The sequence below is a fragment of the Pongo abelii genome, chromosome 20 (assembly GCF_028885655.2).
Source record: "Pongo abelii isolate AG06213 chromosome 20, NHGRI_mPonAbe1-v2.0_pri, whole genome shotgun sequence".
Classification (NCBI taxonomy): domain Eukaryota; kingdom Metazoa; phylum Chordata; class Mammalia; order Primates; family Hominidae; genus Pongo; species Pongo abelii.
In genome coordinates, this window is record NC_072005.2 from 54,991,303 (window position 1) to 55,523,489 (window position 532,187).

The 532,187-nt window shown below is 51.3% G+C and overlaps 29 protein-coding genes, 3 long non-coding RNA genes, 1 other non-coding gene and 4 pseudogenes across 102 annotated transcripts; 15 read left to right on the forward strand and 22 right to left on the reverse strand.

Moving 5' to 3' along the window:
* Positions 1-1,921: 1,921 nt before the first annotated feature.
* On the reverse strand, positions 1,922-2,028 carry LOC112130265 (U6 spliceosomal RNA). Its single transcript, XR_002912536.1, has one exon. It is a non-coding gene; the product is annotated as a U6 spliceosomal RNA (small nuclear RNA).
* A 1,800-nt stretch (positions 2,029-3,828) lies between these two features.
* On the reverse strand, positions 3,829-20,039 carry BCAT2 (branched chain amino acid transaminase 2). Of its 5 annotated transcripts, none has more exons than XM_063719090.1 (11): positions 19,847-19,961; positions 15,902-15,976; positions 15,422-15,622; positions 8,811-8,921; positions 8,605-8,724; positions 8,300-8,463; positions 5,854-5,996; positions 5,601-5,686; positions 5,283-5,387; positions 5,097-5,171; positions 3,829-4,229 (listed from the first exon to the last, which is right to left on the reverse strand). In XM_063719090.1, the coding sequence occupies exons 1-11, from the start codon at positions 19,868-19,870 to the stop codon at positions 4,191-4,193; spliced, it is 1,143 nt and encodes a 380-aa protein (XP_063575160.1). In that variant the 5' UTR covers positions 19,871-19,961; the 3' UTR covers positions 3,829-4,190.
* On the forward strand, positions 15,966-19,677 carry LOC129052013 (uncharacterized). Its single transcript, XR_008516666.2, has 3 exons — positions 15,966-16,302; positions 17,985-18,149; positions 19,212-19,677. It is a non-coding gene; the product is annotated as an uncharacterized LOC129052013 (long non-coding RNA).
* A 3,121-nt stretch (positions 20,040-23,160) lies between the features above and the next one.
* HSD17B14 (hydroxysteroid 17-beta dehydrogenase 14) lies at positions 23,161-40,280 on the reverse strand. 2 transcript variants are annotated; one of them, XM_002829520.5, is made up of 9 exons: positions 39,427-40,280; positions 38,908-38,946; positions 37,967-38,049; positions 36,350-36,416; positions 35,069-35,160; positions 25,146-25,250; positions 23,806-23,873; positions 23,599-23,695; positions 23,161-23,491 (listed from the first exon to the last, which is right to left on the reverse strand). In XM_002829520.5, the coding sequence occupies exons 1-9, from the start codon at positions 39,512-39,514 to the stop codon at positions 23,318-23,320; spliced, it is 813 nt and encodes a 270-aa protein (XP_002829566.1). In that variant the 5' UTR covers positions 39,515-40,280; the 3' UTR covers positions 23,161-23,317. The 2 variants fall into 2 exon arrangements, with proteins under 2 accessions (XP_002829566.1, XP_009231130.1); XM_009232855.4 differs by lacking the exons at positions 35,069-35,160; positions 36,350-36,416 and having other exon boundaries at positions 39,427-39,876.
* Positions 40,281-40,306: 26 nt separating this feature from the next.
* PLEKHA4 (pleckstrin homology domain containing A4) lies at positions 40,307-70,948 on the reverse strand. 17 transcript variants are annotated; one of them, XM_024236799.3, is made up of 20 exons: positions 69,807-70,948; positions 69,262-69,351; positions 67,227-67,334; positions 63,680-63,752; positions 63,463-63,563; positions 62,384-62,493; positions 61,504-61,719; positions 60,895-61,174; positions 59,876-59,950; positions 56,712-56,759; positions 56,502-56,582; positions 56,177-56,326; positions 54,736-54,834; positions 51,170-51,310; positions 48,784-48,883; positions 48,637-48,713; positions 44,400-44,561; positions 42,453-42,511; positions 41,269-41,381; positions 40,307-40,766 (listed from the first exon to the last, which is right to left on the reverse strand). In XM_024236799.3, exons 2-20 carry the CDS (start codon positions 69,343-69,345, stop codon positions 40,504-40,506), a joined length of 2,340 nt encoding a protein of 779 aa, XP_024092567.3. In that variant the 5' UTR covers positions 69,346-69,351; positions 69,807-70,948; the 3' UTR covers positions 40,307-40,503. The 17 variants fall into 17 exon arrangements, with proteins under 17 accessions (XP_024092567.3, XP_054396857.2, XP_063576250.1 ...); XM_054540882.2 differs by having other exon boundaries at positions 60,883-61,174; XM_063720180.1 differs by lacking the exon at positions 67,227-67,334.
* Positions 70,949-73,978: 3,030 nt separating this feature from the next.
* On the forward strand, positions 73,979-78,012 carry PPP1R15A (protein phosphatase 1 regulatory subunit 15A). The gene is made up of 3 exons (XM_009232857.4): positions 73,979-74,226; positions 74,797-76,860; positions 77,569-78,012. Exons 2-3 carry the CDS (start codon positions 74,806-74,808, stop codon positions 77,929-77,931), a joined length of 2,418 nt encoding a protein of 805 aa, XP_009231132.4. The 5' UTR covers positions 73,979-74,226; positions 74,797-74,805; the 3' UTR covers positions 77,932-78,012.
* A 141-nt stretch (positions 78,013-78,153) lies between these two features.
* TULP2 (TUB like protein 2) lies at positions 78,154-99,875 on the reverse strand. 14 transcript variants are annotated; one of them, XM_054540894.2, is made up of 14 exons: positions 99,705-99,859; positions 99,395-99,516; positions 98,938-98,970; positions 98,446-98,497; positions 97,533-97,659; positions 96,471-96,608; positions 96,106-96,207; positions 91,558-91,679; positions 89,784-90,125; positions 87,325-87,437; positions 85,825-85,939; positions 85,647-85,745; positions 83,970-84,141; positions 82,906-83,065 (listed from the first exon to the last, which is right to left on the reverse strand). In XM_054540894.2, the coding sequence occupies exons 3-14, from the start codon at positions 98,967-98,969 to the stop codon at positions 82,950-82,952; spliced, it is 1,530 nt and encodes a 509-aa protein (XP_054396869.2). In that variant the 5' UTR covers position 98,970; positions 99,395-99,516; positions 99,705-99,859; the 3' UTR covers positions 82,906-82,949. The 14 variants fall into 14 exon arrangements, with proteins under 14 accessions (XP_063576258.1, XP_063576264.1, XP_054396869.2 ...); XM_054540892.2 differs by having other exon boundaries at positions 99,395-99,522; positions 99,705-99,856; XM_063720188.1 differs by lacking the exon at positions 82,906-83,065 and adding an exon at positions 78,154-78,459 and having other exon boundaries at positions 99,395-99,861.
* Positions 99,876-99,947: 72 nt separating this feature from the next.
* NUCB1 (nucleobindin 1) lies at positions 99,948-124,295 on the forward strand. 5 transcript variants are annotated; one of them, XM_054538446.2, is made up of 15 exons: positions 99,948-100,048; positions 100,687-100,778; positions 101,241-101,489; positions 101,902-102,047; positions 105,545-105,652; positions 106,972-107,104; positions 112,197-112,300; positions 114,059-114,244; positions 114,521-114,611; positions 119,682-119,740; positions 119,987-120,079; positions 120,151-120,243; positions 122,232-122,402; positions 122,911-123,025; positions 123,345-124,295. In XM_054538446.2, the coding sequence occupies exons 4-15, from the start codon at positions 101,913-101,915 to the stop codon at positions 123,449-123,451; spliced, it is 1,395 nt and encodes a 464-aa protein (XP_054394421.2). In that variant the 5' UTR covers positions 99,948-100,048; positions 100,687-100,778; positions 101,241-101,489; positions 101,902-101,912; the 3' UTR covers positions 123,452-124,295.
* A 14,188-nt stretch (positions 124,296-138,483) lies between these two features.
* On the forward strand, positions 138,484-149,633 carry DHDH (dihydrodiol dehydrogenase; the record flags this gene model as incomplete). Its single annotated transcript, NM_001134140.1, is given in 7 exon segments — positions 138,484-138,599; positions 139,789-139,900; positions 140,832-140,995; positions 144,082-144,334; positions 147,091-147,215; positions 149,031-149,181; positions 149,496-149,633. Coding segments are annotated over 7 exon segments (1,005 nt in total). The 3' UTR covers positions 149,606-149,633.
* A 10,340-nt stretch (positions 149,634-159,973) lies between these two features.
* Positions 159,974-166,874, forward strand: BAX (BCL2 associated X, apoptosis regulator). Of its 5 annotated transcripts, none has more exons than XM_024236951.3 (6): positions 159,974-160,100; positions 160,686-160,737; positions 160,825-160,971; positions 161,335-161,470; positions 165,893-165,997; positions 166,560-166,874. In XM_024236951.3, the coding sequence occupies exons 1-6, from the start codon at positions 160,067-160,069 to the stop codon at positions 166,749-166,751; spliced, it is 666 nt and encodes a 221-aa protein (XP_024092719.1). In that variant the 5' UTR covers positions 159,974-160,066; the 3' UTR covers positions 166,752-166,874. The 5 variants fall into 5 exon arrangements, with proteins under 5 accessions (XP_024092719.1, XP_024092718.1, XP_063576266.1 ...); XM_024236950.3 differs by having other exon boundaries at positions 166,609-166,874; XM_063720196.1 differs by having other exon boundaries at positions 165,893-166,874.
* A 2,151-nt stretch (positions 166,875-169,025) lies between these two features.
* Positions 169,026-171,924, forward strand: FTL (ferritin light chain). Of its 2 annotated transcripts, XM_054538442.2 has the most exons (5): positions 169,026-169,406; positions 169,684-170,653; positions 170,815-170,961; positions 171,326-171,451; positions 171,628-171,924. In XM_054538442.2, exons 2-5 carry the CDS (start codon positions 170,552-170,554, stop codon positions 171,778-171,780), a joined length of 528 nt encoding a protein of 175 aa, XP_054394417.1. In that variant the 5' UTR covers positions 169,026-169,406; positions 169,684-170,551; the 3' UTR covers positions 171,781-171,924.
* A 2,101-nt stretch (positions 171,925-174,025) lies between these two features.
* Positions 174,026-200,267, reverse strand: GYS1 (glycogen synthase 1). Of its 3 annotated transcripts, NM_001132465.1 has the most exon segments (16): positions 174,028-175,511; positions 175,675-175,755; positions 176,444-176,607; positions 176,826-176,921; positions 180,121-180,247; positions 180,528-180,641; positions 183,825-183,903; positions 183,999-184,058; positions 188,386-188,492; positions 189,108-189,228; positions 189,572-189,689; positions 192,316-192,460; positions 192,704-192,889; positions 194,042-194,233; positions 198,117-198,298; positions 199,849-200,181. In NM_001132465.1, coding segments are annotated over 16 exon segments (2,214 nt in total). In that variant the 5' UTR covers positions 199,967-200,181; the 3' UTR covers positions 174,028-175,187.
* A 21-nt stretch (positions 200,268-200,288) lies between these two features.
* On the forward strand, positions 200,289-223,074 carry RUVBL2 (RuvB like AAA ATPase 2). Of its 2 annotated transcripts, none has more exons than XM_024237053.3 (15): positions 200,289-200,778; positions 206,152-206,206; positions 210,123-210,178; positions 211,112-211,253; positions 213,872-214,001; positions 214,156-214,222; positions 216,611-216,717; positions 216,808-216,901; positions 217,322-217,445; positions 217,830-217,924; positions 218,023-218,141; positions 221,574-221,693; positions 222,108-222,237; positions 222,661-222,775; positions 222,906-223,074. In XM_024237053.3, exons 1-15 carry the CDS (start codon positions 200,767-200,769, stop codon positions 222,929-222,931), a joined length of 1,392 nt encoding a protein of 463 aa, XP_024092821.1. In that variant the 5' UTR covers positions 200,289-200,766; the 3' UTR covers positions 222,932-223,074. The 2 variants fall into 2 exon arrangements, with proteins under 2 accessions (XP_024092821.1, XP_054396876.1); XM_054540901.2 differs by having other exon boundaries at positions 200,487-200,757.
* Positions 223,069-224,220, reverse strand: LHB (luteinizing hormone subunit beta). 2 transcript variants are annotated; one of them, XM_063720197.1, is made up of 3 exons: positions 224,149-224,220; positions 223,636-223,803; positions 223,069-223,401 (listed from the first exon to the last, which is right to left on the reverse strand). In XM_063720197.1, the coding sequence occupies exons 1-3, from the start codon at positions 224,161-224,163 to the stop codon at positions 223,159-223,161; spliced, it is 426 nt and encodes a 141-aa protein (XP_063576267.1). In that variant the 5' UTR covers positions 224,164-224,220; the 3' UTR covers positions 223,069-223,158. The 2 variants fall into 2 exon arrangements, with proteins under 2 accessions (XP_063576267.1, XP_024092822.3); XM_024237054.3 differs by lacking the exon at positions 224,149-224,220 and having other exon boundaries at positions 223,636-224,032.
* A 557-nt stretch (positions 224,221-224,777) lies between these two features.
* On the reverse strand, positions 224,778-227,645 carry LOC103888646 (stabilizer of axonemal microtubules 3). The gene is made up of 5 exons (XM_054540902.2): positions 227,434-227,645; positions 226,968-227,168; positions 226,708-226,869; positions 225,932-226,059; positions 224,778-225,397 (listed from the first exon to the last, which is right to left on the reverse strand). The coding sequence occupies exons 1-5, from the start codon at positions 227,587-227,589 to the stop codon at positions 225,049-225,051; spliced, it is 996 nt and encodes a 331-aa protein (XP_054396877.2). The 5' UTR covers positions 227,590-227,645; the 3' UTR covers positions 224,778-225,048.
* A 2,160-nt stretch (positions 227,646-229,805) lies between these two features.
* LOC100452818 (choriogonadotropin subunit beta 3) lies at positions 229,806-231,156 on the reverse strand. Of its 2 annotated transcripts, XM_009232861.4 has the most exons (3): positions 230,911-231,156; positions 230,391-230,558; positions 229,806-230,155 (listed from the first exon to the last, which is right to left on the reverse strand). In XM_009232861.4, the coding sequence occupies exons 1-3, from the start codon at positions 230,923-230,925 to the stop codon at positions 229,841-229,843; spliced, it is 498 nt and encodes a 165-aa protein (XP_009231136.1). In that variant the 5' UTR covers positions 230,926-231,156; the 3' UTR covers positions 229,806-229,840. The 2 variants fall into 2 exon arrangements, with proteins under 2 accessions (XP_009231136.1, XP_054396881.1); XM_054540906.2 differs by having other exon boundaries at positions 230,391-230,947.
* A 1,102-nt stretch (positions 231,157-232,258) lies between these two features.
* LOC103888647 (neurotrophin-4-like) lies at positions 232,259-235,792 on the reverse strand (annotated as a pseudogene).
* A 515-nt stretch (positions 235,793-236,307) lies between these two features.
* LOC112130198 (neurotrophin-4-like) lies at positions 236,308-237,106 on the forward strand (annotated as a pseudogene).
* Positions 237,107-238,208: 1,102 nt separating this feature from the next.
* LOC103888649 (choriogonadotropin subunit beta variant 2) lies at positions 238,209-239,685 on the forward strand. Of its 2 annotated transcripts, XM_063720390.1 has the most exons (3): positions 238,209-238,745; positions 238,968-239,135; positions 239,371-239,685. In XM_063720390.1, exons 1-3 carry the CDS (start codon positions 238,725-238,727, stop codon positions 239,683-239,685), a joined length of 504 nt encoding a protein of 167 aa, XP_063576460.1. In that variant the 5' UTR covers positions 238,209-238,724. The 2 variants fall into 2 exon arrangements, with proteins under 2 accessions (XP_063576460.1, XP_054396882.2); XM_054540907.2 differs by lacking the exon at positions 238,209-238,745 and having other exon boundaries at positions 238,755-239,135.
* A 2,396-nt stretch (positions 239,686-242,081) lies between these two features.
* On the reverse strand, positions 242,082-243,699 carry LOC100453544 (choriogonadotropin subunit beta variant 2). The gene is made up of 2 exons (XM_054540908.2): positions 242,649-243,699; positions 242,082-242,413 (listed from the first exon to the last, which is right to left on the reverse strand). Exons 1-2 carry the CDS (start codon positions 242,877-242,879, stop codon positions 242,099-242,101), a joined length of 546 nt encoding a protein of 181 aa, XP_054396883.2. The 5' UTR covers positions 242,880-243,699; the 3' UTR covers positions 242,082-242,098.
* A 976-nt stretch (positions 243,700-244,675) lies between these two features.
* LOC100457185 (neurotrophin-4-like) lies at positions 244,676-248,256 on the reverse strand (annotated as a pseudogene).
* Positions 248,257-248,703: 447 nt separating this feature from the next.
* LOC100453911 (choriogonadotropin subunit beta variant 2) lies at positions 248,704-249,683 on the reverse strand. Its single transcript, XM_002829533.6, has 2 exons — positions 249,285-249,683; positions 248,704-249,049 (listed from the first exon to the last, which is right to left on the reverse strand). The coding sequence occupies exons 1-2, from the start codon at positions 249,513-249,515 to the stop codon at positions 248,735-248,737; spliced, it is 546 nt and encodes a 181-aa protein (XP_002829579.4). The 5' UTR covers positions 249,516-249,683; the 3' UTR covers positions 248,704-248,734.
* A 1,462-nt stretch (positions 249,684-251,145) lies between these two features.
* On the reverse strand, positions 251,146-254,709 carry LOC100457557 (neurotrophin-4). Its single transcript, XM_063719794.1, is given in 4 exon segments — positions 251,146-251,654; positions 251,657-251,710; positions 251,713-251,760; positions 254,643-254,709. Coding segments are annotated over 4 exon segments (678 nt in total).
* A 460-nt stretch (positions 254,710-255,169) lies between these two features.
* Positions 255,170-256,351, reverse strand: LOC100452187 (choriogonadotropin subunit beta 3). 2 transcript variants are annotated; one of them, XM_063720199.1, is made up of 3 exons: positions 256,250-256,351; positions 255,737-255,904; positions 255,170-255,501 (listed from the first exon to the last, which is right to left on the reverse strand). In XM_063720199.1, exons 1-3 carry the CDS (start codon positions 256,262-256,264, stop codon positions 255,187-255,189), a joined length of 498 nt encoding a protein of 165 aa, XP_063576269.1. In that variant the 5' UTR covers positions 256,265-256,351; the 3' UTR covers positions 255,170-255,186. The 2 variants fall into 2 exon arrangements, with proteins under 2 accessions (XP_063576269.1, XP_024092824.3); XM_024237056.3 differs by lacking the exon at positions 256,250-256,351 and having other exon boundaries at positions 255,737-255,988.
* Positions 256,352-256,882: 531 nt separating this feature from the next.
* On the reverse strand, positions 256,883-260,713 carry LOC129052015 (stabilizer of axonemal microtubules 3-like). Its single transcript, XM_063720198.1, is given in 6 exon segments — positions 256,883-257,486; positions 258,013-258,140; positions 258,788-258,829; positions 258,831-258,950; positions 259,051-259,251; positions 259,517-260,713. Coding segments are annotated over 6 exon segments (1,251 nt in total). The 5' UTR covers positions 259,673-260,713.
* A 241-nt stretch (positions 260,714-260,954) lies between these two features.
* LOC103888645 (neurotrophin-4) lies at positions 260,955-265,943 on the reverse strand. 2 transcript variants are annotated; one of them, XM_009232865.4, is made up of 3 exons: positions 265,850-265,943; positions 264,640-264,763; positions 260,955-262,906 (listed from the first exon to the last, which is right to left on the reverse strand). In XM_009232865.4, the coding sequence occupies exon 3, from the start codon at positions 262,892-262,894 to the stop codon at positions 262,262-262,264; it is 633 nt and encodes a 210-aa protein (XP_009231140.3). In that variant the 5' UTR covers positions 262,895-262,906; positions 264,640-264,763; positions 265,850-265,943; the 3' UTR covers positions 260,955-262,261. The 2 variants fall into 2 exon arrangements, with proteins under 2 accessions (XP_009231140.3, XP_054396885.2); XM_054540910.2 differs by lacking the exons at positions 264,640-264,763; positions 265,850-265,943 and adding an exon at positions 263,536-263,671.
* LOC134760724 (uncharacterized) lies at positions 262,901-271,690 on the forward strand. The gene is made up of 2 exons (XR_010138639.1): positions 262,901-264,462; positions 271,600-271,690. It is a non-coding gene; the product is annotated as an uncharacterized LOC134760724 (long non-coding RNA).
* Positions 268,617-273,946, reverse strand: KCNA7 (potassium voltage-gated channel subfamily A member 7). Its single transcript, XM_003779219.4, has 2 exons — positions 273,278-273,946; positions 268,617-272,123 (listed from the first exon to the last, which is right to left on the reverse strand). The coding sequence occupies exons 1-2, from the start codon at positions 273,830-273,832 to the stop codon at positions 271,308-271,310; spliced, it is 1,371 nt and encodes a 456-aa protein (XP_003779267.2). The 5' UTR covers positions 273,833-273,946; the 3' UTR covers positions 268,617-271,307.
* Positions 273,947-286,368: 12,422 nt separating this feature from the next.
* SNRNP70 (small nuclear ribonucleoprotein U1 subunit 70) lies at positions 286,369-309,489 on the forward strand. Of its 5 annotated transcripts, none has more exons than XM_024238329.3 (10): positions 286,369-286,849; positions 287,609-287,765; positions 291,146-291,208; positions 291,321-291,375; positions 299,337-299,401; positions 299,542-299,604; positions 302,284-302,365; positions 305,528-305,629; positions 308,513-308,600; positions 308,710-309,489. In XM_024238329.3, exons 2-10 carry the CDS (start codon positions 287,619-287,621, stop codon positions 309,329-309,331), a joined length of 1,287 nt encoding a protein of 428 aa, XP_024094097.3. In that variant the 5' UTR covers positions 286,369-286,849; positions 287,609-287,618; the 3' UTR covers positions 309,332-309,489. The 5 variants fall into 5 exon arrangements, with proteins under 5 accessions (XP_024094097.3, XP_024094096.3, XP_054396888.2 ...); XM_024238328.3 differs by having other exon boundaries at positions 286,376-286,849; positions 308,683-309,489; XM_054540913.2 differs by having other exon boundaries at positions 286,629-287,058.
* Positions 304,855-307,371, reverse strand: LOC134760725 (uncharacterized). Its single transcript, XR_010138640.1, has 2 exons — positions 306,665-307,371; positions 304,855-306,193 (listed from the first exon to the last, which is right to left on the reverse strand). It is a non-coding gene; the product is annotated as an uncharacterized LOC134760725 (long non-coding RNA).
* A 7,682-nt stretch (positions 309,490-317,171) lies between the features above and the next one.
* Positions 317,172-321,302, forward strand: LIN7B (lin-7 homolog B, crumbs cell polarity complex component). 2 transcript variants are annotated; one of them, XM_002829538.4, is made up of 6 exons: positions 317,172-317,263; positions 317,667-317,785; positions 318,078-318,149; positions 319,101-319,310; positions 320,697-320,860; positions 321,194-321,302. In XM_002829538.4, exons 1-6 carry the CDS (start codon positions 317,227-317,229, stop codon positions 321,213-321,215), a joined length of 624 nt encoding a protein of 207 aa, XP_002829584.1. In that variant the 5' UTR covers positions 317,172-317,226; the 3' UTR covers positions 321,216-321,302. The 2 variants fall into 2 exon arrangements, with proteins under 2 accessions (XP_002829584.1, XP_054396890.1); XM_054540915.2 differs by lacking the exon at positions 318,078-318,149 and having other exon boundaries at positions 317,197-317,263.
* Positions 321,303-321,342: 40 nt separating this feature from the next.
* C20H19orf73 (chromosome 20 C19orf73 homolog) lies at positions 321,343-322,019 on the reverse strand. Its single transcript, XM_009232872.2, has one exon. It carries the CDS (start codon positions 321,862-321,864, stop codon positions 321,475-321,477), a length of 390 nt encoding a protein of 129 aa, XP_009231147.1. The 5' UTR covers positions 321,865-322,019; the 3' UTR covers positions 321,343-321,474.
* Positions 322,020-322,370: 351 nt separating this feature from the next.
* PPFIA3 (PTPRF interacting protein alpha 3) lies at positions 322,371-353,382 on the forward strand. 5 transcript variants are annotated; one of them, XM_054540917.2, is made up of 30 exons: positions 322,371-322,556; positions 330,982-331,236; positions 331,488-331,589; positions 331,969-332,133; positions 332,500-332,574; positions 333,111-333,185; positions 333,496-333,717; positions 336,123-336,269; positions 336,359-336,493; positions 336,921-337,004; positions 337,161-337,292; positions 337,767-337,829; positions 337,949-338,028; positions 338,867-339,011; positions 339,813-340,000; positions 341,272-341,494; positions 342,752-342,915; positions 343,045-343,172; positions 344,490-344,583; positions 345,143-345,224; positions 345,904-346,104; positions 349,042-349,104; positions 349,265-349,291; positions 350,440-350,615; positions 351,023-351,120; positions 351,349-351,524; positions 351,613-351,681; positions 351,904-352,075; positions 352,437-352,508; positions 352,593-353,382. In XM_054540917.2, the coding sequence occupies exons 2-29, from the start codon at positions 330,997-330,999 to the stop codon at positions 352,493-352,495; spliced, it is 3,585 nt and encodes a 1,194-aa protein (XP_054396892.1). In that variant the 5' UTR covers positions 322,371-322,556; positions 330,982-330,996; the 3' UTR covers positions 352,496-352,508; positions 352,593-353,382. The 5 variants fall into 5 exon arrangements, 3 of the variants coding, with proteins under 3 accessions (XP_054396892.1, XP_054396893.1, XP_054396891.1); XR_008516670.2 differs by having other exon boundaries at positions 351,904-352,508; XM_054540918.2 differs by lacking the exon at positions 349,265-349,291.
* On the reverse strand, positions 352,969-358,001 carry HRC (histidine rich calcium binding protein). Of its 4 annotated transcripts, XM_024238164.3 has the most exons (6): positions 355,780-358,000; positions 355,634-355,704; positions 354,656-354,724; positions 354,350-354,404; positions 353,865-353,901; positions 352,969-353,680 (listed from the first exon to the last, which is right to left on the reverse strand). In XM_024238164.3, the coding sequence occupies exons 1-6, from the start codon at positions 357,797-357,799 to the stop codon at positions 353,644-353,646; spliced, it is 2,289 nt and encodes a 762-aa protein (XP_024093932.3). In that variant the 5' UTR covers positions 357,800-358,000; the 3' UTR covers positions 352,969-353,643. The 4 variants fall into 4 exon arrangements, 3 of the variants coding, with proteins under 3 accessions (XP_024093932.3, XP_054396894.2, XP_054396895.2); XM_054540919.2 differs by lacking the exon at positions 354,350-354,404 and having other exon boundaries at positions 355,780-358,001; XR_010138641.1 differs by lacking the exon at positions 352,969-353,680 and having other exon boundaries at positions 353,864-353,901; positions 354,350-354,724; positions 355,780-358,001.
* Positions 358,002-360,204: 2,203 nt separating this feature from the next.
* On the forward strand, positions 360,205-416,005 carry TRPM4 (transient receptor potential cation channel subfamily M member 4). 4 transcript variants are annotated; one of them, XM_024237050.3, is made up of 25 exons: positions 360,205-360,354; positions 360,656-360,723; positions 368,503-368,677; positions 369,786-369,966; positions 370,131-370,294; positions 370,722-370,905; positions 376,243-376,304; positions 376,463-376,654; positions 376,894-376,993; positions 385,589-385,701; positions 386,745-387,089; positions 387,246-387,380; positions 392,769-392,898; positions 393,075-393,220; positions 394,341-394,453; positions 394,828-394,905; positions 400,843-401,277; positions 404,718-404,850; positions 405,049-405,223; positions 406,398-406,575; positions 414,369-414,565; positions 414,865-414,997; positions 415,172-415,244; positions 415,333-415,438; positions 415,663-416,005. In XM_024237050.3, exons 1-25 carry the CDS (start codon positions 360,331-360,333, stop codon positions 415,665-415,667), a joined length of 3,645 nt encoding a protein of 1,214 aa, XP_024092818.3. In that variant the 5' UTR covers positions 360,205-360,330; the 3' UTR covers positions 415,668-416,005. The 4 variants fall into 4 exon arrangements, with proteins under 4 accessions (XP_024092818.3, XP_054396896.2, XP_054396897.2 ...); XM_054540921.2 differs by lacking the exons at positions 360,205-360,354; positions 368,503-368,677; positions 369,786-369,966; XM_054540922.2 differs by lacking the exons at positions 360,205-360,354; positions 360,656-360,723; positions 368,503-368,677; ... (4 more) ...; positions 376,463-376,654; positions 385,589-385,701 and having other exon boundaries at positions 376,896-376,993.
* Positions 416,006-472,257: 56,252 nt separating this feature from the next.
* LOC112130199 (small ubiquitin-related modifier 1-like) lies at positions 472,258-477,815 on the forward strand (annotated as a pseudogene).
* A 9,958-nt stretch (positions 477,816-487,773) lies between these two features.
* On the reverse strand, positions 487,774-523,702 carry SLC6A16 (solute carrier family 6 member 16). 4 transcript variants are annotated; one of them, XM_009232875.4, is made up of 13 exons: positions 523,524-523,702; positions 510,962-511,058; positions 509,349-509,857; positions 508,769-508,926; positions 508,456-508,582; positions 508,067-508,242; positions 507,715-507,825; positions 507,290-507,531; positions 491,967-492,153; positions 491,425-491,626; positions 490,821-490,980; positions 488,747-488,909; positions 487,774-488,534 (listed from the first exon to the last, which is right to left on the reverse strand). In XM_009232875.4, the coding sequence occupies exons 3-13, from the start codon at positions 509,791-509,793 to the stop codon at positions 488,265-488,267; spliced, it is 2,241 nt and encodes a 746-aa protein (XP_009231150.3). In that variant the 5' UTR covers positions 509,794-509,857; positions 510,962-511,058; positions 523,524-523,702; the 3' UTR covers positions 487,774-488,264. The 4 variants fall into 4 exon arrangements, with proteins under 4 accessions (XP_009231150.3, XP_054396899.1, XP_054396900.1 ...); XM_054540924.2 differs by having other exon boundaries at positions 510,843-511,058; positions 523,524-523,698; XM_054540925.2 differs by having other exon boundaries at positions 509,349-509,874; positions 523,524-523,677.
* Between the last annotated feature and the right edge of the window lie 8,485 nt (positions 523,703-532,187).

A 532,187-nucleotide genomic window follows, 5' to 3' on the forward strand; every position in this document is an offset into this window, starting at 1 on the left:
GTAATCTCAACACTGGGAGACAAAGGTGGAAGGATCATTTGCGATCAGCCTAGTGGGACCTTGTCTCTACAAAAAATAAAAAATAATAAAATTAGGCCCGGTGCAGTGGCTCATGACGGTAATCCCAGCACTTTGGGAGGTTAAGATGGGCAGATCGCTTGAGCACAGGAGTTTGAGACCAGCCTGGGCAGTATATTGAGACCCTGTCTGTACAAAAAAAATTAAAAATTAGGCAGGTGTAGTGGCACATGCCTGTGATTCCAGCTGCTTGGGAGGCTGAGGTGAGAGAATCGTTTGAGTCTGGGAGGTCGAGGCTGCAGTACACTGATTGTGTCACTATACTCCAGCCTATAGATATACTACATGTGTATATATATATATACGTAGAGGTGGCGCTTGTGAATTCTTTTTTAATTTTATTATTTTTATTTTCTTTTTGAGACAGTCTTGCTCTGTCACACAGGCTGGAATGCAGTAGCACAATCTCAGCTCATTACAACCTCTGCCTCCCAGGTTCAAGTGATTCTCCTGCCTCAGCCTTCCAAGTAGCTGGGATTACAGGCATGCGCCATGATGCCTGGCTATTTTCTGTATTTTTATTTTATTTATGTATTTATTTAGAGACGGAGTTTTGTTCTTGTTGCCCAGGCTGGAGTGCAATGGCGTGATCTCGGCTCACTGCAACCTCCACCTCCCGGATTCAAGCAATTCTCCTGTCTCAGCCTCCCAAGTAGCTGGGATTACAGGCGCCCACCAGCACGCCCGGATAATTTTTGTATTTTTAGTAGGGATGGGGTTTCACCACGTTGGCTAGGCTGATCTGGAACTCCTGATCTCAGCTTCCCAAAGTGCTGGGATTACAGGCGTGAGCCACCTCACCCAGTCTATTTTTTGTATTTTTAGTAGAGACAGTGTTTCCCCATGTTGGCCAAGCTGGTCTGGAACTCCTGACCTCAAGTGACGAGCCTGCCCTGGCCTCCCAAAGTGCTAGGATTACAGGCGTGAGCCACCATACCCAGCCTTAGTTTTATTTTAAGTTCCGGGGCACATGTGCGGGGCATGCAGGTTTGTTGCATAGGTAAACGTGTGCCATGGTGGTTTGCTGTGCCTGTTAACCCATCACCTGGTATTAAGCCCCGCATCTGTTAGCTATTTATCCTGATGCTCTCCCTCCCCACCGCCCTGCAACACGCCCCAGTGTATGTTGTTCCCCTCCCCGTGTCCTTGTGTTCTCATTGTTCAGCTCCCACTTATAAATGAGAACATACGGTGTTTGGTTGGTTTTCTTTTCTTTTCTTTTTTTTTTTTAGACGGAGTCTCGCTCTGTCACCCAGGCTGGAGTGCAGTGGCGTGATCTCAGCTCACTGCAAGCTTCGCCTCTCAAGTTCACACCATTCTCCTGCCTCAGCCTCCCGAGTAGCTGGAACTACAGGCGCCCACCACCATGCCCAGTTAATTTTTTTGTATTTTTAGTAGAGATGGTGTTTCACTGTCTTAGCCAGGATGATCTCGATCTGACCTCGTGATCCACCTGCCTCAGCCTCCCAAAGTGCTGGGATTACAGTGAGCCACTGCACCCGGCTTCTTTATTTTTTTGAGACAGGGTCTCACTCTGTCACCTAGGCTGGAGTGTAGTGGTGTGATCTCGGCTCACTGCAACCTCCGTTTCCCAGATTCAAGCAATTCTCGTGCCTCAGCCTCCCGAGTAACTGAGCGTACAGGTGTGTGCCACCATGCCTGGCTAATTTTAGTAGTTTTAGTAGAAATGGGGTTTCACCATGTTGGCCAGGCTGGTCTGGAACTCCAGACCTCAAGTGATCTGCCCACCTCGGCCTCCCAAAGTGCTGGCATTACAGGCGTGAGCTACTGTGCTCAGCCCGGTGTTTGGTTTTCTGTTCCTGTGTTAGTTTGCTGAGGATAAAAAAATATGGAATGCTTTGCGAATTTGTGTGTCATCCTTGCACAGGGGCCATCCTATTCTTCTCTGTATCATTCCAATTTTAGTATATGTGCTGCCGAAGTGAGCACATGGATTGTTTTATCAAGGGAAGAAAGCTTCCCAGAAGCCTCCAGGCAAGCTTCCCTTAGGATCCCCTTGGCCTCTAACCTTTCCTTGAGCGATCATTGACAATGGGAAATGAGAGGATGTGGTAATGGGTCTGCTGATGCCGTAAAAGACTGGACTTTCAGTCTCAACGCCAATGGCTGCTGGATAGGCCAAAGATCACGTTTGCCAGAATAGTCCCACAGGGTGTCCCTCCAGCAAATTGGATCAAGGAGATTAAGCACCACACCCGAGGTCACATAGCCAGCCGATAACCAAGGCAGGTTGTGAATCCGAAACTGCAAGAGGATGTGTCTCATCCATCCGAATGCCCGGCTCTCTCTACACCTCCACATAGCAATTATAATATGAAAAGGTGCATGTGGACCAGGTTGGGTAGCTCATGCCTATCATCCCAGCATGTTGAGAGGCCGAGGCTGGTGGATCACCTGAGGTCAGCAGTTTGAGACCAGCCTGGCCAACATGGCAAAACTCCATCTTTACTAAAAATACAAAAATTAGCTGGGCATGGTAGTGCACACCTGTAGTCCCAGCTATTGGGGAGGCTGAGGCAGGACAATCGCTTGAACCCAGGAGGCAGAGGTTGCAGTGAGTCGAGATCATGCCACTGCACTCCAGCCTGAGCGACAGAGTGAGACTCTGTCTCAAGAAAAAAATAAAATAAAGTGTGTGTGTGTGTATGTGTGTGTGTCTGTGTGTGTGTGTGCTGGAGTGCAGTGGCGTGATCTCTGCTCACTGCAACCTCTGCCTCCTAGGTTCAAGCAATTCTCCTGCCTCAGCCTCTCAAGTAGATGGGATTACAGGCACCCTCCACCACGTCCAGCTGGTTTTTTTTGTATTTTTAGTAGAGATGGGGTTTCACCATGTTGGCCAGTCTGCTCTTGAACTCCTGACTTCAGGTGATCCGCCCACCTTGGCCTCCCAAAGTGCTGGGATTACAGGCATGAGCCACAGTGCCCGGTCTTTTTTTCAAGACAGTCTTGCTCTGTCACCCAGGCTGGAGTGTAGTGGCACAATCACAGCTCACTGCAGCCTCGACCTCCCAGGCTCAGGCGATCCTCCCACCTCAGCCTCTGGAGTAGCTGGAACTATACTCACATGCCACCTCACTTGGTTAATTTTTTTGTATTTTCTGTACAGATGGGATCTCACTGTGTTGCCCAGCCTGGCCTCAAGCAATCCTCCCGCCTCAGCCTCCCACAGTGCTGGAATTGCAGGCTGAGTCACCACACCCAGTCTAAACTCTTCCACGTTTAATCCTCCAGCAGGTGAGAGTATTGTGCCTCACTCCACACCCACTAGGGTGCCGTGACTACAGTCTTGGCTGAGGGCACTGGGCCACGTCTGGGTGTAGAAAGACCCTTTGGGTCAGGTAGCAGACTGCAGGCTGGAACAAGGGTGCCAGTAGAAGACAACAGCTGAGCTGAGGTCAGGGCCTAGGGGACAAAGAGGCGGGGGAACGGACAGCAGAGTCAGGGGGCAGGAGGAACAGGGATCGGGGCCTGGTGGGCTTTGAGAGGAAAGGATGCAGCACCTAGGGGTCCAGCCTAGTGACTGGGTGATTGTAAAGTAGTGGAGGAGCTGGTTGGTGGGGGGCAGATAGTAAGTTCAGTGTCGGAGACATGAAATGCTCCCCCAGGTTGGAGAAACCGTCAGAACACTGGGGGCTCGGATGACTGGGTCCTTCAGAATAAAATGGGCTGAGGAAGCAGGATTCCTGGGTTAAAGCCCCAGAGTCGCGTCACTGAAGAAGCCCGACAATGTGTGTTCTTTGGCATTTTATTTCAAAATTGCAGCAAAGACAGAGAAAAAAAAATCAACGGCAGCACCAGGGGTCTGGCCTGAGAACGGAGAGATCCGGAATCGGGGCCAAGGTGTATCCTTGACCTCACGACAAGGAGCAATGGGCGGACCTGAACCCGAGACGAGGGGCTGGGGGCCAAGATGCCGGGGTCGGCCCTTACGGCTTTGGGAGTGTCGCAACCACATGGGGGCGCCAGAGACCCAGACGCCGCCCGCTGGCCTTTTATTTCGTATTGCACTTCAGGTGAGTCATTGGTAGGGAGGCGAGTGCTGGCGTGACAAGATGCTACGGGTCGGTGGATCTGGAGCACAGCCTGCAGCTTCACACTGGGAACATCCACTCGTGGGCTCTGATTCCGTACTGCGGAACAACGGAGGCAGTGCCTGAGGTGGAAGCTGCACTACAACTCCCAGTAGGCCCTGGGGTGTTCCAGGCCGAGTGCCTACGGAGCTGTGCCCCAGCAGCTCACGGGAAATGTAGTCCACTTCCCAGAGGGCCCCCAACAATGATGGGAACTGGGAATCAAGGCTAAGGCGGCGCAGAGGCTTCCGGGAGATGTAGTTTTGAAGACAGGAATTATGGCCAGGCCTCTAAGGCTCTTGGAAAAAGTCACTTTCAGCTCAGAAAGCCCAGATAGTCAGAGGATGTGTAGTTCTAGGTCCTGATGCACAAAAGTTTACAGAAATGTAGCTCTAGGTCTGGGAAGGGAGCCCAGAGATTCTTGGGAAAGAGATCTTGGCCCAGAAGACGGGAATGCCCCCAGAGATTTATGGGATTAAACAGTCTGGTGCCAGAGAGGGGCCAAGGTCCAGAGGCTCATGGGAGGAAGCTTCCTTCAGCCAAAGGGATAGCCCAGGGCTCCAGGGAATCTTGGGAGGCCAACCTCTGAGATGGCCAGAGGGCTGGCTAAGGTCTCAGAGATTCATGGAAAAGGCCTTTCTCCCACCCGGGCACCCGGGGCAGCAGAGGATCACAGGGAGGGGGTTTCCAAAGCTGAAGACATATCCAGGGCTCCGGGAGCTCACAGGAAAGGGTGATTTAGCCCCAAGGGGTTTTCCAGGGCACAGAGCAGCACGGAAAGCTCACTCTCCAGGGCCTCAATAAGAAGGGCCATTATCTGTTCCTGGTACTACTGAAGGAGGCTGGCTCTTAGTCCAGGGGCTCATGGGACACCAACTTCTCCAGGGAACAAGCTCCCAGCCCATTCCCCGGCTCCCTGCAGCTCACCTGGATCTCCTTCAGCTCCTTCTGGAAGCGGAGGATCAGCTCAGGCCCATTTTCCATGGTGGGAATGTGGAGGTTCTGGGACAGAAGGTGTGGTGAGGACCGAGCCCCTCCCCTCCTTCCCTTCCACCCACAATGGCAGCCCCGCCTCACCCTGTCTTTGTACAGGATTCGGTGCACTGGGCAGACCTGGCAAGCGGTGCCCGAGCCAAAGACTTCCCGCACGCGGCCCTCCTCCAGGGCCTGCAGCAACTGCTTCATGGTGATCGTGCGCTCCACCACCCGGAACTCACCCTGCAGGGCAGTTGGCAGAGACACATGTGTCCCCAGAGGGTTGCCCTGCTGCAGACCTCCACCTTTCCCTCCCTGAGGATAGTGAGAAAGACAGAGGCCCAACGGGAGAGACAGACCCAGGAGAAGGGGCAGAGACATGCCAGTGTGCCCCAGTCCCAGCCCTCTGATGCCCTGGCCCCTGGCGCCCGTCACCAGAAGATGCCATGTCCTCACCCAGGTCTGAGCCAGGTCCAGTAGACTCTGTCTGACCACTCCAGGCAGGATGACACCATTTAGTGGGGGTGTCACCAGCTCCAGCACTAGGGCAGGTGTAAGGGGTGGAAGATGTTACCTCTCACCCCCTAGCACCCCCGTCTTAGGAGCCACCCCCTCCCCCATCCCACAATCCCTGGGGCCTGTAACCTGCCAGGAATGATGGTGCCACCCACTTCCACCAGGGTGCGGGCTGGGTCATGGGTGGGCTTACCCCCATCTTCGTGGGTCCAGTAGACAAAGATGTTCATGGTTCCCACCTCGGTGAGCTGGTGGTCGGGCCCATACAGCCAGAGGACCTGTTCACAGCCCTGCTTGAGTGCCTCCTGTTGCACTAACACGGTGGGCCCATAATTCCTGGTGGAGGGCAGCCTGGTTGGGTGGGGCAAGGGAGCCCCATTCTTCCCCAACCCAGCCCCAGAGGAGGCTCATCCTGCTCTCTCCCGTCTCCCTGCTCACAGCTGTCCCAGGGCTCCCCAGTTCCCCTGAGATGGAATCCTTGACTTTTCATTTGGCATCAGGACCCTAAGTGGTTATGTCCCCTCTCTCCTGTCTCTTCCCATTTTTCTTTCTTTTCTTTTTTTTTTTTTTTTAAGACGGAGTCTCGCTCTGTCACCCAGGCTGGAGTGCAGTGGTGCGATCTCAGCTCACTGCAACCTTCACCTCCTGGGTTCAAGAGATTCTCCTGCCTCAGCCTCTCTTGACCTGGTGATCTGCCCGCCTTGGCCTCCCAAAGTGCTGGGATTACAGGCGTGAGCCATCGCGCCCAGCCCTCACCCGTTTCATAGTGACCAAATCCTCGGCTGTCATTCAAAACCATTTCTTTTTTTTTTTTTTTTGAGACAGAGTCTTGCTCTGTCGCCCAGGCTGGGGCTAGAGTGCAGTGGTGCAATCTCAGCTCACTGCAACCTCCACCTCTTGGGTCTAAGCGATTCTCGTGCCTCAGCCTCCTGAGTAACTGGGGCATGCAGCACCATGTCCGGCTAATTTATATTTATATGCCCGCCTCAGCCTCCCAAAGTGCTGGGATTACAGGAGTGAGCCACAGCGCCCGGCCTTAATTTTTACATTTTTAATAGAGACAGGGTTTCACCATACTGGCCAGGCTGGTCTCAAAACTCCTAACCTCAAGTGATCCGCCCACCTTGGCCTCCCAAAGTGCTGGGATTACAGGCGTGAGCTACCGCGCCTGGCTCCAAAACCATTTCTGTTGTCACCTCCTCGAGAGGTGTTTCCAGACCTCCAGGCTGGGTGCTGGACATTCCCTGGACTCTCCCAGTGAATTGGGCTACCTGGATGACTTTCTGTGTCTCTCTCCCAGAGACAGCCTCTCCCCTTAGCTGCTAACAAGTCTCCCACGGCTCCCCAGTGCCCCAGGACAAGACCCCAGCCTCCATCCGGTGTTCCAGGCCTGCCTGGGTCTATGAATACTTGTTAAGCATTTTGCAAAACCCAGACTTATTTTTGTAACCTGAACATCTTCTGTGATCCTATTCCTTCTGTCCCTGTACACATGGTCCCCAGGAGTGGAAAGAGTTTGCTGACTTTTGTACCCAGGAAACCCCCTCCTCCCTCCTCATCAGACCCAGTTGAAGGGTCACCTCCTCTGTGAAACCTTTCTTTTTTTTTTTTTGAGATGGAGTTTCGCTCTGTCACCCAGGCTGGAGTGCAGTGGCGCGATCTCGGCTCACTGCAAGCTCTGTCTCCTGGGTTCTCGCCATTCTCCTGCCTCAGCCTCCTGAGTAGCTGCGACTACAGGCACCCGCCACCAAGCCCGGCTTTTTTTTTTTTTTTTTTTTGGTATTTTTAGTAGAGATGGGGTTTCACTGTGTTAATCAGGATGGTCTTGATCTCCTGACCTCATGATCCGCCCGCCTCGGCCTCCCAAAGTGCTGGGATTACAGGCATGAGCCACTGCCTCCGGCCTCTGTGAAGCCTTTCACAATGCTCTGGGTCACCTCACCAGAGAACATGCAGCTCCGAATAGTGGGGCTCCCAGCAGCCTGGGAGACCCAGGAGGGCAAGGCTCGGGGCTGACTCATCTGTGTTCCCAGCTTCTGCCAGCACAGGGCCTGGCCCTCAGGAGACCTCACAGGATGTGGCTGAAAGGACCTGAATGCACCCCCAGCTGGGGCCACATTCCTGTCCCAACACGCCAGTGCCCACCCTCTGCCTTGGTTGCCCAGGAGACCCAGCTGTCTCCTTCCTGCCCTGCTGAGCTGGGGCCACTGGGAGACAGATTTACACAGAGTCCACACGGGGATGAGGGGCTTTGGAGGCTCAAACGACTGTGGGAGCTGGGTATGGGGAGCGCAGCCCAGCCCGGGGAGATCAGGGGAGGGTTCTGGGGTGAGGGGCCAATGAGCTGAGTGTAAGCTTCATTCCTGGAGGCTTCCCAGGACCAGTCCTGGTTTCCCCACTGACCTCCACCCAATGCCTTCCCATCTGTGAGCCTTTTTGTCCATCTGGAAAATAATCCCCTCCTCCTTCCACGGTTTGTTTTCAGGGACCAGGGAGGTCACTTAGCACTGAGCCCTGCACGGTGCTGATGATGTCACCTTCATGTGACATCCAGAGGCACGGCCGAAAGCAAGCACGCTGGTCCCTGTGACTCCAACGCCCAGTGTGCCAGTCGTTCTGGGGATGGGGGTGCCACTTACCCCCCTAGTTTGTAGTTGCCGACCCCGCCCACCCAGGCCCGGATGAAGGCTGGGTCGGCCAGGAGGGAGACCGGGGTCACGGAACCTCCAGGGAAGTAGGTGCCCACTGGGCAGAGAATGACGAACAGGAGCGCGCGCGTGGGCTGGCTGACACCCAGCGAGGGCTGCGACGGGCAAAGCGGCAGCGTCAGAAGTGCAGGCCCCCAGTCCCTTCCCCTCCCCTGACCAGGCCTCCAGGACCCTACCCCTGCCCTGCAGAATCCAACCCCCGCAGCCCAGTTTCCCAGCCCTGGAGTTGGGCCCACCTCGTTCCCAATGAGCACAGGCCGCACATAGAGGCTGGTGCCGGCGCCATCGGGGACCCAGTCCTTGTCCACTTCGATGAGCCGGCGGATGCACTCCAGCAACTCCAGCTTGTCGAAACTCTGGGTGGGATTCTGAATGAGTCAAGGGGCCCTTGCTGCCCCGGCCTCAGCCCTCCTCCCCACCCCGGTGGACCGGGACCCCTCACCGGCAGGCACAGGCGCATGGCTGAGCGCAGCATCCGGTCCATGTTGAGCCAGGGGCGGAAGAGGCGCACCTGCTGGTCTTTGCCTTTGAACGCCTTCATGCCCTCAAACAGCTGCGGGGACACGCGGGGCGGGAGGCTCAGACACTTCTCCAGACAGTCATGAGAGACACCAAGACAGAGATAGATAGATACACAAAGACACAGACAACTGAAAGATGGAGGCCAAGAGAAGAGCACCAGGGAGATTTAGCAGCTGGGTCAGAGAGATGGAGAAAAAGAGAGATATAGACAGAGAGACAAACAGGTAGAGACACACGGAGACTCAAGAAAGCAAAGGACATGACCGGGCTCAGTGGCTCACGCCTGTAATCCCAGCACTTTGGGAGGCCAAGGCAGGAGGATCACTTGAGTGTAGGAGTTCATGACCAGCCCAGGCATTATAGCAAGACCCCATCTCCACCAAAAAATATGAAAATTAGCCAGACGTGGTAGCACGTGACTGGAGTCCCAGGTATTTGGAAGGTGGTGGGAGGATCACTTGAGCCTGGGAGTTTGAGACTACAGTGAGCCACGATCATGCCACTGCACTCCAGCCTGGGACCTACTTTTTTTTCTGGAGACTGTCCCTGATCACTGCCCCATGGTTCCAAGTTTGCTTGTTCAGCATCTGCTCCACTGCACAGTGGAAGAGCCTGGAAGGCAGGGATTACCCTTGACACATTTACCAGACAGCCTCTCCTGCAGTCCCGTGCCACAGGGTAGGCAGTGCTTGGCACAGAGTGGTTTTTTTTGTTTTGTTTTGTTTTGAGATAGGGTCTCACTCTGTCACCCAGGCTGGAGTGCAGTGGCATGATCTCTGCTCATTGCAACCTCCGCCTCCCAGGTCCAAGTGATTCTCGTGCCTCAGCCTCCCGGGTAGCTGGGATTACAGGTGCCCGCCACCACGCCCAGCTAATTGTTGTATTTTTAGTTGATCAACCCGCCTCAGCCTCCCAAAGTGCTAGGATTACAGGCGTGAGCCACTGCGCCCGGCCAGACTTTTTTTCTTTTTCCCATAGTGGGTTTTTGATGAATGAATAGATAAATGAATGGAAGATAAGCAAAACTAGCTACAATATTTTGGGAGGATAAAAACAACCACCACAAAAATGAGGGGCAAGAGGGGGCAGGGGTGGAGAGTAGCCATATCAGGTAGTAAAACAGATTATAAATCTACAATACTTAAAACAGAGTGACACTGCTATATGAGTAGACAGACTGAATAATGGATTAGATAACCAGATATCCATCTAGAGAAAAACTACGTTGAATCTCGATTTCACACCTCACACCAGAAAAAATTCCAGGTGCATTAAAAGTCTAAGTGAAATATATATATTACACCATAAAAGCTATAGAAGGAAACAAAAATAACTTTTATATCTTGGATTGGGAATTTTATTTTTTATTTTATTTGAGATGGAGTCTCACTCTGTTGCTCAGGCTGAAGTGCAGTGGCTCTATCTTGGCTCACTGCAACCTCTACCTCCCAGGTTCAAGCAATTCTCTTGCCTCAGCCTCCCGAGTAGCTGGGATTACAGGTGCCTACAACCACGCCCGGCTAATTTTTGTGTTTTGGTAGAGACGGGATTTTGCCATGTTGGCCAGGCTGGTCTTGAACTCCTGACCTCAGGTGATCCGCCCACCTTGGCCTCCCAAAGTGCTGGGATTACAGGCATGAGCCACCATGACTGGCCTTTTTTTTTTTTTTTTTTTTCAATTTCTTGTACAGATGGAGTCTCACTATGTTGCCCAGGCTGGTCTTGAACTCCTGAGCTCAAGCAATCCCCCTGCCTCTTCTTCCTAGCCGCAGATGAATTTTTTAAAACCTAACCTGATAGAAAAATCAGCCTAGCAAATGGACAGTTCACACAAAAGGAAATACAGGTGGCCCTTAAGCTCGTGAGAAGTCAATTTCATTAATCATTAGGGAGAAAAATGCAAATTAAAATTACTTTGAGATACCTTTAAAACCACATGGGAGATTGGAAAAGATCTAAAACTTGGACAAGGGTTGTTCAAGGTATGGAAACAGGCTCTGCTGGTGGGTGTGGAAACTGACACACCCTGTAGATGTAGATGTGGCGATACATATCAAGATTACAAGCATACATATCCTTTGACCTACAGTTCCTGAAATTGAGCCTCTAGATACATTTGCACTTAAACAAGTGACTAAAGAAGTGACGTGTGTACTGGATTCCTTTTTCTTTTTTGACATGGAGTCTCGCTCTGCCACCCAGGCTGGAGTGCAGTGGTGCAGTCTCGGCTCACTGCAACCTCCGCCTCCCGGGTTCAAGCAATTCTCCTGCCTCAGCCTCCCGAGTACCTGGGATTACAGGCACCCGCCACCACACCCAGCTAATTTTTATATATTTAGTAGAGATGGGGTTTCACCATGTTGGCAAAGCTGGTCTTGAACTCCTGACCTCAGATGACCCACCTGCCTCAGCCTGCCAAAGTGCTGGGATTACAGGTGAGCCACCACAGCCGGCCTTGTACTAGATTCTTTATTGCAACATTGTTTATAATAGACTGGAAACAACCTAAGTGTCCAACAATAGGGCCTAATGAGGTGCATTGTTAGGATGACACAGCATGAGGCTGCAAGAAAGATGGAAAAAGCTCTTTAAGCTTTAAAGTATAGAGAAGAATTTCCAGGCCCAGTATGATGGCTCATACCTGTAACCCCAGCACTGGGAGGCTAAGGTGGGAGAATTGCTTGAAGCCAGGAGTTCGAGACCAGCCTGGGCAACAAAGTGAGATCCTGTCTTTGCACAAGATTTAAAAATTAACTGGGCAAGGTGGTGTGTGCCTGTAGTCCTAGCCACTCGGGAGGCAGAGGCAGGAGGATCACTTGAGCCTAGGAGGCGGAGGTTGCAGTGAGCTGAGACCATGCCACTGCACTCCAGCCTGGGAAACAGAGCAAGACACCATCTCAAAAACAAAACAAAACAAAACCCAGGTAAATAGAGCCCGGATACACCGGATACAGTGGCTCATGCCTGCAATCCCAGGACTTTGGGAGGCTGAGGCAGGAGGATCACTTGAGCTTAGAAATCTGAGATCACCCTGGGCAACATAACAAGACCCCATCCCTCAAAAAAAAAAAAAAAAAATTAGCTGGGCATGGTGGTGCACACCTGTGGTCCCAGCTACTTGGAAGGCTGACGCAGGTGGATCGCTGGAGCCTGGGAGGTCAAGGCTACAGTGAGCCAAGATTGTGCCACTGCACTCCAGCCTGGGCTACAGAGCAAGACCCTTTCTCAAAAAAAGAGTCATAACAACAACAACAAAAATGCAGGTGGCCGGGCTTGGTGACTCAAGCCTGTAATCCCAGCACTTTGGGAGGCCGAAGCGGGTGGATCACTTGAGCTCAGGAGTTCAAGACCAGCCTGGGTAACATGGTGAAACCCCATCCCAATTACTTAAAAATAATAAACAAATACAGGTAGACAAAGACAGAAAGCAGACTAATGGTTCTCAGGGGCTGGGGTGAGGGACAATGGGTACCGATTAATAGGTATGGGGGATTAAACAAACAGTTCTGAACCTTGATGGTGGTGATGGTTGCATAACATTGCCTGCCACTGAATTATGGGCTTTAAAATGGTTGAAGGCCAGGCGCCGTGGCTCACGCCAGTAATCCCACCCCTTCAGGAGGATGAGGCAGGTGGATCATCTGAGGTTGGGAGTATGAGACCAGCCTGGCCAACATGGTGAAACCACGTCTCTACCAAATATACAAAAATTAGCCAATAGTGGTGCATGCCTATAATCCCAGCTACTCAGGAGGCTGAGGCAGGAGAATCACTTGAACAGAGGTTGCAGTGAGTTGCAGAGGTTGCAGTGAGCCGAGATTGTGCCACTGCACTCCAGCCTGGGCAACAACAGTGAAACTCTATCTCATAAATAAATAAATAAATAAATAAATAAATAAATAAATAAAATGGTTGGAATCCCACATTTGATGCTGTGTGTTATTATGTATGTGTATTAGTACCACAGTAATAAAAAATAAGGCCGGGCATGGTGGCTCATGCCTGCAATCCCAGCACTTTGGGAGGCTGAGGTGGGCGGATCACTTGAGCTCAGGAGTTCGAAACCAGTCTGGCCAACATGGTGAAACCCTGGCTTTACTAAAAATACAAAAATTAGCCAGGCGTGGTGGCAGTGCCTGTAATCCCAGGTACTGGGGAGGCTGAGGCAGGAGAATCACTTGAACCCGGGCAGCGGAGGTTGCAGTGAGCGAGATTGTATCATTGCACTCCAATCTGGGGAACAGAGTGAGACTCTGTCTCTAAATAAATAATAAGAAAAAATAAAATAAAAAATAATACACGTGGTCGGCCTGCAATCCACACATGCCCTGGAGTGAGGGTGACACAGGGACGGCATTGTCCTACTTCCTCCGCCTCCCCACTCCGCCCCCTGGACCTGCGGGATCACAGCAGTGCGTTCTGTCTGCCAGGGCCACAGGCTTCCTCTGCGCTCACTCAACTAAAGAAAAAGTACTGGGTCCCCAGCCAGAGGACAACTGCTATGCTGGGTGGAAGGGAGAAGTGTGTGGTGGTCTCCAAGTAACCAGCTTCCTGGGGGCTCAGCAGGCGGAATCCTGCCCATCACGCTTATGTCCTGGCAGGAGTGTCTGGCTGCGATTGGAGGTGTGTGTGCTCTGTACAGAATCGACTAGTGTTGCTTAGACGTCCAGAGTGGGAGGGGAGAGGGGGGAAAACAAAATCTTAAAATTCTGGACAGGAAGGAAGAAAGGAAAAAATGGAGGGAGGGAGGGAAAGGAAAGAAAGGAATGGAATAAAAGTCTTAATGCCACAGAACCGTGCCCTGGAGGACCAAAATCAGCCAACCTGCTAACCAGTTACTGGAGCTGTAAGATGCTCACTTAAATCTTGTCTCAACCAAAGTTTCCTCCTGAAGACTTTGCTTTCAGCCACAGCTCTAAGTCCTAAAACCAAATGCCTCTTGGATCTCTCTCTGAGAAACTTCACAAGTCTCTCAGGCTCACCAGGTGCCACAAAGCCACCCCTCCTCCTGGGTCCCCATGTGGGGACAGGCCCAAGGTCTACCTGGTCACCAGCCCGGCCTCCTAGCCTGCAACTCTTATCCTCCACACGGCCTGAGAGGGCTCTTACTATACCCAGACATGGCCCTGCCCCTCCCTTCCTCAGAGCCCTCAGTGGCTCCCAGCACCCTTGGACAAGGCCCCAGCCCCTCAGCTCCTCCATGGCCCTGACATTTTCAGCCTCCTCAACCATGCTGCAACACCGCAATTTCTCCCAAATGTACCAGGCTCTGCTCCCGTTTGGGGTTTGGACTGGCTGTCCCCTCTCCTGCCATCCCCCACCCCCGACTGTCCCCCTTCCCGCCATCTCCAACTGTCTCCCTTCCCGCCATCTCCCCCCAGCTGTCGCCTCTCCCGCCATCCCCCACCCCCGACTGTCCCCCTTCCCGCCATCTCCCCCCAGCTGTCGCCTCTCCCGCCATCCCCCCTGGGCTGTCCCCTCTCCTGCCATCCCTCCCCCTGGCTGTCCCCTCTCCCGCCATCCCTCCCCGGCTGTCCCCTCTCCCGCCATCCCTCCCCGGCTGTCCCCTCTCCCGCCATCCCTCCCCGGCTGTCCCCTCTCCCGCCATCCCCCTGGCTGTCCCCTCTCCCGCCATCCCCCTGGCTGTCCCCTCTCCCGCCATCCCCCTGGCTGTCCCCTCTCCCGCCATCCCCCTGGCTGTCCCTCTCCCGCCATCCCTCCCCTGGCTGTCCCCTCTCCCGCCATCCCTCCCCTGGCTGTCCCTCTCCCGCCATCCCTCCCCCTGGCTGTCCCCTCTCCCGCCATCCCTCCCCCTGGCTGTCCCCTCTCCCGCCATCCCTCCCCCTGGCTGTCCCCTCTCCCGCCATCCCTCCCCCTGGCTGTCCCCTCTCCCGCCATCCCCCTGGCTGTCCCCTCTCCCGCCATCCCTCCCCTGGCTGTCCCCTCTCCCGCCATCCCTCCCCCTGGCTGTCCCCTCTCCCGCCATCCCTCCCCCTGGCTGTCCCCTCTCCCGCCATCCCTCCCCGGCTGTCCCCTCTCCCGCCATCCCCCTGGCTGTCCCCTCTCCCGCCATCCCTCCCCGGCTGTCCCCTCTCCCGCCATCCCCCTGGCTGTCCCCTCTCCTGCCATCCCTTCCCTGGCTGTCCCCTCTCCCGCCATCCCCCTGGCTGTCCCCTCTCCCGCCATCCCCCCCTAAGCTCCCCTCTATGCCAGAAGAAGCCATGCTTTCTTTCAAGTGAGGCTGGGGGTCTCTACTGGCGTCCACGGGGCCTCCATCAGAGCACAGATCATACTGAGTTATGCCCACAGCATGGGGTTTTCCAAGTGAAGGAACAGGGTCTGCTCATCTCGGGGAACCCAGCATCACCAAGCACGAGCCTAGAGCATGGAAGGCCTCAGGAAACGAATGATGAATGCACAGAAAGGAGAAACACACAACAAACAAACCAAGAGAGGTGCACCTGACAAGAGACACAGCAAGGAGGAGGAGATGCAGACAGGGACGGGGAGAGAGGCCGGCCGCCACGCCACCTGCAGGGAGTAGTGGAGGCTGGAGGAGGCTGGGTGCAGCGTGAGGTTCTGGAAGGGCTGGATTCGGGGCTGGCCCCAGCCCTTGTCACTCCATTCCACCATCAGCATATGGTCGGTAAATGTCTTCCCAAACACCAGGGGCTCGCCGGGGCCGGGCTTCTTATGAGGCTTCTGTGTCATTTCCAGCTGCAGGTCTGCAGCCTGAGGAAAGACAGGGGTATCCTAGAATCTGGCCACAACCTCCAAGCTGAAAAACTACAACTCCCATGAAGCCCTGGGTCTCAGACCCATAGAGAAGGACCTGTCACCCTGGAGGATTCTGGGACATGCAGTTTCATCCCTTGTCTACGGCCCAATGGCAGGCTGTTAAGCTACCACCACTCACTGCCATCTCTGGGCCGTGGACCTTTTGGAGATGCCCAAAACCAGCTGCCAGCCCCCTCCTATCTCAGAGCCAAGCATCGAGTTCCCTCCTTTCACCTTGAAACTGGAGGAGGCATATCTTCTGGGACCACACAGAAGCCAAGGGACAGAGAGAAACTTTCGTGCCCAGATCTGGGTGGAGAAAGAAGTGAGAGAGGGGGTGAGTGGGGCACAGCAGGGGCCCTGGCAGCCCGCTCGCCACCTCCTGCACTTGGAGGTCCCGCTGGCCTGCCTGTTCTGTCCCAGTCTCAGTCCATTCTAGACAGGGGCAGATGGTCCTGAAGGAGGCCAAATCCCCTCCCTGCCCTGACGAGGGCTCCCTAGAAAGAGCTGAGTCAGCTCCCGCCCCCTCCTCCATGCTGGGGCAAAGTCAAACGCAAGCACCTCCCACCCCAGAGACCTTTGGTCCCAGCCTGGAGATCAGCTCAGACAAGAAGACGACCAGGGAAGGCACACAGGTAAGTGAAGGCCTCCGGGTACCCAAGTGCTGACGGGCCTTAGAAGACCAAGGGACCGACAGGTCCTGCTCCCCCAGGGCTCAGGGGTGCGCACCCCAGGCCCGCCTCCCTCAGACCTAAGTAAGAATCCAGACTCTAGCTGCCTCCTCCCTCAGACCCGAAGTCTGGGCCCCCAGCCCCTCCTCCCTCAGACCCAGGAGTCCAGGCCTCAGACCCTCCTTTACATCCAGGAGTACAGGCCCCAGCCCCTCCTCCCTCAGACCCAGGAGTCCAGGTCCCCAGCCCCTCCTCCGCCAGACCCAGGAGTACAGGTGCTTATTGTCTAAAGGTATTCGATCAACTGGACTCTGATTACCTGAAGCCCAAACCCACTTTGGCAGTGACTCCAATTCCCTTCAGCCCCTGGGGCTGAGGGGCAGCTACAGGGGCCTGGGGAGCCACTGCAGTCCTCACTGCACAAGGCTCAGGCGGGTCCTCCCAGAGGGGAGTAGGGAGAGCAGGTCTGGCTGTGTCCAGCAGGCTGGCCCCTCTCTGGTGACCTTTGACCTCACAATGCCTCTTTCCCCAGCCCTGTGGGGAGGCATTTGGGGCGTGAGGTTGAGGGAGACAGAGTGGCCTGGCCTGGCCTGCCCTGTGAGCTGGGTGAGTTGGCACTGATTCTGGAGGATGGATGTGAATGGCCGTGGTCACTTGTTTCTAGGTGAGTTGCTGGGAGATGGGCCTACAGCATGGTCTTGCTGGTGTGAGTCTCCAGGGATTCCAGGGTGATCAGAGCGTGGGTCCCCGGATGGCCTCTGGGTGGTGACTTCTAGACTGCTCAGCCTTGCAGCCATGCTTCTGCCCAGAGGGATAGGACACCCACAGTAGGAGAGAGACAAACACAGTGCGACAGCCAGCCTGTGGGCAGGAGAGCTGCCCTCAGAGCCAAGATGAAAAAAACAGTAAGAGAGGCAAGACGAAGAATGAGAAAAAGAGACACAGAAAGGGGAGCCCAAACAGAAAAAAAAAAAAAAAACAAACAACAGAAATTGACGCCAAGAGATGCCAAAATAGATCTAATCATAGAAAGAGGCCATATGCAGTGGCTCGCGCCTGTAATCCCAGCGCTGTGGGAGGCCGAGGCAGGAGGATAGCTTGAGGCCAGGTGTTCAAGACCAGCCTGGGCAACATAGGGAGACCCTGTCTCTACAGAAAATACAAGTTAGCTGGGTTGGTGGCGGGCGCCTGTAGTCCCAGTAACTTGGGAAGCTGAGCAGGAGAATTGCTTAAACCCAGGAGGCAGAGGTTGCAGTGAGCCGAGATGGTGCCACTGCACTCCAGCCTGGGTGACAGAGCAAGATTCTCTGTCTCAAAAAAAAAAAACAAAGAAAGAAAGAAAGAAAGTAGGCGGCTGGCTCAGTAGCTCATGCCTGTAATCCCAGCACTTTGGGAGACAGAGGTGGGAGGATTGCATGAGGCCAGGAGTTCAAGATCAGCCTGGGCAATAGAGCAAGACCCTGTCTCTACAAACAATTTAAAAATTAGCCAGGTATGGTGGCACACACCTGTAATTCCAGTTACTCAGGAGGCTAAGGTGGGAGGATCACTTGAGCCCAGTAGGTCAAGGCTGTGGTGAGCTATGATCACACTGCTACACTCCAACATGAGTGATAGAGTGTCTCTCTCTAAAAAAAAAAAAAAAGACCAGCATGGATCGCTTGAGCCCATCTACTCGGGAGGCTGAGGCACGACAGTCGCTTGAACCCATGAGGCGGAGGTTACAGTGAGCCGAGATCGCGCCACGGCACTCCAGCCTGAGCAACAGAGCAAGACTCGGTCAAAAAGAAAAGACGAGACAAAGAAATAAAGTAGGTTTGGGGGTTCACAGGGCAGATCTCTATAATGTGATAGAACCTCCATTATGTCCCATACAGCCCAGGAGTATCACCATCAAAGACCAGGAGTGTCCCTGTCAAAGCCCAGCAATGCCCTCCATACTCCAGGACTGTCCCCATATCACGGCCCCAGCGAGACCCCATCATACCGCAGTCTGCCCTTGTCACAGCCCACACATGACCCCATCACGTCTAGAACTGCCCCCTTTATAGCCCAGGACTCTCCCTCATCACAGACCAGGGCTGTTCTATGACAGCCCAAGATGCTCCACATCACAAGCCCAGATTGTGCCTGTAACTTATCAGAACTGGTCCCCAGCAGAGCCAAGTACTGTCCCAAACAGCTCAGGAATGTCCCCCGTCCAAAGCCCAGCACTTTTCCCCCATTATAACCAGCATTGTCTCCGCCAAATACCAGGGCTTATTTCCTATTCACCAGGTCTGAAATTTAAAAAAAAAAAAAAAAAAAAATCCCATTGTTGTCTTTTTCAATCCCCAGGACTATCCCTATGTTGCTGTCTAGGCCAGTACCTTCCAGACTGTCCCTACCATGGTCCAGCACTGTCCCCTCCACACCCCGGGACTGTCCCCATCATAGCTGAGGACTCAGCCCAACTATCTCCATTACAGGATATCTCTATCTTCATCAGAGCCTAGGAATGTCCCATCATGAGTTCAGGGCCATTCTATGACACCAGAACTGTGCCATGATGAGACGGTCCACATCAGTCCCAAGTGTACCTGTCAAAGCCCAGTACTGCCCCACCACAGTCCAGGAGTGTCACCACTAAAGCCCAGATTGCCCACATACCCCAGGTATCCCAGGACTATCCCTATCAGTCACTAAGAGCCGAAGAAAGTGAAATTCTGCCCTGACATTCATCAGCTAGGATAAGAGACTCAAATAAAGTCAGGTGTAAAGTTAACAAAGAGACAGTTCTCCCAAGGTTACACCGCAGCTGTGAAGGCTTGTAATGACCCCTTTCTTTGGCTGTTTCCTTCCTCACTGAGAAACCTTGTTCTCTGAAATCATAGACTCTGGGAAACGCTGCTGCTGTTTGACATCGCACAGTCAGAAGGGATCGTCTCAGCCAGCCTGCAGCATCTGTCACTTTGACCATGAGACGCTGCCTCGATTTCCAATCCAGGTGCAGAGCTTCAGATAGGAGTTTGGGAAGCACAACAATCCCCATCTCTATTTTTTTCAACTTTCTTTCCAAGAAAATAGGACCTTGGGTCCAATTCCCAGAGCTGAGACTTGAGGTCTAACTCTGCCCTCACCTGCACACGGCCCTGGAGGTCTGGGCCCCTTTATTCCAGCTCCCCCACAGGCTGAGGCCCCACCGCACCCCAGGACTCCGCTCCCCAAATCATAACCTCCCCACCCCCACGCCACCCTCATTACAGGGTCCCCCTCCGTGTTTCCCTTTTTTTTTTTTTACCTCCCCACCAATTACTTGCCCCACCTCATCCGCGTCTACCCGCTCCCCCTCACCCCATTGAAGCCTCGTGCTCCTTTCCAAAGGGCGCCATCCTCCCCCGCGCCCCGCAGCGGAACCCCAGGGCGGGAGGAGCGGCGCCAAGTCGGACCGGCTGCAGGCCAGTGGTCTTCCCGGAAGTGCGCCTCCCCCGGTTATTCCCCAGACCCCGGCGCGGGGCTGCGAACCCACCTGCCCCAGAGCAGCTGCGGCCATGATCCGTGCGGCGCCTAACTGTGCCCGCCCGGGGCGCGGCCCCGAAGAGAGACGTTCCGGCCACGTCCCGCTCACGCCTCCTTCTGGGGAAAGGCGGCCGACTAGCGCCCCAGGCCGTCCCAGCTCCAGGGCGCCAGCAGGGAGCCGGACCCTGCTGCGGGCGCAGGCGCTGGTGGGGGGGGGGGGGGGGCAGGACTTGAAATACGGTCCCTGCCGGGCGAAGTGGCTCAGGTCTGTAATCTTAGCACTTTGGGAGGCCGAAGCCGGCGGATTACCTGAGGTCAGGAGTTAGAGACCAGCCTGGTCCAACATGGTGAAACCCCGTCTCTACTACAAATACAAAAAATTAGCCGGGCGTGGTGGCGGGCGCCTGTAATCTCAGCTACTCGGAAAGCTGAGGCAGGAGAATTGCTTGAATCGGGGAGGCAGAGGTTGCAGTGAGCCGAGATGGTGCCACTGCACTCCAGCCTGGGCGACAGAGTGAGACTCCGTCTCAAAAAAAAAAAAAAAAAAAAAAAAGCCTGGCTTGGTGGCTCACACCTGTAATCCTAGCATTCTGGGAGGCCGAGGCGGGTGGATCACCTGAGGTCAAGAGTTCGAGACCAGCCTGACCAACATGGTGAAACCACGCCCTACTAAAAATACAAAAATTAGCTGGGAGTGGTGGTAGACGCCTGTAATCCCAGCTACTCGGGAGGCTGAGGTAGAAGAATTGCTTGAACCCGGGAGGCCGAGGTTGCGGTGAGCCGAGATGGCGCCATTGCACTCCAGCCTGGGTAACAAGAGCAAAACTCCGTCTCAAAAAAAAAAAAGAAAAGAAAAATAAATATGGTCCCCACCCAGGCTGTGTTCCAGCCACACTCAAGCCAGGTACTAACGTGCATGCAACGGTTTTCAAAAAAGCATTTCCTTGGGAGCAAAAATGCATTTTTTTGTCGCGGAGCGCTGGCAAGCATAAGCAGCACAAGGTAAAGGAAGGGAAAGGCAAGGAGCAGGACGTTCCGTGTATCACGATCCCTTTGTGAAAGGGAAAAGCACATCTTAAATATCAGCGACGCGGACACCACGTAAATGCACAGGAACAGGAATGGTGCTTTGGAGAAGGGCTTCTGAAGAGGGCCGCAGGTAGGGATAAAGGGCAGCCTCACTTTGCAGCCTGGATACTGCCCTGTTCCAATATTTTTTCCTATCAACGAAAAAGATTATGTGTAGCCCAGGCTGGAGTGCAGTGGCGCGATCTCGGCTCACTGCAACCTCCGCCTCCCGGGTTCAAGCAGTTCTCCTGCCTCAGCCTCCTGAGTAGCTGGGATTACAGGCGCCTGCCACCACGCCCGGCTAATTTTTGTATTTTTAGTAGAGACTGGGGTTTCATCATGTTGGCCATGACTGGTCTAGAACTCCTGACCTCGTGATCCCCCCGCCTCAGCCTCCCAAAGTGCTGGGATTACAGGCGTGAGCCACCACTTACAGGCGTAAGCCTGGCTTGACTCTTTACGAGGTGAAAACACACACGGTTCACCAGGGCTCCTTCCAGTCCCTTATCATCTGAGAAGCCTGAAAATTGTCAATCCTGCACTCATCGGTGAACAGTCCCCAGCGCAGGGCTTCCTGATTATCCCTCCAGGAGTGTCTCCACAGCATCAGGACCCGAGAGTTCGCCAATCACTGCCCTTCAGAATGCCTCTGACCTCTAGCAACTCAAAGCTGTGGCACTGCCCCCTAAATTGTGCTCCTCTGTCACTGTGCCCCCAAAACCTGCGGGTTACTGTGGCATTAAAATCAGGTCCCCGGCCGGGCGCGGTGGCTCACGCCTGTAATCCCAGCACTTTGGGGGCCAAGGCGGGTGGATCACGTGAGGTCAGGAGTTCAAGACCAGCCTGGCCAACATGGTGAAACCCCGTCTCTACCAAAAATACAAAAATTAAGGCCAGGCACGGTGGCTCACGCCTGTAATCCCAGCACTTTGGGAGGCCGAGGTGGGCGGATCACAAGGTCAGGCGTTCAAGACCCGCCTGACCAACATGGTGAAACCCCGTCTCTACTAAAGATACAAAAATTAGCCGGGTGTGGTGGCGTGCGCCTGTAATCCCAGCTACTGGGGAGGCTGAGGCAGGAGAATAATTTGAACCCTGGAGCGGAGGTTGCGGTGAGCCGAGATTGCGCCACTGCATTCCAGCCTGGGTGACAGGGCGAGACTCCGTCTCAAAAATAAATAAATAAATAAATAAAAATACAGAAATTAGTCGGGCGTGGTGCCGGGGGCCTGTAATCCCAGCTACTGGGGAGGCTGAGGCAGGAGAATCGCTTGAACCCGGGAGGCGGAGGTTGCAGTGAGCCGAGATCGCACCACAGCACTCCAGCCTAGGCGACAGAGTGAGACTCCGTCTCGAATTAAAAAAAAAAAAAAACAATCGGATCCCTAGGCCATTGTGTCTCGGCAGTCCTACCCTGGGACACTCTGTCTCCAAATTCTACCCCCACAATGCCCCCAAGTCCTGTCCCCGGGTCACTATCCTGCCACCCCTAACAGCCACAGGCCCAAACAGCCAAATCGCCGGACCTTTCCCCCGCAGGGCATCGCCATGTTTTTCTGCGCTCGGCCCCAGTCCTCCTGCCCCAGCCGCCAGCCCCGGGCTGTAGGGTCGGCGCCCACGGACAGCTCCCGCCCCCGCCGCGGCCAATCAGCGGTTGGTGCACACGCCCCCTCCCCCCCCCCGGCCACAGCCAATCCGCAGCAGCCCTGCAGCTCCACCCCTCACCTGGGGACGCCAGCGCGCGCGGGCCCTGCGCCCCTCCTGGGTCCAGCTGGGAAGTCTGCGTCCCCCAGTGCCCTGCGGACCAAAACCCAGGAGTTTCAGCCCCTCCTCCCTCTGATCCAGATGTCTCAACCCCCTACTTTCTCTTCCCTTTGGACTTTTCTTGCCAGCCACCTTCCCATTCCACAGGCACTGAGAGGAAAACTTTTTCCTGAGGGCCAAGAGTAAGGAGGAGGGCCTTTTGCGTCTCCCCCTCCATTACCTCCTAATTAGCGCTTAATTTACTCTCCCCTGCGAGACTTTAGTTAGCGCGCTGGTGAAGCCAAACCGCTCTACCCTTCCCAGGAGCCCCTGGCGACAGCGACAGGGCTAGCAACATCAGGCACCTGCTTGCTGCAAGGCCTGGGGTTGGGGGGCGGGGGGAGCTGCAGTCCTTCAGGGTCGAGGCAACTTGTGGGTCTGGGGTGCAAGGGCTAAGTGGGCAGAAGGACTCGTCTAAAGGATGGGAAATAAATAGTAACGATGTCCTCCTCCTTCTGGCTGCAAATCGTTTTTATGGGAACCTGCAGGGTGACCTGGCACCTTGCTAAGTGTGCTTAGAGTCTAAGGGCTTGGGGGATGCATCTGATACAGGTTGGAGTTTGGGGTGGGAGAGTCCTAGGAAAGGGGCCCCAAGTAGAAATGAGAGAAATCAGGAAGGGATATCGGGGGCGTCCACGGGGGTGCTCCGACTGGCCTTGCGCCCGTACCCCAGCTCTGCACCCCCCGTCACGAGCAGTTCAATGCCCGTGCAGAAGTTGGCTTCGGAGGCCAGGAACACTGCCGCAGCCCCAATCTCAGCGGGCTGGCCCATGCGGCCCAGTGGCTGGGGAGAAAAGAGGGGGGAAGGAGGTCAAGAGGAGCCCCACTTGATTGCCATGTCCCCCACCCCCACGCCACCTTCTACCACCTGGCTCTGAACCCCACTCCTACCTGGGCCAGCATGCCCTCTCGGATTGTGGCCCTAGGGTCTGGCGTTAAGGCTGCCAGCTCCTCCCACAGTGGGGTCCAGATGTTTCCTGGGGAGATACTAGAGGAAGGGAGAGGAAGGATCAAAGCAATCTGTCTCGAATCATTTGGCATCACTCCCAGTCACCCCAGTTCCCCCAGGAGGCTCTCCGCCTGCTCAGAGCAGCTCACCAGTTGACTCGGACACCATATGGACTTTCATCGAGGGCCAAAGCTTTGGTCATGGCCGTTACTGCCCCCTGCAGAAAACGGAGCGGGGAAGAAAGTTCAGTCCCTGGGACATGGGGTCCCTGCCATCCGTTGTCTCCTGCCAGCCAGGGGGGCATCGGAATGGGGAAGTCATGCCCTCCTTGAAGGCTGCCTTCAGAGACACCAGGCTTGGTTTCTTGGGAGAAACTTGGCATAGAAATCTGTCACGGCGGGGAGGGATAGCATTAGGAGATATACCTAATGTTAAATGACGAGTTAATGGGTGCACCACACCAACATGGCACGTGTATACATACGTAACAAACCTGCACATTGTGCACATGTACCCTAAAACTTAAAGTATAATAATAATAAAATTTAAAAAAAGAAATTACAGGACAAGAAATAAGTTCAATTAGGCAACAAAAAAATAAAATAAAATAAATATATCATTCTACCTTACAGATTAAAAAAATAACTGGCGTACAAAAAAGACAAAAAAAAAAAAGAAATCTGTCACAGGAAGGCCAGGTGTGGTGGCTCACACCTGTAATCCCAGCACTTTGGGAGGCCGGGATGGGTGGATCACTTGAGGCCAGGAGTTCGAGACCAGCCTGGCCAACATGGCAAAACCCCATCTCTGCTAAAAATACAAAAATTAACCGGACATAGTGGTGCATGCCTGTAATCCCAGCTACTGGGGAGGCTGAGGCATGAGAATCGCTTGAACCCATGAGGCAGAGGTTGCAGTGAGCTGAGATCATGCCACCGCACTACCACCTGGGTGACAGAGTGAGACCCTATCTAAAAAAAAAAAAAAAGAAAAGAAAAGAAAAAAAGAAAGTTAGCCAGGCGCAGTGGCTCACGCCTGTAATCCCAGCACTTTGGGAGGCCAAGGCGGGTGGATCACCTGAGGTTGGGAGTTCGAGACCAGCCTGACCAACATGGTGAAATCTCATCTCTACTAAAAAATATAAAAATCTAGCTGGGGGTGGTGGCAGCCACCTGTAATCTCAGCTACTCAGGAGGCTGAGTCAGGAGAATCCCTTGAACCCAGGAGGCAGAGGTTGCAGTGAGCTGAGATCGCACCACTGCACTCCAGCCTGGTGACAGAGCGAGACTCCGTCTTAAAAAAAAAAAAGAAAAAAGAAAAAACAGAAATCTGTCACAGGCAGTTATGCCTGGGTGCTGAATCTGGGAGTTAGATGTGAGACTCTCTAGGGCCAAGATCTTGCTAGGTCTGGCTCCTAAGTTGTCTGGACTCAAAGCCAAGGCCCATGGGAAGGAATAGGGAGGGAAGGAAGGGGTAGGGGCTGCCATACCTTGGTGGCCACATAGGGAACTGCCTGGGCCTGGCCGATTGCCCCCACCAGGCTGGAGATGTTGATGACATTCCCTTGACTCTTCCGCAGGTGGGGGAGGGCGAGCTACGGAGACAAGAGGCCAAGTAAGCTACACAAGCTCTGCATCTTCCCAGACCACTGAAACACAGCCACAGCCATCCTGACATCTAGGATGAAGGCCATCTCCCTGGCATGTTCCTAGCTGATCTCAGTGACTGCTAGAGATAGCATCTAACATAACACCCTCTCTGGTTTGCCCTGGGGTCGCTGGGTCTCAGCACTCAAGGAGTCTCTCCTTGGTGGGAAGGGATTTCTCTCTCTTCTCCTGGGTCTCTGACCCTCTCTCTTTGTCTCTATCTCTGTTCCCTTCTCCCTTGGTCTTTGTATGTTATGCAAATTCCGGTCCATATCAAGACAGGAAAATGGATGAGAGATCCAGAAGGCTGCATATTTTTCAAAAATGAGATGAAGTTATTTTCCGGTGAAGTCTCTGTGGCCCAGGATGGACTGCAGCGGCACAATCGTAGCTCACTGCAGCCTTGACCTCCTGGGCTCAAGCAGTCCTCCCCGCTCGGCCTCACAAAGTGTTGGGATTACAGGCGTGAGGCATCACACCCAGCCAGGAAGTTCTTTTATCCATGGAGGGGAAGATGGTTTCTATGAGGCCTTCATGAAAGGCACTCTAGACGAGGCAGAGTGTCTCACGCCTGTAATCTCAGCACTTTGGGAGGCTGAGGTGGATGGATTATCTGAGGTCAGAATTTTGAGAACAGCCTGGCCAACATGATGAGACCCCATCTCTACTAAAAATACAAAATTAGCCAGGCATGGTGGTGCATTCCTGTAATCTCAGCTACTTGGGAGGCTGAGGCAGGAGAACTGCTTGAACCCGGGAGGTGGAGGTTGCAGTGAGGCAAGATTGCGCTACTGCACTCCAGCCTGGGCAACAGAGTGAGACTCCGTCTCAAAAAAAAAAAAAAAAAAAAAATGAAATGCACTGTTTCCTGCCACCATTTCTCCTGCAATTCAACTCCCTGGCCACCTGGGAAGTCCCTAAATACTCTCTGTGTGTGTGTGTGTGCGCATGTGTGTTCGTTGACTACTCATGACCTTGGATAAAGTCAAATTCTATCTTCGATCTCGCTTGCCTTAGAAAGCTGAGCTGGCCAGGCAAGGCCTGTTCCTGCCACTTAAGACTAATTGGTACAAGGCAGCACCCCTAGCAGGCTCTCTGAGTGGGAATCTAAATGAGCTCCCTGCCCGGTTCCCCCCACCGATTCTTTCAAGCCGTTTCTGCTCCCCTCCAAAACGACCTCCACCCTTTTCTGTGCTGTATCTTCGACACGCCCTGCGTGTTCCAACCTCAGGGCCTTTGAACTTGCTGTTCCCTCTGCCTGGAGTGCCTTTTCCTAAGAGAGCCACATGACCCGCTCCTAAGGTGGCCAGCCATCCCAGTTTGCCCAGGACTGAAGGGTTTTTGGGGACATGGTATTTTCAGTCCACAGTGTCAATGCTACATGGGGACTGTCCTGGGTAAACACTCCCTCAGCTCCCTCAAACCCTGATCCGAGGTCACCTCCTCAGTGAGGCCTTCCCTGGCTATACTGTTTAAAGCTGCAAGCCAGGATCACTAGCTCACACCTGTAATCCTTGCACTTTGGGAAGCCGAGGAGGGAGGATTGCTTGAACCTAGGTGTTTGAGACCAGCCTGGGCAACTTAGCAAGACTTCTTTTCTTTCTTTTCTTTTCTTTTTTCTTTTCTTCTCTTCTCTTCTCTTTCTTTCTTTCTTTCTTTCTTTCCTTCTTTCTTTCTTTTTCTTTCTTTCTTTCTTTCTTTCTTTCTTTCTTTCTTTCTTTCTTTCTGTCTGTCTGTCTGTCTGTCTGTCTTTCTTTCTCTCTCCCTCTCTCCTTTCTTTCTTTCTTTCAGATAGGGTATCACTCTGTTGTCTAGGCTGGAATGCAGTGGTGCAATCTCAGCTCATTGCAACCTCCACGTCCCAGGTTCAAGTGATTCTCCTGCCTCGGCCTCCCGAGTAGCTGGGACTACAGGCATGTGCCCCCACACCAGGATAATTTTTTTTTTTTTTTTTTTTTTTTTTTTAGTGGAGACAGGGTTTCACTGTATTAGCCAGGCTGGTCTCGAACTCCTGATCTCACATGATCTGCCTGGCTCGGCCTCCCAAAGTGCTGGGATTCCAGGCTTGAGCCACTGTGCCTGGCCTGTCTTTATTTTTTTTAACAACAAAAAAATTTTTTTGTTTTGTTTTGTTTTTTGAGACAAGAGTCTCACTCTGTTGCCCAGGCTGGAGTGCAGTGATGTCATCTTGGCTCACTGCAACCTCCTCCTCCCAGGTTCAAGCCATTCTCCTGCCTCAGTCTCCCGAGTAGCTGGGACTACAGGCATGTGTCACCATGCCTGGCTAATTTTTGTATTTTTTAGTAGAGATGGGGTTTCACCATGTTAGCCAGGCTGGTTTTGAACTCCTGAGCTCAAGTAATCTGCCTGCTTCGGCCTCCCAAAGTGCTGGGATTACAGGCGTGAGCCACCGCGCCTGGCCCCAAAAAATAAAATAATAAAATAAAACTACAGTTCTCACACCCCTGGGTCCCCTTCCCTCTTTCAGATGTCTTTTCTCTGTGTCACACACTCCCTTCTGACAGGCCATATATATTTTATTTGTTTGTTCATGTTCTGTCTCTCCCACCAGCATGCAGAAACCTATGAGGGATGGTCAAGATTTCTTATTTTGCTTCTTCCCCAGCACTAAATGTGCCTGGCACATAGCACATGCTTCATAAATATCCTTTGAATGAATGAATGGGTGAATTAATGAATGAATGGAGGACCTGGTATGTGTCCAGCCCTGTCCTCCGCAATTTACATGGATTAGCTCATTTCATCCCTCTAACATTCTCCTGTACTTACAAGGAGGAGGTACAGCTGAAAGTCCCATTTCACAAGCGAGGAGACTGAGGAATAGGGGGATGATTGATGCCCACAGGGCATCACGTGACACCCGACAGAGCCAGCGTTTGTTGCTGTACAGGCTGAGGCCCAAACCCATAAACAAACAACAATTTCTCACAATTCTAAGTATTAAGAACTTTAGGCCAGGCACAGTGGCTCACACCTGTAATCCTAGAACTTTGGGAGGCTGAGGCGGGCAGTCGCCTGAGGTCAGGAGTTTGAGACCAGACTGGTCAACATGGCAAAACCCCATCTCTACTAAAAATACAAAAATTAGCCAGGTGTGGTGGTGCGTGCCTGTAATCCCAGCTATTCGGGAGGCTGAGGCAGGAGAATCTCTTCATCCCGGGAGGCAGAGGTTGCAGTAAGCCACAATCGCACCACTGCACTCCAGCCTGGGCAGCAGATGAAGACTGTCTCAAAAAAAAAAAAAGAAAAAACCAAAGAAAGAAAAAGAAAAAGAGAAACCATGCTCTAATATGAACATGAATGATGTGGGCATTGACCAGCCTCTGCCCTCCTCCTCAGGGAACCCCCGCCTCACCCTCGCCTCCTCTCACTCCCACCAGCCGTGACACCCTCCCTCCCTCCCAGTGCCCACCCCACCCGCCTTGCTCCATTTCTCTCTCAGTCTGTGCACCTGCCCTACCGTTTAATCTCCTCCCCCACCTGACCCTGCAAACGTGAGTCTCACCAGGGCTGAGACACGGATCTTGCCACCCTCACCCCAGCACGAGGCACACAACTGGAGCTCAGTAAATATTTGTCCCACGCTCCCTGAGTGTCCTCCTCCCCACACTCCTCAAGGTCGCTAAGCATCTGCTCTATATCAAGGACCCGCTGGGGGCCAGGTGCAGTGGCGGGTACTTGTAATGTCAGTGCTTTGGGAGACCGAGGTGGGAGGATCGCTTCAGCCCAGAAGTTCAAGGCCAGCCTGGGCAACATACTGAGACCCCAGTTCTTAAGTGCCAAGGTTCTGAGACAGGAGCAGGCCTGTTGTGTTTGGGAGCAATGAGGCCAGTGTGGCCGGAGGTGAGGTCAGAGAACAGGGCCCAGATCATGAGGCCTTGAAGGCCTCCACTTCTCCCTTAGACAAATGCAATCAACTCCTTTTTTGGTTTGTTTGTTTTAGAGATGGAGTCTCGCTCTGTCACCCAGGCTTGAGTGCAGTGGCACGATCTTGGCTCACTGCAACCTCCGCCTCCCAGGTTCAAGCAATTCTCCTGCCTCAGCCTCCCGAGTAGCTGGGATTACAGGCGCCCGCCACCATGCCCGGCTAATTTTTGTATTTTTAGTAGCAACAGGGTTTCTCCATGTTGGCCAGACTGGTCTCGAACTCCTGATCTCAGGCGACCTGCCCACCTCGGCCTCCCAAAGTGCTGGGATTACAGGCGTGAGCCACCGTGCCCGGCCCAACTTGACCAACTTTCTAAGAGAAACAAGAAATGTGGTGGTTTATGTGAAATCTGTCTTGTGAAACGTTGGCAATGAATGAAAAAACATAGGCCGGACATGGTGGCTCACGCCTGTAATCCCAGCACTTTGGGTGGCCAAGGCAGGCAGACCGCTATAGCTCAGGAGTTTGAGACCTGCCTGACCAACATAGTGAGACCCCCAAATCTAAAAAAATACAAAAATCAGCTGGGCATAGTGGTGGGCACCTGTAGTCTCAGCTCCTTGGGAGGCTGAGGCAGGAGAGTTTCTTGAGGCCAGGTGGTCAAGGTTGCGGTGAGCCGAGATCCTGCCACTGCACTCCAGGCTGGGTGATGGAGCAAGATTCTGTCTCAAAAAAAAAAAAAAAAAAAAAAAAAGTAGAAGAAAAAAAGAAAAAGAAAAGAAAAAAATATATACATATATTAACTCTTCATGGGCTGAGGTGTAGGTGTGTTTTATGTGTGGAGGTGTTGGGTTAATCCTAGAAAGTCAACACAAATTTGGAACAGGAGCCAGGGTTCACTGGTTGAGCAAGGCATTGCCCAACCTCCTGGGAACATTTCACCTAGATCTTGGATGCGACCTCAGAGTCAGCACCTGAAGCTTCCTGGACGCTGGGCCCGCCCCCAGGCCTCTCCCCTCTTTGCCTACTCTTGCTCCCCTGAGTTCCTCCAGCCTCAAACTGGTCAGCTGCAAGCTGACATCTCCAGAGCCCCACCTCCACGATCTCATGCCTGATGCCCATTCCCACCAGGACGTCCACCGGGCAGTTCACGCTCAACAGCGCCCTCCCCAGGCTTTCCTGCCACAGTGAATGGCAGCTCTGTCCGGTCAGTTGCTCAGTTGCTGGAAGTGGGGAGAACAAACAAACCTAAACCCCACTTTTCTTTTTTTTTTTTTTTGAGATGGAGTCTCGCTCTGTCGCCCAGGCTGGAGTGCAGTGGTGTGATCTCAGCTCACCTCAACCTCTGCCTCCTGGGTTCATGAGATTCTCCTGCCTCAGCCTCAGAAGAAGCTAGGATTACAGGTGCCCACCACCACGCCTGGCTAATTTTTGTATTTTTAGTAGAGACGGAGCTTCACCATGTTGGCCAGGCTGGTCTCGAACTCCTGACCTCATGATCTGCCCGCCTCAGCCTCCCAAAGTGCTGGGATTACAAAGACATGAGCCACCACGCCTGGCAAGGACAGGGATTTTCTTCTGTTGTGTGTTCATAGCTATATGCTCAGGGCTCCGCACGTTGCTGGTGCTATATAAATATTTGTTGAGTTAATTAATTAAAAAGTGCTATGCAGAGAATAAACAAGATGTTATGGAGAATGGATGTTTGTGTGCAGCTGTTGCATAAGCAAGGGTGTAGGGAAAGGTTTTGATATGTGTTCTTCTCCTTCCTTTTTTTTTTTTAGACAGAGTCTTGCTCTGTTGCCTAGGCTGAAGTGCAGTGGTGCGATCTTGGCTCACTGCAACCTCCATCTCCCAGGTTCCAGCAATTCTCCTGCCTCAGCCTCACGAGTAATTGGGATTACAGGCACTCACCACCACGGCCGGCTAATTTTTTGTGTATTTTTAGTATAGACAGGGTCTCACCATATTGGCCAGCCTGGTCTTGAACTCCTGATGAGTGATCCACCCCCCTTGGCAACCCAAAGTGCTGGGATTACAGGCATGAGCCACCGTGATCAACCCTTCTCCTTCCGTTTTTTTTCTTTTGTTTTTTTGAGACGGAGTCTCGCTCTGTTGCCCAGGCTGGAGTGCAGTGGTGCCATCTCGGCTCACTGCAACCTCTGCCTCCCGGGTTCACGCCATTCTCCTGCCTCAGCCTCCCGAGTAGCTGGGACTACAGGCGCCCGCCACTGCGCCCGGCTAATTTTTTGTATTTTTAGTAGAGATGGGGTTTCACCGTGTTACCCAAGATAGTCTCGATCTCCTGACCTCGTGATCTGCCCGCCTCGGCCTCCCAAAGTGCTGGGATTACAGGCATGAGGCGCCACGCCCGGCCAAAGGCTCAACTTTTTAAAGAAAAAAGGACAAATCAAGAGAGGCGGTGATTACAAAAGTTGTTCATCAGGAATTGTCATTGGTTTACAGACATCACATTGATTAGTGATTGGCTATACATGGTTGAACTATAGAGTGTGTGACACTTTAGATCTACTTGGTATCAGGTAGTCTAGAACCCGGAAACCAAGTGGCCTCAAAAGGTAATTATTGGACGGGTGCAGTAGCTCATGCCTGCTTGAGGCAAGGAATTCAAGACCAGCCTGAGCAGCATAGAAAGACCCTATCTCTACAAAAAAGTTAAAAATTAGTCAGTCATAGTGGTGCACCCCTGTGGTCCCAGCTGCTCAGGAGGCTGATACAAGAGGATCACTTGAGCCCAGGGGTTCGAGGCTACTGTGAGCTACGATGGTACTCCAGGCTGGGCAACAGAGTGAGTCCCTGTCTCAAAAAGTAATTAAAACACATTTTTATAAAGTCCCTCTGAGCCAGGTGCAGTGGCTCACACCTGTAATTCCAGGAGTTTGAGAGGCTGAGGCGGGAGAATCACTTGAGCCCAAGAGTTTGAGACCAGCCTGGACAACATAGTGAAACCCCACCTCTATTAAAAAATAAAAAGGCCAGGCACACTGGCTCATGCCTGTAATCAGCACTTTGGGAGGCTGAGGTGGGTGGATCGCGGGGTCAGGAGTTCAAGACCAGCCTGGCCAACATGGTGAAACCTCGTCTCTACTAAAAATACAAAAAAATTAGCCAGGCATGGTGGTGGGTGCCTATAATCCCAGCCACTGGGGAGGCTGAGGCAGAGAATCACTTAAACCTGGAGGCAGAGGTTGCAGTGAGCTGAGATTGTGCCACTGTACTCCAGCCTGGGTGACAGAGTGAGACTCTGTCTCAAAAAATAATAAATTAATTTTTTTTAAAGTTGTTAAAAAGCCCCTCTGGGCCTGATCCTGATCATCTAAAGGGGGTCTCCTTTCTCAGATAAAAAGGTTTGTTTTCTTTCTCATTCCCTCCCCAGCTTTCCCCCACTTTTTGTTTAAGACAAGGTCTCGCTCTGTTGCCCAGGCTGGAGTGCAGTGGCACGATCACGGCTCACTGCAACCTCCAGCTCCCGGGTTAAAGCGATCCTCTCACCTCAGCCTCCCGTGTAGCTGGGATTATAGGAGCACCAGCATACTCGGCTAATTTTTTTTTTTTTTTTTTTTTTCTGAGAAAGAGTTTCACTCTGTCGCCCAGGCTGGAGTGCAGAAGTGCAATCTCAGCTCCCTGCAACCTCCGCCTCCCAGGTTCAAGCAATTCTCCCACCTCAGCCTCTTGAGTAGCTGGGATTACAGGCACCTGCCACCATGCACAGCTAATTTTTGTATTTTTAGTAGAGATGGGGTTTCACCATGTTGGACAGGCTAATCTCAAACTCCTGACCTCAACTGATCTGTCCGCCTTGGCCTCCCAAAGTGCTGGGATTACAGGCATGAGCTACCAGGCCTGGCTTTTTTTTTTTTTTTTTTTTTTTTATGTGAGACGGAGTTTCCGCTCTTGTTGCCCAGGCTGGAGTGCAATGGCACAATCTCAGCTCACTGCAACCTCTGCCTCCCGGCTTCAAGTGATTCTCCTGCCTCAGCTTCCTGAGTAGCTGGGATTATAGGCATGTGCCACCGCACCCGGCTAATTTTGTATTTTTAGTAGAGACGGGATTTCTCCATGTTGGTCAGGCTGGTTTCAAACTCCCGACCTCAGGTTATCCGCCTGCCTCGGCCTCGCAAAGTGCTGGGATTACAGGCGTAAGCCACCATGCCTGGATTCCATGCTCTTTTTAAAAATTAATTAATTTTTTTTTTTTGAGACAAGGTCTCACTCTGTCACCTAGGCTGGAGTGCAGTTGCATGATCTCAGCTCACTGCAACCTTGCCTCCTGGGCTCAAGCTGTGATACCCTAACCTTGTTTTAACCTGAATTGACTCTCCCTTAGCTGAGCGAGCCAGACAGACTCCATCTTGGCTCCTTCAGTTGCAGCCCCTTACCCACCCCGCTTTCTTCAAGGACTTAACTTGTGCAAGCTGACTCCCAGCACATCAAAGAATGCAATTACTGATAAGATACTGTGGCAAGTTATAGCCGCAGTTCCCAGGAATTCGCCCGATTAACAGTACCCTAAGCCCCCACGTTTGTGTCCGGTTGATAGCGTCCAATATCCAGCGTCTATCACCTTGTGATGTATTTAAAGCCCCTGCACCTGGAACTGTCGTAACCATTTATCTTTTTAACTTTTTTTGCCTGCTTTACTTCTGTAAGATTGTTTTAAGTAGACTCCCCCCTCCCCTTTCTAAACCAAAGTATAAAAGAAAATCTAGCCCCTTCTTCGGGGCCGAGAGAATTTTGAGCGCTAGCCGTCTCTCGGTCGTCGGCTAATAAAGGACTCCTGAAATCGTCTTGGAGTGTGGCGTTTCTCTATAACTCACTTGGTTACAACAAAGCAATCCTCCCGCCTCAGCCTCCCAAGTACCTGATGCGCACCACCATGCTCAGCTAATTTCTGTATTTTTTGTAGAGACAAGGGTTTCACTATGTTGCCCAGGCTAGTCTTGAATTCCTGGGCTTAAGGGATCCTCTTGCCTTGGCCTCGCAAAGTGCTGGGATTACAGCTGTGAGCTACCGGACCTGGCCTATTTATTTATTTATTTATTTTTGAGACAGCGTCTCGCAATGTTGCCCAGGCTGTAGTGCAGTGGTGTGAACACAGCTCATGGCAGCCTTGACTTCCTGGGCTCAAACGATCCTTCCACCTCAGCCACCTGAGTAGCTGGGACTACAAGGGCACCACCACGCCTGACTAATTTTTTAAACTTTTCGTAGAGATGGGGTTTCGCTGTATTGCCCCAGCTGTCTTGAACTCCTGACCTCAAGTGAACCTCCCACAAGGACCTCCCAAAACATGGATTACAGGTGTGAGCCACTGTGTCTGGCCTCAATATGTTCTTAACATCCCCTCCCACCACCACCAGGCTGGAAGGTTCTAGAAGGTTCCTAAGACTGGGCTATGTAGCTACAAAGGTAGCTTTTGCTGGATGTAGAGATTTGCAGTCATTTATCTTCCTTTTGGAATAAGGAGATTAAACTAAAGAACAGAAAATAGATGGCCAGGCATGGACTCAAGCCTGTAATCCCAGCACTTTGGAAGGCCAGGGCAGGCAGATCACTTGCAGTCAGAAGCATAGCTACCAAAAATTACGAAATTTAGCTGGGTTTTGTGGCCCGCACCTGTAATCCCAGCTACTCAGGAGGTTGAGGCATGAGAATCGCTTGAACCCAGGAGGTGGAGGTTGCAGTGAGCCAAGATCACACCACTGTCCTCCAGCCTGGGCGAGAGAGAGAGACCCTGTCTCCAACAAACAAATAAACAAAAAGAACAGAAAACATTTTGCTCTTAGACAAAATGCATCGCACAATCCACCCATCAGGAGGCTGCTCAGGCCTGGCGGCAGGGTCGCCAGCCCTCACCTTGGTCAAGGTGTACGTCCCCAGCAAGTTCAGCTCCAGCAGCTGGCGGAATCCCTGGGCAGAGGTCTCCTCAGGCCTCTGTGGGGGTGGGTCTAAAGTGGGGGGTGAGAGAGAGAGGAAAAGTGATGGGGGCTGGACACAGTGGCTCATGCCTGTAATCCCAGCACTTAGGGAGGCCAAGGCGGGCGGATCATGAGGTCAGGAGTTCAAGACCAACCTGGCCGACAGGGCAAAACCCTGTCTCTACTAAAAATACAAAAATTAGCTGGGTGCGGTGGCGGGTGCCTATATTCCCAGCTACTCAGGAGGCTGAGGCAGGAGAATTGCTTGAACCTGGGAAATGGAGGTTGCAGTGAGCCTAGATCGAGCCACTGCACTCCAGCCTGGGTGACAGACTGAGACCCCGTCTCAGAAAAAAAAAAAAAAAAAGGCCGGGTGCAGTGGCTGACACCTGTAATCCCAGCACTTGGGGAGGCCGAGGTGGGCAGATCATCTGAGGTCAGGAGTTCAAGACCAGCCTGGCTAACATGATGAACCCTATCTCTACTAAAAATATAAAAATTAGCCTGGCGTGCTGGTGGGTGCCTGTAATCCCAGCTACTTGGGAGGCTGAGGCAGGAGAATCGCTTGAACCCAAGAGGCGGAGGTTGCAGTGAGCTGAGATCACACCACTGCACTCCAGCCTAGACAACAGAGCGTGACTATCTGAAGGAAAAGAAAAAAAAGAGAGAAGAGAAGAGAAGGCTGGGCACAGTGGCTCACGCCTGTAATCTCAGCACTTTGGGAGGCCGAGGTGGGCAGATCACAAGGTCAGGAGATTGAGATCATCCTGGCTAACATGGTGAAACCCCGTCTCTACTAAAAAATAGAAAAAATTAGCCGGGCTTGGTGGCTGGCGCCTGTAGTCCCAGCTACTCGGGAGGCTGAGACAGGAGAATAGCGTGAACCCAGGAGGCTGAGCCTGCAGTGAGCCGAGATCGCACCACTGCACTCCAGACTGGGCCACAGAGTGAGACTCTGTCTCAAAAAAAAAAAAAAAAGAAAAGAGAGATATGGCCAGGTGAGGGCACAGCCCTGGGGACACACAGAAGGGATAGAACAGGGCCACAGTTTCGGCCCAGGCCTGGGGGCTTCCATTGCTTTATTCTCCTGGCCAAGTGGCTAGAAAGAGGTATGAGGCAGGATGAGGAAATCAGGAACAGGGAGTGGGGAAACTGAGGTGCAGGAAACAGAGCTGAGGGGGCAGGAGGTGGAGAATGGCCCTAGGGTCCCACAACTCACGGTGGCCAGCGTTGTTGACAACACAATCCAGGTGGCCAAATCGGCGGATGGTCTCAGAAATCAGGGTCTGAAGAGGAAGGAAATGTCCTTTGTTTTTTTTTGTTTTGTGTGTTTTTTTTTTTTTTTGGAGACGGTGTCTCCCTCTTGTCACTCAGGCTGGAGTGCATTGGCACAATCTTGGCTCACTGCAACTTCCGCCTCCCGGGTTCAAGCAACTCTCCTACCTCAGCCTCCCAAGTAGCTGGGATTACAGGCACCTGCCACCATGCCCGGCTAATTTTTGTACTTTTTAGTAGAGACAGGGACTCACTATGTTGGCCAGGCTGGTCTCAAACTCCTGAACTTGTGATCTGCCTGCCTCGGCCTCCCAAAGTGCTGGGATTACAGGCACCATGCCCAGCCCAGGAAATGTCCTTTGAATGAGCAGTAGATGGAGTGTCCAGCCATAAAGAAGACAGGGCTCCCAAATGCAAGGCAGGAGGGGGAAGCTGAACTCCCAGGTCAGGGGACAAGAGCTAGAGGAAGAGGGGATGCCAAGATCATAGACACAGCAGGCAAGCAGCAGACAGGAAGGAGACAGGGGGCTGGTCAGAGCCACACTGCAGTCGTCACACACAGGGTCAGGGGGTGGGGCGGGGGGGTGACAAGGATTCAGAGAGAGTGTAGGGGACAGTTACCCAAGGGGGGCAGATAACAGAGAGATACTGATTAAAAGGAAGAAATAGGAACCCAGAAATAATGGAAAAAAAATCAGTTACAGGCCACGTGCAGTGGCTCACACCTGTAATCCCAACACTTTGGGAGGCTGAGGTGGGCAGATCACCTGAGGTCAGGAGTTCGAGACCAGCCTAGCCAACATGGTGAAACCCTGTCTCTACTAAAAATACAAAAATTAGCCGGGCACGGTGGCTCCTGCTTGTAATCCCAGCATTTGGGAGGCCAAGGCAGGCGGATTACCTGAGGTTGGGAGCTCGACACCACCCTGACCAACATAGAGAAACACCGTCTCTACTAAAAATAAAAAATTAGCCAGATGTGGTGGCACATGCCTGAAATCCCAGCTACTTGGGAGGCTGAGAGAGGAGAATCACTTGAAGCTGGGAGGCAAAGTTTGCGGTGAGCCGAGATCACACCATTGCACTCCAGCCTGGGCAACAAGAACGAAACTCCGTCTAAAAAAAAAAATTAGCTGGGCATGGTGGCGCACGCCTGTAACCCCAGCTACTCGGGAGGCTGAGATAGGAGAATGGCTTGAACCCGGGAGGCAGAGGTTGCAATGAGCCAAGATCACACCACTGCACTCCAGCCTCAGTGACAGTTCCAAAAAAAAGAGACAGAAAAATCAGTTACAGTTGACCCACTTTGAGGGACTTATGCATTTCCATCCACATGTTAGATGTGCTAAGAGCCTTGGAGAGGTGTGAGAGAAGGAACATGTGACCTGCTCATCAGTCACAGAAGACCTTGTGTGTGGAGTGACACTGGGTGGAAACCTTTGACGAGTCCAGTGGAGCCAGGAGAGGAAGAAGTAGAGGGAAAGGCATATGCAAATAGCTGGAGGAGAACAAAGAACTGGTCGTTAGCGGAGATGGGGGTAGGAACAGGAACTCTGCTTACCTTCACATCATCTTCCTGTGTCACATCACAGAGGATAAAGACAGCTCCAGGGAGCTCCTGCTCCAGCGCCCGACCCCCAGACTCTGCAGGGAGAGAAGAGCTGGGAGCCTGGACCCCTGGGTCTGAGGGAGGAGGGGTTGGGGACTTGGATTCCTGGGTCTGAGGGAGGAGGTGCTGGGGGCCTGGACCCCTGGGTCTGAGGGAGGAGGGCCTAGGAGCCTGGACTCCTGGGTCTGAGGGAGGAGGTGCCAGAGCCTGGACTCCTGGGTCTGAGAGAAGAGGGGCTGGGAGCCTGGACCCCCGGGTCTGAGGGAGGAGGGGTTGGGGACTTGGATTCCTGGGTCTGAGGGAGGAGGTGCCAGAGCCTGGACTCCTGGGTCTGAGGGAGGAGGGACTGGGGGCCTGGACTCCTGGGTCTGAGGGAGGAGGGGCTGGGGGCCTGGACTCCTGGGTCTGAGGGAGGAGGTGCCAGAGCCTGGACTCCTGGGTCTGAGGGAGGAGGGACTGGGGGCCTGGAATCCTGGGTCTGAGGGAGGAGGGGCTGGGGGCCTGGACTCCTGGGTCTGAGGGAGGAGGTGCTGGGGGTCTGGACTCCTGGCTCCGAGGGAGGAGGGGCTGGGGGCCTGGACTCCTGAGTCTGAGGGAGGAGGGGCTGGGAGCCTGGACCCTGGGTCTGAGGGAGGAGGGGCTGGGGGTCTGGACTCCTGGGTCTGAGGGAGGAGGGGCTGGGGGTCTGGACTCCTGGGTCTGAGGGAGGAGGGGCTGGGAGCCTGGACCCCTGGGTCTGAGGGAGGAGGGGCTGGGGGTCTGGACTCCTGGGTCTGAGGGAGGAGGGGCTGGGGGTCTGGACTCCTGAGTCTGAGGCAGGAGGGCCTGGGGGCCTGGACCCCTGGGTCTGAGGGAGGAAGGGCCAGGGTGAGGGCTGAGGGACCGTCACTCACCATCCTTGTCGCAGATAACCACTCGGGCCCCGCTGTCCACTGAGAATAGGAATGCAACAGGTTACTCTCCGAGCCTTGGTTAAAGCCTCTGCCGCCCTCTTGTGGCCACCTGGATTGGGGTCGATCTCCCTCTCCCCTCGTGACCCCAGTCTCATGATCACCCATAGGACAGAGGGCAGACGCCTTGACACTTACTCTCTTTGCCTTGTTTCTGCTGAGGCTCCTGACCCCGCGTTCGTGGGTTCCAGAGCAAACTCCACGACTGACAGAGCCATTCCCCAAACCACTGGTTTTGTAGCTACACCAATAGACCCAGAGAAACGGGCCACTGCCTTCGGAGACCCTGCCAGACTCAGCCCTCGCCTACAGCGCCACACGCTTACTTTAGCCTGCAAATTGGCTTTTATAATATCAGAATCCTGGCTGCAGTACTGGAGTCCCTATTTTCCGCCCCCATCGCCCCGCCCCCATCCTTCCTCTCTCTCACTCCACAGCTCCCAGCTGTCAGACCCGGCTCACCGAAGGCGCGCACGATCCCAGCTCCGATGCCGCGCCCGCCCCCGGTCACAACCACCACCTTCCCGGCATAGCGCGTTCCCGTAGCCATCCCGTGTACGTCGGTCTCTCTCTCTCTCTCTACTCTGGGCCTCTTTCACCTCCAAAGCCCCGTGAGGCCGTCGCATCAAATCTTCAATAGAGGCTGGATCCTGGAAGTCCGGCCTCGGGGGGCGTTGCCAGGAAGGCTAGAGACCTGGAAGTTTGTCCCCAGCCCCTCCTCCCTCAGACACTCCTCTCCTCCCACAGACCCAGGAATCCAGGAGCCCCAGTCCCTCCTCCCTCAGACCCAGGAGTCCAGGCCCCCAGCCTCTCCTCCCTCAGACTCCGGAGTCCAGATCACCAGCCCCTCCTCCCTCAGACTCGGGAGTCCAGCCTCCTAGCCCCTCCTCCCTCAGACCCAGGAGTCCAGCCTCCCAGCCCCTCCTCCCTCAGACCCAGGAGTCAGGGTCCCAGCCCCTCCTCCCTCAGACTCGGGAGTCCAGCCTCCCAGCCCCTCCTCCCTCAGACTCGGGAGTCCAGATCACCAGCCCCTCCTCCCTTAGACTCGGGAGTCCATCCTCCTAGCCCCTCCTCCCTCAGACCCAGAAGTCCAGCCTCCCAGCCCCTCCTCCCTCAGACCCAGGAGTCAGGGTCCCAGCCCCTCCTCCCTCAGACCCGGGAATCCTGGCCCAGCCCCCTCCACTCTCAGACCGAGGGATCAGGTTCTCTATCCCTTCCTCCCAGAGACCTATAAGTCCAAGTCGCCTGTCCCTTCCTCTCTCAGGACCCAGGAGTCCACGACTCCAGCTCTGCCCCTCAGAGACCCCAGTGCCACAACCCCAAACAGACAGAAACAAAGCTATTGACTAAAAGTTCAAAGTTTTAATCCAAATTTAGACAGTGTTGAGAAAACCAAATTTTGGCCATAGAAACCATTCCCCTCCCGGGCCGGCAATGGGGACCAGACCACGCCCCCTGATGCCCTGAGTGGTCCCAGATCTCCGGCGGTACCTCCAGACCCCGTCCTCGCGCTCCGATTGGTTGCCGCGTTTGGGCGGGTTAGAAGCTGGACTGTAGCAGAGTGACTCGCAGAGGCCACGCCCCCTCATCTTGTGGCAGGACCGGAGGGGCGATCCCGGCATCCCACGCGGGCCCCCAGGGGGCGGGACCTCCTCCACGCCCACTCCCTCGGCGAGAGAACCCCGTGGAACCCGAATTAGCCACCGGGGGAGATCTCGGGGGAGGGGTCTCCTGGAGCGTGGGGTCCGAAGGAGGCAGCGGCACACCCGGAAGAGAGTCTCCCTGGGAGTCCAAATTTCCACCTGGAGAGGATGAGTGGGACATGAGAATGGCAAACTTCAGCGCCAGGACTCCGGATTCCCAGCCCCTCCTCCCTCAGACCCAGGACTCCGGATTCCCAGCCCCTCCTCCCTCAGACCCAGGAGTCCAGGCCCCCAGCCCCTCCTCCCTCAGACCCAGGAGTCCAGGCCCCCAGCCCCTCCTCCCTCAGACCCAGGAGTCCAGGCCCCCAGCCCCTCCTCCCTCAGACCCAGGAGTCTGGATACCCCAGTCCAGTCCTCTTTGAGACTCAGTTGTCGGCCGTCTCCCCGCCCCCTGACCTCTTCCTCCCCTCCTCCCAAGTGTCCCGGACCCCAGTCACCTCTTGCCTGAGACCTAAAACTCCCAAACCCTGCCCAACTCTTTACTCACCAAGATAAAAAATGCCCACCGGCCCCCAGACCCCTCCTCTCCAGGACCTGGGATTCCAGGTCTCCAGCTCTCTCCTCCCTAAAACCCAGAAGTCCAACATCCCCAGCCAGTCACCTGTCATCATTCTGTGCCACTGCGACGCCTCAGTAGCCAGGGCTTGAGAGAGGCTGAGAACCCGCTCCCGGTGACCTTCGGAAGTCGGCAAGTAAGGGGTGGTGTTCCTTGGACTAGAAAAAAAAAGAAGATTGGCGGTGGGGGTGTGTACATGGGGGAGAGGTGGAGGATGGTTAATTGGTACAAAAAGAAAAGGATGAATAAGACCTACTATTAGATAGCACAACAGAATGACTATAGTCAATAATAATTTAATTGTACATTTTTAAATAAATTAAAGGGTGTAACTAGATTGTTTATACATCAAACGGTAAATCCTTGAAAGGGGATGGATACCCTATTCCCCATGATGTGCTTATTTCACATTGCCTGCCTGTATCAAAACATCTCATTTATCTCGTAAATACATGTACACCTAGTATGTACCAACAAAAATTAAAAATTAAAAAAATAAAAAAATAAAAAAACAGGCCAGGTGCGACGGCTCATCCCTGTAATCCCAGCACCTTGGGAGGCCGAGGCTGGCAGATCACTTGAGGTCAGGAGTTCGAGACCACCCTGGCCAACATGGTGAAACCCAGTCTCTACCAAAAAATACAAAAAAGTTAGCCAGGCATGGTGGTGGGTGCCTGTAATTCCAGCTACTAGGGAGGCAGAGGAAGGAGAATCATTTAAACCTAGAAGGCGGAGGTTGCAGTGAACTGAGATTGCGCCATTGCACTCCAGCCTGGGAGACAGAGCAAGACTGTCTCAAAAAAGAAAAAAAGTAAAAAAATAAAAATAAAAAATAAACAGCTGGCACAGTGGGGACCCGGGTACCGCACGGGCCTTTCTGGGAGTTGTAGTTCCTAGCACGTGTCTCTAAAAGATGTTAAACATGGCACCGCCTCATACCGCCCACATGCATTATGGGATTTGTAGTCCATTCGCGCGTCACTATCACCCAATTTCCTTGATGCGGAAGTAGGACCTGCTATTGACCAAGGGAATTTGGGGAACTAAAGTTATCACTACGGATCTAGGGCTTTCTGGTTTTGTTGCAGATGCCCCGGGAACTTAAGCATCTCAAGAAGGGTTGCGATTTGTAGTTCCATATTCAGGAGACTTTAATAATAATGCTACTCCCCTTTGCTTTTGCAAAATTTTTTTTTCCTGCTCCCTTGATACGCCCTCCAGTTCCTTACCTACTCCAGGACCCAGAGCTTCTGAGCCATTTCTGGGCTCCCGAGTGTCCTACGACAGGCTGGAAAGGAATTGGGGCATTAGAACTCCTCACCTGGAAGCCCCACGTTCTCATTTTGAGGGTGAAGTGAAGGGGGCTCCAAAAGAGAATGAAATTGCCCAAAAACACTGGCAATGTTTTGTTTTGTTTTTCCTATGCTTCTGTAGGCACTGAATTTTTAAAAATTAATTTATTTTATTTATTCATTTTTTTAGAAAGGATGGAGTACAGTGGTGTGATCATAGCTCGCTATAGTCTCAACTTCCCAGGCTTGGACTAATCCTGCTTCAGCCTCCTGAGTAAACAGAACTACAGGCTCGCACCACTATGCCTGGCTAATTATTTTTATTTTTATTTTTAGTAGAGACAAGGTCTTGCTATGTTGCCCAGGCTGGTCTCTTACTCCTGCCTCGGCCTCCCAAAGTACTGGTATTACAGGGGTGAGCCATAGCACCCAGTGACTGACAATGTTTAACTTTACCTGTGTTCCTATAAAGCAGCACATGAGTTCAGAAATCCCACCTCCACCACCACCACCTGTGACTTGTCTAAATTCTTTCTATAAAAGTCTAAGGGGCCGGGTCTGGTGGCTCACACCTGTAATCCCAGCACTTTGGGAGGCCAAGGTGAGCAGATCACTTGAGGTCAGGAGTTCAAGAACAACCTGGTCAATATGGTGTAAACTCTGTCTCTACTAAAAATACAAAAAAAAAAAAAAGAAAATTAGCAGGGTGTGGTGGCATGGGCCTGTAATCCCAGCTACTTGGGAGGCTGAGGCAGGAGGATCGTTTGAACCCGGGAGACAGGGGTTGCAGTGAGTCGAGATTCCACCACTACACTCCAGCATGGGCAACAAACGGAGACTCCGTCTCAAAAAAAGAAAAAAAAAATCTAAGAGGAGGTTAGGTGCAGTAGCTCACAACACCTGTATTCCTAGCACCTCCTTCCAAGGCAGGAGGATCACTTGAGCTCAGGAGCTCAACACCAGCCTGGCCAACGTGGTAAAAATCTGTCTCTACTAAAAATACAAAAATTGGCTGGATGTGGTGGCATATCCCTGTAGTCCTAGCTACTTGGGAGGCTGAGGCATGAGAATCACTTGAACCCAAGAGGTGGAGGTTGCAGTGAGTGGAGATCGCACCACTGCACTCCAGCCTGGGCAACAGAGCAAGACCTTGTCCCTGAAAAAAGAAAACATCTATTTTTTTTTTTTTTTTGAGACAGAGTTTCACTCTTGTTGCGCAAGCTGGAGTGCAATGGCACAATCTTAGCTCACCATAACCTCCACCTCCTGGGTTCAAGCAATTCTCCTGCCTCAGCCTCCCAAGGAGCTGGGATTACAGGCATGCACTACCATGCCCAGCTAATTTTGTATTTTTAGTAGAGACGGGGTTTCTCCATGTTGGTCAGGCTGGTCTTGAACTCCCGCCCGCCTTGGCCTCCCAAAATGCTGGGATTACAGGTGTGAGCCACCATGCCTGGCCGAAAAAGGAAAATGTCTAAGGGGAAACCATCCTGAGACATCTGAGACACTCTGATGTTCAGATCTGGGATGTTCTCCCTATTGGAAGGGCATAAATAAAATCAATCTTCTTGCTGGCTTGCATTTTCTTTTTTGCTTTCTTGCTATTGACAACACATAGCAATGGAGAAGAAAAACTAGGCTTCCAATCCAGATGTGTGACCCCCCCCCCCCACCCACTGTCCTCCCCTCACTGCCACTCCTGTCCACCCACCACTATCCAGGCGAGGAAGCTGACTTTATCACAAGTACAAACTGAGGCAAATCCGGAAATTCAGTTTGGAGGAAGGAGGTAGAGATTATCTCCATTTTACAGAAAGGAACTCAAAGTAGGTGAAGAGGACCTACCACCACCCTACCGCCCAGCCCCAGCCCTCCTCCCCTCACCCTTTGCTCCACGTCAGGCTGGCGTCTGGCTGGGGACAGTATCCTTCCCAAGGTGAGGAGCCGGGGGGAGGTCGGGCGAGGGAGGGGCCGTCCACATTCCTGGTTTCTGCGCATCCGCTCCAGCTGCTCCTGGGCACTCATCCGGGGCCGGGCTACCGGGGCCTAGGGAGGCGAGAAACGTCCCAAGACCCAACCTTTAGGCCAGGCACAGTGGCTCGTGTAATCCCAGCACTTTTGGGAGGCTGAGTAGAGAGGATCACTTGAGGTCAGGAGTTGAAGACCAGCCTGGCCAACTTGGCGAAATACCATCTCTACTAAAAATACAAAAATTAGCTGGGCGTGGTGGCAGGCACCTGTAATCCTAATTACTTAGGAGGCTGAGGCAGGAGAATTGTTTGAACCCCGGAGGTGGAGGTTGCGGTGAGCCGAGATCATGCCACTGCACTCCAGCCTGCACAACAGAGCAAGACTCTGTCTCAAAAAAAAAAAAAAAAAATATATATATATATATATATATATGTATGTATATATATATACGTTGCTTAAACAAGGAGAGAGGGAGAAGGCCGGGTGCAGTGGTAGGTGACTGTAATCCCAGAGCTTTGGGAGGCTGAGGTGGGAGGATCACTTGTGGCCAAGAGTTTGAGACCAGCCTGGGCAACATAGCAAGACCCCATCTCTACAAAAAATAAACTTGTTAGATGTGGTGGTGGATGCCTGTCAGCTACTCAAGAGGCTGAGGCAGGGGATCACTTAAGCCCAGGAGTTCAAGGCTTCAGGGAGCTATGATCGTGCCACTGCACCCCACTCTGGGTGACAGGGCAAGATCCCGTATCTAAAAGTAAAAAGTGGAGAGAGAGAGAGAGCACTCATTGCTGAAGCTTCCAGTTAAACATCCCAGTGAGATAGCATGGATCTGTGCTTATTGTAGAACCAATCCCTGCAGTTTCCTCTGCTTTGACCAATCCTGAGTCCTGTTTATATAAATGATGGCCACTGGCCACTGTATATTACCCTATGTTGTTAATTTCTTTTTTTCTTTTTTTTTTTTCAGACGGAGTCTCGCTTTGTTGCCTAGGCTGGAGTGCAGTGGCGCAATCTCTGCTCACTGCAACCTCCGCCTCCTGGGTTCAAGCAATTCTCTGCCTCAGCCTCTCAAGTAGCTGGGATTAAGTAGGTGGTGCCTGCCACCACGCCCAGCTAATTTTTGTGTGTTTTTAGTACAGACAGGGTTTCACCATCTTGGCCAGGCTGGTCTTGAACTCCTGATCTCATGATCCACCTGCCTCGGCCTCCCAAAGTGCTGGGATTACAGGTGTGAGCCACCGTGCCCAGCCAATGTTGTTAATTTCTTCACAGCAGGCCAGACCATTGGCCTAAAAGCTTGGTAGCAGCACACTCAGATTTCTACACATCCAATTGTTTTAAACACAGTCTTAATAAGCAGATATTTTTAGCCATGCAGTCTGCCTGCTTTGTATATCCTGAGACTGTGCCCAACATCTGCTACCCATAGATAAGATGAGCCCCAAGCCCCTGCTGCTCTTTGGACCTCTCTGATCCAGAGAAACCTCCACATGCTGGTGGCTGGCATCACCCAGACGTAAGCCCCTTCTCCAGTCCCTTTCTCTTGGGAGCTCCCTTGCCTTCCTCCCTTCCTGTGCAGTGGTCCTCACCCTCACACAGTAGCTTCTGGAGGGTCTCACACTGGGTGTGACTCCCCCATAGACAAATCTGTCAGTATGCACCAAATAAAGCTCCTGTGCGCTACCGCCATCTGGTGGTCATAGCTTTTTCTTTGATAAACCCTGAAATACCTGGAACTCACTAGACCACCCCTGTGCTCTGGACCTTGGCAGCCCCTGAAACCACGGGGTTGGGGTGAAGGAGGAGCATGTCCCAAGATAAGTGATGTTCCCAGGAGGCTCCAATCATCCATGCCCATGACACACCACTGAGAATCAAAAAGTGCCTCTCCTCTCTTCCTAGGAAAGGCTTGATTGCTTTTGTATCCATGATAACAAGTAAGCACAAGAAATGCCTTATTTTTTTAAAATTATTTTATTTTACTTTATTTTATTTTTGAGATGGAGTTTCACTCTTATTGCCCAGGCTGGAGTGCAATGGCACGATCTTGGCTCACTGCAACCTCTGCCTCCCAGGTTCAAGCGATTCTCCTGCCTCAGCCTCCCGAGTAGCTGGGATTACAGGCATGTGCCACCACGCCTGGCTAATTTTTTTGTATTTTTAGTAAAGACGGGGTTTCACTATGTTGGTCAGGCTGGTTTCGAACTCCTGACCTTGTGATCCACCCGCCTTGGCCTCCCAAAGTGCTGGGATTACAGGTGTTAGCCACCCCACCCGGCCTTTTCTTTTTTTTTTTTTTTTTTAAGACATGGTTTCTCTCTGTTGCCCAGGATGGAGTGCAGTGGTGCAGTCATGGCTCAGTGCAGCCTTGACCTCCTGGACTCAAGCAATCCTCACGTCTCAACCTCCCAAGTAGCTGGGACCACAGGTGGGCACCACCACGCACAGCTAACTTTTTATTTTTTATTTTTTTATTTTTTGAGATGGAGTTTCACTCTTATTGCCCAGGCTGGAGTGCAGTGGCGCAGTCTCAGCTCACTGCAACCTCAGCCACCCAGATTCAAGCGATTCTCCTGTCTCAGCCTCCTAAGTAGTTGGGATTACAGGTGCGTGCTGCTATACCCACCTAATTTTTGTATTTTTAGTAGAGATGGGGTTTTGCCATGTTGGCAAGGGTGCTCTTGAACTCCTGACCTCAGGTGATCCACCCGCCTCAGCCTCCCAAAGTGCTGGGATTACAGGCGTGAGCCACTGCACCCGGCCACAGCTAACTTTTCATTATTTTTTTGTAGAGATGGGTCTTGCTACGTTAGCCAGGCTGCTCTTGAACGCCTGGGCTCAACTGATCCACCTACCTTGGCCTCTCAAAGTGTTGGGATTACAGGCATGAGCCAACACCACTGGCCAAGAAATGCTTTATTTTATTATTATTTTTATTTTTATTTATTTATTTTTTTTTCGAGACAGAGTCTCGCTCTGTTGCCCAGGCTGGAGTGCAACGGTGCAATCTTGGGTCTCTGCCACCTCCGCCTCCTGGGTTCAAGCGATTCTCCTGCCTCAGCCTCCCGAGTAGCTGGGATTACAGGCACCCGTCATCATGCTCGGCTAATTTTTGTATTTTTGTAGAGACAGGGTTTTCACCATGTTGTTCAATCTGGTCTCAAACTCCTGACCTCAAGTGATCTGCCTGCCTCGGCCTCCCAAATGCTGGGATTACAGGTACGAGCCACGGTTCCCGGCCCCAAGTAGTGCTTTTAAATCTATTTGATTAAGTAATCCCAACAGGTACCCCAAAGACTTCTGAAAGCCAGCCAATCAGTGATGGAGCCAAGCTTCTGAAAATCAGCCAATCAGTGATGCTCACATGCTTCTGAGGGCTGCCCAATCAGTGATGGATCCGTATTTCTGAAAATCAGCCAATCATTGATAGCTCCATGCTTCTGAAAACCAGCCAATCAGCAACAGACACAGAGCACAGAGCTTCCACAGCTTAATGTCAACCAATTTCTAAACATTCCTGCTGCTAGAAGTCAACCAATTTCTGAACTCCAGGGCCACATGAGATCAGCATTCTGCTCCACTCAGGGTGTCTTTTTTTTTTTTTTTTTTTTTAAGACAGAGTTTTGCTCTTGTCGCACAAGCTGGAGTGCAATGGTGCAATCTCAGCTCACTGCAACCTCTGCCTCCCGAGTTCAAGCGATTCTCCTGCCTCAGCCTCCTGAGTGGCTGGGATTACAGGCGCCCACCACCACGCCTGGCTAATTTTTGTACTTTCAGTAGAGACGGGGTTTCACCATGTTAGCCAGGCTGGTCTGGAACTCCTGACAAAGTGCTAGGATTACAGGTGTGAGCCACCGCGCCTGGCCTCATTCATCTAGTTTTCATCTTCATGTCAGCTCTAGGTGGTAGGTTCTGCTATTAGCCCCATTTTAGAGAAGAAAAAATGGAGGCACAGAGAGGTTTAATAACTGACCCAAAGTCACACGGCTTAGAAGCGACAGAGACAAAAATCAATCTCAAGGCTCTTAACAAGAAGTGCTCTCTCTGCTCTGAGTATGGCCTTAGAACGCTCTACTCCTAGCTGTTTCCCAGAAGTGTGGGGGTCCCTGATGGTTAGATGCAAGGATTACAGGATGGACCTACAGCCTACCTTGGTTCCCAGCTGTGGGGAAGGGAGGTGGCGACCCTCAGGGCTGGAAGCCCGGGAGACCCTCGGAGACCCAAGACCTGGAAAGACAGAATGGGACTTGGTGAGGATGGGAATTTCTGTAAAGTCCCACCCAACCAGGATGCTCACCTAAGCGAGGGCTGGCGAGGTCTTTGTCGCCTCCAGGAGGCCGCCCCCAGTCAGTCTCGGGGGACCTAGGGGAGCTCAGTTCCAAGGACTCTGGCAGGCTCTGCGGGGATTAGAAAAGGGGGATAATGATGATCATTATAATTATTATTATTATTAACATGTTGCAAGCATTTAGGAATTGGAATACAGTCTGAATAGCATTAAGACTGTAAACCAGGCCGGGCGCAGTGGCTCACACCTGTAATCCCAGCACTTCGGGAGGCCAAGGCAGGCAGACCACCTGAGGAGTTCCAGACCAGCTTAGTCCAACATAGTGAAACCCTGTCTCTACTAAAAATACAAAAATTAGCCAGGCGTGGTGGCAGGTGCCTGCAATCCCAGCTACTTAGGAGGCTAAGGCAGAAGAATCACTTGAACTCGGGAGTTGGAGGTTGCAGTGAGCCGAGATCGCACCACTGCACTCTAGCCTGGGCGACAGAGCAAGACTCTGCCTCAAAAAAAAAAAAAAAAAAAAAAAGACTATAAACCAGATCTGAGCATGGAGGCTTGTGCTTGTAATCTCAGCCCTTTGAGAGGCCAAGGTAGGAGGATCACTTGAGGCCAGGAGCTAGAGACCAGCTGGGCAACATAGCAACACCCCTTCCCTACAAAAACTTTTTAAGGCTGGGCGCAGTGGCTCATGCCTGTAATCCCAGCACTTTGGGAGGCCGAGGCGGGCGGATCACAAGGTCAGGAGATCGAGACCATCCTGGCTAACACGGTGAAATCCCGTCTCTACTAAAAATACAAAAAAAAAAATTAGCCGGGCGTGGTGGCAGGCGCCTGTAGTCCCAGCTACTCGGGAGGCTGAGGCAGGAGAATGGCCTGAACCCAGGAGGTGGAGCTTGCAGTGAGCCAAGATCGAGCCACTGCACTCCAGCCTGAGCAACAGAGTGAGACTCCGTCTCAAAAAAAAAAAAAAAAAAACGTTTTAGGCTGGGCACAGTGGGTTCACGTCTGTAATCCCAGCATTTTAGGAGGCTGAGATGGGAGGATCACTTGAGACCAGGAGGTAAACACCAGCCTAGGCAACATAGGGAGACCCCCTCTCTACAAAAAAGTTAAAGAATTAGCTGGGCGTGGTGGCAGACACCTGTAGTCCTACCTACTTGGGAAGCTGAGGTGACAGAATCACTTAAGCCCCAGAGATGGAGGTTCCAGTGAGCTGTGATCGCGCCACTGCACTCCAGCCTGGGTGATAGAGCAAGACCCTGTCTCTAAAAAAACAAAAAAACTGTAAACCAGGAGCCAGATGTCCTGGCTTCAAATCCCAACTGTGCCATTTATTAGTTGTGTGACCTTTGGCAAGCTGCTTTACCTCTCTGAGCCATATTTTATTTTATTTGAGACACAGTCTCACTCTTTCAGCCAGGCTGGAGTGCAGTGGTGCAATCTTGGCTCAGCTTACTGCAACCTCTGCCTCCCTGGTTCAAGCGGTTCTCCTGCCTCAGCCTCCCAAGTAGCTGGGATTACAGGTGTACACCACTGTGCCTGGCTCATTAACATTTTACTTTTTGATATTAGGATTGAGTCCATATATATGTGGCACTTAGAACAGTGCCTGGCGTCTAAGTGCATTATATATATAATCATATTAGGGCTGGGTGCGGTGCCTCACTCCTGTAATCCTGGCATTTTGGGATACTGAGACTGGAGGATCATTTTAAGCCAGGAGTTTAAGACCAGACTCGGCAGCAAAGTGAGGTTCCATCTCCACAATAAACAAACAAAAATTAGCCAGGCACGATGGCACGAGCCTGTGGTCCCAGCTACTCAGGAAGCTGAAGCAGGAGGATTGCCTGAGCCCAAGAATTCGAGGCTGCAGTGAGCCATGATCACACCACTGCACTCCAGCCTGGGTGACAGAATGAGATCTCATCTTTAAAAAAAATCCTGGTTGGGAGAGGTGGCTCACGCCTGTAATCCCAACACTTTGGGAGGCCAAGGCAGGCGGATTACTTGAGGCCAGGAGTACATGACCAGCCTGGCCAACATGGTGAAACTCCGTTTCTACTAAAAATACAAAACTTAGCCAGGCTTGGTTGTGGGCGCCTGTAATCACAGCTACTTCGGAGGCTGAGGCAGGAGAACCACTTGAACCCAGGAGGTGGAGGTTGCAGTGAGCCAAGATTGCACCACTGGACTCCAGCCTGGGTGACAGAGTGAGACTACGTCTCAAAAAAAAAACTCCAAAAAACAAGAAAACAAAGGCTTCCAGAGGTTAGGACACTTGTGGGAGGTGGCTTAGCTGATCAAGGAAGAATTAAAGAGGTGGGTGGGGAATAGACTGAGCCAAGGACAGGTGGGACAGGAAGGTGGGGGTGGGGAGGAATTATGTGCGTCTTACCTCCCTCTCTGAGGACTCCTCGCCCTGGAGGACGGGAGATGGGGAGTCAGGCTCAGTGTGTGGGGGCGGTTTCTGGGAGCCACCCAGACCTGCCAGTGTGTCTTCCACCATCCACAGCTGCTGCTGAGCAGACACTCTGTCCTGCGGGGAGGAAAGGAATTTATTTACTTAAAGGTGGGAAAACACAGGAGGGTTTCAGCTAATAGGCCCCAGCAAAGGTCTGAGATCAGCTGGACTATATTTATGGAGTTGGGATTTATTTTTTTTCCATGTGGTTATCCAGATGAATTAAAAAAAAATTGTCTTTTGGCCAGGTGTGGTGGCTCACGCCTGTAATCCCAGCATTTTGGGAGGCCGAGGTGGGTGGATCACCTGAGGTCAGGAGTTCAAGACTAGCCTGGCCAACATGGTAAAACCCCATGTCTACTAAAAGTACAAAAAAAATTAGCCGGGGATGGTGGTGGGTGTCTGCAGTCCCAGCTACTCGGGAGGCTGAGGCAGGAGAATCGCTTGAACCCGGGAGGTGGAGGTTGCAGTGAGCTGAGATCGCACCACTGCTCTCCAGCCTGGGTGACAGAGCAAGACACTACCTCAAAAAAAAAAAAAAGAAGAAAAAAAGAAAAAGAAAAAACTGTCTTTTCTTTCTATGTTGTTTTACTGTGTTACATCTATTATAAATAGGTGACCATACGAATATATGAGAGTCTGTTCTTTTTGTTTGTTTTTGGAGACAGTCCCTCCCTCTGTCACCCAGGCTGGCATGCAATGGCTTGATCATAGCTCACTGCATCCTCGAACTCTTGGGCTCAAGTGGTCCTTCAGCCTCAGCCTCCTGAGTAACTGGGACCACAGGCATGCACCACTAGGCCCAGCTAATGTTTTCACTTTTATTTTTAGTAGACATGGAGTTTCACCATGTTGCCCAGGCTAGCCTCAAACTCCTGGGATCAGGTGATTCACCTGCCTCATCCTCCCAAAGTGCTGGGATTACAGGCGTGAGCCACTGCATCTGGCATGGGTCTGTTTTTGCCAAGTCTGGGTTTTAGATCTAGTGGGAGCAGCTCAGAGTGAGAAGATGCATTTAAAACTAGGCATCAATGGTTTTTTGTTTTTTGGGTTTGTTGTTGTTGTTTTAAGATGGAGGCTCTCCCTGTCGCCCAGGCTGGAGTGCAGTGGCGCAATCTCGGCTCACTGCAACCTCCACCTCCCAGGTTCAAGCGATTCTCCTGCCTCAGCCTCCTGAATAGCTGGGACTACAGGCGTGCACCAGCACACTCAGTAAATTTTTGTATTTTTAGTAGAGACAGGGTTTAACCATGTTCGTCAGGCTGGTCTCGAACTCCTGACCTCAAGTGATCCACCTGCCTTGGCCTCCCAAAGTGCTGAGACTACAGGCGTGAGCCAACATGCCTGGTCATGTCAATGTTTTTAAAGATACATGATTTAGAACTTGATGGGTAGATTTAGAGTGAAGAAGCAGGTCTGAGGCTAAGCAATGAGGTTTATATTTAGGAGCAGAGCTTGAACTAAGGGAATGGGTTCAGAACTGGAACTCCAGAGGATAAATTTAACAGCAAAAGTCAGGATGCAGGATGCAAGAGATGAACTTGCAAGATGGAAAAAAGGCTGAGGGTTGGAGTTTTGCTAGTGAGAGCACGGCTTCAACAAGAGGAGAGATTTAGAACCAGGGGAGAGAGCAGCTCTGGATCTGAAAGCAGGTATTAAAACAAAAGGCATTGGCCAGGCGCAGTAGCTCATGCCTATAATCCCAGCACTTTGGGAGGCCGAGGCAGGCGGATCAGAAGGTCAGGAGTTCAAGACCAGCCTAACCAACATGGTGAAACTCCGTCTCTACTAAAAATACAAAAATTAGCCAGGCGTGGTGGCACACGCCTGTAGTCCCAGCTAGAGGCTGAGGCAGGAGAACCCGGGAGGCAGATGTTGCAGTGAGCCGAGATTGTACCACTGCACTCCAGCCTGGGCAACAGAGCGAGACTCCATCTCATAAATAAATAAATAAGAGGGCGGCCAGGCACCGTGACTCACGCCTGTAATCCCAGCACTTTGGGAGGCCGAGGCGGGCGGATCATGAGGTCAAGAGATCTAGACCATCCTGGCCAACATGGTGAAACCCCGTCTCTACTAAAAATACAAAAATTAGCTGGGCATGGTGGCACACACATGTAGTCTCAGCTACTGGGGAAGCTGAGGCAGGAGAATTGCTTGAGCCTGGGAGGCGGAGGTTGCAGTGAGTCGAGATCGTGCCACTGCACTCCAGCCTGGCGACAGAGCAAGACTCCCTCTCACACACAAAAAAAATAAAATAAAATAAAATAAAAAATAGAAGGGCTGGGTGCAGTGGCTCACGCCTGTAATCTCAGCACTTTGGGAGGCCGAGGCGGGTGGATCACCTGAGGTTGGGAGTTCAAGACCAGCCGGACCAACATGGAGAAACCCCGTCTCTCCTAAAACTACAAAATTAGCCAGGCATGGTGGCGCATGCCTGTAATCCCAGCTACTCGGTAGGCTGAGGCAGGAGAATTGCTTGAACATGGGAGGCAGATGTTGCGGTGAGCCGAGATTGCACCATCGCACTCCGGTCTGGGCAACAGAACGAGACTCCATCTCAAAAAATATAATAAAATAAATAAAATAAAAATAAAAGAGTAGGCCGGGCACAGTGGCTCACGCCGGTAATCCCAAAACTTTGGGAGGCAGAGGAGGGCGGATCACCTGAGGTCGGGAGTTCGAGACCAGCCTGACCAACATAGAGAAATGCCATCTCTACCAAAAATACAAAATTAGCCGGGCGTGGTGGTGGACACCTGTAATCCCAGTTAATTGGGAGGCTGAGGTGGATGAATCGCTTGAGCCCGGGAGGCAGAGGTTGTGGTGAGCTGAGATAGTGCCATTGCACTCCAGCCCGGACAACGAGAGTTAAACTCTGTCCCCCCTCCAAAAAAAAAAGAATGTTGTAAAATTATAGCCAACTTTAAAGCAGAAATTAGGCCTGGCGCAGTGGCTCATGCTTGTAATCCCAGCACTTTGGGAGGCCGTGGCAGGCAGATCACTTGAGGTCAGGAGTTCAAGACCAGCCTGACCAACATGTCTCTACTAAAAATATAAAAAGTAGCCGGGTGTGGTGGCATGTGCCTGAAATCCTAGCTACTCGGGAGGCTGAGGTGGGAGAATCACTTGAACCTGGGAGGCAGAGGTTGCAGTACGCCAAGATTGCGCTACTGCACTCCAGCCTGGGCGACAGAGTGAGACTGTCTCAAAAACAAACAAACAAACAAATAAACAACTTTACAGCAGAAATTAGATAACAGCTCGAGAAAACGGCATTCAAAATTGAAGATTAATTAAAATTTTAATGAGAGAATTAAAAAAAAACCCTAAAGGGCATGGTCTTAACTAAAATAAGGGGCTTAGATTGAAAGGACAGAAAGGCTAAGGGTCAACTGGGCGGGGTCTCAATTCTGTGGACGGAGATTAAATGCTGAAAGGATTTCCAGGCAGAACTTGGAGTTGGGGGTGGGTCTTGGGGTCTCCAAGCAGCTATTTACCTGGGGAGAACCGAGGTGTAGCAGGTACTCCAGCGTCTCTCTTAAGGTGCCCAGCTCCTGCTCCAGGCCACTGTATGTGTCCCAAACCCTCTCTCGCTCCTCAGGTTGCATAAAGGGGGAGACATAGGTTAGGTCCCTCTCCCACCAGATCCTTCTCCACCCTGTCATTTGTCAGCTAAGGAGGAGGTAAGGGAGCTTGGTCCCTGGAGCCCTGCAGGCATATGGACTACAATTCCCATGGGCCTCTTTGCTTGGACTACTGGGAACCCCAAAGTCTGTATGGAACCTGCAATTCCAGTGCACTGCTAGTGTAGACAAATAACAGCATTCCCTGAATCCCCAGGATTACTTCTGCTCTCTCCTAGGTAGCAGAGTCTACAGATCTAATGAATTCATTAGACAGTTAAAAGACCACAGCACCCAGCCAGGCACGGTGGCTCAGGCCTTTAGTCCCAGCACTTTGGGAGGCCAAGGCGGGCGGATCACTTGAGGTCAGGAACTTGAGACCAGCCTGGCCAACATGGTGAAACCCTGTCCCTACTAAAAATACAAAAATTAGCCAGGAATGGTGGCGAGGGCCTGTAATCCCAGGTACTCGGGAGCTGAGGCAGGAGAATCACTTGAACCCGGGAGACAGAAGTTGCAGTGAGCCTGGATCCAGGCGCTGCACTCCAGCCTGAGCAACAGAGCAAGAATCCGTCTCAAAAAAAATAACCACAGCACCCACTCACCCTGGGGCAGCAGAAACTTCCTCGCCAATACCAACAATAACAATGATAATATCAGCTAACACTTATTGGGCACTGACCGTGTGCTAGGCACTGTTCTCAGCTCTCATTTAATTCCTATGAGGTAGTTATTATTATTGTCTCCATTTTACAGATAATTATAACTGACACTTAAGTATTGCTTTACCAAGTACCAAGTACCTTAAGTGTTATTCATTCATTCATTCATTCACTCATTTACACATATCACATATAATAATTCTCAGAATTACTTAAGGCCAGGCACAGTGGCTCATGCCTGTAATCCCAGCACTTTGGAAGGCTGAGGCAGGCTGATCACCTGAGGTTAGGAGTTCGAGAGCAGCCTGGCCAACATGGCAAAACCCCATCTCTACTAAAAATACAAAAATTAGCCAGGTGTGGTGGCACATGCCTGTAATCCCAGTTACTCAGGAGGCTGAGGTTGCAGTGAGCTGAGATGGCACCACTGTACTCCAGCCTGGGTGACAGAGCAAGACTCTGTCCCCCGAAAAAAAAAAAATTAGAGTGGTTACAAGACAACGAGGAGAGAGAAACAAATAATAAAATAAAATTTGGAGTGTAGACTTCTGAAGAACGATCTTCCTATGAGCCCTCTGGGGCAAGTCCCCTTCGTAACAACTTGCATAGTCCTGGGGCCTCCTAGGAGGGCAGGCCCCTTCCCAGGTGCTCACCTGAGTCAAGTGACAGAGGGTGGCCCTCACACTGACCAGCCGGTCCTGCAGGAGGCGCTGGCGACCCCAGGCCCTCCCAGGAGCCCCAGCCTCCCTGGTGGCTTGGCCCAGCTGCTGCCGGGTCAACTCCAGAGCTGCTTCTAGTTGCTCCTGCACCAAGAGAGAAGGTGGTTAGACTTCAGAAGCCATGCCTAGCCCCAAGAAGAACGAAAAGATGTCCTTTCACATCCTGGACGTCCAGTCAGCATCCTGACTTCCACAGTCAGGAAGGACTCAGGGCAGGCAAAGAGGCCAGGCTCCCTGTCCTCGGTCCAGGGCCCCGCACCTTCTCCTCCTGCCTCTGGTCTATCTCCTCCTGCAGCCTCCGCAGAAGCCGGTCCTGCCCGCACAACTTGGTCAGCAGCGTCTGGAGAAAGGAGAGCGGGAGCTACCGGTGGTCCAGATCTGGCTCTTCCCCTGCCACTCCTCCCATCATCTAGAACATTCTCTCCCCAATTCTGGGAACTCAGCAAGGATTAGATCAGTGAGAACTTACATCTGTCTCCAAGCTTTGGTGGAAAGTTGACTCCAAGGGAGGACCGGGCTGAAGAGAGGGAGAAAAGTCAGGGGTCAAAGGGGACAGGCTGGCCATTATTGTAACTCAGTGCTGAGCCACGCCCTGTTTCTACTGATAGGTACTGCACTATTTATTTATTTAGAGATAGGGTCTCGCTCTGTCACCCAGGCTGGAGTGTAGTCATGCGATCACAGTTTGCTGCAGCCTCAACCTCCTGGGCTCAAGCAATCCTCCCACTTCAGCCTCCTGAGTAACTGGGACCACAGGCGCACACATCATGCCCGGCTAATTTTTGTAGTTTTAAAATTTTTGTTGTTGTTGTTTTTGGTAGTGATGGGGTTTTGCCATGTCGCCCAGGCTGATCTCAAACTTCTGGGCTCAAGCAGTCCTCCTGCCTCGGCCTCCCAAAGTGCTGGGATTATAGGCATGCACCATCAGGCCTGGCCTTTTTTTTTTTGAGTCAAGGTCTGTCACCCAGGCTGGGGTGCAGTGGCATGATCATGGCTCACTGCAGCCTTGAACTCTTAGGCTCAAAGGATCTTCCCACCTCAGCCTCCCAAGTAGGTGGGACAATAGGTGCCAGCCACCAGTGCCAGCTAAGGTTTTTTGTTTGTTTGTTTGTTTTTAGGGCTGGGGTCTCACTATGTCACCCAGAGCAGTCTTGAACTCCTGATCTCAAACAATCCTCCTGCCTTGGCCTCCTGAAGTCCTGGGATTACAGGCATGAGCCACCAAGCCTAGCAACCCCTCTCCTTATCAGCTTCCTTCTAAGCATTAGCAAATTTCAGTAGCCCAACTTCCAGATTCTTGGCTTCAGAAAGATCAATAATGGGATCTTGATCAAATAGCCATGGCAAATATTATAATTAATGGAGAAATTTAGACATTTTATTTATGACTAAGAATAAAACAAAGTGCAGGGCACAGTGACTCACTCCTGTAATACCAAAGCTTTGGGAGGACAAAGAGGGAAGATCACTTGAGCCCAGGAGTTCAAGACCAGTCTGAGCAACATAGGGAGACCTTGTGTCTGCAAAAAAAATAAAAATAAAAAAATAGGGCCAGGTGCGGTGGCTCATGCCTGTAATCCCAACACTTTGGGGCCGAGGCAGGTAGATCACCTGAGGTCAGGAGTTCGAGACCAGCCTGACTAACATGGTGAAACCCTGTCTCTACTAAAAATAAAAAAATTAGCCAAGTGTAGTGATGGGCGCCTGTAATCCCAGCTACTTGGGAGGCTGAGGAAGGAGAATCACTTGAACCCGGGAGGCAGAGGTTGCAGCAAGCCGAGATGGTGCCATTGCACTCCAGCCCGGGTGACAGACTGAGATTTCGTCTCAAATAAATAAATAAAATAAGCTGAGCATGTTGGTACACGCCTGTAGTCTCAGCTACTGGGGAGGCTGAGGTGGGAGTATCACTTGGGCCCAGGAGGCTGAGGCTGCAGTGAGCCATGATTGCACCACTGCACTCCAGCCTGGGTGACAGAGCGAGACTCTGTCTCAAGAAAATAAATAATTTTTTTTAATTAAAAAAAAAAAAAAAAAACAGCCTGGGTAACATGGCAAAACCGTCTCTACAAAAAGTAGAAAAAGTTAGCTAGGCAGCCAGGCGCAGCGGCTCATGCCTGTAATCCCAGCATTTTGGGAGGCCGAGGCAGGCAGACCACCTGAGGTCGAGAGTTCGAGACCAGCCTGACCAACACGGAGAAACCCTGTCTCTACTAAAAATACAAAATTAGCAGGGCATGGTGGTGGGCGCCTGTAATCCCAGCTACTCGGGCGGCTGAGGCAGGAGAATCGCTTGAACCCAGGAAGCGGAGGTTGCGGTGAGCTGAGATCATGCCATTGTACTCCAGCCTGGGCAACAAGAGTGAAACTCCTTCTCAAAAAAAAAAAAAAGAAAGAAAGAAAAAAGAAGGAAAGAAGGAAAGAAAGAAAGAGAGAGACAAAGGAAAGGAAAGGAAAGAAAGGGGAGGGGAAGGGGAAGGGGAAAGGGAAGCGGAAAGGGAAGACGAATAGGGAAAGAAAAAAAGGAAGGCAGGCCAGGCACAGTGGCTCATGCCTGTAATCCCAGCACTTTGGGAGGCCGAGGCGGGCAGATCACGAGGTCAGGAGATCGAGACCATCCTGGCTAACACAGTGAAACCCCAGCTCTACTAAAAGTACAAAAAAATTGGGCCGGGCACAGTGGCTCATGCCTGTAATCCCAGCACTTTGGGAGGCCAAGGCGGGAGGATCACGAGGTTAGGAGTTCAAGACCAGCCTGACCAACATGGTGAAACCCCGTCTCTACTAAAAATACAAAAATTATCCAGGCATGGTGGCACGTGCCTGTAATCCCAGCTATTCAGGAGGTTGAAGCAGGAGAATTGCTTGAACCAGGGAGGCGAAGGTTGCAGTGAGCCAAGATCGTGCCACTGCACTCCAGCCTGGGCGACAGAGCGAGACTCCATCTCAAGAAAAAAAAAAAGAAAAAAAATACAAAAAAATTAGCCAGGCGTGGTGGCGGGCGCCTGTAGTCCCAGCTACTCGGGAGGCTGAGGCAGGAGAATGGCATGAACCTGGGAGGCGGAGCTTGCAGTGAGTTGAGATCGCAGCACTGCACTCCAGCCTGGGCGACAGAGGGAGACCCCGTCTCAAAAAAAAAAAAAAAAAAAGAAAGAAAGAAAAGAAAAAGAAAGAGAAAGAAATGGGTTTTTGTGGATTTAAGTTACGACGATGTCATAGGGGTGTCCTAATAGGAGGAGATGGACAGCAACAAAAACACAAAGGAAGATCATCATGGGATGATGGAGGCAAAGATGTAGCCGTAAAAAAAGCCACAGAACCTCAGGAATTGCTGGCAATCACCAGAAGCTAAGAGAGAGTCAATAAAAGCTCCTCCTTAGAGCCTTCAGTGGGAGTATAGCCCTGCCAGTCCCTTGACTCCAGGCCTCTGGCCTCCAGAACCGCAAGATAATCCATTTCTGTTGTTTTCGGCCATGCACTTTGTTACAGCAACCACAAGAATCTAATACCTACCCAGGGGCTTTGAAATATCTACGGTTCTCTAGGCACCCTAGGCCAGGAGATGACATTCCTCATAGAGAAGAAAGGAAGGGAGGGGGCTCCAGTAGATTTGGGGTACTCCAGGATACCTACCAATAAAACCATGGAGGCCCGGGTCCCAGGGGGCCGCGGGGGCAGCTGGAGATAAGTGGAGGAGCCAGAGGGTGCCTGGGAGGAACGTTGAAATGGAGATGTTTAGAAACTGGCATGACTTAGTGACAAACAGCAGAGTGGGCGTGTCCATAATTGAAGTGCTTTAGGAGATATTTTGAGGTTCAGAACTGGGCCCTCTCAACTTCCTCAACTACCTGCTCTCCAGCCGTGTGCCACTGTGGGGACACAGAGGGTGATAATAAATGCACCAGCCTGGCAAAACAGCCCCACGAGATGATGGAATTTGCTACTCTCATTCTCAGATTTGCAGTCAGCTGTGGATATTCTGAGCTACAGTCCCATGATGCTCAGACAAAACAGCAGGCAACCAACTTGCAAGGTGAACTGGGGACACAAGGGAGATGCAAACGTCTCACCGCACTGTCTTGGCACAGAGTATTCAGGACTACAAACCCCATGATGCTTAAAGAGCAATGGCCGGGCCAGGCGCGGTGGCTCACGTCTGTAATCCCAGTACCTTGGGAGGCTGAGATAGGCGGATCACCTGTCAGCTGATCAGGAGTTCGAGACCAGCTTGGTCAACATAGTGAAACCTCATCTCTACCAAAAATATAAAAATCAGCCGGACGTGGTGGCAGTTGCCTGTAATCCCAGCTACTCGGGAGGCTGAGGCAGGAGAATCGCTTGAACCCAGGAGACAGAGGTTGTAGTGAGCCGAGATCATGCCACTGCCCTCTAACCTTGGCGACAGAGAAAGACTCCGTCTCAAAAAAAAAAAAAAAAAAAAAAAAAAAAGCAATGGCCGGAGACCAGCCTAGGAAGACAGCCCAGACGCCTGATAGGAGATACGGTTCAAGCTCTCTCTCACCTAAGCCCAGCTGAGATAATTACGGACTACAATACCCATGACACCCAGGGAGCAATGGCCTTGAGAATACGGAGACAGCCCTGAGGCCTGATGGGAGACGTAGTCCCCTCCTTCTCACCTCTCTGCTCACCTGTGTTCTGGGCTCCTGACTCCAGTGCTGGGGACTCCTGGGGGGCTTTCCTCCCCCAGCCTCATTGGGAGGTCCTCGGCGGGGAGTGGGGGGTCGGGAGAGGGTCTGGCGTTGGGGGCCCCAATCCAGAGGAGGTCGGACATCAATGCGACTCAGCGGGGTGTGAGGTCGGGCGGGGGGTGCTGTGTCTCCTGAGGGGGCAGGGGGTCGCCGCGCAGGGGCAGAACGGGGACGGGGGAGGCTCAGAGGCGAGGGAGGGCGAGAGAGGGGGGTGAACAGGCTGTGGGAAGGAGAGAATCGGGGAACTGAGTCAACTAGAGCCCTCTCCATCCACCTCCTTACCCATCAAGTCAGCCTCAAGGACATGTCTCACTTCACTGTGTCTTACTGTCCCTCTGGGTTAGAATCCTCCTCTACTGTCCAAATCCTCAGTAATGTCCGCTTTGTGGCATCTTCCCCTCCAGTCTTCTCCCCGACAGGCTGTGACCCCCACGGGAGCCCCAGCAAGTCACACACACTCAAGCAGAAAGCGCTAAGGCCCGCCCCCAACCAGTTTCCGGCCCCGCCCTTCTCTTAGGCCACGCCCCCAACCATGTCCTCCCTACTCACTCGGGGCTCCTCGCCCTCCGGATCTGGAGTCCAGAGTGGAGGTCGGTTGTGGGGCTGGGAGTGAGCAGCCTGGGTCTACCACGACCTCTGGAGAGTCGAGCCACTTCCGGTGATTCTGAGATGCGGCCCTCTTCCCCTCTGCTCACCTCCGGGGGACCACCGGGGCCGCCAGGGCCCTCCCCGGGCTGGGGTCGTGCGGGTGACCTGGGTTGCCCACTAGCGAGTGGACACAGATAAGATATCACTCCTTCGAACTTCATAACAGCCCTATTCTCTTGTCACAGGTGAGAACACAAGGATGCACCCAAAAAAGGAAAGTTGTGCACTATAAATCACCGTCCCCCTTCTTCAGATGGAGAAACTGAGGCCTCCAATGTGAAACTGACCTGCGCGCCAGGCCACAACGTCTATCCAGGTTGCTGGACCCAATGCCCCGGAATATGGGATAGACTCAGCCAGGTAGTCCAGTTTCCAGCCTGATAATTGGCGCAGGCCATGTCAGAGCCTAAGAGATAGTCTGACATTTTTTAAAAATCTGACACTATCTTTTACCTGGCATTGTTTAGGTGGCAGCTCAGGGGACTTCAGAAGGAGCCAATCAGAGAGTGTGGAATATTGATCATTCCTGGAGCAGAGGTGAGTGCGTGACTGAAGGGTCAGCTTGGGGGCGGGGACGTACAAGGTGGTGGGCGGAACTTAGGGGAGAAAGACTTTTGCTGATTGGAAAAGTTCCCTGGAGGTGGGGCCTAGAAGACGATGCGCCTTAGCTAGAAGACTGGTGATTGGACACTCAAGGGGCAGGGCCCCAAAGGGGAGGAGTTGGGGTGATCAAACTGACTCAGGGTGGAGGGTCAGGAGCGTGGCTTGGACCTCTACTCACTAGTCGTCCCCCTCCGCACGGGAGGCCCGGCCCAGCGCCCGTAGCCAGCCCCGCAGGTCTTCTAAGGTGTCAGCGGCCAAAACGTAGGTCCTCATGCCCGGGTGCTCTGCCTGCGGGAAGAGAAGGCTTGGAATCCGGACTCCCGGGCCTTGTAAAAAGGAGTACAGGCCGGGCCGGTGACTCACTCCCGTAAACCCAGTGCTTTGGGAGGCCGATGCGGGCGGATGGCTTGAGATCAGCCTAGGCAACATAATGAGACCACCCCCCCCCACCTCCTTCTGCCCCCGTCTCTACAAAAAAATCAAAAAATTAGACGGACGTGGTGGAGCGCACCTGTAGTCCCAGCTACCGGGGAGACTGAGGCGGGAAGACTGCACTTTGTGTGGCAAGACCGTCAAGAAAGAAAGGAAAGAGGGAAAGAGGGAAGGGAAGGGAGAGAAATAAAGAGAGAAAGAAAAAGAGAGAGAGAAAGAAAAAGAAAGAGAGAGAGAAAGAAAAAAAGGAAAGGAAAGGAAAGGAAAATGGAAAGGAAAGGAAAATGGAAAGGAAAGGAAAATGGAAAGGAAAGGAAAAAGGAAAGGAAAGGAAAAAGGAAAGGAAAGGAAAGGACAGGACTGGCCAGACACGGTGGCTCATGCCTGTAATCCCAGCACTTTGGGAGGCTGAGGTAGGCAGATCACCTGAGACCAGGAGTTTGAGACCAGCCTGGCCAACATAGCGAAACCCCACCTCTACTAAAAATACAAAAAATTAGCCGGGTGTGGTGGTGTGCGCCTGTAATCCCAGCTACTCCAGAGGCTGAGGCAGGAGAATCCGTTGAACCCAGGAGGCGGAGGTTGCAGTGAGCCGAGATCTTGCCATTGCACTCCAGCCTGGGTGACAGAGTGAGACTCTGTCTCAAAAAACAACAAAACAAAACAAAAAAACAACAAAACAAAACAAAAGGAGGATGCAATTGACGCTTGTCAAGACCTTTTATCTCCAGTAATGGATACTCCAGTGCTTGTTGGGACAGATATCTACCCGCCCTCATCTCCAGTTCCCATCGCCTGGTGCACAACACAAATGGATGGACTCACGGTGAAGGTGAAGCGCCGCCCTCGGGGGGCTCCCGGCCCATCTGGCCTAATATTGTAGCTGGGGAGCAGGACACTGCCCAGGACACTCTCCTCGCGGCTGTCTGCAAAGAGGGGCTGGGGTCAAGGATCACACAGGGATCAGGAGGCCAACACACTAGAGAGAAGGGCAGATGTGGGGGGGGTCCTCCCACCCCAAGCCAGCCAGCCAGCCACTGACCCTTGTAATAAAAGAGGCAATGGCCGGAGAGGACGAACCAGCGGCGTTTCCAGAGACGGAGCCCTGAGCTGTCCTGGGGAGAGAGATGGGAGGAAGGGCCTGAGTAAAGGGAAACAGAAAAAGGAGATGAAGGCAGTGACAATGGGGACAGAGAGCCAGAGAGAGAAAGAAACTTGGAGAGAGGAGAACAGAGACATAAAATAGGGATCAAGGGAGTGGGGTGAGGCCGAGCACAATGGCTCACGCCTGTAATCCTGGCACTTAGAGAGGCCAAGGCAGGTGGATCACTCGATTCCAGGAGTTTGAGACCAGCTTGGGTAACATGGCGAAACCCCATCTCTACTAAAAGAACAAAAATTTTCTGGGTGTGGTGGTGCATGCCTGTAGTCCCAGCTACTCGGGAGGCTGAGGAGGGAGGATCACTTGAGCCTGGGAGTGGGGTGGAGGCACAGGAGGAAGACTCAGAGAGACAGAAGAGACAGAGACACATGTTTGAGGCAATGGAGTGGACAAAAAGGAGAGCTGGAAGCCCTCTGAACATAATAGAATAGAATAGAAGCCCTACTTCTTTTCTTTTCTCTCTCTTTTTTTTTTTTTTTTTTTTTTTTGACAGTCTTGCTCTGTAGCTCAAGCTGGAGTACAGTGGCATGATCTCGGCTCACGGCAACCTCTGCCTCCCAGGTTCAAATGATTCTCCCGCCTCAGCCTCCCGAGTAGCTGGGATTACAGGCACGCACCACCACACCCAGCTAATTTTTGTATTTTTAGTAGAGACAGGGTTTCACTATGTTGGCCAGGCTGGTCTTGAACTCCTGACCTCAAATGATCTACCCACCTCGGCCTCCCAAAGTGCTGGGATTACAGTGTGCCCAGCCCCCACTTTCAAACTATGCTCTGGAACAAGTCATTTCCCCCTAGAATCCACCCTTATGTTTTCTCGTCTATCCGTTGGAGACTGAGAAGTTTTAGGGAGGTTTGGATGAGACATGGACCACATATGGGCAGACTTTAGCTACAGAGACTTAGTCCAATTATTCTGGAGCCTGAGACACAGAGAGGCCAGGAAGGTGGCAATGAGCCATGACCCAAATGCAGTGTCTCCACATCGTCTCTGCCTGAACTACTCCACTATCTCCAACCTCGTGTGCCTCTTCTCCTCAACCCATTCCCGTAGAAGCCCGCGTGATCTTTTAAAATTATATGTCAGATCACGTGAGTCTCCTTTTCAAAACAGAGAATTAAGAACACTTAAAATTCAGTCTCAAATTCCTTACCATCACTTACGGTTTTTTGTTTGTTTGTTTTGTTTTGTTTTGAGATGGAGTCTCGCTCTGTCACCCAGGCTGGAGTGCAGTGGCACAATCTCAGCTGACTGCAATCTCTGCCTCCCGGGTTCAAGCGATTCTCCTGGCTCAGCCTCCTGAGTAGCTGGGACCACAGATGCCTGCCACCATGCCAGCTAATTTAGGTTTTTTTTTTTTTTTTTGAGATGGAGTCTTCGCTCTGTCGCCCGGGCTGGAGTGCAGTGGCACGATCTCGGTTCGCTGCAAGCTCCACCTCCCAGGTTCACGCCATTCTCCTGCCTCAGCCTCCCAAGTAGCTGGGACTCCAGGCGACCACCACCACGCCTGGCTAATTTTTTTTTTTTTTTGTATTTTTTAGTAGAGACGGGGTTTCACCGTGTTAGCCAGGATGGTCTCGATCTCCTGACCTCGTGATCTGCCCACCTCAGCCTCCCAAAGTGCTGAGATTACAGGCGCGAGCCACCACACCCGGCCTAATTTTTGTATTTTTAGTAGAGACGGGGTTTCACCATATTGGCCAGGCTTGTCTCGAACTCTTGACCTTGTGATCCACCTGCCTTGACCTCCTGAAGTGCTGGGATTACAGGCGTCAGCCATGCGCCCAGCCCATGTACTGCTTCGCAGGGAGTTTTGTGTTTGAAGGTGCATAAGAATCACCAGGAAGGTGTGTTAAAACACAGATTCTGGGCCCCATCCCTAGAGTTCCCGATTTGGCAAATCTATGATGGGACCTCATCATTTGCATTTCTAGCAAGTCCCCAGATGACACTGATGCTGCTGGTCTGGGACCACACTTTGAGAACCACTGCTCTGCTGCTCCTCCTGGCTTTTTCCCCTGGCCTCACTAGACACCAAGGTTTTGCCTGCTGCAGGCCTTTTCCTTTTGGATGCGATCTGCCTCCAGATCTTTTTTTTTTTTTTTTTTTTTTGACATGGAGTCTCACTCTATCATCCAGGCTGGAGTGCAATGGCACAACCTCGGCTCACTGCAACCTTCACCTCCCAGATTCAAATTTTCCTTGTCTCAGCCTCCCAAGTAGTTGGGATTACAAGCACCCCCAACCACGCTTGGCTAATTTTTGTATTTTTTAGTAGAGTCATGGTTTCGCCATGTTGACCAGGCTGGTCTTGAACTCCTGACCTCAGGTGATGCGCCCGCCTCAGCCTCCCAAAGTGTTTGAATTACCGGCATGACCCACCATGCCCGGCCAGCTCAAATGTCACCTCAGAGATAATTTTCCCTGACCAAATGTCAAATTGAAGCTCTCCTCTCTCAGCCACGTTCAAGCACATCATATTCCGTTTTTTTGTTTGCTTTTTTGTTTTTGTTTTTGAGACAGGGTCTCACTCTGTCACCCAGGCTGGCGTGCAGTGACATGAACACAGTTCACTGCAGCCTCAGCCTCCTGGGCTTCAGCAATCCTCCTGCCTTAGCCTCCCGAGTAGCTGGGACTATAGGCGCACACCACCACGTTCAGCTAGGTTTGTGTGTGTGTGTATTTGTTGTAGAGATGAGGTTTCTTCATGTTGCCCAGGCTGGTCTAGAATTCCTAAGCTCAAGCGATCTTCTTGTCTTGGCCTCTCAAAATGCTGGGGTTATGCCACTGAACCTGGCCCCTATGTTACTTGTTCGTAGCCCATCCTGCGATCTGAAATGACCAAGTCCATTTATTTATTTACTAATTTATTATCCACCCATGCTCCACCTAATCTGGAATGTAATATAAATACTTGTTTGTGTTATTTGCACGGTGTGTGCCCTGGGATTGGGAACACTGTAAGTGTTCAAGAAGTAGTCAAGAAAGAATGAATGAATGGGCCAGGCACGGTGGAATCCCAGCATTTTAGGGAGCCGAGGCGGGTGGATCACTTGAGTTCGGGAGTTTGAGACCACCCTGGCCAACATGGTAAAACCCCATCTCTACTAAAAATACAAATATTAGCTAGGCATGATGGCGCATGCCTGTAAGCCCAGTTACTCGGGAGGCTGAGGCACGAGAATCGCTTGAACTGGAGGCCAGAGGTTGCATTGAGCCGAGATCATACCACTGCCCTCCAGCCTGGGCGACAGAAAGAGACTCTGTCTTATAAATAAACAAACAAACAAACAAACAATGACAGAATAAGGGGAGGGGCAGTGATAGCAAGAAAAAGAAAGCCTATTTGGGGACTTGCAAGGAGAGAGACAGAGGACAGCCAGGGCACAGACTTCAGTGTCCTTTTCCTTCTCCTACTGACCCCACCTGCTTATGAAGCCAGCCTCGGATGTGCACGGGAAGGTTGGGATCCCTCCTGAGTGCATTGCCTCTCTTCCCAAAGGCGTGGACCTTGTTTACTGCCCGGGTGGGCTTCTGAGGAGAGAAGGGGACAGAAGTGAACAGGGAGAGCCTAGGATGGTCCTGGGAGGGGGTGAGGGTGGACACAGGCAACCGTAGGCTGTCACTTGGCTGCCCTGAGAAATGGGTCAAGGACCAGCCGGGCGCGGTGGCTCATGCCTGTAATCCCAGCACTTTCGGAGGCTGAGACGGGCAGATCACAAGGTCAGGAGATCGAGACCATCCTGGCTAACACGGTGAAACCCCGTCTCTACTAAAAATACAAAAAATTAGCCGGGCGTGGTGGCGGGCGCCTGTAGTCCCAGCTACTCGGGAGGCTGAGGCAGGAGAATGGCGTGAACCCGGGAGGCAGAGCTTGCAGTGAGCCAAGATTGCGCCACTGCACTCCAGCCCAGGAGACAGAGCGAGACTCCGTCTCAAAAAAAAAAAGAAAGAAAGAAAAGGGTCAAGGTGGGGGCTGAGGTTGGAGATCAGAATCGGGAGGTGTTCTTATTGCAGAGTTAAGAGACTCTTTTTTTTTTTTTTTTTTTTGACAGGCTCTTTGGAGTGCAGTGGCCTAAACACTGCAGCCTTTACCTCCTGGACTCAGGTGATCCTCCAGCCTCAGCCTCCCATGTAGCTGGGACCACAGGCACGTCCCACCATGCCCAGCTAATTTTTTGAATTTTTGTAGGGGGGGGGGTCTCACTTTGTTGCCCAGGCTAGGAGAGACTCTTTTCTTTTTTTTTTTGAGACAGAGTCTTGCTCTGTCCCCCAGGCTGGAGTGCAGTGGCGCCATCTTGGCTCACTGCAACCTCCGCCTCTCGGGTTCAAAGGATTCTCCTGCCTCAGCCTCCCAAGTAGCTGAGATTGCAGGCACGTGCCACCACACCTGGCTAATTTTTGTATTTTTAGCAGAGACAGGGTTTCGCCATGTCAGTCAGGCTGGTCTGGAACTCCTGACCTCAGGTGATCCACCCACCTCAGCCTCTTAAAGTGCTGGGATTACAGGCGTGAGCCACTGCGCCGGGCCGAGACTCTTTTTTTGATGGGCGGAGGGAGGTGTTCAGAGGCAAGGAAGAGGCTGTAGGGAAGCAATTTGGGGATCAAGGGTCCACTGCCAAGAAGCAGATGCCCTTGGCCACCAGAGCCAGAGCTGTAGTAGGTCCTTTGGGATCTGAACTGGGACTATGGGCTGGGAGGTCCCCATAATCAGGGGGAACTCTCACGCTGAGTCTCCGGTGAATCAAAGGATGCCCTGGTGCCCTGCGGTCACACCCCTTAGCAACCAAGTCCAAGGAAAGGAAGCCTCAAATCCCTCCATCCTGCCCGAATGGAGCCTCATCTCCCGATGCCCACAGATATCTCAGGCATCCTTAGCCAGGTCCCGACAATATGCCCTTCCTTGGAAGCGGTGCTACTGACCAAGGCTGAGATCAGATCTCTGGGCTCTGAACTTGAGAAACAGTATGTGTGGAATGGCAGGAGGAAAAAGAAATGAGTGTCTCCCTAAGCTTTTGGCTGGGATGCCGATTTGGGATGCAAGTATCTGGAGGCCCCTTGGGTCTTATTGTCAGAGAAGGGTCTCTCCTTATAGGATTTCATTAGTGGGTAGATTGGATGGTGAGAGATAGGACAGCAAGTTCTGGCACTAATCAAGAGCAGCCACTACTTCTCAGAACTCGAGGGGCCTCATGGCTGGGGAGCGGCTTTATCTTAGCAACCAGGATCAAAGGAGGTTGTTACTCTGGTTTAGAATTAGGAAAATACAAAGGGTGGGGACAGAGCTGGGAGTGCCTCTGAATTCCTAGCTGCGGCTGGCAGGCAATTTGGGATCTTACTATGTCTGGCAGACCCCGTTGCTAAGGATCTTTGTCCTTAACAACCAGAGTCCTTGGGGAAACAGAGGGATGGGCGGCCCAGAGCCCCACCTTCCTCCCCATCCCCGCCAGGAAGCTCAAACCTTGGGGCTCAGGCTGCTGAGTGAGGAGATGGTGGAGGCGCTGCTGGCCAGGCTCAGGCTGCTGCGAGGTCGGCTCCCCTCCATCAAGGGCTGGGGGAGAGAAAGAAAGGGGCTGTGTCTCTGCAGTGACGGGTGCGAGACAGAGATGGGGTCAGGGGCTTGGAGGTCGGAGGAGGCTGCAGAGAAAGAGCCTGTTGTTTCAGAACTGGGGGGCTGGGGGAGGCCATGGCCCGTGACCACATACCAAGAGTGGTGCCAAGAGAGGTAGGCGGCCCTGGCAGCTGCGGGAGGGGGCAGCTGTCTGCAGCCCGGGCCAGAGAATAGGGGCTCCTTTATTCCTGCCCTCTGCACTCAGGCCAGGAATTTGACCCTCTCTGTGCTTAGGGACCCCCCATTCCCTGCCTCCTTCCGGCTGCCCCAGGCCACCTGTCTCCTGCCCTCCCACACGCACCCCCAAACCACCCCTGCCAACTCCCCAAGCCAAGCCCTGCGGCACCAGGAATGTGAACCCAGAGAGCCCCTCCCAGCCCAGCCAGGGAACTTACCCAGCTCTGGGGTCCCAATGACAGGGGGCAAGAGGACGGTGTGGGTGCTGCGGCACCCAGGCAGTCTCCCGCCTCCTTTGTCTCTTAGCTGCTGTCTCTCATAGTTCTCAATCTCTCTCCTCACCTGCTCACTCACACTTTTTGTCTCTTTGTCTCCCGTCTCTTACGGTCTCTCTCTCTCTCTCTCTCTCTTCCTTTTACACTATCTCTCTCCCCAGTCTCACTTTCTGTGTCTCTCTCTGATCTCTTTCTCTTCCAGTCTCTCTCTCACTCATTTTCTCCCTCTCTCTCTCTCCAATCTTTCTGTTTCTGTCCAAATCTTTTATTGTCAGACTCACAGCGTCCCTTCCTTAAGTCTCTATCTCATTCTCTCTCTCTCTCTGTCTGTCAGTCATCCCCTGTGTCCTTTCTCCTTCACACTCAGTCTCTTCCTCTTTCTCTCTCTGGCTCTCCACGTCTGCCGTTTCCTCCCTTTTCTCTTTCCGATTTCCCTTCTCACTTTCTCCCTTCCTCCCTCTCCCAGTTTCTCTTTCCTCTCTGCTGGTCTTTCCCTGCCTCTGCCAGCCGCCCACGCTGCTGTTCTCCCCTCCCAATCCCGGCTATCCCCGCCCCTTCTGTCCTCCCCACTACAGCCTGACCCCTGGCTCAGCTGCCCCCACAGCTGAGGGGAGGGGCTTGGGCCCCCCAATTCCCGGGTCCCCTAAGGACCAAGGTTGGGACTTCTCAGTGTTTGGAGAGTTGGACTTGAGGCCTGCACTCCAGGGCCGCCGTGGGTTTGCTGCTGTGGTTGGGGGCCTGGGCCACTGGTGTCCTAAACGGAGGAGGCTTGTGTCTTGCAAGGGGTGTGGACTCAGACTTCCAAAGCCCTGGAGGGAATGGGTTAGGGATCCAGATTCCTGGGTGCCCGAGAAGGTCTGAGCTAGGAGTCAGGACTTCTGAGTCATGAATGAGCTGGAGGTCTGGAAACATGGCTGTGCTTGGAAGGGGCCAGGGATGGTTTGTCCAGGTCCCCCAAGGAGAAAAAGGGGATGGTCCCAGTAGGGCCGGGTGAAATGGAGAGTTCCAAACCTCCACCTCAGATCCAGGTGAGAATTCTCTTCTAGACTGAGGACAACTCCCTCAGGAGAGAGACATGATTCCTTGGTATATTTTGAGGAACAAGATTATGCATCCGTAGGTGGGGAGGAGAGCTGGGGGCTGGAACTGTCACCCAGGGCCTGGAACTTGTAGCAGAAGCGCCCCCACTCGCACGAAGAGTGCCACCCAGGCAGAATTGCGGTTTGTGGAGGCAGAGCTATTGCCTAAGTCTGAAGCAGATGAAACCCAGGAGTGGAGCCTTGTGCCTGTAACCGGGAAGGAATCTGAACTTTTGGTTTAACTGCCATTCACCATGCATCTGTTGAGCACCTACTGTGTGCAGGCACTGTCTGTTGCAGCCACTGAGAAGAAAGCAGTGAGCCCTGGCTGGGTGCAATGGCTCACGCCTGTAATCCCAGCACTTTGGGAGGCCAAGGCAGGAGGATCGCTTGAGACCAGGAGTTCAAGACCAGCCTGGGCATCATAGCGAGACCCTGTCTTTATTTTAAAAATGAATTTTTTTTTGTTTTGACACGGAGTTTCGCTCTGTCGCCAAGCTGGAGTGCAGTGGCGTGATCTTGGCTCACTGCAACCTCCGCCTCCCGGGTTCAAGCGATTCTCCTGACTCAGCCTCCTGAGTAGCTGGAACTACAGGTGCATGCCACTGCACCCGGCCTAAATTAATTAATTTTTTTTTTTGAGACAGAGTCTCGCTCTGTCGCCCAGGCTGGAGTACAGTGGCACGATCTCAGCTCACTGCAAGCTCTGCCTCCCAGGTTCATACCATTCTCCTGCCTCAGCCTCCCGAGTAGCTGGGACTACAGGCGCCTGCCACCACACCCAGCTAATTTATTTTGCATTTTTAGTAGAGACGGGGTTTCACCGTGTTAGCCAGGATGGTCTTGATCTCCTGACCTCGTGATCCACCTGCCTCGGCCTCCCAAAGTGCTGGGATTACAGGTGTGAGCCACCGCGCTCAGCCTAATTACTTTTTTTTTAAAAGCATTGAGCCCAGCAAAGTGCCTGATCTCATAGCGCTTACATCCTCATTCTCATTTGCAAGGAATCTGGACCCTGCTGTGACTATCCTGGTCAAGTGGCTTCATTTCCAACCCTGTTTCCCCATCTATGAAATGGGAACAATGACACCCTCGCACTCGGGGAGGAAACCAACCACATGTGAAAATAGGAGACTCTAGCTGGGTGTGGTGGTGAGCTCCTGTAGTCCCAACTACTCAGGAGGCTGAGGCAGGAGAATTGCTTGAACCCGGGAGGCGGAGGTTGCAGTGAGCCAAGATCGCGCCATTGCACTCCAGCCTGGGTGACAGAGTGAGACACCGTCTCAAAAAAAAAAAAGAAAAAGAAAAAAGAAAGAAAAGAAAAAAAAAAAAGAAAATGGGAGACTGTAGGCTGGGGCCTGTGGGCTAAATTGGGATAAGAGGCCAGGCACGGTGGATCACACCTGTAATTCCAGCACTTTGGGAAGCCAAGGCCGGCAGATCACCTGAGGTCAGGAGTTCAAGACCAGCCTGGTCGGCCGGGCGCGGTGGCTCATGCCTGTAATCCCAGCACTTTGGGAGGCCGAGGCGGGCAGATCACGAGGTCAGGAGATCGAGACCATCCTGGCTAACACGGTGAAACCCCGTCTCTACTAAAAATACAAAAAAATTAGCCAGGCGTGGTGGCGGGCGCCTGTAGTCCCAGCTACTCGGGAGGCTGAGGCAGGAGAGGCAGGAGAATGGCGAGAACCAGGAGGAGGAGCTTGCAGTGAGCCGAGATCGTGCCACTGCACTCCAGCCTGGGCGACAGAGCGAGACTCCGTCTCAAAAAAAAAAAAAAACAGACCTGCCTGGTCAACATGGCGAAACACTGTCTCTACTAAAAATACAAAAATTACCCAGGCATTGTGGCGCATGCCTGTAATCACAGCTACTCCAGAGGCTCAGGCGGGAGAATTGCTGGAACCCAGGAGGTGGAGGTTGCAGTGAGCCGAGATGGCGCCACTGAACTCCAGCCTGGGCGACAGAGTTAGACGCCGTCTCAAAAAATAAATAGGCTGGGTGCAGTGGCTCACGCCTATAATCCTAACACTTTGGGAAACCGAGGCAGGCAGATTGCCTGAGCTCAGGAGTTCAAGACCAGCCTGGGCAACATGGCGAAACCCTGTCTCTACTAAAAATACAAAAAATTAGCTGAGTGTGGTAGTGCGTGCCTGTAATCCCAGCTACTTGGAGGCTGAGGAGGGAGAATCGCTTGAACCCGGAAGATGGAGGTTGCAGTGAACCGAGATCGCGCCATTGCACTCCAGCCTCGGTGACAGAGCGAGACTCCGTCTCAAAAAAAAATAAAATAATAAAAAATAATAACAACAAATAAATAAATAGACCTGGAGTGGTGGCTCACGCCTGTAATCCCAGCACTTTGGGAGGCCAAGGCAGGCAGAACATCTGAGGTCAGGAGTTCGAGACCAGCCTAGCAAACATGGTGAAATCCCGTCTCAGAAAAATAAATAATAAATAAATAAATAGGCCGGGCGCGGTGACTTACGCCTGTAATCCCAGCACTTTGGGAGGCCAAGGCGGGCGGATCCTCTGACGTCGGGAGTTCCAGACCAGCCTGACCAACATGGAGAAACTACGTCTCTACTAAAAAAATACAAAATTAGCCGGGCGTGGTGGCACATGCCTGTAATCCCAGATACTCGGGATGCTGAGGCAGGAGAATCGCTTGAACCCCGGAGGCGGAGGTTGCGGTGAGCCGAGATTGCCCCTTTGCATTCCAGCCTGAGCAACAAGAGCAAAACTCCGCCTCAAAATAACTAACTAAATAAATAAATAAATTGGGGTGGGAAGGCATGGGCCCTGAGCTAAGAGAGACCTGGCTCGCTGCTGAAGCAGGGCGACGCGTTTGATTGACAGTTCGCTTGTTGGCGGGGCGTGGTCACGCTCGGAAACTCCGCCGTGACGTTGCAAAGGCTGGAATCTCCGCGAGAAGTCCTGTCTTACTTCCACTTCCCACCCTTCGGGTTGAGGTCTCGAAACCCCGCCTCTTTCGTGACGTCAGCACGCCGGGCGCAGTAGGCTATAAAAGCCTAGTGGCCATTGTGTGCGCTGCTCTTATCGGTTCCCATCCCAGTTGTTGATCCTATGCAAGACGCCGCACGACCCCGCGCCCGCTTGTCGCCACTGCACTTGAGGCAGCCGGAGATACTCTGAGTTACCCGGAGCCTGACGCCCGAGGGTGAGATGAACGCGCTTGCCTCCCTAACCGTCCGGATCTGTGATCGCTTCTGGCAGACCGAGCCGGTGCTCCTGCCCCCGGGGTGACGCGCAGCCCCCCGCCGGTGAGTAAGGGGTCGGAACGCCTGGGTCCCCACGGGGCTGGGGGCCCGGATTTAGAAAGGAGAAGGGGTTGGGAGCCTGGAGTCCTGAGCCTGAGGGAGGAGGGATCTGGAAGCCAGATTCTTGGGTCCCCCGTGAAGGAATCATCTGCCAAGTGGGGGGTCGGGTCAGAATGTTTCAGTCTGCCAGGGAGGAGGGTGTGAGGGTTTGATTTGTCAATCTTCAGCAGAATGAGAGAGCTAGGGACTATGACTTTGTCCCCAAGGGAAGCAAGTAAAAGGATTTTATTCTTGGTTCTTGGGACTGGGACTTCTGCGTCTGAAGAAAGAGAGGGCTGGGGGCTTGGACCCTTGGATCTAAGGCAGAACTAGGGGCTCAGACTTCTGGCTATTGAGAGATAAGAACAGAGCCAAGGGACAGAGGTGGGCGTGGCTGAGATCAGAAAGGAATTTGGGACTCTCGCGTTGCTATTTACAATAGTTGTGTTACTATTTCCGTTGCTATGACTCATAGTCATGCCCGGATGCCATCCTCTAAATGGCCCCTAAACTTTTTTTCTCCCCCTTTTCCAGCCCAGACACATGGCCCCAGGCCAAGCACCCCATCAGGCTACCCCATGGAGGGATGCCCACCCTTTCTTCCTCTTGTCCCCAGTGATGGGCCTCCTCAGCCGGGCCTGGAGCCGCCTGAGGGGCCTGGGACCTCCAGAGCCCTGGCTGGTGGAAGCAGTAAAAGGAGCAGCTCTGGTAGAAGCTGGCCTGGAGGGAGAAGCTAGGACTCCTCTGGCAATCCCCCATACCCCTTGGGGCAGACGCCCTGAAGAGGAAGCTGAAGACAGTGGAGGCCCTGGAGAGGACAGAGAAACACTGGGGCTGAAAACCAGCAGTTCCCTTCCTGAAGCCTGGGGACTTTTGGATGATGATGATGACATGTATAGTGAGCGAGAAACAACCAGTGTCCCTAGAGGGCAGGGAAGTCAATTTGCAGATGGCCAGCGTGCTCCCCTGTCTCCCAGCCTTCTGATAAGGAGACTGCAAGGTTCTGATAAGAACCCAGGGGAGGAGAAAGCCGAGGAAGAGGGAGTTGCTGAAGAGGAGGGAGTTAACAAGTTCTCTTATCCACCATCACACCGGGAGTGTTGTCCAGCAGTGGAGGAGGAGGACGATGAAGAAGCTGTAAAGAAAGAAGCTCGCAGAGCCTCTCCTTCTGCCTTGTCTCCAGGATCCAAGCCCAGCGCTTGGGCGTCTTGCCCAGGGGAGGAAGAGAATCAAGCCACGGAGGACAAAAGAAGAACAGAAAGAAGTAAAGGAGCCAGGAAGACCTCCGTGTCCCCCCCATCTTCAGGCTCCAACCCCAAGGCCTGGGAGTATCGTTCAGGAGAGGCGTCCGAGGAGAAGGAGGAAAAGGCACACGAAGAAGCTGGGAAAGGAGAAGCTGCCCCAGGGCCGCACTCCTCAGCCCCAGCCCAGAGGCCCCAGCTCAAGTCCTGGTGGTGCCAACCCAGTGATGAAGAGGAGGGTGAGGTCAAGGCTTTGGGGGCAGCTGAGAAGGAGGGAGAAGCTGAGTATCCTCCCTGCATCCCCCCGCCAAGTGCCTTCCTGAAGGCCTGGGTGTATTGGCCAGGAGAGGACACGGAGGAAGAGGAAGATGAGGAAGAAGATAAGGACAGTGACTCTGGGTCAGATGAGGAAGAGGGAGAAGCTGAGGCTTCCTCTTCCACTCCTGCTACAGGTGTCTTCTGGAAGTCCTGGGTGTATCGACCAGGAGAGGACACGGAGGAGGAGGAAGCTGAGGAAGATGATACAGGATCAGCTGAGGATGAAAGAGAAGCTGAGATTTCCACTTCCACACCCCCTGCAAGTGCTTTCTTGAAGGCCTGGGTCTATCAGCCAGGAGAGGACACAGAGGAGGAGGAAGATGAGGACAGTGATACAGGATCAGCTGAGGATGAAAGAGAAGCTGAGACTTCTGCTTCCACACCCCCTGCAAGTGCTTTCTTGAAGGCCTGGGTCTATCAGCCAGGAGAGGACACGGAGGAGGAGGAAGCTGAGGAAGGTGATACAGGATCAGCTGAGGATGAAAGAGAAGCTGAGATTTCCACTTCCACACCCCCTGCAAGTGCTTTCTTGAAGGCCTGGGTCTATCAGCCAGGAGAGGACACAGAGGAGGAGGAAGATGAGGACAGTGATACAGGATCAGCTGAGGATGAAAGAGAAGCTGAGACTTCTGCTTCCACACCCCCTGCAAGTGCTTTCTTGAAGGCCTGGGTATATTGGCCAGGAGAGGACACGGAGGAGGAGGAAGATGAGGATGCGGATAGTGAGGATAAGGAAGATGATTCAGAAGCAGCCGTGGAAGAAGCTGAGTCAGACCCACGTCCCTCCCACCTGGACCAGAGTGCCCACTTCAGGGGCTGGGTATATCGACCTGGAAAGGAGACAGAGGAAGAGGAAGCTGCTGAGGACTGGGGAGAAGCTGAGCCCTGCCCCTTCCGAGTGGCCATCTATGTACCTGGAGAGAAGCCACCGCCTCCCTGGGCTCCTCCTAGGCTGCCCCTCCGACTGCAAAGGCGGCTCAGGCACCCAGAAACCCCTGCTCATGATCCGGACCCTGAGACTCCCCTAAAGGCCAGAAAGGTAGGTGCTGAGAGCCCAGATTCTATTTTTTTTTATTAATTGAGTCGGAGTCTTGCGCTGTCACCCAGGCTGGAGTGCAGCGGCGCGATCTTGGCTCTCTGCCAACCTCTGCCGCCGAGTTCAGGCGATTCTCGTGCCTCAGCCTCTGGAGTATCTGGGATTACAGGCGCATGACACCACGCCCCCCTAATTTTTTTTTTGTATTTTTAGTAGAGATGGGGGTTTCGCCATGTTGGCCAGGCTGGTCTCGAACTCCTGACATCACGTGATCCACCCATCTCAGCCTCCCAAAGTGCTGGGATTACAGGCGTGAGCTACCACGTCTGGCCAAGAGCCCAGATTCTTGAGTCTTAGAGAGGAAGGGGGCTGGAGGCCGAGAATCCTGGGTTCCTGTGTGTTGCAGAGGGTTGCATGTCATCTCCATGGAGAAGGCTGTGTATGCTGTCACGCAATCCCTTGTAAGAGGCCAGGCCCCTGGGGGAGGAGGGAGCAACTGTGGCTCACAGCAGCCCCAGGAAACCACCTCTGCCTTCAGTGAGTCAGATGGAGAATACCATGACAGTGACAGGCAAGTGACTAGCCAGATAGAAAGCATTTTTGTGTAATAACTAATTTTTGTTTGCTTCTCTCTCTCTCTTCCCCGCCCTCCCCATCCGGATTCCCATGGCTGTGTGCATCTCCTGCCTGTGTCCCCATGTCTGCCCACAGGTGCACTTCTCCGAGAAGGTCACTGTCCATTTCCTGGCTGTCTGGGCAGGGCCGGCCCAGGCCGCCCGCCAGGGCCCCTGGGAGCAGCTTGCTCGGGATCGCAGCCGCTTCGCACGCCGCATCGCCCGGGCCCAGGAGGAGCTGAGCCCCTGCCTCACCCCTGCTGCCCGGGCCAGAGCCTGGGCACGCCTCAGGAACCCACCTTTAGCCCCCATCCCTGCCCTCACCCAGCCCTTGCCTTCCTCCTCTGTCCCTTGGTCCCCAGTCCAGACCACGCCCTTGAGCCAAGCTGTGGCCACACCCTCCCGTTCCTCTCCTGGTGCTGCAGCTGCTCCCCTGGACCTCAGTGGGAGGCGTGGCTAAGACCAACTGGTTTGCCTATAATTAACTATTTATTTTCTCTAAGTGTGGGTTTATATAAGGAATAAAGCCTTTTGATTTGTAGCGAGCAGCGTCTGTATGTGTGTCAGAAACTGACAGCATTCTATTTACAGGTCCCTGAGGTAGCTGGGAAGAGAATAGCATAAAACAAAGCACTTCAATGGCGGATAAACTGCTTTTCCTCAAATTTGCTACCACTCATCCTGACGCTTCTTTTGAACCTAACAGTGCAGGGACCAGCCCCACAGGGTCGGTGGGCTTCTCCCTGTGTGCGGCGATGAGAGAGTGTAGAAATAAAGACACAAGACAAAGAGATCAAAGAAAAGACAGCTGGGCCCGGGGGACCACTACCACCAATGCGCGGAGACCGGTAGTGGCCCCAAATGTCTGGCTGCGCTGTTATTTATTGGATACAAAGCAAAAGGGGCAGGGTAAGGAGTGTGAGTCATCTCCAATGATAGGTAAGGTCACGTGGGTCACGTGTCCACTGGACAGGAGGCCCTTCCATGCCTGGCAGCCCAGGCAGAGAGAGAGAGGAGACAAAGAGAAAGACAGCTTACGCCATTATTTCTGCATATCAGAGACTTTTAGTACTTTCACTAATTTTGCCACTCCTATCTAGAAGGCAGAGCCGAGTGTACAGGATGGAACATGAAGGCGGACTAGGAGCGTGACCACTGAAGCACAGCATCACAGGGAGACGGTTAGGCCTCCGGATAACTGCGGGCAAACCTGACTAATGTCAGGCCCTCCACAAGAGGTGGAGGAGTAGAGTCTTCTCTAAACTCCCCCGGGGAAAGGGAGACTCCCTTTCCCGGTCTGCTAAGTAGCAGGTGTTCTTCCCTGACACTGAGGCTACCGCTAGACCACCGTCCGCTTGGCAACGGGCGTCTTCCCAGATGCTGGCGTTACCTCTAGACCAAGGAGCCCTTCTGGTGGCCCTGTCTGGGCATAACAGAAGGCTCGCACTCTTGTCTTCTGGTCACACCTCACTATGTCCCCTCAGCTCCTATCTCTGTATGGCCTGGTTTTTCCTAGGTTATGATTGTAGAGCGAGGATTATTATAATATTGGAATAAAGAGTAATTGCTACAAACTAATGATTAATGATATTCATATATAATCATCTCTAAGATCTATATCTGGTATAACTATTCTTGTTTTATATTTTATTATACTGGAACAGCTCGTGTCCTCGGTCTCTTGCCTCGGTGCCTGGGTGGCTTGCTGCCCACATAACAGCTGGTGGATTTTATAGTTTTGTTTTTTGTTTTTTTTTTTGAGACTGAGTCTCGCTCTGTTGCCCAGGCTGAAATGCAGTGGTGCGATCTCAGCTCACCACAACCTCTGCCTCCCGGGTTCAAGCGATTCTCCTGCCTCAGCCTCCCGAGTAGCTGGGACTAGAGGTGTGTGCCACCACGCCTGGCTAATTTTTGTATTTTTAGTAGAGACAGGGTTTCACTATGTTGGCCAGGCTGGTCTCGAACTCCTGACCTTGTGATCCACCTGCCTTGGCCTCCCAAAACGCTGAGATCACAGGCATGAGCCACCGCACCCGGCCTATATATTTTTGTTTGTTTGTTTGAGATGGAGTCTCGCTCTGTCACCCAGGCTGGAGTGCAGTGGCACGATCTCCACTCACTGCAACCTCCGCCTCCTGGGTTCAAGTGATTCTCCTGCCTTAGTCTCCTGAGTAGCTGGGATTACAGGCACGTGCCACCATGCCTGGCTAATTTTTGTATTTTTAGTAGAGACGGGATTTCATTATGTTGGCCAGGCTGGTCTCGAACTCCTGACCTCATGATCCACCCGCCTCGGCCTCCCAAAGTGCTGGGATTACAGGCGTGAGCCACCGCACCCAGCCCCGGCCTGTAGTTTTTCTTTGACATCTGCCTAAACTGTATTAAACTTGGGACAATTATCACCACCCCCAAGGGAGCTGGAGACTTGAGTCACAGATCCCTAAAAGGAGGCAGAATTGTCTGTGCCTTGCTTGACCATTAAGGCTCAATCTCTACAGGCCTTTACATTCTCCTCCATTGCTTTGATACCAGTAGGTGTCGAGGTCCCCAAACGTGGGTGGGGCCTCCCCCTCAGCCAGTGTCCAGGCTGTTGACACTGTCATGACAATGAATTCAAGGACGAGTTGGAAAAGAGTGAAAATACAGGATTTATTGCAAAGGGGAAAGTCCACATTCAAGAAAGGGGACTCGAGAGAATCACGTTCAAGGGGGGTTGAGGCTGCTACCGTTATGGGTTTTTTGTTTGTTTGTTTGTTTTTTAAAGATAGAGTCTTGTTCTGTCACCCAGCCCAGGCTGGAGTGTAGTGACACCATCTCAGCTCACTGCAACCTCCGCCTCCTGGGTTCAAACAATTCTCCTACCTTAGCTTCCCAAGCAACTGGGACTGCAGGCACCACCACGCCTGGCTAATTTTTTGTATTTTTAGTAGAGACAGGGTTTCTCCATGTTGGCCAGGCTGGTCTCAAACTCGGCCTCCCAAAGTGCTGGGATTACAGACGCGAGCCACCACGCCGGCCCTTTTTGGGTTTTTTTTAACCAAGGGGTAAAATACTCATGAGCATTCCTGGAAAAAGATGGAGATTTCTCAGAACTGTGGTGCCACCCATCTTTACACCAAATATGGGTGTTCATGGGACTGTCATGATGCTGGTGGGTGTGTGACTGTGTTAATGAACATATAACGAGGTCCTACGTGAAACCGAGGTCAGACCCAGTGCCATATTGGGTCTAGTCGGACTTAGCCTACTTGGCCCACGCCCTGGTTTTTCAGGATCTTATCAGCCCATAGCTTCTGTAGCTATTTCAAGTTTCCTGTTGCTGGCCTGGTCTTGTGAAACTGCTGCCTGGAATTTTCTAATCTCTTGCAACCACCCTGTATGATTGCTGTCGCAGCCTGATTTTACATTTATAAGCCCTGTGTCCATAGGCCTAGTTTCCTTATCTGTAACTGTGACTAACAATTGTACATATCTTATGGGATTTAATTCCCAAAGGAATTAAAACAATGCTCATGAAATAAATGCTATAATAGGGTAATTATTCTACATACTGTTATTATTATTATGTTTTTTTTCTGATACAGAGTCTCACTCTGTTGCCCAGGCTGGGGTGCAGGGGTGGGCTCTCGGCTCACTGCAACCTCCACCTCCCAGGTTAAAACAATTCTCCTGGCTCAGCCTCCCAAGAAGCTGGGACTACAGGTGTGTGCCACCACTTCCAGCTATTTTTTTTTTTCGATGGAGTTTCACTCTTGTTACCCAGGCTGGAGTGCAATGGCACAATCTCAGCATACCAGCAACCTCCGCCTCCTGGGTTCAAGCGATTCTCCTGCCTCAACCGCCTGAGCAGTTGGGATTACAGGCGTGAGCCATCACGCCCAGCTAATTTTTGTATTTTTAGTAGAGAAGGAGTTTCACCACGTTGGTGGTCAGGAGTTTGAGACTCCTGACCTCGTGATCCGCCCGCCTCGGTCTCCCAAAATGCTGGGATTATGGGCATGAGCCACTATGCCCACCTCTACCTCTAATTTTTAATTTTTTTTTTTTTTTTTTTTTTGAGACCGAGTCTCGCTGTGTCACCCAGGCTGGAGTGCAATGGCGTGCTCTCGGCTCACTGCAACCCCCTGGGTTCAAGCAATTCTTCTGCCTCAGCCTCCCTAGTACCTGGGATTACAGGCGTGTGCTACCACACAGGGCTAATTTTTGTATTAATCTACCTCTAGACCTTCACAGAATGCAGGCTCCTCTCATCCTCCTAAACTAATGGCCTTTCATTAGCTTTACAAAAGCAGCTTAGTTAAACTAGAAATCCTAGCACTTTGGGTGGCCGAGGTAGACGGATCACTTGAGGTCAGGGTTTTTTTTGTTTGTTTGTTTGTTTTGTTTGTTTGTTTTGAGCCAGAGTCTTGCTCTGTCACCCAGGCTGGAGTGCAATGGCAGGATCTCGGCTCACCGCAACCTCCGCCTCCCGAGTTCAAGTGATTCTCCTGCCTCAGTCTCCTGAATAGTTGGGATTATAGGGGCCCACCACCACACACGGCTAATTTTTGTATCTTTAGTAGAGACGGGGTTTCACCATGTTGGTCAGGCTGATCTCTAACTACTCGAGGTCAGGAGTTTGAGACCCCCACTCCTGCCATATAATCCTTTCATTTCCCCAAGGCAACCAAGCCTAATTCCACCTAATTTAAAACCTTTGTATGAGTGCTACCTGCTGCCTGAGGATCCCAACCCTGAGGCCTCTTGCTCAACTAGTTCCTCCTGATTCTTCAGATGTAGTGTGAAATTTTTTTTTTTTTAGGGGGGATAGAGTCGCATTCTGTTGCCCAGGCTGGAGTGCAGTGGCACGACCAGCTCACTGCAACCTCTGCTTCCCAGGTTCAAGCAATTCTCGTGCCTCGGCCACCGGAGTAGCTGGGATTACAGGCATGCGCCATCATGCCCAGCTAATTTTTGTATTTTTAGTAGAGACGAGTTTTGCTATATTGGCGAGGCTGGTCTCGAACTCCTGACCTCAAGTGATCCTTCCGCCTCGACCTCCTAAAGTGTTGGGATTCCAGGTGTGAGCCACCGCGCCTGGCATTTTTTTTTTTTTGAGACACAGTCTGGCTGGAGTGAAGTGGAGCTATCTCAGCTCACTGCAGCCTCCACCTCCCAGATTCAAGTGTTTCTCCTGCCTCAGTCTCCTGAATAGCTGGGATTACAGGTGCCTGCCACCACGCCCAGCTAATTTTTGCACTTTTAGTAATGACGGGGTTTCACATGTTGGCCAGGCTGATCTCGAACTCCTGACTTCAGGTGATGCACCGGCTTCAGCCTGCCAACATGTTGGGATTACAGGCATGAGCCACCTTGCCCGGTCAGTGTTGGTTATTAAGGTGGTGCAAAAGAAGTCATGTTGGGGCCCTTCCTCCAAATGAGGAGGCACAGAAGCTGGCAAGGGTATGGTATTTTATTGAGTTATTCAACAGCCAGCTTCTAATTGAAACGGGACAAGCAGACGCTGAAGGCCTGGAGCGGGCTAAATGGAAAGCAGAAGTCCATGGTGAATGTGTCTGGGCCCACTCGGCCGAACTGGAGCACCAGATGTTCTTCTGAGAAGTGAATCAGGAACAAAGCCTTAGCCTGACTCTCTCATCTCCCAGCTTCGAGAACTGAGACTATTTTTTTTTTTTTTTTTTTTTTTGAGACAGAGTCTTGCTCTGTCGCCCAGGCTGGAGTGCAGTGGCCTGATCTTGGCTCACTGCAACCTCTGCCTCCCAGGTTCAAGCAGTTCTTCTGCCTCAGCCTCCCAAGTAGCTGGGATTACAGGCATGTGCCAACTCGTCCGGCTAATTTTTTTTTTTTTTTTTTTTTTTTTTTTTTTGATATGGAGTCTCGCTCTGTTGCCCAGGCTGGAGTGCAGTGGCACGATCTCGGCTCACTGCAAGCTCCGCCTCCCGGGTTCACACCATTCTCCTGCCTCAGCCTCCTGATTAGCTGGGACTACAGGTGACCACCACTACGCCCGGCTAATTTTTTTTGTATTTTTAGTAGAGACGGGGTTTCACTGTGTTAGTCAGGATGGTCTCAATCTCCTGACCTCGTATCCGCCCGCCTCAGCCTTCCAAAGTGCTGGGATTACAGGTGTGAGCCACAGTGCCCGGCCTAATTTTTGTATTTTTAGTAGAGACAGGGTTTCACCATGTTGGCCAGGGTATTCTTGAACTCCTGACCTCAGATGATCCACCCGCCTCGGTCTCCCAAAGTGCTAGGATTACAGGCGTGAGCTACCGCACCAGGCCGAGAATGGAGACTTTTAAGAGGCTGAGCGGTGCCCTTACTAAGCCAGAAACCCTGAGGGTGTGTAAACTACAATTCCCAATAGGCTTTGCAATAGGGTGGCGTCTGCCCTGCCTAGAAAAACGCTCAAGTGATGATGGCAGATGTAGTTCCCTTCCGTTCACACTGTAACCCCCACCCCACCTGGCCCGGCTAAACTGGTTTCCAGGAGCTCACCGTTTTTGGGATCCACGATTTGGAAGTTCTTCACCGAAGCCCGAGTGACTCGACCATGGAAATTGAGCGTGTAGACACCGTTCTCCTTGTCCCACGACGGGGTTTTGTTGTGCAACAAAAGCAACCCTTGTTTGTCCCCACGTTGGTAACGACTCAGTAGCGACTCCTGTTCCTAGAAGGTAAAGAAGGGGCTGTAGTTTTCTCAGAGGCTTTCGAAACTCCATCCTGAACAGGGGCGACTCCATCTTGAACAGGGGCTGGGTAAAACGAGGATGAGAACTGCTGGGCTGCATTCCCAGGAGGTTAGGCACTCTTAGTCACAGGATGAGACAGGAGTTTGACAGGACTGGTATCACAATATTAGAAATGCTTGTTCCCCAGTGCCATAAAGAAATAGCACTTGAACATAAATTTAATTTCCTCAGCAAGGCCATTTTTTTACTTTCTGCAGAAAGGGTACACTCACCAGGAGTTTTGCCATGAGAGTACACCGAACAAAGGAGACAGGGTCATTTATAACCTGACGCATCCACCCTACTGCTGTGTCGGTTTCCATTGGCCGGAACGGGACCTCACATTCTGTATTTGTCCCAATTGGCTAGCAACTTAGAACTTTTTAAAAGAGGAAAAAGCAGAGTAATACAAAGTAAGGAGGAAGTAACTTGTGGAATGCTGAGAAAGGTAAAAACACCTTCAAATAAGGAAGAGGAACAGGCAATGACCTAATGCTTGCCAGGGCAAATGTTTAGGGTAAATTGTGGGAGCTAAAAACATAAAGTACACTGATTTCTTTATTACGGCTAGCAGATATTTAAGAATGTTAGCACAGGTCTTTGAATAAATTTTTCTTGTAAGAGAACTTACTGCCGAGCACGGTGGTTCACGCCTGTAATCCCAGCACTTTGGGAGGCCGAGGCGGGTGAATCACGAGGTCAGGAGATCGAGACCATCCTGACTAACACAATGAAACCCCGTCTCTACTAAAAATATAAAAAATTAGATGGGCATGGTAGCGGGCGCCTGTAGTCCCAGCTACTCAGGAGACTGAGGCAGGAGAATGGCGTGAACCGGGGAGGCCAAGCTTGCAGTGAGCCGAGATCGCACCACTGCACTCCAGCCTGGGCAACGGAGCGAGACTCCATCTCAAAAAAAAAAAAGAAAGAAACAGAGAGTCTAAGAGAGGCAGGAACCCTCAGTTCCAAGAATTGCCCACTCCTTTCCCGGAAAATTCATGAATAATCTACCTCGTTTAGCATATAATCAAGAAATAACCATAAAAATAGCCAACCAGCTGGCCTCAAGGCTGCTTTGCCTATGGAGTAGCCATTCTTTTATTTCTTCTCTAATAAACTTGCTTTCACTTGACTCTACAGATTGGCCCCAAATTCTTTCTTGCCTAAGATCCAAGAACCCTCTCTTGGAGTCTGGATCAGACCCCTTTTTGGTAAGTTTGTTAACCTACCACCAACCCTTTTTTCTCCGGATGCAAATGTTTTGAGTCTCTAGTCTTTTACTCCCTGAGACATGGAAGTCTAACAAAGTCCTTCAAGCTTCATGTGACACCTGCAACCCACTGGCCTCCTCTTCCTCCTCTTCTTCTTCCTCCTCTGGGATCTAGGAGGACCGGCCCCAGCCCCTTCTCCATTGACCCAGAGATTCCTGACGTCAGAGACTCACATTTAGTGGCTGGACATTGATTCTCTGGTTCTGGCTGTTGGTTCCTGGGAGAATCACCGTCATTTTCCGAGGCCCCAGGTATCCTAAGACGTTGGGTTCCTGGGAGTATTATATTCCAGTTGGCCTGGTTCCTTCTTCCGACCATCCTACCCCATTCTCTCATTCCCAGGACACTCACATAACACACAGCCCCCAGCTCCCGTCTGATCCGGGCAGTATTCCTGATTAAATGCTCCCGGTCAGGATTCACCCCATTGTCAAAGATGGTGAACTTGGTGCTGAAGACATTGGATCTGCTCCAGGAAGGGAATGGATAGAATAAAAATACTAAGTGTTATTCTTTGAGTAAGTGTCACTCATCGCATTGACTCTTCCCATCAATCCCCTATGTCTAAGACTATGTCCGAATGTCTAAGAATCACGTTCCTGGCTGGGCACAAGGGCTCACACCTGTAATCCCAGCACTCCAGGAGGCAGAGGCAGGAGGACAGCTCGAGCCTGGGCAAAATGGCAAAACTCCTTCTCTACAAAAAATAGAAAAATTAGTCGAGCGTGGCAGTTTGTGTCTGTGGTCCCAGCTCTCAAGAGGCTGAGGTGGGAGGATCACCTGAGCCGCAGAGGTCAAGGCTGCAATGAGCTGTGATCTTGCCACTGCACTCCAGCCTGGGTGACAGAATGAAACCCTGTCTCTAAATAAATACATAAATAAATAAAAATAAATAATTAAATAAATGAGGCCGGGTACGGTGGCTCACATCTGTAATCCCAGCACTTTGGGTGGATCATCTGTGGTTGGGAGTTCAAGGCCAGCCTGACAGACATGGAGAAACCCTGTCTCTACTAAAAATACAAAATTAGCCAGGCATGGTGGTGGGCGCCTGTAATCCCAGCTACTCAGGAGGCTGAGGCAGGAGAATTGCTTGAACCCGGGAGGCGGAAATTGTAGTGAGCCGAGATTACGCCATCGCACTCCAGCCTGGGCAACAAAAGTGAAACTCTGTCTCAATAATAATAATAATAATTAAATAAACGAAACAACCATGTTTCCAGCATCCATGGTCCCAGGCCCCCTCATTTCTTGGGTGAGCCATGTACTTTATGCAGCCTCCCTATTTTATTTAAAGGGCCCTTTAGGAACCCTGTTTTTTGTTTTTTGTTTTTTGTTTTCTGTTGCCCAAGCTGGAGTGCAGTGGCTCAATCTCAGCTTACCAAAACCTCTGCCTCCTGGGTTCAAGTGATTCTCCTGCATCAGCCTCCCAAGTAGCTGGGATTACAGGTGCACGCCACTATGCCTGGCTAATTTTTGTATTTTTGGTAGAGACGGGGTTTCACCATGTTGGCCAGGCTGGTCTCAAGCTCCTGACCACAAGTGATCCTCCCGCCTCTGCCTCCCAAAGTGCTGGGATTATAGGCATGAGCCACCGCGCCACTCCCTCTTCCTTTTTGGATGCAATAATTCACACATTCCAGGCCTCTTTTCTCACAGAAAGTTAGGAGTCCCAGTCCCTTGCCTCTCAAGGAGTCAAATGCCTTAAATGCCAGCCTATGTTCCAAACCCTTCAGTTCTTCTGGTCCCTGAGCAGGTGGAAGGTGCTCTGTGGCCTGCTGGGAAATGGAATCCCCTGGTCCCCAAGCTCCCTGCTACCTGCTCCTCACCACATGTCAGAGCTCTGCCCACCTGACTTTGCCCACGAAATTGTCCCCATCCCGAGATAGGTGTGAAGGATCCAGGGAGATGAGGTAATTAGAAGTTTTGCTCCTTCTTCTCTTTCGCCCAGCCAGGAGGAAGTGCTATGGATGAGAGGAACAGTCCATTAGAATGGACTTCTAGATGCTGGGTGTGGTGGCTCATGCCTGTAATCCCTGCACTTTGGGAGGCTGAGGCAGGCAGATCACTTGAGGTCAGGAGTTCGAGACCAGCCTGGCCAACATGGTGAAACACTGTCTCTACTAAAAATAAAAAAAGTTAGCCAGGCGTGGTAGTGCGTGCCTGTAATCCCAGCTAGTAGGGAGGCTAAGGCAGGAGAATTGCTTGAACCCAGGGGGCAGAGGTTGCAGTGAGCTGAGATCGCACCACTGCACTCCAGCCTGGGCAATGGAGCGAGACTCCATCTCAAAACAAAAATAAATAAAAAAAAAAAAAAAAAAAAAGAATGGACTTCTGGTAGCTGGTTAGAGCCAGGGGTCTAAAGACAAGGAAACGTCATGTCCCATGATAGAGGAGCCAGTCATGGCACAACAAGCTTCTCAAGACTTACTGGGAGGCCAGGCGCGGTGGCTCACGCCTGTAATCCCAGCACTTTGGGAGGCCAAGGCGGGTGGATCACGAGGTCAGGAGATCAAGACCATCCTGGCTAACATGGTGAAACCCCATCTCTACTAAAAATACAAAAAATTAGCCAGGCGTGGTGGTGGGCGCCTATAGTCCCAGCTACTCAGAAGGCTGAGGCAGGAGAATAGCGTGAACCCGGGAGGTGGAGCTTGCAGTGAGCCAAGATCGTGCCACTGCACTGGGCGACAGAGCAAGACTCCGTCTCAAAAAAAAAAAAAAAAAAAAAGACTTACTGGGAAATGGGGTTCTCACTGAGGGAAGCCATCAGCTGGGTCCTGAATGGAATCTTCCTGTCTTAATATCTCCTCCTTATTCCTTCTGCCTATGGGTCCAGAGTTGAAGCTTAGCCCAGAAAGGGTCTGGCTTTGGAGAATGGGAAGCACCCTCGCTTGCAATATTGCAGCAGGACTTTGGTAGGCGTTTCACCGAGAAAAATGGGTTTGGCTCTGAGTAGGGCAAAAAACCTCTTTCTAGGGGGAGAGAGGATACCCTGAGGAGAGGAGACCATACTTGCAGGATAAAGGCCAGAAAGACTAGATTGAGAGAAGTGGGGCTTGGATCTGGAAAGACAAATTTGTGAGGGGAGGGTCCTGGTTGCTGGGGGCAGGATTTATCTCAGGATTGGGTGTGGCCTGATAGCTTATAGCAAGGAAGGCTCAGTGAGGGAGGGTCCAGACTTTTTTTTTTTTTTTTTTGACACGAGATCTCCACCTCCTGGACTCAAGCCATTTCCTGCCTCAGCCTCCCAAGTAGCTGAGACTACAGGTGGGCACCACCAGGCCTGCCTAATTTTTTTTTTTCTTGTAGAAACAGGGTTCTACCATGCTGCCCAAGCTGATCTGGAGCTTGTCAGCTCAAACGATCCACCTGCCTTGGCCTCCAAAATGCTGAGATCACAAGCATGAACCACCGTGCCTGGCCTTTTTTTTTTTTTTTTGAGATGGAGTTTCGCTCTTTCGCCCAGGCTGGATTGCAGTGGTGTGAGATCTCAGCTCATTGCAACCTCTGCCTTCAAGTTTCAAGCGTTCTCCTGCCTCAGCCTCCTGAGTAGCTGGGATTACAGGCGCCCACCACCACGCCTGGCTAATTTTTGTATTTTTTAGTAAAGACGAGGTTTCGCCTTGTTGGCCAGGCTGGCATCGAACTCCTGACCTTGTGATCTGCGTGCCTCGGCCTCCCAAAGTGCTAGGATTACAAGTGTGAGCCACCGCGCCCAGCCCTTTTTTTTTTTTCGCAGAGTCTAACTCTGTCGCCCAGGCTGGAGTGCAGTAGCATGATCACGTCTCACTGCAGCCTTGAACTCCCAGGCTCAAGCAATCCTCTCACCTCAGCCTCCCGAGTAGCTTGGACTACAGGCACATACCACCACACCCGACCAATTTTGTATTTTTTGTAGAGACGGGGTTTTGCCATGTTGTCCAGGCTGGTCTTTTTTGTGTTTGTTGGTTGGTTTTGCTTTTTGAAATGGAGTCTTGCTCTGTCGCCTAGGCTGGAGTGCAGTGATGTGATCTCGGCTCACTGCAACCTCCACCTCCCAGGTTCAAGCGATTCTCCTGTTTCAGCCTCCTGAGTAGCTGGGACTACAGGCGCCCGCCACCACGCCCGGCTAATTTTTGTATTTTTAGTGGAGACGGGGTTTCACCATATTGGTCAGGCTGGTCTTGAACTCCGGACTTCAGGTGATCCACCTGCTTCAGCCTCCCAAAGTGCTGGGATTACAGGCGTGAGCCACTGCGCCCAGCCGCAGGCTGGTCTTGACCTAGCTCAGAAAAGAGTGGGATTTTGCCTGGGAGGTGGGGGCTTACTCTCAAGGCTGTTGGGCCGGCTGACTGCACCTTCAGGCTGTCAGAGGTCTCCAGGTAGAGGTAGTAGAGGGGAAACAAGCCCTTGTCCACGCCGCGCTTGTCACGGGTGAGGTAGCACTGCATCATGGTGCCCGGGAGCACTGGCCGCAGCACGTAGGCTTCCATGTCCTCCTCCAGCCCAGGGCAGGGGGAGCGGATTGCCAAGGAGGCTTCGTGCCTCATATGGTCGCTGTCCGTGCCACCCTCGCCTTTCAGGGCCTTGGACAACTCTTCGTTGGTTGCTGCTGAGGAGTTCGTCCCTGTAGACTCCGAGGCCTCTCTCTTCTTTTCCAAGTCTTCTTCCTAGCCCAGGCACCACATTTAAAGTCGAGGGACAACCGCCCCCCGCCCCCCAGCCTTGCTCACTACTGATTGGCCATCCCAGCCCCAGGGTCCCGCCCTTGCCCATCCACATTTTCTGCTTATTGGTCAAAAATCTCATCCAGTCCACCCAGTCACGCCCTCCTCTGTTGACTGGCCAGTCTATTCGCTTTCCTCGGCAGCCACACGCATTCCACCTGCTGATTGGAAAATTCCTTTTTGAAAGCAAGGCCCATTCCGTTAAAATGGCTGTTAGTTTGATCTAGATAACATAATACAGCCCAGATCTACCCTCAAGAGAAATCATCTACTGCGCTTTCACCAACACCAAAGTGAGTGCCAATTGGCCCTTTTCTTTTATTTTTTGAGACGGAGTTTCGCTCTGTCGCCCAGGCTGGAGTGCAGTGGCTCGATCTCGGTTCACTGCAACCTCCGCCTCCCAGGTTCAAGCAATTCTCCTGCCTCAGCCTCCCAAGTAGCTAGGATTACAGGCTTGCGCCACCATGCCCGGCTAATTTTTGTACTTTTAGTAGAGACGGGGCTTCACCAAGTTGGCCAAGCTGGTCTGGAACTCCTGACCTCAGGTGATCTGCCTGCCTCGGCCTTCCAAAGTGCTGGGATTACAGGCGTGAGTCACCGTTCCTGGCCTGCAATTGGCCCTTTTCGATCACTGTTCTGCCGTTTCTGAAGCTCGCTGTCTTTCCATGGCTGCACCTTTTTTTTTTTTTTCTGGACAGTCTCACTCTGTCTCCCGGGCTGGAGTGCAATCTCAGCTCACTGCACCCTCCGCCTCCCAGGTTCAAGTGATTCTCCTGCCTCAGCCTCCTGAGTAGTTGGGATTACTGGCGTGTGCCACCACACCTGGCTAATTTTTGTATTTTACCAGAGACAGAGTTTCACCACGTTGGCCAGGCTGGTCCCGAACTCCTGACCTCAAGTGATCTGCCCACCTCAGCCTCCCAAAGCGCTGGGATTACAGGCGTGAGCCACCGCGCCATAAGCTGTATTTTAATGGCCATGTCCATGTCAAGTCAAATCCTCTGATTTGATGAATGGTACACACACACACACACACACACGCACACGCGCGCACACACACGAGTCTCTGCTAGCTTAATCACCACCAGGAAAAAGAGCTTCTGATTGGGCGGCAGAATTTTAGCCCCACTCTCACCAGAGGTCCGAGGCTAGCCCTCTTCTTCCAATATCCTGAGTGATTGTGCATTTTCCTACCTTTTTTTTTTTTTTTAATTATTATTATGCTTTAAGTTTTAGGGTACATGTGCACAATGTGCAGGTTAGTTACATATGTATACATGTGCCATGCTGGTGTGCTACACCCATTAACTCGTCATTTAGCATTAGGTATATCTCTTAATGCTATCCCTCCCCCCTCCCCCCAGCATTTTCCTACCTTTTGGAAGGCCAAGTTCTCATATACCCAGTCACCATCCATTCCAGGGTTTGGTCCCATATTGGGTGACTTGTGTGCATCTCCGACATCCTGGGAGTCACTCTCACCCTCTGCATGGGTCCCTAAAGAATGAAAGAAGCCTGGACTAAGCTCAGGACAGCTGGATCCCAGGAGTGTGGGACACCATTATCAGTGCTAGCCAGAGAAGGCCAGAACTCCTGGGTTCTCAGTCCCTACTCATTACTCAGCGCCCTCACTTGCAACATCCTCCTCCTCCTCCAGGTGCACGGAAGTCTACAAGGGCCAGAGTTTCTGATTACCCTGGATCTAAGGACAGGGAGGGGTTAGGGTCTTTCCTTTTCCTTATCTCAGACAAAGCATCACAGAGACTGAAGATGGGGGGATGGAGTTTGGGGTGATAATAATTCTGTCATTGAAATCATTGGCCATCTCATGAAAATAAAAGGAAATGTCACCACAATGGAATATTATAAGGGAATAAAAAGGAATGAAGTACTGATAATACTACCACACGGATAAACCTTAAAATTTTATGGCCGGGCGCGGTGGCTCACGCCTGTAATCCCAGCAATTTGGGCGGCCGAGGTGGGCAGATCACGAGGTCAGGAGATCGAGACCATCCTGGCAAACACGGTGAAACCCCGTCTCTACTAAAAATACAAAAAAAAAAAAAAAAAATTAACCGGGCGTGGTGGCGGGCGCCTGTAGTCCCAGCTACCTGGGAGGCTGAGGCAGGAGATGGTGTGAACCCGGGAGGCGGAGCTTGCAGTGAGCCGAGATCGCGCCACTGCACTCCAGCCTGGGCAACAGGGCGAGACTCTGTCTCAAACAAACAAACAAACAAAAATTTGTTAGGTGGGCCAGGGGCGGTGGCTCATGCCTGTAATCCCAGCACTTTGGGAGGCGGAGGTGGGCGGATCACAAGGTCAGTAGTTCAAAATCAGCCTGGCCAACATAGTGAAACCGGTCTCTACTAAAAATACAAAATTAGCAGGGCATGGCAGCGCGCACCTGCAGTTCCAGCTACTCGGGAGGCTGAGGCAGGAGAATCGCTTAAACCCAGCAGGCAGAGGTTGCAGTGAGCCGAGATCGTGCCACTGCACTCCAGCCTGAAGGGGGCCTGCCCCTTCACACCCGTGGGTATTTCTCGCAAGGTGGAGACGAGGGGCTGAGAGAAGAAAGAAGACACAGAGACAAAGTATAGAGGAAGAAAAGTGGGCCCAGGGGACCGGTGCTCAGCAAGGTGCACCAGCGCTGGTCTCTGAGTTCCCTCAGTATTTATTGATCACTATCTTTACTATCTGGGTGAGGGGAATGCGGTGTGACTATAGGGTGATGGTGGGGAGGGGGTCAGCAGGAAAACATCTGAACAAAAACTCTGTGTCATAAATAAGTTTAAGGAAAGGTGCTGTGCCTGGATGTGCATATAGGCTGGATTTATGTTTAACTTTACATAAACATCCCAGTGCAGTAAAGAGCAGTATTGCCGCCATGATGTCTTGCCTCCAGCCATAAGGTGGTTTTCTCCTATCTCAGAATAGAATGTATGGTCGGTTTTACACTGAGTCATTCCATTTCCAGAGATGTGCAGGAGACAGATGCCTCCTTATCTTAACCGCATAGAGGCCTTTCTCTTTCACTAATCCTCCTCAGCACAGACCCTTTACGGGTGTCGGGCTGGGGGACGGTCAGGTCTTTCCCTTCCCACGAGGCCATATCTCAGGCTCAGTGGAGGGAATCCTGGACAATACCCAGGCTTTCTTGCGCAGGGGTCCCTGCAGCCTTCCACAGTGTATTATGTCTCTGGTTAACAGAGAATGGAGAATGGCAATGACCTTCCACAAAGCATACTGCCTGCAAAACCATTTTTACCAAAGCACATCCCACACAGCCCTAAATCCCTTAAACCTTGAGTCAATACAACACATGTTTCTGTGAGCACAGGGTTGGGACAAGAGTTACAGATTAACAGCATCTCAAAGCAGAACAGTTTTTCCTTTTTTCTTTTTTTTGGGGGGGACGGAGTCTTGCTCTGTCGCCCAGGCTGGAGTGCAGTGGCGCGATCTCAGCTCACTGCAAGCTCCGCCTCCCGGGTTCACGCCGTTTTCCTGCCTCAGCCTCCCGAATAGCTGGGACTACAGGCGCCCACCACCGTGACCGGCTAATTTTTTGTATTTTCAGTAGAGACGGGGTTTCACTGTGGTCTCGATCTCCTGACCTCGTGATCCGCCCGCCTCAGCCTACCAAAGTGCTGGGATTACAGGTGTGAGCCACCGTGCCCGGCCAGCAGAACAGTTTTTCTTAGTACAGATCAAAATGGAGTTTCTTATGTCTTCCTCTTTCTACATAGACAAAGTAACGATCTGATCTCTCTTTCTTTTCCCCACACAGCCTAGGTGACAGAGTGAGACTCCGTCTCAAAAAAAAAAAAAAATTGTTAGGTGAATGAGGTGAATGAAGACACATGGTGGCTTGCACCCGTAATCCCAGCACTTTGGGAAGCCAAGGTGAGAGGATCACTTGAGCCCAGGAGTTCAAGACCAGCCTAGGCAACATAGTGACACACCATCTCAAAGAAAAAGAGGCCAGGTGCAGTAGTTCACGCCTGTAATCCCAGCATTTTGGGAGGCTGAGGCAGGCAGATCACAAGTTCAGGAATTTGAGACCAGCTGTGCCAACATGGTGAAACCCCGTCTCTACTAAAAAACACAAAAAATTAGCCGGGCGTGGTGGCACGTGCCTGTAACCCCAGCTACTCGGGAGGCTGAGGCAGGAGAATCGCTTGAACCCAGGAGGCAGAGGTTGCAGCGAGCCGAGATCGCACCATTGCATTCCAGCCTGGGAGACAGAGCAAAACTCTGTCTCAAGAAAAAAAAAAAAGGAATTGAAGAAAGAAGCCACATACAAAAGACCACATAAGTATATGATTCCATTTGTGTGAAATGTACAGAATAGCCAAATCTAAGAAGACAATGGAGATTGGTGGTTGCCAAGGGCTGGGGTAAATGGAAAAGAGGTGACTGCTAATTGATGCACTATTTCTTTCTTTCTTTCTTTCTTTTTTTTCTTGAGACAAAGTCTCGCTCTTTCACCCTGGCTTGAATGCAGTGGCCTGATCTCAGTTTACTGCAACCTCTGTCTCCTGGGTTCAAGCAATTCTTCCACATCAGCCTCCCCAGCAGCTAGGATTACAGGTGCCTGCCACCACGCCCAGCTAATTTTTGTATTTTTAGTAGAGACTGTCTTTCACCATGTTGACCAGACTGGTCTTGAACTCCTGACCTCAGGTGATCCACCCACCTTGGCCTCCCAAAGTGCTGGGATTACAGGCGTGAGCCACTGCGCCCAGCCATGATGCAGGATCTCTATCTGGGGTGATACAATGTTCTAAAATTGAGTGTGGTGACAGTTGCAGAATTATGTAAATATAGTTAGCTTCCCATATCCTACAGGCTCCCGTATCCCACATTCCCCACTGCTGACCCAAAATATTCAGGAAAAAAACTGAAAAACAACAAGACGACAATAAATAACAGAACCAATTTTTTTTCTTTGAGACAGAGTATTGCTCTGTCACCCAGGCTGGAGTACAGTGGCATGATCTCAGCTCAGTGCAACCTTGGCCTCCTGGGTTCAAGCGACTCTCTTGCCTTGGCCTCCAGAGTATCTGGGATTACAAGCCTGCACCCCCTTGCCTGGCTAATTTTTGTATTTTTAGTACAGACATGGTTTCGTCATGTTGGCCAGGCTGGTCTCAAATTCCTGGACTCAAGTGACCAACCAGCCTCAGCCTCCCAAAGTGCTGGAATTACAGGCACTTTATTTTTAAAATTTTAAAAATTTATTTTAAAAAATTTTTAAAAATAAAGTATAACAGCTATTTACGGGCCAGGCGTGATGGTTTATGCCTGTATTCCCAGCACTTTGGGAGGCTGAGGTGGGTGGATCACGAGGTCAGGAGTTTAAGACCAGTCCGGCCAGCATGGTGAAACCCCGTCTTTACTAAAAATACAAAAATTAGCTGGACGTGGTGGTGTGCACCTGTAGTCCCAGCTACTTGGGAGGCTGAGGCAGGAGAATAGCTTGAACCTGGGAGGCAGAGGTTGCAGTGAGCCAAGATCAGGCCACTGCACTCCAGCCTAGGCGACAGAGTGAGACTCCCTCCCAACAACAACAGCAACAAATATTTACATTGCATTTATACTGTATTAGGTATTATAAGTTATCTAGAGATGACTTACAGTATATGGGGGGATGTTCATAGTTTATATGCAAATTTTACACCATTTTATATAAGGGACTTTGGCATCTGCGGATCTTGGTATCTGTGGGGTTCCTGGGACACGTCACCTGCAGATACCGAGGGGCGACCGTGTTCGTACTGGAAACCACGGAACTGTAAACTTTAAATGGGTGACTTGTATGGTATGTGAATTATACTTCAGTGAAGCTGCTACGTAAGAAAGGGGAAGATTTGCTGCGTGAACCAGGAGATCCCAGGTTTCACCCCAATGTCCCCTAAATTACCAGGTCGTTGGCAGGCTTGCCAACCCTTGCGTCGGATTCTCGGAGACTGTTTAAAAGGTGGGGGAGAGACGGAACCATTCTCCACGGAGACTTCCTTCAATTCTGCATCGGAATTGTCTGGGAGTCAGGTTAAGAAAGGGGACCGGAGACGGAGATTCCTGAACACTGAGTGAGGAAGGAGGGGAGAGTTGGATTTCTGGATGCTGCAGGAGGAGGCGGCTCAGGGCCTGAACTCCTTGGTGTGAGGAAGGAGTGGGTGTCCTGAGCTCCTGAGTATTTTGGACAGATGGATTGAGGCCCCAGACTCCTGGGTTTTAATGGGGACGGAGTTCTGGGGTCTAGGAGGTCGAAGGACTCGCAAATACCTGCTTCTGTCCGCGGTGTCGGGAGGCCGTGCTCGCCCCTGCTGTCTCCACCACTGCTCACGGTGCCCAGGGCACTGTGGATACCAGAGGGCAGATGTGCCTCTGACACTTTCTTCCGGAGGAAAGGGTTCCCAAGGCCTGGGAGAAGGTGCAGCGAGCCCATGAAAAAGATCTACAAATTCCGGTCCTCAATCAAAATCCACCCTGTCACTGGGCTTCCAGATATCACTCCCGCCGGGCGCCGTGGCTCACGCCTGTAATCCCAGCACTTTGGGAGGCCGAGGCAGGCGGATCACCTGAGGTCGGGAGTTCGAGACCAGCCTGACCAACATGGAGAAACACCGTCTCTACTAAAAACACAAAATTAGCGGGGCATGGTGGCGCATGCCTGTAATCCCAGCTACTCGGGAGGCTGAGGCAGGAGAATCGCTTGAACCCGGGAGACGGAGGTTGCGGTGAGCCGAGATCCCGCCATTGTACTCCAGCTTTGGCAACAAGAGCTAAACTCCGTCTCAAAAAAGAAAAAAAACATCACCCGTTTCGCGGACCACCCAAACCTTGAGACCCAGGTCTCAAACTGCATCCTAAGGCTCAGACAAGCACAGCCCTGCCGCTGGATTGTTGCGGGCTCCGCAAGTAAACAATCTAGCGCCAGGCTCTCGTAACGAGACCACGTCCCCCCCCGGACCCCTAGACCCCGTTTCCGCAATCCTGGGGTTGGGGTGGGGGTCCCGGCTTTCCCAGGCCCCACCACCGAGCTCTGCCAAGCCCAATCATCACATTCTCTTGCCCGTTTCCCCTGCTAGTTGTACCATCCCCGCCCCTGCGCTCTGTAGCCCCGCCCCGAACCCCTCCCTCACAGGTCCTGCCGCGGGGGCCCCCACAAGCCTCTCCCCTGGGCGCCCACAGGCCCAGTTCTAAAGCTCTCCTGGGCCAAGGCCCGCCCCCATCCACTACCAAGTCCCCACCCTAAGGCTCCACCCCTTCATCCACTAGGCCCCGCCCACAGACTCCCACAGGCCCCTCCCCTCCAGGCGAACGCCCCCAGGGGCCTTTGGTCACCTCTGTCACCTAAAAGACGCTCCTCCCGCAGACAAGAGCGCCAAAGCCACAGGGAAGCGTCGGGATTGGCCTGAACCATGAGGAGCTCCTGGCGCTTCTGTCGCTGCTTCTTTTCAAACAGCCGCCGCTGGGGAAATGGGAGAGGTGGGTGTCGGGGCAGGAACCAGATGGGAAGACAGAAGTGAGATGGGGCCTGGGGCAAGGGCTCGCATCGGCGCGAGAGTTCGTGAATCCCTTCCTCCACTGGGGCCCAGATGTCCAGGCCCTCAGTTCTTCAGTTGCTCTTCCCTCATTCCACCCTTGGACTCAGATCCAAGAGTCCTGACACCCTGTCCTCTCATCCCCCAGGACCCAGGAGTCCTGCCTTCTAGAAGCCTTGTTCCTTAGAAATTCATCACAAGGGTTTGTTTGCTTCTTTAGGACCCCCAATTCCTGTTTTCTTTTCTTTTTCCTTTCTTTTTTTTTTTTTCTTTTTGAGACAGAGTCTGGCTCTATCGCCCAGGCTGGAGTGCAGTACCACGATCTGCACTCACTGCAGCCTCTGCCTCCCGGATTCAAACGATTCTCCTGCCTCAGCCTCCCGAGTAGCTGGGATTACAGGCACCTGCCACCACACCCGGCTAATTTTTTTGTGTATTAGTAGAGACGGGGTTTCGCCATGTTGGCCAGGCTTGTCTTGAACTCCTGACCTCAAGTGATCTGCCCACCTTAGCATCCCAAAGTGCTGTGATTACAGCCGTGAGCTGCCCTGCCCGGCCCCAAATTCCTATTTTCTCATTTCTCAGTGGGAAAACTCAAGGATGAGAGACAGCCAACACGGGCCAGGAGTCCTAGAGCAAGACCTGTTGGAGAGGCCCCTGGGGAGGCACAGAAGGTGGAAGAGTTGGAGTGGTGAGATTCCTGGGCACAATACCTGCTGTTCCAGCTTCTGCAGCCTCATAGCAGCGAGCTCATGCGCCAGGATGCTGAGAAAGACGCAGGCCCATGGTGACAGTGCACAGGGAACCTCGGTTGCCCAAGAGAGCCCCTCCCTCCCCCATCCTGCCCTTATCTCAGCTTGGGTTCTGGGCACCTGTGAGGTCACAGAAGGTGCAGAACCTGAGCCTGCTCCACCAGTTATAGGGCCCTTTCTTCTGGCACTGGCCCGCAGAAGCCGGGACCCAGAGATCCCAGGTCCCTCCTGTCTCAGGATTCAGGAGTCTGGGGCCCCCAACCCGTTCTCTTTCAGACCCAGAAGTCTGCACCCTAGACCCGTCCCTTTAGGACACAGGAGTCCAGGTCCCCAGCCCCTTCCTGCAAGGCCGATGGTGCTGAACTTGCAAACATGGTTATGAGGCCAGAGCTGAGTGCACGGGGTCCCCAGCCCTTTCCACCTCCACCCCTACTCATCTGTTTCCCTACTCACTCTCTCATCAATGTGTCATTATCCCGAGACATTCTGCAGAAGCAAGAATGAGGAGTCAGGATCAGAACCAACATCCCAATGGATCCTGCCCACCAGCACCTAATCCTTTATTTATTGCTTTATTGCTTTATTTATTTATTTATTTATTTATTTATTTATGTATTTAGAGACAGCCTAGCCTCGCTCTGTTGCCCAGGCTGCAGTGCAGTGGCACCATCTCGGCCACTGCAACCTCCACCTCCTGGGTTCAAGCGATTCTCCTGCCTCAGCCTCCCGAGTAGCTGGGACTATAGGTGTCCGCTATTATGCCTAATTTTTTTGTATTTTAGTAGATACCGGTTTTCACTATGTTGGCCAGGCTGGTGTCCGACTCCTGACCTCAGGTGATCCGCCCGCCTTGGCCTTCTAAAGTGCTAGGATTACAGGCATGAGCCACAGTGCGCAGCCTGATCCTTACCTTTAAATTTGCTCCCGGGCCCAGGCAGCCCGAATCCCAGCACCCACTCCTGTCGGGATCCAGTAGCCTGTTTCCAGCTTCCCACGCGGGTCGGCAAGTCCGCTTCTCTCTCCCCCAAATATCTAATTCTCCAGCACCCAGGCATCAGAACTCAGGACTGTGTACTTCAAACACCCAGCCCCCAGCGGCCTAGAACTCCACCGCCCACCTGCCTGGGATCGGGAGACCTGTTCTCCTCACCAGGTGCCTGGAGAGGCTGCTCACATTGATGCCTCGGTACCTTGCCTCTCTGGCCAATCTCTAAACATACCTGATCCTCTCTTTGGAAGCTGGGGACCTAATTTCGGGATATCTGCGAAATAGGGAGGAGAAGAAAGAGGGCTCAGAGGGAGGGAGGATTCCCCCTGGGATCTGACCCAGTCCACTCCCTTCTGACCCTCCACTCTCCACTTCCAACAAAGTAACGAGCTCGGTCACTGATGCAGCCAAGCAACCCTGCTCCGGGGGTTCTGAACACGAATGACGTGTGGATGTTCCTTAAAGAGACCAGAGACCGGCCGGGTGCGGTGGCTCACGCCTGTAATCCCAGCACTTTAGGAGGCCGAGGCGGGCGGATCACGCGGTCAGGAGATCTAGACCATCCCTGCTAACGTGGTGAAACCCCGTCTCTACTAAAAAAAACAAAAAAAACAAAAAAAACAAAAAAATTAGCCGGGCGTGGTGGCGGGCGGGCGCCTGTAGTCCCAGCTACTCGGGAGGCTGAGGCAGAAGAATGGCGTGAACCTGGGAGGCGGAGCTTTCAGCGAGCTAAGATCGCGCCACTGCACTCCAGCGTGGGTGACAGAGCGAAACTCCGTCTCAAAAAAAAAAAAAAAAAAAAAGAGACAGAGAGAGACCAGAGACCTCGCGGCCTCACTGTACACATCTCGCTTACAAGAAACTTAAAAGAGGCGGGGCGCAGTGGCTCACGCCTGTAATCCCAGCACTTTGGGAGGCGGAGATGGGGAGGGAAGATTGCTTGAGTCCAGGAGATCCAGATCCAGACCAGCAAGACAGAGACCTTTTTTTTTTTTTTTGAGACGGAGTCTCACTCTGTCGCCCAGGTTGGAATGCAGTGGCGCGATCTTGGCTCATTGCAACCTCCGCCTCCCGGGTTCAAGAGATTGCCCTGCCTCAGCCTACTGAGTAGCTGGGATTACAGGCATGCGCAACTACGCCTGGCTAATTTGTATTTTTAGTGGAGACGAGGTTTCTTCATGTTGGCCAGGCTGGTCTCAAACCCTTGACCTCAGGTGATCTGCCCGCCTCAGCCTCCCAAAGTGCTGGGATTACAGGAGTGAACCCCCAAGCCCGGCTTGACTTCCGTCTCTTTAAACAACAAAATGTGAGAAGTGTGAAAGACAGAATGTTAAAAAAAAAAAAAAAAAAAGGCTAAAAAAAATTAAAGATTTAAATATTTTTATTAAAAATTAAAAAAATATATATTAGCCAGGCATGGTAGTGTGGCCTGTGGTCTCATCTACTTGGGAGGCTGACGCGGGAGGATTGCTTGGGCCTGGGAGGTAGAGGCTGCAGTGAGAAGTGATTGCGCCACTGCACTCCAGCCTGGGTGACAGAGCAAACCCTGTCTCAAATAATAATAATAATAAGAAGAAAGAAACTCATAAGGAAGGCTATGCAATTGCTACCGCGCTGTAACTTCCAGGCACTTCGTGGCGCGAAAATAAATGGGAAAACTACAGCTCCCATGAGGCGAAGGGGCCACGATGTCCGCGGAAGTTATTTTCCCCCCGGCCGGCAGGGAGTTGTAGTTATCTTTGAAAGGCTTCTCTCTCTTTTGGCATAGGCGGGAAATGTGGCGTCAAGAGGCTGGGATTCCGAGAAAGAAGCGAGGCTTTCACGAAAATGCGAGCGACTTCGGCAAGGGGCGGGGCCGCTAGACGTGGATGAAAGGTACAGAGCCAGCGTGGACCAATCAGGCCTCTTTGGGGCGGGGCCTCGGTGGATAAGTGGGCGTGGTCTAGGGGGGAAATCACCAAGATCGCACCGGAGGTCCTTGCCCGCCCTGGAAAACGCCCTCTGCGGTGAAGGAGAGGTGAGAGGCCAGGGTTCCATACTCTTGGGTCCTAGGGAGGATGGGGGCCAGAGGGCTGGAAAACTGGGTCCCGGAGGAGGATGCACTGGGTGCCAGTACTTTAGGTCCTGGGAAAACAGGAGGCTGGGACCGTGGACTCTTGTGTCTCGGGGAGGCGGCGGCCGAGATCCCGGATTCCTGAGTGTGAGAGAGGAGCGTGTTGGGAGCCAGGACTCCTGGGTCTGAGGGCCCAGACTCCTGTGTCGGAGGAAGGGAAGGCTGGAGGCCTGGAATCCTGGGGCCTGGGTAACAAAATGCTTGTGTCTTGATTCTTGGAAGTGGGGGCGGCGCTGGGGGCCCGAACTCCTGGTTCCAGGGGAGGAAGAGGCTTGGGACAGACATTATGCATTATCCAGCCCTCCATCCCCCACAGACCACACCGCCATGCCTCCCTCTGGGCCCCAAGGAACCCTCCTTCTGTTGCCGCTGCTGCTGCTGCTCCTGCTTCGCGCTGTGCTGGCTGTCCCCCTGGAGCGAGGGGCGCCCAACAAGGAAGAGACCCCTGCGACTGAGAGTCCCGTGAGTGGCCCTGCCCTGCTGTCCAGCCAGGTGTTTGCAGTGGTACTACAGCTCCTGCAGACCCCCGTGCCCGTAGGGTGGATGCTCCAGTGACTTCCTGGCCCTACAGTTGTAGCTTGTTTTTTGCCCGCCATTCCTCCCAGCAGCAGGGGTTTGACTTGGTGAAAAACTGGAGGTCCCTGACTCTGAGGTGTGGAAAATCTGCGTCACGTCCCAATTAAACCTCTGTTTTTTAAAGATTCTCTCCACCCAAGAAGTAATTTGAAAACAAACAAACAAAACTACATTTCCCAGTAGCACCATGTTGCTAGTTCCCAGTAGAGTTGCTGTTGGCCAGCTGGGGTATTCTGACTTCATGGTGCTCTTGGGAGTTGTAGTTTAAATTACAAAAGGGCGGGTGAACTGCTTGTTTATTAATTCCAACATGTGTTTATCAAACCCAATAAAAGCTTTGGTCTTAAGGGATTTGGAACTTCGGAGATCCTGAAGGCCAGTGCGTGTCTTGTGGTCCGAATCTTCCTATAGCTCCCCATAAGGATAGGCTGGTCGGGCCGGGCGCAGTGGCTCATGCCTGTAATCCTAGCACTTTGGGAGGCTGAGGCAGGCGGATCACTTGAGGTCAGGAGTTCAAGACCAGCCTGGCCAACATGGCAAAACCCGATCTCTACCAAAAATACAGAAATTAGCTGGGCGTGGTGGCGCACACCTATAATCCCAGCTACTCTGGGAGGCTGAGGCACGAATTCTCGTGCTGGAACCAAGAGAGGTGGAGGTTGCTGTGAGCCAAGGTCACGCCATTGCACTCCAGCCTGGGCGACAGAGCTGAGACTCTGTTTTCTGAGACTGTCTCAAAAAACAAAAGAATGGGCTAGTCATTACCCCCTGGAACGGATCATTGCATGTTCCTGGTCCCCACGCTGCAAGTTAGGCCTCTATTCTGTGCAATCCTTGCAGACCCAGGAAGGCTTCGTTGAGTCCCATTTCTTTTCTTCCATTCCACATGTTTCCTGAGCACCTTCTATGAGCCAGGCACAGTGGTAGTTGTTAGGGCCCAGCCACGTGCATGCCCCATGTCCATGGACTATCCCTGCTCACTGGGAGATAGAAGACGAAGGGCAGGGCTCTATGAGAGTGAACACCAGGGGTGACAGGCAGGGAGGAAGGGAGGCGTGAGTTGAGTTCTTTCTTTCTTTCTCGCTCTGTCGCCAGGCTGGAGTGCAGTGGCGCAATCTTGGCTCACTGCAACCTCTGCCTCCCAGGTTCAAGTGATTCTCCTGCCTCAGCCTCCCGAGTAGCTGGGACTCAGGCGCACACCACCACGCCCAGCTAATTTTTGTATTTTTAGTAGAGACGGGGTTTCACCATGTTGGCCAGGATGGTCTTGATCTCTTGACCTCTTGATCTGCCTGCCTCAGCCTCCCAAAGTGCTGGGATTACAGGCATGAGCCACCTCATTTTCTCTTTTTCTTTTTTTTTTTGAGATAGATTTTTGCTGTGTCACCCAAGCTGGAGTGTAGTGGTGCAATCACTGCAATCTTCATCTCCCAGGCTCAAGCGATCCTCCTGCCTCAGCCTCTGGAGTAGCTGGGACTGCAGGCATGTGCCACCATGCCTAGCTAATTTTTTTTGTATTTTTGATAGAGACAGGGTGTTATTATACTCCCCAGGCTAGTCTCGAACTCCTGAGCTCAAGTGATTTGCCCGCCTTGGCCTCCCAAAGTGCTGGGATTATAGGTGTGAGCCACTGAGTTCTGAACTGGAGAGATATGTTAAGTCAAGAGCAAGGAAGAGAGGAAGTGAGGGGAAGAGCATTCCAGGCAGAGGGAACAGCATGAGCAAAGGCCACTTGGTAGGAGAAAGCAGAGCAAGTTGAGGACGTCAAGGAGGCTGCTGTGGCTGGAGCAGGGAGAGTGAGGGGGAGGGGAGAGGCGGATTATGTGGATCATGTGGGATCTTGTGAGACTTGGTAAAGAGGTAAAGAATATATATATATATATATATATATATATATATATATATATATATATATTTAATAGACAGGGTCTTGTGCTGGTGCCCAGGCTGGAGCGCAGTGGCAGGATCATACCTCACTGCAGCCTTGAACTCCTGGGCTCAAGTGATCCTCCTGCCTCAGCCTCCCAAAGCACTGAGATTACAGGCATGAGCTACCATGCTTGGCCTTCTCTCTTTTGTAATTTTATTTATTTATTTTTTCCAACTTATCTTATTTGCTTTTCACCACAACTCTGGGAGGCAGAGGATTTATTGCCTATTTTATAAATAGGAAGAGCATAGAAGGCTCAGGGAGAGTAAAGTGCCACCCAGCTATGCATGACAGGGGTGGGACTAGGAGGCCTGGGACTTTTGTCTGTGTTGTTCACAGTGCCTGGCATATGATAGGGGCCTGGTGAATGTTCTTTGAATGAGTGAATGCATGCATAGGTGGGTGGGTAGATGGATGGGCACGTGGACGGATGGGCGGGTGGATGAGTGGATGAATGGATGGGTGGGTGGATGGATGGATGAGTGGATGGATGGGTGGTTGGATGGATGGGTGGGTGGATGGATGGATGAGTGGATGGATGGGTGGGTGGATGGATGGGTGGGTGGATGGATGGGTGGGTGGATGAGTGGATGAATGGATGGGTGGGTGGATGGATGGATGAGTGGATGGATGGGTGGTTGGATGGATGGGTGGGTGGATGGATGGATGAGTGGATGGATGGGCGGGTGGATGGATGGGTGGGTGGATGAGTGGATGGATGGATGGATAGATGGATGGATGGATGGATGGGTGGGTGGATGGATGGGCAGGTGGATGAGTGGATGGATGGATGGATGGATGGATGGATGGATGGATGGATGGATGGATGGATGAATGGGTGGGTGGATGGGTGGGTGGGTGAATGGATGGATGGATGGGTGGATGGATGGATGGGTGGATGGATGGATGGGTGGATGGATGGGTGGATGGATGGGTGGATGGATGGATGGATGATGGGTGGATAGATGGGTGGGTGGGATGTATGGATGGATGGGTGGGATGTATGTATGGATGGGTGGGTGGGATGTATGGATGGGTGGGTGGGATGTATGGATGGATGGGTGGGTGGGATGTATGGATGGGTGGGTGGGATGTATGGATGGATGGGTGGGTGGGATGTATGGATGGATGGGTGGGTGGGATGTATGGATAGGTGGGTGGATGTATGGATGGGTGGGTGGATGCATGGATGGATGGATGGTTGGATGGATGGATAAAGGTATGATTCATGGCTTCCCAACAAGTCATGTCCACTCTGAGCACCCACTCTGGGCAGTATTGGGCTGGGTGTTCACTGACGTGATTTTCATTTCATCTTTGCTGCATACATGGGAAAAGGTAAAAACTGAGTCCCTTGTCAGCTGCCCCAGAGAGCGGGCTATAGCAGTAACAGGAGTGAGGGTGGGGATGGCGGTGGGAGCAGGGGCTGCTATGTCTGTCCTTGTTGCCTCAGGACACAGGCCTGTACTACCACCGGTACCTCCAGGAGGTCATCGATGTGCTGGAGACGGATGGGCATTTCCGAGAGAAGCTGCAGGCTGCCAATGCGGAGGACATCAAGGTGTGGCTGGGGGAGTGGGGGCTGTGGGAGGGGTACGTGCTGGAAGGGCAGAGTTCAGGAGAGGACTGGTTTCTTTTCTTTTTTTTTTTTTTTTGAGACAGAGTCTTGCTCTGTCACCCAGGCTGGAGTGCAATGGTGCGATCTCAGCTCACTGCACCTCCACCCCGCAGGTTCAAGCGATTCTCCTGCCTCAACTTCCCAAGTAGCTGGGATTACAGGCGCACACCACCATGCCTGACTAATTTTTGTATTTTTAGTAGAGACGGGGTTTCAACATGTTGGCCAGGCTGGTCTCAACTCCTGACCTCGTGATCCGCCCATCTCGGCTTCCCAAAGTGTTGGGATTACAGGCATGAGCCACCACGCCCAGCTGTACTAGTTTCTTCAAAGGGGCCACATGGCTCCAGCTCTGCCTGTATTTGAAATCACCAAAGTGAGGCTCAGGGAGAAGTTGCTTCTTGGGGTCACAAGCTGGGAAGAGCTTTGGGGAACACAGAATACGTGGTTAGTGCAGAGTCCCGCAGGCAGGCTTTCAGTCGCAGCTCCACCACTTACCAGCTATGGGGCCTCCCTTCACCGCGCCTCAGTTTCCCCATCTGTAAAATGGGAGTCATCATAGAACCTGTCGCGCATGGTTCAGGTTTGGATTTTCCAAGGGAAGGATTTTGGGGTTTGGATTTTCCAAAGGAAGATGTGTAAAGGGTTTGGAAGAGCATGGTGACACTCCTTAGCAAGTGTTCTGGGAGGGTTGCGTTAACAGAATGCTCCTATGGTGCCTTCTACAGAGGAAGAATTCAAAATAAGGGAGGTGCTGGTGTCCCTTACATCGCCATGAACTCCCATGTCAGGCCTCTAGGAGCACCATCATTGTCCCCATTTCACTGAGTAGGACACTGAACCCTCGTATCAGGATCTGTCCTTCTCGTGGGCCTGGGTCTCACCACCATGCACGGCTAATTTTGTATTGTTTCTAGAGACAGGGACTTGCCATGTTGCCCAGGCTGATCTTGAACTCCTGGGCTCATGTGATCCTCCCACCTCAGCCTCCCAAAATGCTGGGATTACAGGCGTGACCCACCGCACTTGGCCCTAAACATGTGGCTTGATGAATGACGGGAGATGGGGCAGCAGAAGTGGGCAGGGCCTTGAATGCCAGGCTGACGGGCTGGGAGCTGTCCTTCCTGGAGACTCTGAGGATCTGGGGGACTATAAGCAGGGAAGGGGCGGTATAAGACTGGGGCATGAGAAAGCTTATAAGAAGCTTCCAGAGAAGACAGAGAGCAGGCACCCAGGCTGACCAGGGTCTCCTCTCCCGTCAGAGCGGGAAGCTGAGCCGAGAGCTGGACTTTGTCAGCCACCACGTCCGCACCAAGCTGGATGAGCTCAAGCGACAGGAGGTGTCACGGCTGCGGATGCTGCTCAAGGCCAAGATGGATGCCGAGCAGGATCCCAGTGAGCAGGGGCAGGGCAGGAGGGACAGGCAGGGAGGGGTGGGGAAGGGTGGCCTCGCTCCCGGCCTCCAGGTGGTTGTGTGCTAGGCAGGTGAGGCCTCCCTCCCCGCTGTGAAATGTACTGAAATGTGCATAGGAGATTGCCCCAGTGTTCCTCCTAGCATGATTTAATATTAATATTACAATGTTGTTTGTTTATATTCTGTTTCCATTTGTTGTTTTTAAAAATCTTTATCATGGGTTGGGCACAGTGGCCCACGCCTGTAATCCCAGTACTTTGGGAGGCTGAGGCAAGCAGATCACCTGAGGTCAGGAATTTGAGACTACCCTGGCCAACATGGTGAAACCCCATATCTGCTAAAAATACTAAATTAGCTGGGCATGGTGGTGCATGCCTGTAATCCTAGCTGCTCAGGAGGCTGAGGCAGGAGAATCGGTTGAACCCGGGAGGCGGAAGTTGTAGTGAGCCGAGATTGCGCCATTGCACTCCAGCCTGGGCAACAGAGTGAAACTCTGACTCAAAAAAAAAAAAAAAAAAATCATTGTCATTTAAAATTCTGGTAGAGGCCGGGTGCAGTGGCTCACGCCTGCAATTCCAACACTTTTGAGGCAGGAGAATCACTCGAGCCCAGAAGTTCAAAACCAGCCTGGGCAACATAGCAAGACCCCTGTCTCTATAAAAAATATTTAAAAATGAGCTGGGCATGGTAATGCATGCCTGTGGTCCCACCTCCTTAGGAAGCTGAGGTGGGAGGATCGTTGAGCCTGGGATGTCAAGGCTACAGTGAGCCATGACTGCGCCACTGTACTCCAGCCTGGGCGACAGAACGAGATCCCATCTCAAAAAAAAAAAAAAAAGTTGAAAGAACTTCAAACTTTTAGAAAAGTTGTAAGAGTAGTACAGAAAACTCCCGAACACCCCTGACCCAGCTTCTCTAGTTAACATTTGCTCCATTTGCTTTGTCATTCACGTTTGGGACTTCACCACAGTCACCATCTCGTCACCCTTACACATTTCAGTGTGATACTCTTGCATGAGTGCAGCGATAAAATCGGGAAGTTTATCAGGTCACACTGTTTTTCCTTGCTTAGCTAATATCTTTCTTTTTTTTTTTTGGAGACAAGAGTCTCGCTCTGTCGCCCAGGCTGGAGTGCAGTGGCGCAATCTCGGCTCACCGCAAGCTCCACCTCCCAGGTTCACGCCATTCTCCTGCCTCAGCCTCAGGCGCCCGCCACCACGCCCGGCTAATTTTTTGTATTTTTAGTAGAGACGGGATTTCATTGTATTAGCCAGGATGGTCTTGATCTCCTGACCTCGTGATCCGCCCGCCTTGGTCTCCCAAAGTGCTGGGATTACAGGCGTGAGCCACCGCGCCTGGCCTTTTTTTTTTTTTTTTTTTTTTTTTTTTCCGGTGAGACAGAATCTCGCTCTGTCTCCCAGGCTGCACTACAGTGGCGCGATCTCGGCTCACTGCAACCTCTGCCTCCTGGGTTCAAGCAATTCTCCTGCCTCAGCCTCCCAAGTAGCTGGGATTACAGGTGTGTGCCACCACGCCCGGCTAATTTTGTATTTTTAGTAGAGACTGGATTTTGCCATGTTGGCCAGGCTGGTCTTGAACTCCTGACTTCAAGTGATCCTCCCATCTCGGCCTTCCAAAGTGCTGGGATTACAGGCCTGAGCCACCGGCTCTGGCCCCCATCTCAAGGTCTTTAATGTAATCCCATCCTCCAGGACCCCTTAGCCCTGAAAGGTCACGCATTCACAGGTTCCAGGAATCAGGATGTGGATATCTTTTAGGGCACCAGTATCCAGCTGCCACAACACCCAGGCTCGTCCCGTCCCTCCTCTGCCCAGAGCCTGCCCCCAGCACCCCAGTGCCCTCAGGCCCGCGTTCACGTTCCTCTTGGCTGCTGGGAGCCTGGGTGGACCTTGGCCACACCCGCCCGACCCTGCCCTTCCCCTATGCACCCTGACCTTCTTGTGTCAGCATTTTAAGAAATTGCTGGCGTGCAGCCTCGGGACCTTTGTCCATTCGCCCCGCTCTCTCGTGACATTCTTTCTCAGGGCTCTTTGCCTGGTCCATGGACCTTCTGTCTCCCCTGGAATGTCACCTCCTCAGGGTGTCACCGCCCCGGCCGTCCTGTGTAAAGGAGCCTCTGTTTTATTTGTGTGCTTGGTATTCCTTTGTTCATCCCTTGGTCGCCTGTTCTCTGTCTCTCTAGACTGGGTGCTCCAAGAGGCAGACCTCTTTTTGTTGTTGTTATTGTTTTTGAGACAGAGTCTCACTCTGTCGCCCAGGCTGGAGTGCAATGGCACAATCTTGGCTCAGTGCAAACTCTGCCTCCCAGGTTCAAGCGATTCTCCTGCCTCAGCCTCTTGAGTATCTGGGATTACAGGTACCTGCCACCATACCCAGCTAATTTTGTATTTTTAGTAGAGACAGGGTTTCACCATGTTGGCCAGGCTGGTCTCGAACTCCTGACCTCAGGTGATCCACCCACCTCAGCCTCCCAAAGTGCTGAGATTACAGGCATGAGCCACCCCACCTGGCCTCCAAGAGTCAGCATTCTGTCATCATTTGATTCCTGCCGTGTCCACAGCGGCCGGTGCTGGGTCAGCCTGGAATAGTGGCTCAACACACGTCCCTGGCACAAATAATGAATTTGAGATTCAGTTTGTACCTGTGTCCTGCACACCTGTCACTCCTCTGGGCTCAGCCAGGGCCGGAGCTGCCTCCACTGCAGCCTGGGTCTCCCAAATTCTAGGTGTGTGTGTGTGTGTGTGTGTGTCTGCTGCCTCCACTGCAGCGTGTGTGTGTGTGTGTGTGTGCGTGTGCGTGTGTGTGTGTGTGTGTGTGTGTGTGTGTCTGCTGCCTCCACTGCAGCCTGGGTCTCCCAACCCACCTGACCAAGGGCTGGCTGCTAGAGGGCAGGGCTAGGCTGATGTGTGTGGGTCTGTGCGTGTGTGTGTCTGTGTGTCTTTCTCCCCACCTACCCAAGGGCCACTGGAGGCCAGGGCCAGGCTGATTCATTTCGGGTCCAGCATTGCACAGCTTAGGCCTGGGCCCCTAGAGGCCTCGGGAGACGTGCGTGCGGTAAGTGTGTGTTGGCAGCGTGTGCGCTGTCCCTTCCTGCCTGGAAACCCTACCCCATCCTGACCACTTGGAAACTCCCATACGAGGGAGGCTGCACTTGTTTGCTGAGGCTGCTGTAACCAAGTACCACTGACCAGGTGCTTCAGCAACAGAACTTGACTGTCTCATGGCCTGCAGTCAGAGTCCAAAGTGAAAGTATTGGCAGGGCTGGTTCTTTCTGGGGCTGTGAGGGAGGATCTGTACCAGGCCCCTCTCCTTGGCTTGCAGACGGCCGTCTTCTCACTGCATCTTCACGCCATCTTTCCTGTCTGTGTGCCTGGCCCAAATTTCTCCTTTCATTATTATTTTTTATTAATTATCATTATTATTAATTTTTTTTTTTCCTCGAGACAGAGTTTTGCTCTCGTTGCCCAGGCTGGAGTGCGGTGTCGCGATCTCGGCTCACTGCAACCTCTGCCTCCCGGGTTCAAGCGGTTCTCCTGCCTCAGACTCCCAAGTAGCTGGGACTACAAGCACGTGCCACTACGCCTGGATAATTTTGTATTTTTAGTACAGATGGAGTTTCCCCATGTTGGGCAGGCTGGTCTCGAATTCCTGACCTCAGGTGATCCACCCGCCTTGGCCTCCCAAAGTGCTGGCATTACAGGCATGAGCCACTGTGCCCAGTCATAAATTTCTGCCTTTTATAAGGTCACCAATCATGTTGGATTAGGGCCCACAGTAATGACCTCATCTTAACCTGATTCCCTCTGTAAAGACCTAGTCTCCAAATCAGGTCACGTTCTGCGGTACTGGGGCTTAGGATTTCAACATAGAAACTTAGGAGCACGCAATTTAACCCCTAAGATTGGTTGATGCTTTATCAAAAATTTTGATGTTTTTCTTTTGTTTGTATGTATGTATTTATTTATTTATTTATTTTTCAGATGGAGTCTCACTCTGTCACCAGGCTGGTGCAGTGGTGTGATCTCGGCTCACTGCAACCTCCACCTCCCGGGTTCCAGTGATTCCCCTGCCTCAGCCTCCCAAGTAGCTGGGGCTACAGGTGCGCACCACCATGCCCAGCTAATTTTTTGTGTTTTTAGTAGAGATGGGGTTTCACCATGTTGGCCAGGATGGTCTCAATCTTTTGACCTTGTGATCTGCCCGCCTTGGCCGCCTAAAGTGCTGGGATTACAGGCGTGAGCCACCGCACCCAGCCTTGTTTGTTTTTTTAAAGAGTGGTTGAGGCTGGGCGCGGTGGCTCACACCTGTAATCACAACACTTTGGGAGGCTGAGGTGGGTGGATCACCTGAGGTCAGGAGTTCAAGACCAGCCTGGCCAACATGGTGAAACCCTGTTTCTGTTTCTACTAAAAATACAAAAATCAGCCGGGTGTGGTGGCACACACCTGTGTCCCAGTTACTCGGGACTGAGGCAGGAGGATTGCTTGAGCTTGGGAGGCAGAGGTTGCAGTGAGCCGAGATCCTGCCACTGCAGAGTGAAACCCTGTCTCTAAAAAAAAAAAAAAAAAAAAAAAACAAAAAAAAAAAAAAAAGAAGGAAAAGAAAAAAAGAAATGGTTGAGTGTCATGGTTTTGGATGTCCAATGGCTGGTTCCCATCCTTGCTCTGCCACTTCCTAGCTGCTACCCTAGACCAGTCACAACCCCTCAAGGGGTCTCAGTTTTCACATTCATAAAGTGGGGATAATCATAGAACCCATGTTGTCAGGATTTTGTGGAAAGTAAATGAATTAATACAGTTAAAGTGCTTAGGGCATGTCCTGGCATCTAGTAAGTGGGCAGTACATGTTAGTTTTTATTATGGTTATTATTGTAAGCATCAGACTCAGTCGTGGGATCACCTCCTCCAGGAAGCCCTCCCTGATTGCCCCAGGCTCAAGCTGTCTTCTAGGCTTCCCTAGTGCTGTCCGTGACTTCTTTAGAGCATGTCTGGCCCAAGATAGGGGTTCTGAAAGAACATGCCCTGAGGTGTTGGACTCTTCCCTCTCTTCCAGATGTACAGGTGGATCATCTGAATCTCCTGAAACAGTTTGAACACCTGGACCCTCAGAACCAGCATACATTCGAGGCCCGTGACCTGGAGCTGCTGATCCAGACGGTAATGGGAGTGGGTCTGGAGGCAGAGGATTGAGGGTAGCTTTGCGGAAGGGGAGAAGGGGACAGAGTCCCTGACGTGAGCCAGCTCACCATTCCTGCTGGTGTTCTCTGAGGCTGGAGGCTGGTAGAGGGCTGAGTGGTTTCTTTTCATTTTTTTTTTTTTTTTGAGACGAAGTGTCACTATTTTCCCTCAGGCTGGAGTGCAATGGTGCAATCTCGGCTCACTGCAACCTCTGCCTCCCGGGTTCAAGCGATTCTCCTGCCTCAGCCTCCCGAGTAGCTAGGATTACAGGTGCCTGCCGTCACGCCCGGAAAATTTTTGTATTTTTAGTAGAGACAGGGTTTCACCATGTTGGCCAGGCTGGTCTCGAACTCCTGACCTCAGGTGATCCACCCGCCTCAGCCTCCCAAAGTGCTGGGATTACAAGCGTGAGCCACCGCACCCAGCTCTTCTTATAGTGATATCCACCGTAATCCAGCAGGCCATCATCTTAACTAATTACATCTGCAAACACTCTATTTCCAAATAAGATCACATTCTGAGATTCCAGGTGGACATGAATTTGGGAGTGTGTGGGGGGGGTATACTATTCAACCTGGTATTGTTAACTCCATTTTACAGAGGTGGAAACTGAGGCACAAAGAGGCTGAGTAACTTGCCCAATGTCACAGAGCTTATGAGATTTGGTCACAAAGCACAGCCTAGATTTGAACGCTGGGCAAAATAGTTAGAAACCTCTTGTTCTTTTTTTGGTTTCTTTTTACTTTTTTTTTTTTCCCTGAGACAGCGTCTTGCTCTGATGCCCAGGCTGGAGTGCAGTGGCATGATCACAGCTCACTGCAGCCTCGACCTCCTGGGCTCAAGCAATCCTCACACCTGACCCTCCTGAGTAGCTGGGACCAGAGGTGCAAGCCACCGCACCAGGCTAATTTTAAAACTTTTTAGTAGACACAAGGTCTCGCTATGTTACATGAGTTCATCTTGAACTCCCAGGCTCAAGTGATCCTCCCACCCCAGCCTCCCAAAGCGCTAGGATTCCAGGCGTGACCCACCTCTCCTAGCCTAACCTCACGTTCTTGGCTGCCTAGCTGTACCTGAAATACATAAATATTAAGTTCATCACGTATGTTGCTCCTATTTACTTATTCCTCCAAGATCTGGAGATCATGGAGGACTTGAAAGAGGTGGGTTGAAGTTGCTATTGTATAACCATCCCAATCTGTTTTGAATAAAGAGAAGAAAGTGTGTTATGGGGCAGGAGCAGTCATGGAAACCAAAAAGGGTGACATCAGGCTGTGCGCGATGGCTCACGCCTATAATCCCAGCACTTTGGGAGGCTGAGGTGGGCGGATCACCTGAGGTCAGGAGTTTGAGACCAGCCTGGCCAACATGGTGAAACCTCATTTCTACTAAAAATACAAAAATCAGCTGGGCCTGGTGACACATGCCTATAATGCCAGCTACTCGAAAGGCCGAGGCTGGAGAGTCACTTGAACCCAGGAGGCAGAGGTTCAAGTGAGGCAGTGAGCCGAGATTGTGCCACCGCACTCCAGCCTGGGCAACAGAACAAGGCTCCCTCTCAAAAAAAAAAAAAAAAAAAAAAAAAAAAATGGGGGGACATTAGGACACGAGATGTAAGACAGGTAGAGGCTGGGGCTGCCCTCAGCCAGGTTCAGGGCCAAGGGCCTGCCATTTACAGGCTGGAATTGGGGGCAGGGCAAAGGGGGCAGTGGGAAATGACCCCATGCCTTTCCCCAGGCCACCCGGGACCTTGCCCAGTATGACGCAGCCCATCACGAAGAGTTCAAGCGCTATGAGATGCTTAAGGAACATGAAAGACGGCGTTATCTGGAGTCACTGGGAGAGGAGCAGAGAAAGGAGGCAGAGAGGAAGCTGGAAGAGCAACAGCGCCGGCACCGCGAGCACCCTAAAGTCAACGTGCCTGTGAGGACCCCATTTGTGCCCATCCATTCCCTACCACATCCAGTTCAAATGCAAGAAAAGAAAGCAGTTAAAGAACTACAATTCCCAGGGGCCCTTGAGGCAAAAAATTTCCTGTTACTGTAACTGGCTGCCCCAGGGGCTGCTGGGAGTTGTAGTTTTCTTAGTTTTCTTGCTTGAGGGAGATGATGTTTGTTGGATGAGGGTAAAGGGATATTTGGTTTTATCTCATGGCATCCAGACTTCTTGCTCATGAGCTCCCGGCTCTCCCCTCCACAGGGCAGCCAAGCCCAGTTGAAGGAGGTGTGGGAGGAGCTGGATGGACTGGACCCCAACAGGTTTAACCCCAAGACCTTCTTCATACTGCATGGTAAGGTGGGGAGGGAGTTCCAGAGCCACGATGAACCCTAGATTCTGACCCTTCTAGGACCTGAATGCTAAGAGGGGTGTGTCTGTCCCAGGAGGGCCTAGTCCGGCCCAAGAGCCGAGCCTATGTCCCCTGGTTGACCAGACAGCCCTGCCTCTCCCGACTATAAGGCTAGGATCTGCATGGAAGGGTTGGGCCTCTTTTCTAGCAAACACCAGGCCTTGGGGTTCTAAGGACAGCTGGTGTCCACTGTAAGCAAACCAGGCTTGGCTAGGCCTGTGCTCTCTGCCCACAGCAGCCCAGGAGAAGCCCTGGTCCACTCTGGGAGCCCTGTCGCTAGGAGTGCGTTGTTCCCTAAGAACCAGGCCTCCAGAAGCCTGGAAAGCCCTTTCTCTTTTTCTTTTTCCTTTTTTTTTTTGAGACGGAGTCTTGCTCTATTGCCCAGGCTGGAGTGCAGTGGCGTGATCTTGGCTCACTGCAACCCCCTGCCCTCCGCCTCCCAGGTTCAAGTGATTCTCCTGCCTCAGCCTCCCGAGTAGCTGGGATTACAGGCATGCACCACCATGCCTGGCTAACTTTTGTATTTTTAGTAGAGATGGGGTTTCACCATGTTGGCCAGGCTGGTCTCGAACTCCCAACCTCGTGTGATCTGCCCCCCTCAGCCTCCCAAAGCGCTAGGATTACAGGTGTGAGTCACTGCGCCCAGCCTCGAAAGCCCTTTCTCTATGGTGGATCAAAGGCACACTCCCCTCAGTCTGTCTCTTCCTGTCTGGAAATGTGGCCTGGGGTTGCCAAGCCCCCTCAGATATGCCCAGCACCCTGTCCCAGAATCTGCAGCCGGTCAGAAGAGCTTAGCAAGGCCTGACTCATTCATTCAGCAAACCTTTCCTAAGTTCCCTCTAAGGACCAAGCTTTGTCAATACCCCATGGATACAACTGTAAACAAAACAAAGTACCTCCCCCTCAGAGTCAGTGATCAGGCATACAGATCATACCATACTTTAGGAACTCCAAGAGACTGTACAGTATGAGAGGTGCTAGCATTTTACGTAAGCTGCCAATTAAATTAACGTACCATTGAAAACAAGATGCGTCCTGGGCTGGGTGCAGTGGCTCAGGTCTGTAATCCCAGCACTTTGGTAGGCCAAGGTGGAAGATGGCTTGAGCCCAGGAATTCAAGACCAGCCTGAACAACAAAGTGAGACCCTGTCTCTATTTAAAAAAAAAAAAAATAGACCAGGCGTGGTGGCGCACGCCTATAATCCCAGCATTTTGGGAGGTTGAGGTGGGAGGATCACCTGAGGTCAGGAGTTCAAGACCAGCCTGGCCAACATGGTGAAACCCCATCTCCACAAAAATACCAAAATTAGCCAGGCATGATCGTGGGTGCCTGTAATCCCAGCTACTCAGGAGGCTGAGGTGGGAGAATCACTTGAACCCGGGAGGCGGAGGTTGCAATGAGCCAAGATCGTGCAATTGCACTGCAGCCTGGGTGACAGAGCAAGACTCCATCTCAAAAAAACAAAGAAAAAAATAAAAATTAAAAATTAAATAAATAAAGATGCATCCCTATTTCAGGGGTGATAAAATAGAAGAACACAAAAGTGCATCTCAGAATCAACAAAGGTTCTAGGCTGGGTGTGGTGGCTCACGCCTGTAATCCCAACACTTTGGGAGGCCGAGGCGGGTGGGTCCCTTGAGGCCAGGAGTTGGAGACCAGCCTGGCCAACATGGCAAAACTCAGTCTCTACTAAAAATACAAAAATTAAAAAAAAAAAAATACAAAAATTAGCCAGGCATGGTAGTGCTCACCTATAGTCCCAGCTACTCAGGAGGCTGAGGCAGAAGAATTGCTTGAACCCGGGAGGTGGAAGGTGGGGGTTGCAATGAGCTGAGATCATACCACTGCACTCCAGCCTGGGCAACAGAGTGAGACTCTGTCTCAAAAAACAATAAAAAGTAAAAAAGAATCAAAGAAGATTCTGTAATGTGGTCTCAGGTAGTGACATGTACTACCTCGCAGCCTCGACCACCCAGGTTCAAGTGATCCTCCCCCTCAGCCTCCCAAGTATCTGGGACCACAGGCACACACCACTATGCCTGGCTAATTTTTTTAATTTTTAGTAAAGGCAAGGTTTTACCATGTTGCCCAGGCTGGTCTCAAACTCCTATGCTCAAGCGATCCACCTATCTTGGCCTCCCAAAGTGCTGGGGTTACAAGCATGAGCCATCCCACCAGGCACCACCCCTCGCGTTTTTTTTTTTTTTTTTTTTTGAGACAGGATCTTGCTATGTTGCCCAGGCTGGACTCAAACTCCATGCCTCAAACAATCCTCCTGCCTCAATCGCCTGAGTAGCTGAGACTGCAGGCGTGTGCCACTGTGCCCAGCTTTAAACGTTTAATTGTACAGTTCAATAGTATTAAGTATATTGACACTGTCATGCAACCACTTCTGAGAGCTCTGCATCTCGCACAACCGAAACTGTATCCCTTAAACCACTCGCCCTCCCCTTCTTCCCCCGCTCTCTAGCAACCACCATTCTATTTTCTGTCTCTATGATTTTGACTATTTTAGGTACTTCATGCGAGTAGAATCTTTTAGTATTTGTCTTGTGTGTGTGTGTGTGTGTGTGTGTGTGTGTGTGTGTGTTTGGCTTATTTCACTTAGCATAATGGTGAGGAACTGAAGTTTTCATTCTACTGGATATTAATTTCTATTTCAATTGCCCCATGCGGCTAGTGGCTGCTGTACTGGAGTCCCAGCACAGCTCTAGAGAGGACATTTGGGCTGGATGCGGTGGCTCACGCCTGTAATCCCAGCACTTTGGGAGGCCGAGGTGGGTGGATCCCTTGAGTCCAGGAGTTCAAGGCCAGCCTGGGCAACATGGCACAAACCCATCTCTACAAATAAAATACAAAAATTAGCTGGGTGTGGTGGCGTGCATCTGTAGTCCCAGCTCCTTGGGAGGCAGAGGTGGGAGGATCACTTGAGCCCAGGAATTCAAGGCTGCAGTGAGCTATGATCATACCAGTGCCCTCCAGCCTGGGCAACAGAGTGAGACCCTGTCTCAAAAAAATAAAAAATAGGCTAGGCTCAGTGGCTCACACCTGTAATCCCAGCACTTTTGGAGGCCAAGGCGGGCAGATCAGGAGCTCAAGAGATCGAGACCATCCTGGCCAACAGAGCGAAACCCCGTCTCTACTAAAAATACAAAAATTATCTGGGTGTGGTGGCGTGCACCTGTAGTCCCAGCTACTCAGGAGGCTGAGGCAGGAGAATCACTTAAACCCTGGAGGTGGAGGTTGCAGTGAGCTGAGATCACGTCACTACACTCCAGCCTGGCAACAGAGCGAGACTCTGTCTCAAAAGTAAATAAATAAATAAATAAATAGGCCGGGTGCAGTGGCTCACCCCTATAATCCCAGCACTTTGGGAAGCCGAGGCGGGTGGATCCCTTGAGCCCAGGAGTTCAAGACCAGCCTGGGCAACATGGCAAAACCCCATCTCTACGAAAACAAATATAAAAATTAGCTGGGTGTGGTGGTGTGCATCTGTAGTCCCAGCCACTTGGGAGGCTGAGGTGGGAGGATCACTTGAGCCGAGGAGTTCAAGGCTTCAGTGAGCTATGATCATACCATTGCACTCCAGCCTGGGTGACAGAGTGAGACCTTGTCTCTAAAAAATTAAAAAAAAAACAACCTTATTTAATCTTTTTAATCAGGCAGTCCCTACAGACCAGAATAGGTTCAGAGCAACTCCCTATACCTTTTTTTTATTTTTCATTTTTTTTTATTTTTAGTGATGGTGCTTCCCTTTGTCACCCAGGCTGGAGTGCAGTGGCGTGATCATGGCTCACTGCAGCCCAGACCTCCCGGGCTCAAGTGATTCTCCCACCTCAACCTCTAGAGTAGCTGGGATCATAGGTGCACACCACCATGCCCAGCCAATTTTTAAATTTTTTTTTTTTTTTTTTTTTTTTTTTGAGGCAGAGTCTCGCTCTCTTGCCCAGGCTGGAGTGCAATGGCGTGATCTTGGCACACTGCAACCCCCGCCTCCCGGGTTCAAGCTATTCTCCTGCCTCAGCCTCCTGAGTAGTGGGGATTAAAGGCGTGAGCCACAGCGCCCCGCCCAATTTTTAACTTTTTTTTTTTTTTTTTTTTGGTAGAGACGGGGTCTAGCCATCTTTTCTAAGCTGGTCTCGAACTTAATGTGCTCAAGTGATCTTCTTGCCTTAGCCTTCCAAAGTACTGGGATTACAGGCATGAGCCCCTAAGTTCGGCCCCTACATTTTCTTTAATCTTAATCAATTTAAATTTAAACAGCCCATGTGGCTAGCGGCTACTGTATTGGACAGCGCAGATCCAGAGTTTAGGCAAAGAAGAGACCCCCAGGCCTGAGCCCTGGGCCGCACTAGCATGTGGAGGTCAGGAAGAGGATGGAGCCGTCAAAGGAGATAGAGGGGCAAGCCAGAGAGGACAGAGTCATGTTCTGGAAGCCGAGGGCAGAAAGTCAAGTCAGATGCAGGCGGAAATTAACCACTGGATTTGCAAGATGAGGGTTCCCGGCCTCCTCCGCAGGAGCAAGGTTGTGCTTGTCTGAGGGAGCCGAGGAAGGAGGAGGGCGGGTGGTGAGGACAGGAAGTGTGGCTGACCGAGCCTGAAGCCCTGCAGCTGTGGGGTCTGCGTTAGTAGGAGAGGCTCCCCTCACAACTGGAGTCGGCACTGGCCTGGTTCTCTGGGAGGCAGAGGTCCCTGATAACCCTGGAGCTGACTCTGTGTCCAGAGCACTGAATGCCAGGGCCAGAGAATCCTGCATGACAGTGACCCAAGCATGTTTCCTCGAACCCTCCCTTTCATCTATTCCATTCTCAACCCCCTGGTCGCTAGGCAGTGGCCCTAGCAACGGGCCTAGTGGAGTGCTAAAGCCTGGGGGCCACCGTTCCACCGCGGGAGACCTGTAGTTACCTGTCCTCTGATAACAGACCCCACATCAGCCCAAAATTTCTTCACCAGGGACCTTACGCACCCTGACCTCGGTCCCCTGAGATACCTTGCTATCCCCTTCCCTTCAGATATCAACAGTGATGGTGTCCTGGATGAGCAGGAGCTGGAGGCCCTCTTCACCAAGGAGGTGAGCATCTTGGAAGCCTCGGGCACCTGGAGGGACGCCCAAATCAGCCACTTGTTTCCTCCTGGCAGTTCCCTTAAATCCCCCTGGATGGGAGCTCAGTGAAAACTACAACTCCCATCAGTCCCTGGGGCAAAAACGGCTCCCAGGAGTGGTGGCGTGCCCAAAGGACTGCTGGGAGTTGAAGTTGTCGGGAATGAGCTCGCTGGGGACCTCTCAATGCTGTCTGCCTCTCGCTTGCTCCTGCAGCTGGAGAAAGTGTACGACCCAAAGAATGAGGAGGACGACATGCGGGAGATGGAGGAGGAGCGACTGCGCATGCGGGAGCATGTGATGAAGAATGTGAGGTGGGGGCCAGGCGGGGGAGAGGACGGGGCCCCAGCTCTGTCACTCACCCTTATCTGGCTCCCCAGGTGGACACCAACCAGGACCGCCTCGTGACCCTGGAGGAGTTCCTCGCATCCACTCAGAGGAAGGAGTTTGGGGACACCGGGGAGGGCTGGGAGGTGAGAACATGGGGGGATACTCGGAGTCCTGAACCTCTCTCTCTTCCAGCCATGACCTTTCTTTCAGAATCTCAGGCCCCTTCTCTTTCTCTCTGGGTCTCCATCCATTCTCCTGGGTCACTGCATCCCTATCTCTGGGTCTCTGTTCTCCCCTGTCTCTAGGACTCTTTTATTTATTTATTTATTTATTTATTTTGAGACGGAGTTTCACTCCGTCGCCGAGGCTGCAGTGCAGTGGCACGATCTCGGCTCACTGCAGCCTTCACCTCCCAGGTTCAAGCAATTCTCCCGGCTCATCCTCTTGAGTAGCTGAGATTACAGGTGCGCGCCACCACACCCAGCTGATTTTTGTATTTTTAGTAGAGGTGGGATTTCACCATGTTGGCCAGGCTGGCCTCAAACTCCTGACCTCAGGTTATCCACCTACCTTGGCCTCCCAAAGTGCTGGGATTAGAAGTGTGATTTTTTTTTTTTTTTTTTGAAACAGGGTCTTGCTCTGTCGCGTAGGCTGGAGCCCAGTGGTGCGATCTCGGCTCACTGCAACCTCCGCCTCTTGGATTCAAGCGATCCTCCCATCTCAGCCTCATGAGTAGCTGGGATTACAGGCGTGAGCCACCACGCGTGGCTAATTTTTGTATTTTTTATAGAGATGGGGTTTTGCCATATTGGCCAGGCTGCTCTAGAACTGCTGGACTCAAGCGATCCACCTGACCTGGACTCCCTAAGTGCTGGGATTACAGGCATGCGCCACCGCACCACACCTGGCTAATTTTTGTATTTTTTGGTAGAGATGGGGTTTTGCCATGTTGGCCAGGCTGCTCTGAAACTCCTGGACTCAAGCTATCCACCCTCCTCAGCCTCCCAAAGTGCTGGGATTACCCAGGCTGGAGTGCAGGGGTGTTATCATGGCCCACTGCAGCCTCAAACTCCTGTCCTCAAGTGATCCTCCTGCCTGAGCCTCCCTATTAGCTGGGACTACAGGCGCATGCCAGCATGCCTAGCTAATCTAGCTTATTCTTTTATTTATTTATATTTTTTGAGACAGGGTCTCCTGTCACCTAGGCTGGAGTGCAGTGGCATAATCATAGTTCACTGCAGCCTCGAATTCCTGGGCTCAGGTGATCCTCCTTCCTTAGCCTCCTGAGTAACTGGGACTACAGGCACATACCACCATGCCCAGCTAATCTAGGTCTCTGTTTTATTTTTTTATTTATTTGTTTGTTTATTTTTCAATACAGAGTTTTGCTCTTGTTGCCCAGGCTGGAGTGTAATGGTGCAGTCTCAGCTCACTGCAACCTCTACCTCCCAGGTTCAAGCAATTCTGCCTCAGCCTCCTGAGTAGCTGGGATTATATGCATGTACCACCATGCCCAGCTAATTTTGTATTTTTAGTAGAGACGGGGTTTCTCCATGTTGGTCAGGCTCATCTCAAACTACTGACCTCAGATATGCCACCCACCTCGGCCTCCGAAAGTGCTGGGATTACAGGTGTGAGCCACTGTGCCTGGCCCATTTCTATATATTTTTCAAGATGCCCGGCCAATTTTCTGTAGAGACAGGGTCTCGCTCTGTTGCCCAGGCTGACCTTGAACTCCTGGCGTCAAGTGATCCTTCCCACCTTGGCCTCCCAAAATCCTGGGATTCCAGGCGTGAGCCATGGTGCCCGGCCTTGTCTCTCCGTCTTTATCCCACTCCCACCTCCCACTTGGGCTTCTTTGCCCACCCACATGGCCCTGGCCCCCCGCCTCCTCTACACCTCCCGCATTGGCACAACCCTCTCCAGTGTGGGTGGGCCGAGGTTGGACCCTGGCCCCCCAGCCTCCTCTACACCTCCCGCATTGGCACAACCCTCTCCAGTGTGGGTGGGCCGAGGTTGGACCCTGGCCCCCCAGCCTCCTCTACACCTCCCGCATTGGCACAAACCTCTCCAGTGTGGGTGGGCCGAGGTTGGACCTGTGCCCCTGATGGCCCCTGTGCCCGCTCTGCAGACAGTGGAGATGCACCCTGCCTACACCGAGGAAGAGCTGAGGCGCTTTGAAGAGGAGCTGGCTGCCCGGGAGGCAGAGCTGAATGCCAAGGCCCAGCGCCTCAGCCAGGAGACAGAGGCTCTAGGGCGGTCCCAGGGCCGCCTGGAGGCCCAGAAGAGAGAGCTGCAGCAGGTGACAGCGGGGGAAGCCGCTTCCATCCACTGAATCTCTGGCTGCCCGTGTCCGTGTCCCCATGGGTGTCCAGAAGCTGGGAAGGCCCGTGGCCACCATGTTAATCACTGGGGGAGCCGCAAGTATTCACCGCCATCTTGAGTAAGGGCAGACGTTTTCCCATCTCTGACGGCTCTGTGGCTGCCATGTTAGATAAGGGCAGTAAGGCGGTAAGTGAGGAGGGAAAGGCCCAGGAGGGGGAGAAAGGCAGACTCAGCCAGGGATGGGTGAGGGTTTCCCTGTCCCAAAGCAGGACCCAAGCCGTGACTGGAGGGAGAACTGGATCCTTGACTATTATTAAGCCCAATTGTCAATGAAAGAGAAAAACTGAGGCCCATGGAGAAGGGATTGGCCCGTGACCACTTAGCAGGTTGCTGTGAAGTCTCAGTTTGGGGACTGAGGCCTGAGCACTTGCAATGCCAGCGTCACACCCTCTTGTCTGTGTGACCCCCCCACCAACCTCCCACAGGCCGTGCTGCACATGGAGCAGCGGAAGCAGCAGCAGCAGCAGCAGCAGCAGCAGCAGGGCCACAAGGCCCCGGCTGCCCACCCTGAGGGGCAGCTCAAGTTCCACCCAGACACAGGTGCTGGCCCTAGTCCAGGGAGGAGGGGCTGCAGGGCTGGACCCCTGGGTCTGAGGTTGGAGGGGCTGGGGCCTGGACTCCCAGATCTGAGGGAAGAGGGACTGGGGGCCCAGACTCCCAGATCTGAGGGAAGAGGGACTGGGGATCTGGACTCCTGGGTCTGAGGGAGGAGGGGCTGGGCCTGGACTCCTGAGTGTGAGGGAGGAGGGGCTGGGGGCTGGGACCCCTGGGTGTGAGGGAGGAGGGGCTGGGCCTCTGGGGGCCTGGGGGAGGAGGGGTTGGGATGTCCTGTGCCACCATTCCCTCCCTCCATTTCCAGACGATGTACCTGTCCCAGCTCCAGCCGGTGACCAGAAGGAGGTGGACACTTCAGAAAAGAAACTTCTCGAGCGGCTCCCTGAGGTTGAGGTGCCCCAGCATCTGTGATCCTCCGGGACCCCGGCCCTCAGGATTCCTGATGCTCCAAGGTGACCGATGGGCGCTGGATGAAGTGGCACAGTCAGCTTCCCTGGGGGCCGGTGTCATGTTGGGCTCCTGGGGCGGGGGCACGGGCTGGCATTTCACGCATTGCTGCCACCCCAGGTCCACCTGTCTTCACTTTCACAGCCTCCAAGTCTGTGGCTCTTCCCTTCTGTCTTCCGAGGGGCTTGCCTTCTCTCGTGTCCAGTGAGGCGCTCAGTGATCGGCTTAACTTAGGGAAGCCCCCTCCCCTTCTCCGTCTGTCCCAAGAGGGTCTGCTCTGAGCCTGCGTTCATAGGTGGCTCGGCCTCAGCTGCCTGGGTTGTGGCCGCCCGAGCATCCTGTATGCCCACAGCTACTGGAATCCCTGCTGCTACTCCGGGCCAAGCTTCTGGTTGATTAATGAGGGCATGGGGTGGTCCCTCAAGACCTTCCCCTACCTTTTGCGGAACCAGTGATGCCTCAAAGACAGTGTCCCCTCCACAGCTGGGTGCCAGGGGCAGGGGATCCTCAATATAGCCGGTGAACCCTGATACCAGGAGCCCGGGCCTCCCTGAACCCCTGGCTTCCAGCCATTTCATCGCCAGCCTCCTCCTGGACTTCTTGGCCCCCAGCCCCTTCCCCACACAGCCCCAGAAGGGTCCCAGAGCTGACCCCACTCCAGGACCTGGGCCCAGCCCCTTAGCCTCATCTGGAGCCCCTGAAGACCAGTCCCACCCACCTTTCTGGCCTCATCTGACACTGCTCTGCATCCTGCTGTGTGTCCTGTTCCTGTGTTCCGGTTCCATCCAAATATACTTTCTGGAACAAATGCATGGCTCCGTGCCTGTGTATCTGTACTGGTCCCTCCAAAACGCTATTGCCGCGTCACCTGCTGGAGTCCTCATCTTTGAAGACTGGATTCAAGCATCACTTCTGAGAGGCTCAATCCTGGTTTCTTTCCGTCTGCCCCGATGAGTCTGCAGCCTTCACTCAGGGTCCCTTCAGCCACAAGGACAGAAAACCCAAACCTGGGATTAAGCAATTTTTTTTTTTTTTTTTTTTTGAAATGGAGTCTTACTCTGTCACCCAGGCTGGAGTGCAGTGGTGTAATCTCAGCTCACTGCAACCTCCGCCTTTTGGGATCAAGCGATTCTCCTGCCTCAGCCTCCCGTGTAGCTGGGTTTACAGCTGCCTGCCACCACACCCGGCCTTCTAATTTTTGCATTGTTTTAGTAGTGATGGGGGTTTCACCATATTGGCCAGGCTGGTCTCGAACTCCTGACATCATGATCCGGCCACCTCGGCCTCCCAAAGTGCTGGGATTACAGGCTTGAGCCACTGCGCCTGGCCAGGATTAAGCAACTTTTAAAAGATGAATTTGGCCGGGTGCTGTGGCTCACGCCTGTAATTGCAACACTTCGAAAGGCCAAGATGAGGGGATCACTTGAGGCCAGGAGTTCAAGACCAGCCTGGTCAACATGGCAAAACCCCATCTCTACTAAAAATACAAAGATAAGCCGGGTGTGGTGGTGGGCACTTGTAATCCCAGCTACTTGGGAGGCTGAGGCAGGAGAATCGCTTGAGCCTGGGCGGCAGAGGTTGCAGCAAGCCAAGATTGCGCCACTGCACTCCAGCCGGGGTGACAGCAAGATTCCATCTCAAAAAAAAAAAAAAGAATTTGCCAGGTATGGTGGCTCCACCTGTAGTCCCAGCACTTTAGAAGGCAGAGGCGGATGGATCACGAGGTCAGGAGATGGAGACCATCCTGGCTAACACGGTGAGACCCTTTCTCTACTAAAAATACTCAAAAAAATTAGGTGGGCATGGTGGCGCATGCCTGTAGTCCCAGCTACTCAGGAGGCTGAGGCAGGAGAATTGCTTGAACCCAGAAGGCAGAGGTTGCAGTGAGCCGAGATCGTGCCACTGCACTCCAGCGTGGGTGACAGAGCGAGACACTGTCTGAAAAAAAGAAGGCAGAGGCAAGAGGATCACTTGAGCTTAGGAGTTTGAGACCAGCCTGGGCAACATAGCGAGACCCCCTCTCTCAGGAAAAGAAAAAAAATTAGCTGAGCATGGTAGTGTGTGCCTGTAGTCTCAGCTGCTTAGGAGGCTGGTGTGGGAGGATCCCTTGAGCCCTGGAGTTTGAGGCTGCAATGAGCCATGATTGATCACTCCACTGCACTCCAGGCTGGCTGACAGAGTGAGGCCCTGTCTCTAATAGAAAAAAAGAATAAATAAAAATGAATTATGACAAAAACCAAGATGTCCCAAGGCAGGATGACTTCAGGGAACCAGGTTCTCGCATCCCTAGCTGTGCCAAGGATAGGTTTGGGGGCTGGACTCCCCTTCATGGTCCCAAGGTAGCTGCAGCTGCTCCAGATGTCACCAACAGCCAGTGAAGGAAGAGGCCGCATTCTGTTCTGTGCATTGTTAAGCGGGAGAAAATCTGTCCCCAGAGTTCCCTCTCCTTTCAGCCCTCTCCTCATGTTCCCTTATATCCCACTGGCTGTGAGGCACAGGTCAGTGACAGCTGCAGACAGATCCACCAAGGTGGCATCCACCAGTGGTGATTCATCCTCACCTGGGATGGGGATGCTTTCCTTGGACCAAGTTGGGGTCTGGTAAAAAGCATGCAGGGAATATTTGGTTTTTTTTTGTTTTGTTTTTTGAGACAGGGTCTTGCTCTGTCTCCCAGGCTGGAGTACAATGACACGATCTCGGTTTACTGCAACCTCTGCCTCCCGGGTTCAAGCAATTCTCCTGCCTCAGTCTCCTGAGTAGCTGGGATTACAGGTGCCCAGCACACACCCGGCTAATTTTTCTGTATTTTTAGTAGAGATGGGCTTTCACTATGTTGGCTAGCCTGGTCTTGAGAACTCCTGACCTCAGGTGATCCCCCCGCCTCGGCCTCCCACAGTGTTGGGATTACAGGCCTGAGCCACCGTGCCCAGCCAGGAGTATTTGTTTAAATGAAATTCTGGCCAGGCACAGTGGTTCATGCCTATAAGCCCAGCACTTTAGAGGCCGGTGATGGGTGGGGTGGGGGGTTTCGGGAGAGGATGATGGGAGATGACTCAAGCTCAGAGCTCAAGACCAGCCTGAACAACATAGCAAGACCTCGTCTCTACAAAAAAAAAAAAAAAATTAGCCGGGTGTTGTGGTATGCACCTGTGGTCCCAGCTACTCAGGAGGCTTAAAGACAGAAGAATCGCTTGGGCACAGAAGGTTAAGGCTACAGGGAGCCATGACCACGCCACTGCACTCCAGCCTGGGACACAGGGCAAGACCCTTTCTCAAGAAAAATAAATAGGCTGGGCGCAGTGGCTGATGCCTGTAATCCCAATGCTTCAGGAGGCCAAGGGGGAAGGATCCTTTGAGCCCAGGAGTTTGAGGCCAACCCGGGCAATATAGGGAGACCCCATCTTTATGTAAAAAAATAAATAAATAAATAAATAGGGCCAGGCGCAGTCACTCACAACTATAATCCCAGCTCTTTGGGAGGCCCATGTGGGCGGATCACTTGAGGGCAGGAGTTCAAGCCCAGCCTGGGCAACGTGGTGAAACCGCGTCTCTACAAAAAAATACCAAAATTAGCCGGGCATGGTGGTATACACCTGTAATCCCAGCTACTCAGGGAGGCTGAGGCACAAGAATCACTTGAACCTGGGAGGCAGAGGTTGCAGTAAGCTGAGATCATGCTACTGTACTCCAGCCTGGGTGACAGAGCAAGACTCCACCTCAAAAAAAAAAAAAAAATTAGCTGGATGTGGTGGCACATGCCTGTAGTCCCAGCTACTTGGGAGGCTGAGGTGAAAGGATCTCTTGGGCCTGGGAAGCCGTGATTGCAACACTGCACATCAGCCTGGGTGACCAAGCAGGACTCTGTCTCAGAACAAAACAAAACAAAAATGCATATTCCCAGACCCTGGAATGTCCTGGGAAGCTATATGTGTGTCATGCCCTCCCAGCTGCACCTGAACAATGAGCATAGCAAACATCAGCTGCAGCCTCTCTGCTTCTCTCAGAAAATGAAGGGAGTTGAGCCTCAGTGACCCAATCTGGAAAATGGGCCTAAATGGTGTTCTGTGAAAGGTTCATATATGCAAAGCGGTCCCCAAATGCCGAAGGAGCCAAGAAACCAAAGAATGAGGCCGACCCATCTAGTTTGTCAATACAGGGTGGTTTATTAGGGGGAAACTTAGAGTGTGGTCTTCGCCAGGCATGGTGGCTCACGCCTGGAATCCCAGCACTTTGGAAGGCCGAGGCAGGTGGCTCACTTGGGGTCAGGAGTTCGAGACCAGCCTGACTGACATGGTGAAACTCTTGTCTCTACTAAAAATACAAAAATTAGCCGGGTGTGGTGGTGGGTGCCTGTAACCCCAGCTACTGGAGAGGCTGAGGCAGGAGAATCACTTGAACCCAGGAGGTGGAGACTGCAGTGAGCCGAGATCACACCACTGTACCCCAGCCTGGGCTACAAAGCAAGACTCTGTCTGGAAAAAAAAAAAAAGAAGTGTGGTCTTGGGCAGCAGCAAGACAGGTAGATCACGCCCTGCAACCCCCAGACACAGGGCTTCTATCTCGAGGAAAGCATATCTGTGCTCTGGAAGGAACGCGTAGGTGGCTACGGGCGATACATCTTGTGATGGATGTGACAACATCAAGGCTTGTTCTGGAGGAAAGGCTGGTAAACACGTGTTTCTACATAAAGAGTAACACATCCGCTAGACATGTTGGAGGCATTCCCAGTTTCGGGTTAGTCAGAAGTCACACGGCAGGCTGGGTGCAGTGGCTGATGCCTGTAATGCCAGCATTTTGGGAGGCTGAGGCAGGAAGACCGTTTGAGCCCAAGAGTTTGAAACCAGCCTGAGCAACATAGTGAAACCCCATCTCTTTTTTTTTTTTTTTTTGAGACACAGTCTCATTCTTGTCGCCAGTGGCTCGATCTTGGCTCACTGCAACCTCCGCCTCCCGAGTTCAAGTGATTCTCCTGCCTCAGCCTTCTGAGTAACTGGGATTACAGGCGCCCACCAAGCCCGGCTAATTTTTGTATTTTTAGTAGAGACAGGGTTTCTCCATGTTGGCCAGGCCGGTCTCAAACTCCTGTCCTCAGGTGATCTGCCCTCCTCGGCCTCCCAAAGTGCTGGGATTACAGGCATGAGCCACCGTGCCTGGCCAACCCTGTCTCTCTCTCTCTCTCTTTTTTTTTTTTTTTTTTTTTTTTTTTGATATGGAGTCTCGCTCTGTCCCCCAGGCTGGAGTGCAATGGCATGGTCTCGGCTCACTGCAACCTCCGCCTCCCGGGTTCAAGCAGTTCTCCTGCCTCAGCCTCCCAAGTAGCTGAGATTACAAACCCCGTCTCTTAAAAAAAGAAAAAAGTCACATGGCAGAGTAGCATTTTAAAATAAAGTCACGAGGCTGGGTGTGGTGGCTCACGCCTGTAATCTCAGCACTTTGGGATGCTGAGGCAGGCGAATCACCCGAGGTCAGGAGTTTGAGACCAGCCTGACCAACATTGAGAAACCCCGTCTCTACTGAAAATACAAAATTACCTGGGCCTGGTGGCGCATGCCTGTAATCCCAGCTGCTCAGGAGACTGAGGCAGGAGAATTGCTTGAACCCAGGAGGTGGAGGTTGCGGTGAGCCGAGATCCCGCCATTGCACTCCAGCCTGGACAACAAAAGCAAAACTCCGTCTTAAAAATTAAATAAATAAATAACATTAAACTAAGTCACTCAGCCTGAGAAGAATGGCTCACGCTTATAACCCAGCAATTTGGGAGGCCGCAGCAGGTGGATCACTTGAGGTCAGGAGTTCGAGACCAGCCCGGCCAACATGGTAAAACCCCATTTCTACTAAAAATACAAAATTAGCTGGGCATGGTGATGGGCGCCCGTAATCCCAGCTACTCCTAAGGCAGGAGAATTGCTTGAACCCAGGAGGCAGAAATTGCAGTGAGCTGAATTTGTGTTAGTGCACCCCAGCCTGGGTGACAGAGCAAGACTCCGTCTCAAAAAAAAAGGGACCATGTTCTAGTGTAGGGGTAAGTGGATTGTGTTGGCCCCAACCCCAAGAGGATCATGGGAGACCACTGCAGCTGCCCGAGAAATTCTTGCCCTCTGACAAGAAACACCCTATCCAGTCTGGGGAAGTTGCCAGTCCAACCCCTCCCCTTGGCTCAAGATTCTGGGAAATCCTAAATAGTGTTTACCATTGGCCTTTTATCAGCTCTAGTAGAAATGCGTCTGGCCAGACTTGCTTTACAACTATACATAATGGATAGTTGGGCCAGGCTTGGTGGCTCATGCCTAGTGCTTTGGGAGGCCGAGGTGGGAGGATCACTTCAGCCCAAGAGTTGGAGGCCAGCCTAGGCAACATGGTGAGACACCATCTCTACAAAAAAAAATTTTTCTTTTTTTTTTTTTTTTTTTTGAGACGGAGTGTAGCTCCGTCACCAGCTGTCTGGAGCAACAGAGCCAGACTTTGTCTCAAATAAATAAATAAATAAAACCTGCAAAAAAAATTTTTTAAATGCCATTTTTCTTTCTTTCTTTCTTTCTTTTTTTTTTTTGAGACAGAGTCTTGCTCTGTCGCCCAGGCTGGAGTGCAGTGGCGCGATCTCGGCTCACTGCAAGCTCTGCCTCCCAGGCTCACGCCATTCTCCTGCCTCAGCCTTCAGACTACAGGCGCCTGCCACCATGCCCGACTAATTTTTTGTATTTTTAGTAGAGATGGGGTTTCACTGTGTTAGCCAGGATGGTCTCGATCTCCTGACCTCGTGATCCAACCGCCTTGGCCTCCCAAAGTGCTGGGATTACAGGCGTGAGCCACTGCGCCCGGCTGCCATTTTTCTTTTTAATCAATCCTGCCACTTGAAGATTATATGGTAAGTGAAATCTGCAGTCTATACATGATACTGAGTTGCTCCAAGCCCTTGAGGATTGTGAGGGACCCAGTGTTCTAATTCTTGCTAGAGTGTCTACCTCCATGTTACCAGAGGCGAGTCTGACCAGGTACTGACATGTGATATACCATTAAGTGTGCAGTGGGTTCTTTTAGCCTTTCCCAAATGTCTTTCCACATGGCAGCGCCCCACAGCATTTTCTTTTTCTTCTTTTTTCTTTTTCGTTTTTTTTTTTTTCTTTTTTTTCTGAGACGGAGTCTCGCTCTGTTGCCCAGGCTAGAGTACAATGGCACAATCTCAGCTCACTGCAAGCTCTGCCTCCTGGGTTCAAGCAATTCTAGTGCCTCAGCCTCCCAAGTAGCTGGGACTACAGGTGCACACTACCACGCCCAGCTAATTTTTGTATTTTTAGTAGAGATGGGGTTTCACCATGTTGGCCAGGCTGGTCTCAAACTCTTGACCTCAGGTGATCCGCCCACCTCGGCCTCCCAATGTGCTGGGATTACAGGCATGAGCCACTACGCCCGCCCTCTTTTTTCTTTTTTGAGACAGTCTCACTCTGTTGCCCAGGCTGAAGTGCAGAGGTGCCATCATAGCTTACTGCAGCCTCAACCTTCCCAGCTCAAGCCATCCTCCTGCTTCAGCCTTCCTAGTAGCTGAGAATACAGATGCACACCACCACACCTGGCTAATTTTTTGCAAGTTGGTCTCGAACTGTTGGGCCCAAGAGATCTGCTCACCACAGTCTCCCAAAGTGCTGGGATTACAGGCATGTGCCACTGTGCCCGGCACATTTTCTTTTCAGTGTTTACCTTTTTGCCTCCTCTGAGGTGCTGGAGTGCAGCAATAAGAAAGTAATAATTTTAGGCCGGACGCAGTGGCTCATGCCTGTAATCCCAGCACTTTGGGAGGCCAAGGTGGGTGTATCACGAGGTCAGGAGATCGAGACCATCCTGGTTAACACAGTGAAACCCTGTCTCTACTAAAAATACAAAAAATTAGCCGGGCGTGGTGGTGGGCGCCTGTAGTCCCAGCTACTTGGGAGGCTGAGGCAAGAGAATGGCGTGAACCCGGGAGGCGGAGCTTGCAGTGAGCCGAGATCGCACCACTGCACTCCAACCTGGGAGACAGAGAGAGACTCCATCTCAAAAAAAAAAAAGAGTAAGTTTTATATATATATACATATATATATATTTTTGTTGTTGTTGTTGTTGTTTTTTGTTTTGAGACCGGGTCTTCCTCTGTTGCCCAGGCTGGGGTGCAGTGGTGTGATCTTGGCTCACTGTAACCTCAGCCTCCCAGATTCGAGCAATTCTCATTCCTCAGCCTCCCAGGTAGCTGGGACAACAGGTGTTTGTCACCACACCCAGCTAATTTTTGTATTTTTTGTAGAGACGGGGTTTCACTATGTTGGCCAGGCTGGCCTCAAACTCCTGGCCTCAAGTGATCCACCCGCCTTGGCCTCCCAAAGTGCAGGGATTATGGGTGTGAGCCACCGCATCCGGCCCAGAATTCTTATACTATTACCATTACTACTATTATTATGGATGATAGGTATTTGTTTCAGCAGCAAACAGGAACCTAATAAAAGCTAATACATATTAGCAAGCACTTCTACAGCACTTAGTATGTGGCAGGCCCCATCACAAGCACGTGATCTGCTATAAATAACAATTCATTCCATCATCACAACAACCTGCAAGGACGTTACCTTCATCACCCTCATTTTGCAGATGAGGCAAATAGGGGAGGCTGAGGTACTTGATCAAGGTCCCACAGCTAGTAAAAGGCAGAACTAGGATTTGAACCCAGGCAGGCTGGATCCAAAGTCCTGGCTCCTAGCTGGCACATGATGTTCTTTTTTGGCACTGAATTTACACTCGGTAAACTCCAGTGAACACATGAGTTAATAAATAAATGTTATGCTCCCTTCTTGGCATGGGGTCTGCCTACTGCACACTTGGTTGACACTTTCTGTGTGATCTTTAATTTTGCAAGGTTTTGTTTGTTTTGTTTTGTTTTTTGATACACAGTCTCATTCTGTTGCCCAGGTTGGAGTGCAATGGCACGATCTCAGCTCACTGCAACCTGTGCCTCCCGAGTTCAAGCAATTCTCCAATCTCTCCCAAGTAGCTGGGATTATAGGCACCCACCACCATGCCTGGCTAATTTTTGGATTTTTAGTAGAGATGGAGTTTCACCATATTGGCCAGGCTAGTCTCAAACTCTTGACCTCAGGTTATGTGCCCGCCTCGGCCTCCCAAAGTGCTGGGATTACAGGCGTGAGCCACTGCACCTGGCCTCTTTTTCTTTTTTGAGACAGAGTCTCACTCTGTTGCCCAGGCTGGAGTGCAGAGGTGCCATCATAGCTTACTGCAGCCTCAACCTTCCCAGCTCAAGCGATCCTCTCGCTTTAGCCTCCCTAGTAGCTGGGAATACAGATGCACACCACCACACCTGGCTAATTTTTTGCAGGTTGGTCTCGAACTCTTGGGCTCAAGTGATCTGTCCACCACGGTCTCCCAAAGTGCTGAGATTACAGGCATGTGCCACCGTGCCCAGCATATTTTCTTTTCAGTGTTTAATTTTTTGCCTTCTGTGAGGTGCTGGAGTGCAGCAATAAGAAAATAAAAATAATTATTATTTTTGTTGAGACAGAGTCTCACTCTGTCGCCAGGCTGGAGTGCAGTGGTGTGATCTCGGCTCACTGCAACCTCTGCCTCCTGGGTTCAAGCGATTCTCCTGCCTCAGCCTCCTGAGTAGCTGGGATTACAGGCACCTGCCACCATGCCGGGCTAATTTTTGTATTTTTAGTAGAGACAGGGTTTCACCATGTTGGCCAGGCTGGTCTCGACCTCCTGACCTCAGGTGATCCTCCCGCCTCCGCCTCCCAAAGTGCTGGGATTACAGGCGTGAGCCACCGCGCCCGGCCTTGCAGGTGTTTTTCTAACAATTGAAGATGACCCCACCCTGGCTTACTCCTCCATGCCCCAGCGCCTTCTCCATGCCCCACTACCTGCAGGGTGAATGCCTTGGCCCTTCACAAATGGCCGAGTTGACCTCTCCGCCTTTACCTCTCACGTATCCCGCTCTCTCCCTGGCTGCAGCGTCTTACTCCTCTTCTAAATGCATCCAGCTTTGTCCTGTATAGATGTTTGCCACTGTTTGGAAGGCCATCTCTCCTTCTATGCCCAAAAAACCTCCATCAAAATCTTTCTTTCTCTTTTTTTTTGAAACAGTGTTTCACTCTGTTTGCCCAGGCTGGAGTGCAGTGGCACGGTCTCGCCTCACTGCAACATCCACCTCCCAGGTTCAAGCAATTCTCCTGCCTCAGCCTCCGGAGTAGCTGGGATTACAGGCGCCCGCCACCATGTGCGGCTAATTTTTGTATTTTTCGTAGAGACGGGGTTTCACCATGTTGGCCAGGCTGTTGAACTCCTGACCTCAAGTGATTCACCCGCCTTGGCCTCCCAAAGTGCTGGGATTACAGGCGTGAGCCACTGAGCTCAGCCATATCAAAATCTTTCAAGATGCAGAGCAGGTTGTTGGTAGCAAGCCCTAACCCATCATAAACAGGCCTTAAAGAAACTGGCCATAAACAGGATTTCTGCAGCAGTGTGACATGCCCTTGATGGTTGTCACGCACACTGCTAAAAGCTGTTGGTTTACTGGAGCAGGGCAAGGAACACCTGGCCCGGCCCGGAGCGGAAAACTGCTCAAACCACAAACGATAGCAGGAGTGTCCTGTGCCTTAACAACATGCTTTTGCTGTGGATAATCAGCCAGGGCTTGTTTCTCTCCTCCTTGCTAAGAATGCTTTGTTTCCCATAAGGAATGCTGTTAGCTACTCTATAATCTATAGAAGCAATGCTTATCACTGGCTTTCTGTCAATAAATGTATGGGTCAGACTCTGTTCGTGGCTCTCAGCTCTGAAGGTTGTCAGCCCCCGATTCCCACTTTATACTCTATATTCCTGTGTCTTTGTCTTAATTCCTCTAGCGCAGCTGGGTTGGGGTCTCCACGACAAAGCTGGTTTCGGCACCAGGTACGGTGGCTCACGCCTGTAATCCCAGCACTTTCGGAGGCCAAAGCAGACAGATCACTTAAGCCCAGGAGTTCAAGACCATATGGGTTCATATGCACTTTTGCAAATTTTAGGTGTCTACTTCTGTGAATTTTATCAAATGTGAAGATTCGAGTATTAATCACCACCCTCAGGAAACAGAACTGTCCCATCTCCACAGAGAAACTCCCTTGGGGTACCCCTTACTAATTAAATCCTCCTGGCCAGGAGTGGTGGCCCACAGCTGTAATCCCAGCACTTTGGAAGGCCGAGGCGGGTGGATCATCTGAGGTCAGGAGTTCAAGACCAGCCTGGGCAACATGGTGAACCCTTATCGCTACTAAAAATATAAAATTTAGCTGGGTGTGGTGGTGGCCTTAGTTATCCCAGCTACTGTTATCCCAGCTACTCAGGAGTCCGAGGGAGAATTGCTTAAACCTGGAAGGCAGAGGTTGCAGTTAGCCAAGATTGCGCCACTGCCCTCCGGGGTGGGTTACAGAGCAAGACTCCATATCAAAACAATAATAACAATAAAATCCTCCCTTAAACTCTAATCACCTGTGTTCACAGCTGGTCTGTTTTCTATTACTATATATAATTTTGTCACTTTGAGAATGTTATATGAATGGAATCATTCAGTATGTAACCCCCTCCTTTCTTTTTTTTTGGTGACGGAGTCCTGCTCTGTCACTGCTCACTGCAGCCTCCACTGCCTGGGCTCAAGCGATCCTCCCATCTCAGCCTCCTGAGTAGCTGAGCCCAGAGGCATGTGCCACCACACCTGGCTAATGTTTTTTTTTTCTACTCAGCCCAATGCTCTGGATAGAGCCACCCAAGTTCTTATTTGTATCAATAGTTCATTTCTTTCTATTGCTGAGTAGTTTTTTTTTTTTGAGACAGAGTCTTGCTCTGTCGCCCAGGCTGGAGTCCAGTGGTGCAATCTTGGCTCACTGCAAACTCTGCCTCCCAGGTTCACACCATTCTCCTGCCTCAGCCTCCCGAGTAGCTGGGACTACAGGCGCCCGCCACCCTGCCTGGCTAATTTTTTGTATTTTTAGTAGAGACGGGGTTTCACCGTGTTAGCCAGGATGGTCTCAATCTCCTGACCTCGTGATCCACCCGTCTCGGCCTCCCAAAGTGCTGGGATTCCAGGCGTGAGCCACCGCGCCCGGCCGCTGAGTAATATTTTGTTGAATCCACTGGCAGCTTAAAGGACATTTGGGCTTGAGCTATGTACAGCTGCTATGAACAACTGTGTACTGGTTTGTGTGCAAACATGTTATTTTTTCTCTCTAGGACAAATACCTGGGAGTATCAAAATTATTTTTTGATATTTATTACTAAATGATTTTTTTCTTTTTCTTCATAGTAATGATATTGTGCCCTATGTGGATTTCCCTCCCCCTAAACTTTTTTTTTTTTTTTTTTGAGACAGAGTCTCTCTCTGTCACCCAGGCTGGAGTGCAGTGGTGCGATCTTGGCTCACTGCAACCTTCTCCTCCCAGGTTCAAGCAATTCACCTGCCTCAGTCTCCCAAGAAGCTGGGACTGCAGGCGCCCGCCACCATGCTCGGCTAATTATTTTGTATTTTTATTAGAGATGGGGGTTTCACCATGTTTGCCAGGCTGGTTTCGAACTCCTGACCTTAAGTGATCTGCCCACCATGGCCTCCCAAAGTGCTAGGATTACAGGCATGAGCCACTGTGCCCTACCCCCTCCCCCCCCCTTTTTTTGGTAGAGATGGGGTCTTGCTTTGTTGCCTAGGCTGGTCTCCAAGTCCTGGCTTCAAGCATTCCTCCCATTTGGGCCTCCCACAGTATTGGGATTATAGGCGTGAACCACCGTGCCTGGTCCCATTTGTGTTTCTATTCAGCAGTTTGTGTAAACTTGAAGTCTGTGAATCCGTGTGTGACACTCAGGTCTTAATTATTGTCTACCAAGTAAGAGAAACTGACTAATATCCTGCCCTGTGTGAAACTGACCAGCCAGTTAGGAACAATCATGTCCCAACCAGCCTGGGAAACTTGGCAAGACCCTGCCTTGATAAAAAGTTTAAAAATCGACCGGACACAGTGTCTCATACCTGTAATCCCAGCACTTTGGGAGGCTGAGGCAGGAGGATTGCTTGAGCCCAGGAATTGGAGATCAGCCTGGACAACAAAGTGAGACCTTTTCTGTACAAAAAATTGCTGGGCATGGTGGCTCACGCATGTAATCTCAGCACTTTGGGAGGCCGAGGCAGGTGGATCACCTGAGGTCAGGAGTTCGAGACCAGCCTGGCAAACACAGTGAAACCCCATCTCTAGTAAAAATACAAAAATTAGTTGGGTGTGGTAGTGGGCGCCTGTCATCCCAGCTACTTGGGAGGCTGAGGTAGGAGAATCGCTTGAAACCAGGAGGTGGAGGTTGCAGTGAGCCAAGATTATGCCACTGCATGATCACCTCAGCCTGGATGACAGAGCGAGACTCCGTCTCAAAAAAAAAAAAAAAAAATTAGCAGGCTGGGCACAGTGGCTCATGCTTGTAATCCCAGCACTTTGGGAGGCCAAGGCAGGCAAATCACAAGGTCAGGAGATCGAGACCATCCTGGCCAACATGGTGAAACCCTGTCTCCACTAAAAATAAAAAAAATTAGCTGAGCGTGGTGGAGGGCACCTGTGGTCCTAGCTACTCAGAAGGCTGAGGCAGGAGAATCACTGGAACCAGGGAGGTGGAGGTTGCAGTGAGCTGAGATCACACCACTGCACTCCAGCCTGGGGACAGAGTGAGACTCTGTCTCAAACAAACAAACAAAAAACAAACAAACAAACAAAAAAATAGCAGTAAGTGAGGCACATGCCTATAATCCCAACTACTCAGGAGGCTGAGGCGGGAGGATAGCTTGAGCCCAGGAGTTCAAGGCTGCTGTGAGCTATTATCACGCCACTGCAGTCCAGCTAGGTAACAGAGTGAGACCCTATCTCTAAAATAATTAATAAATAAAACAAAATAATTAGCCAGGTGTAGTAGCCAGTAGCTACTTGGGTCCCAGCTACTGTAGTCCCAGGTACTAGGGTGGCTAAGGCAGGAGCTAATTTCTTGAGCTAAGGAATTTGAGGCTGCAGTGAGCTATGATTGTGCCACTGCACTCCTTCCTGGGCGACAGAGCGAGACCCTATATCAATAATAATTATAATAATACAGTATCTTTTACATAATAGACCATAGAGCTCAATGAATCCTCCTCACAACCCTATGTAGGTAGACGTTATCATGATTTCTGCTTTCCAGAATAGAAAAGTGAGGACCAGAGAGGGCGACCTCTTGTCCAAAAGCAATACAGCCAAGAAGGGGCAAGGAGGGTTTTGAAACCAGTCGGCCAGGCTCCGGGGCTCTTAACAAGCAAAGCAGCCTGGTTTCTAAAACTATAGCTTCTGGAAACAGCCAATTCACAGGTCTTTACCTCCTGACTGTGAGACCTCCAAAAAATGACCCGGGATCTTGGAGTCTGTTTCCCCCTTTGTGAACTGGGGACAATAGAACCTACTTCCCAGGTCTGCAGGGAGAAATTAGGAACGAGGAAGGTAAAGCGCAAGAGCTGAGGAGCTGGTCTACAGGTGCTCTATACATATTAGTAATAATTATTAAGTTTGCTGTTACAATCCTCTCTCTCCCTCTGAACAACCCCTAATGATGCGTGGCTTTGAGAGCAAAAAAGTCAGGGCAAAGTTTTGCCACAAAGTCCAGAGGGCAAGACATTAAATCTAACTCTCAAGGATTGGTGTTGGCAAGAAAGCAAACCTCTCCTCCCCAGGCTGTCCTTACCCCACGTATCCGACAAGCCTAAAGTCATAGGTTAGAGATCTGCAGAAGCGACGCCTAGGTGTGGTTCCCTCTGTAAGGCGGAGCTAAACGGTGCATTCGCCCAATGGGGAAGCTAGAACTAAATGACCGCTCTGTCGACTGGAGCCAACGAGAAGCCGCGTAGGCGCAATACGGGCGGCGGATGGGGACCCGCCCCCGGGGTGGGCGGGGCAACAGGTACTTAATTCGCGTCTGGAGGGACCGAAGGTGCTGAGGGCTCCGCATCGCAACCATGGCGTTGCGCTGGGGCATCGTATCTGTCGGCCTCATCTCCAGCGACTTCACGGCCGTGCTGCAGACGCTGCCTCGCTCTGAGCACCAGGTCTGCCCGCCCTCCGGATTCTGGGGAAGAGGAGGCGGGGGGCGGGACTCCAGAGTCTAAAGGAGGAGGGAGTTTAGGGTTCAGGACTAGTGAGTGGGTCGTCACTGCAGTGAAACGTCTGTTTCCTTGCTACCTCCTTCTCCATCTCTGTTCTGCAAACCTGTGGGGAAAAGAAAGATCAGATTGTTACTGTGTCCATGTAGAAAATGAAGACATAAGAAATTCCATTTTGATCTGTACTAAGAAAAATTGTTTCTGCTTTGAGATGCTGTTAACCTGTAACTTTAGCCCCAACCCTGTGCTCACAGAAACATGTTCTGTATTGAATCAAAGTTTAATGGATTTAGGGCTGTGCAGGATGTGCCTTGTTAACAATATGGTTGCAGGCAGTATGCTTCGTAAAAGTCATCGCCATTCTCCATTCTCTATTAACCAGGGGCACACTGCACTGCGGAAAGCCACAGGGACCTCTGCCCAAGAAAGCCCTGGGTATTGTCCAAGGTTTCCCCTCACTGAGAAAGCCTGAGATATGGTCTCGTGGGAAAGAAAGACCTTACATCCCCTAGCCCGACACCAGTAAAGGGTCTGTGCTGAGGAGGAGTAGTGAAAGAGGGAGGCCTCTTTGCAGTTGAGATAAGAGGAAGGCTTCTGTCTCCTGCTCTCCCTGGGAACGGAATGGCTCGGTGTAAAGCGGACCATTCCCATTCCTTCTGTTCTGAGATAGGAGAAAACCTACCTGTGACTGGAGGCGAGATATGCTGGCAGCAATACTGCTCTGTTACTCTTTGCTACACTGAGATGTTTGTGTAAAGTGAAACATAAATCTAGCCTACGTGCACATCCGGACACAGCACCTTTCCTTGAACTTATTCATGATACAGATTCCTTTTCTACATAGACACAGTAACAATCTGATCTCTCTTTCTTTTCCCCATACAAACCTGAGTGTCTTGAGGTTTGGAAAGGCTTTGATGTAAGCTACTATGAAGATAATTTCAATATTGGGGGATTTAATAACAGCTTTCCCCCAGATCTCTCTTTTCCAGGGCCCAAATGTCCAGCCCCCGTCATCTCTTCCCCCAGGACCACGTATCCCCTTCCCCTGGCCAGAGCCTCCTCCTTCGCCTCCCTTCCACCCAATTTCCACGCCTGCCTCAGCCCCTCAAATCCGATTCTGGTGCCCCTCCAGGTGGTGGCGGTGGCGGCCCGCGACCTGAGCCGTGCGAAGGAGTTTGCAGAGAAACACGATATCCCCAAGGCATACGGCTCCTATGAGGAGCTGGCCAAGGACCCGAACGTGGGTGAGTGGCGAGGGCGATGGGGGTGCTGGCTGCCGCCCCTGGAGGGCTGCTCCCCGGCTGCCCCGTGGGAGATGCAAGGCTCCTCAGGATGTGCCAATCCCTTTGGGTTCCATAAAGACCTTTGGCTGGGAGGAGAACTATAAAATGGGCTTGGTCTGGGACTGGCTGTCTAGTAGGTGTTAAACTACACTTAGCGTTCGAGACCAGCCTCAGCAACATAGCAAGACCCAATCTCTACAAAAAAATAACAATAAAAATAAATTAGCCAGGTATGGTGGCACGCACCTGTAATCCCAGCTACTGGGGAGGCTGAGGCAGGAGAATCACTTGAACCCGGGAAGCAGAGGTTGAAGTGAGCCAAGATCGCACCACTGCACTCCAGCCTGGGTGACAGAGTGAGACTTGGTCTTAGAAATAAATAAATAGGCCGGGCGCGGTGGCTGACGCCTGTAATCCTAGCACTTTGGGAGGCCGAGGTGGGCAGATCATGAGATCAGGAGATCGAGACCATCCTGGCTAATATGGTGAAACCCCGTCTCCACTAAAAATACAAAAAATTAGCCGGGCGTGGTGGCGGGCGCCTGTAGTCCCAGCTACTCGGGAGGCTGAGGCAGGAGAATGGCGTGAACCCGGCAGGTGGAGCTTGCAGTGAGCCAAGATCGCGCCACTGCACTCCAGACTGGGCCTTAAGAGTGAGACTCCGTCTCAAAAAAAAAAAAAAAAAAAATTAATTAATTAATTAATTAAAATTTTTAAAAAAGAGAGAATGGCGAGAGGTAACAGCTCCTTCCTAAGGACAGCTCCCTAAGGGAGACGGGGGTGTGACCGACCACCTGGTCACTGGTGCTAGGGCGGGGCCTCGAAGTTGTGGGCGGAGCTCGGCGGTCTGGGTGGGCGGGGCTGCTGACCTCTTGACCTCCTCCCACCCTAGAGGTGGCCTACATTGGCACCCAGCACCCCCAGCACAAGGCGGCGGTGATGCTGTGCTTGGCGGCGGGCAAGGCCGTTCTGTGCGAGAAGCCCATGGGCGTGAACGTGGCGGAAGTTCGCGAGATGGTCGCGGAGGCCCGATCCCGAGGCCTCTTCCTTATGGAGGTGAGGGCAGAGGAGCCCTTCCAACATCCAGCATAGCAGTGCTTGCCATTAAATATGGTTGCCAGTGCGCGGGCGGGGTCAGTGCATTTGCCAGGATGTATCTGAATCTCCTTGGCAGCATCTATTACCGTGAGAGCCATTGCTTTTGGCCCTTAACAAACACGGCAAGGCTTACTGAAATTGCTTGGATCTTTTGTCAGTCAGTCTTTAAGAAAAAGATGCCGGCCGGGCGCGGTGGCTCACGCCTGTAATCCCAGCACTTTGGGAGGCCGAGGCGGGCGGAGCACGGGGTCAGGAGATCGAGACCGTCCTGGCTAACATGGTGAAACCCCATCTAAAAATACTAAAAATACAAAAAATTAGCCGGGCGTGGTGGCGGGCGTCTGTATTCCCAGCTACTCGGGAGGCTGAGGCAGGAGAATGGCGTGAACCCGGGAGGCGGAGCTTGCAGTGAGCCGAGATTGCGGCACTGCACTGCAGCCTGGGCGACAGAGCGAGACTCCGTCTCAAAAAAAAAAAAAGAAAAAGAAAAAGATGCCAAGAGTGAAAGTGGCATAGAACGGCAATAGGCTTAGTTTGGGTGGGGTTCCAGGTAGAGGCTGGAAGGTCCAAGGAACCCCCTACAAACCTGCAGTGCTGTGCAGTGGCGCGATCTTGGCTCACTGCAACCTCTGCTTCCCAGGTTCAAGCGATTCTCCTGCCTCAGCCTCCCGAGTACCTGGGATTACAGAGCCCACTACCATGCCTGGCTAATTTTTGTATTTTTAGTAGAGACGGGGTCTCACCATGTTGGTCAGGCTGGTCTCGAACTCCTGACTGCAAGTGATCTGCCTTGGCCTCCCAAAGTGCTGGGATTACAGGCGTGAGCCACCACGCCCGGCCCCCACCTCGAGGTCTTTAATGTAATCCCATCCGCCAGGACCCTTTAGCCTTGTAAATTCACACATTCACAGACTCCGGAGATAATGACATGGATATCTTTGGGGGCACCAGTAGCCTACTGCCACAACACCCAGGCTCAGAGCCTGCGCAGAGCCTGCCCCCGGCTCCCCGGTGCCCTCATGCCTGTGTTCACGCTCCTCTCGACTGCTGGAAGCCTGGGTGGACCTCGGCCACATCCGTCCAGCCCCGCCCTTCCCCTGTGAGCCCTGACAGCATTTTTAGAAATTGCTGGAGTGGGCCGGGCGTGGTGGCTCATGCCTGTAATCCCAGCACTTTGGGAGGCCGAGGCGGGTGGATCACCTGAGGTCGGGATTTCAAGACCAGCCTGGCCAACATGGCAAAACCTGTCTCTACTAAAAAAGTACAAAAATTAGCCGGATATGGTGGCGCATGCCTGCAATCCCAGCTACTAAGAAGGCTGAGGCAGGAGAATCGCTTGAACCCGAGAGGCGGAGGTTGCAGTGAGCTAAGATCCCGACACTGCAGTCCAGCCTGGACAACAAGAGCGAGACTCTGTCTTAAAAAAAAAAAGAAAAAGAAAAGAAAAAAGAAATTGCTGGAGTGCAGCCTTGGGACCTTTGCCCATTCTCCCGGCTCTGCCTATGACATTCTTTCTCAGGGCTCTTTGCCTAGTCCACGGAGCTTCCGTCTCCCCTGGAATGTCACCTCTTCAGGGTGTCACTGTCCCGGCCGTCCTGCGTGAAGGACCCTCTGTTTTATTTGTGTCCTTGGTATTCCTTTGTTCATCCCTTGGTTGCCTGTTCTCTGTCTCTCTAGACTGGGTGCTCCAAGAGGCAGAACTCTGGTTTTTGTTGTCATTGTTGTTGTTTTTGAGACAGAATCTTGCTCTGTCACCAGGCTGGAGTGCAGTGGCGTGATCTCGGCTCACTGCAACCTCCGCTGCCCGGCTTTAAGTGATTCTCCTGCCTCAACCTCCCGAGTAGCTGAGATTACAGGCATGTACCACCACGCCTGGCTAATTTTTGTAATTTTAGTAGAGACAGGGTTTTGCCATGTTGTCCAGGCTGGTCTGGAACTTCTGACCTCAGATGATCCGCCTGCCTTGGCCTCCCAAAGCGCTGGGGTTACAGGCATGAGCCACCGTGCCCGGCCCCCAGTTCCAAGAGTTTTTTGTTGTTGTTGTTTTGCATTTTTCTACATAGATCGTGTCATCTATGAACAAAGAGTTTTATTTCTACCTTCTGTATCTATATGCCTCCTTTAAGGAGTTTCACTAGGAAATGCACACGTAACTCTTAAACCCACTGGCCTACATGCTCTATACCTGCATCTAATCTCTTCTTACAAGGACACCAGTCGTACTGTCATATTGGATAAGGGCCCACCCTAATAACCTCATTTTTTTTTTTTTTTTGAGTTGGAGTCTCGCTCTGTGGCCCAGGCTGGAGTGCAATGGCGCGATCTTCAGCTCACTGCAACCTCCGCCTCCTGGGTTCAAGCAATTCTCCTGCCTCAGCTTCCCGAGTAACTGGGACTACAGGCGTGTGCCATCACGCCCGGCTAAATTTTTTTGTATTTTTAGTAGAGACGGGGTTTTACCATGTTGGCCAGGCTGGTCTCGAACTCCTGACCTCGTGATCTGCCCACTGTGGCCTCGCAAAGTGCTGGGACTACAGGCGTGAGCCACCGCACCCAGCCTTGACCTTATTTTAACATAATTATCTCTCCGAAAACCCTGTGGTCACAACAGTTGCTTTCAGAGGTACTAGGGAGTTAAGGCTTCAACACATGAATTGTGTTTAGAAGGGCAGAAGCGGGAGGGAGAGAGACACAATTCAGCCCATAACATGGGGAGACTGGGGCAATGGTCCAGATGAAAAAGAACAAAAGTCAATAGGGCACGGTGGCTCATGCCTGTAATCTCAGCACTTTGGGAGGCTGAGGTGGGAGGACTGCCTGAGCCCAGGAGTTCGAGACCAGCCTGGACAACACAGTGAGACCCTATCTCTATTCAAAAAAGAAGGAAAAAGAAGAGAAGTCAAGAGGGTCAGGAGCAAGAGGGATACATCCTGGGGACTGATGTGCTGTGTTTGGAGACTGGGTTGCAGTGGGTATCCCCCTATGATTAGGACCCCAGAAGGGATTAGAACTGGTTGGTTAACTCCTTTCCTTGTGGTCTGCAGGCCATCTGGACCCGCTTCTTTCCTGCCTCCGAGGCTCTGAGGTCTGTTTTGGCCCAGGGAACTCTAGGAGACCTCCGGGTGGCTCGGGCAGAATTTGGGAAGAATCTCACCCATATTCCCCGGGCCATAGACTGGGCCCAGGCCGGGGGTGCCCTGCTGGATATTGGCATCTACTGTGTCCAATTCATCTCCATGGTCTTTGGAGGGCAGAAGCCAGAGAAGATTTCTGTCGTGGGAAGGCGTCATGAAACAGGTACCACCTATCCTGGAATATTTCATGGTGATGGGAATGATTCTGTCTCTCTGGGAGCACTGAGCTGAGGACAAGTCTCCAAGTCAATGAGAATTAGATCAGACACCTAGAGGAACAGCTTTCCATGAAGCCAGAGAGGATCAGAGTCAAGACTGCAGGTGGGCACTCTCCTGGGACTTTGCTATGTGATCTTAGCCAGCAGACTTAACATCTCTGAATCTTAATTACTTTACTGGTAAAGTGTCACTAATAGGGTTGTCATGGGAGTTAATGAAGTAACTGCTGAGGCAAATGGCAGTTAATAAATATACAATTATTATTTTTTGAAGTTGTCTCAGTGATCCTTTGCTACATAAAAGACTACCCCACTTGGCCAGGCGCGGTGGCTCACGCCTGTAATCCCAGCACTTTGGGAGGCCAAGGCGACCGGATCACCTGAGGTCTGGAGTTGGAGACCACCCTGGCCAATACGATGAAACCCCATCTCTACTAAAAATACAACAATTAGCTAGGCATTGCGGCAGGCACCTGTAATCCCAGCTATTTGGGAGGCTAAGGCAGGAGAATCACTTGAACCCAGGAGGCGGAGGTTGCAGTGAGCCGAGATGGTGCCACTGTACTCCAGCCTGGGCGACAGAGTGAGACTCCATCTCAAATTAAAAAAAAAAAAAAAAAAAAAAAAAAAGCTGCCCCACTTTGCAGAAGAAGCCCTTGCCTTAGCTTCCACTCAGCTGGAAAGCATCCAAGAGTGCATGAGCCACCCAGATGTGATGCCCTTCATCTTTGACCTTTAACCCCAAGGAGCAAGAGGCAGTTCATGCTTTATTAAAGTTACATTCAGCCGCAAAAAAAAAAAAACATAACACTACCCCAAAACTTAGTGACTTCAGCCTGGGCACGGTGGCTCACGCCTGTAATCCCAGCACTTTGGGAGGCTGAGGTGGGCGGATCACTTGAGGCCAGGAGTTTAAGATCACCCTGGCCAACATGGTAAAACCCTGTCTTTACGAAAAGTGCAAAAAAAATTAGTTGGGTGTGGTGGCGTGCACCTATAGTCCGGCTACTCTGGAAGGTGAGGTGGGAGAATCAATTGAGCCTGGGTGGCAGAGGTGGCAGTGAGCTAAGATGGTGCCACTGCATTCCAGCCTGGGGAACAGAGCCAGACCCTGTCTCCTTTTTGTGGAGAACAGGTTCTCGCTATATTGTCCAAGCAGGTCTCGAACTCCTGGGCTCAAGCTATCCTCCCGCCTCTGCCTCCCTGAGAGCTGGGATTACAGGTGTGAGCCACCGCCCCCGGCGAGCCAGACCTTGTCTCAAAAAAAAAAAAAAACTTAGTGACTTCAAATAGCAATCATTTATTAGCTTGTGATTCTGTGCATTGGCAAATTGGGGCTGGGCTCTGCTTGATGGTTCTTCTGCTGGTCTTACTCCTGCAGCTGCAGTCAGTTGGCTGTTCAGCTGGGACTGGACAGTCTGGTAGGCTTCATTTATGTCTTACAGGTGGCAGGCGACTGTCTGGGAAGCCTTGATTCTCCTCCACCCGGCCTCTCCAGCTGGCTAGATACCATTCATATTGTGGTGTGAGAATTCCTGATGTGCAAGCATCTTTCAGGCCTCTAATTACACCATATTTGCTCTTGGCCCATTGGCCAAAGCAAGTTACATGGCCAGCTCAGTTTTCAGAGATGGGCAAATAGACTGTAATTTTTTTTTTTTTTTTTTAGATAGTATCTCACTTTGCCACCCAGGGTAGAATGTAGTGGTGTGATCTTGGCACACTGCAGTGTCAACCTCCTAAATTCAAGCGATTCTCCTCCATAAGACCCCCAAGTAGCTGGGCATACAGATGCGGGCCACCACGCCTGGCTATGTTTGTTTGTTTTTTGTAGAGATGGAGTTTCCCCATGTTGCCCAGGCTGGTCTCGACCTCCTGGGCTCAAGCAATACACACATTTTGGCCTCCCAAAGTGCTGGGGATTACAGGCATGAACCACCGGCTTTTTTTTTTTTTTTGAGACAGGGTCTCACTCTGTCACTCAAGCTGACTGCAGTGGCACAATCATTGCTCACTGCAACCTTGACCCCTCAGGCTCCAGGGATCCTCCACCTCAGCCTCCTGAGTAGCTAGAATCACAGGCACAAGCCACCACACCCAGCTAAATTTTTTGTTTTTTGTAGAGACGGGGTCTCGCTATGTTGCCCAGGCTGGTCTTGAACTCCTGGACTCAAGGGATCCTCCTGCCCCCACCTCCCAAAGTGCTGAGATTATAAGTGTGAGTCACTGTGCACAGCCAAGACTGTACTTATTTTCTGTGTGTGTGTGTGTGTGTGTGTGTGTGTGATGGAGTCTCGCTCTGTCGCCCAGGCTGGAGTGCAGTGGTGTGATCTCAGCTTACTGCAAGCTCTGCCTCCCGGGTTCACGCCATTCTCCTGCCTCAGCCTCCTGAGTAGCTGGGACTACAGGCGTGTGCCACCACGCCTGGCTAATTTTTTCTATCTTTAGTAGAGACAGGGTTTCACCATGTTAGCTAGGATGGTCTTGATCTCCTGACCCCATGATCTGCCCACCTCAGCCTCCCAAAGTGCTGGGATTACAGGCGTGAGCCACCGCGACCAGCCAGCACTTCATTCTTTTGCCTTGCCATGCAAGAAGTGAAGTCTCTCACCCAAGGTTCCACAGGCAGGATTTGAGGCCTGTGCAGTCTCAGAGACTCTGCCCTGAGAGGACCCTGCCCTGACCCAGAACTTCCCTCCAGGTGTGGATGACACTGTCACGGTGCTCCTGCAGTACCCAGGAGAGGTCCATGGCAGCTTCACCTGCAGCATCACCGCGCAGCTCTCCAACACGGCCTCCGTGAGCGGCACCAAGGGCATGGCACAGGTGAGGTGTGGTGGGCCAAAGCGCTGGGGATCGTGCCCCTATAATAGGAGGGGGACAAATGGCCTCTGGAGCTAGATGAGAGCTCAACCAGCCAATTTCACATCATTGCTAAAGAGTTCCTCCTTAATCAAGCCAAGAGGTGGGTTCTGGGCCTCTAGGCTCTCCTTACTTAGGATGAACCTATTGCTCTGTCAAACATCCTTGGGCCTGGCTGGCACAGTGGCTCACGTCTGTAATCCCAGCACTTTGGGAGGCTAAGGCAGGCAGATCACCTGAGGTCAGGAGTTCGAGACCAGCCTGGACAACATGGTGAAACTCCATCTCTAATAAAAATACAAAAATTAGCTGGGTGTGGTGGCAAGAGCCTGTAATCCCAGCTACTAGGGAGGCTGAGGCAGGAGAATCGCTTGAATCCAGAAGATGGAGATTGCAGTGAGTTGAGATTACACCATTACACTCCAGCCTGGGTGATAAGAGCAAAACTCCATCTCAAAAAATAATATATATATATATATATATATATATATATATATATATATATATCCTTGGGCCTGGCCAGCACGGTGGTCACACCTATAATCCCAGCACTTTGGGAGGCTGAAGCTGGTGGATCACTTGAGCCCTGGAGGTCGAGGCTGCAGTGAGCTGTGATTGTGCCACTGCACTCCAGCCTGGGTGACAGAGTGAGATCCTGTCTCAAATATCTATCTTTAGTCCTGAGGAGAAGCCAGTTATTATCAACCATGCTTAGTGGGCAGTTGTGAACTTCGGAAGTGCATCCGGGGGAGGATCTGGGTGTTACCAAAGGTCAGCTTAACTGGTCTTCCTGGGGCCCTGTTGCTAGAAAAAAAAACCCTATTTTATAGCCAGGCATGGTGACTTACACCTGTAATCCCAGCGTGATTGGGAGGCCAAGGCAGGCAGATCACTTGAGCTCAGGAATTCAAGACCGGCCTGGCCAACATGGTGAAACCCCATCTCTACTAAAAAAAAAAATACAGGCTGGGCGTGGTGGCTCACACCTGTAATCCCAGCACTTTGGCAGCTCAGAGCAGGTGGATCACCTGAAGTCAGGTATTTGTGACCAGCCTGACCAACATGATGAAACCCTGTCTCTACTAAAAATGCAAAAATTAGCCGAGTGTGGTGGTGCATGCCTGTAATTCCAGCTACTCAGGAGGCTGAGGCAGGAGAATTGCCTGAACCCGAGAGGCGAAGGTTGCAGTGACCTGAGATCACGCCATTGCACTCCAGGCTGGGCAACAAGAGTGAAACTCCGTCTTGCAAAAAAAAAAAAAAAAAATTAGCCAGGCATGGTGGTGGGCACCTGTAATCCCAGCTACTCGGGAGGCTGAGGCAGAAGAATCACTTGAACCCGGGAGTTGGAGGTTGCAGTGAACCGAGATTGATCCTCTGCACTCCAGCCTGGGCGACAGAGCGAGACTCCATCTCAAAAAAAAAAAAAAAGAAAAAAAAGAAAGAAAATAAATAAGAAGAAAACATGGTTTACAGACACACGAAGATAAGCCCTCCTCTCTAGACCTTAAGAACACCTTGTTTCTAACCTCCTAAGGTTAGGGAGAGGTCTCCTGCGGAGACAGACAGGATTTTTGTGTGACAGCAGCGTTGCTAAGGAACAAACTTCTAGCAACTAGAAATGAGGGAGGGTCCAAAGCTCCCCAGGGATGGACAGGGCAAGCTCTTAGTCCCCAGGTTCAAGAGGGAGGCCCCTGTGCACCACCTGGCATGTTCCTGGAGGCAGCCTCAGCAGCACCATTGGTGAAGGCAGCAGTGCCACTTCTTCTCTCCCTCCAGCTCCTCAACCCCTGCTGGTGCCCAACCGAGCTGGTGGTGAAGGGGGAGCATAAGGAGTTCCCACTGCCCCCAGTCCCAAAGGACTGCAACTTTGACAACGGGGCAGGCATGAGTTATGAGGCCAAGCACGTCCGGGAGTGCCTACGCAAGGGTAAGGATATGGATGCGGGGCAGGCGCCAGGCCTGGTAGGGGGATGTTGGGCCCCTCCCCACCTGCTCTGTCACCCTGCTATTTAGAACTACATCTCCCAGGAGGTTGCAGTGAGCCAAGATCACACCACTGCACTCCAGCCTGGGGAACAGAGCAAGACTCTCACTCCAAAAAACACTACATCTCTCAGGAACCCCTGCAGCATCCATCTGCCTGAACCATGTATATTGTGCCACATGGAATTCTGGGAATTGTAGTTCTTTGGGTCTCAGGTGCGTGGGTAGGAGGGGTCCCTAACTACGCTCTCCCCACAGGTATGAAGGAAAGTCCTGTGATTCCCCTGTCGGAAAGTGAGCTCCTGGCTGACATCCTTGAAGAGGTGAGGAAGGCCATTGGAGTCACCTTCCCCCAAGACAAACGCTGATGTATCCCCGAATAAATAAAGACATCTTACATCTTCGTGGTAGCGGTTTGGCAGAAGCTGGAGAACCCAGTACCAAAGGATCACTAGAAAAGAATTTGGGCAGGGCCGGGCGTGGCAGCTCATGCCTGTAATCCCAGCACTTTGGGAGGCCAAGGAGGGTGGATCACCTGAGGTCGGGAGTTTGAGACCAGCCTGACCAACATGGTGAAACCCCCGTCCCTACTAAAAATACAAAATTAGCTGGGCGTAGTGATGCATGCCTGTAATCCCAGCTACTCGGGAGGCTGAGGCAGGAGAATCGCTTGAATCTGGGAGGCGGAGGTTGCAGTGAGCCGAGATCGTGCCATTGCACTCCAGTCTGGGCAACAAGAGTGAAACTCTATCTCAAAAAAAAAAAAAAGAAATAAAAATAAAGAAAAAGAAAATAATTCGAGCAGAGTGATGTGGGAAGGCCGGGCATGGTGGCTCACGCCTGTAATCTCAGCACTTTGAGAGGCCAAGGTGGGAGACTTGCTTGAGGCCAGGATTTCTAGACCAGCCTGGGTAACATGGCAAGACATTGTCTCTACAAAAAATAAAAATATTATCCAGGCATGGTGACCCGTACCTGTAGTCCCAGCTACTTGGGAGGCTGAAGTGGGAGGACTGCTTGAGTCCAGGAGGTTGAAACTGCAGTGAGTCATGATTGCACCATTGCACTTCAGCCTGGGTGACAGAGACAGACCCAGTCTCAAAAAAAAAGAATGATTTTGGAGAGGGAGGAATGTGCAGGGTCAGGACCACATTCCCACAAGCTCCTGGCACAGACACCTACGGGCCGATCCACCATTTGCCTGTCATGGCCTCTCTGGGATTTGAACCTCATTGCTTTGGAGTGACTTTTGCAAAACAACTTGATTTCTCACCTCAAAAATCAGTCTCTTTCTGGACTCCTGAAAGCCACCCAGCTTTTGTTCTTGTTGCTCTTCCTGCCTGTAATTGCCTCTCCTTGAATTCAATATAGTAGTCAGGCTGTTCCTTTGGAAAGTGTCAGAAACACAACTCAGAATGTCTCCACAAGGCCAGGCATGGGGGCTCACGCCTGTAATCACAGCACTTTGGGAGGCTGAGACAGGAGGACCACTTGAGGCCAAGAGTTTGAGACTAGACTGGGCAACATAGTGAGACCCCATCTCTAAAAAAAAAAAAAAAAAGCCTGCGCAGGAATGGAATGCTTGGTAATGAATTAAAGCCTTCAGGGCGGGGCAGGCATCAGCCCAGGACTCTGTTTTTCTCTATCTCTTTGACTTTCCTTGGCATGGGTTTTAATGGCAGCAGTGGGCCATCTGGTACAACTGCTGCCATCACTCTGGCTGCTGCCGGGAGGGCACAGAAAAGAGATGGACAGCCCCTCACCCCTGCAGTCTGCTGCCCTGGGGGCTGCCCCCACAGGGCTGGGCCGGGTTTTGTGCCAGGTGAGGGGGAGCTCCAGGCCATCTCTGAGTGCCAGGGTCACAGGAGGATCTCACAGCCATGTTGCCTCTGCCCCCAATGCCAGCCCAGTCCTAGTGAGGACCCAGAGCCCCCACCCCAGGCTGCACAGGGGTACAGTCAGGTGCCATGCTTCATGGAGCTGGCAGGAGCTGGGGACACACGGGAGCCCTGCCCCTTCCAAGATCGGGAGGGTGAGAGCTCCCCAGGAACAACTGCAGCTGCCCAGGCCATGGCTGCAACCCAGACACCCCTGTGCTATTGGGAGCTGGGAGTAGACAGGAGCCCCACTCAGTTATGTCTGTGGATGTGGATGTGGGCCTTCTGCTCCACAGAGCAGGCAGGAGCCCCGCCCCCCAGGGCACAGCTGCAGCCCCCAACACCGGGGCTGTAGACCCAGGCATCCCTGCACTCCTGAGAGGCCTGGAAAGGCCTCCCTTGTCCTTGTAGGCTCAGAGGTGCCTGCTACCACTGTCTGGCCTCTCGCCACTCCCTCTCCTGCTCTGATCTCAGAGTGGGGTTGGAGCTGAGCCTAGGTGCTGACATTGTCCACCAGGTGTGCACATGCTCAGGGTAGTGCTAACATGCCAGCACCCTGCCACCTTGGCCTCCTCCAGACATTGGGTGCTGAGGAGCACAAGAGGGGAACCTGAGGGGGTGCTAAGGGTGGCTGGGTGCTGGCCTGAAGGTGCCCCTTGGTGCCAGCAGCCTGGGCACCATGGATGGCCATGGGAGGCAGACAGGCTCCTGGGCAGAAGGGGGCATGTCCCCAGTGAAGCCCCACCTTCAGGCCAGGGCAGGTCTGAAGCCTGCGGGCCAGGGTGCCAGTCCTGTGGACTGAAGGGGGAACTCATGGTGCTTTTTCCTGGGCCCACCCATGGCTGCCATGGACCAATAAGCAAGCACTTCCCCTCTCTGAGGACCATAAAAGCCCCAGGCTCAGCCAGAGCAGGCAGAGGACAGAGAGACAACAGGATGACCAGTTACAGAGTGGAGCTACCCTCTCCAGGGCTCCTCTCTACTGAGAGCTGAGCACTTGATGGGACAACCTGCCTACAGAGAAGAACTACCCACTGCAGGTCTCCTCTGAGCTGTTGTAATACTCAACAAAGCTCCTGTTTGTCTTGTTCACCCTTCCCTTGTCTGCGTACCTCATTCTTCCTGGACACAGGACAAGAACTAGGGCAAAGGCACCACCAGCCACAGAGGTTTCTGGACAGAAAAGCGACACCCCGAAGATCCTGTAACAGTTTCACCAGTTAAGTGTAGGGTTGGGCACTGGAGCCAGATGGTGCCTGTGACCTCAGGAAACTAATAGTGTGTGGGTAGGAAGTGTCCCTAAATACACTCTCCCCCAGCCTCTCTTTGTCTCTTCATCAGTAAAGGGGTACTACTAACTTTCCTCTGCTGAGGAATAAATGAGACGGTGACTGATGGGGCTGGCCACAGTGGCTCATGCCTGTAATCCCAGGACTTTGGGAGGCCGAGGCAGGCAGATCATGAGGTCAGGAGATTGAGACCATCCTGGCTAACATGGTGAAACCCCGTCTCTACTAAAAATACAAAAAAATTAGCCGGGCTTGGTGGCGGGCACCTGTAGTCCCAGCTACTCTGGAGGCTGAGGCAGGAAAATGGCGTGAACCTGGGAGTTGGAGTTTGCAGTGAGCCGAGATCGCACCACTGCACTCCAGCCTGGGCAACACAGCGAGACTCCGTCTCAAAAAAAAAAAAAAAATGAGATGGTGACTGATATGTAGTTTGGATCTGAGTCCCTGCCCAAATCTCATCTTGAAATTTAATTTCCAGTTTTGGAGGCAGGGCCTGGTGCAAGGTGATTGGCTCATCGGGGCAGCTTTCTCATGAATGGTTTAGCACCATCACCTTGGTACCGCCTTCACGATAGTGAGTTCTCTCGAGATCTGGTCATTTAGTGTGTAGTGTTGGGAATAGGCCCCCAAAATCTGGCCATAAACTGGCCCCAAAACTGGCCATAAACAAAATCTCTGCAGCACTGTGACATGTTTCTGATGGCCGTGACGCCCACGCTGGAAGGTTGTGGGTTTACTGGAAAAAGGGCAAGGAACACCTGGCCGACTCAGAGTGGAAAACCGCTTCAAGCCGTTCTTAAACCACAAAAAATAGCATGAGCAATCTGTGCCTTAAGGACATGTTCCTGCTGCAGACAACTAGCCAGACCCATCCCTTTATTTCGGCCCATCCCTTTGTTTCCCGTAAGGAATACTTTTAGTTAATCTATAATCTATAGAAACAATGCTTACCACTGGCTTTCTGTCCAAAAATCTCTGTTCGAGGCTCTCAGCTCTGAAGGCTGTGAGACCCCTGATTTCCCACTCCACACCTCTATATTTCTGTGTGTGTGTCTTTAATTCCTCTAGCGCCACTGGGTTAGGGTCTCCCTGACCGAGCTGGTCTTGGCAGTGTAGCACCTTCCCCACTCCCTCCTGCTCCTTCTCCCGCCTTGTGAGATGCTTGTTCCCCCTTCACCTTCTGCCATGAGTGGAAGCTTCCTGAGGCCTCCCCAGAAGCAGATGCCTGTGTTACACTTCCTGTACACAGTCTGCAGAACCATGAGCCAATTAAACCTCGTTTTTTTTGTTGTTGTTGTTGTTTTTGAGATGAAGTCTCACTCTGTTGCCCAGGCTGGAGTGCAGTGGCACAATCTCACCTCACCGCAACCTCTGCTTCCCAGGTTCAAGTGATTCTCTTGCCTCAGCCTCCCAAGTAGCTAGGATTACAGGTGTGCACCACTGCACCCGGCGAATTTTTTTTTGTCTTGAACTCCTGACGTTAGGTAACTTGCCTGCCTTGGCCTCCCAAAGTACTAGGATTACAGGCGTGAGCGACCGCGCCTGGCAAACCTCTTTTGTTTATAAATTACCTAGCCTCTGTCAGGTGCAGTGGCTCATGCCTGTAATTTGAGCATTTTGGGAGGCTGAGGTGGGCAGATCACTTGAGGTCAAGAGTTCAAGACCAACCTGGCCAACATGGTGAAATCCCATCTCTACTAAAAATACAAAAATTAGGCCAGGCACAGTGGCTCACGTCTGTAATCCCAGCACTTTGGGAGGCCAAGGTGGGCGGATCACCTGAGATCAGGAGTTCTAGCCAGCCTGGCCAACATGGGGAAACCCCATCTCTACTAAAAATACAAAAATCACCTGGGCATGGTGGTGCATGCCTGTAATGCCAGCTACTCGGGAGGCTGAGACAGCAGAGATCTCTTGAACCCGGGAGGCGGAGGTTGCAGTGAGCCAAGATCGCACTACTCCACTCCAGCCTGGGTGAAAGAAAAAAAGAAATTAATGGGTGGCTTAGCTGAGTGGTTCCAGCTCAGGGTCTCCCTGAAAATTGCAGTCATGATATCAGTTAGGGCTATCTTCACCTGAAAGCTTGACTGGGGCTGAAGAATCCCTTTCCAAAGTGATTAACTCACCTGGCCAGAGGACTTGGTTTCCTGCCACCCATGTTTCGCTAGAGTATGACTGCTTGAGTGTCCTCACTGTCACGCATGTCTGTGCAAAGAGACCACCAAAAAGACTTTGTGTGAGCAACAAGGCTGTTTATTTCACCTGGGTGCAGGTGGGCTGAGTCCGAAAAGGGAGTCAGCAAAGGGTGGTGGGATTATCATTAGTTCTTATAGGTTTGGGATAGGCATACAAATTACGTTCTCAAGGGCAGGGAGAATATTACAAAGTACCTTCTTTTTTTTTTTTTTTTTTTTTTTTTGAGATGGAGTCTCGCTCTGTCGCCTAGGCTGGAGTGCAGTGGTGCGATCTCGGCTCACTGCAAGCTCCACCTCCCAGGTTCACGCCATTCTCCTGCCTCAGCCTCCCGAGTAGCTGGGACTACAGGCGCCCGCCACCACGCCCGGCTTTTTTGTATTTTTTTAGTAGAGAAAGGGTTTCACCGTGTTAGCCAGGATGGTCTCGATCTCCTGACCTCGTGATCCGCCTGCCTCGGCCTCCCAAAGTGCTGGGATTACAGGCATGAGCCACCGCGCCCGGCCTACAAAGTACCTTCTTAAGGGCGGGGCCGGTGGGGGGAGAATATATCGTATCAGTTAGAGTGGGACAGGAACAAATCACCATGGTGGAATGTCATCAGTTAAGGCTATTTTCACGTCTTTTGTGGCTCTTCAGTTGCTTCCGGCCATCTGGATGTATACATGCCGGTCATGGGGATATGATGGCTTAGCTTGGGCTCAGAGGCCTGACACTCACCACCTGGCAGCTGGCTTTCCTTAAAGGAAGTGATGTGAAAGGGAACAAGGTGGAAGCTGTAGTGGCTTTTCTGACCTATCCTGTGAAATCACACTCTGTCATTTCCACAATATCCTCTTGGTCACACTGTTTAGCCCTACTGAGTGTGGGCAGAGACCACACAGCAGCATGAATACCTGGAGGTGTGACTCCTCAGGTGCCATCTTGGATGTGGGCTTAATAGTTTTGATACAGCATCTTTATTATTATAAAGAGTTTGGCCAGGCGCGGTGGCTCACGCCTGTAGTCCCAGCACTTGGGAGGCCAAGGCGGGCGGATCATGAGGGCAAGAGATCGAGACCATCCTGGCCAACATGGCAAAAGCCCATCTCTAACAAAAATACCAAAATTAGCGGGGCGTTATCGCCCGCCTATAGTCCCAGCTATTCAGGAGGCTGAGGCAGGAGAATCACTTGAACCCGGAGGCAGAGGTTGCAGTGAGCCGAGGTCACACCACTGCACTCCAGCCTGGCGACAGAGCAAGACTCCGTCTCAAAAAACGAAACAAAGCAAAACAAAACAAAACAAAACACACAAAAAAGAGTTTTAGTCAGGCACAATGACGCATGCCTGTAGTCCCAGCACTGTGGGAAGCTGAGGCCGGTGCATCACTTGAGCCCAGGGGTTTGAGACCAGCCTGGGCAACATGGCAAAACCCTCTCTCTCCAAAAAATACAAAATTAGCAGTGCATGTTGGCGCACACGTGTAGTCCCAGCTACTCCAGAAGCTGAGGTGGGAGGATCCCTTAAGCCCAGGAAGTCGAGGCAGCAGTGAGTCACAATTGTGTCATTGCACTCCAGCCTGGATGACAGAGGGAGACCCTGTCTCAAAATAAATAAATAAAAATAAAAATAAACAGTTTTGACTTCACAACTAGCTAAAAAGCGTATTCCCTCACTCAGTGACTGTACTGTTCACAGGTGTGTAGCTCCATTAAAAGCCCTTTCTTTCCTTCTCTGTAACTGGGGTAGGGGAGGGCTATCTCATTGGACTGGAGTAACACACACAGATAAAGCCAGCCGCAAAGTTAACAGGAAACACTATTTCTCTCAAGGATACGCTTTGTTTTTGTTTTTTTTTTTTGAGATGAAGTCTCGCTCTGTCACCCGAGGTGGAGTGCAATGGCACGATCTCTGCCTCCTGGGTTCAAGTGATTCTCTTGCCTCAGCCTCCCAAGTAGCTGGGATTACAGGAGCGCACCACTACGCCCGGCTAATTTTTGTATTTTTAGTAGAGACAGGGTTTCACCATGTTGGCCAGGCTGGTCTCGAACTCCTGACCTCAGGTGATCTGCCTGTCTTGGCCTCCCAAAGTGCTGGGATTACAGGAGCGCACCACTACGCCCGGCTAATTTTTGTATTTTTAGTAGAGACAGGGTTTCACCATGTTGGCCAGGCTGGTCTCGAACTCGTGACCTCAGGTGATCTGCCTGTCTAGGCCTCCCAAAGTGCTGGGATTTCAGGTATGAGCCACCACGCTGGCCAAGGACATGGTTTCTTACTCACAGAGACTTTGTTCTCTAAATTCATAAATTGTTGGGAATTCTATCAGTAAAAATGAAACATCTGAGTCTTGCTGGGAGGATCTAATCCACTTGATACAGAGTAGCAGCCTTGATTTCCAAAGCAGGTGCACAGCTTCAGATAAAGGGTTTCTGGATGCAACATTTCACATGTACCTTGTTGTTTCCAGTGATTCAGGACACTGGTTTCACTTCACAGTCCTGACCCAAAGTTGACCTTGCTTTGCTCTAAGCTATCATTTGTCACCTAAGCTCTACCCTCCCCCTTTATCTTGGCTTTTTCTTTTCTTTTTTCTTTTTGAGACAGGCTCTTCCTCTGTCACCCAGTCTGATTGCAGTGGTGCAACTGATCACAGCTCACCGCAGCTGGGACCTCCCAAGCTCAAACAATCTTCCCACCTCAGCCTCCCAAGTAGCTGGGACTACAGGCGTGCACCACCACATCCAGCTAATTTTCTTTTTCTTCTGCTTCCTTTTTTTTTTTTTTTTTTTTAGATAGAGGCTCACTCTGTTGCCCAGGCTGGGGTGCAGTGGCACGATCTTGGCTCACTGCAACCTCTGCCTCTTGGGTTCAAGCGATTCTCCTGCCTCAGCCTCCCAAGCAGCTGGGACTACAGGCACGCGTCACCACTCCCAGCTAATTTTTTTGTATTTTTAGTGGAGATGGGGTTTCGCCATGTTGGCCAGGCTGGTCACAAACTCCTGACCTCAGATGATACATGCACTTCAGCCTCCCAAACAGCTGGGATTACAGGTATGAGCTACCATGCCCGGCCCCCCCTCCTTTCTTTTGTTTTTTAGTTGACACAGGGTCTCACCATGGTACAGCCCAGGCTGGTCCTGAACTCCTGGCTTCAAGTGATCCTCCTGCCTTGGCTTCCCAAAGTGCTGGGACATAGGAATGAGCCATCACACCTGGACCCTTTCTTCAGTTTTCAAATCAAACTGATCCTTCAAGGTCAAGGGGAAATACCTCCTCTGAGAAGTCTTCTCTGAATGTCAGAGGCAGATAATGTCTGATTTCTGCATGCTCCCCAACATTCAATCATACAGTTATTGAATAACACATTTTGAGAGATAACTATGAATCAAGTAACATGCTGGTTTCTGGGAGAATTGAGGACAAATTAACCTTGTGGAAATTTTGGGTGGATGAAAAAAGCCAACATTAAATTAAAACACTGCACACATTTATAGCTGTGAGAAGCGTTACAAATCCTGGGTGCTATGTGAGCTTTTTTTTTTTTTTTTTTGAGTTGGAGTTTCCCTCTTGTTACTGAGGCTGGAGTGCAAGGTCATGATCTCGGCTCACTGAAACCTCTGCCTCCAGATTCAAATGATTCCCCTGCCTCAGCTCCCGAGTAGCTGGGACTACAGGTGCCTGCCACCACACCTGGCTAATTTTGAATTTTTAGTAGGGATAGGGTTTCACCGTGTTGGCCAGGCTGGTCTCAAACTCCTAACCTCAGGTGATCTACCCATCTCGGCCTCCCAAAGTGCTGGGATTACAGAAGTGAGCCACTGTGCCCAACCAGGAGCTCTTTCAAGAAAGAAGGAAGTCCAAGAGATCTTCCCGACACCCTAGTCTGACTCTGCGCTTTGCCTGCTCAGAATTTTCCCATGGTTCCCAGCTGCCCTCTGGACATAGATTAAGTCCATTCTCTGACAGGCCCAAACCCTTTATCATCTGATCCTAGCTCATTTTTCTGAGTTTTCCTTAGTTGCTATTATTTTCTTTCTAAAGTGACATGTCATAATATTCATAAAGCACACAAGTCTTATGCGTACAGCTCAATGAATTGTAAATATGTGTATACCCTGCCGGGCACAGCGGCTCACGCCTGTAATCCCAGCACTTTGGGAGGCTGAGGTGGGTGGATCACTTGAGGTCAGGAGCTTGAGACCAGCCTGACCAACATGGTGAAACCCCATCTTTACTAAAAATACAAAATTAGCTGGGTGTGGTGGCGCATGCCTGCAATCCCAGCTACTTTGGAGGCTGAGGCAGGAGAATCGCTTGAACCCCCGAGGCAAAGGTTGCAGTGAGCCGAGATCGTGCCATTGCACTCCATCCTGGGCAACAAGAGCAAAACTCCATCTCAAAATAATAATAACAATAATAATAATAATATGTGTATACCCATGCAAACACCAGATAAAAATATGGCATACTTGGGGCACCCGGGGAGTCTCTCTTGTGGCCCCTCCCCTCCATACCCTGCTGATCTATCAGCACAGATTAGTTTCTGCCACTTTTTGAACTTCTTATTCCTTTTCTTTTTATACAAACACAAACATTCGAGTCATGACTGGGTGGGGTGGCTCAAGCCTGTAACCTCAGCACTTTGGAAGGCCAAGGTGCGAGGATCGCTTGAGTCTGGGAGTTCAGAGACCAGTCTGAGCAACATAGAGAGACCTCATCTCCACAAAAAAAGTTTTAAAAATTAACCAGGGGCGGTGTAGTCCCAGCTACTCAGGAGGCTGAAGTGGGAGGCTTGAGCCCGGGAATTCCAGGCTGCAGTGAGCCATGATTGGGCCACTGCACTCCAGCCTGGGCAACACAGCGAGACCCCTGTCTCAAAAAAAACAAAAACAAAAACAAAAAACAGGAAAAAAAAAAAACCCGGAAAAGCAGGCCTGGCGCGGTAGCTCATGCCTGTAATCCCAACGCTTTGGAAGGCTGAGACGGGGGTATCTCTTGGGCTCACGAGTTAGAGACAAGCCTGGGCGTGGGCTATATAGCGAGATCCAGGTCTCTGCAAAAAACAAAACCACTCAGTTTTTAGTCATCTACAAAGTCCTGCCTGGAAGCACGCTATTTTGGGCCTCTGAGCCTTTGCACTTGCTATTCCTTCTGCGCTGGGGAGAGCTCAAACCCTGCCCGAAACTTCTAAAAATGGTGCCTGGATAAATGAAGGCATTAGAGCTGCGATTGGACCGGCGGCTGTAGGATGGCGCCACGGCTGGCACTTATCTGGAGATGCTCATTGGACAGTCACGTGACGGGACCAAGCCTCCCGAGGGAGCGAGGCAGGTGCGGTCACGTGACCCAGCGGCGCTGCGGGGCAGCGGCCATTTTGCGGGGCGGCCACGTGAGGGACGCACGTTCAGCGGGGCTCTCACGTGACCCGGGCGCGCTGCGGCCGCCCGCGCGGACCCGGCGAGAGGCGGCGGCGGGAGCGGCGGTGATGGACGGGTCCGGGGAGCAGCCCAGAGGCGGGGGTGAGGCGGGAGGCAGACGGGCGGGAGGAGGGCGAGCCCCCTCGCCGGCCCGTCCCAGGATCCTTCCTACCGGCCTGGGGCTGTGCGATCTCCAAGCACTGAGGGGCAGAAACTCCCGGATCGGGCGCTGCCAGCCTCCAGCCCCCTCCGTCCTCGGAGGTTCCTGGCTTTCTGATCCCCGTGCCCCGATCCCTGACTCTCTGGCGCTCTCGGACCCCCGAGAATCAGGGGATCTTGGAAGCCAAGCCCCCGGGCAGGCCCGGGCTTGTCGCCCGCACCACTTCCTGCCTCTGGCACTGGTGGGAGGGGCGGGTCTCGCCTCTGCCCCCTCAGGCCAGGGGTCTGGATGCATTTAGCGTTCCCCTAGCCTCTTTCCCCGGGGAGAATGTAGGATACAGGCGCAGCCTCCTGGCCTTTCTCCATCAGGGACTCAGTTGTCTGGGCACCCCGTCACTTTATCTGCTAGGGTCCCAGAAGTCCAGGGTCCCCAGCTCTGTCTTCCCTCAGGGGCCGTGAGCCTCCACAGTCTCCTGATCCCCTAGAACCCAAGAGTCCAGGCACCTCTTCCCTTCCTTTCTCCTCTAGGGCCCACCAGCTCTGAGCAGATCATGAAGACAGGGGCCCTTTTGCTTCAGGGGTGAGTTTGAGGTCTGATTATTGTGGCACAGATTTGAGGAGTGACACCCCGTTCTGATTCTGCACCCTCACTCCATCCCCACTCTAGTTTCATCCAGGATCGAGCAGGGCGAATGGGGGGGGAGGCACCCGAGCTGGCCCTGGACCCGGTGCCTCAGGATGCGTCCACCAAGAAGCTGAGCGAGTGTCTCAAGCGCATCGGGGACGAACTGGACAGTAACATGGAGCTGCAGAGGTGTGGGCCCCTGGGGACCCAGAAGTCCAGCCACTGGGCTCCTTCAGGACACAGGACTCTCAGCCCCGCATTCTCCTCCTCCCCTAAGAACTAGGAGTCTGGGCCCCACAACTCAGCGCAAGCATTCCGGACTCCCAGCCCTCCTCTCTGCCAGGATCTTAAAACCCTCCTTCAGGGAGTCATTTTTCCCACCTTCCTAAATGTCTGTCTTGTCCCCTTCCCTTGCCCCCCGTTGGCCTGTTGCTTTTCATTTCAGCCTGGCTTGGGGCTCAGTCTCCTTATCTTTAGTGTGCGGTGGATGCGGGAATTTCCACCATCAGCCTGATGCCCGCTCCCCGGCACTGGTTCTCCTCTCTCCTGCAGGATGATTGCCGCCGTGGACACAGACTCCCCCCGAGAGGTCTTTTTCCGAGTGGCAGCTGACATGTTTTCTGACGGCAACTTCAACTGGGGCCGGGTTGTCGCCCTTTTCTACTTTGCCAGCAAACTGGTGCTCAAGGTGGGCAGCTGCAGGGCAGTGAGCCCAGGGATGCTCCCCCTCAGACCTGTGAGGACCTGGGGATCGTGGTATCAACCCCCTGCAGTGGCCCAGTGACCACAGAGGGCATGGAGAGAGATGGCTGTGCACTGGGTGTCCGCTCCTTCTTTTATTCATTCAACAAGCATTTACTGGACCTGCTATGTGCCAGGCCTGTACCTGGCACCTGGGACACAGCACCGTACAAAGCAGGCTACATCCCTGCTCTCAGGGAGTTCATATGCAGGGGCGAAGTAAAGTGGACAGTGTGATTTAGCAGAGTGGTCAGGAAAGACTTCTTTTTTTTTTTTTTTTTTTTGAGATGGAGTTTTGCTCTTGTTGCCCAGGCTAGAGTGCAATGGCACGATCTTGGTCCACTGCAACCTCTGCCTCCCAGGTTCAAGCGATTCTCCTGCCTCAGCTTCGTGAGTAGCTGGGATTACGGGTGTGCACCATTATCCCTGGCTTTTTTTTTTTTTTTTTTTTTGTATTTTTAGTAGAGATGGGGTTTCACCATGTTGGTCAGGCTGGTCTTGAACTCCTGACCTCAAGTGATCCACCCGCCTTGGCCTCCCAAAGTGCTGGGATTACAGGCATGAGCCACCGCAACCAGCCAGGAGAGACTTCTAAGAGCAGGTGACATCTAAGAGCAGGTGACATTAAAGCCAAAGGTGGAATGATAAGAAGGATGCAGTGATCTATAGTGATCAGGGGGAAGAGGCATCTGGTAGAGGGAACAGCAAGTGCAAAGGCCCTGAGGTAGGACCAAGCCTCATCTTTTGACGGTAGGGAGGAGGCCAGTGCTGTTGGAACAGAGTGAGCTGGGGAGAGGGTGGGAAAGAAGGGCACAGTCGGGCAGAGGCAGATTGTATGGAGTCTTTCAGGCTGCTGGAAAGACTTTTTTTTTTTTTTTTTTGAGACAGAGTCTCACTTTGTTGCCCAGGCTGGAGTGCAATGGCGCCATCTCGGCTCACTGCAACCTCTGCCTCCCAGGTTCAAGTGAGCTAAAGCACTCCCAAGTAGCTAGAATTACAGGCAGGCACCACCACGCCTGGCTAGTTTTTGTATTTTTAGTAGAGACGGGGTTTCGCCATGTTGGCCAGGCTGGTCTCAAACTCCTGGCCTTGAGTGATCCGCCCACCTTGGCCTCCGAAAGTGCTGGGATTACAGGTGTGAACCACTGTACCCAGCCTGGAAAGACTTTAACTTTACTCTGAGTGTGATGGGAGTGATTGGCTGGTTTTAAATACGGAAGTGACGGGACCTGATTTATAAATTTAAGAGATTATTCTAGCAAGTATAGATGCCCCTTGACTTGCAGTGGTGTTACATCCTAGTAATTCCATGATAAATTGAAAATAACATAAGTTGAAAATGCATTCAATGCCCTGATAAACCCATAGTAAGGTCAAAATTGTAAGTCGAACCATCATAAGTTGGGGACTGTCTGTATAGCAAAATGTTAATTGTAGAATCTAATTGTAGGTGGCGGCTATATGGCTTTTAACTGTGAAATTCTTTTAACTTTTCTTTATGAAGATTCTCATAAGAAAATATGGTGGGGGTGGTGGTGAAATGCTCCTGGCTGTTCTTGGTCAAAAGAGTTCATGGGTCACAAGGGCAGAAGCAAGGAGCCTGGAGAGGTGGCACCTGTCATAGTCTTACTGAAAGATGACAAGCCCTGGTGGTAGCAGCAGAGGTGGGGGGGGGGGGGGGGTTTAAAGAGGTGGGGTCTTGCTCTGTTGGCCAGGCTGGAGTGCAGTAGTGATCATAGCTCACTGCAGCCTCAAACTGCTGGGCCCAAGCAGTTCTCTCACCTCAGTCTCCAGAGTAGCTGGGACTACAGGAGCATGCCACCACGTCCCACTAACTGTTGCATTAGCCTTTTTCTATAGAGATGGGGTCTCGCTATGTTGTCCAGGCTGGTCTCCAACAGGGAGGGATATTTCTTTTTGGAAGTTTTTTTTTGTTTTTTTTTTTTTTGAGACAGGGTCTTGCTCTGTTACCAAGGCTGGAGTGCAGTGGCATGACCTTGGCTCACTGCAGTCTCCACCTCCTAGGTTCAAGCAATTCTACCTCAGCCTCCTGAGAAGCTGGGGTTACAGGTGCTCCCCACCACACCAGCTAATGGGAGGGATATTTCTTTCTTTTTTTTTTTTTCTGAGATGGAGTCTCTCTTGGTGGCACCCAGGCTGGAGTGCAGTGGCACAATCTCAGCTCACTGCAACCTCCACCTCCTGGGTTTAAGCGATTCTCCTGCCTCAGTCTCCCGAGTAGCTTAGGATTACAGGCATCTGCCACCACACCCGGCTAATTTTTGCATTTTTAGTAGAGATGGGGTTTCACCATGTTGGCCAGGCTGGTCTCGAACTCCTGACCTCAGGTGATCTGCCTGCCTCGGCCTCCCAAAGTGCTGGGATTACAGGCGTGAGCCACCGTGCTCAGCCAAGAGGGATATTTCTTGATGTGTTTTCAAGATTGAGCTGATGGGGCTTGAACATCGGAGGTGAGAGGAATAGCAGTGCAGGTGATGGTGGGACCACCTACAGAGTGGGGATGACAGAATAGAAGTGGCCAGATAAAGGCTGCAGGAGAAGTCTTGGGAGTTGGGAGAGCAGGTCGGGGTCCATGGTCAGGGGTTGATCTTCTCTGGTCCAGAAAAGTCCTCTCTGGCTGGGCGTGGTGGCTCACGCCTGTAATCCCAGCACTTTGGGAGGCCGAGGCGGGCGGATCACGAGGTCAGGAGATCGAGACCATTCTGGCTAACATGGTGAAACCCCGTCTCCACTAAAAATACAAAAAATTAGCCAGGCGTGGTGGTGGGCGCCTGTAGTCCCAGTTACTCGGGAGGCTGAGGCAGAAGAATGGCGTGAACTGGGAGGCGGAGTTTGCAGTGAGCCGAGATTGCACCACTGCACTCCAGCCTGGAGCGACAGAGCGAGACTCCATCTCAAAAAAAAAAAAAAAAAGAAAAGTCCTCTCTGGGGAAGTGACATTTGCCCTGAGAACTGAAGGGTAAGAATTTGCTTGGCCGGTTTAGGCGGAAACAGGAGTACATGAAGTCCTGAGGCAGGAAGAATTTGATGGGAATTTAAAAAATTAAAAAAAAAAAAAAAATGGGGCCGGGCATGGTGGCTCACACCTGTAATTCTGGCACTTTGGGAGGCTGAGGCATGCGGATCACCTAAGGCCAGGAGTTTGAGACCAGCCTGACCAACATGGTGAAATCTTGTCTGTACTAAAAATACAAAAAAAAATAGCCCGGTGTGATGGCGGGTACCTGTAATACCAGCTGCGTGGGAGGCTCAGGTAGGAGAATCACTTAAATCCGGGAGGTGAAGGTTGCAATGAGCCGAGATTGCGCTATTGTACTCCAGCTGGGCAACAAGATCAAAACTCTGTCTCAAAAAAAAAAAATTAGCCAGGCATGTTGGCAGGCACCTGTAATCCCAGCCCTTTGGGAGGCTGAGGCAGGAGAATTGCTTGAACCCGGAAGGCAGAGCTTTCAGTGAGCCGAGATTGCGCCACTGCACTCCATCCTGGGTGTCAGAGCAAGACTCCATCTTAAAAAAAAAAAAAAAAAATGGAAGCAGCTTAGCGAGGCACAAAACAGGAAGTGGAAAGGTGGAGTGAGGTCAGGCCAGAGCCTGCACACAGGCCTTGTGGGCTGCGCTGTGCCTTCGGGTCTTCATCCTGAGGGTACTGGGGAGCCACAGAAGGCTCAGGGGTGGGGCAGTTGAGAGTAACATTATCTTGTTTACAATTTTATTTATTTATTTATTTATTTATTTATTTATTTATTTTTTGAGACGGATTCTTGCTCTATTGTCCAGGCTGGAGTGAAATGGCGTGATCTGGGCTCACTGCAACCTCTGCCTCCTGGGTTCAAGTGATTCACCTGCCTCAGCATCCCAAGGAGCTGGGATTACAGGTGCCTGCCACCACACCCAGCTAATTTTTGTATTTATTTATTTTGAGATGGAGTTTTGCTCTTGTTGCCCAGGCAGGAGTGAAATGGCGCAACCTCAGCTCACTGCAACCTCCGCCTCCCGGGTTCAAGCAATTCTCCTGCCTCAGACTCCCAAGTAGCTGGAATTACAGGCTTGCGCCACCACACCCGTCTAATTTTGTATTTTTAGTAGAGATGGCGTTACTCCGTGTTGGTCAGGCTGGTCTTGAACTCCCGACCTCAAGTGATCTGCCTGCCTTGGCCTCCCAAAGTGCTGGGATTACAGGCATGAGCCGCCGCACCTGGCCATGTTTACAATTTTTGAAGCTGACTTCAATTGTGGGTGGCAGAAATCTTTGAGGGGAGGCAAAGAATTGAGAAAGGAGGCTTGGGGCCACTATCTCCAGGCAGTGGGGACAAGGTTCAGTCCCTAACGCCCACTCCACTCCCCACAGGCCCTGTGCACCAAGGTGCCCGAACTGATCAGAACCATCATGGGCTGGACATTGGACTTCCTCCGGGAGCGGCTGTTGGGCTGGATCCAAGACCAGGGTGGTTGGGTGAGACTCCTCAAGCCTCCTCACCCCCACCACCACGCCCTCACCACCACCCCTGCCCCACCGTCCCTGCCCCCTGCCACTCCTCTGGGACCCGGGGCCTTCTGGAGCAGGTCACAGTGGTGCCCTCTCCCCATCTTCAGATCATCAGATGTGGTCTATAATGCGTTTCCTTACGTGTCTGATCAATCCCTGATTCATCTACCCTGCTGACCTCCCAGTGACCCCGACCTCACTGTGACCTTGACTTGATTAGTGCCTTCTGCCCTCCCTGGAGCCTCCACTGCCTCTGGAATTGCTCAAGTTCATTGATGACCCTCTGACCCCAACTCTTTCCTTTTTTTTTTTTCACCGAGAAGGGGTCTCGCTATGTTGCCCAGGTTGGTCTCGAACTCCTGGCCTCAAGCGATCCTCCCGATTCAGCCTCTCAAAGTGCTGGGATTACAGGTGTGAGCCACCATGCCTGGCCTGCGTCCAGCTCTTTAATGCCCATTCATCTTAGTCCCCTGCCCACAATCCTGCCTTCTGGCCTCCTCCATCCCTGATCCCGCCTCTGCCTGCCCAGGGGCTGCCCCTGGCCGAGTCGCTGAAGCGACTGATGTCCCTGTCCCCAGGACGGCCTCCTCTCCTACTTTGGGACGCCCACGTGGCAGACCGTGACCATCTTCGTGGCTGGAGTACTCACCGCCTCACTCACCATCTGGAAGAAGATGGGCTGAGGCCCCCAGCTGCTTTGGACTGTGTTTTTCCTCCATAAATTATGGCATTTTTCTGGGAGGGGTGGGGATTGGGGGACATGGGCATTTTTCTTACTTTTGTAATTATTGGGGGGGTGGGGAAGAGTGGTCTTGAGGGGGTAATAAACCTCCTTCGGGACACACTTCGGCATCTGAGTCACTGGGTCTCTGCCCCGCTCCCCGGCACATCAGGAGAGCAGGCCCTGCCTGCCGCCCCACGCCAGGCCTAGAGATACCTGCTTGGGCCACTCAGGGACGTGGGGCTCTCTGCAGTCACTTGACATCATTTCTGGGGTGCCCTGTGGGGTCTGTGGGTTAGGGATTAGTTGGTCCCGGGCCTGACCTGCAGGAGCTCACGGGAAAGGAGGGTGATTGGTGGCACATCTGTTGCAGCCCAGGATGATCTGTGCAGGACAGAGGCAGCGGTCTGTGAGGCCTGAGCAGGCGTGTGGGTAGGGGAAGAACAGCGCAGCCGGCTGCAGAGCAAGCCTCTGGGGCCCGGGGACCAGAGCCTGGAGTGTCACACATGGGACCTCAGGAGGCCATACCTTTACTGAGCTGGAGAATGGGAGTGGGGGGAGGAGGGATGGGAGGACTAAGGGAGCAGGAAGGGCTCTGGAGCCTGGTGGTGATGTCGCTGGAGGGTGGCAGGCTGAGGACACCAGGGCGAGGGCCCACGGGAGAGGCCTCCTGAGCTGGGCTGAGGACAGAGAGGACTGAGAGTCCCCTGGCTGGGGACTGAGAGGCTGGAGGGCAGGGCAGAGGAGGAGGAACCTGGTCTGGCCCCACAGCTGGGTGGGGCCCCCCTGGAGAGGAACTGCCGGAAGAAGGTGCTGAGCTCAGAGGCCCAGTGACCTTAGACACAGGCGGAGCGAAGACAAGGGGGCTAGAGGATGTGGGTTCTCAGTCACAGGGTCTCTGGCGCCCCCCTCTGGGTCTTTACCCCCTCCCATCTCTGGGTTTCTGTTCCCACTTCTTTCTCCGAGTCTGTTCCCACCCCACCTTTGGTCCTCTTTCTCTGGGCCTCTTTCCACCCCCGGCACCCAGACCTCTGGCCCCCTCTCTCTGGGTCTCTGTCCCCCCCTCTGGATCTCTGGCCCCCCATCTCTCTCTGAGTCTGTCCCCCCACCCTGAGTTTCTGTCCCCCTCTCTCTCTGGGTCTCTGTCCTCTCTCTGGCTGTCACCCTCTCCTGGGTCTCTGTACCTCCTGTCTCTCTGGGTCTCTTTCCCTCTCCCCAGTGTCTGTCCTCCGCCCCCGGGTCCCTGTCCCCCCCCGCCGGGTCTCTGTCCCCTTCTCTCTGAGTTCCTGACCCCCCTCTCTCTGGGTCTCTGTCACCCTCTCTCTGGGTCTCTGTCCCCCCTTCTCTGGATCTCTGTCCCCACCTCTCTCTGGATCTCTGTCCCCTACTCTGGATTTCTATCCGCCCCCCGCCGGGTCCCTCTGGGTCTCAATCCCCCCCATCCCCGGGTCTCTGTACCTCCCTACCTCTGTCCCCCCCACCTCTGTCCCCCTCTCCCTCTGGGTCTCTGTCCCCCTCTCTAGATCTGTCCCCCTCTCTAGATCTGTCCCCCTCTCTCTCAGGGTCTCTGTACCCCTCTCTCGGGATCTCTGTACCCCTCTGTCTCTGGGTCTCTTTTCCCCTCTCTCTGGGTCTCTGTCCCCCCGCCCAGGTCTCTGTCCCCCTCTCTCTCAGGGTCTCTGTCTGAGTCTCTTTTTCTCTGGGCCTCTGTCTCCCCACCCCACATTCTCTATGGTCTTCAGATCCTGGCTGTCTCAGCCCCTCCTCTCCCTCCACCTATGGGCCCCAAGGCCCCTCTCGGCCGACTAAAGGTCTCTGGGCTGAGGTATGACATTTGGTAAATGAGTAACTCGGGCCCCACAGTCAACGGAGTGCTTTGGGCGGCTGCCCCTCCTCCATGGACTCTTCCCAGAGACCCCAAGTCAGGAGAGAGAGAGGAGCAGAGGATCAATGAGTGTACACTGAGCCACCACCCAGAGTGAGGGGACAATATGGCCACAGGCAGGATCTCAGAAAAAAAAAAATTATGGGAACCAAAAAGACACGGAGACAAAGCACACAGCCGGCTTCCAACAAGGGGGGACCTTGGGGAAGGGGGCCCGATTTGGGTCTGAGCCAGGTCTAGTTCTGAGGGTCCCACCAAAAAAGTCGGGGAGTGCCAAGGGGATGAGGTCAGCGAGTGGCCCCACCCCCATCCGTCCCCGCGGGGGGCCCCTTCCCGCGCTGAGCTCAGCATGACTCAGCAGTCGCTGCCTGCAACAAGGACCCCAGATACCTGCCTGGCGGGGCATCTGCAGATCCCCTCGGTCAGGGGCTGCCCCACCTGGGCTGTTCGGAGCAGCTCCTCTGTAGGGCAGGGCCTGACCTCACCCGACACCCCAGTGGCTTCAGCTCCCTGCCCAGCGCACGGGCTGCCTCCATCAGGGCACTTAAGTAGGGTCAAGGTTTGCGCCGACTCCGTCTCCCAGAAATCAACATGGACCAGGCCCACTTAAAAAATATGCATTAGTCGAAGACAGACGTCTCGTCCATAGGTCCCAGACTCTGTCCACAACGCAGGGCTTCTCTTTGTGGGCCTGAAAGAGCACACGTCAGGCAAGACACGAGGGCAACTTCAGAGACACTGCTCAGGGCCACGGAGAATTCTCGAAGTCTGTGAGTTGCCTCCAAAACAGCCTCCAGGAAATGCAATCCCAGAGACACCGCAAAGCTCGAAACAGACTTTTCATTCCTCCCCGTTTCCACTCCCAGAAAAAGCCTGGGCCCCTGAAAGAGCTCCAAGGTATCCCCAAAGTCCCAGCCCATCTTTGGAGGGTTCCAGAGGGCTGTCCAGGGTTCCAGAAGTCACCCTACCTCATACAATGCTCCTCCTGGGCTTCCCGCACTGGGTGAAAACCACGGCTCCAGAATAACTGCCCTTTCCAACTTGCAGAGCACCTCAAGAACCTAAAGATCTCCCCGGGGAGGGCTCCAAAATAGAGAGAGTTTGCATCGTGAACCCCCACCTCTGTAAATCCCAGGACTCCAGTCCCGGCACCACTCCATCTTCCAGAGATCTCCAGGGGTCCAGAAATAACACCTCACAGCCTTCCAAGCTTCCCAAGGATCTGGAGACTCCTTATCTCGCAGCGCAAACCTCAGGCAACTACAGGTCTTCCCTGCACCTCTGAGGTGCCCCTCCCCCCACTCAAGGTTCCAGAAAAAATCCATGCCCTCGGAAACCCCAGAATCTTACTTTCCCGAGGCACCCCCAGGACCCCAGGGTCATCAGTTCACAGGGCTGTTAGTGCTCCCATAAAACTCTAGCCTCCCAGAGGGACCCCAGCCCCCACCCTCCCGCCCACGAAACCCTACATTTCCAGAATCAGCCCCAGGGCCCCAACCCCCCCAAGCCCCCATTTCACAACACGCTGGCGCTACAGGCGCGTGACTTCCCCTTGCTTTGGGGCGGGGGGCTGAGACTCCTATGTGCTCCAGATTGGTCAGGCACGGCCTTCGGCCCCGCCTCCTGCCACCGCAGATTGGCCGATAGCCCGCCCCGAGCGCCCCGCCTCTGAGGGCCAGCGCACTATAAAAGAAGCCGCCCTCGCCACGTCCCCTCGCAGTTCGGCGGTCCCGCGGGTCTGTCTCTTGCTTCAACAGTGTTTGGACGGAACAGATCCGGGGACTCTCTTCCAGCCTCCGACCGCCCTCCGATTTCCTCTCCACTTGCAACCTCCGGGACCATCTTTTCGGCCATCTCCTGCTTCTGGGACCTGCCAGCACCGTTTTTGTGGTTAGCTCCTTCTTGCCGACCAACCATGAGCTCCCAGATTCGTCAGAATTATTCCACCGACGTGGAGGCAGCCGTCAACAGCCTGGTCAATATGTACCTGCAGGCCTCCTACACCTACCTCTCTCTGGTGAGTCCCCAGGACGCCCCTGGCCCTAATTTCTTCCAGCTGCGCACCTCCGGCCCTCACTGCACGCGCCGGCCTTCTTTGTGCGGTCGGGTAAACAGAGGGCGGAGTCCCCCTTGGCCTCGCCTCCCCCTAACCATTGTTGCCTTCATCTCTTCCCGTAGGGCTTCTATTTCGACCGCGATGATGTGGCTCTGGAAGGCGTGAGCCACTTCTTCCGCGAATTGGCCGAGGAGAAGCGCGAGGGCTACGAGCGTCTCCTGAAGATGCAAAACCAGCGTGGCGGCCGCGCTCTCTTCCAGGACATCAAGGTAACTAGTGTGTGGGTAATGGACTACATCTCCCAGCAGGCCGTGCGCGCGAGGAGCCTTGATTTGAGGGCTTAGGTGTTGCGTGGGCTTCTGGGAGATTGAGTTCGGTCTTGTGAACCCTCTTAACGGCTGGAAATAGAGGCACACCTCGTGCAGTGCCCCCAAGACGCGGCAGTCCACACCGCTGCATGGTCTTAGGGACGTGTAGCTGTAAGAGCTAGGACAGGGTGCGGAGAGTGATAAATACAAGCTGTTACATGTCTTTGTGGCCTGGGCCTCTGACCCCCAACGACTCTTGGGAAATGTAGGTTTAGTTCTATGTGCCGAGTGTGTGTATTCTGAGCCATTTCTCCCTTCCGTATAGAAGCCAGCTGAAGATGAGTGGGGTAAAACCCCAGACGCCATGAAAGCCGCCATGGCCCTGGAGAAAAAGCTGAACCAGGCCCTTTTGGATCTTCATGCCCTGGGTTCTGCCCACACGGACCCCCATGTACGTACCCCCTGCATCCATGGCTACCCAACTATACCCCTCAAGCCTCTGCTCCCTTTGGGCAAATTTCCTTCAGAGCCTCATTTCACACCTGTCACATTTTAATCTGCAACTGGCTGCTCTCTCTCCCTCTTTTCCAGGGATTGGGTTTCTAATTTCTCCCTCTTCTCTCTCAGCTCTGTGACTTCCTGGAGACTCACTTCCTAGATGAGGAAGTGAAGCTCATCAAGAAGATGGGTGACCACCTGACCAACCTCCACAGGCTGGGAGGCCCGGAGGCTGGGCTGGGCGAGTATCTCTTCGAAAGGCTCACTCTCAAGCACGACTAAGAGCCTTCTGAGCCCAGCGACTTCTGAAGGGCCCCTTGCAAAGTAATAGGGCTTCTGCCCAAGCCTCTCCCTCCAGCCAATAGGCAGCTTTCTTAACTATCCTAACAAGCCTTGGACCAAATGGAAATAAAGCTTTTTGATGCAGCTGGTGGTTTTGTGTGTGGTGTGGAAGATGAGGTGGGATCTGTTCTCATAAAGCTTCTGGCTGGGTTGGGATGCCAGTGAAAGAGGAGGTGGCCCCATCTCCCATTTTCTTACCTGTCCTAAGACAAGAAGCTATCTGGGTAGTGTTGAACCTGAGGGTTCTCTGCTTGCCTGGCTGTTAACTGTCCCTCCCAGATGGTAGAGATAGACTCCAGGGAGTTGAATTAAGACCTAGGTTGGTATCTAGAAACAGATCTGTCAGGTCTCAGCCAGAAACAGCCCTATTTAATGAGTGATTATGGGGCCGGGTGGGTTGATCACCTGATGTCAGGAGTTCAAGACCAGCCTGACCAACATGATGAAACCCCATCTCTACTAAAATACAAAATTAGCCGGGTGTGGTGGCTCATACCTGTAATCCCAGCTAGTCAGGAGGTTGAGGTAGGAGAATCGCTTGAACCTGGGAGGTGGAGGTTGCAGTGAGCTGAGATCGCGTCATTGCACTGCAGCCTGGGCAAAAAGAGCGGAACTCCCATCTCAAACAAAAAACATGTCTGCCTCACGGAGGTTGCGGTGAGCTGAGATCACGCCACTGTGCTCCAGCCTGGGCAACAGAGTAAGATTCTGTCTCAAAAGCCTCAATTCTGGGAGGCAGTTGGAATTATTAGGCCCTTTATATGGGCACATTGACGCTATTGCTATGCAACTTGCATGGCAACCAGGAGGCTCACTAAGGTCTTTGCTCCAGAGTTTAGAGATTACAGCCCAAGCTTCAGTAATCCCAATGTGAGGCGCACACTGAGAGGAACTGGCAAGTGGAGCTGAGCAGCCAGGAACACGTGAGGCCCAAGCAATGCTGGACAAGGGGTTTAGGGTTCATCATAGAAATGGGATGTGAAACTTTGGGCCGGATTCTCCAAATGGGAACTGAAGAAGCTTAAAAGGCACTTGCTGGGTCCAAGCTGCAAAACTGCTGTGTCAGCTCTGACTCCTCCCCCTTCTTCCCCTGGGGCTGGGGCAGGGTGGTTCAAGCCTGTAATCACAGCACTTTGGGAGGCCAAGGCAGGAGGATCACTTGAGCCCAGGAGTTTGAGACCAGCCTAGGCAACATAGGGAGACCCCCATTCTCTAAAAGAAAAAAATAAATTTAACCAGGTGTGGTAGCAAGTACCTACAGTCCCTGTTACTTGTGAGGCTAAGGCGAGAAGATCACTGGAGCCTGGGAGGTTGAGGCTGCAGTGAGCCATGATTGCTCCACTGCACTCCAGTCTGGGATTCAGAGGCAGACCCTGTATCAAAAAAAGAAGTGGCTGGGCACGGTGGGTCACACCTGTAATCCCAGCACTTTGGGAGGCCAAGGCGGGCAGATCACCTGAGTTTAAGAGTGGAAACCAGCCTGGCCAACAACGTGAAACCCCGCCTCTACTAAAAATACAAAAATTAGCCTGATGTAGTGGTGTGCTCCTGTAGTCCCAGCTACTCAGGGGGCTAAGGCAGGAGAATTGCTTAAACCCAGGAGGCGGAGGTTACAGTGAGCCGAGACAAGATTGCTCTCCACAGCACTCCAGCCTGGAAGCAAGGCGAGACTCTTGTCTAAAAAAAAAAAAAAAAAAAAAAAAAAAACCATCCTGGCCAACATGGTGAAACCCCATCTCTACTCAAAATACAAAAATTAGCTGGGCGTGGTGGTGGGCAACTGTAATCCCAGCTACTCTGGAGGCTGAGGCAGTAGATTCACTTGAACCCGGGCATGAGCCGAGATCATGCCACTGCACTGCAGCCTGGTGACAGAGTGAGACTCTGTCTCAAAAAAAAAAAAAAAAAAAAAAGCTACACGAGGTTCACAGCTGTCCTATAGATCTTCCTCCCAGTCACATAGCCCCTTTATGCCAAAGATGTCTTAAGCCAAATTTTTGCCACTTGCAAATCAAGTCCCAAGTAAGCAATCAGAGATATCTTCCATGAATGACACTGGAATTTTAGAGCAGCGAAATCCAAGTCTCTCTAGAATAGAAGGATGAGCTCAGACCAGGGAAGGGGTGGCATTGGGGGGATGTCAGAGCCAGGCCCACCAAGTGTTCGTGTCTGACCACACCTGGGATTCTTAAATATAGATGTATTTTTTTTATGTCATCTCCGGACACACTCCAATCACACCCCTCCTGCCCTCCCCTCTCAACTGCAAACCAAGCGGTGCAGACACAGCACAGCACACATGAGGCGCCCTCCCTTTCACCAAAGCTGAAGGCAGGGCACAGTTTGGGGATGGAAGAGCCTCGAGGTAAATGTCGGGGTTCTAGAACCCAGTGACCTCAGTTCTGGATCATGGGAAAGGGATCAGTATGCAGTAACGTGGTAAGGTTCCAGATCTAGAAGCCAGGACCTAGAACCTAGTGGTTTCACAGTGGGCAGAGTGGTTGGGAATAAGCCAGGTTAGGGGTGGGGTAGACAGCCAGCTCTGTCCTCTGCAGGCGGATTCCCTGGAGGGAGATCTCAGATTTAGAAAGGAGGAGTTGGATCTGGTCCAGAAAGGGCCAGAAAGACAGGAAGGCATCTGGACCGAGACTGTGTGTCCTCCAGAAGGAATGAGCAGCCAAGTGGTTCTACCACCTCTTGCTTGGCCAAAGTGTAGGGGATGACAGGAGCCGGATGGAGGGATCCTCCAGGCAGAGCCTGGCTCTGACATGCCAGGGAGGGCTGGAACATGAGCCCCTCCCAGAGCCCCACTTCTGGAGTTGAAATGGAGGACCATCTGCTCTCAGTTACCTTCAAACTCTGAAAGTGCCCCGGCTCTGGACTTGATTGCCCCATTCGCAGCGACACCACGTGGTTTCCAGCACTTGGTGGCCCGCACGCCGGGCCTGAGCGTGGCCTGGTCTGTATGCTGTAGAATTTGTAAGCCACATGGGGGGCTCTAGGAGCCCCAGACCAGAAAGCACCATGCCAGGTTTCCTAAAACCTCTGGCACCACTGCAGAGTAATGGCAGATTCCTGGCCTCTGGGAAGCGGTCCAGGCCCAGGGGACTCCAGGGCGCTGATTATGCATATTCTGGAGCCAGAGAAAGGCACGGCTTTGTGGATTCTGGAGTGCAGGACACTTGGAAAGTGGAGCTGGAGGGGCTGGAGTGTTTGGCGGACTGGGTGGGGGCACTGCGGGGCCACACCCAGTGCGGATCTGGAGCGGGGGTTTAGGAGCAGCATCCCTCTGCATCCTCTCTCTGGAGCAGGGAGGCAGGACAGGCGGGGAGTGTGGTGGGGCGGACTTAGTTACGCTCCTCGCCCAGGGAGCTGGTGGGGCTGAGGGGCTCGCTCGGGGTGCTGAGTGAGCTGGAGGTGGCCGTGTCCACAGAGTTGCGCTTGCTCCCGCTGGTGGAGGAGGTGCAGGATGCTCGGCGCGGCCACTCTGGTGCACGGATGTTGCGCCGGTCCTTGGCGGCCTCCTCGTCCTCATCGTAGCGCTCGCCGTCTTCCTCCAGCGGCCCGTTCCGGGGATCCTCCTCGTCCTCACTCTGGTGCGGGCTGGAGTGTCGTGACAGCGAGGGCGACGGTGGCACCGAGGCTGGCCGTGGGTAGCGGTAACCCTGGGCCTGCATACGGGGATGTGGGTGCAAACCAGGGTGAGCTGAGGACCTCACAGTCCCACCCAGGCATCCAGCCACCTCTAGGCCTTCCCACTCCAGGAGGGACCCCCACCCCACCGAAGCCCAGCCCTTTAGCTCCTGGCTAAGCAGAAATCCAGGGTCCACTCACCGCATCCGCCTCGTTGGGCTCGTAGGTGAAGTGCTCTGGAAAGGCCTTGGACAGCGCCATGTGGCGCGCAGACATATAGTACTAGGGGAAAGGAGGAGAGGGAGCAGAGGATGTGAGAGCCAGGCCCCACCCCCAGGCAGATGATGGGGTCCTGGCCACACCCTTTATGCAGATGAGCACACTGCTGCACCCCATGCAAATAATCCATCTACCTGACTCCACCCCTTATGTAGATAAGCAGACCTGTGAATGGACAGTTTCTGAGCCACACCCCTCAAACAGGGGCCGAATTCTCAAGTCAGTCACCTCTTTGGCCACACCCTTATGCAAATGAGAACGCCTGATCAATGTTCTTTTTTTCTTTTTAAACACGGTCTTCCTCTGTTACTCTAGAATGGACTGCAGTGGGTTTGATCAAGGCTCACTACAGCCTCAACCTCCGGAGCTCAAGCGACCCTACCACCTCAGCCTCCCCAGTAGCTGGGACTACAGGCACGCACCACCACGCTCGGCTGATTTTTTTTATTTTTAGTAGAAATAAAATGTTGCCCAGGTTGGTCTCTTAACTCCTGAGCTCATGCGATCCTCCCTGTTAGGCCTCCCAAAGTGCTGGGATTACAAGCATGAGCTACCATCGCGATCGGCCTGGTTCATTGCTTAAAGGGACAGCAACTGTTACAAGTAGGATGAGACCCTTCGCCCTGCACCTAAGACCCCTAGCCAGGAGCGGCTGATTTGCCAGGAGAGGATAGGAAAGTGGGGGTCCTACCCGGCCTAGGTATTTCCAGTCCAGAAGGTCGGAGAGGCGCTCCGTGCGGTTCCGCTGGATGATACGCTGCCGCCGGCTCTGCTGACAGAAGCTGTAGAGGAAGGAGGTGAGCTGCGAGCAAGAATCATCCAGGCTGCGGAACCGCCGGTCGAGAATGTAGATACCTGTGGAGGCCAGGACCCAGGTTCAGAAAACATCCTGGGGAGATCTTCATGGTCTCCAGGACTCTGTGGCACCAGGACCCCTCCTCTCCCAGCGGCCCGAGAGCCCCCCCATTTCCTGGTGCCCCTGGTCTCTAAGGGTGCAAGCTCCTCCTTCCCAGGATCCAGGAGTCACTGTTCTCAAGCCCCCTTCTAGAATCCTCAGGGGCCTGGGCGCTGACCGTAAGCTGAGGGGTCTGCGATGTGTTCCTCCATGAAGCAGCCGAAGCCGGAGAGATTGGTGGAGATACTGGGGATTCCCATAACCGTGCACTCAGCTGCGGGAAGGCAGGAGAGAGACCCACTTAGCTTCCCTCATCTCCTACCGTCTTAATCGCAATAGACGCCTCAACACCGCCCTCTACTGGCGCCTGTACCAAGTGCCAGGCGCTGTGCGGAGCTTCGTTGAGCCCCCACAACGAGGCTGTGCATTTTCCTATTTCTCAGAGGGGACGCTAAGAGGCTCAGAAAAGAGAACTACTTGCTCTTGCTCCAAGATGCGGGAAAGTCTATAGTTGGGAGATAAGGATGCTAATTTATTGAGCATCCCAATGTCCATTTGACTTAACTCTCACAACCTGTAGGATCAGGCCAAGGTCCATCATTCTACTTAATTGTCACAACCTGTAAGATCCTTTCTTGTGCCAGTATCTTGTACAGACTTAGTCTATTTTAACGGGGGGGTAAGATAAGGTCTCTTATTATTAGTATCCCTGTGTACAGAGCATCTAGTACGTCTTGTTTAATACCTTTAACAACCTTTAGAAATAGTTCAAGAAATGTATTATAATTTTTTGATGGATTTTTATGCTTTTTTTTTTTCTTTTGAGACAGGTTCTCACTCTGTCACCCAAGCTGTAGTGCAGTGGCACAGTCTCGGCTCACTGCAACCTTCACCTCCCGGGTTCAAGCGATTTTCGTGCCTTAGCCACCCGAGTAGCTGGGACTGCAGGCACACACCACCATGCCCAGTTAATTATTGTATTTTTTAGTAGAGACAGGGTTTCACCATGTTGGCCAGGCAGGTCTCGAACTTCTGTCCTCAGGTGATCCATCCGTCTTGGCTTCCCAAAGTGGTGAAATTATAGGCGTGAGCCACCACGCCTGGCCCAATGCTTTTTTTTTTTTCTGGAGACAAGGTCTCACTTTATCACCCAACCTGGAGGACAGTGGCTTGATCATAGCTCACTGCAGCCTTGACCTCCTAGGCTCAAGCAATCCTCCCATCTCAGCCACCCAAGTGGCTGGGACTACAAGCACTACAAGCACACAACACTACGCCTGGCTAATTAAAAAAAAGGCCGGGCACGGTGGCTCAGGCCTGTAATCCCAGCACTTTGGGAGGCCAAGGTGGGTGGATCACGAGGTCAAGAAGAGAAAAAAAAAAAAAAATCCTGGCCAACATGGTGAAACCCTGTGTCTACTAAAAATACAAAAATTATCTGGGTGTGGTGGCGGGCGCCTGTAGTCCCAGCTACTCTGGAGGCTGAGGCAGGAGAATCACTTGAACCCGGGAGGCGGTTGCAGTGAGCCAAGATTGTGCCACTGCACTCCAGCCTGGCGATAGAGCAAGACTCTGTCTCAAAAAAAAAAGAAAAAAAAAATCTTTTATAGAGACAGGGTCTCACCATGTTGTCCAGGCTGGTCTTGAACTCCTGGGCTCAAGCTATCCTCCCACCTCAGCCTTCCAAGATGCTAGGATTATAGGTGTGAGCCATTGCCCCTGACCTATAATTATTATTATTATTATTTTAGACAGGATCTGACTCTGTCGCCCAGGCTGGAGTGCAGTGGCGCGATCTCGGCTCACTGCAACCTCTGCCTCTGGGGTTCAAACGATTCTCTCACCTCAACTTCCCGAGGGGCTGGGATTACAGGTGCCTGCCACCACCCCCGGCTAATTTTTGTATTTTTAGTAGAGATAGGGTTTCACCATGTTGGCCAGGCTGGTCTCGAACTCCTGTCCTCAAGTGATCCTCCCACCTCGGCCTCCCAAAATGTGGGGATTATAGGCATGAGCCACCATGCCTGGCCTGATCTATAATTCTTATGTAAGTTTTCCTAAAAACCTCTGTAAACTGCAAAAATAGGCACTAAATATAATAGGTCTGTCAGGCATGGTGGGGTGCACCTATAATGACAGATACTCAAGAGGCTGAGGCAGAAGCACCTGAACCTAGGAGTTCCAGGTGAGCCTGGGCAACAGAGTAATACCCCCATCTCAAAAGAGAAACAAATAGTAAAAAGCATTAAATATATATCTATGATATAGTTTGACTCTGTGTTCCCCACAAATTTCATCTCGAAATGTAGTCCCCACGTGTCGAGGGAGGGAAATGATTGGATTACGGGGGTGGTTCCCCCGCTGCTGTTCTCACGATAGTGAGTGAATTCTCACGAGATCTCATGGTTTTATAAATGTTCGTTTTTCCTGCACCCTCACATACTTTTCTCTCCTGCTGCCATGCGAAGAAGCTTCTTTCTTCCCGTTCTGCCATGACTGAGCTTTCTGACGCCTCCCCAGACATGTGGAACTGTGAGTTAATTATACCTCTTTCCGTTATAAATTACCCAGTCTTGGATATTTTTTTTTTTATAGCAGTGTGAAAACAGACTAATACTATCTATCAATCTATCTATAAAACAAGGCCTATGGAAAAAGGGAATTGGGGCTGACCACATGACTTCTAATTATCATGAAAGCACAGTTTTCATGACTTGTTAAATTACTAATAAATTAGGAAATGGCACTTATTTAGCTTTAATTTTTTTTTTTTTTTTCGAGACGGAGTCTCGCTCTGTCACCCAGAGCACAGCACTGCTGGAGTACAGTGGCGTGATCTCAGCTCACTGCAACCTCCACCTCCCAAGTTCAAGCAATTCTCTGCCTCAGCCTCCCGAGTAGCTGGGACTACAGGTGCGTACCACCACACCTGGCTAATTTTTATATTTTTAGTAGAGACAGGGTTTCACCATATTGGCCAGGCTGGTCTCAAACTCCTGACCTCCTGATCTGCCCATCTTGGCCTCCCCAAGTGCTGGGATTACAGGCGTGAGCTACCACGCCCAGCCTTATTTAGCTTTAAAAACACTGGCTAATGTGAACCAACAAGAGGAAGGTGGAGTTGATGGGCACTGGGAATGTCTTACGAGGAGACTTGGCCATACTCGGCTGTATTTGTGAACTGTGCATTTCATTGCTGCTATTTGGGGGGCCAAATGCCCATGCACTGGGAGAAAGCAGTGTGAACTGTGACATCCATTTGACGCTAACTAGTCCTCAAAACCCAGTCTTGTAGTTTCTCAATACATGAGCTATTGTCACAAAAGCACGCGCTGTAGCAGAACAGATGATTACCATTGTTCCTGTTTTGCAAAGAAGGCAACAGGCTCAGAGAAGGCCAGTGCCTTGCCCCAAGACATGCTAGCTCTGTCTAGGATGCCACGACCACGCTGTCCTCTGCCCACTACACTCACCTGGCGTGTAGCCCCAAGGCTCATAGTAGGAGGGGAAGACTCCAAGGTGACAGCCACGGACAAACTCCTCATAGTCCACAGGGAGCAGGGGGCTTGTGGAGGAGAGGAACTCCGGGTGGAAAATCACCTAGTAGTGAAAAAGAAGGACTCAGCCCAAGTGCCTTATTTAACTAAGCCCTGAGATCCCAAGGTGTCCCAGAGAGGGTAAAAAGCTTGTCTAGCATCACACAGCATGTGTTTGGCAGGACCAATGTTCAAACCCAGGTCTGTCTGCCTCAGAAGCCAGGGTTTTTTCTAACCACAGCAATACCTTCGATAAAACTTATGGGGGAATGGACTGTGTGAGGCCCAAGACCCAACCCCTTCCCTCTGCCATGCCCAACCCAGCCCTGACCAAATGCCCTCACCTTCACCCTGTCGGCACTGCTATTGAAGAGGCCGATTCGGCGGATGGTGGTCAGGATGGGGTCTGAGGAGTCATCCAGCATATTGTGGGTGCACACAGGGGGGAAAGACTGCCGCTGCAGGACCCACAAGAAGGGTAAGGGGTCATGGAAGGGACAGAGAACTCCCTACTTCCTCATGAGCCATGCTGACCCTGGGGCACCCAAGGAGACCGCAAGTGCACCAGGCCGTGGGGCAACAAACCCAAGTGATCACCAAGAGTTGTGGATTCCCACTAGTACAACCCGTAAAGGTTTTCTTTCTTTCTTTTCTTTTAAATTATTATTATTATTATTTATTTTTGAGGCAGAGTCTCGCTCTGTCACCCAGGCTGGAATGCAGTGGCACAATCTTGGCTAACTGCAAGCTCCGCCTCCCAGGATCATGCCATTCTCCTGCCTCAGCCTCCCGAGTAGCTGGAACTACAGGCGCCTGCCGCCATGCCCGGCTAATTTTTTGTATTTTTAGTAGAGACAGGGTTTCACCGTGTTAGCCAGGATGGTCTTGATCTCCTGACCTCGTGATCCACCCGTCTCGGCCTCCCAAAGTGCTGGGATTACAGGCATGAGCCATCGCGCCCGGCCTATTATTATTATTTTTTTTAATAGAGATGGGGTTTCACTATGTTGGCCAAGTTGGTCTCGAACTCATGGGCTCAAGTGATACACCCGTTTCGGCCTCCCAAAGTGCTGGGATTACAGACGTGAGCCACCACACCTGGCCTGGAAAGGTTTTCTTTCCCTTAACCACCATGAGCTTAAAAGAACTACAATTCCCAGCTGTCTTTGAGGCAAAGCCGTGTTAGCAACTCCCTTACCTCCAAGGACTATGAGGAGTTGCAGCTACCTTGTTCTGTACTCTGGGCTCTATTATTAAAGAAACCCAAAGGAAGTATAATTATCCCCAGGCAATGGGGGTGGAGACTGTGCCAACATGGCAGCAAGCTTTGGAGACTGCTGGGAGTTGTAGTTTCCTTATGAAAAGTCACCTCCAACCGCCGGGCGCGGTGGCTCACGCCTGTAATCCCAGCACTTTGGGAGGCCGAAGCAGGAGGATGACGAGGTCAGGAGATCGAGACCATCCTGGCTAACACGGGGAAACCCCGTCTCTACTAAAAATACAAAAAATTAGCCAGGTGTGGTGGTGGGCGGCTGTAGTCCCAGCTACTCAGGAGGCTGGGGCAGGAGAACGGCATGAACCCGGGAGGTGGAGGTTGAAGTGAGCCAAGATTGCGCCACTGCACTCCAGCCTGGGCGACAGAGCGAGACTCCGTCTCAAAAAAAAAAAAAAGAAAAAAGAAAAAAAAGAAATTCACCTCCAACTGTAACAGAGGCCCAAAGAAACCACAATTTCCAAGAGTCTCTGGAGCAAGACAGAGCTAGTGTGATAGGAAGTCCTGGGGACTGCTGGGGTGTATAGTTCTTTGCAACTGTTCCATCATAGCTCATTAAAGACTTTACTTACCATCCCTCTACTGAGTCTAGGGGTCCGAGAAACTACAACTCCCAGCAGCCCCATGGCAGAAACATTCACAATGAGGTGGGCTGCTTTAGGGACTATTGGAAATTATAGGTTAGCCAAAACCAGTTCACGTTTTGTTTCTACAACTTAGCTGTCTAGGTTTCCATTCCCCAGGAAATGGCTCACCAATGTAGACCACAAGTACTGAAGTCCCTGGACCCCCAGAGAATGAAAAAACTCTAACTCCCAGAAGCCTCTGGACAAGGGAAGAGTCAATGCCCCAGAAAGCCAGCAGGGGCTGCTGGGAGTTGTAGTTTCTTGGGCACCTAGACTCAATAGAATGACCGTAAGTTTTATAAATGCCAATTCTCTCTGAAGTTAGGAATCTAAAGCAGCTACAATTCCCAGGGGTGTCTGGGGACCAACACACAGCCTCTGGAATAAGAAACCGCAGCTGCTGAGAGTTTGCAATGTTTTCTGGAGAATGCTGAGTGCTTTTGCTCACCTCCTGACTCCGTCCCTAAAGTGGCCCGATAAAACTACCACTCCCAGCAGTTTTAGGGGCAGAGGTGGAGCCGTGTGCAGCAAGGCCCAAGGAGAGCTGAGAGTTGTAATTCTTTTATGGCTGTCTCGACCTTTTCTTTTCTTTCTTCCTTCTTTCGTGTGTGTGTGTGTATATGTGTCCGTCTCGTTCTGTTGCCCAGTCTGGAGTGCAGTGGCATAATCATAGCTCACTGCAGCCTCGACTTCCTGAGCTCAAGGCATCCTCTGGCCTCAGCCTCCCAAGTAGCTGGGATAACAGGTGTACACCACCATGCCCAGCTAATTTTTGTATTTTTGGTAGAGACGGGGTTTCGCCATGTTGCCCAGGCTGGTCTCAAACTCCTGGGCTCAAGCGATCCTCCCACCTCAGCCTCCCAAAGTGCTGGGAAAACTGACAGGTGTGAGCTACCAAGCCGGGCCTTGACTTTCTTTTGGGGGTGGAGCGGGGGCGGGGGGGTAGTGTTGGATCTGGCTCTGTCCCCAGGCTGGAGTACAGTGGCACAGTCATGGCTCACTGCAGCCTCAGCCTCCTGGTCTCAAGTGATCTTCCTGCCTCAGCCTCTCAAAGCGCTGAGATTACAGGCGTGAGCCACCACTCCTGGCCCTTTATTAAATTTCTACACTTCCTTTTAAACTTCCCTTTGGGCTGGGCACAGGGACTCACGCTTGTAAACCCAGCACTTTGGGAGGCTGAGGCAGGCAGATTACTTGAGGTCAGGAGCTTGAGACTGGCCTGGCCAACATGGTGAAATCTCGTCTCTACTAAAAATACATAAATTAGCTGGGTGTGGTGGCATGTGCCTGTAACCCCAGGTACTTGGGAGGCTGAGGCAGAAGTATCGCTTGAACCCAGGAGGCAGAGGTTGCAGTGAGCTGAGATCGCGCCACTGCACTCCAGCCTGGGCGACAGAGCGAGACTCCATTTCAAAATAAATAAATAAATAAATAAATATAATAAAAATAAATAAATAAGCTTCCCTTTGCTCATTGACCCCAGAGTCCCAGAGAAACCACACCTCCCAGCAACCCTCGTGGCAGAATAAGCCACACAAAACAGCCCACCCTAAGTGCCTCTGGCAATTGAAGTTGTACGAGTCAGCACGTGCCCTTCTGTGGACCTCAGAATAGATCCCTTCATAAAGGGCTGTGGGAGAAAGCAGCACTCCCGGCAATCTCTGGGGTCTGAGCTGGCGTGGCAAGCTGCCTCTGGGGCTGCCAGGAACTGCCATCTGTCTGCACAGAGGTCCAGTCCATACCTGCGTTGCAAAGATGGCTCTCTTCATCATAGTGAAGTCTTCCTTATCCAGCATCTTGTTCATGTCGGGAAGGCTCCCACTGCAAGGCAAGCGGGGGTGTGCATGTGAGAACAGAGTGATGAGAGGGGTTAGTCAGGGCCTAGGAGGGCACAGGGCTGAGGGTGGGGCACTCACACCAGTAAGGATTCGTAAAGCTTCCTCCCGAACTTTTCCTTCACCGTGTTGGCTGTGTCCCTGGAGGAAGCAGAGCAACAGGGTCACACACACACCAGCTGTCATTTACTGTTAGGCTTCTTTAGTTAGTTAGTTAGTTTATTTTGAGACGGAGTTTGGCTCTTGTTGCCCAGGCTGGAATGCAATGGTGTGATCTCAGCTCACCGCAACCTCTGCCTCCCAGATTCAAGCGATTCTCCTGTCTCAGCCTCCCGAGTAGCTGGGATTACAGGCATGCGCCACCACGCCCGGATAATTTTGTATTTTTAGTAGAGACGGAGTTTGTCCATGTTGGTCAGGCTGGTCTTAAACTCCCGACCTCAGGTGATCTGCCCACCTCGGCCTCCCAAAGTACTGAGATTAGAGGCGTGAGCCACCACGCCCGGCAGTTTATTTATTATTTTTTTTTTTGACAGAGTTACTGTGTCGCCCAGGCTGGAGTGCAGTGGTGCGATCTTGGCTCACTGCACCCTCTGCCTCCCAGGTTCAATTAATTCTCCTGCCTCAGCCTCCTGAGTAGCTGGGATTACAGGCACCTGCCACCATGGCCGGCTACTTTTTGTATTTTTAGTAGAGACGGGGTTTCACCATGTTGGCCAGGCTGGTCTCGAACTCCTGACCTCTGGCTGGTAATTGGCCACCTTGGCCTCCCAAAGTGCTGGAATTACAGGCGTGAGCCACCGCGCCCAGCTACTCTTAGGTTTCTAGGGTAGCAAGGAAACTGAGGTGTGAGCAGGGAAGCCGTGCCCTGGGGCCTCCAGGCTAGAGGATGGGGACCCAGGGGCAGGCCCTGGAAGGCTTAGATCCCATGTGCCCGACATCAGCTGTGTGGTCAGGGACAGGTGGCCTTCCCTCTCTGACTGCAGTGACTCATTTTTCAGAGGAGGATGAAAATAGAATCAACCTCAGAGGTTTGCAATGAGGACCCAAAGATGTCATGCCAAAAAGTACACATGGCAAGCCTTCCAGAAATGTCAACTATTATTAGGACTTGTACTTGTCCTGCAGATGGCAATGCTAAGCCCCATTTTATACGAAAAGAAAGTAAGATTCTGAGAAAGGACCACTTAGGCACACAAGTAAAGCTAGCAGTGTCACACGACAGCCCCATGGTCACTCCTCTACTTAAAATCCTCCCATAGCTCTGGCCGCATTTATTTTTCTTTCTTCTTTCTTCGTCTCTTTTTCTTTTTTCTTTTCTTTTTTTTTTTTTTTTTTGAGACAGAGTCTTGCTCTGTTGCCCAGGATGGTGCAATCTCCGCCACTTTCTAGGTTCAAGAAATTCTCCTGCCTCAGCCTCCTGAGTAGCTGCAATTACAAGTGTGTGCCACCACATCTGGCTAATTTTTATATTTTTAGTACCGATGGGATTTCACCACGTTGACCAGGCTGGTCTCGAACTCCTGCCCTCGTGATCTGCCCTCCTCAGCCTCCCAAAGTGCTGGGATTACAGGTGTGAGCCACCGCACCCAGCCTCTTCAGCCTCCCAAAGTGCTGGGATTACAGGTGTGAGCCACTGCACCCAGTCTCTTTCTTTCTTTCTTTTTTTTTTTTTTTTTTTTTTTTTGAGACTGAGTCTCACTGTCACCCATGCTGGAGTGCATTGGCGCGATCTTGGCTTACTGCAATCTCTGCCTCCTGGGTTCGAGCGATTCTCCTGCTTAGCCTCTCGAGTAGCTAGGACTACAGATGTGTGTCACCACACCCAGCTAATTTTTTTTATTTTTAGTAAAGACGGGTTTCACCATGTTGGTCAAGCTGGTCTCAAACTCCTGACCTCAGGTGATCCACCCGCCTCGACCTCCCAAAGTGCTGGGATTACAGGTGTGAGCCACCACACCCGACTTCTTTTTTATTTTTTTGAGACAGAGTCTCACTCTGTTGCCTAGGCTGGAGTGCAGTGGCGCAATCATGCCTCACTACAGCCTCAACCTTCAGGGCCAAAATGATCCTTCTGCCTCAGCCTCCTGGGTAGCTGGGACTACAGGTGCCCCCCATCTTGCCTCACTTTCTTCCGCTTCTCTATGAGACATGCCGCTCCAGGCCCACGGGACTCCCCACCGTGTCTCAATCATGCCTCAGGGCCTTCGTGTTTGCTGTTCCTCAGATACCTACAGGGCTTGCTCCCTTGTCACCTTTCCTCATCTCTGCCCAACAGCACTTTCTCAGTGTGGCCTGTCCTGACAACCCCGTCTCATATTCCAGTTCTGCTTTATTTTTGCCCGAAAGTAAATTCTGTCTACAGGATTTTCTAGAATACAAGCTCCATGAGGAAAGGGATCTTTCTGGTTCACAGCTGTATTCCCAGGACCTGGAATACATGAGGAGGGCAGGTCACTTGAGGTCGGGAGTTCAAGACCAGCCTGGTCAACATGGTGAAATCCCATCGGTGCTAAAAATATAAAAATTACCCAGCACATAGTAGATGCTCAGTGACTATCTGCTGCTAATGAATGAACGGTTTTACAGATGAAGAAACTGAGCTTCACTGGGAGGCGGAGGTTGCAGTGAGCCGAGATCACGCCACTACACTCCAGCCTGGGCGATAAAGTGAGACTCTGTCTCAAAAAAAAAAAAAAAAAAAAAAAAAAAAAATCAGAGAAAAGAAAAAGAAACTAAGCTGGGCACAGTGGCTCACCCCTGTAATCCCAGCACTTTGGGATGCCAAGGTGGCTGGATCACCTGAGGTCAGGTGTTCGAGATCAGCCTGGCCAACATGGTGAAACCCCATCTCCATTAAAAATACAAAAAAAGGCTAGGCGTGGTGGCTCACGCCTGGAATCCCAGCACTTTGGGAAGCCGAGGCAGATGGAACACCTGAGGTCAGGAGTTTGAGACCAGCCTGGCCAACATAGTGAAACCCTATCTCTAATAAAAATAAAAAGTTAGCCAGGTGTGGTGGCACACCCCTGTAGTCCCAGCTACTTAAGAGGCTGAGGCAGGAAAATCGCTTGAACCCAGGAGGCGGAGGTTGCAGTGAGCCGAGATCATGCCATTGCACTCCAGCCTGGGCGACAGCAAGACTCCATCTCAAAAAAAAAAAAAAAAAAAAGAGGGCCGGGCATGGTGGCTCACGCCTGTAATCCCAGCACTTTGGGAGGCTGAGGCGGGCAGATCATGAGGTCAGGAGTTTGAGACCAGCCTGGCCAACGTGGTGAAACCCTGTCTCTACTGAAAATACAAAAATTAGCCGGGCATGGTGGTGTGCACCTGTAGTCCCAGCTACTCGAGAGGCTGAGGCAGAAGAATTGCTTGAACCCAGGAGGTGGAGGTTGCAGTGAGCTGAGATCGTGCCACTACACTCCAGCCTGGGTGACACAGTGAGACTAGTCTCAAAAAAAGAAAAGAAAGAGAAAAGAAAAATAAACTGAGGTTCAGACAGGGGCGGTGGTTTGCCTGAACAGACCAAACCAGTGAGGGTCGGTGGCATGAGTGAAACCTCCATGGTTTGATATCAGCACCCTGGTCACACTGTCACACATTTCCTGCCTGTGCCTTCTTACTGCCCCCAAGCTGGAAATGTCACAAGGAAGTGACTTCACTAGGAATCAATGGGGCAGGTTGATAATGTTACAGATGACAAAACTGAGACCCCAGGACTGGGCATGGTGGCTCACGCCTGTAACTCCAGCACTTTGGGAGGCTGACACAGGTGGATCGCTTGAGCTCAGGAGTTCGAGGCCAGCCTGGCCAACATGATGAAACCCCATCTCTACTAAAACTACAAAAAATTAGCCGGGCGTGGTGGCGGTCGCCTGTAGTCCCGGCTACTCGGGAGGCTGAGGCAGGAGAATGGCATGAACCCGGGAGGTGGAGCTTGTAGTGAGCTGAGATAGTGCCAGTGCACTCCAGCCTGGGCGACAGAACGAGATTCTGTCTCAAAAAAAAAAAAAATGAGCCAGGTGTGGTAGTGGGCGAAGGAGCAAGACTCCATCTCAAAAAAATAATAAAAAAAAAGAGGGCTGGGCACTGTGGCTCATGCCTGTAATCCCAGCACTTTGGGAGGCTGAGGCGGGCAGATCACAAGGTCAGGAGTTTGAGACCAGCCTGGCCAACATGGTGAAACCCCATCTCTACTGAAAATACAAAAATTAGCTGGGCATGGTGGTGCGCACGTGTAGTCCCAGCTACTCGAGAGGCTGAGGCAGGAGAATTGCTTGAACCCAGGAAGTAGAGGTTGCAGTGAGCCAAGATCGCGCCACTATACTCCAGCCTGGGCAACAGAGTGAGATTGTCTCAAAAAAAAAAAAAAAAAAAAAAAAAAGACTGAGACTCTAGGAGAAACACGGGACCCAAAGCATGCAGCTGGGAGTGGGCTGGGCCAGGGGCCGGAGCGAGGGCTGCTGACCAAAGCTGTTTGCGCACGGCTTGGCCTTTGAGGGTTTCCACGTTGAAATTGTTGGTCCGCGCTGGCATGATGAAGAAGGCAACCACTGTCTGCTCGCTGCCGTTCACCTGCGCAGAAAGAAAGGAGGGGGAGGCCAGGATCATGTGGGGGAAGCCTGGAACCAGCCAGCCTTTCTGCCAAGACCACTGGGATCCTGCCATACCCCTTCCTGTCAAGGAGAATTATAGGACAGTCCCCACCTGGACTCTGACCTTCTTTCTGGGTCTCTATACTCCCCTCACAGCCCCCCACCACACGCAGGGGCTTTCCTACCCCCATCTGCCTGGCTTCTTGGGTTTCTGTTCTGTTATTTTTTGTTTTGTTTTGTTTTTGAGACAGCGTCTTTTTCCGTCACCCAGGCTGGAGTGCAGTGATGTGATCTCGGCTCACTGCAACCTCCACCTCCCGGGCTCACGTGATCCTCCCCGTTCACCCTCCCGAGTAGCTGGGACTACAGGTGTGAGCCACCATGCCTGGCTAATTTAATTTTTGTATTTTTTGTAGAGATGGGGTTTCACCATGTTGCCCAGGCTGGTCTCCATCTCCTGGGCTCAAGTGATCCACCCGCCTTGGCCTCTGAAAGTGTTGGGATTACAGGCGTAAGCCACTGCACCTGGCTGTTCTCCCTAGTTATAAACTGCTTTGCTTACCCTCCCTCTGTCCCCTCATAGCCCAGGCCTCACTCTGAGCAGATAGTTGAGCCGAGCCAAGGCCTCCAGGAAGACGTCGGCACCCTTGTTGGAGAACTCATAGCGGCCGGCGATAAAGAAGTACAAGGTCTTGTCCAAGTTGAAGTCCAGATGCCTAAAGAACCCACAAGGCACGGTAAAGCCCAAAGCCCTCACCCGCTAGCCCTGGCCTCAAAACTACAAATCCCAGAAGTTACGGGTGGGGGGCAGAGGATGTCTTAGGTAATACAGAGGCATCATGGGGCCTCCTGGGAGTTGTAGTTCTTCTCTTTAGATGGATATTTCCTTTAATCCTCAGCCCATTGTTCCGGCGCTCAAGAATTAAGGAGGCCGAATACCCAGGTGCCCCCTCCCTCAGACCCAGGAGTCTGGGCCCCCAGCTGCCCCCTCCCCCAGACCTAGATGGTTAGGCTCCCAACGCCCTCCTCTCTTAAGACCTAGGTATATGCCCCACGTACCCATAAAAATGGCCCCGCACAAACTCCTGGATTCGAGCCTTGCTCTGAGCATGGAGGTTCTGGAACTCATGCATGGCAGAAAACTTCTTCACATTCAGCCCATTGGGGGTCACAATATCTGGGATTGGGGGTGAGGGTCCCATGTTTTATTTGTTCATTCAGATCAATGTTGTGGTCGAATGAATAAATGAAGAAAACACCCTTTGCCTTTTGCAATTTTTTTGTTTCAAGAGCGTTCCTATGAGGTCCCCCCTCCCGCCTTTTGTGTTTGTTTTTGGAGACAGGGTTTCTCTCTGTCGCTCAGGCTGGAGAGCAGTGGCACAATCATAGCTCATTGCATCCCTGACCTCCTGGGCTCAAGCAATCCTCCCTCCTCAGCCTCCCGAGTAGCTGGCACTACAGGCGTGCACTACCACACCCGGCTAATTTATTGATTTTACTTTTGTAGTGATGGGGTCTTGTCATGTTGCCCAGGCTGATCTCAAACTCCTGGCTTCAAGCAGTCTTCCTGCCCTGGCCTCCTAAAGTGCTGGGATTACAGGTGTGAGCCACCATGCCTGGCCAGTTCCCTTGGTGACACACATACCCTGACTCCAAGATGCCTTCTTGCCTAATATTACTTGCTTAGGTTCACAAGCACAAGTATAAGTCTCCTCAGCTACCGCAAATGGCTAACAGGGATCTGATCCACACTGGTGATTCTGGGAAAGTTGTAGTTCTTTTGTTTTCTCTTGGCCCACCCTGAGATGGAAATGATTAAACATCCCCGAAGTCCTGCTTCTCCTAGGATATATCCTCTACTTCCAAGCTTCTTACAGGGACCTAATCATTTCTTCTCCTCATAGAAATTAAAGTATATCAACGAAAAACTACAACCCCCATCAGCACCTAGGGCAAAGTTCTGGAACATATGGCGCTAACCAGTCAAAGGCTTTCTGGGAGTTGTAGTTCTCACCTTATACGCACTGAGAACGGATACTAAGGGCTGGGAAGAATGCCCAGTTCCGACCTAACCTTTCTCAAAAGCAAAGTCCACTGATCTTCCATTCCCTTTCATAAGACCAATCTACATTAGCCAATTACAGAATTTTATCATATCTGAAATTAATATGAAAGAAATTATACCTCCCATTAGCCTCCAGAGTATATAGTCAGAGAGCCTCAAATACAGGTCACCACCCCCACAGCCTTCTGGAAGCTGTAGTTCTCTATTCTTCAGGAAAAAAAATTGTAACTGATGGTCCCCAGCTTAGGACTTAGGATGGTCCAAGTTATGATTTTTCTTTTCGAGACAGAGTTTCGCTCTTGTTGTCCAGGCTGGAGTGCAATGGTGCAATCTTGGCTCACTACAACCTCTGCCTCCTGGGTTCAAGAGATTCTCCTGCCTCAGCCTCCGGAGTAGCTGGGTGGCTGGGATTACAGGCGCCTGCCACCATGCCCAGCTAATTTTTGTATTTTTGGTAGAGAGGGGGGTCTCACAATGTTGGCCAGGCTGGTCTTGAGCACATGACCTCAGGTGATCTGCCCACCTCAGCCTTCCAAAGTGCTGGGATTACAGGTGTAAGCCACTGCGCCCAGCCAAGTTATGATTTTTCAACCTTATGATGGTGTGAAAGTTACACACATCCACACGTGTCCAATTTTGGATTTTGTGAGATATTCAACACTTTTTTTTTTTTTTTTTTTTTTGAGACAGAGTCTTACTCTGTCATCCAGGCTGGAGTGCAGTGGTGCAATCTCAGCCCACTGCAACCTCTGCCTCCCGGGTTCAAGTGATTCTCCTGCCTCAGCCTCCCGAGTAGCTGGGATTACAGGCACCCACCACCACGCCTGGCTAATTTTTGTATTTTTAGTAGAGATGGAGTTTCGCCATGTTGGCCAGGCTGGTCTCGATCTCCTGACCTCGTGATCTGCCCGCCTCGGCCTCCCAAAGTGTTGGGATTACAGGTGTGAGCCACTGCACCCGGCCTATTCAACACTTTATGACAAAATAGGTTTGTATTAAAATTAGCCAGGCATGGTGGCGGGCGCCTGTAGTCCCAGCTACTTGGGAGGCTGAGGCAGGAGAATGGCGTGAACCTGTGAGGTGGAGCTTGCAGTGAGCTGAGATAGCGTCACTGCACTCCAGCCTGGGCGACAGAGCGAGACTCCATCTCAAAAATAAATAAATAAATAACAACAAAATAAAATAAAACAGATTTGCATTGGATGATTTTGCCCAGTCGTAGGCTAACATAAAGTGTTCTGGGCACATTTAAGGTATACTAGCCTAAGCTATGATGTTCAGTAGGTTAGGTGTATTAAATGCATTTTTTTATTTTTTGAGACAGGGTCTCACTGTGTCACCCAGGCTGTGACAGGGTCTTTCCAGGCCACCCAAATCATGCAATGGCACGATCACAGCTCACTGCACCGTTGACCTCTTAGGCTCGAGCAGTCCTCCCACCTCAGCCTCCTGAGTAGCTAGGGATACAGGCACACACCACAATGTCTGGTGAATTTTTTAGACAGGGATTCGCCGTGTTGCCCAGACTGGTCTCAAATTCCCGGGCTCAAGGGGTTCTCCTGCCTTGGCCTCTCAAAGTGCTGAGATTACAGGTGTGAGCCACCGTGCCCAGCCGAAATACATTTTCGGTTGATGCTATTTCAGCTTACAGTGGGCTTCTTGGGATGAGGAGCAACTGGCTTTGGCATAGACAGCTGCCTACCTCATTCACATCTGGGGACTTCAGCCCAGCCCCTACCTGGTTTCCTCTTGAGCAAGTACTGTGCCTCGATGGCGGTGATCTGGGACACAGTAGTGAAGACGTGAGCGCAGTGGGCTGCCGCCCTTTCCATGCAGTAGCGGTGATAGATCTGCCTCTCCCCTGCTTCCTTGTCCACGTTGAACTGCGTGGAGGGGACAGCAGTCTGGTTAGAAGGACTGGGGAGAAGACTCTGGAGGTCCAGACACTGGGGTCCTAAGAGAAATTGGTGCTGGGGGCTGGATTCCTGGGTCTGAGGTAGGAGGGGTCTGGGGACTTGGACTCCTGGATCCTGGGAGAAGAGGGGGCGCCATCCCCTTGGGCCCCCCAGAGCTTTGGGTTTCCCTGGCATCCTCGCGGTCCCCCATCTGCCACGGTCCCAGCTCACGTTCTCCAGGTTGTTGTAGAAGTCCACGGCACCGGCACACAGGTAGCGCCCCAGCAGCGTGGCATGGGTGGTGAAGATGGTTGCTACAGGCAGTCGCCGGGCACGACACAGGCAGAGTCCAATGCCTGCCAACCACTCATGGAAGTGAGCAACCACGTGTAGCTTCTCCTCACTCTGCGCCAGGAACTGTGGGCAACAGGGACAGGGCCGCTGTCTCCACGAGTGTTGGGAAGAGAATCGGCAATCCCCAGTAGGGACAAGGACTCGGGGAGAGGTAAATCTGTCACCACTACTGCACAGAGTGGGCAGCGGCCCACTGCAGCAATCCCAACCGGACAGGGACCTGTAAATCCCTGAGGCAGCCCAGGCTGGTCTTGAACTTCTGGGCTCAAGTGACTGCCTCCTCAGGGGTTGACAGGAACTGAGGATTTTTTGGCCAACCATCTAAGTCCTGGCAGGGTTAGATTGGACAGACTGAAGTTTTCATGTCCCCAGGTCCTGGACATAGTCTCTAAAGACCCCTTGTCTCAAGGGTACGCTGTCTGCACCCAACATTGGCAAAAGGACTACAACTCCCAGAATGCCACAGGAGCAGCCAGTTCCTGAATTATTTGTCCCAGGGCATGAGAAATTAAGCTGCTTTTTTTTTTCTTTTTTCTTTTTTTTTTTTTTTTGAGACAGTGTCTCACTCTGTGGCCAGGCTGCAGTGCCGTGATGCGATCTCAGCTCACTGCAATTCCCGCCTCCCAGGTTCAAGCAATTCTCCTGTCTCAGCCTCCCAAGTAGCTGGGATTTGGGATTACAGGTGCCCACCACCACGCCCAGCTAATTTTTTTGTATTTTTAGTAAAGACGAGGTTTGGCCATCTTGAACTCCTGGCCTCAGGTGATCTTCCCCCATCGGCCTCCCAAAGTGCTGGGATTACAGGCATGAGCCACCGTGCTCAGCCTGGAAACTAAGCTTCTTGAGCCTTTTAAAACCTAGAAGGGGGTCAAAACCAGGTCAGGCTGGGGATTCATAAGCATCCAGGGCAGCATCTGAGAGCTGAGTCCAGCGATATCACACTAGAGAACTACAACTCCCAGAATTCCTCGGGCAAGCCCGCCAGCCTCACTTTGAGCTAGAAACCCTACGCTTGGAAGACTGGAGTAAATGAAGTTGGCATCGAGAGTAGAGCCTGGGCCCCTGGATGTCCATGTCCTCAAAGGCCAGAGCTAATCCTTGGATTAAAGGACCCTATGACTCCCAAAATGCCCAGGGAGAAGCCCATCCTCTGGCTCAGGGGCTGATGGTCATTGTAGTTTCAGGTATGGGTGGAACGTGTCAGACGGGGCCTACCTCACCCAGGAACCAGGTGGTCAGAAAGCCAAAGAGGACAGCGTCGTTGGCCTCGCGGTCGTACCACGGCACCCCGATGTTGCAGGTATCCCAGAGCTCTCCCTTCCAGCGCTCCAGGGCCCAAGCTGAGGCACCCACGTCCAGGAGCACCACCAGAGGGCCTCCCTCGATCAGCCAGCGCCCGAAATACACCTGGGATGGGGTGGGGGAGGCACCATAGGGAGGTTCTGGGCTTCAACCTCATATCTGCGTGCATCTGTGGTTCTCCCATTTGCAGGCAGATGTCTAGACTTAAGCCTCAGCTCTCTTACCTTCTGGTTCCATATCTGCTACTAATTTCTCACCTGCTGCCTTAGCCTTACTTCTCTATTTGCATGATTTATTCCTGCTACACATTTTTTCCATCTCTGTTGCAATATTTTCCCTGCCCCCTGCTTACTTACTTTCTTTCTTTTTTTTGAGATGGAGTCTCGCTCTGTGGCCCAGGCTGGAGTGCAGTGGCACAATCTCAGCTCACTGCATCCTCTGCCTCCCGGGTTCAAGCAATTCTCCTGCCTCAGCCTCCCAAGTAGCTGGGATTACAGGCACCCACCCCCACACCCGGCTAATTTTTTTTTTTTTTCTTGAGATGGAGTCTGGCTCTGTTGCCCAGGCTGGAGTGCAGTGGCATGATCTCGGCTCATTGCAAGCTCCGCCTCCCGGGTTCACGCCATTCTCCTGCCTCAGCCTCTCAAGTAGCTGGGACTACAGGGGCCCGCCACCACGCCCGGCTAATTTTTTTTGTATTTTTAGTAGAGACGGGGTTTCCCCATGTTAGCCAGGATGGTCTCGATCTCCTGACCTCATGATCCGCCTGCCTGGGTGTCCCAAAGTGCTGGGATTACAGGCGTGAGCCACCACATCCAGCCTCCTGTTTAATTCCTATAACTGCTACCCTTCTCTTACTCGCTGCCTCCTTTCTCTGCTTATAACCACATATGTCACATGTCCTGTGTCTATGCCCCCACTGCCCTGTCTGGCCACTCTGCAAATCATTTCTCCTACCTGCTGCCTTGTTTCTGTACTTGCTGCCACCTTTCTCTTACCAACCATCTGCATCTCCTACTCTTTTCTTTCTGATGCTAATTCCTTCCATGGGATGCTGCTTTTTTGTTTTAAGAGAGAGTCTCGCCCTGTTGCCCAGGCTGGAGTGCAGTGGTATGAACATGGTTCACTGCAGCCTCAACCTCCCTGGCTCAGTCTATCCTCCCACCTCAATTCCTACAGGCGTGGGCCTCCATGCCAGGCTGATTTTTTAATTTTTTGTGGAGATGGGGTCTCACTATGTTGCCCAGGCTGATCGTGAACTGCGTTCAAGCAGTTTTCCTGCTTAGCCTCCCAAAGTGTTGACGTTAGAAGTGTGAGCCACCAAACCAGGCTCTTTTTTATTTTCAGAGATAGGGTCTTGCTCTGTCCTCCAGCCTGGAATGGAGTGGTGCAATTATGGTTCACTGAAGCTTCGACCTCCCAGACTCAAGCAGTCCTCCCACCGCATGCGGCTTCCCACGTAGCTGGGACCACAGGCACACGGTATCACATCCCGGCTAATTTTTAAATTTTTTGTAAGGACAAGGTTTCACCATGCTGCCTGGGCTGGTCTCAAACTCCTGGCCTCAGCCTACCAAAGTGCTGGGATTACAGGCGTGAGCTACTGCACCCAGCCTGTAATGATTCTCTTACTGTTCATGCTGCCACTTTTCTTCCCCATGATGCCTTGTTTCTGTTCCTTTCGTCACATATCTGTCACCTGCGACCTCTCTCCTCTATCCATAGGCCCATTTTGTAGTCCACAGCCTGCCTGCCTCCTTCCTTCTTTCCTTCCTTCCTTCCTTTCCTTCGTTCCTTTCCTTCCTTTCCTTCCTTCCCTCCCTCCTTCCCTCCCTCTCTCCTTTTTCTTTCTTCCTTTTTTTTTTTTTTTTGACAGGGTCTCACTCCGGTCGCCCAGGCTGGAGTGCAGTGGTGCAATTATGGCTCACTGGACCGGGCGCGGTGGCTCACGCCTGTAATCCTAGCACTTTGGGAGGCCGAGGCAGGCGGATTGCCTGAGCTCAGAAGTTTGAGACCAGCCTGGGCAACACGGTGAAACCCTGTGTCTACTAAAATACAAAAAATTAGCCGGGCGTGGCGGCATGCACCTGAGGTCCCAGCTACTTGGGAGGCTGAGGCAGGAGAACTGCTTGAACGCGGGAGGCGAAGGTTGCAGTGAGTCGAGATTGTACCACTGCACTCCAGACAGAGCGACAGAGCGAGATTCTATCTCAAAAAAAAAAAAATCGGCTCACTACAGTCTCCACATCCCATCCTCCCACCTCAGCCTCCTGAGTAACTGGGATCACAGGCACACACCATCATGCCTGGGTAATTTTTTGTATTTTTAGTAGAGACAGAGTTTCACCATGTTGCCCAGGCGGGTCAGGAACCCCTGGGCTCAAGCTATCCTCTCACCTCGGCCTCCCAAAGTGCTAGGATTCCAGGCATGAGCCACCGCCCTCGGCCACGCCACACATTTCTAACATAGCCCATCCTCTGTCCGTGCCTTGGAGCTGCATTTTTCTAGCCACTGCCGTGTTTCTAAAACTTGCTGTCTCACTTCTGCCTCTGCCACATTTCTCCAGTTGGCTGTTTTCCTCCCTGAGACCATGGCCTTGGTTCTGGGCCTGCTGCCACAGCAGCGGAGAAGCAGCCCCGCTCCTCGCCGACCTGGCTTTTTGCTGCCCGGAGCCTCGCTCTGAGGTCCCTCCCCCTCCCAGCTGTTGTCTGCCCTTTTGCTGGGGGGGGCTATTCTTAGGCCCCCAGCACGTGGGAAGCAGCTGCCCTCAGGAAGGGACTGGGCTGTTCTGGGTTCCCTCAGGGACACAGTCGGGCCTGAATGGATTCCAGACCCCACCGCAAACCAGAGGCTGTGAATGAGAGGAACCACAGTGCCTCTCCATCCCCAGCCTGGACCTGTCTGTCCCTTAGCCCTGCCGCCTGATGGCTTTCTTCTTGGACAACAGCGTGTCTCTTTCAATCTTCATCCTGGGGCCCTGGAACTCCCCCTCCTCTCTAATCCCTGATCTGCCCATCTCAGACTCTGTCCTGTGGGTCTGTCCGCTGACCTCTCCTCTCTTCCCTGATACTCCATGCTTCTCTCTCCTTCTAGGACTGACTTTCTGAAACATCTGGCGGCCTCTCTTCTGTCCCTAGTCTGTCTATTACTCTTGCCCGTGGCTCCATCCACCCTTCTCCCTTGGTCTGCCTGTCCCCCTCACTCTCCAAGCTTGGCTGTTAGTAACAATAATGACGATGATCATAATAACAATGACAATCACCGCCCACATACTGTGCTACCTTCTTGCCAAGAACTCGACTAACCACTTTATCCTTGTTAACTGTTTCCTCCTCCCAGCACCTCTAGAAGGTAGATGCTATTAGCATGTTCATTAGCCAAGGACACACAGGCAGCAAGTGGAGGGTGAACTTGAACTTCAGGCTCCAGAATCCTGCTCCTTCCCGACCCCAGGCCCACTTCTCCCCAGCTCTGCCTGGCCGGCTGGCATTCTTTTCTGAGACAGAGTCTTGCTCCGTCTCCCAGGCTGGAGTGCAGTGGCCCAATCGCAGCTCACTGCAACCTCCGCCTCCCGGGTTCAAGCGATTCTCCTGCCTCAGCCTCCCGAGTAGCTGGGATTACAGGCGCCCGCCACCACACCCAGCTAATTTTTGTATTTTTAGTAGAGACGGGGTTTTGCCATGTTGACCAGGCTGTCTTTCGATCTTGCTCTCTTTCTCTCTGGGTCTGAGGACCTTGGCCTCTTGGATCTCCATCTCAGTCTGTCACATACTTGCCATCTGTCTGTCCATTCGCCCATGTCTAGGATCCACCCACCCACTTCCAGGCCCTGCATCTGTCTGGGTGTCCTATCACGCCTCCTTCCTATGTCCAAGCCTGCCTTGCTCTCTGGCTGGGGCTGTCCACCCTGCCCGCTCTCCGTCACTGGCTCCCACACCAATGGCAGGCTGTCCACTCGCTTCTGCCCTGGACTGGGCCATGTCCCACCTTGCAGCCCTTGCTGTTCATGGAATCCAGTGTCCTCTTCAGGGCCGGGGTGGGGGCCTCCAGCAGTTCCACCTGGGTCCTCACGCCCTGCTCCGTGTACGGCCCCACCAGGAAGTAGTTGTCGCCCCATTCGTCCCCCGTCACCTTCGCCTTCGTCTGCAGCACCGTGTAGATGCCACCCACTGTGGGCCCAAGCGTGTAAGGGCAGGCCCCGGCCGAGGTCCATAGTTCTGGGACCTGGGGTGGGGTGGGCCGGGGATGTAGGGGGCACTCAGGCCCCAGACCCCTAGCTCAGGGGGAAGAGGGGACTGGGAGCCCGTAGTTTGGAGTAGGGGTTAGAGGCTTGGATGAAGGGAACGGGGGGCTGGGGGGCAGTCCTCCGGGGTCTAAGGGAGAAGGGGGCTGGGGTCAGGATCCTGAGGGAGGAGGGGGCTCAGGCTAGACTTCTGGGTCTGAGAGAGAAGGGGCTGGGTGCCGGGACCCCTTGGTCTGAAGGAATTAGGGACTGTGGCTCTAAGGATGGCAGAGCTGAGGACTACCCGGACTCAGGTTCCCGAGTTCCCAGCTCACAGGAGCTGGGTTTAAATCGCAGCCAGGCTCCAAAACCCGGTGAGGGAGACCTCCTCATGGCCAATCCAGCTTCTTACCATTGCCCAAGAGAAGCCTGCATGGTCATTCCCTGCCCCCAGGGACCTCGCTGACCTGCCTCCCAATTTCCTCTCCCTGACTAGGGACACCAGCATGCAGGGCTCTTCCTCTCCCAAGACCCCATCCCAGACCCAGGAGCCCCAGTCCCCAGCCTCCTCCCCTCCTGGAGCCCAGGCCCTGGCGATACCCGGCTGTGTGTTCACGGGCCCCCTCTCCTCTTGGAAGACACAGTCCCTTTCCCCTCCAAGACCCAGCAAAGCAACCCCCCAGACCCTGCTCTTTGAGGTGTGAGATTGGCTTGTTCCTGGGGATTTCAGCCCCAGCCTTCTCCAAGGCCAGAACCTCAGCTTTCTGAAGCCCAAGACACAGAAATGCAGGCTCCTAGCCCCTCCCATCCTAGGGCCCAGCCCCTGACTAACTTAGGACTTCCCAGCCTTCCCCTATTCCAGTACGCATGTGTCCCAGGCCAAGGGCTCCTCTACTCCTAGGAACTAATAGCTCAGGCCCTCAGCTCCTTCAAAGCCCAGGCATTCAGGCCCACAAGCCTCTCCGACCCTAGTATCTAAGGATTACAGTCTCCAGCCCGTCCCATCTTTATTCTAAAGCAGCCAGGTCCTCAGGTCCTCCCACCGCCGCTCAGGCCTCCTATCTCCCAGTCAGCTCTCTCTCAAATCTGGAGTTTTATCCCCTAGACCATGTTGTTAGGGTCATAGGTCTGAAACCCAGGCAGCTTCCCAGGTTTGCACGCAGAAATCCCATCCCCCCATCCCCTTCCCTGTTCAGGACCCAGGTATCCAGTCTCTCGGAAGCCTCCCTCCAGGACCTAGGAGTCTCATTTTAGCGCCCTCTTCCCTAGGACCCAGAACCCGGGCTTCCAGCCTCCTTTCATCTTAAGTCAAACGAACCATCCCTCTCCCACCCACCTCCGGCCTCCCAGCCCCTCCTCAAGGACACAGGAGTCACAGCCTCCTTGCCCAGGTCCCAAGGGTTCCCCTAGTAGCCCCGTCCTCCTACAACTCATAGTTCCGGGCCCCCATCCACTACTGTCCTTCTCGTCAAGGGCCCCGACGCCTGGCGTGCTCACCCTTGTTAGCCACCTCCCAGGCCACTTCGAAGAGCACTGCGTTCTCCAGGTCGAATTCATCCTCCCAGTCCTCCAGTCCTGGCAGTGAGGACATGGACAAAGTGCGGTTTAAAGGCATGGCTGGTGCAGGAAGGGGGCTCCGGGGACCTCAAGGTAGGGACCCCGGAGGTGTCCAGGGAATGCACCAGGTAGGGTGCGGGGCCGAGTAGCTGGTGCCCGACAGGAAGCTTGCAAGACGCTCAGCTTCCTACTGCAAGACCGCACCCCCGCCCCGAAGCGTTCGGACCTAAGCAGAAGGCGGCCGCAGCGTCACTGAGCCCACCGGCTCCCCTGCAGTGAAACCTCGCCGCCGCCAGGAGGCGGTGGCCGCCCCCCCAACCAGCGCCATTGGCCCACGCCCGGGGGCGGGGATTTCCGCGTGTCCTCATTGGTGGTGGAACGGGTTGGAATCTCTATGTCCTGGCCCCGCCTCGGCCGTGAGACCTCCAGGGGGCGGAGCTTGCCGCTGCGCTCTACGGAAACGATTGGTCTTCAGCTCTGTCAATCTGAAGCTGGAGGCCTCAAAGTGGGGAGGAGGAGGAGGGTGGGATAAAGAGGAAAGGAGCGTGGAGGACGTGTGGTTACTCAAAGAACAGCTAAGAATTTTGCAATCGGCCTGAGCGGGGCGGTGGTGGGGCTGAGCAAAAGGAGGAGGAGCCAGGAGGCATTGGGAATGGACCCAGGAGTTCCGGACACCCGTCTTCCAGCGCAGCCTCGGTGTGGGGGCGGGGCCTAAAGTCCCGCCACGCCCCCACAAGATTTACATATTTATGAGGAACCATTGAGATCTTTGAAGAACCAGCTAGCCTAGAGGAGCCAGAACGTCTCGCTCCTCGCGCGTTTCCGTTTCCTCTAGGACTCTGGCGGTTGGTGAGCATCATGGCAACCGTTGTAAGTGTGGGTGCATGGAGGGTGAGGAGCGAGCTAGCAGTCTCGAGTTTGAGAGAGGAGGATGCTGGAGGCCCTGACTCCTGGGTCTGAGGGAGGGGGCATCTGGGGGTTCAGACTCCTGGGTCTGAAGGAGGAGGAAGCTCGGCCTCCCAGATCTAGGGGAGAAGAGGACATGGGGGCTGGACTTCTGGATCTGAGGCGGGGAGGGGGCTGGGATCCTGGAATCTCAGGTCTGGCCCCATCGTGCTATAGGAACTCCAACTTTCAAAATCCTCTTGGCGCAACGGCCGGTTCCGCAGTCCTTGGCGCCAGTGTGTGATGAGGGGGGTTGTAGGACCTTGCGCTTCGAGCCATTTGGGAGCCTTGGATTGTTAGTGGTGCCAATGGCACTTGAGGTCCAAGCTGGAAGCACAGGCAGGTACCTGTTCTGTGTGTCTGAGAGCGCGAGGGCGCCTAGTGAGCCTTTAGTGGGAAGAAATTGTCGAGGAACAAGAGAGTCTTAGTGGAGAGGACTAAAGGATTAGGGACCCAGAAATCGGGATCTTGTCATGCTACCGTTTTGGCCATTTTCATATTTCCAATATTTCACACGGGCTGTGTCTCAGTGTAAATGCTGAATAAATTATCACTTGAATATTTGAATGAATGAATACATGTGAATGAAGGAGAGGCCAGGAAACTAGGCCTGGCACCTGCTCAATTACCTGAATAAAGAAGTGATTTTGGCTTGGCGTGGTGGCTCATGCCTGTAATCCCAGCACTTTGGGAGACCGAGGTGGGCGGATCACTTCAGGTTAGGAGTTCTTGGCCAACATGGCGAAACCCCATCTCTATTAAAAATACAAAAATTAGCCAGGTGTGGTGATGCAGGCCTTGTAATCCCAGCTAGTCAGAAGGCTGAGGCAGGAGAATCGCTTGAACCTGGGAGGCAGAAGTTGCAGTGAGCCAAGATCGCGCCACTGCATTCCAGCCTGGGCGACAAAGCGAGACTCTGTCTCCAAAAAAAAAAAAAAAAGGTGATGTGACCTGAACTTAGGGACTGGGCTGGGCTTACAGGTGCTTCAGTTTCCATGATGAGCCCAGTCAAGATGGAGGAAGGGAGGGGGAGAAAGTTGTTGGTAGCTGGGGATGAGATTTGAGTCTGTTGCTATCACCAGGGCAAGGAGGAGGAGGAGGTGGATGGGGAAGTAGAAGAGGAAGGCTATGACCAGAACTACTGTGGAGAAAGTATTGGAGTATGAGGGGATGGTGGGTGCTGAGTTTTGAAATGACCTTGGTTTTCATGGGGCCAGTGGGCAGCAAGGTTTTGGAGAGACTTATGGTGAAAGAGAAAGTCTTTGTAGGAGACAGTCCTTGGTAAGGGGCCTGTTTATGTTGAGAGAGCTAAATTTGGGATTCCTGGATTCATGTATTTTTTGTGGGGTGGGGATGCCTAGTCTTCTGCTTGTAGTCTGGGGGTAATGTTCTATGCTCCTGGGTTCCAGCTTCCTATAGGAGACAGTAGGTGGGAAGGTTCACACAGTGACAGGGAAAGCTTGTGACCATTGATGGCCAGAAAGTCTAAATGATTGGCTCCAGAGGGAGGAGGCTTCCTCTGGGCTAGATAACTGCATGTCCTCTCTGGGGGAAGAAGAGAAGAAAGACCTGTGGGCTGGGCACCGTGGCTCACGCCTGTAATCCCACACTTTGGGAGGCCGAGATAGAAGGATTGCTTGAGCCCAGGAATTTAAGACTAGCCCTGGCAACATAGCGAAACCCTGTCTTTACAAAAAAATAAGAAAATTAGGCCGGGCGCGGTGGCTCACACCTGTAATCCCAGCACTTTGGGAGGCCGAGGCGGGCAGTTCACGAGGTCAGGAGTTCGAGAGCAGCCTGGCCAATATGGTGAAACCCCGTCTCTACTAAAAATACAAAAAAAATTAGCCAGGCGTGGTGGCACATGCCTGTAACAGTCCCAGCTACTCTGGAGGCTGAGGCAAGAGAATTGCTTGAACGCGGGAGGCCAAGTTTGCAGTGAGCTGAGATCATGCCACTGCCCTCCAGCCTGGGTGACAGAGTGAGGCGCTGTCTCAAAAAAAAAGAAAAGAAAATTAGCCAAGTGTGGTGGGACACACCTGTAGTCCCAACTACTTGGGAGGCTGAGGTGGGAGGATTGCTTGAGCCTGGGAGGTGGAGGCCACAGCAGTCCAGCCTGGGTGACAAAATGAGATCTTGTCTCAAAAAAAAGAAAAAACACAAACCTGTGGGAAGGAAGGAGAGTTGGGGATGGTTGGCCTCGGTTAGCGTGCTAGCTTCTTAGGCTTCCTTTTCCTTATGAGAAATTATGAACTGTTCCGAAGTGTCAGAAAATAATGTAACAGACATGCAAAGATCTACCATCCAGGATTGTTTTTTTGTTTTTTCTTTTTTTCAAGACAGAGTCTCACTCTGTCTCCCAGGCTGGAGTGCAGTGCTGTGATCTTGGCTCCCTGCAGCCTCTGCCTCCCTCCCATGTTCAAATGATCCTCCTGCCTCAGCCTCCCGAGTAGCTGGGACTACAGGTGCACGTCACCACGCCCAGCTAATTTTTGTATCTGTGTGTGTGTGTGTGTGTTAGTGATAGAGTCTTGCTCTGTCGCCCAGGCTGGAGTGTAGTGGCGCGATCTCTGCTCGCTACAACCTCCGCCTCCTGGGTTCAAGCAATTCTCCTGCCTCAGCTTCCCAAGTACCTGGGATTACAGGCGCCTGCCACCACGCCCAGCTAATTTTTTGTATTTTTAGTGTAGACTGGGTTTCACCATGTTGGCCAGGCTGGTTTCGAACTCCTGACCTCAAGTGATCCACCTGCCTTGACCTCCCAAAGTGCTGGGATTACGGGCATGAGCCACCGTGCCTGACCTAATTTTTGTATTTTTAGTAGAGACAGGGTTTCACCATGTTGGCCAGGCTGGTCTCGAACCCCTGACCTCAAGTGATTTGCCTGCTTCAGCCTCCCTAAGTGCTAGTATTACAGGTGGGAGCCACTACGCCCAGCCTGTTTTTTTTTTTTTCTTAATAGCTTTATTGAGATAGAATTCACGTACTACGTAATTCACCCATTTAAAGTATACAGCTCAGTGTTTTCTAGTATATTCACAGAGTTGTGCAGCCGTTTCCACAGTCAATTTTAGAACATTGTCATCACCCCAAAAAGAAACCCCATGCCTCTTACCTGTCACCGCTAATCCTTCCATACCTCCTGTCTTCAGTTCTAGGCAGTCACTAATCTTTCTCTGTATATGCATTTGTCTATTGTGGCTACTTCATGTAGATGGAATCATACCATATGTGTCTTTCGTGTGTGGCTTCTTTCAGTCAGTATAATGTTTTCAAAGTTCATCCACGTTGTAGCATGTATCAGAACTCCATTCCTGGCTGGGCGCAGTGGCTCACGCCTATAACCCCAACACTTTGGGGCGCCAAGGCAGGTGGATCACCTAAGGTCAGGAGTTCAAGACCAGCCTGGCCAACATGGTGAAACCCCATCTCTACTAAAAAATACAAAAAAAAATAGCCAGGTGTGGTGGCGGGCACCTGTAATCCCAGCTACTCGGGAGGCTGAGGCAGAAGAATCACTTGAACCCAGGAAGCAGAGGTTGTAGTGAGCCAAGATTGCGCCATTGCACTCCAGCCTGGGTGACAGAGTGAGACTCTGTCTCAAAAAAAAAAAAAAAAAAGAAAAAGAAAAAAGAACTCTATTCCTTTTTATGACTGAATAATATTCCGTTGCACAAATAGACCATGTTTTATTTCGCCATTCATCAGCTGATGGACATGTGGGTTGTTTCTATCTTTTGGCTGTTGTGAATAGTGCTGCTGTGAACACTCGTGTCCATGTTTTGTGTGGACTTCCGGGGGGGTCCTGAATTGTCCCGGGTGGTGTTTACTCACCTCCCTCCCCCATGTGAGAAGGGGTGGTAGCTGGCTCCTCTCTTTGGAGAACTGTCAACATGGGAGGCCTCGGTATATTCTTGTTGAATGAGCTCAGCACTTTAGAGTATCACTTATGCTAACCACAGACATTGAGTCCCGAGGTGAACAAGAGAGGCACAGGCCGTGCCCTTCATGGGACTCATGTCCACTGGAGCTGAGAATATTGATCCATCCATCTCCCTCAGGAATGTGAGATCACACGAGGAGATCAGGCTCCCAGGGAGGCCTTTCATCTGTCTGAATGTCTAGAGGTCCTAGAACTAGCCTGGCAGGGGTGGTGGTCGGAAAAGGCCACCCCTAGGGGGCAGCACTTGATCTAATTCAGTGAGAGGGCAGGGAGAGCAGTCTGGACTCAGGGGCCAGCATGTGCAAGGCCTGGTGGTTGAGAACTGGGGCCGCCTGGTACAAGGGATGCTGGGAAATTAGCAGGGGCCAGAGCATGTCCAGCTCCATGCCTGCTCCTCATTGGTGTCTGTTCTTATGGAGCTCACAGTTATTAGAAATGGGGAGGACTTGTCTGGGCACGGTGGTTCACACCTGTAATCCCAACACTTTGGGAGGCCTTGGCGGGCAGATCACTTGAGGTCAAGAGTTCGAGACCAGCCTGGCCAACCCCAGTAGAGATGGGCGAAACCCCATCTCTACTAAAAATACAAAAAAAAATTAGCCAAGTGTGGTGGTGTGTGCCTGTAGTCCCAGCTACTCAGGAGGCTGAGGCAGGAGAATCGCTTAAACCCAGGAGGCGGAGGTTGCAATGAGCTGAGATCGGGCCACTGCACTCCAACCTGGGTGACAGAGCAGACTCCGTCTCAAAAAATAAAAAATTTAAAAAAGGAATAAGGAGGACTTGGCCGGGCACAGTGGCTCATGCCCATAATCCCAGCACTCTGGGAGGCGAAGGCTGGTGTATCACTTGAGGCCAGGAGTTTGAGACCAGCCTGGCCAACATGGCAAAACCCCATCTCTACTAAAAATACAAAAATTAGCCAGGTGTGTTGACACACGCCTGTAATCCCAGCTACTCAGGAGGCTGAGGCAGAGAATTTCTTGAACCCAGGAGGCGGAGGTTGCAGTGAGCCGAGATTGGCCACTGCACTCCAGCCTGGGTGACAGAGCGAGACTTCATCTCAAAAAAAAAAAAAAGAAACGGGGAGGATTTCATTCATTCACCAAATAACCAAATATGTGCTGGACCCTGAGGACCAAGCTGTGGATGAGACAGACAGTCCTTGTCTTCCTGGGGCTCAACCAACCAGCCATTAGGCAGTGACAGGCAAGAGGGGTGGGGGTGACTGGTGCCTGACCCATCGCCTGCCTGTGAGGGGAAGGAGTGGAAAGGACCATCTCATGGGAGGGACAGAGGAGGGTTTGGTGAAAGCTGGGACCACACTAGTCCTCTGACACATCTTCTTGCACCCCCAGACAGCCACAACCAAAGTCCCGGAGATCCGTGATGTGACAAGGATTGAGCGAATCGGTGAGTGAATTGGGTCAGGAATAGGACCTAAGCCCTGCCTGCCATGTGCCCTGACAGAGCAAACCTGTTGAGGACCCCTAAGATGGAGAGGGAGGTGGCCTGCACACCAACTGCCCCCCTACTACCATTCCCCCACTTGCACTCTCTAATGGGGGAGGAGGATCCTCAGTTCCAGAGTTGGGTCAGATGATGCACTGAGGACCAGGCTGCTATCCTGGCTATCCTGGTGGGGTTCCCGGGTATATTTACCTGGAAGTCATAGATATTTACTGGGTGCTTTACTAGGTTTGGCCTCGTATACCCAGTACACACTGTGGGGTGAGTTCCCTGAGGGCAGGGCCAGGTCTGTCTCATTCCTAGCTGTGTCCCTAGCACAGGACCTGACAGAGCAGACGATCAAGAGATAACCATTGAATGCACGAGTTTGCGTCCTGTGGAACCCTTGCAGTAGCTGCATGAGGTGCATATTGTAACTGTTAGCTGAGGGAACTGAATTTTCAGAACAGCTAAATCACTGGCCCCGGCTCACACAGAGCAGGAAGTTGAGACGCAGTGAGGCCAGCAGGGTGCGCTCTCACAAAGAGCTTTACCGGCAGGGAAGAGCCCGCATTCATTCATGCAGCAGGCTCACTGATTCAGGGCCTCCGAGAAAGGCAGTAAGGGCTCCTGGCTGTGAACATGGGTTTTAGAAGCCCAGTGCTGGATTCCTGGAGCTTAGCTCTGCCACTTTTCCACCATGTGGCCAGGGACTAACTAGTTCCTCTCTGTGCCTCAGTTTCCTTATCTGCAAGATGAAGCTATGATAGTTCACCTCATCAGTTAATGTAAGATTCAGTAAGGTAGTTCATATAAAGCATTTTGGGTCTGTGTGCCAACACTGTTTCATCTATTAAAAGTGCCAGGGGACTGGGCACAGTGGCTCATGCCTGTAATCCCAGCACTTTGGAAGGCCGAGGTGGGCGGATCACCTGAGGTCAGGAATTTGAGACCAGCCTGGCCAACATGGTGAAACTTCGTCTCTACTAAAAATACAAAAATTTGCTGGGCATGGTGGCGCGTGCCTGTAATCCCAGCTACTCGGGAGGCTGAGGCAGGAAAATCGCTTGAATGAGGAGGTGGAGGTTGCAGTGAGCCAAGATCATGCCATTGCACTCCAGCCTGGGTGACAAGAGTGAAACTCTGTCTCTAAATAAATAAATAAATAAAAGTGCTGAGACTGGGCGCTGTAGCTCACGCCTGTAATCCCAGCACTTTGGGAGGCCAAGGTGGGTGGATCACCTGAAGTCAGGAGTTTGAGACCAGCTTGGCCAACATGGTGAAACCCTGTCTCTACTAAAAATACAAAAATTAGCCAGGCATGGTGGTGCCTGCCTATAGTCCCAGCTACTAGGGAGGATGGCGTGAACCTGGGAGGCAGAGGTTGCAGTGAGCCAGTATCGTGCCACTGCACTCCAGCTTGGGTGACAAGAGTGACTCCATCTCAAAAACAAACAAAAAGTGCCAAGTATGGCCGGGCATGATGGGTCATGCCTGTAATCCTAGCACTTTGAGAGGCAGAGTCAGGAGGACTGCTTGAATCAGGAGTTCAAAACCAGCCTGAGTCACATAGTGTGATCCTGTCTCTAAAAAAAAAAAATCAAAAAATTAGCTGGCAGTGGTGGTGCGTGCCTGAGTCCCAGCTACTTGGGAGAACTGCTTGAACCAAGGAGGTTCAGGATGTGGTGAGATGTGACTGCACCACTGCACTCCAGCCTGGGCGACAGTGAGACCCTCTCTCAAAAAATAAAAATAAAAAAATTTTTTTTTTTTTTGGAGATGGAGTCTCGCTCTGTCGCCCAGGCTGGAGTGCAGTGGCGCAATCTTGGCTCACTGCAAGCTCCACCTCCCGGGTTCATGCCATTCTCCTGCCTCAGCCTCCCGAGTAGCTGGGACTACAGGCGCCCGTCACCACGCCCGGCTAATTTTTTGTGTTTTTAGTGGAGACGGGGTTTCCCCGTGTTGGCCAGGATGGTCTCGATCTCCTGACCTCGTGATCCGCCCACCTCGGCCTCCCAAAGTGCTGGGATTACAGGCGTGAGCCACCACGCCTGGCCAAAAAACAATAAAAAATTAAAAAAAAAAAAAAAGATGAAGAGCCAAGCACTGCTTGTGAGCTGAGGACCCAGTAACTAGCTGCACCCAGGAGCCTCCCTTGGGGTGCTCACAGTCCACAGTCAAGCACTTGGGTCAGCAAATCTTTCTTTTTTTTTTTTTTTTTTTTTAAGATGGAATCTCATTCTGTCCCCCAGGCTGGAGTGCAGTGCCGCAATCTCGGCTCACTGCAAGCTCCACCTCCCGGGTTCATGCCGTTCTCCTGTCTCAGCCTCCCGAGTAGCTGGGGCTACAGGCGCCCGACACCATGCCCGTCTAATTTTTTATATTTTTAGTAGAGACGTGGTTTCACCATGTTAGCCAGGATGGTCTCAATCTCCTGACCTTGTGATTCACCCGCCTCGGCCTCCCAAAGTGCTGGGATTACAGGCGTGAGCCACCACGCCTGGACCCTAGTAAATCTTTCTTAAAGGGTCAGATGGTAAATCTTTCCGCTGTTGAAACTACTCAACTCTCCTCTTGCAGTGCGAAGGTAGCCACAGACAGTATATAAATGGCAGTGTTCCAATACAAAGATTTTTTGGTTGGTTTTTTTTTTTTTTTTTTTTTGAGATGGAGTCTCGCTCGCTGTGTTGCCCAGGCTGGAGTGCAGTGGGGCGATCTCAGTTCACTGCAACCTCCACCTCCCAGGTTTAAGCGACTCTCATGCCTCATCCTCCCGAGTACCTGAGACTACAGGTGGATGCCACCACGCCAGGCTAATTTTTGTATTTTTTAGTAGAGACGGGGTTTCACCATGTTGGCCAGGCTAGTCTCGAACTCCTGACCTCAGGTGATCTGCTTGCCTCTGCCTCCCGAAGTGCTGGGATTATAAGCGTGAGCCACTGCACCCAGCTCCAATAAAATTTTATTTGCAAAAACAGGTGGCTGGCCTCCAGGCTGAGGTTTGCTCAACCTTCATCTAATGTAAAGCATGGGAATCCCATCTTCCCCTCTTGCTGGCTGTGTGGCTGGGGCATGGGACCTAACCTCTCTGAGCTCCCTCCCCATTCATATCAATAGGTTCTGGGACTGTTGCCATTTTGATACCCAGAAGTGCTTTCAGGGTGATAGCAGCCAGGGCTCTTGTTTCATTTTATTTTGTTTTATTGAGACAGGTCTTGCTCTGTCACCCAGGCTGGAATGCAGTGGCACAATCTTGGCTCACTGCAACCTCCGCCTCCGAGGTTCAAGCAATTCTCCTGCCTTAGCCTCCTGAGAAGCTGGGATTACAGTCATCTGCCACCACGCCCAGCTAATTTTTGTATTTTTAGTAGAGACAGGTTTTCACCATGTTGGCCAGGCTGGTCTCGAACTTCTGACCTCCAGTGATCCGCCTGCCTCGGCCTCCCAAAGTGCTGGGATTATAGGCAGGAGCCACTGCGCCCGGCCCCAGCCAGGGCTCTTTTTCTGCAGGGTCATATGGAATAAACTGAGAACATGTGGGTGCTGTGTAAACCATAAACACGAAGTAATTGTGATCATTAGCCCTTGTGGTTAGTTCTTGGTACAATTATGTGATTAATCAGGCCTCAGTGACTTTTGTTTAACTAGGATGCATCCTCAGAGCAGCTCCAGTTCATTGAGCATTTACCACGTTCAGCCATCTTCCTAGGGAGGTGCCAATTTGGGATATCCTTCCCACGTGCCCCTTCATTCCCCCAACCCCTGCTCCCTACTCCCACCCACCCCTTTGACAAAGAAGGAAACCAGGGCTCTGAGGGGTCAGGCCAAATGTGCAGCAAGCTGGCTAGTAACTGAGTCTTTGTTCTTTCCCTTCATATAGGTGCCCACTCCCACATCCGGGGACTGGGGCTGGACGATGCCTTGGAGCCTCGGCAGGTAGAGCAGAGGAGGCTGGGGTGTGAGGGCCTCTCCATGAAGGTCTTGGGTAGTGGGTACCCAGGGCCCTGGGGAGTGTGGGGACTATGTTACGGTCTTCTGGACCTTTGGCTACATACCCATAAACTTCAGCCACACGTGGGTTTTCTTGGTACTAAAGAATTGGTTAGGCTAGGTGTGGTGGCTCATGCCTATAATCTCAGCACTTTGGGAGGCCAAGGTGGGTGGATCACCTGAGGTCAGAGTCAAGACCAGCCTGACCAACACGGTGGAACCCCGTCTCTACTAAAAATACAAAAATTAGCCGGGCATGGTGGTGCACGCCTGTAATCCCAGCTACTCAAGAGGCTAAGGCAGGAGAATCGCTTGAACCCGGGAGGTGGAGGTTGCAATGAGCCGAGATTGTGCCACTGCCTTCCAGCCTGGGTGACATATCAAAAAAAAAATAAAAAAGAATTGGGAGTAGGTAGCAATTGCTTTGCCACCTTAAAAAAAAGTTAGACTGGGTGCAGTGGCTCACACTTGTAATCCCAACACTTTGGGAGGCTGAGGTGGGAAGATTGCTTGAGCCTAAGAGCTTGAGGCCAGCCTGGGTAACATAGTGAGACCTCATTTCTACAAAAAATTGTAAAAATTAGCTGGACATGGTGGTGCACATTGTGGTCCCAGCTACTTAAGAGGCTGAGGTGGAAGGATCTCTTGATCCCTAGAGGTCAAGGCTACAGTGAGCCATGATCATACCACTGTACTTCAGCCTGGGTGACAGCAAGCTCTTGTCTCAAAAAAAAAAAAAAAAAAAAAGGCAGAGAAAGCTTTTTTGGCTTTTCCTGGAAGTCCCAGCTAGGAATGTCTGCTTCCATCTCACTAGCCGGGATGTGGTAGAAATGCCGTGGTAGCCCCGTAGGAAATCACCTCATGTGCTGCCTCCCACAGGCTTCGCAGGGCATGGTGGGTCAGCTGGCGGCACGGCGGGCAGCCGGTGTGGTGCTGGAGATGATCCGGGAAGGGAAGATTGCCGGGCGGGCAGTCCTTATTGCTGGCCAGCCGGGCACGGGGAAGACGGCCATCGCCATGGGTAAGAAACCTCCCAGGGCAGGAACTCTCCTGTTCCCTGCTAAATAACTCCTCCTGTGTAAGTCAGGGTCAGGATGAGCCGCATTTAACAGATGACCCAAAATGGCAGTGGCTTAAACACTCAGGATTCATTCTCGCCCATGGAAGAATCTAGAGGTAGGCCATTTGGGGCTTATTAAGCAGTTCCAGGAAGTCTTCCATCTTCCTGCCTCATCATCCTCTGCACTTGGTTCCAGTGTCAAGAGGATGTCGTGTTCCAAGAGGGCTGCTGGAGCTCCAGCCTTCCCACTCATAATCCAGGCAGCAGGGAGAAAGGAGTTGCCATGAGGATGAACCCCCTTGAGTTGGCTTCCTTTAAACAGTCATCTTGGAAATCCTCCATGCTTCTGCTTATATCTCATTATCTCATTGACTAGAATTTAATCATATGATCACACTCTGCTTCAGGGGAGGCTGGCACATTAAATGTTTTTTTAAATTTCATAATTTGGACCATTTTTGCCTTAAGAAAATGAGGATTCTTCTGTTGGGCAAGAGGTTGTTGTAAAAATTAAAAATTAAAAAAAAAAAAAAACAGGAAAGAAAATGAAGGTTCTGGAACTAAGGAAGAAGGGGAAGGTGGGTATTGAGGAGTCACCCAGCAGTCTTTGTTGCAGTCCACTAGTGGTTTATGATCTTTTCACTCCCAGCTGTTCCTCTTCTTCCTTGTTGAACTCCTATCTATCCTTCAAAACCCTACTTCAGCATCTCTGCCCCATTGAAGCTTTTCCTAACCCACTGCTCTTCCCACTCACTCCCACCTCTGTGCTGAGGCTGGGGCCAGGCAGGGAGAATCCGAGTAACAGCCAGGTCTTCAGTAAAGATAAAGCAGTGCCTGTTGGGGTGCCAGGCCTGGGACTGGACACTGGGGACCCATAGACGAGTTAGACCAAGGCCTGACTTCAAATAGCTCCTGGTCTGGAGGAGGTGGTCATGGACACGATCCCTTCCAAGGCAACATGTGTTACAATGCAGGTAGCACGTGACAGAGGAGGCTCCTGACTTTGGTAGGAAAACGGGGCATGTGGTGGCATTTGTTGGTAGAGGCTTCCAGAGAAGCAGATACCTGAGCTAAGCCTAGTAGGATGGCCAGGAGGCTCCTGAGCGGACACTGGGGACAGCATGTCCAGGCCCAGAATGTGGCACACACAGTACCTTCCTTCCCTCCATCCTTTCTGCTTTCCTACTCTTCTTTTTTTTTTTTTTTTTTTTTTTTGAGACAGTTTCACTCTGTTGCTCAGGCTGGAGTGCAGTAGTGTGATCTTTGCTCACTGCAACCTCTGCCTCCTGGGTTCAAGTGATCCTCCTGCCTCAGCCTCCCAAGTAGCTGGGATTACAGCTGTGTGCCACCACACCCAACTGATTTTCGTATTTTTAGTAGAAATGGGATTTTACCATGTTGGCCAGGCTGGCCCTGAACTCCTGACCTCAGGTGATCCACCCGCCTGCCTCGGCCTCCCAAAGTGCTGGGATTACAGGCGAGAGCCTGTAGACTTTGTTTTTTAGGCATGTTGTGACCGTGCCCGGCCTCGCCTTTCCTCTTCTTGTGTCTCCCGGGCAAAGCCTCCTGCAGGCCAAACCCTGTGCTGGGCAGCACTGGGGTGAGGCCAGCCTCTCCCTGGCGGGGACGCTCCTTAGTCTAGTGAAAGAGGCAGAGAGGACCCCTGGTGTCCCCAGATGGCATGGGCCGTGCTCATCCACTCAGTCCTCAGCAGATACTTGCTGAGTTCCGTGATGAGGGCCATTGTGCATCCGCAAAGGGGACTAAGAACAGATCCCACTTGACACTGGGCAGGAGGGTGTGGCGTCAGCCTGTCTGAAAGGGCGTGCCCCACATTGGACCAAACCTTGTGGCCAGGGAGCTGGAACGAAAGGTCTGGCGCTCAGAGCCATTGCTGGAGACAGCCCTGCTTCCTGCCAGCCACCCCAGGCCACAGGCGGTAGAGCGTCCTGCCCTGTGCCAGTTTCAGGTTGTGCAACCGTGTTACTGCTGAGCACCAGTGCCTGCCTGCCTGCCTGCCCATAGTCGCTCCTAAGCAGGCTGTCATCCCATGCTGGCACCTGTTCTGTTATCATCCCCATTAGACAGAGTGGGAGACTGAGGCTCAGGGAGCAGTTGAGATCGCTCAAGATCACACGGCGCCAACTGCACTAAGTGGTGGATCTGGGATCGGAACTGAGGCAGTCTGCCTTCATCACTTATAGCTATTGTGTGGGCTCCTTGGCCTTCGTCCCTGGTCCCCTTCACCCAGCTCTGAAGCTAAACAGCTCGTAGAGGCTGGGAGACTGAGGTGTGGCGAGGTTCTAGGGTGTACCCTCTGGGCAGTGTGGGATTCTAAGCCAGGCCTGCCGGAGCAACCTGCCCTCCCTGGCTTCTCACTCACTGTCTGCCTCATGGCTGAACCCCGCTCTCCAGTTCCCCCTCCCCAGGGCTCTGCTCAGCTCGGAGCCAAGTCCTTACATGTAGGATGGCACTGAACCCTCTTTCCTGGGGTGGGAGAAGAGCTAGTTTGCCACAGAGCAGGTGTCGGGGACCTGGTGCCAGAGCGGCTTCACCTACCCAGATTGCCTCCTTCCCAGGCATGGCGCAGGCCCTGGGCCCTGACACACCATTCACAGCCATCGCCGGCAGTGAAATCTTCTCCCTGGAGATGAGCAAGACCGAGGCGCTGACGCAGGCCTTCCGGCGGTCCATTGGCGTTCGCATCAAGTAAGCGGGGGACCCAAGGTGGGTGCCAGACCCCAGAGCCTGGGAGCAACCCCGCACCCTGGGTGGCTTGTCCTTTGTCCCGGAGCTCATGGAAGGTTGTGATTCCCGAGGGCCCAGGTGTCAGGCTGTCTCCTCAGATCTGCTCTCTGGCTAGGGAGGAGACGGAGATCATCGAAGGGGAGGTGGTGGAGATCCAGATTGATCGACCGGCAACAGGGACGGTGAGTCTGTGTGGGTCTGTACCCTGCTGAGGCCACCTCCAGTGCCAGGGTTGGAGAGAGTAGATGTCAGGTCTGCACTGAGGTCAGAATCCCATGGAATGTTCTAGCTGCAGACTAGAGACATGTACATGCCTACAGTAGGAGGTCAGTTAACTTGACAATGGCTTATCCCCTTATGAGGGACATGATGGGCAATAGAAACTGAGGCGGTAAAATAATGAGAGAGATCTGTTAGTGAGTTCCCAACAGACCTCAAAACCCAACAGACTTCAAAACTCGTTCTGTGGCCGAAAGGCATGTCCTGTCCAGCTTACATGATACAGGTGATTTGCTCTCTCTTTTTTTTTTTGTTTTTGAGACAGAGTCTCCCTCTTTCCCCCAGACTGGAATGCAGTGGTGCAATCTCGGCTCACTGCAACCTCTGCCTCCCGGGTTCAAGTGATTCTCCTGCCTCAGCCTTCCGAATAGCTGAGATTACAGGTGCGTGCGTGCCACCACGCCCAGCTAATTTTTGTATTTTTAGTAGAGACGGGGTTTCACCATGTTGGCCACGCTGGTCTCAAACTCCGGACCTCGTGATCTGCCCACCTTGGCCCCCCAAAGTGCTGGGATTACAGGCGTGAGCCACCATACCTGTCCTTTTTTTTTTTTTTTTTTTTTTACAATTTCTGTTTTCTCCTTTTTGCATAGCTGTGTTTTCTGATTTTGTGATCAACAAAAACACTTTTTATTTGGGTATAAAATAGGAATGTCAAAGTGTGACCTTTGGCAATTTTGCGAGACCTCGGGCCTATGTTGTTTTTGATAGACTTTATTTTTTAGGCATGTTGTTTGTTTGCTATTTTTATTTTTTATTTTTATTTTATTTTATTATAATTTTTTTTTGAGACGGAGTCTTGCTCTGTTGCCCAGGCTAGGGTGCAGTGGCGCGATCTCGGCTCACTGCAAGCTCCGCCTCCCGGGTTCACGACATTCTCCTGCCTCAGCCTCCCGAGTAGCTGGGACTATAGGCACCCGCCACAGCGCCCGGCTAATTTTTTGTATTTTTAGTAGAGATGGGGTGTCACCATGGTCTCAATCTCCAGACCTTGTGATCTGCCCGCCTTGGCCTCCCAAAGTGCTGGGATTACAGGTGTGAGCCACCGTACCCTGCCTGTTTACTATTTTTATTAAGAGCTTGATTGAGTTTTGGCCGGGCTCAGTGGCTCACACCTGTAATCCCAGCACTTTGGGAGGCTGAGGTGGGCAATCACTTGAGGTCAGGAGTTCGAAACAAGCCTGACTAACATGGTGAAAGCCTGTCTATACTAAAAATACAAAATGGCTGGGCGCAGTGGCTCACGCCTATAATCCCAGCACTTTGGGAGGCCGAGGTGGGAGGATCACCTGAGGCCAGGAGTTCAAGACCAGGCTGACCAACATGGTGAAACCCTGTCTCTACTAAAAATACAAAAAATTAGCTGGGCGTGGTGGTGGGTGCCTGTAATCCCAGCTACTTGGGAGGCTAAGGCAGGAGAATCGCTTGAATCTGGGAGGCGGAGGTTGCAGTGAGCCGAGATCATACCATTGCACTCCAGCCTGGGCAACAAGAGCAAAACTCCATCTCAAAAAATAATAATAATAAAAATACAAAACAATTAGCTGGGCATGGTGGCACACATCTGTAATCCCAGCTACTTGGGAGGCTGAGGCAGGGGAACTACTTGAACCCGGGAAGTGGAGGTTGGAATGAGCCGAGATCGCACCACTGCACTCCAGCCTGGGCGACAGAGCAAGACTCTATCTCAAAAAAAAAAAAAAAAAAAAAAAAGAGCTTTATTCACCAGGCGCAGTAGCTCACTCCGGTAATCCCAGCACTTTGGGAGGCTGAGGCGGGCAGTTCACAAGGTCAGGAGATCGAGACCATCCTGGCTATCACGGTGAAACCCCGTCTCTACTAAAAATACAAAAATTAGCCATGCGTGGTGGCGGGCGCCTGTAGTCCCAGCTACTCGGGAGGCTGAGGCAGGAGAATGGTGTGAACCCGGGAGGCAGAGCTTGCAGTGAGCCGAGATTGCACTACTGCACTCCAGCCTGGGCGACAGAGCAAGACTCCGTCTCAAAAAAAAAAGAACTTTATTGAGTTTTAATTGACATACAGAAAGCTGTACACATTGCAAGTGTCCAGTATGGTCAGTTGGGACACACATGTTCAACTGCGGAGCTATCACCACGTCAGGCTGGTGAGCGCACCGTATCTCTTCCCCGAAGAGCTTCCTTGTGTTGTGCCCATTTTGAAGCTGCGTAAGCAGAGGCCGGAGCAGAGCCAGAAGCTTATCAACACTGGGGGCACTGGGGCAACATCAGGGCCCTCTCTGAGCCCCATCCCTGGCTCGTCCCCACTCTCAGGGCTCCAAGGTGGGCAAACTGACCCTCAAGACCACAGAGATGGAGACCATCTACGACCTGGGCACCAAGATGATTGAGTCCCTGACCAAGGACAAGGTCCAGGCCGGGTGAGCAGTCAGGGGCCATGCCAGGCAGCCAGGGGGATGGGCGAGCTTGGGCCCATTCCTTTCCTTACCCCACCCCCCATCCCCCTGTAGGGACGTGATCACCATCGACAAGGCAACGGGCAAGATCTCCAAGCTGGGCCGCTCCTTCACACGCGCCCGCGACTACGATGCTATGGGCTCCCAGGTGCGGCCGGGACTCCCGGGATCCCCTCGCCCCCAGCACTGGGGTGTTTTCATCTCCTCCATCACCCCCTTGACCCATAGGGTCTGGATCTTCCTGTCACCCTGACTGTTTGTCCTGGTACTCCTGGGTCTTCCCTGTAACCCTAGGACAGCAGGGCCCCTCAGCCTGGCACTATAGCTTCACATCGCCACATGCGGCCTGTGGCTTCTGAGGTCCTCCGGGAGCCCCCGTGACCCTCAGCGCTCTGGAATGCCCCTAGTCCTGACTACCTCCTGGGCCTGGGGTTTCCAGATGACCCCGTTTAGCCTCCCAGCTCCATTTCCTGGAGCTCCAGTCTCCCCAGACAGAGGGCTTTAGGGGCCCCCTTCATGCCCTTCCCTGTCCTGTCTCCTCCGTTCTTCCCCCACCCCCGCCCCATAGACCAAGTTCGTGCAGTGCCCAGATGGGGAGCTCCAGAAACGCAAGGAGGTGGTGCACACCGTGTCCCTGCACGAGATCGACGTCATCAACTCTCGCACCCAGGGCTTCCTGGCGCTCTTCTCAGGTGAGGCCCCTCCTGCCCTGCCCTGCCCTGCCCCAAGCCTAGCAGCCTCCCTCGGGCTCCCTCTGTTCCTGAGCTCCGAGTGTGGCCCACTTGCTCCACGCCGTTTCCTGTAACTCTGGTCCGTGGCTGCCTCTGTTCTCCACCTGCAAGTCCGCTTCGTCCCCACCCCTGCTGGTGCTGTGATGGGGGTGGGGCCCTGCCCTCTCCCCTCCTGTGTTCTCTGCCTCTGTTCCTCCTCTCTGGGGATGTTTCAGGCTCCTCGTCCCTCCTTGCTTTGCTCCCCTTCCTCCATCCCTGGCATCATCCTTCTCTGTCTTAGCCACACTCTGGCCCTGGAACCCGCCTCCTCTCTGACTTCCCTGATGCCACCTGTGCCTCCCGTAGGTGACACAGGGGAGATCAAGTCGGAAGTCCGCGAGCAGATCAATGCCAAGGTGGCCGAGTGGCGCGAGGAGGGCAAGGCGGAGATCATCCCTGGAGTGAGGACCCGTGACATGGCCGGGGCAGCTGGTGGGGCGGAGGTGGGCCGGGGAAGTGGGGGCGCAGGTGGTGACTCTCACACACACCCCAATCCCAGGTGCTGTTCATCGACGAGGTCCACATGCTGGATATCGAGAGCTTCTCCTTCCTCAACCGGGCCCTGGAGAGCGACATGGCGCCTGTCCTGATCATGGCCACCAACCGTGGCATCACGCGGTAAGCCGGCTACAGGGGCCTCTGGGGAAAACTGGATGCTCTGGGCAGTGGGTGTGGTCAGAGGGTCAACAGGAGCCTGTGTTGACACCGGGTCAGGGAGGGACGCATGACTGCAGTGTGCGCTCTTCGCTTACAAAAGGCGGGTGGGAGGCAGCTCTGCTGCCCGAGGAAGCCCAGGGACTGTGTTCTTGCTGCCTTTCTGTCTTGCTGCTCCTTTAGCCCCCAAGGCTGCAGTTTTCAAACTGCGTGCCGAGGCACCCCAGGGTGCTGCAGGAAACTCACAGGAGTGCTGTGGGATGTTTTCTAATCTTGAGGGAAGCACAGTGACATCTGTTAGACATAACATAAACTACGATTGTTCAGTCACTTCGACCCAACAACTTCGTTAACAGAACTCTTAGCATTGTGTTTGGCCTGAGGATGCCAGGGACAGATTCCTGTGACACAGAGGGTACTGTGCTCCGCTGAAGCCTGGGAGCCTCATCTCCCAGGTGTTGCCAGCACCCTGTGCACAGGGAACTCTTAGTGTTGTGTTTGGCCTGAGGATGCTGGGACAGATTCCTGTGACACAGAGGGTACTGTGCTCCGCTGAAGCCTGGGAACCTCATCTCCCAGGTGTTGCCAGCACCCTGTGCACAGGGAACTCTTAGTGCTGTGTTTGGCCTGAGGATGCCGGGACAGATTCCTGTGACACAGAGGGTACTGTGCTCCGCTGAAGCCTGGGAACCTCGTCTCCCAGGTGTTGCCAGCACCCTGTGCACAGGGAACTCTTAGTGTTGTGTTTGGCCTGAGGATGCTGGGACAGATTCCTGTGACACAGAGGGTACTGTGCTCCGCTGAAGCCTGGGAACCTCGTCTCCCAGGTGTTGCCAGCACCCTGTGTAGCTGGGATTACGGGCACCTGCCACCATGCCCGCTGGCTGTCTTCTCCACCTCGCCACATTTTGGCCCGCAGGAAGCAGGGGGATGTGGAGGGCAGGCAGCCCCCATAGGCTGTGATCCACAGGCTGCACCCCACCCTTGCACCCACATTCCATTGCCCAGCACTGCTTGGGCTCAGGGCTGTACCTGGTGGCAAAGAAGGCTGGGGACTGTCAGCTCCAGCCCTGCAGCCATGGGCCCAGTTGAAACTGGACGGTTGGGGTGGGCATCACAAAAGGGAAGAAGTGGGCATCCTACAGAGGATGGTGGGCCTCTGTGCCTGGCTCTGTGTTTGGCTCTTTTTAACTCCTTGGATCCGCAGAAGAAGCTCAGAAGGTAGATATCACCTCAGCCCCATTTTATAGGGCAGGACAGTGAGGCCCAGTGATTTGCCCAGGTCACAAGTCTAGAAGGTAGCAGGGCCGTAATTTGGTCTCTGGATGGCTGGACACTGGAAGAGACCCCCATGGCTGATGGTGTTTTCACAGAAACTGCAGGTCAGGGCCTGGGGACTGCCCAGGGGCACCTCCTGTGGGAGGCAGCAGCTACGGGCAGCCCTGATTGTTCGTAGACTCCATATCTGAGAATCTCCTCGCTTGCTAAGATTTATTTGTAATCCCCAAATAAATATCTGCCCTGCTTTCGGCAACAAATTCAAGTCACCTGACACCCACTTTCCCAGCTGAGTGTGAATGAGGCAACACTGCCTGCTCCCTTTAGCGCTCATGCTGTAAATAAGTGTCCTTGTTGTATTCTATTTAGTGCTACGTTTGTCACTTTTGTTCTTTGAGACAGGGTCTTGCTCTGTCGCCCAGGCTGGAGTGCAGAGGCACAATCATGGCGCACTGCAGCCTCAGTGCGCACCACACACACACACACACACACACCACCCCTGGGACTCAATCAATCCTCTGGCCTCAGCCTCCTCATCAGCTGGGACCACGGGCATGCACCACTATGCCTAGCTAATTTTTGTTTTTGTTTTGAGACGGAGTCTAGCTCTGTCACCAGGCTGGAGTGCAGTGGCATGATCTCGGCTCACTGCAACCTCTGCCTCCCGGGTTCAAGCAGTTTTCCTGCTTCAGCCTCCCGAGTAGCTGGGATTATGGGCACCCACCACCATGCCCAGCTAAGTTTGGTATTTTTAGTAGAGACGGGGTTTCACCATATTGGCCAGGCTGGTCTCGAACCCCTGACCTCGTGATCTGCCCACCTCAGCCTCCCAAAGTGTTGGGATTACAGGGGTGAGCCACCGTGTCCAGCCTAATTTTTTTTTTTTTTTTTTTTTTTTTTTGTATTTTTTTGTAGAGATGGGGTTTTGCCATGTTGCCCAGGCTGGTCTCAAACTCCTGGGCTCAAGCAGTCCTCCCGTCTCAGCCTCCCAAAGTGTTGTCACTTTTTTTGTGCCTTTTTTTTTTTTTTTAACTTTTTGGGGCCATTTGTTGGTGATATTGCCATTTGAAGTGTCCGCTGTGCACAGTGCTGAAGTGCTGTCTAGTATTCTAAGTGCAAGGAGGCTGTGATGCCTGACGGAGGAAATGCCGTGTTACAGACGCTTCACTGAGCCCAAGTTAGAATGCTATTGACACGAGCTCCATGTTAGAGAATAAACAGTGATGTTACATAACAAACACATGGAAATAGAAACACACATACATGAGGCCAGGTGCGGTAGCTCACACCTGTAATCCCAGTACTTTGGGAGGCTGAGGTGGGCGGATCACGAGGTCAAGAGAACGAGACCATCCCGGCCAACATGGTGAAACCCCATCTCTATTAGAAATAGAAAAAACTAGCGGGGCGTGGTGGCGTGCGCCTGTAGACCCAGCTACTTGGGAGGCTGAGGCAGGAGGATCGGTTGAACCTGGGAGGCGGAGGTTGCAGTGAGCCGAGATCGCGCCACTGCACTCCAGCCTCGCAACAGAGCAAGACTCCATCTCTAAAAACAAACCGAAAAGACCAGAAACACACAAATGAAAACACACATAGACCTAGATTATATATATATTGATTGATGAAAATACTGTAAGCAGAGGCTCAAGAGAGCCTAAACCTGTATTCCACTAGGAGCAGTGGCTCAGGATCAGCTAATTGGAGTGTTCACGATGACTTTTTAGAACCTCACTACTGTGAATAAGGGGAACTGACTGTATCCCCTGGCACCAGCCCTGGGCTGGCCCCGCTGCAGCAGGGAACAAGACAGGTGCAGTCCCCTCCTTTGTGAAGCTTCGTGTTGAGCACGGGAGTGGGACCTTGATCCAGTAATCCTGGAGGCAGAGATCTAGCTTAAAGCAGCCCAGCTCTGCAGAAAGGTGCCCTTGGGGGACTGACGCAGTTGTGGAAGGCTGCGTCATCGGGGGTGATGTCATCATGTGACAGGAGACACGAGCTAAAGGTTAAGTGGTGTTGGGCCCAGTGAGTGGGTGGTGATGGGAGGTGAGAGTGTTCCCAGCACAGGGAATGAAGAGGGAACATGCCCCTGACAGCCCCCTCTTTCTGCCTCTTCCTCAGAATCCGGGGCACCAGCTACCAGAGCCCTCACGGCATCCCCATAGACCTGCTGGACCGGCTGCTTATCGTCTCCACCACCCCCTACAGCGAGAAAGACACGAAGCAGATCCTCCGCATCCGGTGCGGGCAGGACCAGGCCATGCGCCTGAGAGGCAGGGCTGGGGTCTACCCTGTCAGACAAATGCTGACACTGAGGCCCGGCGGAGTGGCATGGTGACTGGGCCTGCAAGGGAGAGGGCTGAGCGGACACCCAGACAGTGGCCTCCGATCCGGGAGCAGGAGCCACGGTGGGAAAGGGAGGCGAGATACCCATGACTGGTGTTGGGGCCAGCGCCCTGGGGGTGGTCAGGAGGCCTAGGTTTTAGGTCCAGCCCAGCCCCTTTCTCCGTGGCTCCTCTAGCCTCAGCATTCTACGGTTCTAAGATGCAGGCGCCACATATTCCCAGTGGGGAGGGGCCAGAGGGTTGCTGTGGCCACTTCTGCAGTCAGAGGCTGGGCCCCGGCTGAGCCACCCCTGTGCCCCACTACTTGCAGGTGCGAGGAGGAAGATGTGGAGATGAGTGAGGACGCCTACACGGTGCTGACCCGCATTGGGCTGGAGACGTCACTGCGCTACGCCATCCAGCTCATCACGGCTGCCAGCCTGGTGTGCCGGAAACGCAAGGTCAGCCAGCCAAATTAGCCAGCAGGGCCAGATGGCGGCAGTGAGTGACGCAGTACTTGAGGGGCTTCCAGGGTTCCGATTTCATCCTAGAATGTACATTTTCAGAGGCAGGGAATTTTCATCCCTCAGGTTGGCTTCTGTATCACCCAGCCTGGCCTATAGTAGGTGCTCAGTAAATCTCTGTTGACTGTAAGTAGATGCTGTTAGGTCCACCTTACAGATAAAGAAACTGAGGAATGAAGAGGCTGGGCCCACAACCAGGAGATGGCCAGGCAGGATTTGAACCCAGGCAGTCTGGCCCAGAATGCCCTCCCCTCACATGCCACGCTCTGCTGCCTAGAGCATGGAGGTGGCATACACTGGGGTCTGTGTTGTGAGCCTCACGGAGAGGGGCCCAACTGAGGACTCGCCTTCCCCCTCCAGGGTACAGAAGTGCAGGTGGATGACATCAAGCGGGTCTACTCACTCTTCCTGGACGAGTCCCGCTCCACGCAGTACATGAAGGAGTACCAGGACGCCTTCCTCTTCAATGAACTCAGTAAGAATCCCCACCCCGCACCTGCACTGCCAGAGCCAACCTCAGAGGGAGGAAGAGGGAGCTCGGCCTAGAAGGCTCAGGCCCTGCCTCCTGGGTGACACTGACCATGTGGCCTTCCTTCTCCCCACAGAAGGCGAGACCATGGACACCTCCTGAGCTGGATGTCATCCCCCAACCCCACCCTGTTTTCTACCAGAGTTCTGACACTGTGACTTTGTATGAAATGGTTTGGAAGCTGGACCCACCCTGTGTGTGTGTGGTTGCCCTGAGCCCACAGAAAGACACCTCCAGAGTGCGGATTGAGAAGCTTTTATTGTGGGAGGAACGGGGTATCTGAGGGCTCCAGGAGTCGGGATGGACTTGGAAGGCTGCAGGGAGGGTCTTTAGAGGAAGAGGAGGCCTGGGAGTTGGGGGTGGTCACAGGTCAAGGGGTGGTCCTTGGGACCCCCACAGTCAGAGGTGCTGCGGCGGCAGAGTCCACAGTGACAGCTGAGAGCCACGGCGTAGGAGACCACGGGGTCCACACCACGCGGGCAGCCAGGGAGCCAGATAGACTCGAAGCGCACATCGCGGTAGTTGCACACCACCTGAGGCAGGGGCGGCAGGACCGACTGCAGCACGCGCGTCTGGAAGCCGTTTGGGTGGGGAATGAGCATGTGCCTGGGGCCAGCGCCTCAGCTGAGCTCCCCAGCTGACCCCACAGGTTCTAGACTCAGGTGTCCAGGAAGCCCTCTGTTCCTGCCCTCCCACACCCCATTCCCCAACCGCAGGCCACAGAGGCAGACCACCTTTCCTCCCCCGCTGCCTCTGTGGGTCTGGCCCTGAGGTGGCAGCACCTGCCCTGGCCCCAGGCAGCTCACCATGGTGGGGCAGTAGCCGGCACAGATGGTGGTGTTGACGGTGACGCACACGGGGCAGCCCTCCTTCTCGACAGCCAGGGTGGCATTGATGGGGCGGCACCGTGGCCGAAGCGGCTCCTTGGATGCCCATGTCCTGCCCATGCTCAGCAGCATCAACAGCAGCAGCCCCTGGGACAAGGACACTGCTTCACCCGGGTCTGAGACTGCAGCCCTGAGCCCTGGCCTTCCCATCCCCCGGGGTACACCACCCACAGACACCCAGAGACCCTTCCCGGCATCTCCTATTCAGGACCCACCACCTGGACACCTGCCTTTCAGAGCCCCCCCCACAGCCCAGAGGACCCGAGATACCCCAACATTTCAGATCCCCACCCTCAGGAACTGCCCCACCTGAAGCTTACTGGGGGTCACGCTCCTTCAGAAAGAGGCCTCCTTCCACCGCTCACACGGGTCTGCCATGCCAGTGATGGCCTGGAGGGAGGTGGAAGGTGCCCAGGGGCCCTGCAGTCTTACCTGGAGCATCTCCATCCTTGGTGTGTCCCCTGCCTCGTGTACCTGGCTTTATACCTCGGGGTTGTGGGGGCGGCAAGGCCACCAGGAGGTGATAGGATGCTGGGGTAACCTGGACACTAATCCCCCTGGGGGCGAGAGGTGCACACGGCCAGGGAGGTGCAGGAGTGGCTCAGCAGAGCGCCGCAGCCCTCTCCCCTCAGTGGTCCAGCGCCAGGGGTGAGGCAGAGGCCACGGTGAAGTGACCTCAGAGACTCAGTCGTCGAGTGCTAGGGACTAGTCGAGGCTGGAGGCACAGGGAGTAGGGTGTAGGAAGGCCTGCCTCTGCCTATGGTGGGGTCTTGGGAGCCAGGAGGAGGCCGTGACCCGAGAAAGGTGCTGGACTGAAGCCTCAACCCTCCACTTGAGTCATTCCTGCACCACAGTCCAACCTAACAGGAGGGGCGCTGCTTCGGACTTAGGTTCTGCCCAGTGAGAGAGGGTCTCCCCGTGACTGAGCTGCCAGGGAAGCCACTTGACCCAGATGCCCCCAAAGAGGGATTCAGCCTGAGCCACACCTCTCCCTTAGGGACCTCCGCCCACCCTACCCTCAAGCCAGGATGCCCGGAGCGTCCCCGGAAATGCGTGTGCTTCAGGTGATTTAACTCATTATTTAATACGCCCTCAGGGTGCGTGTCTTGCCCCTGGGGCCACAGCCACCGGGGACATTATCTGGACTTAGTCCCCTCTCCGCGACGCCGCAGCTGAGTGGGTGTCTGGGCTAGTCCCGCCCCCACGTTGCCAATAGACGTAATGAGTGCGACTCAGGCTGGGTCCGGACCCCTCCTAGTGAGCAGAGGTCCGGAGCTCCGCTCGCCCGCGCGGCCCTGGGAGCGGGTCTGGGGTGGGGCTGGCCGGGCCGGCTCACACCAGCGCCGGCTTCGAGCTGCCATAGCTGAAGTTCTCGGTACTGTAGGCTTTCGGCACGCTGTGGATGCCCCGCAGGGGCTTCCAGTGCGGGCCGCCCCAGGGCGCTTCCAGCGGGCAGAAGCGGTCGAGCCGCCGGAGCGGGTGCAGCAGGGGGATGTAAGACTCCTGAGCCAGAGACAGGGCGCCCCGGTGCGGCATGGCCGAGGTCACCGGGCTGACGCGCGGCACGCGGACCCGCGGTGGTCGGGGCGGCCTCTGCGGGCCGTGGCCCCAGACCTGGGGCGTCCCTTCGAAGCTCCAGTAGGTCAGGGAGTCCTTGCGGGGGTATCCGGACAGCTCCGTCCTGTGGCAGCAGGGCAGGATGGTGAGGATACAGCTGGATCCTTGGGGACGAGGTTCAGACCTCGGGATCTAAGGAGTCTGCACATTCAAACTCCTGCATTTCCAGGCGAGGACCCCTTAGGAAGGACGCGACCAGGCACGCGTAGCCTGCGTTCCTGGGTCCTCGAGGTACTTAACGTCCTGGAAACTGAGCTTTCGCATCCTAGGGAAGTAAAAGGGGACTTTCGCTTCCTTGGGAAGGAGTATCTGGGGGCTTAAGTACCGAAGGAGGCCCTGCCCTCAGATCCAGAATCCCCTCGAGCCGCTGTGCAGGCTTCCTGTCCCTACCGCGGTTCCTGAGAGGTGACACTAAGGACTCCTGGGTGCTTAAAAAAAAAGGGGGGAGGGGCTGGGGCCTGAACTTTGGTTCTTGCTGCTACAGGAGTCGAGGCTGAAACCACCGGGTCAGGGAATGGGAGCCAGCCCAGGGGCTCGGCGTGCACCGGCCACGGCTGGGGCTAGGCAGGAGGCGGTGCCGAGCGAGAGCCCGGCTTACTTGGGATAGAACCGAAAGTCCCGCGCCGAGGTGGTTAGATAGAGCTGGCGGCGGTCCAGGACGCCCCGGTCGGATACTGTGAAAGGCCGGCCAGACAGCGCGGGGTTCTGCGTCCAGGCGATTAGAGCCTGAGCAACATTGGGGGAGGAGGCATACCCAAGACCTAGATTTCATACCCCATCCCAAGCCCTGGGTCCCGAGTTCAGAATCCCTCTCCTTCGGCCCCGACAGCCATGACGGCCACGGCCCTCGCACCCCGCCCCAGAGTCAGAGCCCTTCCTGCCACCCACGCCAGGGAACTTCAGCTTCCTTCCTCATACCCGAACCCTTCCCAGCCTCACCTCCCTAAATCCAAGTACCTCCTGCTGGTCAAGGAACGCAAACCCAAGCCCCCAGCCACCAAAAACAACCTCCCTGGTTCCGCTCCCGGTCTTAAACCGTCTTGGTGTGGCCACTGGAGCTGAGCTGCATCTTGGGCAGCAACTCCACGTTACCTCTCCCAACTTCCACCTGACCCCGTCTCAGAATATTCTAGTCTCGTCCCCACCCACAGCCCGCCGTCGAGCTCCGCAGCAGCTTCGGAACCCTGAAAGTGAGTTTGTAGCCCCTGGTCCTTCTGGCCTGGCCTAATGCCCAGCCCCTCCCCCGGCTCCTCTAACCTCCAGATCCCGCCTCAGGCCCTTTAGCCACGCCCCAAAGACGTGATTCCTTCTGGCCCCGCCCAAAGCTCCCGGAGCTCCGCCCCATCTCGCCAGCGCCGGCTTCCACCCAGCCACCTGGGAAGGCCCCCCGCGGTGGTGGTCTGCGAGTTGTGGGGGCTGGGGGCCGAAGTATTCCGGAGCGCGCGGGTCCCCGCTGGGAGAGCCAGTGTACTGCGCCCTCGTCTCGCTGCTCTGGTACTTTGTGGTCAGTGGGAGGCACCAGCCGCGGTGTCTGAGCTGCGGAAAGGCGACGCAGAGACTCATGTGAAGGAGCAGGGGACTCAAATGCAGTCCCCCGCCCTGTCCCCTGCAGACTCCGGCACTCCCCAAACTACCTTTTCTCCTAAATCCTTGATTCCCACAGTCCGCGTGGGGTCTGCAGGCTCTGGGGCTCTGGGCTGGGCGCAGGGCCCGCCATGGGTCTTGGGCACGTAGGCCGAGCCAGAGGTTGTCTCCCATCTGCTGAGGACCTCGTCGAAAGCCCAGATGCGAGAATCCTGCTTTGCAGTCGGAGGTAGAGGGTCCGCGACCGTGGACTGGAGAGAAGGCGCCGCACATCAGCTAGAAAGACTCAGGAGTCCCTATCACCCCCCACCCCAAACTCTGACGTCTTCCAGTCGGCCCCCAGCCCTTTCCTCTGCAGTCCCTGGCATTCAGCTTCCCTGGCGCCTCCTCTCTCAGACTCAGAACTCCAGGACCCTCCTCCTTCAGAGAGGAGTCCAAGCTCCCAATCCCCTTTACTTAGCCCCCATCTTTCTGGGTCCCCAGGCCCGGCAGGGCTGCAGCCTAGGGTCTGCTCACCTGCACCGTGGGCGGGGTGAAGGGTATGGGTGGGATAATGCGGTGGGCAACGTAGCTGCTGGTGAGATGCCAGCTGGGCCTGGATCCAGGTACCTCGGTTGCAGAGATACGACAGCAAGCGGGGCCACAGCACAGAGCCAGGGTGCCACTGGCCATGGTTCCACCCCCACTCCGTAGCCAAGCAGGAGCTGGCTTGTTGTGGTTGTTGCCCCAGGTGACAGAACCCGCCCACCCAGAACCTAGTCAATCAAGAGCCTGCAGGCCCCTGGATGGATGGAGCGAGAAAGAGACCCAGAGACAGGGACCCCAAGAGGGTTACAAAGAAACACAAGGAGGGGGAATGGAGACTTAAAGAGAGGAGGGCGGAAGGGGAAGGAGAAGTTCAGAATTTCAGAGACCCAGGGGGTGGGGGAGAGAGAAACCCAAAAAGAGGGGCAGGGACCTGGAGGTGTCAGAGATCCAGACAGAGAGACAGAGACCCCTGCACTGCACCCAGCAACTCAGGACATCCATGAGAAACACCCCCCTTTCTTCCAGGGCCCAAATGCTCCCGGCTGCTTCCTCCCTCTGCCGGGCCTGCCCACCTCAGGGTAACGATTTCCAGACATCCCCAGGGCTCCCTAACCCTCCCCGCACGCACGTGCTGAAGTAATCAGCACCAGCATGGCTATCCTGCCTGCCTTTGATTTGCTTGAAAAGTTCCACCCGGGTAGGCAGGGTGTGGAAAGAGGGAGGGACCCACAGAGAAGTGCACCGGACCATAGCGAAAAAGATGGGCTTTGATGAGTGAGAAAGAAATACAAGAGAGGAGAGAGACAGGGAGGAAGACACAGACCACGTTGGAAACGGAGCTATTAGTACTCACCCAGAGGCTAGAGCCACCGGAAGTTACAGACAGAGAGGAAGGTGGCAAAAAAGAGCAAAATCAGAGATGGTAACAAGGAGATGTAGAAACGGAGGCAGCCATACCCCACCCCGCCCAGGGGCCTGGTCTGTACACATTGGTGGAGGACGTGCCTATGTCCTTTGCTCAAAGCTGGACCTGAGAGAGAGGGGGGGGGAAAGAAAGTGAGAGAGAGAGAGAGAGAGTGTGTGTGTGTGTGTCTGTGTGTGTGTCTGTGTGTTGGCAACACATGTGGGGAGATGGGTAATAGGTAAAGGGCTATTGTGAAGTCCTGTGGTCTGTCCCAGACAGAGAGAAAGAGAAAGAGTGTGTGTGTGTGTGTGTCTGTCTGTCTGTCTGTGTGTTGGCAACACGTGGGGAGATGGATAATAGGTGAAGGGCTACTGTGAACTCCTGTGGTCTGTCCCTGGCTTCCCTTGTCATTTCTTCACCATATAGAGCTTTTGGTCACCAGGCACGATGACTCACTCCTGTAATCCCAGCACTATGAGAGGCAGAGGCAGGCAGATAACTTGAGGTTAGGAGTTTGAGACCAGCCTGGCCAACATGGCAAAATCCTGTCTCTATCGAAAAATATAAAAATTAGCCGGGCATGGTGGCGCACACCTGTAATCCCAACTAAGGCAGGAGAATCACTTGAACTCAGGAGGTGAAAGTGGCAGTGAGCTGAGATCACGCCACTGCACTCCAGCCTGGGCAACAGAACAAGACTCCATCTCTAAAAAAAAAAAATTAGCCTCTGATCTAGGCCTCTGCCTCCTCAACCCTCATTATCTCATCCCACGAGCCCATTCTTCAGACAAAGAAACCTGAGGCTGCCTTCTGCAGCCAGGCCCACAATCCCACTTACCCTTCCTCCCCGAATCAGGCTTCTGGGGCCCTTCTGTTGGATTTTGCTGACCCTACTCAAGGGCTCTCAATGACCAGTAACCCCCTGATCCTAGCCAGGGGGCCGGCGAGTTAGTCAGAACCTCATGTCCCACTCAAACTGGACAATTTTTTTTTTTTTTTTGAGACTGACTTTCCCTCTTTTTGCCCAGGCTGGAGTGCAATGGCACAGTCTCCGCTCACTGCAACCTCTGCCTCCTGGATTCAAGCGATTCTCCTGCCTCACCCTCCAGAGTAGCTTGGATTACAGGCATCCGCCTCCACGCCCAGCTAATTTCTTTATGTAATTTTAGTAGAGACGGGGTTTCACAATGTTAACCAGGCTGGTCTTGAACTCCTGACCTCAGGTGATTCGCCTGTCTTGGCCTCTCAAAGTGCTGGGATTACAGGCATGAGCCATTGCACCTGGCCATCAAGCTGGAAAATTTTAAGGTCTGTTTCTTTCCCAATGTAGAGTAAAGGTGCGATGTCATCCCCCGACCCCACCCTGTTTTCTACCAGAGTTCTGATAATGTGACTCTGTATGAAATGATTTGGAAGCTGGACCCACCCTGTGTGTGTGTGGTTGCCCTGAGCCCACAGAAAGACACCTCCAGAGTGTGGATTGAGAAGCCTTTATTGTGGGAGGAACGGGGTGCCTGAGGGCTCCGGGAGTCGGGATGGACTTGGAAGGCTGGGGGGAGGGGCCTTTGAGGAAGAGGGGTCCTGGAAGCGGGGGTCATCACAGGTCAAGGGGTGGTCCTTGGGACCCCCGCAGTCAGTGGTGCTGCGGCGGCAGAGTGCACATTGACAGCTGAGAGCCACGGCGTAGGAGACCACGGGGTTCACGCCTCGCGGGCAGCCAGGGAGCCGGATGTATTCGAAGCGCACATCGCGGTAGTTGCACACCACCTGAGGCAGGGGCGGCAGGACCGACTGCAGCACGCGCGTCTGGAAGCCGTTTGAGTGGGGGAATGAGCATGTGCCTGGGGCCAGCGCTTCAGCTGAGCTCCCCAGCTGCCCCCACAGCTGTCAGACTCAGGAGTCCAGGAAGCCCTCTGTTTCTGCCCTCCCACACCCCATTTCCCAGCCCCTGACCAGAGAGGCAGACCACCCTTCCTCCCCCACTGCCTCTGTGGGTCTGGCCCTGAGGTGGCAGCACCTGCCCCGGCCCCAGGCAGCTCACCATGGTGGGACAGTAGCCGGCACAGATGGTGGTGTTGACGGTGACACACACGGGGCAGCCCTCCTTCTCGACAGCCAGGGTGGCATTGATGGGGCGGCACCGTGGCCGAAGCGGCTCCTTGGATGCCCATGTCCCGCCCATGCTCAGCAGCATCAACAGCAGCAGCCCCTGGGACAAGAACACTGCTTCACCCGGGTCTGAGACCGCAGCCCTGAGCCCTGGCCTTCCCATCCCCCGGGGTACACCACCCACAGACACCCAGAGACCCTTCCCGGCATCTCCTATTCAGGACCCACCACCCGGACACCTGACTTTCACAGCCCCCCCCACAGCCCAGAGGACCCGAGATACCCCAACATTTCAGATCCCCACCCTCAGGAACTGCCCCACCTGAAGCTTACTGGGGGTCATGCCCCTCCAGAAAGAGGCCTCCTTCCACCGCTCACACGGGTCTGCCGCTTCTCATGCCAGTGATGGCCTGGAGGGAGGTGGAAGGTGCCCAGGGGCCCTGCAGTCTTACCTGGAGCATCTCCATCCTTGGTGCGTCCCCTGCCTCGTGAACCAGGAGGTGATAGGATGCTGGGATGATCTCGACACTAACCCCTCGGGGGGCAAGAGGTAGACAAGGCCAGGGAGGTGCAGGAGTGCCTCAGCAGAGCGCCCCAGCCCTCTCCCCTCAGTGGTTCAGCGCCAAGGGTGAGACAGAGACCACGGTGAAGTGACCTCAGAGACTCACTTCTCTGAGCCTCAACGCTCCTCTACTTGAAGCTTTCCTGCGCCACAGTCCAACCTCCCAGGAGGGGCGCGGCTTCGGACTTAGCTCCTGCCCAATGAGAGAGGGTCTCCCTGTGACTGAGCTGCCAGGGAAGCCACTTGAACCAGGTGCCCCCATCGAGGGTTTCAGCCTGAGCCACACCTCTCCCTTAGGGACCTCCGCCCACCCTACCCTCAAGCCAGGATGCCTGGAGCGGTCCCCGGAAATGCGTGTGCTTCAGGTGATTTAACTGATTATTGAATAGGCCCGCAGGGGGTGTGTCCTACCCTCGGGGCCGCAGCCTCGGAGGACATTATCTGGACTTAGTCCCTTCCCCGCGATGCCATCAAGCTGGACAATTTTAAGGTCTGTTTCTTTCCCAGTGTAGGGTATAGGTTGGCACAGGGAAGAGGGCTAGAAACCTGACTTGAGCTCCCCGCCCAGGGCTGAACTCTCCAGCGGGCTGAACTCTCCAGCATCCTGATCACTTCTCATTCAACCTTGCTTGTAGTCCACCTGTGATCGGTAGCTCATTGTCTCAAAACAGAATATTCTAAGCCAACCCCTGCCCGCTCTCACCAAGTAAGATTTCTCATTTGAACCCCAGCTCCCAGATACTTAAAGGCCTTCTGTAGACCATGTTCTCAAGGTCCCCTGGCCATCTGCTTGCATGTTCCAGTTTCTCTCCTCCCCCATCCATATCATGAAATGTGCCCTCCCACTCCCCAGGATGGGCCAGGTGGTGTCCTCTGTGACTGAGCAGTCAGCAACTTAACACCAAAGGTCACCAATGATCAAATGCATGAGAGTTGATCCGAGGAGTTATGTATTAGGGCCAAGAAAGAGTAAACACTAAGTAAATAATGGCTATTATCATCATCATCATCATCGTGATTACCCTCAAGTTCCCCCGGGAGAACTCCCATTCAACCTTCAAAACCCCATGTGGTAGCACCCATCCTGCAGAGATTGAGCTCAAATTCAGAGACTTGTGATTTTGTGAAGATTTAATGAGTTCCCCAATTGGGGTCCATAGAGCAACTGGGCCAACCCTGAGGTCTCTCAACATCCAGCTCTGTTCTTTTTCTGCCTGACCAGTTCCTGGGTATAAGTCTCAGGCCCGGCCAGTCTGGCTGAGGAGTGTGCAGACACAGGCAGTGCCAATTTGAATCCATCGCCAGTTCACAGGTCCCTGGGCATCAGCGATCAATGCCCGCACATAGGACTGCTTGGCCTTGCACTCAGACACCCAGTGCCCCCGGTCCACAGCCCGGCGGCAGCCCCCTCCACCTACCCCCGGGCCACCTTCCTCAGAGTTATCGTCCTGGAAGCGGGTGACAAAGAAGTGCTGGCGGAGGGAACTGCCACCAGCTGCAGGCACCTCGCCCAACACCTCCACCTCGAGCACACCCAAGTCCACAGCAGTCCGGGGGTCTGTCACCCAGACACTGACTCCATCGCACATAGTCAGCTCACCCCGATGACTCCCTTGTGAAGTATCGCTCACCCCACGCTGGCTGCGGTTGGCTCCAACGCCTGCTGACTCCCTAAAGGCCCCAGTCTCCAGCAGGAAGACCAGAGGGGGCCCGGCAGCGGCACCCCTAGACAGGACCACTCGGGGGAAAAGAAGGTCCCACTTTGGAGTAGGAAAAGGGCACAATGTCGAGGGTGGGGTTAGGACTCCATTGACACACTGGGGAGGAAGAAAATGAGGGGGATGCAGAGGGAGCCTGTGGGAGCCGGAGCATCTCTCAGAGCACATGGAGACAGGGAAAAGGAGGCTGGGATTAGAGAAGAGGATAAACACTTCAGTGGGGACAGAAGTTTGGAACCCCAGGGGAGGCTTGCCTGCCAGGATTATGGGGAAGCCCTTGCTCTGGAAGTTTGGAGGACTCCATATATAGGACTTGCATAACGCCCAACTTGTAGATTAATAATAAATATTCAACAACTACAGGTCAGTCACTGTGGCTCACACCTGTTATCCCAGCACTTTGGGAGGCTGAGGCGGGTGGATGACTTGAGGTCAGGAGTTCGAGAGCAGCCTGGCCAACACTGTGAAACCACATCTCTACTGATAATACCAAAATTAGCCAGGCATGATGCTGCACGCCTGTGATCTCAGCTACTCGGGAGGCTGAGGCAGGAGAATCGCTTGAACCCGGGAGGCCGAGATTGCAGTGAGCCTAGATCGTGCCACTGCACTTCCAACTGGACAACACAGTGAGACTCTGTCTCACAAAAATAAAAATAAACATACGACCGGGCATGGCGGCTCACACTTGTAATCCCAGCATTGTTGGAGGCTGCAGTGGGCGGATCAGCTGAGGTGAGGAGTTCCAGACCAGCCTGACCAACATGGAGAAACCCCATCTCTACTAAAAATACAAAATATCCTCAGGTGTGGTGGTGTATGCCTATAATCCCAGCTGCTTGGGAGGCTGAGGCAGGAGAATCGCTTGATCCCAGGAGGCGGAGGTTGCAGTGAGCCAAGATCGCACCATTGCATTTCAACTTGGGCAACAAAAACAAAGCTCCGTCTTAAAAAAATAATAATAATAATCATAAAATAAAAAATGTTCGGCCAGGCGCAATGGCTCACGCCTGCAATCCCAGCACTTTGGGAGGCCGAGGTGGGTGCATCACCTGAGGTCAGGACTTCGAGACCAGCCTGGCCAACATGGTGAAAACCTGTCTCTACTAAAAAAAATACAAAAATTAGCTGGGTGTGGTGGTGCGTGCCTGTAGTCCCAGCTACTCCGGAGGCTGAGGCAGGAGAATTGCTTGAACCGGGGAAGCAGAGGTGCAGTGAGCCGAGAGTGCACCACTGCACTCCAGCCTGGGTGACAGGGCGAGACTCCGTCTCAAAAAAATAATAATAATAAATTAAAATAAAATAAAAATAAAAATAGAAAATATTCAATTACTATTACTCAATAGCAACAGATAGTAAAATACAGGCTCAGAGAAATTAATGATTTGTGCCCGGTGACACAGCCAACAAATGGCAGAGATGGGACTTCACCTCTGGGCAAGTGCACTCTGCCATCCTTCCTGTAGAACTCTGAGGAACCGAGAGTCTTGCATCCTGGAGGATGTTCCAATCAATATTTTTTTTTTGAGGCGGAGTCTCACTCTGTTGCCCAGGCTGGACTGCAGTGGCGCGATCTCGGCTCACTGCAATGTCTGCCTCCCAGGTTCACACCACTCTCCTGCTTCAGCCTCCCAAGTAGCAGGGACTACAGGCGCCCGCCACCAGGCCTGGCTAATTTGTTGTATTTTTTAGTAGAGACGGGGTTTCCCCGTGTTAGCCAGGATGGTCTTGAACTCCTGACCTTGTGATCTGCCCGCCTTGGCCTCCTAAAGTGGTGGGATTACAGACATGAGCCAATGCGCCCAGCCCAATTTTTTTTTTTTTTTTGAGACAGAGTCTTACTCTGTCTGGCCAGGCTGGAGTACAGTGGCACAATCCCGGCTCACTGTAATGCCTGTCTCCTGGGTTCAAGTGACTCTCCTGCCTCAGCCTTCTGAGTAACAGGAATTACAAGCGCCTGCCCCCGTGCCCAGCTAATTTTTGTGGTTTTAGTAGAGATGCGGTTTCACGACATTGGTCAGACTGGTCTCAAACTCCCAACCTCCAGTGATACTCCTGCCCTGGCCTCCCAGAGTGCTGGGATTATAGGCGTGAGACACCACGCCTGGCCCCAAACAAACTGTTTTAAGACGAGGTCTCCCTATGTTTCCCCACTGCACTTGAACTCCGGGGCTCAAGCAATCCTCCTGCTGTGCCTCCTGAGTAGCTGGGACTACAGACTCAAGCCACCACACCTGGCCACTTTCCACAATTTAGAGAAAGTCCACAACCTGGAATCCTAGGGAGACCCCGATTCACCTCAAAACTGCCACTAAGGAGGTAAAACCCTGCCCCTCTGAGGCAGGCTTCGGTTTCCCTGTGTGTGAAATTGACCTGGCGCTGGGAGAGGCTGCTGGAGGTGTGGATTTTGCAGTTTCCCTACAACATTCTGGAAGCCTGTGGTTCTGGGAAAGGGTGGCGTGGAGAAGACTGGGAAACAACCAGTGGTCACCAGAGCTGTAGCACCTCCTCCACCTCCGAGCTCTGGGGCTGGGAACCCCAGGCTTCGGGGGCTGCTGTGGAGGACGCAGGTGGCCCCCTCTTTCCTGACATCTCAGGACAGGGAGGGGCAACCGGCTAGGGGAAGAAAAGAACAGGAAGGTTATACAGCCAGGTGGGGAAGGGGCCAAATCCCTGAACAACCCCTTCCCAGAGTTCCTCTTCAAGTGCAGGGTACCCAAGAGTCAAGGCCCCGCCCCCTTTCCAGAGGCCCCTTTTCTAAGCAGGTGCTGGCTCCTGGCTGGGATGGGAGGCAGATGGAGGGAGGGGAGGGGGAGGAGGGGAAGGGAGACGCAGTGGATGAGGGAGAATGGAAGAGATGACATCCCCCTCGGCCCATTCATCCCATTCAGGACCCCAAGCCCCCACCTGCACTGCCAGTGCCAACCTCAGAGGGAGGAAGAGGGAGCTCGCCTTAGAAGGCTGAGGCCCTGCCCCCTGGGCCACACCGATCATGTGGCCTTCCTTCTCCGCACAGAAGGCGAGACCCCGGACACCTCCTGAGCTGGAGGTCATCCCCCATCTCCACCCTCTTTTCTTTTTCTTTCTTTCTTTCTTTTTTTTTTTTTTTTGAGATAGAGTTTTGCTCTGTCGTGCAGGCTGGAGTTCAGTGGCGCCATCTCGGCGCACTGCAAGCTCCCCCTCCCAGGTTCACTCCATTCTCCTGCCTCAGCCTCCCAAGTAGCTTGGAATACAGGCGCCTGCGACCAAGCCCAGATAAGTTTTTGTATTTTTAGTAGAGAGGGGCTTTCACCGTGTTAGCCAGGATGGCCTCCATCCCCTGACCTGACGATCCGCCCGCCTCGGCCTCCCAAAGTGGTGGGATTACAGGAGCGCAGCACCATGCCCGGCAAATTTTGGTATTATCAGTAGAGATGTGGTTTCACAATGTTGGCCAGTCTGCTCTCGAACTCCTGACCTCAAGTCATCCACCCGCCTCAGCCTCCCAAAGTGCTGGGATAACAGGTGTGAGCCACAGTGACTGACCTGTAGTTGTTGAATATTTATTATTAATCTACAAGTTGGGCATTATGCAAGTCCTATATATGGAGTCCTCCAAACTTCTAGAGCAAGGGCTTCCCCATAATCCTGGCAGGCAAGCCTCCCCTGGGATTCCAAACTTCTGTCCCCACTGAAGTGTTTATCCTCTTCTCTAATCCCAGCCTCCTTTTCCCTGTCTCCATGTGCTCTGAGAGATGCTCCCGCTCCCACAGGCTCCCTCTGCATCCCCCTCATTTTCTTCCTCCCCAGTGTGTCAATGGAGTCCTAACCCCACCCTTGACATTGTGCCCTTTTCCTACTCCAAAGTGGGACCTTCTTTTCCCCCGAGTGGTCCTGTCTAGGGGTGCCGCTGCCGGGCCCCCTCTGGTCTTCCTGCTGGAGACTGGGGCCTTTAGGGAGTCAGCAGGCGCTGGAGCCAACCGCAGCCAGCGTGGGGTGAGCGATACTTCACAAGGGAGTCATCGGGGTGAGCTGACTATGTGCGATGGAGTCAGTGTCTGGGTGACAGACCTCCGGACCGCTGTGGACTTGGGTGTGCTCGAGGTGGAGGTGTTGGGCGAGGTGCCTGCAGCTGGCGGCAGTTCCCTCCACCAGCACTTCTTTGTCACCTGCTTCCAGGCCGATAACTCTGAGGAAAGTGGCCATGGGGTAGTTGGAGGGGGCTGCCGCTGGGCTGTGGACCGGGGGCACTGGGTGTCTGAGTGCAAGGCCAAGCAGTCCTATGTGCGGGCATTGATCGCTGATGCCCAGGGCCCTGTGGACTGGCGATGGATTCAAACTGGCACTGCCTGTGTCTGCACACTCCTCAGCCGGACTGGCTGGGCCTGAGACTTATACCCAGGAACTGGTCAGGCAGAAAAAGAACAGAGCTGGATGCTGAGAGACCTCAGGGTTGGCCCAGCTGCTCTATGGATCCCAATTGGGGAACTCATCAAATCATCACAAAATCACAAGTCTCTGAATTTGAGCTCAATCTCTGCAGGATGGGTGCAACCACATGGGGTTTTGAAGGTTGAATAGGAGTTCTCCTGGGGGAACTTGAGGGTAATCATGATGATGATGATGATGATAATAGCCATTATTTACTGGGTGTTTACTCTTTCTTAGCCCTAATACATAACTCCTCGGATCAACTCTCATGCGTTTGATCATTGGTGACCTTTGGTGTTAAGTTGCTGACTGCTCAGACACAGAAGACACCACCTTGCTCATCCTGGGGAGTGGGAGGGCACATTTCATGATATGGATGGGGGAGGAGAGAAACTGGAACATGCAAGCAGATGGCCAGGGGACCTTGAGAACATGGTCTACAGAAGGCCTTTAAGTATCTGGGAGCTGGGGTTCAAATGAGAAATCTTACTTGGTGAGAGCGGGCAGGGGTTGGCTTAGAATATTCTGTTTTGAGACAATGAGCTACCGATCACAGGTGGACTACAAGCAAGGTTGAATGAGAAGTGATCAGGATGCTGGAGAGTTCAGCCCGCTGGAGAGTTCAGCCCTGGGCGGGGAGCTCAAGTCAGGTTTCTAGCCCTATTCCCTGTGCCAACCTATACCCTATATTGGGAAAGAAATAGACTTTAAAATTGTCCAGCTTGATGGCATCGCGGGGAAGGGCTAAGTCCAGATAATGTCCTCTGAGGCTGCAGCCCCGAGGGTAGGACACACCCCCTGCGGGCCTATTCAATAATCAGTTAAATCACCTGAAGCACACGCATTTCCGGGGACCACTCCGGGCATCCTGGCTTGAGGGTAGGGTGGGCGGAGGTCCCTAAGGGAGAGATGTGGCTCAGGCTGAATCCCTCGCTGGGGGGCATCTGGGTCAAGTGGCTTCCCTGGCAGCACAGTCAAGGGGAGACCCCCTCTCATTGGGCAGAAGCTAAGTCCGAAGCCGAGCCCCTTCTGGGAGGTCGGACTGTGGCGCAGGAAAGCTTCAAATGGAGGAGGGTTGAGGCTTCAGTCCAGCACCTTTCTCGGGTCACGGCCTCCCCCTGGCTCCCAAGACCCCACCATAGACAGAGCCGGGCCTTCCTACACCCTACTCCCTGTGCCTCCAGCCTCGACTACTCCCTAGCACTCGACGACTGAGTCTCTGAGGTCACTTCACCGTGGTCTCTGTCTCATCCTTGGCGCCCGACCACTGAGGGGAGAGGGCTGGGGTGCTCTGCTGAGGCACTCCTGCACCTCCCTGTCCTTGTCTACCTCTCGCCCCCCGAAGGGTTAGTGTCGAGTTCACCCCTGCATCCTATCACCTCCTGGTGGCCTTGCCGCCCCCACAACCCCGAGGTATAAAGCCAGGTACACGAGGCAGGGGATGCACCAAGGATGGAGATGCTCCAGGTAAGACTGCAGGGCCCCTGGGCACCTTCCACCTCCCTCCAGGCCATCACTGGCATGAGAAGCGGCAGACCCGTGTGAGCGGTGGAAGGAGGCCTCTTTCTGGAGGGGCATGACCCCCAGTAAGCTTCAGGTGGGGCAGTTCCTGAGGGTGGGGATCTGAAATGTTGTGGTATCTCAGGTCCTCTGGGCTGTGGGGGGGGCTCTGAAAGGCAGGTGTCCGGGTGGTGGTTCCTGAATAGGAGATGCCGGGAAGGGTCTCTGGGTGTCTGTGGGTTGTGTACCCCGGGGGATGGGAAGGCCAGGGCTCAGGGCTGCGGTCTCAGACCCGGGTGAAGCAGTGTCCTTGTCCCAGGGGCTGCTGCTGTTGATGCTGCTGAGCATGGGCGGGACATGGGCATCCAAGGAGCCGCTTCGGCCACGGTGCCGCCCCATCAATGCCACCCTGGCTGTGGAGAAGGAGGGCTGCCCCGTGTGCGTCACCGTCAACACCACCATCTGTGCCGGTTACTGCCCCACCATGGTGAGCTGCCTGGGGCCGGGGCAGGTGCTGCCACCTCAGGACCAGACCCACAGAGGCAGTGGGGGAGGAAGGGTGGTCCGCCTCTCTGGTCAGGGGCTGGGAAATGGGGTGTGGGAGGGCAGAAACAGAGGGCTTCCTGGACTCCTGAGTCTGAGAGCTGTGGGGGCAGCTGGGGAGCTCAGCTGAAGCGCTAGCCCCAGGCACATGCTCATTCCCCCACTCAAACGGCTTCCAGACGCGCGTGCTGCAGTCGGTCCTGCCGCCCCTGCCTCAGGTGGTGTGCAACTACCGCGATGTGCGCTTCGAATACATCCGGCTCCCTGGCTGCCCGCGAGGCGTGAACCCCGTGGTCTCCTACGCCGTGGCTCTCAGCTGTCAATGTGCACTCTGCCGCCGCAGCACCACTGACTGCGGGGGTCCCAAGGACCACCCCTTGACCTGTGATGACCCCCGTTTCCAGGACCCCTCTTCCTCAAAGGCCCCTCCCCCCAGCCTTCCAAGTCCATCCCGACTCCCGGAGCCCTCAGGCACCCCGTTCCTCCCACAATAAAGGCTTCTCAGTCCGCACTCTGGAGGTGTCTTTCTGTGGGCTCAGGGCAACCACACACACACAGGATGGGTCCAGCTTCCAAATCATTTCATACAGAGTCACATTATCAGAACTCTGGTAGAAAACAGGGTGGACGGCTGGGCGCGGTGGCTCACGCCTGTAATCCCACCACTTTGGGAGGCGGAGGTGGGCGGATCATGAAGTCACGAGATCGAGACCATCCTGCCTAACACGGTGAAACCCCGTCTCTACTAAAAATACAAAAACTTATCTGAGCTTGGTGGCAGGCACTTGCAGGAGAATGGAGTGAACCTGGGAGGGAGAGCTTGCAGTGAGCCCACAGCACTCCAGCCTGCACGATCGCGCCACAGCACTCCAGCCTGCACGACAGAGCAAGACTCTATCTCAAAAAAAAAAAAAAAAAAAGAAAGAAAGAAAGAAAGAAAAAGAAAAGAGGGTGGAGATGGGGGATGACCTCCAGCTCAGGAGGTGTCCGGGGTCTCGCCTTCTGTGCGGAGAAGGAAGGCCACATGATCGGTGTGGCCCAGGGGGCAGGGCCTCAGCCTTCTAAGGCGAGCTCCCTCTTCCTCCCTCTGAGGTTGGCACTGGCAGTGCAGGTGGGGGCTTGGGGTCCTGAATGGTATGAATGGGCTGAGGGGGATGTCATCTCTTCCAGCCTCCTTCATCCACTGCGTCTCCCTTCCCCTCCTCCCCCCTCCCCTCCCTCCATCTGCCTCCCATCCCAGCCAGGAGCCAGCACCTGCTTAGAAAAGGGGCCTCTGGAAAGGGGGCGGGGCCTTGACTCTTGGGTACCCTGCACTTGAAGAGGAACCCTGGGAAGGGGTTGTTCAGGGATTTGGCCCCTTCCCCACCTGGCTGTATAACCTTCCTGTTCTTTTCTTTCCCTAGCCGGTTCCCCCTCCCCCTCCTGAGATGTCAGGAAAGAGGGGGCCACCTGCGTCCTCCACAGCAGCCCCCGAAGCCTGGGGTTCCCAGCCCCAGAGCTCGGAGGTGGAGGAGGTGCTACAGGTCTGGTAACCACTGGTTGTCTCCCAGTCTTCTCCACGCCACCCTCTCACAAAACAACAAGACAAAACAAAACAAAACAAAAGAAAATTGGGCCGGTCGTGGTGGCTCATGCCTGTAATCCCAGCACTTTGGGAGGCCGCGGTGGGCAGATCACAAGGTCAGGAGATCAAGACCATCCTGGCTAACACGGGGAAACCCCGTCTCTACTAAAAAATACAAAATATTAGCCAGGCATGGTGGCCGGCTCCTGTAGTCCCAGCTACTTGGGAGGCTGAGGCAGGAGAATGGCATGAATCCGGGAGGCGGATCTTGCAGTGAGCCCAGATCGGGCCACTGCAATCCCGTCTGAGCAACAGAGCAAGAATCTGCCTCAAAAAAAACAAAAAGAAAATGATTGGAACATCCTCCAGGATGCAAGACTCTCGGTTCCTCAGAGTTCTACAGGAAGGATGGCAGAGAGCAGTTGCCCAGAGGGGAAGTCCCATCTCTGCCATTTGTTGGCTGTGTGTGTGACCCCACACAAATCATTAACTTCTCTGAGCCTGTGTTTTACCATCTGTTGCTATTGAGTAATAGTAGTTGAATATTTTCCATTTCTATTTTTATTTTATTTTATTTTTTTATTTTTTTTGAGACGGAGTCTCGCCCTGTCACCCAGGCTGGAGTGTAGTGGCGCGATCTCGCCTCACTATACCTATGCTTCCCGGGTTCAAGCGATTCTCCTGCCCCAGCCTCCCGAGAAGCTGGGACTACAGGTGCGCAGCAACACACCCAGCTAATTTTTGTATTTTTTTTAGTAGAGACAGGGTTTCACCATGTTGGCCAGGCTGGTCTCGAAGTCCTGACCTCAAGTGATGCACCCGCCTTGGCCTCCCAAAGTGCTGGGATTGCAGGCATGAGCCACTGCGCCTGGCCAAACATTTATTATTATTATCATTATTATTATTATTATTATTATTATTATTTTATTATTTGCGATGGAGCTTTGCTTTTGTTGCCCAAGCTGAAGTGCAATGGCAGGATCTTGGCTCACTGCAACCTCCGCCTCCTGGGATCAAGCGATTCTCCTGCCTCAGCCTCCCAAATACCTGGGATTATAGGCATGCACCACCAAGACCGAGGATATTTTGTATTTTTAGTAGAGATGGGGTTTCTCCATGTTGGTAAGGCTGGTCTGGAACTCTTCACCTCAGCTGATCCACCCACCCCAGCCTCCGATAATTACAAGAGTGAGCCACCGCGCCCAGCCCTCCACCCTGTTCTCTACCAGAGTTCTGATACTGTGACTCTGCATAAAATTGTTTGGAAGCTGGACCCACCCTGTGTGTGTGTGGTTGCCCTGAGCCCACAGAAAGACACCTCCAGAGTGCGGATTGAGAAGCCTTTATTGTGGGAGGAACGGGGTGTTCGAGGGCTCCGGGAGTCGGGATGGACTTGGAAGGCTGGGGGGAGGGGCCTTTGAGGAAGAGGGATCCTGGAAGCGGGGGTCATCACAGGTCAAGGGGTGGTCCTTGGGACCCCCGCAGTCAGTGGTGCTGCGGCGGCAGAGTGCACATTGACAGCTGAGAGCCACGGCGTAGGAGACCACGGGGTTCACGCCTCGCGGGCAGCCAGGGAGCCGGATGTATTCGAAGCGCACATCGCGGTAGTTGCACACCACCTGAGGCAGGGGCGGCAGGACCGACTGCAGCACGCGCGTCTGGAAGCCGTTTGAGTGGGGGAATGAGCATGTGCCTGGAGCTAGCGCCTCAGCTGAGCTCCCCAGCTGCCCCCACAGCTCTCAGACTCAGGAGTCCAGGAAGCCCTCTGTTCCTGCCCTCCCACACCCCATTTCCCAGCCCCTGACCAGAGAGGCAGACCACCCTTCCTCCCCCACTGCCTGTGTGGGTCTGGCCCTGAGGTGGCAGCACCTGCCCCAGCCCCCGGCAGCTCACCATGGTGGGACAGTAGCCGGCACAGATGGTGGTGTTGACGGTGACACACACGGGGCAGCCCTCCTTCTCGACAGCCAGGGTGGCATTGATGGGGCGGCACCGTGGCCGAAGCGGCTCCTTGGATGCCCATGTCCCGCCCATGCTCAGCAGCATCAACAGCAGCAGCCCCTGGGACAAGGACACTGCTTCACCCGGGTCTGAGACCACAGCCCTGAGCCCTGGCCTTCCCATCCCCCGGGGTACACCACCCACAGACACCCAGAGACCCTTCCCGGCATCTCCTATTCAGGAACCACCACCCGGACACCTGCCTTTCAGAGCCCCCCCCACAGCCCAGAGGACCTGAGATACCCCAACATTTCAGATCCCCACCCTCAGGAACTGCCCCACCTGAAGCTTACTGGGGGTCATGCCCCTCCAGAAAGAGGACTCCTTCCACCGCTCACACGGGTCTGCCGCTTCTCATGCCAGTGATGGCCTGGAGGGAGGTGGAAGGTGCCCAGGGGCCCTGCAGTCTTACCTGGAGCATCTCCATCCTTGGTGCATCCCCTGCCTCGTGTACCTGGTTTTATACCTCGGGGTTGTGGGGGCGGCAAGGCCACCAGGAGGTGGTCGGATGCTGGGGTGAACTCGACACTAACCCCTCGGGGGGCGAGAGGTAGACAAGGACAGGGAGGTGCAGGAGTGGCTCAGCAGAGCACCCCAGCCCTCTCCCCTCAGTGGTCCGGCGCCAAGGATGAGACAGAGACCACGGTGAAGTGACCTCAGAGACTCAGTCGTCGAGTGCTAGGGAGTAGTCGAGGCTGGAGGCACAGGGAGTAGGGTGTAGGAAGGCCTGCCTCTGCCTATGGTGGGGTCTTGGGAGCCAGGAGGAGGCCGTGACCCGAGAAAGGTGCTGGACTGAAGCCTCAACCCTCCTCTACTTGAGGCTTTCCTGCACCACAGTCCAACCTCCCAGGAGGGGCGCTGCTTCGGACTTAGGTTCTGCCCAGTGGGAGAGGGTCTCCCCGTGACTGAGCTGCCAGGGAAGCCACTTGACCCAGGTGCCCCCATCGAGGGTTTCAGCTTGAGCCACACGTCTCCCTTTAGGACCTCCGCCCACTCTACCCTCAAGCCAGGATACCCGGAGCGGTCCCCGGAAATGCGTGTGCTTCAGGTGATTTAACTGATTATTGAACAGGCCCGCAGGGGGTGTGTCTTGCCCTCGGGCCGCAGCCTCGGAGGACATTATCTGGACTTAGTCCCTTCCCCGCGATGCCATCAAGCTGGACAATTTTAAGGTCTGTTTCTTTCCCAGTGTAGGGTATAGGTTGGCACAGAGAAGAGGGCTAGAAACCTGACTTGAGCTCCCCGCCCAGGGCTGAACTCTCCAGCGGGCTGAACTCTCCAGCATCCTGATCACTTCTCATTCAACCTTGCTTGTAGTCCACCTGTGATCGGTAGCTCATTATCTCAAAACAGAATATTCTAAGCCAATCCCTGCCCGCTCTCACCAAGTAAGATTTCTCATTTGAACCCCAGCTCCCAGATACTTAAAGGCTTGCTGTAGACCATGTTCTCAAGGTCCCCTGGCCATCTGCTTGCAGGTTCCAGTTTCTCTCCTCCCCATCCACATCATGAAATGTGCCCTCCCACTCCCCAGGATGAGCAAGGTGGTGTCTTCTGTGACTGAGCAGTCAGCAACTTAACACCAAAGGTCACCAATGATCAAATGCATGTGAGTTGATCCGAGGAGTTAGGTATTAGGGCCAAGAAAGAGTAAACACTCAGTAAATAGTGGCTATTATCATCATCATCATCATCGTGATTACCCTCAAGTTCCCCCGGGAGAACTCCTATTCAATCATCAAAACCCTATGTGGTTGCACCTATCCTGCAGAGATTGAGCTCAAATTCAGAGAGTTGTGATTTTGTGATGATTTGATGAGTTCCCCAACTGGGGTCCATAGAGCAGCTGGGCCAACCCTGAGGTCTCTCAGCATCCAGCTCTGTTCTTTTTCTGCCTGACCAGTTCCTGAGTATAAGTCTCAGGCCCGGCCAGTCCGGCTGAGGAGTGTGCAGACACAGGCAGTGCCAATTTGAATCCATTGCCAGTCCACAGGGCCCTGGGCATCAGCGATCAATGCCCACACATAGGACTGCTTGGCCTTGCACTCAGACACCCAGTGCCCCCGGTCCACAACCCGGCAGCAGCCCCCTCCACCTACCCCCAGGCCACCTTCCTCAGAGTTATCGGCCTGGAAGCATTGACAAAGAAGTGCTGGCGGAGGAAACTGCCGCCAGCTGCAGGCACCTCTCCCAATACCTCCACCTGGAGCACACCCAAGTCCACAGCAGTCCGGGGGTCTGTCACTCAGCAACTGACTGCATCACACATGGCCAGCTCTCCCTGATGACTCCATCACACATGGCCAGCTCTCCCTGATGACTCCCCGGTGAAGTATCGCTTACCCCAGGTTGGCTGCGGTTGGCCGGGGCTCCTGCTGACTCCCGAAAGGCCCCAGTCTCCAGCAGGAAGGTCAGAGGGGGCTCGGCAGCCGCACCCCTAGACAAGACCACTCGGGGGAAAAGAAGGTCCCACTTTGGAGTAGGAAAAGGGCACAATGTCAAGGGTGGGGTTAGGACTCCATTGACACACTGGGGAGGAAGAAAATGAGGGGGATGCAGAGGGAGCCTGTGGGAGCGGGAGCATCTCTCAGAGCACATGGAGACAGGGAAAAGGAGGCTGGGATTAGAGAAGAGGATAAACACTTCAGTGGGGACAGAAGTTTGGAACCCCACAGAGGCTTGCCTGCCAGGATTATGGGGAAGCCCTTGCTCTAGAAGTTTGGGGGACTCCATATATAGGACTTGCATAACGCCCAACTTGTAGATTAATAATAAATATTCAACAACTACAGGTCAGGCATTGTGGCTTACACCTGTAATCCCAGCACTTTGGGAGGCTGAGGCGGGTGGATGACTTGAGGTCAGGAGTTCGAGAGCAGCCTGGCCAACACTGTGAAACCACATCTCTACTGATAATACCAAAATTAGCCAGGCGTGATGCTGCACGCCTGTGATCTCAGCTACTCGGGAGGCTGAGGCAGGAGAATCGCTTGAACCCGGGAGGCCGAGATTGCAGTGAGCCTAGATCGTGCCACTGCACTTCCAACTGGACAACACAGTGAGACTCTGTCTCACAAAAAATAAAAATAAAAATAAGGCCAGGCATGGTGGCTCACACTAGTAATCCCAGCATTGTTGGAGGCTGCGGTGGGTGGATCAGATGAGGTGAGGAGTTCCAGACCAGCCTGACCAACATGGAGAAACCCCATCTCTACTAAAAATACAAAATATCCTCAGGTGTGATGGTGCATGCCTAGAATCCCAGCTGCTTGGGAGGCTGAGGCAGGAGAATCGCTTGATCCCAGGAGCGGGAGGTTGCAGCAAGCCAAGATTGCACCATTGCACTTCAGCTTGGGCAACAAAAACAAAGCTCCATCTTAAAAAATTAATAATAATAATCATAAAATAAAGATTAAAAATGTTCAGCCGGGCGCAGTGCTCACTCCTGCAATCCCAGCACTTTGGGAGGCCGAAGTGGGTTCATCACCTGAGGTCAGGACTTCGAGACCAGCCTGGCCAACATTTTGAAACCCTGTCTCTACTAAAAAAAAAAATACAAAATTAGCTGGATGTGGTGTTGCGCGCCTGTAGTCCCAGCTACTCGGGAGGCTGAGGCAGGAGAATTGCTTGAACCCGGGAAGCAGAGGTACAGTGAGCCGAGAGTGCATCACTGCACTTGAGCCTGGGTGACAGGGTGAGACTCTGTCTCAAAAAAATAAAAATAAATAAAATAAAATAAAAATAAAAATATAAAATATTCAACTACTATTACTCAATAGCAACAGATGGTAAAATACAGGCTCAGAGAAATTAATGATTTGTGCCCGGTGACACAGCCAACAAATGGCAGAGATGGGACTTCACCTCTGGGCAACTGCTCTCTGCCATCCTTCCTGTAGAACTCTGAGGAACTGAGAGTCTTGCATCCTGGAGGATGTTCCAATCAATTTTTTTTTTTTTTTTTTTTTGAGGCGGATTCTCGCTCTGTCGCCCAGGCTGGGCTGCAGTGGTGCGATCTGGGCTCACTGCAAGGTCTGCCTCCCGGGTTCACACCACTCTCCTGCCTCAGCCTCCCAAGTAGCTGGGACTACAGGAGGCCACCACCACGCCTGGCTAGTTTTTTATATTTTTTAGTAGAGATGGGGTTTCCCCGTGTTAGCCAGGATGGTCTTGATCTCCTGACCTTGTGATCTGCTCACCTTGGCCTCCCAAACTGGTGGGATTACAGGCATGAGCCAGTGCGCCCGGCCCTATTTTTTTTTTTTTTTTTGAGACAGAGTCTCACTCTGTCTGGCCAGGCTGGAGTAGCATGGCACAATCCCGGCTCACTGTAATGCCTGCCTCCTGGGTTCAAGTGACTCTCCTGCCTCAGCCTTCTGAGTAACAGGAATTACAAGCGCCTGCCCCCGTGCCCAGCTAATTTTTGTATTTTTAGTAGAGATGCGGTTTCACGACATTGGCCAGACTGGTCTCAAACTCCCAACCTCCAGTGATACTCCTGGCCTGGCCTCCAAGAGTGCTGGGATTATAGGCGTGAGACACCACACCTGGCCCCAAACAAATTGTTTTAAGACGAGGTCTCCCTATGTTTCCCCACTGCACTTGAACTCCTGGGCTCAAGCAATCCTCCTGCTGTGCCTCCTGAGTAGCTGGGGGACTACAGACTCAAGCCACCACACCTGGCCACTTTCCACAATTTAGAGAAAGTCCACAACCTGGAATCCTAGGGAGACCCCGATTCACCTCAAAACTGCCACTAAGGAGGTAAAACCCTGCCCCTCTGAGGCAGGCTTCGGTTTCCCTGTGTGTGAAATTGACCTGGCGCTGGGAGAGGCTGCTGGAGGTGTGGATTTTGCAGTTTCCCTACAACATTCTGGAAATCTGTGGTTCTGGGAACGGGTGATGTGGAGAAGACTGGGAGACAACCAGTGGTCACCAGAGCTGTAGCACCTCCTCCACCTCCGAGCTCTGGGGCTGGGAACCCCAGGCTTCGGGGGCTGCTGTGGAGGATGCAGGTGGCCCCCTCTTTCCTGACATCTCAGGAGAGGGAGGGGCAACCGCCTAGGGAAAGAAAAGAACAGGAAGGTTATACAGCCAGGTGGGGAAGGGGCGAAATCCCTGAACAACCCCTTCCCAGAGTTCCTCTTCAAGTGCAGGGTACCCAAGAGTCAAGGCCCCGCCCCCTTTCCAGAGGCCCCTTTTCTAAGCAGGTGCTGGCTCCTGGCTGGGATGGGAGGCAGATGGAGGGAGGGGAGGGGCGAGGAGGGGAAGGGAGACGCAGTGGATGAGGGAGAATGGAAGAGATGACATCCCCCTCGGCCCATTCATCCCATTCAGGTCCCCAAGCCCCCACCTGCACTGCCAGTGCCAACCTCAGAGGGAGGAAGAGGGAGCTCGCCTTAGAAGGCTGAGGCCCTGCCCCCTGGGCCACACCGATCATGTAGGCTTCCTTCTCCGCACAGAAGGCGAGACCCCGGACACCTCCTGAGCTGGAGGTCATCCCCCATCTCCACTCTCTTTTCTTTTTCTTTCTTTCCTTTTTTTTTTTTTTTTTTTTTTTTTTGAGATGGAGTCTCGCCTGTCATGCAGGCTGGAGTTCAGTGGCGCGATCTCGGCTCACTGCAAGCTCCCCCTCCCAGGTTCACTCCATTCTCCTGCCTCAGCCTCCCAAGTAGCCTGGACTACAAGCGCCTGCCACCAAGCCAGGATAAGTTTTCGTATTTTTAGTAGAGATGAGGTTTCACCGTGTTAGCCAGAATGGTCTCGATCTCCTGACCTGATGATCCGCCCGCCTCAGCCTCCCAAAGTGGTGGGATTACAAGTGTGAGCCACCGCGCCCAGCGGTCCACCCTGTTTTCTACCAGAGTTCTGATAATGTGACTCTGTATGAAATGATTTGGAAGCTGGACCCACCCTGTGTGTGTGTGGTTGCCCTGAGCCCACAGAAAGACACCTCCAGAGTGTGGATTGAGAAGCCTTTATTGTGGGAGGAACGGGGTGTCTGAGGGCTCCGGGAGTCGGGATGGACTTGGAAGGCTGGGGGGAGGGGCCTTTGAGGAAGAGGGGTCCTGGAAGCGGGGGTCATCACAGGTCAAGGGGTGGTCCTTGGGACCCCCGCAGTCAGTGGTGCTGCGGCGGCAGAGTGCACATTGACAGCTGAGAGCCACGGCGTAGGAGACCACGGGGTTCACGCCTCGCGGGCAGCCAGGGAGCCGGATGTATTCGAAGCGCACATCGCGGTAGTTGCACACCACCTGAGGCAGGGGCGGCAGGACCGACTGCAGCACGCGCGTCTGGAAGCCGTTTGAGTGGGGGAATGAGCATGTGCCTGGGGCTAGCGCCTCAGCTGAGCTCCCCAGCTGCCCCCACAGCTCTCAGACTCAGGAGTCCAGGAAGCCCTCTGTTCCTGCCCTCCCACACCCCATTTCCCAGCCCCTGACCAGAGAGGCAGACCACCCTTCCTCCCCCACTGCCTCTGTGGGTCTGGCCCTGAGGTAGCAGCACCTGCCCCGGCCCCGGGCAGCTCACCATGGTGGGGCAGTAGCCGGCACAGATGGTGGTGTTGACGGTGACGCACACGGGGCAGCCCTCCTTCTCGACAGCCAGGGTGGCATTGATGGGGCGGCACCGTGGCCGAAGTGGCTCCTTGGATGCCCATGTCCCGCCCATGCTCAGCAGCATCAACAGCAGCAGCCCCTGGGACAAGGACACTGCTTCACCCGGGTCTGAGACCACAGCCCTGAGCCCTGGCCTTCCCATCCCCCGGGGTACACAACCCACAGACACCCAGAGACCCTTCCCGGCATCTCCTATTCAGGAACCACCACCCGGACACCTGACTTTCAGAGCCCACCCCACAGCCCAGAGGACCCGAGATACCCCAACATTTCAGATCCCCACCCTCAGGAACTGCCCCACCTGAAGCTTACTGGGGGTCATGCCCCTCCAGAAAGAGACCTCCTTCCACCGCTCACACGGGTCTGCCATGCCAGTGATAGCCTGGAGGGAGGTGGAAGGTGCCCAGGGGCCCTGCAGTCTTACCTGGAGCATCTCCATCCTTGGTGCGTCCCCTGCCTCGTGAACCAGGAGGTGATAGGATGCTGGGATGACCTCGACACTAACCCCTCGGGGGGCAAGAGGTAGACAAGGCCAGGGAGGTGCAGGAGTGCCTCAGCAGAGCGCCCCAGCCCTCTCCCCTCAGTGGTTCAGCGCCAAGGGTGAGACAGAGACCACGGTGAAGTGACCTCAGAGACTCACTTCTCTGAGCCTCAACGCTCCTCTACTTGAGGCTTTCCTGCGCCACAGTCCAACCTCCCAGGAGGGGCGCGGCTTCGGACTTAGCTCCTGCCCAATGAGAGAGGGTCTCCCTGTGACTGAGCTGCCAGGGAAGCCACTTGAACCAGGTGCCCCCAACGAGGGATTCAGCCTGAGCCACACCTCTCCCTTTGGGACCTCCGCCCACTCTACCCTCAAGCCAGGATGCCTGGAGCGGTCCCCGGAAATGCGTGTGCTTCAGGTGATTTAACTGATTATTGAATAGGCCCGCAGGGGGTGTGTCCTGCCCTCGGGTTCACAGCCTCGGAGGACATTATCTGGACTTAGTCCCTTCCCCGCGATGCCATCAAGCTGGACAATTTGAAGGTCTGTTTATTTCCCAATGTAGGGTATAGGCTGGCACAGGGAAGAGGGCTAGAAACCTGACTTGAGCTCCCCGCCCAGGGCTGAACTCTCCAGCGGGCTGAACTCTCCAGCATCCTGATCACTTCTCATTCAACCTTGCTTGTAGTCCACCTGTGATCGGTAGCTCATTATCTCAAAACAGAATATTCTAAGCCCACCCCTGCCCGCTCTCACCAAGTAAGATTTCTCATTTGAACCCCAGCTCCCAGATACTTAAAGGCTTGATGTAGACCATGTTCTCAAGGTCCCCTGGCCATCTGCTTGCATGTTCCAGTTTCTCTCCTCCCCCATCCATATCATGAAATGTGCCCTCCCACTCCCCAGGATGAGCAAGGTGGTGTCCTCTGTGACTGAGCAGTCAGCAACTTAACACCAAAGGTCACCAATGATCAAATCCATGAGAGTTGATCCAAGGAGTTATGTATTAGGGCTAAGAAAGAGTAAACACTCAGTAAATAATGGCTATTATCATCATCATCATCATCATGATTACCCTCAAGTTCCCCCGGGAGAACTCCTATTCAACCTTCTAAACCCCATGTGGTTGCACCCATCCTGCAGAGATTGAGCTCAAATTCAGAGAGTTGTGATTTTGTGATGATTTGATGAGTTCCCCAATTGGGGTCCATAGAGCAGCTGGGCCAATCCTGAGGTCTCTCAGCATGCCACTCTGTTCTTTTTCTGCCTGACCAGTTCCTGAGTATAAGTCTCAGGCCCGGCCAGTCCGGCTGAGGAGTGTGCAGACACAGGCAGTACCAATTTGAATCCATCGCCAGTCCACAGGGCCCTGGGAATCAGCGATCAATGCCCGCACATAAGACTGCTTGGCCTTGCACTCAGACACCCAGTGCCCCCGGTCCACAGCCTGGTGGCAGCCCCCTCCACCTACCCCCGGGCCACCTTCCTCAGAGTCATCGGCCTCAAAGTGGGTGACAAAGAAGTGCTGGCGGAGGGAACTGCCGCCAGCTGCAGGCACCTCTCCCAACACCTCCACCTGGAGCACACCCAAGTCCACAGCAGTCCGGGGGTCTGTCACTCAGCCACTGACTGCATCGCACATAGCCAGCTCACCCCGATGACTCCCCGGTGAAGTTTCGCTCACCCGAGGCTGGCTGCGGTTGGCCCGGGCGCCTGCTGACTCCCGAAAGGCCCCAGTCTCCAGCAGGAAGACCAGAGGGGGCCCGGCAGCAGCACCCCTAGACAGGACCACTCGGGGGAAAGAAGGTCCCACTTTGGAGTAGGAAAAGGGCACAATGTCAAGGGTGGGGTTAGGACTCCATTGACACACTGGGGAGGAAGAAAATGAGGGGGATGCAGAGGGAGCCTGGGGGAGTGGGAGCATCTCTCAGAGCACATGGAGACAGGGAAAAGGAGGCTGGGATTAGAGAAGAGGATAAACACTTCAGTGGGGACAGAAGTTTGGAACCCCAGGGGAGGCTTGCCTGCCAGGATTATGGGGAAGCCCTTGCTCTGGAAGTTTGGGGGACTCCATATATAGGACTTGCATAACGCCCAACTTGTAGATTAATAATAAATATTCAACAACTACAGGTCAGGCATTGTGGCTCACACCTGTAATCCCAGCACTTTGGGAGGCTGAGGCGGGTGGATAACTTGAGGTCAGGAGTTCGAGAGCAGCCTGGCCAAGACTGTGAAACCACATCTCTACTGATAATACCAAAATTAGCCAGGCACGATGCTGCGCGCCTGTGATCTCAGCTACTCAGGAGGCTGAGGCAGGAGAATTGCTTGAACCCGGGAGTCTGAGATTGCAGTGAGCCAAGATCGTGCCACTGCACTTCCGTCTGGACAACACAGTGAGACTCTGTCTCACAAAAAAATAAAATAAAAAATAAGGCCAGGCATGGCGGCTCAGACTTGTAATCCCAGCATTGTTGGAGGCTGCAGTGGGCGGATCAGATGAGGTGAGGAGTTCCAGACCAGCCTGACCAACATGGAGAAACCCCATCTCTACTAAAAATACAAAATATCCTCGGGCGTGGTGGTGCATGCCTAGAATCCCAAGTACTTGGGAGGCTGAGGCAGGAGAATCGCTTGATCCCAGGAGGCGGAGGTTGCCGTCAGCCAAGATCGCACCATTGCACTTCAGCTTGGGCAATAAAAACAAAGCTCCACCTCAAAAAATAATAATAATAATAATAATGATAAAATAAAAATAAAAAATGTTCAGCCAGGCGCAGTGGCTCATGCTTGCAATCCCAGCACTTTGGGAGGCCGAGGCGGGTGCATCACCTGAGGTCAGGACTTTGAGACCAGCCTGGCCAACATGGTGAAATCCTGTGTCTACTAAAAAAATTACAAAAATTAGCTGGGTGTGGTGGTGCGCGCCTGTAGTCCCAGCTACTCGGGAGGCTGAGGCAGCAGAATTGCTTGAACCCGGGAAGCATAGGTATAGTGAGGCGAGATCGCGCCACTGCACTCCAGCCTTGGTGACAGGGCGAGACTCCGTCTCAAAAAAAACCATAATAAGATGAAATAAAAATAAAAAAAGAAAATAGTCAACGACTATTACGCAGTAGCAAGAGATGGTAAAATACAGGCTCAGAGAAATTAATGATTTGTGCCCGGTCACACACACAGCCAACAAATGGCAGAGATGGGACTTCACCTCTGGGCATCTGCACTCTGCCATCCTTCCTGTAGAACTCTGAGGAACCGAAAGTCTTGCATCCTGGAGGATGTTCCAATCAATTTCTTTTTTTTTTTTTTTTTTGGAGGTGGAGTCTCTCTCTGTCGCCCAGGCTGGACTGCAGTGGCTCGTTCTCGGCTCACTGCAAGCTCTGCCTCGCAGGTTCTAGCCATTCTCCTGACTCAACCTCCCGAGTAGCTGGGACTACAAGCGCCCACCACCACGCCTGGCTAATTTGTTGTATTTTTTAGTAGAGACGGGGTTTCCCCGTGTTAGCCAGGATGGTCTTGATCTCCTGATCTCGTGATCTTCCCACCTTGGTCTCCCAAAGTGCTGGGATTCCAGGCATGAGCCACCGAGCCCGGCCCTATTTTTTTTTTTTTTTTTTTTTTGTTTCAGACAGAGTCTCACTCTGTCTGGCCAGGCTGGAGTACAGTGGCACAATCCTGGCTCACTGTAATGCCCGCCTCCTGGGTTCAGGTGACTCTCCTGCCTCAGCCTTCTGAGAAACTGGAATTACAAGCGCCTGCCCCCGTGCCCAGCTAATTTTTGTATTTTTAGTAGAGATGCGGTTTCACGACATTGGCCAGACTGGTCTCAAACTCCCAACCTCCAGTGATACTCCTGGCCTGGCCTCCAAGAGTGCTGGGATTATAGGCGTGAGACACCACACCTGGCCCCAAACAAATTGTTTTAAGACGAGGTCTCCCTATGTTTCCCCACTGCACTTGAACTCCTGGGCTCAAGCAATCCTCCTGCTGTGCCTCCTGAGTAGCTGGGACTACAGACTCAAGCCACCACACCTGGCCACTTTCCACAATTTAGAGAAAGTCCACAACCTGGAATCCTAGGGAGACCCCGATTCACCTCAAAACTGCCACTAAGGAGGTAAAACCCTGCCCCTCTGAGGCAGGCTTCGGTTTCCCTGTGTGTGAAATTGACCTGGCGCTGGGAGAGGCTGCTGGAGGTGTGGATTTTGCAGTTTCCCTACAACATTCTGGAAGCCTGTGGTTCTGGGAAAGGGTGGCGTGGAGAAGACTGGGAAACAACCAGTGGTCACCAGAGCTGTAGCACCTCCTCCACCTCCGAGCTCTGGGGCTGGGAACCCCAGGCTTCGGGGGCTGCTGTGGAGGATGCAGGTGGCCCCCTCTTTCCTGACATCTCAGGAGAGGGAGGGGCAACCGGCTAGGGGAAGAAAAGAACAGGAAGGTTATACAGCCAGGTGGGGAAGGGGCCAAATCCCTGAACAACCCCTTCCCAGAGTTCCTCTTCAAGTGCAGGGTACCCAAGAGTCAAGGCCCCGCCCCCTTTCCAGAGGCCCCTTTTCTAAGCAGGTGCTGGCTCCTAGCTGGGATGGGAGGCAGATGGAGGGAGGGGAGGGGGAGGAGGGGAAGGGAGAGGCAGTGGATGAAGGAGGCTGGAAGAGATGACATCCCCCTCGGCCCATTCATCCCATTCAGGTCCCCAAGCCCCCACCTGCACTGCCAGTGCCAACCTCAGAGGGAGGAAGAGGGAGCTCGCCTTAGAAGGCTGAGGCCCTGCCCCCTGGGCCACACCGATCATGTGGCCTTCCTTCTCCGCACAGAAGGCGAGACCCCGGACACCTCCTGAGCTGGAGGTCATCCCCCATCTCCACTCTGTTTTCTTTTTCTTTCTTTCCTTTTTTTTTTTTTTTTTTTTTTTTTGAGATGGAGTCTCGCCTGTCATGCAGGCTGGAGTTCAGTGGCGCGATCTCGGCTCACTGCAAGCTCCCCCTCCCAGGTTCACTCCATTCTCCTGCCTCAGCCTCCCAAGTAGCCTGGACTACAAGCGCCTGCCACCAAGCTGGGGTAAGTTTTCGTATTTTTAGTAGAGACGAGGTTTCACCGTGTTAGCCAGAATGGTCTCGATCTCCTGACCTGATGATCCGCCCGCCTCGGCCTCCCAAAGTGGTGGGATTACAAGTGTGAGCCACCGCGCCCAGCCGTCTACCCTGTTTTCTACCAGAGTTCTGATACCGTGACTCTGTATGAAATGATTTGGAAACTGGACCCACCCTGTGTGTGTGTGGTTGCCCTGAGCCCACAGAAAGACACCTCCAGAGTGTGGATTGAGAAGCCTTTATTGTGGGAGGAACGGGGTGTCTGAGGGCTCCGGGAGTCGGGATGGACTTGGAAGGCTGGGGGGAGGGGCCTTTGAGGAAGAGGGGTCCTGGAAGCGGGGGTCATCACAGGTCAAGGGGTGGTCCTTGGGACCCCCGCAGTCAGTGGTGCTGCGGCGGCAGAGTGCACATTGACAGCTGAGAGCCACGGCGTAGGAGACCACGGGGTTCACGCCGCGCGGGCAGCCAGGGAGCCGGATGTATTCGAAGCGCACATCGCGGTAGTTGCACACCACCTGAGGCAGGGGCGGCAGGACCGACTGCAGCACGCGCGTCTGGAAGCCGTTTGAGTGGGGGAATCAGCATGTGCCTGGGGCTAGCGCCTCAGCTGAGCTCCCCAGCTGCCCCCACAGCTCTCAGACTCAGGAGTCCAGGAAGCCCTCTGTTCCTGCCCTCCCACACCCCATTTCCCAGCCCCTGACCAGAGAGGCAGACCACCCTTCCTCCCCCACTGCCTGTGTGGGTCTGGCCCTGAGGTGGCAGCACCTGCCCCAGCCCCGGGCAGCTCACCATGGTGGGGCAGTAGCCGGCACAGATGGTGGTGTTGACGGTGACGCACACGGGGCAGCCCTCCTTCTCGACAGCCAGGGTGGCATTGATGGGGCGGCACCGTGGCCGAAGCGGCTCCTTGGATGCCCATGTCCTGCCCATGCTCAGCAGCATCAACAGCAGCAGCCCCTGGGACAAGGACACTGCTTCACCCGGGTCTGAGACCGCAGCCCTGAGCCCTGGTCTTCCCATCCCCCGGGGTACACCACCCACAGACACCCAGAGACCCTTCCCGGCATCTCCTATTTACGACCCACCACCCGGACACCTGCCTTTCAGAGCCCACCCCACAGCCCAGAGGACCCGAGATACCCCAACATTTCAGATCCCCACCCTCAGGAACTGCCCCACCTGAAGCTTACTGGGGGTCATGCCCCTCCAGAAAGAGGCCTCCTTCCACCGCTCACACGGGTCTGCCATGCCAGTGATGGCCTGGAGGGAGGTGGAAGGTGCCCAGGGGCCCTGCAGTCTTACCTGGAGCATCTCCATCCTTGGTGTGTCCCCTGCCTCGTGTACCTGGCTTTATACCTCGGGGTTGTGGGGGCGGCAAGACCACCAGGAGGTGGTCGGATGCAGGGGTGAACTCGACACTAACCCCTCGGGGGGCGAGAGGTAGACAAGGACAGGGAGGTGCAGGAGTGCCTCAGCAGAGCACCCCAGCCCTCTCCCCTCAGTGGTCGGGCGCCAAGGATGAGACAGAGACCACGGTGAAGTGACCTCAGAGACTCAGTTGTCGAGTGCTAGGGACTAGTCGAGGCTGGAGGCACAGGGAGTAGGGTGTAGGAAGGCCTGCCTCTGCCTATGGTGGGGTCTTGGGAGCCAGGAGGAGGCCGTGACCCGAGAAAGGTGCTGGACTGAAGCCTCAACCCTCCTCCACTTGAGGCTTTCCTGTGCCACAGTCCAACCTCCCAGGAGGGGCTCGGCTTCGGACTTAGGTTCTGCCCAGTGAGAGAGGGTCTCCCCGTGACTGTGCTGCCAGGGAAGCCACTTGACCCAGATGCCCCCCAACGAGGGATTCAGCCCGAGCCACACCTCTCCCTTAGGAACCTCCGCCCACCCTACCCTCAAGCCAGGATACCCGGAGCGGTCCCCGGAAATGCGTGTGCTTCAGGTGATTTGACTGATTATTGAATAGGCCCGCAGGAGGTGTGTCCTGCCCGCGGGTCCACAGCCTCCGGGGACATTATCTGGACTTAGTCCCTTCCCCGCGATCCTGCCGCAGCTGGGTGGGCGTGTCTGGGCTAGTCCTGTCCCCACACTGCGGATAGACTTAATGAGTGCGAGCCCGCCTAGGTCCGGACACTGGGTAGTGAGCGGAGGTCCAGAGCTCCGCTCCGCCCCCAGGCCAGGGAGCGTGTCTGGGGTGGGGCTGGCCGGGCAGGCTCCCACTAGCGCCGGCTTCCAGCTGCCTGAGCGGGAGTTCTCGGTGCTGTAGGCTTTCGGGAGGCTGTGGATGCCCGGCAGGGGCTTCCAGTGGGGGCCACCCCAGGTCGCCTCCAGCGGGCGGAAGCGGTCGAGCCGTCGGAGCGGGTGCAGCGAGGGGCTGTAGGATTCCTGAGCCAGAGACAGGGCCCCGCCGTGCGGCGCTGGAGGCGGCCGGGAGGAGCAGAGACAGGGCTGCCGCTGCGAGTCGTGACTCCAGAGTTGGGGCCTCTCTTCGAAACTCCAGTATGTCAGGTAGTCCTTGCGGGGGTATCCGGACAGCTCCGTCCTGTGGCAGCAGGGCAGGATGGTGAGGATACAGCTGGATCCTTGGGGACGAGGTTCAGACCTCGGGATCTAAGGAGTCTGCACATTCAAACTCCTGCATTTCCAGGAGAGGACCCCTTAGGAGGGACGCGACCGGGCACGCGTAGCCTGCGTTCCTGGGTCCTCGAAGTACTTAACGTCCTGGAAACTGAGCTTTCGCATCCTAGGGAAGTAAAAGGGGGCTTTCGCTTCCTTGGGAAGGAGTATCTGGGGTCTCCAGTACCGAAGGAGGCCCTGCCCTCAGATCCAGAATCCCCTCGAGCCGCTGTGCAGGCTTCCTGTCCCTACCGCGGTTCCTGAGAGGTGACACTAAGGACTCCTGGGTGCTAAAAGAGGGAGGGGCTGGGGCCTGAACTGTGGTTGTTGCTGCTATAGGAGTCGAGACTGAGACCACCGGTCAGGGAATGGGAGCCAGCCCAGGGGCTCGGCGTGCACCGGCCAAGGCGGGGGCTGTGCAGGAGGCGGTGCCCAGCGAGAGCCCGGCTTACTTGGGATAGAACCGAAAGTCCCGCGCCGAGGTGGTTAGATAGAGCTGGCGGCGGTCCAGGACGCCCCGGTCGGATACTGTGAAAGGCCGGCCAGACAGCGCGGGGTTCTTCGTGCAGGAGATTAGAGCCTGATCAAGATTGGGGGAGGAGGCATACCCAAGACCTAGATTTCATACCCCATCCCAAGCCCTGGGTCCCGAGTTCAGAATCCCTCTCCTTCGGCCCCGACAGCCATGACGGCCACGGCCCTCGCACCCCGCCCCAGAGTCAGAGCCCTTCCTGCCACCCACGCCAGGGAACTTCAGCTTCCTTCCTCATACGGGAACCCTTCCCAGCCTCACCTCCCTAAATCCAAGCCCTCCTGCTGGTCAAGGAACTCAAATCCAGGCCCCCAGTCACCACAAAACCCCCCCTGGTTCCGCCCGCGGTCTCAAGCCTTCTTGGTGTGGCCACTGGAGCTGAGCTGCATCTTGGGCAACAACTCCACGTTACCTCTCCTAACTCCCACCAGACCACGTCTCAGAATATTCTAGTCTCGTCCCCACCCACAGCCAGCCGTCTAGCTCCGCAGCAGCTTAGGAGCCCTGAAGGCGAGTTTCCAGCCCCTGGTTCTTCTGGCCTGGCCTGGATGCCCAGCCCCTCCCCCGGCTCCTCTAACCTCCAGATCCCTCCCCAGACCCTTTAGCCACGCCCCAAAGCTGTGATTACTTCTGGCCCCGCCCCAGGCTCCCGGAGCTCCGCCCCATCTCGCCAGCGCTGGCTTCCACCCAGCCACCTGGGAAGGCCCCCCGCGGTGGTGGTCTGAGAGTTGTGAGGGGCTGGGGCCCGATGTATTTGGGGGCGCGCGCGTCCGGGCCTGGAGAGCAAGTGTACTGCGCCCTCGGCTCGCTGCTCTGGTACTTTGTGGTCAGTGGGAGGCACCAGCCGCGGTGTCTGAGCTGCGGAAAGGCGACGCAGAGACTCATGTGAAGGAGCAGGGGACTCAAATGCAGTCCCCCGCCCTGTCCCCTGCAGACTCCGGCACTCCCCAAATCTTACCTTTTCTCCTGAATCCTTGATCCCCACAGTCCGCGTGGGGTCTGCAGGCTCTGGGGCTCTGGGCTGGGCGCAGGGCCAGCCATGGGTCTTGGGCACGTAGGCCGAGCCAGAGGTTGTCTCCCATCTGCTGAGGACCTCGTCGAAAGCCCAGATGCGAGAATCCTGCTTTGCAGTCGGAGGTAGAGGGTCCGCGACCGTGGACTGGAGAGAAGGCGCCGCACATCAGCTAGAAAGACTCAGGAGTCCCTATCACCCCCCACCCCAAACTCTGACGTCTTCCAGTCGGCCCCCAGCCCTTTCCTCTGCAGTCCCTGGCATTCAGCTTCCCTGGCCCCTCCTCTCTCAGACCCAGGACTCCAGGACCCTCCTCCTTCAGAGAGGAGTCCAAGCTCCCAATCCCCTTTTCTCAGCCCCCATCTTTCTGGGTCCCCAAGCCCGGCAGGGCTTCAGCCTAGGGTCTGCCCACCAGCACCGTGGGCGGGGTGAAGGGTACGGGTGGGATAATGCCATGGGTAACGTAGCTGCTGGTGAAATGCCAGTTGGGCCAGGATTCAGGCATCTCCGTTGCAGAGATGGAAGACCACGGGGGGCCACAGCGCAGAGCCAGGGTGCCACTGGCCATGGTTCCACCCCCTCTCTGTAGCCGAGCAGGAGCTGGTTTGTTGCTGTTGCCCCAGGTGACAGAACCCGCCTACCCCAATCCAGCCAATGAAAGGCCTGCAGGCACCTGGATGGATGGAGTGATTAAGAGACCCAGAGACAGAGGGACAGGGACTCCAAGAGGGGCACAGAGAAACACGGAGTGGGGGATGGAGAGTCAGAAAGAGGCGGGCAGAAGGGGACGGAGAAGTTCAGGATTTCAGAGACCCAGGGGGTGGGGGAGACAGAGACCCAGAAAGAAGGACAGAGACCTGGGGGTGTCAGAGATACAGACAGAGACCCCTGCACTGCACTCAGCACCTCAGGACATCCATGAGAAACACCCCCCTTTGCTCCAGAGTCCAGAACCTCCCAGTGCTTCCTCCCTCTGCCAGGCCTGCCCACCTCGGGGTAACGATTTCCAGACGTCCCTGGGGCTCCCCAACCCTTCCCGCACGTGCTGAAGGAGTCAGCGGCGGTGTCAGCTGTCCTGCCTGCCTTTGATTTGGTTGAAAACTTCCACCTGGGTATGCTGGGTGGGGAAAGAGAAAGCGATCTAGAGAGAAGTGCACAGGGACATAGCGAAAAAGATGGGCTTTGATGAGTGAGGAAGAAATACAACAAGAAAGGGGAGAGACAGGGAAGAAGAAAGAGACCACGATGGAAAGGGAGCTATTAGTACTACCCAGAGGCGAGAGACACTGGAAGTTAGAGACAGAGATGAAGGTGGCAAAAACGACCAAAATCGCAGATGGAAAACAAGAAGCCGTAGAAACTGAGGCAGCCACGCCCCACCCTGCCCAGGGGCCTGGTCTGTATAGATGGGGGGAGAAGTTGCCTATGTCCTTTGCTCAAAGCTGGACCTGAGGGAGAGAGAGAGAGAGAGAGAGTTGGCGGGGCAATGGGTAACATGTGAAGGGCTATTGTGAAGGCCTGTGGTCTGTCCCTGGCTTCCCTTGTCACTTCTTCACTATAAACAGCTTTTGATCACCGGGCGCAGTGGCTCATGCCCGTAATCCCAGCACTTTGGGAGGCCGAGACATGCGGATCACTTGAGGTCAGGAGTTTGAGACCAGCCTGGCCAACATGGCGAAACCCTGTCTCTACCAAAAAATACAAAAAGTAGCCAGGCGTGGTGGCGCACACCTGTAATCCCAACTAAGGCAGAAGAATCACTTCAACCCAGGAGGTGAAGGCTGCAGTGAGCTCAGATCGCACCACTGCACTCCAGCCTGGGTGACAGAGCAAGACTCCATCTCAAAAAAAAAAAAAAGCTTTTGGTCAAGGCCTCTGACTCCTCAACCCCCATTATCTCATCCTACCAGCCCACTCTTCAGACAAGGAAAACTGAGGCTACTTTGTGCAGCCAGGCCCAGGATCCCACTTACCCCTCCAACCCCATTCAGGCTTCTGGGGCCTTTCTGTTGGATTTTGCTGGCCCTACTCAACGGCTCTCAATGGAGAGTGACCCCCGGATCCTAGCCAGGGGGCCGGTGAGTTAGTCAGAAACTCATGCCACACTCAAGCTGGACAAATTTTTTTTTTTTTTTGAGACGGAGTTTCACTTTTTTTTGCCAAGGCTGGAGTGCAATGGCACAGTCTTGGCTCACTGCAACCTCTGCCTCCTGAGTTCAAGCAATTCTCCTACCTCACCCTTCAGAGTAGCTTGGATTACAGGCATCCGCCACCACGCCCAGCTAATTTCTTTTTATAATTTTAGTAGAGACAGGTTTCACTATGTTGGCCAGGCTGGTCTCGAACTCCTGACCTCAGGTGATTCACCCACCTCGGCCTCCCAAAGTGCTGGGATTACAGGCATGAGCCATCGCACCTGGCCATCAAGCTGGAAATTTTTAAGGTCTGTTTCTTTCCCAATGTAGAGTAAAGGTTGGGAAAGGGAAGAGGGCTAGAAATCTGACTTTAGCTCCCCGCTGAGGGCTGAACTCTCCAGCCTCCTGATCACTTCTCATTCAACCTTGCTTGTACTCCCCTGTGATCGGTAGCTCATTATCTCAAAACAGAATATTCTAAGTCAACCTTTGCCCCTTCTTACCAAGTAAGATTTCCCATTTGAACCCCAGCTCCCAGATACTTAAAGGCCTTCTGTGGGCCACGTTCTCAAGGTCCCCTGGCCATCTGCTTGCCTGTTCTAGTTTCTCTCCTCCCCCACCCACATCGTGAAATGTCCCCTCCCACTCCCCAGGATGAGCAAGGTGGTGTCCTCTGAGACTGAGTAGTCAGCAACTTAACACCAAGGGCCACCAATGATCAAATCCCTGAGAGTTGATCTGAGGAGTTATGTATTAGGGATAAGAAACAGTAAACACTCAGTAAATAGTGGCTATTATTATTATATCATCATCATTATTACCCTCAAGTTGCTGCGGGAGAACTCCTATTCAACCTCCAAAACCCCATGTGGTTTCACCCATCCTGCAGAGATTGAGCTCCAAATCAGAGAATTGTGATTTTGTGATTATTTGATGAGTTCCCAAACTGGAGTCCTTAGATCAGCTGGGCCATCCCTGAGGTCTCTCAGCATCCAGCTCTGTTATTTTCCTGGGCATGGGTCTCAGGCCCGGCCAGTCCGGCTGAGGAGTGTGCAGACGCAGGCAGTGTCAATTCGAATCCATCGCCAACCCACACGGCCCTGGGCATCAGCGGTCAATGCCCGCACATAGGACTGCTTGGCCTTGCACTCAGATAACCAGTGCCTCCTGTCCACTCCCCGGCAGCCCCCTCCACCTGCCCCTGGGCCACCTTCCTCAGTATTATCAGCCTTGCAGCGGGTTTCAAAGAAGTACTGGCGGAGGGGACTGCCGCCAGCTGCAGGCACCTCGCCCAACACCTCCACCTCGCGCCCACGCAAGTCCACAGCGGTCCGGCGGTCTGTCACCCAGCCACTGACTGCATCGCACACAGCCAGCTCACCCCGACGACTCGCTGGTGCAGTTTCGCTCACCCCACGCCGGCTGCGGTTGGCCGGGGCACCTGCTGACTCCCGAAAGGCCCCAGCCTCCAGCAGGAAGAGCAGAGGGGGCCCAGCAGGGGCACCCCTAGACAGGACTACTCGGGGGGACAGAAGGTCCCACTCAGGGGCCAGAAAAGGGGGCAATGTTGAGGGTGGGGGTTGGGACTCAATTGGCACACTGGGGAGGAGGAAAAGGAGGAGGATGGGGAGGGAGCATGAGGGGAGAGGGAGCATCTCTCGGAGCACCTGGAGACAGAGAGAGGGAGGCTGGGATTAGAGAAGGGGGTAAAAACTTCAGCGGGGACAGAAGTTGGGAACCCCAGGGGAGGCTTGCCTGCCAGGATTGTGGGGAAGCCCTTGTTCTAGAAGTTTGGGGGACCCTATATCTAGGGCTTGCATAATGCCCAACTTGTATATTAATAATAAATATTCCACTACTACAGGCCAGGCACTGTGGCTCACACCTCTAATCCCAGCACTTTGGGAGGCTGAGGCGGGTGGATGACTTGAGATCAGGAGTTCGAGACCAGCCTGGCCAACATGGTGAAACCTCATCTCTACTAAAAATACCAAAATTAGCCGGGCATGGTGCTGCACGCCTGTAATCCCAGCTACTCGGTAGGCTGAGGCAGGAGAATCACTTGAATTCGGGAGGCCGAGGTTGCAGTTAGCAGAGAGCGCACCACTGCCCTGCTGCCTGGGCAACAAGAGTGAGACTCTGTCTCAAAGGTAAAAATAAGGCCAGGCATGGTGGCTCACACCTGTAATCCCAGCACTTTGGGAGGCTGAGGTGGGCGGCTCACCTGAGGTGAGGAGTTCCAGACCAGCCTGTTCAACATGGTAAAACCCCTTCTCTACTAAAAATACAGAATTACCTGGGTGTGGTGGCACATGTCTGTAATCCCAGTTACTTGGGAGGCTGAGGCAGGAGAATCACTTGAACCCATGAGGTGGAGGTTGTGGTGAGCTGAGATTGCACCATTGCACTCCAGCCTGGGCAACAAGAGCGAAACTCCGTCTTAAAAAACAATAATAATAATAAAATAAAAATAAAAATAATTCAACTACTATTACCTAATAGTAACAGATGTTGAAATACAGGCTCAGAGAAGTTAATGATTTGTGCCCGGTCACACAGCCAGCAAATGGCAGAGATGGGACTTCACCTCTGGGCAATTGCACTCTGCCATCTTTCCTGTGCAACTCTGAGGAACCGACAGTCTTGCATCTTGGAGGATGTTCCAAACAATTTTTTTTTTTTTTTTTTTGAGACAGAATCTCACTCTGTTGGCTAGGCTGGAGTACAGTGGCAAAATCCTGGCTGACTGCAATGTCTGCCTCCTGGGTTCAAGTGATTCTCCTGCCTCAGCCTTCTGAGTAGGTGGGATTACAAGCACCTACCACTGTGCCCAGCTAATTTGTGTATTTTTATTAGAGATGGGGTTTCACCATGTTTGCCAGACTGGTCTTGAACTCCCAACCTCAAGCAATAGTCCTGTCCTGGCCTCCCAAAGTGCTGGAATGACAGGCATGAGCCACCGTGCCTGGTCCCAAACAAATTTTTTATTTTTTATTTTAGATGGAATCTCGCTCTGTCGCCCAGGCTGGAGTGCAGTGGTGCGATCTTGGCTCATTGCAAGCTCCGCCTCCCAAGTTCACGCGATTCTCCTGCCTTAGCCTCCTGAGTAGCTGGCACTACAGACTCAAACCACCACGCCTGGCCACATTCCACAATTTAGAGAAAGGTCACAACCTGGAATCCTAGGGAGACCCCAGTTCACCTCAAAACTGCCACTAAGGAGGTAAAACGCTGCCCCTCTGAGGCAGGCTTCAGTTTCCCTGTGTGTAAAATTGACCCGGCTCTGGGAGAGGCTGGTGGAGGTGTGGATTTTGCAGTTTCTCTACAACGTTCTGGAAGCCTGTGGTTCTGGGAAAGGGTGGCGTGGAGAAGACTGGGAAACAGTCAGTAGTTACCAGACCTGTCAGCACCTCCTCCACCTCGGAGCTCTGGGGCTGGGAGTCCCCAGGCTTCGGGGGGCCCCTGTGGAGGACACAGGTGGCCCCCTCCTTCCTGACATCTCAGGAGAGGGAGGGGGCAACCACCTAGGGGAAGAAAAGAATAGACAGGTTATAGACGCAGGTAGGGAAGGGGCCAAATCCCTGAACAACCCCTTCCCAGAGTTCCTCTTCAAGTGCAGGGTACCCAAGAGTCAAGGCCCCGCCCCCTTTCCAGAGGCCCCTTTTCTACGCAGGTGCTGGTTCCTGGCTGGGATGGGAGGCAGATGGAGGGAGTGGAGGGGGAGGAGGGGAAGGGAGAGGCAGTGGATGAAGGAGAATGGAAGAGATTACATCCCCCTCGGCCCATTCATCTCCCAGATGGGGCGGAACTGGCCTGGACACCCGGGTCCCTGAGGGCCCACATTCAAGAAGCCCTGGTTCCCCAAGCTGCTTCTTGGAATGTTCCCTCCTCACAGGACAGGCCAGGGCCCGCCCAAGACTTCTGCACATACCTGGAGTGGCTGTCTGCCCTGGCTCCTCGGTACAGGAAAGGGGAAGGGTGGAGAGTGAAAGAAGCCCAGGCTGACCCAACCAGGACCGCCTTCTCCCTCAGACCGAGTAGTGCAGACCCCAGGGCCTCCACCTTCAGACCCAGGAGTTCAGATCCCCAGCGCCCTCCTCCCTCAGACCCAGGAGGAGTCCAGGTCCCCAGCGCCCTCCTCTCTCAGACCCAGAAGTCCAGGCCCCCAGCACCCTTCTCCCTCAGACCCAGGAGGAGTCCAGGCCCAGGCCCCAGCACCCTTCTCCCTCAGACCCATGAGTCCAGGCCCCCAGCGCTCTCCTCCTTCAGACACAGGAGTCCTTGCCCCCAGCGCCCTTCTCCCTCAGACCCAGGAATCCAGGCCCCCAGTGCCCTCCTCTCTCAGACCCAGGAGTTCTGGAATTCAGGCTCTTCCTTCTCGGGTACTAAGAAATGCAGACTCCGGGTTCCTCATCCTCCAGATTTGGGGTGGGGGTTCCGGACTCCGAGACCCCTCAGGGGAAACCGGCTGCATATCTGGGACACTTCCCTCTTGCCTCAGTTTCCTCCGCCAAGCCCCGCCCCGGTCGGCCCCGCCCCCGTCACTCCCCACCGGAGGGCAGGGCGACCAGGACGCCGGAATCCCGAGGGAGGAGGCGTGGAGCTCTTACCTGGGGCGCCCTCTTCGGCTCCCCCGGCTGCCCTCGGCCCGGCAGCAGCTCCTCCTCCTGCTCGCTGGCTGCAGGGACGCTCGCTGGCCCGCCGGCTGCTAGCTGCTCACGCTCCGCAGGGCCCGGGTCGGGGGCGGGGGCGGGGCGGCGCCGGGCGGCAGAGGAGGGGCCGGGGGATCCTGCCTTGCACACGCGTGCCGGGACCTTGGAAGCCAGGCCTGGCTCGTTCAACCCGGCCGCCTTGGTCACGGGAGTCCCAGTTTCCAGCTGCCTCCTCCTTTAGACCTAGTAGTCCAGGCTCCCAGCCCTTTCTCCCTCAGACCCAGGAGTCCAGGCCCCCAGCCCCTCCTCCCTCAGACCCAGGAGTCCAGGCCCCCAGCTCCTCCTCCCTTAGACCCAGGAGTCCAGACCCCCAGCCCCTCCTCCCTCAGACCCAGGAGTCCAGGCCCCCAGCCCCTCCTCCCTCAGACCCAGGAGTCCAGACCCCCAGCCCCTCCTCCCTCAGACCCAGGAGTCCAGGCCCCCAGCCCCTCCTCCCTCAGACCCAGGACTTGCGACCCCAGCCACTTCTCCCCCCAGCCCCAGGCGCCTGAGTACTAAGCCCACAGTTCCCCCCACCACCTCCCAACCCCGCCCCGTCTCAGACTCAGGAGTCCAGCCCCCAGCCTCCTCCTCCATTAGCCCCAGGAGTCTGGGCCTGAGATTCCTTTGCCGTCTTTTGCCAATTGCGTGTCAATCCCGGGGCAGATTCCCACCCTCTGCTCTCCTCCCCACTTCCCAGGAGCTCCACGCCAGACATTAACCAGCTGGGCTTGGGCAGTGATAAGACTTCAGGCCCGGGGAGACAGTGGATGTGGGGGCTCCCGCATACTCCTCTCCCCTGGAATTTCCTGGCTGGAGACCGGGGAGAGGGTCTTGTCCTGAGCTCAGATAAGAGACGTGCAAGGTATCATAGGACCCAGAGATAGACAGATGCGTCTTAAGAACAATCAGCTACTTTGAGAAATGGTGCGCGGTGACAGATGAAGGCAGAGATAGGGAGAAGACATGGAAAAGTGGGGAGAGACCAAAAGAAAGAGGGGGACCGAGACTAGAGAGAGTGGGGGAGGGCAGGAGCCCAGAGAGAAGACAGAGGCCCAGAGAGAGTGAGGGCAGACCCCCCCCCCCCCGAGAAGGGGACAGAGCCCCTGAGAGACCCTGAGAAAGACAGGGATGGGACCCTAGCCGGAGTGTCTCAGGACAGTCATGAGGGCAGCGGGGCTCCTCACCCCACCACACCTCCACCCTGAGACTCCGCTCCCCCCCGCCTGCGCTATTTTCAGAAGGAAAACCGACACCTGCCTCGGGGGTCATCCCACACCCCCCAGCCTAAATATAGCATGGCAAGGTGGCAGGAGGGTGTCCCCGGTTAGGGTGTTTCCTGCTCCTCACTATCCCAGCCAAGGCAACACACAAGGCCGCTCCAGTTATTTATTGGAGGGGGGGAAGGGCCACTTCCCAGGCTTTGGGTGTGCGTTTGGGTCACCTCTCCGGCGTCTCCACACTTCCCCTGTTCCTAAACACCCAATACATCCTGCCGCATAGCAGGAAGACTCTAGCTTCTAGCTTCTAGTCCTGGAGGGGATAGTATGGATGAGGTTTCCAAACAGAGTGACTGGGAAACAGTCTCTGTACCCCTGTCTCCAGGTCTCTATCCTCTCCCTGTCTGGGTCTCTGTCCCCCTCCCTCTGGATTTCTGTCTCCCTCCAACTCTGGGTCTGTCCCTCTCTCTCTGGGTCTCTGTCCCCCTCTTTCTCTGGGTCTCTGTCCCTGTCTCTCTGGGTCTCTGTCCCCCTCTCTTTCTGGGTCTCTGTCCCCCTTTGTCTCTGGGTCTCTGTCCCTCTCTCTCTGGGTCTCTGTCCCCCTCTCTTTCTGGGTCTCTGTCCCCCTTTGTCTCTGGGTCTCTGTCCCTCTCTCTCTGGGTCTCTGTCCTTCTCTCTCTGGGTGTCTGTCCCTCTCTCTCTGGGTCTCTGTCCCCCTCTCTCTCTGGGTCTTTGTCCCCTTCTGTCTCTGGGTCTCTGTCCCCTTCGCTCTCTGGGTCTCTGTCCCTCTCTCTCTCTCTGGGTCTCTGTCCCCCCTCTCTCTGGGTCTCTGTTCTCCCCAAGATCTCTGTCCCCCCTTCTCTCTGGGTCTCTGTCCCCCTCTTTCTGGGTCCCAGTCTTCTTCTCTCTGGATATCTGTCCACCCTGTCTGGGTCACAGTCTCCTTCTCTCTGAGCCTCTTGCATCCTCTCTCTTGGGGTCACTGTCTGCTTCTCTTTCCCCTCCCCAGTCCCAGCCATCTGCCCACTTCCCCCTCGCCCTTGGATGTCTCTCTTTTGCTCTAGGCCCCTCCTCCCTCCCAGCCTCAGTTGCTGTCTGTGTCTCCTCTTTAGGTCTCTGTGCTGGAGTCCGACCTGTCTCTTGTCACTGTGAGGTCCGTCTCCATTCTGTCCCTAAATGTGGCTTTCTCTCCATTTCAGAGACAAGTGACTACCTAAAGCTTCTATTAATTTCAACCATTATCAAACTCCTCCCACCATCCGTACCTTCTCTTTAGCTGTATGAAAAGGTGCTCAGATGAAACCAGGGGTTTCCACACTGAATTCCTGAGCTGCATTTTGAGTTGCCAAGAGGAGGCGTGTTCTCCTCCAACCAGTTCCCTTCCCATGCTTCCCACTGGTGTCTCTAAGGAAGATTTATTTGACCCAAAAAAGGGGTGGGTATGGCTAAAAATAACAACAACAGTCTGTAAACCACTGGATAGGTTTTAATAAATTAATCCAAGTAAAGTACTTTGATACCAAAGGAAGCCCTATATGTGTTAGTGATTTCAGCCTTCTTCCTCTAAATGCCCTTTGAGTTCTGAAAGATTTCGGAAAATGTTCGGCCTTGTGACCTTGGGTAACACCCGCTGCTCTGAGCCTCAGTTTCCCTGTCTGTAAGAAACGAGGCTACGGGACTCAGGAGGACCCGTGTGTCCCAGCAGGCTGATGGGGACATGTGAAGCAGACAGACAGCCTGCCTGGCCCCTGGGGACAAGCTGTGAGACCTTGGGAAGCCACTCACCTGCTCTGAGACTCAGGTTTCTCCCCTGGAAAACAGAGTGAGGCCCCCAGCCTGTCTGACAGCCTTCCCGAGCTGCAGGGAGGGTAGGTGACAGGCCTGGTTCAGGATTGTTCTGTGATTCTATGGAATAGACTGTACATCACTCTTGGGTTCAGGGCACCAACTTTTTCTGGCTTTTTCTTTTTTCTTTTTTTCTTTTCTTTTTTTTTTTTTTGAGACAGAGTCTTGCTCTGCTGCCCAGGCTGGAGTACAGTGGCTCAATCTCGGCTCACTGCAAGCTCCGCCTCCCAGGTTCATGCCATTCTCCTGCCTCAGCCTCCCGAGTAGCTGGGACTACAGGCGCCCGCCACCGCACCCGGCTAATTTTTTTGTATTTTTAGTAGAGACGGGGTTTCACCGTGTTAGCCAGGGTGGTTTGGGTCTCCTGACCTCGTGATTTGCCCGCCTCGGCCTCCCAAAGTGGTGGGGTTACAGGCATGAGCCACCACGCCCGGCCTTTTCTGCCTTTTTCTATTGTAGTTCTCTTTCCCTGAGACTCTTGTTGTTCTGTCTCCAACTCTGGGTGCCTGACGCTGCCCTCTGGGTCTCTGTCCCCCAGGCTCTTTTTGTTTGTTTGTTGAGACGGGGGCTCCCTCTGTTGCCCAGGCTGGAGTGCAGTGGTGCAATCACGGCTCAATGCAGCCTCTACCTCTCAGGGTCAAGGGATCTTTCTGCCTCAGCTTCCTGAGTAGCTGGGATCACAGGCATGTGCCACCACACTCAGCTAATTTTTGTATTTTTTGTAGAGAGATGGGGTCTCACCATGTTGCCCAGGCTGGTCTTGAACTCCTGGCCTCAATCAATCCCCCTTCCTTGGCCTCCCAGAGTGCTGAGATTACAGGCATGGGCCACTTCGCCCGGCTTCTATCCCCTGCTCTTGGTCTCTGTCCCCTTCTCACTCTGGATTTCTCTTCCCCTCTTCCGTGTCTCTGCCATACCCCACCCTCCAGGTCTTTGTCTCCCTCTCCCTGAGTCTCTATTTCTCTCCCTTTGGGTCTCTGTCTCTCTGGGTTTCCATCTCTTCCTTTTTCTGGATCTCTTTCCCCATCCTTTTGGCTCTGTCCCTCTATCATGTCTGGACAGAGTACAGTTTTCTCCCCCTCTCCCGCTTCCCTTGTGGCTGTGACCTCCATGTCTGAGCACAAAACTGTAGGGGAGAATGGGAGTGAACGGCACAATGAAGTGGATGTGGGGTAAACAGAAGGAGCATCCACCTCTTCCTAGTTTACCCCAATCGCCTCTGGATGAACACCCAATCCCATGGATACAGAATTCAGTCCCGCTCCCTACAGTGAGCTGGGGAGCCAGCTCAGCACGTCTCCCAGAGCCCTCGCCACTGCATGCTCCCTGATACATGATGCTTCCCCACTGCTATTTCCTTTGGGTCCTGGTGCTACCACTAAATGCAAAACAGCCTGATGTGGCCCTATGGAACTCATTCACACAGTCCAACTCAACCCAACTTCCTGTAGGACTCACATAGTGACACAACTCAATGGAACTCAACTCAACATGGCCCTATGAGACTCAAACAGTGGCATGACCCAACTGAACTGGCCTTACAAGGCTCATATGGTTGTACAATTCAATACAACTCAACTCGCTGTGGCCATGATAAATGTCCAGCCACACGCCTCTACACAGTTCAGCCCAGTGGAACCCTACAAGATTCATTTGGTCATACATACTTAACCCAATGTGACCTAGAAAGCTCAAATTCTACCACTGGACTCTTCACATTTCTACGTGACTCACAAGTTCACAGAACCTAAAATAACATGCCCCTAGAAGAATCACAAAGCTACACAATTTCCACCATGTCTCAACGAAACTGAACACCACACACAATCAATCTCAACAATGCCATGGGGGCATCTCAACAATGCCACCTAACTTGACCCAACATGGCCCTAGGGGGCCCACCAAACCACAGAATCCTACACAATGCAGCTGGACCACACTCTCCCAGACTCACAACCCAACCAAACCCAACACTGACCTAGGAAACTCACAAAATGATACGACCAAACCTATCTCAACACTACCCCAAAAGGCTCCATGAGCTTTGCACAACTCAGAGTAATATGAACCAATTGGGTCTTCATTAACACAACACAACCTATTGCCATTTGCTGCTGCTTCAGGAGGTACCCACAGGAGCTACCAAACCACACAACCCAAGACCCAACAAGACTCAGTGTTTCCCCACTCGTTACCACTTAACCTAGCTCTTCCTAAACCCAATCCCCTCCCCCCAGCCTTGCCCTCCACCCTGCCCGCCCTCCCTCCCTCCCTCTAGGGAGGTTTGAGGTCCTGCAGACCTCAACTGTTCCTCACACTTCGGTGACCAGGTGTTTCCCTGGGGGTGCCCAGAGTGGAGGTGGTAGCTCAGGTACCTCCCTGTCCACCAGCCCCCCATTGGCCTTGCCCTCCAGTGGGCCACAAGGCTGCGTGTCCACGTGGCTGAACATCCCAGCCTCTTCGCCCTCTGTCTCCCGGTGATAAAAGTAGCTGAAATTGGAGACAATGACGGGCACTGGCAGGGAAATGGTCAGCACGCCGGCAATGGCACACAGAGAGCCCACTATCTTGCCACCTACAGTGACGGGTGCCATGTCTCCATAGCCAACTGTAGTCATGGTGACTACCGCCCACCAGAAAGACTCAGGGATGCTAGTGAAGTGGGAGTCCACCCGGTCGACTTCGGCAAAGTAGACGGCGCTGGAAAAGAGGACCACACCGATGAAGAGGAAAAAGATGAGGAGGCCCAGCTCACGCATGGAGGCCCGAAGCGTCTGGCCCAAGATTTGCAGGCCCTTTGAGTGCCGGGACAGCTTGAAGATGCGGAAGACACGCACCAATCGGATGACTCTCAGGATGGCCAGTGACATGGCCTGCTGGCCCACCCCTCGCTGCCGGGCCAGCTCGGTGCCCAGCGCCACAAAGTAGGGAAGGATAGCCACAAAATCGATGAGGTTCATCACGTTCTTGAAGAAGATCGCCTTGCTTGGACAGACCAGGAGGCGTACCAGCAGCTCAAAGGAGAACCAACAAATACACAGCGTCTCCACCACGAAGAACGGGTCATTGAAGGGCAGGCGGGGTGGATTTCCAGGCATTTGGCTGGAGCCATTCAGCCGAGCGGGGAACTGCAGGGAGGAAAGTGTTCAGGGAGGGTCAGGCTGGGGCTAGGACACGGGGACAGCCTTAATCATCATTTAAATACTCAGCTCCTCTTTACACATTGGTCAGTAGCCGCTGCGCCAAGGCCCTCGGCGACCTGGTTATCCCAGACTTCCTCCCAGGATCCCAGGGATCATCCCTGGGCCGCTGACTTTCTGGTTTCCTGACCTGGTGGGTGGCTGGAGAGGTGGTCCCTGCCCCTTCATGCGTGGGAACTCATGTTTGAGTAGGGTGCAACCTCTTCTCTCCCAAAGTTCCGCCTCCAGTATTGATTTTCTAGATGGGGAGGGTTCCCTGCCCTGGCCCCACCACTTTGTGCCTAGCTTTTCCTTGCCCTCCCCAGTCCCAGGCCAGACTATAATGCGGCCGGGCGCGGTGGCTCACGTCTGTAATCCCAGCACTTTGGGAAGCCAAGGAGGGCGGATCACGAGGTCAGGAAATAGAGACCATCCTGGCCAACATGGTGAAACCCCATCTCTACTAAAAATACAAAAATCAGCCAGGCGTGGTGGCCTGCACCTGTAATCCCAGCTACTTGGGAGGCTGAGGCAGGAGAATCGCTTGAACCCGGGAGGCGGAGCTTGCAGTGAGCCGAGATAGCGCCATTGCACTCCAGCCTGGGCGACAGAGCAAGACTCTGTCTCACAGGAAAATTAAAAAAAAAAAAGACCTTCTCTGCAAGCCGAGCCCTAGGCCCCTCCTCTGGCCCCTCAGCCTGGCTTTCTTTCCATAGATTCCTCCTACTCTCGCCCCTTGGGCTCCAGCACCCTCAGCTGGCGTTATTCAGGGCCTGGCTTCCACCACCCAGCCGCACAGACCCCGGAGTTTTCAGGCTCTCCTTGGCCCCCTCAGCTCTGATTTTTAAGGTTCCTGTCCTCCTACCCCTTGCATCAAGGGCCCTGCCCTCTGCACGCCGGGTTTCTCACTGACCTCAACCCCACCTTCTGATGGGGCAGGTCCTCCGACCCAGATCCTCAGGCCCCGCCTCCCTCCCACCCTGTCTTCGGCTGGCCCACCCCTCGTAGCCCCTGGCCCCGCCTTATGATTGGCCAGGTCCCCTCTGGACCCCGCCCATCTCCTCCCAAACCCCGCCCATCTCCACCCACGCCCCGCCTCTCACCGGGCCGGCTGCTGCTAGAGCAGCAAGCCCCGTGCCGTCGCGGTCGTCGCGGAAGTCAGGCAGCGTCTCGAGGCAGAAGACAACGATGGAGACGAGGATGACCAGCACGGAGACTACAGCGAGTACGCGCGCGGCCTGAGAGCTCTCGGGAAACTCGAAGAGCAGCCACAGCTGGCGCGCGAAGGCGCGGCGGGGCAGGGGGCGCTCGGGCGGCACCGGGCAGCCCTCGTCCTCGCGCAGGCGCGCCAGGGCCGCCGCGCCCAGCCCGTAGAAGGCCACCTCCTCCAGGAAGACGTCGAGCGGCACGTGCGCCGGCCGCCGCAGCCGCCCGCCCGACTGGTAGTAGTAGAGCACGGCGTCGAAGCTGGGCCGGTGCCGGTCGAAGAAGTACTCGCGGCGCGCGTCGTCGTAGAAGCGGCCGCGGCGCGCTGGGTCCCCGAGCAGAGTGTCCGGGAAGCGGCCCAGCGTGCGCGCCCGCGTCTCGAAGCGCAGCCCCGCCACGTTGAGCACCAGCCGCTCGCAGCAGCCGCACGGCGGCGGGCACCGCGGCTCCATGGCGCGCGCAGCCCCGGCGACCCGCGAACGGACGTGTGGCCCCGACGCCCGGCCCCGGTGCGGCCCCGCCTTGGCCTCCTCGGCCGCCGCCGCCGCCGCCCCAGCCCGGTGTCCGGTGTCCGGTGTCCGCGCGTAAAAATAGCCCGGCAGGGCGGCTAGGGCGCGGGGGAGGGGGCACTGTGACCCCGGCGGGGCGGAGGGCGACAGGGCGACCGCGCGCCCTCTGCCGGGATGCCCGCCCTGCCCCGCCGCCGCCGCCCGCGCCTGCTCTGCGCCTTTCCCGTCCCGGAATCCCGTTTCTCTCCGTCTTTCTGCTGCCGGGATCCTGTCCTGCGTCTCTCCAAGTTTCCGCGTGCGTGCGTCTCTTCAGAATCAGGCTTCGGTTGCAGTCGCCTCTTTTCTTTTTTCTTTCTTCTTCTTTCTTTTTTTTTTTTTTTTTGAGACACAGTTTCCCTCTGTCGCCCAGGCTGGAGTGCAGCGGCGCGATCTCGGCTCACTACAACAACCTCCGCCTCCCGGGCTCAAGCGATTCTCGTGCCTCAGCCTCCCTAGTAGCTGGAATTACAGGCGCCACCAAGCCCAGCTAATTTTTTTTCTTTTTTCTTTTTTCTTTTTTTTTTTTCTTTCTTTTTTTTTTTTTTTAGTTGAGAAGGGGTTTCACCATGTTGGCCAGGCAGGTCTGGTACTCCCGACCTCAAGTGATCTGCCCTCCTTGGCCTCCCGAATTGCTGGGGTTACAAGCGTGAGCCACGGCGCCCGGCCTGGAGTCGCCGTTTGCACCTCTGTCTCTCACTCTCTTGTGTGTCTGTGTCCGGCTGTCCCCTCTGGGTCTCTGTCTCTGTTGGGATGTATCTCTGAGTATCTCTATGGGTCATTTATTTCTGAGATTCGTCGTTCTGGGGGCCTCTGTATGGGTCCCTCTGCCAGCCTCCACGTCTTGGTCTCCGTCTTTATTTTGACTCTTGGTCTGTCTCCGTTTATCTCTTGTCTCTCTTGGTCTCTTTGTCTCTCCTCTCTAGGTCTCTTTTTGCTCGTTATGTCTTAGCCCTCCATGTCTCTGTCTCAAGGTTCCTCTGCCGCTCCCCTTTGGGTCTCCCCTTAGCGTCTCTAGAGGACTTAGGGTCTCCGGAGTCATATCTCTGGATCTCTCCCTGACCTGATAATCACTCCATGTGGGTCCTGCCACAGTCCCGGTGGCTGTCCCATCATCCTAGGGTCACTCTGGCAGCTGCAAACCACTGAGCATGTGCACACACGCCCCATTCTCTCCCCAGAGTTCGCTCCAGAGTCTCCACCTGGATTCTTCGCAAGACTTTCTGAGACCTAGCAGGACCTGAGCTGTGGCTATGACTCTCGCAAAAGGAGTCTGGTCTTGCCGGAATGGGCGGGGGTTGGGGGTGTGGGCTGGGGAGATGCCACAGGGTCATTTTCAGGAACTGAAGGGCGCAGAGACAAGACGGTGGCCTTCTAGCCACTGGTGTCCGGTGACACTGCATAAAAATAGCTCCATCAGATGGGCTTGGGGGAAGTGGAGGGGTTTGATCACTGAGACTCCCAGGAAAGAAGTCCTGGTCGCCCTCTGCTGGAGGTGTGGAGAGAGGTACTAAGGGTTAGAACGCCCTGCTAATCCTGGCACTCTTTCTCTTCCTGTCTTCCTTCCTTCCATTCCTCCTCTCTTCCTTCTTTTTTTTTTTTTTTTTTTTGGTGAGAGGAGTTTCGCTCTTGTTGTCCAGGCTAGAGTGCAGTGACGTGATCTCAGCTCACTGCAACCTCCGCCTGCCAGTTTCAAGCGATTCTCCTGCCTCAGCCTCCTGAGTAGCTGGGATTCCGGGCACCCGTCACCATGCCCACCTAATTTTTGTATTTTTAGTAGAGACAGGGTTTCACCATGTTGGCCAGGCTGGTCTCGAACTCCTGACCTCGTGAACCACCTGCCTTGGCCTCCCAAAGTGCTGGGATTACAGACATGAGCCACTGCACCCGGCCCTTTCTTTCTTTCTTTTTCTTTTTCTTGAGATGGAGTCTTGCAGTCGTCCAGGCTAGAGTGCAGTGTTGCGATCTTGGCTCACTGCAACCTCTGCCTCCTGAATTCAAACAATTCTCCTTCCTTAGCCTCCCGAGTAGCTGGGATTACAGGTGCCCACCCCACGCGGCTAATTGTTTGTGAGCGGCAAACCACCCAGGTGCCGAGGCAAGAGACCGAGGGCACGAGCTGTTCCAGTATAATAAAATATATACAATAATAGTTATACTAGATATAGATCATAGATATTATTATATATGAATATCAATAATCATTAGTTTGTAGCAATTACTCTTTATTCCAATATTATACTAATCCTTGCTCTACAATCATAACCTAGGAAAAACCAGGCCATACAGAGATAGGAGCTGAGGGGACATAGTGAGAAGTGACCAGAAAAGAGTGCGAGCCTTCTGTTATTCCCGGACAGGGCCACTAGAGGGCTCCTTGGTCTAGCGGTAACGCCGGAATCTGGGAAGACAAGAAAAAACACCCGCTACTTAGAAGACCTGGAAAGGGAGTCTCCTTTTCCCCGGGGGGAGTTTAGAGGAGACTCTACTCCTCCACCTCTTGTGGAGGGCCTGAGATCAGTCAGGTTCGCCCGCAGTTATCTGGAGGCCTAACCATCTCCCTGTGATGCTGTGCTTCAGTGGTCACGCTCCTAGTCCGCTTTCATGTTCCATCCTGTACACTCGGCTCTGCCTTCTAGATAGGAGTGGCAAATTAGTGAAAGTACTAAAAGTCTCTGATATGCAGAAATAATGGCGTTAGCTGTCTCTCTCTCCTCTCTCTGCCTCGGCTGCCAGGCAGGGAAGGGCCCCCTGTCCAGTGGACATGTGACCCAGGGGACCTTACCTATCATAGGAGATGTCTCACACTCCTTACCCTGCCTCTTTGTCTTGTATCCAATAAATATCAGCGCAGCCTGCATTCAGGGCCACTACTGGTCTCCGTGTCTTGGTGGTAGTGGTCCCCCGGGCCCAGCTGTCTTTTCTTTTATCTCTTTGTCTTGTGTCTTTATTTCCACAATCTCTCGTCTCTGCAACGGGGAGAAAAACCCACCAACCCTGTGGGACCCTACAATTGTATTTTTAGTAGAGACGAGGTTTTGCCATGTTGGCCAGGCTGGTCTCGAACTCCTGACCTCAGGTGATCTGCCCACCTCGGCCTCCCAAAGTGCTGGGATTACAGGCGTGAGCCACCTCGCCCCGCCCTTTTCTTTATTTTTCTTTCTTTCTTTCTTTCTTTCTTTTTTGAGACAGGGTCTCAGTCTGTCGCCCAGGCTGGAGTCTAGTGGCACAATCTTGGCTCACTGCAGCCTCGACTTTCTGGGCTCAAACGATCCTCCCACTTCTTTTTTTTTTTTTTTTTTTTTTTTGAGACGGAGTTTCGCTCTTGTCACCCAGGCTGGAGTGCAATGGTGCAATCTCGGTTTACCACAACCTCTGCCTCCCAGGTTCAAGTGACTCTCCTGCCTCAGCCTCTCAAGTAGCTGGGATTGCAGGCATGTGCCACCATGCCCAGCTAATTTTGTATTTTTAGTAGAGACAGGGTTTCTCCATGTTGATCAGTCTGGTCTCGAACTCCTGACCTCAGGTGATACTCCCACCTTGGCCTCCCAAAGTGCTGGGATTACAGGCATGAGCCACCCCACCTGGCCCCTCCCACCTCTTCTAAGTAACTGGGACTATAGGCGTGAGCCACCATGCATGGCTATTTTTTGTAATTTTTGTAGAGACGGAGTTTTGCTATGTTGCCCAGGCTGCTCTTCTACTCCTGAGCCCAAGCAATCCACTGTACTAGGCCTCTCCAAGTGCTAGGATTACAGGTGTAAGCCACTGCACCCACCCTGTCTGGGATTCTATGTCCCCTGGACTTCTGTGTCTCTCTCTCTAGGTCTCTATCTTCCCTCTGTCTGGGTCTGTGTCCATTTATTTCACGGTCTTTGGCCTTCTCTATCTCTCTCTGTCCACCATCTTTCTGGTCTCTGTCTCCTATTTTCTCCCATTCTCGTTTTTTTTTTTTTTTTTGAGTCGGAGTCTCACTCTTGTTGCCCAGGCTGGAGTGCAGCGGCATGATCTCGGCTCACTGTGCAACCTTCGCCTCCTGAGTTCAAGCGATTCTCCTGCCTCGGCCTCTTGAGTAGCTGGGATTACAGGTGTGCACCACCACACAAGCTAATTTTTTTTTTTTTTTTTGAGACAGAGTCTCGCTCTGTCACCCAGGCTGGAGTGCGGTGGCGCGATCTCAGCTCACTGCAAGCTCCGCCTCCCAGGTTCACGCCATTCTCCTGTCACAGCCTTCCGAGTAGCTGGGACTACAGGCGCCCGCCACTGCGCCCGGCTATTTTTTGTATTTTTAGTAGAGACGGGGTTTCACCGTGTTAGCCAGGATGATCTCAATCTCCTGACCTCGTGATCCGCCCACCTTGGCCTCCCAAAGTGCTGGGATTACAGGCGTGAGCCACCACGCCCAGCCTTTTTTTTTTTTTTTTTTTGAGATGGAGCCTCGCTCTGTCACCCAGGCTGGAGTGCAGTGGTGTAATCTCAGCTCACTGCAACCTCCACCTCCTTGGTTCAAGTGATTCTCCTGCCTCAGCCTCCTGAGTAGCTGGGATTACAGGTGTGTGCAACCACACCAGGCTAATTTTTGTATTTTTAGTAGAGATGGGGTTTCACCATGTTGGCCAGGCTGGTCTCGAACTCCTGACCTCATGATCCGCCCACCTTGGCCTCCCAAAGTGCTGGGATTACAAGCGTGAGCCACCACGCCCAACCTAATTTTTGTATTTTTAGTAGAGATGAGGTTTCACCATGTTGGCTAGGCTGGTCTTGAACTCCTGACCTTAAGTGGTCCACCTGACTTGGCCTCCCAAAGTGCTGAGATTATAGGCATGCACCACCGCACCCAGCCAAGGTGCCATTTTTTTGCTCAAGAAGTTAGAACAAAATTTAAAAGGTGGGTCAGGCACAGTGGCTCACTCCCATAAGCCCAGCACTTTGGGAGGCCGAGGTGGCTGGATTGCCTGAGGTCAGGAGTTCAAGACAAGCCTAGTAAACATGGTGAAACCCCATTTCTACTAAAAATACAAAAATTAGCTGGGCTGGGTGGCTCGCGCCTGTAATCCCAACTACTCTGGAGGCTGAGGTAGGAGAATCACTTGAACCTGGGAGGTGGAGGTTGCAGCGAGCTGAGATGGCACCACTGCACTCCAGCCTGGGCAACAGAGTGAGACTGTGTCTCAAAAACAAAACAAAACAAAAAGCCAGGTGTAGTCCTGCACACCAGTAATCCAGCTACTTGGGAGGCTGGGTGGAAGGATCATTTGAGCCAAGGAAGTCAAGGCTGCAGTGAGCTATGATCACACCACTGCACTCCAGCCTGGGTGACAAAGCAAGACCCTGTCTAAAAAAAATAAAAAATAAAAAATTAAGGCTGATGAGTTAGGGATATTATCTTGGATCATTCGGGTAGGCCCACTAATCATAAGGGTCTTTAAAAGAGGGACGTGGCTGGGTGCAGTGGCTCACTCCTGTAATCCCAGCACTTTGGGAGCCCGAGGCAGGTGGATCACCTGAGGCCAGGAGTTCAAGACCAGACCGGCCAACATGGCAAAACCCTATCCCTACTAAAAATAACAAAAATTAGCTGGACATGGTGGTGGGTGCCTGTAATCCCAGTGACTTGGGAAGCTGAGGCAGGAGAATCGCTTGAACCCGGAAGGTGGAGGCTGCAGTGAGCCAAGATTGAGCCACTGCACTCCAACCTGGGCAACAGAGTGAGACTCTGTCTCAAAAATAAAAAATAAAACAAAAGAGGGATGCAGGAAGGTCTGATTCATGGAAGATGTGAGGATGGACATAGAGGTCAGAGAAGAGAGGATGCCATGGTGCTGGCTTTGAAGTTTGAAGACGGAGGAACGGCCATGAGCCAAGGAATTGGGGCGGCTTCCCAAAGCTTGAAAAGGCAAGGAAACAGACTCTCCCCTAGAGCCTCCAGAAGAAACACAGCGCTGCCACCCCATTTTCGACGTCTAACCTCTAGAATTGCATTCTAATAAACTTGTGTTGTTTTAAGCCACTAAGTTCGTGGTAAGTTGTTGTAGCGGCAACAAGAAAATAACAGACTCTCCAATTCCTCAGAGTCATTCTCAGACGTTATGGTAGCTTTTATTTTATTTTATATTTTATTTTATATTTTATATTTTATTTATTTTATTTTATTTTATTTTATTTATTTTATTTTATTTTATTTTATTTATTTTTTGAGACAGAGTCTCACTCACTCTGTTGCCCAGGCTGGAGTGCAGTGGTGCGATCTCAGCTCACTGCAACCTCCGCCTCCTGGGTTCAAGCAAGTCTCCTGCCTCAGCCTCCTGAGTAGCTGAGATTACAGGTGTGCACCACCACGCCCGGCTAATTTTCTTTAAAATTTTTGGTAGAGATAAGGTCTCACTATGTTGTCCAGGCCAATCTTAAATTCCTGGGCTCAAACAATCCTCTCGCCTCAGCCTCCCAAAGTGCTAGGATTACATGTGTCAGCCACTGGACCTGCTCTGCCTTTTTTTTTTTTTTTTTTTTTTTTTTGAGATGGAGTCTCACTCTGTCACCCCAGTCTGGAGTGCGGTGGCCCAATCTTGGCTCACGGCAACCTCCACCTCCCAGGTTCAAGCGATTCTCCTGCCTCAGCCTCCCGAGTAGCTGGGACTATAGACGCGTGCCACCACGCCCGGCTAAAATTTTTTTTGTGTTTTAAGTAGTGACAGTGTTTCACTGTGTTATCCAGGCTGGTCTCAATTTCCTGACCTTGTGATCCACCTGACTTGGCCTCCCAAAGTGCTGGGATTACAGGCATGAGCCACCGTGCCCGGCCTAATTTTTGGTCTCACTATGTTGGCCAGGCTGGTCTCGAACTCCTGACCTGAGGTAATCCACCCACCTCAGCCTTCCAAAGTGCTGGGATTACAAGTGTGAGCTATTGTGTTGGGCCCGTTTTGTTTCATTTTCACTTTGAACTATTTTTAGCCTTACAGAAGAGTTGCAAAGACTGTACAGACATTTAAAAAATATCCATCACCTAGGTTCCCCAAATGTTAGAATGTTGCATTGCTTTAGCAACATTTGTTAAAGCTCAGACATTGGCCGGAGCAGTGCCTCATGCCTGTAGTCCTAGCACTTTGGGAGGCTAGGGGGGACGGATCACCTGAGGTCAGGAGTTTGAGACCAGCCTGGCCAACACGGTGAAACCCCGTCTCTACTAAAAGTACAAAAAAGCTGGGCGTGGTGGCGGGCGCCTGTAGTCCCAGCTACTCGGGAGGCTGAGGCAGGAGAATGGCTTGAACCCGGGAGGTGGAGGTTGCAGTGAGCCAAGATCGCGCCATTGCACTACAGCCTGGGTAAGAGAGCGAGACTCTGCCTCAAAAAAACAAAAAACAAAAAACAAACAAACAAAAAAAACCAAGACATTGAGGTGGCACAATACTTTTGACAAAAATGACAGAGTTCATTCAGGTTTTCCCTATTTCCACTAATATCTTTTTCCCACGCCAGGCTGCAGTCAGGGTTACTATGTTGCATTTGGTTGTCATACCTCCTTAGTCTTCTGCAATCTGTGATAGTTTGTTACTTTTTCTTTGTCTTTCCTGATCTGGAAACTAGAAGAATACTAGTCAGTTGTTTTGTAGACAGTCTCTCAATTTGTGTTCCTCTGGTCTGTTATCTTGCTTGGATTGAGGTTATACTTTTTGTGGGGTGGGGGTAGAGAGAATGCCACAGAGAGGCATTGCTCTTCTCATTATATCATACTGGGGGCGTATGATGTCCATATGCCATATCACTGGTGATGTTAACATTTTTTTCTTGAGACAAGGTCTCACTCTGTTGCCCAGGCTGGAGTGCAGTGTTGTAATCATAGTTCACTGCAGCCTTGACCTCCCAGGCTCAAACAGATCCTCCCATTTCAGCCTCCCAAGTAGCTGGGACTACAGACCTGAGCCACCACACCCGAATAATTTAAATCTATCTTTCTTTCTCTTTCTTTTCTTTCTTCCTTTTTTCTTTTTTTTTCTTTTTTTTTTTTTTTACGTAGTTTGGCTCTTGTTGCCCAGGCTGGAGTGCAATGGTGCGATCTTGGCAATTCTCCTGCCTCAGCCTCCTGAGCAGCTGGGATTACAGGTGTGTGTCACCACACCCGGCTGATTTTTGTATTTTTAATAGAGATAGGGTCTCACTGTGTTGGCCAGGCTGGTCTTGAACTCCTGATCTCAGGTGATCCACCCACCTCGGCCTTCCAAAGTGCTGGGATTACAGGCGTAAGCCACCGTGCCTGGCAAGTTTTCATTCTTAAAAAGGGATGTTCTGGATCAGGCGTGGTGGCTCACGCCTGTAATTCCAACACTTTGGGAGGCCAAGACCGGCTGATCACGAGGTCAGGAGATCGAGACCATCCTGGCTAACACAGTGAAGCCCCATCTCTACTAAAAATACAAAAAATTAGCTGAGTGTGGTGGTGGGCGCCTGTAGTCCCAGCTATCCGGGAGGCTGAGGCAGGAGAATGTCGTGAACCTGGGTGGTGGAGCTTGCAGTGAACCGAGATTGCACCACTGCACTCCAGCCTGTGAGGCAGAGCAAGACTCCGTCTTAAATAAATAAATAAATAAAGAGAGGCAGCCAGGCACTGTGGCACATGCCTGTAGTCCCAGCTACTTAGAGGCTGAGGCAGGAGGATTGTTTGAGCCCAGGAGTTCTGGGTTGTAGTGTGTTATGCTGATTAGGTGTCCATACTAAGTTTGGCTTCAATATGGTGAACTCCCAGGCGTGGGAGACTACCAGGTTGCCTAGCAGAGGGTGAACCGACCTAGGCTGGAAATGGAGCAGGTCAAAACTCCCGTGTTGATCAGGAGTGGGATCATGCCTATGAATAGCCACTGCACACGAGCCTCAGTGACACAGTGAGACCCTGTCTTTGAAAAATGAATCAATAAATAGGAAGCACAGCATAAAAGTTTAGAAAAGTCACAACCTGCCAATGTGGTAGAGAAGGGAAGAGCATTTTTTAGGAGAGAAATACAAGCAGGCTGTATTGCCTTGCTAGAGAGCTTTGCCTGACTGAAAGGAAGCCAAGTGCTAACAGCCAAGACAATGGGAAAAAGGCCTTGAAGGCATTTCAGGAGTCTTCAAAACAGCCTCCCCCCATCACAGGCTCTGAGGCATATAAGGAAAGAATGGTTTATTGGGCCAGATCCAGGGCCCTGTCTCCTGCTGAGCCTGGGGACACTGCTCCCCTGCATCCCTGCTGTTCCATCACCAGCCATGACTCACAGGGTCCCAAGTACAGCTTGCCACCACTCCAGAGGATGCAAGCCGTAAACTTTGGCAGCTTTCATGTGGGATTAAGCCTGCAGGTGCACAGAACGCAAGAGTGAAGAAAGCTTAGCAGCTCCCACTTGGATTTCAGAGGATGTGTAGGAAAGCCTGGGTGTCCAGGCAGAAGTCGGCTGCATGGTTGGAGTCCCTACAGAGAGACTCTACTAGGACAGTGCCAAGGGGAAAGGTGGGGTTGGAGGCCCAACACGGAGTCCCCACCAGGGCGCTGCCTAGTGGAGCTGTGAGAAGGGGACCCCTCCCCTCTAGACCCCAGAGTGATAGATCTGCCAGCAGATTGCACCCTGAGCCTACAACAGCTGCAGGCACTAAACTCCAACCTGTGTGAGGAGACATTGGGGCTGGACTTTGCTGCCCAAGACTTTGGGAGCCCTCTCCTTGCACCAGTGTGCCTTGGATGCAGAACATGGAATCAGGGATTATTTTGGAGCTTTAAAGTTTTTTGTTTGTTTGTTTGTTTGTTTGTTTTTTGAGACAGAGTCTTTCTCTGTTGCCCAGGCTGGAGTGCAGTGGTGCAATCTTGGCTGAGGCAACCTTCACCTCCCGAGTTCAAGCAATTCTTCTGCCTCAGCCTCCTGAGTAGCTGGGATTACAGGCACCTGCCACCACACCTGGCTAATTTTTGTATTTTTAGTAGAGACGGGGTTTCACCATCTTGGCCAGGCTGGTCTTGAACTCCTGACCTTGTGATCCACCCACCTCGGCCTCCCAAAGTGCTGAGATGACAGGTGTGAGCCACTGTGCCAGGCCAGAGCTTTAAAGTTTAATGTCTTCTCTGCTGTGTTTCAGACTTCTGTTAAGCCTATTTTCCCTTTCCTTTGCCAGATTTCTCCCTTTTATTTTATTATTATTATTACTATTATTATTATTATTTTTATTATTGTTGTTGTTTTGAGACAAAGTCTCGCTCTGTTGCCAGGCTGGAGTATAGTGGCACGATCTTGGCTCACTGCAACCTCTGCTTCCTGGGTTCAAGCGATTCTCCTGCCTCAGCCTCCCAAGTAGCTGGGACAACAGGCACATGCCACCATACCCAGCTAATTTTTGTATTTTTAGTAGAGACGGGGTTTCACCATGTTGGCCAGGATGATCTTGATCTCTTGACCTCGTGATCTGCCTGCCTCAGCCTCCCAAAGTAGCAGGATTACAGGTGTGAGCCACCGCGCCCAGCCATCATTATTTTTTGAGATAAGAGTCTTGCTTGGTCCAGGCTGGAGTGCAGTTGCACAATCTCAGCTCACTGCAACCTCCACCTCCCAGATTCAAGCAATTCTCCTGCCTTAGCCTTCGAAGTAGCTGGGATTACAGGTGTGTGCCACCATGTCCAGCTAATTTTTGTATTTTTAGTAGAGAAGGGGTTTCGCCATGTTGTCCAGGCTGGTCTTGAACTCCTGATCTCAGGGATCCTCCTACCTTGGCCTCCCAAAGTGCTGAGTTACAGGTGTGAACCACCACACCCGGCCTATTTTATTTGTTTGTTTTTTTGAGACAGATTCTCACTCTGTTGCCCAGGCTGGAGTGCAGTGGTGCAATCTCTGCCTCCCGGGTTCAAGCAATTCTCCTGCCTCAGCTTCCCGGGTAGCTGGAATTACAGGTGCGTGCCACCACTCCCAGTTAATTTTTGTATTTTTAGTAGAGATGGGATTTCACCATGTTGGCCAGGCTGGTCTCTAACTCCTGACCTCAGGTGATCTGCCCACCTCGGCCTCCCAAAGTGCTGGGATTACAGGCGTGAGCCACCACACCCAGCCCTTTTCTTTCTTTTTTTTTTTGAGACAGGGTCTCACTCTTTCGCCCAGGCTGGAGTCTATTGGCACAATCTTGACTCACTGCAGCCTCGACTTTCTGGGCTCAAACGATCCTCCCACTTCTTTTTTTTTAATTTGGGACGGAGTTTCGCTCTTGTCGCCCAGGCTGGAGTGCAATGGTGCAATCTTGGCTCACCACAACCTCTGCCTCCCAGGTTCAAGTGATTCTCCTGCCTTAGCCTCTCAAGTAGCTGGGATTATAGGCATGTGCCACCATGCCCAGCTAATTTTGTATTTTTAGTAGAGACGGGGTTTCTCCATGTTGATCAGTCTGGTCTTGAACTATTGACCTCAGGTGATCTGCCTGCCTTGGCCTCCCAAAGTGCTGGGATTACAGGCGTGAGCCACTGCACTCGGCCTTTTTCTTGAAACATAAAATTAGTCATTTTAATTTTGCAATAATTTCTGTAGTTATTAAACAGGCTATTGAATCCATCCAAAAAACTTAAGATACAATACTTAAGAACAGGGCTCTAAATAACAAGTGCCAGCTCTCTGATCTCATGGCCAACAACCTGAGATTCCTGCCATCTGGTCCCAGTTCAGGACCTTTGCACTTACTGTTAAACACCGCTCCCCGGGCCCCACCCCAGATCTCGCTTCTATCTGGCCTTTGTTCAAATGTTACCTCTTCAGAGGAGCCTTCCATTATCACCCTTTCTAAAATAGCCTCGCTCTCACTTCCCATCCCTTTATTCTGCTCCGTCGTTCTTCATTATGCTGGCCACTATCTCAAATTATCTTTTATTTTTTATTTATTTATTTATTTATTTTTGAGACGGAGTCGCTCTGTCGCCCAGGCTGGAGTGCAATGGCACGACCTCGGCTCACTGCAACCTCCGCCTCCCGAGTTCAAGCGATTCTCCCTCCTCAGCCTCCAGAGTAACAGGGCTTACAGGCGCGCACCGCCACGCCCGGCTAATTTTTGTATTTTTAGTAGAGACGGGCTTTCACCATGTTGGTCAGGTTGGTCTCACACTCCTGACCTCAGGTGATCTGCCCGCCTCAGCCTCCCAAAAGTTCTGGGATTACAGGCGTGATGCACCGCGCCTGGCCTCAAATTATCTTTATTCAGTTAAATGTTTTTATTGTCTCTCCCAGTACAATGTAAGCCCTAGCAGAAGAAGACTTTGCTTTAATCACGTGCTGTACCTCCAAAGCCCAGACAGTGCCTAGCACACACGAGATGCTCGATGAATAGTTACTGATTGAATAGATTAGACATCAACGCAATCAGGCTATTCACCTAGGGACTCTTTGCTAGGCGGCGGAGAGGTACATTACAGTTCTCTACGCAAAACGCATGCGCGAAAAATCCGGGAAGTGTGATCGGAAAGGGGCGGAGCATCAGGGAGAGTCTCGCGGACATAGGCGGTTCGGAGCGGAAAGCGGGAAGTGGAGGGGCGGCTTGGGGCAAGCGCGCGCGCGCAGTGCAGACGCCAGCTCCCCGCGGCTGAGGTACTCAAGGTGCCCGAAGGCGGGGTAGTGACCTCGCGCGTGCGCTGTGCCCGCGGCAGCGCCGGGTCCTAGTGTGTGGGTTGTTCTTGGTCTCGCGCGGCGCGTGCGCAGTGCGGACGGCGGAGGGATTTGCGGCCGGGACTCACCCCCTGCTCCAGTCGCTATCCGAGGCCGCGCGGGTGGGTGAGCAGCGGCCTGGTGCGCTCGCTTAGCGGGCGACGGAATCAGACGGACGCGGGCGCCCCCGGAGTGGAAACCGAAGCAGGAGTTGTTGTTGCTGAGGGGCCGCAGCAGCCGCCGCGAGCCTCCAGACAGACGCCAGAGCGAGGAGGGCGCTGCGCGGCGAGTGAGTGTGACTGAGTGGCCCGACGGGGTGCGGGGCCGCTACCCAGAAGCCCCAGCGGTGGGCCCGGTCCTCTTCCCCGCGGCCAGGCCCCTTTCCCGCGTCCCCGCCACAGGTCCCTTCTGCATCTCTTTCCCGGACCCCGAGATCTCTGGGCACCCACGCCCGCTTCCCACAGCGCCCTCGCGGTTCCCTACCCACAGGCACTTGCGGTGTGTGGCCTTTTTTCTTTTTCGTTTTTCTCTGTTGTCTTGGACCCTTACCCATAATTCCTTTCGCTTTTGCGGGATCCAGGTCTGTTACCCACAGGCACTTGGTTTTGGGGCTTCGCTCCTTATGTTTCTCTTTCTTTGCTTGGAAACTTCCGATCCCCAGGACCCTGCAAACTGCATCTCGTAATTTGCCCTCCACGGCACGGGACGAGCAGCCACAACTGCTCTGGGCCTGCCTCGGGTCCTTGATTCCTCCAGAAATTCCCAGGGAACCTCTCCGCCCCACAGCTCGTGTCTCAGGACTCTGAGACTTCGCTACTCAGGAACCCTTTTCCAGCCGTTGTTTTTGTTTCTTCACTGGCCTTTCACCTCCACCCCCACCAAGACGTACCCTTTCCCCCGTAACACAGGACCGTTCTCTGCCCTTACAGAGCCTGCTTTAATTCCGAGACTTTTCTCCTGTCTTTCTTATTTTGAGAGTCAAGGATTAATAGGGGCTTTCTCTGTGCAGACCCGATCTAACCTAAGGCTGTCCTGCTTCTGCTCTCAGACTTGGCAAGATGACCCAGTTCCTGCCGCCCAACCTTCTGGCCCTCTTTGCCCCCCGTGACCCTATTCCATACCTGCCACCCCTGGAGAAACTGCCACATGAAAAACACCACAATCAACCTTATTGTGGCATTGCGCCGTACATTCGAGAGTTTGAGGTGAGTTCGCTGAGCAGGCCAGGAATGATTTGGGTTCTGGGGAGCAGAGGGTTGGATTTGGGAGTCCAGTCTCTGGCCATTTTGCTAGCTGCGTGATTTAAGCGAGGGGCTTAATCTTTGTGGTCCTCAGTTTCCCTGTTTTAAATGAGGTTGGAGCCGGGTGTCGGGTGTGGTCGAGTGCGTCTGTAGTCTCAGCTACTCAGGAGGCTGAGGTGGGAGGATTGCTTGAGCCCAGGAGTCGGAGGCTGGAGTGCTTTCTGATTGTGCCACTATACTCCGGCCTGGGTGACAGAGCAGGACTTCGTCTCTCAAAAAAAAATTTTTTTTTAAAGTGGGGTTGTGGCCCAGTGCGGTAGCTCACGCCTGTAATCCCAGTACTTTGGGAGACCAAGGCAGGCGGATCAACTGAGGTGAGGAGTTCAAGACCAGTCTGGCCAACATGGTGAAACCACGTCTCTGCTAAAGATAACAAAAATTAGCCGGACATGATGATGCCTGTAATTCCAGCTACTTGGGAGGCTGAGGCACGGGAATCAACTTGAACCCAGGAGGTGGAGGTTGCAATGAGCCGAGATCGCGCCACTGCACTCCATCCTGAGCAGCAGAACAAGACTGTCTCAAAAAAAAAAGTGGGGTTGATAATCCACCTTTTGTAGAATTTTTGTGAAAATTCAGTGAGTAGTGGTTGAGGATTCATACTTAACCTGCACCATTTATCAGCTCTGACTTCGGGCAAATGTTGTATCCTCTTAATGCATTGGTTTCTTTATCTTTAGCAAGGGGATATTGGTAGCATCCTCATAATGTTGGTGGAGAATTAAATGGCAAACTGTATGTAAGAGGGCTTGGCACCAAGCAGTCAGCACGTGTCAGCGTTTGTTACTCTGTTTACTATTTTTATTGTTAATAAGATGATGTTCATAAAGGCTTAGCACCCAGTATTGAGTATTGGAGGGCTTAAAACTGCAGATGGGGATCTTAGCTCTGCACCTTCGGGGTAAATAGGAATGAATGACTTAGGCTTCTGGACCTCTGTGTTTTTATTTGTGAAATGGGATGACAGGGGTCACCTCTTAGGTGCATCAGAGCACACCTGAGAAAAGCTGGCACACAGCCGGAAGTTACAAGAAGAACGTTCTAGCATTGGGTAGGTAAGGGCAGCTGGAGGCGAGGGAGTTGCAGAGCAGAATTTCGTAGATAACAGAAAGGTGTATCTTCAGTGGGATTTGCCACCCTTGGTGAACCCGCACTTGAGAAATGTTACTGGCCAATTAACTTAATGGGCACAGGCGGGTGGTGGGTGCCCTTTGATGATGCAGGTCATGTGTCAGTTACTATTTATTTATTTATGAGACAGTTTTGTTCTGTTGCCCAGGCTGGAGTGCAGTGGCGTGATTTTAGCTAACTGCAGCCTCCGGTTCAAGCAGTTCTCCTGCCTCAGCCTCTCAAGTAGCTGGGATTACAGGCATGCGCCACCACGCCCGGCTAATTTTGTATTTTTAGTAGAGATGGGGTTTCACCATGTAGGCCAGGCTGGTTTTGAACCCCTAACCTCAGGTGATCCACCCCCCTTGGCCTCCCAGAGTGCTGGGATTACAGGTGTGAGCCACCATGCCTGGGAGCCAGGTACTTTTTTTTTTTTTGAGGTGGAGTCTAGCTCTGTCGCCCAGGCTGGAGTGCAGTGGCGTGATCTCGGCTCACTGCAAGCTCTGCCTCCCGAGTTCACGCCATTCTCCTGCCTCAGCCTCCCAAGTAGCTGGGACTACGGGTGCCCGCCACCATGCCTGGCTAATTTTTTGTATTTTTAGTAGAGATGGGGTTTCACCGTGTTAGCCAGGATGGTCTCAAACTCCTGACCTTGTGATCTGTCTGCCTTGGCCTCCCAAAGTGCTGGGATTACAGGCATGAGCCACTGCACCCTACCAGCCAGTTACTATTTAATGTGTGGTTGATGAGACCTTTAAGAGTTGCCTTGGCCCTCAGAGGGTGTGCAGTTGTGGGCTTCGGAGCCCTGTTCTGTCAGCTCATGTTGCTTCAGGCCTGGTCATCCTCACTGGCACTCATAAGCAGGGCCCTGCCATCACTCCACTCCCATCACATCCCCTGGCACTTTGTTCAATGTGAGTGATACTTGGAGCTGTGAGAAGCAATGTGTTTCCTAAATATGGAAGACAGTATGTTTCCTAAATACTATAAAGCTAGATGTCACCTGTACCAGTGCTTTTTTCAAACTGTCTTGGTGAAGGACAAATACTGCTTCCAATCTGTTTGCTTTTGATAAATATGATAGAATTACTTTTTAAAGAAAGATCTACAGTCAGGAGTTCAAGACCAGCCAGGCCAACATGGTGAAACCCTATCTCTACTAAAAATGCAAAAACTAGCCAACGTGCTGTCGTGTGCTTGTAATCCCAGGTACTCACTCAGGAGGCTTAGGCAGGAGAACCGCTTGAACAATTCTAGTCAGTTCCTGGGTTCCTTTAGAGAGACGGGGCACGGGGGGAAAGCAGGGCTTAGAATCGCTTGAACCTGGGAAGCGGAGGTTGCAGTGAGCCCAGATCGCGCCATTGCGCGCCAGCCTGGGCAGCAGACCACGACTTCATCTCAGAAAAAAAAAAGACCTGCAGAATAAAAGACCCAATTTGTATTAGAGTCAGTGGACTTCAAATTGTGAAATTGCTGTAGAAGTTCCTGAAGTACTTATCACAGTCCAGCAACAGTTTAGATAGTACTGGTCCATGGACCGTGCTTAGTTTTTGAGACACGATTTTTTTTTTTTGAGACAGAGTCTCGCCTTGTTGCACAGGCTGGAGTGCAGTGGCGCGATCTCGGCTCACTGCAACCTCCGCCTCCCGGGTTCATGCCATTCTCCTGCCTCAGCCTCTCAAGTAGCTGGGACTGCAGGCGCCTGCCACCACGCCCAGCTAATTTTGTGTATTTTTAGTAGAGGCGGGGTTTCACCAGGATGGTCTCGGATCTCCTGACCTCATGATCTGCCTGCCTTGGCCTCCCAAAGTGCTGGGATTACAGGTGTGCCCACTGCGCCCGGCCTTTACACCTGGCTAATTTTTAAGTTTTTTGTAGAGATGGTGTTTCACTGTGTTTTCCCAGGCTGGTCTGAAACCCCTAGGCTCAAGCATTCTTCCTGTGTCGTCCTCCCAAAGTGCTGCAATTACAAGTGGAAGCCACTGTGGGTGGCCGCAGACCTTGCTTTGATCTGTGCCACTCCCCTCCCTCCACTGTGACAGGAGAAGTGTGCGTGGATGTTTATTTTTGTAGGGGGTAGGGGTGGGAGGGTTAACCTGCTTATTTCCTTGGTGAGTGTCCCTTGCCATTTCCCCTAGTCCTTCCCACCCTGTCACCTCTCTTCTTGTTCCCAGGACCCTCGAGATGCCCCTCCTCCAACTCGTGCAGAAACCCGAGAGGAGCGCATGGAGAGGAAAGTATGTCATTTTTGCTTCCTGACCCCCTGTTTTACCACTGTCTCCAGATGATCCTTGACACTAGGGCACTTCTATCTGCATTCACTTCTCCACCTCCCCTTTCTCCTGACAGAGACGGGAAAAGATTGAGCGGCGACAGCAAGAAGTGGAGACAGAGCTTAAAATGTGTAAGTCTCTCATCCACCGTTTGGCTCTCTCCTCCCCCAAACCCTCCGTATTCTTCCCAGGTCGTACCCAGGACCCTGCTGTCTCCCTAAGGCCTGTGTTGTGGGGAGCAGGGTTGTTAGTTCATTTGTTTAGTCCCTGCCACTTCGCAAGCACTGTTTTTGGTTTAGGCTTTTCAGCAGCAGAACATAGGGTAAAACTTGGCAGGAAGGGAGCCCCCTGGTACCTTGGGCTCCTCCTGCACGGGAGGACAGTTAAGGGGCTCCCACAACCCAGCTGGGTGTCACAGGCTGAAGTGGTGGGTTGTGGGCTAGTGGGTCTGTCCTGGCTCTAACCTTAGGTCCCTGACCCTTGGGCTGAGGATGTTCCATCCCCTCCACATAGAGGAGGAATTGGAGTACAAGGCAGGTGTGTTGTTGCCAATAACGAAACTCATAAGAGGGTCAGATGTCAACCTCCAGTGGCTCTTTATTCTGAAAGTGAAAACTGTACAGTCACACGCAGCATAACAATGTTTCAGTCAGCAGGGGACCGTGGATGTGATGGTGATCCTATAAGGTTATACCATATTTTGCCAGGCACGGTGGCTCACACTGTAATCTCAGTACTTTGGGAGGCCGAGGCAGGCGGATCATGAGGTCAGGAGTTTGAGACCAGCCTGGCCAACGTGGTGAAATCCTGTCTCTACTAAAAGTACAAAAATTAGCTGGGTGTGGTGGCGGGTGTCTGTAATCCCAGCTACTCGGGAGACTGAGGCAGGAGAATCTCTTGAACCCAGAAGGTGGAGGTTGCAGTGAGCCGGGATCGCGTCGGCTCACTGCAACCCAGCCTGGGCAACAAGAGCAAAAATCTGTCTTAAAAAAAAAAAAAAAAAGATTATACCGTATATTTACTGTACCCTTTCTATGCTTTGATAACGTTTACATGCACAAATACTTAGTATTGTGTTAGGATTGCTGTAGTATTTGGTGTAGTAACGCGCTTGGCCTTGGAGCAGTGGGACGCACCGTCTAGCCCAGGAGTGTTAGGTATGCTGTCTAGGCTCATGGAAGTGCCGTCTCATGTTGGCATATCGACAACATCATCAAACGACGCACTTCTCAGAACATGACATGACTCTAGTGAGAAGACAGGTTTTCCTCCTATACCTGTGAACTTTGATGAATCTCTTTCCTCCAAATCCTGGAGTGCAGGATTTCCTCAGGGTGCTTACGCAGAAGCGTGACAGAGACATCTGGCGGTGCACTCTTTGGACACTGGCTGTCGGAACGCTGTCTTGATGTCCTGCCTCAGAGGCATCTCAGACTCAGTGTCCAAACCACAGGGATTTTCCCTCGCCACCAACCTGGTTTCCTTTGGGTGTTTTCTCTGGGACATAGACATTCAGCTGTGCCGATCATGACCTCATTTTTTGCCATGCAGTTTATTTCTAACACCTTTTCTAACCCTTTGCTCAGCCTCTCACCAAGACCTATTTGTGTTATTTTCTAAATGTCACAAACCTGACCCTTCTTTTCATGTCCATCATCACCACCCAGGTCACCTCTTGCCTAGACAACACAGTCACAGTCTTAACTAGTTTACGTATGTCTTTTTGTTTGTTTGTTTTTTGGAGGCAGCCTCACTCTGTCGCCAGGCTGGAGTGCAGTGGCGCAATCTTGGCTCACTGCACCCTCCGCCTCCCGAGTTCAAGTGATTCTCCTGCTTCAGCCTCCCAAGTAGCTGGGACTAGAGGCGTGCGTCACCACGCCCAGCTAATTTTTGTATTTTTAGTAGAGACGGGGTTTCAGCATGTTGGCCAGGATCATCTAGATCTCTTGACCTTGTGATCTGCCCACCTTGGCCTCCCACAGTGCTGGGATTATAGGCATGAGCCACCGTGCCTGGCCACCCGCCCCCCCCCCCCTTTTTTTTTTGAGACAGAGTCACGCTCTTACAATCAGGCTGGAGTGCAGTGGTACTATCTTGGCTCACTGCAACCTCCGCCTCCTGGGTTCAAGTGATTCTCCTGCCTCAGCCTCCTGAGCAGCTGAGACTACAGGCATGCGCCACCACGCCCAGCTAATTTTTGTAATTTTAGTAGAGATGGGGTTTCACCATATTGGCCAGGCTGGCCTCGAACTCCTGACCTCAGGTGATCCACCCGCTTCAGCCTCCCAAAGTGCTGGGATTACAGGCATGAGCCACCGCACCGGCCTAGTTTATCTATGTCTTAACCAACCAAAATCCACGTGGGTCTTCTTTTTTTTCTTTTTTAGAAAAACTTTAAAACTGAGACGGGGGTCTCACTATGTTGCCCAGGCTGGTCTTGAATTCCTGGGCTCAAGTGATCCTCTTGCCTCAGCCTACCTCAGTGCCGGATTACAGGTGTCAGCCATTGTGCTCCGCCTCTTTTTTTGTTGTTGTTGTGTTTTGTTTTGTTTTTAGGGACAGGGTCGTGCTGTGTTGCCCAGGCTTTACTACTGTGGTGCAGTCATAGCTCACTGCAACGTTGAACTCCTGGCCTCAGGTGATCTGCCTGCCTCGGCCCCCCAGAGTGTTGGGATTTCAGGTGTGAGCCACCACGCCCAGCCAAAATTGTTTTTTTTTTGTTTGTTTTTTTTTTTTAGATGGAGTTTTGCTGTTACTGCCCAGGCTGGAGTGTAATGGTACGATCTAGGGTCACTGCAACCTCTGCCTCCCCGGTTCAAGCGATTCTCCTGCCTCCTGAGTAGCTGGGATTACAACCATGTACCACCATGCCTGGCTAATTTTGTATTTTTAGTAGAGACGGGGTTTCTCCATGTTAGTCAGGCTGTTTTTGAACTCCCGACCTCAGGTGATCTGCCCGCCTCGGCCTCCCAAAGTGCTGGGATTACAGGCATGAGCCACCACACCCGGCCAGAAATGCTTTTTAAAAACGGTTCCACCCGGGTGTGATGGCTCACACCTGTAATCCTTCGAGGCAGGTGGGTCACCTGAGGTTGGGAGTTCGAGACCAGCCTGGCCAACATGGTGAAACCCTGTCTTTGCTAAGAATACAAAAATTAGCCCGGCGTGGTGGTGTGTACCTGTAATCCCAGCTACCCAGGAGGCTGAGGCAGGAGAATCATTTGAACCTGGGAGGCGGAGGTTGCAGTGAGCCGAGATCACGCCATTGCACTCCAGCCTGGGTGACAGAGCAAGACTCCATCTCAAAAAAAAAAAAAAAAAAAAAACAGTTCCAGGCCGGGCACGGAGGCTCACGCCTGTAATCCCAGCACTTTGGGAGGCCAAGGCAGGCAGATCACATGAGGTCAGGAGTTCAAGACCAGCCTGGCCAACATGGTGAAACCCCGTCTCTACTAAAAATACAAAAAAAAAAAAAAAAAAAAAACAAAACCAAAAAAAACCTAGCCAGGCATTGTAGTGGGCTCCTGTAATCCCAGCTACTCGGGAGGCTGAGGCTGGAGAATTGCTTGAACCCGGGAGGTGGAGTTTGCAGTGAGCAGAGATAGCGCCATTACACTCCAGCCTGGGCAATAAGAGCAAGACTCCATCTCACAAAACAAACAAAAAAGTTCCAATTGGGCGACAGAGTTGAGACTCCGTCTCAAAAAAAAAAAAAGCGAACAAAAAAGTTCCAATTGAGGAATTTGAACACTGGATCATAGATCAGGTTAAGGAATTAGTAAATGTTAACTCTTTAAGATGTAATAGTGGCACTGTGGTTATGATGTTTAAAAGCCTTTATTAGAGACCAAAATGGTGTGCTATCTGGAATTTCATTTAAAATAATCCAGCCAGTCGCGGTGGTTCACGCCTGTAATCCCAGCACTCTGGGAGGCTGAGGTGGGAGGATCACTTGAGTGATCCAGGTTCGAGTGGTGAATATGGTGAAACCCTGTCTCAACTGAAAATATAAAAATTATCCGGGTATGGTGGCAGGGGCCTGTAATCGCAACTACTTGGGAGGCTGAGGCAGGAGAGTCACTTGAACTCAGGAGACAGAGGTTGGGGTGAGCTGAGGTCATGCCACTGCACTCCAGCCTGGGTGACAGAGTAAGACTCCGTCTCAAAAAAAATCCAGTGGGCTGTGGGAGGATAGGGATGAAACAAGTCCGGCCGCATGTTGATAATGGAAGCGGGCTCGCGGGAGTTCATTATACTGCTTTACTTCCATTAAATGCTTGAACTTCTCCATAACAGAAAAGAAATAAAAGAATGGATCAAGTTCAGTAGGGTTTCTGTGCCCTTGAGAGCCTCCACTCATAGCTATAGAAGCTTGCTGTGCCTTGTCACAATGAACAGCTCCTGTCAAGGGGACGGTGCCTCCTTGCTGAGCACTTGTACTTCTTGTTACTGACTTTCTCACAGCTTCCAAGTGCAGCAGGGGTTGCTACTCCCATTTTTAAGATAAAGAAATGGAGGCTTGTTGAGGCAAGCACGCTTACAAAGAGTGAGAGTTCGGAGATGGGACCTCGAGTACCTCAAAGCCTAATTCCCAACTCCACGGCCCACTTCCTTTGAGTCTCTGCTCTGGGCTGCTCCTTAGATGAGCCCTTAACCAGTGGTTTCCTAAGGGAGAGCTGCCGTCAGGGCTCTGCACGCATACACTAGCTGGTGAGGCACTGCCCGGCATTGGGTCTGTGCCTTCTTTGAGCTTGTGTTCTCTATCTTCAGGACTTGGGGGTACCATTGCTTTGCTGCATTTGCTTTTTACCTTTAGTCACATTTGTGGCCCCCCCACCCTGGGTAAGCACGTGCTCCAGGGAACTCACGCAGTGTGCTGGGGTGGTTTCCCTCTGGCTGCCCTTCAGGAAGCTCAGCTGTTGTTTGGCCTTCGTCCACTCCCCAACCCTGCAGCATTCATTGGTCCCACTGTAGTGCTCCACAGTAACTGTTAGAACGCCTGCTGTCTGGCGTTGCCGGGTGTGTTTCCTTGCTGCTGTGACAGCTTTCAGCTCTTCATTAAATGTTAGCATCTTATGAGGCTTTTCCTAACCTGCCTTGTAAAGTCACCCGTTTCTATCTCTGTCGTCACCTGATGTGATCATATGATCTCCTTATTTACCTCTTTCATTAGCATATGAACCCCATGAGGGTAGATACCTTTTTTGTCTTTTTTTTTTTTTTTTTTTTTTTTTGAGACAGTCTCACTCTTGCAGAGGATGGACTGCAGTGGCAACGATCTCGGTTTACTGCAACCTTCATCGCCTCCCTGGTTCAAGCGATTCTCTTGTCTTAGCCTCCTGAGTAGCTGGACCACACCCAGCTAATTTTTTGTGTATTTTTAGTAGAGATGAGGTTTCGCTGTGTTGATCAGGCTGGTCTCGAACTCCTGGTCACAAGTGATCCACCTGCCTCGGCCTCCCAAAGTGCTGGGATTACAGCTGTGAGCCACCGTGCCCAGCACCTTTTTTTTGTCTTGTTTACTGCCAAATCCCCAACAACTATAGCAGTTCCAGGCACATAGTAGATGCTTAAGAATTACGTATTTACAAGAGCACAAACATCGGTGAAAAAAAAGAATTACCTGTTGCGTGAATGAGAGTTAGCTGGTGCAAAAAAAAAAAAGTGCAGATTGAGAGACCTGGCCATAGAAAAGTACAATGCTTAGGGATGAGGTGTGGGAAGGAACTTCTTTTTTTTTTTTTTCCCCACTTTATTGCCCAGGCTGGAGTGCAATGGTATGATCTCGGCTCACTGCAACCTCCACCTCCCAGGTTCAAGCGATTCTCCTGCATCAGCCTCCCGAGTAGCTGGGACTATAGGCGCACACCACCATGCCCTGGTAATTTTGTATTTTTAGTAGAGATGGGGTTTCGCCATGTTGGCCAGGCTGGTCTCAAACACCTGACCTCAGGTGATCCATCCACCTTAGCCTCCCAAATTGCTGGGATTACAGGTGTGAGCCACCATGCCCAGCCTGGCAAGGAACTTTGAGGAGTGGGTGGAGAGAATGCCGAGATGGAGTTGTTTTCAGACGTTTCCATTTGTCCCAGATAGCGATTCCCTTAAGTTGTGGCTCAGGCTTCTGTTTTCTAAAATATTCTTAGTCCAGGTGCGGTGGTTCACACCTGTAATGCCAGCACTTTGGGAGGCCGAGGCAGGCAGATCACCTGAGGTCAGGAGTTCGAAACCAGCCTGGCCAACATAGTGAAACCCCGTCTCTACTAAAAATACAAACGATTAGCTGGGTGTGGTGGTGTGTGTCTGTAATCCCAGCTACCTGGGAGGCTGAGGCAGGAGAATCGCTTGAACCCGGGAGGCGGAGGTTGCAGTAAGCCGAGATCTCGCCATCCGTTGCACTGAGCTTGGGCAACAAGCGTGACACTCTATCTCAAAAAAAGTACATTCCTTAAAGTCATCTTGACCTTAGTTTATACTTGTAGTTAAATTCTCTCATAAGAAACAAATCTGGCCGGACGCCGTGGTTCATGCCTGTAATCTCAGCACTTTGGGAGGCCGAGGAGGGCGGATAACCTGAGGTCAGGAGTTCGAGACCAGCCTGGCCAACATGGTGAAACCCTGTCTCTATTAAAAATACAAAAATTAGCTGGATGCGGTGGCACACGCCTGTAATCCCAGCTGCTTGAGAAGCTGAGGCAGGAGAATCGCTTGAACCTGGGAGGCAGAGGTTGCAGTGAGACGAGATTGAGCCATTGCACTTTAAGTCTGGGCAACAGAGCAAGACTGTCTCAAAAAAAAAAAAAAAAAAAAAATCTGAGACTTTATTTCTCTAGCTTCTGGCAACACCCACACTGTCTTCCTGAAAAGGTAGCATCCGAGCGTTCGGGGAAGGAGCCTGATAGTTCAAGTGCCCGGGGTGAGAGGTGAAGTCTGCCTTGGCCCTTAGCCACTTTAACACCTCCCTTTTTCTGTGTCTCGAGTTTGTTCTGTTTTGCTTCCATTTGCAAAATAGTAATAAATAAATATCAGTGTCCAGCACTGTGTCTGGGCCATAGTACGTGTTCAGTAAATTATATGCCTAATGTTCCATTATTGGAACGCTAAGCATGTGGGAGTTATTTATATCCTACTGTTCGGATCATCACCAGGGTCTGATTTTTCACGTGTCTGCAATTCAAAAAATTGCAACCTCTGGCATAAATGGGTTAATGTTAATCCTTTTCTCATGCTTTCCCAGAATGTGACAGGGCTTCCGAGGGAAACATTATACCATGGAAGAACCAGCAGAGTGTCCTTAAGGCCCTGGCAGGAGTCAGGGTCATTATGTGCTGGGGACACCATATTTGGTGAAAAGGACTTATTCCCAGGCCTGACCCAGCAGGATCACCTATGGAATTGGTTTCTTAGGAGATTCCTGGCTCTTTTCTTTGGAGATTGTTATTCCTTAGTAGCCAGGCAGAACAGTTTGCCTCACAGTAGCGAGGCTGGAGTGAGAATCTGATCTGACGCTAGTCAGTTCCTGGGTTCCTTTTAGAGACACAGGGCACAGACAGGAAAGCAGGGCTTACTTAGTGTTTGCTCTCCTGGCTCTCATTCGTAGCCTTGGGGCCGCTTGGTCTCAGGTTTTCCTGTGGGCTGTAGTTGCAGTCTGTGTCCAGTAGGTGGCAGTGTGGCCCTGCCTACAGGAGGGAGCTCAGAACCTGGGGGCATCAGCGGCATCTCCAGGGAGGCCCAGTTGGGCTATTACTGTTTGGATCACCTTGCATCTGGGAGCCATAGAGCCCTTAGGGTTTACGTAGGTCTGAAATGGCAGTTGGGCCTGCCCACATCCTGTCAGCTTGAAGTTAGCCTTACCTCCTCTCCTCAGCAGCCTGGATTATCTCTCAGCCACTCTGATAAAGCCCACTGTGCCTCAGAGAAACAGGTTCAGAGAGGGGAGTGCCTGAGGTTGCCAGGTCACCACCCATATTCCTCCAGTTAGGGGCTTCTGCCGATGCCACCGTTTTCTTCTTGGCCTCTGCCCATCATATTTGTTTTGCTACCTGAGACCATGGACACCTTCAACTTATAAAATTCCCTTCTTCCTGCACAGGGGACCCTCACAATGATCCCAATGCTCAGGGGGATGCCTTCAAGACTCTCTTCGTGGCGAGAGTGGTAAGTCCCCAGCTTCTAGCTCCTGGAACCCCACACTGCTGAGAGCCTGGGTCTGGCACAAAGGTCAAATAGGCTAGGTACAGGGGAATGTTCCAGGGGCTGTGGGACTCCCATTTAACATCATACTCATGTCCTTGTAGAACTATGACACAACAGAATCCAAGCTCCGAAGAGAGTTTGAGGTGTACGGACCTATCAAAAGAGTAAGTGGAGTGGGTCAGGGTGTTTGAATTGGGGGTGCATGGAGGAGGGGCCGTATCCTGAGAGGGAGGGAGAGAGGTCCGAGCCCTGAGCATGGCTCACACCATTTCAGGGCCTGGGTTTATGCATCCTGACTGTATCTCCATGCAGCAGACCTTGGGCAGCAGAAGTAAAATGAGAAGTAATGACTGCTGGTGGTTGGTTGAGAGCAGGGGTTGGCAAACTACAGACTTAAAGTTTTCCTGCTGCTCAGCCAGGCAGGTCTGTTTGTTTACACATTGTCTTTGGCTGCTACTGTTGTAAGGCAGGGTTGGGTTGTTGCAACAGAGTATACGGCCGTCAAAGCTGGAAATATCTACTCTCTGGGTCTTGGCAGAATACCTATGCTGAGTCTTGTTTTAGAGGAAGGCTTTGTTTTACCAATCTTCTTTTAAGTCACTTAAGTGCTCTGTGCCTGATTTCCTTTATCTAACATGGGAGACATATGCCTTCACTGGGCAGTAGTGAGGGCTTGAGGCCATCCTGCACACAAACTGATGTTAGCCATGTCTCTTCTCCTCCCTGCTCTGTTTCTGATACATCTTTTAAAAATATTTATATATGTCAGGCCGGGTGCAGTGGCTCACACCTGTAATCTCAGCTCTTAAGGAGGCAAAGGTGGGAGGATAGCTTAAACCCAGGAGTTCGAGACCTGCCTGGGCAATATAGCAAGACCCTGTTCTCCACACAAAGGAAAAAAAAAGTATTGTTGGGCCAGGCATGGTGGCTCACGCCTGTAATCCCAGCACTTTGGGAGGCCGAGGTGGGCGGATAACCTGAGGTCAGGAGTTCGAGACCAGTCTGACCAACATGGTGAAACCTGGTCTCTACTAAAAAAATTATACAAAAATTAGCTGGGCATGACAGCGGGCGCCTCTAATCCCAGCTACTCAGGAGGCTGAGGCAGGAGAATTGCTTGAACCCAGGAGGTGGAGGTTGCAGTGAGCCGAGATCACGCCACTGTACTCCAGCCTGGGCAACAGAGTGAGACTCCATCTAAAAAAAAAAAAGTATTGTAGGCCGGGCGTGGTAGCTCACGCCTGTAATCCCACATGTTGGGAGGGTGAGGCAGGCAGATCACCTGAGGTCAGGAGTCAAGACCAGCCTGGCTAACATGGCGAAACCCCGTCTCTACAAAAATACAAAAAATTAGCCGAGTTTGGTGTCTCGTGCCTCTGTGTGTGTGTGTATGTATATGTGCATACACACATACACACACACACACGTTGTTCTGCCATGCACAGCCCAGTGACAACCTTGGCCTCACCCTTGTCCCTCTGATCCATTCAAGTCAGGAATCTCAGTTGTGTTTTGGAGGCTGTGGGGTCCCAGGTTCATCCATGATACGGGTCGGTCGCTAACTGTTAGTGATGTGAATGGCGAACTAGCCATCCTTTAGGGACCAGCTCAAATGCTGTTACCTCCCAGAAATCTTCCCTGGTTCGTTCTGGCCACCTCTGTCTCAACAGCCCTGCCTTGCCCATTGTTCTCCCTGACATGGTCCCCGAGGGGTCTTTCTGACATCCAGAGCTGACCCCATCTCCTCTGCTGACAGCATCCCATGGGTCCCTAGCATGTTAGGACAGGTCCAGCTGCGACCATCTGGCCTTCCAGGGCTCTTCCCCAAGCTGTGTGGCCTCATGGACCTCCACCCCACCCCATCTCCTCCCTTCTCTTGCTGCCATCCTCGGGATGGGACGCATCCCTCAGTGTGCCACATTCTCTCAAGCCTCCATGGCTGTGCACGTGTTCTTTTTCCCTTAGAACTTCCCTGTCCCTGGCCAGGCGCAGTGGCTCACGCCCATAATCCCAGCACTTTGGGAGGCCGAGAAGGGCAGGTCATGAGGTCAGGATTTCAAGACCAGCCTGGCCAACGTGGTGAAACCCCATCTCTACTAAAGATACAAAAAATTACCCAGGTGTGGTGGCGCACGCCTGTAATCTCAGCTACTCGGGAGGCTGAGGCAGGAGAATCGCTTGAACCCGGGAGGTGCAGGTTGCAGTGAGCTGAGATCGCGCCATTGCACTCTAGCCTGGCCAGCAGAGCAAGACTGTGTCTCCAAAAAAAAAAAAAAAAAAATTCCCCTGTCCCATCGGCATTCACAACTCCCTCCTGTTTCCCCAACTCCACTTGTGTCCTCCTGACTCCACGTAGACCACCCACATTGGCCCTTACTTGCTCAACACCCTTCCGAGCTCCTCAGCGACCACACTTCTCAGCCTGGCATTGGTGCACTTGATGACCCTGGGCCTGCTCACCTTTGTGGCCTCATCTCCTGGGACTCTCTGTCATCAGTACATGAGCCAGCCCTGCCGAAGCGCATCCCCAGCCTCCTGCCCTCCTGGCCCCAGGCCCTTGGACCTCGGGAGTTACGGCTATTCCACCTGACAGGCTGACACCTCACTGTCTTCCTTCATCTCTCTTCTTTCTTTAGGTCTTAGCTTAAGTGTCATTTTCTCCAGGAAGCCGCCTCTGTGTTCTCTGCTCCTGCCATTAGAACATAAGTCACTCAGGGCTCTTGAAGGACAGAGAGGGTCTGAGGCCTCATCCGGCCCAGGGCCTGGTGCGCAGGCTGTTGTGGGGTTGGTGGGGTGGAGCCGCCCTGTGGCAGGACTCACCCCTGTCCCCATGTGCCCCACAGATACACATGGTCTACAGTAAGCGGTCAGGAAAGCCCCGTGGCTATGCCTTCATCGAGTATGAACACGAGCGAGACATGCACTGTGAGTACCTCCCGCCGAGCCCTGCCCTCTGACCCACTCTCACTTCTCTGCTGCCCAGCCCCTCCCAGTCTGTCCCCTCCCCCACCCTGCCACACCTGACATTAGCAATGTCTCTTCTCCTCCTCCCTCTGTTTCTGATGTATCTTTTTTTTTTTTATATACGTGTTTTTTAAAAAACAAAAACCAAATCCCCCACAACGTGTGTGTGTGTGTGAACCTGGGGAGGTAAGTGTCACACGTTGAACCTCAGGGGCAAAGAGGGAACTGGGTGGGGGGCTGGGGCCAGCTGGAGGTGGGGGGAGGGGTCGGATTTTGGGGGAGCCTCCCCCATTCCCCCCACTGAAGTTGGGGGTGGCCAGGTTGCAATAAGGACTGGCCTTTGAACCTGCCTTCTCTTCCCCCCGGTAGAACTGGGGCTGGGCCACCCGACCCTCCACCTCCCCAGCCCTGGCCCCCCACCCTGTTCCTCAGCGGGCAGTGGGGTGATAGGCATGTTGAGCGCCTGCCCTACAGTTCCAAAGCCCCCTTTGAGGCTGCCGCGGCGTCCACATGGGCAGGGATGGGTGGGGGAGGGTGGGCAGGGCTGCGGCGTGTCCAGGGGCCGCCGTATTAATTGACTGTTCTTATTGTCACTGCAGCCACCACGCAGCTGGCTTGCAGCTGATGCTTACGCTCCCCTTACAACACCTCAGTGTATGGTTGGTATAAGGGTTTGTATCATGGGTAAGATCACTCAGCACCGCACACCAGCCCAGCTTAGCCAGGCAGCTCAGGAGCAGCGAGGCGCCCCTCCTCCCGCCCCAGTCGCCCCCGCAGCCTCCCCGCACCCATGGCCCTTTCCTTGTTTGGGTGCCCTTTGTCCCTCCTGCCCCGATCCGTATGCTCTCCGAGAATCTTGCTGATCCCAGGAGGGGAAGGATGAACCTGGTGGGAAAGGCGGCGGCCTCTCCACTTGGGTTCCACCCAGCCTCTGATGACCCGGCTTCATGATGTCAGCGGCGAGGTGGCGGGAACACCGAGGGCAGGGCTCCAGGCCAGGGCTCCACTGGAACCCTTCAGCCTTCCCTCCCTGCCCCCGTGCTTTCTATGGGGCTGCTACTGTGCTGGCCCTGGAGAGTCTTTTTGGCTGCTAGTTTTGGGGTGCTCTGCCCCCTTCCTGTCTTCCTTACTGTGGTTGAGGCCTCCCGAGGGGGCTGGCTGTGGTGTCCAGCAGCTCTCCAGAGGTGCTCAGGAGCTCCCTAAGGTGCATGGAATTGGGGCTTGGGGTGTGGGAGGGACCAAGGGGTAGGCTGCCAGCAGCTGAAGGTGTTGTAGGTTTTTACTAAAGAACCTTCCACTGTCTAGAGACTTGAGAGAGGGAAAGAGAGAGAGAGACCTAGACGAACACAATCACATGTTTTCTTTGCTGTTCCTCCCGGGATGGGCCTCTTTTGGGGTTTGGGACTCTGAACCCGAGCGGGGTTCCTTCGCTTGACTTTGATCCTGGTCCTTAAATGCCTTTCCCCACTCCCCTCCTGTGGGTTCAGGGGCCAAGCGGCCCCTCCTCAGAGCACGGGCAGCACCGTCTCCTGGACCCCTGTGTGCCAGCCTCTGCAGACGCAGCTGGTGGGAGGGAGCATGGAGTTGGAGGTGGAGAAGTCACTCCTGGTCCTCGGAGGGGGTGGGCTGTGTGCCTAGTTCAGTGTGACTTGGGGATTGGGGAGGGCGGACAGGTTTTTGAGGCCTCCCTAGCCTTCTTTGTAAATTCACACGAGATAGTCCAGGGCTTTCCAGCGCCCAGCTTGGATGACAATCCTCGTCTCCCCCACTCTAAGGCCTCCTTCAGATTTCTTTGGGGTCCACCACGTCCTCTGCCTGTCTCCAGGTGGTACAGGAGATGTGGTTCCTCTCCCTCTACTGGCTCCCTAGAACCCCCCACTTCCCCTCCCTGTAGCTTTAGCTGACCCCATGGTGGTGGGTGTGGGGTCTGTGCGCGTGCTCAGGTAAGCTTGGGGGCTCCAGGTAAGCGGTCCCGTGTCCCCCCCCCCGGGAAGCCCGCCTCCTCGCCAGGCCCCCAGGAGTTGCCGAGCCCCCCCCATCCCGCTCGGTTTGGACACCCGCAAGGCCGGCATCGGTAAATGGCACCTTTTTCTCTTCCTCTGGTTGTTATTTGGGGGGGAGCGGGCTGGGGCGGGGCAGGGTATTACGGTTGGTTGAGGACAGCCCCCTAGGCCAGGGCTGGGTGGGGGAACGGGGACTTTTTGGCCTTCATGACAGCCCCATGTTGATCACAGGCCAGGGCCTCAGGCTTGCCTTCTGCTATGCGCTGCCCGAGAGCAGCAGTGAGCCTCTCCCCCGTCTCCCCTCTACGACTCCCCTTTCCTGGCAGGCTCAGGCCGGGGTGCGCTCCCAGCGCGTGTTGAGCCGGGGGTGTGGAGGGCGAGATGGGGCAGAGCTGGGGGGAGGCAGAGTCAGTCATCTCAGGTAAGGCAGGGATTTTCAGTAGCACCGCACGGCTCCCCATGCTTCCTCCACTGCCCCTCTCCCCTGCTGCAGGGGCCCCGCCAGGCCCCCTGGGAGTGTATAACCCGCCTCTCTGCTCCCTGCCATTTCCTGAAGATTTCTCCCACCCCCTTCTGGTTCATTTTCTGTTCTGATGTCTGTTCCCCCCACACTCACCCCCCCTCCAAAACAAAAACAAAAACAGAAAAAACCGGTGTGGTCTGGGGTGCGGAGCGTCCCAGCTGGGCCTCCTGCCCCGGCTTGGTGTCTCAGGGTGCATGCTTGGGGTTGTGGAGGAGCCCCCTCCCCCACAGCAGAGTCCAGCGTGGAGTTAACCTTCAGTTTCTTTGCAGCGATTTTGGCCGCCCTGGCAGGAGGGGGCTGTTCCATCATGTGGGAGAGGAAGGGCCGGGGAGCCCAGCGGGTGGCGGGTGAGGGTGGACATCTCCCCCGACCAGGAGTGGTTGGGGCACTGAGAGGAAGCAGACGCTGAGATGGAGCAGGCCCTTCGCCGGTTTGGGAGAGGGTTGGTCTGGCTGTCAGTTGCCTGGCTGTCTGTTGGGCGTGTGCGTGTGCGTGATGATGGGGACACGGGGTGGGGATTCTGTAGAGCTGGGCCTGTCCTGACTAGAGGACCCTCTGGGGACTCCTCTTCCCTCCCCCTCCCCACATCTGTTACAGCCGCTTACAAACACGCAGATGGCAAGAAGATTGATGGCAGGAGGGTCCTTGTGGATGTGGAGAGGGGCCGAACCGTGAAAGGCTGGAGGCCCCGGCGGCTAGGTGAGCACGTCCTGCCTTCGACGGGCTCTCGGGGGCCCTGGGCCTGGTGGCCTTGTTTTCCCTTCTCTGCTGCTTTCTGCTTCTCTGTCTCCTGCCGGCCCACCTCTCCCATCGTGTCCTCATCTCCGGCTTCTCTCTCTTGTGGCCATCACATTTCTGACAGCTGCCTGCCTCCTCGCTCTGGGTTACTGTGAGGAGCAGGGGCACCGGCCTGGAGAGGCCTGAGCCCACATGCTGGCGTCCGCCCTTGCTAGCTGGGGGTCCCCTTTTCCTGCCTCACTGTACTCCTCTTAGTGGAAATAACCCCGAGTTCACTGAGCTCAGTGTACTGGGTGCCCAGCTTGGCAGTGACGCATGCTGGGGTTGTAAATGTCACTCGCTCATCTGCTTCTGCTGCTTGCTGTTGCTCTTGTTCGCTCTTTTACTGATTCAGCAAGTACCTATTTGATCACCAGCTGTGTGCCAGGCTTCTAGTTGAGCAACACAGAGGCAGCCTCTGCCCTCTGAGCCTCCTGCATTCGGTCTCCTCATTGTCATTTGCTGTCTCAGGCAAGGTCAGTTTGGCTGCAAGTATCAGAAATAAACCTGAGCTTCCTGAAACATAAAGGGCCCCTGTTGATACAGAATCATGGGCATCCTTTGGAGTTCAGAGGTATGTGATGTCTGTGGACCTGAGAACCTGGTAGCTGAAGCTGTTAAGAGCTGGGGCAGCCAGGCCAGGCGCGGTGGCTCGCCTGTAATCCCAGCACTTTGGGAGGCCGAGGCGGGTGGATCATGAGGTCAGGAGTTCAAGACCAGCCTGGCCAAGATGTTGAAACCCCGTCTCTACTAAAAATACAAAAATTAGCTGGGCATGGTGGCGGATGCCTGTAATCCCATCTACTCGGGAGGCTGAGGCAGAGAATTGCTTAAACCTGGGAGGCAGAGGTTGCAGTGAGCCAAGATAGAGTCACTGCGTTCTATCCAGCCTGGGTGCCAGAGCAAGACTCTGTCTCAAAAAAAAAAAACAAAAAACAAAAAACTGGGGCGACCCACCTGTGATGTGTGACAGCCCACAGCTTGCTTCTGCCTCGTTTGCCTCCACGCAGCTGAGTCTGTCCCATGCTTCTTTGCACTCGCCCAGCGCAGCATGCCACAGGCCTCAGCTTTACACTCAGTCCTGGATGAGTCTCTTGTTTCAGGGTGGGCACATTTGATTGACTCAGTGTTGGGCCTGGGGTCCTGTTGCTCAGGCATGCTTATTGAGGACTGAATCCTGCAAAGCTGAGTGACAGTTGTCAGAGAAGATGACGGTCCCTGGGCAGACACCCAGGCAGTAGTAGCCACTTGGGGCTCCTGTCCTGCCTCCCAGCCCCGTGTCCTCGCTCTGGATTCGCCTCTGCTAGGGAGACCACACTCTCAGCTGCTGAGCCTCTGAGCTCACCAGGCATGTTCTTAACTTACTCTGGTCTCTCTGGGGTGGAGTGGGTTCTTATAGCTCTGCTGTTTCCTGTTGAGGTGGGAGAATTCTAGAATCTCAGTCTTTCCAGAATCTCAGAATCTTCTAGTTCAATTGCCATTCCAACTTTTTGTTGGTGTTAACCAATAACATCTTGACTCGGTGCACCTGCAGAAATACTGTAACCTAAAGTTTGAGGAAACAGTTTTTTCTATGTAGTAAGTATATAGTTGTATTCTGCTGTTTAGTTTCTTAAGATGTTGGTTGCAACCCATCAGATTGATGATGTGACTCATTTCTGGGTCATGACCTGAAAATAGGAAAGGCTAGTCTAGCTGCCCTGTGCCTGTGACATGGCAGGTGCCTGGTCCGCTGCCTGCTTCTATAAGAATGTCTCCCTGCAGCCTCTTTTCTATACAGAACTCAGCCCTGCCACACGGAAGCTTTTCTGGGCAGTGCGAGATAGAGGAGCGCTTGAGAAGGCAGGTTTTGCAGCAGACGGCAGTGACAGCCCAGTTCTGCACCTTCTTTGCTGAGTCACTGTGGGCCAGTGACTTGATCTGAGATTGTTTCCCCATCAGAACCGTGAGGTTATCATCTGTGCCTTGGGGCTGTTCATCTATCACTTGACACACACGCATCCACCTTTCTATACCAGCTGCAGCGCCACCTGCTGGTACCGTGAGCAAGAGCTGGGCATGCCCACAGTCCCGGTGCCGTGCAGTCTGGTGGGAGAGGCAGGTAGGGGTCGACTCAGGTAGCAAACCTGAAACTCCGGGGGAAGGAAGCGTTTCTGCAACTGTGAGTACCTAGGACTGTGAGGAGAGGCTTCCCGACGAAGGGATGTTCGGGCTAGCGTTAAGGGTGAGTGTGAGTTCACCAGAGAAGGAAGGGGAGACCAGTCCAGGGCAAGGAGAATGCACAGACACTGGCAGGAAGGTGAGCGCGAGGACACTGGGAAAGGCCTGGGACACGCAGCCAAGAGCCGTGGCTCAGACGCTAGCAGGGCCGGCTCTTGCCTCTACCACCAGTTGACAAGGAGTTTGGACCTTAGGCTGGGGGATGCCACCAAAGGCTTCTAAGCAGATCACATTTTTGGGTGGAAAGATCATCGGCTTCGGGTTTGTGTGAGGGCGAGGATGATTGGAAGAGAGGGTTTTGAGGAGGCTGTGAAGTGCGCTGTGGTTAAGATGATGCGCTTTGGGGTCAAACGTGGGTTCCAGTAACGGCTGTTTCCTAGCAAACGCTTTGTGTGAGTTAATTAGAGAAGACGTGGCTGTCTTGTGATGGGAGTGCCCGGGATGAACTGCACGGGGGGACCCGGCCCTGTGAACACTAAGCCAGGGTCTGCCTTCCTGCCCTTTGCTCTTGGAGTTGGCTCATTTCTGCTCCTCCGGGCCCTGCCCCTGCCCAGACTCACCCTCTGTCCGTCTGCCCTGCCCCAGGAGGAGGCCTCGGTGGTACCAGAAGAGGAGGAGCTGATGTGAACATCCGGCATTCAGGCCGCGATGACACCTCCCGCTACGATGAGAGGTAAGATTGGGCGACCGGTGTCCTAGGGTGGGGGGCGGTCACGGGGGGAGCCCAGCCACACAGGTCTGCCCACCTCATCCAGGCCCGGTCCCTCCCCGCTTCCGCACAGGGACCGGGACCGGGACCGTGAGCGGGAGCGCAGAGAGCGAAGCCGGGAGCGAGACAAGGAACGAGAACGGCGACGCTCCCGCTCTCGGGACCGGCGGAGGCGCTCACGGAGTCGCGACAAGGAGGAGCGGAGGCGCTCCAGGGAGCGGAGCAAGGACAAGGACCGGGACCGGAAGCGGCGAAGCAGCCGGAGTCGGGAGCGGGCCCGGCGGGAGCGGGAGCGCAAGGAGGAGCTGCGTGGCGGCGGTGGCGACATGGCAGAGCCCTCCGAGGCGGGTGACGCGCCCCCTGATGATGGGCCTCCAGGGGAGCTCGGGCCTGACGGCCCTGACGGTCCAGAGGAAAAGGGCCGGGATCGTGACCGGGAGCGACGGCGGAGCCACCGGAGTGAGCGCGAGCGGCGCCGGGACCGGGATCGTGACCGTGACCGTGACCGCGAGCACAAACGGGGGGAGCGGGGCAGTGAGCGGGGCAGGGATGAGGCCCGAGGTGGGGGCGGTGGCCAGGACAACGGGCTGGAGGGTCTGGGCAACGACAGCCGAGACATGTACATGGAGTCTGAGGGCGGCGACGGCTACCTGGCTCCGGAGAATGGGTATTTGATGGAGGCTGCGCCGGAGTGAAGAGGTCCTCTCCATCTGCTGTGTTTGGACACGTTCCTGCCCAGCCCCTTGCTGTCATCCCCTCCCCCAACCTTGGCCACCTGAGTTTGTCCTCCAAGGGTAGGTGTCTCATTTGTTCTGGCCCCTTGGATTTAAAAATAAAATTAATTTCCTGTTGATAGTGGGCACCTCGGTTTCTTCCTCACTGCTCTGTTCTCCGCAGAAGGTTGTTCCTGACTTGATAGTCCTGCTTGGTTTGGTTTCCAGGGCGTACTTATAACTTGAGCGTTAGGACGTGAGGCTGGCTCTGCCCAGTAGCCAGAGCTGTTGAAAGTGGGGTGAGGAGGCCTCTCGGGCTCCTTGTCTCCCTTGTGTTTTTCACCCTTTTTTCTTTTTCATCTCTGCCACACATTCCTCAGGGCTGACCCTACCCCTGTCTTGGTCAGGGGCTGGGAATTAGGAGGGGACTTGATTACTCAGGGAAGCTGCAGTTTTGCATATGCAAGGGAGGCTACCATCTGCAAGGGAGAGCGACACACAGGGTGAGGAAAGGCAGAATGGCAGAAAGGCACGGGTGAGATGGGGCAGAGCAGGAAGGGTGGACCCACATCATAGTTAGTAGTGACAGAGGAGTAACAAGCAGAAGCACAGAAGAGGTTCCACCAACAATTGAGATTTCAAGCAGATTCCTGGACAAAAGATGAAAGACATCGGTGGTGAGAACACTTCAGTCTGGTGAGTGCAGGGAAGGAAGCCCGTCAGCCTTGCAGAACCCTAGAGGGTCAAGGCTGCAGCTCCAGGAGAGCAAGGGTGGGAGGCCAGAGGGAGAGCTCGGTACAGAACAGTTGGCCTCCCTGTTGGCACTCAGGATACCTGGGAGCTGGGCTGGGGGTGCCTAGGCAAACCTGCTTGTGTTCAGACCGGCTTGTGTCTTGTAGAAGCGTCTCAGCCTGAAGGCAAACTTGGCCTGATAACTCAGAGGGTCTGTGACTGACACGCAGGATTTCAGTCTGCTTTTTAATGGCTTCAGTTTGACCAACAGAGGATACCCAGACATTTGAGGAAGAACAGACCACGAGATAAATAGAAAAACTGACCCTGGAAGAAATGACTTAGGAATAAAAGAACTTCATACCTCTAGTTAGTATATTTCATAGATATCCCAGATACTGCAACTATAAGACTTCTAGTATTGGCTACAAGAAGCCCATTTTGGACTAACATGGCACAGACTGGTTACATAAAGGCTGGATAATAGGCAAAAACTTAGGAAAGGTGCTGGAGAGCGGCCAGCTTTGATGAGGCTTGAGGGGGTGTGATCTGTTAAGAGAATACACAGGTGTGTTTCGCACTTACCCTTGCCTTTTCCTTGAGGATGTTTTGCCATTTAGCATGAGGAAGTCTGGCGGGACTGACTGCCACTGGGCCAAGTTCACAGAGGTTCAGCCAGGCAGCTGGGACTTGACAAAACAGGAGAGGAGGGCACTGAGCTCCCAAATCTACGTGCACCCTCCCTTAGAGGCATCTGCCAACTCAAGCTGCTCACCGTCTGCAAGACCCCCCAAGAAACTCATCAGAATGCAGTAACTGGGAGGCTAAGGAACTGGTGGCCTGGAGACTGCAGCAGCCGTGCTGTTCTAGGGGAGACAGGTTGGGGTTCAAGGCCCACCATGGTGGATTGGCCCTGCTTGAGATGGCCAGGGTGCCTCAGTGTCAGAGTAATGCCATAACAGAAGAAATCAGACTAAGAGGCTGGGCATGGTGGCTCATGCTTGTAATCCCAGCACTTCGGGAAGCGGAGGTGGGTGGATTACTTGAGGTCAGGAGTTCAAGACTAGCCTGGCCAACATGGCGAAACCCCATCTCTACCAAAAACACAAAAATTACCCTGAGGCCAGGTGCGGTGGCTCATGCCTGTAATCCCAGCTCTTTGGGAGGCTGAGGTGGGCAGATCACCTGAGGTCAGGAATTTGAGACCATCCTGGCCAACATAGCAAAACCCAATCTACTAAAAAATACAAAACATTAGCCAGGCATGGTAGTGAGCACCTGTAATCCCAGGTACTCGGGGAGGCTGAGGCAGGAGAATCGCTTGAACCTGGGAGGTGGAGGTTGCAGTGAGCTGAGATGGTGCCATTGCACTCCAGCCTGGGCAACAGAGTGAGACTCCATCTCAAAAAGAATAAATAAATAATCAATCAGGCTAAGAAAGCCTAAAACCAGACTTTTTCAGGATTTAGGCAGTCTGCTAGTCAGAAGAAAACTCTGGAAGAAGATAACGTTCTGAGTCTCCACATGTACTATTTTTAGTACCCATTACTCAGCATCTACTCAATAGTTACCAACCTTGCTAGAAAGGACTTAATTTGCTGAAAACCAAGAGGGAAACAAAATAGACAATAGAAAGAGACCCAGGCAGGGGTGATTCAGATGTTGGAGTTATCATAACTATGATATATTCACAAAATAAGGAAAAGATGGAGAATGTTGAGATGTCTGGAATTTAGCTATTTGAGTAGAGGCAGAGGTAGGAGGATTCTTTAAGCCAAGGAGTTTGAGATTACAGTGAGCTATGATCACACCACTGCACTCCAGCCTGGGTGACAGGAAGACCCTGCCTCAAAAAAAAAAAAAAAAAAAAATCTGGAATCTGACAAAAAGTTAAATGGCAATTCTAGAACTAGAAAACACAACTGAAATTAAGAAGTAGGTGGTGGCCAGGCTTGGTGGCTCTGTAAACTCAACACTTTGGGAGGCCAAGGTGGGAGGATCACTTGAGCCCAGGAGATGGAGACCAGCCTGGGCAACATCGCAAAAGCCTGGTCTCTACAAAAAATACAAAAATTAGCCAAACGTGGTGGCGTGCACCTATGGTCCCAGATACTCAGGAGGCTGAGGTGGAAGGATTACCTGAGCCCAGGGAGGTCAAGGCTGCGGTGAGCCATGATTGCACAACTGCTCTTCAGCCTGGGCAACAAAGTGAGACCCTGTAACAACAACAACAACAAAACACCACACACACACACACACACACACACTAAAGAATTTAGTAGACAGCCGGGCGTGGTGGCTAATGCCTGTAATCCCAGCACTTTGGGAGCCCAAGGCGGGTGGATCACCTGAGATCAGGAGTTCAAGACCAGCCTGGCCAACATGGTGAAACACTGTCTCTACTAAAAATACGAAAGTTAGCCGGGCATGGTGGCGGGCGCCTGTAGTCCCAGCTGCTCGGGAGGCTGAGGCAGGAGAATTGCTTGAATCTGGGAGGCGGAGGTTGCAAAGAGCCGAGATTGTGCCACTGCACTCCAGCCTAGGGGACAGAGCAAGACTCTGTCTCAAAAAAAAAAAAAAAAAAAAAAAAAAAATTTAGTAGTTGATGAGACACTAGATAATGTGGAGTGTTCCTTATCAATGCTAGAAATGCTAGGAAAGACTGACTTGAAAAAACTTTTTTTTTTTGAGACGAAGTTTCACTCCTGTCGCCCGGGCTGGAGTGCAATGGGCGATCTTGGCTCACGGCAACCTCCACCTCCCGGGTTCAAGTGATTCTCCTGCTTCAGCTTCCTGAGTAGCTGGGAATGTGCCACCACGCCTGGCTAATTTTTGTGTTTTTAGTAGAGATGGGGTTTCACCATGTTAGCCAGGCTGGTCTCGAGCTCCTGACTTCAGGTGATCCTCCCGCCTCAGCCTCCCAAAGTGCTGGGATTACAGGCATGAGCCACCGTGCCTGGCCTCAAACTTTCTTGAAAGAGACGTCTCACAACCTCTTTAGGAATAACTGAAGCCATACTTCACTAAAATGAAGGATTTACAAGAACAAACTGGATCTAATTCAGGAGATCAGTGGAAGGAAGTTCCAGGATGGCAGTTTCTAGAAAGCAATTTGGTTCAGAGTCGGGTAAGAGGACTGAAGTTTCCCAGAAGTTTAGGGAAAAGATGGTAAGAGCAGAAAATCAATCTGTAATCTATTACATCTAAATTGATAAATCAAGGGCCGGGTGCAGTGACTGACACCTATAATCTTAGCACTTTGGGAGGCTGAAGTGGGCAGATCACTCAGGGTCAGGAGTTCAAGACCAGCTTGGCCAACATGGAGAAACCCTGTCACTACTAAAAATATACAAATTAGCTGGGTGTGGTGGGGGGCACCTGTAATCCCAGCCACTCAGGAGACAGGGGCAGGAAAATCGCTTGAACCCGGGAGGCGGAGGTTGCAGTGAGCTGAGATCTTGCCACTGCACTCTGGCCTAGGCAACAGTCCACTTCATCTCAAAAAAATTTAAAAACAGCCGTGCGCGGTGGCTCACGCCTGTAATCCCTGCACTTTGGGAGGCCGAGGCGGGTGGATCACGAGGTCAGGAGTTCAAGACCAGCCTGGTCAATATGGTGAAACCCCATCTCTACTAAAAATACAAAAACTTAGCTGGGCATGGTGGTGCACGCCTGTAGTCCCAGCTGCTTGGGAGGCTGAGGCAGAAGAATCGCTTGAACCCGGGAGGCAGAGGTTGCAGTGAGTGGAGACTGCAGCCACTGCACTCCAGCCTGGATGACAGAGACTCCACCTCAAATAAATAGAAGAAATATATATATATATATATATATATATATATGTCATATATATATATATATATATGTCATATATATCTCATACATACACGTGTGTATATATACACACGTGTATGTACGTATATACACACGTGTATGCATGTATATACACGTGTATGTATGTATATATACACGTGTGTATGTTTATACACGTGTATGTATATACACATATGTATATGCACACGTGTATGTATGTATATACACACGTGTGTGTATGTATGTATACACGTGTGTATGTATATATAGACACGTGTGTATGTATAGACACGTGTGTATGTATACATACACGTGTGTATATGTATATATACGTGTATGTATACATGTATACACACACGTGTGTATATGTATATATACACACATTTACATATATACGTATATATATGTATGTATATATAGAGAGAGAAATAGCATGTTAGACACACAAGCAGCTCTCAGACTAAACATCTGTAAGTTCCCTCTCACAGTGAGTAGAGTAAGGAGAGGTAGAGGCTGGTGCTTTTCATTATTAGCCTGTCTGTGTTATTTGATTTTGTTTTTAATCCCATAAAGACATTACTTTTTGCTAAAGAGAGAACTACAGTGAAGGAGAGAGCCAGACAAACCTGCTCTAGTCCTCCCACTTGGAACAAGCCCTTTTCTGGACTCCATATCGCCACCCAGCAGAACCAGAAGAGCAGCCAGACTTCTCCAAAGTCTTGTCCACATCTCCTCGGCCTCTCTAGAGCTTGATACCACTGACCACTTCCTTTTTTTATTATTTATTTATTTAATTTTCCAAGACAGAGTTTCGCTCTTATTGCCCAGGATGGAGTATAATGGCACGATCTCGGCTCACTGCAACCTCCACCTCCTGGGTTCAAGCAATTCTCCTGCCTCAGCCTCCCGAATAGCTGGGATTACAGGCACCTGCCACCACGCCCAGCTAATTTTTTGTATTTTTAGTAGAGATGGGGTTTCATCAAGTTGGCCAGGCTGGTCTCAAACTCCTGATCTCAGGTGATCCACCCGCCTCAGCCTCACAAAATGCTTACAGGAGTGAGCCACCATGCCTGGCCTCACCTTTTTTTTTTTTTTTTTTTTTTTTTGAGACGGAGTTTCGTTCTTGTTGCCAAAGCTGGAATGCAATGGCGCGATCTCGGCTCACCGCAACCTCCGCCTCCTGGGTTCAAGCAGTTCTGCCTCAGCCTCCCCAGTAGTTGGGATTACAGGCATGCACCACCACGCCTGGCTAATTTTGTATTTTTAGTAAAGACGGGGTTTCTCCATGTGTTCAGGCTGGTCTCCTGACCTCAGGCGATCCACCCACCTCGGCCCCCCAAAGTGCTGCGTTTACAGGCGTAAGCCACCACGCCCAGCCACACTTCTTTTTAAAAACACTCTCAGCCAGGCACAGCAGTTCATGCGTGTAAACTCAGCACTTTGGGAGGCCGAGGCAGGGGGATTGTTTGAGCCCAGGAGTTCAAGACCAGCCTGAGCAACAAAGACCCCTCCGTCTAAAACAAACAAAAAAAAAGATAAAATTTAAAAACCTCTCTTCTCATGGTTTCTCCCACCTGGGTTTCCGCCTGCATTTCATGCCATTCTCTGCTGTCCTCCTGACTTTTAAGTGTTAGAGAGGTTTGGGGACCAGTTCTAGGCCATCTTAATATTCGCTTGCCCCTGATATTCTTATCCATGCTTGTGGTTTTATTTACCACCTATGCCCCAATATTCAAACATGCCTGCAGACCAGGTTGCTCTTTTGAGCCCTAGACCTAGATCGATAGTTTCTCCCCATGGATTCTGCATAGGCTCCTCAAATTCAAAATATCCAGTATCGGACAGGCAAAGTGGCTCACGCCTGTAATTCCAGCACTTTGGGAGGCTGAGGTAGGTGGATCACTTGAGGTCAGGAGTTCGAGACCAGCCTGGCCATCATGGTGAAACCCCATCTCTACGAAAAATACAAAAATTTGGCAGGTGCGGAGGTGCGCACCTGTACTCCCAGCTACTTGGGAGGCTGAGGCAGGAGAATTGCTTGCACCCGGGAGGCAGAGGTTGCAATGAGCCGAGATCACGCCACTGCACTCGAGACTGGGCAACAGAGGGAAGACTCTGTCTCAAAAAACAAACAAAATATCCAGTATCCCTCTTTCAGTGTAGACCATCTTAAAAATGGCACCAAAGCACCTTAATACTGTCTTCTCCTGCACCTCCCAATCCCCATATATAGCCAAGCACCAAGGCTTGTCTAGACATTTTCCACATCTGCCCACTCATCTTCTGTGCTTTGGCCCTGGTGCCAGCTGCCACCTGGATGGCTGAGGTAGCTTCCTAAGTTGCCCCGCTGCTTCTCCTCTTGTTCTTGTCCAAACCAGTCTCCACAGTGGCTACAGTGATTTTTTTGTTTCAATAGATACGAGGTCTCACTATATTGCCCATGCTGGTCTTGAACTCCTGGGCTCAAGTAGTCTTAATGCAGCCTCCCAAAGTGCTAGGATTACAGGTGTGAGCCACCGTGCCCGGCCCCAGTGATCTTAAAATACAAATTTGAGGCCCAACCTGCGCGACAGAGCGAGGCTCCGTCTCAAAAAAAAAAAAAATAATAATACAAATTTGAGTGTCATATTTTACTCTTAGCAGTTTGCATGAAGCCCCAAATCCTCAAGGCACATATGCCAACGCAGGAGCCCAGGCATAAACTATCCTGCCGACCTTTTCACCTCATCATCAACCAATCCTAACTCTGCTTCCAGCGACGTGGGCTCTTTCTGCGTGGTGGGGGTGACCCAAGCTCCACCTCTTGTTCATCTTACCTCCCAGGACTGTATGTCAATGTCTCTCCTCTAGGATTTCCTTCGTCTTCTAGATCATCACCTCCCCACTCTCAGCTCTCATCACAGCCGTGGTTGGTCGTCTACCTCCCCTATAGACTGGAAGCTTCTTTCGGGCCGTGGGCTTGGCTGCCCTGCTCACCACGGTGTCCATGCCTTGGGCTCAGATGTTTCACAAGAGTTTGTTGAATGAATGTGGGAAAAGGATGGACAGGGTATAGACAGATGTGGAGGGCAGGCAGACACGGATCCTGAAGGGGACACACAGACCGAACCTGCAGTGGGAGGGGTCGCCAACAGGACCGACTGGCCGGGGCGGAGGGCAGGGCCGCGGCTGGCGCGCGGCAGGTGGTCAGAGCAGTCCCGCGCGGGAGAGCTGGGCGCTCTCCAGGCTGCGCCTCCGCAGGGGGCGCCCGTGGCCCGGGGCGTGGCCTCGCGCAGACCCGCCCTCCTCGCCGGCGCCAGGGCAGGCGGGCGGCTGGCAGCTGTGGCGCCGACATGGCTGCGCTGGTGGAGCCGCTGGGGCTGGAGCGGGGTAAGCGCGCGCCAGGGGGCCCTGCCCACCCGGGCCGCCGCCTGCATACCCAGCCCCCGGTCCCCGCCCTTCCCGGGTCAGGCCGGTGCGGGTGGGCCAGCGGACCGCGGGTGGGCGGGGCGGGCGCCGGGGCCGGGCGGTCGCTAGGTGTGGGAGGCTCCCTGGGCGCGGGCCGGGGCGCGGGGCGCCCGCCTTACACCCCGGCCTGTGGAGGGGTCCCGGGGCCGCAGGGCCGCTGGTGGCGATCTCTTCTGCGCCACCCCGGACTCTGCGGGGTGTCCGACTAGGCTTCGGCCGTCCTCCCCGGACTGTGCGCTCGGCCTCACTCTGCCGCTCTCCTTGCTTCTCTGCGTCTCGGGGTCTCTGACACTCGGGGTTTCTGCGCCCCGCCCCCGCCCCGCAGACGTGTCCCGGGCGGTTGAGCTCCTCGAGCGGCTCCAGCGCAGCGGGGAGCTGCCGCCGCAGAAGCTGCAGGCCCTCCAGCGAGTTCTGCAGAGCCGCTTCTGCTCCGCTATCCGAGAGGTGAGGGGCGCGCGGCGCAGGGGCGCGAGCTGGTGGCCGTCGTCCTCCTCCTCCTCCTTCTGCTTGTCCCGAGCCCGGAGACTACGCCTCCCGGCAGCTCCCGAGGCGGCTCGCCTTGGGGTTCCAACGCTTCAGTTCAGGGGTTCTTCGGGAGTTGTAGTTTCCTCGGGCTTCTGTTGCGGGGGCGGGGCGGATCCTTGCGTGGTAGCGGGAGAGGGTCTAGAGGCCTGAACTCCTGCGTATAGGGCTGGAGGAGCTGGCGGCTCCCTGATGCCGCTGCCTCCTCACCCAGGTGTATGAACAGCTTTATGACACGCTGGACATCACCGGCAGCGCCGAGATCCGAGCCCATGCCACAGCCAAGGTGGGCCCCGCACCCCATTGCTCCTGGTGTCTATTTAACTGCCTAGTCGAACTCAATATCTCCTTCATGCCAGTCATTTCTGTTTCCTCCCTCATGATTTTTGCTAAATCTATGTGCCACCCTTACTATTATTAAATAATCGCACATTTTTAACTTAAATGCCATACTAAGGCGTCTTTAGCAACTGCAAATGGAAACAATATGGCATGGCTGGCTAGAAGATAACCTTCAACATCTGTACAGTGCAAACCAGGAAAGTCATGGCGCTCTGACTTCTCACTGCACAATAGTTAGATGCTGCTACCTCTTGCTGCTGTCCGGAGGCTCAGATCTCCCTCCAGGCCTGGCTTTCCTCTGTTTAAAAGTAAGATTGAGGCCAGGCACGGTGGCTCACGCCTGTAATCCCAACACTTTGGGAGGCTGAGGCAGGTGGATCAGTTGAGGTCAGGAGTTCGAGACCAGCCTGGACAACATGGTGAAACCCCGTCTCTAGAGAAATACAAAAACAAACAAACAAACAAAAAAACAAACAAAAAATTAGCCGAGCATGGTGGTGGGTGCCTGTAATCCCAGCTGGATTACAAATGAGACTGAGACAGGAGAATCGCTTGAACCCGGGAGGCCAAGGTTGCAGTGAGCCGAGATCGTGCCATTGCACTCCAGCCTGGGCGACAGAGTGAGACTTCATCTCAAAAAAAAAAAAAAAAAAAAAAAGTAAGATTGGCAAGTATGGGGTATTCAAGACACACACCAAATGGACACTTTCTCTTGCAAATGAACAGAAAGAGACGCACAGTCATTACGGGGGATCGTGCATTGTGCCATGGCAAGTGTCCCGTGCTTGGGGATAGCAACCCAGGCTAAATCGCTGTCCTCGGTCCACATCCCCCACCCCAGCCTTCATGCCCACCTGGAAGGGGCCCTCATCTTCAGTCACTTTCTCTCTCCCAGGCCACAGTGGCTGCCTTCACAGCCAGCGAGGGCCACGCACATCCCAGGGTAGTGGAGCTACCCAAGACGGATGAGGGCCTAGGCTTCAACATCATGGGTGGCAAAGAGCAAAACTCGCCCATCTACATCTCCCGGGTCATCCCAGGGGGTGTGGCTGACCGCCACGGAGGCCTCAAGCGTGGGGATCAACTGTTGTCGGTGAACGGTGTGGTGAGTGGAGGGCTGAGGCAGGACTGGGGGACACAGTCTGTCTAAGGTAGCATAGCCCCTGCTTTTGACATTCACTCAACACACACTGAGTGCTGTGTCTATGGCTAGCCCTGTGCCGGGCAATGTTACAGACCCTGAGAGATGTTGGCCTCAGCTCCCTACACTCAACCTTCCCTCTCTGGGGAGGGCAGTAGGCCCCGGCCGAAATAGTCCTAATCCAGAGACATAATAATGAGGAAGTGCAAAGTACTGTGACAGCCCAGATGTGGCACCAGGCCAGTGTAGATACAGGAAAGTTTTGCAGAGTAAGGAACATTTGGGTTGGGTGTTAAAGGATGAGTAGGAGTTCTCCAGGCAAACAAGGTACAGGGTGTTCCTGCTGAGGGTACTGTGGATAAGGATACTGACTTGGCATACCTCTGAGCTGAAAAGAAAGGGCTTAGTTCTGATGGAGGTCTGGGACATGCAGGTAATTAAAATCACTGTGGTTGGGCTGGGTGTGGTGGCTCACGCCTGTAATCCCAGCACTTTGGGAGGCTGAGGCACGTGGATCACTTGAGGTCAGGAGTTCAAGACCAGCCTGGCCAACATGGTGAAACCCCGTCTCTACTAAAAATACAAAAATTAGCCAGGTGTGGTGGCAGGCACTCGTAATCCCAGCTACTTGGGAGGCTGAGGCAGGAGAATCGCTTGAACCTGGGAGGCAGAGGTTGCAGTGAGCTGAGATAGCACCACTGCACTCCAGCGTGGGTGACAGAGTGAGACTCCCTCTCAAAAAAAAAAAAAAAAAAAAAAAAAATCACTGTGGTTAGAGTTGAGGGAAGCATAACTGGAGAGATGGCTGGGGTCAGCCATACAGGACCTGAGTGCCAGCCTGAGAAGCTGGGACTTCGTCCCATGGGTGCTGGGGAGCTATGGGAGGGGTGAGCCAGGGATAAGCTCAGCTTGCAGGTGCAGAAGGACCCCTCTGGGACTCTATGGGAGATGAACTGAGGGGAGAGACTAGAAGCCAGGCCAGGGAAGAGGCTGGGGTAAGAGTCCAGAGAAAGGAGGACAAGGCCTGAGCTGGCCCAGGGCTGTGGGGACAAAGAAGAGGGAGTCAAGGCAGGCGGGCATTAGTGGGCTGTGGGCAGGGAGGCCACAAAGATGGATCTGGACGTTTGGCCAGGGACTGAGGGAACACGGGGCTGTCCCTGACATGGGAATCCTGGGAGGTTTTGGAGGAGGACACTGAACCAGGAGTTAATGACTCTCCCACGAGGAGGACATGAGGCATTGGCATCTCAGGGCTGGCACCAGGCTCACTAGCAGTGGGTCCCATCTCCCAGTGGGGGCTGGACGAGGGCAGCGGGCCCCAGGCTCAGCTGTCTGTGTTGGGCCCTGCAGAGCGTTGAGGGTGAGCAGCATGAGAAAGCGGTGGAGCTGCTGAAGGCGGCCCAGGGCTCGGTGAAGCTGGTTGTCCGTTACACGCCGCGAGTGCTGGAGGAGATGGAGGCCCGGTTCGAGAAGATGCGCTCTGCCCGCCGGCGCCAACAGCATCAGAGCTACTCGTGAGCCCCTGGGTCACCACACCCCTGGGGCCTCCACTGGCTCCCTTTAACCCCAGGCTCCCAAACCAGGCCAATGCCTCCTGGATCTTCCAGCCCCGGCCCCTCCTCTGGGATCCTGACCCTTGACCCTTGGCCCAGGCTCTCACCCCAGGCTAGTCTGGCCAAACCCCCTGGGGAGCCCTTAGCTTCCTTCCATCCCAAGATATGGAACGTACTGTGGCTGGGATCCCTCAGCCCACTTCCGTGGGCCCTTGCCCCTGCAACCCCAGTCCTGCCTCTCTCATCTACCCGGAGCCTCCCTGATCCCGGGTCCCTTCTCCACCCCACTTGCAGGTCCTTGGAGTCTCGAGGTTGAAACCACAGATCTGGACGTTCACGTGCACTCTCTTCCTGTACAGTATTTATTGTTCCTGGCACTTTATTTAAAGATATTTGACCCTCACTGAGTGTCTGTGTGTCTGTCCTGCATCCCTGGGTTGGTGTCTGGAGATGTGGAGGGAATGCGAGGAGCTGAGGTCAGGCCAAGCCCTTGAGAAGCCTTTTCCAGAATCTGAGAACAGAGGTTAAGACCTCTCCCTAGGTCTGAAGGCGGAGACAGGCCGGCTTCCAAGAGACTAGTCCGAGGGCGGAGGGCGGAGGCCGGGACGCAGTCTGGGTCTGAGTGCTGGGGCAGAACTGAGGACAACGCCGCCTACCCTTAAGAGCGTCTGAGGGCGAAGGCCAAGTGCCTTCCTCCAGAGTCCTGAAACGCAGCTGGAGCCAGTGGGCGGCCTCTGTGTGGGCGGGGCGGAGCGAACCATTAGCCTCGTCCGCCGGGGGAACCCTGCAGGCCGCACTACTGTCTGCGTGGGAGTCGCGGGTGGGGGTGCCGCGTGCAGTTCCCGAGGCGGGCGCAGGGGTGCAGAATGAGGTGCCCTCGCCCACCGGGCGCTCACTCCACCTTCCAACCACAGCGCGTCTTTCCGGAAGCTGCCCCCGCGTTGAAATCCAACCTTTAGCCCCATCCCGCTGCCCGCCCAGCCCTCGTGTCCAGTGCGGCGCGAGGGCTAGTGCGCGCCACTGCCGGGAGCCGGGGTCGCGACTCGCGTTCCACGCCGCGCGCTACTCGCTCCAGGTGACATCATCCCCCTGCCGGGCTCCGCCTGCCGCCCCAGCCGCCTCACGCCGCGCGCCTATTGGTCGACGCGCCTTATGCCCCGCCTCTCGCTCTCCGCCCGCGCGACCCCTCCCGGCCGGTGTGGAGGCGGGGTCTAGTCGCCGGCCGGCGCCGACGCTGTTTCCCATTGGCCGCTCATCGCCGTCTGTCAGTCTCCTGTTAAAGGGGCCACGACCGCCCGGGAGCCGTGGGGGGGGAGGGGGAGGGAGGAGGAATTTTTTGGGGGGGAAGGTGGGATTTGGGGGGCGCTGGTGGGCACCCCTGGATCTGGCGGCTGCGGCCTCGCGGGGGGAGGCTGATCGGTGACAGGGGCAGGGGGCTATTTTGGGGGTAGAAGGCAGTGAGAGCGTGAGGGGGAGGGGGGTCCCCAGCGCCCAAGCCGGAGCCAGAGACGCGGAGCCCGCGCGAGCGTCGGAGACAGGGCTCCGAAGCGACAGAGCCGGGCCCCGGCCGCAGCCAGGGGCCCCGCCCGGCCCCCCCACTCCACCCCACGTCCCTCCTGCAGCCCAGCTCCGCCCGCAGCCGCCGCGGACCAGGCAGGTAAGAGCCCGGCCCGGCCCTCCTGGCAGCGCCCACCCCGGGGACCCCTTGGCGAGCCTCCCCCGCCTCCCCGAGATCCCGGATTCCCTTCCTCATCCCAGGGGACCCCCGAGCCCAGATTTCACAGCCCAACCCCGGGGACTCAGGCGTGCCCCTCCCGGCGCCCAGAGTCCCCGACCGAACCCTAGAATCCCGGGCGCACAGCCGCCTCGCGCCTTCTCCAGGGCCCAGGAGCTTGGATTTCCCGGTCCGGCCCCGGGACCCCTCTAGAGCCTAGATCCCCCTTCCTGACCCTGTTCTGGGAGCTCCAGACACCCGCCGCGGCGGTGCCAGACTCCCCAGGCGCGTCCGCATCGTCCCCGCTTCGCGCACTCCGTCTCCCGTCGCCAGCCTCGGGCTTGCACAGCCGGCCGCGTCCCACGGTCCAGGCAGGCTCGGCGGCCGCCCTGGACACAGGCCCGCTCTGGAGCTGTCCATGGTCAGCGCGCTCGTCAGCCTCGCCTCCCCCCACCTCCCGCCGCCGCCACCAGGGAGGGGGCGCAGGCGGCGCGGGGATCCCCCCCGCCGCGCCTTTGACCCGGGAATACCCGGGCCCTCCCCGACCCAGGCGCCCCAGCCTCTGGGTTCTGCCGGCCGGGCTCGTGGCCCCGTCCTCGGCACCCCAGGTTCCTGGGACTCCAGCTGCTCCCTGAGGATCCAGGGCTTCTGAATTTTCCTGTTCTGGTCGCCGTGGGGACCATGGCACCCGGGCATGCAGCTCCCACCCCGTTCGGGAAGCCTGTCCGTGTCTACACCTCTGCTGGCCGCAGGTGGTAGCCCTCACCCCGTCAGCACCTAGGGATCCTGTTCCCCAGCGTTTGCTCTGCTTAGAACCCCGTTCAACAGCCGCTGTGCCCTGCAGACACACAGACTTAGCCTCCTGGCACCCAGCATCTGCTCCCTGAGGGACTCAGGCGCCATGACTCCCTTCCTTTGGGGGACCCAGAATGTGATTTTCAATGCAGTTCTCTGACTTCTGTTCACACTCCCACTTGGGGACCTAAATGTCTTGGTCCCAGTCTTGTATCCCCTCAGGGACCCAGGAGTTCAGACCCCAGCTTCTGTACTGCCCACCAGCTTTTACCGAGGCTGTCTGCCTCAACCCTCTCTCCAAACAAGACCTCAGGCTCTCACCTTCCAATCCCCCATCATTTACCTCCACAAGGATTCAGGAGTCCAGGCTCCCAGCTCTGTCCACTGCCCTCCCCAGCAGGTATCTAGTTTCTCAGGTCTCATTTTAGGAACCAGGTCTTCACAGCCTCATCACTCTGCCCTATCAACTTCACATCTCCTGTGGCCTTAACAAACCCTTATCTCATCCTCATGTCACCCCAGGTAGTGGGCTTCAGGACTCTCTACTCTTTCCCCTAAGACGCAGCTTGTTGAGATGTTTCTAGCACTCCATTGCCCCCTGAGGCTCAGATGAGTTCCCACTCTTCAAGTACACTCTCCCAGGCCAATGAGCCGAACACAAATCACCTCCTCCAGACGTATTCTGTGGCCTGCTGCCATACAAATTTCTTTTTCTTTTTATTTATTTTTTTTGAGACAAGGTCTCTGTTGCCCAGGCTGGAGTGCAGTGGCACAATCACAGCTCACTGCAGCCTCCACCTCCTGGGCTCAGGTGAGCTTCCCACCTTAGCCTCCTGAGTAGCTGGGACCACAGGCACTCACCACCAGGCCTGGCTAATTAAAAAAATTTTTTTTTGGCCAGGCGCGGTGGTTCATGCCGGTAATCCCAGCACTTCAGGAGGCTGAAGCAGGCGGATCACCTGAGGTCAGGATTTTTAGACCAGCCTGGCCAACATGGAGAAACCCTGTCTCTACTAAAAATACAAAATTAGCCAGGCATGGTGGCACATGCCTGTAATCCCAGCTACTCAGGAGGCTGAGGCAGGAGAGTCGCTTGAACCCTGGATGTGCAGAGGTTGCATTGAGCTGAGATCATGCCACTGCACTCCAGCCTGAACAACAAGAGCGAAACTCCGTCTCAAAAAAAAAAAATTATTGTATTTATTTATTTATTTTTTTAGAGATGGGGGTTTCGCCATGTTGCTCAGACTGGTCTGAAACTCCTAGGCTCAAGCGATCCTTCTCCGTTGGCTCCCAAAAGTGCTGGGATTACAGGCATGGCCATCTTGCCTGGCCCGGCCACATTTCTTGTGGCACATGTGCTCTTGCATTGCTCCATGTTCTAGATTCCTTCTAAACACAAGAACACTCCCAGTTGATGTCTGTTCTGTGTTCCATTTTCATTCCAGGCATGGTCTGAGTTCTAGGCCAGATGCCAATTTTTTTTTTTTTTTGAGACGGAGTTTCACTCTTGTTGCCCAGGCTGGAGTGCAATGGTGCGGTCTTGGCTCACCACAACCTCTGCTTCCCGCGTTCAAGCGATTCTCCTGCCTCAGCCTCCTGAGTAGCTGGGATTACAGGCGCCTACCACCATGTCCGGCTAATTTTTTGTATTTTTAGTAGAGATGGGGGTTTCTCCATGTTGGTCAGACTAGTCTCGAGTTCCCGACCTCAGGTGATCACCCGCCTCGGCCTCCCAAAGTGCTGGGATTATAGGTGTGAGCCACTGTGCCCAGCCTTTGTTTTTTTCATATATTTAGATAAGACCCCTGAGCCAGATTCTGATCCCACCGTATCCTCAGACATGTTCCAAAGTTCTAACAACCAGTCCTTCCTTCTTTGCTAAATGTTTATTTCAAGTGTGTTCCAGGTTTCAGCCACATTGTTCTAGATTCCATTCTCTTCCCAGGAGCAATCTAACTTCTAAGATGTGTGTGTTCCAGTATGTGCTCTAGGCTTCCTAATTCGTGCCATTGATTCTAGAATGCCCTTCCCTGTTTCCCTGTTTTAGGGTCTAAGGAAGCTCTATCTAATTGCACATTCTTTTTTGTTGTTGTTGTTTAGTTGTTTTTTTGGGGGGTGGGGGAGACGGAGTCTCGCTCTGTCTCCCAGGCTGGAGTGCAGTGGCGCGATCTCGGCTCACTGCAAGCTCTACCTTCCAGGTTCACACCATTCTCCTGCCTCAGCCTCCCAAGTAGCTGGGACAACAGGCGCCCACCACCACGCCCAGCTAATTTTTTGTATTTTTAGTAGAGACAGGGTATCACCGTGTTAGCCAGGATGGTCTCTATCTGTTAACCTCGTGATCCGCCTGCCTTGGCCTCCCAAAATGTTGGGATTACAGGCAGGAGCCACCACGCCCGGCCTGTTGCTTAGTTTTTATTTTATTTTTGAGATGGAGTCTCGCTCTGTCATCCAGGCTGGAGTGCAGTGGTACGATCTCAGCTCACTGCAACCTCTGCCTCCTGGGTTCAAGCAATTCTCCTGCCTCAGCCTCCCAAATAGCTGGGACTACAGGCACATACCACCACGCCTGGCTAATTTTTTTTGTATTTTTAGTAGAGACAGGGTTTTGCCATGTTGGCCAGGCTGGTCTTGAACTCCTGACCTCAAGTAATCCCCATCCTGCCTCCTAAAGTGCTGGGATTACAGGTGTGAGCCACCGCGCCCGGCCTGTTATTGTTGTTTAGACATTGGATCTCATTATGTTACTGAGGCGATCCTCCAAAGTGCTGGAATTACAACAAGCAGGAGCCACTGTGCCTGGCCCTAATTTCACATTCTTTTTTTTTTTTTTTTTTGAGACCGAGTCTCACTCTGTCGCCCAGGCCAGAGTGCAGTGACGCAGTCCCGGCTCACTGCAACCTCTGCCTCCCGTGTTCAAGCAAATTCTCCTGCCTCAGCCCCTCGAGGAGCTGGGATTACAGGTGTGTACCACCATGCCTGGCTAATTTTTGTGTTTTTAGTAGAGACACGGTTTCACCATGTTGGCTAGGCTGGTCTCAAAATCCTGACCTCAAATGATCCACCCGGCTCAGCCTCCCAAAATGCCGGGATTACAGGCGTGAACCACCGCACCCGGCCTCATATTCTTAAATGTAAAAGATTCCCAGTGAAGTGTTCTACATAATGTTTTCCTTCCCCCGGTTCTAGGTTCTAGGCCCATTCATTTTCTGTCATTTTTTCCCCAGTGCAGCCTTAGTTTAGAACTTGTCCCCTGGTGGATCGTGGGTTTTCTCCTCCATCTGCCACTTTGGCATTGTAAGCTTGTTCTAGGCTCTCTCTTCTTCTGGAGCCTTCAGCCTAGAAATGTCCTTATTTCCAGAACAGCCCCCCTCCTTTGCCAGCTCAGTCTTTATTCCAGGAAATGCTCAATTCTCAAAATGCATCCTTTTGATCCCTCCCCCTCCCCGCCCTATAGACACTTCTAAGTTCCAAGCAAACTCTTAGACACAGGATAAAACCAAGGATGTGACTCCTGCTATATTCTTTTTTAAAAATGTAATTAAATTAAAAAGAAGTCTATTTATTCATTTATTTTGAGACCAGGTTATGAGACTGGTTAATTTTTGTATTTTTTTGTGGAGACAGGGTTTCACCGTGTTTCCCAGGCTGGTCTCAAACCCCTGGGCTCGAGTGATCCTCCCACCTTGGCCTCCCATAGTGCTGGGATTACAGGCATGAGCCACCGCGCCCGGCCCCCTGCTATATTCTGTGTTATACCTTCATCCCTAGCAGGTTCTGAGTTCTAGATTTTTTTTTTTTTTTTTTTTTTTTTTTGAGATGGAATCTCGCTCTGCTGCCCAGGCTGGAGTGCAGTGGCGTGATCTCAGCTTACTGCAAGCTCTGCCTCCTGGGTTCAGGCCATTCTCCTGCCTCAGCCTCCCCAGTAGCTGGGACTACAGGTGCCCGCCCCCGCACCCAGGTAATTTTTTGTATTTTTAGTAGAGACGGGGTTTCACCGTGACCTCGATCTCCTGACCTCGTGATCCACCCGCCTCAGCCTCCTGAAGTGCTGGGATTACAGGCATGAGCCACCGCGCCTGGCCCCCTGCTATATTCTGTGTTATACCTTCATCCCTAGCAGGCTCTGAGTTCTAGATTTTATCTGCTGACTATGTTTGTTATGTGTTGCATTAGGTATATTAATGGGTGTCACTATGTATGTGGGGTTCTGGGGTGACCTGGACACTAAGTTATTGGGTTGCTCTTGGCTGGTTCTAGATTATAGGCTTCAGAACTTAGTTCTAGATTACTCTTAGTCCTATGAGCGGTTCTTACCCCAAGCCATTGAAAGCGTGGAACCATATGTCTATCCCCCACCCTGTACTGTGTGTAGTAACCTTCTAGGTTCTATGTCCAGCCTTGCTGTGTTTTTTATTTCCTTCTCGGTGAATTTAAGGCTCTGGAACAGCCTCCCCAAAACATCTGTGTTGCATCGTCAGAGTGGGTTGCTGGTTTTAGATATCATGTTGGGGCTGGGCGCGGTGGCTCATGCCTATAATCTCAGCACTTTGGGAGGCCGAGGCGGGTGGATCACGAGGTCAGGAGATTGAGCTCATCCTGGCTAACATGGTGAAACCCGTCTCTACTAAACATACAAAAAATAATTAGCCGGGCGTGGCGGCACGAGCCTGTAGTCGCAGTTACTTGGGAAGCTGAGGCAGGAGAATCGCTTGAACCCTGGAGGCAGAGGTTGCAGTGAGCCGAGATCGCGCCAGTGCACTCCAGCCTGGGCGATAGAGTGAGATTCCGTCTCAAAAAAAAAAAAAAAAAAGATATCATGTTGGTTTTTTGCCTATGGCTGGCTTGCCCTCTTAGAATTGTTTTCCTGAATCTTTCCTCTGAGTGCTGGGATTCGCCTGCCTAGATTCTCAGATGCACCACTTCAAACACCCAAGGGGACAGGAACCCAGCTGCCTCCTCTCCCAGGGCCCACGGCCCTCAGGCCCTCCTCTCCTCACAGAAGTCCAAGGCCCCAGTCCCAGGCTTTGGACACAGTCCGCATATTGGGCGGGGCTGGGAATTATCCACGCTCAGAACCTGTTATGCGTTGCCCGCAGGGAGAGAAGGAAAAGAAGGAATTGAGTGAAAGTCCCTCCTGCTTTCGGCCGGGCCAGCTGGACCCGTCGGACCTGATGTGTGTGGAGGGAGCGGTTCAGGGGGCCTGGCTTCATCTCCGCCCTGCCCCTGGCTCCAGGGATCCAAGTCCAGCCTTCCCGCCCCAGAAACCCCGCCCCTTCCTTGTCCCCCGCCCTTGGGTACAGCCTCAAGAGGGCTGGGGCTGGGGTTGGTGGGAGCGTCCCAGAACTCCTGGGTCCTGGAGGAGGAGCCGTGCACCCAGGGACCTGGGGGAGGAGGAGCCTGAAGCCTGGGACTTCTGGGTCTAAGCGAGAAAGCTGAGAGCCCAGACTGTTGTCTCTTAGGGGAGGAGAGGGGTGCGGTCTCCGACTCCTGGGAATGGGGAGGTGGGGGCTGGAGGCGCAGGCTCCTGGGGTCTGAGGAACGAAAGGGACTGGGTCTTAGACTCTTGTGACCTGAGGGAGGCGGGAGCTAGTTCTTGGACTTCTGGGTCGTTAAGACGGTGAAGAAGTGATGAGCATGGTCCTGGCCATACTGGGTTTTGTTTTTTTTGGGGGGGGGGGGTTGAGACGGAGTCTCTCTATATCGCCAGGCTGGAGTGCAGTGGCACGATCTCGGCTCACTGCCACCTCTGCCTCCCGGGTTCAAGCGATTCTCCTGCCTCAGCCTCCCGACTAGCTGGGACTACAGGTGCGTGCCACCACGCCAAGCTAATTTTCGTATTTTTAGTAGAGATGGGGTTTCGCCATGTTGGCCAGGCTGGTCTCGATCTCTTGACCTCGTGATCCGCCGCCCTCAGCCTCCCAAAGTGCTGGGATTACAGGCGTGAGCCACCGTGCCCGGCCGTTATTGTTTTTTTTGAAATGGAGTCTCACTCTGTTGCCCAGGCTGGAGTTCAGTGGTGCTATCTCGGCTCACTCTAACCTCCACCTCCCGGGTTCAAGCGATTCTCGTGCCTCAGCCTCCCCAGTGGCTGGGACTACAGGCGCATGACACCATGCCCGGCTAATTTTTTTTGTATTTTTAGTAGAGACGGGGGTCACCATGTTGGCCAGCCTGGTCTTGAACTCCTGACCTCAAGTGATCTGCCCATCTCGGCCTCCCAAAGTGCTGGGATTACAGGCATGAGCCACTGCGCCCAGTCCTGGCCTTGCTTTTTTTTTTTCTTTTCCCAAATGAAGTGGGTCTTTAGATTCTTAGGGAGCTGGGGTCCAGATTTCTGGGAAATTGAAGGAGGGCAGGAGTTGGGCTGGCTAGTAGGTGAGACCAACCCTGTGACATTATACAGGTAACCACATCCTAGTGACCTAATCCTGGGTCCCTGGCCCTGTGGCCTTCTTAAGGCATGGTTCTGGTCTGGGCCTCAGTTTTCCTACCCATGCAATGGGTTGAGGGGGATTCTCAGTAGAGCCAGAATAGGTAGAGACTGATTTTCTCCACATTCACTCGTACAATGCCAGGGTCACCCAGCTTTGGTTCCTTTGAGTGGGCTAGGCTTAGGTTTGCTGCCAGTGTCTGTTGGAGTCTGACCTCAGTTTTCCCAAATCCTCTCACCCAGGTAGCCAGGACTGTTTTCCTAAGAGCAATGGCTCAGGAACAGTGGCATACTTTGGGATGCTGAGGCAGGAGGATCCCTTGAGCCCAGGAGTGAGACCTCGTCTCTACAAAAAAAAAAAAAAAAAAAAAAAAAGGTCAGGCGCGGTGGCTCATGCCTGTAATCCCAGCACTCTGGGAGGCCAAGGTGGGCAGATCACGAGGTCAGGAATTCAAGACCAGCCTAGCCAACATGGTGAAACCCTGTCTCTACTAAAAATACAAAAATTAGCTGGGCGTGGTGGCGGGTTCCTGTAATCCCAGCTACTCGGGAGGCTGAGGGAGGAGAATTGCTTGAACCGGGACCCGGGAGGTGGAGGCTGCAGTGAGCCGAGATCGCATCACTGCACTCCAGCCTGGGTGACAGATCACTCCAGCTAAAAAAAAAAAAAAAAAAAAAAAAAAAAAGATAAAAAGAAAGAAAGTAGGGAAAGGAAAAGAAAAGAAAAAAATTAGCCAGGTATGGTGGTGGCGTGTGCCTGTAGTCGCAGCTACTCAGGAGGCTGAGTTGGGAGGACTGCTCGAGTCTGAGTTGTTCAGGCTGCAGTGGGCCGTGATCGCGCCACTGAACTCCAGCCTGGGCGACAGAGTGAGACCCTGTTAAAAAAAAAAAAAGAATAGGCCTCAGTTTCCCCTGGCAGCACCTGGTGGCCAATCTTTGGTTTCCCTGGTGGAGTGACAGGGTGGTGGCGCCTGTTTCCCTGTGTCATGATCACAGTGCCTGGGCCTCAGTTTCTTCTGTGCAGTGTTTGGTTTGCCCCCAACTATTTCCCCTACGTGGTATCCGAGTGGCCGTGCCTCAGTTTCTCTGTTGTGCCTTGACAAGGCCGGTCTGTTCCTTGCCCTCCCCGCCCCGCAGGCCCGCACCGCCGCCATGATGTGCGAGGTGATGCCCACCATCAGCGAGGATGGCCGGCGGGGCTCGGCGCTGGGCCCGGACGAGGCGGGCGGGGAGCTGGAGCGCCTCATGGTCACGATGCTCACGGAGCGCGAGCGCCTGCTGGAGACGCTGCGCGAGGCACAGGACGGGTTGGCTACAGCGCAGCTGCGGCTGCGCGAGCTCGGCCACGAGAAGGACTCGCTGCAGCGCCAGCTCAGCATCGCGCTGCCCCAGGTCTGGGCGGGACAGGGGCGGGGCCTGAGGGGGCGGGGCCTCGGCTGAGAAGGCGGTCCGGAAGGGGCCGGGCTTGGCGCCTGGAAGGGAGGAGTCTGGGCGAGGCTTGCCGTTAATGGGCGGGGCCTGAGTGGCAAGGGACAGCGGGACTTAGCAGGGAGGGCGGGACCTTCAAACTTCCAGTCCCAGTGAATGAAGGAGACAGGGAAAGGATTGAGCTGAATGTCCCGATCCTGCCAATGTCTGGACAGGAGTTTGCAGCTCTGACGAAGGAGCTGAACTTATGTCGGGAGCAGCTGCTGGAGAGGGAGGAAGAGATTGCAGAGCTGAAGGCGGAACGGAACAACACGCGGGTGAGGGGCGTTGAGGGCGGGGCCTAAGTGGGGGCGGGGCCTCGTGGTGTTGAAGTGGGGGGCGGGGCCTCGCAGTGTTGCAGCGTGACCTATTTTTTTTCCCCATCTCGCCTTTCTGTCTTCTCCTCTTCCCTGCTCCCACTTCCTGGCTGGTCTCCCACTCTGGTCCCACTCCTTCCTCCCTGTCTCCATAACTTTTCTCTCTTCTGTACCACCGCTTCCTTGACCCCGACCTCCTCTCTTTTCCTGACCTGTCCCGGTGCTCCTTTATATGGCTCCATCTTTTCCTCCATGTGTCCGCCCTACCTGTCACCCTTTTTCTCAACTCTGCCCCTTTTCCCTTGCCTCTTTTCCTTGACCCCATGCCGTGTGCCTGTAGCTGCTCCTGGAACACCTGGAGTGCCTGGTGTCCAGGCACGAGAGGTCACTGCGCATGACCGTGGTGAAGCGCCAGGCCCAGTCCCCGGGTGGGGTCTCCTCAGAGGTAGAAGTGCTCAAGGCTCTAAAGTCTCTCTTCGAGCACCACAAGGCCCTGGATGAGAAGGTATGAGAATTGGAAGAGCACGGGTGGAGAATGGAAACCCATAGTTGACTGGGGCTGTTCTGAGTGGGAGAGAATCTGGCCGTGATTGGTTGGGGATGTTCTGAGTTGGAAGAATGTTGACTGTGATTGATTGGGACAGGATACATAGACTGGGACCTGACTGGTTGATAGCAGAAAAATAAACCAGGTGGGGGCTACCAGTGGATGGGGCAGACTGGATAGCTGGTTGCGGCTGCATACCCGTTATGGAGACAGGAGCCCCAACGCTGCCCTATCGGATCCGTCCCAGGGGTGTTCTGGACCAGGGACAACTGTCCTAAATTGGGTCTGGTCTCCAGCTGACTGTTGCCCTGCCCGGATCCCCAGGTCCGGGAGCGGCTGCGGATGGCGCTGGAGCGCGTGGCAGTGCTCGAGGAGGAGCTGGAACTGAGCAATCAGGAGGTGCGGGTGTGGCCAAGACAGGGAATTTGAATCCAAGGGGAGGGGCTAAGGGGCTGCCCATGGGGCGGAGCCGGTTGGGTGGGTTCCAGAGAGAATCTATCGGGGCAAGACTAGGGCAGACAAGCTATGGGGTTGGACTATAGAGAGAAACCAGTGGGGTTCCTAAGTGGGCACGCATTGCGCAGGGCTAAGGGGAGAATCTCCCAGTGAGAGTGAGATTAAGGGTAGAACCAGGTGCTGGGGCTCAGGCTGGGACTAAGGAGGAAGTGATTGAATGGGGAAAAGCGGGGCTAAAGCGAAATCTTTGTCCAGGAGGCTAAGGGGAAGAGTAAGGGTAGACGCCCTCCGTGGTGGCGGCTAAGGAGGGATGTAAGGAGGGAGGGGGCCTAAGGGTAAACCGTGGGGTAGGCATGGCCCCAGCACGACTGGAGGCATCTCAGATGGGGCCGCCTATCCCCTTAGAGGGCCAATGCCAGTGAGAACTAGAGCTGGGGGTTCAGGGAGCCCCTGTGCTGATTCCCCTTTCACACTTCCAGACTCTGAACCTTCGAGAACAGCTGTCTAGGCGGCGGTCAGGGCTGGAAGAGCCGGGCAAGGATGGGGATGGGCAGGTGAGACATGGAAGTCCCCTCTCCGTGAGCTCCATTCAACTCCCTGACTTTGTGATGGTGTTTGTAATGTTTGGTATAATCCTCATTGGCCCTAAGACGGCTGCACCTCTAAGACTGTCACAGAGCTTGGACCTCTGATTCAGGTCACCTAGCTAACTTCTGTGACCTCCTTCACTGACCCCCGTGGACTCTGACCAGCATGATCCTTATTGATCTTTGATCTACTTTCAGCTGATTGACTTTCTCCTTGGATTTCCTCTGTGTCTCCGGAGACACTCTGGGATCTTGTCCCTTCCTTCCCTCACTCCAGACTCTTGCCAATGGCCTGGGTCCTGGCGGGGATTCCAACCGGCGCACAGCAGAGCTGGAGGAGGCCCTGGAGCGGCAGCGCGCTGAGGTGTGCCAGCTGCGGGAGCGCCTGGCAGTGCTGTGCCGTCAGATGAGCCAGCTGGAGGAGGAGTTGGGCACCGCGCACCGTGAGCTGGGCAAGGCAGAGGAAGCCAACTCCAAGCTGCAGCGCGACCTCAAGGAGGTGAGGCCCCCAGGGAGGCGGGCTGCCCTCGGTCCCTCGCCTTTCCGTAGAGCTCTCCGTCGCGCATTGCTCATGAATGGCGGAACCTCGATTCAGTCCACAGGCTGGGTGACTCCTCCTCTTTGAGATTCAGTTTCCCCACGTGTGAAAGGAAATATATGATTCTCATCAGAGGGTGAGCCTGTGGCGCAGAGTAGGCGCTCCATAACTGCTCGTAATTACTTTGTTACCTAACTTTGGGTCCTTCTCTGGTGCCTCTAAATGGATTTTTTTTCTTTTGTGAGACAGAGTCTGGCTGTGTCGCCCAGGCTGGAGTGCAGTGGCGTGATCTTGGCTTACTGCCACCTCTGCCTCCCGGGTTCAAGCGATTCTCCTGCCTCAACCTCCCAAGTAGCTAGAACTACAGGCACCTGCCACCATGCCCAACTAATTTTTTTTTTTTTTTTTTTTTTTTGTATTTTTAGTAGAGATGGGGTTTCACTATGTTGGCCAGGCTGGTCTTGAACTCTTGATCCGCCCACCTCGGCCTCCCAAAGTATTGGGATTACAGCAGTGAGCCACCGCACCCAGCCTCTTTTTTTTTTTTTTTTTTTTTTGAGATGTAGTCTAGCTGTGTCGCCCAGGCTGGAGTGCAGTGTCGGGATCTCGGCTCACTGCAACCTCTGCCTCCCAGGTTCAAGCGATTCTCCTGCCTCAGCCTCCCGAGTAGCTGGGACTACAGGTGTGCACCACCACACCTGGCTATTTTTTTTTTTTTTTTTGATATCTTCAGTAGAAATGGGGTTTCACCATATTGGCCAGGCTGGTCTCGAACCCCTGACCTCAAGTGATCAGCTCGCCTCGGCTTCCCAAAGTGCTGGGATTACAGGTGTGAGCCACTGCGTCCAGCTTCTAAATGGAATGTTTTGTGGGTATTTCACCCCTTTCTGGCTTAGGCCGCTTTATCCTAATCCCAGTGACCCCAGGGAGCTGCTGGGAAATGCGGATCTCGATTCTTGAAGGCAGTGGATGAGAAAGAAGAGTGAGCACTAGGACTAGCCTGGGCAACATAGCGAGACCCTGTCTCTACTTAAAAAAAAAAATTAGCCGGGCGTGGTGGCGGGTGCCTTTAGTCCCAGCCACTAGAGAGGCTGACGCATGCCAGGCGCGGTGGCTCACGCCTGTAATCCCAGCACTTTGGGAGGCCGAGGCGGGCAGATCACGAGGTCAGGAGATCGAGACCATCCTGGCTAACTCGGTGAAACCCCGTCTCTACTAAAAATACAAAAAATTAGCCGGGCCTGGTGGCGGGCGTCCGTAGTCCCAGCTACTCGGGAGGCTGAGGCAGGAGAATGGCGTGAACCCGGGAGGCAGAGCTTGCAGTGAGCCGAGATAGTGCCACTGCACTCCAGCCTGGGCAACAGAGCAAGACTCCGTCTCAAAAAAAAAAAAAAAAAAAAAAAAGGTTGAGGCATAAGAATCACTTGAGCTTGGGAGGTGGAGGTTGCAGTAAGCCGAGATCAGTACCACTGCACTCCAGCCAGGGTGCTGGTTGCTCACGCCTGTAATCCCAGCACTTTGGGAGACCAAGGCAGGCAGATCACCTGAGGTCAGGAGTTCAAGACTAGCCTGGCCAACATCGTAAAACCCCCGTCTCTACTGAAAATACAAAAATTAGCCAGGCACGGTAGCGGGTGCCTGTAATCCCAGCTACTTGAGAGGCTGAGGCAGAAGAATCGTTTGAACCTAGGAGTTGGAGGTTGCAGTGAGCCGAGATTGCACCACTGCACTCTAGCCTGGGTGACAGAGCAAGACTCTCTCTCTCAAAAAAAAAAAAAAAAAAAAAAAAAAGGAAAGAGAGAGAGAGCCTTCATCTGGGATTTTAAGCCTGGATAGCCGCGGGGGCTATTGGGAAATGTAGCCCCACCACGTGGGCTACCAGATGAGGGTCCATCTCCCATGAGAACTTGAAGCACTTCTTTTGGGGTTCTAAGCCTCTGGTACCCTGGTAGCTCTTGAGAGGTGTTGCCTTCTAGGTAGAAGGGATCCCTATTTCCCATGAGACCCCAGGACACTTGCTCTTTGATTCTAAGTTTGCTCTATGCCAGAAATTAGTGAGAAATCCAAGGCCTGGGTTTTGAGGAGAGAGCTGGAGTGGAGACTTCACATCCCACGGGCCTCAGATCCTCTGCACCTGGAAGATCTGAGCCTGCAGTGTCCTAGAAGCTCATGGGAGGTGTAGCATCACCATTTTAACTCGCAGATGGCAGGGACTTAAGATGGGCTAGTCCTGGGAGCTCTTAGCGGGTGTGATACCACCATTCTGACTCCCATGTCAGGGCACTTTGTTTCCCAGGGAACAAGGGGATGCCCCGTCCTCTCCCCCAGGGGCTCGCAGTCCACGGGGCCCTTTGCCACCTCCGCAGGCGCTGGCGCAGCGGGAAGATATGGAGGAAAGGATTACGACGCTGGAGAAGCGCTACCTGAGCGCCCAGCGCGAGGCCACGTCTCTGCACGACGCCAACGACAAACTGGAGAACGAGTTAGCTAGCAAGGAGTCGCTGTATCGGCAGGTGGGGGCGCAGCCGGGAGGGGCGATGGGGGCGGTGCCGGGGCCCAAGTGACCCAGCCCATCCCCTCCCCCTGCCTCTCCCTGCCCCAGAGTGAAGAGAAGAGCCGTCAGCTGGCCGAGTGGTTGGACGACGCCAAGCAGAAGCTGCAGCAGACGCTGCAGAAAGCGGAGACCTTGCCCGAGATAGAGGCGCAGCTGGCGCAGCGCGTGGCGGCCCTCAACAAGGTGCGGGGAGAACTTGCGTGGTCGGGGCCTTGCGTGGGGAAGGGGTGGGGCCTAGAGGAGGCGGGGCCGTGAATCTGGAGGGGTAGGAGCGAGGTCAGAACCCTGGATTTGGGGGAAAGGGTGGGGCCTAGGGGCTGAGAAAGGGACAGGACTTGGAATGGGGAGGGCCTGGAGGTTTGCACGGGGGACGGATGGGAGCGGGGTTCTCTAGCCTGGACTGAAAGGACGGGTGGCCTGGAACCTGAGAGGGAAGGAACAGGTTCTAAAAAAGTGGACTAGGCGCAGGGGCGGGGCCTGACTCAAAGGTGCAAGGGAGGAGCCTGGCGCTGTGGGGGCGGGGCCTGGCGCTCAGCCTTGGAGGAGGTGGGGCTCGGAGCCTGACTGATCCTGGAAGGGTAAGTCACATGCCATGGGTTCCATCCTCTAGGCTGAGGAACGTCATGGGAATTTCGAGGAGCGGCTTCGGCAGCTGGAGGCCCAGCTGGAAGAGAAGAATCAAGAGCTGCAGCGGGTGAGGGGGCAGAAGACTGCACAGAGGGTGGGGCTTCGAGGCTGGGGCGGAGCTTAATAAGGAGGCTGGGCTGGGCCCGGGGGCAGGGCTTTGAGCAAGGGCGGTGGTCTGGGCAGGGTGGGCTTGAGCACGCCCGCTCCGCTCTGCTTTGCGCAGGCCCGGCAGCGGGAGAAGATGAACGATGACCACAATAAGCGGCTGTCCGAGACGGTGGACAAGCTGCTGAGCGAGTCCAACGAGCGCTTACAGCTTCACCTCAAGGAGCGCATGGGGGCGCTGGAGGAGAAGGTGCGCCCCCCATACAGGACTGCAAGACGCGGAATTCCGGGACTACCTCTTGCTGGAATCCTGGGGCCCCAGGCCTTTCCCTCAGATCTGTTATCGGAGGCCTCCCTAAACCCCGGCATCCTGAGTTGGGCAGCCTTCTCTGCTCTATTGTCCAGACCGCTTTTTCACCTATTCTAGACTTTCCAAGAGCCGAATTCAGGGGCACCCATGCCTCGAGTCCTCGACTTTTCCCAAAGCCTCCAACCCCACGGACCTCCAAACCCTGAACCCTCTGAGATTGCACAGGACGTCGCATCCCGGGGCTTCTCTCCCCAGAAACATCGTTGCCCCTGCTCCCCCGAAACTCACCACTTGTGTCCATCTCATTCCTCTTGGGTCCCCTCAGGCCTGTCTGTGTGCATTGGGAGCTGCCTGCAGCCCCACGGGCGTGCCCCCCTCAGGTCCCACTCCCTCACTTCACCTCTGTCTCCACAGAACTCTCTGAGCGAGGAGATAGCCAACATGAAGAAGCTTCAGGATGAGTTGCTGCTAAACAAGGTAGGGGGCCCTGAGGGGACAGGAGGAGGACGTTGGGGCAGTGGTCTGCAAGTCTGGCAGGGGCTGTTCCTCCTGGGCGGAGCAGATTCTAACCCGACACCTCCAACACCGGCCCCCAGGAGCAGCTCTTGGCGGAAATGGAGCGGATGCAGATGGAGATCGACCAGCTGCGGGGGAGGCCACCATCCTCCTACTCCAGGTGACAGCAGCCTTTCTGCCCTGCCCCCACCATGGAGCCCCGTTGGCCAAGCTCCTCCCTTCTGATCCCCACTTCCTGTCCTGAGACTTCTGACCTCTTTGGTTTTTGTTTTGTTTTTTTTTTTTGAGACAGAGTCTCACTGTCGCCTAGGCTGGAATGCAGTGGCACGATTCTGGCTCACTGCAACCTCCACCTGAGTTCAAGTGATTCTCCCTTCCTCAGCCTCCCGAGTAGCTGGGACTACAGGCGTGCACCACCACAGCCGGCTAATTTTTGTAGTTTTAGTAGACACGGGGTTTTGCCATGTTGGCCAGGCTGGTCTGGAACCCCAGGCCTCAAGTGATCTCCCCCCTCGGCCTCCCAAAGTGCTAGGATTACAGGTGTGAGCCACTGTGCTCAGCCCACTCTGGTTTTTGACCCTGACTTTATTTATTTATTTTTTCTTTCTTTTGAGACAGAGTCTCACTCTGTTGCCCGGGCTAGAGTGCAGTGGTGTGATCTCAGCTCACTGCAACCTCCACCTCCCCGGTTCAAGTGATTCTCCTGCCTCAGCCTCTAGAGTGGCAGTGATTACAGGAGCCCACCACCACGTCCGGCTAATTTTTTTATTTTTAGTAGAGACAGGGCTTCACCAGGTTGGCCTGGTCTCGAACTCCTGACCTCAAGTGATCTGCCCACCTCAGCCTCCCAAAGTGCTGGGATTACAGGCTTGAGCCACCAGGCCTGACCCCTTGACCTTGACTTCAGGACCCCTGGCCCTAGGTCTGTCTCTGTGACCCTTACCTCTGTGCCCTTTTCCTGACCCCTTGGTCCCTGACTGCTTTCCTCATGCCCACAGGTCTCTCCCTGGCAGTGCCCTGGAGCTCCGTTACTCTCAGGCACCCACATTACCTTCTGGTGCCCACCTGGATCCCTATGTGGCTGGCAGTGGTCGGGCAGGCAAGAGGGGCCGCTGGTCAGGGGTCAAGGAGGAGCCCTCCAAGGTCAGCAGCTGCCTCTGGGTCCTGGACTGAGCAGGGCTTGGGCGGGCAGCTGTAGGAAGTGGAACTAAATCCGTGGGGCTCCGGGAGGAAGCTGGGTTGAGAGGCAGGATCTCCTGGACTCACCCACTCACCCTTTCTTCTCTCCTTCCCGGCAACCCTCTTGCCTGGATGTCTCCTCCTGTGGATGTCCTGCCACCTGGTGAGAACCTGAGAGTAATGATGGGACAGGGAGGGGGGTGTAGAATCCCAGAGTAGGCGGGGTTAGGTAAGGAACAGGAGCCAACTGAGTCATGGGAATCGGGGCGGGGGTGGAGTCATGGGTGTGGGCGTGGCTTGGAGCGGGTTCGGGGAGGGATCAAGAACAGGGACCTGTCAAGAGAGGAAGTTGGAGGCCGGGCAGGGTGGCCCAGGCCTGTAATCCCAACACTTGCTGGCGCCGAGGCAGGCAGATCACTTGAGGTCAGGAGTTTGACAGCAGCCTTGCCAAAATGGCATTGCTACTAAAAATGCAAAAATTAGCCGGGCGTGGTAGCGGGCACCTGTAATCCCAGCTACTCAGGAGACTGAGGCAGAAGAATCGTTTGAATCTGGGAAGTGTAACCTGAGATAGCGCCACTGCACTCCAGCCTGGGCGACAGAGTGAGACTCTGTCTCAAGAAAAAATAAATAAAATAAAAAGAAATAAAGTTGTTCTGGGAAAAGCATCAGTGAAGTTGGGCAAGGTCAGGATCATGAGCCAAGACCCAGCGCCAACCTCGGCCCCCACCCACCTAATGTCCCTCTGTCCCCACACAGGGACAGGATTGGGAGCGGTCTGCCCCTGCAGGCTCCATACCACCCCCGTTCCCTGGGGAGCTGGACGGCTCCGATGAGGAGGAGGCAGAGGGGATGTTTGGGGCCGAGCTGCTGTCCCCCAGTGGGCAGGCCGATGTGCAGACGCTGGCTATCATGCTTCAGGAGCAACTGGAGGCCATCAACAAGGAGATCAAGTGAGCCCTGGCCCCGCCCCGGCCCGCCCTGCCCTGCCTGAGCTGACTCCACAGCCCTTCTGGCTCTGGAGGCCTGAAAGCCTGAGTCCATCTCCTCTTACACCATCCACAAGGAATTCTTCCAGCCCAACACTCGCTCCGCTGTCCAGGCATCCCCTAGGATACACTCAGAAGTCTTCTCTGTGCTACCTACACATATACCCCCCAGCCAGTACTCACCATTCCCCAACACACCAAAGCCTGCATCCCCAAATACCCCAGTTCTTCTCGATGCATCAAGAATCTTTCATTACGCCATCGATTTTGTGGTTTCACATAACCAGTGCCCAGAGTCTCCCACTACCCTAGGAATCTCAAGACAACACAAGGTTCCCAACCTCAAACACCAAGAATCTCATCCTAACACGCTAATCAAAAACTTCAACTCTGGGCCGGGCACAGTGGCTCATGCCTGTAATCCCAGCACTTTGGGAGGCTGAGGCCGGCGGATCATGAGGTCAGGAGATAGAGACCATCCTGGCTAACATGGTGAAACCCCGTCTCTACTAAAAACGCAAAAAATTAGCCAGGCATGGTGTCAGGCGCCTGTAGTCCCAGCTACTCAGGAGGCTGAGGCAGGAGAATGGTGTGAACCTGGGAGGCGGAGCTTGCAGTGAGCCAAGATAGTGCCACTGCACTCCAGCCTGGGCGACAGAGCGAGACTCCATCTCAAAAAAAAAAAAAAAGTCCGCAACTTATTAAGAAGCCCCCAGTGATGTAAAGTCTACCCTGATTCATCAGCAATGGCCATATTCAGCAATTCTCCTATAATGTACTCCCCATGAGCCTTCCGCAAATATACCGTGACCAGCACCTTCCATACCAAATGATTCCATGCCCTTCCCAGATCCTAGATTGGCCTGAGTCCCTGATCTCACACTGCTCCTATTATGACCTTGCTCTTACAGTCCACCTAGAACTTCACCTTTTGTCCATAGTAATCCCTTCGTGATTTTCCAAACCCCTTGACTATCATCAGGGCCACCCTGATACAGACCCTGATCACCTTGACAGCCCTAATCCTGCAATGACTTCCTGAGACTCTCAGGACCCCTTGACTCTCCTTGAGCCTGGAAGGCCTTCAGAAACCCACCAAAGCCCTCTGAGGTCATTGCACCGTCCCCAGAATTCCCCTTGCCCCACCAAGCCTTTCTGGCCCATTGTGCTCCCAGATTCCCTCTCCCGCTGTCTGCTGCGGCCCCTCACCCAGTTTCCCCTATTTCCCTCCTCAGGCTGATCCAAGAGGAGAAGGAGACAACAGAACAGAGGGCAGAGGAGCTGGAGAGCCGGGTGTCCAGCTCTGGCTTGGACTCGTTGGGCCGCTACCGCAGCAGCTGCTCCCTGCCCCCCTCCCTCACCACCTCTACCCTTGCCAGCCCCTCTCCTCCCAGCTCTGGCCACTCAACACCCCGCCTGGCACCCCCTAGCCCTGCCCGTGAGGGTACCGACAAGGCTGTGAGTGCTCTGAAGTCTCCCCAGCCTAGTAGGGGGATGGGGAGAGGTCAGAAGCAGGGCTCCCCAGTGTACAGCAACAATAACCCCTCACACCAGTGGTTTTCCAAAGCAACCTCAGCTTTCCCTAAAGGTTCAAACTCAAAGGGCAAAGGGGAGGCTGAGTCACTGGGATCTTGAACCCTAACCTTTCACTTTAGTCAGATCTGGTCTACTTTTATTTCTCATGCGTCAAGTTTCTGCATAGGATTTTAAAAAGTTTCTGGCTGGGTGCGGTGGCTCATGCCTGTAATCCCAGCACTTCGGGAGGCCAAGGTGGGCAGATCACTTGAGGTCAGGAGTTCGAGACCCACCTGGCCAACATGGTGAAACCCCCACCTCTACTAAAAATACAAAAATTAGCCTGGCCTGGTGGTACGTGCCTGTAATTCCAGTTACTCAGGAGGCTGATGCAGGAGAATCAATTGAACCCAAGAGGCAGAGTTTGCAGTGAGTTGAAATCGTGCCACTGCACTCCAACCTGGGAGACAGAGTGAAACTGTGTCTCAAAAAAAAAAAAAAAAAAAGTTTCTGTGACAACATGCATTGGAGAACTACGAATTAGATCCTCAGAACTGACCTTTGAGGGAGGCAAAGAGATATTGGCCCTATTTTACTCCCTTAAATTCAGCTTTCCTGCTTCCAGAACCTGTAACTCATTAGCTTTCTTTGAGGCCTGACCAACTTGGTGAAACTCCATCTGTACTAAAAATACAAAATTATCCGGGTGTGGTGGTGCGGGCCTGTAGTCCCAGCTTCTCGGGAGGCTGAGGCAAAAGAATCGCTTAAACCCGGGAGGCGGAGGTTGCAGTGAGCTTAGATCGCGCCACTGCACTCCAGCCTGGCGACAGAGCTAGACTCCATCTCAAAAAAAAAAAAAAAAAAAAAAAAAAAAAAAAAATTAGCCGGGCATGGTGGCGCATGCCTTTAATCTCAGCTACTTTGGAGGCTGAGGCAGGAGAATCTCTTGAACCTGGGAGGCAGAGGTTGCAGTGAGCCGAGATTGTGCCATTGCACTCCAGCCTGGGCCACAAGAGTGAAACTCTATCTCAAAAAAAAAAAAAAGTTTCTGCAACTCACCCTGACTTGAACTAGACTACCTTCAGATACTGTGTTCTAAACCAGGGTCACCCCACACACCCCTTAGTAGACATCTCAGTTAATAAGGAGCCCCTGACATGACTCTGAACTCAATCCAGCATCTATGCCCTCTGTCCTCAGAATCATGTCCCTAAGGAGGAAGCTGGAGCTCCACGAGGGGAGGGGCCGGCCATCCCAGGAGACACCCCACCACCCACTCCCCGCTCTGCCCGTCTTGAGAGAATGACCCAGGCCTTGGCGCTGCAGGCAGGGTCCCTGGAAGATGGGGGACCCTCACGGGGAAGGTCAGCAGGGACAAGGGATAGGGACAGGGAGAAGCTGGCTTGGGAAGATGAGAAGGGGGTGGACAAGGACTTGGGAGGAGAGGGGGCATCCCAGCAAGGATATGCTCTCATTCTCTCCTGCTTTCCCAGTGAGGGCACCCCAGATTCCCTGCACAAAGCCCCCAAGAAGAAGAGCATCAAGTCATCCATAGGCCGTCTCTTTGGCAAGAAAGAGAAGGGACGAATGGGACCCCCAGGCCGGGACAGCTCTTCTCTGGGTGAGTACCTCACTCTAACCCTTCCCTCCTTTGTTCTTTCCTCCCTTCCTCCCTCCCTTTCTTTCTTCTTTGTATGTTCATTTGACATCCATTCATGTCTTCATTCATTTGGTGATTTCTTTAGAATTTGGAAGGAACACAGCTTGCCAAGGTAGATGGGATGAGGAGGGAAAAGGAAAGGGCACTCTGGGGCCTGCTTGGGTGACTGGGTGGGTAAATGAATTTTTACCTATTTTTTTGTTGTTTTTTGGTTTTTGTTGTTGTTGTTTTGAGATGGAGTTTCACTCTGTCATCCAGGCTGGAGTGCAGTGGCACGATCTTGGCTCACTGGAACCTCCACCTCCTGGGTTCAAGCGATTCTCCTGCCTCAGCCTCTTGAGCAGCTGGGACTACAGGTGCCCGCCACCATGCCTGGCTAATTTTTAAAATATTTTTAGTAGAGATAGGGTTTCCCCATGTTGGCCAGGCTGGTCTTGAACTCCTGACCTCAGATAATCCACCCGCCTTGGCCTCCCAAAGTGCTGGAATTACAGACTCAAAAAAAATTTACCATTTTTTTTGTTTGTTTTGGAGACGGAGTCTCGCTCTGTTGCTCAAGCTGGATTGCAATTGCGCTATCTCGGCTCACTGCAAGCTCCGCCTCCCGGGTTCACGCCATTCTCCTGCCTCAGCCTCCCCAGTAGCTGGGACTACAGGCGCCCACCACCACACCCAGCCAACTTTTTGTATTTTTAGTAGAGACGGGGTTTCACCGTGTTAGCCAGGATGGTCTTGATCTCCTGACCTCGTGATCCGCCTGCCTCAGCCTCCCAAAGTGCTGGGATTACAGGTGTGAGCCACCATGCCCGGCCACCTATTTTTTAAACAGAGGAAGAGGGTGGGGCATCCTCAAGGCAGGGTACCTTCCTGTGGTGTGCTGGAGCCTGCTGGCACTGGCTCGGGAGATCCGCTATTTCAGGAATTGGCTGACACCACACTGGCAGCTTGAAATTGGCCATGCTGGGATTATTTACACCATGGAAATGGGCAAATGCTACAAATCAGGGATTCCCTTCTGCCTCCCCAAGGAGCCAGTTGTTAGGCATTTACCAGCACACCACTGCCACCTTACCAAGGCCAGCCCAGTGCATCCAGCCGTATTTTGGGGATGACTCCAATTCATGGGCACTTGTCTGGCTTTATCACTTCCTCGATGTGCCCTCATTCACTACTCCCTCAGGGCCTCTGCCTTTCCGGCATTTTCCTCATCACCTCCAGCATGAAAGATTCTGCCTCCCCCTTGAGATTTTCCAAATTTCGACCCCTCCCTGCCTCCAGCTGGAACACCTTCAGATGAGACACTGGCCACTGACCCTCTGGGGCTAGCCAAGCTGACAGGCCCAGGAGACAAGGACCGAAGGAACAAGAGGAAGTGAGTGTGTGTGTGTGTGAGTGTGTGAGGGTGTGTGTGAGAGTGCGTGTGTGTGAATGTGTGAGTGTGAGAGTATGTGAGAGTATGAGTGTGAGTGTGTGTGTGTGTGAGGGTGTGTGTGAGTGTGTGAGAGTATATGTGAGAGTGTGTGTGTGTGTGTGAGAGTGTGTGTGTGCAGCGGTGGTGGTGAACAGAAATGGGAATTCAATGCTGGGAGGGGGTGTCCGTGATCCTGAACTTGCTTGCCTGGAAACCCAGGAGCTCCTAGAGTTTTTATTTTTTCTTTCTTTTTTTTTTGAAAAAAATTTTTGTATTTTTTTCATTTATATTATATTTTTTGTTTCTTTTGTTTTTCTTATTTGTTCTCTCTTTTGATAGGGGTTGGGGGGAGAGGATTTACAGATTCACATGTATTTTTTGACCTTCCGCCGTGTTTTATACATTCATAAAAAGTGCGTGTGCGTGTGTGCATGTGTGTGTGTGTGCTGATGGGGGCCATCCACAGAGCAGGGGGTCTCCACCCCTGACAGCTTCTATCCTGGCCCCTTCACCCTTACAGGCATGAACTCCTGGAGGAGGCCTGCCGCCAGGGCCTACCTTTTGCTGCCTGGGACGGGCCCACCGTGGTGTCCTGGCTGGAGGTACTGGGACCCAGAAATGCCCTGACTGTTGGTCCCCAACCCCTCTGACAGCCCCACTGGTAGGGGCTGCCTGGTCCTCCTGGCGGCACCCTGCTTCTAGCCCAGAGGTGGAGGTGGCCATGGGCCGGGCAGGTGAGGACCCAGGAGGGCTCGGGCTTCCTGTTCATCTAAACAGCTTCTTTCTCCTTCTCCTTCTGCCCCTGCCACTCTGGCCTTGCCCACCTGGGTCTTGGTCTCCTGTCGTTCTCTCTACTCTCTCCTTCTGGATTCTCTGTCTCTATTTTTCGGCACCATTCCCATCTCTGACCACGCTTTTGTCATTCCCCATATTTCTCCTCATGTCTCCGATCGCCCTGCCGATGTCTCCCTGTCTCCCGCTTCCTGTCTCTCCCCACCCTCTATTTCTCTCTCTCTCTCTCCCTCCCTCCCCCCTTCCCTCCCTCCCTCTCCCTCTCCCCCACCGCGCCCCCCGCGTCTCTCTCTCCCTATTTGTCTCCCTCGGACTCTCCCTCATCTCGTCCGCGTCTCTTTTCCTTGTCCTGTTTCTTCTCCTTGCGAACTTTCCCACGTCTCTGTTTCGCCCCCCACCCCCCCCTTGCCTGTCCCCACCTCCCTGTTCCCCCATCTCTCCGGTTTTCTCCTCCTCTGTCCCCTCTGTCCCTCTGTCCCTCCGCTGCAGCTGTGGGTAGGCATGCCTGCCTGGTATGTGGCCGCCTGCCGGGCCAATGTCAAGAGCGGTGCCATCATGGCCAACCTGTCAGACACGGAGATCCAGCGCGAGATCGGCATCAGCAACCCGCTGCACCGACTCAAGCTACGCCTCGCCATCCAGGAGATGGTCTCGCTCACCTCGCCCTCAGCCCCCGCCTCCTCCCGCACTGTGAGTGTCCGGCGGCCAATTCCAGCCTTCGCTTCCTCAGAGCCCCGCCTCTTGCCCTCAGTCTAGCCAATCCTGGGCCTGCTGACTCCCCTGTCCCACGACCCTGCTTCTCATTGGCTCTTACCCCCCTCAGCCTCCCCTTCGCTCCTAACTTGGCCTGTGGTCCCTGTGGGACCCAGGCCACCTCCTTCCCTGACTCTCTCCCTCTCCTCGGCATTTGCTGTCCCACTCAAATGTCACCACCTCTAAGAAGCTTTCCTTAACTTGTCAGCTAAACGAGTTTCCCCATCATTCCGCCATATCAGCACCTTCTAATTTTCCCCATAGCATTTATTGCCTTCTAATTATTTTATCTTTTCATTCCATTTTTTTTTTTTTTTTTTTTGAGACAGAGTTTCGCTCTTGTTGTCCAGGCTGGAGTGCAATGGCGCGATCTCCGCTCACTGCAACCCCGCCTCCCGGGTTCAAGCCATTCTCCTGTCTCAGCCTCCTGAGTAGCTGGGATTACAGGCGCCCGCCACCACGCCCGGCTAATTTTTGTATTTTTAGTAGAGACGGGGTTTTGACATGTTGGCCAGGCTGGTTTTGAACTCCCGACCTCAGGTGATCCGCCCGCCTCGGCCTCCCAAAGTGTTGAGATTACAGGCGTGAGCCCCTACTCCTGGCCCTCGTTCCAACTTTTTATTACGAGAAATTTCAAACATACAGAAAATCATGTGTACCCAGTTCAGCGATTCTCAAACTTTTGCTGTACTTGCTCTGTTGTGTGTGTGGGGTGGGGGGGAGTGGGGAGTACAGGTTGAGTGTCCCTTACCTGAAATACGTGGGACCAGAAGTGATTAGAATTTCTGGTTTTAAAAAGTTTTTTGTGAATATTTGCATATAAATGAAATATCTTGGGGATGGGAACCAAGCCTAAACGTGAAATTCATTTATGTTTCATATGCATCTCATACACATGCCTAAAAAGAATTTTATACAATATTTTATTTTTTATTTTTATTTTATTTTAATTTTTGAGATGGAGTCTTGCTTTGTCGCCCAGGCTGGAGTGCAATGGTGTGACCTCGGCTCACTGCAACCTCTGCCTCCTGGGTTCAAGCAATTCCAATCCTCTGCCTCAACCTCCCGAGTAGCTGGGATTATAGGCGCCCACCACCATGCCCTGCTAATTTTTGTATTCTTAGTAGAGATGGGGTTTCACCACCTTGGCCATGCTGGTCTTGAACTCCTGACCTCATGATCCACCTGCCTCAGCCTCCAAAAGTGCTGGGATTACAGGCATGAGCCACTGCGCCCGGCCTACAATATTTTAAATAACTTTGTGCATGCAACAAAGTTTTGACTGCATTTTGATTGTGACCTGTCACATGAGGTCAGGTGGGGGATTTTCCTCTTGTGGCTTCGTGTCAGCACTTAAGTTTAGGGCCAAGTGCTATGGCTCACACCTGTAATTCCAGCATTTTGGGAGGCCTTGGGCGGCCGATCTCTTGAGCCCGGGAGTTCGAGACCAGCCTGGGCAACATGGCGAAACCCCGTCTCTACTAAAAATACAAAAATTAGTCGGGTGTGGTGGCGCATACCTGTAGTCCCAGCTACTCAGGAGGCTGAGGTGGGAGGATCCTTTGAGCCCAGGAGGTCGAGGCTGCAGTGAGCTGTGATTGTCCCACTGTACTGCAGCCTGGGTGACAGAGAAAGAGTGCATCCAAAAAAAAAAGCGTTTAGAATTTTGGAGATTTTGGATTTTGGATTTTCAGGTTAGGGATGCTCAGAGACCTGTACTTGAATGTAATTTGAGAACATCATAACATCTTAGCCCCCAAAATTAGTTTAGTGGGTCATTTTCTTCCTTGTAAACACCACATCCTTTATCACACCTAAGGGCATTCACATTGTTGTTAATTTCTTTTTCTTTTCTTTTCTTTTTTTTTTTTTTTTTTTTTTTTGAGACGGAGTCTCACTCTGTCGTCCAGGCTGGAGTGCAGTGGTGCGATCTTGGCTCACTGCAACCTCCGTCTCCCTGGTTCAAGTGATTCTCCTGTCTCAGCCTCCTGAGTAGCTGGGATTAAAGGCGCACAACACCATGCCCAGCTAATTTTTGTATTTTTAGTAGAGATAGGGTTTCACCAATGTTGGCCAGGCTGGTCTTGAACTCCTGACCTCAGGTGATCCACCCGCCTCTGCCTCCCAAAGTGCTAGACCACTCTCAGCCTAATTTTTGTATTTTTAGTAGAGACGGGGTTTCTCCAGGTTGGCCAGGCTAGTCTTCAAACTCCAAAAGTGATATGCCCGCCTCAGCCTCCCAAAGTGCTGGCACTACAGGTGTGAGCCACCACGCCTGGCCACAGTTGTTAATTTCATCTACTATTCACTCTGTATTCAAATTTCCCCAACATAATTAAAATATGTTCATTGTTTCTCCCCCACTAGGACGAAAAGGGTCTGTTGTGTCCCTTGCCATATCCCACACCCTATGACGGTGACTGGTGCCTGACACTCACCAGAAGTACATAAATGTTTTTATCCTTGTATGGATTCCTAACTTGTGGGGTTGTTGGGAGCAGAAGCTCAATAAATGTGAACCCCCCCATACCCCCTAAACATTTGCACCATGGCTGTGTCTGTCCCCCACTTCTGAATCCTCATTCTGTACCTCTGTGTGAGGTCAGCGAGGTGACGTCATTTACACAGGGCCACACAGCAAAATGCATGGCAGGGTCCCAATTCCAACCTGAATTTGTTCAACTCCAAAGTCACATTGCCTGGTATATGGCAGGTGCCCTATAATAGAGAATCATTCCTTTTCTCTGTTACTGCTTGTCCCAGAAAGCAGGAGGGACATAAACGTATGGCCCAGGGCCTTCAGGAGGACACCCTCCTTCCTCTCCCCCACGCGAAGCCCTTTCTCACCATCCATTAACACTCCCCGCCCCTCAGTCCACAGGAAACGTGTGGATGACACACGAGGAGATGGAGTCCCTTACGGCCACGACCAAGCCCGTGAGTGCCCCCTGCCGGCCACCTTGGGGGTGGCACTAACCTTCTTTGGGGGTGGGGGCGGGGAGCGAGTCTGTGGCCATCCCTAAGTCTGCTCCTTGCGTCCCCCTCTGCCTGCCCCTTAACTCACCCCTTCTCTCCCCTCTTCCTACTAACGGGTCAGGAGACCAAGGAGATCAGCTGGGAGCAGGTAGGGGGCGCGGGGCGGGGCGTGAGCGCATGAACAGGCTGTGCACGACGCATGGATGCCCCTCCTCCGAGCCCTGCCCCTGCCCTCACCAGAACATGCCATCATCCCCATCGGGGGGCGCTGCGCCAAGCTTGGCTCTGGACTGTTCCATTATGGCTTGGTGGTGGGGAGGGTAGAGGGGATGCGATGTGGAAGCCCAGACTGTTGCATAGTCAGCCTTATGCATGGACCATTTCATCATCGTGGGTTGTGGGGGCTCTAAGGGGCTTCAATTCTGTAGCTCAGGAGAGACTGAGCAGCCGGTGTCCCTATAGTGGAGGGGGCGGGGGCTACAGTGGACTCCTCAGTGTGCCAGGGCCAAGGAGGACACACTGGCTGTGGTGGCGGTGAGGTAGCCAGGCTGAATGAGAAGTTGGGGAGGAGGAGCTACACTTTGTTCTCAAGAAACAAGAGGCGGCCAGGCGCGGTGGCTCACGCCTGTAATCCCAGCACTTTTGGAGGCTGAGGTGGGCAGATCACCTGAGGTCAGGAGTTCGAGACCAGCCTGGCCAACATGGTGAAACGCCGTCTCTACTAAAAAATACAAAAATTAGCCGGGCGTGGTGGCGTGTACCTATAATCCCAGCTACTCGAAGGCTGAGGCAAGAGAATTGCTTGAACCTGGGACGGGGAGCTTGCAGTGAGACGAGATCGTGCCACTGCACTCCAGCCTGGGTGACATAGCAGACTCTGTCAGAAGGAGAAAGAGAAGGAGAAGGAGAAGGAGAAAGAGAAAGAAAGAGAGAAAGAAATTAAACAATAAATATAATGTATATTTCAAATCACCTGAGGGTCTTGTGAAAATGCAGATACCGACTTCAGTAGGTCTGGAATCAGGTCTGAGATTCTGCAATTCCAGCAAGTCCACAGGTGATGGTGACGCTCTAGGTCTCAGGACAACTGTTTGAGTAGCCAAGAAAGAGTATATGCTGTCATGAAGGGCTAGGAGACAACTCTGGATTGGTCCATTATCCTGAGCAGAGATTGGTCATTGTCCTACCCTGGGGTGGGAAAAAACTTTGGATTGGGAGGTTGGACTGTACCCCTCTCATGCACAGTGGGAAGGGGCCAGAGGGCCTGACTCCTCCCTCACCTGCCCATGGCCCCAGATCCTGGCATATGGCGACATGAACCACGAGTGGGTGGGGAACGACTGGCTGCCCAGCCTGGGGCTGCCCCAATACCGCAGCTACTTCATGGAGTCGCTGGTGGACGCTCGAATGTTAGATCATCTTAACAAGAAGGAGCTCCGGGGCCAACTCAAGATGGTGGACAGCTTTCACAGGTGGGGGCTGCCTGGCCAATGGGGACAGTCCAAAGGGAAGCCCCACCCCAGAGAGTCTTTGGCCAATGGGATTGGCCATGGGAGATTCCTAGGCTTATCTTGGCCCTTTTAGCCTGAGTTCTCAGGAAAGCCTGTCTCTGTGCCCCTTTCACCAATAAGATGGTCCACAGGAAAAGTTCGGATCCTGAGATGGCTTGGCTAGTTAACCCTGGACCCCTCCCAGGCTGGTCAATAGGAAGTGCCTATTGTTGAAAATGCCTCGCCTCCTGAGGTGGTCAACAGTCAGTAGAACTTATCAGCTCCCCACCCTTTCCAAGAAGAGCACAGCCAGTGGGGAGGGACCCGTAGGAGCAGCAGTCTGGGGGAATGGAAAGCTCATCCGTGACTCCACTTCCCCTGCTGCTCAGGGTGAGTCTACATTATGGGATTATGTGCCTGAAACGGCTCAACTATGACCGGAAGGACCTGGAGCGGAGGCGGGAAGAAAGTCAGACCCAGATCCGAGGTGAGTAGAGTGTAAGGGTCCCTTTGGGAGCCAGGTGGAGGGTGTGGAGCTGGATGGGGAGGAGAGGGGATGGGGGGAGGCCGGAGAAGAAGATTGGCACCATAACCGAGAGGTGGAGCCAGCGTGGGGGGCGTGGCCCGAAGAGAGGAAATGGAGGTGGAGGTATGGGCTAAACTGAACTCTCCAGGCCAAGGGAGGGGCACGGCTGAGGGTCCCTTCCGTCCCCAGACGTGATGGTGTGGTCCAATGAGCGGGTCATGGGTTGGGTGTCCGGGCTGGGCCTGAAGGAATTTGCCACGAACCTCACGGAGAGCGGGGTACACGGGGCACTGCTCGCCCTGGACGAGACCTTCGACTACTCCGACCTGGCCTTGCTCCTGCAGATCCCCACGCAGAATGCACAGGTGAGCTGCCGCTGGGCCCGGAGCATGCTGGGCGTCCCCACCTCGCAGACGGCACGCTCAAACCGCCCCCTCCACCTCCTCTTTCCAGGCCCGGCAGCTCCTGGAGAAGGAATTCAGCAACCTTATCTCCTTAGGCACAGACAGGCGGCTGGACGAGGTGGGCGCGGCAGCAGCTCAGAGGGCTCTGCTCCCGGCGGCTCCTCGAGAGGCGGAGCTGAGGGGGCGGGGCCTGACTATTAACGGATCACGGTTGGAGGCGGGGCCAGGAGAGGGGCGGGGTTAAGGGAGAGGTGCGACCCGGAGAGGGGTGGAATCAAAGGAAGGGGCGGAGTCAGACGAGGCAGGAGTCCCTCACCGGCTGCCCGGCTCCTATACCTAGGACAGCGCCAAGTCTTTCAGCCGCTCCCCATCCTGGCGGAAGATGTTCCGGGAGAAGGACCTCCGAGGCGTAACTCCCGACTCAGCTGAGATGTTGCCCCCCAACTTTCGTTCGGCTGCAGCAGGAGCCCTGGGCTCTCCGGGGCTCCCTCTCCGCAAGCTGCAGCCAGAAGGTGGGGGGCTCCCAAATGCGACAGCCCTTCCTCGCTTCCCTAGGGTGGGGCATGGACCACCTCAGTAGTCCAGGTTCTGGAATGGCCTAGTCCTTTCTCGCCCACCCCTGAGGAATGGACTGCTCCAACGTTCCGGACTCCCCCGTCAGGATGAAATGGATAAATCCCACTCCCCCTTCCCAGGGCGGGAGTGAACTCGCCCAATGCGAGTTTGAGTCCTCGGCTGCGGGGAAGGGAGGGAAACCCATGTGGAGCCCGGCGATCGCTGTGACATCGGGAAGGGAAGTCCAAAGGGAGGAATCCTGGAGAGGAACAGGGAGGAGGGTGCTCCAGGCTGAACTGCTGCTCGCTCTCCCTCCAGGCCAGACTTCTGGGAGTTCCCGGGCAGACGGCGTTTCGGTCCGGACCTATTCCTGCTAGTGCAGGCCTCCAGGTGAGGACCGTGCTGGGCGACCTTGGGGGTGCGGGGCGGCACGGTGGATCTTCACTGCTCCACGCGCTGCCCGGCGTCATGCAGGTGACCTCACTCGGACGGAAGAATCTTCCCGAGGCTGGGCTGTTCCCTCTCCTGCCCGGACTGTGGCCTCGCTGGGGAGAGCGGGCGGGGGAGCTCGCGCCGAGGACTGGACCATCTGTACAGACCAACGGGAGTGCGCGCGCCCGCCTCGCACAGGGCCGGGGCCTGGACCAAACCACATAAACTGGACTGAGAGGGGGAAGAAGCGGGCAGGAAGAAATCCCGCCCCAAACGTCCGCCTTCCTTTTCTCTACTTTGTAATTTATTGATCAGTTTCTGTTGGGAGACGGGTGTCCTTTACCCGCAGGAAGGGGGCGGGGCTTCCCTCCCGGGCCGCATGCGGGGAGAGGCTGCCCCTCCCCTTTTTCCTGCCCAGTCGCGGGGCCCAAGTCTTCCTTCTTCGTCCGAAAGGAGGGGAGGGGGGACTCGCTGCTACAAGCCTCGCCCCCTGTGCCACTCAGCTCCGCCCCGCCGCGTCCGGTCGCCGGTCCCCCGGGTCATCTGCGGGCGGGGTCCCCTCTCCCTCCCCCGTGTCTCGTGTCCCCGGGGCCTCACCGCCCCCCGTGCTGTGGCCGTGTCCGTGCCCCGGGGGTAGGGGGCGCAGAATGGCGCTCCCCCTTCTCCTCTGGCTCCGGGGTTTGCATGGGAGAATCCTCTTTCCACGATGCCGCTGGGCGACGTGGCGTGGGGGCGGGGGGGCGGTGGGGGAGCCCTCGCCCCCGACTCTCGGTCGGCCTCCCCGCCCCAGGCGTCACTCAGTGATCACGGGTAAAGAGAACTGTTTCAAAAAGCTCCCTTGTTGACTGATTTTTTTTGGGGGGGGGGGTGTTCAACCAACCACCTCGAGCCAGGAGTCCAGGCCCCTCATCCCTCAAGTCTAGGTCCAGGTTTCTAGACCCTACCCGCATTCCCTGATGCCCTGAGATTCCCAGACCCCACGTCTGACAATGAGGTTTCGGGGAGCACGTTTATTCAGAGAAATAAATATGGCTCGTGGAAAGGGGTTGGAAGGCAGGGGGAGGTACACCTGCGTCGCAGTCGAGAGGCTGGGTCAGGGTTCCGGCGTTTCCAGCATGTCCGCCAGGGCCCTGGAGAGGAGAACGCCAGAAGTTAGACAGCTGGTGTTCAAAGCTCACCCCAGGACGCTTAGAGATCATTAACCTGCCCATTTCATGGACGGGGAAATGGAGTCCCAGAGTCATCTGATAACTCATAGAGTGACCAGCACTTCTCTAAACGGGGCTTTTACACACTCCCCTTTTACACACTTACTGATAAAGGGACGAGGAGAAGTAGTCAACGTAGCTTCCTGTGGGACAGCAGAGAAAAGAGGCTTGAGGGGTACTGGACGAGCAAAATTAGGCGACCACCCAGTATAGCGTGCGAGATTAGTGCTAGCTCCACCTCCTTTTCCCTAATTCCTTCTTCAAGCTGAATCCCTTCTACCGAACCCTTTTCGTTCTGGGTGATTCCGTTCTCCAGTAGCCCCGCCCCTTCGATTCCTACTTGAGTTGGCCTCGACAATTAGGCTCTAAGCCGGCATCTCAATCCTCCACTCATTTCTGTCCCTTGGCTTCAGCAATTCCACCTGGTGTTCCTCGAGCCAGGTCCCGGCCCACGTGCTCAGAACCTTGGCCACCCCTCCCCTCTTAGCCCCGCCCCACCAGCCTTCCGGGCCAGGCTCCGCCCCCACCAGGATTCACCACGCTGGGCCTGGCACTTTCCTCAGGTTTTTCCAGGGCCCCGCCCATGCTCACCTGGAGTGCAGACCGTTTCGCAGACCAGGGGGCAGAGATAGCAGAATTGACAGTGCTGGAGGCGGGGACGGGGAGAGAGAGTGAGCGTGGGGCGTGGCCGGGGTCGGAGTTAGGATGGGGCCGGGACCAGACCCGGACCAGAGGCTAGGTCTAGGTTAAGGTTGGAGTCAGGATCGCTTGTGGAGTCAAGGTTGCATCAGGGGTAAGGGGTTGGGTCAGAGGCCAGGATTTAGGGCTGGGGTTCCTCAGAGGGTCCCGGTGCATCCTGAGGCCCAGTGGAGACTTGAGTGTGAGGTGAGGTCTCACCTGGCACTGGTCGCAGTGCTCACCCATGTTCTCCTCATCACAGTGACAGCTCTCACATTCAGTGCATCGCTGGGGACCGGGAGAGCCTGGTTAGATGGAAACTCTAACGCCACTTGGGAGATACCCGCCCCTCGTCCACCCCTGCACCCTGGACGCTTGCCCAGACTCTCTTTATCTCTAACACTGAGCTCTGTATCTGCCCCACAAACCGGCCTCTCTCCCCTCCCCTGCCCCTGGTTTCCTTCCTTCCTTCCTTCCTTTCCCTTTTTTCCTTTTTTTTTTTTCTTTTTTTTTTTTTGAGACGGAGTCTCTCTCTGTCGCCCAGGCTGGAGTGCAGTGGCTCGACCTCGGCTCACTGCAACCTCCGTCTCCCGGGTTCAAGCGATTCTCCTGCCTCGGCCTCCTGAGTAGCTGAGATTACAGGTGCGTGCCACCACGCCCGGCTAATTTTTTGTATTTTTTAGTAGAGATGGGGTTTCACCGTGTTAGCCAGGATGGTCACGATCTCCTGACCTCGTGTTCCACCCACCCTGGCCTCCTAAAGTGCTGGGATTACAGGCGTGAGCCACCACACCCAGCCCTGCCCCTGGTTTTCTATCTCAGGGCGACCCCATGTCTCCCTGTCAGGGTGGGCTCAGGTGCTCTCTCCACCCCCTCTTTCCCTATTCTCCCCCTAGCCTATCAGCCCCTGTGCCGTCCCTCCTTCCCCCGACTCTCTTTGCCACAGACCCCTGTCTCTGTCCCCACACCCCAAGATGCAGCTTGGGTCTTGTCCTCTCCTTCCTGGACCACTGCCCCAGCCTCCCAGCCTCCCAGCCTTCAGTCTGTCCTCACCTCACTTGCCTGCAGAAGGATCTCTTTTCATTCAGAACTGACCCTGGCCTGCCGTTGCTCTGAGCCCTCCCACAGCACCACCCTAGGGCCCCTGGGACAGATTCTGGGGAAACCTTGGTGGGTGGATCTGGGCTGGGGACATACATTGCAGAAGGAGCAGTAGCCACACAGGGACCCTGGCTGGTAGTTCCCATACTCCTGAGCGTCCTGTGGACCTGCGGGGACAGGAGGGCAGCAGTGACCCAGGCTGACTCGGTTCCTTCCCACCCACACCAGCCCAGGCCACTTACCTGTGTCCTCACCGCTTTCCTCCTCACTGGAGGTACCTCCAGCCTCCTCTCTCCCGTCCAGTGGGTTGGGGATGATGGTGAAGCGGGGCTCATCTTCCTCCAGCCCCTCCTCCTCGCTGTGGTCTCGGCTCAGTGGGGCCCCAGCCTCAGCCCTCTCTTCCCTCCTCTCCTCGTCTTCTTCCTCCTCCTCCTCCTTGTCTTCCTCTTCTTCCTCCTCCTGGTTCAGGCTGAGGCCATGACCTTCCTCCTCATCCTCCTCATCTTCCTGGTCCCGGCTGCCATGATGGGTGCCTTTCTCTCCCTGCTCTGAACTTTCATCATCTTCCTCATGGGAGCCAGGGTCCTCTTCCTTCTTTTCCTCCTCAGAATCATCCTTCCTCAAATGGCTTCTATCCTTGACCGCTGTGTGTCCTGGGGGGTGATGGCTCATCTCTTTGATGGACCCTCTTTGACCATGGCCAGTTTCTTCATGTTGGTGGCTTTGCCTGTGGCTGGGGGCCTGGTGGCCAAGCTCAGCAGAGACCTCCTCATCTTCCTCCCTGGGGACTCTGTGGTGGTGATGGTGAGGGACTTCTGTTTTACACTCATCTTGGAAGTCCTCTTCATCACTCTTGTGGCCTCGAGGTTGGTGGCTTGCAACATGGTGGCTGAACTGGACTGTGATCTCCTCTTCTTCCTCTTCCTCATCTACAAGGCCATGGTGGACATGTTGGAGACCCTGGTGCCAACGTTCAGTGGACACATCCTCATCTTCTTCCTCGTCTCTGTGGCCTTGGTGCCTGTGGTCAGGGACATGATGGTGGTGTTCGCCTGAGACAGCCTCATCCTCTTCCTTTCTGTGGTCTTGGTGCCTGTGGGCCTGGTGTCCATACTCAGTGGAGACATCATCATCATCATCACCATCTTCTTCTTCTTTGTGGCCCCGGTGCCTGTGGCTGGGGCTGTGATGGTGGTGTTCATCTGAGACATCCTCATCCTCTTCACTCCCGTGGCCTCCGTGCCTGTGGGCCTGGTGTCCATACTCAGTGGACACATCATCATCATCGTCATCTTCTTCATGGCTTCGGTGCCTGTGGCTGGGGTCACGATGATGGTGTCCATCTGAGACGTCTTCATCCTCTTCACTCCCATTGCCTTGGTGCCTGTGAGCCTGGTGTCTATACTCAGTGGAGACATCATCATCATCATCATCATCATCATCACCATCTTCTTCGTGGCCTTGGTGCCTGTGGCTGGGGCCATGATGGTGGTGTTCATCTGAGACATCCTCATCCTCTTCACTCCCGTGGCCTCGGTGCCTGTGGGCCTGGTGTCCATACTCAGTGGAGACATCATCATCATCATCATCATTGTCATCTTCTTCGTGGCCTCGGTGCCTGTGGGCCTGGTGTCCATACTCAGTGGAGACCTCCTCTTCCTCCTCCTCCTCCTCCTCCTCCTCTTCTCCTTCATCATCTTCCCCATCATGGCCTCGGTGTCCATGCCTGAGGATGTGATGGTGATGCTCACTGGACACAACTTCATCCTCATCCTCATCTTGATGGCTGTGGCTCCTGTGGCTGGGGAGGTGGTGCCTGTGCTCAGCTGAGTCTTCCGTGTCTTCACTCCCATGGCCTCTGTGCCCACGGGCCTGCCCACCATGCTCTGCAAAGACCTCCTCACCTGAGACATCCTCATCTCCGACTTTGTGGTCTTGGGACCTGTGGCCTGGGAGTAGGTGCCCATATTCCTTGGAGACATCTTCATCCTCCTTTTCACGGTCTGGGTGGCTCCAGAAATGATGCCCATTCTCTGTGGAAACATCCTCGTTCTCATCTGGATGGTCTCTAGGGCTGTGGAGGTGGTGGCCAAGCTCTTCTGATGCCTCCTCGGAGAGCCCGGCAACTCTGGTGTTGTTGTTCCAGCTGCTGAAGCCCAGCCCATCCCCTCTCAGCTGCTGGGTCATGGCCGGGGGGAGGAGCAGGCTGGCCACCCCAGCCCAGAGGACAGAAGTGTGCAGCCATGGCCTATGGTGGCCCATGGGGACGGACAGGCAGCACTGGCTCCAGCTGCCTCTGCGGCGACGTGGACAAATGTTGGGGTCTTTGTCCCTTTGGGGTTGGTCTCTTTTTTTCTCTGTGTCTCTCCTTTGTCCTTTCGGTCTCTGTCCACCTTCCTCTGGTCCTTGCTGCCTGGCTCTGGACACCCTTCTGAGGCTGTCTCCGGAGCCCCCTGACCCCCCTCTGGGGCCCTCCCTCCCCATTCCCCAGCCAATAGGGTCTTTCCCCTCCCCTCTCTCCAGCTAAATTTACTCTCAGCCCTGAGTTATTCTGGGTCAGTCCCTGCCTGCCTGCCTCCTGCTCCTCCTCCTCCCAGCTGGGGAGGGGACCAGTGAGGGGTCTCTCCCTGGCCAGGAGATGGGGGCCAAGGGACTTGACTTTGACCTACCAACAAGCTCATGTTTGGCAGCTGCAAAGACAAAGGCTAGACTTTTAGCAGGTTTTTGGGGGAGCCTGGGGCACCTGGGGGAGGCACAAGAGACTTATCAGAGGGGAGAGACCCCTGGGACGGAAGGACTGGAGGTTCGATTGCGGGCTGTTTCCAGCCAGAATGACACGCGTTGGTGAGAGAGTGATGTCAGTATTGAGGCCCTGGAAAGGGGGAAAGGAACATGGCCCCCAACACACGTGCCCATGACCTCCTGTCCCTGGAACTCAGATCTGGGGGCAGGGACTGGGCTAGGCCAGGGCTATAAATACAGCTGGGAGGGGTAGGGGGACTCAGGTTACGGAGGCCGCAGCTGTCCCTGTCACAGAGGGCTGGCAGGAGACAAGTGGCCTTGCCCGTCTCTGTGTGTCAGTATCTCCTACTCCTCACCCGTCATGAGTGCCCCCACTAGGGTCTCCCTTCCTGTTCACGGGTCCTCCTCTCTCCTCGATTCTGTCATCTGCTCTCTCAGGGTGCCTGTCCCTCCTCCACGGGATTGCCTCTCCCTCTCACTCTGGGCTTCTGTCTCACTCTCATCTTAGTGTCTGTCCTCCACCCAAGTCTGTGTCCCTTTCTCTCCCCTGTTCCCTCTCCCCTAAATCTCTGGCCCCTCCTTTCTGAGTTCCTGCCCTTCGCCCAGTTCTTTGGTTTTTGCATCCCCCACTGCCCTTTGCCTCAGTCAAGGTGTCTCCTTCCCATCGCTAGCATCCACCTCTCTGGGTCTCTGTCCCCACTCTGTCTCTGAGTCTCTGTCCCCCTCTCTCTCAGAGTCTCTGTCCCCCTCTATCTGGGTCTCTGTCCCCCTCTCTCTGGGTCTCTGTCCCCCTCTCTCTGGGTCTCTGTCCCTCTCTCTCTGGGTCTCTGTCCCCCTCTCTCTCTGGGTCTCTGTCCCCCTCTCTCTGGGTCTCTGTCCCCCTCTCTCTCTGGGTCTCTGTCCCCCTCTCTCTCTGGGTCTCTGTCCCCCTCTCTCTCTGGGTCTCTGTCCCCCTCTCTCTCTGGGTCTCTGTCCCCCTCTCTCTCTGGGTCTCTGTCCCCCTCTCTCTGGGTCTCTGTCCCCCTCTCTCTCTGGGTCTCTGTCCCCCTCTCTCTCTGGGTCTCTGTCCCCCTCTCTCTCTGGGTCTCTGTCCCCCTCTCTCTCTGGGTCTCTGTCCCCCTCTCTCTCTGGGTCTCTGTCCCCCTCTCTCTCTGGGTCTCTGTCCCCCTCTCTCTCTGGGTCTCTGTCCCCCTCTCTCTCTGGGTCTCTGTCCTCCTCTCTCTCTGGGTCTCTGTCCCCCTCTCTCTCTGGGTCTCTGTCCCCCTCTCCGTGGGTCTCTGTCCCCCTCTCTCTCTGGGTCTCTGTCCCCCTCTCTCTCTGGGTCTCTGTCCCTCTCTCTCTGGGTCTCTGTCCCCCTCTCTCTGTGGGTCTCTGTCCCCCTCTCTCTGGGTCTCTGTCCCTCTCTCTCTCTGGGTCTCTGTCCCTCTCTCTCTGGGTCTCTGTCCCCCTCTCTCTGTGGGTCTCTGTCCCCCTCTCTCTGGGTCTCTGTCCCTCTCTCTCTCTGGGTCTCTGTCCCTCTCTCTCTGGGTCTCTGTTCCCCTCTCTCTCTGGGTCTCTGTCCCCCTCTCTCTGTGGGTTTCTGTCCACCCCCTCCCCCCCGCCCCATCTATCCCTGGGTCCCTGCTACCCCACCTTCTGATTCTCTGTCCCCTAAGTCTTTATCTCCCCCTCTTTGGGTTAAATTGTCCCCTCCCTGTCTGGCATCCTCCTTTCTGAGTCTCTGTTCCCTCTCCGCCACTGGCCCCCAACTCCTTCTGTTCCCGTCTCGCTCTTGCCCTCGGAGTCTCCCCTATGTGTCTCTCGCCCCCCGGCCCGGGCCTCTGCACCCCCCACGTCGCTGTCCCTCTGTCCCCTTATCGAGGCCTGGGACCCGCCCTCTCCCCGCCTCCCGCTTTGGCGTCTCCAAAACTCCCCGCCCCCCAGACCTCGCCCCGCCCCAGGCTAGGCTGGAAAGTGGAGGATCCGGTTTGCTCTGGGCGGGTCTGGAAGCAGAGCCGGCGGAGGGAGCGCTGGGGCCCTGGGCTGCAAGAGGTTGCGGCGGCCGCGGCAGCATGGTGGTGCCGGAGAAGGAGCAGGTGAGCGCCGGACCCGGGTCTGCGGGAGCGCGGAGCTGGGGACCTCGCCTCCAGGCTCCCAGAGAGGAGGGCGCTGGACACCCAGATTCCTGGGTCAGACGGAGGAGGGGGATGGGAGGGTCCGGGTTCCAGGGTCCCGGGCATGGGGGTCGAGACTCCTGAGTCTGGAGCGGGAGGGGGCTGGGGGCCCGGACTGCTGTGTCCGTGGGGAGCGCACGGGGTGGGTGGCCCTGTGTCCCATGGGACAGAACTGGGTGCCCCCTCACCCCACTTCCACCCCTACACTTGTTCCTGTCCCCAGAGCTGGATCCCCAAGATATTCAAGAAGAAGACCTGCACGACGTTCATAGTTGACTCCACAGATCCGGGGTGAGGAGTTCGCCCCTGGACTGACCCCAGAGGGTCCGCAGCCCGCTGACCCCGCCCGCGGATGGCCACGCCCCAACCATGCTCCTTCCCCATTCCCGGACTCGGGGACCTTCCCAAGGGCGTTCCCTGCCGACGCTCTCCCTCTAGGAGCGTTTGGGTCTGTGTAGACACCCCTCATTCCCCATTCGCCATTCTCCCGCTCAGGGTCAGTGTAGACGCTCCAGGGCTCGGGTCTGCTTCTTTCCTCCCCTATGTCTCTTCTGTGTGCTTCTGTCTCTTCGTGTCACTTTCTGTGTCTCTGTCTTTCCCTTTTGGGTATTTCTGTTTCATTCATTAATTTATTCGTTCATTAATTCATCCATCCATGCAAGAAACCCTCACTCAGCGCTCCCAAGGTCCCTTTAGCCTAATTCAACCGCCCTGCCAGGGTTCAAATTTCCCTTGGGACACGTGCTGTGTGGCTTCGGGCAAATCATTTCACCTCTCTGGGTCCCATTTCTCATCTGGACATCAAAAGAGGCTTGATCTCCTGGGGTTATTATGAGAATTAAACAAGTTAATGCTTGTGATATTCCTGGCACAGCGCTCAGCACAGAACGCTGGGAAATATCTGCAGCTCCCACTGGGAGGTGGCAATTATTACCGCGGGCGGGCCCTGTCTTGGTGGCCGGGGACACCAATTGAACTAGATAGGGGGTGTGGGTCCGCGAGGAGCTCCCGCCCTTCAGTGATGGCCTCTCAAGGGGATCCAGGCTTTCTAGTTTTTTTTGTTTTTGTTTTTGTTTTGAGACGGTGTCTCGCTCTGTCCCCCAGGCTGGAGTGCAGTGGCGCATCTGGGCTCACAGCAAGCTCCGTCTCCCGGGTTCACGCCATTCTCCTGCCTCAGCCTCCCGAGTAGCTGGGACTACAGGCGCCCGCCACCATGCCCGGCTAATTTTTTGTATTTTAGTAGAGACGGGGTTTCACCGTGTTAGCCAGGATGATCTCGATCTCCTGACCTTGTGATCCGCCCGCCTCGGCCTCTCAAAGTGCTGGGATTACAGGCATTAGCCATCGCGCCCGGCCAATTTTTTGTGTTTTTTTTAGTAGAGACGGGGTTGCACCGTGTTAGCCAGATGGTCTCCATCTCCTGACCTTGTGATCCGCCCGCCTCAGACTCCCGAAGCGCTGGGATTACAGGTGTGAGCCACCGCACCTGGCCCAGGCTTTCTAGCTTTTTTTTTTTTTTTTTTGAGACAGAGTCTGGCTCTGTCGCCCAGGCTGGAGGGTAGTGTCGCGATCTCGGCTCACTGCGACATCCACCTCCTGGGTTCAAGCAGTTCTCATGCCTCAGCCTCCCTAGTAGCTGGGATTACAGGTGCCTACCACGACGCCCAGCTAATTTTTTGTATTTTAGTAGAGACGGGGTTTCACCCTGTTGCCCAGGTTGGTCTTGAACTCTTGACCTCAGGCAATCCACCTGCCTTGGCTTCCCAAAGTACTGGGATTACAGGTGTGAGCCACCGTGCCCAGCCCTCTAGTTGTTTTTCAAGACAGTTTTTGGGGTACGGAAAGTATCCACATTCCTGCTTCAGTGTGTATTTTGTTATGACTATATATTAGTGCAGTATGGCTTGTAAGTGATGGATAAATAAACAGATATGCACTTGTTGGATGTGAGTGCTCAAAACCTTTTTACTGATAGGTCAGCGTGGTCAAGACAATTTAGGAAACTCTGGTCTGGCCTGAGGAGGAAGAAACGCAGAGGATAATGATAGTAAGGCAAGGGGTTGCAGCTCCAAAGGACGAGCCACTGGGCTCTGTGGGAGCTGGGAGGAGGTGTCTGCTTAAGACTGGGAGGGGACACAGAGTGTCACTAATGGTTTCTGGAGGAGGAAGAGTGGCTAGTGAGGTGACATTTGAAAGTGAGCTGGAGAGAGGCCCATGGAAAGCGGTTTGGGGCCGGGCATGGTGGCTCATGCCTGTCATCCCAACAATTTGGGAGGCCGAGGTGGGTGGATCACCTAAGTCAGGAGTTCGAGACCAGCTTGGCTAACATGGTGCAACCCCGTCTCTACTAAAAATACAAAAATTAACTGGGCGTGTTGGCACATGCCCGTAATCCCAGCTACTCAGGAGGCAGGAGAATCGCTTAAACCTGAGAGACGGAGGCTACTATGAGCGGAGATCACGTCACTGCACTCCAGCCTAGGTGACAGAGCAAGACTCCATCTCAAAAAAAAAAAAAAAAGAAAGAAAGAAAGAAAGTGATTTGAACAGCATGTGCAAAGTCCTCGCTAAGGACCATGTGGTTCGGCTTGAATATGAATCAAAGTTCAGGGTGCAGGGAGCACTGTCATGAGAGAAGAGGCTGCAGAGGAGGGAAGGGCCAGAGCTTGCAGAGTGTCAGAGGCCACCCTAAGGGGCTGGGACCTTGTCCTGGGGAGCTGGGGCATCACCACAGCAGTGGGGTTGGCTCTGGGTGTGGAAAAACCTTCTGGGGCTGGGAGAGGATGAACAGGAGCTCAGGAGGAGGCTGGATAGAGTGTCTGAGCGGGAGGGGTAGTGGCCTGAGCCAGGTCAGGGTTTTTGGGACACAGAGAGGAGGGGATGGGGCAAAGACTCAGGGGGCAGGAAGGCAGAGCTTGGGGATTGATGAGGGTGATGAGGGAGAGAGGGGGTGTCGCCATCGGTGGATGGCTCCCGGACATATGGTCTGCTGACTGGGACACAGTGGGGCTGTCCCTGAGATGGAGAGCTCAGGAGGGCGAGCAGGTTTGGGAAATGTTACTGAGTGCGATGTGGGACTCTGTGCATATGAGCGGCCTAGGGGGACTGAGGGGTATGTGGGGACTGAGATTGGGAAAGGTCTGGACTGATGTCCAGGATCTGAGAGGTCCGAGTTGTAGCTGGTAATTGAAACTGGAAGTAGGTAAGACGTCACAGGGAAAACAACGTGTAAAGTCAGGGGAGTTGCAAACTGGCAATTCTATAGCCAATTGTGTGCGTGTGTGTGTGTGTGTGTATGTTTAGAAGAGCATTTAAAAATATCTGTCTTCTGTCTCTCTCTTTTTTTTTTTCTGAGACAGGGTCTTGCTCTGTTGTCCAGGCTGGAGTGGCACGATCACGGTTCAGTGCAGCCTTGACCTGTTGAGCTCAAGCGATCCTCCCACATGAGCCTCTGGAGTAGCTGGGACCACAGGCATGCACCACCATGCCTGGCTAATTTTACAATTTTTTGTAGAAACCGGGTCTCCCTTTGATACCAGACCAGGCTGGTATCCAACTCCTGGACTCAAGTGATCCTCCCACCTCACTCCGCCTGCAAAAGTGCTGGAATTACAGGCGAGAGCCACCATACCCGGCTACCTCTTTTTTTTTTTTGAGATGGAGTCTCGCTGTATCGCCCAGGCTGGAGTGCAGTGGTGCGATCTCCGCTCACTTCAACCTCTGCCTCCTGGGTTCAAGCAATTCTCCTGCCTCAGCCTCCCGAGTAGCTGGGATTACAGGCACCCACCATCACGCCTGGCTAATTTTTGTAGTTTTAGTAGAGACAAGGTTTCACCATGTTGGCCAGGCTGATCTCAAACTCCAGACCTCAAGTGGTCTGCCCACCTGGGCCTCCCAACGTGCTGGGATTACAGGCATGAGCCACCGTGCCTGGCCCTGGCTACTTCTTTCTGTTGAGTTACTTGCCTGGCCTCTGCACACACTGAGTTTGAGAATCATGTAGGGAAGGCTTGCACTGGGAACGCCTACACTCAAGGGAGGTGAAAAGCAAGAGAAAGCCACAAACAAGGCAGGCACGAAGCAGCCGGGGCGGGGAGGAAGGCCAGAGGGGCAGGCGTATCCGGCCAAGGAGAGGTTTTCCAGAATGAGAGCCTTTCAGCTGTGGCCAGGGCCACTTGTGATACAGTCAGATGAAACCTGAATAAGGGTCGTTGTATATGGAGCCAGGCAGGTAATTGATGATTTTTATCAAGAACAATTTCAGGCCAGGCGCAGAGGCTCACGGCTGTAATCCCAGCACTTTGAGAGGCCAAGGTGGGCTGATCACTCGAGGTCAGGAGTTCGAGACCAGCCTGGCCAACGTGGTAAAACCCCATCTGCACTAAAAATACAAAAACTAGCCAGGTACTGTGGCACATGCCTGTAATCCCAGCTACTCAGGAGGCTGAGGCACGAGAATCCTTTGAGCCCAGGTGGCAGAGGTTGCATTGAACCCAGATCATGCCACTGCATTCTAGCTTGGGAGATAGAGCAAGACTCCGTCTCAAAAAAAAAAAAAAAAGAACAATTCGTTTCAGTTTGTGTGGCTCCACCAAGGAAATAGGGCAGGAGGCAAGCTGTGCAGAAGGAATAGCTCCTAGCACTGAACGTCAGAATTTTCCATGATTTTGGAAACATTCTATATCCACATCCAATACAGCAGTCCTGGCCACAGGGGGCTACTGGGCACTTGGAATATGGCCATTGTACCTGAGGAACTGATTTTTTTTTTTTGACGGAGTCTCGCTCTGTCGCCCAGGCTGGAGGGCAGTGGCGCGATCTTGGCTCACTGCAACCTCTGCCTCCTGGGTTCATGCCATTCTTCTGCCTCAGCCTCCCGAGTAGCTGGGACTACAGGCACCCGCCACCACGCCGAGCTGATTTTTGTATTTTTAGTAGAAACAGGGTTTCACCATGTTGGCCAGGCTGGTCTCAAACTCCTGACCTCAGGTGATCCGCCCGCCTTGGCCTCCCAAAGTGCTGGGATTACAGGCATGAACCACTGCACCTGGCCTGAATTTTTAATTTGATTTAATTTTAACTTATTAGAACAGAAAGAGCTTCGTGGCTACAAAGAACCCCATGCAGCTATCACATTGGACAGTACAGGCTCCGGACTATTCCTTGAAGACCTTTTATTTTATTATTATTATTATTTTTTGAGGCAGAGTCTTACTCTGTTGCCCAGGCTGGAGTGCAGTGGCACAATCTCTGCTCACCACAACCTCCACCTCCCAGGTTCAAGTGATTCTCCTGCCTCAGCCTCCTGAGTAGCTGGGACTGCAGGAGCATACCACCATGCCCGGCTAATTTTTGTATTTTTAGTAGAGATGAAGTTTCACTATGTTGGCCAGGCTGGTCTCGAACTCCTGACCTCGCAATTTGCCCGCCTTGGCCTCCCAAAGTGCTGGGATTACAGGTGCGAGCCACCACGCCCGGCCTTATTTCTTATTTTCAGTGACATGATCTTGCTCTGTTGCCCAGCCTGGACTGCAGTGGTGCTCGGCCTCATTTCTTATTTTTAGTGACATGGTCTTGCTCTGTCGCCCAGCCTGGACTGCAGTGGTGTGATCATGTCTTATTACAGCCTTGAACTCCTGAGCTCAAGTGATCCTCTGCTACGGCCTCCTGAGTAGCTGGAACCACAGGTGTGCACCACCACACCTGGCTAATTTAAAAAAATGTTTTTGTAGGGATGGGGTCTCGCTCTATTGCCCAGGCTGTTCTCAAACTCCTGGGCTCAAGCAGTCCTTCTGCCTTGACCTCCCAAAGTGCTGGGATTGTGCCCAGCTGTCCTTGAAGTTTTGCTCAGAAGAGCAAACTTCCTGGGAAGTAGCTGCAGGTGTTGGAAGTAGCTGCAGGGGAACTAGGGGATTCAAGGATGGAGCTGAAATGGGTGAACGGACAAAGTCGGTAAACTGAGGCATGCCAGGGCCCTGGAGGTAGACTCAGGAAGAAAGAAGACACTTTATTGTAGTTCTCACTGTGCCAGGACCTGGCCTAAGTGTGTTTGGTTCATCCCATGTGTGGATCAGTTAGCTGTTCTTTTAGCGTCTTTACGGCTTTTGCCAAATCCTTGTAGCACCTCTGCTATCCCTTCTGTAAAATTGCTCTTAAATCTGCTCACTAGGTTTGTGTAAATACGGGTCTCCCCTGATATCTGAACTCCTGGAATCTGGAACAAAAGAATTTGGATACATTTTTCTCCTTCTTTCTTCCTTTCTATTTTCTTTTCTTTTTTTTTCTTTCTTTCTTTCTCTCTCTCTCTTTCTTTCTGTCTTTCTTTCTTTCTCTCTTTCTCTTTCTCTCTCTCTCTTTCCCTCTTTCCCTCCCTCCCTCCCTTCCTTCCTTCCTTTCCTTCCTCCGTCTCTGTCTCTCTCCCTCCCTCCCTCCTTTCTTTCCTTAGTTTTTTTTTGTTTGTTTGTTTGTTTTTGAGATGGAGTTTCGCTCTTGTCGCCCAGGCTGGAGTGCAATGGTGTGATGTCTCACTGCAACTTCCGCCTCCTGGGTTCAACCGATTCTCCTGCCTCAGCCTTCTGAGTAGCTGGGATTACAGGCACCCACCACCATGACCAGCTAATTTTTGTATTTTTTTTTAGTAGAGACAGTGTTTCACCATGTTGGCCAGTCTGGTCTCGAACTCTTGACCTCAGGTGATCCACCCGCCTCAGCCTCCCAAAGTGCTGAGATTATAGGCATGAGCCACTGTGCCCGGCCTCTTTCTTGCTTGCTTGCTTGCTTTTCTTTCCTTCTTTTCTTTTTTTTTTGAACAGGGTCTCACTCTGTTGCCCAGGTTGGAGTGCAGTGGCGTGGTCACAGCTCTCTGCATCACTGCAGCCTTGATCTCCCAGGCTGAAGTGATCCTCCTGCCTCAGCCTCCTAAGCACATGCTGTCACACCTGGCTAATTTTTTTTTTTTTTGTTAAGAGACAGGTTCTGACTATATTGCACAGCTGGTCTCGAACTCCTGGGTTCAGGTGATCCTCTGGCCCCAGCCTCCCAAAGTGCTAGGATTACAGGCATGAGCCATCGCACCCGACCCTACATTTTCAAATGAATTTCTCATTCTCCAAACCCGTTACTTACTCAGGTGCCAATCACCTTTAGATAGCAAGAGAGACTTGTGCATTTTTTTTAGGTGGGGGAAAGTTTTATATGTGGAAACTTTCCAAAGGGAAACCTGTTCCGTTTGGCACAGAGAGGAAGAAACAAGCCACACATAAGCCAAATACAATGAAAAGCAAACAAAGGTGTTTCCCTACTCGCTAAATGGCTGTTGCCAGCTCCATTTTTTGAGCCCAAGGCCTGCTTTTCTCGTTCAAAAGAGTAGCAAAGGGTTAGGCATTCAAAAATATTCTAGCACCCGGCTGAGCCTCTCTCCTTGACAGTCATCAGGAGAACTGAAAAAGGAATGACTTTCTCACTGCGTTATTCAAGGTTATTTTAAGCTCCGTGTGAAGTTCGTGTCGCGTTGCCTCTGGCTGGGACTGGTATGCGAGCCTCATTTCAGGAAACACTGCGTTCTTTCCCTGGCTCCTCATAGCTCCGTGGAGTAGGCTGCGCTATTATTGTCTTTTCATTAGAGGAGGAAATTTAGGCTCAGAGAGGTGAAGCCGCTCGCCCAAAGTCACACAGCCGCGTCAGCCCCTAGCACGCGGGCTCTCCCTGAGTTACCCTCTGGATGTTCTTTCTCGTGTTGAACATGATGTGTTTGGATGGGGGCACAGCGAGGATACCCCCAGTGGCCCTCTGCCTTTCCACTTGAGGCTCCTCAGATGACAGTGACCTGCTTCTTCCTGCTCAGGCTTTCTGGACTCACTGGCTTCCTTCCCGTGGGGAAGGGGGACTGTCCTCGGCTCCAGTCTCTCCCTGAGGTGGTCAGAGCCAGGGCCAGGGGCAACGTGGACTCTGACTGCCTCTGCGGGTGCGGACTCAGTGTCGACAGCCCCTTCTACAGGAGCATGAACACGCCGACAGGATGCTGGGGTCGGGGGGCAGCCCTGGGTTCACACTCCGCCCTCGCATCCCCAGAGGGACCTTGTGCCAGTGTGGGCGCCCCCGGACCGCCCACCCTGCAGTGGCCATGGAGGATGCCTTCGGGGCAGCCGTGGTGACCGTGTGGGACAGCGATACACACACCACGGAGAAGCCCACCGATGCCTACGGAGAGCTGGACTTCATGGGGGCCGGCCGCAAGCACAGCAATGTGAGGCAGGCCTGTGTGGGCAGGGCCCGGGCACCAGGGGGCTGCATGCTTGGGGCTCCAGAGTGGAGCCGGGACGCCCGCGCTGAACTCTGGCCCCCTCTGCCCATCCTTGTCTTGGCTCTCTGTGTCCCCTCCGCCCCACCTATCTTCTCTCTGAGGAGGTGCCGTTCTCTCTGCGTCTCTTTGTCTCTGTCTCCCTCTGTCTCCGTGTCCCTCTCTCTGGGTCTCTGTCCCCCCTCTCTCTGGGTCTCTGTCCCCGTCTCTCTGGGTCTCTGTCCCCGTCTCTCTGGGTCTCTGTCTCCCTCTCTCTCTGGGTCTCTGTCCCCGTCTCTCTGGGTCTCTGTCCCCCTCTCTCTCTGGGTCTCTGTCCCCGTCTCTCTGGGTCTCTGTCTCCCTCTCTCTCTGGGTCTCTGTCCCCGTCTCTCTGGGTCTCTGTCTCCCTCACTCTCTGGGTCTCTGTCCCCCTCTCTCTCTGGGTCTCTGTCCCCGTCTCTCTGGGTCTCTGTCCCCGTCTCTCTGGGTCTCTGTCTCCCTCTCTCTCTGGGTCTCTGTCCCCGTCTCTCTGGGTCTCTGTCTCCCTCTCTCTCTGGGTCTCTGTCTCCCTCTCTCTCTGGGTCTCTGTCTCCCTCTCTCTCTGGGTCTCTGTCTCTTTCTCTGTGTGTCTCTGTCCCCCTCTCTCTGGGTCTCTGTCTCCCTCTCCCTCTGGGTCTCTGTCTCTGTCTCTCTGGGTCTCTGTCCCTGTCTCTCTGGGTCTCTGTCCCTGTCTCTCTGGGTCTCTGTCCCCGTCTCTCCGGGTCTCTGTTTCCCCTTTTCTCTGTGTCTGTGTCCCTATCTCTCTGGGTCTCTGTCTTTCTCTCTCTGGGTCTGTTTCCCTCTCTCTCTGGGTCTCTGTCCCCCCTCTCTCTGGGTCTCTGTCCCCGTCTCTCTGGGTCTCTGTCCCATCTCTCTCTGGGTCTCTGTCCCCGTCTCTCTGGGTCTCTGTCCCCATCTCTCTCTGGGTCTCTGTCCCATCTCTCTGGGTCTCTGTCCCCGTCTCTCTGGGTCTCTGTCCCCGTCTCTCTGGGTCTCTGTCCCCCTCCCTGTGTTCCCCGCTCCCATGTGTCCACAGTTCCTCCGGCTCTCTGACCGAACGGATCCAGCTACAGTTTATAGTCTGGTCACACGCACATGGGGCTTCCGTGCCCCGAACCTGGTGGTGTCAGTGCTGGGGGGATCGGGGGGCCCCGTCCTCCAGACCTGGCTGCAGGACCTGCTGCGTCGTGGGCTGGTGCGGGCTGCCCAGAGCACAGGTGACCGAGGGTGGGTGGGGGCTGTCTCCTGGGCCTCGGCCTGCCTGCCATCTCCCCCACAACTCTGGGTGGCCTCCCCCGCCGCCCAGTCTCTGTGTGTGTGTCTCTGTCTTACTCTTGGTTTCTCTCCCTCTGATTCTGCGTGTTCCTCGGCGTCTGTGTAGGAGCCTGGATTGTCGCCGGGGGTCTGCACACGGGCATCGGCCGGCATGTTGGTGTGGCTGTGCGGGACCATCAGACGGCCAGCACTGGGGGCACCAAGGTGGTGGCCATGGGTGTGGCCCCCTGGGGTGTGGTCCGGAATAGAGACACCCTCACCAACCCCAAGGTGTGACCCAGGGACTTGGAAAAGGGGGCTGGAGGCCTGGACTCCTGGGTCTGAGGAAGGAGGGGCCGGGGGCCCGGACTCCTGGGTCTGAGGGAGGAGAGGCTGGGGTCTGGACTCCTGGGTCTGAGGGAGGAGAGGCTGGAGGCCTGGACTCCTGAAGTCTGAGGGAGGAGAGGCTGGGGTCTGGACTCCTGGGTCTGAGGGAGGAGAGGCTGGAGGCCTGGAGGACTCCTGAAGTCTGGGGGAGGAGAGGCTGGAGGCCTGGACTCCTGGGTCTGAGGGAGGAGAGGCTGTGGTCTGAAGTCCTGGGTCTGAGGGAGGTGGGGCTGGAGGCCCAGACTCCTTGGTCTGAGGGAGGAGGAGGGGCTCGTGTCTGTCCTTCTGGCCCTGATGAGGAGACGCCCTGGTCTGGCCATTTTTCCCCTAGGGCTCGTTCCCTGCGCGGTACCGGTGGCGCGGTGACCCGGAGGACGGGGTCCAGTTTCCCCTAGACTACAACTACTCGGCCTTCTTCCTGGTGGATGACGGCACGCACGGCTGCCTGGGGGGCGAGAACCGCTTTCGCTTGCGCCTGGAGTCCTACATCTCACAGCAGAAGACGGGCGTGGGAGGTGAGTGGCTTCCTGAACCCACAACCCACAACTCGCGACCCCAGCGCTCAGGATCCCAGTAGTCTGGTCTGGTCGAAATTTGGGGAATTATCTATAGTAACGTGTCTTTCCCCATCATTATTCATGTTTTTAAAAACCTCTGTCTGAGAGTGAGGTGGCTCACATCAGTAATCCCAACACTTTGGGAGGCCGAGGGGGGAGGATTGCTTGAGGCTAGGATTTCAAGACCAGCCTGGGTAACAGAGCAAGACCTCGTCTCTACCAAAAATAATAATAATATTAATAATAATAAAGAATAAAAAATAAAAAAAATTAGCCAGGTGTGGTGTCATGTGCCTGTAATCCCAGCTACTTGGGAGGCTAAGGCGAGAGAACTGCTTGAACCCAGGGGTGGAGGTTGCAGTGAGCCGAGATCAAGCCACTGCACTCCAGCCTGGGCGACAAAGCAAGACTTCATCTTAAACAAACAAACAGACTTTATTTTGAAATCTCTCATACATACAGAAAAATGCACGAAGGTGGACAGCTTGATGCATTTTTTTTTTTTTTTTTTTTTTTGAGACGGAGTCTTGCTCTGTTGCCCAGGCTGGAGTGCAGTGGCACGATCTCAGCTCACTACAGCCTCTGCCTCCCGTGTTCAAGCAATTCTCCTGCCTCAGCCTCCCAAGTAGCTGGGATTACAGATGCCCGCCACCACACCAGGCAATTTTTGTATTTTTAGTAGAGACGGGGTTTCACCATGTTGGCCAGGCTGATCTTGAACTCCTGACTTCAGGTGATCTGCCCACCTTGGCTTCCCAAAATGCTGTGATTACAGGCGTGAGCCACCGCACCCGGCCTACACATTTTCATGACCATCGTTTTAGGTTCAAACTTCTCTATCTTGCTTATTCTCCTAATTGCTGCATGATCTTCCTTAGTAAAGATGCACCCTCTGCTTTTTCTCTTTTGAGACTGGGCCTCTCTGTCACCCAGGCTGTGTGCAATGGCACAATCATGGCTCACTGCAGTCTCAACCTCCCCAGGCTCAGGTGATCCTCCCACCTCAGCCTCCCAAGTAACTGGGACAATAGGCACATGCCACCACACTGAGCTAATCTGTGTATTCTTTGTAGAGAGGAGGTCTCCCTATGTTGCCCAGGCCGGTCTTGAACTCCTAGGCTAAAGTGGTCCGTCAACCTTGGCCTCCCAAAGTACTAGGATTACAGATGTGAGCCACCATGCTTGTCCCCATCTGTTATTTAAAAATTTCCCCAATCTAAGGCCAGGTGCGGTGGCTCACGCCTGTAATCCCAGCACGTTGGGAGGCTGAGGCAGGCAGATCACCTGAGGTCAGGGGTTCCAGCCCAGCCTGGCCAACATGGTGAAACCCCATCTCTACTAAAAATACAAACAATTAGCCGGGCATGGTGCTGCCCGTCTGTTATCCCAGCTACTCGGCAGGCTGAGGCAGGAGAATCACTTGAACCTGGGAGGCGGAGGTTGCAGTGAGCCAAGATCATGCCACTGCACTCCAGCCTGGGTGACAGAGCGAGACTTCCTCTTAAAAAAAAAAAAAAAAAAAAAAAAATTCCCCAATCTAATCTTTCATGGGATTACAGTTTAAAAAATAAATAAATAAAAATTTTCCAGTCGATGGATATCTGAGGTTTACTAATGTTTGACACTACAAATGATGCTGAATGTCTTTTTTTTTTGAGATAGGTTCTCACTCTGTCACCCAGGCTGGAGTGCAATAGTGTGATCTTGGCTCACTGCAACCTCTGCCTCCTGGGCTCAAGGGATCCTTCCACCTCAGCCTCTTGAGTAGCTAGAATGACAGGTGCACATCACCACACCACGCCCAGCTAATTTTTTGTATTTTTGGTAGAAGCGGTGTTTTGCCGTGTTACCCAGGCTGGTCTTGAACTCCTGAGCTCAAGCCATCCACCTACCTTGGCCTCCCAAAGTGCTGGGATTACAGGCATAAGCCATCGCACCCAGCAACAAAATGTAAAAAGCGACTTTTATATGGTGTCTATTGCTATAAAAAGTCCTATCGTTTTTATGGGGTTGGATACAGCTTTTGTCTCTTTTATAACCCTTTGGCTGCCTGTCTTAGAAAGGCTCATCCCACTCCAAGACAAATATTCTCCTAAGTCATCTTTTAATATCTCATAGTTTTATATTTAAACCTTTAATCCATCTGGCAATGATTTTTACATATTTTGAGGTCAGGAGTCTGTATTTCTGTTCGTCCAAATGAGAAGCTATGTTTTCTTTATGACCATTTAATAAATAAACCATCCTTTCCTAGCTGAATAGAAATTCTTGGGGTTGTGTATTCAGATCCTTTATCTGTTGAAATCTGTTTTTTGTTTGTTTGTTTGTTGTTTGCATTTCTCTACTTATATATTCCTGGGGCCAAACTATGCTTTGATTACAGCAGTTTAAAGACGTTTTAAGGCCAAGTGCGGTGGCTCACGCCTGTAATCCAGCACTTTGGGAGGCCCAGGCGGGTGGATCACTTGAACTCAGGAATTCAAGACCAGCCTGGCAACATAGTGAAACCCCATCTCTACAAAAAAATTTAAAAAAAATTGCCAGGCGTGGTGGCACACGCCTGTGGTCCCAGCTATTGGGGAGGCTGAGGTGGGAGGATCACTTGAGCTCAGGAAGTTGAGGCTGCAGTGAGCCGAGATGGTATCACTGCACTCCAGTCTGGGTGACAGAGTGAGACCCTGTCTCAAACATAAAAATAAATAAGTAAATAAATAAATAAAGATGTTTTAATATATGTTAGTGAAAGCTCCTTCTCACCATCCTTTCTGAAAAATTTCTTGGCTCTTCTCTGACACTTATTTTTCCATATGAAGTTTAAAATTATTCTGTTCTATTCAAAATAGGGTAAACACCTCCAAACTTCCTCTCAACCCCCCTCTTTCTCCAGGCTGTATTGAATTTGTGTGTTAATTTGTGACAAGTTGACTTACTGTTAGTTTTTCCATTTATTAGACCGGTCCTTAAATAAGATTTGTAAGTTTCCTCATAAATATCCTATACCTTTCTGGACGAATTAATTCCCAGGTATCTCATAATTTTCTTTCTTTCTTTCTTTTTTTTGAGACAGGGTCTCTCTCTATTGCCCAAGCTGGAGTGCAGTGGTGCAATCGCAGCTCACTGCAACCTTTGCCTCCTGGGCTTAAGTGATTCTCCCGCCTCAGCCTCCTGAGTATCTGGGACCACAGGCATGTGGCACAATGCTTGGCTAATTTTTTTTTTTTTTTTTTTTTTTTTTTGAGACGGAGTCTTGCTCTGTCACCAAGGCTGGAGTGCAGTGGCGTGATCTTGGCTCACTGCAACCTCCGCCTCCCGGGTTCAAGCGATTCTCCTGCCTCAGACTCCTGAGTAGTTGAGATTACAGGCACGTGCCATCACGCCTGGCTAATTTTTGTATTTTTAGTAGACGGGGTTTCATTGTGTTAGCCAGGATGGTCTTGATCTCCTGACCTTGTGATCTGCCCGCTTCGGCCTCCCAAAGTGCTGGGATTACAGGTGTGAGCCACCGTGCCCGGCCTAGTGTTTGTATTTTTAGTAGAGATGAGGTTTCACCTTGTTGGCTAGGCTGTTTTCGAACTTCTGACCTCAAGTGATTCGCCAGCCTCAGCCTCCCAAAGTGCTAGGGTTACAGACATGAGCCACTGCACCTGGCTCCGGCTAATTTTTAAAGTTTTTCGTAGAGACAGGGTTTTGCCATGCAGCCCAGGTGGTCTCAAACTCCTGGCCTTAAGTGGTCCACCTGCCTCAGCCTCTCAAAGTGCTGGGATTACGGGCGTGAGCCACTGCGCCCAGCCAGCCAATATCTTATAATTTTATCAAAACATGAACAAGATACATTACTAGGTTTGAGAAAAGTTTTTGATTTTTGTGTATTTTTCTTGTATCAATCCTCTTACCAAATTCTCTTATTGATCTTTATTTTTATTTTTGGTGGAGTTTTCCAATTTTCTGGGAATACAAGTCATGTTTTCTTCAAATAGATACTTTTGTCCCTTCCAGCTTTACAAAAGACAAAAACCAAAAAATCAATTTTCACTTCAGTGATTTCATTTTTTTGCATTATTGAGTTAGCTCAAAACTCTAGGATGAGTACAGTGTTAGTGGTAATGTGGTCTAGTTTCTAATTTATTTATTTATTTTTTTGAGACAGAGTCCCGCTCTGTGCTCAGGCTGGAGTGCAGTGGCGTGATCTCAGCTCATTGCAACTTCTGCCTCCTAGGTTCAAGCGTTTTTCCTGCCTCAGCCTCCTGAGTAGCTGGGACTATAGGCATAAGCCACCACTCCCAGCTAATTTTTGTATTTTTGGCAGAGACGGGGTTTCACCATGTTGGCCAGGCTGGTCTTGAACTCTTGACCTCAGGTGATCCACCCGCGTCAGCCTCCCAAAGTGCTGGGATTACAGGCATGAGCCACCGCACCCGGCCTAGTTTCTAATTTTAATGGGAGTAGAGTTAATATAGTGCTATCTTTATGGTGCAATTGGATTTTGGTAAATACCTATATTGTGGTTAGATAGCCCTTTCTATTCCCATTTCCTTTACTTTCTATTTGAACTTTCACTCCCTCTGGCTCCTGGATGGTTAATCAATGACAGGATTGACTCATACAAGAAACACCTGCCACATTCAGGGACTCCGGAGTCTAGGTCCTCAACCCCCTCCTCCCTGGGGAAGTTAAGCATTACTGTCTTCAAAATCTAGCTCCCTCCTGAAGTGTTCAAAGACATGACAATTCTGGCCGGGCGCGCTGGCTCACAGCTATAATCCCAGCACTTTGGGAGGCCAAGGTGGGAGGATCCCTTGAGTCCAGGAGTTCGAGACCAGCCTGGGCAAGATGGCAAGACCCCCGTCTCTACCAAAAATTAAAAAGTTAGCTGGGCACGGTGGTGTGTGCCTGTGGTCCCAGCTACTTAGAAAGCTGAAGTAGGAGGATCAAGATTACAGTGAGGTGTGATCATGCCCCTGCACTCCAGCCTGGGCGATAGAGTGACACCCTGTTTCAAAAATTAGGCTGGTGCAGCGGCTCATGCCTGTAATCCCAGCACTTTGGGAGGCCAAGCTGGGAGGATTGCTTGAGGCCAGGAGTTCGAGACCACCCTGGCCAACATAGCAAGACCCTCATTTCTAAAATAAATACATAATTAAGTAAAAAAAGAAATGACAATTCCAATGAGCCTCTGAACAGAAGATTAGGACAAGGCTGATGTTTGCCCCAGGGACTCCTGGGAAATGCGGTTTTCTCCTATCTCCAGCAAAGGCTGATGGGAGGTAATCAAGCCCCCTTCTCTTCTTGCCTCAGGGACTGGAATTGACATCCCTGTCCTGCTCCTCCTGATTGATGGTGATGAGAAGATGTTGACGGTATAGGGCCCTGGATGCCTGGGTCTAAGGGGGAAGGAGGGTAGGGGGCCAGGACTCCTGGGTCCTGAGTCTTAGGGAGGGTCTGGGGGTCTGACTCCAGGTAGGGTGAATATCCTGCCTCTCTGACGTGACGAATAGAGAACACCTTTATCCTGTAGCGAATAGAGAATGCCACCCAGGCTCAGCTCCCCTGTCTCCTCGTGGCTGGCTCCGGGGGAGCTGCGGACTGCCTGGCGGAGACCCTGGAAGACACTCTGGCCCCAGGGAGTGGGGTAGCCAGGCAAGGCGAAGCCCGAGATCGAATCAGGCGTTTCTTTCCCAAAGGGGACCTTGAGGTCCTGCAGGCCCAGGTATGACACTGGGGGCCCAACTCTGGATCCTGAGATGGGAGGGAACTGGGGACTTGGGCTCCTGGGTCTGAGGGAGGAGGGGCTGGGGGCCTGGACTTCCAGGTTCCGGGAGTAGAGGGTGCTGGACACCTAGACTATTAGGTCCTGGGGAGGAATGGCCTCCTCCATCCCTTCGGACAGGGCCCAGCAGGAGCTGGGGATGGAGCCGGGCTAGGGATGCAGAACTGGCTATTCCACAGGTGGAGAGGATTATGACCCGGAAGGAGCTCCTGACAGTCTATTCTTCTGAGGATGGGTCTGAGGAATTCGAGACCATAGTTTTGAAGGCCCTTGTGAAGGGTAAAAGTTGTACACTCCAGTCCTCCCCCTCTCTCAGTTCAACCTTGGACACCTTTCCTGGCCTGGGCACTTTATCCACCCTCTCTAATCCAAGGCCCATGCCCCCTTTACCTCTCTTAATATTTTTCCCCTTTGGGGTTTTGCATGGTGCTATTTGGGCAGTTTTCCCGGATGCTTTCATTATGTTCCAGCATCTGCTTTCCTCTGTTGGATCCATCCATCCATTCTTTCATCTTTCCATCCATCCATATGTACAGATCGATCTTTCCATCTCTTTACCTACCATCCTTCCAGTCATCCCTCATTCTTTCATCCATCCATCCTTTCACCTGTCCATCCACGCATCCACTGACAATTCCTGAGAATTCCATCCACTCATTCCTCCATCCATCCATCTTCTCACCTGTCCATCCACGCATCCACTGACAATTCCTGAGAATGCCATCCGCTCATTCCTCCATCCGTCTTCTCACCTGTCCATCCACACATCCACTGACAATTCCATCCACTCATTCCTCCATCCATCCGTCTTCTCACCTGTCCATCCACGCATCCACTGACAATTCCATCCACTCATTCCTCCATCCACCCATCTTTCATCCATTTACCCGTCTACCCGTCCATATTTTCATTCATCCATCCAACTGTTCTTCCATCTATCCATCCACCCACCCATTCTTCCTTCCCTACGTGCTTCCAATATGCGTGAAGCACTCTGGCTAGACAAGAACCAAAGCACTGTCTCCCAGTGAGGAACTCCAGATATTTCACTAGAAATGGCAGCTTGGAGGACGGAATGATGAAAACCAAGGCAGGGGACCATAATCCCCACCTAGAAGAGGCTGGCGTGGGTCTTATTTATTTATTTATTTATTTATTTATTGAGACAGGGTCTTGCTCTGTAGGCCAAGCTGGAGTACAGTGGTGTGATCACGGCTCACTGCAGCCTCAACCTCCCAGGTTCAAGTGATCCTGCCACCCCAGCCTTCCAAGTAGCTGGGAACACACCCGCCCACCACTACACCTGGTAAATTAAAAAAAAAATTTTTTTTTTTTTTTTTGTACAGATGAGGTCTTGCTCTGTTGCCAATGCTGGTCATGAACTCCTGGCCTCAACTGATCCCCCTGCCTCAGTCTCCCAAAGTCCTGGGATTACAGACATGAGCCACCATGCCAGCCTCCTTTATTTAGTCAACAAATACAATCCTAGGCTCCAGAGACTAAGGCCAACCCATTTCCTGCTCTCAAAGACCCCAGATCCCACTAGGGTTGTTTGGATACAACCTTAAGTAAAATTTAAGACAGAAGCACGGGGAAGAATCACTGTCATTAGAAGGAAAACTTCAAGGAAAAGTTTTTGTGTGTGTGTGTGTGTGTGTGTGTGTGTCTGTGTGTGTGTGTGTGTTTTGAGACAGAGTCTTGCTCTGTCACCCAGGCTGGAGTGCATTGGTGCGATCTTGGCTCACTGCAACCTCCATCTCCCGGGTTCAAGCAATTCTCCTGCCTCACCCTCCTGAGTAGCCGGGATTACAGGCGCCCACCACCACACCCAGCTGATTTTTGTATTTTTAGTAGAGACGGGGTTTCACCATGTTGGTCAGGCTGGCCTGGAACTCTTGACCTCATGATCCACCCACCTCGGCCTCCCAAAGTGCTGGGATTACAGGTGTGAGCCACTGCACCTGGCCAGAGAAGTTGGCATTTAAACTGGACCTTGGCCAGGCATGGTGGCTCACATGTGTAATTCCAGCACTTTGGGAGGCTGAGGAGGGAAGACCACTTGAGCCCAGGAGTTTGAGACCAGCCTGGGCAGCATGGTGAAATGCCACCTCTATGAAAAATAGAAATAATAAGTTGGGGATGGAGGCGCACACCTGTAATCCCAGCTACTTTGGTGGCTGAGGCAGGGGAATTGCTCGAACCCAGGAGGCGGAGATTGTGCCACTGCACTCCAGCCTGGGTGATATGGCAAGACTCTGTCTCAAAAAAAAAAAAAACCTAAATAAATAAATCAAATAAACTGGACCTTGATAAGTCAGCAGAATTTGGATTTAGTAAGCTAACTAAATGGGATAGATAAGTATTCAGGAAGATTCCCAGGGCTCTGTGGGGATGTGAGTGGGGAGGGTCATTTTTGGTGTCAGAAGAACTTTTTTCTTTTTTTTTTGAGATAAGGCCTCGCCCTGTTGCTCAGGCTGGAGTGCAGTGGTGTGATCTTGGCCCACTACAGTCTTGACCTCCTGGGCTCAAGAGATCCTCTCACCTCAGCCCCACAAGTAGCTGGGACCACAGGCATGTGCCATCATGCCTTGCTTTTTTTTTTTTGAGACGGAGTTTCGCTCTTGTTGCCCAGGCTGGAGTGCAATAGTGCCATCTCAGCTCACTGCAAACTCCACCTCCCGGGCTCAAGCGATTCTCCTGCCTCAGCCTCCCGAGTAGCTGGGATTACAGGCATGTGCCACCACACCTGGCTAATTTTGTAGTTTTAGTAGAGATGAGGTTTCTCCATATTGGTCAGGCTGGTCTCGAACTCCCGACCTCGGGTGATCTGCCCGCCTCGGCCTCCCAAAGTGCTGGGATTACAGGCATGAGCCACTGTGCCCGGCCTTTTTTGTATTTTTAGTAGAGATGGGGTTTCACTATGTTGCCCAGGCTGGTCTCGAACTCCTGGGCTAAAGCTATCTGCCCAGCTCGGCCTCCCAACGTGCTGGGATTACAGGCGTGAGCCATTGTGCTTAGCCCAGAAGAATTTTATGGGGGAAACACACACTTAGATAAAAACTCCCCAGATACATGGTGGCAATATATAGAGCATTCTGCCTCAGCTCCCCACCCATGTTTATGGTGTGGTATATATTTTAATTATTTTTCTTATTTTAATTCTTTCTTTTTTTTTTTTTTTGAGACGGAGTCTCACTCTGTCGCCCAGGCTGGAGTGCAGAGGCGCGATCTTGGCTCGCTGAAAGCTCTGCCTCCCGGGCTCACGCCATTCTCCTGCCTCAGCCTCCCGAGTAGCTGAGACTACAGGCGCCTGCCACCATGCCCGGAGATTTTTTGTATTTTTAGTAGAGACAGAGTTTCACCGTGTTAGCCAGGATGGTCTCAATCTCCTGACCTTGTGATCCACCTGCCTCGGCCTCCTAAAGTGCTGGGATTACAGGCGTGAGCCACTGCGCCCGGCCTCTTTTTTTTTTTTTAAAGAGTCTTTGTCGCCCAGGCTGGAGTGCAATGGCACCATCTCAGCTCACTGCAACCTCCTCCTCCCAGGTTTAAGCGATTCTCCTGCCTCAGCCTCCAGAGTAGCTGGGATTACAGGTGCCCACAACCGCACCTGGCTAATTTTTGTATTTTTAGTACAGACAGGGTTTCTCCATGTTGGCCAGGCTGGTTTTGAACTCCTGACCTCAGGTGATCCACCCACCTCGGCCTCCCAAAGTACTTGGATTACAGGTGTGAGCCACCATGCCCAGCCTTAATTCATTTTTAGGTATTTTTTGAAACAGTCTCACTCTGTTGTCCAGGCTGGAGTGCAGTGGGACAATCATAGCTCACTGCAGCCTTGACCTCCCGGGCTCAAGTGATTCTCTCGCATCAGCCTCTGAGTAGCTGTGCGCCACCACAACAGGCTAATTTATTTTTAATTTTTTTGTAGGGATAGGGTCTCCCTATGTTGCCTGGGCTGGTCTTGAACTCTTGGGCTGAAGAGATCCTCCTGCCTTGACCTCCCAAAGTGCTGGGTATAGTACAGGCTGTGGTAGGGTAGAAAGAGCAGTTACTTTTGCTTTGGAATCAGACAAAGCTGAATTTAAATACCAGCTTGGGCCGGGTGTAGTGGCTCACGCCTGTAATCCCAACATTTTGGGAGGCTGAGGTAGACAGGATCACTTGAGGTCAGGAGTTGGAGATCAGCCTGGCCAACATGGCGAAACTCTGTCTCTACTAAAAATACAAAAATTAGCTGGGCGTGGTGGCGGGCACGTGTAATCCCAACTAGTTGGGAGGCTGAGGCAGGAGAATCGCTTGAACCCGGGAGGTAGAGGTTGCCGTGAGCCGAGATCGTGCCACTGCACTCCAGCCTGGGCGACAGAGCGAGACTCTGTCTTGAAAACAAACGAACAATCAAAAAGAAACAAACCAGCTTGGCCCCTTTCTTGCTGTGTGGTCTTGAGAAAGCAGCTTCCCCTCTCTGAGCCCCAGTTTCTCTCTGTGGAAAGTGGAGATAATATCTTACAGGAGTGTTATAAGCCTCCAAGGCAAGGTATGAGTTGTGCCTGGTCCCTGGTGGGGGCCCAATAAGAGGGATCTCCTCTTAATATGATTCCATTTCCTCTGGGGGCACATCCTTCAATATAAGGTAACTCTCAGTGGGCAAATCTGATTCACTCTGCAGAAGTTAACTCAGCAGCCTCCTGGGAGAAAATACGGCAGCTCTGTAAGATGTGGTTTGAGGGGGTGGTGTTGTAAGCCCAGCAGGAGTGGAAGTGATCTCAGTCCACTGGGGGAACTGGAGATGGCTGATAGGCTTGGGGATAGCAGAGTTGAATGGATGGAATTTCAGCAAGAAAAAAGGACAAGGTCATGAATGCGTCTTTTTTTTTTTTTTTTTTTTTTTTTTTTGAGACAGAGTCTTGGTCTGTCGCTCAGGCTGGAGTGCAGTGGTGAGATCTCGGCTCACTGCAACCTCCGCCTCCTGGGTTCAAGCGATTCTCCTGCCTCAGCCTCCCGAGAAGCTGGGACTACAGGCACCTGCCACCACGCCTGGCTAATGTTTGTATTTTTAGTAGAGACGGGGTTTCACCATGTTGGCCAGGATGGTCTCAACCTCCTGACCTCGTGATCTGCCCGCCTCGGCCTCCCAAAGTGCTGGGATTACAGGTGTGAGCCACCGCCCCCAGCCCATGAATGCTTCTTAAGAGTCTAGCATAGGCAGGTCCAGTGCTGGGCAGTTGGTGTACTCTTTTGCCCTTCGTCTCCCTTCCATGCCTGCAAGGACTGTCACCCCATTTTGCAGATGAAGAGACTGAGGCTCAGAGAGAGGAAAAATGGCCTGCCCAAGGTCATCCAGCTAGTAGCAGGGGTCAGGCTTTTCATGTGAGTCTGTATAATTCTCAAGCCCATGGCAAGGGGCATGTTTGGAGAGAGGTCAGAGGCTCGCAGGGTTGGTATGTATCACTGGCATGAAGGGAGTGTTGGAGACAAGGCCAGTGAGGCAGGTAGGGCCAAGCCACCCAGGACCTCAAATGCCAGGCAGAGGGGCTAAAGGCTGTCCTTGAGAGGCAGCAGAAGACCAGGGTCAGTTACGTGGATAAAAAAGACTCTCTGGCCAAGCGTGAAGGCTCATGCCTATTATCACAGCACTTTGGGAGACTAAGGAGGGAGGTTCGCTTGAGCCCAGGAGTTTGAGACCAGCCTGGACAGCACAGTGAGACCCCATCTCTATAAAAAATTAGCTGGGCATGGTACTGTGTGCCTGTAGTCCCAGCTACTCGAGAGGCTGAGGCAGGAGGATCGCTTGAGCCCGGGAGGTCTCAAAGCTGAAGTGAGCTGTGATGGCGCCACTGCACTCCAGCCTGGGTGACAGAGGAAGACCCTGTCTCAAAAAACAAAAACAAAAACAGACCCTCTGGGAGTGGGTGGGGGCAGAGTGGACAGGAGAGAAGAGACTGCAGTGATGGTGGTTGGGGGTGCCGAAGCTTGAGCTGTAGCTGGGGCCAGGAGGACAGTCGGGGAGGCTCAGCAGAGAGTCAGGAGGCTGGACGTGGGACATGAAGCTTGGGGGCTGATTGCCTGTGAGATGGCAGGGGCAGGAAGGGACAAAGACAGTACCTGCGGGTCTGCCTTATTGACTGGGTGGACAGAGGGGCCGTTCCTGAGATGAGGACGTAGGGAAGATGGGTTTGAGGGCTAGACGCTGAGTTGAGTATGGAACATGGTGAGTTTGAAGGGACAAGGTGGGGCCAGGGTCGGGTGTCCAGGTGACAAATGGTGCCAGATTAAGGCGGAATATAAAGCAAGGTATTATTATTATTATTATTATTATTTTTTTTTTTTTGAGATGGAGTCTCACTCTGTCACCCAGGCTGGAGTGCAGTGGTGCAATCTCGGTTCACTGCAACCTCCGCCTCCCGGGTTCATGCCATTCTCCTGCCTCAGCCTCCCGAGTAGCTGGGACTACAGGCGCCTGCCACCATGCCCGGCTAATTTTTGTATATTTAGTAGAGATGGGGTTTCACTGTATTAACCAGGGTGGTCTCGATCTCTTGACCTAGTGATCCACCCATCTCAGCCTCCCAAAGTGCTGGGATTACAGGCGTGAGCCACTGTGCCCGGCCTATTATTATTATTTTTTCGACAGAGTTTCGCTCTGTTGCCCAGGCTGGAGTGCAATGACGTGATCTCGGCTCACTGCAACCTCCACCTTCCGGGTTCAAGCGATTCTCCTGCCTCAGCCTCCCAAGTAGCTGGGATTACAGGCATGAGCCACCACGCCTAGCTAATTTTGTATTTTTAGTAGAGATGAGGTTTCTCCATGTTGGTCAGGCTGGTCTCGAACTCCTGACCTCAGGTGATTCGCCCACCTCGGCCTCCCGAAGTGTTGGGATTACAGAAGTGAGCCACCACGCCCAGCCTATTATTATTATTTGAGACGGAGTCTCCCTCTGTCACCCAGGCTGGAATGCAGTGATGCGATCTCAGCTCACTGCAACCTCCGCCTCCCGGGTTCAAGCAATTCTCCTGCCTCAGCCTCCCGGGTAGCTGGGACTACAGACATGCGCCACCATGCCCAGCTAATTTTTTTGTATTTTAGTAGAGATGGGGTTTCACCGTGTTACCCAGGCTGGTCTCAAACTGATGAGCTCAGGCAATCCGCCCGCCTTGGCCTCCCAAAGTGCTGGGATTACAGGCGTGAGCCACCACGCCTGGCCTATAAAGCAAGATATTATAAACGATTTTGTTTCCTTCTTTTGAAACTGGGGAAAGTAGGAGAGCTTCATAGAATCGTAGAAAATCGTACAAAAGCCCGCTCTGAATGGACGTCTGGGTTTTGAAAGAGCACAGAAAGCCATGAGGTCCTAGACATATTACTGCCTTTCTGGGCCTCTGTTTCCTCAAGCACAGCCTTAGAGGTTACACTGGCCAAGCTGCAGAATCGCCACAGCGTGGAACTTCTCACAGTTACTGTAATTGATTACAGTGCTATGAAGGGGGTGCCACTATTTCCCATTTAATAGATGAGGAAACCGAGGCTCCCAAGGTTCAATGGCTTGCCTGAAGTCACTCAGTTGGTAGTGGTGGACCGGGGACTGGAACCCACGTCTGCCTGCCCCAGAGCCCATTGCTCATCTCCACTATATGAGATTATCTCTTTCTGTGGTACCAGTTTTTTGAGCAACCAAAATCAGATGAATTTGTTTTGGAGATAGATATGGAGCAAGTGGAGGCAGAAGGAAACCCAACTCCATGTCACAACAAATGCCCTTCAGGACTTTTCATGCCCCTGTTGACTGCACATGTTTGGATCCACTAAATAGCTGGATCAAATTTTTAAGGGTTTCTTGTTATCTCTTGCTGTTTCAGTGACCTCCAGGGTCTCTCGGAGTCCCTCTCGTGTTCAGATTTTTTCCAATCTCATTTTCTGCTGTTGTCACCTCTTTCCTCTCACAATATACCCCAAGTTTCAGAAATCATCTGCTGTGTGTTTTTTTTTGTTTGTTTGTTTGTTTTTGCACCCGGGCCTTTGCTTCTGCTGTGCCTGCTGCTTTGAACGCCCTTTTCCCACCTTAGATGCACACCTCCCAATCCTGGTGGTCTTTCAAAGTGCTACCTCAACACCCATTCTCTGGGAGTTCTCTTGGGCCACTCTATACCTCTGTGACCATATCCTCCTCTGGGCCCTAATCATATTATATGCCTATATATGCCTTCGTAGACACCCCTCCACCCTGCCTTCCATTATGGCCTGTCTAGCCTTCCCTTTAATTGCCCATCCATCTCTGATTGTCCATCTGCCCATCTTGTTTCCTCTCTCCCCGTCCATCCGTCTGTCCATCTATCCATCTATCCACTCTGTACGTCCATCTATCCATCCATCCATTCATTCATCCATCTCTTTATCCTTTCATCCATCCATTTATCCATCCCATCCATCCATCCTTCCATCTGTCCATCCATCCATCCTAATCATATTATATGCCTACCTCTGAGGGCACCAAGCACCCTGAGGGTAGTTATGTGTTGGGGGGACATATTTCCCCCAATAGAACCAGCTTCTTCAGGGTAGGAACTGTATCTGATTTCTCTCTCCATCCCTCACACTGCTTGGTCCATAACATACCTCAATAAATATTAAATGAATAAGTGATTCGTTTTCTTTCTTCTTGGGGGCTGTAAACCAGTGGTCTGTGCTCTGGCCCTGAGCCAAATGACCTTATGCCTATGATAGCCTGACTGCTAAAAGACCCCCACACTCTGCCCAATAGCACCCCCTTTATGCAGAGTTTAAAAGTCAGGCATGCAAAATAGAAGCAAAATAGACATTCAGCAGATGTCCCTCCTTCCCTGACTTCTTGTCCCCTCTCCCTCTAATCCTTCCAGCCTGTGGGAGCTCGGAGGCCTCAGCCTACCTGGATGAGCTGCGTTTGGCTGTGGCTTGGAACCGCGTGGACATTGCCCAGAGTGAACTCTTTCGGGGGGACATCCAATGGCGGGTGAGGGGTCAGGGCCTGGGGGTTGGGCATACTGACAAAGGGACTGTGCTCTCCTCCCTCTCTGCCTTCTTTTTTTTTTTTTTTTTTTTTTTTGAGACGGAGTCTCACTCTGTCACCCAGCCTGGAATGCAGTGGTGTGATCCCAGCTCACTGCAAGCTCCGCCTCCTGGGTTCACGCCATTCTCCTGCCTCAGCCTCCCGAGTAGCTGGGACTACAGGCGCCTGCCACCACACCCAGCTAATTTTTTTGTATTTTTAGTAGAGACGGGGTTTCACCGTGTTAGCCAGGATGGCCTCGATCTCCTGACCTCGTGATCCGCCCTCCTCAGCCTCCCAAAGTGCTGGGATTACAGGCGTGAGCCACCGCACCCAGCCTCTCTGCCTTCTTAGACACCCCTCAACCCTGCCTTCCATTATGGCCTGTCCAGCCTTCCCTTAATTGTCCATCCATCTCTGATTGTCCATCTGCCCCATCTTGTTTCCTCTCTCCCCACCCATCCATGTCTGTCTGTCTATCCATCCATCCACCCTGTACCTCCATCTATCCATTCATCCATTCATTCATCCATCTACTTATCCATCCATCCATCCATTTGTCCATCTATCCATTTATCCATCCATCCATCTGTCCATCCATCCATCCATCCATCCATCCATCCATCCATCCATCCATCTGTCCATTCATCCATCCATCCATCTGTCCATCCATCCATCTACCTATCCATTCATCCATCCATCCATCTACCTATCCATTCATCCATCCATCCATCTGTCCATCCATCCATCCCTCTGTCCATCCATACATCCATCCATCCATCTCTCTGTCCATCCATACATCCATCCATCTGCCCATCCATCCATCCATCCATCCATCCATTCATCCATCCATCCATCCATCCATCCATCCATCCACCCATCCGTCCATCCATCCATCTACCTATCCATTCATCCATCCATCCATCCGTCCGTCCCTCATACCCTTGCCCATCTCTTGTCCTTAACCTTTGAGCTAATCTCTTCCCCTATTCATCCCACCCCGCCAGTCCTTCCATCTCGAAGCTTCCCTCATGGACGCCCTGCTGAATGACCGGCCTGAGTTCGTGCGCTTGCTCATTTCCCACGGCCTCAGCCTGGGCCACTTCCTGACCCCGATGCGCCTGGCCCAACTCTATAGCGCGGCGCCCCCCAACTCGCTCATCCGCAACCTTTTGGACCAGGCGTCCCACAGCGCAGGCACCAAAGCCCCAGCCCTAAAAGGGGGAGCTGCGGAGCCCCGGCCCCCTGACGTGGGGCATGTGCTGAGGATGCTGCTGGGGAAGATGTGCGCACCGAGGTACCCCTCCGGGGGCGCCTGGGACCCTCACCCAGGCCAGGGCTTCGGGGAGAGCGTAAGGACCGGGCAAAGCTGGGGGGGCCCCCCCGCGCGGGAAGGACCTGGGGGCGGGATTACATCAGGGATGGGGCGTGGCCAAACCAGGGGCAGGGCTGGTGGCGGCCAGTGTTGGGGAAGGGCCAGTCCTCACCACCCCTCCTTTTGCTGGCAGATGTGTCTGCTCTCGGACAAGGCCACCTCGCTGCTCTCGCTGGATGCTGGCCTCGGGCAGGCCCCCTGGAGTGACCTGCTTCTTTGGGCACTGTTGCTGAACAGGGCACAGATGGCCATGTACTTCTGGGAGATGGTGAGTGCTGACTTGGCGCTCCTGCATCCTTGTCCTTTAGGCCACTGGATGCCAGTGTTCACGATACATTACCATACAATTCCCCGACCCCTGACGTCACCTGACAGGCGCCCCATCCTCCGTCACTGATATATGTCTCCAACTGCTTCCTCTTTCTTTTCTCTCTCTCATATCATGCATTCTTTTATGTTTTTATTTTTTGAGACAGAGTCTCGCTCTGTCGCCCAGGCTGCAGTGCAGTGGCGCGATCTTGGCTTACTGCAACCTCAGTCTCCTGGGTTCAAGTAATTCTCCTGCCTCAGCCTCTGGAGTAGCTGGGATTACAGGCACCTGCCCTGCCCCACGCCTGGCTAATTTTTTTTTTTTTTTTTTTTAGTAGAGATGGGGTTTCACCATGTTGGCCAGGCTGGACTCCTGACCTCAAGTGATCCACCTGCCTCGGCTTCCCAAAATGCTGGGATTACAGGCATGTGCCACCGTGCCTGGCCAAGATTCTCTCTTTGTTTTGGCCTTTGATAGTATATCTCAGTGTGGATCTCTGTGAATTTCTTTTTTTTTTTTTTTTTTTTAGAGATGGAGTCCTGCTCTGTTGCCCAGGCTGGAGTGCAGTGGCATGATCTCTGCTCACTGCAAGCTCCACCTTCTGGGTTCACGCCATTCTCCTGCCTCAGCCTCCCGAGTAGCTGGGACTACAGGTGCCCACCACCACGCCCGGCTAATTCTTTGTATTTTTAGTAGAGATGGGGTTTCACTGTGGTCTTGATCTCCTGACCTTGTGATCCGCCCGCCTTGGCCTCCCAAAGTGCTGGGATTACAGGTGTGAGCCACTGTGCCTGGCCTGTGAATTTCTTTTACTTGGAGTTCCTTGAGCTTCCTGGATGTGTAGACTTATGTCTTTCATCACATTTTGGAAGTTTTTAGGACATTATATCTTCAAATATTATTTCTTTCCCTTTCTCTCTCTCTTTTCCTTTTGGACTCTCGTTATGTATGTGTTAATATTCTGTATGGTGTCTCGCAAGTCCCTTAGGCTCTGCTTATTTTCCTTCATTTGTTTTTCTTTTTTCTCCTCAGGCTGGATAATCTCAATGGACTTAGCTTCAAATTCACTGATCTTTATTTTGCCTTTTTTATAAATCTACTGTTGAGTCCCTCTAGTGGTTTTTATGTTTCAGTTATTGTGCTTTTTAGCTTCAGAGTTTCTATTTGGTTCATTTCTATCTCTGTAGTCTTTTTTTTTTTTTGAGACAGAGTCTCGCTCAGTCGCCCAGGCTGGAGTGCAGTGGCTCAATCTCTGCTCACTGCAAGCTCCGCCTCCTGGGTTCATGCCATTCTCCTGCCTCAGCCTCCCGAGTAGCTGGGACTACAGGTGCCCGCCACCACGCCCAGCTAATTTTTTTGTATTTTTTTAGTAGAGACGGGGTTTCACCATGTTAGCCAGGATGGTTGCAATCTCCTGACCTCGTGATCCATGCTCCTCAGCCTCCCAAAGTGTTGGGATTACAGGCGTGAGCCACTGTGCCCGGCCTCTGTAGTCTGTCTTTTTTTTTTTTCCTGGTCCCACTACAAAACTTTATTTTTGATTAGAGTACCATTCTCAATCTATTCTACAAAAAGCAGAAAAAAAAAAAGCAGCTACTTCACTCAAGACTTATATACATATAAGATGTTTTCTGTGTTTTTTTTCTTTTTTTAATTTTTATTTTAAAAAAATAAATTCAGTGTTCACATTTCTATAAAGAATTAACCCAGTTTCAGGAAACCCTGCCTCTATCTCTGTATTCTTATTCTCTAGGTGGTGAGACATCTTTTTCCTGGCTCCCTTTAGTTCGTTTTTCCTGATTTCCTTTAGCTCTTTGAGCATATTTAAGACAGTTTATTTAAAGCCTTTGTCTAGTAAGTTCAATGTTTGAGTTCCCTCAGGAATAGTTTCTATTCATTTATTTTTTTCCTACTCATTTCTATTCATTTCATTTCTTTTCTTTTATTTATTTATTTGTTGTTGTTGTTGTTGTTGAGACAGAGTCTCATTCTGTCACTCAGACTGAACTGCAGTGGTTTGACCAAAGTTCACTGCAACCTTGACTTCTTGGACTCAAGCAATCCTCCCACCTCAGCCTCCTGAGTAGTTGGGTCTACCAGCCACATGCCAAGATAATTTTAAAAAATTTGCAGAGATGGGGTCTTACTATGTTGCCCAGGTTGGTCTTGAATTCTTGGGCTCAAGCAATCCTCCTGCCTGGGCCTCCCAAAGTGCTGGGATTACAGGTGTGAGCCACCATGCCTGGTCTCTATTAATTTCTTTTTTTTCCAGTATATGAACCATATTGTCTTGTTTCTTTGCATGCCTCATAATTTTTTGTTGAAAAGTGGAACATTTTGAATATGATAATGTGGCAACTCTGGGAATCCGCTTATGCCCTCCCTCCAGGGTTTGTTGTGGCTGCTGCTCCTTGTGGGTCATTGTTGTTTGTTTAGTGACTTTTCTTTTTTCTTTTTCTTTTTTTTTTGTGGGGGGGATGGAATCTCGCTCTGTGGCCCAGGCTAGAGTGTGGTGGTGTAATCTCGGCTCACTGCAAGCTCCACCTCCCAGGTTTAAGCGACTCTCCTGCCTCAGCCTCCCAAGTAGCTGGGATTACGGGTGTGCACCACCACACCCAGCTAATTTTTGTATTTTTCATAGAGATGGGGTTTCACCATGTTAGCCAGGCTGGTCTCAAACTCCTGACCTCAGGTGATCCACCCGCCTCGGCCTCCCAAAGTGTTAGGATTACACGCGTGAGCCACTGCGCCCGCCCTGTTTAGTGACTTCTCTAAACTTTTTTTGGAAAGTCTGTATTCTTTGTCATGTGTGGCCATGGAAGCCCCTCTTCTGTTAGCTTAGTGGTCTGCTAGTGACTTGACAGAGATATCCTTAAATGCCTAGAACCACAGAAGCAAATACAACAAGAAACTCCCTGTAAGTGCTGGGATTAGAGGCGTGAGCCACGCCCACCGTGGCTGTATATTGAAGCAGTCTTTCAATACTTAGCCAAGCTGTTTACAATTCTGCTTTAGTCTTCACTTCCTGCTTGTGTAGAGCCTGAAGTTCAGCCAGAAGTAAAAGCTTCAGGTTTTCTCTGGTATTTTCTGAGCATGCCTCTAGCCCTAGTCATGCATCTAGCCTTCTGGATTTCCTGGTACACAAGGAAGATTTTCAAAGCCCTTATTCCCTCCAAGTATTTCCTTTCATGGCCTCTTTCTTCCCAAGATGCTTAGTGTATCTATTCCTGCCTCTACTGTGATTCCTTGCCTCAGATGGATGTGGTTAATTCATTTGCCTTTAAAAGATTTTAACAGGCCGGGCACAGTGGCTCACACCTGTAATCCCAGCACTTTGGGAGGCCGAGGCAGGTGGATCACCTGAGGTCAGGAGTTCGAGACCAGCCTGACCAACATGGAGAAACCCTATCTCTACTAAAAATACAAAAAATCAGCCAGGCATGGTGGCGCATATCTGTAATCCCAGCTACTCGGGAGGCTGAGGCAGGAGAATTGCTTGAACCCAGGAGGCAGAGGTTGTGGTGGGCTGAGATCACACCATTGCACTCCAGCCTGGGCAACAAGAGTGAAACTCCATCTCAAAAAAAAAAAAAAAGATTTTAACACACACTGCCTGGAAAGCCACTTTTTCTCTGGGGAAAGCTCTAAGGCAGGTGAAGCAAAGTCAAGTCCTTGAGCTGTTGCTTCAGGGAGCCACCAGATAGGGCCACACACACAACCACAATTCTGGAGGGTAAGTCTGAATTGCTCCCTCTAGTACTAGCGACCCACACCAGGAATGTGTGTCTTTGTCTTCAAGGTTGCCACTGAGCTGGGGAGCTGGGGATAGTAAGTGAGTAGGTTGACATGTCACAGTACCCTCTTACCGAAATTTAGTAGTCTCTTCATTAAGCATTTTCTTGTTTTTTTTTTTATAAGTTTTCGATTAGATTCCAGAATTCTAGAAAAGTTGATTCTGACAGTTTTTGATAGCTATTGATTGCTTTTGTGGAGGGATGAAGTTTTGAAGTTCCCTACACTGGCATTTTTGGTCACCTCTCCAAGTGCTTTTAAAAATTTTATTGTTAGAGACAAGGTCTTCCTCAGTCATCCAGGCTGGAGTGCAGTGGCACGATCGTGGCTCACTGCAGCCTCAACCTACTGGGCTCATTCGATCCTCCTACCTCAGCTTCCCTAGTAGCTGGGACTACAGAAGCAGACCACCACGCCTGGCTAACTAAAAAAAAATTTTTTTTGTAGAGATGGAGTCTCACTATGTTGCCTAGGCTGGTCTTGAATTCCTGGGCTCAAGCAATCCTCCTCATTTGTAACCACTCAATGGGTTACTTTGCCCGCTGCCTAGACAGAGCCGATTTATCAAAACAGGGAAGTTGTAATGGAGAAAGAGTAATTCGCGCAGAGCTGGCCGTGCGGGAGACCTCAGTTTTATTATCACTCAAATCAGTCTCCTTGAGGATTCGGGGATAAGAGTTTTTAAAGATAATTTGGCGGGTAGGGGCTTGGGAAGTGGGGAGTGCTGACTGGTCAGGTTGGAGATGGAATCACAGGGGTTGGAAGTGAGGTTTTTCTTGCTGTTTTCTATTCCTGGGTGGGATGGCAGAACTCCGCTGAGCCAGACTACAGTCTGGGTGGTGTCAGCTGATCCATCCAGTGCAGGGTGTGCAAACCATCTCAAGCACTCATCTTAGGTTTTCCAATAGTGATGTTATCCCCAGGAGCAATCGGGGGAGCCAGAGGCTGCATTACCCCTAACCATAATTTCTAATCTTGTAGCTAATTTGTTAGTCCTGCAAAGGTAGACTGGTCCCCAGGCAAGAAGGGGGTCTTTGGGGAAAGGGCTATTATCAATTTTGTTTCAGAGTCAAACCATGAACAGAATTCCCTCCCAATGTTAGTTCAGCCTATACCCAGAAATGAGCGAGGGCAGCTTAAGGGTTAGAAGCAAGATGGAGTCGGTTAGGTCTGATTTCTTTCATTGTCATAATTTCCTCAGTTATCATTTTTGCAAAGGTGGTTTCACTTCAGCCTCCCAACGTGCTGGGATTACAGTCATGAGCCACTTTACCCAGCCTCCAACTGCTTCTTGACCTGTCTGTGACTGCTGAATTCATTCTAACTGCAGCCCAGCCCCTGACTTGCATCCCTGGTCTCTGAACCACCTGACTTCTGGCATTTTCAACTGACTTTCAGTTTCTTCCAGATACATCTCCAAACATTACTTCATCCTTGGCCCCTGATGACCCCAGTTAGTTTCTGACCTCTGACTCTGTCCCTTCCCTTAACTTCAGGCTTTCTCCCCCTCTGTGAACCCTCTTTGACGTATCCGTGCCCTCTTTGTCTCTCCAGGGTTCCAATGCAGTTTCCTCAGCTCTTGGGGCCTGTTTGCTGCTCCGGGTGATGGCACGCCTGGAGCCTGATGCTGAGGAGGCAGCACGGAGGAAAGACCTGGCGTTCAAGTTTGAGGGGATGGGCGTTGGTGCGTGGGGCACGGTGCCTGGGAGCAGGGACGGGGGCTGCCGCCAGAGGGGGATGTGCATCACCGCACTCCTCACATATCCCTGCGCCATCCCCTTAAATTCCCTTTCCTCTCCCCTCACACCCTCACCCTACTCCTTCCCATCCCTGTCACATAACTAACTCCTCTGCCCCTAGACCTGTTTGGCGAGTGCTATCGCAGTAGTGAGGTGAGGGCTGCCCGCCTCCTCCTCCGTCGCTGCCCGCTCTGGGGGGATGCCACTTGCCTCCAGCTGGCCATGCAAGCGGACGCCCGTGCCTTCTTTGCCCAGGATGGGGTACAGGTGAGTATCTGCGACACCAACATCCCAAATAGTCTCCGAGTGGACTCTGGGAAGTACAGGGATGAGCCCCTGCCATTGGGAACATCTATGGTCTTGACTAGCCACTCTCCCTGGAGATTCCCCAGAAAGTCTCTCTTCTTTCTCAGAAAGGCTGCTCTTCCCATAAGAAGCCCCACTCCCTTCCACCAAAAGCCAACCTTCCCACAGCAAAGCCCATCCTCCTAAGAAGTTCCACTCCAGATAGAGAAACTCCTGGTGACCCTATCAGGAAATTCCACCTTTAACCTTGGAAGTCCTTCCCGCTTTCACGGAAGAGTCAATTTCTTTCAAAGGAAGTCCTAGCTCATCCACAGGAAGTCCTATGTCATCCACAGGAAGTCCTTTCCACTTCCTTTAGAGGTCCCTAGTTTCAGTTTTCAGCAATTAGAATGGCCTCACTGAACAATTACCTTTTTTTTTTTTTTTTTGGGACATAAACAAACTTTGGTCTAGGAAATCTCACCCTTCCTATAGGAAATCATCTGCCTTGGGAAGCCCTCCTTGCTCCCACAGTCTCTCCGATCCTGACAAGTTTACATTTTGGAAACATTATCAATATTTTTAGTTTAAATCTGACAGGGGCTCAGAGTCCCACTTCAGTACAGGAAGTTGTGCCCAACAGGAAGTCCCATCCTCATCTGTTGGAATGGTTTGGCTGACATTTCAAACAGCTACCCAGAGTCCCTTGCTGTGGATAGTGGTTAAACTCATGGATTCCAGCTCTACCACATACAAGCTGTGTTTCTTTGGGCCATTTCCTTAACCTCTCTGTGCCTCTGTGTACCAAGGAGGAGATACTAGTACCCACCCCCTTATGTGTCAAGGGTTCAGTGGACTAATCTACATAAAGTTCTTAGCCCTGTATCTGCCATATGGTGTCAATTTAAGTGTTGACTGTTTACTGCCAAAACCTGGCCCAAGTTGTCTTTGCCCTTCACCACCGTTTCCCTACCTCAATAGTTGTGGCTGTGACACTGGGCACTTGCTCTGTACTCTGGAGCTGTGGTCCAACCCTTACTGGGCGTCTTAGGGAGGGGGCTGTGGGGGAGATTTGGATCCTAATCCTTCCCACCCCCCACAGTCTCTGCTGACACAGAAGTGGTGGGGAGATATGGCCAGCACTACACCCATCTGGGCCCTGGTTCTCGCCTTCTTTTGCCCTCCACTCATCTACACCCGCCTCATCACCTTCAGGTCAGTACCCTGGGGTGAGGGTGGTGGGGATGGGGGCGGGGTGCTCAGTTTCTCCTTCCTTCCCACTCTGCCCACCTTTCTTCCCTCATTGGCCCATTGTGTCCCTTCCCTAGGAATGGGACTCTCTGTCCCTCCACTAAGGGAGTGCTGTGGGAGGTGAGTTTTAGGGGGATCCTCCCTGTGGTGTCTCTAGTGGCAGTTACTCTGCCTTTCTGGCCATGGCTCTGGGGGAAGGTCCCTTTGGGGTGACTTTAGGAGACCACCTCTCTGTCTCTCTGCCACGTCTCCAGGTGAAGAAGTTTGAGTTTTGCTGGAGAATGCCTCTCCACCTCCTCTTCCCCTCATTTCTCACTCTGTGCTTCCCCCCTTGCCAGGAAATCAGAAGAGGAGCCCACACGGGAGGAGCTAGAGTTTGACATGGATAGTGTCATTAATGGGGAAGGGCCTGTCGGGTGAGTGGAGCCTCCAGCACTGTGTGAGGTGGGGACACCCTGGGCAGTTCAGGACATGTGCCACTTCCACGTTGTGTTAGTCCCCTCTTGAGTTGCTACAAAGGAATACCTGAGACTGAGTAATTTATAAAGAAAAGAGGTTTCATTGGCTCATGGTTCTGCAGGTTGTACAGGAAGCATAGTGCTGGCATCTGCTGCTGGTGAGCCCTCAGGAAGCTTCCACTCATGGCAGAAAGTGAGGGAGGAGCCAGTGTATCACATGGCAAGAGCAGAAGCAGGAGTAGGGGGTAACACATAGATCTCATGTGAACTAACTGAGCAAAAAGTCACCAAACGGATGGTGCTAAGCCATTTGTGAGGGACCCACCACCAGGACCCAAACACCTCCCCCAGGCCCCACCTCCAACATTAGGGATTACATTTCTTTGTTCTTTCTTTTATTCCTTTTTTTTTTTTTTTTTTTTTGATATGGAGTCTCCCTCAGTTGTCCAGGCTGGAGTGCAATGGTGCAATCTTGGCTCACTGCAGCCTCTGTTTCCTGGGTTCCTGATCCGCCTGCCTCAGCCTCCCAAGTAGGTGGGAGTAGAGGTGCACGCCACTACGCCCAGCTGATTTTTGTATCTTTAAAGTAGAGTCAGGATTTTACCATGTTGGCCAGGCTGGTGTCAACCTCCTGACCTCAAGTGATCCACCCACTTTGGCCTCCCAAAGTGCTGGGATTACAGGTGTGAGCCACCACGCTCAGCCAGGGATTACATTTCTTTCTTTCTTTTTTGAAACGGAGTCTCGCTCTGTCGCGCAGGCTGGAGTGCAGTGGTGCGATCTCTGCCTCCTGGGTTCAAGCGATTCTCCTGCCTCAGCCTCCTGAATAGCTGGGACTACAGGAGCCCACCACCACACCTGGCTAACTTTTGTACTTTTAGTAGTCACAGGGTTTCACCATATTGGCCAGGCTGGTCTTGAACTCCTGACCTTGTGATCCACCTGCCTCAGCCTCCCAAAGTGCTGGGATTACAGGCGTGAGCCACCACGCCTGGCCCAGGGATTACATTTCAATGTGAGATTTGGAAGGGACAAACATCCAAACTATATCACATGTCCCATCAGGGACTGAGCTACTGAGGAAGCTTCCCAAGTGCCAAGCTCAAGGCTTGATTCAAGATTTGGTTCTGCCATCAAGGAGGCCATCACTAGAAACTGATTTGCTTCATGCTACACATACGTCCATCCCTCTGTAGCAAGCGGAATCAGTTCATTGAGGGATTTTTCACCTATTTTGTTCGTGGCCCCAAGGCCCCTGCTTTTAATCACTATGCTATGGTTGCCATAAAGGTATTTTAAAAATCAGGCCTAAGCAAATGAAATAGAATATTTATCAAATTTCTTTTTTTTGTTGTTTTTTGTTTTTGAGACGGAGTCTTGCTCTGTCGCCAGGCAGGAGTGCGGTGCCGCGATCTCATCTCACTGCAACCTCCGCCTCCTGAGTTCAAGCAATTCTCCTGCCTCAGCCTCTTGAGTAGCTGGGATTACAGTCACCTGCCACCACGCCCAGCTAATTTTTTTGCATTTTTAGTAGAGACGGGGTTTCACCATGTTGGCCAGGATGCTCTCCATCTCCTGACTTTGTGATCTGTCTGCCTCAGCCTCCCAAAATACTGGGATTACAGGCATGAGCCACCATGCCTGGCCTATACATAGTTTTTTAAGACAATGTAGAGAGGATACAAAATATTTATCTGTAGCCATAAAAAAGAATGAGATCATTTCCTTTGCAGGGACATGGATGAAGCTGGAGGCCATTATCCGTAGCAAACTAACAGGAACAGAAAACCAAATACCCCATGTTCTCACTTATAAGTAAGAGCTAAATGATGAGAACACATGGACACACAGAGTGAAACAACACACATTGGGGCCTATTGGAGGACAGAGGGTAGGGTGAAGGAGAGGACCAGGAAAATAACTAGTGGGTACTAGGCTAAATACCTGGGTGATGGAATACTTTGTACAACAAACCCCCATGACACAAATTTACCTACCTAACAAACCTGCACATGTACCTCTGAACTAAAAATAAATGTCAAAAGATAAAAAAAAAAGAACAAAACATGTATCAAGAGAGAAGGGAAAAACTAAGATAAACATTTGGACCACTGAGAAAGGTTGATAGAAGGCCCCAGTGTCTGAGGTCAGGATCAGTAATGGTGTCCTTCCCTAGCAATTTCTCATCTGCACGTGTGGTGATGATGACGACCTTGATAACAGCTGATGTTATGAAACACGTACAATGAGCAACTATTGTGCTAAATCCTTTTGAAAATCAGTTCTTTTTTTTTTTTTTTTGAGACGGAGTCTCGCTCTGTTGCCCAGGCTGGAGTGCAGTGGCGTGATCTTGGCTCACTGCAAGCTCCGCGTCCCGGGTTCACACCATTCTCCTGCCTCAGCCTCCTGAGTAGCTGGGACTACAGGTGCCCGCCACCACACCCGGCTAATTTTTTTATATTTTTAGTAGAGATGGGGTTTCACCGTGTTAGCCAGGATGGTCTTGATCTCCTGACCTCGTGATCCACCCGCCTTGGCCTCCCAAAGTGCTAGGATTACAAGCATGAGCCACTGCACCTGGCCGAAAATCAGTTCATTTAATTCTCAACAACCCAATGCAATAGGGTCTATAATTATTAGCATTTTGCAGATGAAATAATGGAGTCATTAAGTCACTTGCCTCAGATCATGAGGTTGGTAAATGGTAGAGCTGAGATTTGATCCCAGATCTTCTTGTACCAGAGTCTGTGCTCTCAGCCACTGTGGAGAGCCACCCCCACTGAGAACTCTGTTGAAGGGCAGATCCCAAGATCCCCCCCTGAGAGGCTGGGGCTGAGCCCAGGAATCTGTGTGTGGCCTGGCTGTAGGTGATTCAAGATGGCAGAAGTCGGGAGCTCTGTGACCCACCGCTCTCCCTTCTTACCAGGATTCTGCAGAAGGAGAACTGTGAAATATCATGATGGTTTGCTCTGTCAGTAGGGAGCTTGCCGTCCTCTCTGTATCTGACCCTCTTTCTCTAGGAGTTCTTAGTTTCTGTAGCTTTCACTATTCTCCTCCTCCTCCTTCTCCTCCTCCTCCTCTTCCTCTTCCTACTCATCCTCCTCTTCCTCCTCCTCCTCATCCTCTTTCTCCTCCTCCTCCTTCTCCTCCTCCTTCTCCTTGTCATCCTCCTTCTCCTCCTCCTCTTCATCCTCCTCCTCCTTCTCCTCCTCCTCTTCCTACTCATCCTCTTCTTCCTCCTTCTCCTCCTCATCCTCTTTCTCCTCCTCCTCCTCCTCCTCTTCCTTCTCCTTGTCATCCTCCTTCTCCTCCTCTTCATCCTCCTCCTTCTCCTCCTCCTCTTCCTACTTATCCTCTTCTTCCTCCTTCTCCTCCTCATCCTCTTTCTCCTCCTCCTCCTCATCCTCCTCCTGCTCCTGCTCCTCCGCCTTCTCTCATCCTCCTTCTCCTCCTCATCCTCCTTCTCCTCCTCATCCTCCTTCTCCTCTTCCTTCTCCTCATCCTCCTTCTCCTCCTCATCCTCCTTCTCCTCCTCATCCTCCTTCTCCTCTTCCTTCTCCTCATCCTCCTTCTCTTTTTCATCCTCCTTCTCCTCCTCATCTTCCTTCTCCTCATCCTCCTTCTCCTCATCCTCCTCCTCCTGCTCCTGCTCCTCCACCTTCTCTTCATTCTCCTTCTCCTTCTTTCTTCTTCTTTGAGACAGGGTCTTGATCTGTCACTCAGGCTGGAGTGCAGTGGTGCGATCATGGCTTACAGCACCCTCAACCTCCCAGGCTCAAGCCATCCTCCCACTTCAGCCTCCCAAGTAGCTACAGATGCATGCTATGCTCGGCTAATTTTTATATTTGTTGTAGAGATGGGGTTTCACCATGTTGCCCAGGCTGGTCTCAAATTCGAGGGCTTAAGTGATCTTCCCGCCTCGGCTTCCCAAAGTGCTGGGATTACAGGCATACACCACTGCACTCGGCCTCACTTACTTCCTTCCTTCCTTCTTTCCTTCCTTCCTTTCCTTTTCCTTCCTTCCTTCCTTTCTTTCCTTCCTTCCTTTCTTTCCTTCCTTCCCTTTCTTTCTCTCTCTGTCTCTCTTTCTCTCTGTGTCCCTCCCTCCCTCCCTTCCTTCCTTGTTTTCTTCCTTCCTTCCTCCCTCTCTTTTCTTTCTTTCTCTATCTCCTTCCCTCCCTCCCTCTCTCCCTCCCTCCCTCCCTTCCTTCCTCCCTTCCTCTCTACCTTCTGAGACAAGGTCTCACTCTGTTGCCTCTGCTGAAGTATAGTGGCTTGATCTTGGCTCACTGCAGCCTCAACCTCCCAGTGTCAAGTGATTCTCCTGCCTCAGCCTCCTGAGTAGCTGGGACTGCAGGTATACACACACCTGGCTAATTTTTTTTTTTTTTTTTTTCTGTAGAAATGGGGTTTCACCATGTTGCCCAGGCTGGTGTTGAACTCCCGGGCTCAAGCGATCTGCCTACCTTGGCCTCCCAAAGTGCTGGGATTTCAAGCTTGAGCTACCACGCCCAGCCTCACTTTTTTTTTCTTTTTTTTTAAATAGCAGCTTTATTGAGCTGTAATCCACATATCATACAGTCACCTGCTTAAGGTATAAAATTCAGTGGTTCTTGGTATACTCACAGAATTGTGAAATCATTACCACAATTCATTTTCAAACATTGTCATCACTCCAACAAGAAACTCCGTGCATACTTAGCACTGCTTTTCATTTTCCCGGCCCTAGGCCACCATTAATTTACCTGCTGTCTCTGGGTTCACCTGTTTTGCACACTTCACATAAGTGGAGCCATGCACTCTATGGTCTTTTCTTCTTCTTCTTTTTTATTTTTTTATTTTTTAAGACAGAGTTTTGCTCTTGTTGCCCAGGCTGGAGTCAGTGGCGCGATCTCGGCTCACCACAACCTCTGCCTCCCAGGTTCAAGCGATTCTCCTGCATCAGCCTGTCAAGTAGCTGGGATTACAGGCGTGCACCACCATTCCCGGCTAATTTTGTATTTTTAGTAGAGACGGAGTTTCTCCATGTTGGTCAGGCTGGTCTCGAACTCCCGACCTCAGCTGATCTGCCTGCCTCGGCCTCCCAAAGTGCTGGGATTACAAGCGTGAGCTAGTGCGCCCAGCCCGTTTCTACTTTAATTTTTTTTTTTTTTTTTTTTAAAGACAGGGTCTCGCTCTATTGCCCAAGCTGGAGTGCAGTGGCATGTTCATGGCTGACTGCAGCCTGGGCCTTCTGGACTCAAGTGATCCTCCCATTTCAGCCTCCCCAGTAGCTGGGACTACAGGTGCTCACCCCTATTACTGGCTAAATTTTTATTTTTATTTATTTTATTATTATTATTATTATTATTGAGACAGGGTCTCACTCTGTCGCCTAGGCTGCAGTGCATTGCAACCTCAGCCTCCCGGGTTCAAGCGATTCTCCCGCCTCAGCCTCCCGAGCATCTGGGACTACAGGCATGCGCCACCAGACCCGGCTAATTTTTGTATTTTTAGTAGAGGCAGGGTTTCACCATGTTGTCCAGGCTGGTCTCGAACTCCCTACCTCAGGTGATCTGCCCGCCTTGACCTCCCAAAGTGCTGCGATTACAGGCGTGAGCCACCGCGCCCGACCCGGCTAAATTTTTAAAATATTTTTTGTAGAGATGAGGTTTTGCCATGTTGGCCAGGCTGGTCTCCAGCTCCTTGGCTCAAGCGATCAATCCACCTCTTGACGGGAGATTTCAGAGGTCAGAGGTTAGATACAAGAGTCAAAACCCAAGAAGGTAGCGCTGGGCAGACTGAGTTTCGGGTCAGGCAGGGTCAGATGTGCCAAGCCAAAAGTCTCGATGATGGTGGAGATCAGGACTCAGAGGTCAGAGTGAGGCCTCCTCCCTTCTCTTTTCTCCCCCACAGGACGGCTGACCCAGCCGAGAAGACGCCGCTGGGGGTCCCGCGCCAGTCGGGCCGCCGGGGTTGCTGCGGGGGCCGCTGCGAGGGGCGCCGGTGCCTACGCCGCTGGTTCCACTTCTGGGGCGCGCCGGTGACCGTCTTCATGGGCAACGTGGTCAGCTACCTGCTGTTCCTGCTGCTTTTCGCGCGGGTGCTGCTCGTGGATTTCCAGCTGGCGCCGCCCGGCTCCCTAGAGCTGCTGCTCTATTTCTGGGCTTTCACGCTGCTGTGCGAGGAGCTGCGCCAGGGCCTGAGCGGAGGCGGGGGCAGCCTGGCCAGCGGGGGCTCCGGGCCTGGCCATGCCTCACTGAGCCAGCGCCTGCGCCTCTACCTCGCCGACAGCTGGAACCAGTACGACCTAGTGGCTCTCACCTGCTTCCTCCTGGGCGTGGGCTGCCGGTGAGTGCCCCGGGGCCTTGGAACCCTGGCCCCTGGCCACCTCTCATCCTTCCTGCCTTCTCCCGGGGTCTCCACTCCCGGCTTCCCCGCAGCTGGGCAGCAGGTCAAGCCAACCCTGCTGATTGGAGAAAAACAAACAAAACCCCTCTTAGGAAAGGCGGGCATGACGATTGCCCCAGGGTAATTGGCTGGCCCCTGGAGATCTGGCTTCAGGGACGGCAGGATTCAGGAGAAAACCCCACAGTCCACCACTCAGCCTCTGCTATTTATTGCTAGGTCTGAAGGTTAACAGATATTTATGGGAGCGCCCTGACCTGGGTGCCAACCTCACCTCCTCCCTCCTCTTCCTCCACGTAGCTCCTTGGTCCCAGGCCCCTTGCCCTCCTGCCCCCGACTTACTCTTTCTTTCTTTCTTTCCTTTTTTTTCTTCCTTCCTTCCTTTTTCTTTCTCTTTCTTTCTTTCTTTTTTTCTTTCCTTCTTTCTTTCTCTCTTTCTTTTCTTTCTTTCTCTCTTTTTTCTTTTTCTTCTTTCTTTTTCTTTCTTTTTTCTTTTTCTCTTTTCTTTCTCTCTCTCTCCCTCTCTCCTCTGCCCCTCTGCCTCCCTCCCTCCCTCCCTCCCTCCTTCCTTCCTTCCTTCTATCCTTCCTTCCATACCTCCAAGCTAAGGGTTTAACCCTTGCCCTGCCTGCATTATGGCGTATCCTGCATTAGGATACTCCTCCTTTTGAGGAGAGCAAACAGAAAAGTTTGTGGATACAACCTGGTGACTGGTCTTTTGTTTTTTGTTTTTGTTTTCTTTCTTTTCTTTTCTTTTTTTTTTTTTTTGGAGCCAGAGTTCCGCTGTGTTGCCCAGACTGGAGTGCAGTGGTACGATCTTGGCTCACTGCAACCTCCACCTCCTGGGTTCAAGCGACTCTCTTGCCTCAGCCTCGGGAGTAGCTGGGATTACAGGCATGCACCACTACACCTAGCTAAATTTTTTTTTGTATTTTTTTTGTAGAGATGGGGTTTTGCCATATTGACCAGGCTGGTCTTGAACTCCTGGCCTCAAGTGATCCACTCGCCTTAGCCTCGGAAAGTGCTGAGATTACAGGTGTGGGCCACCGTGCCTGGCCAACAACCTGGTGACTGTTTACAAGGGACCTGACACATCCTGAATGGTTGACAGTGATGACAGTGATGATCCCTACTCAAGCTTTTCTCAGTAGACACGCTGAGAGGCAGGCTTCCTGTAAGCTGTGTTAGCAGTGTTACAAAGTGATTCACCATAAATAATTTATTCAAGCAGGGAGCAAGATATGAGAGTTTTGCAGAACACTAATACTTCTGTTTGTCATTTGTTGTATTTTGTATAAAGTGACTTTTGAGATGAAAGGTCTAAGGCCATATGCTACCATGCTCTAGGATTGCCAGCAATGTTTTGGACAGTTTATCAAGCCCACCACTTTCCAGGTGAAAAATGGAAAGATCTCAGCTTAAAAGGGAGAAATGGGCCTGGTATGGTGGCTCATGCCTGTAATCCCAACACTTTGGGAGGCTGAGGCGGGTGGATCACCTGAGATCAGGAGTTTGAGACCATTCTGCCCAACATGGTGAAACCCCATCTCTACTAAAAATACAAAAAATTAGCCAGGCGTGGTGGCAGGCGCCTGTAATCCCAGCTACTCGGGAGGCTGAGGCAGGATAATTGCCTGAACCTGGGAGGCGGAGGTTGCAGTGAGCCAAGATCACGCCACTGCACTCCAGCCTGGGTGAAAAGAGCAAAACTCCGTCAAAAAAAAAAAAAAAAAAAAAAAAGTGAGAAATGTCTAATCATCTCCGGAATTGAATGGATGAATTATCCTTTGTTTTGCCAATTCCCTCTAGATGAACATTTAGGTTCTCTCTTTCTTTCTTTCTTTTTTTGTTTTAAATAGAGACAGGGTCTCACTGTGTTGCCCAGGCTGGTCTCAAACTCCTGGGCTCAAGCAATCCTCTCACCTTGGCCTCTCAAAGTGCTGGGATTACAGGCGTGAGCTACTATGCCCAGACTTCTGTTTTTTTATTATTCCAAAATAATAAAAGTTTACATCCCAGATGTAAAGTTTATGGGTCAAAGGGTACATATATTCTTGACATGGATAGATTTCCTTCTAAGTAGCTTCACCCATTTCCACACCTGCCATCAGGGTAAGAGAGTGCCCCCTTGAGGCCATGCTCAACAATGCCTGATACTTTCACTCTAAAATGTAGCTCTCAATTTAACTGAAAAAAAATTTGCCAATTTAATGGGTAAACATGACCTCTCCTTGTTATAATTTATGTACTCTTGACTACCAGGTAGGCTGGACATCTTTTCCTAAGCTTCATGGCCACATGTCCTTGTGCCCCGTTGTTTTTTTTGGTTTTTGTTTTTTTTTTTGAGACGGAGTCTCGCTCTGTCGCCCAGGCTGGAGTGCAGTGGCACAATCTCGGCTCACTGCAAGCTCCGCCTCCCGGGTTCACGCCATTCTCGTGCCTCAGCCTACCGAGTAGCTGGGACTATAGGCGCCCGCCTCCACGCCCGACTAATTTTTTGTATTTTTTAGTAGAGACGGGGTTTCACCGTGTTAGCCAGGATGTTCTCGATCTCCTGACCTCGTGATCCGCCCACCTCGGCCTCCCAAAGTGCTAGGATTACAGGAGTGAGCCACCGCGACCGGCCACCCTCCCGTTTTTTTAATTGGGGTTCATTGATTTGTATATATACACATATACATACTCCTTATACTCTGGATCCTAATCCTTGGTAGTTTTGTTTGTCTTAATATCTTCAAATCTTCTCGAAGTCTGTGGCTTGTCTTTTCACTTTCACTTTTGTATGTTTCCTTTCTTTTTTTTTTTTTTTTTTTGAGCCTGCCTCGGCCTCCCAAAGTCCTGGGATTACAGGCGTGAGCTACCGCATCTGTCCATACACTAGGTTTTTAATCCATCCAAAGTTTAAGTACATGAGGTTGCAAAATAGGGGCAGAATTTTTATTTTCCCCATAGGAATTTTTGATGTTTACTGGCCGTTTGAACGTCCTCTGTGAATTGTACGTAGTATCCTTTATCTGGCTTCCTTCCTGTTCCTTCCTTTTGCGTATTAGTTTGTAGGGACTGTATATGTTTTGCCTTTTATAGGTTGGACAGATATTCCGGCAGTTTTTCCAGCTTGATTCTTACAGGGACCAGCTCTTTGCTAAGGCCATCGTTCATTCAGTCATTACTTAATAGACGCAGCCATTTTAAAAATGGGTGCCAGTGCCCTGCATGGACCAGCTTGGCACTGAATAAATTTCAGTAAACCCCGGGTGACTGGGAGGGTCCTGGTCCTGCCCGGTGGAGGCTGCAGCTTCATCTGAAGGATGGCATTGGGAAGACTCCCATTTTCCTTGGCGTCTTGTGACACTTGACTCTTGTGGCATCTCCCCACACCCCAGGCTGACCCCGGGTTTGTACCACCTGGGCCGCACTGTCCTCTGCATCGATTTCATGGTTTTCACGGTGCGGCTGCTGCACATCTTCACGGTCAACAAACAGCTGGGGCCCAAGATCGTTATCGTGAGCAAGATGGTGAGGCAGGGGCGGGGCTGAAGTGGGCGGGGCCATAGGGAAAGGGGTGGGGCCATAGGGAAAGGGGTGGGGCCAGGGAGGGAGTGGTCCGTGGAGAAGGGGCGTGACTTTGGGGAGCAATGGGGCGTGGTTTTGGGATATAGGGGTGGGGCCAGAGTAGGGAAGGGCGGGGCCAGACTCAGCCACATCTCCCCACAGATGAAGGACGTGTTCTTCTTCCTCTTCTTCCTCGGAGTGTGGCTCGTGGCCTATGGCGTGGCCACGGAGGGGCTCCTAAGGCCACGGGACAGTGACTTCCCAAGTATCCTGCGCCGCGTCTTCTACCGTCCCTACCTGCAGATCTTCGGGCAGATCCCCCAGGAGGACATGGACGGTAGCGGGGGATAACAGGGCCTGACAGCCTTCCTCTGAGTCTCTGTCCCTGCTCTCTGGGTCTCTGTACCCCTGTCTCTAAGAAAATGTCTGTCTCTCTGAGTCTCTGTCTCCCTCTTTCTCTGGATCTCTGAGTGATACCCTATATTCCCCATCATCATCTCTCTAGGTCTGTGCCTACCCCACCCCCTCTGTCTTTCTGTCTGTCTTTTTTTTTTTTTTTTTTTTTTTTTTGAGATGGATGTTAGAAAGGTTTGTTTTTTAGTGTCGTAAAGAAATAGTACTTGAACATAAATTTAATTTTTTTAGTAAGGCCATTTTTATTTTTTGTAGAAAGGGTACACTCGCCAGCAATTTTGTCATGAGAGTACACCGAACAAAGGAGATAGGGTCATTTATAACCTGACGTGTCTATTTTACTGCTGTGTCTGGTTTTTATTGGCTGGAACCGGCCTTTACATTTTGTATTTGTCTTGATTGGCTAGTAACTTAGAAGTTTTTAAAAGAAGCAAAGGCAGAGGAGAACAAAGGAAGGAGGAAGTAACTTGTGGAATGTTGAGAAAGGTAAAAACACTTTTAAATAAGGAAGAGGAACAGGGTATGACCTAATGCTTGCTTGGACCAGTATAAGTATGTCAGGGCAAATATTTAGGCTAAATTGTGGGAGCTAAGAACATAAAGTACATTGATTTATTTTTTATGGCTAGTAGATATTTAAGAATGTTAGCGCAGGTCTTTGAATAAATTTTGTTTCTAAGAGAAGTTACTATTTATTGTTAATTAGATGGGGAGGAAAGCCTTTGAAGAGGAACCTGTACTTTACTTTTTACATGGAGTTTTGCTCTTGTTGCGCAGGCTGGAGTGCAATGGCACGATCTCAGCTCACTGCAACCTCCACCTCCCAGGTTGAAGCGATTCTCCTGTCTCAGCCTCCCGAGTAGCTGGGACTACAGGCGCGTGCCACCATGCCTGGCTAACAGTTTTGTATTTTTAGTAGAGAGGGGGTTTCATCACATTGGTCAGGCTGGTCTCAAACTCCCGACCTCAGGTGATCCGGCCATCTCAGCCTCCCAAAGTGCTGGGATTACAGGCGTGAGCCACCGCACCCAGCAGTCTTCCTGTCTTTCTTAGGTCTCTGTCCCCCTCACCCCATCTCTGAACGTCTCTCTTCACAGTGGCCCTCATGGAGCACAGCAACTGCTCGTCGGAGCCCGGCTTCTGGGCACACCCTCCCGGGGCCCAGGCGGGCACCTGTGTCTCCCAGTATGCCAACTGGCTGGTGGTGCTGCTCCTTGTCATCTTCCTGCTCGTGGCCAACATCCTGCTGGTCAACTTGCTCATTGCCATGTTCAGGTGAGGCCTGACTGCTCTCTGATCCGATCCCACCCAGTATGACCCGTGGCCCTCTCATGACTCTTGAACCCTGTCTAATGAATTCTGTCTTTAGTCCCTGAACTCTGATCCAATCTAATGCTGCCTTCTCCCCAGCCCCAAACAGACCCTGCTTGTGACTTGGACTTTGGACTGATCCTCTCCCTGAGCCCAGGTTGAACTTCCTTATTTTTATTTTTTTGAGACAGGGTCTCACTCTGTTGCCAAGGCTAGAGTGTGGTGGTGTGATCATAGCTTACTGCAGCCTCGACCTCCTGGACTCAAGCAATCCTCCTGCCTTAGTCCCATAAGTAGCTGGGACTACTTAAAATTAGCCAGGCCAGCATGCCTGCCTAATTAAAAAAGTTTTTTGGAGAGAGGGGGGTCTCACTGTGTTGTCCACGCTGGTCTCGAGCTCCTGGACTCAAGTGATCCTCCCTCCTCAGCCTCCCAAAGTGCTGGGATAATCTGTTGCCTAGGCTGGAGTGCAGTGGTAAGTTCTCAGCTCACTGCAACCTCCGCTTCCCACTCCCCCATACCCAGTTAATTTTTTGTATTTTTAGTAGAGACAGGGTTTCACCATGTTGGCCTTGAACTCTTGACCTCAAGTGATTGGCCCGCCTCGGTCTCCCAAAGTGTTGGGATTACAGGTGTGAGCCATCGCGCCCAGCCAACTTTGTTTTTTATTGTAGTAAAATTATATAAAATTTCACATTTTTACTTCTTCTTCTGTTTTTTTTTTTGTTTTTGTTTTTTTTTTTGACGGAGTCTCGCTCTGTTGCCCAGGCTGGAGTGCAGTGGCGCGATCTCAGCTCACTGCAAGCTCCGCCTCCTGGGTTCATGACATTCTCCTACCTCAGCCTCCCGAGTAGCTGGGACTACAGGCATGTGCCACCACACCTGGCTAATTTTATGTATTTTTAGTAGAGATGGGGTTTCACCATGTTAGCCAGGATGGTTTCGATCTCCCGACCTTGTGATCCACCTGCCTCACCCTGCCACGGTGCTGGAATTACAGACATGAGCCACCGCGCCAGGTGGTCATTTTTACCATTTTAAGTGTACAAGTCAGTGACATTAATGACATTTACAGTGCTCTGCAACCATCACCACTATCTATTTCCAATACGTTCTATCACCCACAACAGAAAGTGTGTCCCCGTGAAACAGCAACTCCCCACTTCCCCTCCCCACAGTTCTTGGTAACCTCTAGTGTATTTTCTGTCTCTGTGGATTTAGTCTAGATGTTTCATGTAAGTGGAATTATGCAATATTTGTCTTTTGGTGTCTGGCTGATTTTACTGAGCATGTTTTCAAGGCTCATCCATGTTGTAGTGTGCATCAGAACTTCATTCATTCCGTTTTGTGAATGAGTAATATTCTATTGTACAAATAGACCACATTTGAGCCCGTCATGGTGGCTCCTGCCTGTAATCCCAGCACTTTGGGAGGCCTAGGCGGGTGGATCACCTGAGGTCAGGAGTTCGAGACCAGCCTGGCCAACATGGCGAGACCCCCCCCTCTTTACTAAAAATACAAAAATTAGCTAGGCTCATGTCTGTAATCCCAGCTACTTGGGAGGCTCAGGCACGAGAGTCGCTTGAACTCAGGAGGCGGAGGCTACAGTGAGCCAAGATCGTGCCACTGCACTCCAGCCTGGGCAACAGAGTGAGACTCCATCTCAAAAAAAGAAGACCACATTTGATTCACCCACTCATCTGTTGATGAACACTTGGGTTCTTTCTGCCTTTTGGCTATTGTGACTAATGTTTTTTGGAACATTGGCATGGAAGTATCTATTTGAATCCTTGTTTTTATTTCCTTTGGGTGTATATCTCAAAGTGGAATTCCTGGGTCATATGGTAATTCTACGTATAGCTTTTTGAGAAACCACCAAACCGGTTTCCACAGTAGCTGCACCATTTTCCATTCTCACCAGCAGTGTATGAGGGTTTTAATTTCTCCACATCCTAGCCAACACTTGTTATTTTCCTTTTGCAAAAATTATAGTCATCCAGCTTGGTGTAGTGGCTCATGCCTGTAATCCCAGCACTTTGGGGGGCTGAGGTGGAAGGATTGCTTGAGCACAAGAGTTCAAGACCAGCCTGGGCAACATAGCGAGGCTGCTGTCTCTACCAAAACACCAGAAATTGGATACCACTTCACACCTGCAGCCTCAACGTCCTGGGCTCAACTGATCCTCCCACCTCAGCCTCCCAAGCAGCTGGGACTACAGTTACGTGCCACCACACCTGGCTTGTTTTTTTATTTTTTTACTTTTATTTTATTTATTTATTTTTAGTAGAAACGGGGTTTCACCATGTTAGCCAGGATGGTCTCGATCTCCTGACCTTGTGATCCACCCATCTCGGCTGGATCCCAAAGTGCTGGGATTACAGGCATGAGCCACTGTGCCCAGCGGCTATTTTTTTGTTTTTTTTTAATGAAACTCCTTTTTAATCCTGTGTTGGGTCCCTCTGTTTGCTTCCTTTCTTGTTGGCATGATTTTTGCTGAGAAAATATAAAATTTCATTGGCTTGGGGTTTTGTTTTTTTTTCAGAGATGGGGTCTTGCTGTGTTGCCCAGGCTGATCTTGAACTCCTGGGCTCAAGCAGTCCTCTTGCCTTGGCCTTCCAAAGTGCTGAGATTACAGGCATGAGCCCCTCTGCTGGACCTATTGTATTAGTTTCCCAGGGCTGCTAAAGTACCAAAAACTGTGTGGCTTTAAATCACAGAAATTGTCTCACAATTCTGGGTGCTAGAGGTCCAAAATCAAGGCATCTGCCAAGTTGTTTTCTTCTGAGGGATGTTGGGGAGAGTCTGTTCCATGCCTCTCCTGTCACGTCTAGTGCTTTGCTGGCCATCTTTGGCTTCTAGTTGCATCCTTGAAACTTCTGCTTTCATCTTCCAAATTTCCCCTTTTAATAAAACGTTACTTAAATTGGATTAGGGACCACCCTAATAACTTAATTTTAACTTGATCACATCTGTAAACTCTATTTCCGAATAAAGCCACATATTTCATAAATAAAAACATTTAAAAAGGTCTCATTCTGAGGCACTATGGGTTATGACTTCAACATATCTTTTTTTATTTTTATTTTTTAATTTTTTTTGAGACAGAGTCTTGCTCTGTCACCCAGGCTGGAGTGCAATGGCGTGATCTCGGCTCACTGCAACCTCCACCTCCTGGGTTCAAGGGACTCTCCTGCCTCAGCCTCCCAAGTAGCCGGGATCACAGGCGCCTGCCACCACGCCCAGCTAATTTTTGTATTTTTAGTAGAGATGGGGTTTCACCATGTTGCCCAGGCTGATCTCAAACTCCTCAGGTGATCCACCTGCCTCGGCCTCCCAAAGTTCTGGGATTACAGCCGTGAGCCACTGGACCCGGCCGGACTTCAACGTATCTTTAGCGGGATACAATTCAATGCATGACACTCATAGATTTATGAGTTTATTTCTGGACTTTCAATTCTATTCCACTGGTCTGTGTCTATCCTTATGCCAGTACCACACAGTTTTTTGGGTTTTTTTTGAGACGGAGTCTCGCTTTTGTCACCCAGGTGGGATTGCAGTGGCGGGATCTCTGCTCACTGCAACAGCCGCATCCCGGGTTCAAACGATTCTCCTGACTCAGCCTCCTGAGTAGCTGGGATTACAGGCACCTGCCACCACGCCTGGCTAATTTTTTTGTATTTTTAGTAGAGATGGGGTTTCACCATGTTGGCCAGGCTAGTCTTGAACTCCTGACCTCAGGTGATCCGCCTCAGCTTCCCAAGGTGCTGGGATTACAGGCGTGAGCCACCGTGTGTAGCCCACACAGTTTTGATTACTGTAGGTTTGTAGCAAATTTTGACATTGGAAGTATGAGTCTCCTTTGTTATTTTTCAAGATTGTTTTGGCTATTCTGGGCCTCCTGCAATTCCATATAAACTTGCAGATCAGAGTTTCCATGTCTGTCAAAAAGGTTGTTGGAATTTTCTTTTTTTTTTTCTTTTTTTTTTTTTTTTGAGACAGAGTTTCACTCTTGTTGCCCAGGCTAGAGTGCAATGGTGCGATCTCAGCTCACCACAACCTCTGCCTCCCGGGCTCAAGCGATTCTCCTGCCTCAGCCTCCCGAGTAGCTGGGATTACAGACATGTGCCACCACGCCCGGCTAATTTTGTATTTTTAGTAGAGATGGGGTTTCTCCATGTTGGTCAGGCTGGTCTCGAACTCCCGACCTCAGGTGATCCGCCTCCCTCGGCCTCCCAAAGTGCTGGGATTACAGGTGTGAGCCACCGCGCCCGGCCAGTTGTTGGAATTTTCATAGGGATTGCGTTGAATCTGTAGATTGCTTCGGATAGTATTGATATTTCATCTAGGTGTTCTTTTTAATGCTTTTCCAGCAGTATTTGGTAGTTTTCAGGCTACAAATAGTTCACCCTTTTGGTTAACTTTATTCCTAGGTGTTTTACCTTTAGATACTGTCGTAAGTGGAATTGCTTTCTTAATTTCCTTTTTGGATTGTTCATTGTGGGTGTGTAGAAACACAACTGACTTTTGTGTGATCTTGTACCCTGCAACTTTGCTGAATCTGCAGCTCTAGAAGCTTTCTTGTGATTCTCTGGCATTTCCTATATATAGGATCATGTCATCTGTGAATAGAGATATTTTTACTTCTTCCTTTCCAATTTGGATGCCTTTTATTTTTTTTCTTGTTTAATTGTTCTAGCCAGAACTTCCAGTACAATGTTGAATAGCAGTGGTAAAAGTGGACATCCTTGTCTTGTCCCTGATCTTAGGCAGAAAGCTTTCACTCTTTGACCATTGGGTATGACGTTAGCTGTGGGTTTTTCAGAAGTACCTTTTCTCATGTTGAGAAAGTTTATTTCTATTCCCAGTTTATGATTTTTAAAAATTATGATGCATGGTGGCTTATGCCTGCAATCACAATACTTTCGGAAGCCAAAGTGGGAGGATCACTTGAGGCCAGGAGTTCAAGACCGACCTGGGCAACATAGTGAGACCCTATTTCAATAAAAAAATAAAAAATTTGCCAGGCATGGTGGTGCATGCCTGTAGTCCCAGCTACTCAAGAGGCTGAGGCGGGAGGAAGGCTTGAGCCCAGGAGGTCAAGGCTGTGGCTTCAGTGAGCCATGATTTCACCACCACCATGATCGTGCCAGCAACAAAGTGAAACCTTGTCTCAAAAAAAAAAAAAAAAAAAAAACGCTGTGCGTGGTGGCTCACGCCTGCAATCCCAGCACTTTGGGAGGCCGAGGTGGGCAGATCATGAGGTCAGGAGATCGAGACCATCCTGGCTAACACGGTTGTAGGGGCCAGCCCTACAGGGTCTGTGGGTTTTTCTCCCCATGTGTGGAGACAAGAGATTGTAGAAATGAAGACAGAAGACAAAGAGATCAAAGAAAAGACAGCTGGGCCCGGGGGACCACTACCACCAAGACGTGGAGACCAGTAGTGGCCCCGAATGGCTGGCTGCACTGTTATTTATTGGATACAAAGCAAAAGGGGCAGGGTAAAGAGTGTGAGTCATCTCCAATGATTGATAAGGTCACGTGAGTCACGTGTCCACTGGACGGGGGCCCTTCCCTGTTAGGTAGCAGAGGCGGAGAGAGAGAGGACAGCTTACGTCATTATTTCTTCTATGCTCTTTTAAGAAAGATCAAAGACTTTTTAATACTTTAATACTTTCACTAGTTTTGCTACTGCTATCTAGAGGGCGGAGCCAGGTGTACAGAGTAGAACATGAAAGTGAAACACGAGCGTGACTGCTGAAGCACAGCATCACAGGGAGACGGTTAGGCCTCTGGATGACTGCGGGCGGGCCTGACATCAGTCAGGCCCTCCACAAGAGGTGGTGGAGCAGAGCCTTCTCTAAACTCCCCCGGGGAAAGGGAGACTCCCTTTCCCGGTTTGCTAAGTAGTGGGAGCTTTTCCTTGGCACTGACGCTACCTCTAGACCATGGTCCACTTGGTAACGGGCATCTTCCCAGACGCTGGCGTTACCGCTAGACCAAGGAGCCCTCTGGTGGCCCTGTCCAGGAATAACAGAAGGCGTGCACTCTTGTCTTCTGGTCACTTCTCATCGTGCCCCTTCAGCTCCTATTTCTGTATGGCCTGGTTTTTCCTAGGTTATGATTGTAGAGCAAGGATTATTATGATATTGAAATAAAGAGTAATTGCTATAAACCAATGATTGATATTCATATATAATCATATCTATGATCTATATCTAGTATAACTCTTGTTATTTTATGTGTTTTATTACACTGGAACAGCTCGTGCCCTCGGTCTCTTGCCTTGGGACCTGGGTGGCTTGCCACCCACACATGGTGAAACCCCATCTCTACTAAAAATACAAAAAATTAGCTGAGCATGGTGGTGGGTGCCTGTAGTCCCAGCTACTCGGGAGGCTGAGGCAAGAGAATGGCATGAACCCAGGAGGCGGAGCTTGTAGTGAGCCGAGATTGTGCCACTCCACTCCAGCCTGGGGGACAGAGTGAGACTCCATCTCAAAAAAAAAAAAAAAAAAAAAATCATGAAGTGTTGTTGAATTTTGTCAAATGCCTTTTCTGTGTTGGTTGAGAAGATCATGTGGTTTCCCCCACACCTTGTTCTATTAATGTGGTGTTTGCATTGATTTTTGTATGTTTCACTACACTTACTTTCCTAGGATAAATCCCATTTCGTTGTGGTATAAAATCCACTTAATATGCTGCTGAATTAGATTTGCTTGTATTTTTTCAGGATGTTTACATGTATATTCATAAGGGCTACTGGTCTGTAATTTTCTTGTGATATCTTTATCTGGCTTTGGTATTACGGTAATGCTGGCCTCATAGAATGAGTTAGGAAATTTTCTCTCCTTTTCAATCTTTTGGACGAATTTGAGAAACTTCCTTGTTATTATAATTCTTCTTTAAATATTTGATAGAATTCACCAGCACAGCCATCTGGTTTTGGGCTTTTCTTTATTGAAAGGTTTTTGATTCAATCTCTTATGATAATTCTACTGAGATTTTCTGTTTTTTCTTGAGTCAGCTTAGGTAATTTGTGTGTTCCTAGGAATTTGTCCATTTCATTTATCTAGTTTGTTGACATATAATTGTTGATAGTATTCTCATACAATCCTTTTTATTTCGGTAAGGTCAGTAGTAATGTCTCCATTTTCATTTCTGATGTTAGTTATTTGTGTCCAGGCTAACTTTTGAGCCCAACTTTAACCTGACTTCAACCTCTACCTTATACCATGATACCATCCCCAACTTGACCTCTGACATCTGACCCTTGGCCCTTCTAAACTGACTTTTTTTTTTTTTTTTTTTTTTGAGATGGAGTCTCACGCCGTCTCCCAGGCTGGAGTGCAGTGGCACGATCTCAGCTCACTGCAACCTCCACCTCCTGGGTTCAAGAGATTCTCCTGCCTCAGCCTCCCCAGTAGGTGGGATTACAGGCACCCGCCACCGCACCTGGCTCATTTTTGTATTTTTAGTAGAGATGGGGCTTCACCATGCTAGCCGGGCTGGTCTGGAACTCCTGACCTGAAGTGATCCGCCTGCCCTGGCCTCCCAAAGTGCTGGGACTACAGGAGTGACCAAACGCACTCGGCCCTAACCTGACTTCTAATCGCATCCTGTAACCTCTGACTTTAGTGATCTTGACTTCTGTCTGCTGCCATAGACTTTGAACAATTATTGGCTGGCATCTAACCTTCGTCCTTGCCCTTGGCTGGGCCCTGACCTCAAGTGACCTTTGACCTCTGGCCTTTGCAGTTACACATTCGGCAAAGTACAGGGCAACAGCGATCTCTACTGGAAGTCGCAGCGTTACCGCCTCATCCGAGAATTCCACTCTCGGCCCGCGCTGGCCCCGCCCTTTATCGTCTTCTCCCACTTGCGCCTCCTGCTCAGGCAATTGTGCAGGCGCCCCCGGAGCCCCCAGCCGTCCTCCCCGGCCCTCGAGCATTTCCGTGAGAACAGAGCTTGGCTTAAAAAGGAGAAATATAGGGGACTGGGAGCCTGGAAGGCGAGGGGAAGGGGGCATGCCCCAAATGACTAACGGGCGTGGCTTAGGTAGTGAGGGGCGGGGTTTAAGCAACAAGAGGCGGAGCTTAAGCACTGAGGGGCAGGGCTTACGGGTGAGGGGCGGGGCATGTTCTCGAATCACCAGGGGCGGGTTTGGGATAGCGTGTTCTGAGGGTGTCGGAAGGGGCAGCTGGGCTTGGGAAGGGGCGTGGCCTGAGCCCTTTGACTCCGCCCACCCCTGCAGGGGTCTACCTTTCTAAGGAAGCCGAGCGGAAGCTGCTAACGTGGGAATCGGTGCATAAGGAGAACTTTCTGCTGGCACGCGCTAGGGACAAGCGAGAGAGCGACTCCGAGCGTCTGAAGCGCACGTCCCAGAAGTGAGAGTGGGGCCTGGTCGGGGATGGGGCTTCTGGCCTGGGGCGGATCCTGACTTCAGCTGAAGGCAGGGTCCTGGGAGGGAGGAAGAGAGGGAGGAGGCCCGGGAAGCAGGAGGAGCCCCGGGGGGGTGGGTGGGCTGAGGGTGCCCCCGGTAAGAGGCCCTCCCTTCTCAGGGTGGACTTGGCACTGAAACAGCTGGGACACATCCGCGAGTACGAACAGCGCCTGAAAGTGCTGGAGCGGGAGGTGAGGGCTTGGGGCCTGGCTTGGGGACTGTGGCAGGGGTCGGGCAGGGGTTCCCATCTCCTGCTCTGACGTTCCTCCCATTCCCCAGGTCCAGCAGTGTAGCCGCGTCCTGGGGTGGGTGGCTGAGGCCCTGAGCCGCTCTGCCTTGCTGCCTCCAGGTGGGCCACCACCCCCTGACCTGCCTGGGTCCAAAGGTCAGTGTGTAGCATCAGCCTGTGCATCTCCAGCCTCTGTTCCTGTATTTTTGCGTGTTTTTCTCTCTCGGCGCCTTTCCAGTGTCTCTGGGTCACTTTCTTGGTCTCCTTTGAGCGTTTTGTACTCTCAACTTCGTGTTCCTTCTTTTTTGCCAGTCTCCCAGTTTTTCTGTCTCTCCCCTTCCCTGCCAATCACCTGCTCTCTCTTTTCTCTCTTCCCCCAGACTGAGCCCTGCTGGCGGACTTCAAGGAGAAGCCCCCACAGGGGATTTTGCTCCTAGAGTAAGGCTCATCTGGGCCTCAGCCCCCGCACCTGGTGGCCTGGACCTTGAGGTGAGCCCCGTGTTCATCTGGGCCACTGTCGGGACCACCTTTGGGAGTGTCATCCTTACAAACCACAGCATGCCCGGCTCCTCCCAGAACCAGCCCCAGCCTGGGAGGATCAAGGCCTGGAGCCCGGGCCGTTATCCATCTGGAGGCTGCAGGGTCCTTGGGGTAACAGGGACCACAGACCCCTCACCACTCACAGATTCCTCACACTGGGGAAATAAAGCCATTTCAGAGGAATCGTGTCCGGAGGCTTGATTCTTGGGGGAGCTGGTGGGTGTCTAGGTCCAGGATGGGAGCTGGAGCTGGGGTGTTGGGTTTGGGGTTCTTGGTGGATTTGCTGCTGTAATTCAGACATTTTGGAGTCCGTATCAGATATTCAGATATTTTGGAGTCAATGGAACCTGAGCCCCATTGTTCTTGCCTGAGACCCAGCACTTCTGTCTGCGCTGTTCTGACGGCTCTCGCTTCAGTAGGACAAGACCCCATCTGTACCCCCCCCCACCCAGTTTCAACTTTCCAGTGGAAAAATAACTCAGTGATAATAAGCAAATTATTTCCTGGAATGGAGGTGGGTGGGTGTTGTGTACATCTGCTTTGGCAATAGGGAAATGGATGATGCAAATTTGAGTAGATAAATGCATACGTGTCTTTAAAAAGTCTAATTAGTGGGAAATTGCAGGCCAGGCGCACACAGGGTTGAGGCAAATATGCGTGATTATACATGCAGCTTAACTAAATAACCCATAACAAGCTAAACTGGTAATGACAAGGTTGAACTGACAGCAATTATTAGTTAAATAGCAAGAAAGCCACCAACAACCAACACATCCAAAAATCAAAACCAAAACATCCTTCCTCCAAATTGGAGGAGATCCAAGTATCTGTCACTGTGGGTGCAGAGTAGTGTTGAAACATTGCCAAGTGTTGTGTGGCAACTGCAACTTCTCTGGAAGATGCTGAGTTAGTTCTCACCAACCCAAGTAGCAATAATCACTGTAATGTAACCTACTTCCTTCCATCCTTCCTCCCTCCCTCCCTCCCTCCTTTCCTCCCTTCCCCCCTCCTTCCCTCCCTTCCTTCTTCCTTCCTTCCTTTCTTTTCTTCTTCTTTTTTTTTTTGAGACAGAGTCTCTCTCTGTCACCCAGGCTGGAGTGCAGTGGCATGATCTCAGGTCACTGCAACCTCCGCCTCCTGGGTTCAGGCAATTCTCCTACCTCAGCCTTTGGAGTAGCTAGGATTACAGGTGCCCGCCACCACTCCTGGCTAATTTTTGTATTTTTGGTAGAGACGGGGTTTCACCATGTTGGCCAGGCTGGTCTCAAACTCCTCAACTCAGGTGATCTGCCTGCCTCGGCCTTCCAAAGTGCTGGAATTACAGGCATGAGCCACCACACCTGGCCACTTTTTCTTCTTTTCTTTCAACAAGGTCTCACTCTGTCACCCAGGCAGAAATGCAGTGACTCAATCACAGCTCACTGCAACCTCCGCCTCCTGGGCTCAAGCAATTCTCCCACTCAGCCTCCTGAGTAGCTGGTTCTACAGGCTCACACCACCATGCCCGGCTAATTTTTTGGATTTTTGGTAGAGATAGGGTCTCACCATATTGCCCTGGCTGGTCTCAAACTCCTGGGGTCAAGTGATCCACTCACCTTGGCCTCTCAAAGTGCTGGGATTACAGGCGTGAGCCACCGTACCCGGCCTCTAGTACTTTCTCTATATATGTGTCTAGCATTGTTTTAAGTGCTTCACGTGCACTAAATCAGTGAATCCTATGATAACCATATAAGGTAGGTTCTATTATTGTCTCCATTTTGCAGATGAGAAAAGTGAGACACAGAAAAGTAGCTCAAATAAAGTTACAGATAGAAAGTGGCTGAGTTAGGGGCTAGGCGTGGTGGCTCACGCCTGTAAAACAGCACTTTGGGAGGCCAAGCAAGTGGATCACTTGAGGCCAGGAGTTCGAGACCAGCCTGGCCAATATAGCAAAACCCCATCACTACTAAAAATACAAAAATTAGCCGGGTGTGGTGGTGGACACCTGTAGTCCCAGCTACTCGGGAGGCTGAGGCAGGAGAATTGCTTGAACCCAGGAGGTGGAGGTTGCAGTGAACCGAAATCGTGCCACTGTACTCCAGCCTGGGCGACAGAGCAAGACTCTGTTTCAAAAAAATAATAGTAAATAAAATAAAAATTGAAAGTGGCTGAGTTGGAACAGAAATCTGGGCAATCCAGAGAGCATCTGTAATGCACGATTTTATATTTGGAAATGTCAACTGCTGTGAAGCCACAGGAACTCAGTCCATGTGCGAGTTTGAGCTTTTGTCTCTCAGCTGCAAATCCACCCTTGCCTCAGCTCTGTGATGTTGGGGCGGAGCCTCTGCAAGCCACGTTTTTGCTTTCCCAGCTGGGTTGCTATAAGCCCCGGCCTAAAGAGGGCGCTAGACGGAGACCGGTGATTGGAGGAGGAAGCAGGGATTTGCTCCACCTATTTGCTCCAGGCTTCCAAGCAAGCGTCGCCCCAGAACAACGCTCCCTCTGACAGCAGCAGTTCCTTCCAGGGTTTTTTGTTGTTGTTGTTAAGACGGAGTCTTGCTCTGTCGCCCAGGCTGGAGTGCAATGGCGCGATCTCAGCTCACTGCAACCTCTGCCTCCTGGGTTCAAGCAATTCTCCTGCCTCAGCCTCCTGAGTAGCTGGGATTACAGGCATCTGCCACCACGCCCAGCTAATTTTTGTATTTTAGTAGAGACAGGATTTCACCATGTTGGTCAGGCTGGTCTCGAACTCCTGACTTCAGGTGATCCAGCTGCCTTGGCCTCTCAAAGTGCTGGGATTACAGGTGTGAGCCACCACGCCTGGCCCTCTTCCAGGTTTTAAGTTTTATTTTTTGGCACCTCCCTAACCTGTTTCTTTTTCTATTTCTTTTTCTATTTCTGTCACCCAGGCTGGAGTGCAGTGGTCGAGGCTCACTGTAGCCTTGACCTCCCAGGCTCAAGCCATACTCCCACCTCAGCCTCCAGAATAGCTGGGACCACAGGTGCACGCCACCACACCCAGCTAATTTTTTGTTTTCAAATTGTTTCGTAGAGATGGGGGTCTCGCCATGTTGCCCAGGTGGGTCTCAAACTCATGGGATCAAGGGATCCTCCAACCTCGGCCTCCCAAAGTGCTGTGATTACAGGCATGAGCCACTGCGCCAGACGCCATACCCAGCATCATTGTCAGCCTTCTGTCACACCAGCACCACCCTGGTAGCCCCTGGCTCTAGTCTGGGTTTCGGTTCTGCAGGGCTGCTGCCTCAACATTTTAGGTTCTGATAGCTCCGTTCTCAGTCCTGGAGTGACAGGTGTAGCCTGCAGTTACTATTTTTATACGGTGCAGTTACTATTTCTGCGCTGTTTCTTCTCATTCCTTTCATGGTTTCCTGAGACCTGTTTAATTTATCTGAGACCCGTGTATTAATTCATCTCTGCTGAAGTATCTATATAACAGGGAACTCCAGGTCGTGTGTGTAGAAATCTGACATGAGTCATCAAAATGGAGAATTTGCACGAATTCCACATGGAAAGCGATTTGGAGACCAAAAATTCCTTAATTGAAGAGGAGGCTGGTACTCTTGAGGAATTACCCTAAAATAACTGCTGCAAGCTTATATTTTGCATCTTCCATTCAAATAGGACTTGTCTCCATTTATGCAGTAACTGTGTATTGGGGAAAGGAAAATACTCAGACCTTTTACGGATTAGCAGACACTGGCCCGGCCTATTCATTCATTTTTGAGGTGCAGTCTCACTCTCTTGCCCAAGTTCGAGTGCAGTGGTGTGATCACAGCTCACTGCAGCCTGGCTCAAGTGATCCTCCTGCCTCGGCCTCCCGAGTAGCTGGCATCACAGGTGCACGCCACCATGCCCATCAATTTTTTTTTTTTTAATTTAGGCCAGTGCGGTGGCTCATGCGTGTAATCCCAGCACTTTGGGAGGCCGAGGCAGGTGGATCACCTGAGGTCAGGAGTTCGAGACCAGCCTGGCCAACATGGCGAAACCCTGTCTCTACTAAAAATACAGAAATTAACCGGGCATGGTGGTGTGTGCCTGTAATCCCAGCTACTAAGGGGGCTGAGGAAGGAGGATCACTTGAACCTGGGAGGCGGAGGTTGCAGTGAGCCGAGATCGTGCTGCACTCCAACCTCGGCAACAGAGCGAGACTCCGTCTCAAACAAACCAAACAATTGGTCTTTAATAATTTTTTATTTTTTGAGACGGAGTCTCGCTCTGTCACCCAGGCTGGAGTGCAGTGACGCGATTTCAGCTTAATGCAACCTCCACCTCCCGAGTTCAAGCAATTCTCCTGCCTCAGCCACCTGAGTAGCTGAGATTACAGGTGTGCGCCACCATGTCTGACTAATTTTTGTATTTTTAGCAGAGATGGGGTTTCACCATGTTGGCCAGGCTAATGAAGTTTTAAAATAAAAAAATAAAAGAAAAAAGAAAAATATACCACATTCGAGGTATTTTCCAACCCATTTAGTGAGTAACCTACAAAAATGCCAACTCGGAGTGTGGTCCCAGTGCATGAGAAGGCTCTGCATCCGGCCCATGCTGAGTTTAAGCTCAGTCTTGTGACTCAGCAGCTCACATGATACTCAGAAAAGAATGTGGCAAATTGAGATGCTGTACGACCTCCAGAAAGTGCCAATAGGAGCATTTTCCAGCATAAACTCGTAGGATTTTGGCACAAAGCTATGCCATCTTCTACACACAACTCATCTCTGTGAAGAAACAATTCATTGTCTCGGTTAGAGATGGATACCTGGCCATGGAGCCCCAAGCAATGATAAAACCTGATCTGACCATCAGGAACTCGGGTGTAATCCGACCCACAAATCCAGAAGATTGAGCACAGGCAATGGCAGTGCATCAGGTGGAAATAAGAAATAAAGTGTTGGCCGGGTGCCGTGGCTCATGCCTGTAATCCCAGCACTTTGGGAGGCCGAGGCAGGTGGATCACCTGAAGTCAGGAGTTCGAGACCAGCCTGGCCAAAATGGAGAAACCCCATCTTTACTAAAAATACAAAATTAGCCAGGCATGGTGGTGCATTCCTGTAATCTCAGCTACTCGGGAGGCTGAGGCAGGAGAATTGCTTGAACCTGGGAGGCAGAGGTTGTGGTGAGCCGAGATTGCACCGTTGCACTCCAGCCTGGGCAACAAGAGCGAAACTCCGTCTCAAAAAAAAAAAAAAAAAAAAGAACTAAGGTGTTGGCATAAGCAACAACACAAGCAAATTGCTTGAGTGGACAGCACAGACCGTTCTGCCATCTATACCCACTGTTTTTTCTTCTCTCCATTTATACCCATGGCTTCATGGACAGCTCCTCATGATTTTTTTTCTTTTCTTTCTTTCTTTTTTTTTTGAGATGGAGTCTTGCTCTGTTGCTCAGGCTGGAGTGCAGTGGTGTGAGCCCGGCTCACTGCAACCTCTGCCTCCCAGGTTCAAGTGATTCTCCTGCCTCAGCCTCCTGTAGCTGGGACTACAGGTGTGCGCCATCACGCCCAGCTAATTTTTGTATTTTTAGTAGAGACGGGGTTTCCCCATGTTGGCCGGGCTGGTCTCAAACTCCTGACCTCAGGTGATCTGCCCTCCTCAGCTTCCCAAAGTGCTGGGATTACAGGTGTGAGCCACCGTGCCAGGCAGCTCCTCGTGATTAATTGAACTCGTGAGGACACAACTTTGGGCTGGTTTTTAGGTGGCTCAGCATGATATACTAGGATTCTCAGAATCAGCCGCATTGCAGCCCTCAGAGGAACCAGCACTAGCCTGGCAGTCTCCCTGCCAGAAATCTGAGCCCCAGCTCAGCAATGCCAACTTCTGAGCTGGGCAGCAACCCTGAGCAACCAATCTCAAGAGCCCTGAGGTTCATCTGATCCTCTCTTTGGTAACATAGCAGGATTGGCTCAGCAAGCCTGCACTGATGCCACAGGTACAGAAGAACAGGCTGATACCAACTGCTGAGCCCCAGAGGCTGCCCTTTTCTAGCCAGAACATTTTTCCTTACCAGGAAGCTGTCATGGCCACATAGAAGTTTCCTCTTCCCTGATTCTATAAATACAAAGACACAGTCCTTCTTTACTGGGATGCTGCTGGCCACGGCGCAGGCAGACCGTTCATGTCCAGCCAGAGTCATGGGGTGGAGGGACGCTCCCTCCTCTACCTGTGCATCTTCCCTCAATGAATCTACTATTCACATCTCTATCGCACAGGCCTAGTGGTATGTATGACAGTTGGTGACCACAGAGGAAAATTCTCCATCTGTCCTGGTGCCATGTTCTTTTTGTTTGTTTGTTTTTAGAGGAAGTCTTGCTCTGTTGCCTAGGCTGGAGAGCAGTGGCGCGATCTTGGCTCACTGCAACCTCTACCTCCCCAGTTCAAGCGATTCTCCTGCCTCAGCCTCCTGAGTAGCTGGGATTACAGGTGCCCACCACCATGCCTGGCTAATTTTTGTACATATATGCGTGTATATATTCATATATATGTATACACATATATATGTGTGTGTATATACACGTATATACACACACATATATATGTATGTATATACATATATGTGTATATATACACGTATATACACACACATATATATGTATATACATATATATGTATTTTTTTTTTCTAAGACTGAGTCTTGGTCTGTCACCCGGGCTGGGGTGCAGTGGCACGATCTTGGCTCACTGCAACCTCTGCCTCCCCAGTTCAAGCCATTCTCCAGCCTCAGTCTCCCGAGTAGCTGGGACTACAGATGCCTGCCACCACACCTGGCTAATTTTTGTATTTTTAGTAGAGACAGGATTTCACCATGTTGGCCAGGCTGGTCTCGAACTCCTGGCCTCAAGTGATCCGCCTGCCTCAGCCTCCGAAAGTGCTGGGATTACAGATGCGAGCCTGTGAGCCACCGCCCCCAGCCTGCAACATGGAGTTTGGCCCACTATGGCGGTGGAAGACATTCCCTCCTAATGGTGATGGCAGGTCACATGTGAGGCCAGTGAGTAAACTGGATGTCCGTGAAGCAAGGGTGGGCAGCATAGCTGTGGTCAGCTAGTGCAGTGTCCTCTGGAGAGACTGCTGAGGGGGTGGGATGGCTGTGGTGTCCCCTCACCCGGGACCTGGTGAGGCCCCCTAAGATGCTGTCTGTTCCAGGTCTCAGGTGCAGGGAAAGACAGATGACTGTAAACAGAATGTGTAAGACACCAGAGGCCCCCAGACAAGCAGGTCATTTGAAAAACATGGTTCATTGTATACAAAAAGAAATCTCTAGGTAGCGGGGCTGCAGGTTGTCAGAGGAAAGGAGGCAGGAGGCTGGGATGAAGGCTAAAGAGTGCAGATGCAAATTACAAAATTAGCTGAGTGTGGTGGTGGGCGCCTGTGGTCCCAGCTACTCAGGAGGCTGAGGTGGGACGATCACTTGAGCCTGGGAGGTCGAGGCTATGGTGAGCCATCATCATGCCACTGTACTCCGCCTGGGTGACAGAGGGAGACCCTGTTTTAGAAAAGAAAAAGACTGAGGCCAAGGAACTGGTAATGTCAAAAGGACGACGTGTGTGGCTAGAGGGAAAGGAGCTGTAAGGTTGGCTCAATGCTGCAACCAAGCAAATGGGCTGCGGCCAAAACTGGGATGGATTTGCCTTTTTATTTATTTTTTATTTTTATTTTATTTTTTTGAGACGGAGTCTCACTTTGTCACCCAGTCTGGAGTGCAGTGGTGCAATCTCGGCTCACAGCAAATTCCACCTCTTGGGTTCAAGCGATTCTCCTGCCTCAGCCTCCCAAGTAGCTGGGACTATGGGCATGCGCCACTACTCCCGGCTAATTTTTGTTTGTTTGTATTTTTAGTAGAGATGGGGTTTCACCGTGTTAGCCAGAATGGTCTCGATCTCCTGACCTCGTGATCCACCTGCCTCGGCCTCACAAAGTGCTGGGATTACAGGCGTGAGCTACTGCACCCAGCCGGATTTGCCTTTTTAGAACAAAGATGTAGGCAAGCCAAGGGGCTGATACACAAACCCAGATTAAGTTTGGAAAAACTGTGGGTATTGGACACACGTTTTTGCTTCTCTTGAATATCTAGGATTCGGATGGCTGGATGGTATAGGAAGTGTACGTATGACTTTATAAGAAACTGCCAACATCTTTTCCGAAGTAGTTGCACCGTTTGAATTTTGAATTTCCACCAGCAATGCGTGAGAGCGTTCTAGTGGCCCTGATCCTTACCAGGACCTGCTATTATCAGTGCTTATGATTTTTTCTTTTTTTTTTTTTTTGAGACAGAGTCTCGCCCTGTCACCCAGGCTGGAGTTAGTGGCATGATCTCGGCTCACTGCAACCTTCACCTCCCAGATTCAAGCAGTTCTCCTGCCTCAGCATCCTGAGTAGCCAATATTACAGGTGTGCACCACCACACCCAGCTAATTTTTTGTATTTTTAGTAGAGATGGAGTTTCACCATGTTGGTCAAGCTGGTCTCGAACTCCTGACCCCAAATGATCCACCCACCTCGGCCTCCCAAAGTGCTAGGATTACAGGCATGAGCCACCATGCCCAGCAAGTTTGTTTGTTTGGTTTTTTGTTTGTTTGTTCTGCACAAAGTATTGGCTGGGCACAGTGGCTCACGCCTGTAATCCCAGCACTTTGGGAGGCTGAGGTGGGAGGATCACTTGAGGCCAGGAGTTTGAGACCAGGCTTGGGCAACATAGTGGGACCTTATGCCTACAAAAAATTTTTAAAAATTAGCTGGGTGGGGTGGTGTGTGCACCTGTAATCGCAGCTACATGAGAGGCTGAGGTGGGAGGCTCACTTGAGCCTGTAAGTTTGAGGCTACAGTGAACTATGATTGCACCATTGCATGCCAGCCTAGGTGACAGAGCAAGACTCTGTCTCCCCGCCCCACCCCCCAAGGAAAGTATCAGGTAACGTGTACAAGTTTTTGTTCGAAGACCTGTCTTCAGTTCTTTTGGGTAGGTACCTAGGGGTGGAATGACTGGGTCATATATATGCTAATTCTGTGCTTAACTTTTTGAGGAACTGCCAAACTGTTTTACACAATGGCTGGACCATTGTACATTCTCACCAGCAATGTATGGGGGTTCTGATTTCTTCACATCCATGACAAACACTTGTTATTTGTAGTTTGTTTTCTTTTCTTTTTCTTTTTCTTTTGAGATGGAGTTTCACTCTTGTTGTCCAGGCTGGAGTGCAGTGGCACAATCTCGGCTCACTGAAAACTCTGCCTCCTGGGTTCAAGCGATTCTCCTGCCTCAGCCTCCTAAGTAGCTGGAATTATAGGTGCCCACCACCACGCCTGGCTAATTTTTGTATTTTTAGTAGAGATGGGGTTTCACCATGTTGGCCAGGGTGGTCTCCAGCTCGTAACTTCAGATGATCCGCCTGCCTTGGCCTCCCAAAGTGCTGGGATTACAGGCGTGAAACACTGTGCCCGGCTCAGTTTGTTTTCTTGATCGTAGCCATCCTAGTGGGTGTGGAGTGGTGTCCCATTGTGGTTTTGGTTTGCATTTCCCTAAGGACTAGTGATGATGAGCATCTTTTCATGTGTTTTGACCTTTGACCATTCTCACATTCTTTTTTTTTTTTTTTGAGACAGGGCTGGAGTGCAGTGGCATGATCATAGCTCACTGCATCCTTGAACTCCTGGGCTCAGGCGATTCTCCCACCTCAGTCTCCTGAGTAGCTGGGACTACAGTTGTATGCCACCATGCCTGCGTAATTGATAAAAAAATTTTAGTAGAGATGGGATCTCACTATGTTGCCCAGACTGGTCTCAAACTCCTGAGCTCAAGTGATCCTCCTCCCTCAGCCTCCTGAGTAGCTGGGATTACAGGTGCACACCACTATACCCAGCTAAGTTTTAATTTTTTTTTAAATAGAGATGGGTTTCATTATGTTGCTCAAGCTGATCTGGAACTCCTGGGTTCAAGCGATTCTCCTGCCTTGGCCTCCCAAAGTGCTGGGATTACAGGTGTGAGCCACTGTGTCCAGCCTTATGCGTTCTTTGGAAGAAATGACTTTTGGGTAATGGCTTGCACTGTTGTGTTGTATCAGCTGCCGTCCAGTTGAAGCTAACTAAGGGCAGGTGGGTGTTGAATGAGGACAATGCCCACCTGCCCTTAGTTAGCTGTGGCTGCAAGAACAAAGACCCTGTTATCCCAATCATCATCATGAGGACTAGCTGGGCCACAGCTTAAAGGGACATTTCATAGCTTAAAAAAGACAAACTGTTGGTCCTGCCACCTCCAACTACAAAGGTGTCACAACTGATAAGCCTTTTGGGATCTTGAAGACGCCACATCTCACGTGTGGAAATTTCACGAATGCGGCTGCAGCAAGTGACCAGATGGCCGCATTTGAGTGGGAGCCTCTTTAGCAAGAGCTTTTTAAAATCAAGCTCCACCCAGGAGCTCTTTATCTTCTTCAGAACCCACGGGATTACAGACGTCTGCACCAGCCCCCGTGGGACCTTGGAGTCCAGGAGAACCAATATGAAGGCGCTGATGCTCATGCTGCCTGCTGGCTGGTGAGTAATAAAGTCCCTTGTCTCTGGCCCAGGAGTCTTGTGTCTTCTGGCAACATTTGTGAAACAGTAATGGGCTAGCTTGTTTTATTTTATTTTTATTTTTTATTTTATTGATTGATTCATTGAATTAGGGACAGGGTCTCACTCTGTCACCCAGGCTGGAGTGCAATGGTGCACTCCAACCTGAGCTCAAGTGATCCTCCCACCTCAGCCTCCCGAGTAGCTGGGACTACAGGTGCATGCCACTATGCCCAACTAATTTTTTACATTTTGTACAGACAGGGTCTGGCTACATTGCCCAGAGTGGTCTCGATCTCCTGGGCTCAAGGGATCCCCCTGCTTCAGCCTCCCAAGGTGCTGGGATTACAGGCATGAGCCACTGCACCCAGCCCAGGCTGGCTTGTAAGTAGGACAAAATGAAAGTCCAGACCTGGTAGTGTTGAAAAGGATGGGATGTTGGCAAAGGCGTGGCTTTCTAGAATTGGAAGGACAGGGCCTCAATGGGCCTGGTTCAAAAATATGAGAAGAATCCCTGGGATCCAGTAGGGAATTCTCTCATCCAAGTAGAGGACGATGGCCAGGAATAGAGGTCCCCACTGTCCTACTTGTATTTTTTTTTTTTTTTTTTTTTTTTTTTAGATGGAGTTTCACTTTTGTTGCCCAGGCTGGAGTGCAGTGGTGCAATCTCAGCTTACTGCAACATCCGCCTCCTGGATTCAAGCAATTCTCCTGCTTCAGCCTCCCGAGTAGTTGGGATTACAGGCATGTGCCACCATGCCTGGCTAATTTTGTATTTTTAGTAGAGACGGGGTTTCTCCATGTTGGTCAGGCTGGTCTCGAACTCCTGATCTCAGGTGATCCACCTGCTTTGGCCTCCCAAAGTGCTGGGATTCCAGGCGTGAGCCACAGCACCCGGCCTGTCCTACTTGTTAATGAGGCTCAGTGGCTACAGATAGGATCAAAATCAGTGGGCAAAACAGTGGGCAAATGGTGCCTGGCTGCACCTGGGTTCTTACCCTTCTCCAGGCAGGTGGAAGAAGAAATGGGATCATGACAATGAGGCAACAAGCCCCAGGGACCCAACCAAAAGGCAGCATGGCTGTGGCCGCTGGGTCAAAGGGTCTCTGAAACTGCAGTGATATCAGCAATGAGGACCTTGTTATTTGTTTCTTTGTTTTGAGACAGGGTCTTGCTCTGTCACCCAGGCTGAAGTACAGTGGCGCAAACATGGCTCACTGTAGCCTCAAACTCCCAGGGCCAAGGGGTCCTCCCCACTCAGCCTCCCGAGTAGCTGGGACCACAGGTATGCACCACTACACCCAGCTAATTTAAAATTTTTTTGTAGAGACAAGGTTTCGCTATGTTTCCCAGGCTGGTCGTGAGCTCCTGAGCACAAGTGATGCAATCACCGCGGCCTCCGAGAGCCCTGAGATTACAGGCATGAGCCACTATGCCCTGCCTTGCTATCTGATATTGAGCCTTGAGTGGGCTGAAAACATTAGTGAAGAGCCCACCCTGCTAGTGTTTCTGGCCCCACTACGGTCCAATTTGGATCCAGTCCACAGCTGGGTGCAGGGCTGGTCAAAGATGCTGAGGACTGGGAGGGCTGAGCCTGGCCATCTGCGGAACAGCAGAAAGAGAGGGGCCTCTGTGCCCAAGAACTTGCTGGGTCCTGGGAGGTACCTGGGTTGCAGCTCTGGCACTGATTCTGGAGGGAGGAGCCAAGTAAGCCGATAGAGAGGTCAACAATGAAGCTTTTTGGTGTTTGTCTTGCTCTGTCGCCCAAGCTGGAGTGCAGTGGCATGATCTCGGCTCACTGCAAGCTCCGCCTCCTGGGTTCACGCCATTCTTCTGCCTCAGCATCCCCAGTAGCTGGGACTACAGGTGCCCGCCACCATGCCCAGGTAATTTTTTGTATTTTTTTATAGAGACAGGGTTTCACCGTGTTAGCCAGGATGGTCTCAATCTCCTGAACTCATGATCCACCCGCCTCTGTCTCCCAAAGTGCTGGGATTACAGGCATGAGCCACCGTGCCCGGCCTTTTTTTTTTTTTTGAGATGGAGTTTCACTCTTGTTGCCCAGACTGGAGTGCAATGATCACTGCAACCTCCACCTCCCAGGTTCAAGCAATTCTCCTGCCTCAGCCTCCCGAGTAGCTGGGACTACAGGTGTGCACCACCACGCCTGGCTAATTTTGTATTTTTGGTAGAGACGGAGTTTCTCCATGTTAGTCAGTCTGGTCTTGAACTCCTGACCTCAAGTGATCCGCCCACCTTGGCCTCCCAAAGTGCTGGAACTACGGGTGTGAGCCACCATGCCCGACCAACAGTGAGTTTTTTTCTCCTGCCTTTGCTGTCCCCCTAGGACACCCCCCAGCCCCAAGTTGCTCCAGGGCTGAGGCTGCAGTCCATGACCCACAGACTTCTTGGTCCAAGTGCCTGAATTCAACGAATCAGGCTACCAGTGGGAAGGGAAGCTGAAGTGATCTCATTGGGTGTGGCACCTAGGGCCAATTCAATGTCCTGCTGTGTGGTTTCCACGACTGAGCAGGTATAATTGGTACTGATGACTTTACATGCTCGAACTACAAACTCCTTGTTATCAGAGGATTCTACCAGTCAGAGGCTGTGGCATATGCTGCCCTCTTCACCTCTACCAGAAACAATGTGGGATCCCTGTAGAAAAGGAAACAACTGTAATGACTAAATGGCTGCTGGAGTGCTCCGGGAAGCCGTTTCCCAGTGCCACAGTGCCACCTGCCTGACACGGCCACCAAGTACACCCCTTTTAAAAAGAAAGGGCAGCTAGGCTGGGTGTGGTGGCTCACACCAGGAGGTGGGTGGATGGCTTGAGTCCAGGAGTTCAAGACCAGCCTGGGCGACATAGTGAAAACCCATCTCTCTCTTTTTTTTAATTAAATTAAATTTTTATTTATTTATTTTGAAACAGAGTCTCGCTCTGTGACCAGGCTGGAGTACAGTGGTACGATCTCAGTTCACTGCAACCTCCACCTCTGGGGTTCAAGCGATTCTCCTGCCTCAGACTCCCGAGTAGCTGGGACTACAGGTGTGAGCCACCATGCCCGGCTAACTTTTGTATTTTTAGTAGAGACTGGGTTTCACCATGTTGGCCAGGATGGTCTCGATCTCTTGACCTTGGGATCCACCTGCCTCAGCCTCTCAAAGTGCTGGGATTACAGCCATGAGCCACTGTGCCCAGCCCTGTCTTTTAATAAATAATAAAAAAAGGAAAGAAGGCCGCTATGAATCGCTATTAAGCTCTCCTTGAAAGCAAACGCCTGGCTTGTGGTGGCCTTTGACTCCCCAGCCTCACACCCTCATTCTCAGGTAGGTTAACTGCAACTTCACTAGTAATACTGGAAATGGCCAAAGGTAAAGGGTACGTCTAAGAGCACAGCTGGTCTGGTCCTCAGGTCTTCTGAGTTTTACATACAAAAGTCACAGCTACCCCTGTTTCTTTTGTTTTCTGTTTTGAGACGGTCTTGCTGTGTTGCCCAGGCTAGAGTGCAGTGGCACGATCGTGGCTCACTGCAGCCTGGAACTCCAGGGCTCAAACAATCCTCTGACCTCAACCTCCTGAGTAGCTGGGACTATAGGCGTGCACCAGCATACCCGGTTAATTTTTTAATTTTTTTTTTTTCAGAGACAGAGTCTCGCTGTGTTGCCCAGGCTGGTCTTGAACTCCTGGGCTCAAGCGATCTTCCTGCCTCGGCCTCCCAAAGTGCTGGAATTACAAGTGTGAGCCACCGCACCCAGCAGCAGCTACCCCATTTGGAGAAAACTCTCCTTCACTCCTCTGCCTGAGGCAATTCCTCTGGCTGAATGGGACCCTCAATTCACAAGGGTTCCCTTAAACGGCTGGGCACATTCCACTATGTTAAACCTAAAGATGTCCACTAGGGGGCAGCAACCACCTAACCCCAACACCAACTCCGGAAGACATTGATTGCAGTTTGGTTGATATTTAAGGCATTCAGTGGGACTTTGTAACTTCCTCACTATCTGCGGGTGTCTGGTATTATTGATTGTTGGATCATCTTCCTCAAGAATCAGCTCAAAAAGGTTTCTGGTTTCCCCTTCCCACCTCTTCCTGATCCATACACGTTATTTATTTTTATTTATTTATCTTTTGAGACAGATTCTCTGTCGTTCAGGCTGGAGTGCAGTGGTGCCATCTCGGCTCACTGTAACCTCTGCCTCCTGGGTTCAAGCGATTCTCCTTCCTCAGCCTCCCAAGTAACTGGGATTATAGGCGCCACCACGCCCAGCTAATTTTTGTATTTTTAGTAGAGATGGGTTTCACCATGTTGGCCCGGCTGGTCTCGAACCCCTGACCTCAAGTGATACATCCGTCTCGGCCTCCCAAAGTGTGGTGATTACAGGCATGAGCCACCGCGCCTGGCCGCACACACTTTACTCAGGCCGTTTGGTCACTGAATGTGGCAGTCCCAGAAGAGGCTTCATCTCTTCTTGGCTGCATCTTGGATAGTCCCTGAGACAGAAGTGTTGAAGGAGTTACGAAGACCCGAGGTCAGGAGATCGAGACCGTCCTGGCTAACATGGTGAAACCCTGTCTCTACTAAAAATACAAAAAATTAGCCAGGCATGGTTGCGGGCACCTGTAGTCCCAGCTACTCGGGAGGCTGAGGCAGGAGAATGGCGTGAACCCAGGAGGCAGAGCTTGCAGTGAGCCAAGATCGCACCACTGTACTCCAGCCTGGGCGACAGAGCGAGACTCCATCTCAAAAAAAAAAAAAAGTACAATTCTGCCCGCTGACCATTGTTGGGAATGATGCATCTTTCTTTCTGCTGGACAGCCTGGTGGTCATGCCCTCCAGATGGCAGTTTAGTCCTGAGGGGGACAAGTAGGGGATTCAAACTAATGCTGGTTTAGGCACCAGAATCCCCTTGTTGGACCGACACGGTGCTAGATCAGGAGTTGGCACACTATAGCCTGTGGGATACATCTGGCCTGTGACCTGTTTCTGTATGGTCTATAAGCTAACAAAGGTTTTTATATATTTTAAAGAATGTGTTTTTGTTGTTGTTGTTGTTTTAAGATGGAGTCTCGCTTTGTTGCCCAGGCTGGAGTACAGTGGTGTGATCTCGGCTCACTGCAAGCTCCACCTCCCGGGTTCACGCCGTTCTTCTGCCTCAGCTTCCCGAGTAGCTGGGATTAAAGGTGCCCGCCACCACACCCGGCTAATTTTTGTATTTTTAGTAGAGACGTAGTTTCTCCATGTTGGCCGTCCTGGTCTTGAATTCCTGACCTCAAGTGATCCACCTGCCTCAGCCTCCCAAAGTGCTGGAATTACAGGCGTGAGCCACCGCCCAGCCAAGAATTGTTTAAAAAAAAAAAGCCAGGTGTGGTGGCTCACCTCTGTAATCCTAGCACTTGGGGAGGCTGAGGCAGAAGGATCAGTTGAACCCAGGAGTTCAAGACTAGCCTGGGCTATGTAGTGAAAGCCTGTCTCTACAAAAAATTAAAAATTAGCTGGGTGTGCTGGTGCACGCCTGTAGTCCCAGCTACTCGGGAGGCTGAGGTGGGAGGATCACTTGAGCCTGGGAGGTCGCAGCTGCAGTGAGCTATTATTGTACCACGGCTCTCCAGCCTCTGTGACAGAGCAAGATCTTGTTTCAAAAAGAAAAAAGAAAAAGATGACTATGCCACAGAAAACAAATGCCCTACAAAACAAATGCCCTACAAAACCCAAAACACTATTACCTGGTTATTTCCAGAAAAGGTGGCTGACTCCTGTGTTAGTTGAAACAACCTGCTGATATTACTCATGTGGGCTTAACTGAGACAATGTAACGGTAATTCCAGTCAAGCTTAACAACAAAATCCAATGACTGTCTCTTCTCAGGTTGGGGAGGTAAGCTGTGGCATGCCCATTGTGGATGGGGGTTGCTTTTAGGCTCATCTGTTGTCACCCTGTAATTGTTTGTAAAGACATCAAAGATCAGATCAGTTTTTTTATTTTTAAATTTCGTTTTTTGGTATTTTAGCAGATCAGTCCAAAGTTCTCTGCTCTGCTTATAATGGATAGTAGAGTCGCCTTAGACTATATCCTGATTGTCCAAAATAAGACGTACTTCTCCTCTGGGACCAGTTTTTACTTTTTTTTGTTGCGATGGAGTTTTACTTTTGTTGCCCAGGCTGGAGTGCAATGGTGCGATCTCGGCTCGTTGCAACCTCTGCCTCCCGGGTTCAAGCGTTTCTCCTGCCTCAGCCTCCTGAGTAGCTGCGATTACAGGCATGTGGCACCATGCCCGGCTAATTTTGTATTTTTAGTAGAGACATGGTTTCTCCATGTTGATCAGGCTGGTCTTGAACTCCTGACCTGAGGTGATCCGCCCTCCTCGGCCTCCCAAAGTGCTGGGATTACAGATGCGAGCCACCACACCCGGACTTTTAAAATTTTTTTAATTTTAATTTTATTGTATTAGAGACAGGGTCTTGCTCTGTCACCTAGGCTGGAGTACAGTGGTGTGATCTTGGCTCACTGCAAACTCAACCTTCCGGGTTCAGGGGATCCTCCCGCCTCAGTCTCCCAAGTAGCTAGGATTACAGGTGTGCCACCACTTCTGGCTAATATTGTTTTTGTATTTTTTGTAGAGATGGGCCTTCACCACGTTGCCCAGGCTGATCTTGAACTCCTAAGATTAAATGATCTGCTGGTCTCAGCCTCCCAAAGTGCAGGGATTACAGGCATGAGCCACCTTGAGACTTATTCACAGTTGGCTGAGTCTAGGACCCTGGGGGGCATAGTTGAGAGTTGAGGTCAATACTCAAGGTTGGCCTGATCCTGCTGTTGGGAGTCCCATCAAAAGCAGCCTTAATTAAACGCTGAATGAGACAAATTGACATGATTTTTTTTTTTTTTTTGAGACGGAGTCTCTGTGGCCCAGGCTGGAGTGCAGTGGCACGATCTTGGCTCACTGCAACCTCTGCCTCCCAGGTTTAAGCAATTCTTCTGCCTTAGCCTCCCAAGTAGCTGGGATTACAGGCGCCCACCAGGACGCCTGGCTGTTTTTTTGTATTTTTAGTAGAGACAGGGTTTCCCCATGTTGGCCAGGCTAGTTTCAAACTCCTGACCTCAAGTGATCTCAGCCTCCCAAAGTGCTGGGATTACAGGTGTGAGCCACCACGCCTGGCCTGAAGTGATTTTATTGCAGCCTGTTAGTCAGATGAATCAGAGTGGCTGATGGGTGTCAGAGTCATTTGAAAACTTGCCAGAAGCTAAGATGGATGCGGGTCTGGGGGTGGGTATTGCTGTGTTGGGAGACCGTCCTCCACAGTTGTCTTGTGTTCCTGCATGTTGTGTGGGGTGTGCATGGCTGCAAGGCCCTGGTCACTGTTTCTTCAGGGTTGTTTATGCAGCTGGCAAACTTGAGCAATGAGGCAACCCCTCCCCTCACACAAAGAGAGGCTTGCTTGTTGATTGCTATAAAGAAGAGGGGGTTTCCTAAGCTTAGTGCTCCTCTCCTGTAATACAACCCTCTGTACGTGCAGGCATCCACCTGGGCCCTGGCATTGCCCTTACAGAGTTTGGAGAGAAAGGAGAACCAATGAAAACATGCTGTGTTTATGCTGCTGGCTGTACTGGGAGGAATATGGTCCTTTGTCTCTGACCTGGGAGTTTCATGTCTTCTGCCAAGATACATTAGATAGATAGATACATTAGGTAGATAGATACATTAGATATAGATAGATACATTAGATATAGATATATTAGATATAGATAGATACATAGATACATAGAATAGATACATAGATACGTAGATAGATACACAGATAGATACACAGATACACACACAGATAGATACACAGATACACACACAGATAGATACACAGATACACAGATATATACACGGATAGATACATAGATAGATACATAGATAGATACATAGATAGTTACATAGATAGATACATAGATAGTTACATAGATAGATAGATAGATAGACAGATAGATAGATAGATAGATTCATTTATTTATTGAGACAGAGTCTTGCTCTGTCGCCCAAGCTGGAGGGTAGTGGCTTGTTCTTGGCTCACTGCAACCTCCACCTCCTGGGTTCAGGTGATTCTCCTGCCTCAGCCTCCCCAGCAGCTGGGATTACATGCCCACCTAATATTTGTATTTTTAGTAGAGACAGGGTTTCACTATGTTGCCCAGGCTGGTCTTGAACTCCTGACCTCAGGTGATCCTCCCGCCTCGGCCTCCCAAAGTGCTGGGATTACAGGTGTGCGCTACCGCGCCCAGCCAGATGCCACTGTCAAGTGCTTTTTTGGGAAGAGGTTGCTCACACCTCCATTTGTACAAGGGATACTTGCATTCTATTAGATGGAAGCACGATGATGTTTTCTTGTTGTATGAAAGTTTAAATAAGGGTAGATTGGTGTGAATGGATACTGAGTAGCCAAAATGTTGGCCTGTGTTGGACACTGTTGCCTCTCAGTTCCATATTCTTCTTTCTTCTCTTTTCTATCGATGGCCAGGCTAGGAAGCCTGCAAAACGTATTCCCCAGGCTCCTGTGGTGTTCAGTCAGTGAGGCATGTTGCTTTCTGCTGCTTTAAATGCTTTACTCACAGCCCTAACCTCTTTGCACTCAATTCCAGCACTTATGTCATCTGTGTCTGCTGCTTGTCTTTTTCTCTTGTGAGTTGCAATTTTGATTCTTTGTATGCTGAGCAATTTTGGGTTGTATTCTGGACATCTTAAATATTATGTGATAAGGTGCTGGGTCTTGTTTAAATTCTATGTAGATTGTGGATACTTTTTGTGGGGGGGTTTGTTTTGTTTCGTTTTTGACACAAGGTCTCCCTCTGTCTCCCAGGCTGGAGTGCAGTGGCGTGATCTTGGTTCACTGCAACCTCCGCCTCCCAGGTTCAAGAGATTCTCCCACCTCAGCCTCTTGAATAGCTGAGATTACAGGCATGTGCCACCACAGCCCAGCTAATTTTTGTATTTTTATTAGAGATGGGGTTTCATCATATTGCTCAAGCTGGTCTTGAACTTCTGACCTCAGGTGATCCACCCGCCTTGGCCTCCCAAAGTACTGGGATTACAGGCATGAGCCACCACGCCCGACCTGTTTTTGTTTTGTTGAGACAGGGTCTCGCTCTGTTGCTCAGGCTGGAGTGCAGTGGCATGACCTCGGCTCACTGCTGCCTCCACCTCCCAGGCTCAAGCGATCCTCTCACCTCAGCCTCCCAAGTATCTGGGATTACAGGCATGTGCCACCATGCCGAGCGAATTTTTGTATTTTTTGGTATAGATGGGGTTTCACCATATTGGCCAGGCTGGTCTTGAACTCCTGACTGCAAGTGGTCCTCCTGCCTCGGCCTCCCAAAGTGCTGTGATTACAGACGTGAGCCACCACACCCGGCGATACTTTTGTTTTGACAGGTCACTGACCTAGTTTGATTCAGCGCAGGGCTTCTGAGCAGCCTGCTGTGGGTTGTGGTTTCAGGTGAGTTCTGACTTCAAAGTCGTTACAATGACTTTCTAATCTGTCTTCCCCATGGACCACCCACTGGCCAGACTGGAACCCAGATGGTGTTGAATCCCTTCATTGTGTCTTCAATATCTTTGGAATGCTGTTTAGGCTCAGATCCACATGCACCTCAGGGGCAAACAGAAATTGATAAAAGCAACTTCATTAGGTCACTTTCCCAATCTCCTCCCTCTCCGCAGTACTTTCTGGTTTCTCTCCCCTTTGTTGGTCCTCCAGCCAGAAAGCTGGGGCCTCAGCTACCCCACTTGCCTCACACTTCCTGCGATTGAACCTGTATCTAGGGCAAAGTGGACAGGAGGATGCAGGGGGAAAGAAAGCAATGGGGGAGTGGACGCTGTCCCCGGGGGACCACAGAGCCTTGATTAGGGAGGAGAGAACAGAGAAAGAAACAGAAAAAGGGGAAACGGGATTCCCTCACCCTCTGATCATTAAAAGGCATTCATTCATTCATTCATTCATTTGAAATGGAGTCTCGCCCTGTCACCCAGGTTGGAGTGCAGTGGCGCGATCTCGGCTCACTGCAACCCCCGCCTCCTGGGTTCAAGTGATTCTCCCACCTCAGCCTCCCAAGTAGCTGGGATTAAAGGTATCGACCACCACGCCTGGCTAATTTTTGTATTTTTTGGTAGAGACGGGGTTTCACCATGTTGGCCATGCTGGTCTTAAACTCCTGACCTCAAGTGATCCACCAACCTCGGTGTCCCAAAGTGCTGGGATTACAGGTGTGAGCAACCATGCCTGGCTGGCCATTATTATTATAAAGATGATAATATATTCATTGAACTTAGGGCTTTAGGACATTTTTTTTTTTTTACAGTCTTACAATCTTGCTCTGTCGCCCAGGCTGGAGTGCAGTGGTGTGATCATAGCTCACTGCAGCCTTGACCTCCCAGGCTCAGGCAACACTCCCACCTCAGCCTCCCAAGTAGCTGGGACCATAGGCGCATGCCACCACACTGGGCTAATTTTTAATTATTTTTTTCCAGAGATGGGAGATCTTGCTGTGTTGCCCAGGCTGGTCTCCAATTCCTGGGCTCAAGCGATCCTCCCACCTTAGCCTCCCAAAGAGCTGGGATTACAGATGTGAGCCACCACACCTGGCCCTGAAAATTTTGTTTACAATGAACAATTTTAAGAGATTAAGTATTGTTTTCAAAGTGGAATAGCAGCAAATAGTACTTTCTTTGCTCAAGAGCCCTATTTGGATATTCAGAAGTTCTTATTAATATTTCCCTTCCTCCTGCTTCTCTGCACAACTCTACCTCCTCTGCTTCTTCTACACCAATGTACCTGGACTTGGATGGCTCAGGGCATTGGGCTGAGCCCATCGCTTGAAGGACCTGAGGCTGGGAACGGTGGGCTGTGGGCAGGTTAAGGGGGAAGAAGAGGCTGGAAAGTTTCTGGGCCCTCTGTGGGAGGGAAGATTCCCTGGGACTCACTCACCAGGGGGTTGCTGAACCTCACTGAGGCTGCTTTGGTGTGGCCTTTCTGCCTTGGACAGCAGGAGGAACTGGGGTGAGAACAAAGCTATTGGCAAAGGAGAAAGGGGAGCAGTTAGGGATCCAGGAATCAGGCCTCTGCCCCTTCTCCTTCAGCATCTCCCTCTTTCTTTCTTCCTTTTCTTTTCTTTTTCTTTCTTTTCTTTCTTTCTTTCCTTTTCTTTCTCTTTTTCTTTCTTTTCTTTCTCTTTCTTTCTCTTCTTCTTTCTTTCTTCTTTTTCTTTCTTTTTCTTTTTTCTCTTTTTCTTTCTTTCCTTTTTCTTTCTTTCCTTTTTTCTTTCTTTCCTTTCCTGCTTTCTTCCTCTCTTCCTTTCCTCCTTTCCTCCTTTCCTTCCTTCTCTCTTTCTTTCTCTGTTTCTTTCTTTCTTTTTCTTGGAGATTCCACTCTTGTTGCCCAGGCTGAAGTACAATGGTACAATCTTACCTCACTGCAACCTCCGCCTCATGGATTCAAGTGATTCTCCTGCCTCAGTCTCCTGAGTAGCTTGGATTACAGGCACGTGCCACCATGCCTGGCTAATTTTTGTATTTTTAGTAGAAAAGGGATTTTGCCATGTTGGCCAGGCTGGTCTTGAACTCCTGACCTCAGGTGATCTGCCTGCCTCGGCCTCCCAAAGTGCTGGGATTACAGGCGTGATCCACCACGCCTGGCCTCCATTGCTTTCTGTTCCCAGTCCCCCACACAGACATCTAGAAATGCAAGTTCGATGAGAGCCAGGATTTTTATCTGTCCCATTTCTGGTTGTATCCCTGACACCTAGAACAGATGAGAGTTCTTGACACAGAGTATGCACTCCGTAAATATTTTTAGGCCGAGAGTGGTGGTTCACGCCTGTAGTCCCAGCACTTTGGGAGGCCAAGGAGGGAGGATTGCTTGACCCCAGGAGTTTAAGACCCGCCTGGGCAACATAGGAGATGCTGTCTATACAAAATAAAAAACAACAAAATAGCTATGCATGGTGATGTAACCCTGTCGTCCCAGCTACTTGGGAGGCTGAGGTGGGAGAATCATTTGAGCCCAGGAGTTGGAGGCTGCGGTGAGACATCATTGCGCCACTGTACTTCAGGCTAGGTGACAGAATCAGACCCTGTCTCTAAAAGAAAAAAAATAAAAAATATTTAAAAATCAGATCAATGAATGAATGAATGAAAAGGTGTTTGGGGCTGGGTGCCGTGACTCATACCTGTAATCCCAGCACTTTGGGAGGCCAAGTTGGGTGGATCACTTGAGGTCAGGAGTTTGAGACCAGCCTGCCCAACATGGTAAAACCCTGTCTCTACTAAAAATACAAAACTTAGCCAGGCATGTTGGTGGGCACTTCTACTCAGGAGGCTGAGGCAGGAGAATCGCTTGAACCTGGGAGGCAGAGGTTGCGGTGAGCCGAGATTGTGCCACTGCACTCCAGCCTGGGCAACAGAGCGAGATTCCATCCCAAAAAAAAAAAAAAAAAAAAAAGGCAGCTCTGGGAAGGAAGAGGTTAACTGCCTTCTGGCAGACCCTAGAAGGGGGGACTTTTACTTTTTATCTATCCCTAAGGATGAGTTGGGAATTGAGCAGATGGAGAAAGGTGGGAAGATTATCCCAGGCAGAGGGAACTGTGTGTGTGGAGGACCGAGGCAGGGAGCTGCAGGTAGGGCCTGGCTCGTAAGTCCCTGTGGCTGCGGTGCAGAGAGTGATTGGCAAGTAATACAGGATGAAGCTGGACCGACTTGATGAGGTCATCAAAGTAGAGAAGCTGGGGATTTTTCCTGGTACACTGGGGAGCCGTGAGAGGCCTATGAGCAAAGAAGCAGCAGGCTCCTCTCTGGGGCCATTTGGGGAGTGGGCTAGAGGGAACAGAGTGAAGGCTGAGAGGCCAGGAGGGAGGCTGGGTTGATGGTCTAGGCAGGAGAGGGTGAGGTATGAATGAGCTGGGGTCTGGGTGTGGAGATGAAGAAGGTGGAACTGGGCAGAGGAAGTCAGGGGGCAGCAGGGATGGGGCTGGGGGCTGTTGGGCTGTGGGGAGGTGACAGGAAGGAAAGGAGAGAGGAAGGTGCCTGGGGTGTGGCCTGGTGACTGGGCAGACAGTGGCACCACTCCTGAGAAGTACAGAATCTGGGAGAATGGGGTCTGGGAGGCAGATGCTGAGTGTGAGAGACTGTGGGGAGAGGAGGTGGGCCAAGAGGCATTTCAACTTAATTTAAAAATTCTGCACATAACATTTTATGATGAGGCCAGGCGCGATGGCTCATGCCTGTAATCCCAGCACTTTGGGAGGCTGAGGCGGGTGGATCACTTGAGGTAGGGAGTTCAAGACCAGCCTGGGCAACATGGAGAAACCCCGTCTCTACTAAAAAATACAAAAAATCAGCCAGGCATGGTGGCAGGTGCCTGTAATCCCAGCTACTTGGGAGACTGAGGCAGGAGAATTGCTTGAATCCAGGAGGTGGAGGTTGCAGTGAGCCGAGATCTGTGTCACTGTACTCCAGCCTGGGCGACAGCACAAGACTTCGTCTCAAAACAAAAAAAATACCCCCAAACAACAACAACAAAACATTTTATTATGGAAAAAGTTATAACCTACAGAAAAGTAGAGAAAATCATATAACAAAACCCCACATACTCATCATTCAGCTCATTCAGCTTCAGTGTGAAATATTTTTGCTGTTCCTCTTTTGTTTACGACTCCATCCGCACTTAATTATATTTTGCTGCAGTATTTAATAGCACATCTGGTGCTTCTTAAAAATGGAAATGATTTTTGTTTTGGCTGCAGTAATGGTATCATATGTCCTCTAAAGAATTGATACTGTGCTGAAAATACAAGAAAAAAGAACATAAATGGGTCAGGTGCAGTGGCTTATACCTGTAATGTCAGTACTTTGGGAGGCTGAGGCAGGAGGATTGCTTAAGCCCAGGAGTTTGAGACCAGCCTGGGCAGCATGGCAAAATCCCATCTCTACAAAAAATAAAACATAAAAAATTAGCCGGGTATGGTGATGTGTGCCTGAGGTTCCAGTTACTGGAGAGGCTCAGGCAGGAGGATCGCTTGAACCCTGGAGTTGGAGGCTGCAGTGAGCTATGATTGTACCACTGCACTCCAGCCTGGGCAACAGGGCAAGAACTCCATCTCAAACAACATAAATGTCATTCATCATTGCAATTCTCATGCAACTGATGTTAAAGTTTGGTTCTATATCCTCCTAGACACTTTACACAGATACTTTTGCAAAAGCAGGAGTATACCATTGTAACAGGAATGCCACACCAAAGGTTGCTGCCTAGCCATGAGAACACCTCACCTGAGTGGTCCAAGCTGGTGGTCAGAGATGAGCACCTAGATGCATCTTTGTCACCCAGCAGACTAGGCCCTCCACTTTCCTGCTGCTTCCTTTAAATGGACCATTCAGACATTTGCCTGTGAATTTAAAGGGACCCACACCCTTTTCCTCTGTACACCTACTCCGCTAGCTGTGATGCATTCTCTCTCTCTCTCTCTCTCTCTCTCTCTCTCTCTCTCTCTCTCTGTCTCTCTGTCTCTCTCTCTCTCTCTCTCTGACTCTTCTTCCCTGCCTTGCAGGACCCAGGGACGGAGCAGTGTCCTCACTCATTGCACCTACCCTACCCAGGATCTGTAAGTAATAAATCTTTGACCTTATATATATATTTTAATTTGATTTCCATTGGTTATTGGGAAATAGGTGGTGTTTGGTTACATGAGTAAGTTTTTTAGTGGTGATTTGTGAGATTTTGGTGCGATTATCTCCTGAGCAGTATACACTGAGCCCAATTTGTAGTCTTTTACTCCTCACCCCTTTCCCACCCTGAGTCCCAAAAGTCCATTGTGTCATTCTTATATCTTTGCATCCTCATAGCTTAGCTCCCACTTATGAGTAAGAATATACAATATTTGGTTTTCCATTCCTGAGTTATTTCACTTAGAATAATAGTCTCTAATCCCATCTAGGTTGCTGCAAATGCCATTAATTCATTCGTTTTTATGGCTAGGTAGTATTCCATCATATATATATGCGCACCACAGTTTCCTTATCCACTTGTTGATTGATGGTGGGCATTTGTGTTGGTTCCACATTTTTGCAATTGCAAATTGTGCTGCTGTAAATGTGTGCGCAAGTATCTTTTTCATATAACTTCTTTTCTTCTGGGTACATACCCAGGAGTGGGTGTGTGGGTTTTTTTGTTTGTTTGTTTGTTTTTTAATGAAGTCTCGCTTTGTTGCCAGGCTGGAGTGCAGTGATGTGATCTCGGCTCACTGCAATCTCTGCCTCCCGGGTTCAGGCAATTCTCCTGCCTCAGCCTCCTGAGTAGCTGGGATTACAGGTGCACACCACCACGCCCAGCGAATTTTTGTATTTTTAGTAGAGACGGGGTTTCACCATGTTGGCCAGGATGGTCTTGATCTCCTGACCTCGTGATCCGCCCACCTCAGCCTCCCAAAGTGCTGGGATTACAGGCGTGAGCCACCGCGGCCAGCATCCAGGAGTGGTTTTGCTGGATCAAATGGTAGCTCTACTGTTAGTCCTTTAAGGAATCTCCACACTGTTTTCCATAGTGGCTGTACTAGTTTACATTCCCACCAGCAGTGTAGAAGTGTTTCCTTTTCACCGCATCCATGGCAACATCTATTATGTCTTGATTTCTTGATTATGACCATTCTTGCAGGAGTAAGGTGGTATCTCATTGTGGTTTTGATTTGCATTTCCCTGACCATTAGTGATGTTGAGCATTTTTTCATATGTTTCTTGGCCATTTGTATATCTTCTTTTGAGAATTGTCTATTCATGTCCTTAGCCCACTTTTTGATGGGATTGTTTTTGTTCTTGCTAATTTGAGTTTGTTGTAGTTTCTGGATATTGATGTTAGTCCTTTGTCAGATGTGTAGATTGTTTAGATTTTCTCCCACTTTGTGGGTTGTCGGTTTACCCTGCTGACTGTTCCTTCTACCGTGCAAAAGCTCTTTAGTTTAATTAAGACCCGGCTATTTATCTTTGTTTTTATTGCATTTGCTTTTGGGCTCTTGGTCAGGAAATCCTTGCCTAAGTCAATGTCTAAAAGGGTTTCCCCAATGATATCTTTTAGATTTTTTATGGTTTCAGGACTCAGATTTAAGTCCTTGATCCATCTTCATTGATTTTTGTATAAGGTGAGAGAGGAGGATCCAGTTTCATTCTACACATGGCTGCCAATGATCCCAGCACCATTTGTTGAATAGTGTGGCCTTTCCCGACTTTGTTTTTGTTTGCTTTGCTTTGACCTTCTTTTCTTTTCTTTTCTTTTCTTTTTTTTTTTTGAGATGGAGTCTCCCTCTGTCGCCCAGGCTGGAGTGCAGTCGCGCGATCTCGGCTCACTGCAAGCTCCACCTCCCGGGTTCACGCCATTCTCCTGCCTCAGCCTCCCAAGTAGCTGGGACTACAGGCGCCCGCCACCACGCCCAACTAATATTTTGTATTTTTAGTAGAGACGGGGTTCCACTGTGTTAGCCAGGATGGTCTCGATCTCCTGCCCTCGTGATCCGCCAGCCTCAGCCTCCCAAAGTGCTGGGATTACAGGCGTGAGCCACCGTGCCCGGCCTGCTTTGACCTTATTTTCTATTGTGGTGATGTATCAAATTTGCATCCCTCATCTGAAGATGTAGGGGCTACCCCAAGCTGGGTTTTTCCCAAGAAGCCAGGGAGAACACGGGTGGGATCCCAGTGCTGCAGTGATGGTTAGGCATAAACTGGACACAGGTCAGATGAGAGCCATAAGGGTGTCTGGGGTAGATCAGGTGTTCTGAGAGGGGGATCTCTGGTCGTGTCAGACAACTAGGCATTAGGTCATCCACTAGGTAGGAGTATTCTGAGAAATGTACATCCAGGTATGGATAAATGTAGATATCACACCCAGTTGCTCTCCCGTCCCGTTAGGGAAGGGTTGCCAGCCACTCTGGCACTGGAACCTCAATTCAGCTTGGAGCTCTCAAAACACCCATATAAGTTGTAATCTCCTGGCCGGGCATGGTGGCTCACACCTGTAATCCCAGCACTTTGGGAGACTGAGGTGGGCAGATCACCTGAGGTTGGGAGTTCGAGACCAGCCTGGCCAACATGGTGAAACCCCATCTGTACTAAAAATACAAAAATTAGCCGCCAGGTGCAGTTGCATGCACCTGTAGTCCTAGCTATTCGTGAGGCTGAGGCAGGAGATCGCGTGAGCCTGGGAGGTAGAGGTTGCAGTGAGCTGAGATCGTGCCATTGCACTCCAGCCTGGGCGACAGAGCGAGACTCTGTCTCAAAAAGGATTGTAGCAATTCAGTCACATCGTCAGGCTCCATTTCTAATTCTAGTTCCCTTGCTATTTCCACACATCTGCAGTGATTTCCTCCACGGAAGTCTTGAACCCCTCAAAGTCATCCATGACAGCCAGAATCAACTTCTTCCAAACTCCTGTTAATGTTGATATTTTGACCTCCTCCCATGAATTATGAATGTTCTTAATGGCATCTGGAATTGTGACTTCTTTCCAGAAGGTTTTTAATTTACTTTGCCCAGATCCATCAGAGGAATCACTATCTATGGCAGCTATCTGTAACCTTACAAAGTGTATTTCTTAAATAATAAGACTTGAAAGTAAAAATGACTCCTTGATCCATGGGCTGCAGAATGGATGTAGTGTCAACAGCATGTAAACAATGTTAATCTCCTTGTACATTTCCATCAGAGCTCTTGGTTGACCAAGCGCATTATCAATGACCAGTAATATTTTGAAAGGAGTCTTTTTCCGAACAGCAGGTCTCAACGGTGGGCTTAAAATATTCACTAAACCATGCTATAAACAGGTAAACAGGTATGCTGTCATCCAGGCTTTGCTGTTCCATTTAGAGCACAGGCAGAGTAGATATATGGTCTTTTTTTTTTTTTTGAGACAGAATCTTGCTCTGTCACCCAGGCTGGAGTGCAGTAGCACACAATCTCGGCTCACTGCACCCTCCACCTCTCAGGTTCAAGCAATTCTCCTTCCTCAGCCTCCTGAGTAGCTGGGACTACAGGTGTGTGCCACCACACCAGCTAATTTTTGTATTTTTCGTAGAGATGGGGTTTCACCATGTTGGTCAGGCTGGTCTTGAACTCTTGTCCTCAAGTGATCCACCCGTCTCAGCCTCCCAAAGCACTGAGATTACAGGTGTGAGCCACTGCACACAGCCACTCCTTAGTTTTGTGTTCACTGGAGTAGCACTTTTAATTTCTTTCAACTTTTCCTTTGCATTCACAACTTAGCTAACTGTTTGGTGCAAGAAGCCTAGCTTTTGGCCTATCTTATCTTTTGATGAGCCTTTCTCATAATCATTTCTAGCTTTTGATGTAAAGTGACAGATGTGTGACTCTTCCTTTCACTTGAACACTGTGAGGCCATTGAAGGGTTATTAACTGACCTAATCTCAATATTGTGTGTCTCAGGGAATAGGTAGGCCCAAGGAGAGAAAGAGATGGGGGAATGGCCGGTGGGTGGAGAAGTCAGAACACATGCAACATTTATTAAGTTTGCCATTTTATATGGGCATAGTTTGTGGTGGTCCCAGTGGCAATAGTAACATCAAAGGCCACTGATCACAGATCACCATCACGGATGGAAGAGTAATAATGAGGCCGGGTGCAGTGGTTCACGCCTGTAATCTCAGCACTTTGGGAGGCCAAAGCAGGTAGATCACAGGGTCAGGAGTTCGAGACCAGCCTGGCCAACATGGTGAAACCCCGTCTCTACTAAAAATACAAAAATTAGCCAGGCGTGGTGGTGCACACCTGAAATCCCAGCTACTCGGGAGGCTGAGACAGAAGAATCGTTTGAACCCAGGAGGCAGAGGTTGCAGTGAGCCAAGATCACACAATTGCCCTGCAGCCTGGGCACAGGGTGAGACTCTGTCTCAAAAAAAAAATAATAATAATGAAAAGATTTAAAATTTGTGAGAATTACCAAAATGCAGCCCAGAGACACACAGTGAGCGCAAGCTGTTAGAAAAAGATGGTGCTGATAGACTTGCTCAATGCAGGGTTGCCACAAACCTTTGATTTGTTAAAAAAAAAAAAAAAAAAATGCTGTATCTGTGAAGCACAATAAAGCTAAGTGCAATAAAACGAAGAGTGCCCTATAAGAGCTTAGTCACCCTTCACCTCGAGTCCTTGATTGTGATCTTACTGGGTTTCTTTTATCATCACTGCCTTTCACATTTATTATAACAATACCTATTATGTAGCAGACCCATTTGAGAGTAAGCTGTAGACATGATGCCCCTTTGCTCCTAAATACTGCAGTGCGTATTTCCAGAACGAGGACATTCACCTGTATAACCACAGTGCCATTATTGAAATCATGAAAGTAACATCGATCTACTTCTATTATCTACAGACCTCATTTGTTTTTCCCAATTATTCCAATATGCTTTTTTTTTTTTTTTTTTTTTTTTTTGAGACGGAGTCTTGCTCCATCACCCAGGCTGGAGTGCAGTGGCGTGATCTCAGCTCACCACAACATCTGCCTCCTGGGTTCAAGTGACCCTCGTGCCTCAGCCTCCTGAGTAGCTGGGATGACAGGCATGCGCCACCAGGCCCATCTAATTATTGTATTTTCTGTAGAGATGAGATTTTGCCATGTTGGCCAGGCTGGTCTCGAACTCCTGACCTCAAGTAATCCACCTGCCTCTGCCTCCCGAAGTGCTGGGATTACAGACGTGAGGCACTGCGCCTGGCCTAGTTTCTTTTTCTTTTTTTTTGAGACAGTCTCTTGCTCTTGTCACCCAGGTTGGAGTGCAATGGTGTGATCTCAGCTCACTGCAACCTCTGCCTCCTGAGTTCAAGCAATTCTCCTGCCTCAGCCTCCTGAGTAGCTGAGATTACTGGCACCCACCATCACGCCTGGCTAATTTTTGTATTTTTAGCAGAGATGCAGTTTCACCACGTTGGCCAGGCTAGTCTCAAAGTCCTGACCTCGGGTGATCCACCCACCTCGGCCTCCCAAAGTGCTGGGATTACAGGTGTGAGCCACCACGCCTGGCCCCCACTGCAGTTTAAGAGGCTCTATAGAATAAAGGGTAGAGCACTCATGAGGCTGCTCTTCTAGGGCTGCAGTGGTCCAGTATGATAGCTATTAGGCACACTTGGCTATTTTTTCTTTCTTTTTGAGACAGAGTCTCGCTCTGTCGCTCAGGCTGGAGTGCAGTGGCACGATCTCGGCTCACTGCAAGCTCCCGGGTTCACGCCATTCTCCTGCCTCAGCCTCCCAAGTAGCTGGTACTACAGGTACCTGCCACCACGCCCAGCTCATTTTTTTGTATTTTTAGTAGAGACAGGGTTTCACCGTGTTAGCCAGGATGGTCTCGATCTCCTGACCCCGTGATCCGCCCACCTCAGCCTCCCAAAGTGCTGGGATTACAGGCATGAGCCACCACGCCTGGTCCCGGCTAATTTTTTTTTTTTTTTTTTTTTTTTGAGACAGTCTTGCTCTGTCACCCAGGCTGGAGTGCAGAGGCGTGATGACAGCTTACTGTAGCCTTGGCCTCCCGGGCCCAAGCGATCCTCACGCCTAGCATCTTGAGTAGCTGGGACCACAGGCATGTGCCACCAAGACCAGGTAATTTAAATTTTTTGTTGTTGTTGTTGTAGAGACACAGTCTCCCTATGTTGCCCAGGCTAGTCTCAAACCCCTGAGCTCCAGTGATCTTCCTGTCTTGGCCTCCCAACATGTTGGGATTACAGGCGTCAGCCACCACACCCGGCCAAAACAGTTTTTATTGACCTATAATTTACAGACAACAAGCACAGATACTAAGTGTATACTTTAATGAGTTTTGACAAATGACCCGTCACCAATGCCCCAATTTCTGTCACTCCAGAGAGTTACTTTGGGTTCCTTTCTCTTCACCCCAGAAGCAATGACTGATTTCCATCACTACATATTAGTGGGACCTGTTCTTGGGTTTTGTAGATAATAGATTCATACAATACATAGACATTTGTGTCTGGCCTGTTACACTTAATATAGAACATCTTTGCTAACCGTGAGGTCATAAATATACTCTATGTTTTCTTCCAGAAGTTTCTAGTTTTGGCTTTTGAATTTAGGTCTTTGGTTCCTGTTAATTTGGGGTGGGGGTATGGTATGTGGCAGGAATATGTTTATTTTTTTCTATATGGCTATAGTGTAGTTCCAGCACTGTTTAAGACTTTCCCTTACCCATTGAATTGCTGTGATATCTTTATTGAACATCAATTGGTCATATGTGTATAGGTGGATTTCTGTTCTGTTCTATTGATCTTTTGGTTTATCTTTAGGCTAATACAACACTGCCCTGACTACTGTAGCTTTATAGTAAATCTTATTAGATAGTATGAGTCTCCAACGTGTTCTTTCTCAAGATTGTTTGGGCTACTTTAGGTCTTTTGCATTTCCTTCTTTGAGATGGAGTCTTGCTCCATCACCCAGGCTGGAGTACAGTGGTGTGATCTCAGGTCATTGCAACCTCCCTGCCTACTGAGTTCAAGCAATTCTCCTGCCTCAGCCTCCTGAGTAAGTGAAATTACAGGCAGCCGATACCACGTCCGGCTAATTATTTTTTAGTAGAGACGGGATTTCCTCATGTTGGCCAGGCTGGTCTCAAACTCCTGCCCTCAGGTGATCCTCCTGCCTTGGCCTCCCAAAGTGCTGGGATGACCGGCATAAGCCACTACACCCGGTCGGTCCTTTGCATTTTCATATACATTTTAGAATCAGCTTGTCAATTCCTCAACAAAGCTGGCTGGGATATGAATTGCCATTGCGTTGAATCTGTAGATCAATTTGGGGAGAACTGATATCTTGTTTTTTGAGACAGAGTCTTATCCTGTTACCCATGCAGGAGTGCAGTGGTGCAATCTCGGCTCACTGCAGCCTCTGCCTTGCAGGCTTAAGCAATTCTCCTACCTCAGCCTCCTGAGTAGCTGGGATTACAGGTGTGTACCACCATGCCCAGCTAATTTTTTTGTATTTTTAGTAGAGACAGGGTTTCACCATGTTGGCCAGGCTGGTCTCAAACTGCTGAGCTCAAGTAATCTACCCACCTCGGCCTCCCGAAGTGCGGGGATTACAGGCGTGAGCCACCACGCCCAGCCTACACTAATGATTCTTTGAATTCATAAACAAATATTTCCATTTAGGTTTTTCTCTCAAAGATACCTTGTAGTTTTCAGTATAGAGATTTTTGAATATCTTTAGTCTTATCATTTGATTTTTGAGGCTATTGTAAATGGTTTTGTTTTTAAAATTTCATTTAACTATGGTTTGTTGCTAGTATGCAGAAATATGATTATTTTTGTATATTGGCTTTTTTTGTGTGTGAGTTTCCTAAGTGCACTTATTCTAGTAGCTTTTTATTTTTGTAGATTCCTTAGGATTTCCTAATTACATGCTTATGACATCTGTGAATAAAGACAGTTTTACTTCTTCCTAGCCAGTTTCTATGCTTTTTATATCTTTTTCTTGCCTTCTTTCACTGGCTAGGAACTTCACTATAGCGTCTAACAGAAGTGGTGTAAAGGGATTTCCCTTCCCTGTTTTCAGTATTGGGGAGAGTATTCTGTATTTCATCATTTAGCATGATGTTAGCTGTAGCTTTTGTCATTGTTGTTAATATCCTTAACACAATGAACGATTCTCAACCGAGGGTGATTTCCCACCTCTTCCAGGGACATTTGGTAATGTCATGTGATTTTTTTTTTTTTTTTTTTTTTTGAGACAGAGTCTGGCTTTATTGCCCAGGCTAGAGTGCAGTGGCGTGATCTTGGCTCACTGCAAACTCCGCCTCCGGGGTTCACGCCATTCTCCTTCCTCAGCCTCCTGAGCAGCTGGGACTACAGGCGCCCGCCACCACGCCCAGCTAATTTTTTGTGTTTTTAGTAGAGACGGGGTTTCACCGTGTCAGCCAGGATGGTCTCCATCTCCTGACCTCGTGATCCGCCCGCCTCGGCCTCCCAAAGTGCTGGGATTACAGGCGTGAGCCACTGCACTTGGCCTGTCATGTGACATTTTTCATTGTCACAAACAGCTGAGTGGGGAGCGCTGATGCTGGCATTTTGAGGGTGAAGGCTAGGTGCACAGCACAGCCTCTCCCCACCCCAGCAAAGAATTTTTCTGGGCAAAATCCCAATCACGTTCAGGTGGGGAATCTCTGCCCAGCACAGGGAGGAAGTTCTGTTGTATTTCTAGTTTGTTGCAGGTTTTTTTTCCTCCATTAGTAGGTGTTGAATTTTGTCAAATGATTCTTCCCTTTAATCTATTAATGTAATAAATTACATTAATTTCTGGGATAAAAAACATTTGCTTATACTGTATCCATTTTATATATTTGTGGATTAAATTTGCTAATATACTTTTATCGAGACAGTCTCTCGTTCTGTCGCCCAGGCTGGAGGGCAGTGGTGCGATCTTGGCTCATGCAACCTCCGCCTCCTGGGTTCAAGCGATCCTCCTGCCTCAGCCTCCCGAGTGGCGCCTGCCATCACGCCTGGCTAATTTTTATATTTTTAGTAGAGACGGGGTTTCATCATGTTAGCCAGGCTGGTCTCAAACTCCTGACCTCAAGTGATCCGCCCGCCTCCCAAAGTGCTGTGATTACAGACGCAAGCCACTGCACTGGGCCAAATTTAACTTTTAAACTCAGAAATGGGGCTATTTAGATTTTCTACTTGCATCAGTCTTTGTAATTTGTACCTTGCAAGGCGTTTAAGTTGAACTTATGGGTATAATTTTGATCATAATATTCCATTATTATTTTGATGTCATCAGGATCGATGATGATTTTATTTATTTTAGAGTCTGTGTTGCGCAGGCTGGTTCACTGCAGCCTCTGCCTCCTGGGTTCAAGCGATTCTCTTGCCTCAGCCTCCCGAGTAGCTGGGATTACAGGTACATGCCACCACACCTAATTTTCATATTTTTAGTAGAGGTGAGATTTTGCCATGTTGGCCAGGCTGGTCTTGAACTCGTGACCTCAAGTGATCCGCCTGCCTTGGTCTCCCAAAATGCTGGGATTACAGGTGTGCACCACTGTGCCTGGCCAATTCCCTATATTTTAAGTGTTTGTTTTTTTTTCCTATCTTTTCCACCAGCTACTGAGAGGGAAGTGTTATCCAAGTATGATTATGAATTTATGTGTTTCTTGCTGGAGTTCTGAAAATTTTTATCTATTTTGAAACTGTTATGAGCTGCATAAACATTTATATAATTCAGGCTTCCTGCTGAATTGGCTCATTTATCATTATGAAATCATCTTCCTAATCTCTAGTGTTACTTGCTTGACTTTGATGTTAATGTTACCACACTAGCTTTCTCATCGGTTTGCATGGTATGTTTTTCCATTCCTGGTTTTTTTTTTTTTTTTTTTTTTTTTGAGATGGAGTTTTGCTCTTGTTGCCCAAGCTGGAGTGCAATGGCGTGATCTCAGCTCACCGCAACCTGTGCTTCCCGGGTTCAAGTGATTCTCCTGCCTCAGCCTCCCAAGTGGCTGGGATTATAGGCACGCACCACCACACCTGGCTAATTTTTTGTATTTTTAGTAGAGGTGGGGTTTCACCATGTTAGCCAGGCTGGTCTCGAACTCCTGACTTCAGGTGATCCATCTGCCTTGGCCTCCTAAAGTGCTGGGATTACAGCCATGAGCCACCACGCCTGGCCCCATTCTTTCTTTAAACCTGCGTCTTTATGAAGGGCATCTCTTGCAAACAGCATATGGTTGAGTCCTACATTATTTAGGTTGATAATTGCTGCCCCGATTCTCTCCCCTCTCCCTCTGAAACTCCAATTATACATATATTAGTCTCACAGGTCGCTGATACGATGTTTAGCTTTTCTCAATTCTTTTTCTCTTTCTGCTTCACTTTAATTTCTATGTAGCTATCTTCAAGCTAACTGATCCTCTCTTCCACTGGTTCCAATCCATATTAAACACATCCAGTGAAACTTTCATCTTTTTGTTTTAGAATTCCCATGAGGTTCTTTAGAGTTTCAATATCTTTCTGAATATTGAAAACCATAGTTTTCTATTAAATTCCTTAACATATTTGTAAGTTGTTTTAAAGCTCTTGCCTGCTAATTCTAATGTCTGGATGATCTGTGGGTCATTTTTCTCTAGGTCATGGGTTACATTTTCTTGGTTTTATTATTTTAAATTTTATGCTGGATATTGTATGCAGAAGAAAAAAGGCATGTTATTTGTTTACTTTGTTTAGTTTCAATGAGTTCATGCCTTTTATCCCAAAAGTCAGCTAGGATGAGGGCTATTTAGATTTTTCTAAGAGTTGAGTTGAGCTGGGGCTGGGTAACAGTATTAATTAAATTTTTCTCCACCTTCACATGGAATTAAGAGAGCTCACTCTGCCCTTGATGCCCCAACCTTCTGCACCTGCCATCAGACTAGTTCCTTTGATGTTGTCATTGAGTTTGAGTGAGTTGGGTTGTGGCTTTAGATGTTTATAGTTTTTCTTTGTATTCAACTCCAGTGGGGCCCAGGAATCTGAGCATCATAAGACTTATACACACTTTCTCAGCAGAATTCCTGGGACTAATGTGAGGGCAACTGTTGGATCAAGCAATTGACTTATGTGTTGGGGATTCTTCAAGACTACACTACCTATTGGCAGCCCATGCTGTTATTAAATGCCTGGATGGTTTCTTCTTAGCTGTGCAAAAAGTCTGTCCACCTATGAAAACTCTTCCACTCAACCTTACCCAGATTAAGCACCTACCCACAGATATAAAAACATTCATGGCCAGGGGCAGTGGCTCACGCCTGTAATCCCAGCACTTTGGGAGGCCGAGGTGGGCGGATCACGAGGTCAGGAGATCGAGACCATCCTGGCTAACACGGTGAAACCCTGTCTCTACTAAAAATACAAAAAAAAAAAAAAAAAAATTAACTGGGCATGGTAGCAGGTGCCTGCTGTAGTCCCAGCTACTCAGGAGGCTGAGGCAAGAGAATGGTGTGAACCCGGGAGGCAGAGCTTGCAGTGAGCCGAGATCACGCCACTGCACTCCAGCCTGGGTGACAGAGCGAGACTCCATCTAAAACAAAAACAAAAAAAACCACAAAACATTCATGACGTTGTGCCCACTGCTCTTCAGTAACTTTATAAGAAAGTGTGGTTTTTATTTTATTCATTTAAAAAGCTGCTGCTACCATCAAAGCTGGGATGTTTGTATCCTTCGACATTCTGACTAGAAGAAAAATTCTGCTGTGAAGCATTTGTGAATCCCAATGCCGGGATGCACCAAGACCAAGTAAGTCAGAATCTCTGGAGGAGGAACTCAGACAGGAGCGTTTTCTCATTTTCCCCAAATGATTCAAATATACAGCCTGGGTCTATAACCACTGATTGTGGCCCCATGAGCTGTAACAGCCTTCTTTTGTGAGTTACAGAATTGATTCTGGAATCCTCCTCCCTCCATTTGCGATTTATGGAAAGCTTAGAACAGTTGCATCTCTGAGACTATTTTCTTACCTATAAAGTGGTGAATATTATATTAGAGCATTCCTCTTTTGTTTGAGTCCGAGTCTCGCTCTGTCACGCGGGCTGGAGCGCAGTGGCGTGATCTCGGCTTACTGCAGCCTCCACCTCTGCCTCTTGGGTTCAAGCGATTCTGCTGCCTCAGCCTCTAGAGTAGCTGGGACCACAGGGGCGCACCACCATGCCTGGCTAATTTTTGTATTTTTTAATGGGGATGGGGTTTCACCATGTTGCCCAGGCTGGGCTCGAACTCCTGACCTCAGGTGATCCATCTGCCTTGGCCTCCCAAAGTGCTGGGTTACAGGCGTGAGCCACTGTGTCTGGCCACGTTCCTCTTTTTAATGGCTTTCTGTGAGAATAAAGGATGTTATTATGAATGGAAAGGTCTTAAGTCTGAAGGGCCATGAAGCTGACAGATTGCTAAGGTAAAGGGAGGGGCCTTTCCTTGTACCTGAGGCTCTGATTACTCACTTCTCAACACAGGTGTGGCCACTGGTGGTGGCCCAGAATCCCTGCACTAGAAAGATGATGGATGTGGTCTGCGTTGAGGTTATCAGGTTGACCAGGGCTGCAATGGCTGCCACCTTGACATAATCGTCACCTCCGGCCTTGTAGGAGGTGAAGGTCATGATGGTGCCCAGGCTCAGGGAATAGGGTACATGGCCCCTGCTTGATGCCACAGGTCCAGGGAGGACAAGGCAGAGAGCTATGAGTGACTGAGAAGTGTTTAGGAGTGGGCTTGGAAGGGTAGGACTACCAGTAAATAAGTAGGCTAAGGGGTCGGCTAAGGTAGAGAGCAAAGGGATAAAAGGGAGGCTGGGGGCAGAAGGAAAGGAGATATGGGGGAAGGAGACTCAGAGGTCTTGAGAGTCGAGGGAGGGAGAAGGTTTGGAGTCCCGGGCCTCACCTCTGTGGTGATCATACGTGTGAGGCTCATGACCGCACCTTCCAGGAAAAGGCAGAGGAGGATGACGGAGGGGAGGAGAGGAAGATGGAGGTGAGCATCAGCAAGGGCCTCCCGGTCAGGAGTAGAAATATGAGCGGTGTCAAGGTGGCCCAGAGGTAACACGATGGAATTATGGGAGGACGATTCTAAGGAGACAATATTGTGGTTTGGAGCAAACAATAAGCTGCCCAGGAGTCAGGGGCGAGATCCAAGTAACGATGGCTTTGAAAGGGTGGGTAGTTGGACACTTAATTCCCTGGCCTTGGATTTACGGCTTATGTGTGAGTTTAGGGACAGGAGCCAATGAGGCTAAAGACTGTGTGGAAGAACTTTATAAGTGAAAGGAGAAGAAAAGAAACTGACAAGAGACTTTGAGAGAGAATAACATAACTGAGAGGAATTTTAGTGATTTGCCCCAGAGGTAGGTGAGCTATGGCCCCTCTCTCTGCATATCCCTATCAAACCTTTAGTAAAGTCTACTTTTGTAGGAGTGGTTTATTTTTGGAGGCTGTGAAGAGATGGCGAGCTGAGTCTCCAAGGGGTGGAGATGGATGACAGGAAAGGTGACCACCTGTGTGAATGCAGGGACCAGGAGGTACAGGTAGAGTTTACCAAAATAATCTAATAAACACACTGAAATACATTTTCTTTTTTTTTTTTTTTTTTTTAAGACGGGGTCTTGCTCTGTTGCCCAGGCTGGTATGCAGTGGCACAATCTCAGCTCACTGCAACCTCTGCCTCTGGGGTTCAAGTGATTCTTCTGCCTCATCCTCTCAAGTAGCTGGGACTACAGGCATGCACCACCATACATGGCTAATTTTTGTATTTTTAGTAGAGATGGGGTTTCACCATATTGGCCAGGCTGGTCTTGAACTCCTGGGCTCAATCGATCCTCCTGCCTCGGTCTCCCAGTGTACTGGGATTACACATGTGAGCCACTACGCCCGGCCTGAAATACATTTTGTATGTAAAGGGAGCATGATCCAGATGCCAAGGAGATGGATTGAAAGAAAATACTCCTAGGCTGGGTGTGGTGGCTCACGCCTATAATCCAGGCACTTTGGGAGGTAGTTAGATCACTTGAGGTCAGGAGTTCAAGACCAGCCTGGCCAACATGGAGAAACCCCATCCCTACTAAAAAATTTAAAAGGTAGCTGGGTGTAGTCATGGGCACCTGTAGTCGCAGCTACTCAGGAGGCTGAGGCAAGAGAATTGCTTGAACCTGGGGGGGCGGAGGTTGCAGTGAGCTGAGATCATGCCATTGCACTCCACCCTGGGTAACAGAGACAGACTCCATCTTAAAAAAAAAAAAAAAAAAAAAAATGGACGTGGTGGCTCACGCCTGTAATCCCAGCACTTTGGGAGGCTGAGGCAGGCAATCACGAGGTCAAGAGATCAAGACCATCCTGGCTAACATGGTGAAACCCCGTCTCTACTAAAATTAGCTGGGCGTGGTAGCATGTGCCTGTAGTCCCAGCTACTCAGGAGGCTGAGGTAGGAGAATCGCTTGAACCCAGGAGGCGGAGGCTGCAGTGAGCCGAGACCACACTGTTGCACTCCAGCTTGGCAACAGAGCGAGACTCCGTCTCAAAAAAAATAAATAAATACAAAAAATTACCTGGACATGGTGGTGGTTACCTGTAATCCCAGCTAGTCAGGAGGCTGAGGCAGGAGAATCACTTGAGCCTGGGAGGCAGAGGTTGCAGTGAGTTGAGATAGCGCCATTGCACTCCAGCTTGGGCAACAAGAGCAAAACTCAGTCTCAAAAAAAAAAAAAAAGCTCCAAATGGGTACCTGGAATGGAATTGGTGCCACTCAGCTCCTTTAGGGGTTAACATGCTGTCAAAATGCAGGGAGGTGGAGGTTGCAGGGCTCAGCTGGAGAGACTGTGGTCTGATCTGAAAGGTTGCCCACAGGTCTCTGCATGCAGCGATGTGGGGATTTGGTTGATAGTGAGGCATTTCTTCACGCTGTCAATGGAACAGCAGTTCTCTGTAGAGAGACTGGGCCGACATAGCTTGCCTGAGGAGAGTACAGAATCTTCCTCGGACCCCTGGATGGAGATGCTGGGTGGCCACATCTGAGTCTCGCTCCATCGTGCAGGCTAGAGTGCAGTGGCATGATCGCAGCTCACTGCAGCCTCCGCCTCCTGGGTTCAAGTGATTCTCCTGCCTCAGCCTGAGGTCAAGAGTTCAAGACTAGCCTGGCCAACATGGCAAAACTACTAAAAATACAAAAATTAGCCGGGTATGGTGGCAGGTGCCTGTAATCCCAGCTACTTGGGAGGCTGAGGCGTATCTGAGCTTGTCCTCGGGGTGGGTGGAAGGCTCACAGGGATTGCAGAAGAGCGGTCAACAGGAAGGAGTTGGGTTGTGTTGGGGTGGAGAGTGTGGAAGTCTTCGGATTTGCAAAGGTGTGACATGGTAGTGGGGCTGGCAGTCAGGGGAGCTTACCGGCGTTGAAATCCAAATCCCTGTGATCACGACTGAGAAGACGATCCAGGCTGCGGTTCAGGACGAGGGCTTCAGCCGCTTCTTCACTGTGGTCTGAGGCATGGAGGGTGGTGTGGTACAAGAAGTACTGATGGGCCCAGTCTGAAGGCAAGAGGAGTCTGGGCGGGGGACTCGGGTACCACCTTGCTCGGTGCCTGCTTCTGTTCACTTCTTCCCCTTGGTGTCCCTGCCTCCCTTGGCCCTGCTGGCCCCTCTCCTCACCAGTGACACTGATGTTCTTCACCAGTGGGCAGTGGTCCCAGGACAGGGGGTGAGCAAAGGAGTAGAAGAAATTCCAGGAGATGGTGGTGCTGGGGGTGGACATGGTGGGCGGAGACCTGGGGACCACAGAGGGAGATCGGGGATGGCCTGGGGCTGGGTCCCTCATTTACCAGAACGCGAGCATAGCTCATGCTGCACAGCCAGGGGACGAGCTGCTTCCAGACCCGGATGTTGTCCGCATGCAGCCACTGCCCCATGATCACCTCCATGTATAAGAGCGGGATCCCAAATAAGAGGAGCATGAAGAAGTACATCAGGATGAAGCTGCCTGGGATGGGAGCCAGGGGCTGTGCTCAGGTAGCCAGGAGTCCTGGCCCTGTCCCCATTTTCCTGTAGGAGCCCATGTGCCCAACCCCAGCTTTCTCTTCCTTCTGGGCCCAGGACTCCAAGATCCCAGCCTTGAAACTCCTTCCTTAAGCTCAGGACCCAGGCCCCTGGCCTTACCTCCTCCATTCCAGCGACACAGGTAAGGAAAATGCCATACGCTGCCCAGCCCGACAGAGAAGGCAATCTGGATCAAGATGCTCTCAGTGTTTTTAGGCTGAACGAAGTAGTTTTGGGTCTCGGTGGCCTGGATCTCCTTGGTCTCGAGCCTCCAGGACAGGGAGTTGGGGGACTGGAATTTCTCAGAAGACTCTTTCTCTGTCAGATAATTCCTCAAGGGACTCCATGGATTTCTTCTTTCAGGCCTGGTATCCTGAGAAAAATCTTGGGTCACCAAGAGCAGCAGAATTTAAAGGACACGTCTCAGGTGCCAGGCTGTGAAACTTCATAACCAGGGCTTTGGAGAAATGAGGGCCAGAGTTTAAATCTTGGCCCTTCTCTTTATGAGTTACTAACTTATGGGCAATATACATATTTTTTTTTGAGATGGGGTCTTACTCTGTCGCCCAGGCTGGAGTGCAGTGGCGTGATCTCAGCTCACTGCAGCCTCCGCTTCCCAGGTTCAAGGGATTCTCCTGCCTCACGAGTAGCTGGGATTACAGGTGTGTGCTACTATGTCCAGATAATTTTTGTATTTCTAGTAGAGACAGGGTTTTGCCATGTTGCCCAGGCTGGTCTCAGAACTCCTGACCTTAAGTGATCTGCCTGTCTCGGCCTCCCAAAGTGCTGGGATTACAGGTGTGAGCCGCCACACCCACTTCTGTTTTTTTCATCTTAAAAGCAGTGATGAATATTTAATAAAAGCTATGGTGTGAGAACTCACCAATCAGAATGAATGCCAGCCATAAACACTGGAGTATCAGCTGAACACCAGTCCTGTCTGAAATGATTAAAATAACACAATGGAATATTGAGTGCCAAGAGCACAGTAAACAATGGATACACTCAGGTTTCTTTCCCGTTGACTTCTGGTGTACTTGGAAACTTTTAGCCCCAACTAATGCACATAGACTTCTAGGCCAGGTTTTGCAAACACAGCTGTTTATCACAGTCACTGGGGGAGCTCTAAAATGATACAGATTCCTGCCTCCCATTCTGCTAGCCTCACTCCTCTAGATTCACTCTAAAGTGGGGATAGGGATGGGTAGAATTTTTTTTTCTTTTGAGACAGAGTCTCACTCTGTCGCCCAGGCTGGAGTGCAGTGGCATGATCTTGGCTCACTGCACCCTCCGCCACCCAGGTTCAAACGATTCTTCTGCCTCAGCCTCCCGAGTAGCTGGGATTACAGGCACGCACCACCACACCTGGCTAATTTTTGTATTTTTAGTACAGACAGGGTTTCAACATGTTGGTCAGGCTGGTCTTGAACTCTTGACCTCGTGATCCACCCGCCTTGGCCTCCCAAAGTACTGGGATTACAGGGATGAGCCTCTGTGCCCAGCCAGGATGGGTAGAATTTAAAAGCTTCGTTGGGAATTCTACCTTTGGAAAGGCAGCATGAGGAGCTCTGTGGACCCACTCCCTAGTGAAATAAGTCAACTAGTGAGAACTATAAAGAAAAACATTTACGGTCTCTAGAAATTGTCCTAAGGGCATATAGCAAGTGATAAAATATTTATTCAAGAAAATATACTAAAATTCTAGGCAGGCACAGTGGCTCACACCTGTAATCCCAGCACTTTGGAAGGCCGAGGTAGGCAGGTCACTTGAGGTCAGGAGTTTGAGACCAGCCTAGCCAACATGGTGAAACCCCGACTCTACTAAAAATACAAAAATTAGTCAGGCATGTGCTTGTAATCCTAGCTACTCAGGAGGCTGAGGCAGGAGAATCGCTTGAACCCGGAAGGTGGAGGTTGCAGCGAGCCAAGATCACCCCATTGCACTCCAGCCTGGGTGACAGCAAGGCTCCATCTCAAAAAAAAAAAAGAAAAAAAAATACACACACATGGCTCTTTCTCTGCCTTGCTTCCGGTTGAAGGCTATAGTATTGTCAGGCCTCTGAGCCCAAGCTAAGCCATCGAATCTCCTGTGACCTGCAAGTATATGCCCAGATGGCCTGAAGTAACTGAAGAATCACAAAAGAAGTGAAAATGGCCTGTTCCTGCCTTAACTGATGACATTCCACCACAAAAAAAACGTGAAAATGGCCAGTCCTTGCCTTAACTGATGACATTACCTTGTGAAATTCCTTCTCCTGGCTCATCCTGGCTCAAAAAGCTCCCCCACTGAGCACCTTGTGACCCCCACTCCTGCCCGCCAGAGAACAACCCCCCTTTGACTGTAATTTTCCTTTACCTACCCAAATCTTATTAAATGGCCCCACCTCTATCTCCCTTTGCTGACTCTCTCTTCAGACTCAGCCCGCCTGCGCCCAGGTGAAATAAACAGCCTTGTTGCTCACAGAAAGCCTATTTGGTGGTCTCTTCACATGGACGTGAGTGAAAAGTATCTTCCCAGGAGGACAGGCCACCAGCATTTCTCATTCCTCTCCAGCTACCTGTTGCAAGTGTGGTAAAAAGGTCAGGAGCTCCCTTCTTCTATCCAGTACCACCCCTCCCCTCTTTTAGGGCAGAAGCTCCATCCCAGCCACTTGAGAATGCTGGAGCCCTGATCTCCCCTGGCCCTAGCTCATTTGTAAGGCTAAGGTTACATTCCAGGAGAAGCAAGTTGATAAATTTAATGCCCCATCCGGCAACCTGCTGCTAAAGCAGTGGTGTCGCTCAGAGAGAAATAGGCCACTGTCCCTATGCATCTCTGGAGATTTTACTCAGGGAGAAAGCCAAGCCTTCAGAACAAAGAGCTCTGAAACTCTCTCCCCAAAGAACTGACTTTACTTGAAACAGTGTAGGAGAGTTCAAACCTAAGGGCATGCTCAAAAATGGTGGAGGTTCTGTTGGTAAGCAATTAAGAGGAAGCTGGTAGCTTCATGAGACACAAGCTAAACCAAAGGCCAACTAGTATATCAGAGAGAATCAGGGAAACAGTTAAGAAGGTCCCTCCTGGGTTCAGAACAAGTCTCAAATACTAACCTCTAAAACTACTCCTTTAAGGGAGCCTAAATTTAACTGGACCAGATGCAGAACAATTTATGCCTCAGAGCATTGTCAAAAACAATAACCAGGTGGCAATTAGTGGAGCCTAAAAGCTGAGTGTGGTGAGGGAAAGAGACAGGAGAGCCCACCTAAAACCACTGTCATCCTAGGGTGACCATGCATGTCTAAAGCTGTGCCCTTTGAGGAATATGCATTATGACCAGCAGGATTTATTCCAGGAATGCAAGGTTGGCTTAATATCTGAAAATCAATGTTATATCAATAGAATAAAGAACAAAACCCAATAAAAAACAAAACCCATATGATCATCACAGTAGATATATAAAGAGCACTTGACAAAATCCAACACCTTTCATGATAAACACTCAACAAACCTAGAAACAGAAGGAAATCTTGACTTGGTAAAAGGAATCTACAAAAAAAATCCAAGTTAACATCATACTTAATGGTGAAAACTGAATCCTTTCCAAGATCAGGCATAAGACATGAGTGTTTTTCTCACCACTTCTGTTCAATATTGTACTGGAGATTCTAGCCAGAGAAATTAGTCAAGACAATAAAATAAAAGACATCAAGAATGAAAAAGAAACTATCTCTATTCCCATATAACATGATCTTGTATAAAGAAAATCCTAAGGAATCTACTAAACTATTAGAACTCCAATAGGTTCAGTAAGGTTGCAGAATACAAGATCAATATACAAAAATTGTATTTCTATATACTTGCAAAAAAATCCAAAATTTAAGAAAACTATTCTATATATGATAGTATCTGATATAGTTTGGATGTTTGTCCCCTCCAAATCTCATGTTGAAATGTAATCCCTACTGTTGGAGATGGGGCCTAGTGGAAGGTATTTGAGTCAGGGGGGCAGATCTCTCATGAGTGGCTTGTTGCTGACCTCTTGATAGTGAATGGCTTCTTGTGAGATCTGGTTAAGAGTGTGTGGCTCTTCCTCTTCTCTCTCTTGCTTCTCCTTATGTGTAGAAGTGACATGCTGGCTCTTTATGACCTTCCACCAATATTTTAAGTGTCCTGAGGCCTTCAGCAGAAGCAGTTGCTAGCACTATGCTTCCTGTATATCCTGCAGAACCGTGTGCCAAAATAAAAACTCTTTTCTTTATAAATTAAAGAAGCATGGGACTGGTATAAGGATGCACAATAGACCAATAGGAATACCAGTCAGGTATTCCTTTATAGCAATGCAAAAGTGGCCTAATGCAGTGTCAAAAAAATAAAATAAAATACTTAGTAATACGTTTAACAAAAGGACAAACTTTTATACTCTGAAAATTACAAAACGTGTTGAAAGAAGATTTAATAAGTGAAATCCCATGTTTATGAATCAGAAAACTAAGTATTAAGATGGCAATATTTCCCAAGTTGATCTATAGAATTAATGCAATCCATCTCAAAATCCCTAGCTGGCTTCTTTGCAGAAAATGACCAGCTGATGATATAATTCATCTGGAAATTAAAGGGGGCCCAGAATAGCCAAAACAAACTTGACAAAGAACAATGTCGGAGGACTCATGCTTCCTGATTTCAAAACTTATTATACCGCTACAGTAATTAAAGCTGCATGGGACCGGTACAAGAATGCATATAAACCAACAGAATACCACAGGATAGAATAGCCCAGAAATAAACCTTTATGTATATAGTCAATTTTCAACAAGAGTGCCAAGAGTACTCAATGAGAAAAAGACAGTCTCTCCAACAGATGTTGGGAAAATTGGATATCCACATGCAAAAAAATAATAACCTTGGATCCTTACACTATACACAATAATTAACAAAATGGATCAAAGACCTACATGTAAGAGCAAAAGCTATAAACCTTTTAGAAGAAAATGTTGGGGGGCAAATCTCTATGACCTTGGTTCGGCAATGGTTTCTTAAATATGACACCAAAATTTGTCCTTTTGTGCATCAAAAGACATCAGAGAGTGAAAAGATAACCCATCGAATGGGAGAAAATATTTGCAAATCAAGTATTTGGTAAGATTCTAGTATCCAGAATATAAAAATAACTCCTACAACTGAAAAACAAAAAACTAAACTCAGTTAAAAAAATGGGCAAAGTATGTTAATTAGCCCTATTGTGCCATTTCACTACATATACATGTTCCAAAACATCACGTTGTACATGATAAATATATATAATTTGCATCTGTTAATTTAAAAATCAATTTTTTAAAAAGGGCAAAGGACATCAATAGACATTTCTTCCAAGAAGATAAACAGATGGCCAAAAAGCACATGAAAAGATGCTCAACATCGCTAATCACTAGGGAAAGGCAAATCAAGACCAGAGTTACCATTTCACACCCATGAAGATGGCTACAAAAAAAAAAAAAAAAAAAATCAATGGGAAATAACAACTGCTGGGGAGGATGTGGAGAAATTAGAATCATTATGCATTGAGGATAAGAATGTCCACTGGAGCAGCCGTGGTGAAAACCAGCTTGGCAGTTCCTCAAAAAGTAAAACAATTACCACTGGATCCAACAATTCCACTTCCGGGTACATACACACGTGACTTGAAGAACTCAGGCCGGGCACGGTGGCTCAGGCCTGTAATCCCAGCACTTTGGGAGGCCGAGGCGGGTGGATCATAAGGTCAGGAGATCGAGACCATCCTGGCTAACACGGTGAAACCTCGTCTCTACTAAAAATACAAAAAAATTAGCCGGGCGTGGTGGCGGGCGCCTGTAGTCCCAGCTACTCGGGAGGCTGAGGCAGGACAATGGCGTGAACCCAGGAGGCGGAGCTTGCAGTGAGCCAAGATGATGCCACTGCACTCCAGCCTGGGCAACAGAGTGAGACTCCATCTCAAAAAAAAAAAAAAAAAAAAAAAGGCAATCTATGGAATCAGAAAATATTTGCAATCTACATCTGAAATATGTATGGAACTCATACAATTTAATAGCAAACAAACCAAGCAACCTAATTAAAAAGTGGACAAAGGACCTGAGTAGATATTTCTCCAAAGACGACATACAAATGGCCAACAAGTATATAAATAAATGCTCAACATCAGCCGGGTACAGTGGCTCAGCACTTTGGGAGGCTGAGGCAGGCGGATCACCTGAGGTCAGGAGTTGGAGACCAGCCTGGCCAACATGGTGAAACCCCGTCTCCACTAAAAATACAAAAAATTAGCTGGGCATGATGGCATACACCTTTAGTCCCAGCTACTCAGGAGGCTGAGGCAGGAGAATCACTTGAACCCCGGAGGTGGGGGTTGTGGTGAGCTGAAATTATGCCACTGCACTCCAGCCTCCTGGGCAACAGAGTGAAACTCCATCTCAAAAAAAAAAAAAAAAAAAAAAATGCTTTGGTTATTCAGGGTCTTTTGTTATTCCATACTCTGGGCAGCAAGCCACTTAAGCCAAGGCAAGAGACCGAGGGCACGAGCTGTTGCAGTTTAATAAAATATATAAAACAACAAGTTATACTAGATCTAGATCATAGACATGATTATATATGAATATCATTAATCATTAGTTTGTAGCAATTACTCTTTATTCCAATTTTATACTAATCCTCGCTCTACAATCATAAACTAGGAAAAACCAGGCCATACAGAGATAGGAGCTGAGGGGACATAGTGAGAAGTGACCAGAAGACAAGAGTGTGGGCCTTCTGTTATGCCCGGACAGGGCCACCAGAGGGCTCCTTGGTCTAGTGGTAATGCCAGCGTCTGGGAAGACACCTGTTGCCAAGTAGACCGTAGTCTAGCGGTAGCATCAGTGCCAAGGAAAAACACCCACTACTTAGCAGACCAGGAAAGGGAGTCTGCCTTTCCCCGGGGGAGCTTAGAGAAGACCCTACTCCTCCACCTCTTGTGGAGGGCCTGACTGATGTCAGGCTCGCCCGCAGTTATCCAGAGGCCTAACCGTCTCCCTGTGATGCTGTGCTTCAGTGGTCACGCTCCTAGTCCACTTTCATGTTCCATCCTGTACACCTGGCTCTGCCATTTAGATAGCAGTAGCAAAATTAGTGAAAGTACTAAAAGTCTCTGATATGCAGAAATAATGGCATAAGCTGTCTCTCTCTCTGCCTTAGCTACCAGGCAGGGAAGGGCCCCCTGTCCAGTGGACACGTGACCCAGGGGACCTTACCTATCATTGGAGATGACTCACACTCTTTACCCTGCCCCTTTGTCTTGTATCCAATAAATAACAGCACAGCCAGATATTTGGGGTCACTACCGGTCTCTGCATCTTGGTGGTAGTGGTCCCCCGGGCCCAGCTGTCTTTTATCTCTGTCTTGTGTCTTTATTTCTACAGTCTCTCATCTCCGCACACAGGGAGAAAAACCCACTGACCCTGTGGGGCTGGTCCCTACACCATACAAATTTTAGGACTTTTTTATGAAAAATATCATTGGTATTTTTGTAGGAATTGCACTGAATCTGTACATTACTTTGAGTAGTATGGACACTTTAGCAATATTATTTCTCCCAATCCATGAGCATTGGATGTCTTTCCATTTATTAGTAATCTCTTCAATTTCTTCCACCAATTTTTTATAGTTTTCATTGTAGAGATCTTTCACCTCCTTGGTTAAATTTGTTCCTATGTATTTTATTTTTGGTATTATTGAAAACAGGATTGCTTTCTTTTTCAGATAGTTTGGTGTTGGTATATAGAAACACTAGTGATTTTTGTATGTTAATTTTGTGTCCTGCAACTTCACTGAACTTGTTTAATCTAACAGGTTTTTGGGGAGGCTGTAGGGTTTTCTATATATAAGATCATGTCTTCTGCAAACAAGGACAATTTGACTTCCTTCTTTTCGGTTGGATGCTTTTTTTTTTTTTTTTCCTTGAGATGGAGTTTCGCTCTTGTTGCCCAGGCTGGAGTGCAATGGCATGATCTTGGCTCACCACAACCTCCGTCTCCTGGGTTCAAGTGATTCTCTTGCCTCAGCCTCCCAAGTACCTGGGATTACAGGCATGTGCCCCCACCCCCGGATGCCCTTTCTTTCTTTCCCTGACCTAATTGCTCTGGCTAGGACTCCCAGTACTATGTTGAATAGAAGTGGTACAACCTTGTGTTTTTCTATATTTTAGAGGCAAAGCTTTCAACTTTTCCCCATTGAGTATGATGCTAGCTGTGGGTTTGTTATATACGGCCTTTATTTTAATCAACTATGTTCCTGCTATATCTAATTTGTTTAGGGTTTCCATCATGAAGGGTTGTTGAATTTGAGATGATCATATGGTTTTTGTCCTTCATTCCATTAATGTGATGTGTCACATTTATTGATTTGCATATGTTGAACCATCCTTGCATCCCTGGGATGAATCCCACTTAATCATGGCAAATGACCTTCTTGATGTGCTATTTTAATGAAATAGCATTGGCCAGGCGCCGTGGCTCACACCTGTAATCCCAGCATTTTGGGAAGCCGAGGCAAGAGGATTGCCTGAGTTCAGGAGTTTGAGACCAGCCTGGGCAACATGGTGAAATCCCATCTCTACTAAAATACAAAAAGTTAGCCGGGTGTGGTGGAGTGCACCTGTAGTCCCAGCTACTCAGGAGGCTGAGGCAGGAGAATCACTTGAACCAGTGAGGTGGAGGTTGCAATGAGCCGAGATCATGCTACTGCACTCCAGCCTGGATGACAGAGCGAGACTCCGTCTCAAAAAAAAAAGAAAGAAAGAAAGAAGGAAATGGGGTCTATGTTGCCAGGCTGGACTTGAACTGCTGGACTCAACTGATGCTTCCACCTCGGCCTCCCAAGTAGCTAGGAGTACAGGCACGTGTCACCATGCCCCGCTACAGTTCTTGAAATGTTTGGTAGAATTTGTAAGTGAATTCATTAGATTCAGAGCTTTTTTTAATGGAAAACTTTTTATTATTAATTGAAGCTTGTTGCTCATTATTGGTCTGTTCAGGTTTTCTAATTCTTCATAATTCAATATTGGCAGGTTATGTGTGTCCAGGAATTTATCTATTTCTTCTAAGTTTTCCATATAGTTGTTCATAATAGTCTCTAATGATCCTTTGTAGTTCTGTGATACCAATTGTGATGTCTCCTTTGTCATCTTTTTTTTTTTTTTTTTTTTTTTGAGACAGTCTCACTCTTGTTGCCCAGGCTGAAGTGCAATGGTGCGATCTCAGCTCACTGCAACCTCTGCCTCCCGGTTCAAAGTGATTCTCCGGCCTCAGCCTCCTGAGTAGCTGGGATTACAGGTGCCCACCACCATGCCCAGCCAATATTTGTATTATTAGTAGAGACGGGGTTTCACACCCTATTGGCCAGGCTGGTCTTGAACTCCTGACCTCAGGTGATCCACCCACCTCAGCCTCCCAAAGTGCTGAGATTACAGACGTGAGCCGCTGCACCCGGCCTTTGATCTGTTTGAATCATCTCTCTTTCATACTTAGTCTAGCTAAAGGTTTGTTGATTTTGTTTATCTTTTCAGAAACCAACTCTTTGTTTCGTTGATTTTTTGTATTTAATTCTCTAGTTTATTTCTGCTCTGATCTTTATTATTTTTTTTCCTTTACTAATTTGGGGTTTCATTTGTTCTCATTTTTCTAGATTTTTAGAGAAAATCCCTTAATCATAAAGGAAAACTAAGAGAAAAAGGAAGAAAAGATCTACAAAACAACTAGGAAAAAGTAACAAAATGGCAGTAGTAAGCCCTTACCTATCAAAAATTACCATGAATGTAAATGGATTAAATTCTCCAATTAAAGGACAGACTGGCTGAACGGATTAAAAAACATGACCTAACTAAAGTTGGCCATTGAACAATATGAGTTTGAGCTGCAGGAGTCCAATGTCATGCAGATTTTCTTCCACCTCTGCCACTCCGAGTCAGCAAGACCAGCCCCTCCTCCTCCTCTCCCTCAGACTCCTTGATGTGAAGATCACGAGGATGAAGGCCTTTGTGTGATGATCACTTCCACCTGATAAACATTAAATATATTTTCTCTTCCTTATGATTTTCTTGATAACATTTTTTCTCTAGGTTACTTTATTATAAGAATATAGTGTATAATAGATTCAACATATAAAATATGTGTTAATCGACTTTTTATATTGTTGGTAAGGCTTCGGGTCAACATTAAGCTATTAGTAGTTAAGTTTTGGGGGAGTCAAAAGTTATTCGCAGATTTTCAACTACATGGGGGTTGGTGCCCCTAACCCTACATCGTTCAAGGGTCAACTGAATATGTTGTCTACAAAAGACTCGCTTCACCTGAAAGGACACACACAGACTGAAAGTGAAGGGATGGGAAGATATTTCCTGCAAATGCAAAGCAAAAAAGAACAAGTAGTTATATCAGATAAAATAGATCTTAAGCCTAAAACTGTAAAAAGAGACAAAGAGGCCATTATAGAATGGTAAAATAGTCAATACAACAAGAGGATATAACAATAATAAATATATATGCACCCAATATTGGAATATCTAAATGTATAAAGCAAATCTTAAATAGACCTAAAGGGAGAGATAGACTGCAATACAGTAATAGTAGAGGATTTCAACACTCCACTCTTTCAGCAATGGACAGATTATCCAGACAAAATCAACAAAGAAATATCAGAGTTAAACTACACTCCAGACCAAACAGACCTAACAAGACACTTACAGAACCTTCCATCCAGTAGCCATGGAATACACATTCTTCTCAAAAGCACATGGAACATTATCTAGTATAGATGATATGTTAGGCCACAATACAAGTCTTAACAAATTTTAAAAAGCTAAATCATATTATCTTTTTTGACAATAGAGTAAATCTAGAAATTAATAATAGGCAGAACATTGGAAACTGTACAAATATTTGGAAATTAAGCAACATGCTCCTAAACCACCAATGGGTTGATAAATCAAAAAGGAAATTTGACACAAATGAAAATGGGAATACAGCATATTAAAACCTGTGGAGGCTGTGCATGGTGGCTCATGTCTGTAATCCCAGCACTTTTGGAGGTCGAGGCGGGAGGATCACTTGAGGTCAGGATTTCGAGACCAGCCTGGCCAACATAGTGAAAATACAAAAATACAAAAATTAGCCAGGCGTGGCAATGTGTGCCTATAGTCCCAGCTACTCAGGGGGCTGAGGCAGGAGAATCACTTGAACCCAGGAGGCAGAGGTTGCAGTGAGCCGAGATCGTGCCACTGCACTCCAGCCTGGTGACAGAGTGAGGCTCCATCTCAAAGATTAAATGAATAAATAAAAATAATAAAACCTACAAATACAGCAAAAGCAGTACTAAGAGGCAAACTTAAAGCAATAAATGCCTATATAAAAAATACTTGAACAATTAGTAAACCTGACTGTCTGTGGCCTGTTAGGAACGAGCCAAACAGCAGGAGTTGAGTGGAGAGCAAGCAGGCATTGTTGCCTGAACTCTGTCTCCTGTGAGATCAACGGCAGCATTAGATTCTCACAGGAGCTAGAACCCTATTGTGAACTGTGCATGTGAGGGATTTAGGTTGCACACTCCTTATGAGAATGGAATGTGTGATGATCTGAGGTGGAACAGTTTCATCCTGAAACCACCCCCCACACTGGTGCCAAACAGGTTGGGGACCACTGAATAAATTGCTTCTGTAATTAGTAACTTTGCTCCAAAGCAAACTTCTGGTGAAGACGACTTCACTGAATCTTACTAGATATTTAAGAAGTAAATGCTGTCAATTTGGTATAAAATCTTCCAGAATAGAAAAAGTGGCAAGAACAGTACAACTTGAGTACCTAGTCTAGCAAGGGAATTGTGACAAAATCACACACCAATGTCATTCAGAAACCTTGATGCAAAGGTCCCAAAAAATAACCAGCAAATGAAATCCATCAATACATGGAAACTATATATCACAAATGATTTTGCTTAAAAGAAAATCAATGATAACATAATAAGGATACAGATCATATGACCATCTCAATTTGTAGAATATTTGATGAAACCCAATAACCATTCATTTATTAACAAAAATAGCTGGGCATGGTGGCTCATGCCTGTGATCCCAGGACACGACTTTGGGAGGATGAGGCAGGAGGACTGCCTGAGGCCAAGAGTTTGAGATAAGCCCTTGCAACACAGCGAGATCCCTTCTCTACAAAATAAAAAATAAGATAAAAGCCAACGTCTTAGCAAATTGGAGTAGAAAAGAACATCTTTAATTTCATAGGAGGTATTTATAAAAAAGAAGCATACAGTAAACATTATGCTTGATAAAATGTTGAAAGGTTTTCCTTCAAAGTCAGGAATAAGACAAGGATGTCTGCCACCATCCCTTCTAGTCAAATTGAATTTAAAGTTTGTGTAGATTGATGCCTTCATGGTACCAAGTCTTCAATTTTTCCTATATCCACCCCCTCTGCAATGTGATTCTGCAGTTTGTCTACGATCATATCTACTCTCCTGCTCCTTGAACCTGGGCTTGTGTGCCGATTCAGCGCCTATGCTGCAAGAGACCTTACTTGTTACTGCTTATTCTCTAACTCTTCCGCCAACACTATGAGGACATGTCTGGGCTAATCTGCTGGAAACTGAAATATATATTAGAGCTGAATCACTCCAGTGGTCCTAGCTCAAGCTAGTCTAGATTAGCCAAGAGGCAGCCCATTCCATTTTATATTAGCTGAGCCCAATTAGACGTAATAATAAATTCTTGTTTTAAGTCACTGAAGTTTGAGGTGGTTTGTTATGCAGCATTATGGTGGCAATGAGTCGTTGACACAAGGTACAATAAAATGAAAAAAAATGGTTTAGAAAAGAAGAAATACAACTATTATTTTTGGATATGATTCTGTATATAAAAAGGAAAAAAATCACCGGGCACAATGGCTCACGCCTGTAATCCCAGCATTTTGGGAGGCCAAGGTGGGCAGATCACCTGAGGTCAGGAGTTCGAGACCAGCCTGGCCAACATGGCGAAACCCCATCTCTAATAAAAATACAAAACTAGCCAGGCACGGTGGTGTATGCCTGTAGTCCCAGCTACTCGAGTGGCTGAGGCAGGAGAATCACTGAACCCAGAAGGTGGAGGTTGCAGTCTGCGAGATCACGCCATTGCACTCCAGCCTGGGCAACAAGAGCAAAACTCTGTCTCAAAAAAAAAAAAAAAAAAAAAAAAAAATCTATAAATACATTACTAGGATTAATGAGTGAGTTTAGCAAGGTTGCTGGATACAGGGTTAATAGAAAACAATGTTAACAGCATTTCTACATACCAGCAAGAAATAAATAGGTAATAAAAAATAAAGATAACATTTATAATAACAAGATATTTTATGTGCCTAGGAATAGATCTAACACAAAAGTACAAAACTTCTATACCAAAACCTATAAATTATTATTATTATATTGGTGTCTTTTGATGAAAAGATGTTCTAAATTTTAATGAACTCAAATTTATCAGTTCCCTCCTGGTTAATATTTTCTAAAAGCTATTTAATACATCTTTTTTTTTTTTTTTTTTTGAGACGGAGTTTCACTCTTGTTGCCCAGACTGGAGTGCAATGGCACGATCTTGGCTCACCACAACCTCCGCCTCCCAGGTTCAAGTGATTCTCCTGCCTCAGCCTCCTGAGTAGCTGAGATTACAGGTATGCACCACCACATCTGGCTAATTTTGTATTTTTAGTAGAGATGGGGTTTCTTCATGTTGGTCAGGCTGGTCTCAAACTCCCAACCTCAGGTGATCCGCCTGCCTCGGCCTCCCAAAGTGCTGGGATTACAGGCATGAGCCACCGCACCCGGCCCTAATACGTCTTTCTTAACCCCCAGATTATGAAGTTATTCTTCCGCATAACTTCTAAACACTCTATAAATTTGCCTTTCATGTTTAAATCTGTTAATCCTCATGGATTAACACTTTTGTTGATAATAATAATGATTATAGGCTGGGCGTGGTGGCTGACCCCTGTAATCCCAGCACTTTGAGAGGCCAAGGCGGGCAGATCACCTGAGGTCAGGAGTTCAAGAGCAGCTTGGGCACAATGGTGAAACCTCATCTCTGCCAAAAATACATAAAATTAGCTGGGTGTGGTGGTGCATGCCTTTAGTCCCAGCTATTCAGGAGGCTGAGGCACAAGAATCTCTTGAAGCTGGGAGGCAGAGGTTGCAGTGAGCTGAGATCATACCACTGCACCCCAGCCTGGGCAACAGAGAGACCATGTCTATAATAATAATAATAATAATGGATATAGGTTTTGGCATAGAAGTTTTGTATCTTTTTATTAGATCTATTCCTAGGCACTTAAAATAGCTTCATGTTATTATAAATGTTATCTTTATTTTTTTCATTACCTATTTATTTGTTCCTGGTATGTAGAAATGCTATTAATATTGTTCTATTAACCCTGTATCCAGCAACCTTGATAAACTCACTCATTAATCCTAGTAATGTATTTATAGATTTTTTTTTTTTTTTTTTTTTGAGACACGGTCTTTCTCTGTCACCCAGGCTGGAGTGCAGAGGCCCCATCTCGGCTCACTGCAATCTCCACCTCCCAGGTTCAAGTGATTCTCCTGCCTCAGCCTCCCAAGTAGCTGAGATTTCAGGCATGCACCACCATGCCTGGCTAATTTTTGTATTTTTAGTAGAGACGGGGTTTCATCATGTTCGTCAGGCTGGTCTTGAACTCCTGATCTCGTGATCTGCCCACCTCGGCCTCCCAAAGTGCTGGGATTACAGGCGTGAGCCACTGCGCCCGGCCAGATTTCTTTTTTTGGGCGAGTTTTGCTTTCTTCTTGCATACTAACCTACCTCCTTTTTATTATAAAATACACATATTCCAAAAAGTGTACAAAACTGAAATGTTCACCTGAATGATTTATTATAAAGCAAATACCCCAACCATCCTAGCCAAGATTGAAATCTGAGTATCAGGAAATAGAGTATTTAAGATTAAAAGTACCGAGCACATTCCAGACATTGTATAGTACATGCTCAACACGCAAAGAAAAACATAACAGCCACAAACCTATATGTACCAAACAACTGGAGAGCTAAAGATTTAAGGCAAAACACGTATAAAATCAAAAAGAAATTGATCAAAATATAACTACAATGGCAATTATCATACAACTTTTTCAGAACTCACAGATCTAGTAGAGAAAAAAAGGACAGAGAAATTGAATAATGCAAACAAATATGATTTAATACTTAGTCATATTAGAAATGAACAATTTTAGGGAAGGGAGATGGATTTGTGAACCCTGGAGTGAGGTTCTGCCTACCCGAGGCCGCTGCTGTGTGGAGACCCCTGGGTGAAGCCACTGTCATCATGTCTGACCAGGAGGCAAAACCTTCAACTGAGGACTTGGGGGATAAGAAGGAAGGTGAATATATTAAAGTCACTGGACAGGATAGCAGTGAGACTCACTTCAAAGTGAAAATGACAACACATCTCAAGAAACTCAATCATACTGTCAAAGACAGGGTGTTCCAATGAATTCACTCGGTTTCTCTTTGAGGCTCAGAGAATTGCTGATAATCATACTCCAAAAGAACTGGGAATGGAGGAAGGTGTGATTGAAGTTTATCAGGAACAAACGGGGTGGAGGGGCGGCGGTGGTCATTCAACAGCTTATTCTTTTTTTATTTTCCCTCGATCCTTTAATCCTTTATTTTTAAAAATAGTTCCTTTGTAATGTGGTATTCAAAATGGAATTGAAAACTGGTATCCCATCTCTTTGAAACATCCGGTAATTTGAATTCTGGTGCTCATTATTCATTATTATTTGTTTTCATTGTGCTGATTTTTGGTGATCAAGCCTCAGTCCCCTTCATATTACCCTCTCTCTCTTTTTTTTCTTTTTTTTTTTTAGACGGAGTCTTGCTCTATCGCCCAGGCTGGAGTGCAGTGGCGCAATCTCGGCTCACTGCAACCTCTGCCTCCCGGGTTCACGCCATTCTCCTGCCTCAGCCTCCCGAGTAGCTGGGACTACAGGCCCACCACCACGCCTGGCTAATTTTTTGTATTTTCAGTAGAGACGGGCTTTCACTGTGTTAGCCAGGATGGTCTCGATCTCCTGACGTCGTGATCCGCCTGCCTTGGCCTCCCAAAGTGCTGGGATTACAGGCGTGAAGCACCACGCCTGGCCTACCCTCTCCTTTTTAAAAATTACCTGTGCACACTATTCACAATAGCAAAGACTTGGAACCAACCCAAATGTCCATCAATGATAGACTGGATTAAGAAAATGTGGCACATATACACCATGGAATACTATGCAGCCATAAAAAAGGATGAGTTCATGTCCTTTGTAGGGACATGGATGAAGCTGGAACCATCATTCTGAGCAAACTATCGCAAGGACAAAAAACTAAACACTGCATATTCTCACTCATCGGTGGGAATTGAACAATAAGAGCACTTGGACACAGGGTGGGGAACATCACACACCAGGGCCTGTCGCAGGGTTGGGGGAGGGAGGAGGGATAGCATTAGGAGATATACCTAATGTAAATGACGAGTTAACGGGTGCAGCACACCAACATGGCACATGTATACATATGTAACAAATCTGCACATTGTGCCCATGTACCCTAGAACTTAAAGTATAAAAAAAAAAAAAGTAAAAAAAATACGTGTGCAGAGAGAGGCCACCTTTTCCAGGACGTTGCATTTTCAGGCTTGTGGTGATATGTTCTAGCATGTGATTGCTTCACTCCTGGACTGTGACTGTCAGTGGGAGATGGGAGATTTTTCAGAGAACTGAACTGTGGAAAAATGACCTTTCCTTAACCTGAAGGTACTTTTAAAATTTGAGGGTCTGGACCAAAAGAAGAGGATTATCAGGTTGAAGTCAAGATGACAGATAAGGTAAGAGTGATGCCTAACTCCAAAGATGGCTTCACTGAAGAAAAGGCATTTTAAGATTTTTTAAAAATCTTGTCAGAAGATCCCAGAAAAGTTCTGATTTTCATTAGCAACTAATAAAGCGATACATGCAGAAATGGATACGACAGAACTCTGCTCTTTTTTATTGGTACTTTTTGGCCTGGGATATGGGTTTTAAGTGGACATTGTACCAGCTTCATTAAAATAAACAATATTTGTAAAAATCGTAAAAAAAAAAAAGAGAAATGAACAATTTTAAAAGAGAAAATAACTTTAATGACTTGGAAATTAAGAAATATGCTTCTGTGGTGAGAGGGTCATTTGAGCTCAGGCGTTCAAGACCAGGCTAGGCAACACAGCAAGACCCCCATCTCATATATATATATATATATATATATATATATACACACACACACATACACACACACACTTCCAGATAATCCTTGGATTAAAAAGAAGCTAAGTAGAAAATTACAAAGTTTCTAGGTAGCATAAAAGCGTGTATATGTGTGTGTGTGTATGTGTGTGTGTATATATGTATATATTATATATATATGTGTATATATGTATATATGTATATATGTGTATATGTGTATATATGTGTATATGTGTATATATGTATATATGTGTATATATGTATATGTGTATATATGTATATGTGTATATATGTATATATGTGTATATATATGTATATATGTATATATGTGTATATATATGTATATATGTATATATGTGTGTATATATGTATATATATATGTATGTATATATTTCCAGATAATTAAAAAGCAGCTAAGTAGAAAATCACAAAGTTTCTAGGTAGCATAAAAAGGAGACTATTTCATATCAAAACCTTTGACATACAGCAAAAATTACACTTTACTGAAGACTAAAGATGATGAATAAAGGAACGTAGTACTCAGAAGAATAGGCTGGGCGCAGTGGCTCATGCCTGTAATACTAGCACTTTGGGAGGCTAAGGCGGGTGGATCACTTTAGGTCAGGAGTTTGAGAAATCAGAGGAATAAAGACAAAACAAACTAGAGAGAAATTGTAATTAAAAAGTTGACATTAATGAGATAGAAAATAAAGTAAAAATGCTAAGTAAATCCAAATGCCACTTGTGAATCTGATTGAGAAAAAGATAAATAAAAATAACAAAACATAAAAAATGAGAAGAGACACAGCCATCAAATTTAGAGAGAATTTTAAGGACAAATGCTATATGAAATTCTAGGTCAACAAATCTGAAACCTTAGAAGAAACTGAAAGTGTCTAGCAAATGTAAATTACTAAAAATAATCGAAGAATTTTGGGGAAAATTAATGGAAAGGTTTGGAAAGATGAGTAGAGATCTACTGCACAAATGGGCTCTGGGACCAGATGGGCTCAGAGATGAGTTCGATTTAACCTTTAAAAAGCAGATGGTTCTAATGTCAATTACACCAGGTGCTCAAAGTGTGGCCCACGAATCATAAGCATCACCTGGGAGTGTGATAAATGCAAATTAATGAACCTGAATCCAGATTCATCACATAAAAATCACTAGCGGGCGGCCAGGTGCAGTGGCTCATGCCTGTTATCCCAGCACTTTGGGAGGCCAAGGAGGGCAGATCACGAGGTCAGGAGTTAGAGACCAGCCTGGCCAACATGGTGAAACCCCGTCTCTACTAAAAATGCAAAAATTAGACGGGAATGGTGGTGCACACCTGTAATCCCAGCTATTCGGGAGGCTGAGGCAGGAGAATCGCTTGAACCCGGGAGGCGGAAGTTGCAGTGAGCTGAGATCGCACCATTGCACTCCAGCCTGGGTGACAAGAGCAAGACTCTGTCTCAAGAAAAAAAAAAAAAATCACTAGGAGATGGGGCCCAAGGATCTGTTTAACAAGCTTTCCAGGTGACTTTCAGCATATGAAAGTTTGAGCAGCACTGGCTTAGGATCACAGAAAAAATAAAGAGCTCCTCAATTTCGTTTCTGAAGCTAGCATAACTTTAATGCCAAAATTTATAAAAAGTAGAAAAAAAAACCCTCATTTACAAAGATGAGATGAACAAGCTAAATATTAGCAAATAGAATCTAGACTATATCAAAAGGATAATACATTACACCTAAATAGAATTGATTCCACAAGAATAGTTCAGTATTTAAAACTCTATCAACAATTCCACTAAACGCTAAAAAGCCACTTGGCAAAATGCGGCGGTTCTATGAATGTACTAAATACCATTGAATTGTAAACTTTTTTTTTTTGAGACAGAGTTTTGCTCTTGTCCCCCAGACTGGAGTGCAATAGCGTGATCTCAGCTCACTGCAACCTCTGACTCCCAGGTTCAAGAGATTCTCCTGCCTCAGCCCCCCAAGTAGCTAGGATCACAGGCACCCAACACCATGCCCAGCTAATTTTTGTATTTTTAGTAGAGATGGGGTTTTGACATGTTGACCAGGGTGGACTAGAATTCCTGACCTCAAGTGATCCACCCACCTCGGCCTCCCGAAGTGCTGTGATTACAGGAAGGAGCCACCATGCCTGGCCGAATTGTAAATTTTAAATAGGTTGATTGTATGGTATATGAGTCACGTTTCAATAAAGCTGTCACAAAAGAATACCTTAGGCCTCTGGACAAAAGGGAGCTTGGGAGTGTCTGGTAGACACATCTGATAGCAATAACTTTCCTTAACCCTACCCTTATGGCAAGTATACCTGACAGCAATAACTTTAGCTCCCTCTGAGAATGAGGGTTGCCACGTAGAGGTTGCTAGCGGGGACAGGATGCTAAGTGAAAGTGCCCTGTGAACTGCATTTTTTTTTCTTTTTTTTGAGACAGAGTCTCGCTCTGTCGCCCAGGCTGGAGTGCAGTGGCACCATCTGAGCTCACTGCAACCTCTGCCTCCCAAGTTCAAGCAATTCTCCTGCCTCAGCCTCCCGAGTAGCTGGGATTACAGGCACCCACCACCACACCTGGCTAATTTTTATATTATTAGTAGAGAAGGGGTTTCACCATGTTGGCCAGGCTGTTCTCGAACTCCTGACCTCAAGTGGTCCACCCATCTCGGCCTCCTAAAGTGCTGGGATTACAGGTGTGAGCCACCGCACCTGGCCCGAACTGCATGCTTTTTGCAAATGGTTGTGGTTCTCCTATCCAGCCCCCCACCACTGGGCCATGCTGCAAGTTCCCTCAAACAAGCCCTGTGTTTTGTGTGCTGGCTCCAGGTCTTTTCTTCAGCCTCTTGAACCTGGTGCCATGGCTACTGAAGTTTACAGATATTTGGCACGACAACCAGTGATCCCAGCAGGAGATCGGAGAAAATCCTGTGCATGCAGAGTCGATGGGATTGGAGAGGAGGATACCAATGGGGGGCATCTCGGGCTGGCTGTCCACGTCTGTGTGGGGCCCAACAGCCACTATCCTTGATGGATGAGGCCCAAGGCATGGGTACAGAGATGCCCCCAAAACACTGAAGGGTCTGGAAGAGCTATTGCAGGAGGCGGATCTAACTAAGCAAAAGTTAGATGCCTGAGCTGTGGCAGCTGCGGTTGGCTGGCCACTCCTGACTGTGCTCTGAGCAGCCTCGGGGGCCGGGCTCATGGCGCAGGTGAAGGTGCATCCATTACAAGATGAGCTGCGATGACAAAGAGATGCCTAATTAGATCAGGCTGAAACATCAGAGACCGACTGTCCCACCTGCGGGCATGGGATGACAAAATGGAGAGACCCTGGCTTGTCAAGTAGTCCATTTGAAAAGCTGCTGGCTGCTATGTCAATGAGTCAGGGCCCTCATGACTAAATCATCCTGGGACCCTAAGTTCTGGGACCCCATGGAGAGCTCTAGTGGGGAAGAGAGTGAGGCCTGGGATGAGCTCATGAAGGTGCCCATCCTCTCTGCACATTTGCTGGTCACCACCAAGATGAAAGCCGACCAACCACAGACGTAGGGGGTCGCCCTGCAAGACTTGCCCCTGCCTGGAAGACACCGCAGTGCGGGATTCCACAGTGGAGTTGGTGGAGCTGGGAACTAGGTTCAGGCAGAAGGGGAGAGAGTAGGTCACAGGGTGGCTTCTCTGTCTATGGGACATGGAACAGAGATGAGTGAAATGGCATCCATCACCAACCATCCGGCCCTGAGGCGGTGCCTCGATGGCACCAATAATGAGGATCGGGCCACCCCCCCCTCCTTAGCCGGGTGGTTGCGAGCTGCAAGGCATCCTGGCCAAATGAAAGGAATGTCCCAGCCGGGTGCAGTGGCTCAGGCCTGTAATCCCAGCACTTTGGGAGGCCGAGGCAGGAGGATCATGAGATCAGGAGTTTGAGACCAGCCTGGCCAATATGGTGAAACCCCGTGTCTACTAAAAATACAAAAATTGGTCTGGTGTCGTGGCAGGTGCCTGTAATCCCAGCTACTCGGGAGGCTGAGGCAGAAGAATCGTTTGAACCTGGGAGGCGGAGGTTGCAGTGTGCTGAGATGGAGCCATTGCACTCCAGCCTGGACAACAGGGGGAGACTCCATCTCAAAAAGAAAAAAGAAAGAAAGAAAGGAATGTCCCCACATCTCCTTTGTGATGACAGACTATGGAGGAATTGAGGGACATCCTCTGGGAATTAGGGGTGATGCTTGCTATCTACACTGAGCATTACCGAGGCCCTGACAAGGAGCTTTTCACTGCAGGCATGAGAAATGCCATCTTACGGTAGGCACACAACCAATGGTGTGGCACACTAGCATCTATCTTGAGTCCCTTCATCGGACAGCCAGTGTCTCAGGCAGCCCAAAGGGCCACTGCTTAGGAGAAACAGAAACTGCACAGGTGAGGGGTGCATGCTGCTGGGATAAAAACAAGGGAGCCAAAGGAAAAACAGCCAAGGGGCTGTCGGGGACCCCCAACAAATGTGTGACCAGGTAGTGGCAGGGACGCCTACTGTGAAAATAGATAAACAGCCTAATGCTGTTCTGGTCAGACTGTGGCAGAAGCTCAAGCCAAAACAGCGCTTCACGAAGAAGCCTCAGGCTCAGCCCACTGCCCCTCCCACAGAGGGATACAGGCACCAACCCCTTTAGACTAGGACAAAGGCTAAGGCCCCAGGATCCCGGTAAGAGCAATGGCGGCTGGGTGTCCGGAGACTGGCGGCCACATATAGAGCTAGCTAACTATATGTTGGTCACCTAAGAATGCACAGGCTGGCTGGGCGCAGTGGCTCACGCCTGTAATCCCAGCACTTTGGGAGGCCGAGGTGGGCGGATCACCTGAGGTCAGGAGTTAGAGGCCAGCCCGGCCAACATGGCGAAACCTCCTCTCTACTAAAAATACAAAAATTGTTGGGTGTGGTGGTGGGCACCTGTAATCCCAGCTACTCAGGAGGCTGAGGCAGGAGAATCACTTGAACCAGGGAGGCAGAGGTTGCAGTGAGCCAAGATTGTGCCACTGCACTCCAGCCTGGGCCACACAGTGAGACTCCGTCTCAGAAAAAAAAAAGGAAAAAAAAAAAAAGGCAAAAAACTAAGAATGCATCCAGGAGGCACGGTGGCTTACGCCTGTAATCCCAGGATTTTGGGGGGCTGAGGTGGGCAGATCACAAGGTGAGGAGTTCGAGACCAGCCTGACCAACATGGTGAAACCCCGTGTCTACCAAAAATACCAAAAGTTAGCTGGGCGCCTGTAATCCCAGCTACTCTGGAGGCTGAGGCAAGAGAATCGCTTGAACCTGGGAGGTGGAGGTTGCAGTGAGCCGAGATCGTGCCACTGCACTCCAGCCTGGTGACAGAGTGAGACTCCATCTCAAAAACAAAACAAAACAAAACAAAAAACAAGAATGCACAGGCTGTTCCCAGTGGATACTGGAGCTGAATGCACTCTCATATGTGGTGACATCCGTGGTTCCAGTGGCCTATAACAATAGATGGTCGGTGGGGGCGGCGGTCGTGAAAGTCAGACAGGTTGAGCTAGTATTACAAGTTAGGAGACTGCTGCCCAAACTCTATTTAGTATACAGAGCTCCTATCCCAGAGTACATCTTGGGAATGGCTGTCTCATCAGGCTTGTGACCCTCTGAATTCCGACTGAGTTAGGATGGTGAAGCGCGTGATCAAGGGGAATGCGAAATGGACACCAGCACAGCTGCCAGCCCCTCTGTGAATAGCACCATTGAAACGACAATGCCTGCCAGGAGGTCGTGATGAGATCGTAGGGACTGAAAAGGAAAGAAGTCTGGGTAGACATCATAAGACCAGTGAACAGCCCATACAATAGCCCTGCATGGCCCATGTGGATGCCTGATGGGACACGGAGAATGACAGATTACTGGGAGTTCAACAAAACGGTCCCCCTAATGTATGCAGCTGTTCTCATATCACCTCCTTTCTGATGAGGATAGGAGAGGGACTGGACGCACCTCATTTTGTCATTGCATTCACCTGGTATATTAGTCCGTTTTCAAGCTGCTGTAAAGAACTGCCCCAAACTGGGTAATTTATAAAGGAAAGAGGTTTAATTGACTTACAGTTCAGCATGGCTGGGGAAGGCCTCAGGAAGCTTATGATCATAGCAGAAGGCAAACGGGAAGAAAGGCACCTTCTTCACGAGGCCGAGCGAAGGAGGAAGAGCCCCTTATAAAAGCATCAGATCTCGCGAGATCTCACTCACTGCCATGAGAACAGCATGGGGGAAACCGCCCCAATGATTCAATTACCTCCACTTGGTCTCCCTGACACGTGGGGATTATGGAGATTACAACTCAAGACGAGATTTGGGTGAGGACACAAAGCCTAACCCTAGCCGGGTGTGGTGGCGGGCGCCTGTAATCCCAGCTACTCAGGAGGCTGAGGCAGGAGAATGGTGTGAACCTGGGAGGCAGAGGTTGCAGTGAGCCGAGACCGCGCCATTGCACTCCAGCCTGGGCAACAGAACGAGACTCCCTCTCAAAAAAAAAAGGCTAACCTTATCACCTGGGAAGGAGAACAATATACCTTTACTGTCTTGCCGCGGGGATATTTCCATAGCCTCACTATCTGTCAACGCCTAGTGGCCACAGACCTCAGTAGATGGACTACCCTGGAGATGGTACATGTTTTCCATTACATTGATGATATCATGTTAAATTCTGAGTCTTTTGCCAGCTAACTTCTGAGTCTCTATAGCCCTCACCTTGCTGTCTCACTTGGTTAACAGAGGATGAGCAGTCAATGCAGACAAAGGCAGGGTCCAGGCTTATCCGTCAAGTACTTGGTGCCATCTGGTTGGGTAAGAGTAACGGTGTTCAATTTGCCATTCTAGATACGGTGCAGGCCTACCCACATCCTACACCACCAAAGCGGCTGCAAACCTTCTTAGTTCTTCTAAGGCCGTGGTGTCCTTTTATTTCCCATTTGGCTCAACTCCTTAGGCCACTGTACCACTTAGTCAAGAAGGGGGCCAACTGGGACCGGTGGCAAAGGCAAGGACACAAACTTGTGCCTTTAAGATTCTGATTCCAGCTATGGAAGGGGACTGAAGTTATAGTGTCAGGGAGCTATAATTCTGCACTACGTGTTATGCCTTACAGCAAGTGGAAGATGTTCCAAAGGGGTTCCCATGCTAGTACATACCCAGTACCCCATAGAAGGTTAGCTGGGATTACGGGTGCCTGCCACCACGCCCAGCTAATTTTTGTATTTTTAGTAGAGACAGGGTTTTGCCATGTTGGCCAGGCCGGTCTCAAACTCCTGACCTCAGGTGATCCGCCCACCTCGGCCTCCCAAAGTGCTGGGATTACAGGCGTGAGCCACCACACCCAGCCAGCCTGTGCATTCTTAGGTGACCAATATATAGTTAGCCAGCTCTATATGTGGCCGCCAGTCTCCAGACACCCAGCCACCATTGCTCTTATCAGGATCCTGGGGCCTTAGCCTTTATCCTAGTCTAAAGTAGGACACCTTCCAGAAACCAAAATCTGGGAATGCCCAGAAACAGACTGTGGCCAAATGGCACGCATGCCTGCAACAGAGGAGTACACAAACTAGCACAGGGTTCCGTTTGCTACTTGGCCCTGTCACCTATGTGACAGCTGAAGGACAGTCTTTGACAGAGGCACTGAGCCTCCACATACTCCCTCCTTTATATAAGAGGGACAGGGCCCAATTCCTGACCAGGCCTGGTACACAGATGGCTTGTCACGAGGCAATCCTTCCACCGGTATCCAGCTGTCCACTGAGAGTATCTGGCTCGATACAGGCAAAGGACATGTAGCCAATGGGTTGAGCTGCCTGGATGGTTTCTTCTAGGAGCTGGACCCAACAGTCCTGTGCACTGACATCTGGGCACCATCTTTAAGGGCCCACCATGTGCCTACTACAAGGAGAAACACAGGATTGGATGGTAGCAGGCAGCCCCCTTTGGGGGGCTGATATGGAAGAACATTCTCTACTGCACCTGGGGGATGCATGTAACAGTCTAGCGTCTGGATGCCCACACTGCATAATATCCCTATTGTCTTACTCCAGCCTCACGTGACACTTTGTAGAGAGGGGGCCAACCTATTTGGTATTGCAAACCAAGCACCAGGCCACTGTCGGGGTGATGCTGTCTCAGAAGGACACAACTTCCTGTTTCTTGTAAAATGACCATGAGGCTGGGTGCAGTGGTACATGCCTGTAATCCCAGCATTTTGGAAGGCCGAGGCAGGTGGATCACCTGAGGCCAGCAGTTCGAGACCAACCTGGCCAATATGGCAAAACGCCACCTCTACTAAAAATACAAAAAATTAGCCGGGCATGATGGCGGGCGCCTATAATCCCAGCTACTTGGGAGGCTGAGGCAGGAGAATCGCTTGAACCCAGGAGGCGGAGGTTGCAGTGAGCCGAGATCCAGCTACTGCACTCCAGCCTGGGCAACAAGAGTGAAACTCTGTCTCAAAAAGAAAAAAATGACCATGACTTGCCCCTTCTTGTACTCACTAAACATCTCACTTTTCACCCATAGATGGTATGCAGCAAACCTCTTGCCAGCTGGGCACAGACGGTGGTCTCTCTCCAGAACAAAACAGACTGTTGGGTCTGCAGAGAGCTGCCCCTCTCCTCCACTGCAGGCCTGCCGTGGTGCATTGCAGCAGTTAACCTGAGTACCTGAAGCCACTTTTATATTCATTATTCTTTTCTGTTGTAGTTTGTATTGCTGCTGTGGTGTCTGGCTGCAATGCTCCTCCGCATATATGGCCCCAGGGAAATGGTGGAAGAATGGCACAAGAATGTGAGAGCCATTCAAAGGTATGCTAGAGTGGCCAGGTCACAGTGGCTCATGCCTGTAAGCCCAGCACTTTGGGAGGCCGAGGCATGCGGATCACTTGAGGTCAGGAGTTCAAGACAAGCCTGGCCAACATGGTGAAACCCCATCTCTACTGAAAATACAAAAATTAGCCAGGTGTGGTGGCACATGCCTGTAATCCCAGCTACTCAGGAGGCTGAGGCAGGAGAATCACTTGAACCCGGGAGGCAGAGGTTGCAGTGAGCCGTGATCGCACCGCTGCACTCTAGCCTTGGTGACAGAGTGAGACTCTGTCTCAAAAAAATGAAAAACAAAAATAAAAAAAACACAACAAGGTGGGTATGCTGGAGTGGAGTGTATATGGTAGACACGCCTGGCAGCAATAACTTAAGCACACCCTGAGGATGAGGGCTGCTGCATGGAGGTTGCTGGGGGAGGGTGCTAAGTGAAAGTGCTATATAAACTGCATGCATTTTGCAAGTGGTTGTGGTTCTCCTGTCCAGCTCACCACCACTGGATCACCCTGTAAGTTATCTCAAATAAACCCTATGTCTCGTTTGCTAGCCCTGGGTCTCTTCTTCAGCCTCTTGAACCTGGCACCATCCCTATTGAAGCGTCCCGCATGTCAGGGATGCAAATTAGAAAGCAGAATTAGGCCAGGTGCAGTGGCTCACGCACTTTGGGAGGCTGAGGCAGGCGGATCCCTTGAGGCCAGGAGTTCGAGACCAGCCTGGCCAACATGGCAAAACTCCATCTCTACTAGAAATACAAAAATTAGCTGGGCATGGTGGTGTGCGCCTGTAATCCCAGCTACTTGGGAGGCTGAGACATACGAATCATGTGAGCCTGTGGGAGGTGGAGGTTGCAGTAAGCTGAGATCGTGCCACTGCACTCCAGCTTGGGCAACAGAGTGAGACTGTCTCAAAAAAAAAAAAAAAAAAAAAAAAAAAAAAAAAGGCTGGGTGCGGTGGCTCATGCCTGTAATCCTAGCACTTTGGGAGGCCAAAATGGGCAGATCATGAGGTCAGGAGTTCGAGACCAGCCTGGGCAACATGGTGAAATCCTGTCTCTACTAAAAATACAAAAATTAGCTGGGCATGGTGGTGCACCCCTGTAATCCCAGCTACTCAGAAGGCTGTGGCAGGGGAATTGCTTGAACCTAGGAGGCAGAGTTTGCAGTGAGCCGAGACCAAGACACTGTACTCCAGCCTGGGCAACAGAGCAAGGCTCTGTCAAGAAAGAAAGAGACAGAGAGACAGAGAGAGAGAGAGAAACATACTAAGAGGGAAATATTCTTTCTTTCTCTTTCTTTCTTTCTTTTCTTTCTTTCTTCCTTTCTTCCTTTCTTCCTTCCTTTCTTTCTTTCTTTCTTTTTGAGATGGTAAGCCCCTACTTTTCAATCCCCCTCTCCCAAGTTCCACCTCCAAAACTGGACCGGGGATGGTGGGGAGGTAGGTGGGACGGGCCTTGAGGCAGAAGGGAGGATGAGTGCCTGGGTTCCCAAAAGGGAGGAGGTTGAAGACCCAGACTATTTGATGAGAAGGAGGAGCCCACTGCCTTCTCTCTCCCACCCCCACATTACCCGATTCAATAGCACAAGTCTTCAAGCAGATAGAGCATTTGGACTAGGGGGTGGATGGGCTGGGCTAATAGGGCACAGGAGCCAATGGGTGATGATGCAGAGGTGCACACCCCCTCCAGCCCTCCTATCTTCAAGCTTGAAGAGCCAGACTTCAGAGGTCTGGAAACTTCGGATGCCTCTGCTCTTTCCTTTCTGCAGATCCACCTCTTAAGTCCTGCCTGCCAATGGTTGGGGGTGTCTTCTTTTCCTTTATCACTGAAACTTACCCGTGGGCTCTAAGCAATCTAAAAGCCTAAGATCTCTGAGCATTTAAGGGAAACCCATTCCCTGGATCTTTGGGAATCCCAATCACCTCTGCCCATAGCCCCCATCCCCAGCAGGTAACTGACAGGCCCCAGTCTCCTTTTGGGGAGTACTTCAGCACCCTCATGGCACTACCCTCCCACAAGTTCTTAAAGACCCACTCAGTGATCATCCACTGGGCAAGTTCAGTTGATTTGACCCTGGGATAAAAACCAGTGGTGCCCAGTACTGAGCAGCAATGGGACTCTTGGTGAGCTCAGCAAAACAGCTTGTTAGTAACTGGTTGTGGCACTGATTTACAGATGTACTCAGTCCACAACACAATGTTAAAACCTTGAGTGCAACCTCTTTTTAGAAATAATTTTAGACCTATAATAGGATTATCTTGTATCAGTAGCAAGCATATTAATATCTTTCCCATCTTTGTTGAAGTCACCATTTCCCAGGTTTCCCTTGGCTAAAGGCCAGCCCGTGGATAAGGCAAGCCTAGTAATCTAGTATCTGAGTTTTCCAGAGCAAGGGGAGGGCAGAAACTCAGGGCTGGACATTTGGCTTTAGAAAGACTGTGATATGATTTGGCTGTGTGCCCATGTAAATCTCAACTTCAGTTGTATCTTCCAGAATTCCCATGCATTGTGGGAGGAACCTAGGGGGAGGTAATTGAATCATGGGGGCTGGTCTTTTCCATGCTATTCTCATGATAGTGAATAAACCTCATGAGATCTGATGGGTTTATCAGGGATTTCCACTTTTGCTTCATTTTCTCTCTTGCCGCTGCCATGTAAGAAGTGCCTTTCACCTCCCGCCATGATTCTGAGGCCTCCCCAGCCATGTGGAACTGTAAGTCCAATTAAACCTTTTTTTTCCTGGTTTCAGTATGTATTTATCAGCAGCATGAAAATAAACTAATATAGTAAACTGGTACCAGTAGAGTGGGGTGTTGCTGAAAAGATACCCGACAATGTTGAAGCAACTTCGGAAATGGGTAACAGGCAGAGGTTGGAACAGTTTGGAGGGCTCAGAAGAAGACAGGAAAATGTGGGAAAGTTTGGAAACTCCAGAAGACCTACTGAATGGTTTTGACAAAAATGCTGATATGAACAATAAGGTCCAGGCTGAGGTGGTCTCAGATGGAGATGAGGAACTTGGGTACTGGAGCAAAGATGACTCTTTGTTATGTTTTAGCCAAGTGACTAGTGGCATCTTGCCCCTGCCCTAAAGATTTGTGGAACTTTGAGTTTGAGAGAGATGATTTAGGGTATCTGGCAGAAGAAATTTCTAGCAGCAAAGTATTCAGAAGGTGACTTGGGTGCTGTTAAAAGCATTCCGTTTTAAAAGGGAAACAGCATAAAAGTTCAGAAGATTTGCAGCCTGATGATGCAGTAGAAAAGAAAAATCCATTTTTGAGGAGAAATTCAAGCCAGCTGCAGAAATTTGCATGAGTAGCAAGGAGCCTAATGTTAATCCCTAAGACTGTGGGGAAAATGTCTCCAGGCCACATCAGAGACATTCATGGCAGCCCCTCCCATCACAGGCCCAGAGGCCCAGGAGGAAAAAGTGGTTTTGTGGGCCAGGCCCAGGGTCCCCATGTGGTGTGCAGCCTAGGGACTTGGTGCCCTGTGTCCCAGCCACTCCAGCCATGGCTGAAAGGGGCCAATGTACAGCTCAGGCTGTGGCTTCAGAGAGTAGAAGCCCCAAGCCCTGGCAGCTTCCACGTGATGTTGAGCCTGAGGGTGCACAGAAGTCAAGAATTGAGGTTTGGGAACCTCCGCCTAGATCTCAGAAGATATATGGAAATGCCTGGATGTCCAGGCAAAAGTTTTCTGTAGGGGCAGAGCCCTCATGGAGAACCTCTGCCAGGGAGGGAAATGCAGAAGGGAAACGTGGGGTCAGAGCCCTCACACGGAGTCAGAGTCCCTACTGGGGCACTGCCTAGTGGAGCTGTGAGAAGAGGGCCACTGTCCTCCAGACCCCAGAATGGTAGATCCACTGACAGCTTGTACCCTGAGCTTGGAAAAGCCGCACTCAACACCAGCCCGTGAAAGCAGCTGGAAGGGGGGCTGTACCCTGCAAAGCCACGAGGTGGAGCTGCCTAAGACCATGGGAACCCACCTTTTGCATCAGCGTGACCTGGATTTGAGATCTGGAGTCAAAGGAGATCATTATGGAGCTTTAAAATTTGACTCCCTTGCTAGATTTTGGACTTGCATGGGCCCTGTAACCCCTTTGTTCTGGCCAATTTCTCTCATTTGGAATGGCTGCATTTACCTGATACCAGTACCCCCATTGTATCTAGGAAGTAACTAGCTTGTTTTTGATTTCACAGGCTCATAGGTGGAAGGGACTTGCCTTGTCTCAGATGAGACTTTGGACTTTTGGATTAATGCTGAAATGAGTTGAGACATTGGGGGACTGTTGGGAAGGCATGATTGCTTTTGAAATGTGAGGACATGAGATTTGGAGGGGCCAGGGGCAGAATGATATGGTTTCGCTGTGTCCCCATTTAAATATCAACTTCAATTATATCTCCCAGAATTCCCACGTGTTATGGGAGGGACCCAGGGGGAGGTAATTGAATCATGGGGGCTGGTCTTTTCCATCCTAATCTCGTGATAGTGAATAAGTCTCATGAGATCTGATGGGTTTATCAGGGGTTTCCGCTTTTGCTTCTTCCTCATTTTTTCTCTTGCTGCCATCATGTAAGAAGTGCCTTTCACCTCCCGCCATGATTGAGACCTCCCCAACCATGTGGAACTGTAAGTCGAATTAAGCCTCTTTTTGTTCCCAGTTTCAGGTGTGTCTTTATTAGCAGTGTGAAAATGAACTAATACAGACTGGAAGCCTTATGACAGGAAAACTGAACATCTGAGACATCTATAGGAAAAAAAGATCTGCTTACATCCAGTCCTTGGAGTTCCAGTAGACTGACTTATTGACCAACAGCATCGCTCCTCCAGCTCCATGCCAGGAGACAGGCACCCCAGAAGTAGCAGGACTGGTAGATATCACTAGTATTATATATGCGTTGTGCATGTATGTGTGTTGAGGAAGAGGATGGGGAAAACGATGATGGTGGTCACCAGGTAAGATGGGACCCAGGAAGGGATTGCAAGGCCAGGCCCCACGAACCCCCCCAAAGAACGCCCCTCCTCTTGGAAATAAAAGTGGTTCTGGATCCAGGGACATCAACAGTTGCAAGCTGATATTAAGAGTTGCCTGTTGGATCTGTTCTAAGGGATATGTTATGTGAAGCCAAATTAATGAAGTTAGGAGGTCACATGACAAGTTGATGGGTAGTTTGTTTCATCACCTTGTAGAATTTCTTCCTTTTGAACCTCTTTACTGGGTGTTAGCTGGTGACTTAGGGGTAGGGATGTGGAGGCTGTCATAGGCCCATCTCTGCTCTTGGGCCTGAAGGGAATCCTACGTATGCGGCAGTATACAAAGTATGCAGGGATGGGGAGGATGACAATGGCAAAAAGGGTGATCATCAAGAGCAGTGCCCATGGTGGGTATCGTCGAAGCACCTCTTTTGACTGTGGAGAGATGGGAAAAAGGTTCAGAATATCAAAATCCGCAAGAGAAGAGGAAGAGTTGTGGAGGGGAAGGGTGGGTGGGGAACCAAAGCAGAAAACCCATGAGTCTTTGGGCAGTAAGAGAATGAGATGACTGGGTTCTTTCACCCAGAGTGAATTGAAAGGTCTGGCCCCCACTCCCAAAGGGGTTCTGGGTCCTGGGGGAGGCTCACAGTGCTTGAGTCCCAGGACATGTAGGTGATCGGCTTCATAGAAAGATGAACTATCATGGTCACAAACAGGATTAGCAGCACAACTGGACACAGATGGGGCCACAGCCAACCATAGATGGGAGAGATGGGGTGGCCCAACAGGATCGTCAGGTCTGCAAGGAACCTGGAGAAGGGCCACCAGAGTGTGGGATGCCCAGTTAGGCCTCACCACCTTGGAGGCAGGGCCAGCCCAACCTTGGCATCTTTCAAACATTCTATTGTATCTCTAATCTCCTGTTTCATCTCAAGTCTTGTCCTCTCTCATCCTCCCCCTAGTCAGTCTGTCTTCTATCCCAACCCAAGAAACTTTTCCAAACACTCCTCTCCTGCTCAAGAACTTCCCATGGGTATCCAATGGCCTCAGGAGAAAGGCCAAGTCTCTTTCATTCATCCCATAAATATGAGAATGTCTATGATGTGCCAGGAACTCTTCTAAGTGCTGGATATCCAGCAGTGAACAACACAGATAAAAGAAAGTGGCATTTGGCCCTTGGGGAACTTATCTAGTTTATTTCAGCCACCTATCCAGTCTCCTTTAGTACATATTCTCAATCTCAATAAATATACAAGTGGGGTCTTTTGGTCTAGGGTGCCCATCACCCTATCTCCACCTATTCATCTGTCCAGGCTCTGCTCAAGCATCCTCTCCTCTAGGCCACCTTCCCTAACTCTCCAGTCTTCCTTAACTAACCATCTGTGCCCCCGGAGTTGCCCTGGCTACCTCTACTATAGACTTACATTCCACAGTTATATCTTCCAGGTCTCACTCCCAGATTATCTTGTTCTCTTTCCCAGGTAGCTCTACCTTCCGGAATCAGACCACTTCTCTTAATCCACAACTCTTCTACTTTTGACCAAGCCATTCTTAGCTCTCACTTGAAATACTACATAGCTTTCATCAGGCAGGGTGGCTCACGCTTGTAATCCTAGCACTTTGGGAGGCTGAGGCAGGTGATCACGAGGTCAAGAGTTTGAGACCAGCCTGGCCAACATGGTGAAACCCCGTCTCTACTAAGAGTACAAAAATTAGCCGGGCGTGGTGGTGCATGCCTGTAATCCCAGCTACTCAGAAGGCTGAGGGAGGAGAATTGCTTGAACCCGGGAGGCGGAGGTTGCAGTGAGCTGAGATCGCACCACTGCACTCCAGCCTGGGCAACAGAGCAAGACTCCATCTCAAAATGAAAAAAAAAAAAGAAAAGAAATATTACATAGCTTCCAACTCTTATCCTGGCTTCACTCTCAACTCTTCCTGGTCTGTTCTCCAGACAGCAGCCATAGATACCTTTTTAAAAAACAAATCTAATAATGGCACTCCCACCTGAAAATGTCATTCTCCTACTCAAAACCCTCCAATGCTTCATCTGTCATTCTGCATACAAAGCTGAGTCCTATCGTGGCTTACAAAACCCTACATGACTTGGCCACCATCACTTCTCTAGCCCCATCTCCTAATATCTTCTATTCCAGCCTCTCTGACTTCTTTGTTTCTCAGAAACTCTAGGCATTATGCTTCCTCTGGCCTTGGTAATTTCTGTTTCCCTGCAGGGCGCACATTCCTCAAAATCTTGTCATGACTCCCTCCCTCCTATCATTCAGGAGTCTGCTCACATGTCACCTTATCGGAAGGGCCCTCCCTGAAGTCGTATGTGGATTGGTGCCCACACACACTCCCACTATGGGCCATCTGACCTCGCCCTTTGATTCTTCCTATCACCTATATTTATTCTCAACGTTTTTATTCTTTATTTGCTAATTTGCTTATTGTCTCTCTAGACCACTAAAATGTAAGCTTTCTGAGAATAGGAATACTTCTTTTATTCAATGCCCCTATCCCTGATGACTAAAATAGTGCCTGGCACATATTCAGCACCCAAAATATATGTGAAAATGGATGAATGAATAAAAAGATTTCCCAGAAGACTGAAATTAAGGGTCCCTATGTCACACTAGGTGGGTTGACAGTAGAGGCAACAAGAAAGGGGTCACCCTTCCCTATAGTCCCATGCTTTGTGAGAACCTGGGTTTAGGACATCACCTCCTGGCCCCATAGGCCCAGGACACAGCCATGGTTTCAAATACGACAATGACGATGATGGGGAAGACTATCCAGCATTCACTCAGCAGCCTGATGAAGTGGCTGCCTGAAGGTCGAGTGAAGAAGAGGCCGCACACGAACATGAGCAAAAAGACTCCCACTGGAGAAAACATGAGATCTGGATCAAGGTTAGAAGTCAGGGCTGGGTGACAAGGGCTAAGTAGAGGTCATAGACCAGGGCTGGTGGCAGACCCAGTGGTAGCCGGGCACGGTGGCTTACATCTGTAATCCAAGCATTTTGGGAAGCCAAATTGGGCAGATTGCTTAAGCCCAGGAGTCTGAGACCAGCCTGGCAACATGGCGAAAGCCCCTCTCTACAAAAGCTACAAAACTTAGCCGGGTGTGATGATGCACGCCTATGGTCCCAACTACTGGGGAGGCTGAGGTGGGAGGATCACTTGAACCCAGGAGGCAGAAGTCGCAGTAAGCCGAGATCACACCACTGCACTCCAGCCTGGGCTACAGGGACCCTGTCCCAAAAAAAGAGTCCCAGTGGTGTCAGGGGTCAGGGTCATTGTTAGGAGTAGGGCCTAGGTCAGAGTACCTATGAGCAGCTTTGTATGTTTCCTGAAGAAAGAGAAGGTGTCCTGGAGTGGAGTAATGATGCCCTGCAAAATCCCTATTGCGCTGCTCAGCCCCATGGCCAGCAACATCAGGAAGAAGATAAAAGACCAGAAGACAGACGGAGGAAGGAAGGACATGGCTTCAACAAAGGACAGGAATGCAAACTTTGGGCCCTCGCTAGCCTGCAAAGAGAGAACAAACAGGTGTTAAAGTGTCATTGAACTGAACAATAACAAAAAAATATAGACAACTATACATTCTATCTTCCCTGGAAAACTCCTGAAAGTCCCTGGATCACTGAGAAAATCAGATCTCCAAGCTAACCCCCTGACATGGAAAATCAATCCACCTCGCATTATCCATGGAAGGCCATTCTGCAAACTATAGTACTTTGTATTACTGAGAGCCACAGATGATTCTGGTGCTTCCGGGATTTTTTCTGGTGCTAAGAAAAGCTAAAATGTCTGTTGTGCTAAAGGCTTTCAGGAACTCTAGGCTCCCCTCTCAGCTATGTTTACTGACCTTAAGAAACTGAGTCTCTATGTTGCACTCAGTCACCTCGCGGAGAACCATGCTTTTGATGTGCTGGGGAAGGCCATTGAGCCAGGCGTTGTAGATGGAGGTTGGGTTGTCAAGCAGGTTGACAGGGGGCTTGGCGTCAGGAGGCAGTTTCCCTAGGTTTATCAGCTTTAAAAGTATTTCAGCATTCCTGGGGATAGAGGGTTGAATCAAATCGAACCATTTGGCCCAGTAGGAGATAGTCTCCTTTTCCCTTATCTTCAAGATAAAAAAGGCTATCACTGGCTTAGCATTACTGATCTGGGTAAGATAGAGCCTGGGATGAAACCTAGAAGGCACCCGCCTTCAGGGACGTGAATTCATTTGTGTAATCCTGGAGAATTGATGACCATGGGAGAGCCTAGGAGAAGCATTTTCTGCAGTCTTCCTGGGGACTCTGTGGTCCCTGCTCTAGTGATGGGGTTTCTTATTCACTGTCTACCTTCCCTCTCCACTGAGACTAACGGGTAAAAGCCAACTTTCTAAAGTTCCTATTACAGCATGTCCAGGAGCACACAGACTATGATCATAATGTTCCCATGGAGTCGTGCTGTGTGAGAGCAACTGCTGGTTCGACTTTTTGATGTGAGCCCTGCTGACCATTTTGGCCTCATATGTCCCTATGGCCCTCTTCACATTCCATGTTCTGGCCAGATTTAACTACTTACCGTTTCAGGGCCCATCATACCCCCTCACACACAATACCAACTCCACCCCCACCACCATTCTTCACTTGGCTAACTCCTACAAATCCTTAAAAATTCAGCTCATTGATCGAGACCATCCTGGCCAACATGGTGAAACCCTGTCTCTACTAAAAATACAAAAATCGGCTGGGCATGGTGGCGCGTGCCTGTAGTCCCAGCTATTCGGGAGGCTGAGGCCGGAGAATCGCTTGAACCTGGGAGGCGGAGGTTGCAGTGAGCCAGGATCACGCCACTGCCCTACAGCCTGGGCGACAGCGAGACTCCATCTCAAAAAAAAAAAAAAAAAAATTCAGCTCATTGCTCTGTAAGAACTACAATGGCTTGCCAAGTATCATTGATAAAAGCAAAAGGCAAGCAAGTAGAGTTTGATCGCATTTTAGAAAATAAAATACCATATGCTATTCCAATAATAAGCTAGAGATTTGAACCAATTTTCTCATTGGAAATAATTTTAAAGGCTGGAAGATATTTTTAAATCTTCTAACAAAATAAAAATGTTGACAAGATAATAAGGAATTATCAGGCAAAAATTGAAGTACAGGCAAAGCAGTGGAGAAAGGGGACTTCCAAAGATACTTTGTCCCAAAGATGTATGCGAAATACAACAAACTGGACCTGCAGTTTCCAATTTTATGACTTTTCAGATACAAAAGGGGGCCATGGAGGCCAGATATAAAACACCAGAGCCTGCCCAAAATAAGGATCAGAATAGAAGTTCCCCTCTTAAATCCGACACTTCAAAGGGCTACACCTTCACAATAAAAATGAAGCAGAAGCTTGCTCCCGGCCCTTCTACACAACTGGGAATGCAAGGAAAGTTGTTTCAGAAATGATCTACAGATTTGATGCAATCCCAATTAACACCACAGCAGGCTTTTTATTTTCTTTTTCTTTTTTTTTTTTTTTTTTGAGATGGAGCCTCGCTCTGTCGCCCAGGCTGGAGTGCATTGGTGCGATCTCCGCTCACTGCAACCTCCGCCTCCCAGGTTCAAGCGATTCTCCTGCCTCAGCCTCCCAAGTAGCTGGGACAGGCGTGCGCCACCATATCCAGCTAATTTTTGTATTTTTAGTAGAGACAGGGTTTCATCATGTTGGCCAGGCTGGTCTTGAACTCCGGACCTCAGGTGATCTGCCCGCCTCGGCCTCCCAAAGTGCTGGGATTACAGGCGTGAACCACCACACTCAGTCTGGGAAGGTAATTCTAAAATTTACTTGGAGAACAAAGATCTACAATAGTCAAAACAATTTTGGAAAAAAAAATAGCACAGTTGGAGAACTCATACAACTTGATTTTAAGATTTACTATAACACCTTAGTAATCAAAGCAGGGTGGTATTGGTTTAAATAAAAATAGACATGTTAACTAATGATACTGAGTAGAGCCCAGAAACACACTGTGGTCAACTAATTGTCAACGAAGATACCAAGGCAGCTTAATAAGAAAAGGATAGTCTTATTAACAAATAGTGCTAGAACAACTGAATATCTAAATAGAAAAAAATTTAATCTTGATCCTTGCCTCATACCTTATACAGAAATTTATGTGAAATAGATATCTAAACAGAAAAAGCAAAAACTTTAAAACACAGGAGAAAAACATTTGCAACCTTGGCCAGGCACGGTGGCTCATGCCTGTAATCCCAGCACTTTTGGAGGCTGAGGCGGGCAGATCACTTGAGGTCAGGAGTTCGAGACCAGCCTGGCCAACATGGTGAAACCCCGTCTCTACTAAAAATACAAAAATTAGCCAAGCGTGGTGGCACGGGCGCCTGTAGTCCCCGCTACTTGGGAGACTGAGACGGGAGAATCACTTGAGCCTGGGAGGCAGAGGCTGCAGTGAGCCAAGATCGTGCCACTGCACTCCAGCCTGGGCAACAAAGTGAGACCCTATCTCAAAAAATATATATATATATTTGCAACTTTGAAGTAAACAGAACTGTCTTAGGATGTAAAAAGCTCAAAACGTGAAAGAAAATTGATAAATTGAGCATCATCAAAATTATGTCTTTTCATCAAAAGGCTTCATTAACGAAAGACAAACCCCAGAATGAGATATAATATCCACAATATGTACAACTGACAAAGAACTTGCATTTAGGATATATAAGGAATGCTTACAACTCAATAATTTCACTGCCCAAAAAAAAAACCTGATTTTTAAAATGGGCAGTAGACTTGAAAAGACACTTTACAAGACAAGCTCTGTAAAAGGCCAATAAGCACTTTCCAAGGTAGCCAACATCAGTAGTCCTGAGAAACAGGCAAATTAAAATCACAAAGGCATACCACACCACACATCTGCCAGAATGGTTAAAATTAAAAAGCCTGATGTCATCAAGTATTGACAAGGATGTGGGACAACCAGAACTCTCATACCTTACTAGTAAGAATGGAAAACTGATTTAAAACCACTTTGGAAACAGTTCCACAAATTCTTATGAAATTAAACATACCATTACCACGTAACCCAGTGACCCAATGATCCTTCTCTTAGGTGTTTATCCAAGAGAAATGAAAACATATGTCCATACAAGGACTTGTACATGAACTCTCAAAGCAGCTGTACTCGAGACAGCCCTCAACTGGAAACAACTCAGATGCCTATGAGTAGGAGAATGGATAAAGAAATTGTGGTATAATCATAAAATGGAATAATACGTAGGAATAAAAAGGAATGAACCTCCAATACATCCAGTATCATAGATGAATACTAAAAACATGCTAAGTGAAAGAAGTCAGATATAAGAATGCATATAGTATGATTCCATTTACTCTGAAGAAAAAAAAAGACAAATCTAATCCATGATGATAGAAAACAGATTGGTGATTAATTGGGGCCAGGAGTGAGAGGAACATAGGTAGAAAATATGAGAGTTTCTAAGACCTAGATGATATAGTAAAAAGGTCTAACAAATGAGATTACATGGCCAGTGAGTTAGAGACAATATGTGAACAAACAATGGCTGAGAATTTTTGGAACTAATGAAAAGAGTAATCCATAGATGCAAGAAGCCAAAAGAATCCCAAGCAAAATAAAAGGAATTCCCCATTAGATATATTACAGTGAAGGTGTAGAGAAACAATGTTAAAAGGTACCTGTGCCTTGGCAAATAATTTATGAATTAAAAGTCCCTAAAAGCACTTGCAACAACAAAAGTTGACAGACAAGTGGGATCCTATTAATCTAAAGAGCTTCTGCACAGCAAAAGAAACTCAACAGAGCAAACAGACAACCTACTGAAGGAGAGAAAATATTTGCAAACTATGCATCCAACAATAGTCTAATATCCAGAATCTATGAGAAACTTCAGCAATTTGATAAGCAAAAAATAAATAACCCCATTTAAAAAATGGGCAAAGGACATGAACAGATACTTCTCAAAAGAAGATATACATGCAGCCAACAAATATATGAAAAAATGCTCATTGGTGTGTTTCTCACCACACCAATCAGAATGGCTATTAAAAAGACAAAATAACAGATGTTGGTGAGGCTGCAGAGGAAAGGGAATGCTTACACACTGTTGCTGGGAATGTAAATCAGTTCAGCCACTGTGGGAAGCAGTTTGGATATTTCTCAAAGAACTTAAAAGGGAACTACCATTCAACCCAGCAATCCCATTACAGGGTCTGTATACCCAAAGGAAAATAAATCGTTCTACCAAAAAGATACATGTATTCATATGTTTATCACAGTACTATTCACAATAGCAAAGACATGAAGTCAAGCTAGATGTCCATCAATGGTAGACTGGATAAAGAAAATGTGATACATATATACTGTGGAATACTATGCTGCCATGAAAAAGAACAAAATCATGTCCTTTGCAGCAATATGGATGCAGCTGGAGGCTATTATCCTAAGTGAATTAACATAGGAATAGAAAACCGGCTGGGTGCGGTGGCTCACGCCTGTAATCCCAGCATTTGGGAGGCAGAGGCAGGCAGATCACGAGGTCAGGAGATCAAGACCATCCTGGCTAACATGGTGAAACCCCGTCTCTACTAAAAATACTAAAAAATTAGCCGGGCATGGTGGTGGGCGCCTGTAGTCCCAGCTACTCGGGAGGCTGAGGCAGGAGAATCGTTTGAGCCCAGGAGGCGGAAGTTGCAGTGAGCCGAGATCACGCCACTGCACTCCAGCCTGGGCAACAGAGCGAGACTCCATCTCAAAAAAGAAAGAAGAAAGAAAAGAAAGAAAAGAAAAGAAAGAGATAGAAAGAAAGAAAGAAAAAGAAAATCAAATACCACATATTGTCACTTATAAATGGGAGCTAAACATTGAGTGCACATGGACATAAAGATGGCAGCAATAGACACTGAAGACTACTAGAAGGAGGAAGAAGGGAGGGGAATGAGGACTCAAAAACTACCTATTGGGTACTATGCTCACTAGCTGGGTGATGGGATAATTCATACCCTAAACTTCAGCAACACACAATTTACCCATGTCACAAACCTGCAGATGTACCCTCTGAAACTAAAAAAAAAAAAGTTGAAAAGGTAAAAAAGGTTGTTTGTGAAAAAGACAAATTACCTTCAAACTGACAACTGAATTCTCAACAGCCATAAAGAAAGCTGGGGGCCGGGTGCGGTGGCTCATGCCTGTAATCCTAGCACTTTGGGAGGCCGAGGTGGGCAGATCACAAGGTCAGGAGATTGAGACCATTCTGGCTAACATGGTGAAACCCCGTCTCTACTAAAAATACAAAAAATTAGCCGGGCGTGGTGGCGGGTGCCTGTAATCCCAGCTACTCAGGAGGCTGAGGCAGGAGAATGGCGTGAACTCGGGAGGCGGAGGTTGCAGTGAGCCGAGATCGTGCCACTGCACTCCAGCCTGGGCAACAGAGCGAGACTCCATCTCAAAAAAAAAAAAAAAGAAAGCTGAAAGATGCCAGAAGCGGGCTCATGCCTGTAATCCCAGCATTTTGAGAGGAGGAGGCAGACTGATCACTTGATGTCAGGAATTCGAGACCAGCCTGAGCAACATGAGGAAACTCTGTCTCTACTAAAAATATAAAAATTAGCCTGGCGTGGTGGCGTGTGCCTGTAGTCCCAGCTACTCAGGAGGCTGAGGCACGAGAATTGCTTGAACCTGGGAGGCGGAGGTTGCAGTGAGCCGAAAGCCTGGGTGACAGAGGGAGGCTTGGTGTAAAAAAAAAAAAAAAAAAAAAGAAAGAAAGAAAGAAAGAAAGAGAAAGCTGAAAGATAGCAGGCTATCTTCAATGTGCTAGGAAAAAAAAAAAAAAAAAGCACTGCCAAGCTAGCAATCTACATCCAGATACAATAGATTTCAAAACACACTGAAAGATATTTTCAGAAAAGAAAAGTAGGGAATTGGCCACTAGCAGACTATCACTAAAGAATAATTTAGGCTGGGCATGGTGGCTCACGCCTGTAATCCCAGCACTTTGGGAGGCCAAGGCAGGTGGATCACCTGAGGTCAGGAGTTCAAGACCAGCCTGGCCAACATGGTGAAACCCCGTCTCTACTAAAAATATAAAAACTAGCCGGGTGTGGTGGTGGGCACCTGTAATCCCAGCTACTTGGGAGGCTGAGGCAGAAAATTGCAGTGAGCTGACACAGTGCCACTGCACTCTAGCCTCAGCGACAGAGTGAGACTCTGTCTCAAAAAAAAAAAAAAAGAGAGAGTAATTTAAAGGATATTCAAGTAGAAGGAAATCCCTCATGGAAGGGCCAGGATGCAAGACAGCATAAAGATCAAAGAAAGCAATAAATAGGAAGTAGTACATCTAATTGAACATTAACTATATAATAAAACAATAATATCTTTGCATTTTAGCAAAATAATATGAAATAAAAATACACGAGGTGCATGCTTGTAATCCCAGCTACTCGAGAGGCTGAGGCAGGAGAATCACTTGAACCCAGGAGGCAAAGGTTGCAGTGAGCTGAGATTGCACCACTGCTCTCCAGCCTGGGTGACAAAGTAAGACTCCGTCTCAAAACAAAACAAAACAAAACAAAACAAAACAAAAACATGATATAACATTCAAATGTAAGTTAGGAATGCATGTAAATGGATATAAAGAGTTTTGGAGCCCTTATCTTGAGAGACAGTGAAGCACTTATTACCTTTAGACATCGATAAATTAAGAATGCATATTGTGAATTCTGGGGAAATCACTAAATCACTAAAAGAACAGAAAACAGAGTGGATAACTTCCAGACTAGTGGAGGAAAAAAAAAAATGGAATGATAAATAACTACTAAGTCAATCCAAAAGAAGGCAAGAAAAGAGAAAAAATGAAATACAGACCAGGAGAAACAAATAGCAAAGTAAGATGGGAGACGGAGCCAATTATTTCCTATCATGATGGCAGAGAAAGGGATCCAGCCTCCCTTTCTCTATAAAGAGCAACAATTTGGTAACTATCCTTGAACAAAAATTACTCTGGGCCGGGCGCGGTGGCTCATGCCTGTAATCCCCAGCACTTTGGGAGGTTGAGGAGGGAGGATCACTTGAGGTCAGGAGTTCGAGACCAGCGTGGCCAACATGGGGAAACCCCGTCTCTACAAAAAATACAAAAATTAGCTGGGCATGGTGGCGCATTCCTGTAATCCCAGCTACTTGGGAGGCTGAGACAGGAGAATTGCTTGATTCCGAGAGGCGGAGGTTGCGTGAGCCGAGATCGCGCCACTGCACTCCAGCCTGGAAGTCAGCGAGACTCCGTCTCAAAAATAAATAAATAAACAAAATAAAATAAAAATTACTCTGGAAGAATTGAGAAGTCGGCTTCAGCTGACTTTTAGTAGGAGAAAGAACCCTAGAAAAACCCACACAGAAAGGGTGGAAAGAACAATTCCATTTTGCCCACATCACCCCATCCTCCGAGCCAGCACTGCTCAGCATGGAGAGGGAATTCCCTGGCTCGCATATCCCTCTTTCAGGGATAATGAGAGCAGGCTGTACCACCAGCTTCCCCAGTGTTTTGGGACACTGCCCAAACAGCTTCAGTTTCACTCCATTCACATTTCCGTGGGGACTGGCGTTGCCAAGACATACGGAGATAATGGGGAACCAAGAAGTGGGACAGGCTGTCAGTATCAGCCATGCTGGTGGGAGCCACAGCGCCCCCTAGTGGCCTGCTCAACAGGGGACTCTAGCGGACTTCTGTACTGAGGACCTCAACAGCACTCCTGGCCACTGTGCAGCTCCCCACAGTTTTCACCACCAAGGACACCTTGGTGTTACCAATGGCTGATGCCAGCACCATTTTCTGCAGAGGAACCAAGCAACTTTCACAACTGAGGAAACCAACTGGCAACATTGCAGCAGCAAAAGCCCTGTAGTTTTTTCCACCTTCACAGTCTCCAGGTGCGTGGCCCTCTAATTTCTCCTTCCTCTGTCCCTGAAACCACCTAAGCTGTTCAATACCATGGTCGCCCAGACCAGACCCAGGAACTCACCCCAGTGGCCATCGCATTCTCTGGGTGCCTAAGCCAATACCCCTCCTCTGTGGAGTCACCCCAGCCGCTGCCTCTACAAGTGCTCTGAGCCAAGGACCCAGCACAGCTACCATGCATGTGCCTGTACACAGCCATGCCTCCCCATCCCCAGGTTCTAACTCCAGCATCACGCTTGCACCCTCAGCTGGGCCCCGCGGCTGCATGTGCACACACGCCTCCAGCTCAGCCCTGCAACTGCCCACATACATGCAGATGGCCTGACCTCTGTGGCCAGACTGCAGCAGGCCCCTGCAGTTAGGCACAAGCTGTCAGCCCCCACTGCCACATGCATGCCCTTAGTCAACCCCAGCCCCTGCCTCTGACTCCACCCCTTGCCACCATTAATGAGCCTGCAACTAGCCTCTGCTGCCATGCTTGTGCCTACAGCCAGCCTCTACAGCAGACTGTGTGCACACCACTGACCCCAGCCTCCACTGCTGCGAGTCCTGGCCCCTAGATGCTAGGCAAGAGGCACAGCTGAGGTCCCAGAAAACTCTGTGGGAGGTTCACAGCCACTGTGGACTTCCCACAGCTGTTGCCACCAAGGACCATGCAGGTGTCAACATCACAGCCCCCAGCTGCCTGTGCTAACAAGACTCTGTGTCCCTCCAACCTGGACCCACCACACGCAACCCCACCCACAGTTGGCACTCTGTGCCACTGGACCCAGTGCCAGAGAGCACCACTCTTCTCCCCCAAAAAAGCATTTGAAGTTAATGCTTCTTCAAATGCTTTTCTCAAGACTATAAAAATCATGAAGAATTGGAGAATCATGACAACACCAAAGGAAAACAATAAACTTCCATTAGCTGACTCCAAAGAATTGCAGATCCACTAATTGCCTGACAAAGAATTCACAATAATGGTTCTAAAGAATCTCAGTTAATTATAAAAGAACACAGAAAACAATTTAACAAAATCAGGAAAACAATAGAACAACGAAAGAAGAGGCTAAACAAAGGCACTGAAAACATGAAAAAGAACCAAACAAACATTTTTGAGCTGAAGAATAACAATAAACAAAAAATACAATAGATGGCTTCAACAGCTGACTAGAAAAGCAGAAGAAAGAATAAGCAAATTCAAAGACATCATTTTAAATCATCCAGTCAGAGGAGAAAAAGAAAAAGAAATGAAGATGACCAAAGAAAGTCTACAATATCTATGGGAGGCCATCAAGAGAACATTTACATAACAAGATTTACAGAGAAGAGAGAAAAGGACAAAGTTTATTTTTAAAAATAGCTGAATACTTCTCCAATCTGGAGAAAGATACAAACATCCAGGTACAAGAAGTTCAGAGGTCGCTAATAAAATTCAACCCAAAGAAGAGTTCATTGAGACATATTATGAACAAATTATTTAAAACTGAAGACAAAGAATTCTGAAAGCAGAAAGAGAAAAGCATATCACATATAAGGAAGCCCCAGTACAAGTATCGACACATTTCTCAACAGAAATCTTGCAGTCCAAGAGAGAATAAGATGATATATTCAAAGTGCTGAAAAAAAATCTGACAACTAAGAATACTTTAAAAAGTATGTAGGCCGGGCAGGGTGGCTCACGCCTGTAATCCCAGCACTTTGGGAAGCCAAGGCAGGTGGATCATGAGGCCAGGAGTTCAAGACCAGCCTGGCCAATATAGGGTTTAGTAGAAACCCTGTCTCTACTAAAAATACAAAAATTAGCTGGGCATGGTGGCGCCCACCTGTAGTCCCAGCTACTTGGGAGGCTGAGGCAGGAGGATCGCTTGAACCTGGGAGGCGGAGGTTGCAGTGAGCTGAGATCACGCCACTGCACTCCAGCCTAAGTGACAGTGAGAGACTCTGTCTCAAAAAAAAAAAGAAAAAAAGAAAAAAGAAAACAAGCCACACCATTAGGACAGGTCTCATCTAATTCCCTTCAGTAATTTGATTTATACAAGTGATAAGGTTTGGGGCACAAAACTATTATCATATTACTATTAATTTTACTTTGTATTTGCCCTTTTTAAAACTTTGTATCTGTCACTTGTTAAATTTTTACAGAAGTACAACTCCTAACAAAATAATGCTGGCCCAGCCAAACACTTTGAGATGATAACAAAAGACTATGGAACAGACAAAATTGAACTTCAAAATGGACCTCAGATAGACTTAGCCTAAGAGATACTCCCTTGAAATGTCCCTTGTTGCTCAAATGTGGCTACAAGAGTTTGACACTGACTCCAAGTCACCCATCATTCCCCTCAATGTGACATGAGACCAGCAACTGGGACAGGCCCATCATGACATTGAGGGACAGGAAAACCCAAATATGAATGATTGATCAGTGATGCTTTTGGAGAAAGATCTTGATCAAAAGAGGAAATGTGAACGTTATCAGAATAAAATGGAGTCACTAATGTTAAGAAAGCCCTAGCAAATTGAGCCAAGGAAGGCCATGAAGAGAGGGTTCTCACACTTGTATGTCTGATTAGAAAAACAACTACAAAAACTATAACCATGCATAAAGGCCATTGCAACCTTACACACACAGAATATTCCTGCAGAAACATCTGCCCAACAAACGCCTATCCAACCTTGGACTGGTGTCACCCTTGTTATTGATCTCTGTAGCCAAGGAAAATTATTTCAAAACAATTATGTTATCCTCCTCATTTTTTTCCTTTAAAAACCTTTGTTGGCTGGGCGCGGTGGCTCACGCCTGTAATCTCAGCACTTCGGGAGGCTGAGGCAGGCGGATCACCTGAGGTCGAGAGTTCGAGACCAGCCTGACCAACATGGAGAAACCCCGTCTCTACTAAAAATACAAAATTAGCCAGGCATGGTGGCACATGCCTGTAATCCGAGCTACTCAGGAGGCTAAGGCAGGAGAATCGCTTGAACCCGGGACGTTCAATGCACTCCACCAGGTGGGAGAAAAGAATTTTAATATATACAACTGAAAAATGACTACATATCCAGAACATATAAAGAACTCCAAAGAAAAAGATAGATCATCCAATACTTTTTTTTAGATGGGCAAAAATGAACTTGACCACACATTTTGCTTTAAACTATGACAATACGAGTATTTGCACGAGGGAGGTAATGAGAACTTCCATACACACATTTCATATACATACAATTATAAATTGGCACAGATACTATGGAAAGTAATTTGGCATCATCTGTGAAGTTGTCGATATATGTGGTAGATTGAAGAAATACAGCCACAATATTTTGGAGCTCCTCCAATTAAGAGGTAAAGTCTATTTTTCACCTTTGGAATCTGGGGTAGCTTTTTTACTTCCTTCAACCAAGAAATGTAGCAGCAATGGAAGCAGTCCTATACTTCGCTTCAAGACACTTTGCTGAGTCTGCCTTTGTACTCTGTGAGCTACCATGTGAAGAAGACCAAACTAGCCCCATGGAGAGGCCTTATGGAAGACAGCAGCCCTTGCTGGCCAGGCAACTGACTACAAACAGGAGTGAACCCAGCCACCACCACTTAAGAGCAGTGCCAGCCAGGTGCGGTGGCTCACGCCTGTAATCCCAGCACTTTGGGAGGCCAAGGTGGGTGGATCACTTGAGGTCAGGAGTTTGAAACCATCCTGGTGAACATGGTGAAACCCCGTCTCTACTAAAAATACAAAAATCAGCTGGGTGTGGTGGCGGGTGCCTGTAATCCCAGCTACTCGGGAAGCTGAGGCAGGAGAATCGCTCGAACCCGGGAGGTGGAGGTTGCAGTGAGCCGAGATTGCACCATTACACTCCAGCCTGGGTGACAAAAGCAAAGATCTGTCTCAGAAAAAAAAAAAAAGAAGAAGAGCAGTGAGCAGCGCCGTCCCTGCTGGGCTCAGCCCCCAGCCAACCCTCCAGCTAAATGCAGCCATGTCAGTGAACCCATACAAGCCTAGCAGAAGAGCTTTCCAGCCAACCCGCAGAATCATGAGATAAATCATTGTTGTTTTAATCCATTTACTTCCAGAGTGATTTGTTACCCAAGAATAGACAACTATGCCCCAACAATCTAACTCATATCCCAGAAAAATGTGCACATATGTAGTGCATCAGGAACATGCATAAGAATGTTTGCAGCAACATTGTTTTAATAGCATAAAACTGGAAAGACTCCAAATGTTATCAATAGTAGAATGGATTTTTTAAAACTGTGGTATATTCATATACTGAAACATTATACAGCATTTTAAAAGCACGGATTAGGCCTGGCGTGGTGGCTCACGTCTGTAATCCCAGCACTTTGGGAGGCCGAGACGGGCGGATCACGAGGTCAGGAGATCGAGACCATCCTGGCTAACACGGTGAAACCCTGTCTCTGCTAAAAATACAGAAAATTAGCCGGGCATGGTGGTGGGCGCCTGTAATCCCAGCTACTTGGGAGGCTGAGGCAAGAGAATGGTGTGAACCCAGGAGGCAGAGGTTGCAGTGAGCCGAGATCGCACCACTGCACTCCAGCCTGGGCAACAGAGCGAGACTGTCTCAAAAAAAAAAAGAAAAAAAAAGAGCACAGATTAAAGTTATACACAATATGGATAAATATTACAAACATGTTGGATGAGAAAAAGAAAGCACAAAAGTAAGCAAAGAGAATGTATATATGAGGGAACAAATAACTAAACATATTGCTTTATATAAGTGGACAAATTAAACTATATTGCTTAGCTATGCACACATAGATGATAGAATATAAAGAAAAATATTAATCACTATCCTTAGTTCTTTGTTTTTCTTTTTTTTCTTTTTTTTTTTGAGACAGAGTCTCACTCTGTTGCCCAGGTGGAATGCAGTGGCACAATCTCAGCTCACTGCAGCCTCCGCCTCCCAGGTTCAAGCAATTCTCCTGCTTTGGCCTCCTGAGTAGCTGGGACTACAGGTGTGTGCCACCACACCCAGCTAATTTTTGTATTTGTTAGTAGAGATGGGGTTTCACCATATTGGCCAGGCTGGTCTCAAACGCCTGACCTTGTGATCCACCCACCTCAGCCTTCCAAAGTGCTGGGATTATAGGCATGAGCCACCGCACCCGGCTTGTTTTTCTTTATATTTGATCATCTATGTATGCATATCTATTAAGCAATATAGTAACCACTATCCTGACTTTTATGATGGTTACCTCTGGGAGGCAGTAAAGAGATTATGATTAGAAAAAGATACACAGAGAGCATCTAGGGTTATTCTAGTTCTTAATACAGGTGATGTTTACTTCATAGTTCGTTACACAGTACATTGTTTTATACACTTTTTTCTTCTTTTTTTTTTTGTTAGAGGCAGGGTCTTGCCCAGCTGATTTCAAACTCCTCGGTTCAAGCAATCCTCCCACCTCAGCCTCCCTAAGAGCTGGCATTACAGGCGTGAGCCACTGCTCCCGGCCTTGTTTTATGCATTTTTCCATATGTATGTAATAGCTCATAATAAAAGGTTTTTTTGAAAATACACAAAAAAAACTACCATTACACTCTCACCAGACTGGAAACAATTTAAAAGTCCAACCAAGTTTAATGAAGTGTTGTGCAAAAAGTAGAACAAATGAAAGTCTCACACATCCCTGATGGTAAGGCAATGCATTACACCACTTCGAAAACCAGACAATATATGATAAAATTGAAGGGGAGCACACCCTACTCAGCAATTCCTTTCCTAGCTATTTGCCATCAAGAACTCTTGCACACGCACACACGTATATTCCCAGGCATCTTCTAGAAGAAAATGGTGGTTATTTGTGAGGGTTAGGATTACTAGGAGAGGCCGGGTGTGGTGGCTCACGCCTGTAATCCCAGCTCTTTGGGAGGCAGAGGCAGGAGGATAGCTTGAGCCCAGGAGTTCAAGACATGCCTGAGCAATCCCAGCTCTTTGGGAGGCAGAGGCAGGAGGATAGCTTGAGCCCAGGAGTTCAAGACCTGCCTGAGCAATATAGTGGGACCCCGTTGCCAAAAATTTAAATTAAAAAAAAAAAATCTGCTGGGAGAGAGAGGAAGAGGAGGAGGAAGCAAAAAAAAAAAAAGAAAGAAAGAAAGAAAGAAAAAAAGAAAAAAAAGATTACTGGGAGAAATTCAACTCAGGGTTGCCTCCTCTGGAAGGCCCCATCTGACTACCCCAGACAGAATTAATGGCTCTGTCTCCTGTCCTCACCCATCACTTCAGTTACCAGTTAGCATAAGTTTTTGGCTGTCTCATTCTCCTTTCCTTCCCCCTCTAAAATTGAAAATGAAACAAGGACTGTGGTCTGATTCACCTGTCCAAGTCTCTGTGGTATAGAAAGAACACTTCCTAAATGTCTGATGGATGTTTTTGGAATTAATGCCCAAAAATAAGAAAAATAAGAAACAGGGGTGATCAGACAATCAAGGTTCTAGTACAGAGAATCCTTTTGGAGTTTCTGCTAGATTGACAGAAATCCCCAATTCAGGAGTTGACAGTTAAGAATGGGGGCCTTAGGGCGCGGTGGCTCACACCTGTAATCGCAGCACTTTGGGAGGCCGAGGCAGGTGAATTATGAGGTCAGGAGATCGAGACCATCCTGGCTAATATGGTGAAACCCTGTCTTTACTAAAAATACAAAAAAATTAGCTGGGTGTGGTGACGGGCGCCTGTAGTCCCAGCTACTCAGGAGGCTGAGGCAGGAGAATGGCTTGAACACAGGAGGCAGAGCTTGCAGTGAGCCGAGTTCGCACCACTGCACTCCAGCCTGGGTGAAAGAGCGAGACTCCATCTCAAAAGAAAAAAAAAAGGGGGCCTTCTACTTCTCCATTTTTCCAAGGATAGCCTTGGAAGGGTCTCTGTGTGGTATGGTCTTGGATGCTATTTTGTTGTGTATCTGGGATTAGAGAAGCCTTCAATGTTTGCCATTTTTAGTACATCCCTGTTAGCATATCCACTCTGAGGTGGATAGCTGGCAATCTCTGAGTTTGAAGATTTATTTCTAGGGTGACAAAAGGCTCTGAGAAGGATAATATATGATAGGAGATTCTATTGTCTCCATTTTTAGCTATGGGGAAGGTAGAGGGCTTGCAAGTTCACCCAAGGTTGAAATGTGTGAACGTGGGTCTTTGCAGCACCTTTAAGGTTAGGGTCTCAGGGTTTTAAAGTTCCCTGGGGCTGGGACCCTTAACAAAGGGGCCGGCCTTACCTCTCACAGCAGCGATGTGTGATGACTGTCGCCCAGAAGCCCAGGACAGAGAAGTTGAAAGATGTGAAAATCAACAAAGTGAGCAGGTTTATCACAGACACGAGAAAGGCATCACTGAGACAGTTGTTGGACTGGGGCATGTAGGAGGCTAAGGAGGCAACGGAGCCAAGGCCTATGCCTGTGTTAGACAAAACTTGACCCCCTGCTATAGACCACACACTCATATTGTACACATCTGATATCTAAAAGAGAGAAGACAAGAATAAGGGAGTTGTAAAAGAAGAAGCAGAGGACAACTATAATAGAAATGTTGCAGGGAGGAGAGAGGGAGATACAGAAGGAAAGAATGGGGAAAAGAAGCTCTAAGAATAGGCAGCTGTGGTACCCTACAAGGCCTGATGGGGGAGTGAGGAGATAGATTTCACCTTGGCAACCACCAACTGTTGAAGGCCAAATTTTGCCCCTTCCAGGAGTAGAGTCCGGATGAAGAAACCGACAATGATGAAACAGGGGAGCAGTACCAAGACATAGATTACCTGAATCGAGAGTGGGACATATCAGCAACTGTGTACCAGTAGGGGTCAACCAACAGTTAGGAGGGATCAAAAGTTCTGAGTCAGAAATGAGTAGGAGTTAGAAGAAAGCCTTCAGCAAGAGTCAGGGGCTAGAGGGAGTAAAAGGCCAAAGGAGTAAGAGATTAGGAGATCAACAAGTAACAAAGTGAGGTAAGGGCTAAAGCATCTGAGAATTTCAAGGAATCCAATACTGGTGGCTCACCTTCCCAGTGGACTTGAGCCCATTGATCATGAAAGCACCAACAAGACACCAGCAAAGAAAGAAGGGCAGGACCAGACTGGAGACTGGTGTCCCGCCATCCTCGATTCTGTCTGAGGCCTTCAAGGCCTGCCGGTACCAGAAGTATATGGAGGGTGTTGTCTGTTCACATTCAGGATCTGGGGGGACCTGGCTTTAGACATGCCTGCTAGACAAGGTACCCCCACTTCTTCCTTATCCCCTCCCCCACCTCCCTTTTCTCTTTCCCTCTCCCATTTCTTTTTCCTTCTTCTTCCTCTTCCTTGTCCCTCCCCACTCTCTCTTCTTCCAAATTCCCTTCTACTTCTACTTCTCCATTTTTCCCTTCTCCTCTTCTTTCACTTCCTCCTCACCAAAGCCACTAGAGTTCATCGTTAAGGGACATTTCTCCCATGGAACGGGAAACTGGAAGGACTGGCTCATGTAGAAGATGATCCAGGCATTGACCACATTGAAGTACAGGCCGAGGATGAAGCACACCTGGGGGCCAAAGAGGATATGGCTGGGGAGGAAGAGCAGGGACAGGAAAAGGGAGGGGATTTGACAGAGGACTGGGAAACCAAAGGGATCTGACCCATGGAGGTATTCATAGGGCGCATTTCAGGAGGAGGGTTGGGATGGGGGTGGGGTGTAAAAGTCGGGCCTGGGCAGCCATGGGCTCCTCACCATGAAGCTAGAATACCCCACACCACCAATCCAGGGGGCAATGATCTTCCATACACCCATGCCACCCTGACACATGGTCTGACCGGCTGCCATCTCCAGGAAGAGAAGAGGAACCCCGACCAGGAACAGAATGAAGATGTAGATGGCGGCGAAACTGCCTGTGAAGAAGATTCAGGAGGGACTCTGAGAACCATGTGACCTTTCAGTGCCTGGACTCCAGGAGCACAGGAAGACATTCTCCCTACCAGCGACCTCCTCCAGGGCCACAGGCATCAGGGCTCACCCATGTCTACATCCCTCACGGTCCCAAGTGTCCAGTCCTCTGGCCCCCAAATCCTGGAAGACCCAAGTACCTAGTTTCCAGCCCATCTTGGACCCAGGCCTCCAGCTTTGCCATCCCCATGTTCCGATACCCTGAACCTCTCATGATCCTAAGTGTCCAGGGACCTGGTTCCTATCCTGTTCAGAGCACCAGGTCTTTAGTCTCTACATATCTCAGAAACATTCATGGTTAAAGCCTGGACAGGACTCTGTCCTGATTGCCCCTTGTGGACCCAGGTTTCCTGGTCCCCAGACTTACAGCCTCCACTGTTAAGCCACAGGTAGGCAAAGCGCCAGAGACAAGATGGCTTCATAGAGAAGCCCACCTGAGCCAGAATGTACTCAGTTTTGCTGGACCAGAACGGACGGGCAAGGAGGATCTCACTCTCTTTCTTCTCTGTCATCTGCACCTTCTCATACATGGGTTTCTGGTTCAGGGCTGAGGCAGTTAACGCCTCCAATACAGAAATTTGCTTGGGCTGACTGGTCCTGGCCTGAGCCTCGAAAGCATGGGCCTCACAGGCCTGAGGCTCTGCAACCCGGGTTGCTGAAACTTGGGCCTCTGAGGTCCAAGATGTTGCAGACCAGGTCAATGAACCCTTGTCTTCCCACGTTTGACTTCCTGGGACACTGTCAGAAATCACTGTGCCAGTCCATGGGGTATCTGCCAGCGAGGATGTCGAAGGCTGGGCCTCTGTCTTCATCTCAGACAGACTCTCTGGGGCAGCTCCCGCTTCTGCAAGGGAGGGTTCATCTTCCTGAGGAGACCTGAAGGACACCAAAATCTGTAGATTTTAGATTTTAGAGTCAAGTAACTACTGAGTTACAAAACAATCCTCAACATCTCCTTAAAGCAAACTTTATACACCACTGACATTTAAAGCACAAAAAAATCTCTTGCATAAGTTTCACTTCTTAGAAATGTTTTCATGCGGTGGCTCACACCTGTAATCCCAGCACTTTGGGAGGCCGAGGAAGATGGATCACCTGAGGTCAGGAGTTCGAGACCAGCCTGGCCAACATGGTGAAACCCCGTCTCTACTAAAAATACAAAAATTAGCTGTGTATAGTGGCGGGCACCTGTAATCCCAGCTACTCAGGAGGCTGAGGCAGGAGAATCGCTTGAACCCAGGAGGCGTAGGTTGCAGTGAGCGGAGATCAGGCCACTGCACTCCAGCTTGGGAGACAGAGTGAGACTCCATCTCAAAAAAAAAAAGAAAAGAAAAAAAAAAGAAATGTTTTCTTGTACAGGATAGGGATAGAGACAGACATACCCAAGAGTCAGGAATCCCTGCAATCAAAGGATTTCTTTTTTTTTTTTTCCACCTACTGGGTTCAAGGGATTCTCCTGCCTCAGCCTCCCAAGTAGCTGGGATTACAGGCGCCCACTACCACACCTGACTAATTTTTGTATTTTTAATAGAGCCAGGTTGGTCTTGAACTCCTGACCTCAAGTGATCTGCCCGCCTCAGCCTCCCAAAGTGCTGGAATGAGGTGTGAGCCACTGCACCCAGCCTGAAATAAAAGGATTTCTAAGAACAATGAAGTACTATTTACAGAGAGCTTCTGAATTTAAAAACAAAACGACTAAACTAAACTAAACTAATTTACTACTAAATCTGCCTTGTAACCTTAGAAAAGTTACTTTACCTTTCTGAGCTTTCTCATCTGTAAAGTACTAAGATCTCTGCTCAAATATAGCCTCACCAGAGATGCTTTCCCTGTCCACCCATCTAAAATAGCAGCTACCTACCCACAACTCTCTTTACTTCACGGCATTTCTCATCTCCGGACTTTATCTATTGATTGTTAATTTATTCATTGTCCATCTCTGCCTACTGCTGTATCTCCAGCAAAAGGATGGTGTTCTACCTCACATCTAGGGCTATTCTCCTCCTTAGTCTCCAAGTTCCTGCCACTCTGAACTTCTGTTGGGTCTTCAAATACAAGAGAACGGGCAAGGAGTGTGCTGAAAAAAAAAAAAAGTTACATAAGAGAGAGGGGAAACTGGAGTTTTCTTTCAGTGGGGGAAGGAGCATGCTTTCCAAAAGCAGAGGCAGTAGGTGGGACTCAAGGCAGCACTGGCACATTTGGGTGACATGGATAACCGCTTGTGAGACACAGCTTCCAAAGAGCTCTTTGTTACTCAAAAAATGCTTATAATTCAATTACAGGTTAAAAACATAAAACTAAGATACAAATTTCTATCTTTAGTTCTATCTCTACTACATTTAAAAATGCAACGAAAGGCTGAAAGGAAATACATCAATATATAGAAGATGATCAGGCCGGGCGCAGTGGCTCACGCCTGTAATCCAAGCTACTCAGGAGGCTGAGGCAGGAGGATCGTTTGAACACAGGAGGCAGAGGTTGCAATGAGCCAAGATCGCACCACTGCACTCCAGCCTGGGCATCCCTGTCTCAAAAAAAAAAAAAAAAAAAAAGACGATGATGGCTACAAATATGTTTATATCCTTATCCCTGCTTTTACATTAAATTTTTTAAAATCTTGTATTACTTTTTTTTCAGACACAGGTTCTCACTCTGTCACCCAGGCTGGAATGCAGTGGCATGATCCATAGTTCACTGCAGCCTTGAACTCCTGGGTTCAAAGGATCCTCTCACCTTATCCTCCAAAGTACCTAGGACTATAGGCATGTGCCACCATACTCAGCTACTTTTTAAAAGTTTTTTTCAAGATGGGAGTCTCACTATGTTGCTCAGGCTGGCCTCGAACTCCTGTGCTCAAGTGAGTCTCCTGCCTCAGCCTCCAGAGTAGGTGGCATTACAGGCACAAGCTACCATTCCCCATTCACCTGTATTACTTTAATAATCAAGAAAAATATGACCAGGCATGGTGATTCATGCCTGTGATTCCAGTACTTTGGGAGGCCAAGGCAGGTGGATCGCTTGAGGTCAGGAGTTTGAGACCAGCCTGGCCAACATAGCAAAACCCTATCTCTACTAAAAATACAAAAAAAAAAAAAAAAATAGCTGGACATGGTGGCAGGCACCTGTAATCCTAGTTACTAGGGAGGCTGACTTAGGAGAATCACTTGAATCAGGAGGCAGAGGTTGCAGTGAGCCAAGATCGTACCACTGTACTCCAGCCTAGGTGACAGAGTAAGACTCTGTCTCAAAAAAATAATAATAATCAGCCGGGCGCGGTGGCTCACACCTGTAGTCCCAGCACTTTGGGAGGCCAAGGTGGGCGGATCACCTGAGGTCAGGAGATCGAGACCATCCTGGCTAACACGGTGAAACCCCGTCTCTACTAAAAGTACAAAAAATTAGCCAGGCGCGGTGGCGGATGCCTATAGTCCCAGCTACTCGAGAGGCTGAAGCAGGAGAATGGCATGAACCTGGGAAGCAGAGTTTGCAGTGAGCTGAGATCGCGCCACTGCACTCCAGCCTGGGCGACAGACCGAGACTCCGTCTCAAAAAGATAAATAAATAATCATAATCATAATCATAATCAAGAAAAAATACGTATTGATAAATGAAAACAAAAAGATCATAATGGACAAAGAAATCCAATTGAAGAAGCTCTCATCAGCCAAATCTGGACAAATCAGAACATCAAAATAAATAATAGTAACAGATGAGAACCAACAGACTAAAACAAGAATCTATGAATCCACAGGGATACAACTCAGGAAAAGGAAAACCTCTTCCTTATAGTACAATACAAACTAATAAAGGTACAAGGAACGATGAATTAGAAGGTCATTGCTTATCACAAACTAATCAAGTTGTACACATGAAATATGTACAGTTTTTTACTTGTCAATCATCCCTCAATAAAGATGTCTTTTTAACAAATCATTGTTTGGAAACTACCAGAGTAATAACTGACTCAAGCAACAATCATCAATGGTTGCTAACACAAGATGATGAAAATTTGATGGGGACAGGATAATTGCATAGTATTACTGTATCTCCCCACAAGATATTCCCCCCAAAAAACCCAAGAAAATAGTATCTTTGGAGTATTACACACTACCTTAACCAATATTAGTCAACTGATATCATATAACTCCTGATACAATGCATTAAGAGCACAACGTCATTTCTGTGGGATTCGTGCCAAAAACATGTAACAAAACTCCAATCGTGAGGAAACATCAGAAAACAAATCTAAATTGAAGTACATTCTGTAAAATAGCTGGCCTGTGCTCAGTAAAAATGTCACAGTCAATGAAGACAAGGAAAGATGGAAGTTTTGTAAGTCTGAAATTATGTCAAAATTTTGTTAAATTTTTTAAACTTCCAAGCACCTGCCACTCCTACAATTCACCATCAAAACAAAAGGAAGTTTCTTCTAAGAAAGATAGCCACATGAACACCGATCTCCAAACTTACCCACAATCTCCCCCTACCCAACAACAACAAAAAAAACAAATGGTTTTAAAATATTACAAATATGGGGATATCTGCATCATTTCTGAAAACTAGGTTCCATCCTCATGTCAAAAACAGAGAAACTTCTGCTACATAAATGAGAAACAGGACCAAACTGTAATCACTGAGGAGTCAGTTCACATCTCTTTTTCCTGGTGAAGTGGTTCAGTGTTTCAGGAAGTAAGTAAGTACTTTCCCAGCAACTTGTGGGAAATAAAAACAATCACTTGCAAAGACCTTCTACTCCAGTGAACCAATAGCTTCCAGAAGCTGTATGCCAGAGAATGCAACAGCAGGTGGGCCACTCCAAAGAGAAATGCAGTGGGTTGATGGGCGTCTCCCTGAGACAAATGATGCTTCCATAACATTAAGAGAGAAGCAGGAAATCATGCAGGGGAGAAAAGGCTGAAGAAAAAATTAGGTACAAAAATCCAGCCTTTGGGGCTGGTCATGGTGGTTCATGCCTGTAATCCTAGCCCTTTGGGAGGCTGAGGCAGGAGATGTTTTATGTAAGCTTCGTGGTAACTACAAAGCAAAAAACTCTTAGTAGAAATTATTCAAAGCATACCACTAAAGAAAATCAATATAATTAGTCACATTGATATAATAAAGAAGAAAAATATTATCATCTCAAGAGATGGAGGAAAAACATACAATACAATAATGATTTAAAGAGAAAAACTTTTAGCAAACCAGGAATAATTTCCCTAACCTGATAAATGGTGTCTCTCAAAAAAAAAAGATTATACTTAATAGTGAACATATGCTTAAACATAGCCACATATTTAATAATGAAATGAAGAAAGCTTGCCTTTTGAAATCAAGAACAATCAATGAAACCAGCTATCAGCACTTCCTTCCTATTGCATTAAATATTTTAGACAGCACAGTAAAGCAAGGGGAATAAAAGACAAAGATTAAACAAAACTCACTATTCACAGATGATATATCTATGTGGAAGATCCAAAATACTACAGATAAATTATTTAAATTAATAAGATAATTTAGCAAGATTGTTGGATGCAAACAGCAATAAATGAAAATTATTTATATGTCTATGCTTGTAATACATAATTAGAAAATAAAATTTTTAAATAATAATGCCACTTATAAAATAATTTTTTAAATATAGAGTAAAATCCTGGGAAGGTATTGGCAATAACAGCAACATTGTTTTAAAATCTTCCCAAATATCCACGTGGAAACCAGTAGTTCTACTAGATTGCAAGCCCAAAATCCATGGATAATATTTACAGTATTAAGATAAACCCCAAAAGACAAGTCTATGAAAACAAACCACAAGAGCCACAGACCTGTATAGAATCAAAATCTGTGTGGGAGGAAACAAAGGAAGCAAGAGAGCATCTGACAGACCTGGGGATGGGGGACAGGGAAACCAACCTCTCAAAATAATCAACAGATACTCACCAGAAATCATGGGAAGGCTATTAGAGAACAGCAGCTAAAACTAGAAGATGTCTTGCCTAATCCAATAACAGTTGAGTGCATGGAGTCAACAATAGAAACTGAAGGGACCAGGGCAGACTAGATTCTATGAACTCTTAAAATTAACCAACCAGGGATCTTTTCCAACCCAGAGGCCACAATGAGGAGAAATTCCTGTGAATAAAGCCAAATTGAGCAATACAAGAACAAGAATGATGAAGGATAGGCCAGACACTGTGGCTCATGCCTGTAATCCTAGTACTTTGGGAGGCCAAGGCAGGAGGATCACTTCAGGCCAGGAGTTCAAGATAAGCCTTGACAATGCAGTGAAAACCCATCTCTACCAAAAAAAAAAAAAAATTAAAATTAAAATTAGCCAGGCATAGTGGCACACGCCAGTGGTCCCAGCTATTTGGGAGGCTAAGTGGAGAGGATCGCTTGAGCCCAGGAGTTCAAGGTTGCAGTGGGCTATGATCACACCACTGAACTCCAGCCTGAGCAACAGAGTGGGACCTCATTCTCTAAAAAAATAAAATAAAATAGGCTAGGTGCAGTGGTTCATGCCCGTAATCCCAGCACTTTGAGAAGCCGAGGTGGGAGGATCACTTGAAGTCAGGAGTTCAAGACAAGCCTGGCCAATATGGTGAAACCCTATCTCTACCAAAAAATACAAAAATTAGCCAGGCATGGTGGGACACACCTGTAGCCCCAGCTACTCGGAAGGCTGAGGTGAGATAATCACTTGAATCTAGGAGGGGGAGGTTGCAGTGAGCCAAGATTGCACCACTGCACTCCAGCTTGGGCAACAGAGTAAGACCCTATCTCAAAAATAATAACAATAATAATAAAATAAAATTAATTAATTAAAAGATAATTTTAAGAAAACAGAGAAATGAAGGATATACAGGATCCAGATAAAAATGGGGAGAAGAAATTTCCACTTTTGACCATGAAAGCAAAACAGTGTCTGGAGTTACCTCCACAAAAACACTACAAAACTGTACAAATAGGCCAGGCACAGTGGCTCACACCTGTAATCCTAGCACTTCAGGAGGTCGAGGCAGGCAGATCACAAGGTCAGGAGATCGAGACCATCCTGGCTAACATGGTGAAACCCCATCTCTACTAAAAATACAAAAAATTAGCCGGGCGTGGTGGCGGGTGCCTGTAGTCCCAGCTACTCGGGAGGCTGCGGCAGGAGAATGGCATGAACCCAGGAGGTGGGGCTTGCAGTGAGGAGAGATCACGCCACTGCACTCCAGCCAGGGCAACACAGCAAGACTCTGTCTCAAAAAAAAAAAAAAAAAAAACCCTGTACAAATAATTAAAACAACTATTTTCATATATTAAACAAAGGCAGTACAGCATTGCAATCTCTAAAAAAAAAAGGCCAGAAAACAAGGTAACTAATTGCATGATTGCCCAATTTTTCTGCTACTGATTTCCAAACTTTGGCACAGGAGGAAGAATACAAACAGAGCCTGGCAGTCTCAGCACTTAAGGAGGCAAAAATCAGTTCAGGAAGGCTTAGGTGACTAGAATTAGCTGGGCTAAGTACTCAACAGAAGGGAGCCACAGAGAAAGAGCTCTAGGAATCTGGATAAAGTACCTTCGAGCCATTAGCTAAATATCAACCTGCACATGTATAGTATGAAACCTCATAAGAACAGGCAAAGAATAAATTCCAAGGAAAGAAAATTACTGGGGAACTACAGGTAAAACAATTCCTAGAACTTGGAGAAGAACAAGAATTACTCAAGTTTCCATCAGCTAGTGTGGAGAGACTTTACTGAATACTTGGAACATTCAAGGTGGCATAAACTAGCTCTAGTTCTAGTAGTAGGACTACTTTAGACCTGAAAAAAAAAAAAGTCTTAAAAGCAACCCTTAAACAGCCAAAACTGATCTTCAAGTAACTTAACTGCCTGTCACAACAAAGGCCAACATTCCTTAAGATAGTACAGACAAACCTAGCACTGAACAACTAAAAATTCATAATGTCAACCATCTAGTCAAAAATTACTAGACATGCAAAGAAGCAGGAAAAGTGACCCATAATCAGACAACAAAAACAGAAATGATAGACTAATGGAATTAACACACCATAACACTAAAATAGCTGTTATAAATATGCTTAATATGGTCAAGGACTTAAAAGGAAAACATGAACAGAATGAGGAATATAAGATAGCTAGCTAGCTAGCTAGCTAGACAGACAGATAGATATTTTCTTTTTTGAGATGGAGTCTCACTCTGTTGCCCACACTGATCTCAGCTCACTGCAGCCTCTGCCTCCACGTTTCAAGCAATTCTCCTGCCTCAGCCTCCCAAGTAGCTGGAATTACAGGTGTGCACCACCACAACTGGCTGTTTTTTTTTTTTATTTTTAGTAGAGACAGGGTTTTGCCATGTTGGCCAGGCTGGTCTCGAACTCCTGACCTCATGTGATCCAGCTACCATGGCCTCCCAAAGTGCTGGGATTACAGGCATGAGCCTCCATGCCTAGCCATGATATATTTTAAAAATCAAATAGAACTTCTAGAGATGATACAACACCTGAAATGAAAATTTCACTGAAGATTACTGGTAGATTTTAATAAATCAGTGAACTTAAAGATATAGCAATAGAAACAATCCAAAATGAAGCACAAAGAAAAAAAAAAGACTGAAAACAATTACCAGAGCATTAGTGACTGTGAGACAATATCAAATGGCCTAAAATGTGTAACTGGAGGTCCAAAATAAAGGGAGGATGGGAAAATGAAACCAGACCAATTTTCCAACAAGCCAGATGCCCATAGAACTGAAGCTTGAGAAACTTACATTTGTACAATGAGATGAACCTGCTGTATGTTGACCAACTACTCTTCTTTACTCCTCCCTAATTCCTCCATATATATATACATATATACACATATATATACATATACATATATATACATATATATACATATACATATATATACATATATATACATATACATCTATATACACATATATACATATACATATATATATACACATATATATATGAAGAAAAGACTCACATAATTGAAAGGATAAAAGGACAGTTCTAAAATAATAACTGGAGACTTTAATACCCCACTATGAACAATGGACAGAAGCAGCAGACAGAAGATAAGCAAGGAAATAGAGGACTTAACACAATAAACCAACCAGATCTAACAGATGTATTCAGAACACTCTAGCCAACAGCAGCAGAATACACATTCTTCTCAAGTGCACATAGGACATTTTCCAGGATAGACCACAAATTTGTAGGCCACAAATTTCCTTTTTTTTCTCAATAGAATTAGAAAGATAAATATCATACAAAATATCTTCTCCAGCCACAATAGGATGAAGTTAGAAATGAATCACAAAAGTAAAACTGAAAATGTTACAAATTTGTGGAAATTAAACAACACACTCTTAAACAATCAATGGATATCGAAGAAGAAACTACAAGGGGAATTAGAAAATACTTACAGATAAATGAAAATGAAAACACACATACTAAAATTTATGGGAGGCAACAAAAGCAATGCCAAGGGGGAAATTTATAACTATCAATGGTTACATTAAAAAACAAAAAAGCGGCCAGACGCAGTGGCTCACGCCTGTAATCCCAGCACTTTGGGAGGCTGAGGTGGGTGGATCATTTGAGGTCAGGAGTTCAAGACCAGCTTGACCTACATAGTGAAACCCCGTCTCTATTAAAATACAAAAATTAGCTAGGCATGGTGGTGGGCGCCTGTAATCCCAGCCACTCAGGAGGCTGAGGCAGGAGAATCGCTTGAACCTAGGAGGCGGAGGTTGCAGTGAGCCAAGATCACGCCACTGCACTCCAGCCTGGGCAACAGAGCAAGACTCCCTCTAAAACAAACAAACAAACAAAAACCAGCTCTTGAATCAATAACCTAACTCTAAAACTTAAGAAACTAGGAAAGCAAACTAAACCCAAAGCTAGCAGAAGAAAATAATAAAAATTAAAGCAGAGATGAATAGAGAATAGAAAAACAATAGAGAAGCCAAAATTTGTTTCTTTAAAAAATCAACAAAATTGACGAACCTTTAACTAGATGTACTAAGAAAAAAAGAGAAGACTCAAATGATGAAAATCAGAAATGAAAATGGGGACATTATTACCAATTCCACAGAAATAGAAGGATTATAAGAGAGTACTATGAACTTATGAACAACTGTACACCAATAAACTGGATAACCTAGATTAAATGGACAAATTCCTAGAAATACAAATCTACTAAGACTAAATCACAAACAGAAAATCTGAATAGATCTATAACTAGTAAGGAGACTGAACTGGTAATCAAAAATCTCTCAATAAAGAAAAGCTCCAGACCTGATGGCTTCATGGGTGAATTCTACTAAACCTTTAATGAATTAATATCAATCCTTCTCAAACTTTTCCAAAAAATTGGAGAGGAGGGAACACTTCCTCATTCATCCTATAAGGCCAACATTACCCTAATACCAGAGCCATACAAAGACATTACAAGAAAAGAACACTACAGACCTATATTCATTATGAACTTTGATGCAAAAATCCTCAAAAAAAAATACCAAACCTAATTCAGCAGCATATTAAAAGGATTATACACCATGACCAAGTGGGATTTATTCCTGGAATGCAAGGATGGTTCTGCATACAAAAATCAATCAATATAATATACCACATTAACAAAATGAAAGAAAAATAATGATCCTCTCAACTGATGCAGAAAAAACATTTGACAAAACTCAATACCCTTTCATGATTAAAAAAAAAAAAAAACTCAACTATCTAGGAGTTAAAGGAAAATACAGCTGGGCATAGTGACTCATGCCTGTAATCCCAGCACTTTGGGAGGCCTGATGACCACTTGAACCCAGGAGTTCAAGACCAGCCTGGGGCCAGGTGCAGTGGCTCACATTTGTAATCCCAGCACTTTGGGAGGACGAGGCGGGTGGATCACCTGAGGTCAGGAGTTCAAGACCAGCCTGGCCAACATGGTGAAACCTGATCTCTACTAAAAATACAAAAATTAGTCAGACGTGGTGGTGTGCACCTGTAGTCCCAGCTACTTGGGAGGCTAAGGCTGGAGAATAGTTTGAACCTGGGAGGCAGGGGTTGCAGTGAGCCAAGATCATACCACTGCACTCCAGCCTGGGTGACAGAGCAAGACTCCATCTCAAAAACAAACAAACAAACAAACAAACAAAAAACAGCCCAGGCAATATAATGAGACCTCATTTCTACAAAAAAAAAAAAAAAAAAAAATTTAAATTACCTGGGTATGTTGATGTACTTCTGTAGTCCTAGCTACTCATGAGGCTGAGATGGGAGAATCACTTCAGCCCAGCTCAATGCTACAGTGAGCCATGATGACACCACTACACTCCAGCCTGGGTGACAAAGTGACACCACGTCTCAGCAAAAAAAAAAAAAGGAAAATATCCCAACATAATAGCCATATACGAAAAACTCACAGCAAATGTCATACTTAATGATAAAAGACGGCAAGCTTTTCCTCTAAGATTAGAAACAAGTGTAGAATGCCTAATTTTGCCACTTTTATTCAACATAGTACTGGAAGTCCTAGCCAGAGAAATTAGGCAAAAATATAAATAAATAAAAGGAAACCAAACTAGAAAGATTATATGATCTTATACGTAGAAAATCCTAAAATTTTCACCAAAAAAATTTTTGAGCTAATAAATGAATTCAGCAAAGTAGCAGGATACAAAGTCAACAATCAAAACTCAGTTGCATTTTTATACACTAACAATGAACAATCTGAAAAGAAAATTATGAAAACAATTCCATTTGTAACAGCATCAGAAAGAATAAAATACTTCAGAATCAACTTGGCTGGGCACGGTGGCTCAAGCCTGTAATCCCAGCACTTTGGGAGGCCGGGCACGGTGGCTCAAGCCTGTAATCCCAGCACTTTGGGAGGCCAAGGTGGGCAGATCACCTGAGGTAGGGAGTTCAAGACCAGCCTGACCAACATGGAGAAACCCCGTTTCCATTACCAAGTTACCCAGGCATGGTGGCACATGCCTGTAATCCCAGCTACTCAGGAGGCTGAGGCAGGAGAATCATTTGAACCTGGGAGGCAGAGGTTGCAGTGAGCCGAGATTGCACCATTGCACTCCAACCTGGGCAACAAGAGCGAAACTCCATCTCAAAAAAAAAAAAAAAAAAAAAGAATTAACCAAGAAGATGAAAGACATGTACAAAGAAAACTACAAAACATTGCTGAAAAAAATTAAACGAGACATAAATAAATGGAAAAATATCCCATGTTCATGGGTTGGAAGACTTAACACTGTTAAGACGTCAGTATTACCCAAAGCAATCTACAGATTTAGTAGCTTTTTTTTTTTTTGCAGAAATAGAAAAACACGTCCTAAAACTAACATGAAATCTCAAGGGACCCTGAATAGCCAAAATAATCTTGAAAAAGAAGAAAAATGCTAGTGTACTCACATTTCCTGATTTCAAAACATATTACAAAGCTATAGTAATCAAAATAGTGTGTTATTCACATAAAGAAAGATACAGACCAAGGGAACAGAATAGAGGGCCCAGAAACAATGTATGGAAAAATGATTTTTTGCAAGGGTGCCAAGACTACTCAATGAGTAAAGGACAATCTTTTCAGCAAACGGTGCTGGGAAAACTGGATTATGTACAGGCAAAAGAGTAGAGATGGACTCTTACCTAACACCACATACAAATACGCAAAATAAATCAAAGACCTAAATGTAACACTTAAAATTATAAAATTCTTAGAATAAAACATACGACAAAAGCTTCACGATAGTGGATCTGCAATGAATTCTTGGATATAACACCAAAGGCAAAAGCAACAAAAGAAGAAACAGACAAACAGGATTTCATTAAAATGTTTTAAATTTGTGCATCAAGAGACACTATCAAAGGGGTGAAAAGATAACCCACAGAATGGGAGGAAATAGCTGCAAATCATATGTATAATAAGAGATTAATATTCAGAATATATAGAGAATTCGTAAAACTCAACAACAAAGAAACAAACAACACAATTCAAAAATGGGCAAAAGACTTAAATAGACATTTCTCCAAGGAAGATATACCAATCTCCAAGAAGTACATGAAAAGATGTTCAACGTCACTAATCATTAAGGAAATGCAAATGAAAACTACAATGAGATAATACCTCACATCCATTAGGATGGCTAATATAAAAAGGCAGAAAATAAGAAGTGTTGGTGAGGATGTGGAGAAATTGGAATCCTTGTGCCTTGCTGGTCAGAATGTAAAATGGTGCAACCACCATGGAAAACACTATGGTGGTTCCTCAGAAACTTAAAAATAGAATTACCATATGATCCAGCAATTCCACTTCTGGGTATACACCCAAAATAAGTGAAAACCAAGCCTGCAGTGGCTCAGCCTGTAATCCCAGCTCTTTGAAAGGCTGAGGTGGAAGGATTGCTTGAGCCCAGAAGTTCAAGGCTGTAGTGAGCGGTGATCATGCCACTGGACTCCAGCCTGGGAGACAGAGAGAGACCCTGTCTCTTAAAAATAATAATAATAGGCTGGGCACGGGGGTTCACACCTGTAATCTCAGCACTTTAGGAGGCTGAGGCGGGTGGATCAGCTGGGGTCAGGAGCTGGAGACCAGCCAGGCCAACACAGCGAAACCCCGTCTCTACGAAAAACACAAAAAATTAGATGGGGGTGATGGTGCATGCCTATAGTCCCAGCTACTCGGGAGGCTGAGGCAGGAGAATCGCTTGAACCTGGAAAGCAGAGGTTGCAGTGAGCCGAGATCGTGCCACTGCACTCCAGCCTGGGTGACAGAGTGAGACTCCATCTCAAAAAAATAAATAAATAAAAAATAATAGATTCATGTTTCTTAAACACATTCTAGAACAGTTGTCCTTAAAAGCAAGCTTTACGGAAGGGAGAGAACTGAGTTTTGGCCAACTGGCCACTTCCAACACCCATAAAGCCCCTTGAGCCCCAGGCGGACTCCTCTTCCCATATGGGTACAACCCTCCGTGGTGCCCCTACACCGTCATCCCAAGCAACTCCTAGGCTCATGCCCTGTGGGGAGTGCTCAGGATCCCCCAGAAATGCCCATTCCCCTCACATTACCTCCTTCCCTGGAACTATAACCTCCAGAAAAGGAAAATAAGGAGCTGGTGTCCCATTTCTGCAAAAAGCAGAAAATAACTGCCTTAACAGACCAGTGATGGGGCTAGACCCGGGTTTCTGCCACTCGGGCACTTGACACTGATGGCTTTCCCCAAAGGCAGGGACTGATGGCCGAATCCTGTCAAGGAATTGGCTCAAACTCGGACTGGATGAGTGAGGAGAGCCGAAGACAGTTTCCTGTGTCCTACGTGGGGCATAAAGGAGGGACGCCTTTGATCCCTCAGCTCCGCAGAGCCCAGGGCAACCAGGAGGCTCCCAGCCAGTTACCTGGCACCCGTCAGTGGAGCCCAGTGGGCCCGGGCCTCGAAAATGGCGCCCAACCCCACACACCCCAGATCTGGGAACATTTTAGGGCTCCCTGGGCCAAGTGACCCTCACCCTAGCCCCAAGGCTTCTGCCAAGTTCTTCAGTCCAGCCAGTCGGACAAAAATGAGGGTGAAGAAGCCCCAGCTGAGAAGCCTAGCAATCTCCTCAGGCCCCTTCAGGCGTCGACAGATCGGTTTGGGCGACACCCCTCGATCTGCCTGGCGCGCGGCCTTCCCGCCGATTCTCTGCGCATGCGCCGGCGCGCCCCTCACTCCCTACAGCTGTAGCAAACAATTTCACCACTCCACCCTCCCCAACTCCCTGCTCTCTCCCCACACGCACGCACGTGTGCACATCCTCTGACTGCTCACACGCCACTCCCTTCCCCACCCCATCCCATCCCATCCCCGACACCCACGACGCCACGCTTCAGGCGGGGCTCTAAGACAAGGCCCTTCTCTGGCGCACGCACTTTGCTTCCACCTCATGTAAGGAAGAAGAAGGTAGGAAGTGGGAGAATCGTCTCATTCATTCCTTCTAGCCTTCAAACCTTTCACATTTACTTAAAGATCACCTACTAGAAACCAAACCTTAAATATGCGTCCAACAAGGCATACAGGGAGGTTGCCTTAAGAGAGCTCAGAAGCCTACTAGGGTTGCAGACAAAAATTAAAAACTCAAAGATCCCTCTCCCTCCCCCTCCCCCCTCCCTCTCCCTCCCCCTCCCCCCTCCCTCTCCCTCCCCCTCCCCCTCCCCCTCTCCCTCCCTCTCCCTCTCCCTCTCCCTCTCCCCTTTCTTTCTTCCGTCTCCCTCTCCTTCTTTCTTCGATCTCCCTCTGTTACCAAAGCTGGACTGTACTGCCGTGATCCCAGCTCGCTGCAACCTCCCTGCCTCAGGCTCCTGTGATTGCCCTGCCTCGGCCTGCTGAGTGCCTGGGATTGCAGGCGCGCGCCGCCACACCTGACTGGTTTTTGTATTTTTGGTGGAGACGGGGTTTCGCCGTGTTGACCGGGCTGGTCTCCAGCTCCTGGCCTCGAGTGATCTGCCCGCCTCGGCCTCCCGAGGTGCTGGGATTGCAGACGGAGTCTCGCTCACTCAATGCTCAATGTTGCCCACGCTGGAGTGCAGTGGCGTGATCGCCGCTCGCTGCAACCTCCACCTCCCAGCCACCTGCCTTGGCCTCCCAAAGTGCTAAGATTACAGCCTCTGCCCTGCCGCCACCCCGTCTAGGAAGTGAGGAGCGTCTCTGCCTGGTCGCCCATCGTCTGGGATGTGAGGAGCGCCTCTGCCCGGCCGCCCATCGTCTGGGATGTGAGGAGCTCCTCTGCCCAGCCGACCCGTCTGGGAAGTGAGGAGCGCCTCTGCCCGGCCGCCATCCTGTATAGGAAGTGAGGAGCATCTCTGCCCGGCCGCGCATCGTCTGGGATGTGAGGAGCGCCTCTGCCCGGCCGCCTCGTCTGGGAAGTGAGGAGCGCCTCTGCCCGGCCGCCACCCCGTCTGGGAGGAAGTGAGAAGCGCCTCTACCTGGCCGCCCCGTCTGGGAAGTGAGGAGCGCCTCTGCCTGGCCGCCCCGTCTAGGAGGTGAGGAACGCCTCTGCCCGGCCGCCCAACGTCTGGGAAGTGAGGAGCACCTCTGCCCGGCCGCCCCCTCTGGGAAGTGAGGAGCATCTCTGCCCGGCCGCGCATCGTCTGGGAGGTGAGGAGCGCCTCTGCCCGGCCGCCCCGTCTGGGAACTGAGGAGCGCCTCTGCCCAGCCGCGCCGTCTGGGAAGTGAGGAGCGCCTCTGCCAGGCTGCCCATCGTCTGGGAAGTGAGGAGCACCTCTGCCTGGCCGCCCATCGTCTGGGAAGTGAGGAGCGCCCCTGCCCGGCCGCCCCGTCTGGGAAGTGAGGAGCGCCTCTACCCAGCCGCCCCGTCTGGGAAGCGAGGAGCGCCTCTGCCCAGCCGCCACCCCGTCTGGGAGGAAGTGAGGAGAGCCTCTGCCCGGCCGCCCCGTCTGGGAACTGAGGAGCGCCTCTGCCCGGCCGCCCCGTCTGGGAAGTGAGGAGCGCCTCTGCCAGGCTGCCTATCGTCTGGGAAGTGAGGAGCACCTCTGCCTGGCCGCCCATCGTCTGGGAAGTGAGGAGCGCCCCTGCCCGGCCGCCCCGTGTGGGAAGTGAGGAGCGCCTCTACCCAGCCGCCCCGTCTGGGAAGCGAGGAGCGCCTCTGCCCGGCCGCCACCCCGTCTGGGAGGAAGTGAGGAGCGCCTCTGCCCGGCCGCCCCGTCTGGGAACTGAGGAGCGCCTCTGCCCGGCCGCCCCGTCTGGGAAGTGAGGAGCGCCTCTGCCAGGCTGCCCATCGTCTGGGAAGTGAGGAGCGCCTCTACCCGGCCGCCCCGTCTGGGAAGTGAGGAGCGCCTCTGCCCGGCCGCCCTGTCTGGGAGGAGAAATTCTTCTGCCTTGGGATGCTGTTGATCTATGGCCTTGCCCCCAGCTCTGCGCTCTCTGAAACATGTGCTGTGTCAACTCAGGGTTAAATGGATTAAGGGCAGTGCAAGATGTGCTTTGTTAAACAGATGCTTGAAGGCAGCATGCTCCTTAAGAGTCACCACCACTCCCTAATCTCAAGTACCCAGGGACACAAACACTGCGGAAGGCCACAGGGACCTCTGCCTAGGAAAACCAGAGACCTTTGTTCATGTGTTTATCTGCTGACCTTCTCTCCACTATTATCCTATGACCCTGCCATATCCCCCTCTCCGAGAAACACCCAAGAATGATCAATAAATACTTAAAAAAAAAAAACAAAAAACAAGGTCAGGAGTTCAAGACCAGCCTGGCCAACATGGCGAAACCCGTCTCTACTAAAAATACAAAAATTAGCCAGGTGTGGTGATGGGCGCCTGTGATCCCAGCTACTCGGGAGGCTGAGGCAGGAGAATCGCTTGAACCCGGGAGACGGAGGTTGCAGTGAGCCGAGATTGTGCCATTGCCCTCCAGTCTGGGCTACGAGAGCAAGACTCTGTCTCAAAAAAAAAAAATGTGGTAAAATACACATAACATAAAATTTACCATTTTAACCATTTTCATATGTAAAAAAAAAAAAAAAAAAACTAAAGATTTACTTAGGTCATCCATTCTCATACTTTCTGGTCTCTTAAGAATTATTAAGGACTCCAATAATTTATGAGTTACATTTATCTGGGTTGTATGTTTATGTGAGTTGTATCTATCACTATTAAAATAAATTTCTAAAATAGTCATTGTTTAAAAATTCATTGTGTCAAAATAACATTTTTATTTAAAATAACTATAATTTCTACTCCAAAAGAAATTTTGGGGCTGGGCGCGGTGGCTCACACCTGTAATCCCAGCACTTTGGGAGGCCGAGGCGGGTGGATCACGAGGTCAGGAGTTCGAGACTAGCTTGGCCAACATGATGAAACCCTGTCTCTACTAAAAGTAAAAAAAAAAAAAAATTAGCTGGGCATGGTGGCACACACCTGTAATCCCAGCTACTCGGGAGCCTGAGGCAGGAGAATCGTTGGAACCCAGGAGGCAGAGGTTGCAGTGAGCTGAGATTTTGCCACTGCACTCCAGCCTGGACAACAGAGCAAGACTCCGTCTCAAAAAAAAAAGAAAGAAAGAAAGAAATTTTGGAGAGAAGAATGGCATCATTTTACATTTTTGCAAATCTCTCTAATGTCTGGCTTCATAGAAGACAGCTGGATTCTCGTATCTGCTTCTGCACTGAGTGTGTCAAAATAGCTCATGTCTTGTAGCTTCTGGCAAACATCACTATATTCAAAGAGGAAATGAAAGTGAAAGGCAAATAATATCTTAGTAGTATTATGAAAATAATGTTCACCTCATGGACCTCCAAAAGTGTTTCAAGAGCCCCCAGGAGTCCCTGGGCCACACTTTGAGAATCAAAGGCTTAAATTGTTATGATTGAACAAAGAAATGAAGAGGAAATTTTGGGGGTGCTGTAAGAATTCATCACAATCTTTGGGAATCATTCAATCCTTCAACACGTATTTACCGAGAGTCTACTAAATGCTAGGAACTGGGAATAGTGTAGAGAACAAAATAGACCCCATTCCTGCCCTCATTTTGCTTCACACAACAAGAAAAGAGATATATGATGAATCTCAAATAATTACATGATTATAAATTGTATTAAGTGCTATGACAGGCCGGGCATGGTGGCTCACACCTGTAATCCCAGCACTTTGGGAGGGCAAGGTGGGCGGATCACATGAGGCCAGGAGTTCAAGACCAGCCTGGCCAACATGGTGAAACCCCATCTCTACTAAAAATACAAAAATGAGCCAGGTGCAGTGGTGCACGCCTGTAATCCCAGCTACTCGGGTGGCTGAGGCACAAGAATCACTTAAAACCGTGAGGCAGAAGTTGCAGTAAGCCAAGATCACACTACTACACTCCAGCCTGGGTGATGGGTTGAGACCCTGTCTCAAGGAAAAAAAAAAAAAAAAGTGCTGTGACAGAAAAGGGCCATAGACCTATTTATTTCTATCTTTTTTTTTTTTTTTTTTTTGAGACAATCTCACTTTGTCACCCAGGCTGAAGTGCAGTGGCATAATCTCGGCTCACTGCAACCTCTGCCTCCCGGGTTCAAGCAATTCTCCCTGCCTCAGCCTTCCGAGTAGCTGGGGTTGCAGGTGCCTGCCATTACGCCTGGTTAATTTTCATATTTTTAGTAGAGACAGGGTTTTGCCATGTTGGCCAGGCTGGTCTCGAACTCCTGACCTCAGGTGATCCGCCCACCTCAGCCTCCCAAAGTGCTGGGATTACAGGCGTGAGCCACTGCGCCCGGCCCATAGACCTAATTTAGAAGGAGGATTTCTCTAAGGAAATAACACTGGAGCTGAGGCTTAAAGGATGATTTACTAGGTGAAAAATGTGTGTGAACATCTCAAGCCTCGAGGCTGTGCAAAGGCCCTGAGGCAGGGCAAACTGTGTGTTCAAGGCACCAGGAAAAGTCTCAGTCGGTCAATAAATATTTATTGAATGATGTGCCCCACACTGTCCTAGACCCCTGGGATATATTTATGAAAAAGATTTTACATTCCAGTTGCACAAAGAAAGTAAATGCCTAAATAGAAAGAATTTCAGAGAGTAAGAGTGCTGATAGGGAGTTACTTTAGACAGGGTAGTCAAGAAGGACTCTTGGGGAAAGTGGTATTTCAGCAGAGAGCTGAAGGAGATGAGGAAGGGAGCCTTGTGAACAGCATAGGGAAGAACATTCCAGGCAAAGAAAATGGCAACAGCAAAGGCCTTAAGGCAGAAGTACACTTGATGGGTTCTGGAAACGGCAAAGAGTCTGATATGAATGGGTCCCAGTGATTGAGGAAAGGGTAGCAACAGATCAGATCAGAGCAGCGGCAGGGGCCAGAGTATCATTTGGAGGCCCTTATAGGTCATGGTCAGAATTTTTTTTTTTTTTTCTGGGTGAGATGAAAGCTATTTGAGGGTTCTGAGTCAAGGAGTGACTTTAATTTAACGGCAGGATCCCCCTGGCTTCTGGGCAGAGAATAGGATATATGGGTGTATTCCTCTGTTTTCACACTGCTATAAAGAACTGCTCAAGACTGGGTAATTTACAAAGAAAAGAGGTTTAATTGACTCACAGTTCAGCTTGGCTGGGGAGGCCTCAGGAAACTTACAATCATGGCAGAAGGCAAAGGGGGAAAAAAGGCACCTTCTTCACAAGCGAAGGAGGGAAGAGCCCCTTATAAAATCAACAGATCTCATGAGAACTCACTCACTATCACAAGAACAGCCTGGGGAAACCACCCCCGTGATTCAGTTACCTCCACCTGGTCTCTCCTTTGACACATGGGGATTATGAAGATTACAATTCAAGATGAGATTTTGGGTGGGGACACAGCCAAATCATACCAATAGGCTAAAGATAGGAGCAGAGAGCCCAGTGAGGAGGAAATCTCTAGTCCAGGCAAGTGATGGTGTTGATTAGCTCTGGGTAATAGCAATGGAGATGGTGAAAAGTGGTCAAATTCTGGATCTATTTCAAGAATAGGGCCGACATGATTTGTTGATGGATTGTGTGGTGGTTTTAAAATACGTCTGCAAATTCTTCAACACTCTGAAAGATAAAGTCTATTTCCCCAGTCTTTGAGTGCAGGCTCTCCTTAGCGACTGGATTCCAATGAACAGAAGTAATGGTGGGGAACTTCGGGACTAGGTCATAAAAAGCATTGCTGTTTCTTATTTGCCCATTCCCTTCAACTGATTTCTGTAAAGGAAGCCAGCCACCATACGGTGAGGACACTCAAGCAATCCGTGAAGAAATCCATGTAAGAGAAGAGCTGAAATTTCCTGCCAACATCCAGCACCAGGTGAGTGAACCATGGTGAACTGGATCCTCCAGCCGTAGTTACATCTCCAGATGACTACAGCCCCAGCCAACATCTTGACTGCAACCTCATAAAACACTGTGAGCAGAAATCATCCAACTAAGCTCCTCCCTGATTCCTGACCCATAAAAACTACAGTAGATAAGAAATGTTTATTTTTTTTTTTTTTGAGACAGAGTCCTGCTCTGTTGCCCAGGCTACAGTGCAGTGGTGCGATCTCAGCTCACCACAACCTCTGCCTCCCGGGTTCAAGCAATTCTCCTGCCTCAGCCTCCTGAGTAGCTGGGACTACAGCTGGGACCACGTCCAGCTAATTTTTGTATTTTTAGTAGAGACGGGGTTTCACTATGTTGGCCAGGCTGGTCTCGAACTCCTGATCTTGTAATATGCCTGCCTCAGCCTCCCAAAGTGCTGGATTACAGTGAGCCACCGCTCCTGGCCTAAGAAATGTTTATTGTTTTAAACTGCTAAATTTGGGGTAATTTGTTACAGAGCATTAGAAAACTAATGGTGATTAGGTTTGGGGGCTGAGAGAAAGAGAAGAATCAAGAATGACTCAGCCAGGAGCAGTGGCTTTGCACCTGTAATCCCAGCACTTTGCAAGGGCGAGGTGGGAGGACTGCTTGAAGCTAGGAGTTTGATAGTAGGACACTAGCCTGGGCAACATAGCAAGGCATCGTCCTTTTTTTTTTTTTTTTTTTTTTTTTGAGACAGAGTCTCGCTCTGTCGCCCAGGCTGGAGTGCAGTGATGCCATCTCCACTGCATTCTGCAGCCTCCCGCGTAGTTGGGACTACAGGCACCCGCCACCACGCCCAGCTAATTTGTTGTATTTTCAGTAGAGACGGGGTTCACCGTGTTACCCAGGATGGTCTCGATCTCCTGACCTCGTGATCTGCCCGCCTCGGCCTCCCAAAGTGCTGGGATTACAGGCGTGAGCCACCGTGCCTGGCCCAGCCCTGTCTCTTAAAGGAAAGAAAAGTGTTTGTTAATAGCCAGGTGTGGTGGCATGCATCTGTTGTCCCAGCTACTCAGGAGGCTGAGTGGGAGGATCACTTGAGCCCAGGAGATCGAGGCTGCAATGAGTCACGATGGTGCCACTGCACTCCAGCCTGCGTGACAGAGCAAGACCTCAAAAAAAAAAAAAAGACTCCAAAACTTTGGGCCTGAAGAATTGGAAGATGGAGTGACAATTTACTGAAAAGGAAAGTACTGGAGTGTGCAGGAGGTGGGAGAGAATCAATAGTTTTGTTTTGGGCATGTTAAGTTTGAGATGTCAATTATACAGCCAAAGGGACAGGTTAAGTTGTCCCTCACTGCAAGGAGACCTGGGAAATGAATCTCCCTGAGTCCGCAGTTCAGGGGAAAGTTTGAGACTAGGCATATAAATTGGTAAGTCAACAGTATTGTAGATTGCAATGAACACTATGGGACTGCATGATATCATCTCGTGAGTGAGTGTAGCTAGAAAGGGCTAGGACTCCCCAAATTTTAGAAGCTAGGAAAAGGACGATCCACTGAAGATTGAGGAGAACCAACCAGTGAAGAAGGAAGGAGGAAAAGCAAGAGGGAATTTGCCAGTAAAGGAGGAGGGGATCAGGTGAATTAAATGGGTAGAATTGCTGTTCTCAAACGTTAGTGCACATCAGTCACCAGGAAGGCTTGTTAAAACACAGACAGCCAGGCCAGGTGCAGTGGCTTGCCTGTAATCCCAGGACTTTGGGAGGCCAAGGTGGGCGGATCACCTGAGGTCAGGAGTTCAAGACCAGCCTGGCCAACATGGTGAAACCCCGTCTCTACTAAAAATACAAAAATTAGCTGGGCATGATGGTGGGTGTCTGTAATCCCAGCTACTTGGGAGCGTGAGGCGGGAGAATCGCTTGAACCCGGGAGGCGGAGGTTGCAGTGAGCCGAGATTGTGCCATTGCACTCCAGCCTGGGCAACAGAGTGAGACAAAAAAAAAAAAAAAAAAAAAAAAAACAGATTGCCAGGCCCGCCCCCAGAGGTTCTGATTGAGCATGTATATTCGCTTCCCGAGACTGCTGTATAAATTACTACAAACCTAGTGGCTTAAAGCAACAAAAATATATTATCTCACAGTTCCAGATGCCAAAATTAAGGTGTCAGCATGCCACTTCCTTCAAAGGCTCAGAGGAGAATCCTTCCTTGACTCTTCAGTTTCTGGTAGCTCCTGGTGTTCCACTTTTTTTTCCCTCACAGGGTCTTGCTGTCATCCAGGCTGGAGTGCAGTGGTGCAATCACGGCTCACTGCAACTTCAATCTCCCAGGCTCAAGCTGTCCTCCCACCTCAGCCTCCTGGGTAGCTGGGACTGTAGGCACATACCACAAAGCCCAGCTAAT

What these genes read in the sequence shown, in the direction of transcription:
- TRPM4 (XM_024237050.3), top strand. Translation starts at nt 360,331, where the DNA reads ATGGTGGTGCCGGAGAAGGAGCAG. An exon ending in GGGGGGACATCCAATGGCGG is followed by an intron (nt 385,702 to 386,744) that starts GTGAGGGGTCAG and finishes CCACCCCGCCAG; the next exon opens with TCCTTCCATCTCGAAGCTTC. An exon ending in ACCCGCCTCATCACCTTCAG is followed by an intron (nt 394,454 to 394,827) that starts GTCAGTACCCTG and finishes CCCCCTTGCCAG; the next exon opens with GAAATCAGAAGAGGAGCCCA.
- GYS1 (XM_024236316.3), bottom strand. Translation starts at nt 199,966, where the DNA reads ATGCCTTTAAACCGCACTTTGTCCATGTCCTCACTGCCAGGACTGGAG. An exon ending in GTGCGGGGCCATTTTTATGG is followed by an intron (nt 189,229 to 189,571) that starts GTACGTGGGGCA and finishes TGGGTTCTTTAG; the next exon opens with GCATCTGGACTTCAACTTGG. An exon ending in CGCAGACCCCTCAGCTTACG is followed by an intron (nt 176,608 to 176,825) that starts GTCAGCGCCCAG and finishes TGGCCTCCACAG; the next exon opens with GTATCTACATTCTCGACCGG.
- LHB (XM_024237054.3), bottom strand. Translation starts at nt 223,866, where the DNA reads ATGGGAAGGCCAGGGCTCAGGGCTGCAGTCTCAGACCCGGGTGAAGCA. An exon ending in CCGGCTACTGCCCCACCATG is followed by an intron (nt 223,402 to 223,635) that starts GTGAGCTGCCTG and finishes AACGGCTTCCAG; the next exon opens with ACGCGCGTGCTGCAGTCGGT.
- SNRNP70 (XM_024238328.3), top strand. Translation starts at nt 287,619, where the DNA reads ATGACCCAGTTCCTGCCGCCCAACCTTCTGGCCCTCTTTGCCCCCCGT. An exon ending in GGAGACAGAGCTTAAAATGT is followed by an intron (nt 291,376 to 299,336) that starts GTAAGTCTCTCA and finishes CTTCCTGCACAG; the next exon opens with GGGACCCTCACAATGATCCC. An exon ending in CTGGAGGCCCCGGCGGCTAG is followed by an intron (nt 305,630 to 308,512) that starts GTGAGCACGTCC and finishes GCCCTGCCCCAG; the next exon opens with GAGGAGGCCTCGGTGGTACC.
- LOC100452187 (XM_024237056.3), bottom strand. Translation starts at nt 255,967, where the DNA reads ATGGGAAGACCAGGGCTCAGGGCTGCGGTCTCAGACCCGGGTGAAGCA. An exon ending in CCGGCTACTGCCCCACCATG is followed by an intron (nt 255,502 to 255,736) that starts GTGAGCTGCCCG and finishes AACGGCTTCCAG; the next exon opens with ACGCGCGTGCTGCAGTCGGT.
- SLC6A16 (XM_009232875.4), bottom strand. Translation starts at nt 509,793, where the DNA reads ATGAAGACAGAGGCCCAGCCTTCGACATCCTCGCTGGCAGATACCCCA. An exon ending in ACATACAAAGCTGCTCATAG is followed by an intron (nt 490,981 to 491,424) that starts GTACTCTGACCT and finishes TGTTTTCTCCAG; the next exon opens with TGGGAGTCTTTTTGCTCATG. An exon ending in TGGGCCTATGGGGCCAGGAG is followed by an intron (nt 488,910 to 490,820) that starts GTGATGTCCTAA and finishes GCCCTTCTCCAG; the next exon opens with GTTCCTTGCAGACCTGACGA.
- RUVBL2 (XM_024237053.3), top strand. An exon ending in GAAGACGGCCATCGCCATGG is followed by an intron (nt 211,254 to 213,871) that starts GTAAGAAACCTC and finishes CCTCCTTCCCAG; the next exon opens with GCATGGCGCAGGCCCTGGGC. An exon ending in CTTCCTGGCGCTCTTCTCAG is followed by an intron (nt 217,446 to 217,829) that starts GTGAGGCCCCTC and finishes TGCCTCCCGTAG; the next exon opens with GTGACACAGGGGAGATCAAG.
- LOC100453911 (XM_002829533.6), bottom strand. Translation starts at nt 249,515, where the DNA reads ATGGGAAGGCCAGGGCTCAGGGCTGTGGTCTCAGACCCGGGTGAAGCA. An exon ending in CCGGCTACTGCCCCACCATG is followed by an intron (nt 249,050 to 249,284) that starts GTGAGCTGCCCG and finishes AACGGCTTCCAG; the next exon opens with ACGCGCGTGCTGCAGTCGGT.
- PLEKHA4 (XM_054540882.2), bottom strand. Translation starts at nt 69,345, where the DNA reads ATGGAGGGGAGCCGACCTCGCAGCAGCCTGAGCCTGGCCAGCAGCGCC. An exon ending in TTGCCTCTTTTATTACAAGG is followed by an intron (nt 63,564 to 63,679) that starts GTCAGTGGCTGG and finishes CCCTCTTTGCAG; the next exon opens with ACAGCCGCGAGGAGAGTGTC. An exon ending in CCCCACAGCTGGGAACCAAG is followed by an intron (nt 44,562 to 48,636) that starts GTAGGCTGTAGG and finishes TCGCCTCCCTAG; the next exon opens with GCCCCGGTAGCCCGGCCCCG.
- HRC (XM_054540919.2), bottom strand. Translation starts at nt 357,799, where the DNA reads ATGGGCCACCATAGGCCATGGCTGCACACTTCTGTCCTCTGGGCTGGG. An exon ending in GGAAAGCGGTGAGGACACAG is followed by an intron (nt 355,705 to 355,779) that starts GTAAGTGGCCTG and finishes CTGTCCCCGCAG; the next exon opens with GTCCACAGGACGCTCAGGAG. An exon ending in TTCTCCTCGTCCCTTTATCA is followed by an intron (nt 353,681 to 353,864) that starts GTAAGTGTGTAA and finishes TCTCCTCTCCAG; the next exon opens with GGCCCTGGCGGACATGCTGG.
- BAX (XM_063720196.1), top strand. Translation starts at nt 160,067, where the DNA reads ATGGACGGGTCCGGGGAGCAGCCCAGAGGCGGGG. An exon ending in GGAGCAGCCCAGAGGCGGGG is followed by an intron (nt 160,101 to 160,685) that starts GTGAGGCGGGAG and finishes TTTCTCCTCTAG; the next exon opens with GGCCCACCAGCTCTGAGCAG. An exon ending in CCAGCAAACTGGTGCTCAAG is followed by an intron (nt 161,471 to 165,892) that starts GTGGGCAGCTGC and finishes CACTCCCCACAG; the next exon opens with GCCCTGTGCACCAAGGTGCC.
- FTL (XM_054538442.2), top strand. Translation starts at nt 170,552, where the DNA reads ATGAGCTCCCAGATTCGTCAGAATTATTCCACCGACGTGGAGGCAGCC. An exon ending in CCTACACCTACCTCTCTCTG is followed by an intron (nt 170,654 to 170,814) that starts GTGAGTCCCCAG and finishes CTCTTCCCGTAG; the next exon opens with GGCTTCTATTTCGACCGCGA. An exon ending in CTGCCCACACGGACCCCCAT is followed by an intron (nt 171,452 to 171,627) that starts GTACGTACCCCC and finishes CTTCTCTCTCAG; the next exon opens with CTCTGTGACTTCCTGGAGAC.
- PPP1R15A (XM_009232857.4), top strand. Translation starts at nt 74,806, where the DNA reads ATGGCCCCAGGCCAAGCACCCCATCAGGCTACCCCATGGAGGGATGCC. An exon ending in CTCCCCTAAAGGCCAGAAAG is followed by an intron (nt 76,861 to 77,568) that starts GTAGGTGCTGAG and finishes GTCTGCCCACAG; the next exon opens with GTGCACTTCTCCGAGAAGGT.
- PPFIA3 (XM_054540916.2), top strand. Translation starts at nt 330,997, where the DNA reads ATGATGTGCGAGGTGATGCCCACCATCAGCGAGGATGGCCGGCGGGGC. An exon ending in CCACCATCCTCCTACTCCAG is followed by an intron (nt 338,029 to 338,866) that starts GTGACAGCAGCC and finishes TCATGCCCACAG; the next exon opens with GTCTCTCCCTGGCAGTGCCC. An exon ending in AGGAGATCAGCTGGGAGCAG is followed by an intron (nt 349,292 to 350,439) that starts GTAGGGGGCGCG and finishes CCATGGCCCCAG; the next exon opens with ATCCTGGCATATGGCGACAT.
- LOC103888649 (XM_054540907.2), top strand. Translation starts at nt 238,905, where the DNA reads ATGGGAAGGCCAGGGCTCAGGGCTGCGGTCTCAGACCCGGGTGAAGCA. An exon ending in CCGGTTACTGCCCCACCATG is followed by an intron (nt 239,136 to 239,370) that starts GTGAGCTGCCTG and finishes AACGGCTTCCAG; the next exon opens with ACGCGCGTGCTGCAGTCGGT.
- LOC103888645 (XM_054540910.2), bottom strand. Translation starts at nt 263,607, where the DNA reads ATGGGTTCAAGTGATTCTCCTGCCTCAGCCTCCCAAGTAACTGGGATT. An exon ending in ACATGTGCCACCACACCCAG is followed by an intron (nt 262,907 to 263,535) that starts GTAATTCTGTAT and finishes CTCTGTCTCCAG; the next exon opens with GTGCTCCGAGAGATGCTCCC.
- KCNA7 (XM_003779219.4), bottom strand. Translation starts at nt 273,832, where the DNA reads ATGGAGCCGCGGTGCCCGCCGCCGTGCGGCTGCTGCGAGCGGCTGGTG. An exon ending in CTCTAGCAGCAGCCGGCCCG is followed by an intron (nt 272,124 to 273,277) that starts GTGAGAGGCGGG and finishes TCCTCCCTGCAG; the next exon opens with TTCCCCGCTCGGCTGAATGG.
- LOC103888646 (XM_054540902.2), bottom strand. Translation starts at nt 227,589, where the DNA reads ATGGCCAGTGGCACCCTGGCTCTGTGCTGTGGCCCCGCTTGCTGTCGT. An exon ending in TCACCCCGCCCACGGTGCAG is followed by an intron (nt 227,169 to 227,433) that starts GTGAGCAGACCC and finishes CCTTCTCTCCAG; the next exon opens with TCCACGGTCGCGGACCCTCT. An exon ending in GACTTTCGGTTCTATCCCAA is followed by an intron (nt 225,398 to 225,931) that starts GTAAGCCGGGCT and finishes CTGCTGCCACAG; the next exon opens with GACGGAGCTGTCCGGATACC.
- TULP2 (XM_054540893.2), bottom strand. Translation starts at nt 98,969, where the DNA reads ATGTCTCGGGATAATGACACATTGATGAGAGA. An exon ending in TGCAGAAGCTGGAACAGCAG is followed by an intron (nt 97,660 to 98,445) that starts GTATTGTGCCCA and finishes CCATTTCCCCAG; the next exon opens with CGGCGGCTGTTTGAAAAGAA. An exon ending in GACACCGCGGACAGAAGCAG is followed by an intron (nt 96,208 to 96,470) that starts GTATTTGCGAGT and finishes ATTCCGATGCAG; the next exon opens with AATTGAAGGAAGTCTCCGTG.
- C20H19orf73 (XM_009232872.2), bottom strand. Translation starts at nt 321,864, where the DNA reads ATGGGGCTAAAGGTTGGATTTCAACGCGGGGGCAGCTTCCGGAAAGAC.
- NUCB1 (XM_054538446.2), top strand. Translation starts at nt 101,913, where the DNA reads ATGCCTCCCTCTGGGCCCCAAGGAACCCTCCTTCTGTTGCCGCTGCTG. An exon ending in TGGAGCTGCTGATCCAGACG is followed by an intron (nt 112,301 to 114,058) that starts GTAATGGGAGTG and finishes GCCTTTCCCCAG; the next exon opens with GCCACCCGGGACCTTGCCCA. An exon ending in ACCCTAAAGTCAACGTGCCT is followed by an intron (nt 114,245 to 114,520) that starts GTGAGGACCCCA and finishes TCCCCTCCACAG; the next exon opens with GGCAGCCAAGCCCAGTTGAA.
- BCAT2 (XM_063719090.1), bottom strand. Translation starts at nt 19,870, where the DNA reads ATGGCCGCAGCTGCTCTGGGGCAG. An exon ending in CTGGACCCACGAAGATGGGG is followed by an intron (nt 5,687 to 5,853) that starts GTAAGCCCACCC and finishes CACCTGCCCTAG; the next exon opens with TGCTGGAGCTGGTGACACCC. An exon ending in AGGAGCTGAAGGAGATCCAG is followed by an intron (nt 4,230 to 5,096) that starts GTGAGCTGCAGG and finishes GTTGTTCCGCAG; the next exon opens with TACGGAATCAGAGCCCACGA.
- LOC100453544 (XM_054540908.2), bottom strand. Translation starts at nt 242,879, where the DNA reads ATGGGAAGGCCAGGGCTCAGGGCTGTGGTCTCAGACCCGGGTGAAGCA. An exon ending in CCGGCTACTGTCCCACCATG is followed by an intron (nt 242,414 to 242,648) that starts GTGAGCTGCCGG and finishes AACGGCTTCCAG; the next exon opens with ACGCGCGTGCTGCAGTCGGT.
- LIN7B (XM_002829538.4), top strand. Translation starts at nt 317,227, where the DNA reads ATGGCTGCGCTGGTGGAGCCGCTGGGGCTGGAGCGGG. An exon ending in GCCGCTGGGGCTGGAGCGGG is followed by an intron (nt 317,264 to 317,666) that starts GTAAGCGCGCGC and finishes CCCGCCCCGCAG; the next exon opens with ACGTGTCCCGGGCGGTTGAG. An exon ending in GAGCCCATGCCACAGCCAAG is followed by an intron (nt 318,150 to 319,100) that starts GTGGGCCCCGCA and finishes TCTCTCTCCCAG; the next exon opens with GCCACAGTGGCTGCCTTCAC.
- HSD17B14 (XM_002829520.5), bottom strand. Translation starts at nt 39,514, where the DNA reads ATGGCTACGGGAACGCGCTATGCCGGGAAGGTGGTGGTTGTGACCGGG. An exon ending in GGACGTACACCTTGACCAAG is followed by an intron (nt 25,251 to 35,068) that starts GTGAGGGCTGGC and finishes TTGTCTCCGTAG; the next exon opens with CTCGCCCTCCCCCACCTGCG. An exon ending in GAGAGGGCATGCTGGCCCAG is followed by an intron (nt 23,492 to 23,598) that starts GTAGGAGTGGGG and finishes TTTTCTCCCCAG; the next exon opens with CCACTGGGCCGCATGGGCCA.
- LOC100452818 (XM_054540906.2), bottom strand. Translation starts at nt 230,621, where the DNA reads ATGGGAAGGCCAGGGCTCAGGGCTGCGGTCTCAGACCCGGGTGAAGCA. An exon ending in CCGGCTACTGTCCCACCATG is followed by an intron (nt 230,156 to 230,390) that starts GTGAGCTGCCTG and finishes AACGGCTTCCAG; the next exon opens with ACGCGCGTGCTGCAGTCGGT.